Here is a 576,716-nt window from a genome sequence, read left to right on the forward strand (position 1 = left end):
AAAAGACTCTCGAAACTAAGAAATTTACGCTCTTGGGGCTGGAGAAACGGCTCCATGGTTAAGAACACTTATTGCTCTTACAGAGGACCTGGGTTTGGGTCTCAGCACCCACATCAGGTGACTCACAGTCTCCTGTGACTTCAGTTCCAGAGAATCTGGTGCTTTCTTTCTTCTGGCTACTATGGACACCTGGCTGCATCTAGAACACATACATACACTCAAGCACACGCACATACACAGGAAGTAAGAATTCAGAGGCTGGTGAAATGTCTCAAACAGTAAACTCACTTGCCATTAAGTCTGATGACCTGAATTTTAGTCCCTGAGCTCACAGGGTGGAAGAGGAGAACTGGCTCCTGCAGGATGCCCTTTGACCTCTCAATAATCACCATGGCATGTTTGCTCTTGCATGTACAAATCTGTACACATACACGCATGATGAATAAATGCAAAAAATAAAAATTAAATCTTAAAAAAGGAAGAAATTGGCATTCTTAACTATTGCCATATATTAGTCTATTTGTTTTTCTGCAGCTTTTCTTTGAGGCCCAGACACACCCAAAGGAAAATTATAAACTAAGAGATAAAATTCTTAGCATTCTGGAAATACCCAGAGAATCAGCACCTACTTCTCACCTCCATGAAAAACTAAACTTACCAAGGTAAAGGCAAGCTTGTCTCCACTTATTTAACCCGTATTTGAGGAGTTCCTGCTTACTTTTAGCTTTATGAAGTTACTTTAATTGGTCTCTCGTAAACAGCAGATGTCCCCTTGAAATGTTTTGTAAGGAATATATACTTTAAAAAAATGACAGCCAACCGTACACACCCATGACTAAAATGGTCTGTTAAGAAGTGAGATGGTGGAATTGCTGGGTCCTGGGGTAGGTTGATCCCGAATTTCCTGAGAAACCGCCACACTGCTTTCCAAAGTGGTTGCACAAGTGTGCATTCCCACCAGCAATGGATGAGTGTACCCCTTACCCCACAACCTCTCCAGCAAAGGTGTTTTTGATTTTAGCCAATCTGACAGGTGTAAGATGGTATCTCAAAGTTGTTTTGATTTGCATTTCCCTGATAGCTAAGGAGGTTGAACATGACCTTAAGTGTCTTTTGGCCATTTGGACTTCTTCTGTTGAAAATTCTCTGTTCAGTTCAGAGCCCCATTTTTTAAATGGGTTAATTAGCATTTTGAAGTCTAGTCTCCTGAGTTACTTATATATTTTAGAGATCAGACCTTTGTCAGTTGCAGGGTTGCTGAAGATCTGTTCCCAGTCAGTAGGCTGCCTTTGTGTCTTAGTGACAGTGTCCTTTGCTTTACAGAAGCTGCTAAGCTTCAGGAGGTCCCATTTATTCAATGTTGCCCTTAATGTCTGTGCTGCTGGGGTTATACGTAGGAAACAGTTTCCTGTGCCCATATGTTGTAGAGTACTTCCCATTTTCTCCTCTATCAGGCTCAGTGTGTTCCGATTAATATTGAGGTCTTTAATCCATTTGGACTTGAGTTTTGTGCATGGTGACAGATATGGATCTACTTTCATTCTTCTACAGGTTGACATCCAGTTATGCCAGCACCATTTGTTGAAGATTCTCTCTTTCTTCCATTGTGTACTTATGGCTCCTTTATCAAAAATCAGGTGTTCATAGGTTTGTGGGTTAAGCTCCGGGTCTTCTATTCAATTCCATTGGTCAACTTCTCTGTTTTTATGCCAATACCAAGCTGTTTTCAATACTGTAGCTCTGTAATAGAGTTTGAAGTCAGGGATGGTAATGCCTCCAGAAGTTCCTTTATTGTATAAGATTGTTTTGGTTATCCTGGGTTTCTTGTTTTTCCATATAAAGTTGATTATTGTCCTCTCAAGGTCTGTGAAGAATTTTGTTGGGACCTTGACGGGGATTGCATTGAATCTATAGATTGCTTTTGGTAGAATTGCCATTTTTACTATGTTGATCCTCCCAATCCACCAGCAAGGGAGATCCTTCCATTTTCTGGTATCCTCTTCAATTTCTTTCTTCAGAGAATTAAAGTTCTTGTCAAATAAATCCTTCACTTCCTTGGTTAGAGTTACCCCAAGATATTTTATGCTATTTGTGGCTATCGTGAAAGGTGATACTTCTCTGATTTCCCTCTCTGCTTCCTTATCCTTTGTGTATAGGTGGGCAACTGATTTTTTGGAGTTGATCTTGTATCCTGCCACATTACTGAAGGAGTTTATCAGCTGTAGGAATTCTTTGGTGGAGTTTTTCGGGTCGCTTATGTACACTATCATATCATCTGCAAATAACGAAAGTTTAACTTCTTCCTTTCCAATTTGAATCCCCTTGATCCTCTTATGTTGTCTTATTGCTATTTCTAGAACCTCAAGCACCATATTGAAGAGATAAGGAGAGAGTGGACAGCCTTGTCGTGTTCCTGAATTTAGTGGGATGGCCTTGAGTTTCTCTCCGTTTAATTTGATGTTAGCTGTCAGCTTGCTGTAAATAGCCTTTATTATATTTAGGAATGACCCCTGTATTCCACTCTTGGGAATTTACCCAAGAGATGCCCAATCATACTACAAAAGCATTTGTTCAACTATGTTCATAGCAGCATTATTTGTAATAGCCAGAACCTGGAAACAACCTAGATGCCCTTCAGTGGAAGAATGGATGAAGAAACTGTGGAAATATATACATGTTAGAGTACTACTCAGCGGTAAAAAAACAATGACATCTTGAATTTTGAATGCAAATGAATGGAAATAGAAAACACTATTCTGAGTGAGGTAACCCAGACCCAAAAAGATGAACATGGGATGTACTCGCTCATAATCGGTTTCTAGCCATAACTAAAGGACATTGAGCCTATAATTCGGGATCCTTGAGACGATAATAAGAAGGTGAACCCAAAGAAAAACATATAGTTATCCTCCTGGATATTGGAAGTAGACAAGTTTGTCGGGCAAAAATTGGGAACTTGGGGGTGGGGTGGGTTGGGGGCAAGGGGAGATGGGGAGAGAAAAGCGTGAAGGAAAGGATGGGGAGAGCTTGGGGGTTAAAAGTAAAAGTAAAAAAAGAAAAAGAAATGAGATGGTGAGATCTGGACAGGCATCTCAGGAAATATGGAAAGAAAATAAGTGGATAACAATATTTGAAAAGGAACATGGAATGCTTTTTAAAAGTTTCAAGCTCAGTTCTCAGCACCTGTGTTGGGTGGCTCATAACAGTTTGTAGCTCCTGCTCCAAGGGTATCTGAGACCTCCAGCTTCTGCGGGCTCTTTTACTCTCGCATACCCTCACAGATGTGCGTGCACGCGCGCGCGCACACACACACACACACACACACACACATTCTAAAAAGGAAGAATAACATGGAATCGTCTCATTCAGGCAACGCTAGGGTTAGTTTCTTGGCCACTCAGAGCATCTTTAACATTTTCACATAAAGTAGCCAGCACCCTGTTCCAGGGAGACCATCCATGTCTTCTCAGCCATCAACGCACTGATTCTCAAGAGAAACTTGCTCTTCAGTTTACACACTCTAGGGAGTCGATGGGAAGGATCCTTTTGTGTGTCACAGGACAAACTGTCCCCGTGAACGGGAGTTGAGATTAAGCACCACGCCACACAAGCAAAGGCTTGCTGCTGTTACATCCAGACATCTTGAGATGGGAGAATTTCCGAAGACTCCCAGAGGACCGAGTTCTCTACGAGCAGCAATCATCCCCCTGAACATTACAGAAAACCCCTAATCTTCCAGTAACCACCAATTTGAATTGTTGCCTGACATTTCATAGATAAACAAACAATGCAATGGCTGAGCAGAAAGGCTAACAGCATTCTCCACCTGCCACACAACCTGGACCATTCAAATTTAGACATGACTACCATCCCATCTACCATGGAACATTCCACAACAAACCCTGATCCTCCAGGTAGCTACTTAGCCTGTCAGTGAGAAAGAAAGAAAGAAAGAAAGAAAGAAAGAAAGAAAGAAAGAAAGAGAAAGAAAGAAAGAAAGAAAGAAAGAAAGAAAGAAAGAAAGAAAGAAAGAAAGAAAGAAAGAAAAGAAGTCTGGAGGTTGAAGGTTACAGACCTGGAAAGGCTTGAGGTTTGAGGTCACAGAGACATGCTACATCTGCCATGCTTTTGAACACCCCTGTTCTCCTCTTGACATATGTGGGCCTTCTCCTACAAGAAGAGGCTAACCTAACCACAGAACAAAGAAAGATGACTATCATTGAGAAGAAAAGATATGCTAAGGCTTCCAGTGCCTGTAAAATATTTTATCACTTTTCTTCCCTTACTCCCTCTTAGAGAAATAACCCCAAGAATGCAAACATTACAATTTTATCATATATATGAAATATAAACTTTCAGTGGTGGTCAGCGTAACAAAGAAAGATGGAATGAACAGGAGGCACAGCGGAAAGGTACCACATTTAAACTGAGAGTACCAGCCCCTGGAAGGACACTCTCCAGTTGAGTTCAGGGGCTGCCCACACATGGGCAGGAGTCCAGTTAGCACAGTGAGGTGCACTGAGAAAATGACAGCAGTGTCCTGGAATGCGAAGAAAGAAGAAAATGATCATCATGATCATCAAAGACAAGAACTGCAGCCATCCTCAAAGCCTTTGTGGGGCTGTGTTCTCGATGATGGAAAGAAAGCAGAGAACTAAAAGCCAGAGGATTATGTAATTAACCTGTGTAATTACAGCTCTCCATTGCCTCAATGAGGTACCTGAGGCAGCCAATTTATCAGGAGAAAGGTTTGCTTCGTTCAAGCCTGCAGAAGTTTTAGTCAGTGCTTCCTCCATCCCATTACCTAGGCCTATGGTAAGATCATGGGGGGCGCATGTCGGAGACAGAAGCTGTTCACTTCATAGCAACGAGGAAGCTGTCACAGTTAGCGTTAGCTGTCAACTTGATACAGCCTTGAATCACCTGAAGATTGACTCAGTGGGTCTGCAGGTCTGTCCATGGAGAGACTGTCATGATGGTTAATTGATACAGAAGCATATAGTCCATTATGGGTTGAACCATTCCTTGGGCAAAGTGGTCCTGAGCTGCTAGGTAAACAGAGAAAACTAGGAAAACTAGTTGAGTGTGAGTCTGGGAGCCATTCAGCAAGCAAGGCTCCTCAACAGTTTCTGCCTCAAGTTCCTGCTGAGTCCCTGTCCTGACTTCCCTCAGTGACGGACTGTGATGTATAATCTAAACAAACCGTTTATCCTCTAAGTGGCCTTTATGTCAGTGTTTTTTTGCTGTTTCACAGCAATAGAAAGGAGAGTAAAACAGAACCAGAGAGAGAGCAGGGCTGGGGGCACCCGCATCCTTCCAAGGGCAGTCCCGTAATGATAAAACGTCTTTCCACAAAATCCCAACTTCTAAAGGTCCCACTTCGCCCCAGTATACCGTGGGCTATGGGCTAAGGCAGGTCGTCCAAATGCAAGCTTACAGCAATTTACATTCTCATAATGGTAGAAGAGCAATCGCAGACGGTGGGGAGCAGTTATCACAGAAATATATTGTGAGTACCCGTTCCACGGTGATGGTAATGGAGATGAATAGGAAAGCAGATTCTGGAGCTGTGCTGAGTTAGGGGCACCTCTCTAAAGGCACAGACCCGTCCTCATGCACAGATGTTTCTGTAAACCACTTACTGTACATCCTTCTTTACCCCTCCTAGAGACAGTTGCCAGGGGCAGGAACGGTGTCTCTGATAAGTGTGTCTTTACTCTCAGTACCATGTCCTTCTATTGCTACAGGGTTGTCCTCCAGGAGGAAGGAATGCCAAGTCCAGGAGAGTGGAAAGGAGCGAAGGTGTATTAGGAAGTGCCCACCGGTAGCCATGGAGATCTCGTGGCAGAGCAAGCCTGCTTACAAGCATGGAATAAAACGGAAGAGGGAGGGAACAGAATGCCGCCATTCTCTTTGAGGTCACCCCTCCCTACAGTGTTCTGAGAACTTCCCACAAGGTTTAACCCCTCAATGTTTCTGCTACCCCTCAGTAATCATACTGGGACACCAATATTTGACGTAGGGGCAAGGGAGACTTTTAAGACCCAAAATACAGCACTCAGTAGTTTTTCTGAAGATGCTTATTTTGGCTCACAGTGAAGTGCTTGGCCCATGACTCAGGCCACAGTACTGTCTAGAAACGTCAGTGGCTGCAGCAGGATTTTTTGGCTCTGGAGGTGTAAGAGCTAAGGGGTATCTCTCTGGGGGTGGACTAGGGCAGCATCACCTAGAGAAAGTCAGGACCGTGAATTACTGTGAGTCTGGTCTCTCTGCTGATAAAGCCACCGGGATTCAGTCATGTGGCTCCACCCTCATGTCTTTACCCAGCCAAAGGCCTTGTCTCTGAGCACCACGGTCAGATTAAATCCCCCCCATACTTCACAAGTGAGATTAAACTTCAGCATTATTTATGCCCAGCAAGAGGCAACAGCCACCCTAGTGTTTTCCTAGTAATTTCCCATTCCATCTGCTTGTTGACCCTAACAAACCTGATTGGTAATAATAGAAAATCCCTATTTTTTAACTTTTCTTTTATTCTTGAGATTATAATATAATTATATAATTTTTCCTTCCCTTCCCATCCTCCAAATTCTCCCTTATATCTCTTCTTGGTCTTTTTCAAATTCATGGCCTCTTTTGGCCATTCATTTTGTTATATACATGTTTATATAATATATACATAAAAATATATATAATATATAATAAACATATATACATCACATATACACATATATACGTGCATATATAGTATAGATACACATATACAACACATACATACACACACATATATATGTATATATATACATACACACATATATACATAAAACCTTCTGGGTCTGTATAATCTTACCCATGTGGATATTTTCAGGGATGACCACCCTGAACACGTGCCTATCTCATCTGGCCTCAGAAGCTAAGCAGGGATGGGCTTAGGTCTACATCTGTGTGCACAGTGCTCTCTGGAAGGACTTTGGCAGCCAGCACTCTCTGCTCACACTTGGGATACACATAGCTAATAGCACTGTGGCAGACCGCACTGGGCAGGCCTCCCATACTGGCACGGGTACCAGGTTCCAGCTTGGTACTCTCCCCACCCCAGGCAGTGGATGCTCAGATCTTAATGCATTCGGAACTGGGAGCACACATCCTAGTGCCTCCTCGGGCAGAAGAATCTTATACAAAAAGGGAGGGTACATTGTCTTGGGAAAATGGTAATCTAAACACTTCCATCCTCCTTAACTTCTAGGAAAATCAAACTGGTAGATGGTAAGGGGCACTCGCGTAGAAGAGCTGTGTCAGCTGCCTTTGGGCTTGTCACACATTTGGACAGAGACCCTGATGTAAAGAACTCAGTGAGAATTCAGGGTGATTTGCTCCATATCAACCACTCGCACCCGTCAGTGCACTGTCGTGGACAAATATGTGATGGACCCAGGGTCTTCCTTACAGGGAGATGCCCTACCAGGTGAGATCCCTGGAAGCAGACCAAAGGAGCCCTCCTCCACAATCCAGGTGCCTCCTCACCCCCACCCATCAACGTTCTCCTCTGAGTTCGTCATTATGAACAACCTTTTAGCATGGTTGTCCTGGACTCCAGGCACCTCTATTCCAGTAGCTTTCAGGACTTAGGACTTCTTCTCCACCCTCCCCTCCCATCCTTGATCCCTGGTGCACATTCAGTTAAGGGCCTCTAGAGAATCTGTGTGGGAGTGGCCAACTGGCAGACAAAGGAGGACTGGGGCAGTGCTAGGAAAGGGCTCAGACACTGTCTGCTGAGGAAGGGCGGGACTGTGCTTGGGAGACATGCTGAGTGGGGCAGCCAGGAAGCATCTATGAACACCCAGAAAAGGGTCCACCCCTCTTGGCAGATACTTACAGGTGTCTGGCTCTGGGCTGTGATATACATGTAGCTCCAGTAGGATATTCCAGGGGATTCCTACCTGAACTCTGAGCTTATATAAATGATTATGAGCTCCCCTGTAGGGTACGCCTGGGTCTGAGCCCTGTGCAGCCTGCCGTAAAAGGTCTAGTTCATAGATTGCTTTGTTCTACCCCTTCACTTGCTTGCCCATCATTTATCCTAATTCTCCCCTGGGTGAGATGCTAGGAACGCAACAGGGAATGAAGACAGATTCAGCACTCCCTCATAGAGCCCACAATGTGATCAAGAGAAACAAGTAAACAGGCCAGCTCAATCTGAAGTCTAGGTACATATCCAGCTGGGCCTCAAAGAGCAGGATGTCGGGAGGTGAGAGGTGAAAGGCCAGGCTTAGCTTTGGGAACTCAGAAGTAAAGCCTGAAGGTCCTGGTTTCTGGATGAACTCCTGCAAACTCCCACCCCAAAGTCAAGCCTTTCCTGTGAGGCCTGCCTCAGAATTTTCTCAAATATCCCAGGTCCCATTGCAGGCAGAGTTTGTCCCCTTCGTTGCAATTTCTTTTTGTTGTTGTTGTTGTTGTTTTTTTGGTTTTTAACTTTGCTTTTATTTATTCATTATGTCTTTCACATCACGCTTCTCCATCCCATTCATTTCTCTGTCCCTTCATTTCCACCCTCTGCCCTTGCAACTTCCCCGCCAAAATAAAATTTAAGAGAAATAAAAAGAAAGAAAAAAGAAAAAGAAGGAAACATCAATCTCATCATGGAAGCTCTAGTGTGATACAGTGAGTCACACAGGAAACCTATTCGGCGAGGTATTTGTTTGCTTTTTCAAGCAGATGCCTATGCCGAAAGCCTCCCCTCTTTTTGAATGTGTAAGGTAGTAGGGCCTTGGGAGAGGAGTAAGATTTCCCTGGCGTAGGTGAGGTTATGTGAGCAGAGTCGCAAGAGGATGAACATCCCCTCAAGTCTGTGAGAGCTGGCTTTGCCTTTCTCTATTCATGTAAGGATACACAGAGATGTGTTCAACTTACCACTCAGGAGGAGGTCGCCACCAGAGCCCTGAAGTTCAGAAACCCTAACCTCATAATTCCAGCCCTCCAGCACTGGAAGAAAGAAAGACTCATTGCCAACCTGTGACAACTGGGTATAGCAGCCCAGGCTGGTTGAAATACCCACCTTGGAAAGCGATGAAAGAGGATGGGGAACCACCGTCACCGAATACTTGAAAGGTTAGGTGCACAGTCTCCAAGAGGTGCACTTGCCCCGGCACGCGTATGCAGCAACCTGGATGTCAGTTCAGTGTTCAACGTTCTCACGTCCAAGTTCATCTTGATCTAAAGCTGGCCAAGCTCTGTCATCTCACCTCCAAGTGTGTCGCTCACTGCCCGATGGGACACAGGCGCACGCGCATCCTTGCTGGCTCCCTTTCTCGTCACACCTCACACGGCGTTCTCACCCGCTCTGTGCACGTGCCTGCCTTCTATTGACTATTCCAGCTTCGTTTACCTGAGGCTCACAGAAGAAAGCACAGACTGGAGAAAATGCTCATGATCGATACCTAGGGGAGAAACGGGAGAAGTTCAACTCTCCTACTGAAAGCCACGGTTGCTGGTAAGAATAACTATGACCTCATTTCTGTAACAAACTTTAGAGATTGTGATTCCATTTAAAATACAAAATGTAGATGGAGCGCAGAATTGTCCCATGCTTGTTAATGTCTCTATATACTAAGAAAACGCTTACAGAACTCCATCCATACTTCTTTGCTTTTTTAACTGTCTGAAAGAACACCTAGAATGGTCTAAAAGCCCCCACATAAACAGCACTGCCCTGTCAGGTAGGCAGTTAGTTCCTCTTACCCTGAGCTAGCTGGCTTTTTGGCTTGTCTCTGCCTCACACCAGTCTTGCTATCTACACCAGCAACTAACAAGACAACAAAATCAAGTCTTTAGTAAAGCATGAGGGACCCAAGAAGACTTTTTTTTTTTCTGCTGAAATCCTGCAGGTTCAAGACAGGCCTCTGTTCACCTTCTGCTTAGCTCAGATCAAGATCCATGACGGGTCTATGAAATCCTTTCTCTGGGTTAGCTCCTGGTAATTTGTCCTTCAAAGTCTTACCTTGTTCTGGAAGGAAACCATGTAAAATTCTCACATCTTATATTGTTTCCCTCCTTACTCATTGGCTTCCACCCAACATAAACCTCAGTCCTGATTGCCTCATCCTTTGGCATGAGGTTACAAATCCCAGAGAACCTTGTACCAAATCTGACTTGCATCTGGATTTATTTTTCCTGCATTTATCTACCCAACCTTAAAGGTGGCAGAACACACAAGAATCTTGGATCCCCATCCAATTTTCTTACACAGAAATGTATTCTTTTTTTAAAGAAGATAATGTAGCCTTGAGAGTCACAATAACATTAATAGAAATATAAGTTTTAATCATTTTAAGGATATAGTACGTGATGACTGTCAGTGTGTCCTGACAAATAAAGAAAAACCAAAACAGAAATCTTCAACAAAGGTTGATTTAGATCTTCTTAGTGTTGCAAATTGTTAAATATCCTCTCTACACCCAGTAGAAAATATCATGGTCAAAAAATATTTTCTGTGCATTGCATTTATAAGAACAAGCATGGTATGGGGGGAAAACCCTACATGAATGCGGTGTTTGTCTGAGACAGAGCTGGCAGGCAGGTTTTGCAGAGTTAGCACTACCTGGAAACGCACTGCCCTGGCAATGAATGCTTATATTGTACACAGAGTACAAACCCACCGCAGGCACTACAGCCTATAAATATCACACAGGAAATTAACATAAAGGCATTTGTGAGGCAAATGTTTATATATCATTATCCTCCTGGGTAATGAGAATTGGCTTTATCCCCCCCCCCCCGAATGCTAGAGCCAAGGGGGCATGTAAACCCACGTATTGACTTCACTAGTCACAGGAGGGTGGGAATGAACACACTCCCAAATAAATGGAGAGAAAGGGGCTTTTTTCACTGCCCTAATATTTATTATCATTCCTAGTGCCCAGAAGTGCCACATGATGGAGATCAGATGTCTGTCCAGATTTGGACTCTGGACCACAGGAAAGTACAATTTGCCACTGCCTGAGATTCCCTCTATACCCAGCAGAAAAAGATCAAGATACCCCACACAAGGAGGCTTCCTATGCTCTCACAGGCTTCTTGAGACATGGCACTGATGGATGCTGTTCGTTGAGTTCAGCCTACCCTTTAGACATGTGCCAATTGGACAAATGAAACTACTTTAATCGTGCTGGTACCTTACATATTGGTGGCTGCCAGAACTGAAGAAGGTAAATGTTCATCCATGTGCAGGAAATGACTACCCCCTAAACTGAGATTTTAGAATTGGGGGTGGAATGGGGATTGCCACACAGGACAACCCGAGTGCATAAAATACCCAGGCTACATATATGAAAGCATATTTATTTTACTGTAAGTTGTACAACCCTCACAACTCATTTTGTGTTGTTGACAACTGGCGGACACCAGTCCGTTCCCCTGAGTGACATCTCGGGAGAAGTTGTCCTTATCAAGTCCCTTGTGTTTTACGGGTTGGGGTTCTTATCCACAAACCAGGCAGCAGATGGAAACATCGATTACTGAATTTGATGAGAGATCTTTGCAGGGTTCATCTGGGAGGAAAGCGGGAGTGTCTCCCGGCTGTCCATCAACTCTAAGAGACCATTGATTGTAGTGGACAGCTTTGTTTTGTGTGCTTCTGGGGAAAGTTACGCGGCACCAGCTGACAGTGGAGAAGCCATGGGGGGGGGGGGGTGCAAGGCTGCTCCACGGAGGTATTAAATGCAAACATAACTTGGAGTATGTAAAATGTTTTGTCTGTGCTACTCCTATTGTCCTTTGTTTATCAGACCTGTTGTCTAATCAGGCATGTGGCAAACTGTCTGTAAATCCTCCACTAGACCCATGGCAATGCAGTCATACTTACATTGTGGTGGATCAGAGCAGGCCGGTCAGCCCCTCTGCTCAGTGGGTTTAAGAACAAGCCCAAGGAACTAACAGATTACATGAGTCAGAACCAATCCTCCAGACAGCAAGCACCTGTGCAGGGCAGAATCTTGGAGAACTTGATCCAGTAAATCCCCAGGGATGCCTCTTTTGTTTGCAAACAGGTTCCCTGGGCTTATTCCCTGCAAATGAAGAACACTTGCCTAAACCATTTCTATTTTAAACAAACAAACAAAAAGCTAAACCACGCAAACGTGCCACAAATCACAGATAAGAGCACACTGTAGAGGAAGAAGCAAAGGATGCTGGGAGAACCCAGATGGGAGTGGTCACTGGGGTTCACATACTTTGAAGCAGAATGTTAATCTCCACTTCTTCCAAGAGCCTTAACCCTCCCCACTTAGGCATGGTTCCTGCAGGAAACTCTCTTTGGGGCTGGACTTCATTATCGTTTCTCCCTGAAACCCACTTCCTAAAGTAATTAGCACAGCAATTGAAAACAGACCCCAAACTGTCCAGACTGAAAGACAGACTGTGTGGGTTGGCCTCACTAACTCAAAGAGCCCAGGCTGCAGGCCCAATGCTAGCACCCCACCCTTGACTTCCATCTTCAATGTTTCTTCAGCCTGCAAAACTCAAACTGTCCACCCCACAAGGGACAAGGGCCAGTTCTTCATCCCACTTCCCTCTCTCCAGAATGCCTCACATGCAAACATTCTGGACTCCTTTACTCTGCTGGCATAATTTCAATTGTTAAAAGTTCCAGGAAAGCCCACAGCTAACCATGCCCTTCTGAAGCTGCTGCTGCAGATTCCTGCCCACCCAGCCATCTGGAAAGGTTGTCCTCAGAGCTGGAAGTGCTGAAATGGGCTGCAGACTCAGAACATCGCCTCCCCCGGACAGAGCCTAGTCTTGGTTCAGAGCTCCAGACGACATTGTCATCACCTAGGTTATTCTTCTAGCATTTTAAGGATGTATTTGGTGCTGTTGACAATGCTGAATAAGGCGATCCTTGCCGTTGTCCCTCCATGGCCCACTTAGTTCAGAAGTGAGCAGGAACATTGACTCTCTCTGCCTTGCTTTAGTCATTTCTTTCTAGTCATGCTTGGGACTAATAATCGTTCCCCTGTGTCAAACGCTATGATGTTCGCAGGGTACTTTTCCTTGTATTACCACAACTCAAATTCACAAACACATTTGTGAAGAGACCCATCAAACATGATCAGGTACAAAACTTTTTATTTTATTTTCATCTTTAGGTAAGAAGTAGGAAAATAAGCTTCTTTGTTATCTTTAATTTTTAGCATGAAAATATAATATATATACTTTGTAATTTTAATGTTAAAAATATAGTAGATAGATTGATGGATAGATAGATAGATAGATAGATAGATAGATAGATAGATAGATGGAAATATTTTATCCTCACTCAGCATAGCACCTCAATAGATTTTTATAGTATCATTTTTTTTTTTTTTTTTTGGTTTTTCAAGACAGGGTTTCTCTGCAGTTTTTTTTTAGAGCCTGTCCTGGACCTAGCTCTTGTAGACCAGGCTGGCCTCGAACTCACAGAGATCCGCCTGCCTCTGCCTCCCGAGTGCTGGGATTAAAGGCGTGCGCCACCACCGCCTGGTTTATAGTATCATTTTTAAAAGTATTTTCAGGAAGCCTACATGAGTCTTTCCCAAAGTACAGCATTTGGTTGCTAGAGGAAGAAAATGGCTCAGATTTAGGAAAAACAGGTAGGGAGTAGGTTACAGAATAGCTTGACTGTGGAGCTGAGATCTTGTGAAAAGCAAAGCACTCCTGTGAGGACCTGCACCTGGGCCACCCTGTCATATGGGTTCCTGGCTGCTTGTGAGCAAAACCACAGTTACTTGGGGCCACTGTGACCAGATGTGAAAGGATCGTTGAGCCCTGGAGTGCTGGCTCAAAAGACGTGCTGTCAGGAAGGCACAACGATTTGACCTCTGTTCATGGAGGATCACTCATGAATTCCTGATAATAAAAGACACCATGTGAGTGCTGGGAATGGAACCTAGGTCCTCAAAAGAGGATTAGGGCTAGGGCTAGGGCTTCATTCGTGCTGCTTTGGCACAGATGAGCCTGCTCGCCTTATGGAAAGCAGAACGAAAATACAGCAAGAATAAAGGGTCGGTGTCCTGCCATGGCCTTCTAAGACACACCCCTTAGTGACCTAACTTCTTCTCCTATGAGTTCCTACCCCTAACATTTCCAACAAACCCACGGCACAGACAAAAAGTCCCTGCACACAGCGTCTTCACAGACAAGAGGCAGATTCCACTGGCACCCACCACCCTTGAAGCTTGCACTCACCCTTGAACACACGCGCTTTGAGGGAGGAGTTACAGTTGGCTGGTGAGAAAGCTCAGCCCAGTGCCTACGCTAATAATTGAGTTCCCCGTAACTAAATATACATATTTGAAAACTCATGAGACTTTTAAAAGAACTCAGAGCACACTGGGGAAAAATGACCTATGTAAACAATGAGAACGAGAGGCCCTAAAGAAAACCCCAGAGAGTAAGTTGGAAGGAAACCGGTTAAATACGTTAGAATTGAGAGAGAACTTGTGCCATGTACATTCTATTTTAAAAGAAGAACTCACAGAGAAATGAAAGCATCAATGAACAAACCAAAACAAAAAACAAGTACAGAGATGCCAGGAAATCAAACACTGCTCGAGAACAGGACAGAGTGACGGAAAGAGAGGGGTCAGTCGAGTTCACTTTGTGCTGGTCATTTACTGCTTGTCATGGGGCCCTTAAGAGTGGTTTGTATATCCAGCCAATGAGACTCCATTGGAGAAAACTAGCTTCTCTTTTGAGAACTGACATGCATTGGCGGTAGCTTCTGGCTTACGCATGGGTGTTTGTGTCTGCTTCCCCTCTTGGCACTAGGACCCCATCTGGCTTAGACCTGCATGGGTTCTGTGAGTTCATCTATGTTCCAGTCCCGTTGTGTCTAGAAGGCCTTATTTCCTTGATGTCCTCCATCCCCTCTGGCTCTTACAATCTTTCTGCCTCCTCTTCCTCAGAGTTTCCTAAGCCCTGAGGGGAGGAATTTGTTAACGACATCTTATTAGTGTTCTAAGGTTTCTCACTCTCTGCACATCATTCAGCCCTATCTTTCTTTTTTTTAAAGATTTATTTATTTAGTATATATAGTGTTCTGCCTGCATGTACACCTGCCCACCAGAAGAGGGCACCAGACCTCATTATAGATGGTTGTGAGCCACCATGTGGTTGCTGGGAATTGAACTTAGGACCTCTGGAAGAGCAGCCAGAGTTCTTAACCTCTGAGCCATCTCCAAAGCCCCTTTCTTTTTTAATTGAAGAGTTTAATTCACTTCCATTTACTGTAAGTACTGTTAAGGTTGTAATTACATCTGCCACTTTACCGTTTGTTTTCTAGATGGCTTAGCTTTTCTCCCCCCCATTCCTTTAATACTATCTCCTTCTGTGCCCTGCATACACATGCTAAAACAAATTGAAACCCTGTTTACTAAGAAAATACATACGTCAGTTCCTACGCCACTTGCAATGTGTCTACTTCTGCTTTTTCTGTTGAACTATCAATCATCAGTGAAAAAAAGTAATAAAATTAGTGAATGCAGACTATGAGACAAAATCATTTTTTCAAACTGTTAGGAAAATCAGGAAGATTCAGTGAGATCGAGTGTTGTGGAATATTCGTTTAAGATGTGTTACATTCATGTGTGCTGTGGAACGTTTGTTTAATGATGTAAAGATGTGTTGCACTCTGTTGTTGAATTTGTTTAACTCTATAAAGCTGTGTTACTTTGCCTGCCTAAAACACCTAATTGGTCTAATAAAGAGTTGAATGGCTAATAGCTAGGCAGGAGATAGAAATAGGCAGGGCTGCCAGACAGAAAGAATAAATAGGAGGAGAAATCTAGGCTCAGAAGAAGAAAGAGGAAGAAGTGAGAAAAGGAGAGAGAAGGATGCGAGGGGTCAGCCACACAGCCACACAACCACACAGCCAGCCATGGAGTAAGAAGGAAAGAAAGATGTATAGAATAAAGAAAGCCAAAAAGCCCACAGGCAAAATGTAGTTAAAGAGACATGGGATGATTTAAGCTAGAAAAGCTGGCTAGAAACAAGCCAAGCTGAGACGGGACATTCATAAGTAAGAATAAGCCTCCATGAATTTATTTGGGAACCAAGTGGTGGGCTCCCAAAGAGTAAAAAGCCAACTATAATTGAGAGTATCTAAAAACTAAGTCTTAGGCTCAAAGAAGCAATGGACAGCTCTAAGTCTGATGGGCAAAAGATAGGAAAGAATTCTACCGAGAGGGCAGAAAGGCTTGTACTCATGACCAGTGCTTGTCTGGTTTTAGCTGATGCACTTCGATTTACCTGAGCCAGTCTAACAATCCATATCTGTTCTCCCAGCATCCCCAGAACACTATTCGTGCAACCCACCCTCCACACATTTCCCTGGGAAATGTCTCACCCACAGTTGCTCTGCGTCCTCCCAGTGTCGTTAGAAAGGAGTTAATAAACTAGCTGTAATTGTTTTCTGGCCATTACAGCACAATATCGGGGACAAGGGACTTTATGATGAAAGGACACATCCCCACTGTGACATTTCTGTTATTATCAGCAGGAAGAAGATCTGTTCCTGAGGATGCTCTCCATCCAGCTGTAGCAGCTGCTGCACCATCACCCCAGGTTTACCCTGTCATGGCCCCAAGGGTCCTTGTCTGCAGGATAATCTCCCTCTCTGCAAAGAATCCATGAACCATCTCTATTGCTGTCCTTTCCTGACATTTGAAGTTTGGCACTGCCTGAAAGAAGTCTATGCCTTCTAGGCCGTAACACTAAGATGTTTAAAGGCAAAGTCTAGCTGTCCCGAGAAGTCCACCATGGACACATCTCTCCTTATTTATAAAACTATATATGAAATTTCTGTATAGAGAGCCAAAGGTAACTAAGGCCCACTTTTCCTCTGTGGTATCCATTGCACCCATTAAATCTCATCTAAAATAAGTTATCTGTAATCCCAAACATGGTGGGAGGGTTTAGCGATTCAAAGTTAGAGGATAAATAAAAACATTCATCTTTGGCACAAAAGAATGCCTGAAGACAGGAAGTGGTTGCCCGAAGGACATTTCCCTCAAAGTTATCAGATTCTTGGTATTCACAGAAGACAATTCTAAAGAGGTCATTTCCTTCTGAGGGCCTACATCAAAGACTGTGAATCCAAACAGTTTCCAACAGGACTGAATGTTCAGGGCTGCCCACGCTTCCCAGTTATTTTTAACATAGTGAACCAAGTTGAGTTAACATACAAGATTCCAGGTTGAAAAGTAAGTTAATAATCTAACATTGTAGTGCTACTATGTTGAAACAAGTTTCAGAGCAGCAAATTAGGAAAAGGACAATTTCGGGATTAATCATGATGAGAAATACCTAGGCTTATAGTCTGAGCGGTTGATATAACTTATAGAGAGAGTATAAGTCAGTGACATCTAAAAGTTGAGGAGGTGGGAACGACACCTAGGAGTCGGTGTGAGGGGGAAGCGACTAGTCTATATAGAGGCATGATTGGCCTGAGAAGCCCATAGGAAACTCAGAAAGAAGGGCCAAGTATATGATAGGCTACCAATTTAGAACCCTAGAAATTTAAGCAAGGGACACAAATATAGGAAAACCCAGTATATAAATAGTGTCATCCAAGTCAGAGAGTGCATGCAGGTTTAGAGACTGCGCAAAGGCCTGGAGCTGGATGCAGTGAAAGCACACACGGCATCCCTTGGTGGCAGGAGCATCATTTCAGTCTCTCAGCAGGTTTTATACCCGATGGCATCTGTACTTTATAAAGTACGTTCAGAGGTGGTATTCCCCATGACGCAGTAAAATTATGTCTTCTTATCTTAAGGAACGTTGATCATTGCTGACTCTACAGGGATCTTCTTGAGTGACGCTTATTAGTGAGGCTCATAGCGAGGCCAACGTAACTGTTTGCAGTGGTGGAAATGGTTTTGTCCTCTACAATAACTTGGGATATAGGAAGGGTGGATATGGGAGCAGGGAAGCAAATATCTTAATTTAAGGAGCTACCTGAGGGTTGTCAAGAGACTTGACCCTAGAGGGGTTCCCAGGTTTCCAGGGAGATGCCCCCAGTTAGTTCCTTGGGCAGCTGAGGAGAGGGAGCCTGAAAAGGCCAGTTCCTATAGCCATACTGATGAATTTCTTGCATATCACCATAGAACCTCCACCTGACGATAGATGAAGAAAATGACAGAGCCCCACATTGGAGCACCGGACTGAGCTCCCAAGGTCCTGATGAGGAGCAGAAGGAGAGAGAACATGAGAAAGAAAGTCAGGACCGTGAGGGAACCTCCAGCTGGCAACAGATGGGGAAGGTGACTGAGCCCCACATTGGAGCACTGGACTGAGCTCCCAAGGTCCTGATGAGGAGCAGAAGGAGCGAGAACTTGAGGGAGAAAGTCAGGAACGAGAGGGGTGCGTTCACTCATGGAGACGGTGGGACAGAACTAATGGGAGATCACCAACTCCAGTTGGAATGGGACTGATGGATCATGCGACCAAACCCGTCTCTCTGAATGTGGCCAACAGCGGGGGCTGACTGAGAAGCAAAGGACAATGGCTCTGGGCTCTGATTCTTCTGCATGGACGGGCTCTGTGGGAGCCTTCTCAGCTTGATCGATCACCTTCCTGGTCCTGGGGGGAGTTGGGAGGACATTGGTCTTAGCATAGAGTGGGGAACCCTGATGGCTCCTTGGCCTTGAGAAGGAAGGAGGGGAGGTATGGGTGGAGGGGAGGGGAGGGAAGGGGGAGAAGGAGGAGAGGGAAGGGGGAGGAGGGGGGGAGGGAGGGGGAGGAGGAGGGAAGGAGATGGAAATTTTTAAATATAAAAAAAAAATAAACCATGAAAAAAAAATAACCACCAACTATTGGTGGTAATTTAACGCTTGAAATGTGATTAGTATAAAATAAGGTCCTGAACTTTTACTATTTCTCTTCTATTAGTGGATTTTTCAAAACCATATACGAAGATAGCTACTGATTTACACATGGAAAAGTGTATTTTTGCAGAAATGATCCTATGTGTGCTTTATTACATATTCTGCTTTACCCATGAGCCCATACACATTTAGACAGATGAGGCAAAAGCCTGGGATCCTGTTTCCTCCCACGTGGAAGCAGCACTCTTCCTCTGATGAACGGCAACTGAACTCCAGCCCAGATTTGGAATGAACAGACAGCAGGATGGGGGCTATGTGATCCCATTGCTGCACCAGCCGCCAATCAGAGCAAGGGCCTATCTTGAATTAAAGGTGACAGAACATTAGTAATCAACTTCATATAATGTAGTAAGGGTGATGACGGGGACTTCAGAATGCTAAGAAGCCAGTGGAAGGATGCTCAGCCTGGTCCAGGAAGGCAAGGGTCTTTGGCTGTTATCCAGGAAGATCACATCTCAGTTTTCCAGGACAGTCCTGATTGATGTTTACTGTAGAGGTTATTGTGTGTTCAATAGTGTGTCTTTGTGTTCTCAGACATGTCCCACACAGGACTACACGGCATCTTCATGAATCAGCCTGGGAGTTCCAGCTGGGTGTTGCTCCCTGGGAAGGAACATCCTCCCAGGGACCAGAGTCATCTCTGTGTTTCTTTACGTCGCTTAGGGAGGTCACGGTGACAAGAACTGAGACAATCAGTGATGGATGGTGTGCCTGTACGCACCAGGTAATGGCATCAATATCCTTTCCCCGCCTCCGCATATTGCATCACCTTATTTAAAATATAAAGGTCAGAGAGGAAACATTTGGACACTTGCTAAAGTTCAGCTGCATGGCACCTGGCAGAGACCTGGCCTGGAACATTCCACCCTGTTCCCAAGGCCTATTTCCACCAGGCCAGCACCTGGGTTTGGGCTCTTACCAAGGTTCCACTACACAGATTCGGATAGGTCAAGGGTTTACTGCCCTAAGGGATCAGAACCTTGTCTGCACACATCCCTAGAATATCTGCAGGCCCTGTTCCTCTGTACACAGCGTCCTCATCATGGTCAGAGACTGGAGACTTCCTCAGAAAAGATAGAGGTCAACCCTAAGTTCTTGGAGGAAAAAGTACAAAATACCTATGAAGGTCTCCAAGGCCTGCAGACTCCACAGAGGGTGTCTCCTTTCTGACTTCTTGCCCTACTTGAAGGCTCCCTAGCAACAGTGTTTCCTTGCTGACCTGTGTCTCACAGGTTCTTTTAACTCCCTGTGTCTGGTGTTCATAGGCCAGGACAGGTAGTATCACTTCTTAAAAAGATTGCTTTAACTTAAATCCACTACTGGTAGTCACACGTGGCTCATGGTGACTCTGTCAGACAGTAAGAATCTATTTTAGACTCTCCTTTATGTTAGGATGCCCATTCTGTTCATAAGGAAATAAAACTCACATTTTTTTTTCCATAAAAAGAAATTAAATCAATGCAATGGCTTCTTCTCCATTGGCTGCTGAGGGTACCTGTAGGTTTTGGCAATTAAAACGGATCCCAACTTTGTGACTGAAGAAAATGAAGTGTATCTGAAACATTGTTGTTCTCAGAGGATAGATTTGTTTTTTCGAGACAGGGTTTCCCTGTAGTTTCTAGAGCCTGTCCTGGAACTAGCTCTTGTAGACCAGGCTGGCCTCGAACTTCAGAGGATAGATTTTTAACCAGGCCTTGACTAGCCAATCCTGAGAACGTTTAAATCCTCAACTGAAAGGCCATTGAGCTTTTGGTCACCTCCTGGGTTCCCTTGAAAGTATACATTACAGAGCCTTCATTCTTTCCCAGGGAAGCAACCCTGGTAAGGAAGAGACGAATTTATAGACTGGTCTTTCAATCTCTGTACCCTAAGAGCCAACGATACAAGCACATACATTTCTGTTCTGTCGCATATCCTGCACTACCAACATTTCCTACCAATTCCTTGCTTTTTCCCAGGGTATGCATCCCATTCACCAGGTACATACTCCTACTGAGACAGGTGAACCTTATCAGCAACTCTAGGAAGCTCTAGGAAAGAGCTAACTGTTATTTAAAAAGCCGAGAGTGTTTCTCAGAGAACAGTTTTCTAACTTCAATTCAGGGCTTTCCCAGTCCATGTGTCAAGTAGTGATATATAAGGGCCAATAATCAAATGACCTTCAAAATCTCACAGAGGTCCAAAAAGTGTATGATTTTGATGTGGCCATTCAGACAGCGGCCAGGGAAAAGCACTATCCTAGACAGGCTAAAAACTCGTGTTTCTATTTTGTTAGTTCAAAAAGAAGTACCAAGTTCCTGCAGAAAGTCCTCTGGGCTATGAAAAATCACAAAATCCTGGAAACCTTAGGCATCTAGAGCAGAATACTGGCCTGCCAACTTCCTAGGGATGTGAGTTAAGTTTGTGAGAATTCAGGATGGGACATGGATCATCCCAATCAGGTTTTACATTAAAAGATGTATGAGAATGGGGGGATGTAGTCCTGAGAAAGAAAGAGCTGTAAGGTAAGAATCTTAGATGCCAGAAGATAGAATAAATGACACTTTAACCTCTGTCTGGCATATGTCCTCACCCATTTTTGCACAGAGGGTAGACAAAAGTCAAGGAATATCTGTAGAGTTTGCCTGAAGTGAGGGTCAGGAGAGTCCTAGCTCCTACCCTGGGTGTCATCCTTTGGGTCACTTTATAAGCACACAGAGAAAGCAGCATGTTCATTAAAAACCCAAGTTTATGATTGTCTTTTCTCCTTTCTTATGCCCATTCAGTCTCAGACACAGGCAGTTGGTTCACCAGGTTGTCTGGAAACCTGTCTGACAGCCATGGCTAAGAGAGTTACTGGATCTTTTTCTGGGAATGCTTATAGCTGACCTGACTTGATTGAAATTATGGCTATTTATTTATACAACAGGTTTGTAGTCATTTGTGCTATCCTGACTACTATGTACCTCCATTTGCAAAGCATCTAAAGTAATTGCATCGTGGATCCAAAAGTTATTATTGCCCACAGACGGCATTCTGGGTCCAGAAGTAAGCAGGCTGCACAGTTCTGGTGGACTTGGTAATCATGGGGAATTTTATTCCTTGCCATTTTCATTTGGCTTAAAAAAATGGTCACAGTTCTTGAACCCGATAATCTTTATAGCAATAGTCTTTTTTTGTTTTTGTTTTTGTTTTTTTTTTTCGAGACAGGGTTTCTCTGCAGCTTTAGAGCCTGTCCTGGAGCTAGCTCTTGTAGACCAGGCTGGTCTCGAACTCACAGAGATCCGCCTGCCTCTGCCTCCCGAGTGCTGGGATTAAAGGCATGCGCCACCACTGCCCGGCTTACAGCAATAATCTTATCTGTTAAGGTATTTCTGCTATTTGCCTTATGAGATCCTAACAGAATGGCCCCACCATTCTGGAAGCAAAGAAAGGGCCTGGATAGCCTCCATCCCATATCTGAAGGGGTCAGTTGACTTGTTTAGGTTAGCTTTACTTAGCCTAGACAGTCATTTTTGTCTATTTATTACAAGTTGAGAATGAAATGTTAGAGATTAATAAATCCTACCAGCTCTCCTCAGACAGTCTAAAAGAACCACTTAGGGTTCTTTGCCAAAACTCTCAAGTAGTAAATTGTCTTTTGCAGGAAATATTTGGTTGACACTGAACCAAACAAATGGCCTCCACTTATTTTTTAATTTTATGTTGAGTTAGGATGTAGATTATTTATGTGACTTTCATGGAATAAATGATAATTTGGCATTGACAGATTCAGATGCAAGCTCTGGAGTTAATTAAATAGGAGAGGACATTCGACATCTCTTCTGCTGTTGTGATAGAATATGCTAACTAAAGCAACTTCAGGAAGGGAGGGATTATTTTGGTCCACAGGTCCAGGATACACAATCTTTCATGGCAGGGAACTCATGTAGCCAGAGCTTGAGAGAGCTGATTACATTGCATCTACAGTAGGGAAGCAGAGGGAGATGAACATTAGCAGTCAGCTAGCTTTGTCCCTTTCCCTCCAGGATCCCTGCCCAGAGGGAAGATAGGTCTTCTTATGTCAGTTACCCTCATCAAGATAACCCTTCCTAGGTATGCTCAGGGAACTCATCTCTCAGGTGATTCCAAGATTGATTTATTTATATGTATGTGTGTGTGACTGTATGAATGTATGAGCATTTCATGTGTTCAGGGACTTTTAGAGGCCAGAGGGGTCAAATTCACTGGAATTGGTGTTATGGGCAAATACTGTCCATCATGTGTGTGCTGAGAACAGGACCTGCTCCCCTACAAGAGTGCCAAGCCATCTTGCCAGCTCCTTCCAGGTGGTTCCAGATCTCCTCAGGTTGACAGTCCTTAGGTTGACAGTCGTCAGGTTGACAGTCCTCAGACTGACAGCTCTCAGGCTGACAGTACTCAGGTTGCCAGTCATCAGGTTGACAGTTGTCAGGTTGACAGTCCTCAGGTTGACAGTCGTCAGGCTGACAGTCAGGTTGTCAACACTACCATCACAGAGCGCTTGCAAATGATGGTTTTGCAGTCACATGAACAGCAGAAGGGAATCTTAATTAGCTTTGAACTTAGAATGCAAGGCCAGGAGCTTGATGTTCCCCATTTCAGAAATTCAGTGATACAGAACAAAGAAAGCTGTACAATTAGAGACCCAACCAAGCTTCATACGGTTTTCACTGTCTTACCTCTGTACCAGCTAAGGATGCCTCTAATAACCATGCATGATCCCAAGGTACTGGGCTTTTGTAGCCTAGAGAAATGTTCTGTTGAGTATATACAGACCCAGTTTTATCTCCCTCTATTAATTCCAAGGAATTTGGAGAAGACTGACTTTCACATACAGAAGGATCTAAAGAAATCTTTAGTGAATGAAATGAGTCCTTTTAAAAAATGTTAAATAATTGTGTTGGTGTTTGGACCAGTACTCAGATGTTTTTATTTTCTTTCCCTTTTAAAGGTTAAAATAGAACTACATCATTTTCCCCCTTCCCTTTCCTTTTCCCAACCCCATGTATTTTCTGTTTGTGATCCCTCTTGAAATCATGGCCTCTTTCTCTTTAGTTGCTATCGTTACACACACACACACACACACACACACACACACACACTCGCATGTACCCACTCACTCACTCATACACTCAGCAAGCATGCACGAATGTACACACCTAAGTATAAAAAAATACAACCTGCTTAGTGCATTCAGTGTTACTTGTATGTATATTATTTTAGGGCTGATCACTTGGTATTAGATAACCAATTAATAGCCTTGGGAGGACTCTTTCTTCGGCTCTCCACATTCTGCATTGCCTGTAGTCTTTATCTGTGGGTGAGGCCCCGTGAGACTTCCCATTTTGATGTCAGTGTGTGTATTGGCATTGTGCTTCTTCAGGGCTTGTTTAGGCAGCCATGTTGTTGGGGAATCACAGGTGAGGCTTCCCTGCCATTTGAGCGATAATTTACTTTTTCCTTACAAGTTTTAAAAGATAGGCTGAGCTATAGTCACAGGGACAGCATGGCCTGAGAAGTCATGCATGTTTATGCATGTGTGGGCATACACATGTATGCATAAATTTTGAATTAGAGAAAGAGGGAGCTCTGGAAAATCTCTTTACTTTGCATTGACAATAGCAAAGGTCATTGTGCTGTTTAGTTATCACCATTGTCGAGTGATTCTTTAACAGTCTATTAATATGATTTGTCCTTTGGTACAGGTATTTTACTGCTGGTCAGAATTTATTACTTTAATTTTACCTGTAAGGTAATGTATTCTAGTAAAAAAAGAAAATGCATCCTCTGATATAACCAAGACACAAGCAACTACTTTATCAGCTCTTTTTAAAGATAGCCATTGCTCTGTGGCTAAGACCACTAGATGCTCTTGCAGAGAACTTGGGTTCAGTTTCCAGTACCTACATTGTAGTTTTTAACTATACACCAGTTCAAGGGATCCAATACCCTCTTCTGACCTCCCTGGGCAATAGGCACACATGTGGTACATATACAAACATGCAAGCAAAATATACATACACGTTAATTTTTTAAATCTTAAAGTAGTCCATGAAACTTCTAGTCTTGCTCTTTGTGAAAAAGAAGATGTTGGCCTTGGTGGCACACCACTTTAACTTTGGCACTCAGGAAGCAGAGGCATGTGGATCTCTGAGTTTGAGGCTAGCCTGGTTTACAGGACCATTTCTAGTATATCCAGGGCTACACTGAGCAATCTTGAAATCTTCTACAAAAATAAAAAACCGAGAGAGAAGTTGGCAGACTTCCTCTACATTCCTATATAAAGTATTTGCTTGCACGCTTACATAGAATTGTTTACATACAGGGGCTTGGCCATACACATTAATGTGACTCAAATACTTTTTATAAACTCAATATTCTCAAAATTTCATAGGCCAAAAAAATCATCTGTTCAGTTAGTTAACATTTTCTATATACTTAGTTCATTAGAAAAGTGTAGTTGTTGAGTCTATTGGAAGTTCCAGCAAATCAGCCAAATAAAGACAGGAGACTTTTTACATTGACTTTGCATTGTCACAGGCTGAGTCTGGTGTTAATGTTGGCATTGGAGGTGGTATGTATTTGAAGAAGCTCTGGTCATCGCTTGGAGACAATGACTTAGAGACATGGCAAACTTTAATATCACACTCCATGGGATAATGAATATTTGATTGCTGCAGTATAATATTCTATCCTATTATGTAATGAAGATTTGGATTGTTATAGGATAATATTCTATTCTTGTGATGTAGATCCTAAGGCAGAACACAAAATTAATAATAAAATTTCACCTTTGGAAAACTGTTTTATAGTAAACATCTCATTGTCTATCATTTTTACCCCAACTGGAATTATTTCTGCACACATTAATTCACGGTCTCAGTGAGTCTAAGTCCTGTAAAGGCAGAGAGGAACATTTTCTCCATTTATCCCTCACAACTTGTATTACCTTTCTGTCACTGTGTTCTGCCGCACGCCCCCCCACCGCCCTCCCCCTCCCCGTCTGCGCTCTGTGCTCTAGAACCCAGTTCGCGAGCTTCGGGCAAGGGGCTGGAGGTTGAGGAAACACACGCAGAGACAGACCGACACACAGACCTTGCAACACTGGTACCAAAAGCTCTCTTTAATACCACCATGGAGGCTTAAATACCTTGCAGTCAATGGCCAACAGGTGAAAATCCCATCCTCTGATCCTCTAGGCAAAGCACAGCTTTTAGCAACTTCTATTAGAAAGCTCTAGACAGGGAAGAGCAGCTGAAGGCCAGGACTCAATTAGTTCCAACAGTGTTCAAACACCATGACCAAAAGCAACTTGAAAGAAAGGATTTTGACTCAGAGTTCCACAGTCCTCATGGCAGGGAAGGCATGGCGACACATGGCAGGAGCAGGAAGATGGTTGATCACATGTTTATCTAGGCACAAGAGGCAAAGGGAGCCAGAAGACAGCAGGGCAAGGCTATACATTCTTAACTCTGTCCCTAGGGACACACTTCCACCAGCAAGGCTCTACCTCCTAAAGATTCCATAGCCTTCCCCAACAGTGCCACCCACTGCAGACCGAGTGTTCAAATACATGAGCTTACAGAGGACATTTCTCATTCAAACCACAGCACCACTGACTTCCCAGCACAAATGGCAATATTTCTACAGCACTGTACGCAGAGCTATAAAGGTGTTTCTGTATTTTCAAAGTGTGGAAATGAAAGAGAATGGTGTAGAAGACTTGTCATTTGAGTAACACAGTAACACAACAAGGCTGTCGCTTACAGCCTTGTTGAGCCTGGCTTGAAGGATCATCCAGGAGTGCTATTTCCTGGCTTTCTACTATCAATGCTTCCTCCTGCAGAAAGAGCTACTTTGATTCAAGGCGGCCATTTCCAGGGATGGAAGCTCTGTTTTAAGTTCATGGAAATTATGCTGGCTCCGCAGTGTTGCATGAGAGAGAGATAACAGAATAAACTTCCTCTTTGTATTTCCTAAGGAGTCTGAGGAGTGTTTTGAAAGTTATTAGAATGTTCTTGGCTTTTGAATAGTTGATACTGTCTCCACCCAGATATTCCCGATGCCTCCGTTGAAACACCATTGGTTGCCAACTGGTTTATGGTTTCACTTAGCAGGGTGCAGAACGAGACAAGAGCTTAAGACAAAACACCGCGACACACACACCCAGACCATTAAGGCTGGTCTTAATGGAGAATATCAGAATGTGTTCCGTTCCTTATTCTTTGGGATTGAGTGCTTAAATTGGGACATTTTCAAGAAAACAATCACAGAAGGAGTTCCTTATGGAAACAGATTTGTGAAGAAAAATGATCAAAAGCACATCTTACTTTCAATACTCAGCAAATCATCAGTACTAACTAGTTTTAGAACAGACAGAGGGCCTGGGGCCCTCGTTCTCAAATTCCACCACAGACCATGACTGCCTCGAGTTTGTAAAGCAATGAATGGCCTTCTGGCACAGATGAACATTATGCCTTAACATGTGATTTATTCTATACAAAATATAATGTGGGAGAAATATGATTTTTATCACGCCGCTCTTGTCTTGAATCTTGACTTTTGCATGCCCACTATTTATTTGCAAGCTTTTTAGGATGATTAAGTCAAACAAAAGATCATCAGGGATATATGTAGGAGCTCATCAAGATCTGTTATGCTAGCTGTATTACCCAGAACATTCTATTGAATTCCTGACCAATGGCTTTCTGCTGCATTCCTCACCCAGTTTCTCAACTCAGATGAGCTAATGTGTTTATTTTTGTAGTTATATGGCACAACAGTTGGCTTGTCTGTGTCTTTCTTTGTTCCCACCCAATCACGTTAACTCTGTGGCACCCAGTTCTCACTATTGCCTCGCCCTGGTGGTGTCCACGTGCAATGGACTATGGGGACTATGCTGGCAGCATTCCTGGCTAAAGTGGCCGCTGTCTTACCAAAGGTGAAGGGACAGTGCCTTCAGCCCAGCCTCTCTCCATCTGTTGTCTTCTTTTCTAGATTCTTGCAATGGGAAGGGTTTGCCGGGGGTGGGGCCGGGCATTTAGATGGATGGAAATAGAAAGGAAAGCATCCTTAAGGATAAGTTCAACACTTCTACATCGTGACACAAGGTTGCTGTCTTCAAAGTGAATGCCTGAAAACCACAGCATCGAGTTACAAAAAAGAAAGCGAGAGAAAGAGAGACAGAGACAGAGATGACAAAGACAGAGACAGAGAAAGGGAGGGGGAAAGGAAAGGAAACCATGAAAATAATCTCATAGTTTAGGTAAATTTAAATGTAAGCGAATTAAAATACCAGTCAGGAGATGTATAGTGGTTAAGCTGATCAAATAGCGATATCCAACTATGTACTGCCCGCAAGAGACTCACAAAGCTCTCAGGTAGCCCACAGGCAGGCTAGATGGAAAGGGGCAGAGAAATGCTCTCCATGTAAATGGTAAGCCAGAGAGCAAAGGTGATTATACTCACACCTAAAAACACAGACTGTAGGTCAAAAGCCATCACAGGAGCAAAGGAATCATGATGCAATGCTCATTTCATCAAGAGAATATAACGTATGCGCTCAACAGTGAAACATACCGAAACATACAAACAAGTATTAACAGAACTGAATGAGACGTAAACGCAGTGCCACAATAGTAGGGACTTTAGTACCCCACTTTCATGAATAAATCAGTCAGCTAGAAAAGCTATCAAAGAAATACTGGGCTTAAACTACATTATCTAATCTCACATTACCAAGTTCTGGTGGGATTGCTGGTAAGAACGTAAAATGGTAGAGACACTTGGAGGACAGGTTTGCAGTTTGGTGCACATGTCTGCAACATGATCCAGTCAACTTTCCTCTAGACAGTCACTCAAAGAAGGTAAACAGTTCTACTCAGACAGAGTTTTATAGTAGGTTTATTAATTTTTGTCAAATGAAATCAGAACATCCTTCAATGTATGGATAAATAAGCAAATTATGGAATTATGGTATATGCATGCAAATGAGTATTGTGCAATGATTAAAATAAGATTTTAAACCTAAAAAATATGTGGAGACATATAGGTACCTTGAATTTATACTTCAAAGTGGAATGTCCACTTTAAAAAGGCTGTATACCATGTGACTCCAACTTACAGCAACCTAGACAAGGCAAATTGGATTGGAAATCTAGACTTAGTGTTGCTGAGGACCTGAGGGGCATAAGAAAGGCATGAATGAGGAGGGCAAAGGGCAGATTCAGTGCAGCAAACCTATTTGTTATGATGTTGTAATTGTGGAAATCTAAAATATGCACTTTCAAAAACCATAGAATTATGCAACACAAGGTGGCATCTTAATGTAAATGATAGGCTTGTGTTAACAATGATGTAATGATTGAGGTCCACTGATTGTAACAGTCATATCTCATTAATTCTACAAGGGAACAATATATCAACTGCAGTGAAAGAGTGGGGTATATGTGAACTCTCTATATGATCCACTCAATATTTTATAAATCTACCTAAAATATTCTAAATATGAAATCTATTATTACACAAATGTGGACTGTTTTTGTGTTCTTACCACATTTAACAGGGACAACATCTACTGATACATTCATATCAAAATGAAGACGCTAGCAAAAGAGGGGCAGAGAAGGGTCAGGGTGGCAGCCAGAGGACTATTATAATGCCCACTCCATTCCTACACAGGGGGCTAATTGGGAAGAGATGAAGTGGCCAGAAGTACACCCAAAGTATGGATTTCTCTACACACACAAAGACAGAGACTATTCACAGCCCCAATAGCAACAAGGGTAAAGTGAATGATCTGCTTGGTCTTTGGAATGTTATAAATACTTCTAGAGGAATGCTCAAAAATGTGTTTGCAATCCAGGATTCCAGCCCTGTGAAATGAACATGTCTAGACAGAAGACTCTGAATTCCCAGGTTATCTCAGGGATACTCAATCTTGTCTTTCACTGTCCCGGGTTCCTTCCCAGGAATGCAATCCTTTGTCACTCTCAGGAAAATCAAAGAACTTCTGTTGTGTTTGGGACGGCTGTGAACCAGCTTCATCCTCAAGGGGATGTATGTTTGCAGCTATAATAATTGAGTCATAAGAAAAATAAAATATTTGGAGGTCAAAGAAAGGCATTCCCTAGTTCCATAACATTTCATTTTTATTCTATTTTCAGTGGTCCAGAGGCCAGAACTTTATAGATACAAGAAAAATCGAGAGAAGATTTATTTTGTCATGTATTTTAAGCCTAGAAACTCCCTTCTGTTGGCTGACTTATAGGTATTTCACAAAAACGGTCTTGGAATTTATATACTCTTGACAATATTTTTCAATTTATCTTAATGACTCCCTCCCCTCTCTCCTTCCTTCCCTCTCTTTGAAATATTTTAAATCATGCTTCTTAGTTTCCAGCCATTTGAGGAGATATATGGATTTCTCAGTCTGATTTTATTGCCTAGCTGAAGTCAGTATGTGACCAAATAATGTAATGAGAAGCTGATAGCAGCTTCTCGCTGGACTTTGTCAAAGTCTTGTGTATTCTGTGGTTTCAGTTCCACTTGAATTTTCTTTTGTATCGTGGTTCTAGACACCTCACTTGCATATGTGGCTCCTTGGTGTTTGAATAAACAGCAAAAGTGGAAAGGTTCCTGCTCAGCTCCTATCCAGAAGCTATCAGAAAACACGGGAAACACAGGAAGGTCACTCCACAGCTCGCCCTTCTGCCCAGAGGATGGCTTACCGTCCTCATTATGAGATGTCATTTCTTACTTAGAGGAAAGAAACATTCTTGTCTCTGATGATTCTAGGGCACAGAAAAGATCATGTACAAACAGGCAATGTTAATCTTCCTCCGTTGATGTCCATTGACTCAGACCTGCTTTCATCCAGGGACATTTCCCCTCAACTACCCTTTCTTAATCCTAACCAGAGAAACACTCAGCTTCAGTTTTGTTCGTTTGTCTGACTCTTCATCTCCTTTTGAAGGTTCCTTAGTCAGAGAAATTTTGTACTAATAAATGATACAGTTTGAATCAGTAATATCACACACAGGATTATCTGTGGAAGCCTTAGCCCCTATCTGGTGGTACCAGTTGGGGAAGTGGTAGAAACTTTAGGAGTGGAGGTCATATCTTGTGGGGGGAGGGTCACAACTTGTCCTTGGCCTTTTCCTCTGTGTCCTTCTACTTCCAGGCCACCACAAATGGAATGGCATCTGCCAAATGTTCTAAACACTGTGTTATTTTTGCTTTGTTTGAGGCCCAAAGCAGTGGAATCAGCCAAACTCACACTAAACCCTCCAAAATGTGAGCCAAAAATAAATCTTTCCTCTTTTAAGGTTTCTCCCAGGTATTAGTCATAACATATAATTATATACTACAAAATACATACTTCACTCTTATTGACCTGTGTTTTGTTAAAGAAGCCTCAGCCATGAACTCTGAAATATGTATATAAAAAAATCTTAGCCCATATACATGCAGAAATAAGTTACAAATGATAGACACAGAGAGACAAACATCATAAACTTTTCATTTAAACCATCTATAAGTGTACAATTCAATGACATCAATAAGGGTTTTATAATCTCTTACTTTAATTGACAGCTTCCAATGGATTTTTTAAAAAATTAATACTACAGGGTTACTCAAATCTTTGCCCTTTTTAAACTTTTTCTGCTGCTTTTTTTACTTACTATTTCAAAGAGTATAAATCTTATTATAATTCCAGGATTTTTTTCTAAAAATTTAGTATTCTGCACCATATATTTGCACAGTGAATTTCAGGAGTGATTATTATATCTTCCTAGAAGTTAATCATCTTGTCAGGACATAATTGTCAGTAGTACGTCTTGGCCTTAAGTTTCAGGCTGAAGAAAGTGGCCCGTGTAGCAGGGGCCACAGTATCGGGTTTCTTTCCCTTCTCATGGGTGGCCATGTGAAAGTAACTCTGAACCACATGGGAGAAGAAGGACTTCTGTGGAATGAAAAGCAAAGGCTGAGTTTTCTATGATTCAGCTGTCCTGTGGGAGGGCTGTGCTCTCTCTTCCCCTGTGGTCAATTTTCCTCCACACAGATAACATGGTCCCCTGCTCCTTCCCGTGACTCTGAGTCATCTTGCCAGTGGCAAGGCATATGGTACTTCACAAGACCTGGTCTTCTTTCTTCTGCCTTCCATGTTTGTGCTGTTTTTAGTCACCAGAAAATTTTTTCAACTTTTTTTTTCCCTCTCTTCTACTTCTCTCCCAAGATGGCTTTGCTCCTCTGGTGTGCTCGGGTCCTCATGATTGAGTGACGAGTGTTTTGTCCACAACAACATTTTCCCAACCCAGATTCATATTCTTAAGGAATGAAGCATCCAGCATGTCAGTAGCCAGCAGTCCCAGTTCCTTGGACTTGTAACGCCGAGACAGGAGGGTTTCTTTAGGAACTGGGCATATACCCAAAGGATGCACAATCAAACCACAAGGATATTTGTTCTACTATGTTCATAGCGACATTATTTGTCATAGCCAGAACCTGGAAACAACCTAGATGCCCATCAACTGAAGAATGGAAAAAGAAAATGAGGTACAATTACACAATGGAGTATTAGTCATCAATTAAATTTAAAAAGTATAAAAAAAAAGACACCATTTTCAGACAAATGGATGGGACTAGAAAAACCCATCCTGAGTGTGGCAAACAAGATCCAGAAAGATAAACACAGCATGTATTCACTCATAAGTGGATATTAGACTTAAAACAAAGGATAACCAAGCTAGAGTCCACAATCCCAGAGAAGCTAGGTTAAAAGGGGGACCCTAAGAAGGACATACATGGAGGGCCCCAGGAAGGAAAATGGTTAAGGTCTCCTGAGTAAGCTGGGAGGGGTAAGGGGATGAGAACATGAGGGATCAGGAAGACCAAGTACAGGAAGGGATTGATGGGAGAGCAATGAAAGAGGTATCTTGATAGTGGGAGTCATTATGGGGTTAGGGAGAAATTCTCAGGAATCTACAAGGACTATCCCAGCTAAGACTCCTAGCAATAGTGGAAAGGGTGTCTGAAAGGACCTTCCCCTTTAATCAGACTAGTGACTACCCTAATTGTCATCATAGAACCTACATCTAGTAACTGATGGAAGCAGATGCAGTGACCCACAGCCAAGCACTGGGCTGAGCTCCAAGAGTTCAGCTAAAGAGAGGGAGGAGGGATCATATAAGCAAGTGGGTCAAGAGCACGATGGGGAAAACTACAGAGACAGCTGACCTGAGCTATTGGGAGATCACAGACTATGGACTGACAGCTGGGAACCTTCATGGGACTAAACTAGACCCTCTGAATGTGGGTGACAGTTATGTGGCTTGATCTGTTAGGAGGTGGGACACTGGCAGGACCTATCCCAGGTGCATGAACTGACTTTTTGGAGCCTATTTCCTGTGGTGGGATACCTTGATCAGCCTTCATACAGGGTGGGGAGGGTCCTGCCTCAAGTTGGTGTGCCAGACTTTCTTAACTCACCAAGGAAGGTCTTACCGCCTCGAGGAGTAGATGGGGAATGGGGGTGCAGAAGAAAGGGAGGAAGGGGGAACTGGGGCTGGTATGTAAAATGAAAAGTAAAATTTTTAAATAAAAAAAGAAAGAAAAAGCGTGGAATGTGAGTGAAAAGGTGGGGAGCAAGGAAGGACCTTGCTTGGTCAGAGAGCTTTTGTCCCCAGCTGGCTTCCACAGAGAACAGTTCTTCCATTCTTCTCCTTGCCCTTCAAAGGGAGAGTTAGGGGTTCCCTGCCGTGGTTCACAAACATTTCCATTTCCTGCATCTACCGCACTGCCATGTCTTTTGAAAAACATCTCCATCTCCATAGCAGATACACACACGCACATGCACACACACTCATGCACACACATACATACACATATGCACGCACACACTCACACACTCATGCACACACATTCATGCACACACACCCACGCACACAACTCACACACACACACGTACATATATGCACACCCTTTATTGCTTGAAACATTTGTTGATGCTTCTAAAAATCTATCCAGTTCTACAAAATATGCCTTCCTGTCACACAAAAGCATGGATACCATTAAATTCTCTGAGTCTGACGGGAGGTGGTAGAAATCAATATTTGTCTCTCCATCTCTGTTGTGAGTCCTTCCTCACCCTATTGTAAGAATTCTCCCGCACTTACTTGATAACCTCAGAGATTTGCTCCACAAGCCCATGAATCTCGCTACTAAAGTTTGTGGCTGTGTGTAGGAAGCTTTTTTCGGGTCACTTTAGTCTCTGTTTTCAGTGTGACAATGCACATGTCATAGTAAATGTGCCAGCTTAACCTTTCACCCCTAGCTGGTGGAGGCAGCCAGAACCTGCCCTCCTGAACATGCCTCTGGGCCTGAAGATTATTCTGAGATGAATTGTGAGTCAGAAGACATTGTAGACTCTCTGAACATTAGAGAAATGAGTCTTTTATAGAGAAAACAGTTAGGCAGAACATCTTCATTCAGAAGTGTCTCTGCACCAGGGAGGGAGGGAGGGCCTCAGTCATTACAGGCTTCTCACTGGGGATGGTGCAGGGCCCTTCTCACTGTTTACTGTGATTTTCTGTCTCCTTTCCACTCAGTCATGCCCATAGTCATCATCTTCTTCTTCCTCTTCCTCCTTCTCCTATCTGAAGATGGTAATTAAGCCTGAACTGTTTTTCTTGGTTTTGTTTGATACCTAAACCTTGTGCATTTTTTCTGTTACTCATTTCCTAGGTCTCTCCCACACCATCAGTAGATAGATGTAATTGTACCTCTCTGTTTTTCTCTGGTCAGTCTATCCTTTGGGTAGGTGTCCCAGTTGGGAACTTAGAAAAGTGAAAAGAAGTTTCCCACCCACCAGAGTTCAGTGAGCTGGTGCTTGGCAGCCCTGCGGCGTCACGATCCATCGCTGCCAGCCTGGATGAAACCCCTTCCTCCTGGAAGCCTGAAAGCCCACACCCAAGCGTACTGACTCCCACCCTCCTCCTGCCTGGAAGAACACCATTCTGCTCTCTGTCCTCAGGAGTTACTCTACCTCAGGCACTTCACCTGGCAACAATCAGCTTAGTTTTCTTTCCATGCGTGGCTGACTTCGTGCACTTAGAGACCTGAAATATGGGACCCCAGCGTATTTACTTTTTACAATAACATCCTCTGGGTCCTTCCCCCTGGAAGCATATTGGAATTTCCTTCATTTAAAAGTCTGGCTAACACTCATTGTCTTGGAGTTTCTATTGCTGTGCTGAAACCAAATGTAAGTTGGGGAGGAGAGGGTTTATTTAGCTTTTACTTCCACATCATGGTCTGCCACTGAAGGCAGACAGAACAGGAAATCAGGCAGAAAGGAACTTGGAGAGAGAGCTGATGAAGAAGCAGTAGGAAGGTGCTTGCTCCTTACGGCTTGCTCAGCCTGCTTTCTTACAGAACCCACGACCACCTTCCCAGAGGTGACCCCACCTACAATGGGCTGAGCCCTCCCCCATCAGTCACTAATTAAGAAAATGCTCCCACAGGTTTGCCTATAGCCTGATCTTCTGGAGGCAGATGCTCAGGTGAGGCTCCTTCCTCTCCAATGGCTCTAGCAGGTGCTGACATAGAACTAGCCAGGACACCCAATGTGTGAGCATATCCTATCTTGCTTATTCATTCATCCTTCAAGAGACCTGGGTCATTTCCACCTTCTCACTACTAGAATAATTGTTTTCTGGGAGAAAGCAAACCAAACTGACTATAAAACTGTCCAGAGACCTGAGAGTAAGGAACTGACAGAATGACAATTCTCCATTCTCTCGGACGTAGCCCAGAGACAGTCATTTTTATCAATGTTAGGGATGACTTCCCAGCATTTTTCTCTGTTTATATACAGAGATAAAGAGATATGGATAAAGAGAAGAGACTGATGCTTTGTATAAACAATCTCTTGCCCTACAGACCACTTAGCAACTCAACAAACTAATGCCCATGTACCATTTACCTTTGCTCTGGACCTCCAGAGGGTGCTGTGTCTAATGTTTTACGCATCCCACATGGTTGCAATTCGAGTGCTTCGCAAATGCAACCATTGCTGTTCTGCTATGTGCTTTTTGTTCTTCTTTTTATTTTCTTAACTCTTAGGCTATCCTATGGGGGAGAGGGGCTGTAACTTTACTAATTATCACCACATACAGAGCAGAATTTCAGTATCCTACAGAATATATTAACTTCAGGAATGATACTTTTCTGTAAAAATTATCTCAACAGCTAAGTGTATTGCTCAATTAATACTATCTTCATTTATGTTCTTTGGTAAGACATTTTTATCATTTTCTTCTTCATTTTAATCATTTTTGGTAAGTACTGTCACAAAGTAAAGTATAGGCATTTCAGTTTAAAGACCTTAATTACCTTATGTTCTGTTCTAGGTCTCTCTCTCTCTCTCTCTCTCTCTCTCTCTCTCTCTCTCTCTCTCTCTCTCTCTCTCTCTCTCTCTCACCCCCCTTTGGGCTTTCTGTCTTTTTCTGCTAGCTCTCCCGTCTCATTCCCTGCCCTTCTGATGTCATCCATCAGAACCAAACCCCACAACCTTCACAGACTTTGAACTAACCTCTAGAAATTAAAGCTAAGGAAACCTTTTCTCTATATGAAGTACTTTGTATCAGGTTATTTGATGAAAGTTAGGAAAACAAAGGCATGATACATTTACATAAGCTTCATTGCCAGGAAGTCTAGCAGGTTAAATGGTCCCTTTCTCCTTCATAATTAATTACTTGCCTACAGGGTCGATGGATGTGGAAACTTCAGAATCCTTTGCTCATCTAAATCTTGCCTGCCACTTCCCGCATCCCATGATCAGGTTTGCCTGAGTCAGCTGTGACTAAGCAGGAGGTAGAAAGGTTCAGACTACCATGCCTTTTCATGTCATCAGCAGCTGAAGATTTCCTAAGAGTTAAAAAGCTTTGGCTTCTTTGTAGATACTCTTTCCCTCTGTCATTCCCTCCACCCCGCTTCCGTCTGCCCTGTGGACTATGAATTCTCTTCTCTCCTATGGCCAGCACTACCCTATGAGCTATTCTGTTGTGCTATCCCATTCTAATTGTTAACATTTTATATACTAATCATCAGTCTCTAAGAGTGAGAGTGAGATACAATTGTCTATGCTACCGTTACTGGCTTTAGTTCATTTTTAAATAGGTGCTGCAAATATCGTTAGGAAAAGCTTAAGACAACTAAAATAACAGACATTTTTATATGTTCTAAATTTGGAGGAATTTCTCCCCAAAGCTTTTGAGATTGGCTCAACCTTCTGATCCTTTCCTCCTCTCACCGATGTCTGGATTTCACTTCTATTCGGACACTGAACCTTGGATCAAGCTTTGAGAGTCGCTCAAAGAGTCCAGTTTACTCATTTGTCATGTATGTCCAGATGCAAACAAACACAGATTCTGTTTCTATGGCATGACAGAGAAGTCCAACACTCTATCTCTGTCTCGTGTGGATGGTTAGCAACCTGTCTCTAGAGAGCTGTGCTGTCTGCGGCTAAGCTGGCCTGCAGCCACAGTCCTCCAACAGCTGTGCCCACTTGCTCATAACTCTCCAACAAGATTTTCGTCTCTGATATGGAAGGCAATAAAGATGGGCATTTGTTCTGCGCTTGCAAATGTCACTGCGCAAATAGGATAAAGTAAAAACTTGTTCTGAGTCACAATGGTTTTTAAACTATTACACTAAGAAAATTAATATACATATAACATAGGCTATGGTTTATTCCTCTTATCTGTGAAGGTTTTAAAAATTATTTGCACCCCCCAAGTCAAATTATTCAGCCCTTCATCACATGAGAAGGCTGCATGCCAGCATCACTCCTGAGACCATCCTAACGAACCTCACTGGATGCCACAGGGGCAAGAGAGTGGTTTTCCTGCTTGTGACAGGACCTCTTGCCCTCAACAGGGTTTCTCAGTGAAGAGCACACCAGAAATTTGTCATCATCACCTCTACAAAAGGTGATATCGACAAGGTTAATATCCCCAAACACCTGACTGATGCTTACTTCAAGAAGCAGCAGCTGTGCAAGCCCTGGTACCAGGAGGGCAAGATCTTTGACACAGGGAAGGAGAAATTTAAAATTCAGAGAAATAAAAAAATACAGAGCGGCACAGGGCTGATCAGAAAATTGTGGCCTTGCAGATTTTGCCAAAGATCAAAGCTGTTCCTCAGCTCCAGGACTACCTACAATCTCAATTCTCTCTGACAAATGGGATGTATCCTTGCAAATTGCTTTTCTAAATTACTAACAACCTAATTAGACAGCTTCATATGTTAAAAAAGAAAGAAAGAGAAAAAGAGAGAGGGGGAAGGGAGGAAAGAAGAAAGAAAGAAAGAAAGAAAGAAAGAAAGAAAGAAAGAAAGAAAGAGAAAGAAAGAAAGAAAGAAAGAAAGAAAGAAAGAAAAAAGGAAGGAAAAAGGAAAGAAGGAAGAAAGAAAGAAAGAAAGAAAGAAAGAAAGAAAGGAAGGAAGGAAGGAAGAAGAAAGAAAGAATTGGCTTTAGATCTTCTCTGAAGTCTAATAGAATTCTGCTATAAACTTTTTAGTTGGAAGACCTTTTATTACTATTTCAACCTCCTCCTTTGTTATGGGCTTATATAGGTTGTTGATTTCTTGGTTTAATTTTGGTGTATTGACTGAATGTAAAAAAATTTGCTCATTTCTTTTGAGAATTCTATATTAATAGAATACAGGTTTTTAAAGACTTTTCCTTAAGACACTCTGAATTTCTGTGGTGTCTGTTGCAACGGTTTTGTTTGTTTGTTTGTTTGTTTGATTTGTATCCTCTCTTTTTTTCTTTTGGTTAGGTGGACCAAGAGTATGTCAACCTCTTTTATCTGCTTAAGGAAATCAGCTCTTAGGTTTCTTAGTTCTTTGTATTGTTTTCTTTGCTTCAATTTAATTAATTACTGCTGCTCTAATCTTAATTATTTCTTAGCATTGACTCAGTTTGGTTTTGATTGGGATTTTGGTTGTTCTTGTTTTTCTAAATTTTGTAGTAGCATCATTGAGTTATTTTTTGTGGGTTTTCTTTGTGTGTGTAGGCCCTTTGAGCTATAAATTTTCCTCACGGATCTTCTTTCAATGTGTCCCAAAGGTTTTGTTATGTTGTGTTCCAGGAACTTTTTATTTCTTTATTTCTTCTTTGACCCATTCATCATTCATCAATGAGTTGTTTAATCTCCATGAGTTTGTTTTCTTACTAGGGACTTGTTTCTGATCAATTTTCTTTTATTTCATTGTGGTCATATAGACTACACAGGATTATTTAAATCTTTTTGAACTTGTAAATATTTGTTTTGTGTCCCAGCATGTGGTTTATTTTAGGTACACTTTCAAGTGCTGTTGCATAAAATGTGTATTCATTTGTTTTGGGTGGAATAGGATATAGCTATCTGTTAAGTCCATCTGGTATACGATGTAAATTAATTCTGGTGTTTCTCTGTTTATTTTTTGGCCAGATGACCTATCAATTGGAGAAAGTGGGGTACTGAAACCACCTGCTATTAATGGATTGGTGCTAATCTATATCTTTAAATCCAGTGTGTGTGTGTGTGTGTGTGTGTGTGTGTGTGTGAGTGTGTGTAAAATTCAGTGCACCAGAGTTTGGCACATATATGTTTAGGGTAGTAATGTCTTCTTGGGTAACTTATTCTTTTTTTTTTTTTTTTTTTTTGGTTTTTCGAGACAGGGTTTCTCTGAAGCTTTTTTAGAGCCTGTCCTGGAACTAGCTCTTGTAGACCAGGCTGGCCTCGAACTCACAGAGATCCGCCTGCCTCTGCCTCCCGAGTGCTGGGATTAAAGGCGTGCGCCACCACCGCCTGGCTAACTTATTCTTTTGATTAGAATGAGGAGTCCCTCTTATCTCTCCGATTAGTTTAGTTTGCACTTTATTTTGTCAAATATTCGATAGTGATGCCATCTTACTTCCTGGTGCTGTTTTATTAGAGTACTTTTATCCATCCTTTTACTCTTAGGCTGTGGCTATGTGCTTCTTGTAGACAACAAATAGATGAATTTTGTTTTTTGATTCCTTCTGCCAGCCTGTGTCTTTTCACTACAGAATTGAGACCACTAATATTTAAGTTATTATTCAAATATGTGTGTTAATTGCACTCATTGTGTTGTTGATTTTGATGTTGTTTGTGTTCTCAGTGGTACTTTGTATTTTAGTAATTTGATGTTATACTTCTTTCTACATTCTCTTACCTATGCCTATTCCTCTCTATAATCCAAAATTTTACTTTCTGTATTTTCTGTAGACTTGGTTTCTTAAATATAAATTAGTTTCAGCTGTTTATACCATGGAAAGTTTTCTTTTTAATTCTTCAACAATTAAAGATAGTTTTGCTGGGTATATTAGCCTAGATTGGCCTTCATGTTCTTTTAGTATTTGGAATCATTCCAAATTCCTCTGGCTTTCAAAATTTCCATTGAGAAACCAGCTATTATTGTGATTCATTTTTCTTTATATGTGATCCATATTTGTTTGCAGTTTTTAATACACTTTCTTTGTTCTGTATACTTAGTATTTTACCTTTGATATCCTGTGAGGATTTTTTTCTGGTCTTGTCTACTTAGTGTGATGTGTGCTTCTTGCATCAGTATAAATGATTCTTTTCTTGGTTTGGGGAAGTTTTCATCTATGATCTTATTAAAGATATGATCTATGTCATTCATTTGGGATTATTCTCCCTCAGCTATGCCTATTAAAAAAAAATTGAAGATTTTTGTCTTCTCATGGTGTCCCACATTTCCTGTATGCTCTTATTCTGATTTTTTAATTTTTAATATTCTTTGTTGATTTGCTGTACATCCTCTACTTTATCTTCGATCCCATCTTCTGCTTGATTCCATCTACTTGTATGACTTTTCTTTGAATTTTCTAGCTAGGCTACTGGGCTTTCCCATTCCATCTTCATTGTGGCTTGAATCTTTTTTCATATATCTAGCTATTTATGGAATTCCACTTTAAAGTCCTGAATTAACTTTGTTATTTCTATCAGTTTTATGTTTGTGTTTTCTTTGGCATTCGTTCATCTGTTCATTCTCCATAAGTTCTTTCTCTTTAATTTTATTGAGTCATATCTTAATGTCTTCTTTACACTCTTTGAATTCTTTGATAAAATTTATAATTGTTTGTTGGAGGAAGCCGCTCATTGGGTCCCGGCCACTCGGCCCCAAAATAATCACACAGAAACTGTATTAATTAAATCACTGCTTGGCCCGTTAGCTTTAGCTTCTTATTGTCTAACTCTTACATATTAATTTAACCCATCTCCATTAATCTGTGCATCACCACGAGGTCGAGGCCTACCAGCAAAGTTTCAGCACATCTGTCTCTGGCAGCAGCTCCATGGCTTCTCTCTAACTCCTCCTCCTTTCTCCCAGCATTCCATTTAGTTTTCCCTGCCTATGTCTGTTCCCCTATATCTCTGCTATAGGCCCAAAGCAGTTCCTTTATTAACCAATTATATTCACAACATACAGAGGGTAATCCCACATCAATTGTTCTTTTAAATTCTGTGTTCTGCCATTCATCTAGTGTGAGGACTTGACTTTCCAGACTCCATTTTAAAGAAGAAGCTTCATCTTAAGCTTTATAGTGACCAGGGGCTAACCTCAATACAAGAAATGTGCTATAAGTGCAGAATTTAAATGGATACCCAAGAAATAGCCAATTAAGGAGCTAAGGAGCAAGGCCATAAAAGTTAACAAGGTCCAGAAGTCTCTGAAGACATCCTGCCCTTGCAGATACCTTATCAATGACTTATGGTTCTTTATAGGGATTTCAAACCCCAAAACTGACCAATGGTTTCAGAAATCTTCTTACTCTGTATTCCCCCTACCCAATCCTGAGTTGCCAAGACATAGATTCCCTTAATTGTAGCATTTTTCCTTTAAAAGCTCTCCTTTCTCCAGGCTCCAGGCAGCACCATCTCCTCACCCACTAAGTTGGTGTGTTGGAGGTCTGTGGTCTGAGCTTAAGCTTACTACACAAAGACTTCCATATAATTTGCATCAAAAACCAGCCCTGTGGGTTCATTCTGGGTTCAGTAATGTGGGCATAACACTAGATAATACTCACTGGTGAACGTTTCTATAGGACTGGTATGTTTTGGAGGGGAGATACTGGCTTGATCTTTCATATTGGTGCTTTTGCAATAAGATCTGAGCAAGTGGAATTTTATTAGTTCTGTGTCTGATACAGACAGAACAGGTTGTAGAAAAAGATAATATTTGCAGTTCTGGTTGGGCCTGCGATGGAAATGGTTTAGGTGGACAGAGGAGATTAAACTGATGTGTGGCTTTTATATCCTTGTCCAAGACTGTAGTGTTGGGGTAGAACCGTGTGGGTGGAAAGGTTAGATATTGCCTGGGATTTAGCTGCAGTCTTTAATTGCCCACTCTTGCTTCACATACACAGAGTTGTAAGGGAAACACTGACCCTGCACAGAATAGATTTCTAGGCCTGTGTCCGTTCATAGACTAAAGACAGATTGGGCCATGGTGGTTGTTTTCAAAATTTGGCACAGTATTAGAAAGGAAATCAGTACCCAGCTCAGGAAAAAGGGAAATCAGTCAAATATTTTTCATAAACAGTGAACTTTGAACTTTGAGTATTAAATTTTTTTCCTCCCAGAAACAGCAATTTTGTTCACTTTGATAAAAAAAAAAAAATGTTTGGAAGGGCCTCATATTTTAAGAGAAAAAAAGAAAAAGCCCTACTTTTCAAGAACTATAATTTTGAGTGTCCCTAGGGAACTTGGAGTTGAAAGCCAAAAACAGGAAATTTCCAAGCTCAGGGAAAAATCTGGCAGGGCCCCTCAGAATGTGGACCAATGGCTCTGTGCTAAGGGATAAACAGAAAGTTGAGAGTCTTTGGAGCCAGAATTCCAGAGAGGACTGGAGTTTCCGCCCCAGCTTTACCGGCACCAAAACAGAGTGGACTCCCTAGCTGCTGGGGAAGCTCATCTTACTGAAGGCCAACAAAAGCCAAACCCAAGCCCTGCTGGAGATTCACCTCAAGTATGGTTGTCTGAGGTACGGCTCAGTTTACTCTGAGCAAAGAGATGCATGAATTATGAAAAATAAGCCAATTTGGAGTTTCTTTTTCTAGTGTCTCCCTCTGGAAACCAGCCTGGCTTTGCCCTCAGAATCCTCCTGCCTCATCTACTGGAGTTCTATCATGGGTTTGCAGCCCCACATTTTGTTCCTCAATCTCTTTTCATCTTTAGCAAGCACCGAGGGATTAGAATAGGAATGATAAGAGTGATTTAGCTCTTAAACAAGATAAACTAAATATTTGAATTCTACAAACATCTCCATCAGGGCCTGGAGAGATGACTCAGTGGTTAGAAGCATGTACTGATCTCCTGCTTTGTTCTGAGCTCTCACCTGAAGCTGCAGCTGCTTTCAATTGCCCATTACTCTAGCAGATCCAACGACATCCCCTTTCAGTCTCCATGGGCAGATGTCTATATACATGATACATATAAACTCTCTGTGTGTGTGTCTCACACATGCATGCACGCGTGCACACGCAAACACGGAGAGAGATTTATTTTTATTATTTCATGTATATGAGTGTTTTGCCTGTATGTGTGTCTATGCACCACACACACGCCTGGTGTCTGAGGAGGTGGTGAGCCTCCACGTGGGTGCTGGGAATGAAACCTGGGCCCTTCGTAAGAATGATAAGTGCTCATTTATAATTTAGCCAAATCTCCACTCCTCAGAAAAGATAAATCTTAAAGATAAAATAAAACAAATGTTTTCAATAAGGAAAGCAAAGCGCTGCTCTCCTCAAGTGGGCAAGTTGATCTTCCCTTGACTCTCAGGGCAAAACACGAGCATTTTTATTGTTTGACATTGACTTCTTTTTTGTCATCATGGGATTTTAGGACATCAACTGTGAAGCTAAGAAAGATGAAATAGACAGTACTTTAGCACAGACAACATTAAAACTGTAAATCAGTATCAAGCACTTCTCATTGTGATAGAGTGGTTGAGAGCAGGAACATTCCTGACTGCAAAGGTCTTCCAATTGCTCTGTTGATGAATTCCCTACTGCAAGCCAACCATCCTCGACTATCCTACTTTGTTGGTCTTGTTTGTTATGATTTATTTGATTTGGGAGGGGCAGAGAGAGGGGAGAGACCATCCGATGCCTTTTAAGGACCAACTCAACACGACAGACGTGAAAAATTTCTATACCTGACCGCACATGACATACTTCCTATTATTGAGGTTTCTAACTCTCCCACCCTGGGGACTGTCGGCTACACTTGGGAGTTGTTACTATTATTCTGTAAAGCAACAGTAGCTGCCCTTTTACAGGAACATGGCAGTCAAGAGTTTAAAATAATAAAGCCAGGCAATGGTGGCTCATGCTTTTAATCCCTGCATTCAGGTGGCAAGAGACAGGTGATCTCTGAGTTCGAGGCCAGCCTGGTCTACAGAACAAGTTCCAGGACAGCCAGGGCTATACAGAGAAACCCTGTCTTGAAAAAACAAAAGAGAAAAGGGTTTAAAATAATGAAATTTTAAATCTACTTCCTTCAGGTAAAGTAAAGCTCGTGTGATATGAAAATGAATGTCATGTTTAGTCTTAGGTTCTCTCTCTAAACTGTCTCAATATGCAAGTGAAAATCTTCCAAAATCTGAAAACGCTTCTGGTCTCCAGCATTACAAATAAGAGATATTTACATGTGCTCAGTTCTGAAGGTGAAAAGACCGATGTATCTCCTCACTGTTCCTGTGCTGTTCCAAATAGGGAGCTCGGCTGAACCTTTTGAATCTTCCTAAGGGTTTACCTAAAAAGTGGGTAAAGTCTGTAAACTTCTACATCAAAAACAAAAGTTCTTGTCTAATTTTAGTTTAATGGGGAAAGCAGGAAAGTGTAATATTTACGTATTTCTATTGCTTGATTTGTTATTTGATCTAGAGCTTCAATATTTAAAATAAGATATTAAGATGAATTATCGCACATTAGGCAAAATTCAAAGCCCGGATTCTGTGATTTTTTAATGTTGTGTGACTTCAAGTTAAAGCAGAAAAAAAAAGGAAACCATGTTCCTTTCTATAAGGAAGTCTTGCAGTATTTCAAACAAACAAACTGTGAGCCAAACAATACTTGAACCTGTGATCAATTATAACACTGATTACAGAAAGTGACACAGGATAACACCAGCATACAGCTACATGTTCATGGAATCACTGCATGCAGACATAATAGGTACATGTCTATATACGACTATTAGTATTCATCATATCTGTGTAGCTGGAAAGGTCGAAATGACATGGACCAAACTAGTTGTTTATGGAAATCTTCATCCTCTGTCTTTGGGTGAGCAATGATTTTCTAAAATTTCTGCAAAGAACAAAAAGACTGGCAGAGATAACCTATTTGCCTTCCAAGATATTCTGTTAGTAATTGGAGTGTGTCTGTTGTGTAAATGTGTCCAGTTGGTAGATTTAGCCAATTGGATCCCAATTTGGTTTAGCTAATGGGGAATGGGGTTTGTTCCTGCGGTTCTCGGTGTAATCAAGACGACTCTGCCTCTTGACCTGAGGACTACGGCTCCTTGAGTACTTACCTATAAACTCTCTCTCTCTCTCTCTCACGCTCCCTCTCTCTCTCTCTCTCCCTCTCTCTCTCTCTCTCTCTCTCTCTCTGGAATCGCCCTCTAACCCCAGGCATAGTTACTAGTCCTGGGATTCTACCATATGTATTTAGATGCCACAGGGACAGCCTTTAATATCTGGCCACAGGCAACACAGTTGTGTATGTCTTCCATTGCTACCAGAAATGTAAGTGGGACATGCAGGCGATTCCTGTAGTTCATTTCCTGGAGCTTCTCTACCAGGTCTGTCTTGGGACTTCATTGGCTGTGACCATTCAGAGTAGACAGAGTCAAGGGAAACCCACATAACCCAAAGGAATTACCATAAAGTCAAGAGCTATGATTCTTCTGTTTTTCTTGGGACATTAAGTCATCCTGAAAGTCTTTTAAGTCCCTGGACTCTGAAATGCACTTACTTTCTATCTTATTTCCAATTTTAACTCATTTTTCCCAATGGGTCTTCCTAACCAGTGAAGTTCTTCCTGTCCCAAGTTTGTCACATAGGCTGGGAGCAGAGGAGAGTTTCTGGATACATGGCATTATAGCCGGCACAACAGTTCAGAGGATCCCGCGTTTTTAAAGAAGAAGCAAAACAAAATTTCATTTTGTACCGTGATGACGGAGCTGCCTGGGGCCTGGGCAAGATGAATTTCCAAATCAAAAGCTCTTCCCAATGCCACTCAAGCTGGAGAGAGTGGTTTGTTCCCCAAGCTGGGCTGAAACTTGGCAGGAGACGGGGCATTGGGATGAGTTCCCTGAAGGGCATTGCTTTAAATCAATCTTCCAACAAGCACTACACTGCTGTCACCTAAAAGTCAAAAAGCAAGATTTTCCAAAGGACCAGAAATGTGTTCTAGAAAGTAACTCATAAATATTGACAGGAATATCACCCCCCCACACATGCTAAGAATTAACAGCATAAAATCAAATATTGGAACATCTGGTCAAAAATAACCAGAAAGAAGCAAAACAACCCAGTAACAAAGACAATTATCAATCAGTAGATACAGACCCAGTTTAAAAAAAAATAGACGTAGTACAACTGGTCGGCCACAACACTTAGCGCCACTGTGACTACAGAATGCAGGCTCAGGGGAGCATAGTGCCTACCAGATAAAGAGACACAGGAGTGGAGTGGATACAGACAATACAGGTGAATCACCATACACTGAGGCCGAGTAAAAGAAGCCAGATCAAAGGGGGAAAGCACATACAATTTAACATGCATGTCACAAACCGTGAACTTCTGGAAAATGCAATATTGTGTATGAAGGCAAAAATCAGATCTTTAGATGCCTGAAAGAGGGGTGGCAGGATATTGTGGTGGGTAATGGTTATATTATTTAATTACAAACTTCCTGGGTGTATATAACTCAAATCTGTATGCCTTTGGGATGGCTAATCTTGGCTGTCAGTTTGACTGTTTGAAATCAACCGAAGTCTAAGCAGCTAGATACTACTGTGAGGGACTTTCTTCAACAAATTATCTGAAGCAAGATGACCCACATCAAATCTTGACCACAGGCTCTGAAGGCAACCCAAAATAAAGGACATGAAAGAAGGAAACTTTACGTTGTGCCTGCTCGCCCTCACCCTGGCTGTCAAGTGCATTTTTCCTGTTGCTTCTGCCCTCTTTTAATAGTGTTAGTTAGAACTAGCTTCTTTGGGGGGCCAGTGTAGAGTGAGGATCAGCAGCTGTCTAGGACTCCAGCACCAGATCGGCTCTTCTTAGACATCCAACCTCATGTCCTGAACAGCTACCAGATTCTGAGCCCTGTAAGCATGAGATTGGTGGACCATCCAGACAAGTACTACTTTAACATATGTATTTATCCTCATGATTCTATTATATTTGAGAGTTATGACTAATGCAACTATATTAAATGTTTAGTGTGTGTGTGTGTGGTATGTCAGAGAGAGAGAGAGAGAGAGAGAGAGAGAGAGAGAGAGAGCATGCTCACGCCACAGTGTGGATGGGATCAGAGATCAACTTGAGGCAGTCGATTCTCCCCTTCTACCATGTGGGTTCCCGAGATCACACTAAGGTCATCAGGCTTAGTGGAAACCACCCCCAACTGCCGAGCTATCTCAGCAGCCCGTCCAATTTGTACATTTTCAATGACCACAGCTGACTTGCGTATGTCAAGTATACGTCAATAAAACGACGTGTTCCTTTACAATTTTATTAACTGAGAAAAAGCTGCCTAATATCTTTCCATTCTCAAAACCCTATCATGTACTCTCCGCAGGGCCGTGATCCAGCAAGAGGAAGGCAGAGCTTGCCAAGGACGCTCATGGAGATGTCACTTCTTTCGCCCAGCCGTCTTTCCCATTTGAAGCATTGGCTAAACCAACCCCACAGACACAAGTTCTAAGTGCCTGACTGTAAGCATAGAAACTCAACTAGAAACTGGAAACTCAACCATACCAAATCATCACAGAAATAGTTTTATTTTCCTTTTAGAATATAGTTTCTGACATTTTTTTAACAAGTTGAATGTTATAGTGACCAGGTTTTTCCTAAATTCTGTCAAATTGCAATCCATAGTTATCTTAGATCGAGTTGGTAGCCTGCGACTATCGCTCAGTAGAAACTGAGTGTTACCCATGGCACCTGGACTATCCCCAGCCCACGTTTACCTCTGAATGTTTATAGTCAGTCTTTGGATCTGATCATCCAAAGATCCAAAATGCAAAATGATTTTTGATAAAAGCAGTGTGTTGGTTGGATTTCAGATAAGGATACCCTAACAATAAGGCCTGGGAGTATGGAGCCCAGGGCATGTGGCTTCATTTAGGAAGACAGAGGATACAAGAGTCATTGCCAAGAAAGGGACTCAGAAAAGGGGGCAGGAAGAGATTTTAGAGGTAGGGGGACAGCTAAGAACAGAGAGTGACCAATGGAACTTCTTCATGACACAGTGGGCTGCTCGCAGTCACAATGGTGTAAGTTCTCCTGAAGGCTGAGGGGCATCAGTGGGAAAAAGGAAAAGAAGCCAGCAGGGAAACTGAAGCAAAGATGGACTCCCCACTGCAGAGGTGGCACAGTGCCCCATACCAGCAAGCATGGGGACTAAAAGGACACATTTGGTTTCTCCCAAACACTGAGGGAAATGAGTGACATCATATAGGGAGCCAATATAAACAGAATCAAGCAAAACAAGGCCCCCATGGGGAAAGATACTTACATGTATTGAACCACAGCATTGCAGGTCCTAAATCATCTTAGGTTCTTCCCCCCTCCCCTGCCAACATACACCACTCCCTTCACTCATAAGTAAATACATTCATTCATAGGAATGTCTGTGCTAAGGGCCAGAATCAAAGGAGTTTATAAGAAAAAAACCTATAATTCAGGCAGGATTTTTACACATTTACATTGATCACGGAAACAGCAAGTGTGTGAGCTGATTTGGTTCACACCAATCATTTGTAAAGTAAGCAACTGTAGGAAGACCACGCCAGGAAAGGAGCTAGAAGCTTATGAACGGCCCCATCAGACACAGGCAACCCCCATTTAACTGGCTTCTGATCCACTGGACCCTGAACCAGTGAGGCTATAGGTGTTTATCTTTGGAGTGCGTCTGAGTCCTGGGGAGGAAACATTTTCGTTGGCAGGGACTGTCTTGGGGTTCAGTGCTAAGTATCCCCTATTAGATGAGAGGAGAGGAAACTTGATGCGAAAATGAAGACCAGAAACAGAGAAGGGAGGGTACAAATCACCTGTGGCTGCTGGTTCTCTCGGCATTAGCAGCTGCCATCAATAAAGCCAGCGTACTTTCAACTGAAGAGACAACTACATTAACGGAGCTCTGCGAGCCACTTTGATGAGCATGAATAATGTTTTCAGTTAACAACCTAAGGACTGCATCTCCATTATCGGGAGGGTTTTTAAAATTTATTCCCTTAAGCATTACCGAAAGCATCTCCAAGCCGGAGAGGTCTGGAGACTTCCGCAGGTACAATAAAGCCATGAATAATGAACACGACTCAGGTTGGCCCTTCCTTTCATATTTCATCTCCAAAAGGGCCACAAATCACCTCAGTAAAAAATGCATTATTTTTAAACTCTTATCTAAGTTACACCTCTGTGTTTCTGACTCCATGCCCCTGATATGGAGGGAGCAAAATCGGTGCCCTGCTCTACAATGTCATTGCCTTGTGGTCAGCACTCAGTCCTTCTAGCAAGAGGAGGCTCCCCCAAAGTAGGAGAGCAAACATTATCTTCTCCTTTCTCTGAAAAGCTCACTCTCTGTGTTCTGACCCAGGTCTATAGTCACAGGAACTGATTTTCTCTAACGATTCCTTTCTATAGAAGATGGCATGGGGGGGGGGGGCGGGGTGGGAACAGTTATAATCTATCAAGGGCCTGGTATGTAAGGAAGTCTCTCTTTTATTAAATACTCAAGTGTAACCATGCACGGTTTATCCTATTTTCTACACTCTACAGACTGGGTCCTGTTATCCATATGGTGCTGGGTTTGCAGGTGTACAAATGGAAGTGTAAGGGACCCCGGAGGTTATGCAGATTCTCATGGAGGTTTGCACAGAGGTTACAGGAAGCTGCTAAGAGCACTTAGCGAATGCCAGGGATGGAGTCTCTGCAAGGTGGCTATTGCATGATGCCTTAAATATGAAGCTCAAGATGATATGGAATCCTCAGAATGTTGGTGATCCACCATGGAACATCCACCAAGGAAAGGTGCAGGCACACAGTCAAGCCAGCCTGAGAGAGAGGCTATGCATGCCGCAGATGATCTGGCGGAGCTAGCCCAGGCTGGGGGAGCCCAGATGCTACCACCAAAGCCCAAGATGCCAGACAGAGCCACACCGTTTGTTCACCTCATAGTTTCATTTTCTTGAGACTTGCTTTGATCTACCCTTTCCTTGCTGGGATCCCACTCATTCTCTTTTGAGATGCTCATGTTTATTCTGTGCCACTGTATATTTGAATATATAATTTGTTTTATTATTTCCCAGAGGCTCACAGTTAAATAATTGCTCAAATCCCTCTGCAAATCAAAGCACTTCCATCTTAAGAGGAAACTTTGGGTTTGGGACCAGGAGTAAATGGCTGCTTGGAGAAACTGACGTGCAGAAGCAGAGGGAAGGGATTCTCTGACTGTGGAGCAGCCCTCAAGCTGTGCAGAGACCTCAGGGGCTGCAGCTCCCCTGAGTCATCACCTGGATGGGGTCGACTTTTCCATGCTGGGTGACATTTTCCATAACACAGACACTTTTGAGACATCCCCGCATGGGCAAGTAACCCCTCACCCATATTTCTGTTCAGGATTCTGATCATCATCCAGAGAATTGCCAGATTCATTCACTGGTTTAGAGAAAGAATTGGACACCAAGGAAAACCAGAGGCTGTGTTGAGGAGAAAGAGAAAGAAACAGCTTTATTCTCCCCAGGGTAGGAGAGGCCTAAGATCCGCAGTCCACTCAACAGGCACTGGCTTAAATATTCTGTAGGTCTCCTGGCTAAGAAAATCCACCCCTGTTCCATCTGGCATTGCTCTACAGTGTCTTCTGGGAACAGAGCCACCATCCCAGGCCAGTCTGAACCGGTCTAGACCCGTCTAACTGGTCTGAAACGGTCTGCTCCAGTCTGAACCGGTCTGAACCAACCTGGTCCAGTTTAAACCAGTCTAAACTGCTCTGAAGCCCCGCTCTGAACCGGCCTGAACACGCGTGTCGTTTCCACATGCATGCCGTTTCTGACACCAACACGCACGCCAAATTTGTCATGCGCGTGCTCTCGCTGACACGTGTGTCGAGTTTGTCATGCGTGCCATTTCTGACACGCATACCGCTCGACCGACACTATTGTCAAATCCGGCATGCGTGTGCTTTTTCTGTCATGCGTGCCAAATCCGTCGCGCGCGTCAGATCCGGCACGCATGTGCTCCCATCACACGTGTCGAATCAGGCACGCGTGTGCTTCCGACATGCGTGTCGAGTTTGTCGTGCGTGTTGCTTCCCTTTGTATGGTTCCAGGACAGGCACCAAATCTACAGAGAAACCCTGTCTCCAAAAAACAAAAAACAAACAAGCAAAACAAAAAAAGACATCCACCTGCCCCTGTCTCCTAACTACCAGAATTCAATTCTCACCACCACCCAACATTTAAGGAATATTTTAGGTCAGATGTGGTGGTACCGTGGTGCATGCCTTAATCCCAGGATTTAGGAGGTAAAGACAAACAGACCTCTCTGAGTTCAAAGCCAGACCAATCTACACAGCAAATATCCGACTTTGTCTTGAAACACAGAAGCAATGAATTTTTTTTTATCATTATGAGTCTGTGTACCTAAGTACATTTAATGTCCCACTTTATTGCCATCATCATAATTACGATACTCAAGTTGCTCCCATCTCTGGTCAATAGGTCTCCTCAGATTACATTTTCAATATTTTTGTCATATCTTGGTCATATTTTATTTTCCCTTTCCTTGTTTTCTTTTATGACAAAACATTCCAAACTTACTTTGTACATTTTCTTCCCTCAGATGTGAATTCAGGCTCTTCTCTAGGAGCCCTGGTTTCACCAGTGGGAACCCCAAGTTTTTAGCTGCCAGGGGTGTGCATGGCTCTGGGTATACCCATCATTTTAGGACTTTTCAGTAGACAGAGCTAAAACTTAAATTTTGATGGCAAGATATTATTTATTGTCAATTCATATGAAAAATTACAGTTCAATTTCAGTACTACAAAGTATTAACCTCATCTATCTTGAATAGACATCTGTTTCTCCTGCACTGAACAGTTAACTAGAAATACTCATTTGCTTTGTCTCACAGCGTATACACAACAGCTTCAAAATGATACTGGCAGCACTGATTACTCAAAGTGGGTCATGATTTCTTTTGCCTTCCTTCATTTGTGCTTTTGTTTTTCTCCATGTGTCCTGGCTGACCCTTTCTGTAGACCAGGCTAACCTCAAACTTAGAGATCCGCCTGCCTCTGCCTCCATGAGCGCTGGGATTAAAGGTGTGCGCCACCACCACCTGGCTCAACTGGGCTCCTAAATTAAGATCGTAAGCTGGAGCATAGGGTCTGGGTGTTGTACCAGGCCTTTTCTTTTGGGCTGCTACCCAGCTCCGGCAATCATGACACGGAGACTTACTAGTTCTGCATTCTTTGCCTAGCTTAGGCTCCTTTCTGGCTGCTCTTTTAACTGAACCAGTTTCTCTGCATCTGGCTGGTGACTGACTCTCTGCCTTTTCTCTTCCCAGAATTCTCCTAGTCTGACTGCCCCACCTATACTTCCTGCCTGGCTTTTGGAACAAATATGAGTGACAAATCTTGACAATGTACAGAGCATTATCCCCAGCATTTACCCTTTTTCCTTTTCAAAACAAAAACTCTGAATCTAATCGCCTTTGTTTAGCTTTTTTTTTGCCTGACCATTATCCATAACACTTGTAAACCAACATTCTAAACAAAAAACAAATATCCATAGTCCATTTCTGGGAATGTAGTTTCTAGGACACTTCCTGCTGATGGGGGCATTGAATAATCTTATAGGGACCCAAAGAAAATTTAGGATTATAGTCAAGTAACTCACTGGAATATTCTGTGAGGCTATAATCATCTACAGCCAAGAGTCTTTAGGCTGTAGAACTCAGAGGAAAATGCAACAGGGGTGCTCTGAAATGTTGGATCATCCTGGGCCAATCTGTTCCCATTAGAGATTTTTCAGGGGTCTTTCCTTGAGCAAACCTTGTTTTTTCTTATAACCCATAATAAATCCACAGCCTCTCATTTTCTGTGTAAACAAAACAAACCTCTTCTCCAAAGCAGCATATCTTTTGACTTAAATTTTGAAGTCAAAGCATTTTCAAAACATATAGATTAGGTTAATGCAGCAGCATTATAATCAAATGTCTTTTAGCAGTTGGTGCTCCTTCCTCAGAAAGTCAAACAATTCAAAGGCAACATAATAACATATAGTATCCAGATTATCTGTGTATTTTCCATCTTTACGTGGCCTTTGTTCACTCTATTTCTTATGGTTTTATTTTTTAATTTTTGTTTTTTGAGACAGAGCTTTTTTGTGTATCTTTGGCTATCCTGGAACTCACTCTGTAGACCAGACTGACCTCAAACTCAAAGAGATGAACCTGCTTTTTGCCTCCCAAGTGTTGAATTTAAAGGCTTGTGCCACCACATCTAACTAATCTACTCTTCTTTTTAAAAGGACATTCTCTATCCTTTTTCTTTCCTCTCCCAAGACTACATACGTTTTTTAACACGCTGTAAATCATTTAGAGTTTTTTTTCATCTGAATCTGTCTTTACTGCGCATCTCTATCTTCTTCTGAGCACATGAGTTTTTAATTCCGCTAACAATATGGCTAGGATTAAAGATGCAAGCTGTGGCGGCTGGCTCCACCGCATTCCTTAACTCTTTGAGAATCTAGCTTCATGGGGGAGGTACCAGCGGGAGCCATGTTTATTGCCACAACTCTGCTCCCTCATAAAGACCAATTAATTGTTTGGTAGCAGGACCTCTTAAAAGAGCTGCCATGCAGGTTTTGCTGCTTACGATGAGTCAGGAAGTCTTTCTTAAAGGAATGGTGTCTCTGCTTGCCACCAGCAAACAGCCTACCAGAGTAAAAATGATTACCAAGAAGCTGCATTTGATTCTGTTCTTGTCTGTCTAAAATCCTTTCTTTTTGAAGTTTTCTCAGGCTCTATGTGGAAAAATCTTGCCAAATATTTGGGCACCATCTTTAGATGGAAGTTTTTGTCCTATCCAGTCCCACAGCCATTCTGTCCCAAATAACCACAGAGAGGCTTACATTAATTATATTGTGTGTCCTATTGCTCAGGCTTATTACTAACTACCTCTTACAACTTAAATTTACCCATAATTCTTATCTATGTTTAGCCATGTGGCTTGGTAAGGCATCTTTTTCTCAGTAAAACATTCTCATCTTGTTTCCTCTCCATCTGGCTGGTGATTGACTCTCTGCCCTTCCTCCTCCCAAAATTCTCCTAATCCAGTTGTCCCATCTATACTTCCTGACTGGCTACTGGCCAGTCAGTTCATAATTAATATAGGCCTCTATGTGTTTCTTTGGGACAGAATGGCTACAGGACGAGGTGGGACAGAAACTTCTGTCTACACTAAACCTACCAATAGTTGATTATTTTTCAGCTATACTGAAAGAGGACAAATGTATGCAAAGCTACCTTGATACATAACATCTAGTTCATAGTCGTTCATGAGAACCAGAAATATTCTAACCCATTGCTACACCTGTCCCTCTGCGGTTTTGCATTGTGCATGTGCATCTGTGCCTAATCTTGAAACACCATGTGATCAATCTCCCGGGCAGTAAATTCCATAGAAAAGTGAGGAATGCTATAACCTAACATGAAGGACTATGTTCTATGGTTCTAAACAGTTACCCCTCTCCTCGGAAAGCAGCAGTACCTGCCACTACCGTGTTCCCTGAACCACAGCAACCAAACAAAATATGTGACTGTCATTCTTCATCCTCCTCCAGTGTCTGTGAAAAGGGAGGAGGTGACAAATGTCTGTATCAGACAGTGCCTACAACAGAGCCCCTAGCGATGCTACCCAAGTGAGAATCTCAGAGAAAGAGACAGAGAGATAAAGAAGATAGAGATACTCGGAGCACATCACAAGGCCGTCTGAGACCGGCTGGTCCTGCCACTGTATCTCAAAACTGCTTGAAACATGTGATTTGCCCTATCTATGGAGAATTGCCCAGAGTTTTAAACACCTTTTTTGTTTTTATGGAATTAGGAGCAATGTATAATTTTAAACTGAGTGAAAAGGGACAGACTAAAGAAATGGCTCAGTGGCTAAGAGCGCTTGCTGCTCTTGCAAAGGACCTGGGTTCGGTGCCCAACACTCACACGGTGGGTGACTGCCTTCGTAATTCCAGTTGCTCCAGTTACAAGGGATCTGACCCCCTCTTCTGATTTCCTCAGGCACTCGGCCTGCATGTGGTGACCATATGCATACACATGCAGACAAAACCTTCTTGTACATAAAATTAATACATAAATCTGAAAATCCAAAAAGGATTTAGAAGGCTCTTCTAAAAAAAATAAATAAAACATAAATAAGCAAACAAAAAATAAGCAATGACAGTACAAAATCTGGCTATGTTTTCTCTGAAAAAATTATAGTTGTACTGTAAAATCTTCCCCATTTTATTGAAATACATGCTCCATCTGCCCGCCCCCTCCACTTTAAGAACACGTCGTCTTTTCCCAGTTTGTAAGTTAAATAATTACTGCAGTCTGATGAAGGTGGAATTTTTGAACGCATGTATGTGTCTTTTCTCTCTAAAGATCATCGAGCATTATATGATTATGGGGGAAATAATTTGTGAATATCTCATTCACAGTGCTGCGCTTCTGAGGGACCCAGCTGGAGGGTGAAACCACTCAGAGAGAAATGGCAACCATGTTTTAAGAACTGCATGGGAATAGCTACACAGCTTTCCATGACTTGACCTTAAGCATTCTTTCAGGGACTTCACGGGGAGACACTCTTCGGCAGGAAGTGGGTAATAGCGTGCAGGTGGCTGGCATGGAGAAGTGCATTTGCGCTGAGGATAGCTGCCCACCACGAATGGACTGCACTCTTCCCCTACCCTCTTCTCTCTTGGGTGCCTGCTATTAAGCCCTGCCCACCCCGCCCACTTCCCCCACACCCAGGCACACATTGGGTAAGAGATGCCTCTAAATGGTGATGACTCAGAGTAGCATCTCCTTTAACTGGGGACACAGCAAGGAGGGAGCAGCCAGAAGAGTCAGCACGTGCTCTCCGGTGCTTCATTGGATGGATCAGTGAACTAGGGATGGCCAGTCCGAGCTGTCTCTTCCTGAACGTGGGATAGTTTTCATTTGCTGAAACCATGCGGTTTTCACATATCCAGATCTTTTAGGAGAGCAAGAGGCTAACCAAGAATGCTTCGTCTGGATAAAACAAGTGTCTTTCTATTGCTGAAAATACTGAAATAATTTTTGTTCCAGTGTATAATAGTCTAATGATAGTACTTAGAAACAAAAACACTGCTTGTGATCCCAAAATAATAACTATTAAAAAGATAATAGGACAAACTATAGCTGAAAGGCAATTTGGCTTTTCTAGACTATGGCAATGCAGAGTTCTTTGTGACTAGTGTTTGTGAACACCCATTTATCCAGGCAAGAAACTTTTTACAGGGAAACATTTCCCAACGAATTAGCTGCAAATTCACCCCAGGCCTCCCTAGTTAGCCTGCCTGTGCTGTGGTTTTATGATAATTATTGCCTGTATCATCAATTTGTATTTACTATATTCCACTCTTAAGTGAAAACTCAGTTTACTGCATAAACCACAAAAGCCCCTCGCTATTCTTCTCGATCCAACATTAATAATGCATCTTGATTCGATGTTCGTGGATGCAAGTGCATTTACAAACTGCACATTAACCGTCAAGGCCTCCCAGGCCTCCAGAGAGCCTACTACCCTGGCAGCCACAGAGGCAACAGAGATGGAACAGCCGGGCCGTAGCGCAGTAACTGCCCGCTGGCCACCACCCATTAAAACCCACAGTGGTGGCAAGCTCCCCCAGCCCCGTGGCAGACACTGAGACTCTAACTAGGTTGGCTCCTCAAAAGGAGGCATCCTTAAATAATTTTCTCCAGAATGTGATGGATCGTGTTGTGGCCATGGGAAGCTGAATACAGCAAGGGAGGCACCGCAGACATTTCACTTCAAAGTGAAAATATCCACCGCAAATGAAGCTGCCCCCTCCCCCATCACCACTGCACCTCGGCCTCTGTTTTCCCACCTCAAGACAGACCTAATACTTTCCCACTCCATTTTCCTGACTTGAAATAGCATTCTCTTGTTTCTGAGATTTCCTATGAGCTCTTGGGCATCGACATTATCCTTTACTTTGTACATCATGCTGCTTTTCTCTCTTTTCTTAATTCTACCTCTTTGCCTCCCTGTCTATCCCTCACCATCTCCCTCCCCCGTCCTTTTTTTCTCTTGTTGGAAATCCAGGATTTTAGAGGTAGCCATCTCCAGGGTGGGGGTGCCATTTACAAGCTATGCCCTGCAATGGTTTTATCCCAACATGTAGCAAACCCATGGGCAAAGCCAGGGTGATGTCTGTCTTTCAGAAGTCTTGTGGCAATCAAATGACATCACGTGTGGCAGCACCTGGCAAGCTTGGGCCATGAGTTTGTTTCTAAGTTCCAGCTTCCCCTGGCCTTTCTTCTTATGTCCCATTTCTCTGTGCAACTTGGCCTGGTCTGAGATAACACATTCTCTAGTTAATACGTAAGGACATAATAAATCCTTGCCTTCTTTTTATGTTGTCTTGGCATCCACTTCAGTCTGAACAAGTCCTTTGGAAGCCAATCATCCATACCCCATCACTTCCAGACTAATCAAAATCTCTCCCACCCACCCCCACAAGGCGATTTATGATATAGCCTAAATGTCCTTCACCCAATTACACAAAGCCCAGGATAGCCCACAGCTTCCATGATGGCAAAGCCTAATGTCAGTACTAGAATCAGATGACAGTGGTCTCCACTTCTCACCCATTTTCTGTAGGCTGGTCAACCCTCCATTCTATGGAAAAGTCCAGAACAATAATAGACAGTAAAGCACAGTTTGACGTCTCCCTTCTCTTCCACTCCTGCTTCTGCATCTGCTACCTCCGGACTTTCTGTCGGCCCTTCAGCTCCCTTCTTTTTCCCAACTGTAAGGAAAGCAAACCCTTCTATTGTTGTTTTGTTATGTCCTCTGCTCTGTCTCTCATCATGACACACACACCTGAGCCTGGCCTGCTCTTCATCCGGCTCTCACAGAAAGCAGCTACTGAGGCTGGATATTCTGCAGGCAGACCTTGAGGCCAAGCTAGGAGGAATCCCCACAGATGACAACTGGAGTTTTCTTGCTCATGTGAGAATTGCCCTGGCCACCACGAATCCAAATACCAATGTTGGAGAAATATGACAAATATGTGTCATAAAGATGGCCCACCATTCATACTCTTGCCATTTATCTCAAAGCTGCCTTACCCTGACTGATTCCCAGATTCAAAATATTTTAAAAATTCAGATGAACAAAATGATCGCAATCTCTTCAAGACATCCATAAAGCAGAGTAGCTTATCCTGTTAGCTGTTAAATGTCACCAAATTCCATGGGGGCTTAAGGAGTTAAACTCTACACTGGCGATGACATTAGATATTTAGCAGAATTGTCTAGATGGACCCATGATTTGGAGATGTTTTTATGGCCACTGAGATAGCAAATGGGATGGGAAAGAATGGGATGTGTTGGTTTTCGTGTGGGAAGAAGCATCTCTCTCAGTGCCCTTGCTCAGCTATTAATACTAACTAATTTAGAATACTTTCACCTGGGGAGGATGCCTTCTGACCATCTGCCTGCAGATGACTTCAGAGTGGAGACCCATCTTGGGCCACTCCCAGTAAGTTAGTGGGGAAATCTAAAGGAAGACAATATCCAGTTGTCCCGGGCAATTTTGTTTCTCTAAATAATGAATGTCTAAGTAATGAAAAAAATAAGCCCAAGATGATTTCCCTAAGCTATGAGTGGCTATGAAGGAGACAAAGAAGTCTCATTACGAGCAATTTAAGTTTTATGAGCCACATTATCTGAACATCATAAAAGAAACATTTGTGTGGCTGTTTTATTACATTGAGTGTGTTTTAAACAGTGTGAGAGAAATGAAGCTGATGCCCCCTTTCTTCTCTTTCAGGGAGAGTGTAATCTAGCAAAGGCTCCTTACAGAACACTGTCCAAAAATAATCTGCAAACTAAACACAAATTACATTTGAAAGGCACAGCTAAAATGTTTGAGACAGAGAAAACATCTTCCTCCAAAACATATGGATTTAAATAGTTGACAAAATTTGAAAGATGTTCAAAGGGAACTAGAATTTTGCTCGGCAATAGAGAGCTTGCCTAGTGAGTACAAGGCCATAGGTTTTGGACTCCCATCTCCAAACACTAAAATAAAATCTATTTGAATGATTTAGTTACTGCGTATTGCTGTGGAGAGACACCATGACCAAAGCAATTTGGGAAGGTCAGGGTTTCTTTGGCTCACCCTTCCATATCACAGTTCGTCATTAACGGAAGTCAGGGCAGGAACTCAAACAGCACAGAAACCTGGAAGCCGGAACTGATGCAGAAGCCATGGAAGAGCGCTGCTTCCTGCCTTCCTCCTCATGCTCAGATGCTTCCTTATAGAACCCAAAACAACAAGGCCAGAGATTTCCCCACCCAAAAATTATCTGGGTCCTCCCCTACCGATCACTAATTAAGAAAATGCCTTATAGGCTTGCACGCAGCCTGATCTTATAGAGGCATTTTCTCAAGAGAGGCTCCTTCCTCTCTGACGATTCTAGCTTGTGTCAAATTGATATAAAACTAGCCAGTATATTGAGTTTTATCTTTTTTCTGAATACTTACTTTGAATACACAGATCAGTAGAGTCTGTTGCAGACTTAATCAAAACAAGCATTGAATGAATTTTTGTTTGCCCAGTCAAAATGAGAAGAACATCAAAAGTCAGAAAAGACATCATGCTAAGTGTGAGTTTTCACCTGAAATACAACATGATCCTGGGATTCCAATTTTTAAAAAAAAGAAATGTAAAAAACCACAGAGGTGGGCTCACTTTCATGTGGTGCTACGTTAAATCTAACCAAATCCTTTAGGACTGATCCTGCTGTGTACGCCTCCTCTTAAGCTCAACTTTAGATCCCCAACCTTCTATCTGTGATACTCTTGAAGACTGAGAAAGAGCATTTGGAGTGAGGGGGCCCAGATGCATGGTTAAACTGAATCCAGGAAGGTCTCGTTGCAGTTTCTAATGACCACACAGTGAGCACAGCAGGCTGGACCATCCACAGCATCAAACACAAGTCTGTGACAGAACAGAAACCTCCCTAGAGTTCACTGTGTAAACGCTAGCTCCAGGCTGGTTACCTACTGGAAGTTATTTGACTTGTGCAGCCTCGGTTTGCATTCCATTGGGAGTGGCCTTTGGACAAGGATGGGTGCACACATCACTTATTGAGGTGGAAAAAAAACACTGCTAGGAGAATAGAGACACTAGGTATGCCAGTGAAGGTATCAGGCATGTGCTCATTACCCACTCAGTTGTCAGCCAGGGCTCTGGGGAATTGTGGGAGCTGATAATGGAATTAAAGCTATGACTTCTCAGCCAGGGTGCTTCTATACCAATTCTTATCAATGACCAAAGACCACATTCTTTAAGTTCACCGCAAGTAGGGTCTTTGCTGTTTGGTTACACAGGCCAGCAAAGGGATGGAAACAGTTGTTGTTAGACCTGGCCTGGCCTTAAATATGGCAAGAGCCAGGTAAGCCATGTGGGGCCAATAGCACGCACCACTCATGAAATGCAAGTCATGGTCAGGGCAAACATAGGGCAAACACTCAAATCAGTAGTGCCCCAAGTCTGAGAGGCAGTAGATGGGTCACCTTCAAAACTATCATGGGCTCTGCTGGCTTCATTGTGAGGCTCTGGAAGTGGCTGACTCATCTATTATCCTCTTCTTCATATCAGTCTCCTCATAAGAACATACAATGCATTCCCAAACCGGGTCAAAACCAAGAGCAATTCCATGTCCCTGGAAGCCACCAGAGAAGCAAGCTCCAACACTCAAAGATTCACCCCTTGCTATTTCCCAAGAAATGCAAGAGAGAGATAAACCTCAGTGCTGCTCTCTGCCAAAACACATACAGCCATCCTAAGTAGACTCAAGCAATTTCAGAGAAAGGACCAAAAAAGCTTAGGCCAACCCTACTGAGAACATCACTCAAAGTAGCTCTAAATTAAATTAATATATCTGAAGCCTGTAATGGCTTTCTGATGACTGTCTAGAGATTTAAAGAGAAAACTTCCCTGCTAATATCAATCAGCTGTGGACAGTGTCAGCACAGTCTGCCTCGTTCCATAGTCAGCTCATGACAAATGCACTGTCGGACCATCAGCCATGCTGCGGCCGTCAGCAGACACAGCCCCCCAGGTACCCTTGGAATGGCTGTGTCTATAGTCACCACAGCTCTTCAGCCCTATCATAGACAGGGAGACCTCATTCACCTCAGCTAAAGGAGTGAGGGTTTCCCTCCAGGCTTGGGATTACTGAGAAATATTCCATTTTGAGGACTATGTTGTTCTGAAATTCTGAAAGAAAACGCAGCCTCTGTGTCTGTCTTCAGCAAGACTGCCTCTGAGGTACTGCAGGCCACCCGCGCTCAGGGTCATTAATTGTTCCACAGACACACACATGGTGGGAATACCTTAATGAAGATGCTGTAAATTTTTGCGGGATATTTGATAGCACTGTGACACCTGGAGACTGTGCCCATAAAGTTAACCTTGAATCAGGGGGCCAGGCCAGCGACTAGCCTGACTGGAATTAACCAGAGAAGCCAGGATATGGACAGAAAGGAGTAGGGAGGAACTTGGAGATTTCCCATGCTCTTCCATCTGGGATGTGTGGAGAGAGAGGCCCTTGCTGGGTCTCTGGTGAAAGGGGGAAGATTAGCAGGGGCACCTCTTCTCTGCTCCTTTGATCTTTCGGGTTTCCATTGCCATATCTGACTTCTGAGTCTTTATTGGTAAAAGAACAACATAGATAAAAAAACAACAATTAACAGGCCAAACCAGCTTGTTTTTAACTTAGTTGTCCAAGCACACTTCTTTCTTCACATTCATTTTAGTAGTTTTTAGAATTACATACATTTTCTGTGTTTCCATCATTTCCACACCTCCCTCTTTCCCCAAACTACTTCTCAAATTCATGACTTTTTCTTTTTTATTGTTACATATCTATGTGTATCTATGTATATATATATCTATATATATATATATGGATAGATAGATAGATAGATGATAGATAGATAGATAGATAGATGATAGATAGATGATAGATAGATAGATAGATATGAATCCAACCTTCTGAATCCACTCAGTGTTGCTCATATATACATGTGTTTGTTATTGGATAACCTATCGGGGGGCTCATCCCTGGAGAAGCCTGATTTCCTGTTAGGACTCATCGATTACCTATAGGTCATCATCTAAGGGTGAAGTCTTGGGAGGTTTCCCCATCATTGATGGTGGGGTGGCAACTGGTGTTGGCACTGTGCAAGTCTTGTTGAGGCAACCATACTGTTAAGATTTCTTAGGTTAAGCACACTTCTTAATTTCTGTATTTTGATTGTTTCTTTCTTAATTTTTTAAATTTTTTCTTTGGGTTTATTCATCTTTACTTTATTTGTATGAATGTTTGGCCTGCACATGTATAAGTGCACTCTGTGTGTGTCTGGTGACTTCAAAGACCACAAGAGGACACCCTTTCCTCAGAAACTAGAGTTACTGGTAGTGGTAGTTTGCCACGCACTGCCCCACCCCCACCCCCATCTGTGCTCTGTGCGCTAGAATCCAGTTCGCGAGCAAGGGGCTGGAGGTTGAGGGAACACACGCAAAGACAGACCGACACACAGACCATCAAACACTGGTACCAAAAGCCCTCTTTAACAGCAACATGGAGACTTAAATACCCTGCAGTAAATGGCCAACAGGTGAAAATCCCATCCTCTGATCCTCTAGGCAAAGCAATTAGTCACTTCAATTAGAAGGCTCTAGACAGGGAAGAGCAGCTGAAAGCCAGGACTCAATTAGTCCCAACAGTAATTAAGTTGCCTTGTGAGGGATGGGAACTAACCTGGGTCCTTTGTAGAGCCGCCTATGCTCTTAACCACTGAGCCACCTCTGCGGCCCCTTCCTGAATTCTGTTAACAAATCCTTGTTGTCCGAACTGGAGGTGCTAACCATGTGCTAGACATTAGGCACCATACAAGAAAAAGTAAGGAGTCTAATCTTGTAGCTCTTACATAATGTTCATTGTGATCCTACTTGGCTGGGTAGCTGCTTGTACCCAAAGCCTTTCAGAATTCACTACTCACCCGAAGCAGGTTATATTCACAACCAGGGAAAAGGGAGAGGCACACAAAAAATAAGAGATTGACTGATTGCTTCCAGCCTGTGCACTCGAACCTAGTTTTCTTGCTGATGGGACAAGATGCCTGACTGAAGAAGTTAGGAGAAGGATTTCCTTCAGTTCACATTTTCATGGCAGAGAAGGTCCTGCTGACCGTGGTGAGGAGGACAGCTCCTCTTCATGGTGATAGGCTTGCAAAAGGGCTTGTCTGTGTTTCAGTGGCCAATGAGAAGACAAAGGGCCTGGGCCAGAACCTGGACGGGGCTTCAATCAATAAGATCCAGCCCACCACCGGACTGAGCTCCCAAGGTCCTGATGAGGAGCAGAAGGAGGGAGAACATGAGAAAGAAAGTCAGGACCGTGAGGGAACCTCCAGCTGGCGACAGATGGGGAAGGTGACTGAGCCCCACATTGGAGCACTGGACTGAGCTCCCAAGGTCCTGATGAGGAGCAGAAGGAGCGAGAACATGAGGGAGAAAGTCAGGAACGTGAGGGGTGCGTTCACTCATGGAGACGGTGGGACAGAACTAAAGGGAGATCACCAACTCCAGTTGGAATGGGACTGATGGATCATGCGACCAAAACCCGTCTCTCTGAATGTGGCCAACAGCGGGGGCTGACTGAGAAGCAAAGGACATTGGCGCTGGGCTCTGATTCTTCTGCATGGACGGGCTCTGTGGGAGCCTTCTCAGCTTAGTCGATCACCTTCCTGGACCTGGGGGGAGTTGGGAGGACCTTGGACTTAGCATAGAGTGGGGAACCCTGATGGCTCCTTGGCCTTGAGAGGGAGGGAGGGGAGGTATGGGTGGAGGGAAGGGGAGGGAAAGGGGGAGAAGGAGCGGCGGGAAGGGGGAGGAGGAGGCGGAGGGAGGGGGAGGAGGAGGGAAGGAGATGGAAAATTTTTAAATATAAAAAAAAAAAAAACCATGAGAATGAAAAAAAAAAAAAAAAAAAGATCCAGCCCACCAACCTGTATTCTCCAGTAAGGCCCCCTTTCTAAAGGTTTCCGAACAGTACCCCAAAGTGGAACACAACATGTTCACGCTCCAGTTATATGAATGACATTCTGGAATTTAATTATAGTAATGTTTTTGAAGTTATATTGGAAGAGAAGAGGGAGGCTAGAATGTATATTTTTCTACATTTATTTTTTCATTACACAACAACACTTAGACATGAAACCACGATGTTTTTTTTTTTTTAACTTACATTGATTTTAAAAAGGCAAAAACTTCTTCAGTTGCCATTATTATTTCGACAGAGACCATCGGGAATCTTCATCCCCACTTCTCTTACTTGTTTAGAAGTTTACAAAAAGAGAGTTTGTGGCCTCTCAAGACCAACTGGATTTGCCTGCGTAATGGACCACACCAAGAAGAGAGGTTAAGAACCTTCAACTTAAAGCCACTTCCAGGCAGGTTTTAAAGACCACTCACGAGCATTTAGTCCTAGGAAAAAAAAAAAAGTCATGATTATTTGACAGGAAAATGTGGTCACACTGATGGAAAAGTATTAGCTAGATATCTCAGCACGCTGAGAGGCGAGGCAATGTGGAGAATGAGACAGTCTAGAGAAGAGGCCATCTGTAAATCTATTGTCAATTTCCATGGGGTGTTTTACTGAGAGCAATTGGAGATTTGTGACAGATGCTCATTTCGGCTGCCTGCCCAGTTCATGTGGGCTGAAACCATTAATCAGTCAGTTACAAGTGGAACATAGTTTTATTTTATATTTCAAATTGAACTTTCCAAACGGCAGTGAATTTTGGAGCCTGAGAGCCCTCCTTGCTGTCCGTATGTTTTATTTTTCTGTTCTCTGAGGCCTCAGTGATTTCCCTGGATCAGGCTCACGGGATCTGAGCGGGTCTGAGTTTGCACAAGGAGCAGGCTGCATCCTGTCTCTTCAAGCCTCTTTGTGGTTTGCTGTGTTGACTGAGTGCTACAGGTGTTACATTTAATTAACTGACCAATTTGTTTCCCCAACTTTTTATGACACTCCCTTGAGACAGATCACATTGATGGAAAGGACACGCGTGGGTGCAGACATGCATTCAGCTTGTGCCCAATGAAGATGCAATGAATTGCATTTAAGATGCATCCTTGTCAATAGGGATGGTATTTAGAAACTTTAAGCAAGAAAGGATCTAAGTGGTTATCTAACCCAAAATCACCATGATAAGGGTTGCAGTGATTCTCTCTCTCTCTCTCTCTCTCTCTCTGTGTGTGTGTGTGTGTGTGTGTGTGTGAGCTTGCCCCTTAGAGGAACTCATAAGAAGAATGGAGCTGCTATGTGAACTGGTTAAGTATCACTGCTTCTGAAAACACAGGCATAAGAAGGAGCAAAGGATCTCAACTCCCGCCATCTCACTGAGCAAAGTGCTCATAGCTACCAATAGCTGATTGCTACCCTCCTCTGTGAGGGATAATCTCCCTGTGTTTCTTTGTGATAATGTGTCAAGTGGGCTGATGAGACCAGAATTCACATTCACTTTTTCAAAAGGGGTATAAGCATTTGAATACACGAAAAAAATGTGGAAAGGTCACTGCAGCTGCAGCTCACAAGTTTTAATTTTTAATATGTCCATTGTCAGAAACTTGATTCACTTCTTCTTTAGACAACTTCACTGAAGCCCAGCAACTTCAGAGTCTGACCAGTGGGCTTGGGCCAATGAGTTTTATACTGTAACTAGAGCCACATTCAAGATCCAGGCCGCTGCCTCCACCCAGAAATTCTCCTCTGAGCCTCTGCGAGTGTCCCACCATCTCATCAGCCAGCCCCACTGGTTCATATGGTTACTGAAAGAAAACCCCAGTGCCAAGAGTTGGCTACCTTCCATGAGACATAGGTCAGGGAGACCCTGAGGCTAACATGACAGGCAATTGTTCTTGCTGTTGGTTGCATACCAGAACTATGTGGTAAAACCCTGTAACTGATAATCCATACCTTTTGGTTACAGGACATGAAGATATAACGCCGAAACTGTATTGGAGGCATGCTTTCTGTTGCCTAGCATTCATAGTGACAGAAGGTTCTAATCAGATCTGGTGAGGAATTGTTATCAACGACCCTGATTATAAACACAACACACTAACCCTATTGGCATGCCAGGCAAGATGTGTCTGTTGGCACAATAGTGGCACTGATGTTATAGGCGCTATTAACTATTTTCCAGTTGTACTTAAGGCCTGTTCCACAGGAAAGGACCTTTGTAAGAAGGACATTGTAAGGAAAATTAGCTTTGGCTGGGGAGGTCATGGGCCTTAGTGGAGAAAGCTACTGCTGTTAATTTGCTAACTGGATATGGCACACCTGTGACATTTACTTCTAAATACTTGTATTTGTGCCCATAGATTATTCCTTTTGTCAGCCTCAGTTGTGGAGAAAAAACATCGTTTTGCATGGATTGTGGTCTCTTCCCAGACTCAGTGTAGCTACTGAGAATAGAGTGACCATTTCTGTGACATAATTAATTGAATGTTAAAAAATAGATTCTCATTATCCAGCATAATTTCTTTCTTTCAAACCTACAGAGTCATGCGTTCTAGGCAAGTACTACATCACTGACATATATCCCTGAACCCTTTCCTTGTTGCTTTAATTTTGATACAGGGTCTCCAAGGTTGTCCAGGCTAGCCTTTGTCACCCAGGAAACCCTCAAACTTATAATCCTACTGCCTCAGCTTCACAAGCAGCTGGGATCCCAGGCTTGCATGTCCAGGCCCTAGTGATCTTGCATAGTGTGATGATTTCACACAGTGGCAACCTAGTTTGGAGTCTGTCCATGGAAAAGCTCTCTATTATGGTTGTGGTTGCCTGCTGGCATGGTTATGGTGCCTGATAAATCTACTTCTAATATCATTAACATAGTTCCTATTTTATGCCAGATTGCCTATAAATAGGTCTACCTACCACAATGCAAAGTGAGTCACACATGACCATGTCATGTCTATTGGGCACATAAACCATCCCTAACACAAAGCAGAAGGACACAAGTCAGTTTTTCTCATACCTTCTTGCATACCATCCAGAAGTCTGACCAGTGAGTGGACAGACCCTTTCTCTGCCATCATCCAGCCAACTATAGACCACAGGGCAAATGCCCTTCAGATGGTCTTCTACCATGCTAGATTTACTGCCTACTGGTGATCTTCAATATTAACCATATGAGGATACCAACCCACCGTGGGGTTAGCCAACTCTTTAAGATTTGTCTAGGAATCGAAGCCATAGCAGCCACCCGCTTGTGTCTGTAATGGGCACCTCCAGGGCACTCCCCTAAAACATGTTCTAGGCAGTTAACTTGCAAGTACAGCATTTTTATGACATATTCGAACCACATTTATAGCGTTCCAGGTCACAAATGGTTTGTGTCATTTAGTAATAGATACACTTTTGGTGATCAATAACAGGATAATAGTAGTTTCTCAAAAAGAATTTATCTGGCAGCCATCGCAGACAATTTCCTAATATTAAATATTGAGAAGCCATCACTCATGGGCAATCAAGGGCTTTTGTCAAGCATCAAGTCAGCATAAATACATGCTGCTGACATTTTTTACATCATTTATTTGAGTTATTTTTAGGGATTGCTTTAGGGATTGCAATAGGCATCCTTAATTTATCATAATCTACTTGAAGTTAATTTTTAATTACTTTGGATAAAAGTTGAAACTTCAACCAAAGTGGATAAAAATTGGAGATAAATGCAAACACCTCTGTACACACATTTATGTTATACATTTGCCATATGTGCTGGTTTTGTTTCTCTGTTGTACCATTTTATTTCAGTCTGAAAGACTTCCTTTAACCTTGATTGTACAGTGTGTAATATTCTGGGTTGTGAAAGATTTCCTTCCACACATCTTGAAATAAATGTTGGTACTCAATGAAATCTGCTGTTCATATGGGAATGTCTTAATTTAATACTTCAACTTTGAAAGACAGTTTCTATGGACACAGAGTTTTTATAGTGGTTTGTTTTTGTTTTCTCTCTCTGCTCTCTCTCTCTCTCTCTCTCTCTCTCTCTCTCTCTGTCTCTCTCTCTCTCTCTCTGTCTCTCTCTGTCTCTCTGTCTCTCTCTGTCTCTCTGTCTCTCTGTCTCTCTGTCTGTCTCTCTCTCTGTCTCTGTCTCTGTCTCTGTCTCTCTCTCTCTCTCTCTCTCTGTCTCTGTCTCTCTCTCTCTCTCTCTCTCTCTCTCTCTCTCTCTCTCTCTCTCTCTCTCTCTCTCTCTCTCTGTGTGTGTGTGTGTGTGTGTGTGTGTGTGTGTGTGTGTGTGTATACAGGTGCCAGATGAGGCCAGAAGAGAACATTGGGTTCCTTGCAGCTGCAGTTCCAGGAGGTTGTGAGCTGCTGGTAACTGAACTCTGGTCCTCTGTAAAAAGAGCAAGCCCCTTTAACCAGTGAGTCTTTTCTTCAGCCCCTGTTTCAGTCCTTTGAATGTGACATTTTAGTATCTTCTGTCTGCCTTTATTTCTATTGCACTGGTGTTAACTAGTAAACTCATTGCTTGCCTGTTTGTAATATATCATTTTCTTGCTTTATTCCACATTTTTGCCTGGTTTCTTGAATTTTTGACTTTGAATAATTTTATTATGATATACCCAACCTGCCTTCCTGTATTTCTTTAGAATTTTCTGAGCTGCTGCTTCCGTGAGTTAAAGAGCTTCACCAAGTTTAAGTATTTCAGCAGCTGCTGTTTCTCTCTCTTGAACCTCCACTTTTGTATATGGCTGTTACGGCTTGGGGTATGGAATGTCACCCCAAAATTCATGTATTGAAGGTTTGTTCTCTAATGCAATGTTGATAGATGGGGCTTTCAGGTATTGATTGGATCGTGAGGACTGTGATCATACCAATGGACTAATTCATCAATTGAGCTACTAGTATTATTAGAAGTCACAGAAGCTAGGAGGTCCAGCTTCGTTGAAGGAAGTAGATCCCTGGGTGTCTACACATGTAGATGTACCTGTTCCTATACACCCACATAAAGTGGATGACTCTTCTCCTCTATGCCCAGTTATAAGATATGTGTTGCTCTATTATTGTAAGGTTGTATCTTTAGAATTAGAGTGAAATTCCTAGAAAGTGCATACAATTAGACTTTCCTTTTTCATTCCAGTACAATAATCTCTGCCTTTGACCCTAAGGCTAAACACGAGCATCCATACTGTTGGCACTAATATTGCTCATAAAGGGATTGCCTCATTTTTTTGAATACATTTTTATCTGTGTTCAGTTACTTCTACCATGAAGTCTTCAGAGTAATTGCGGCTATCCTCCTTGTCAGACACCCACTTTCATTCCACCATTTTATCATTTACCGCATCTGCTATAAATCTCAAATCAGAGCGCTATATCTCTTGGTATGTTGCCAACTTTCTATTGAAGAAATGAAGAAGAGAAGAAGCTGTGATGACTTTCATGTGTCCACATCAGTCTTTATTCCTTCCTGGTTTTAGGTTTCTGCCAAGGGTCATTTCCCCTGGCCTCAAGAAGTCTCTTTGCCACCTCAATCATTTGCTAGTAATGAATTCTCTCACTTTTCCTTTCCTGGAAATTCCTCATTTTATGTTATTATTAGAAATTATGGCTGGATATAGATTTCTTGTTTGCTGTCAACATGTATGGTAGATTTTAGGAAGTTGTTTTCCTCTTTTTATTTGGTGCATCCAGCAAGTGACACACATATCACCATCTGGGTCAGTGGCATAGAAGAGTTCACAGCTTAAGACTGCAGCTATGCATTAACTTAGGTTGTTAATGAAAGTTGGTTACATGGAAAATCCAAGGAAATAGGATTAATTATTAGATTGTTCTCTTAAAATCAAGTTAAACAGAGAGGCTGGGTACATAGTAGAATAGCAGTCTTAAGTTTTAAGTGATCCTAAGGTGTATTAACCCTGGCCATGAGGTCCAGCCAAAGTTCTAGTCTCTTAGAAAGTGAGAGATATTTTCATAATATTGCATTGTCAGAGGGTAGGGCAAATGCCTTTTTTTGTCTTTCAATGGTCAATCAATCATCTTTCCCCCAGTTTGAGCCCTCTGCTGTTCATTGCTCAGGAGCCTCTAACAGTTGTGGTTAGAAAAGTATTTTATCCAGAGTTTGACAAAAAGGGTTCCTCTATTTTTGGATCTGGAACTTCAAGAACCATGTTTAAATATTAATTGGCTTACAGGTTTATGGTTTACCAGATCAAATAGGCAATATATATGCCAACCACAAACCACACGAGAACAGGCCTGTGGTTACAAATTCTCAGGTATAATTCTTCGTGTGTATCCAGAACTCTGGCTAAACTCAACATATCCACCTGCCATTTTACAAGGGGGTCAAAACGCACTCTACACTCACTGTTTCTGTGTTACTTTGCATGGTGTTCCAGAGTCCGAATGTCATACAAGCATTTCAAGCCCAGAAATTCCCTTTACTTTATGCCCCTACCCAAGTGTGTGTCCCTACACAGCCATTGAACACCCCCTCTTTTGTTGTTTCTAACACAGTTTCTAACTGCTGTGAAGAACACCAGAAGAAATGTATCATATGTACGCCCCTTAATATATTACCCTAACACCTAATAAGTCCTTCAGTCACTATGTGCTGCTGAGCTCTTCCCTCTACCATCTCTTTCCCTGAGGCTTCTAAAGTCCAGTAAACATCCTAATTGTCCTCCACTTTCCTAAGTCCTTTCATTTCCCCCTAAATACATCTTTAAAGAGCTGCTATCTTCCTTCATCGCCACCATCCTATCCCCACCTTCTGCCATCTAATATGGATCACTCAATGCTCTCTAAGCAGGTCCCTTGTTCTTTCCTTTCTGCTATACCCTCCATTGCAACCAACTAAGTATGTACATCGAAGCATGTTAGATCATCCTCCTGCTTGAAGCTGTAACCAGCAAAGTGACATTGACTATAGAGTAATAGTCAAGCGCGGCCATGGGCCAAAGCCCACTATGACCAGCATCACGTACATCTCGTCATTTAATTGCTCAGAGCACACTCACCCCAAACACTTCCTCGGATCACCCGCTATTTGAATAAATTATAATCTCGCATGCTGGCCAAGTGGGAGGGTCTTATGTCAAATCCTTGGGCACACCAGACGTGAGAGAAACATCACTCAACACAGCAACTGAAAACATGCGGGGCTGAGATTAGAAAAACTGGCTCAGCCAGCTCCCCCTTTGAAAGCTGATGTAATATGGACACTTGCAGTACAGTGGCCACTGTCATAGTTTTAGATAACTCCATCTTGTGTTCCACTTCCCCTCTGTTGCTCCCCAGAACCCCCTGAGCACATCCTGCTGAGCAGAGCAATCTCATGCAGTCACACCTGCAACTTTGGGGGGGGGGGTCCTTTGTTTTATAACATAAAACAAATTGTTGCACAACATAAAACAAATTGTTTTATCAACAGAATGGAAATGACTGCTGCCAGGCCAACCCTGGTATGACGTAATTGTGGCTTTGGCTTTGTAAACCATACTGTTTCTCTCCTGTGTCAAGAGTCTTTTCTGGCATAAGCCTGCTCTTGACTGAAGGCAAATGAAGGAACCTTAACCTGTCTTTCATTGGGCGACATTTTTCATGTCACCTGCCTCTGCAACTGTTGAGAGTTTGAGGTATGTTAAAGAAAGACATTTCACGGGGAGAGAGTAGAGTAGGGTAATGATCAGACTCAGGTCAGAAATTGGTACTGACCTAATGATTCTTGTGATGATGTGCTCATGGGAAATGTTGTTGCATCCAAACTTCCATTTGATCCTTGGTGGAGAAGGGGGTAGTGGTGCTGCTGTAGTTTGGATCTTAAATGCTCTCCCAAAGCCCTTGTGTCAAAGTGCTGGTTCCCCAGTCTTGAACACTCCTGTGAGGTGGTAGAACCTGTTAGCAGACAGGGCCTAATAGGAGGATTATAGATCATTAAGGCCATGTCCTTGATGGGAATTTTGGTGTCCCAGTCCCCTCTCTCTCTCTCTCTCTCTCTCTCTCTCTCTCTCTCTCTCTCTCTCTCTCTCTCTCTCTCTCTCTCTCTCTCTCTTCCATAAGACAAACACTTTCCTCTGCTACAGAACCTCTTGAGGTGTTGCTTCGCTGCCTTACCACGGGCCCAAAGGCCAAAGGACCAAGCCATCATGAACTGAAACCATGAGCCCGACTAAGTCTTGTCTCTTAAGTTGAATGATATCTATCAAGTGATACAAAACGTGCTAAGCCAGTTTCCCACACAGGCTTTAATAACATCAGACACAGTGGGAAACTGACTAATGTCTTTCACTCAGACCTGCAAAATACCATCTTTTAGGTGACTTTCCTTCCTTGAAACCAACTTGTTCTTGAACACTAGACAGACATAGTGTCTGTATACATTGAGTTTATGGTGTAACCAAGAACACAAGAAATTGTGCAGATAATAACAGTATAACAGGAATTGAACTATTAAAGAAGAGCAAGCAACAAGTATCTCTTGAAAGGCCTGCTCTTTGAGTCAGAAAGGGTCTCCCCATTCCCAACTCCAACCTCCAAGGAGATGATACATAAGCTCCATTCTTGAGACTACAGAGTTTGGGATGATTTATCTAAGGCCCAGTGGCTGAAGCTCATACACACACACACACACACACACACACACACAGGCCTTAGAATTCTCAACATTCAGCAAGGTGTGGTGGTGCATGCCTTTAATCCCAGCACTCAAGAGGCAGAGGCAGGTGGATCTTTTTGAGCTTGAGGATAGTCTAGTCTACAAAGCAAGTTCCAGGACAGCCAGAATAGTTACACAGAGAAAGATTGTCTTGGAAAAAATCCAACAAAGACTTCTCAACATTTACTTCATGCTTATGGTGCCCTCAGGAGATCAAGACTCGGTTTCTATTTTCTAGGGGAAGAGAACTGGTTATCCTTCTAAGGCTAAGGCTAACCCATTACAGACTGCTGAGAGACTGCCCAACTCCAGAGAGACTCACTCTTTTTTCTAAGGTAGGGGAGATTTAAGATAAAGGGGAAGAGAGGTTTGCTCTCCTGTAATGAGGAGAGGGCTCACATTAGCTTAACAAGGGTCCCCTTCCTTCAGGCTTCTACAGAGTCAACAATTTAAGGCTATTGATCTCCTAAAGTGGAAAGTTGGCCTCCAATAAGCAATGGAAGGAGAGGGTAAACAAACTCCTCTCTGCCAGGGGATCTTGTCTTATCATCTGAGCACTCCATGCCTTTGTGGGTTTCCCACTGAGCCATCCATTGCTCCCCCAGAAGAAAGAGCAAGATACTAGGGAACAAGCATTAATGGGAGCCTCTCTGGCCTGGTACCCAGTAGTTTTCACCTTTGCTTTATGAACTTTAATACTGATAAAAATTCTAATTTTCCTGGCTACCCACATTATAAACAGATTCAGGCTGTATGTCTGTGAAACACAATGAATGTGTTGATAGCCACTGATCTCTTCAGGTCTCTGTGCTCTTTCCACTTCTGGATCTTAGAACGTGGAACTCAACGTTACAGAGCAACCCAAATACTGGCTTTCTGCAAAGAACTCACTTAGTACTTCCTTGTGAAGGAGATTACAGCTCAACTACAAGAGCAGAACTACAGAGATGTAGCATCAGGCTCAGCCAGGAGGATTATTTTAAAAAGATGAAACAAGGGGCTGGGAGGTGATTCGGTCACGTTAGGCTTAACCGAAGTCCACAACCATTAGGCTTTGGATAGAGGAGGCAGTAAAGGAGACACTGAGATGAATTACTGGGGACTAAGAAGTTTGCTAGAAGAATTACTAGAGCCAAGAACAGACAGAGAAGAGGGGCAGCAGCGTGGCAGGGACTCCAAGGAGAGTTCAGACCCCAGCACCAGACACAGAGAGGCTAGGCCTCTGAAGAGAATCAGATCCTCTATTTAGGTAAGGGAACCTCTTTAGAGATCATTACAGAAAAGGAGGATGTAGGAGACTTTCTTGGGCCTCTGGCCCCCAAATCATGACATGGAGACTTATTAGTAATGAATGTTCAACCTAAGTTAGGCTTGTCCCACCAGTTCTTATAACTTATATTAACCTGTTTCTCTTCATCTACATTTTGCCTCGGGGGATTTTCACCTTTCTTTCATTCTGTGTGTATGTCCTACTTTTCCTGCTTTTTCCATGACTGCCTGACTGACTGGTCTCTTTTTTCCTTGTTCTCTCTTCTTTCCAGACTAGATTCCTCCTCCCACTTATTCTCTCTGCCCGTCAGCCCCGCCTATCCCTCTAGCGCCTAGCTATTGGCCATTCGGCTTTTTATTAGACCAATCAGGTACCTTAGGCAGGCAAAACAACACATCTTTACATGGTTAAACAAATGCAGCATAAATAAATGTAACACATCTTTACCTAATTAAACAAATATTCTCCAATAAGATTGGGCTTCACTGAAAGAGTATGCAGCTAGATTCTCTGAATCCCAGGCAAGAGGCAGGGAAGGGAGTTGGGAGCAAGATATAGCTTCCAGGTTAAATGACCAAGTGTCCTAGCTGAAGACTCATAGATAGTGTCCCAGTAGGCTGTCTATCAGTGTCTGTGAGAAAAGGCCCCAAAAAGCCTGGATTCTAACAATACATTCATACATACAAGACCCCTAGAGCTCACATAAGTGCCAGCACTGAGGAGACAAAGACAAAGACCTCTGTTTGCTGGCCAGCTAGTAAGCCAAGTCAGCAGACTTCAGGTTAAATCAAAGACTAATAATAATAATAATAATAATAATATAGAAAGTGATTAAGGAAGACCCATGACATTGACCTCTGGCCTCCACATGCATGTGCACATATGTGCATGTATACACACACACATGCACACACAGAGAAAACAAAAAAATTTTTTAAAAGATGCTGGTGAGAATGTGGAGAAAAGTGAACTCTGATACATTGCTAGTGTGACTATAGGTTAATACAGCCAAATGGAGAACAGTAGAAGGGCCCCTCAAAAAACTAAAGATGGGCCCACGGTCTTAGTTAGTGTTTCTATTGCTGTAAGAGAAACCATGACCATGGCAGCTCTTATAAAGGAAACATATCATTGGGGTAGCTTGCTTACAGTTTCAGAAGTTCAGTCCATTATCATCATGGGGAGGAGCCTGGCGGTGTGCTGGCAGACACGGTGCTGGCGACGTAACTGAGAGTCATACATCTTGCAGGCAACAGGAAGTAGGCTGAGCATAGGACACCTCAAAGTCCACCCCCACAGTGACACACTTCCTCAGACAAGGCCACGCCCACTCCAACAAAGCTCCACCTCCTAATAGTACCACTCGCTATGAGCTTATGGGGGCCGGTTACATTCAAACTACCACATCTACCATGTAATACTGCAATCCTTCATTGGGCTAGCTCTCTGTGATAATGCTGCCAATTTGACAGGGTCTAGAATCAACAGGGAGGTAGGGCCCTAGACACATTAGTAAGGGGCTATCTAGGGGCTGGAGAGATTGCTTAGTGGTTACAGTACTTGCTGTTCTTCACAAGACCTGAGTTCCCGAGCATCTATATCAGGCAGTTCACAAACTCCTAAAACTCCAGCTCTTGGGACTCTGCAGCTGTCTTCTTCAGGGTCACCCTTGGTTTATCACACATTCTCCTCAGCTGTAACATAAGCCTTCAGCTCTCTTCAAGTCGGACTGCATGGTGCACCTGCAGGCTCATAAAGCCTGATGTCTGCCACCTGTCTACCTGCCTCACCAAGTCAATAACTTCTCTTGCAGGTACTGGCCGTCAACCAGATGGCCTCAGCACGCCAGTTCCCTCGGCTGTGTTTGACTTCCTATCAAGATGCAGCGCTGGCCAGGATGAAAGCAACAAAATTTCTAATAGACATAATACTTTCAAATGCTTGTATAACCTGTCCGAACACTGTAGATCAGTTTTGGCATAGACTTCGGGTCTGGGGCCTGCTCAGAAAAACCTGAAAGCATTCGATACTGTCTTCATATTTCAGTACATAATAGAACTTCGGAGGCAAAGAATGCTTCTTTTACCAATATAAATGCAAACATGACACATGAATCATGCAAAAATACATCATAAGCCATAACCTACCAGTAAGTATTATCAAGCATCAAAACACAGCAGGAGGTAAAAAGCATCAAGCCCGTGTCTAAAGAAGGAATGGTTTGAACTCAAAGACACAGTACTTTATTGGGTGAAAGGATAATTTTTTTTTGGTACCTAATAAGCAAAATACTTTGTTTGCTGCATGTCTATAGAGTTATCTTAGGAGCAGGGTCACCTCCTCTTGATCACACTTTATCTTTGCCCTTTCTGAGGTAAAGTTCAGTCTCTCAGGCCCTCAGCAACTGGCCCCAGCAGTGTGACAACCCTCCAACATCCATCTAGATGCAGAGGTCTAATACTAAGAAACACCTCGTAGTAAAGAAGGCCCAACTTTCCCAGCAGGTTGGTAAGGCTGCAAGCCATCCACTGACATCCTCGCCTTACTGTTTCCTTATAGGTTCTGAGATGCCCTGTGGCAATAAAGCGAGCACACAAATGTGCTGGCTGATTTCATACACGTGCCATAAACTAGAGTCAATTAAGGAACGTCAATTAAGAATTGCCTCCCTCAGATTGGCCTGTGGGCATACCCGTGGAGCATTTTCTGGATTAATGCTTGGTGTGGGAGGGCCCAGGCTCTGGGCGGTTCCAACTCTGGGCAGGTGATTGCTGATAGTGTAAGAAAACAGGCTGAACAAGGCAAGAGGAGCAAGCAAGTTAAGCAGAGTTCCTTTTGCTTCAGTTCCTGCCTCCAGGTTCATACCTGAAGCCCCTGTCCTGACTCCCTCAGTGATGGAGTGCACTGTGAGAGTGGAGGATGAAATAAACCCTGTGCTCCTCAAGCTGATTTTGGTCTTGGTGTTTATTACATAAATAGAAATCAAACTAGAAAAACAAATAACTATTAGACTAAACAAAAAATTACAACTCTCAGATCTTATGACATCTTCATATTCACAGACATATTAACAACGGTATACCAGACCTGAAAGATATTTCTACTTCAGTGAACAAAAACATCTTTCTAATCCTTGACCTAGTAAATACTAGTAAAAAATTAAGCACTTTTATCTTTCCGATGCAAGTAAATATGATTTATTGAAACTAGCATTCCCAATCTGTGTCCCAGATTCTGAAGTACTAGAAGTAAAGAATAAATAAAGATCTCTCGTGGTCTAGAAAGTTTGGAAATGATACCCTGGAAACAATATAGGAAGCGTCTCAAAGATTCTGAGCAGTAAAGAGCCTGAACACTATGTACTCTGTATTAATATGTGATTAATTGTATTTGGGTAAGTGTATATATATAGAAAAATAAATATGAAATAACTATTTTCAAAAACTTCACAGAGACATGATCTACACATAGCAAAATGTTCTTATTTTATAATATAAGTAACAGTTAGCAAATATTGCTATACCACAATAAAATATCGGATATTTACTTCACTCCAAAAGATCCCTTCAGTGTTCTTTCCAGAATTCTTTGTCCCCAGTATAATGTGAGGGGTTAAAAAAACAACAACAACAACAACAGCACGTGAACTCCAAAGTGGGCAGCATTACACAAAGCACCTTTTGATGTTCCTCAAAACTGTCAAGTCACAGAAAACAAGGGGTGAATGAGAAACTACCAGATTCTAAGAGATGCGGGTAGGCATCCCAAGTAATGTGTGATATCTATTGAAGCAGTGAAGGGCACTGATCAGTCAGTTCGATGACTAGCTGGGAAAGGAATACTACTTTCGAATCAGAAGTCCCATTGATCAAATGACTTCCAAGAGCTCTGTGGCTCACTTAGAGAAAGCAAAGCTGCATTGGGCACAGGGAAGAGAGGCCTGCTCAGTTCACTGAGCTCTGGTCTCTGGATCTCGTTGATGATCACAGGCCTTAGCTTGTGATGAAAGAAATTGACTCCCAACGTGAGTGGCACTATTAGGAGGTGTGGCCTTGTTGGAGGAAGTGTGTCACTGTGGACCTGGCTTTGAGGTCTTCTTTTGCTCAAGCTTCCTGAGTGTGACTGTCAGTGACTTTCTGCCGTCTGGGTCAAGATTTTTCCAGCACATGTCTGCCTGCATGCTGCCATGCTCCCCACATGATAACAGACTGGACCTCTGAAACTGTAAGCAGGGCATCTCGATAAATGTTTTCTTTAAAGAGTTGCTGTGGTCATGGTGTCTTCACAGCCATGTAAACCCTAAGACATGTTGTGTATGATGCAAAAGTCTGCAGACTTTTTAAGAGAATCAAGGGTCTCTGGCACCCTGTATTGCACTCACAGTGAAGGCAGTGCTCAGGCCTCCTGAGAAGTCTCCAAATACAAAGGAATCTTGAAAATATGCTACTCTTTCAAGAACTGATTGCATAATTTATTCATCTAAGGAGCTGTCCTTTCAGATGCATCTCTGAGAAAACAGCATTCTAGTATCCCCAGTACTACAAACTAGGTCATCTCTAATCATCCCTAAAGGAAAAGTAGTGACCAAGCCCTAGTCGCAAATTGTCTCTATGCTGCAACCATTTTCTTGGATGTGTGCAGCTGCATTTTCTTAAGTTCCAACCACCACTCGGATGAGCAGACAAACTAGGATTCAGAGTCAGTCAGAAGCAGCTGGCGTTATGACCGCTTCACTTCAGTGGCCAAGAAAGCATTTTTTTTTTGAAGGTGGAAGACTGTTTTATTTCTTTCTTAATGCCATGATAAAAGATATCAAGTTGCAGGGGCAAGCACAGGTTAGAGAAATGGAAGGAAATTGGTCTAAAACAGTAATGTGAAAGAGAAACAGAATAATAACCCTTTGCATATACAGTACTGTACAGAAGAGCTCCTGGTTACCATATATTCCATTGATCCACTTTTTGATTGTTTTTATTTTTGTTTTCTACATTTTTTATTGAGCTATACATTTTCTCTGCTCCCCTTCTGGTCCCTCCTCTCCCTTTCTAACCCTAAAGCATTCTTAAGGGTGTGCTAGTTTCTGCCCTCATAGTGATAAATGCTGATGTAAAGTGAACTGGGGACTTAGTGATTCTAAGCACAGACACAACTGTGCATTTCCTTTCATATTCTCCTTCCTTTTATTCCGTTGCAGCACGGTTGGGGGGGGGGGAGGCCAAGATGATGAGCCTCATACAGTTCAGAGCTGATGCTCTACCATTGTGCTACATTCCTGGTCTCTTGCCTTCTGTCTCTGTGCTCTCCCAAAGGAAATCCAGCACTCCTGAGAGCTTGAGGCCTCTTTGTTGCTGCCCCAATGTTAAAAAAAAATTATTATTGCTATTCTAAGACTCCCTTTGTCTTATATATCCATTGTACTATACATGCTATTTACATTAAATAATTAACCCTTTCAGCAGCCTCAGAACATAAAGTCTAAGCATGTAAATCATAGAATAATTTTATTTTGTAGTTCTTTTAGGATACCACTGAAACATAATTACCCTTTCTCACTGTGTTGATATTTGTACTTAGCACAAACCGGTGCAGTCGAATAAAATTGCAGGGGCACTCTTTGGATTCTTCACCATTAGACACACAAAGTTTTTAAAAATATTTATTTTAAGAAGGTTTTAGATAAACAAATAGAAGTTTGAATTTCAATAAACCTTAACCCTTGAATGGATATCTTTTTTCATATAACGCGAAGTCCCCACAAAGCACTTTGGCTGAAAAGGAAAACAGCAGCCACCGTGGAGAAGAGAGGCGGACATGTCTGACTGTACACGGTGTGTGCTGACCCCGCTGAACTTTATGGAGCACCATCGTCATAGTACTTGAGAGAATGACTGACAGGTCACCTACGATTGTTCAGATGACTCATTTCTTGCAACTGTGCAAAATTACCATGTGACTTCAAGAAAATAACTGAGGGCATGTGTTTCTATAAAAGTTTGAGCAAACTTAAATTATAGAATTAGCACTAGAACAGTGAGTTTGACCCCTTTCCAATACCAATAAGTTCTTTATGAGACCAGGGAAAATATTCACAAATGTTTTTTGTGAACATGAAGCTGCATATGAAGCTCTGCCTAGCTTCAATTTCTCTAACGATGCATTTAAACTAATTTTCCTTCTTTATCTTTATTGTCTTTGTGAGTCAATTTAAAGATTAAGTCCATTAAGGACACGTTATATTACAGTCTATCGGTTGACCAATTAGACAGAGCCTCCCCTTTGAGCCTCAGCCGTAGAGAGATCTAGGTGCTAATTACAATTGCAGTTCATAGAAACATTCAGGAAGAGGAAAACATTCAACACATGACTGCCCCCTCGTCAATCACGTTTATCACCAATGTCATAAAAATTATAGATTTCTGTTAAAGTTATACTTTATTTCATGTGTGTGGGTGTTTTGTCTGTGTGTATGTCTGTGTACCATGTGCATCCCTGGTATCCAATAGAGACCAGAAGATGGATCAGATCCCCTGGAGTTGGCATTATTGACAGTTGTGAGCCACTGTGTGAGTACTGGGAATCGAACTTGGATTCTCCAGAAGAGCAGCCAGTGTTCGTAACTGCTGAGCCATCACTCCAACCCCAATGCACAGGAGTTTTAAATAGATAGTTTGTATTAAATATAATTCAGAGGAGCCTAGAGAAATTTGAACTTAGTCTTTGTGATGTAAGGAGGGAGCTGGGGCGCAGGGAGAAGGCTCTGGGGTTTAAGAAAGTACTTAGCTGCTCTTGCAGAGGATTCAGTTCCAGTTGCTTCCATTCACACCAGGTAGCACACAATTGCATGTAACTCCAGTTCCAGGGGATCCAATACACTCAGGCCTCCCCAGGCACCTCCACACACATGTGATGGGCATAAACTCACATGGAAACATATACATACACGTAAATAAATAAATAAAAACTTTTACAAAAAAAAAGAAACTGACCACAGAGAAACCCTGTCTCGAAAAACCAAAAAAAAAAAAAAAAAAAAAAGAAACTGACTAATGTCATATTCCATTCTGGAAAAAAAATGCAAGAACTCTGATGTCAACGAATGTTCCATGCTTGCACTGAACCCTAGAATATGCTAGCACCTAGAAAATGATATTCGGTACTAATAGCCTACAGAAATGCAAACCTGGTTTAAGTACAGCATCAACAGAAATACCTAAAGATGCGCCAGGTGGTAGCGGTGCAGGCCTTTAATCCCTGCACTAGGGAGGCAGAGGCAGGCGGATCTCTTGTGAGTTCGAGGCCAGCCTAGTCTACAAAGAAAGCTCCAGGACAGTCAGGACTGTTAAACAGAGAAACTTGGTCTTGAAAAACAAAATGAAAAGAATGCCAAGATGCCTTGCAGGTACCAGTGGGAGGCTGGGACAGTGGACCAGGCTGAAGGAGGGTAGTGCAAGCTGACAGTCAGGCTTCTTTCTTCAGGCTTGCTGTGCGGCAAGTTCACAGAGACATTTGTTAGGGACTTCTCTCTTCTCGTCACAGCCCCATCCCTTTTCTCATGCTCACATCAGCAGCTGAACACACCAGCTTTTAGTGCTCGGCTTGTGATCCATTATTTAAGAGCTTATGCATAATCCATCACTCTGTAGCCTTCTCACTCACAACACTGCTGCACATGCGAGCAGAACTCTTCACTGCACGGAAGTGCATTAAGAGACGCTGAGAGGAAAACATTACTCATCCTAAGCAGAGAGAAAGAGCCACTTCATCTACTGATGGGCCGTCTGGAGTTATGAAAAAAAATGCATTGCTTACAAAGCAACGTTACATAGCTAAAGCTATGGTAGGCAGACAGACTTGCATTCACATGAACTTGGGGGCAAATTGTTTGGCCTCCACAAACCCCAATTTCTTTGTTGATCAAACAAAGTCTCATTCTTTCCTGAGTGGGACATAAAGATGCAAGGATGAATAGATAGATAGATAGATAGATAGATAGATAGATAGATAGATAGATGATAGATAGATGATGGATAGATAGATGATAGATAGATAGATAGATAGATAGATAGATAGATAGATAGATGATAGATAGATAGATAGATAGATAGATAGATAGATAGATAGATAGATAGATAGATAGATAGATAGATAGATTGACATGGCCCAGGATCTAATCCACTCCCAATAGAGACTCAATAAATGATGGCAGCAACAGCAGCCATGACCAGAGGAAGACATTGATATATTCTAACCACATGATCTAAGGTCCTGAGCCTTTCAAAATAGCGAAAACATTGGCTAAAACTCTTTGGTAGAGTGCATGCTTAGTACGTGTGAGTTCAGTTCCCAGTACCAAGAAACAAATAAAGGGAAACAGACAAATAGCTGGCCTCCCTGCAACAGAGTTTTGAGGGAGTGTTGTGTAGATGTGTGATTTATAGGGAAAATCTTGGAAAACATTACTCTCTAATAAATGAATAAATAAGAAATCAATATGACAATGTAAATGGGAATAACAGAATAAATGCTAAAATAAACAATGATTATTCTTCCCTGATAATTTTAGTACTAGTGTCAACACCTCTGCATACCACCTTCTAACATTTTGTTTGTCTAGTCTGGATATGAATTCCAGGAATTCAAAGATCTGTCCCTTGAAGGGGCTGTGGCTCCATGGCTCTGTGGCTCCGTGGCTCCATGGCTGTGTGGCTCTGAGGCTCTGTGGTTCTGTGGCTCTGTGGCAGAGGCTATTTCTTCCTAGCCACCCAGACCTGAATAATCACACAGAAATTATATTAATTACAACACTGCTTGGCCAATAGCTTAGGCCTCTTATTAACTAACTCTTACATCTCAAATTAACCCATTCCTATTATTTTACATTTTACAATCTCTCTCCAGCCTGGCTATATTCTACCCTTCTATAAACAGAAGCAGCCTCTTTATTAACCAGTACTAATAAAACATATTCATAGCACACAGAGGGAAATCCCACATCAGCTCTATTCATCCTTGTCCAGAGATACTACCAGTCAAGCTCTGGAGTTTGGCTCTGAGCACTGGCTCGGTGCTCAGACAGCACTTTGTCTCCCAGAACACCTCTCACGGAGGAGCATAACAGTTCTAGGTCTTGATAAAACTGTGTTATTTATACTGTAGTTAATTTCAATACCCAAATTTCTTAACCACATCACATGACCACACATCCTTGAATTTCTATTTGCAAGGTGTCTCCATTGGATGCAGAAAGAAAGCTAACAACAACAAGTGACAGAATAAGCTAGGTTCTTCTTCTTTTTTAAATATTTATTTATTTGTTATGTATACAATATTCTCTCTGCATGTATGTCTGAAGACGAGAAGAGGGCACCAGACCTCATTACAGATGGTTGTGAGCCACCATGTGGTTGCTGGGAATTGAACTCAGGACCTTTGGAAGAGCAGGCAATGCTCTTAACCACTGAGCCATCTCTCCAGTCCCACTAGGTTCTTCTTGATGGCAGAGCCTGTATCCACTCAGGAAAAAAAAAAACCAAAGCAAGACTGATTTCCACACATGAGTATACAGGTGGGTCCCTGGACCTCCATCGGCATAAACTACCAGATTCTGAGGTCCTCCTCCTACTGCAGGTCTTGCAAGGACAGTAAACCAAGAATATGAATAGAGAAAGGGTGATTGGCTGTGTAAAGGTGGGATTAAAGGACAAAAGCAACTTCCTACTCAAGGGTTTCTAACTCCAGGAACATCTCTAACTAAGCTTTTCATTGTTAATCTCCTTGATTATTCTGCTAAGCTTTGAAATGTTGAGCATGAAAACCCAAGTGTCCCGTGATGCTTAGCGTGTACAACTGCACAGGCATTTTCACATCAGGCAAACACTCATCGGGCTTCCACCATGGGCTAGGACTGCTGTAGTTGTTACAGACTGCGTGTTGTTGACGTGGTACCCTAATTTGCTTTTCTGTTGCTAACACCCTGACCCAAAAAGAATTTGGGGAGGAAAGTGTATATTTCATCTACAATTCCCAGGTCACACTCTATTATTGAGGTAAATCATGTCAGAGCAGGAACTCAAGCAGAAATCTGGAGGCAAAGCAGAAACCCGAAACAAAAACCATGTAGGAATGCTGCTTACTGTCTTGCTTCTTCTGACTTGTTCAGCTACCAGGCTTACCTGCCTAAGGATGGTACCATCGACAGTGGGATGGACCCTCCTATATCAATTAAACATCAAGGAAATACCAATTCCCAAGACATGCCAGTAGGTTAATCTCATGGAAATAATTCCTCTGTGAATGTTCCCTCTTCCCAGGTAACTCTACTTTGTGTCAAGTTGACAAAGACTAAGAAGCAGACACAACAATAAATAAAACAAAATTCCCTGCCCATGTAGAGTTTGTCTTCTACCATAATTGTCAACAATGAAATCTACGATGTCAGTTTACAGCTGACTTAAAACTGGGTTGGACTATAAGTACGAAAAATGATGAATATTGCCCACTCAAATAAGACCAAAGATTCTGAGCCCTTGGGAATGAGAAGATGTATATTCACACGTAAATCCACACATCATGCCAGGAATGTATATTAAATACATACACATGTACATCATGTACATATTGTATGTTTTATGTTATACAATGGCATGTATAACATGCATGTTATAATATGTGCGTGTGTATATTTCTAATATTCATTTATAGCATGGGTGTTATAAATTATCTATATATTATCTATAGATAATATGATAAAACATATTTATACATATAAGACCTGTGTATGCAACAACAATTTAAGAAAAAGAGGCCATGAATTTTAAGGCAGGGGGGTCACGAGAAGGCTTTAGAGGGAGAAAAGGAGAGCTCATGTAATTATATTATGATCTCAAAACATTAAAAATGACCTTTAAGAAAAAGTCATGCAATGAAAAATGAGGCATTTGCCAATTCTAGGTTTGTTCTGTGCTTGCCAAATGAAATGGTAAAATGACAAAAATAAATGGGTGCCCATAAAGTACTTAGCTAAGCAATGCTGCTGTCTTTGTTGTAAGTCTGAAGAGCTTCATTCATAATTCATTCACAGGAGCTTTGCTAATTGAAACGGTGCTTGGGGACTTCTAGGAGGATGCGTGCTTTCAACGGGGGAATGAAAACTGAGTCTGACATTAGTTTTAAAGCAAGGTAGGAGAAGTAAACCGGTGGAAGAAACCTGGCAAGCTCTCATCCAGGGTCACCTGGTCTGAGGGAAGGCCCTGAGTTTATGCGTAAGTCTGCTACCCTGGTCTCAAGTCAGCCAAGTCAGCTAAGGAGGACCTGGGCCCATCTTTGAAAAGTTAGGTAGGCATCAAGGACATTTTGGAACTATTTGCTTCAGTTTCCTGTGTTAGCCTCCTCTAACAAAAGGGTATCATTAATTCTCAACAAGAGCAAAGCCTTATGAAGAATCACTGTCCCCACTGTAAAGGAATAGTAGCAAAGACTCTGAACTAACATATTCTTCTTCTCTCAGCCTCCCGGTAGACTGAGTATGGAAAAAGAGAGGGCTGAAATAGATGTGAAGAAGGAAATTGCTCAAGAACTCCAGTTTTTACATGGTTTTCCAGTGTCATTGAGAAGCTGCAGATTGTTTTCTAAAAGTGGCCCAAACAGTGGACTTTTCTGAATGCTGGCTCTCTACTTCTCCATGGCAGGTTAAGATCCCTTGAGTCTGGTTAGGCTGGTGACTCTTGTAATCATGAGAGTACAGAGAGTAAAGGTGCAACCACCTTAAAGCTAGACCAGGAACGCTCACTTAGCTGGACCTTTGCTTTGAGAGTCCTGGCCTACAATGTCAGGATCTAGCTATTCTGAGGCCACCTTGTTTTATAAAAGTCCAAGCCACATGGAGAAACTCATACATGTCCTAACTATATCCTCTAACAAGGCTATACTGACAACAGCATCAACACACAATACCACTGGCAGGAGGCCTAGAGGCCTTTCTAGTCATAGGCTTTGACCCTTTTATCAGAAGGGAGGCCAAACATTAGAAAACAGTTAAACCAAGCCATACTTATCCAAATTCTTCACCCACAGGATCCATGAGAATACCAAAGGATGCTTGTTCTGCATGGTATCTGTGTACCATATAATGTAATGCCTAAACTGTACAGGAGAAGGCATAGGAGCCCTTGGACTTCAAGCTACAGATAATTGTAGCCATCATATGTATGCTCTGGACTGAACCTGGGTCCTCTTGCAGAAAAGCCAGTACTCTTAATCACTGATCCATCTCTCAAGCCCCAAAAGAGTTGTGTTTGATACATTCATGTTTGGTACATTTTAGTTTCACAGTAATCCTGAAAAAACAGAGACTCCACCTTATTGCCACATTACCATTCTAAGACAAACTTCAGTTCCCTGTGGTTATAAAGATTCTAGCACTTGATGTCAAACTACTGAAATTTATTTTTTTTTCCTCATGGTTTATTTTTTTTTATATTTAAAAAATTTCCATCTCCTTCCCTCCTCCTCCCCCTTCCCTCCCCTCCTTCTCCCCCTTCCCTCCCCTCCCCTCCACCCAAACCTCCCCTCCCTCCCTCTCAAGGCCAAGGAGCCATCAGGGTTCCCCACTCTATGCTAAGATCAGGGTCCTCCCAACTCCCCCCTGGACCAGGATGGTGATCGACCAAGCTGAGAAGGCTCCCACAGAGCCCGTCCATGCAGAAGACTCATGTGGCCAACAGCGGGGGCTGATTGAGAAGCAAAGGACAATGGCTCTGGGCTCTGAAATTTATTTTTTAAAAAAGCATATTGGTAGTGGTGCTGCAGAGAGATTGCATCAAGAAGTCTGCCACCCTGAGTATCAAGTAGCTTGTTTAAGAGCAGTGAATACTGTTTCCTGGGAGTCAGACCTCTTATTTCATTGTCCAGTGATTTTTGAGGAATACATATTTATAGATGCCCATATTGGATTATATTTGTGCCCCAGGCTGTCTATGAATGGACAAAGTAGGCTTGAGAACAAGCATGCATACACTCCTTTCTCCACTCTAGACCACGGATATGATGTAACAAGCTGCATCAAGTTCCTGCTACTGATGGTGGAAGATACAGCACTCTTGCAGGAATAGATCAGTGCTGCCAAGAACAATCATGTCTCATGTCAAAGAATCCTAAATTATTTAGCCATGTTCTAAAGATCTTTGGAGTGGTTGAAGGTTACCTATCTATGAAGAATACGATCTCTATATATCTAAAGAACCTATTTAGTTTGACTAGAAGTATAAAAAACAAGAATGACTATTGAACTATAATACTTAATACCTATATAACTTAAAGATTAAGACTTCATTGCAGAATATTAAACAATCTTTAAACAATTGTGCAGTAAATGAGGACAATGACCTCAAAACTGTAAACAATGTATAAATATCTTTATCAGAGGTAGAAATACATAATGTAATGTGATAAATATATCTTAAAATTGTATCAAAATGTCTTAAACAGAGGTAGAAACATGCATGTATACAATCTGACAAAATAACTTCATATAGGTGTACAAGTATTATAAACAGAAATAGGAGCCTGTAGTTTGTCTTCCATTAAAGGCCATTGTTTAACCCACATGGGTTTCTCAGTTAACTAGTTTAAAGGCAAGGCCATTAGTATCTCTAAAGGTTTGCTAGTTGTTTTATGTTCTTATAGAGCCTGAATGGCTGGTAACCTTTGTTTATAATATTTTATAATATCCTTCCCAGAAACATGAGTTTTGGGGACTGCAGGAATGTTAACCTGGGTATTCCATTGCTGCAATTGGGTCATGGTCCCATAAATTCACTGCAATATTAGCTACGTATGGCCTCAGTTTTTCTTTCTGTCCTTCTGTCCCTATGCATTCAACCCACCTCATGCTTTGTTTCACTTGAGCTAGGGTTCCAATTACTAGGAATTTAATATCTGCCTCTTAAAGAGGCCAATCTGGATGCCAAGATTCTGGAGTAATGATACTCACATCCACACCTGTATCTAGTAAACCCTCAATTACAATGTCATTTATACGCACTCTTAGCTTTGGTCTTTGATCATTTATGGAAGTCTGCCAAAATATATGTTTCCTATTTCCTACTGGACATACAGAACATTATGAACATATTGCACATACAGAACATACAGAACAGTATGGTTTTTTACAGTAGGCACTGGATTGTTTAATTTTCCTGGTGAGACATATTCTCCACAGTGACTGGGAATGACTAGACCATATTTGATATCGGGGCCTGAGAGAGGAGTTTCCCCAAGGAGTTTCCCAGTGGTATCAGGTTGCCTTGTCTGTGTCTTCTTGAATTACATTCATTAGTTCAATGTTGGCCTTTGCCACACCTTCTACATATACCAGAAGGTTGAGTTCTCCTATTCTTGCCATTCCTAGAAGAGACATTATTCTTAGGAATTCCTTGTCTATATTCTCTTCTTAGATGTCCTATCCTTCCACAATTAAAACATTTGGCACTTTGGTGTCTCTTCATACCACTGAAAATCACTTCTCCTACCCAAGCTTCAGTCAAATGTTTTAACAGTCATTGTACACAAGATCCATTCATCTATGGGTGTTGATCTAACCTTTAAAGGCCTGAGGATCTTCTTACATTCTAAGTTGGCATTTTCAAATCCAAGGATTCAATTAGTACACATCTAGCTTCAGGGTTTGTCACTCCTAATTGTACAGACTTAGTTAATCTTTGTAAATATTCACTCCTAAGTTGCTTTTTGGTCAGGCTGTTTTGTGAAAGCAACAGAACAGAAACTAGGACACAGAAATCTGAAAATGCAAATGTTTTGAATTCTATAATTTTTGAGTACCAGCATGAGGACAAGTAGAAAATCCAACATATGATCCCAGGTGATCGATGATGGTCAGAGTGTAGGTACAATAAAAATATTGTGTAAAATTGTGTTTACCCTATGGATAAGGTATGTTTGGAACACAAACGAAGCTGATGGTTAGACCGGTCACACCCAGTTATTACACTGCATTCATGTAAATGTTTTGAGACCTGAACTACATTTGCCCCATGCACTTGTTGGATAAAAGATAACTGCTTATATTATTCCAAGATGAAGGTGTTTGGGCAATCAACTTATGAATGGAGTGCTCTCACTGGAAACCTGTGGGACCTTGGGGGAGCCATTTATGGAGAGAAGCAAAGCGAAGGAAGGAAGGATGTGGTTCCATGAATCTGGCTTCAGTCTGGTCCATGGGGTTTTCTGAATCCCAGCGCCTGCTCAGTCTTCAAGCAAGAACACACAGTTCTGTTCCTTATTAATCACTGGCCCAGGGTTGTGGAGCAGGTAAGATTAACCTCAGTAGCTCCATCTGTGCAAAGCCAGACCAACTGCACAGAATACAGATTTGAGCCTGTAAGAGCAGCACCAGGTGCTCAGGTCCAGTAAGAGGTACCCTCCCTCATAGATATGTGTCTTTTGCTTTATGCAAGGAAAGGGCATGTAATTAATACAGTGGGGCAGTGGGTAACAGTGGCCTGTAATGTAATAATTCATGACTAAAAGAGAATGAAATTTCTCAGCACAGAGAAATAGATAATGCCTGAAGAAATGTAAATGCTCATTGCCCAGACATGATGTCTATACAGGATACACATGTACCTATTTGTACTAAGTCCCTTCCAGATGTTGATGCTCTGCTCTGTGAGTTAAATGCACATACTGGGTTTTTCTAAACCATCGCTTGAGATTTAGAAGATGGTCTCCCAAGTTGTACTACGTTTGTCTTTTCTGGCCAATTTTTCAAGCACGTACCAAACCCTGGGGGACAGAATGGAACTCAGTTCTGGAGGGCAACTCCTTCTGGAGCACATGTTCTGCCTGAGCCCTGCTGTGACATTCTCTGCAGCACGTTCATCCCACTCTGTGGGCAGCCAAGCTGCTGCCTTGCCTTCCTGCAGGAACACTGACTCTTCTCTGCAGCACCTGTCTTGGGTATAGGCCAGGGGATTATGGCTCCAGAGACAAATGGCACAGGGATAACAGGACAGTATCATGAGAATCGTCAAAAACAGGGCCTTTGAGAATATGAGAAACATCTGGCCAGGTTGAAATTACTCTTTAGGCTTCATTTTTCTTCCTCATTATTTTCTGCCATAGTGAATTCTTGACACCTTATTTTGGCAAAAGGAAGTACCAGTGTAGCGCTGAAGTTCCTGGCCATTATGTGTGGTAAGAATGTCTGTAATGTGGCTAGGCACAGGAAGAATCCTGGAAAAAGAGACATTAACATTGCTGGATGCCTCTGCTTATGGCTAAGTTCAAGTCAAAGGGCTTCCCATTGATTTCTCTCATCTACCTCTCGCTGAGATGCTTGAAGGCTAAGCACTATGATGACCAATTTGTACAGAGAAAACTGATGCTTAGTGACATGAAGTGATTTAACCACAGCCACACAACAGCTAGAATCTGTACGTAGAACTTCCCACTCCTGCTTCCTACCCTGTCACCCTGACCTCTACCAGGTTGCACAACTTTAGAGAGATAGTGAGGAGGTCAGTTGTAATGGAGCCATGAAGGCATTCTGAATGAGTCGCGGTTGTGGTAGGCATAACCGTGACCAAGAAACAAATCAGAGAACAAAGTCAACAATTCATCTCTGAGGACTCAGAGGAACAAAGTCTAAGGATGAAGAAAAATATTCTCCTGACCTGCCATTCTATCTAGAAACTCTCTTCTGAGTCCCTACAGATGTTCACCAATCTCTATAGGATGGCATCACATTTGTGTGTTAATCGGCTTTCTGCTGTTGCAACAAATGCCTAGGGAGAAGATATCGTGGAGTGTGAAAGTCACCGTGAGACTGAACTTGTCAGTATGTGACTCCACCCAGCCCTGAATCCACAGCTTGGTTTCTGTGGCCCCATACTCCAGGATGCCTGTGAGCATCAAGGTCTTCAGCCACATGCCTATAAGACTAAGGCAAGGAAGAACTGAAAGCTCATTAACTCAAACACTGTAGACTAGCAGAAGAACAGATTGTCAGGGGATATTCTGAACAGCCGATAAAAAGAGGACACAGTGATTGGTGATTGCTAATTAGGATCCCAGGGCCTCCTACAGTAGGCACCTGCCCTTGGCTCACAGGCCTTCTTCCAGTCTTCAAGAGAGGCAACAACTGACTGTCTCTTGTTTCTCGGAAAGAGTGAAGTCATCTCACTCATTTGTAAAGAACAGAGATATGCCAAGTTATATAAATCAATGGCAGTATACAAGCGGCAGTGCGTTTTCATATTGGATCTGAACAACAATCTTCCTGTATAAAAAGACTTTAGATTTAACAGGAAAACCAAGTCAATTTGCGAGATCATTAAAATGTGAGAATTGCTGACTTGCTTGTGGGAAGCTCTGGGCTGGATTTATACACCTCCCAGGCTCCCACAAACTGCTACCAAAAGATGGGGTGCCTTGATAGAAATTTTGAGATGCACAACCTCAGATATAGGATAGGTTTATGACAATGACACCCAAACCCATAGAGCTGACACCATAGTTACATGGCATGTGTCCTAGTTAGGGTTTCTATTGCTGTGAAGAGACACCATGACCACAGCAACTCTTATAAAAAAATTTAATAAGATTAGCTTACATGTTCAAAGGTTTAGTCTACTATTGTCATAGTGGGGAAGTATGGTGGCATGCTGGCAGACATGGTGCAGAAGAAGTAGCTGAGATCAAGGGGCATCCAGAAGCAAGAGGGCTCCTGGGCCTGGCTTAGCTTCTGAATCCTCAAAGCTCACCCCCCCACCCCCAGTGACACTGCTCCTCCAACAAAGTCACATCTATTACAACAAGGCCACAATTCCTGATAGTGTCACTCCCTATGAGCCTTTGGGGGCCATTTTCATCCAAACCATCAAAGTACGACTCGCTCTGGTCTCTGCTCTCTGCTCTTTTTCACTGATGCCTTCACTCTGTCTTCCCTAGCCCGTATGTGTCGCTGGAAGATGTATCACCCAGTAATTACATTCTCGCCATCACTACCCAGACAGCGCTAGACCCACCACCACCAGGACCACTTGAAACCATAACTGCATCTCTGCTCTGCTGCTATCAGATAACCCCTAGCTGGGCCCAGTTAGTTCAGGGCAATAAGCTTAGCTTTTGTGAGAATACACATGATGCTTGAGAGAAGACATTCAGCTTACAATAGATTCTGTGTGTGCATGTGCACATGTGTGTGTGTGTGTGTGTGTGTGTGAATGTATATGTGTGTATGGGGAGGACGCAGGTTAACTGTTGTTTTCCCACTTTGCTTTTTGAGACAAGGGCTCTTGCTGAACCCGGAGTTCACTAATTAGTTGTATTGGCTGGCCAGTGGGCTCCAGGAATTAGCCTATCTCCTCTGGCCCTACTTGTACGTGTGTGTCAGGAATCTGAACACTTTCTCAGCCAGCATTTCTTCCCAGTCTGTTGCATCCATGACAGAAGGTGCTCGTGACTTGCAGAAAGATGCTCAGAGTTTCTTGAAATGTTTCCTTGGTAAGGAAGATATACTTTATACACAATCCACCAGTGTATAAGGTTTTTCAAGTTATTTGGGTTTTCTGCTTTGCTTTGTTTTCTGCCACTGTGTTGCCCAGTCAAAATGAAGGGCTTAAAAGATCTCCCTACCTCAACTTACAGAGTAGCTGGAACTACAGGCTGCATTATTATAGCAGGGTCAGTGAACTAACTTGTTAAAAGTTCCCTAATCTACCTTCATCGCAATATAATTTTTAATTCAAATACCTCATTCAAACTAATTTATTGTCTCTTTCATCCAGTTCATCTTTAATGGCTGTGTTATTAATTATCCCACTAACAATGTACAAAGGGACAACAGTTTTTTTCTCATCCCTTACTCCTGTTGATGCATAAGTCTTCCAGTTCCTCTTATTCCAGAGTCAGTGTGTTTCTGTGATGAAGAGTATGTGCTCTTTTTTTTCAAAATGTACCCCCTCTAATTTTTTTTAAATTGAGTCCAAAATATGACAATGATAAGTGGCTTTGATAGACAAATTAAGTCATCCAGCAAATATTAAATGATTCTCCATTAAAGACAACTCCATCAGTGTGTTGTCTCCAGACATCTTTAAGAGAAACCTAGTGATCCCTCTGGTATAATCTCTTACAAGACACAGGAACAGAGGAGAACCAAGGCTTACTTCTATTAGTGAACTTTAGTCAATGTTCTTTTTTTTTTGTTCATTTTTTTTATTAAAGATTTCCATCTCCTTCCCTCCTCCTCCCCCTTCCCTCCCCTCCCTTCCACCTATACCCCCACTCCACCCCTCTCCAAGACAAAGAGCCATCAGGGTTCCCTTCACTATGTTAAGTCCAAGGTCCTCCCAGCTCCCCCTAAGTCCAGGAAGGTGAGCAACTAAACTGACAAGGCTCACAGTGAGCCCGTCCATGCTGTAGAGTTCACGCTCATTGCCGTTGTCCTTGGTTTCTCAGTCCTCCTCCACTGTCAGCCACATTCAGAGAGTCCGGTTTGGTCCCCTGTTCCATCAGTCCCATTCCAACTGGACTTGGTGGTCTCCCGTTAGATCTGTCCCACCGTCTCAATGGGTAAACGCACTCCTCACAGTCCTGACTTCCTTGCTCATGATCTCCCTCCTTTTGCTCCTCATCGGGACCTTGGGAGCTCAGTCCGGTGCTCCTATGTTGAGAAAACCAGGGAATGGCTCCTGACTGTTCTGGAAAATGGGTCCTTGGTTTTACAGAGATCATGACTGCACACAGAGCTCCAAGAGAGCAGGCATGACCTCATCACTGGAAGGCACAGCAACACTGATTTCCACATGCACAGAGGGTTAAAAGACAATTTCAAAAGCAAAATGTTAGCCGGGCGGTGGTGGCGCACGCCTTTAATCCCAGGACTCGGGAGGCAGAGGCAGGCGGATCTCTGTGAGTTCGAGGCCAGCCTGGTCTACAAGAGCTAGTTCCAGGACAGGCTCTAAAAAAGCTGCAGAGAAACCCTGTCTCGAAAAACCAAAAAAAGAAAAAAGAAAAAAGAAAAAAAAAAGCAAAATGTTACAGCCTTCAAAAAAGAAGCGCATCCAGAGATATTCTACTAAATGCCCAGTTCTTTTGTTTGAGAAGTCAAACTCACTGCATAATGGCCTTAGGGGGAATGTGGTAGTTTGAATGAGAATAGCATCTGTAGATTCACAATCTTATTACTTGGTCTCCACTTGATGGAACTGATTGGGCAAGATTAGGAGGCATGGCCTTGTTGGATCAGTGTGCTACCAGAGGTGGGCTCTGTCATTTCAAAAGACTGGAGTCATTGCCAGTGTTCTCTCTATCTCCTACGTACAGATCAAGATGTAAGCGTTCAGCCATTCCTGTCACCGTGCCTTTTCATGATCACCATGGACGCTAACCCTCTGAAACTATAAGCCTCAATAAATACTTTCTTTCATAAATTGCCTTGGTCATGGTGTTTTATTACCACAATAGAAAAGTAACTAATACAGATGTTGCTACTAGGGGGTGGGTACTGCTACAAGAGGCCTGATTATATGGGAGGGATGGGGGAAGGGTAGTGGAAGATTGGGGGAAGACGAAATAGTAGTTCAATGCTGTAAGCAGAGTTTAGTGGGTAATCCTAGTAGGAGCTTGATAGACAATATTACTGAGAGCAGTATGCACTACGGAAGCCAACTCTAGAGGTTTCAGAGCAGAACAACATTAACACCTGGTACAGAGACCATTTCTGTGATGCTTTTGGCAAAGCCTCTGGCTGCTTTCTGTTCTTATCCTAAGAGTTTGCCTCAGACTAAATTGGAAACTTTGAACTAATTTCTTTGGAAGAGGAGATTTCAAGACAGGCCAGTGTTGATTCTGTGGTGTGGTTATTAGTAACCGCTCTTCTGCATGTCTATAATGAAAAAGAGCAAGTGTGGTGGAAAGAAATAGAAAATGTACAATTTGAAGATAAAAAGAGTATGAAAAAATGTAATCTAGAGACAAGATTTGTGCTGAAAGAGATTAGGAGATTAAGGAGTGGTCTGATCCAAAATGGAATTAAGACAAGGATGCCCTTGGAGTAAGACCCCACCCAGTCAAGCTTCCAACTTGTGAAAAGAAAATACTCAAGGATTTTTCTGCTCCTAAAACATAGCAACAAATAAAAGCTTCTAAAAACGTGATTCATGGGGCCAGGCTCAATCCCAAGTGGGCAGCCAAATTTGGCAATGTTGTCCACATGGTTCTGGCTTTAGATTAATGAAGGATAAAAAAATAGAAAATTATAGACTCTTCCTCTGTAGTTAAGGAGGGTCTTTGAGGTTCAGTATGGACCAGGGGAGTCCCTACATCGAAGCTATAAAAGATTATTGTGTGAAGTTGTGAAATTGAAGTCTGGATTGCATTCAAAACCCAAAGATTTTAGAATTTCCAGGGCCATGAGATATATGCCAAATATCTCCAGAGATACATGCCAGAGATGCACAAAGAGAGTGTATGAACCCAAGAGGGAGAAGTATGTTACAGGCATCAAAGCTAGAATGAAAGAGGCAGCCAAACCCCTTTACATTGTATGTGGAGATAAAGAATTTGGATTTTGGCTCTGCATTTCCATCTTTCTTTGGTCCGGCATTTTCTCACTATGTTCCCAATCTTCCATTTTGGAATGGAAATGCATATTCTGTGCCATTGTATGTTGGAAGTATGTAATTTGCTTTTTTATTTTACAGGAGTTTACAACTAAGAGATTGCCTTGAGTCTCATAAAAAAACTTTGAACATAGGACTTTTAAATACTGTTAAGACTGAAAGCCTATGGAGACTTGTGAAGTTGAACTAAACATATGTTACATTATGATATGATATGATATGATATGATATGATATGAACTAATAGGGGCCAGGGAGTTGAATGTGATGGTTTGAATGAGAATGGCTCCCATGGGCTCATATAGTTGAATACCCAGGGGTCCCAAGTTGTTATAACTGTTTAAGAAGAATTAGAATGTGTGTCCTTGTTAGAGGAGGTAGGGACAGGCTTTGAGGTTTCAGAAGACTGGAGTCCCATGTTTTCTCTCTGCCTGCCACTTGCAGATCGAGCTGTGAGCTCTCAGGTGTTCTTGCTACCATGCCTTTGCTTCCACCATGGACTGTAACCCTCTGAAGGTAACCCACAAGCCCAGTAAGATGTCTTGGTCATGGTGTTTTATCACTGCAATAAAAAGGTAGCAAATACAGGAAGCAAGAATCTTGAACATCCTCATTTTCAATTAGACTAAAACAAACAAAAACAATTGAGCATATTGATTTGTCTCCAATGTAGTGCATGGAACTGAAACTAGAATAGCTGGATCCTGTTCTCCTATCCTTCTACGTTCTTAGGACAGTATCCACAGTACTGATACATTAAGGGCTCCAACCCTCAAGATGTGAGAGCTCAGACAGGCAATCACACCTGCTAAATATCTATTGCCCATGACTAAAGCCATATTCATGTCAGTCTTTTGATGACCATTTTTTCCACACTTGGATTTGCTCCCCCACCCCACTGTTTGCCCAGAAAGCTACAAATCTTCCAAAAATTTTTCTATGGCAGCCTGGAAAGAAAGTATATGTATCTGTGATTTAGAGTCTGTTTCCTAAAAATACTGCTATATTTTCCTGCACTTGGATTTTACTTCAGCTTCTGTAGTTAATCTTCTGGAGTGAGTGAGACTCTCCAAGCTGCTAAATCAGTGGAATTTGTTCATCCTGCTTTCCTCTGACCATCTGTGGCACCTGGCTCACTGACTGTTATGTTCACTTTAAAATACCACCTTCCTTCGGTTTCCAGGAAAGAACATTCTCTGGGTTTTCCTCTCATGTTTTTCTTACCATCTTATTTGCCGGATCATCATCCTCTTCCCAACCATGAAATGTAATTTCTCCAAGTTCATTTATGGTTCATAAATTTCACACTCTCTCAGGACCCATAGCCGTACATAGCATCCCAGATTCCTAGACCCAATTTCAGTTACTCTATGGAGACTTAACACTAAGTACACAGAGCCTACTGCTTCCTAGCTATGTCCACTAGGATAACAAAAAGGAATACTTTACCTGTACACATTTACAAAGATTAAGTGCAGCCTCCATCAAACATCTGAAGAACCTTGAAATCTAGGAAACAACCTTGTATCCCTGCCTCCCTATCACCTCTGACTCAGAAGGGACAGTGTTAGTACCTCTTAGTCCATGTTTTGGCCACCATCCTCATTCATCTAACATCCATGCCTGCTGTTCACTTTGCCTGCTTCCTCATCATACAGGAGACATTTTTCTAGAGAAGATATTGATACCCTTAGCAAAAGTCACATTGTAAGCCTAGTCAATTCCCATCACTCAGATGCCTTAGGGGTTAATGGAAGTGAATTGCAAACACAACTCACTAAGACTATATGGCACAGCTGCACTGAGGGCTACTTGCTTTGGGACTTGGTGTGAATCACTCCCGAAGGTGGAAAGACCAAAGTGGTTACAGGGATTCAAATTCTTAGCCAAACAGCTAATAAAAGGTCACATTGTCACATCCATCCTTAGCAACAGGCAATAAATTTGTCGAATTGGGTTTCTGCTCTTAAATTTAAAGGGATAGATTAGTCACTTCGACTTTTCAATTTAAAAAAACAAGTAACTCTCTCTCTCTTGATCCTCTGAAGAGCAAAGAAAGCCATGATGCTAGACTTATGTCCAGTTACTTTGCCAGGGTAACAAATAAAGGCCTGTGGGCATTCAGGTGCTTTCCAAGGGGATCAGGTCACCAGGTCCTCATGATAAACAAAGGAATGACACTTTTGTTTGCTGGATTATAGATTCTTGTGTTTAAATCGGGCAACACATAAGTGCTTTAGTCTTCCAAGAACAGAGTATTTCTTCAGGGTCATTTTTTAAAGTAGTTTTTTAAATTTTATTTATTTATTATGTATACAATATTCTGTCTGTGTATGTGCCTGCAGGCCAGAAGAGAGCACCAGACCTCATTACAGATGGTTGTGAGCCACCATGTGGTTGCTGGGAATTGAACTCAGGACCTTTGGAAGAGCAGGCAGTGCTCTTAACCGCTGAGCCATCTCTCCAGCCCCTCAGGGTCATTTTTTTAAAGAAGAAAATACTTTTTGATGATAATGTAAGAAGACACTTTCAAAGAATGGAAAGGATCCAACTTTTCCAGCCACAGTGAAATCGCTTGACACAGAAGCCGCCTCAGAAAGCATGCCATGAAAGAGCACAAAGCAACACTCATGGCCATCATCATCCCCACACTGAGAGCTGTCCATGAATGAAAATAGCCACCGTGGACCACTGCATCAGCTCCGATGTCCTTTGTAGCCTGTGGGGCTTCGCTGCATTCTCAGAGCTTGGCGTTATCATTATTGGTTTTACACCTTAGATACACATATACCCATTTCATGGCAGACAAGGTGATATCTAAGAAGTACATTGTTGTGTTTAGTGGTTCTCAGAGCATAAAGAAGATAGCATAAAGAATAAAGCACAAAGGCACTATGGTGCTAGGGGATGTGAATTCTCAGGCCAGGATGTCCATGTTTCCATGCCCAGTGATCATCTGCTGTGTGACCATAACGTGTTCCAAGGCTACGTGAAGCCTCTATTACTTTGGTTGCAACATGGGGTAAGTGCACAGCGACCAATCCCTCTACACTTTGAGGGGGATCACACATGGGGAGCATGTAAAACAGTATCTGGTACATGGTTTGCCCTGAAAAGAGCTAGTAAGGTCTGTCAGTCACCTAATTAATATTAAAACATAGAGATAACCAAGATGCCTCTTAAAATGCAAAGATGTTTGGCCAAGGACCATGTTTTATAAAATTTATTCCAGTGCCTTCTGAACAAGTCACATGTGCAGCTTCAATTTCACCATATTGGTTCTGGAAAATGAACATCAGAAAAAGGCAAACCCTCCAGTATTACAGCCCCACGTCATCTTCCATGGCACATGCAGTGAAATCAGCATTGATTGGTGTTTCTTGGCTCTCTAAGGATGATAGTCAAAGAGGAAATCTAGTGTCAAGAAAGCAAATTTTACTCTTCTGATATTTGTGCATGCATATTTTAATAGCAAGGTTATTTGATAAGAAACAGAAAATAATAGAATTATTCTTATTAGTGAGAAATTCAACTCCAAGCAAAGCTCTTTGTAACCTTTTGGTGACTCATTGACTAGTCTTTACCCAAAATCCCATGAATTCTGTCTGCAAAAAGAAATGCCATGGGGGCTAGTCCAACACAGTGCTTACTAATACACTATGGGTTTCAAGACTGGAAAATTGAGGGGTTCTAGGACTTTTGCTAATGTGTAGTGAATCCAGTTCCATTTACACACTGAAAGGCCTAATACTTTGTACTAGTACAACATGCTCCAAACTTTCAAAATCTTGTACTCAGAAAACTACAGAACTTGTTTCAAGGCTCTGTGTTAGGATAAGAGCATGCGGGGTTATGGGTTATTTTTCTATCACTTTGGTGTGTCCAGACACCTCACATGTACACAGGTGTGAAACCAAAGGTCAATTGAAGAGACCTTTCCCCAGAAGGTCCTTCACCTCTCCCTACTCATCAGGTACAACTATGAAGGGCAGTAAACCATGAAAAGGCACATTAAATAATATGAGGTAAGTCTGAGTAAGAAAGTGTATATAGCTGCTGATCAAAATTATGCTCAAGAAGTAGCCTGTTCCATCACTAATCACTGTCATTAAAAAAAACAATAATCTGTGCTCCTAAACCAATGGCTGAAGGATTGACTTAGTGGAGTTTTTTAGTGATTGTTTTTAATGATATGTATGTATGTGTGTGCAAATATTCAAGCTTGTTAATAATATATATAAAATCATCTTCAGTCTATGTGTAAGAATCCTTTCAATAGCAATTGAAATAACAGATTATTAAAGAATATGCAAAAAACCAATTACACATATATACAGTTTTTTGTAAAACAATTACGATGACCTCTGAGCTGGAGGAACACACAGAAGAGTACAAACATATTCATCTTGGGGACTGGGAACAGAAGCAAGGATAACATCAGGGTATTGCCAGTGGCTTCTGTACTTACTGAAATGTACCATTTTGTAATTTATAATGTGCTGATTTTATAATTTCAAAATTAAAGCAAAGACTATGAAAATATAGAAACTTATGGGAGTTTTAGTTGGGATGACATTTCTTGGAACAGTCAGGTTATTTTTAAATCATCCATTTCTGCCCATTTAGTAATGTGTGTTTTATATATAACATTTATTTGCTTTAGAAATAGTCTTGAGATGTGTATTTTTTTAAAGAAAATTTTCTTTTTCCAGGGCTGGGAATGGGTACCCAGGGACTTACACCTGTGAAGGACTCTTTCTACTGCTGAGCCACCCCCTACGAGCAACCTAGTGTTTGACCAAAGCATTTCTGTCTTCAGAGTCCTAATGAGTTCACAGTGGTTTTCAAGACAGTAAAAAGGAGTATAGGGCTTATCTACTCAGTAGATAATTATACAGATTTATCACTTTAGTTATTCTGGTTCAGATTTGCTGGGAGGAAGCACAGTGTGCTAATATAGCAGGCATCTACAGCCATACCATCTTTACCATTCCCTGGTGCCTTTGAACTCAGAGAAATCCCTGAGGCTTAGTTTGATGATAAGGGATACTTGCTGACTGTCTGTCCTGGCTAAAGCACACTATTAAGCCTAGATCTCATTTTGTTGTTGTTGTTGGTGGTGGTAGTGGTGGTGGTGGTGGAAGTGGTGTTGGTGATGGTGGTAGTTGTAGTGGTGGTGGTAGTGGTGGTAATGAATGGGGTTGCTGTTGGTGGTGTTGGTGGTGTTGGTGGTGGTGGTGGTAGAAGTGGCGGTGGTGGTGGTGGTGATGGTGGTGGTGGTGGTGGTGGTGGAAGTGGTGGTGGTGGAAGTGGTGGTGGTGATGTTGGTGGTGGTGGTGATGGCCGTGGTGGAGATATTGTTGTTGTTGGTGGTGGTGGTTATGGTAGTGGTTGTGGTGTTTTAAGAAAGGATCTTACTATGCAGCCTAAACTAACCTGAAGTTACAGGTATGCACCACTATGTTCTACTTAAGCCTTGATTCTCAATTAAAACAATAGTCAGATAAAATACACATTATTGTGCCCACTTATAAATGAGAGAATTGAAAGTCTGACTTCAAGAGTTGGCCTACCCACCATACCCAGGCCATTTTCCCTGGTCTCTGCCTTTGAGAAAATTCAGCTCTGCCGAAATCTCAGTGGGAGGTGGGAACCTCCAATTGCTGCGCACCGCGCCCCCGTGTCTGCGTTCGGTGCACTTTTACCCAGTTTGCGAGATTCGGGCAAGGGGCAGGAGGTTAAAAAACACAAAGACTCACACAGACAGAGAGACAACGACAGCGGTCATCCTTGAATTTCCCAAGAATGCCCCCTTTATTGTGTTCAGGGGGCAGATTATATAGAGATAGCCACGCCCCAGCCAAACCCACCAGAAACCACTCTCCTGCCATCAGGAACTCCTGAAGGTCTCGTGCTCAGAGCAGCTGTAGGCACTCAGATCAGGGGATTACAAGAAATTTAGGATCTGGGGTCTCACTGCTCCCAACACAACTCTCTGTGTTATTTGAAGACATTCTCTGCAGGGCCCGGGGAAGGGGTGGCATAAGTACAGAACACTGCTGGAGAACGATGTGGTGTTAGCAGGGAGCATGGAATAGGAGGAAGAGGGAATCTGCTGCTGGGAAGGAAACATCCCAGAGAAGTCCAGAGGTAGAATTTTAACTTAGTTTCTGGCAACAGTGACCAGTTCTGTGGTCCTTCCTTCTCCATCTTTACAGCCTTTAATGGGAACCAAATTGACAGCCTCTGGCCTAATGTAAGATGACAGCCATGTGGGGCAGTCAGGTCTAGCACCAGAGCAAGACAAGGAAGGAGAAGGCTGTTCACTCCTGGGCGAGCGTTGGCAGACTCGAGTGAACTGAGGACTCCGGTATAGGTGAAACAGAAGGCAGAGTGGAGCCGATGGCCCGTGTGTCGATGCCAGGAAGTGAGCTTTCTTTCCCATCAAGGAAGGGGAACTTGGAAAAACTTCTGAAAATCTTAAATCATTTTTATTGATCTCCTTCACTTGGCTAATCTAATTACAGCTTGCTACTAATGCCAGCAAACTGGGAGCCAAACTTCTGCATCTGGGAAGATGTTCTGGACCCAGAGTATCATGCTATCCAACCACATAAGAGCATCCACCAAGGACAAATCTGAACCAACCTCCACCGGGCATCACAGAAGGAAGGACCACAGAGACAAGGGGCTTGCACCCTAAAGGGCCAGGATCCTGGGTTATGCAGTCATACCCTGTAGATGTGCCTCCGCAAAGTTTCCTGGCATTATTTTATTTTTTTATTTCTGGTAACTGCTTTAAAAGAACAAAGCTCTTTGTTTAAAGGGGCCCAGGGACCTCATAATTGCCACAAGGCACATGAGTGCATCCTATACTTTCTAAACAGTTTCTCTTTTAACATTAAATATTAAATTCATAATATTTGGCCAAAATGTAGATGCTACCTTGAAAGGGGGGGTGATGTTATCAGGAAGACTGTAGAGACTGTGAAGAGAGACCTCCCTGTGTTATTTACCTCAGAACCATGAGGAATCCACCCCCAACACACACACAAGGAGGGATGAAGAGCACAAGCTGACCCACACCAGCACCTAACAACGGCTGGAAGCATAATGTAGTCTGGCTGCCAGAGTGTCTAGGGCTTCCGTCTCGGGCTGTTCCTCCTTGAACAAACTATGATTCATCTGCCTAGCTGAGTTGGAGCCTGTGGATTCCACAGGAGCATTTTGGGGACCTTTAGGAACCCCAGGACACTCCATGTAGGAGCTCACATCCTTTCCTCTCTTCTCTGATGACTGGGGTCTCTTTTTTTCACCTGGAATTTTCCAGCTGGAACCTGAGCAGGAAGGTTGAGCAGCTCTCATCCAATCCCTTCTCCTCCCTGAGCTAGTCCCCAGCTCTCAGAGGAGCCATCTGCTAAAGGCATGACTCACGAGGGCAGAGGAGGAGGGTGGGGGAAACCCAGCTGTACCATTTTTTAAACAATAACGTCCATTATTATTATTTATTATAATAGTCATTTTTTCAAAATGGCTATTGTATTGGTTGGTTTTGTGTGTCCACTTGACACAAGCTGGAGTCATCAGAGAGGAAGGAGCCTCAGCTCAGCTGAGGGAATGTCTCCATGAGCTCCAGCTGTAAGGCATTTTCTCAATTAATGATCAATGCGGAAGAACACAGCCCATGGTGGGTGGTATCCTCCCTGGGCAGGTGGTCCTGGGTTCTATAAGAAGGTGGGCTGAGCAAACCATAGGAAGTAAGTCAGGAAGCAGCACCCCTCCACAACCTCTGCATCAGCTCATGCCTCGAGGCTCCTGCCCTGCTTGAATTCCTGTCCTGACTTCCTTCAGGGATGCACAGCAGTGCTGAAGTGAAAACCCTTTCCTCCCCAACTTGCTTTTTGGTCCTGGTGTTTTGTTACAGCAAGAGAAACTCTAACTAAGACAGCTGTGCTTCAAAAATCATCTGCCTGGGACTTCTTAATGTTAGCCTCAAAACTACAAACACTAGAAATGTCTGTCTCTGGGTCAAAGGGATACCCAGTGCTCAGAAAACCACATCCAAAGTCCAGAAAACAAGATCTGAGCTATTTTGGAGGAGTATAAGGGCATAACAACAGAACAACACAGCAACAAAGACTACTTTCTCAGCCTAACTCAGACTTGCAGCTAACTCGCTCGAGCCTGGTTAAATAATTTGATCTTGTGTTTGCAGAATTCACTTCACACAGTATCTACTCTTCGTGTAGACCAGTAGAAGGGTGAGAAGGCTGAACCTACAACAGATGAATTCATTTTATAGTAATCATAGACCTGAGAAACAAGTGGCCATGTTGGAGGCACAGCTTTGGATTTAATGCTCACCCTGGGTGTTACAGGCTTGTAACCATGATCCCTGCTACAAACTGATGTCTGGGTTTGCCAGAGAAGCAATCTGAACTATGCTCCTAGGGTTGCTTTTATTCTGATATCATTGTAGGGACACCTCATTTACACCCCACTGTGCCCAGTGTGTTGTTCATAAAATAACTCAACATCAACTTGGTCCTGAAAGCACCAAAAAACAATTATAATTCTGTAAATTAAATTTGTATCATTTCCCCCCTACAAAGGCTCACATGTTGAAAGCTTGGTTCCCAGATTAAGATGGGATTAGATCACGAGGCTATCACTAATACAATGAGTTGATCCAGTAATATAGCCACAATTACTTTGTTTTTGACAGAGACTCTCAATATTAAGCCTAAACTGGCCTTGAACTCACACTCATCTGCCTGTACCTAAGTGTTGGGATTGCAGGTGAGTGCTGCCATGCCTGTCTTAATGGTTTAATAACCTGGTGTAATTAATAGGAGGCAATTGAGATTTTTGAATTGAGGGCCTAGTTGAAGCAAGTAAGAGTCTCGGGGTGTTTCCTAGTAGTGCTTCATATTTTCCAGGCCTTGCCCTACACCCTGTCTGCTTTTTGGCTGCTATGAGCAACTCTGCTCCACTACACATTTCTGCAAGGATCTTCAGCCTCCCTGGTCAGGAACTATAAAGCCAGGTGGCCATGGGCTGAAATCTCCTAAGCCAGGAGCCCCAACACAATTGTTCTGCTTTAAGTGGTTGTCTTGGGTATTTGGTCACAAGCATGGCGTTTAGTTTGCTTCCTGTTGTTAGGATAAAGCACCACAACCAAGAGCAACTTGAGGAGGAAAGAGTTCGCTTGACTGACACGTCTCAATCACAACCATTCACTGGGGTACGCCAATGCAGGAACTCAAGCAGGGCAGGAACCTGGGGACAGGAACTGAAGCAGAGGTCATAGACTATGGTATAGAACAGTGGTTCTGCAGTGACTAATACAGTTCCTCATGTTGTGGTAACTCCCAATCATAAAATTGTTTTCTTTAGGGCTGGAGAGATGGCTCAGAGGTTAAGAGCACTGACTGTGCTTCCAGAGGTCCTGAGTTCAATTCCCAGCAACCACATGGTGGCTCACAGCCATCTATAGTGAGATCTGGTGCCCTCTTCTGACATGCAAGCAAACATGGAAGGAATGTTGTATACATAATAAATAAATAAATCTTTAAAAAAAATTGTTTTCTTTACTACTTCATAACTTTAATTTTGTGTTACTGTTATGAATCATAATGTAAATACCCGTGTTTTCAGTTGGTCTTAAGTGACCCCTGAAAAAGGGTCAAGTAACTCACAAAGGGGTCACGAGCCACAGGTTAAGAACCCGCAGCATAGAGGGACCCTGCTTATTGTCATGCTCTCCACGGGTTTACTCAGTTTGCTCTCGTTCATACTCCAGGATGCCCATAGAGTGATGGGCCATCCAAGGCTTATATTCCAAGGCTTATCTGTAGGCCAATGTGAAGTCTTTTCAATTAAAGTCTCATCTTCCCAGATGATGCTAAATTGTGCCAAACTGACAAAAAAAACCAGCACAGATGAAAAGCTTCCAAGAATACCAGCAGTCCTGAAGCAGAGCAGAGAAAATGGCAAAAATGTTACTCCTAGATCTATGTTAAAATTTCCTCTCTTATTTCATTGGTGTCACTTAATTACGGGTCAAACTAAGATTTGAAGGACGCTGTTAAATGTCTAGGTAAGGACTCAGGTCCTGCGCTTCCTAAAAGCTGAAGAGCAGGTCTGTGCCATTCTCTGAAACAGGAAAACATTTTAATAGTATGTCACTTGGCCCTCTAGCAGACATGAAAAACCATGCCCCTTTAGACAAAAACTAATCAACCTTTTTTGTTTTGTTTGCTTTGTTTTGTTTAATAAATTCTACAGAGTACAGAACCATAGAGTTGAATCACATCCTCAAAGTGACCCTATACCCATGTCAACCACACCAAATGAAGATAAAGACCACTGACCACAAATTATGGCCAAATCAAAGCAAGCTTTACTGTGCATACCAGAGAGCTGACCGGCTGTCTCATCCAAGGCAGGGTTCAGGAGCACAACCTGAGCTAATTTCTCAAGCCCCTTTAAAGGGCAAAACCATAAGGGAGGGGATTTTGTGATCAAGCGTGGTTACAGAGAAGAGACCAGAAGTCAAGGAAATCTTCCTGGAACATTTGTTACAGAACATTCAGTGGTTACAGTGGTGGGGCAAAGCCCACTTCTGAGAAACAGAAACTTATGTTTTACAGTGGACAGAAACCTTACTGAACTAGAGCATCGAAATGGTTTCTGATTACAAAATGGAGCCAAGCTGGTTTCTCACACAAATCCGTACAGAGATCTGAAGAATAAACTCTAGCTTTCCCCTTTCAATTCCTATATTCCTACCATCAATTCCTAAATTTTTATCAATAGAAGTTATGATATGGCCAATAATGAAAACTCTGAGTTTTCAGGAGCGATATAGCATGGAAGAGCATCGGTCCTGCTTTGATATGTTTCTCTGTTCACCTCCCAGGAGGCCGTAAGCTACCATGAGTTAATGCTTAGTGAGCTGAATACTGTAGCAAAGTTGAACTTTAGAAACTGTGTTGTTGTTTTAGGTATTAGTTTTTAGTTTTTAATTAGTTTTCAAAGTAAATTATGAGAATTTCATATGTATTTGACTTGGGACTGGTCCCCCACCCCAAGTGTCTCTTTCCTTGCCTCCCTGTCCCCCCCCCCCAGTTCCCCACATCCTCTTTACTCTAGCCTTCTTTGTTCCAATGTCTTCCCCATGTCTTCTCTTAAAGCCCCTCTTTCCCGACTCATGGGCCCTTTCAAGTTTCTTAGGATTTGCCCATATTTCTTTCTACCTGGACACACAGAGCAGAATCTGTATGTGAGATAAAGTGTTCGCTATTTGTCTCTCTGACCCAGAGTTGCCTTGTTCAATGTGCTTTCCCATTTCACTCATTTTCCTAAAATGCTCATAATTTCATTTTTCTGCACCTGAATAAAATCCCATTATGCTTTGTTCATTCCTCTGTTGTTGGACATCCTGGGCTAGAAACTTTTCTTTTTTGATGTGTGAACAGGGCAGTAATAATCATGGCTATGGAAGTGTCCCTCCAGTAGATGGAGAACCCTTTGGACGTATGCCCAGGAGATGTATAGCTAGATAGTATGGTCATTCTCTTTTTTGTTTTGGGTAAGCCTCCACACTAATTTCCCACAGGGGCTATACTGGATTACATGCCCATGAACAGTGAATAAAGATCCTTCTTCCCACCAAATTCTCTCCAATATTTATTTTTTAATGGTGCCCATTAAACTTGTGATGTTTTATGATGATTGTCAACAGAATCTAGAATTTTACACCGGAGATACATTTCTAGGTGTATTGATTGTAAGGGATTATTTTACTGGTTTAATTAAGGTGGGAAGACCCACCCGAAATGTAGGCAGCTCTATTTCCTAGATTAGTGTTCTAGACTACATAGCAAAGAGAAAGCTAGCTGAACACCGCATTAATCCCTTTCTGCCTCCTGACTATTGGTACAATGTGACAAGCTACCTCAAACTCCCACTGCTAGGAATTCTCTACCATGACGGACATATCGTTGAACTGAGAGCCAAAATAAATGTTTTCCTTTTAAGTGTCTTTTGTCAGGGTACTTTACCACAGAAATAGGAAAAGAAACTAATACAGAAATTTGGTACCAGAAGTGGGGTCACTAATGGGATAAACCTGACCATACGGTTCTTCTGCTTTTAGAGCTGGCTTGTGGGAGAAATGTGGAAGATAGTTTAGCTGTAGCCTAAAGAATCCCATTTGTTGACAGTAGTTTTGTATTTTGAGTGTTTAATTCTTTGATAATTCTTTAGATATTCTTAATATTGGGCCCTTGCCTGAAGTATAACTAGAAAAGATTTTCTCCATTTATGAACACTATATTTTGTTGATATTTCAGTTTGTTATGCAAAATCTTTTAAATTTAATATTATCACATTTGTTAATTTGGGTTATTAACTATGCTAGTGGGTTCTATTTAGAAATTTGTTGCCAATACCCATGTCCTGGGGAGTTTTCCCTGTATTTTTTTTTTTTTTAGCAATTTCAGCACATACATTTTCAAATTAAGATCTTTGGTAAAGTTTGATTCAATTTTTGTATGTAATGATAGATATGAATCAAATTTTACTCTTCTGCAGTTAGACATTCATTTTTGTCAGGCTATGTGTTTTTCCACTGGATATTTTGACACCTTTGTCAAAACTTAGGTGTCCATTAAATGTGTGTATTTGTCTTTGAGTCTTTCAGTGCATCTCATAGCACTGTATGTCGACATCTTTGTGCCATTGCCTTGATGTCTTTATCATTATGACTCTGTTGTACATTTTGAGGTTAGGTAATGTTATGGCTCCATCTTTGTTCTGATTAATTTTGGATTGGATAATCATAGTCTTTTGTCATTGTTATGATTTTTTTTCTAATTCTGTAAAGAATGTCTTTGTTTGGTGGGAATTGCATTAAATCCGAAGATCACTTTTGATAGTAAAGCCATTTTCATGGTATTAATTGTGCCCACCAAGGAGCATAGACAGTTCTGTCGTCTAAAGTCTTCTTACATTTTTTTTTGTATCTTTAAAGTTTTTTTCTATACAGAACATCTACCTCCTTAGCTGGGTTTATTCCTTAGTATTTTAAGGTAATATATATCATCTAAAGTCTAACAATCCCAGAATAATGACCCCCCCATGAGAATGATTACATGAAATTCCAGACAAAAAATTCAAAAGAACAATGATGAATATGTTCAAAGAAATAAAGAGGATATTGATAAACTCCTAAGTAAATTCAAAGAAAACACAAACACACAAACAAATAAATGAAATAAAGAAGCAAATACAGAAGTGAAAAATGGAATTAAATAAAGATGAATACTGAAGAAAGTCAAACTAAAATGAGGCTTTAAATAAAAAATTAAATAGTTTAAATCTCACCACAAATCCTCATTAATGGAATGGATCATGGTGAGACAGAGTTTAAAGACAGGGTAGAAGACTTGGCATATTCAGTCAAGGACAATGAGAAAACCCTACAAATATAACATGCACTGTTTCTAGTACACCAGGGGAAAAAAAACCAAACTGTTAATTTTGACCCAAGAAAAACTCCATACCAAAGGCATTGAATTTTCAATAACAATCATAGAAAATTTCCCAAATCTAAATAGGGGTCCATCAAAGTATAAGAGGCATATAGAATTCCAAATAGGAACAGAAAAGACACTTCACACACCATATAGTTAAAACACAACAACGAAAGCACATTGAAAACTCAGAGAAAACACCAACTCACATATGAAGCTAGACCTATCAGAACAAGGGCCAATTTCTCAACAGAAACATGAAAAACCAAAAAGGCATAGAATGGTATCCATCAAGTTCTGGAAGACCACAGCTACAAACTCAAACTAAGAAACCCAGAAAAGCTGTATGTTATAGTTGATGGGAAAGAAAAACATTCCATGACAAAAGTAAACTGTAAGATTTTTATGACCATTAAACTTTCTCTTCAGAGGATACTGGAAAGAATTCTTCAGACTAAGAAGAATAATTAAAGAGACTGCAAAGGGAAAACAATGTTAAAATGTTAAGCAAGAACTAAGAATACATCAAACACTACAAAAAAAATCAATAAAATGAAAGGAATTCACTAACACATTTCACTAATAACTCTGAATTTATGGTCTCAGTTCCCCAAATCAGAAGGCACAGGGTAGAAAATTGGATTTTAAAACAGGATGTATCCGTTTGCCATCTCCAAGAAACACTGAATATAGACAATATTTTATGGAGAAATGGTGGGTACTTCAAAACTCCCTGGATAACAAAGAAGTCCTGAACAAAAGGAGATTATAACAACTGTGAATATATTACACCATATCATATTACATTATATTACAGTGGGAAAAAATAGAAATTTCTGTCCTGGCAATGCTGAAGCATGCATGGGCAGCCCATATGTGGCGGTTCTGTTGAACTTGTCCATATTGGGTTTCATGGTCTGAGTTGATGAGGACGACTGGCCAGGTCTCTTCCTCCAGAGGGCACCAGATCTCATTACAGATGGCTGTGAGCCACCATGTGGTTGCTGGAAATTGAACATACACTGAGTTATAGGGTTCTTCATTTTATAGAACACATATTAATGAACATAAAATAACAACTGTCTCCTGACACAATAATATTTGGTGACCCCAGTGCCATATTCACATTAATAGCTAGATCTCCAGGACTGAAAATCAATAAAGAAACTTCAGAGTAAATCACCATAGAATACATGAATCTAACAGACATTTACTAAGTCCAACAGCTTTGGGATGCACATTCTCCTTGGACACCCATGAAACTTTATCTAAAATAGATCACATCCTAAGTCATAAAGCTATTCTTAGCAAATAGAAAAGAACTTAGAAAATTTCTTTAGTCTCATCAGGCCATAGAAATCAACATCAAAAGAAGCCATAGAAACTACACAGTTATTTGGAGACTGACTAACAAAACTTTGGCCAACGAGTTATCAAAAAAATGATGAAATAAATTTAAAACTTCTTAAAAACAAGTAAAAATGATATCCCAACGTATCATAACCTTTGAAATACAGCAAAGGCAGTTCTGAAATAAAAATTCATAGCCATGGGTGTGTGCATTATAAAAGTCAGACAGACTGGGAAGTGGTGGTGCACGCCTTTAATTCCAGCAGTCAGGAGAGAGGGAGGAAGGAAGGAAGGAAGGAAGGAAGGAAGGAAGGAAGGAAGGAAGGAAGGAAGGAAGGAAGGAAGGAAGGACAGACAGATCTCAGACAAATAACTGGATACACCTCAAGGTCTTAGAAAATCAAGAATAATCCAAACCTAAAAACATTAAGACATAAGAAATAATAACAATCAGGGCAGAGAGACTGACAGACTGACAGGCTGACAGACTGACGGGATGTATAAGGCATATTCTCATTACTTTGCCTCACTATATATCACATTGAAGCTAATGACAGGGAAGGCAGTCAGTGGAGTAACCACAGCTTGAATCAATTCTCACTGGATGGTGGTGGTTAAGACACCGAGATCACACTGGGTAAGTCCACGACCAAAGCAGTATCCTTTACCAGTGTTGCCATCTCAGAAAAATGACCAAGATTGTAGAACTTTAACTATCACATAGCCTTCCGAGGACTGGCATCAAAACACATTCTCTTAAGGGCTTGTCATGCCAGAGCACCTTCCAAGTTTTATTACATTCTAGACGACGGCTGGGCTGGTTCCATTCCACAAAGGAAGAGAGGGTTTTAGAAATAACCAAGTCCAAGCAGTTTTCTCTGTTGCATTTGGTCAAATGTAGATACTTTTGGCTTAGCAAATCCTCTTTCTCTAACTGACCATTTTATCTAAAGGAAAAGAGGCAATCTACTGCACATCTTAGGACTCCATGCAGGCTCATTTTAAAGTTTTAACATGGGGAAGCTCTCTTTTGCCACAATTGGATCACTATAATGAAGCTACATGACTACCATGCAAGCATCTAAATTGTGTGTGTGTGTGTTTTCATGTGAGTGCACATGTGTTGTGTGCTCATGTGGATGTATGTGCACATGTGCATGATGAAACAAGAAGTCCACCTCAGGTGTCATTCCTCAAGTACCACCCAACTTGTATTTGAGACAGAGTCTATGCAGTATTTTGAATGAAAAATATCCCTGCAGGCTCTGATAGTTGAACATTTGGTTCTCAGTTGATGGGGAAGTTTTGGTAGTACTGTCTCGCTGAAGAAAGTATGTCATTGGAAGCAGGCTTTGAGATTATAGTCTTTCCCTATCCCTTACTCATTCTCTCTATTTTGCGCCTGTGGCTGAGAACATGATCTTTCTTTCAGCTTCTTACTCCAGGTGCCATGCCTGCTTGCTGCCCCACCTTCCCACATGGACTCTTTTCCCTCTGGAATGAAAATCTCAGATCAGCTTTTCCTTCTGTAAATTGTCTTGGTCATGGTATTTTGTTGCAACCTCAAAAGAAGTCACTAATATATTTTCTCACTGGCATAGAGCTCACCAAGTAGGCTAGCCAGAGAGCCTCAGGGAACTTCCTGTCTCCATTTCCCCAGTGCTGGGACTATAGGAGCATGATGCTACACCCATTTTGTCTTTTGTTTTCTTTTTTAACATTGATTTGGGGGGATTGAAGTCACACTTGACAATAAGAAGAGAATGGAAAAGATTCCTGCCTCTTACCTGGAGGCCATGAACTCTTATCAGTATGTATCCTGCATCTACCTAGACCAGATAGCATCATGTCTTCACACACACACACACACACACACACACATACACACACACACACACACACACACACACACACACACACACCACAATTCATCCTTGAAAAGGCATTTTTCTTAGTATTTGTAGTGAGCAAACTATGACAGTTAATATTATCGAGTTAACAGGATCTAGAATAACCTAGAAGATAAACCTCTGGGCATACCTGTGAGGGATTATCTTGATTAGGTTAACTGAGGTGGGGAGAGTTATCCTATAGTGGGTGGTACCATTCCTTAGGCTTATGTTCTGGGACACATTAAAAGGGAGAAAGCTAGTTGAGCACTATCTCTCTCTCTCTCTCCTCTCTCTCTCTCTCTCTCTCTCTCTCTCTCTCTCTCTCTCTCTCTCTCTCCTCTCTTTCTCTGCTTCTTGGCTATAGATGCAATGTGACCAACTTCCTCAAGCCCTGTCACCATGCTTTTCAAAGATGATGTATTGTACCCTGGAACTCTGTACCAAAACAAACCCTCCCTTCCTTTGCTGGCTCTTGTCGGGATATTTTGCAACAGCAAGTAACTAATATGAAAGCATGGGTATCTCTCTTTATTAACTTTATAAGCTGTCAACCATGAACCATGACTGCAAGTTGTGCTTAATCCTAAAACACTGCAGTAGAAAGCTGTCAGAGGCCCTGGTAGAGGGCCTCTCCCAAACTGTGAAACTTGAGCAGAGACTGTGGTAAAGGGGACAGGATTTTAGGAAATTTAAACGATTCATTTCAACCAAAGATTGGGACACTTACCCAGAGCCGTTGTGGTTTGAATGAAGAATACATCCCCAAAGGCTTGGATTTGAATGCTTGGTCATAAATTGGTGGTTCTGTTTGAGAAGGCTTAGGAGATGTGGCTTTGTTGGAGGAAGTGTGTAACTGGAGAAGGTCCTTGAGAGTTTCAAGCCATTTTGTGTTCTCTCTTTGCTCCACCTTACTGCTTCAGGTGCCATGCCTGCCTACCACCATACTTCTCCCCCAGGATGGTGATTGAATATTATTCCTCTGTAACTGTATGCCCAAATAAACCCTTCTCTCAGTAAATTGGCTTGGTCATGGTATTTTTTATTACAGCAATAGAAACTAAAATGATACAGTCATGTAGGGACCAGAGGCCCATTTTAGGTATAAGTATCACTTGTGGCCCTTGGGAGGTGGCTGTCTTCCTTTGACTATGACCCAAGCAAAGCTATGCTGGGCTACTAATTGTTAGTCAGACTTCTATGATGGTAACTGATGCCTGGGATAAACAAATTATAAACCGAAAAGGCTCACAGTTTTGGAGTGTCTACATTTCAGGTTCATATTTCATAAACTGCTTTGCTCTCAAATATGTACCAAGGAAGATCATGGTGGCAGCATGCAGTAAAACCATTCACCTGGTGGCAAGATGCTTAACATTAAAGAAGCAGAAGGGGCTGGTTCTCAATATTCTCTTTTGTAGGGAGGCAATGATCAGTTCTGCTCCACCAGCCGCTTTCCAAATAACCATTCAGAGACTTATTATTAATTATGAATGCTTGGCCAATAGCTCAGGTCTACTACTTAGCTCTTACAACTTAAATCAACCCATTTCTATTAATCTATGTACTGTGCCAAGGCTCATGGCTTTTACCTCTCCTGCATGCCCTGCTTCCTTCCCATCTGGCTGGTGACTCCTCTGACTCTGCCCTCCTTCTTCCCAGTGTCTTTAGTCTGATTCCCCTGCCTAACGTCATCCTGTTCAGCTGTTGCTCAGTCAACTCAGTCAATCACAGTGATACATATTCACACAGTGTAAAGGAATATTCCACACCCTTCTCAGAATATCTCCAGTGGTCTAAGACCACACACCATGTCCCATCTTTTACACCAGTGATTCTCAATCTTCCTAATGCTGTGAACTTTTAACTCATGTTGTGTTGATCACCAACCATAAAATTATTTTTGTTGCTACTTCGTAACTGTTATTTTAATATTGTTATGAATCATAATGTAAATATCTGGTATTCGGGATATATGTTATGTGATCCCTATAAAAGGGTCATTCAAATATTGAAGGGATTTTGACCCATAGGGTGAGAATTGTTATTCAATAGGATCTATTGGATAGTAGGGAACCTAGACTTCAACAAATGGACATTTGAGGACACGTCTAAACCATAAGAGTTAGGGGCCTGGTTAGTGCCTACAGATTGTTTTACTTTCAAGCAACCACAAGAATGTAACAGAAGGTGCTATCTACAGGTTTTGGTGGTGTCCAAAGAAGCTCTGAGGTGAACTGTTTCATGAGGCTATCTGCATGCAAGGTATGGTAGGGTTATAGAGTATCCTGACTTCAGTAAGAAAAAAAAACACACACACACACTTTTATCTCATCCTTCTAACAACAGTGGGCTCAAAGACCTCAGTGGCCAACAGTAGAGATACCTAAGAGAGGGATTGAGGCACAAGACAATAACTTTTAATGAGAAGTTTGGAGGGGAAGGATACTATTTTCTGAATGTTCAAGAGACTGCTGGACAGTAAGATACCCATAGGCCATGATATGACCTTGTAATTATCTTGGATTTGGCCTAGGACACTGGGATGTGCCAGCCTAAAGAACTTTCTCAAGGATTATTGACCTTCCTCTCTCTCTCTCTCTCTCTCTCTCTCTCTCTCTCTCTCTCTCTCTCTCTCTCTCTCTCTCTCTGTTTTTTTTAAGACAGGATTTCTCCATATAGTCCTGGATATCCTGATATCCTGGAACTCACTCTGTAGACCAGGCCCCCAACTCACAGTTACCTGCCTGCCGAAGCCTTCTAAGTGTTGGGATTAAAAACGTGTGACAACAACACTAGGCGAGGATTAATAATAAATTTGATCCCCTTGAAAAGCTGAGACCATGGCGCCTTGGCTTGCTGCTCCATTCTCTGCTCTCATGCTGACATCACTCTCAACTCTTAGTAGTGAGAGGAACCTCTGCATGGATTCTCACGGCATGGAGAGCACACAGAAGTCCATAAATTTAAGGTATTCTTTCTTTTTTTTCCTTGGAACAAGATACAAGTCCTGTAATTAATCATTGATCAAACCACCAATGCCTGAAAGAGAGGTGGTTTGACTCATACTCTCATAAAAAGAATTTGGTTTTTCCAAAAGCTCTTAATTGAATGCTCATATCAGTAATAGGTGCCTGGCAGCCTCTTTCCTCTGTGCTTAATAGCTAGGGATGAGCGCTTGACTCCCAACCAAAGCATAATTTTCATTGGAACAAAGAGTAACCTGGGATTTACAAAGCTGGAGGTGGTTTGTGGGGTTTTTTGTGTGTGTGGTTAATGAAGTACTGTGTTTAATCCAATTTATCCAGTGCTTTCGTTAAACTAGTGATCTGGAAATGGTCTACTGGACAGGAACTGGTAGCTTATACTGTTACTGCTTATTTGTTCTAAAAATTCTCTGTGAACTGGTCGGTGGTAGCTCACACCTTTAATCTCAGCACTCAGGACACAGAGGCAGGTGAATCTCTGTTAGTTTGAGGCCAGCCTGGTTTACAAGGCGAGTTCCAGAACAACCAGGGCTATACAAAAAACTCTGTCTCGAAAAAGAAAACAAAAGTCCTTTGCAATTAATCATCAGCCTTAAACCCAAAGCTTTCTATGTCCTGTATCATAAAAGTTATTGTTTTCTGTCTTACATCCCATTTCATTGGAAATAGAAGTTTGGGTGATAATTTTCAGGTCCCTAGCAAGAAAAAAATGTATAAAACTCTTTTTGGAAGAGTAATTTATCATCATGATCAGGTGTCACCACAGACTGTGAAGGGACCGGTATCAGCACAAGACACCCCAAGACCAAGCTCTAAGCACAAAGAAGGTTTATTTGTCCCAGAGAGGCAGAAGGCAGGGAATAGGAGCCAAAGACGGAAGATAGAGGACAGGGAGAAGGGGGAAAGGAACAAGGAAGAGTGGGGAGGCAGGAGGACATTTGTCCCAGGGAGGACTAAGAACTGCCTCTAAGAGAGGAGACAGACATATCACATAGGCAAATGTCAGTTTATAAAGGTAAAAGGGAAACCTCATGTTAGGATGCGGTGCTAGGAAGTTAACAAATGTCTATTCACCCCCGATAAGGCACCAACAGCAAACCAAAGAAATAATTCCACCCAAATCTAGCTTGAGATGCCAATGAGATTTGTATTAAATAACTGTGCTTTAGGGCTGGGGAGATGACTCAGAGATGACTGGCTGCTCTTCCAGAGGTCCTGAGTTCAATTCCTAGCAACCACTTGGTGGCTCACAACCATATGTAATTAGATCTTGGTGCCCTCTTTTGGCATGCGGGAATACATGCAGGCAGAACACTGTATACATAATAGATAGATAGATAGATAGATAGATAGATAGATAGATAGATAGATAGATATGCTATTATTTTCTTAGTCCAACAATGCACAACCACTATTCTACTAGCATCATTTATATTCCTTCATAGCTTGTGGGTATATTTATCCTTCTCTTCCATCTGAAGTATCCCTTTCAGTCTCTGTAAGACAGGTTGGTCATCATCAATTGCTTTAGTTTGTTTTTATTATGGGAAGTGTTTCTTTCTCCTTCAGGTATGGGGGATAATTTTGCTGGGTACAGTAGCCTTGGTCTGGCAACTGTGTCCTTTCAGAATCTGAGGCACACTGTTGAACCTCTACTGGCTTTTAAGGTTTCCATTAAAAAACTGTTACTCTTTATGCTACTTGATGCTTCTCTCCTGCAGCTTTCAACACCTTTCTTTGTCTTGCATATTTAGTGTTTTAAATATAATAAACATGAGGCATTTCCTTTGCTGGCCTGTCCATTTGATATTTTGTGTGCCTCTTGCACCTAAATGGACATCTCTTTCTGTAGATTTGGGAAATTTTATTCTATTATTTTATTGAAAATACGTTCCATGCCTTTGACTGAAAAATTTTCTCCTTCTGTACCTACAATTCATAGATTTCCCAGAGCTTGAACACATTCCATTTATGAAGATTTTAATGTATTATTTGCTTTGATTGACTGATCCAATTCCTATAAACTTGTCTTTAAGCCATGATATTTCTGTTTTCTACATGATGATTTTTGGGAAAAGCTTTCCAATGTGTTTGGCTGTCATTTTATGACACTTACTAAATTTTCTATTCTAGCTTTATTGCAACTTGGGCTTTCCTTAGTATTTCTATCTTTTTATTGAATTTAATTTTTTGTATCCTGAATTGTCCTTGTTGTTTCATCCAGCCAGTTATTTTTTGTTCTTGTCCTTCAAGTGGGAGTTTATTCGGGTCCTCTTCAAGTCCAGGCAGTTGTTTATTCATGCTCTTTTTAACTCTTTAAACTCTTTGGATGTGTTTATAATTGTTCATTTGAGTTCTGTGTCATGAGTTTTGTCTAAATTGTTCTTGTTGAGGGCAATTATTATAGAAACAGTAGTTTAGAGAAGGAACAAATTATCATAGTCTTTCATTTTGTTTGCTTACAATGGGACCTGGGCAATTGGAGTTAAGTTGTTGGTTGTGTCTTTGGTGTGAATGCTAGCCAACCACGTTACAGTCCCTAAGTGGGAAGGCAGCTGGATGGTTTGGGGAAAGTCCTAATCAGAGACAGCTGAGAGGAGTAGATCCCTTACCAGGGTGCATGGGTGCTAGAGGAATTCCCAAGGTGAAGTAGTAGGCTAGGTGGCCCGCAAGAATCCCAAAGTGACTGAGCTCAGGGGAGCAGGCATGGGCAGCTGAGGAGTATTCTGAGGTATAATGGTGAACTAAGTAGTTTAAAGGGAGTTGGAGAGTCGGGGACTGAAAGAAGAGGATCTCTGGATGGGGACAGAAACATTGGTTGGTAGTCTAAAAGGAGTCTGGGTAGGAGAGGACAGACCTATGTGTGAAGCTGGATCAGACCTCTGTCTCCTGGGATCAGTCACCACCTGGATATGTACCTTGTGGTACATTTGGTATGGCATCCTGGTGAAGATAATGGGGTCCTGGTGAAGGCAAGTAGAGTTGAGGCAGACAAAAGGGGAGAAAGGAGAGTCCCATATAGCAGTACTCTCTGTGCCAGATCCCAAGAAAGGAAGAAGGAAGGAAAGAGTCCTGCTCACTGGCAACATCAGCCCCAAGAAAGGCTTGGGAGAGGGTTGGCCACCTAGGGACAGGGAGGGACAGGATGGAGCCTTACCTGGCAACACGGACATGTTAAAAAATCATTTTAAAGCTCGGCAGTGGTGGCACACACCTTTGATTCCAGCACTCAGGAGGCAGAAGCAGGTGGATCTATGCGAGTTCGAAGCCAGCCTGGTCTACTGGGCAAATTCTAGGACAGGCTCCAAAGCTACACAGAGAAGCCCTCTTGCGAACACTCCCTCCCACACACACAAATCAATTTAAATATATGAAAAGAAATCTTTGGTGCGGTAACAAGGATCACTAAAAGTCCAAACTTAACCATCCCAATCTGTAGGAAGCACAGCTTAGAGTAAGCATTGGAAAAACCAGGACTGGCAATTATATGGGCCTATTTTCTTAAAAGGAAGAAAATGAATGAAGCCTGGTCACCTGGAATGTCAGAGTGAAAGGGATCAAATAATCTGGTGGTCTTCGGCTATTCTATCAGGAGTCAGCCTCCACCTGGATCCCTCCAGTATCCTGTTGTCCCTAACCCTACTCTCCGTGTATAGAACCCATCCCTTTGAAAGAGATCCCATGTACTTCGTATCTCCCACTAATAGAATCCATCCTTATGCTTCTCACTATTCCTTCCTCTGGGCCCTAGCCCCAATCTCCGATTATCAGCCAATAGAGCTCATCTTATTGCAGGAGTCACAGGTGCTTTGATGCCTTGCAGGGAGTGTCTATGTAGCTATGCCTAAAGCTCTGTTATGATAATTGCCATGTGGAGCTACTATGTCTCAATGTGTAAGAAGAATAAACCACGGGGTCAGACTCTGGAAGTCTTGACCCAGTGCCCGCAAAGATGGGTGCTACTCATTTCACTCTGCCCCTCACACAGAAGGTCTTCCCGGTGCCTGTGAGGTTTGCCGGGTCCCCAACACCAGCCAAGGGCTAGTTTATCTCGAGAGTTGTTTTCTAAGTGGATACTAAAGAAAACTGTGGACAGGGCCCAATACAAACGAAAAGAATCCCGTTTATAACAATTACTTCTTCACAAGATCAACAGTAGTTGCAGCAACGTAGACAGGAACAATCCTCAGTCACTCCCTATGAGCCATTCACCTTCTTCCACAGGACCCGCCATCCCTATCCCCACTTCCGTTGGGTTCTGTGGGGTCAGAGCTGCCTTTCCCCACTCAGAAAGAGCTAGGGCCAAGGGACAGCATGACATTATACCTCTGTAAGTGCAAGTCTTCCTGAATCTAACAGTTTCTGCGCTCAAGCTGAGCCTTGCTGGTGCCTTCATTGACCACACCTGGGTACTCAGAGAGGCCTGGGTTGGGTAAACATTTCTACCCACAATGCCCTGCAATGCTAAAGGGAAATGTACACAGTTTTGTTCTAGGGGATGAACTGCTCACTCCGTGACAAATGGGTTCTTTTTTTCACCTGAAGTACCTTATCCCTTGTGTTTTACTAAGCTTTGGTTCAGGCATCAGCCTCTCAGAGACTCACAAGTCGCGAACTTGTCTTCTTGTCGGTCCTTCTCCTTAGAAATTCCGATTCAACACAAATCTGACCACCACATTTACTTCCAAGTGACCCAGAGAGAGGGATCGTCGTCTGCCTTCTCCTTTTCTTATCCCCTTTATACATTAGCCATTTACAAGAAGGATTTATATTCAGTCTAAATGAAGGCACTACAAACACGCTGGTACTTTAGTATTGGTAATTGCCAGGACTGAAGAAGGTAAGCGTTCATCCATGTGCAAGAAATGAGAGGTGAGTCTAATTACCCGCTGAGATTAATGAACTGGGGGTGGAATAGGGATCGCCACCCAGGACAACCCAAGTGCATAAACTATCCAGGCTGCAAATTTGAAAACATCTTTATTTTACTGAAATTGTACAATCTTCCAACTCTTTTCGTGTTGTTGACAGCTGGTGGACACCAGTCTGTTCCCCTGTGTGACATCTCAGAGGAACTTGTCCCATTGTGTTTTATGGGTTTGGGGTTCTTATCCACAAACCAGGCAGCAGATGGAAACATCGATTACTGAATTTGATGAGAGATCTTTGCAGGGTTCATCTGGGAGGAAAGCGGGAGTGTCTCCCGGCTGTCCATCAACTCTAAGAGACCATTGATTGTAGTAGACAGCTTTGTTTTGTGTGCTTCTGGGGAAAGTTACACAGCACCAGCTGACACTGGAGAAGCCATTGGGAGATGTAATGTTGCTCCACTGAGGAATTAAATATACACATAACTTGGAGTTTCATCTGTGGTGCCCTTTCCAAATGGTAAGCACCTGGACTGTGCATGGCAGAACATCTTGGAGAATCTGATCCAATAAATCCCCATGGGTATATTTTTTTGTTTGCAAACTGGTCCCGAGCAAATTCTTTGCAAATAAATGACACTTGCCTAGTCAATTTCTATTTTTAAAAAAATAACAGGCATCCTCCAAATCATGGGAGCGCAGTGTAGAGGGAGAAGCAAAGGAGGATGCTGGGAGAAGCCAACTAGGGATGGTCATCAGGGGTCAGATACTCCGAAGCAGTATTGTCAAAATAAATTGTTGAACCTCCCTACTACAGGGATGGTTTCTGCAGAAAACTGTCTTTGGGCCTAGAGGTTCACCAACTGGTGAATGAATAAATAAAATAATATATATATATATATATATAGTGAATTTTTACTCACCTGTAAAGAATGAAATTATGATCTTTTTCAAGAAAATGGAAAGAGCTTTAGAGTGTGTTAAGCAAAAAACTCAAAAACAATCAAAAAGAAAAATAATACATGCTTTCTCTTATCTCTTTATCTCTTAGAAATCCTAGATTTTAATTGGTGTTGTATGTATATGTATGTGGGGGTGAGAAGAAACTAGAAAGGATATCATGAGAGAGGAAGACGACATTTCAAGGAGGAGTAATAGAAGACACGTGGCATGGAAGCAGAAGAGCGGTTACTGGGGGACAGCAGCAGGGGGTGGGAGAAGGGTACCAGTAAGATCCAGGTCCGTATGGTAATACCACAAGGAGGGCTGGGGAGATGGTTCAGCCGGTAAAGCATTTGCCACACAAACATGAGGACCTGAGTTCAGATCCCCAGAATGCATGTAAAAGTTGGGTGCACTAGTGTGTGTACATAAACCCAGTGTTTCTATGGTGAGATAGAGAACAGACATAGGAGAACCCCTTGAAGCTTGCACAACCAGTCCAGCATTTGCAACAGTGGAGGAAAGAGCAGGAGAGATAAGGGGTGGAGCGAGGTCCTGTCTCAAACAAGGCAGGTGAGGAACAACCCCAGAAACTGTCCTCTGATGACCACACCTGTACACACAATCTCACACACTCACACTTGTAGACACACGTACCATACACATGCACGCTAAATAAATAAATAAATAAATAAATAAAGGATAAATAATACCGTGATAAAACCCATTACTTTGTATGCCAATTTTAGGGGATTTTTGTTGTTGTTTATTCTGAGACAAAGTTTATCTGTATTGTACTAGCTTCCCAAGTGCTGGGATTAAAGGTGTACATCACTGATCAGCATGTATGCTATTTTTTTAAAATTAATATTTATGCAAAAGAATGAAAAGAATTCTCTGAAATTAATGAGTAGATAGATGATTAATTAATTAGTGAGTTAATTAATTAATGAAAACCTAGCCACTAGGGTAAAGGTTAACAACTGGACTGTCACTTATACCTGCTGGGAAAGGGAAACCCAGTTTTCTCCAATAGTGTGACACAGAGTAACTTGTCCTGGGGTACCAGGACAAGCCTGACATTCAGGAGTAAATGATCAACATATAACAGACTCCACAATCCTCTTGTGAGTGCTTTTATTTGATGATAGTTTGGTGGTTGATTTTGGTTTTGTTTTTAGGTGTGGCTTCATTTTATTTACTTGGTTTGGAGGTCTTATTATTGAATTGATTTTTGCTTGTTTATGAAAAAGAACTTGAAGTTGGGTAGAAAGAGAAGGAAAGAGGGTAATGAAGAAATTGGGGAGAGGGAATAATATTATCAAAATATATATTTAAAGTTAAAATTTCTTTTAAATAATAAAAAATTTTAAAAAGAAAATTTTAATCTTTATTTTTAAAGATTTGTGTTTATTTTTTTAACGGTGTGTGTATATATATAGAGCTGGATTTTCTGTAGAGAATAGATGCTGGGAATTGAACTTGAATCATCGCAAGAGGATCATGTCTCCTTTTTTTCTTCTCTTTCTTTCTTTCTTTTCTTTTCTTTTCTTATTTTTTTTTTTTTTTTTTTTTTGGTTTTGAAACAGGATTTCTCTGTGTAGCCTTGGTGCCTATCCTAGAACTAGCTCCTGTAGACCAGGCTGGCCTCTGGCCTCAAGCTCACAGAGATCCACCTGCCTCTGCCTCCTGAGTGCTGGTATTAAAGGCGTGTGCCACCATTGCCTGGCATGAGGATCGTGTCTTCTAAACCATTGAGTCATCTATCCCCCAGCCCAAGGCTCAATTTTAAAGTCTAGTGAACGTGAAATATAGGCAGAGACTTCTTTTCCTTTCCTGATCACTCAGACCCAAATAATTACACAGAAACTGCATTAATTACAACACTGCTTAGCCTATTATCTCAGGCTTCTTATTAGCTAACTCTGACATCTTAAATTAACCCATTTCTATTAATCTGCTTATCACCATGAGACTGTGGCTACGAGTAAAGATTCCAGGGCATCTGTCTCCTTTGGCAGTTACATGGCATCTCTCTGACTCCACCTAATCTCTCCCTATATCTCTGTTCAGATTTACCACTGGCTTTATTTTGCCCTGCCATAGGCCAAACCAGCTTTATTCATCAGCCAATAAAGCAAAACATACACAGGACATCACACATAGGTCATGGGCAACAGAAAAGACATGGATACAAGAGTTCTGAATTTTAATAAGAAATGTTCCATATGTGCACAAGGCATTAGGTCAGTTCCCCACATTCCTCTCAATAATGCTCTGTAATTTTCAGTAGACAAATAATGTATTTCTTTAGTTTACTCTTAATAATTATTGTGGGTGCTATAATGAATGAGATTTCCCTAACTTTAATTTCGGGAACTTTCCTCTTCATTATAAAAAAAATACAACTGGGCTGGAGGTTAAGGGCACTGACTGCTCTTCCAGAGGTCCTGAGTTCAAGTCCCAGCAACCACATGATGGCTCACAACCATCTATGAGATCTGATGCCCTCTTCTGGCCTGTAGGTGTACATGCAGGCAGAACACTGTATACTTAATAAATAAAATCTTTAAAAAAGTACAACTAATTTTGTATACTAATCTCATATACCATTTATAACATCACTCATTTTGCCTATTGTTTCCAGGTAAGTTTGAATGGCTGTTGATTCTTTAAGCTTTTTTTGTAAATAGATGTAGATATAGAGAGAAGTAGACAGACAGTATAATTTGTAAATAAAGATAGATTTTTAAACATTCTAATCAAACATTTTAGTTCAATTTCTTGTCTAATTTCCATAACTAGACATTCTTCTAAAATGAGAAGTTTTAAAGCTCTGAAGAAAGATTTATTACAAGAGAATGGAAGACAGTAAATTCCCACGCTCATGGATTGGCAGAATCAATATTGTTTTTGTTTGTTTGGGGTTTGTTTGGGTTTTGGTTTTTTGAGACAAGGTTTCTCTGTGTAATAGTCCTGTCTGTCCTGGAACTCACTCTGTAGACCAAGATGGCCTCAAACTCACAGAAATCTGACTGTCTCTGCCTCCTGAGTGCTGGGTTTAAAGGCATGTGCCACCATTACCCAGTTGAGAATCAATATTGTTAAGATGGGTTATATTACCCAAAGCAACCCATCTTCACATGCCTGCATGGACCAGCCCCAATTAAAGGTTTTCCTTTGTAAGAATTGCTGTGATTTTGGTGTCTCTTCATAGCAATAGTAAGCATCACTAAGACCAAGGGATGGGGTATTGCTGTGATATGTCTGTCCATGTCTTTGTTTGGAGCACTGTGGATTTGGGGGCTTTTGGATTATGAAAGCAGTGGAATGCTTTAATCGGGGCTTAATGGACCATTCTCACAGGAACATGGAAGACAGTGGTGCTAAGGATGAAATGTGGAGGCCTGCATCATGAACCTGGTGTGTCCTGATATTGCTGTGTGGTGGCATGGGCGTCCCTGTTCGTTCATGTGCCTGTTGTGGTCTAGTACCAGCATTGGCATCACCTGCAGGCCTGTTCTCTCACCTGCCACTTCCCAGCTCCACCTGGTGACATGGGCTATGCTGTTTCCTTACCTGTCATGCCCCAGTACCACCATGTGGCAGCTTGGCACACCTGACATGTCCCCAATCCACGAAGTGGCAGTGTGGACGAGCCTGTTAACACACGTTCTGTGTCCCAGCACTGTGTGGCATCATGAGTGGGCCTGTGGAGTCACACGACCACAACTATTTAAGACTGTTCCATCTTCCAGTGAGGCACTTGGCCATGCTGGATCGCCTGTTTAAAAGCCTAGTCTCAGTGCCGTCCCCTGGCATCACGTGCCCACCTGTTCTCATCCCTGCGGTGTCCCAGAAGCACAACACGTCAGTATGGGCACGTGTGTTCAAGGCTACCTACCATGCGCCAGCGTCACGACATGAGGGCGTGCGCACCCCTGTTTACAAGCATGCCATGTCCCAGTGCCACCTTCTGACGGCACGGCACTCCTGTTCACACACACCTGCTCTTTCTGAGCCCCCACTCCTGACTGCATGGACTCACCTGCTTTTAGGCATTCTGTGTCCCAGCAGCGCCACCTGGTGGCACAGGCAGAACTGTTCTCGTGCCTGCCATGTCCCAGGGCTGACGTGACAGCAGCTGGTCATTTGTTCCTACGCATTCTATGTGCCAATGCTGTCACCTGGTGGCATGGGGGGGGGGGCTATTTGCACCAGTGCCACCGCACACTAGTGCACGCACGCCTGCTGATGACCCTGCCATGTAACAGCTCTGACATACGGCAGCACCGGCAAGCCTGTTGCCACAACAGTGATGTCCAAGCGCCACCACATGGCGGCATGGCACTACGTTCTGTTAGCCTGTCGTTTCCCAAGGCTGCCATGTGGTAGTGTGGGCCACACCTATTTACATACCTGCCGTGTCTCAGCATCATAACATGGCGGCATAGGTATGCTATGCATGTCTGTGCCCGCCAGTGCTACCACTGGCCCTGGCTGCACAGGGACATTTATTCACACCCACACTGTGTCCAGGGGCTCACACACAGTGGCACACGCATGCAATTTAACACACCTGTGGTACTCCAGTACCTCCGCATCATGGCACATTCGTGAACGTGTGCATGTCTTCTGGTTCTAGGACAGTCAAGTGCTGGAATTGGCACACCCATTCACATGTTCGCCATGTGACAATTCAGGTACTCCTGTTCTCATACCTGCCAGGTCCTGGGGTCACTATATGGCAGCAAGGCTCTTCTGTTCGTGCATCTGCCATGTCCCAGTGGCCCCGTGTGGTGGTCTGAGCATACATGCTTGCATACCTCCCCCATCCTAGAGCCACCAAATGGCAGGCTGCACATATATGTTCATGGCTGCTATCACATCTCTTTGCACACCTGCTGTGTCGGGCCTGTTCATGCCTGCCAACTCTGACACCGTCACAGCCCTGCCTACTCACACCCACGCCCTCTCTCGGGGCTGCCATGTGGTAGGACTGGCTCAGCTGTTGGAAAACCTGTGATGTTCCAGCGCCGCCCTCTGGTGACACGGGCATACCTCAGTGCATCTGTGCCATGCCCGGGACTGCTGTGTGACAATGCAGATATGACTGTTACATGGCTGTTCTGATCGTGCACCTGCAGTGTCCCAGAACTACCATGCAGCTGCTCGCGCATGTCTGTTTGTATGCCCACTGTGTACCAGTGCTCCGGTGTAGAGTTGTAGGCAAGCTTGCCCCAGCCCGCGCTATGTCCTGGGGCTATCACATGACTGTGCAGGATTGAAGTTCCTGAGCCTGCCACGTCCTGGCAAAGCCGTCTGGCAGCATGAAAGCTGGTGTTTGTGCCTGCTGTGTCTCCACCTGTGGCACAGGATGCTTGTTCATGCACATGCTGAGTCCCAGTGATGACTTATGGTGTCTCCAGCAGGCCTGGTTACACTTCTGCCGATCTGGAGCGGCCATGTGCCAGCAAAACCACACATGCTCACATTGGTTCCATCTCTCAGTCAGTGCTGCCACGAGGGGAGGACTACTCACCTGTCACAAAGCCTTCGACACCCCAGTACTGCCTTCTGATGACACAAGAACACCTACCTGCACTTCCCTACACTGTGTCCCATACTGTGGCAACACAGGCATAACTCTTTGTGTCCCAGTGCCGCCATGCAATTGCATGGCCATGCCAGTTTCCATGCATGACAGATGTATCCAGTGCCTCCAGGCAGCCATGTGGATACCTGTTGCGGGAGGTAGCTTAAGCACACCTGCCCATGTATCTACAATGTCCAAGTAATATCACATGGTAGTATAGCAATTTTGTTTGTTTGTTTTATGGAGACAGGGTTTCGCTGTAGCTTTGGAACCTGTCCTGGAACTAGCTCTTGTAGACCAGGATGGCCTCGAACTCACAGAGATCCGCCTGCCTCTGCCTCCTGAGTGCTGGGATTAAAGGCGTGTGCCACCACCTCCAGGCTAGTATAGCAATTTTTTTGACAACTACCATGTTCAACACTGCCATAGACATGCCTGTTTGCATGCCTGTGACATGCATGCCATGTCTGTCATCATGAGGTAGCACAGGTTCTGCTTGCATGCGTGTCATGTCCCAGTGCAAGCAGGCAGCAGTAGGGTTAGGCCTGTCCCAGTGCTTGCCATGTCAGTGTCACCAAATGGTAGGATGGCCATGTCCATTGACACATCTGCTATCCACATATGTGAAGGTGCAGGCATGCATGTCTGAGTACTTGATATGTCCCAGAACCACCACACCATGGTACAGCATGGTACAGCACTACACAACACACCTTTGTGCACCGTGCTGTGTACCAATGCTGTCATTGGGCAATAGTTACCTTTTCTATTGTTGTAAAAGATACCATGACCAAAGCAACTTATAAAAGAAACCATTTAACTGGGGACTTGCTCAGTTTCAGGGGGTGAATCCATGAGTATCAAGGTGGGGAGCATGCAAAAGGCAGGCAGGCATGGTACTGGAGCAGCAGCTGAGAGCTTCTGTCGACAAGCCAGAGGCAGATGGCCTGGCAAGTGCACTTGAAAACCCACCCCCAGAGACATTCCTCCTCCAATAAGATCACACCTCCTAATCCTTCCCAAACAGTTCACCAGCTGGGGAGGAAGTATTTAAATGTATGAGTCTGCGGGTGCCATGCTCACTCAGGCATCCCACCCAGGAAGGGCATGAACAAAAACTCTGAAGATAAAAGGAATAAACGGTGTCACTTAGTGAGCACTGACATTTTCCTATTAGTCTATGCTTCTGAATCATTCATAAAATGAACTTTTCGCCTGAACGATGGGGGCACACGTCTTAAATCCCAGCACTTGGGAGGCAGAGGTAGGCGGATCTCTGTGAGTTCGAGGCCAACCTGGTCTCCAAGAGTGCCAGGACAGCCAGAGAAACCCTGTCTTGGGGAGAATTTTTTTTTTTTTCTTCTTTCTGTATCGTCTCTAAGCATGCTTTAATACTTTGTGTCCCCAAACATTTCTGGCACCCTTACTTTCTCTAAAGCCCCCACCACCACCACCACACACACAGCTGCTGTGCTGTCCTCCACATTCCACACAGCTTCTCTAATGCTCTACTCTCTAGTAGTTAATGAGTTCACTGTCCTGGGCTTGTTCTAAATTCTAATAAAATTGTCCTTGAGCATAAAATTGAGGCCATTCTTAAATTCTCTTGTTAATGAAACCACCAATATATTTCAAACTTGCCATGATTTATGACTTTGCTCTGTAAAACTTCATGAAACATAAAAAGCATCTGCTTAGAAACAGAATTTGAGGAAACTTAAATGTGTTCCTAGGCCATGGTCACTAAAGAAGTATCTCCAAAATCAACTACCTCTTACTTTCGTTAAAAAATGTATTTTATGCCAGGGTGTTTGTGCATGCCTTTAAACCCAGCACTCCGGAGGCAGAAGCAGGAGGATCTCTTTTGAGTTTGAGGCCAGCCTGTTCTACATAGTTAAGTTCCAGGACAGCCTTACTTAGTGAGACCCTGTCTCAAATAAAAAAACAAACAAATATAAATATTAAAAATGTATTTTATTAACAACACTAAAAACGTCAAGAGGAATTCCAATTCCCCGTTTCAGTATTTCTCAAACATGATAACCAAATGAGGTGAATAGACAAATAAGACATTGAAATTTTCATATGTAAGGACTTAAGAAACCACAGATAATAGTTAATTTTCTTTGGTGTAATAAAGAAACCAAAGGTATTGATTGATATTGATTCAAATAAGGTACATACCAGCAACCTTATAATTAAATTATTAGATATAACTAAAGTGATGTAATCCTTTGTTCTTCCTGGTGAAAATTCATACAATCTCAAAAGCCCACACCAGTTCCAGTTGGCTGTCTTTACCTCATCCTTCCGGATTGGATGTAACCAGGCGTCCCACTACTGCTCCAGCACAAGCTTGCTTGCTGCCATGCTCCCCAACATAAGGGTCACAGACTCATCCTCTGAAACTGTTAAGCCCCAATGAACTCTTCTATAACACCCTTGGTCAGGGATGTTCACAGCAATAGGTAACTAAGACGCATACACATATAGGTGTATGTATATATAAATACAACCTGCCAAGTCCATTTAGTGTTGCTCAGATTATGTGTTTAAGGGCTGACCACTTGGGATTGTGGTACTGGGATTGGCCAATCCTAAATGGTCAATTCTAAACACATATAACCACACAAAAAAAGGCTTTTCCCTGAATAAGACTGATTCTTAGTAGCTTTTCTTTTAGATATGGTGCCTTACAAAATTTCCTCACCCCCTTTTGGCATGCCAACTGGTACAGGTCTTGTTCATGTTACCATATTATTAAGATCTGACGGGTGTAACTCTGTCATATATAGACGATTGCATCTCATAGCCTACATTGTGGTCCCCAGACTCTCAATATAAACATAAGAACTAATGATAGCCATGAATGGAATGTTTGGGTTAAATGTACACCCACAGCAAAAACTATGAATACCACAAAAAAGCCTTATACGTCTTTAATCATTTAGACAAACATGGCTGGTAGACAGCTAAGTGACTACCTCCATCCAATACATTCATATACAAGAGGGGGCATTTGGTCCCTGACAGCCACAGTCAAAGCACTTTTATAAAGGACCAATACAAACACAACAGTGCAGTAACAAGTGCTAGTCTGATTCTTAGGTTTCCTCTGACAAAACCTTCCTACGGCACTGTTTCTGTTGACAGAGTATTTCACTATACGTCTTGATAAGAAAAACAAGATGCATACAAAGATTGTTTTTAGACAAATACAGTTTGACAAAATATAGCTTGACAAAACAAACTAATATTAGTTTTCTAGAAAACACTAATGTTAAAATAACCAAGGTTAGATATTCCTCATGTTCTTTTCTGGAAAATTGTTACATGTAAATATTTTATATGTGTGTATACATATATTTACAGGTAACTATATATGTACTGTTTTAGTTTAAAAGAAAATAGCATTTTTAGCTTGATGTTTTACATGTCAACTACGTGTCTTTATTTTTTTGCACTAAAAAAACTTGTGACACATATAGGCTTCCTACTAGCATTCCTCACAATTTACAACTCGAATGACAGAATATCTGTATGCTATAATAAAGTTATAGAAGTCATATGACAACAAAAATCTGATGTCTGAGCCTTTGCAAATGTGAAGCTACTTCTACTTGGTTTTTCATTTACACTTGTGATGAGGCACTTCAATGATTACCCAAAAAGGGCGAGTATAAACTAAAACTCTTGATGTTAATCTTGTTCTTCATTCAGGTGTGATTAACTTCAGATGGTTTGCATTATAAGCTTTTATTTTTTTGTCTTCCTTTTGTTCTAAGTCAACAAGACTGTGAAATACATAGAATACAAACATCACAGATCAGTTACTGTGCTCACAAACAAATGAACTGAACATTACCTGACAACACAAGCTCAGAAGAGGGAGGGCTACTTCAACACTAACACTTCCCCAGCTTTAGCACAACACATTAGTACTGAAAGGGCAAATCTCAGCACTATTTCTAGATAAGAATGTCCTCAAATGCATTAACTGAATTACAAGCTATAATCTTACATATGCTTTTAAAACACTGAATTAAAAGATAAACTCACAGGGCTGGAGCAGCAGCCCTGTGGAGGCCTACATTTAGTTCCCAAGCATCTGTTGCTCCTGTTCTTGAGGTTCTGATGCTCCTCCAGTCTCCACACACATGAATATACACATAGAGGAGGCTAAACACATTTTGCACACATAAAATAAAAAAAAACATTAAACTTTCCAATATTTTAGTCTAATGTTCTAAAAAAGCACATAAGAACAAATATTTTGTTTAGCCAGTTTTTTGTAAAAGATCTTCAAAACCAGTTAGGACGACTCACTTTCAACCTTAAATCGTATTCTGTATCTATGTATTTATAGTGAATGTTTGGTGAATTTAGATAATAAATATTAGATTAGATACTAAATTCCAATTTTCCATAAATTCATTGTATTATACTTTGCCAACTGTCTGAATTCAATATTAATACCTTTATTATTAAAGAAAATATCTGACTCTAACTTTTAGGTTTATACAAAAAGAGTTAAAATCTTGACATGAGACCAGGTTTGGTGGTACATGCTTACAATCCCAGCCTTTGGGAGGTAGGCACAAAAGGGTATCAATGATGAGGCTAGCCTATGCTATATAGCAAGACTCTCCCCTAAAAATAGAACATTTGTAGACCTGTTAACTACCAGTGATAAATAAGATTAGTGGCTGTTTATAATTTGAGGAAATTTATAAAGCCTAGATATACCCAAATATCTTTTGATAAAATACAAAGTCAATACTCACTCGAACATGGCTATTCCAAATCCATGCATCAAAACATTCCACATGTGTAGACACATTTCAAATCCATGTATCAAAACACTCTACATGTGCAGACAGTACTCTTAATTCCTCTAACATTCTATTCCTCTAGAGACAGACTAGCTTGTAGCCAATGTGATTTTCATAACAGCTCTTCTAAAACAAAAAGTTAGCCAATATTCAAATAAAAACAAGAGAGAGAATGCATTTATATAGAATGACAAAATTTAAGCTTGGCAAAAGTACTGACTTTTATTATTTACAATTGCATGTATCAAGATTACAATAGAAACACTAGTGATACCAACTGAACAAAAGCAATGATTTATTGGTAATGGCAACAAATAAAAGATTAACAGTTTCCGAAGAGAATCAAGCAATTATCCAGGAGCTGCAAATCTGACTGCAGTTAAGTCTTCCAGTGTCTTTTGTACCCTAATGACTTTCTCCTTTTTTGCCAACTACCTAGAAAAACAAAAATAAAAAAATGTACAATTTAATGATTCTAAATTATGTTTTAAAATAATATTAACATGGTAATGATTTCAAATGACTTTAGTCCTTTTGTCCTGATATTACTTTTTGATCCTTGAGCCTTTTCTGCATGCACTGTGCTCGTATTGTGGCAGCAAACTGTGACGCCCCTCCCACTAAACACAAGGAATTAAACACATGCAAGCTATTTCCGGTTTCCCATTCTGTTTTAAGTAATATAATTTTTCCAAACCAGGTTGACAGTTTAGAGAAGTTAATAATATAAAAAGATGCTATGAGCAAAACATTCTTAGTGTACTAGTTTTAAGCAATTAGAAACCAAATGTCAATTACAAAATCTGTATTTAAAAGAATACATTAAGTTTATGTCTTCATGTCAACTGATGGGTTTCTAGGCATTTCCTTCAATATGTAAACATGAAAACAGACTGAAAATTAAAAATTCTTTTCCAGCTTTTAAAAAAACCTGGTTGCTAGAAATAGACTGTAAGAAATGTAAAAAATAAACCGTGCATCTGAGTGATTTAAAAAAAATCTATCTAGTCCTTAAGTCTGTAAAAATACCTGATTCCTATAAATGTAGTACCCAAAAATAAATAAATGAATAACAACACAAAAAGAACCTGGTGTCTACTAGTAAGTCATGAAACAGGTTCTCTGTTGGGTCTGTGGTCTAGAGTAATTTACCTAAAGAACAGAGTTTATCATTAGTTAATATATTTTCACAGCATAAATATCTCAAAAAATCCCTCTATAATGTACTACATACATATATATCACTTTTATTAATGCATGTGCATGTATATACATGCACATGCATTAATAAAAGTGATTCTGTTCTTAATGGTAATGTCTACAGGTCACTAATATATGTCTGGTCTATAACAGAAAATAGCTAGGTCAATGCTATTCATGAAAAAAATACTTAAAAACTATTTCCATTGAGAATTAGAAAGTAATGTTTGTAATTTTTGTTGTAGTTTGTTTTTTCCCTCAACCAGGGAAAACTTTTCAAGAAATTCCTCTTTGGTCCATGCAAACTATGGCAGACTAGTTCAGAAGTCCAAGGGACAATAGTGTCAAACAGAGAAAAGTGGACAAGAGTAAGGAAAACGGCTTTAAAACACACCAGAATGCAAGGGAGAGAGTACCACCTGTACCATAAGTGAATTTTAGCTGACAGACAATGACAGCATTATTGACCACTATATTACTTAGGAAATGCAAAACATAGAGCTATTAGATTAAGCAAAAGAAAACAATTAATATCAAAACAAAATTTCAGATGTGATACAGCAGAAGATGCAAGTCTGCATACTGTTTCACAGGGTGACAACTCTCAACTTGCCAATATGTATTCTCTGTAAAAAAAGAAGAAATTCAGCATTCCATGCGGATTCTTACCCCAAACATAAAGCTTTTCATTCTGTCTTAAGTCTTTATGTTACATCTCAGATAAAACAAAGTCTAGGTACATCAAAATTAAATGTTAAAAACTTTCATTCAGTAAAGAATCCATTGGTCTTCCGTATTAGATTCAACCCAGCCTGTTTAGTCCATAAGTTCTTCAACTGGACTTGAGCTCACATGGGTAAGCATGAGAGAATACAACCACAAAAAGATTTTGTGGCAAATGTTCCAATAAGAAAATTCACAATTTGCAATTAAAACCCAAGGAGTATGTGACACTGCTCTAGTTAGAAAAAAAAAGTTATATTTACTTTCCAAAACAATTCTCCTGTTCCTAATATAAAACTTTAAAATGGATAAAAATATTACTCAACTAATTAAGCTTGAAAGCATTTTTAACATAAGTTTTACTCCAAAATTATTTCTTAAAATATTGAACAAAATTAAATAGGAAACAGCAGAATGTTAAAAAATAAATAAAACTGCCTTGTGAGCAACATAATATGGTAAGAAAATTAAGGCACCTATAATTGCAAGCAAAATAAAGGGCCAACTGAGAGTCATGAGTGGGATGAAATCTGAAGGAAGAGGTGGTTGAGGCAATCTAGGTAACAAGAAGGCTGATCCAGGTGCTGAAGCTGAAGAGATCTCGCAGCAACAATTGAGGACATGGGGAGGGTGAGAGTGGGAGGTGACAGATGAGTAATGAAGCAAGGAAGGGGACAAGGAGACAAAGTCTATCTTTATATTACTTCATTAAAAAAGAAAATCTTCCAGTTTTAGTTCATTGAGTTGTATTAAAAAAGCTGAAAAATAAACAAATAGAAATGTTATAAAATAGCGTATGTGGTAAACGGCCAGTTTAGAAGTCGACTTTATAAAAAGTGATAAAACGTGGTCTACTTTTCACATGCACCTGTTACCTAAGCAAAAGCCCCAATTTTGTCACTTGTGCACACCTGTATTTTAATATAACGCAATCTATGTAAAAAGCCTTTAGCAGAGAAAATATTTACTCTTAATTAAAACTGCAAGCTTTTCATGCTGTACCATGAAGAATGCATTTACAGCAAATAGCCAAGTATGCATGGTGCCTTTGAGGGCCAAAACAGACAAATAGAGGGTGTATTCTATTCTAGCAACTCTAAAGTGAACTTACGAAGCTGTAACAGCATGCAAAGTCATCTAACGTAGCTATCCACAACCAAGATGTACCCATATTACCTTCGCTTCTGTCAACTTAGTGACGTAAAGGGAGGTCAGTGACATGCTGAAAACTAAAATCATCTACAAAGAACTCACACACAGAAGATATACACTGAAAATACTTAAAACTTTCTATTTCACGATCCATTAAATCATTTTACATAGATCTCTCTCCTCACTGTAGAAAAGTTATCAAACCTATCTTCACTGAATATAGGATACACACCAAATATACTTTGAAAATTTAAAAATCATAACATAGATCCTTTTAATATCAGATTAAATTGTCAAAGGAAAGATGGTTGTGAAGGAAAAAACATCACTGGCTGGATCATGAGACTACTGTAACTGTCTGTTACGCTTATATTGCCTTGAAAGAACACAATCCAGTTACAAGCAGGGAGAATGACTGCTGTGACATGGTACTACAGGAGCAGGAAAGTCAAATGTATTACTGTTCCAAATTAGTATCCAAAACTCACAGAAAGTTTTTAATAACAAACTCTGTAAAAGGACCAAATGAGCCAATCTCACATAAATCCTCCTATGCTTTTCTGCATTCAAGTTATTGTTTCTTAAATATAAAAATAATCATAAAAGAAAATGAGTGACTGCAAGAAGAATAAATCTTACCCAGAAGCAATTAAAGAAACAATGTAATATTAAAATGCTTAATATAACCAAGAAAAGCATTTAACCAATTAAAATTTCAATTTTGAAATCAAAGGGCTCAGAGTCCTGTTCTTAAATTCTTATAGCAGTTCCAATAATGCTGCAGGGACCCTAAAGCTGTTCTTTGAGGACATCTGTGAAGTCAAAACCACCTACGGAATAATACTAAGCATTTATTTACTTGTTAAATTCTCTTTCTCTTTCAAATACATATTTTGTTTTCAATGGAAACATGGGCTGAGTACAAAACAGAAATTACCATAAGAACTCTATTAGGCTAGTAAAGAAATTCATAAAAACATAAAGCTGCATTTCTCTTAAGTGTTTTTTCATTTCAAAAGGGGTTTGAGTTTTTAAATTTTAAGTATATAAACGTTTTGCCTGTATGTATATAGGTGGATGGTGTGTGTGCCTGGTGCCAGCAGAGATCCGAAGAGGATGTATGAAGCCCTGGAACTGAGTTCCAGACAGGTGAGCCACCAAATCGAATCTGGGTCCTTTATGAGAGCAACAAGCGCTCTTAACTACTAAACTGCCTTTCCATGTCATGGAGAATGTGCGTTTCATTAGAAATATCACTCCTAATTTATAATGAATTTATTAATTATAGTTTTTTTTAATTCCCAGTCTGTTTCTGTTAAGGCCCCATACTGGTAGCAATCACCCACTCTCAACCAAACTTGCAGGAAAGCAGTTGGACCTAGAAAAGATTCTGAGTGAAGTAACCCAGATCCAGAAAGACACACACTGTGCTGCCTGTTCTCTCTCACCTGTGGTTCCTACACCAACTTCAGATGTGAGTGTACAACATGGAGTGTCACAGAAACAAGTATAAAGGGACCATGGGGTGGAGGTGGAGCCTGAGGGGGAAGAGCAGGACATAGGTGATATTTAGTGGGAAATGGGAAGGGACTCCAAACAGGGAGGAGGGAGATCAATCCAGGAGGAGGGGGGACAAATAACTCCAAGGTGGTTTGATAATCAAGGAATCATATTTTACATTTGCCTAAAATTATACAAAATGTATATTAGCATACACACACATCTTAAAAGAAGTTAAGCAACTTGCACTAACAATGCTCCCAACAAGAACCACAGACTAACAAAAATCTCAGTACCAGACTCAAGAAACCTTTGAAGGCTTGGTCAGTGTAGTCCAAATGACTACTGAAACCGAACAGATTACCAATGTGGCCCTTGGTCATTTCTCAGGGGTTGAAGGTCAGACCCTATTGCTGAGGACCGCACATTGAGGATACACGACTCAAATGACTTGAGCTGGATCTGACCTGAAAGCCTCTTCCTGTGGTCTAACATTCGCGATTCCAGAAAATACTATGAAAACTAACAGAGGAAGGAAGCAATTAATCAGCCCTACTTAGCCGCAACACCTATGAACCACAACAAGTACCACATGGCAAGAAATGCATACAAGTGCAAGAAGTGGCATTCACATGTTGGCTGCAACCAAGAACTGTCAGCTTCCCAGGCTAGTGAGGTCACGGGTCTTAGAAAAGAATCTATTACTGACATTTTGTTAGACCAGCATAATCCTTCCCACATTCTAAATCTTATCCTTACATCCTCATTTAAGTGTGGCCACCATATCTCACCAAAGCTTTTTCTTACATAAAAAGAAACGAACACAATGCACAGATCAACGGATCATGGGGAGCCTGCTCCAGAGGATATGTCTACATCAGAGCTCCTGCATCTCCGGTTGAGGGAACAATGTGGAAGGGGGGAAAGAAAGATTCGAAGAGACACTGTTGCAAGTCTGCTATAAAACAGTATCCTAGAAAAGGCTGTATAAACAAGATGGGAACAAGCAAAAATCAATGTGCCTTTTAATGTCGAAGGATCCAACTCGTAGACAAAGCACTACAGGGAACTATTGACTTCTTGCAGAAGAAAACTTGGCCTCTCTCAGAGATGAGTTAGCTGTTCCATGCATGTAAAACCATATACATGCAAAGAACAAAAACGGGTACAGCTAGTAATAATATAGGAGTATGTAATAAATATAATAAAAGAGGCTATCAAATTGAGATTGAGTGTGTGTAGGAGAAGCCTGAGGGAGGGTTTTTTGCCAATGGACTTAAAAATAGGAGGGGCCTGAAGGAGTCAAGGAGGAAAGTGATATAATTCTCTTTTACTTAAAAACATTAAAAATATTGTTGCTAATATATAATGGACTTGTTAATTGTAATTTAAAATTTTTCCAATTCCACTTTTTCTTTCTGAATCTCACTCTGAAACCTAGGAGGCGTCAAACTTGATAGCAACCATAGTACCTCAACTTTCCAAGAGCTGAAATTACAATTATGATCCACTCTACCAGGATTCTCAGGTCAATTTCGATTAAATAAATGTTAATAAAACTCTTCTTGATCCTCAATCACCTTTCATATTTTAAATGATACCTGATACTGAGAAGTTTAAGAACTGCTACTTTTAATGTATAATAAATTTAAAAACTAAATTAAAGAAGAACTGCTACTTTTTCATGATTTAAATAAGGTGGAAAAGATAAAGTTAATAAAAAATATAAAGCAAATACTCCTAAGCAAGTGCACCTCCTAAAAGCAGCTTTGGCAGTCAATGAGAACAGACCAAGTGACTTGATGGAAGTGAGACAAATACTTAAGCCAGTTAATAAGGCAAACCAGAAAGATTACAACTGAACAGCTGACTGGTAAAAATGCAGACGAGAATGTTACTTCTGTTAAAAAAAAGTTGGGTAAGCATAAGCTGAAAGTACAATAGGATATTGACACAAAACTTAACAGGAAGACATTAACATGGCTTATGGTAACAAATCTTACAAAAGAATTAAGCTGGTAACAAACTGCAACAAACAGTTAAAACCAATGCCAATGGAATTCTATTCAAGGCAGAAAAGCAGACAGCCAAACCATCTCTGTTTCCCACACATTCTCACTGGAAAATAAATTCTATAGGGTAAAAATAAAGCAGCTTGATACCTGCTTCTTCTGACCAAGCATTATGCACACACTAAACACCTGGATACATCATCATTCCTGCAGCTCCCAGAACTTAATTATGCTATGAGATAGTAAGAGTGACTGAAAACTAACCAGCAAAAATATGTATTATCCAAGCCTTCCTTTTTTTTTGCCAACATGTATCTCACAGAACCATCCACTGTTAAACAATTTAACTAATTTTCTATAATTAAATCAGGTCTGCAGATATCACCAAAAACAAATAGTTTTTCGGATGTTCTAATTCCATAGAGCAATTCCTTGTATAAAGTATGCTGGGAACGTCCTCCTCCATGAACTGGCAGCCCTAAGGAAACTCATCCCTGGTAATCAGCTCAAGTCCTAAACCACTGGCCAATGCAGTCAGCCATTCTCATGTGGCCAATGTTTCCTGTGGTCACACATTTCTACGTATACTGCTGTAGGTTGTATACTGCTGTAGGTTGTACACTGCTGTAGGTTGTATACTGCTGTAGGTTGTATTTTGCTGTAGGTTGTATACTGCTGTATACAACTGTATAAAATTGCTGGTTCTGTGTATTTAAGAGCCACCCACACAAACTGCTACTAGTAAGAAGCTGCCCCACAAAGCATGAGAACAGGCTGACCTTGCTCCCCAAAGTCCTAGGTACCCGGTAAGTTCCATGGAAACCTTCAGGTCTGCATCTTTGCATACTCATGTTACATATAATCACTTTAAATGTATTTGCTAAAACGTGTCCTTTTGGGGGGGGGGGTTCAAGACAGGGTTTCTCTGTGTAATCGTCTTAGCTGTCCTGGAATTCACTTTGTAGACCAGGTCGGCCTCTAACTCACTCAGATCTGCCTGCCTCTGCATCCCAAGTGCTGGAATAAAGGCAAGTGCCACCACTGCCTGTCTGTAATGTGTCATTTCAAGACACATACAATGCTTGGAAAATTATAACATATCCATGTGTTAAAATTATTCAAGTCATTGTAAATATATTTTCATTTTTGTCACTCGAATCCTTAAACATCTTACTATGTCTTTCAAGCAATAATTTAATTATAATTTCCCTATTATTCCTAAGCATTTTTGTAATCAGACTATTATTTTTACTCAGATATCATTCATTAACATTTATTCTATCAATTTAGTTATATTTACTGAAGATTTCTTTTAGTTAAATATCTCAACATGTTGCATTCACTTAACCTTCCATGAGATAGTTTTGAATCTTTATGTTTAAAAGCAATGACAACTAAAATATAAGAAATTATTCCTTTGAAACTGTATTTGTAATTTCCTTAATTGTCATTTGAACAAACTTACTCGTTTGAAGTCATTCATATTTGTTGCCTGCACTGGAGTACCAATGAAAGTAAAATATGAAATTCTCGTTGTCTCTTCTTCACCTTGATTAGACTGAACAAATAACTACAAAAAAAAAAAATCACATTTATAATTTTTAATTACAATCTATTTTTAATGAGCATGCTTTAGATTTAATTTGCTTTCTTAATAAAAATACCTTCCACCTTTGTAAGGATTAATCAAGACTTCATAATACTTACACTAGTGTTCCTAAAAAACTGCCCATTCCCTGTCTATACTGCAAATCTCACCTTCTCTAGAAATGCCTTGGCAAGACGCCCACATACGGAAGTTCACGGCAATTTAATGTGATGGTATAGAGAAGTCATAATTACATCCTTTACAGAGAACACTGAAAGAGTGTGAAATTCATGATTACAATGGGTAGACTGCTGTTGATACTTTTATTAAAATCAGAGTCTTTCAACTATGGAAAATCTCTGTAGTTGAATTTGGAAGAATATTCACGCACCCATTCTATTTCCTTGAATACGAAAAGAAATGATAGTGGAAATCTGTTCCTAAGGCTTTGCTCTGCCCTTTGATGTGTTTCAAAGCCCGACTCTAAACTCTTTTATTTTAAAATTTCCCTCAGTATATAAAGAATAGAAGCATTATTTATATTGGATTTTGAAAAAAATCCTCCATTAAAAAAATACGATAATGTAAAAATGTTCTCTGTTTAAAAATATTGTCTCTCACTGAACAGCAAGCACAGGGCCTGCGTGAATCTGCACTAGGTCTTCTGTATTATATATCATAGCTGAGGTTTAGTGTTTTTAATGGGTGAGTGAACAAGTGGGTCAATACTTATGCCTTTTCTTGGGTTCTTTTCCTTCTGTTGATTTGTCCTATTCAACTTGGTTTGCTTTTTTCTGTTTGGTTTTTTTTTTTTTTTTTGAGACAGAGTTTCTCTGTGTAGCCCTAACTGTCCTGAAACTCGCTTTGTAGACAAGGCTGGCCTTGAACTCACAGAGATCTGCAGTACCTCTGCCTCCCAAGTGCTGGGATTAAAGGCACTGCCTGGTGCCTGTCCAACTTAGACAACTTAGACGTGATGGTTTTTGTTTTACCTTGTTATAATCTATCTTGTTATGTTTTGTTGTTATCTCTTAGAAGCCTGTTCTTTTCTAATGAGAGACAGAAAGAGGGAGGGGGGATCCAGGTAGAAAGGGAGATGGGAAGGAACTGAGGAGTAGAGGGAGGGGAAACTGTAATCGGGATATACTGTATAAGGAAAAAAATATTTTCAATAACAGGAAAAAATGCTGTCTCTCTTCACTTGGATAACGTATGTTATTACTATCAGTCAATTTTATTGTTTTCATAGGCAACCCTAGTCTCCTTTCAAAAAGTTTATCTAATCAATTTAAATATAATAAGTACAATATTAAATCAGTCCCCAGTTTACTTATATTTGGCTTTTTAAATGCAAACACTCCTATTTTGTTTATACTTATTATTTTTAAAATTTATCTTTCTTTGATTACCTTGATCAAAACTATTACTTTAATTCAATGTTCATCATCACAAAAGTGAGAGGTATGTCTTATGTGTCTTATATCACTGACTAGATGTCGGGATATAATGCATGGTGTCTTGAGCAACAGTGTTCTACTATTATGTGACCTTTGTCTTAAACTTCATTTAGACAAAAATGTCTCAGGTAATTAAAGCTCAGCTTGTTCACACAGCTTTATATGATCACAGAAACTGCCTATGTCCATTGAAACCCTCCTGAAAAGAACTTAACAGTGTTCTCTGATTATCCCTCGATACAAAGGCATCATCAGTCTGGCATGGCTGGAGTCAGAGCTCTCTGGCTGAGCTCTCCTTCCATTCCACTTAAAACCATCTCTGGCAGTATCCAACATCCAGATACACCTTAGCTGTGTCTTAAAATGTAAGACCATCTTTGCAAAAAGTCATTTTTAGCTGGACATAGTGGCTCATGCCTACAATTTCAGAACTTGGAAGGTTGAGACAGAAGGACTGTTGTGAGTTCCAAGCCAGCGCAGGCTATATAGTACATTTCAGGCCAAAGTGGGCTAGAGTGAGATTCTGTCTCAAAAAACAAACAAAAAGCAAAACAAAACAAAATCCTTTTTTAAAAGCCAGCTTTAGTAATACTATAGTAACTATACTGAAAGACTACAATTTGAAAAAGTAAACAGAATTTTTACACAGGTACTAACACATCACCAATTGATAGAGTAATCATAAATATCTCCAGTTTAAACAAACGGACAAATCCCATGAATCATCCTCCATTCCTCAAATATACCGGACAAACTTACTTTAAACGATCATTTAGAATCACCTAGGACAGAGAAGACAGCCCTGCTGTTCACCAACTAGAGGAAGATATATTAACAAAATGCACTCACAGTTACACTGTTAACATTCTGAAATTTAACATAACGAAGAGGAACAATGCCATCTTCTTTAATGTCATCTTCTGTCAGTTCCAGAGCTTGAGTTGGCTCACTCCTTTCTGCCTCCTCAAAATCCATAGATCGGGGTAGGTTGATAAAAATTTTTACATATTTAGGACCTTGACCTATAAAATGGTTTAAAGAAAGAATTGAAGTGCTAAAACTACAAACACACTATATTTTCCTATATCATCAATGCATCTTATACAGAACCTGTGTAAGGCTACATATATATTGACACACAACAACATACACAATTTCAAAACCTTCTACTAAAAGTTCTAAAAACCTGAATATTGACAGTCAATCTTTCTCCTCTAATAATCATTTGCTGGTTATCTTCTTAGCCCAGTTTCACTTTACATTAGGAATATCTGCTAAATATTAGGAATAAACACACACACACACACACACACACACACACACACACACAAGTATACACATGTGTATATACATAAACAAGTTTTTGCCCTCAGTGCCAAAAGCCACACTATGAGCTGGATGTGGTGGGACATGCCTTTAATCCCTGCACTTGGGAGGCACAGGCAGGCAGATGTACATAGCAAGCTCCAGGTCAGCTAGGGCTACATGGTGAGATTCTGTCTTAAAACAGAAAGAAAAGTTATACTATAATAAATACAACATTATCAGTGAGGAGCTATATGTAAGGTAGCAATGGATTTTGATAGTATATGCAGGTGAACAACCTTTCATAAAATAAACAATATACTAAGTTTTATGGTTGCCAACAACTAGCACATTTTGTTACCTGCGAGGAAAACATCATTAGCATTAACATTTATCCAAAAAGAAATTAATCATAATTTAGCATATCTTACTTTTCTTAGATATCAGATAAGGAATATGCCCACTTTACACCACTTAACTCCTTCACTGCCAGTATATGATTTAAAACTCAGATATGTGGCTGATTTAATCATACTAATTTCCATAGAATTTATCTACCAAGTACTTCATAAAATTTTATTATTGAAAACTTATTAACATAAAAAAGTATATAAAAACAAACAAGTAGACATTATTAAACAAAGCCTTGGTCAGGCATGGAGGCATATGCCTTTAATCCCAGCACTCAGGAGGCCTGGCCAATCATTATTTTTGATTCTAAAAAAAATACTGTTAAATATCTAGAAATGAGAGGAAGAATCGGTACTCTGTAAATTAAGGGGAAAAACATTTTTACTTTAATTCTTAATAATCCCACATTACTTCAATGAACACATGGAAGAACGACCTCTATTTTAAAAAAGTTTTAAATGTAAGCTAACAGGCTTAACAAAATAAAAAGTTAGTTTTTAATTAACCATCCTTTACTCACCATTATCTGGTCCTTGAAATTTCATGGAATACAACTTAACAGGTTGGTTGAATGCCACAGTAATAAGCAGCTGTGAGGGAAACAGTTTCAGCACAAAATGACTTGTCAACACCATGAATACAAAAAAAAGGCTAAGGGGAGATAAAATAAAGGTGGCACAAATCTAGTTCATCTAACAAAACCACTGCAATAAAGAGATTCTGTATGCTGAAATTAACTTCATCAGTTTGACAGTTAAGAACAGCCACTATCAATTACTTATGTAAAGAATGGCAGAAAGAAAATAATTTAGGTGAATGAACTGAAGATCTAGATCTGGGGCTGGAGAGAGCACTACCTGCTTCCCTAGAGGATCGAAATTCAATTCTCACACCCACACAGTTGCTCACAGGCATCTGTAACTCCCAGTCCCGGGGATTCAACACCCTCTTCTTGCACCTCCAAGGACACCAGGCATAAAGTGATACAAAGACATAAATGCAGATAAGACACCCATTTGCATAAAATAAGTATTTTAAAAAAACTAAGATCTTGTGAACTACAAACTGGCAAGTAACGTACATTCCCACAAATGAAACAAAATTCTCAAATAAAATAAATGTAGTTCTTAAATTTTAATATGTAACACATTTTTTCTAGTGTGTCAAATACTTAGTCATATCACGTGACTACTGAAAGGTAATGCAGTCATGCAGAAAGATGGACCCTCACATGAACTGTGATCTAAAATTCACAAAGCAGGACTCCTGGGACCAGGAATATGGCTCAGTGTACACAATGCTCTGAAGTGGTGGAGGGAAGAAAGGCCTCCACAAACTTCATCCTAAATTTCTCTAGAAGGCCACATAGGAACTAAAACACCAATGCTGTCTAGATTCTCTCAGAAGCTCTAAGTTATCCATAAAGTTTCTTTTCATCCAAAATTGTTTACTGCTAAACTCCTACCCTGTAAGAAAGACTTCCTTTAACATAAGATTTCAGGAAAGCGGTAGACAATGCTACAGTCTACATTGTCATGTTTTTAAGCCACTATACACAGTAATACGGTATGAATCATACTTCTGAAGCTGTAACCCTGGATAGAAGAAAGGGTTTAGACTTATTTCAAAACTATACTAAGGTCTAAGAAAACAGCAAGACTACTTCCTCTGGTTATACATCTTACTTTTTATACTTGACTTATTAATACTGTGTCCCAACAGCAAGCAAGACATGTGCAAGGAGCTGAAGTGCTGGGAAAAAGCAGGTGAGAGGGAGAGCCAGACACAGCAGGTCAGCAAGACATCCGGAAGATGTCAGCAAAGAGTCATTAACTCTTACAAGAAGATGCAACAAACATGCAGACTTCAGACGTTATAAACTTTGGTGCCCGAGTAGAAGAGAAAAATTTCCCACACAGTGGAATAGGAGTAAATTAAGGAAAGCAACACCCATAAGATAAAGATGACGTGATAGGTGGTTACCCTTCTTTCTCTGTGGCAAAAGTAATACAGGGGAAAGAAGAAAACAGTTTTTATCTGGGACTAAGCAGTCTTCTAAGGGAAGGCTTATCTAGCCAATCGTTACTGCTCAGACACAAACTATCTGGATAGGAAAAACACAGAAAGCAGTTCTTAAAAAAACGACCAAGTGATGGTGGTAATCTAAGCAGTGGTGGGGCTAACCATGAGCAGAGCACATGGCACCTCATACAGAAAGGAGATGGATCTGGACAGTGATGGGATAGGAGTGAGAGGGATGTAGTCATAAGGAGAACTCTACAGAGAAACAAGAGCACGGAGAATGACAGTGCCGGCGCCCAATTACCTGCTCATCACAGTCAGATTCCAAGAAGGACATGTCTTTTCGTAAACAGTTGTCAAAGCCATGCTCATCACTTTCATTAAGACATTCACAACCAGCTTTGTTAATAAAAGGCATTAAATCCATCTGAAACAAAAGAAATCAAAAACTCAGGCAAAGCACTTAGCTTTAATGTAAAAATTATAAAGACTCAGATCTATGATTCTTTCTAGATTCAGCAATTTTGAAGAAAATGTTTGTTTTAAAACAGTTACTGAAATTTTTATAATGGTCTTTTCCTTTGAATTTCTGACTGAAATCTATCACTAATTATTAAAGCAAAATCTAGGCTTACCCTATATGGTAAAGTATTAGAAATCCAACTTTTAGGTCTCAGTATTCCCCAGGACACTTACTACAAGGAGCTTATGAATTGTAAGTATGTATTTTGTGTATCCCAGAAGCCTCTCAAGGGGACCCAGGACACTTTTAACACTTGGGAAGCAGCTCTAAGAAGCACAGGGCTGAGGCTCCACCTTGGGTACACAGTGAGTCTGAGGCCAACCTAACATGAGACCCCCATCTCAAACAAAACCAAACCAAACACAGCAAAAATAAATGTACACACACAAAAAAAAAAACAAAAAAACCCCACCAAACCAAAAGAAACTAACAACACCACAAATCCAATCATCAAAAGATGACCTCTGTCTCCAGGACTTCATGAGAGGGCAAATCCTGACTGACAAGGACAAGCTAGCAAGCATCAGCAGCCTAATCCCATTCGCCCTAAACAGTACTCCGTACAAGCCCCCATGGGCCCCTCCTCCTTTCATGATATCCAGGTAAGAGCAGGGTTCTTATAGTATTTTCCTACGCTTTCCTTAGTCTTAACTGTGTTTAAGATGTTTTATAGAGTATATGGCTTCCTGTGAGATACTTAAAGTCTGACCCAGGGATGATCCCATTTCCCAAGCGTTAGAGCTACTTTATCCCAAAAGCATCCTCAGGGGCCAAATTAGAAACCTGTCTTCTAGTCTCCATGCTTATAAATAAACTTTATCTTTCTCAAAACTTGCTTCAGCACACTAGAAGAATAGGTATCAATGACCCAGTTCAGTAATTATCAACCCCAACTCAAAAAATTGTTTACACTTTCTAATTGGGTGCTGTTTTAAATAAATACTAATGGTGTAGGCTAACAGGAAATAAAGATCCCCACATACAACATGCACACAGACAAGCTGTCATGTCTACCTGACTAGTTTTTCAGCTTGAATTTAAAGGGTTTACAGACAGAAATACACTGGTTTGCTTTACTGTACCAAATATAAACTTTTTAATGTAGTAACTTCAACTTGAGAAACAAGTGTAGACCATAAAATACTATTTCTAAACTCCGCTTCCTCCCCGAAGAATCTCAAACCATGCAAAACTGCATTAGAACTATTTATACTATGTAGATTAGAAATATTATCCTTTGAGTTCTTTAGCCTCCATATCAATTTAAAAAATAGTACGTTATTGTTAAAATACATTTAATACTAAAGTTACATTTGATTCTAAGCCAAACCAAAACAGACTATAGGAGGCTAAGTATAAGGGACATTTTACATAACTATAAAATGAGAAGTGTTTTCAATCCCATGTCTCCACTCACGGAAAGAAGGCAAGCACTAGAATAGGCTACTTAATAGTTTAGAAATCAATTTCGAGTGACAAAGAATTTAGCAAAAGAAATTTAGGGGAATGTGATTTACAATGTAGATTTACGGTTATAATAGACCAACAAAGCTCAATAGCCCACTTTAGTTTGAAAAATCCTCATTTGAAAGTATTTTGAATTAATAAGAAAACAGTAAATTTCAATTCAACCACATAACACCAAATTTAAAATACTGATTTTGCTCTTCTGATGACATACATAGCCCTTCGGAATGTCCGTGTCCTCGTTGCTTCCAGGATCATTTTCTAGATGCTGCTTGATTTTCTCTTCTAGTCCCACAGCATCTGCTCCTTGATACTGATCGATTCTCACTTTGTTTCGAAAAAACAAAAATGTAGGTGTTGCTGAGATGTTGTTCGTGGCAGCTGTTCCCTAGAATAGGAAAATGGTGATAAAATTAAAACAAATCATATCATTTTAATTTTTCATTCTACAACTTTAAGCAAATTAAAAAGCACAAGTCCTAACCAGAAACGTAAAACAATGTGCTCCTAATTATTATTTAAGAAAAAACAGACTGGGCTGCAGAGAAGGTGGTTCCAGAGGATGGGAGTTCAATTTCTAGCATCCATATCGTAGCTCACAACCACCTATATGACTCCAGTTCCAGGAGATTCAATTTCCTCTTCTGGACTCTGCAGGACCCAGGCACACATGTGGTACTCAGTCGGGCATGACAAATGAGAAAAAAATTTAAAGGCAGCCCTATAAGGGAGTTTGTACGGAGACACAGCTACATTACCCATACACCCACATATAAAACAGCTGCATTTGTCTCTTCAGACATTAGTTCTACTGTCATATACTTTACCCAACAGGACGGCTACCTTCTAATATTAGCAGAAACTGTGCTTTATGGTAAGCAGCTTTCTTATAATTTCACAGTATGAATTTTTCAAAAAGAAATAACCAAAGGCTGGGCATGGTAGTGCCTTTAACCCCAGCACTTGGGAGACAGAGGCAGGCAGATCTCTTGAGTTTGAGTCCTCTGGTCCTACACAGAGAATTCAGGTCAGCCAGGGCTAAATAAGACTGTTTCAAAAGAAAACAAACAAAAATAAGGAAGGTAATAATGAGTCAAAACAAACCACTGCTGCTAAGAAAAAGTATCCACCTAAACAAGGAGAGCCAGTCTATACCACCTGTCAAAGAAAGGGTCGGGGCAATGTTTTCTGACTTGGAAAAGGGACACGCTCATCCATTTTCTACTCTTACAGAACTGATTTTGGGTCATCTCTAGTTCTACCCTTTAATACTGAATGGAAATTAATAATAACCAGAGCACCCTATTTAAACTTTTCATGATAAGGACTTAAAAATCAGCAAATCTGTCCTCTCACATATGCAAATTGTATGAAGAGGTACAGAATATATATCATTCAAAGAAAAAAAGCATAAAGGTAACCAAGGGATATCTTCTCTAAATATCACAGGTGACCTACTAGAACAGTGCTACCTTAAAAAAAATAAGAGAGACAGAAATATGAGCCATACATGTGATCGTAAATTTCCTGGTATGTATAATAAAAAAGACTAAAGTAGCCGGGCGGTGGTGGCGCACGCCTTTAATCCCAGCACTCGGGAGGCAGAGGCAGGCGGATCTCTGTGAGTTCGAGGCCAGCCTGGTCTACAAGAGCTAGTTCCAGAACAGGCTCTAAAAAAGCTACAGAGAAACCCTGTCTCGAAAAACCAAAAAAAGAAAAAAGAAAAAAAAAAAAAAAGACTAAAGTAAAGTCGATATATTTTAGTGAAGTCGATATATATATTTTCAACATACTAAATATAAAGATAATGAAACAATTTCTTTCGTAAACTAATATACCTAAAATAAGGACAGTGATACTACCTATTAACATTTAATGTAGGAAAACAAAACTAAAGTGTGCAATGTCAGACTTACACATTCTTACACATCTTTCTGTTTTGTTCTCATTGAAAGAATATAGCTGGGTAGTGGTGCACAGCTTTAATCCCAGCACTCGGGAGGCAGAGAGAGGTGGATCTCTGTGATCCCTACCATTAGAAAAGTTTAAGACAATTCAGATTGCGCAAAAATGTTTGTAGAATATACTAAAACAGTACTTTTACCTCTAACACACAGCAAACACTTACCATAAAAAGTAAGACATCAAATAGAAAAACTCTTGGAATAGGTAACTTGACAAATGAGGTTCTTAAGATTAAAAAATAGTTAATAGGTAAATCAAGGAAATGCAAATTTAAGCTACTTTTACTGCAACAGGTAAACCAAAAACAGTATTTAGGATGAGGAGGAACTGAGCTTTCTATCACATACTGTTCTCAACAATGCAGAGTATAACCACTTTGAGGAGAGTGTAGGGACATGCTTTGAAGATAAGATTATAAGTGATGAAATTAAATCTAACTATTATCAAACATTCTCCACTATAACTTTATGATCAATAAGCCAATGCCTCAGCAGAAGATATAGAACTATAGAACTGCCAGGTAACCTGCTACTTTAACAACACTGCATTAATTTCACCTCATATTTAAAAAAAAAAAACTGGTTATAAAAGTGTATTATTTCAAATGTAGTCAAAATGGCATTCATAATAATCCTAACATTCCCATCTTCTCAGGAATAAGTACCACGTGAATAAAGACACAATAGGTAATATTAATGTTGGATTTCAATCTATTTCATGAAAAATAGAATGAAAAAAAGGTTCTTCTGCCTTACCTGGCACTGGTGTACATCTACTTCCAAGAAAACTGCCTGAGGATACTTATTACTCATAGAACTGAATGCTGGAGCAATCCTCAAACACGGTCCACACCTGTGAGAAAGACAGAGCTATATTCAGAAAAATAATATAAACACTGTACTAACTTATGCTATAAAAGCATTTATCAGGTTAAATAAAATAAGGCAAACATATTCTTGGCTTTAGGCACTCTAATATATCCATCTGGGCCATTTATAATACTGTATAAATGCCAATATCGCTTTAATGAGTTCAGAAACAATATTAGGTCTCAGGCTTAAGACTGTAAATCTTTCTGTTTTGTTCTTATTGAAAGAATATAGCTGGGTAGTGGTGCACAGCTTTAATCCCAGCACTCGGGAGGCAGAGACAGGTGGATCTCTGTGAGTTCCAGGCCAGCCTGGTCTACAGAGCAAGTTCCAGGACAGCTAGGGCTGTTACACACAGAAACCCTGTCTCGAAAAACCAAAACCAATAAACAACAACAACAAAAGAATACAAAGGAAAATAAAAAGACATGTATATAAAATGGAAAAAAATAGTCATTATTGTCAAGAAATCAATCTTCCTTGACTAGGATTAATATACAATCTCAAAATTTTTAAAATGAAACTAACAAATTTATACTCTAACATTTATGGGGAACATCAAGGACAACCTAAGCTGAGGTTAAAAACTTTTAAAAAATCAAGAAAGACCTATCATAAAGCTTTACTAATTAACAGCACACAATAAATTAGGTTGAACATGTTATTTAAAAACTTTTAGAATTCAAAATGACCCTAAACCCCAAAACTGGGTATTATATCAGCCCTCAGAAAGTGTGGATAACAGAGCATTCTAAAATTTCAAATGTTCAGATTTGAGACATTTTCCTGGTAAAGTCTATGTATGTTAACTATTCTAAACCGAATAAAACTCTGAATGGTGAAACACTCTGAACCCACACATGTCAGGTAACGAATACACAGCTCGTAACCTAACACAAACAATCACCATCTAAGAACTAAAAAACAAAGCTCAGTGTGCTAGTTCACACCATTAATCCCGGCACTTGGGAGGCAGAGGTAGGTGAATTCAAGACCAGATTGTCTACACAAAAATTCAGGCATCATTAACATATGAGGCAATTTTAAGCAGTCTAATATACATATGAAACTACTGAAAATAAAAATATTTGAAACACTATGTAAAATAATCTCAAATTTCATAAAAATTATAAAGTAAGTATAATCAAAGATTGAGCAAAAGAAAAAGAATAAAGGCAAGTGAGGCAATGAAGAATATAGCAAACAGACTCAACTCTAATTATACCAATAACATTATAAGTAAATAACTTTAAAAAACTGGCCGAACAGGTTTTTCTTAGGGAAAGTCCCCCTTCTCCTTTCTATTCTGGGGGTGGGGAGGGAATCAGTGATACTGAAGATGGCTAGTAGCTTTGTTATGAGTTTGAGTCTCATTTGGCTATAAAACAAATCTTGCTGGAAAATATATGGAAATAGAATGAGCAGCCTCTTCCCTGGTGTTGAAATATGTTCCAACTGGTCTCTGGTATGGTTTGTAGAGATTCAGTTAGTTGAATGCTACAAAGGAGAATGGCCTTTTGGATTGTGCCAGCATAGCTAGCATTGTTAAACAACTGTAGCAGGCTCTGCAAATAAAAGTGATCTTGAAAACTCCCCCCCCCCCCAAAAAAGAACCCGGGCTGGAGAGTTGGTACAGTGGTTAAGAGAGCACTGGCTGCTCTTCCAGAGGTCCTGAATTCAATTCCCAGCACCCACATGATGGCTTACAACCATATGTAATGCAGGCCAAGCAGTGGTGGCGCACATCTTTAATTCCAACACTCAGGAGGCAGAGGCAGGTGGATCTCTGTGAGTTCAAGGCCAGCCTGGTCTACTAGAACTAGTCCTAGGACAGGTTCCAAAGCTACAGAGAAACCTTGTCTCGAAAAACCACACACAAAAAAAAAACCCCCACCACCTTATGTAATGCAATCTGCTGCCCTCTTCTAGTGTGCATGAGGACAGAGCACTCATGCACATAAAATACACAAATAAGTTTTTTAAAAAAGAAAATAAAAAACAAATTATGACTAAGTGTGGTGGCACACACTTTCCATTCCAGCACTGGGGAGGCAGAGGGAGGCTGATCTCTGCAAACTGGAAGGCAGCGTGGTCTACAAAACAAGTTCTAGGGCATCCACAGCTACATAACAGAGAGACCCATCTCAAAAAACATACAAACAGAACTGAAGGTCAAAAGTTAAGTAAGCTGTTCAAAATCCAACATTCTAGTTAGCAAAAGGGCCGGCCACAGGTAGGGCAATTTATAAATCCAATCCAATTCAATCCAATCCCAGTTCTTTAAAAAGAGTTATTGAGTTTTTATTAATAAAAATTTCCTTGCAGCTCTAATATTAAATGATATTCATAAGCCTGTTAACTTCTTCCCTGTCTTCTACAATAGCCACTGCTCTTAACTTCAGTAATGCCTGTGTAAACATATATACAAACATGGATAAAGAAAATGAATGCACCCTGTAAAGTCTCATTTCAGAAGGCTTGTTTTTCCAGAGAGGATAACTTTCAAACAGGCCATTTCTGAATGTATTGTTTTTACTAAAACACAGCTATGTCCATAACCAGTTCTATAAATCACATAAAATATTTATTTTAATAAACGTTATTAATAAGATAATATACTTTGGCCACTTGTAACATTTCACAATTCACAAAAATGTTAAATCTGGTCACCTCATTTAACATTTTACAACTGCTAAGAACAGGGGTAGGGGAAAGCTCAGTAGCAGATCATTTGCCTGGCATGTGTAAGGCCCTGGGGTCAATCCCCAGCCAAAAAATAAAAATTCCAAAGAATAACGTCCTAGATTCTAACTCTTTAACCATTTTCAAAAGTCCACAACCGATCTCCAGCGTTTAGTTGCTGTTCTTTATAAAGCAATGGCCCTACTACATGCTCTTCAAGAAACCATTTACTCTTAAAAAGAGTAAGACTCCAAAATACAATTTGATTTTCATATAGTTTAAGTTAAGGCAAAACTAACAGTGTTAAAATCCAAAAGTGATGGGAAGGAGCCCTAGGATGCAAGAACCTGGGACTGTTGATGATGATGTACTTCTTATACTTAGTGTTGGTTATAAATAAAAATTGAAAAATTATCCAAGTACTTATTTTAGTAATTAGTGTACTTTTGAATATTAATCATCAAAGTCACCTCCCCAAAAACAAACCAACACCACTAGCATCAGTTAGGTAACAGATACCTAACCAGTTACAAAATAAGGCCCGCTTTAAGAAAACAAAATACAAGCCGGGCGGTGGTGGCGCACGCCTTTAATCCCAGCACTCGGGAGGCAGAGGCAGGCGGATCTCTGTGAGTTTGAGGCCAGCCTGGTCTCCAAGAGCTAGGTCCAGGACAGGCTCTAAAAAAGCTGCAGAGAAACCCTGTCTCGAAAAACCAAAAAAAAAAAAAAAAAGAAAACAAAATACAGGGTAAACTGTAACTGGAAGATCTGACTTACTGGGGGAAGTGATATACTCACAATTTCGAGATAAAAATCATTCCTATTATACAAACAGGGAAGAAACCATACATTCTTTTAGGTTAGAAACCAAAACAATAGACCAGCACTGTTGATAATTACTCTGGTTATATTTAAGAAGCAACTATTTAGAGACAGTATTTTGAAAATCTTATCAGAATAGGCATTTTTAAAACGCATTTTTAAAGATTTAGTTTGTGTGTTTTGCCTGCATGTATGTATATATGTATGTACATATGTATGTATGTATATATGTATGTATATATGTATATATATATATATATGGACTGATGGCTGATGGACTTGGAGGCCAGAAGAGGGCATCATATCCCCTGAAGCTGGAGTTACAGGTGGTTGTGAGCTACCAATGTGGGAGCTGGGAATTGAACCAGGGTTCTCTGAAGAACAGACCATGCTCTTAACTGCTGAGCCATTTTTCAGTCCCCAGAATAGATATTAACATATAGAATTAATTCTCTTAACAGTACAAATAGGTCAGTTTAGTCTCATCTTTCTGGAAAATATAAGAGAATAAACTGGATTGTTGTTGGGTTATAATGTTAAGATTATAATGCAGACAGAATTGTAGTTAATTTGTTCAGAGCAATCTGTATTAAAAAATGAATTAAAGCAGAGATTGAAAAAGATGTAATATGTCAATGTCCACAGTAATTTTCATTATTTTTAATAAGCAAGCACAAGCTAAGTGTCCATCCACAGACAAATGGATAAAATGGTACATACACACAATGGGATATATTTGCAATCCTGACGCATGCTATGCTACAGATGCACCTTGAACACATGTACGTGAAATGACCAAGAAGCATACATTGTTATGCTTGCACTCACATAAGATGGCTAAATCGGCCAATTCCCAGAGACAGAAAGTGCAGTGAAGGCTACCAGGGAAGTAGGTGGGTCTGGGGAAGGTGAGGTCTCACAGGTTTGCTCTTCTGGAGAAGTGAGGATGCGGAGTTACTACTTAACAGGTTTGGTTAAGTAGATGAAGTCATTTTAGGAAATCATGGTGATGACGCCATATTACTGTGAATGCACATAATCCCACCACATTACACTCTTTCTAACTGCAAAAGTGACTGCATATGGAGGTGAACACCCATAATTCCAGCATTCAGAAGGCTACGGCAAGAGGATCACAAGAGGCTAGTCTGAGCCTCAAAAAGAAAAAGAAAAAAAAGTAAAATCAATGTTATGCCCTATACATTTTACTCTAAAAAGAAAAATGGGGCTTGGGGTGTAACTCAGTGGTAGAGTGCCTGCCTCGTATGTTCAAAGGCCCTGCAAAAACACTGAAGAGTTCTTGAAGATTACTTGAACAAAGCAATCTATACACTGAAAATTAATTTAGACCAATGGTTGATAAGCCATGTGCAATTTAGCTTGAAGTACATCATTGAAGTGAAAAATCAGATATTAGAAAGAATTATGCCCTTAACCTAAAATGAGGTAACATTAGCTTTCCCTGAGCAGTTCTGACAGACTTTATTGGACATGGTTATTTGCAAGTCCAGTATAAATAAAGCCAGTTACGTTGCCAATGAGCTCAGGGGGGAATGAATGCTAGGACTGCCCATGTTTAAAAAACGTGAAGGATATTTGATATTTTAAAAGTAAGAAAGAATGTTAAGGGTAAATAGAACCTTACTAGATTCATAAATGTTAAATACTCTTTTAAACTAAAAATGCGATCTAAATGTAAGCACTTACTTGCCTTCCGTTTTCCAAAAACTGTTATTTTCTTTGCACTGAGTCGCTTTAACAGTAAGTATAATCTAGCTCTTTACCGCTCAATCCCCACACGTGTGTTAACCACGCTGCAGACCGCGGACAGGAGTTTCAGCAGCAGCCATGTCCCCCACCTTCCTCCTGTCAATCTAGCTGCTCATTACTCTGCCCCTGGTGCGGTGAGGGGGACAAATCGCTGAATGACAAAAGCGCAAAAGCTCCAACTGACCAAGATTAGAAGGACGAACTAAAAATGAGAGGCCTTGAAGCCATCGTCCTCTCCTCTGCTGTAGTCTAGCCAACAAATGTGCAGATGCTCTCCTAGTACAGACGCTCCAAACACGACCACAGCGCTAAAGCGCAGACACGTTTCTAGAGTTCCGACATTCCCTTGAGACTTGTCTTAATATATATGCCATGACCCAAGCTCTTTCATTTAGTAAATGTAAAAGTATCATGTCATGTGGGTACTCTATTTCCCTCAATTAATTTACTAACCCTTTCCAGTTCTGTGGAAGACCGGCCCAAAACAAACACCAACAGAACCCCTCTAAGCTGTTTTCATGTCTATTTGTACCCCAATCGCCTGAAGCTACCTACATTTGTATGTTTCCTCTGGGATTAAAAAACAACACAACTAACAACATGCGCAAGAAAACCTGTTACATAAACAGTAGTACTGGGACTAGATTACTCCAAGTTGGTATATGCGTAAAAACTGCCAGGTGCTCAAAGATCTCTAAACCTCCTAATGACGTACCGCTATATACAAGAGCTCTGTAAATACACACTGAATTTTGGCTCTTAAGGCCTACTTCCTATGTATATATAAGAACATTATTATACACCCTGTAAGCGATCCACCAGTTTTGTGTCCTTTACACTGTGACTTTATCCAAAGACAATTAACATCTTTTCAGATCTCTATCATTAAGTTAATAAGGTAATTTGGGTCGGGAGGTGATGGCACACGCCTTTAATTCCAGTACTTGGGAGGCCGAGGCAGGTGGATCTCTTTGAGTTCGAGGCCAGCCTGGCCTACAAGGGCTAGTTCCAGGACAGGCTCCAAAGCTGCAGAGAAACCCTGTCTCGAAAAACCAAAGGAAAAAAAAAAAATGGTAATTTGGTCACCACAGAGGTCTGTCCAACCGGGGACATGTACACACTGTATTTTGTGTCTGTAATCTGCATCTACAAAGGAGCCTAAGACAATACCAAGCATGGTACAAACATGTTATGTACATGAAAAAACATTATGTCCCATTAATTTAATTCAAAAGGCATCAACTACGCCTTAAGACTACGTTATTCGGACTAAATGGGCAGCCACGGCTGCATCTTCCAAAGGCTTTGCAGAAACGCGGGCGAAGAGAAAGCAAAGCGTTTGGAAAATTAAGCCTTGAGAGAGACGAAAATGCAAGCGATCGCCGGCTTTTCCGAAAGACAGGAACCGGCACAGGCAACAGAGGCTGGGACTCCTACAAGCTGGAAGAAGTCGCGGGCCGCCCCCAAGAGCACAGCACATCTGCGAATTTCAAGTCGGCGGGTTGGCATGTCCTGAGCAGGCGAGACCCAGCAGAGTGGTCCCTGCGCCCGCCCGGACGCCCCGGATGCACATATGAGACCCGCTCCCTAGAGCCGAGGCCTAATCCCGGCAGCGGCCTGGGCTGTGGTCACCGCCGGACATTCCAGAGCAGAAGCCGACAGGAGAACTGGGACCCGAAAAACGGGGGCGGGAGTGGGGGAAAGGGACCCGCAGAGGAATGCCAACAGGGCCCAGACTCGGCCTCACCCTCTCATGGTGAACTTGACCACAGCAAGTCTGGAGCCCGCCCCACTCAGCTCCGGCTGGAAATCTGGATCGCTGCCGACCGGCTTCACTCCCACCATCCTCACAGAGAGCCCGGCAGGGCGGCCGCGACGCTTCCGGCTTCAAAACGTAAGAAGAAAGGCCGAGAGAGGCCCGGGAGGGGCTGCGGGAGGCCGGGGCCTGGACCGGAGCGGTGACCACGGTGTGTCGTTCCCGGAGCTCAGAGTGCCGAGTCACGCCAGAGAGCAGACGAGCCGAGGGGGAGGAGACGGGCAGGGAGGGGAGTGAGAGAGAGACAAGGCGCGCAACACCCAGCAGCCACCGCGCGGAGGGAGCCTCGGCGCTGGAGCGTTCGACGTCATTTCCGCGCCTTCCGTTTGCTAGCTCACCTGAGCCTTGCGCTACCAGAATGGCGCAGGCGCGGGTGCAGACACAGACACAGACTGTGAGAGTGGGCGGTTCCGCTGGCGTTTTGAAATTGATTCCCTAGCTTCGCTGACCTGATGTTTTGTTTTGTATTTTTATTATTATTATTATTATTATTATTATTATTATTATTATTATTATTATTATTATTTTACTGAGGATGGACTTGGGGGAGACTGGGCGGCGAAGGGACTCCCCCTTTTCCCATACTGGGTCCATGGTTACTGCCTAAGGCCATAAGGCAACCTTTTTCTAGAATTTTGACAGTGATCCTGTCTTGTATTCTGGCCAAGTCCCCACGCACAAAATTGATGTTAGAAACGTTTCTTTACTGATTTCATTACATAGGGGTGCTCTCTGAGCAGTCATTCAGAAAGTATTATGTATCCAAATATGACAAACACACACACACAAACAAAATGGACGCAACAAGTTGCAAATAAATATTTGTGTGCTCACACACATGAGTATGTAATGAATATAATCAAAGAAAATGAGGCTAGCAATTTGAGACTGAGGGTGTAAGGGAGAAATTTGAGAGGGGTTAACTGAGAGGAGCAGAGGGAAGAAAGTACCAGGTAAAAGATGTAATTCTATTTCAATAAAAATATTTTAAAAATAGAAATGTTAAGCATTTTACATGATTAACAAACTGTGTAATTCACTATACCTTATGCCCAACCTCCTTGTGACATGTCTAGAAGTAAAGATCCCTTTGATAAATTCTTGTTCTCTAAATAGTGTTCCCTCCTTCAGGCTGCAGTGTGCCAAAACAAACGAAAAATTCACCTTTGGATTTAAAAAAGGGAATGTATGTCTGGAAACCCCTCTAGAGTCAAGCCTCTTGCCAACCCCACAATGCCTCCCTTAATTAAGCTTTCTTCTTCCCTGCTCCCATATCCGTCCTTCCTCCATCTCAACCATCCCACTCCCCCAAGCTCTCCCCAACCCTCCCCTTCTTCCTTCTTTCTTCCCCTCTCCCCTTTCCCCAACCCCACCCTCACTCCCATGCTCCCAACTTTTGCCTGGCCATCTTGTCTGCTTCCAATTTCCAGGAGGATTATATATGTTTGGGGGGGGGGGGAGGGTTCACCTTATTACTTAGGTTCTCTAGGATCACGAAATATAGGCTCAATGTTCTTTGTTTATGGCTAGAATCCACTAATGAGTGAGTATATACCATATTTATATTTTTGGGTCTGGGTTATCTCACTCATGATAGTGTTTTCTATTTCCGTCCATTTGCATGCAAAATTCAAACTGTCATTTTTTTTTTTTTTTTTTTTTTTTTTTACCGCTGAGTAGTACTCTAATGTGTAGATGTGCCAAACTTTCTTTATCCATTCTTCCTTTGAGGGACATCTAGGTTGTTTCCAGGTTCTGGCTATTACAAATAATGCTGCTATGAACATAGTTGAAAAATGCTTTTGTAGTATGATTGGGCAACTCTTGGGTATATTCCCAAGAGTGGTATTGCTGGATCCTGGGGTAGGCTGACTCCCAATTTTCTGAGAAACTGCCACACTGATTTCCAAAGTGGTTGCACAAGTTTGCATTCCCACCAGCAATGGATGAGTGTTCCTCTTACTCCACATCCTCTCCAGCATAGGTTATCATTGGTGGTTTTGATTTTAGCCATTCTGACAGGTGTAAGGTGATATCTCAAAGTTGTTTTGATTTACATTTCCCTGATCACTAAGAAGTTGAACATGTCCTTAAGTATCTTTTGGCCATTTGAAATTCTTCTGTTGAGAATTCTCTGTTCTGTTCAGCACCCCATTTTTTAATTGGGTTATTTAGAATTTTAATGTCTAGTTTCTTGAGTTCTTTATATATTTTGGAGATCAGTCCTTTGTCTGATGTGGGGTTGGTGAAGATCTTCTCTCATTCAGTAGGCTGCCTTTTTGTCTTAATGACTGTGTCCTTTGCTTACAGAAGCTTCTCAGTTTCAGGAGGTCCCATTTATTCATTGTTGCTCTTATTGTCCCAGATGTCCACAGGGATGTCCCCAGATAGGACCCTGGGCAGTGGAGGAGAGGATGCCTGAACTGGCCTTACCCCACAGTCAGACTGATGACTATCTTGAATATCACCATAGAACCTTTGTCCGGTGGCAGATGGAGATAGAGAGACCCACATTGGAGCACTGGACTGAGCTCCCAGGTCCAGTTGAAGAGAAGGAGGGAGAATATGGCCAAGGAAGTCAGGACCACAAGGGGTTGGTCCACCCACTGAGACAGTGTACCTGATCTAATGGGAGCTCACCAAATCCATCTGGATTGAGACTGAAGGAGCATGGAATCAAACTGGACCCTCTGAATGTGGCTCACAATTGAGGCAGACTGAGAAGTCAATGATAATGGCACTGGGATTTGTCTCTACTGCCTGTACCTATTCTATTTGGATGCATACCTTCCTAAGCCTGGAGGGAGGGGGGAAGGGGCTTGGACTTCCCACAGGGCAGGGTACCCTGCCCTCTCTTAGGACTGGAGCGGGGAGGGTGAGCGGGGAGCGAGAGTTAGGTGGGAGGAGGGAAGGAAGTGGAAATTTTGACTGGTATTATTTATAAAGCAATAAAATTTTTTAAGACTCAAACTCCATTTGAGGATAATTTAAGACTCTATTCTCAAATGGATGTGGATTTGTCTCACCACTCCTCAGGGAAACGTTTTCAGAGATTTCTAGTGTGTTGCACACCACGCCCAGTTCCCACTCCTTCCTCATTTCATGTGGGTGTTGAGAGTCACCTTCCTGTGGGATCTGCACTCAGCAGTACCCTCAACTGAAACTTCTCACTCCACACTTCAGTATTATTTGGTCCAGGTTACCTCACTCAATATGACTTCTTCTAGTTCCATTCATTTGCCTGAAAATTTCATTTTTTTTGGTTCTTTTTTTTTTGTTTGTTTGTTTGAGACAGGGTTTCTCTGTAGTTTTGGAGCCTGTCATGGAACTAGCTCTTGTAGACCAGGCTGACCTCAAATTCACAGAGATCTGCCTGCCTCTGCCTCCCGAGTGCTGGGATTAAAGGCGTGCGCCACCACTGCCCGGTGAAAATTTCATTTTTTTAAAATAGCTGAATAGTATCCCATCATGTATATATACACCATATTTTCATTATTCATTCATCAGTTTATGTTCATCGGTTGAATGGACCATTTTGGTCCCATTTCCCTGCAATTGTGGACAGAGAAGTAAAGGACATGAATGGAAAAAATAACACTGGAGTAGGTTTTCAAGTCTTTGGGCATATGTCAAAGCGTGGTATAGCTGGGTCATATGGTAGATTTACTTTTTGCTTTTTGAGAATTCTCAACACTGATTTCCAGAGTGACTGGAGTAATTTCTTACCCACAACACAGAACCAGACAGAGAAGTTACTGAACTCCATGAATAGAGGAAGTCTGCCCTTGTGCAATGCTCCTATGGAGAAGAGAGAACGGATAACTCCTCAGTGCAGGAAGGGAAGAACACTGTTCAAACTTCCTCCCTTTCCGTGCGTGCTGCTTCTATTCTCTCCTCTCAGTCATGAGTATAACCTCTTTGATGTCTTGGAAATTAAAACAAACTCAATCAATAACTTAGATTTTTCCATCTTGCTCCCAAATGTAGGTTATTACCAATGAATGAATGGAAGGAAGCCTTTGTTGCAACTGGCTGGTTTTGTTAAAAAGATAGGAAAAAAATATTTATGTTTTGTATTTTTTTCATCTTTATAAGCTCTGTAGATTTACAGGTAGGTAAGAATTTTGCAGTTCTGGAAAGCTACAGCATAAAGAATGCACTTGAGAATTTTCTTCTTAAGCTTCAGGATCAATAGGTCTGAGGGAAACTTTGAAAGTCTCCATTTCTAAAAAAAGGCTTTTGGGCTGGAGAGATGGCTCAGAGGTTATGAGCACTGACTGCTCTTCCAGAGGTCCTGAGTTCAATTCCCAGCAACCACATGATGGCTCACAACCATCTGTAATGGGATCTGGCGCCCTCTTCTGGTGTATGGGCATACATGGAGTGTTTTATTTATTATGTTTATAATAAATAAATAAATCTTTGAAAAAAAAAAGGCTTTTGGGGATATGCCCTCAAGGAACACACTGTGAGTAGCAACATTGTAATTGGTCTTAACCTAGAGCATGGGACCTTAAGGTTCTTGAGCAGAGGAGAATCAGCTCTTTCAGACAGTATAATTCCCTCACTAATTTGTCCAAAAGCGTGCTGAAGTTTGGTGTGGGTAAAAGGCTTCCTATCAAAAAAATTGTTATTTTTGATAATTACAAACTTTTTCTTTACTTTATTCCAAGTCTGGACATCTTCACTCCAGAAATATACGAGAAGCACCAGTATCCCGATGTTTCCTCATAAGCTATAGCAGCCAGCTTCTGTACTGTACTTAACGTAAAACACACACACACACACACACACACACACAGCGAAGAAACAGCTAAAAAAAAAAAAAAAGTTCATTGTCCTCAGCAATTAAGGAAATGCAAATCGAAACTTTGAGATTTCATCTTACCTCAGTCAAAATGTCAAAATGAACAACAATAACTGACAAAAAATGCAGGAGATATGAGAGCAAGAAATAAGAGGTAAGCTTGGTGGGCTGGCTAGAGACATCACAGCGTTTAGTTAAGAAGACCTGGATGTTTTCCCAGGGTAGAGTGTGTCTGTGTGTCTTGGTCCAGGGAAGACTTGATTTCCTAGACTGACCATTCCATCCTCGTATGCTATTCTGTCACCCTTTATTTTGAAAGAGAGAAGGGACCTTAGACTAGCCGCACAGTAACCAACATGGCGGAGGCGCACATACAGCGGGTTCCAGTCGCTATAGTAACCAGACTACGCCTACTTTGGCAGGGCGTGCTGAGAAACCGTGAACCCTTTCCACCCCGCCTCGTTTTTTGCGACAGTTGCAGCGGACGTCACGGCAGTCGAGGCTGGTGTCTGCTGATTTACGGCAAGTGAGGCCGGTGTCAGCTGATTTACTGCAGCAGTAGCAGCAGCGGCAGCGGCGGCGGTGGTGGCACCTTGCAACCCAGGCAGGGTGACGGTGGCTGCCTGGGCGTGGGGTTCCCTGGGTTCGCCCACCTGGACCCACGGCCGCCTGGTTTTCCTCGCGTACGCCTCCGCCTTTGCCTTCTTTGCGGAGGCGCCCACAGCATCTCCAACAGACATGGTTATCGCCTGAGGTGAAGCTTTGACAGGTAGGAGCTCTGGAGCCTCTATGTGAAAAACCAGCTCTAGAACTTAGCCTTGGAAGGCAGGGGTCAGAGTTCAAGGGTCACGAGCCCTGCCGGGCTGGGGACCATTCCTGCTGTCAGATTGTTATGGTTGATTGCTCAGTGTGGTGCTTCAGGTCACCTGCAGGAGCCTTTTCTCAGGAGCGTTGGAGCTCATCAGGGTGTCTTTAGGACCCCTAGCCTGGTGACATTTATTGCTTGTGAGAGTGGCCCTAGTCTTGAGGTGGGCTGCTTTGCTCCCAGGAATACTCTGAACTGGGTCGGGTGACTTGCGATGCTTGTGGGTGTTTATTGGCAGTGTTTTGGGGCAGTGCTCTTGCTTTGGGATGCCTACGTTCTTATCTACCTTTTCCTGTTGGTACTACTCTTCAGTTGGCATTACTGGCTAAGGGCAACAACGCCTGTTAGAGGTACATCTTGGAGCTGGCGCTTGATTGCTCCTTTTTAGGACTTGCTTTGACAGGATGTCTGCTATTTTTCTTATTGATCGATCCTGGCATTCTGAAGCTATGCTCTCAACCAGAGCTACCCTGCCTTTGATTTTAAAATGATATTGCTTTTGATCCACCTTTAATGGCTGCACCTTAAGTTCTATGCAGAATTCCCTAGTTCTTCTATTCTGCAACTCTTGCAGGTTCAGGTTTGTCGCATGTTTTCATGTGGCTGACTTTAGTTCTTAGTACCAGCTGTATATTCTTTACCCTTTTCTCCCAGGACAAAAAAGGTAAACTACTTTCTTAATTTATTTTCTTCCTTCCTTCCTGCCTTTTTTTCTTGTGACAGGGTTTTTCCAGAGTAGCCTTGGTTGCCTTGGGACTAGGGCTGTAGACCAGGCTGGACTTGAATTCACAGAGATCTACCTACCTCTGACTCCTGAGTGCTGGGATTAAAGGTGTGTGCCACCATCACCCAACTTTTCTTTTTTTTGTTTACTTATTTTTGATTGTTTTTGAGAGGAAGTCTCTCCTTGTATACCTTTGGCTGTCCTAGAACTCACTATAATACAGTCTGGTCTCAAAGTCTCAGAGTTCGGCCTGAGATCTGCTTCCTGAGTGCCGAGACTAAAGTCATACACCATGCGTGGCTATGATTCTTTTCAATGACTTTTTTTTTTTAGGACTTTCTTTATAAGATTACAACCATCAAATGTTATATGAAAAAAATTGAGTTGTTGCTATTTTGTTGCATAAAATTTCTAGTTTGGTTTCAGCCTTTCATTTTATAAACAACCTTATGACAGTATAGAGGTAGTTGGCAGATTCGAAATGAAAATCTTGCATTGAAATTGTCTTTATTATAAAGAATGAAAATCTACTTTGTTTTTTTACTCAAAACGGTAGCTAGATCTCTGGTGCTTCAAGTCAAGAGACAAACTAGCATCACTACCAAGAAATGCCTTATTGTCAAATGTTAATGATAAATTATGTAGAGTATTTAATTTGTCAAAATTTCTATTTAGAAATTCTCCAGAACTCTACTTTCCTAGAAGGACAAAAGATTTGGGGGACTGGACAAATCAGAGAATTAGCCCTACCCAGGGGAACTTAAAATTTGGGGTACAAAGCCTTATAATCTGGACATTTTCTTGTATCATGACTACAGTTTTTCCATGTGAGAGTTCAGCATTAAGTAGGGGAGCTAGGCAGGTGTGGTGACTCACACCTTTAGTCCTAGCATTCGAGAGGGAGGGGCAGAGGCTGATGGGTCTCTGAGTTGGAGGCTAGCCTGAATTCCAGGACAGCCCAGACTACAGAGAGACCCTGTCTTTAAAATAAAGGAGTGAGCTATTTCTGTATTTATCTTCAAAGCTCAAGGTACCTACCTCAAGAGAAGTAGGTTGGCCTTGGGCTTTAGTGGTGTGCTGTCTGTTAAGAGGTGAACCTTTGGGGCTGGAGAGATGGCTCAGAGGTTAAGAGCATTGCCTGCTCTTCCAAAGGTCCTGAGTTCAATTCACATGGTGGCTCACAACCATCTGAAATGAGATCTGATACCCTCTTCTGGCTTGCAGGCAGACACACAAACAGAATATTATATACATAATAAATAAATAAACAAGTAGATATTTTTTAAAAAAGAGGTGAACCTTTAAAGTTTATTTTGAACATCAGGTAGAGATGGCCGAGTTCAGTGCTCATCAGTGTAGTGGTTCTATATGCTCGTTCATATTCTATCCTATTATTCCAACTCTTACTCCCATTTTCCTGCTTATTCACTCAGTGGCACCCAGTATAATGCATGTGAGGTACCGCCTTTTGTCTGTCTTACTAAATGCATACTGTTTGGAGTGCCTAAATTTTTAATTCCCAGAGCTTACACTATGTATTGTTTCTTTTTTTTCCTAAATTGACTATTGCTTCTAATTTCTGAAAGATATTTTATTTCTTTATTTAACTTTAAAAAGATTATTTTTGCTGGGTGGTGGTGGTGCACACCTTTAATCCCAGCACCTGGGAATCAGATGCTGGCAGATCCTTGAGTTCAAGGCCAGCCTTGAAACTACAAAGCCAGGTCCATGACAGCCAGGGCTGCACAGGTGCTTAGAGGTACTCAGAACCCCATCTCTTTTTCCAGACAATTAAATATAAAATTAAGTGTCAATTTACAATGAATTTGAGCTTTAATTTTTTTCTTTGTGGTACTGGGATTGAACCCATGGTCTCAAACATGCTAGGCAAGTACTCCGCCACCATGCTGTATCCCCAACCCTGAAATTGATCATTTTCTGAAAAGCTTTTTATCTTCTTTTGGTTTTTCTTTCTGTAAAATTGCCTATTCATCATTTTTATTTTGTAGTTCCTGTCTTAGTCTGTTGTCAATAACACAATATCACAGATTTTTTTCCCCCTAATATGAAGTGGGTTATTTTTGCTCAGTGTCCTGGAGGTCCAACTTTGAGGGGCCTTTTGCTGGTACTGTACCTTTTTAGCTGGTACTGAGGCAGCACATGTATCAACTAGTCAGACAGGGAATGCACATGTATGTACATATGTGTGGAGACAGCACATGCATCATCCAGCCAGAGACAGGAAATGCATATGTGTGTGCCTGTGTGTGTGTGCGCGCGCAGTGTATCTTCTGGCCTCCCTGCTTTTATAAAACTACCCATGTTTAGTTAACGGGCTCCATTCTGAGGATATCAGCCAATGATAATCATTTCCCAGGGGCCTCACCTCTAAATAGCATGGATTAGTTTCCACTGCCTTACAGTGGGGATTAAGTTTCAGCACTAAACCGTGGTAGACCTACTCTGTCTGTATCCAGATCCTAGCACAGATGTGTGTGGTCGATCTGAACTTGTTCATGTGAACATGACTGGTGTTTCCTATGTGTGTGGTCGATCTGAACTTGTTCATGTGAACATGACTGGTGTTTCCTAGACACCAGTCCTGTAAGAATCGCAAATGTATCTCTTCCCAATATGCCACTTGTTAATAACCTTTCCTGTGATGCACTTCGCTGAACAGACACTTCCAATTTCAACAGAATAGATTCTCCCCTGCATTTAGTTTGTGGTTATAGGCTTCATTTCTGTTTTTCTTGAATCTTTCAGTTATTCCTCCATTGTTATGCTTTACTGATTTCATAGTTTTCTTTGAAATTTGTAGATCCTCAAGATACCCATTCTCTGCTCTTTTTTAAAAAAATATTTATTTATTTATTATGTATACAGTATTCTGTCTGTGTGTATGCCTGAAGGCCAGAAGAGGGCACCAGACCTCATTACAGATGGTTGTGAGCCACCATGTGGTTGCTGGGAATTGAACTCAGGACCTTTGGAAGAGCAGGCAGTGCTCTTAACCGCTGAGCCATCTCTCCAGCCCCTTCTCTGCTCTTTTGTATGTCACAGGTTGTGATCCAGTTTCTTTTCCATACAACGTGTCGGTTTTCCTGTTTTCATTCCCCCCCCCCCCCCATAATAGTGCCACACTTACTTCATGTTCCTGTAGTTTGTTTTTCTCCGCCTGCTCTGATGCCATGCTCTCTCTTTCTCTGCCCTTTAAGACATATTACTATGAAGACCTGAGGCTCTCTGTAGAGCAGGCTGGCTTCTGTCTCCGAGTGCTAGGATTCATGGCAGGTGTTACCACACCCAACTTACTTTTCTCACTTTTATTTCTGTAGTGTGTATGCTTGTGTGAGGGAATGCCCTGTGTATGAGAGTGGAGGCCAGAGGGGGCAGATGATCCCTGGGCTCTTGGAGTTGCAGGAGGTTCTTAGTCACCAGATGCAGGGGAACTGCTAGGAGGGGTTTCAGGGGAGAAGATTAGGGTTTCATTTTAGGGCATGTTAACTCTCAGAAACTTAGTTATGCCCAGGAGTTTGGAGTTCAGAAGCCAGCCCTAAGCGAGCGGGAGAATGGATGTTGTATAGAAGATATTTTATTTTGAAGAGGATGAATGTTTCATTTGTTTCTGCTGTGCTGCAGAGCCATTGCTTCCCTTTGTAAAAGTAGCAGCAGCAGCCAGTGCAGCGCATGGTAAAGTTAAAGCAGTCCTGCCCTTCATCTGACGCTGTGTAACACACACTTACTGTGCTCCCAGGGCTTTCCAATTCACCAAAGTCCAGGGATGCATATAAATGCGTTAATATATAGTCTCACAATGCTATGTGAGAATTACATTGTTATCCTGAAGTATGGAATTTTTATAACCACCCTTCCACCCCAGTAATATGCTGGCTGTTTTATATTCACTTGACACAAGCTAGCATCAGTTGGGAAGAGGGAACATCAACTGACAAAATTCCCCACCCCACAGTGGGGCCTGTGGGGCATTTTCATGACTGATAATTGATGTGGGAGAGCTCAGCTTATTTTGGGGCAGTGCCACCTCCGGACTGGTGGTCCTGGGTGCTATAAGAAAGCAGGCTGAGCAAACCATGAGGAGCAAGCCCATAAGCAGCTTTTCTTGATGGCCTCTGCATCAGTTCCTGCTTTCAGGTCCCTGCCCTGACTTCTTTGGTGATAGGACTGTGATATGGAAATATAATTGAAATAAACCCTGTCCTACAAAAGTTGTTTATAGTCATGGTGTTTTGTCACAGCATTTGAAACCCTAACCAAGAGAGGTAGGGGCTCACCATGTATCTTGGCTGGCCTGGTACTTGCTATGTAAACTAGGTTGGTCTCAAACTCACAGAGATCTGCCTGCTGAGTGTTAGAATTAAAGGTTGGTGCACCACTACACCCAGCTTCATAACCATTATTTAATATAGATAATCTCATGAATTCTAAACCCCAGATTTTATCCCCTAGTCTAAATATGTAGGCTGGGGTATTATAAAAAGATGCAGTGCACGTTGTGTTTATCTGCACACATTAGGAAGTTGGGGGGGGGTTCTTTAATAGCACCGTTGAGAATAGTTTTTTTTCCCATCGTTTTTGCTACAAACTATTTCAAGTCTTTTCTACAACACTAATTTAAGATGATCATGCTGAGGCCAGTCATGTCACTGTTTTATTTGTTCTCTCTCTCTCTCTCTCTCTCTCTCTCTCTCTCTCTCTGTGTGTGTGTGTGTGTGTGTGTGTGCACGAGCCATGTTCACTCCTTAATGGGTTTCACATATTTCTCATACATTTCGTCACTCATTAGTTCATTCAGTTCTGAAGGGTTGCTCAGTGTCATGATCGCCCAGCCATCTGCATAAGAGGATTTGTTGATGAGCTCTGGTTTTCTGCAGAGTGCCTCATTGACTTCAGTTGCCTCTCCTACAGGGTTGTAGAGTTCACTGCGGCCTTCACACTCTTTAAGGCATTGCAGTTCATCTTGCTTTAAATTTTGGCCTATCTTCAGGTAGACCTTAGCAATCAGAATCCCCCAAAGCTTCCTGTGCATAGTTGCTGATTCCCACAGGTCCACGTACCATTCTCTGTTGCTAGCAATTCATATTGTCAGTTTACGCACCACCAGCAGAATGGGTCCCATGAGCACCACATGCCACTTGCAGCACCATGATCCAGGATCACATTGCTGCACCTTTGCCACCAGGCAAGGGCTAGATTTTATGCATATGTGCATGCATGCATAATACATACATAACATACATGCACACATGTATTTAAGGAGGAGGAATGGGAACTAGGGTAGGAAAAATAGAATAAAAGTCATGAAAGTATGCAGACGTGGAGGCCAGGCAACGAGGTCTTTCATGGTGGCTGTGTGAACCATGTCAAATGCTGCTGGTAGATTAGTTAAGATAAAGAACAAAACCTGAGCTTTGTTTAGCTTAGGAGGCCATTGGTGGCCTAGTCAGAGCAGTTTGTAGCTAGGCAGAGCCCTTGCCTGTGGTCTCTAAGGAGGAAGGTAATGTAAATCTGAATGCTGTAACTTAGGTTACCTATATCCTCAGAGTTTAGAGCCAGCCAATGGGAGAGCTGCTGCTTCTCCAGCCAAGGTGACTCTCATACCTTCCCACTTACACAGCATATTTTACTGATCTTCTGATTACTGAGACATTTTAACCTCTACCATGGTTGTTTTTCTGGGCAATTTAGTTTATATGTGGTAAAGTTTTAGGGCTCAATTTAGAGTTTGAGGATACTAGAAGAGAAATAGTAGAAATGATTGGAGATGCAGAGAAGGTGAGAGGTAAGGGAAGAAACAAGCTCCTTCTACTAAGTGGAATCTATGTCTGCTGGAGAGTAGGAGCTGGCAGGCATGTTTTGCTTTTGGCAATCAGTAACTACTACAGTTGATGCCGATGGGTGATGGATGGAGTATCAGTGAGACGCTTGGACAACTAATGGCAGCCCAGACTTTTAAAACATGATTATTGTGCTTCAAAATCTGTGAATGCCTTTTAAAATTGTGGTTTATTTCTGAAAGGATAGCCATGCAGGCCTTCAAAATGCCTCACTCATGCATTTAGGGCTGTTTCAGTAATAAGAAATGAGTGTGTTGCCGTGTTACCATCTGTTCATTCCACACACTCTTTTGAGTACTGGAGCTTCTTTCACCATAGCAACCCCAAAGTGTCATGTTCATCGAGAGTATTGTTTCCTGCCATCCAAATAGAAAGGATGGTCTTGTCTGCTGCGTGCTGACAAGGTGGTGTCCCTCACAGCTCCCACATTCCGGAAGTGCTTTTTTAGGGAAGCAGCTGAGTACTGGGATGCTTCTCTGCGTTTCCTGACCTAGCTCTCTTTTCACTTGTAACATGAGGGGGCTTGCTTATTATTCTGTCCCGCTCAGTACCCCACAGCCGGCAAGCCCCAAAGAAAATCACACCCAGGTCTACATAAGTTATAAACTGATTGGCCCATTAGCTCAGGTTACTTATTAGCTCTTATCACTTATATTAACCCATTATTCTGATCTATGTTAGCCATGTGGCTCAGTACCTTTCACAGCGTGGCAGATCACATGTTGCTTCTTTGAAGTCTGGGCAGGAGTGGGAGGAATGGGCTTCCTCCTTCCTTGCATTCTCCTGTTCTCATCGCCCTGCCTCTACTTCCTGTCTGGTTGACCCGCCTATACTTCCTGCCTGGCCAATCAGCGTTAATTTAAAACATGATTGACAGAATACAGACAATTATCCCACACCATTCACTGCCTCAGGTTTTCCAAGTCTTTAATAAATTGGTAGGAAGGGCACAGGCATAATGAAAATCCATTTTCTTCTAATTTTATTTTTCGTTTTCTTAAGGTAGTCTCACTGTGTATCTTTGGCAATCTTGGAATTCACTGTGATGATCAGGCTGGCATATGCCACCACGTCTGGCTCAAAAATTCATAATTTTGGTGGTTACTTTGTTGATGACACAATACAGTAATCTTGACTTGAACACCCTTTTTTTTTTTTTTTTTTTTTTTTTTTGGTTTTTCGAGACAGGGTTTCTCTGCAGCTTTTTTAGAGCCTGTCCTGGACCTAGCTCTTGTAGACCAGGCTGGCCTCGAACTCACAGAGATCTGCCTGCCTCTGCCTCCCGAGTGCTGGGATTAAAGGCGTGCGCCACCACCACCCGGCTGAACACACTCTTTTGACAAATGATGTAGGAATGACCTCTGAGGATCCAAGTACACCTTTGCAGACTTCTTGTTTTCACTATTGCTCTGGCAAGTACGTTTAGCTCTTAGGACTTTAGTCCCTGCTTTCTGTACTCCCCACTGGTAGGGCAGTAGTTAGTGTCCACCCTAGTTCACACATGCACACTCTCATGAGTTTTTGTCTATGAGTAACAGGAGGCCCATCTGGTGTACAAAAAACACCCAGACCAAGAAGATATTGATGCCTTTGTGGAAATGCCCATTTTCCTAAGATAGAAATGCATCTTGTTTTGCATTTGAAAGTTACAGCAAAAAGGGTTGGAAGGATGAGCATTGGCTGCTCTTATACTGGTATATTATTTGTGTTTTAATAAATAAAGCTTGCCTGAAGGTCAGTGCAAAGCAGCCACACTAGTCAGCCATACAGGCCAGGCAGTGGTGGCACACACCTTTAATCCCTGCAGCCACACTAGTTAGCCAGAGAGGCCAGGCGGTGGTAGTGCATGCCTTTAATCCCAGCACTAGAGAGGAGTTTGAAACGGGAGGAGACAGGTCTCAGTTCAGTCTCAACCTGAGGATTCGTGGAGGCACGATTGTCCATTTTTGGTCTGAGGTAGAGGTAAGAGCCAGTGACTGGCTGTTTTGCTTTTCTGATTTTCAGTTTGAACCCCAATATCCATCTCTAGGTTTTCATTATTCTTGCTACATGCTCTTTCAGAGGTCCTGAGTAAAATTCCCAGCAACCATATGGTGACTCACAACCATCTATAATAAGATCTGGTGACCACCTGGCATGCAGGCATTCTTGCAGTCAGAACACTGTCTACACAATAAAAAAGGTTACAACAATAGTATAGAGAAATTAGCATTCTTTTTTTGTTTGTTTGTTTTTTGAGACAGGGTTTCTTGTGTAGCTTTGGAGCCTGTCCTGGAACTCACGCTGTAAAGCAAGCTGACCTTGAACTCACCAGAGAACTGCCTGCTTCTGCCTCTTGAGTGTTGGAATAAAAGGCATGTGCTACCACCACCTGGCTAAAATTAGCATTCTTATACCTGGTTTAAAAAGTATGTGTATGTGTCTTTTACTTGCGTGTATGTTTGTGCACCAATGAGGATAAGAAGAACAGGCTGGCCTTGAACTCACAGAGATCCGCCTGCCTCTTTTATCCTGAGTGCTGGGATTAAAGGCGTGCGCCACCTCTGCCTGGTGAGGCTTGTTTTTCTTGAGGGCTCTCCTCTTGGTTTGCAGCTTCACTTTGTTCTTAAAGTGAAGGAGAGAGAGCAGAAGCACTGCTGTCTCTTATCAGTAACCTAGTCACATAAGACATTCCCTATGACCTCACAAAACATATCCTTCTTATAGATCCTGTCTTTGCAGTCACTGGTTGACAGGGGCTTCCATGTAAGATTTTGGAAGGACATATACTTTGAGTTCACTACAAGCAAATACACTACATAAAACTTGAGTGTTTTATGTACTAATGAAAGACATTTTATAGACAAATTATTGACGTAATTTAAATATGGACTATATTGTTGGGGCTGTGTGATAATGGTGACTGATGACGGTATCGTGTTTACCTGAAGAAAACTCTTATGTTGAAGGAGGCCACTTTTTGGTTCCCTGCTGCTCAGCTCTGAAATAATCACACAGAAACTATATTAATTAAATCACTGCATGGCCCATTAGCTCTAGCTTCTTATTGGCAATCTCTTACATATTAATTTAACCCATTTGTATTAATCTGTGTATCACCAGATGGCTGTGGCTTGCTGGGAAAAGTTCCATCTGGTTCTGGTGGGCCTACGTGGCTTCTCTCTGACTCTGCCCTTCTTTCTCCCTCAGTTTTGGTTTCCCCACCTACCTCTATTCTACCCTATCAGGCCAAGCCAGTTTTCTTTATGCATTAATGGTAATCACAGCATACAGAGGGGGAAATCCCACACTCTTATTAAGTTCTGTATTTAAAAATATTTAGGGTGAATTTTCATGATACATATATGTTACTATCTAACATTTAAGCATTATTTCCATGAATGAAATTCCCATGGCTGAATTTTTGGCTCCATTTTCACACTTTTACATCACGGGATGAACAATGGTCACCTCTGTTGGAAAGGGCTTCCTGAGCTGTTCTAAAGAGCACAATGTTTTAGTCCCTCTTTATCACAGAATTAGGGACAACAGCCTTAGAGAATACTTTAAGACAAGCATACTTGGATCTGAAATGACAGGGTCAATCCTGCTTCCAGAGCCCAGAGCCATCTTCCCTTGAAACTCAAACAGCATGTGACAGTTTGACAAAGCAATGTACATTACATTTCCAGACCCTTACACTTGTACAAGTGCCTTCTCCACTGAACCATTGCCTCTGCTCTGTATTTTCTGTTTCCAGAAGCATCTAGAATTGAATTGTTTCTATTTATAAGATAATGCCATAGTTTGAAATATTTCCCCTGAAAGTACTAGTTAGAAAATGTTAGTATACACATGGGAGGCAGAGGCAGGCGGATCTCTGAGTTCGAGACCAGCCTGGTCTACAAGAGCTCGTTCCAGGACAGGCTCTAGAAACTACAGGGAAACCCTGTCTCGAAAAACCAAAAAGAAAAAAAAAAGAAAATGTTAGTATACATACAATGCTTTGGAGAGTTGGTAACATAGTTTCTTCAAGCATTTCTATTAAACTTAATATACTAACAGATTATTTTACTCATTAGTGTAATAGTTTTGCTTTTGGCCTTTTCATGAATATACAGTTCTTTTCTTTTGGTTTCCATGGATCCTGAGGCTTGGTTCATTGATTTGCTATAAAAATCTTTGGGTATATAATTCCTTTCAAGCAATAGATAATAATGTTAGCTATGTTGAGAATGGAGTATTAACAATTAAATTGACTAGTTGAATGTTGGTGATTGATTGAAGAACAACACACCCTACATTTATATGGCTTCTTTTTCCATTTAAGATAATTCCCAGGTATAGCATTTTGTGTCTTGGCTCATCAGTTCAGATTAGATTCTTGTGGTCTGATGAGTAAATCTATTCCTAATCTTGTGATCTGATGATTCAAGCCAGTTAAATCTGGAATAATTTGCTCATTTCACTTTTTTTTTTTTTTTTTCTGAGACAGGGTTTCTCTGCGAACCAGTCCTGGCTATTCTGAAACTCCTTCTGAAGACCAGGCTGGCCTCGACCTCATAGAGATTCACCTGCCTCTGCCTCCCAAGTGCTGGGTGGTGTGCCACCACCACTTGGCTCATTTCACATTTTAATCAGTTATATAGCGATAGGTATAGCCATAGAAGTATTTGATATGATTTAGTGCTGTAAGACACATTGTCCTTTAGTTCATGTTTTTCCATTAGTACTTCTGGTGGCTTTTCTAAAGTTTCACTTTATTTTATTAGACTTTTAAGGGCTTAGAAAAGTAATGTTATGAGGTACTTGCTGCCAGCTACTCCGTAGACCTGGGTCTGTTTTCATTGCCTCTGATGTAGGCTCGGTGTTGAGTGGGTCCTGGAGTATCATCTAGAGGAATGGTGTTCTTCAGAGATCCTCAGATGTGTTCAGTGCCTTGAGCTTGTTTGTTTGCTTGGGAGAAATCTTCTTTGGTGATAAGATTTAAAGTGAATGTTGCCACCATGGAAAAACGTACTCCTTCCAAATACTCTTTTCCAGAAAGTCCTTCTTGAGAATGCCATGCTTCCAGGAACACAGTGTTTTGAATTTATTACAACCAGTTTGGAGTTTAGTTTTCCTTGCTAGTATCTGATAAGAATATGGAAATAATTGTAATTGCATGATAGCTTGTGAAACTGATTATGATACAAGCAGAGTTTATTAATAAGTGTCTCTTGAGTTTTTTCTTTAAAGGTATATCTATTTTGTAACAAGAAAAAGTGTTTTGGAGAAACAAATTGGTAATTCTACTTTGCAGTAAAAAAAATATAGGTTGTTTATCGTAGGCATTTTAGTGTCCCTCACGCCTTTTACTTTCCCCATTTTCTTTTTAGATAATTTCTTTTGGTTGATAATCTGCTAGGCTATAGGTGACTCCCTAGATCTAGCAGAGTTCTCTTTAGTCTGGACTCTCTGAACTCATATTTATTTAGGTCTTTGACTACACAATTATAAGTACTTTACCAAATACTTTTTAATTTTGTTATATGAAACAATGATTTGTTATGTTCACTATTTCCTGCAAAAGGTATACACTGTTTACTTGTCATTTCTAATTTAAACCTCCGCATCAGAAACAGACTTTGATTGGGATGCAATAGATTAAGGGAAATTATTTTTCCTCTGGGTTTCATTGCAACGAAGAACCTATTTGACCTTCAGAGTGGTTAAGTGAGTTTCCCATTAAGCACATTCATTCAGTGTTTAGCACACAGTGAAAAAGACCTTTTTGTTTGTTTGCTTTGGGAGGGAATTATTATTTTGCACTACTTTGGAAATGTACTGAGGTCTGAGACCTTACTTACTCGCAGTGGAAGAGAGTAAGGAAGACCTAGATTCTGGAGTTGGCTGCTCTGGGGTCAGTTGTTGCTTCAGGACACTGCCTCGGTGTCTGTGCTGAGAGAGTACTTAATTTATGGAATGCCAGGAATGACTGAGATTAAATAAATGTGTTTACACCAACACAATGCTTAGACGGAGTCTCAGACCTTTGTAAGTTCTTTACAATCTTTGACCACATTCTTTTGTGTACTCCATTTTCTTTTATTTTTTTCTTTTTTTTTTTTTGTTTTTGGTTTTGAAGACAGGGTTTTTTTATAGTCCTGGCTGTCTTGGAGCTCGTTCTGTAGACCAGGCTGGCCTGGACTCTGGGATCATCCTGCCTCTGCCTCCAAAGTGCTGGGATTAAAGGCATGCACTGTCATCACGAGGTGGCATACACTGCATTTTCTGAGTACAATTTTGTAATGACTGTTTTACTCGTGGAAGATGACTTGGGACCAGACAGTCCAGACTTGGATTCGAGCATCATGGCTTGCTAGTTCTCTGCCTCGGTGGGCAATGCTTAAGCCTCATTTTCTTGTCTTCTAACCTGAGAAGACTGTTTGAGAACTTGAAAAAAATTGTGGGAGGGTGAGTGGAGGGAGTGGAAGGAGACTGGGAGGAGGAGAGGGAGTGGAATTTGGATTGGTATTTTTTATTTAAAAAGTATTAAATAAAAAGCTTAAATGTGCACTTAAAGTTGCTTTGCACACTCATGATAAATAAATGTGTATTCAAATTATTAGCCTTTCATTAGTAAAATTAAAAATTGTGAATGCCTCCAGTAAATACTTTTGCCTATTTCTTAAAGCTCTTAATTTGGGAGTGATTGTGATAAATTAGTTATTTTTAATTGAGAAGATTTTAAGTGGTTAAAATTTGATATTTGGAAAATATAATTTTCAAATTATGCAAGTTGACTTTATAATAAAGGGATATAATGTGTTTGAGAGAGAATATGATATCTGACATTATTCTAATTACATTTTCAGGTTTGAAAACGCAATGGCAGGGAACAGTCTAGTTTTGCCCATTGTCCTTTGGGGCCGCAAAGCCCCTACCCATTGCATTTCATCAGTGCTGCTAACAGATGACGGGGGCACAATTGTAACTGGATGCCACGATGGACAGATCTGTCTCTGGGACCTTTCAGTAGACCTGGAAGTGAGTATGCGAATGTTTGCCATACATCCTAAATATGTCAGAAATTACTACCACATTGCACAGTTCCTTATTCTCCTGCACTTTACAGTGTTCTGGGCATTATTTTTTCAATCTGTGTCTTTATACTGATATTGAGTACTTAACATGATTACTAATTGAAAGGTTAACTTTAAAAAATTATTTACTCATGTGTATATGTGTGACTTTCTGTGTGTATGTGAACGAGCTGTCGGATGACTTAGGTGTATATGTGTATGTGCACGTGCTGTTAATATTCATAGAGATCAGAAACTGAAGTTACAGACATTTGGTTGTGAGCCAATCTCTGGTCATCTGAAAGAATGGCATGTGCTTTTTATCACTGCCCCATCTCTCCAGCCTCGTGTTTAATCTTTAATTTGCTATTTATAGTAGCGTTTTTTTTTTTTTTTTTCCTTTCTAGGTTAATCCACGAGCACTGTTATTTGGTCACACAGCATCGATCACTTGTTTATCAAAAGCTTGTGCTTCTGGGGACAAACAGTACACTGTGAGCGCATCTGCAAATGGGTAAGTCGTATTCTGGGTTTGGTTTTGTGTTTTTCAGGTCAGGGTTCTCTGTGTAGCCCTGGCTGTCCTGGTGCTATCCCAGTAGATTAAGCTGGCCTTGAACTCACAGATCTGCCTGCCTCTATTCCCTAAGTGTTGGGATTAAAGGTGTGCACCACCACCATCCCACAATATTTTGTTTTTTATTTTCAGATGTTTGGTCAGGCTTTTTCTTTCCCCCCTAAATTTTCTACGTCTTAAAAAAAAATGTAGATTTTGGCTGGGTATGGTAGTGTACACTTTTAATCCTGTCATTTAGGTCACAGGGTCAGGTAGATCTCTATGAGTATACAACCAACCTGGTTTACAAAGAAAACTCCAGGCTTGCCAGGGCTACATAATGAGATCCCGTCTCAATAAAAGGATGTATTATGTATTTGACACTTACAAATTGTGTTTATAAGGGCAGAGTTAAATAGCACTTACTGCTCTTCTGGAGTACCTGGATTTAGTTCTCAGAATCCATGTCAGGCGACTCACAGTCTTTAAATTCTGCTCCAGGGGATCCTCTTGCCTCTACGGGCACCCACATGCATATGGCACACCACACATAAACATATAGGTAAAAAATAAATGTTAAAGTCGTGTTTATAGATTGCCATGTGACTTTTCTGTTTTTGTACTTTATAACTTGCATCAGTTTAGGGAGAGTTTTCTTTCGATTACAGTATCTTCTTGCACTGTCTAAAACTGAAGGAGGGTGTTTGAATTATAGGGTTTTGTTTTATTTGTGTTTTTGTTTTTTAGAGGCAGGATTTCTCCACATAGCCCTGGCTGTCTTGGAACTGATGTTTTAGGCTAGAGATCCACCTGCCTCTGCCTCCTGAGTGCTGGGATTAAAGGCACGTGCTGCCAAGCCTGGCTTGATTTATAGTTTTCAAGGATATATAATTTTTCCACAACTGGTTTTCTGTAATACTTTATTGCTTTTCTTTGCTTTTTGAGGAATTCAGAATATGATGAAGGTAAAAGCACACAGTAGTTTGCATGGCATTATTGAATCAGCAGGCGTCTTTGGGCTTTTAAAAAACTCAGGTGATGCCAGGCTGTCACAGGAGGGAGGCGGAGCTCTGCCAAGTCTTTGCCCTTCTTATGCTGCTGAAGCTCGTTTTGCCCTGTCTCAGAACGGCCCTTGTGGTGGAGAGGCAGGCCACTGAACAGTGTCTGTGGGGCCCAGAGTGGGAATAACTGTAAAAACATTTTTGGGTTTTTTGAAACAAGTTGGAGAACTGTAGAAATTTATATGAAACATATTTTTCTCCTCTATAATTTTTGGGTTGTTATTTATCTTTTGGAACAGGAAGAGATAACAGCAAGTAAAATGTAGTACTTTTGTTGTCAATTAAAAGCTAATTTTCATTGGAATTCTTGGTTTAATGAGAATGTTGATAGAAAATTGTTTCAGCAAGATTCTGTCTCAAAAACCTACCACCAAACAACACAAATATATATATATATATATAATTTTTTTTTTTTTTTTTTTTTTTTTTTGTTTTTCGAGACAGGGTTTCTCTGCAGCTTTTTAGAGCCTGTCCTGGAACTAGCTCTTGTAGACCAGGCTGGTCTCGAACTCACAGAGATCCGCCTGCCTCTGCCTCCCGAGTGCTGGGATTAAAGGCGTGCGCCACCACCGCCCGGCCAACACAAATATTTTTATATCATTTGAGATGTAGCAGTGATATCAAAATGAAAAACTCCAGTAAATATCATTACATTTTATTAGTATTTTCTGTTAAATATACCTTATTTCTTTAAAAGACAAGGCATATCAGTATGTCCAATTTTCAGTGTATTTTTAGGTTTTTTTGGTATTCGTGGAATAAAACTAACACGAATAAGGGCTGTAGAGGTGTGCTGACGTTTGGGTTTCTGTTGACGTTAGCCGATTGGTGTTCTGCAGTGCTGCAAGTGCATGGTGCACTGATAACACAGGACGGCAGTTTAGATACCGCTCTTCCTTATCCTTGCTTTGAGCTTCAGGACAAGGGAACAACTGCTAGCTGAAGCAGCCACTATCAGGAACCTCTGTGAAGGAGTTGGAACATTCTAGAGAGCCTCACAGGTCTGCCCAGAACTACTCACAAGACTCTAGCAACCAGTGAAGAGCTAGGAATATATTTCTACTATAAAAAGGATGGAGACACAGGTGGGGTGTTGACAGAGTGGAAATGGTATTAGATAGTGAGCGAGAGGAATGGAAAATTTGATCAATAGCAATAATGAATATTAGCTACTTTCCTTCTGGTAATATATTAGTTTCAATGGAAGCTTAACTCTAAGCCACTGTACTTTTGTATATTAGATTCCGAGTGAGCAATTATTTTGTTTTATAGAGAGATGTGCCTCTGGGATGTGAATGACGGCAGATGTATTGAATTTACAAAGTTAGCCTGCACCCACACTGGCATACAGGTTTGTATCTATTTCTTTGGCTGAGTCAACACTGTTTATCACAAGTACATCATTAAAACATGGTTTTAAGCATTCAGCCTGTATTTTTATATGAAAAATCTTGGAGAGAGGAAGTATGAGAAATTTATAATGGTAAGTACTCCTCAGAAGATAGGAGAGATGGGAAGAGGCGTGGCATTGAGGAGACCAATGGAGAAGGATGAGATCAGCCAGTTATCACTGCTGCCTCTGTGGTTTGGGCTCTCCTGCTTACTCAAGGGAGAGCTTGTGTAAGTCAGCTGTGCAGTGGAAGTTCCTCAGTCAAACTACCGTGATAGAGACAAGGTTTATTTTGGCTCATTGTTTTAAGAGTTTCCAGTCCACGATGCAGGTTGCTTTTAGGCCGGTGGCAGGATGCTGGCGGCAGTAGTGGGGAGTGAGTTGTAGAACAGAACTACTTAGCTCGTGGCCACAGGCAGAAGAGGGGGAAGAGCCTGGTATTCTGCAGTACTTTTTAGGGGTGTACCAATAGTGAAAAGATACCCCGCTAGGTGAAAAGTTTTTCCAGCAGTAACCTTTAGCACATCGACCCTCAGGGAAACCCTGATGGCAGATTTCTATGAGTTCAAGGCCAGCCTGATCTACAAAGTTGCAGGCTAACCAGAGCAACATAATGAGTGAGACCCTGTCTAAAAGAATCCCCAATGAGTGAGACCCCGTCTAAAAGAATCCCCCAAGTCTCCCTAAGGCAACAGCAACAAAGTAGTACTGTAACTTGTCAACAAAACTTTCCATACCAATACATCTCTGACAAGCAAAGGTAAGTGTTTATAGGGAGGAGACGATCAACTGATTTTCTGCCTACCTCTTACCCTGGTAGCAAGAACCTATACATTTTTTTACCAGTGTTTTTAGAGCATATGTTTTTTATTTGAAAATCATATATTGGGCTGGGGAGATAGTATAGTCAGTAAAATTTATGCAAGGACCTGGGTTTGAGCTCTTGAACCTCTAAAAAAGGTAGGTGTGGTGGTACATTCTTACAGGTCTAGTGCTGGGCTGTGCAGCCTGGTGGAGCCTGGGGACTCAGGGCCAGCCAGCCTAGCCTGCGCTGAGCTTCAGGCCAGTGAGAAACCTAGTCTTGAAAGGAAGGGAGGGAGGGAGGGAGTGAGAAAGAGGGTGGTGCTTGGGGACTGACACATGAGGTTATCCTCTGACCTCCACAGGCACATGCGCACATTCATGTGCACCCACGTACACATATGTAAACTCAAATTGCTTTCATTTTATTTTAGTTTAAAAGCTGTAAGTGTCAAAACACATCAAGCATAATTATTTTGACTTTTGTACACTTTTGCAGTTATAGCTTAAAAACCTCTGGCTTACATATTATTTCTGCTGAACATATTTTAAGTACTTTTTAAAAAATCTAATTCTGTACAAGACCTTCTCTGTTTAGATTAGCAGTCATATACAATAGCAGATGTCTTTTGACTGATTCATGAGCATTATGGTAGTTTATTCTGTGCTCCTTACTCAGATACAGAAAGGATCTTCTTCTTCTTCTTCTTCTTCTTCTTCTTCTTCTTCTTCTTCTTCTTCTTCTTCTTCTTCTTCTTCTTCTTCTCCTTCTTCTCCTTCTCCTTCTCCTTCTCCTTCTCCTTCTTCTTGTTATTATTGTTATTGTTATTGTTATTATTGAGACAGGGCCTCTTTACATAGCCCTGACTTTTTTGGGATTCACTATGTAGACCCGGTTGGCCTCAAACTTACAGGCAAACTGCCTTTGCTTCTTAAGTACTGGGATTAAAGGTGTGTGGCATTACATTGGCAAGGACTGTTTTAATATATACAGAGATGACCCTTGGTAACATTTGCACTTACTGAACTTACTGCAATTACAGGAAATATTGTTAAGTGATTATTATAACACTTAATTTTAATATATCTTGAGAATTTCATACATGAGTTTAATCCATTTTCATCATACTTCTCCACTCCCAAGTTCTCTTGTGTTCCCTTCCCCACCCACCTCTTAAATTCTTGTTCTATATTATTATTGTTTCTACAGAGTCCAGTTAGTGTTGCCTATATGTGCATGGGCATAGGGCTGACTACTTGGCATTGACAGCCTGTCAGAGGCCTAGTCACTGGAGAAAAATAGCTTACCCTTCCTCAGTAGCTCACCATCAGTTGGTGTGGGGCCTTGTGAATCCTTCATCCACTCGTGCTGGAATGTGGAATGGTATGGCCTTATGCAGGTTTTATACAGGCAACCACAGTTGTTGGGCGTTCATGAATACAGCGTCCGTATCATGTCTAGGGAATACTAGCAACACCTTTTTTTTTTAATGCTCAAAAAACTTGAGGATGTAATTTTAGACACACTCCTTCTCAGTATCAAAGTGTCTTAATTACTAAATTAGTATTCAGAAAATTGTTTGGGAATATAACATTGCATAAAGGGTGGAGGTATTTTGCCAGGCAATTCTAATAAAATATCCCTGGTCTCAGGAAAGTACTCTTCTCTGGTAACGTTCTCCAAACTCTCTTTCCACATGACATCCCCCAAATCTTGTATGCGCAGGTGTCAAGTGGTCCAGGAGCCTTCCTTTGTGTATTTCATTTGTTTTTGATGAATCTTCTAGGAGCTAGAGGCACTCCCTTGTGATGTGTGCATGTTACTAGCCTCTGACTTCACCTTTAGAGTTGTGGTTTAATCTTCACACTTAGTTAAGCTGTCCTTTGATATTGTTTATACATTGAAAAGTTGTACTTTTTCTTGTACAGGCAATTGAATAATTAAGTAAAAAGCCCCACTTTCCCCACCATGTTAATGTGTGAGGATGGCATCATATGCGGGTTGAGGACGGGCTGGATCCTGGTTTTCATGGTTGCTGCATTGCTTCCTGTGCCTTGCTTAGCTGATGATCTAGTGGTTTATTTAGTAGTCTGGGGAGGTCTTCAGCCTTTGCAAATCCTCCATGAAAACTGTTCCAGCAGAATCAGTCAGTGTTGGTGATGCTGAAGGAAGACAGGCCTTTCAATACCGTGTTGATCTTGCTTTGATGATTATTCTTCCTCTGCACTCAGTCAGAATGTAGCTTTGATTAGAATAAGCTTGAACATCAATCATCCTTCACTTCTGTTCACTACTCACTGCATTACTAAGTTTCCTTGTTTCTGTAAAAAAAAAAAAAAATACCTGCCAAGAAGAATTTAGGGAGGAAGAATTTGTTTCAGTTACAATTCAAGTGGATACCATCTGTCCTGTTCAGACAGACATGGCTGCAGAGGTGCATGGCTCCTCCATGCACAGGAGGCAGAGAGAGCTGAATGGCCATGCTGAGCTTCTTTCTCAGCCCATGTGGTGGTTCCATCTACATTTAGGTGCTTCCTAGTTCAGTTAACCCAGTCTAGAAACTCCTTCACGAACATGATGGTTTGTGAATGCCTAGGTGGTTTGTGCTGGCTAGCTAGCTTTGTGTCGGCTTGGTACAGGCTAGTTATCTGATAGGAGGAACCCTCAATTGAGAAAGTGCCCCATAAGATCCACTGGTAGGGCATTTTCTTAGTTAGCGGCTGATGGGAAAGGACTCAGCCCTTTTGGTTGGTACCATCCCTGGGCTGGTGGTCCTGGGTTCTATAAGAAACCAAACAGAACAAGCCATGGGAAGCAGCTCCCCTCCATGGCCTCTGCGTCAACTCTTGTCTCCAGGTTCCTGTTCTGCTTGAGTCCCTGCGCTCACTGCTTTTGATGATGAACGATTCTGTGGAACTGAGAGGGAAATAAACCCTTTCCTCCTGAATTGTTTGTGGTCACAGTGTTTCTTCACAGCAGTAGTGACCCTGCCTAAGGCACGGTTCAAGTTTCTGTCAAGTCGATGGTGTCACCCGTCACATCTGCCTGTTCCCGTGACTTAGAACTCACACTAGTCTTGTGACTCACACGAGCTTCCACTTTAAATTTAACTTGTTAAGCTCATTTTATTCGGGGGCTTCATTAATTCAAAAGTCCTGATTTAAGGCTTGTATGGTGATGCATGTCCTTACTTCTGGTACTCTGGTGGCAGAGACAGGTAGATCTCTGTGAATTTAACACCGTGTCAGATGGTGTATATCCAGAGCTCCAGGCCAGCCAGAACTAAACTGTGGGACCCCCGTATCAAAACCAAAACAAACAGCTAGGCAGTGGTGGCGCACGCCTTTAATCCCAGCACTCGGGAGGCAGAGGCAGGCAGATCTCTGTGAGTTCGAGGCCAGCCTGGTCTACAAGAGCTAGTTCCAGGACAGGCTCCAAAGCGACAGGGAAACCCTGTCTGGAAAACAAACAAACAAACAACCACCACAACCAACCAAATAAAAAATCCCAACCAGGCTGCGAGCGGGGAGCGCCGTGGCCCCCGCCGCCTCCCACCCTGCCGCCTCCCACCCTGCCGCCTCCGTCGCCGCCGCCTCCGTGGGGCCCTCCGTGTCTGCGCAGCGCGGCCCGCGGCTCCCGGAGGAGCATCCGAGCGCGGGGCCCGGCGCGGGCGCGGGGCGCGGCCATGGCGGACGGTGCGGGAGCGGGCGCGGCGGGCCAGGCCTCGGGACCGGCGGCGGGCTCTAGTGGGACAGGGGGCCCGGTCAACCCCGCTTCGCTACCTCCGGGAGACCCGCAGCTCATTTCTCTCATAGTGGAGCAGCTCAAGAGCCGCGGCCTGTTCGACAGCTTCCGCCGGGACTGCCTAGCTGACGTGGACACCAAGCCAGCTTACCAGAACCTGAGGCAGAAAGTAGATAATTTTGTGTCAACACACCTGGACAAACAGGAATGGAATCCTTCAATGAACAAGAACCAGTTGCGAAATGGGCTGAGGCAGAGCGTGGTTCAGTCAGGCATGTTGGAAGCAGGAGTGGACAGGATCATTTCTCAGGTGGTGGACCCCAAACTAAATCACATCTTCAGGCCACAGATAGAGCGAGCAATCCACGAGTTCCTGGCAGCCCAGAAAAAAGAAGCTGTGCCAGCTCCTCCCCCAGAACCTGAAAGCCAGGATCCTCCAGCGCCATCCCAAGATTCTTCCTAAGGATATACCTGATACCTTTGGAAAACTCCATTTAATGAAGAAATGAAATGGATTCCGGTTTCATACAAATGTAACTTTAGTCGACCATGTCACTCCTGATGTCAAGATTTTGACCTTGACTCTAGTGGTGTCCATATTGGATGGTCAGCAAGTTTGGTGGTGGGACGTTATTCATACTTCCGCATGAATTGTGCTGCCTTTGGCCAGCCTGTCCAGGGGTCTGAGCACAGTATAGACACTACAGAGGTTTAAGCACTACGTGACTTGGGCTGTCCTGATCAGACCTTTATACTTGAACCTGGACACTGCATGTGGATGTTAACGCTTGTGCTCTGCAGTGTGCAGAAGCCAGGCTGGGGCTAGCCGGTCAGGACAGCAAAGGGGAGCAACTGTTTGACAGTGGGTTTTGATATCATTGCTAGAATTATAGGCTGGGATGTGCAGCAGTTAGCGTCAGTAGCCATAAGGTTATTGTGACCTTCCTGTACTTGGGGATTTTAGTGGTTTCCTTTCTCTTATCAGAGGTAACTTGGAGCCCTGGAGTGAGTGAGGAAAGCCCCACCGCTTCTGTCCTGGCCTCTCCCTAGCCACAGGCGAGTCACTCTGGATGTGGTGCTCAGTTCTTGTGTTTGTGTTTTGAGAAGAACACCGTTAGTAATAAATAGCAGACGTTTTTACAATAAAGTCATTTGATGATCTTTAAAAAAAAAAAAAAAAAAAAAAATCCCAACCAAACAAAGCCAAAACATGAAACCAAAAATGAGCCACATACCTCCCCATGAAAATTATAAAAGTTGCTTTGAATGCTAGAGATGAAGATAAAAAAATGATTTTTTATTTTTGCCTCATGAGAGTTCAAAAGTGAGTATGTGACACGAGGAAAGGAATATTTTTCTTAAATATTGGAGATTAGTATAATCTGACATGGATGTACCCATATAAAATTCCTAAAATAATTTAGTGTTTAGGGGAATATCATGTTGAATGAATGCATGTTAATTGAGTAGCTGAACTGAAGCAGTACATCAACAAATATATTTTTTAAAATTTGAATCTAGTTCTACCAATTCACTGTTGGAAATCAGCAAGAAGGAAGGCTTTTATGCCATGGACATTACCCTGAAATCCTTGTTGTGGATGCTACCAGCCTTGAGGTTCTGTATTCTTTGGTATCAAAGATATCGCCAGACTGGATTAGCTCCATGAGCCTTATCCACCGTCAGCGGACACAAGGTCAGTGTTCTATGCCCTTTGGCAGCTCAACTACTGTCTACTGTCAAGTTCCACAGATTGTCAAAGTTAACCGTTTTGGTTATATTCTTATATTCAAAAGATATTTGTTCCAATAATTTGTGATCTAGCCCTGCAAAGTAGTTTCAGCTGGATTAGTATTTACGCTCACCTGCATTAGAGTATCTTCACTCTGTGATGGATCCCTAGACTCTGGGATGCTGTAGCTTATATGGATGGTTTTCTCAGGTGAGAGTGAGTTTGCATGGTCAGGAGTATGGTGGTGATAAGACCCGTAGCTGCATGTGTGTTTGCATTCTGGTTTTCTCTATTGCCAAGAGGTAAGAAGAGAATGAAGAGGGAGGAGATAAAATTTGATGACTTTCTATACTGTGTGGCTATACTCAGTAAATATTACTGAGGGAAAGCATAATTTTTTTTCCAGAAGACAACAATAATGTCAACACTGAGCACAGGGGATTACGTTTCCTACTTGTTGTTTAAGTTTGTGGGAGCACGCTGTTTAATGCTAGAAGGGAGCATGCTATGATTAACGTGGGCTTCTTGTCTCTTCCTGCTTTAGAGGACACTGTGGTAGCGCTCTCTGTGACAGGCATCCTGAAGGTGTGGATTGTCACCTCTGAGACTGGCGGCATGCAGGTGAGATGGGCATTGATTTCTTCCTTACTGTAGAATTTAAACCTTTAGTAATCAGGTATTCCTAAACTTAGTTTATTTTTAAAGGAAAAAGTGTTTCAATTGAAATAATAGAAATATATCATCCAGAATATGAAGTAGAGAAATGTAATAGGTGTTTTCCTCCTGCTTTTGTTTAAATTAAAAGTTAGAAGGTAGCTTTCTTCAATGGAATAAGTAAACTACCCATTTTAGTTACTCTTGCACCCCAACCCCTGACAAATTAGTGACAGAATACCCGACATAAGCACTCCGAGGGAAGAAGGACCTACTTTATTTACGGTTTCAGAGACTGCAGTGGAGTCCTGGCATGACTGGCCAGTAGAGAGTGGCATCACAGCAGGAGTGTTCAGGTGAGGCGCCTGTGCACCTCATGGCAGCCAGGAGAGAGGAAGGAAGGGACTTAGGCTCAGGTATGTTTCCAAAGGCATGCCTGCAGTGACCAACTTTGTAACCATGAACATCGCCTAAAGTGTCCAAAGCCTTCAAGAATGTCAGCACAGGGTGGGCAGTAGTGTTTAACATTGAGCCTGTGGAGACATTTCATGTTCAAACACTAACACTGTCAAAAAAACATATAAATCTATCTGTTAGTCTTATTTCATGGTACTGTGGCCTAGATCAATTTTCTGACAATACTGGTACCATTCTCTTCAGCTAGGGAAATATTAGCTATTGATTTTAGAGAAAACTGGGGGAGGAATTGATCACTTTTGTTTTTTCGTTTTAATTCAAGTATATACAACCATAGGATTGCTGCAGAATCCCATCCTCTGCCATTTCCGGTGAAGATGTTTTCTGACTTACCATCAGGGCTTAAATATTGGTAGCTTTGTAGCAAAGACATTTTTGCCTAGCTCTTTTTTTTTTTCCCCTTTTCTCCGAGACAGGATTCTGTATCCTGGAACTTACTGTGTAGACCAGGCTAGCCTCAAACTCAGAGTTCTGTCTGCCTCTGCCTCCTGAGTGCTGGGATTAAAAGTGTGTGTCACCATTGCCCAGTTTTGCCCAGCTGTTTTTTTTTTTTTTTGAGAGAGAGAGAGAGAGAGAGAGAGAAATAGAGAGAGAGAGAGAGAGAGAGAGAGAGAGAGAGAGAGAGAGACAGACAAGGTTTCTCTGTAGCTTGGGTGCTTGTCCCGAAACTAGCTCTTGTAGACCAGGCTGGCCTCGAACTCTCAGAGATCCGCCTGCCTCTGCCTCCCGAGTGCTGGGATTAAAGGCGTGTGTCACCACCACCCGGCTGCCCAGCTGTTTTTAAGAGTACATCTTTGTAGCTTTTACAGCCGGAGCTTTTTCCGAGGATATAAAATGATCACATGGTACTCTGATTCCCTGGTGATATCTTTATCATTTTGTGATGACTTTAATTATTTAATACATGTTATTCTTGAGATTTTATGAATCCTTTTTTCCAGGATACTGAGCCAATTTTTGAGGAGGAATCAAAACCAATTTATTGTCAGAATTGCCAAAGCATCTCCTTCTGTTCATTCACACAGAGGTCACTCTTGGTTGTGTGCTCCAAATACTGGAGGGTAAGTTGTGTGGATAAATATGAAGTTGTCCTTTATCCCTCGTGATAAAGTCTAGTTTACCAGATTTTCAAAGATTACCCCAAGGATGTACTTGGCACAAGACTGACAGTCATTTGGAACTCCTGGTGGGTTCTGATGTTTTTCGAGGAATTGGGACTTAATTCCTGTTAGCTGTCTTTTGTTGTTCTACTCCATGCAATGAATGGTTTAAGGACTATGTTTTGTTGGTCTTAATTTCTACCTTTTGTTACTATTTCAGTTATTAGTGGTAATTAGGTCTCTGTAGACTGGACATTTATCTTCGTAGTGTGTTACTGAACTTGAATAATACATATCTCCTGGCTTCTTCAAATTGGACGTTTACAGCTAATAACGAGAGGAAGAGGTTTCTTCTACATTGCTTGTCTTTAATAATAGAAAATGAGCCATTGTGCTTTGTTCTGGACTTATCAAATTTTCAAAGCTTTACATGTATTTTAAAAAATTGTTTATTTTTTGTGATTTTTAATAAAATCACATCATATCCCTGTCCCTTTCCTTTCTCCAAAGTCTCCCATATAGTCCTCTGTGCTTTCTTTCACATTTATGGCCTCCCTTTTCATTAATTTTTGTTACATATATGTATAAATGTATATATTCCTAAAGACATAAACACAGCCTGCTGAGTCTGCATAACCTTGCTTGTATGTATGTGTTCAGGGCTGACCATTTGGTATTGGATAGCGAATGGGTGTGCTTTCTCTGGGAAGACTGTTCCTCAGCTCTCAGCACTCTAGGTGTCTGTAGTTCTTTGAGTAGGGTTGAGGTCATGTGGGCTTTTTTCCATCCATGTTAACATGTCTGTTGTTTTTGTCTTTGGTCAGCTCATGTTTAGGCAGTTATGTTGGTGAGACTTTATGATGTTGCTTTTTGCATTTCTAGGAAAGACAATCTCAAAGCAAATTCCCTGTTCCTCTGGCCCTCACAGTGTTTCTACCCAGCCCCTTCTGCAATGATCCCTGAGCCTTAGGTGAGGGAGTTGTTTTGTAGAGGTTTTAATTAGGACTGGGTTCCATAACTGCATTCTGATTGGTTGTGGTTTTCTGTAGTGGTTTCCATCTGTTGTAAAGAGAAGTTTCTTTGATGAAGGGTGAGGACAAATATTTAGAGTTAGTTAGGGATTATGCTGGTTGAGTAACTAGTACTTCTACTATCAGAAAAGTATGCTAGTATTTAAACCTGTTTAACAAATCTCCCCCAAACTTGCATTAAAATAGTAGAAATGTATTCTTGCTCTTTTTTTTCTGGTGGGGATTCAGGGCCTACCTCAGCTGGGCACTTCCGGTTCAGCGTCTTTCACAGGCTGACATCACTGTGTCCTTTGGGACTTGGCTCTCATTTGCAAGTTCAGCTTTGGGAGGATGTCTCTCTTACCAGAGTAGCCCCCAGCATGCTAGCAGGCTTCTCACACAGTAAGTGAGCAAGAAAAGGGAATTTAAGACACTCTTAATTTTAGAGTTGAGAACTCATGCTTTTAGCTGTATTCTAGGAACACAAAATAACCCCTAGAAACTGTCTGAACGGAGGAGGGTGTTAGGTGGGCACATCCAAGAAGCCGCTTACCATGGTGGGAACAATTGCTTTTCCTAACTTAAAAAAGTATTTATTTTTGGTATATGAATGTTTTGGCTGCACGTATATCTGTGTACCTACCATGTGTGTGCCTGGTGCTTATGGAGGTCAGAAGGAGGTGTTTTATCACTTGGAACTGGAGTTAACAGATGGTTTTGAACTGTCATGTGGGTGCTGGGAATTGGACTCAGGTCCTCTGGAAGAGCATCCAGTGCATTTAAAAAAATTTTGTATATTTGTGTCTTTGACATCATGCTCCTGATTCCACCTGTCTCCCCCCCCCCCCCCAATAAAATCTAAGAGGAAAAAGAAAAGGAAGAAGGGGAAAATCTCATCATGGAAGTTTCTGTATGACACAGTGAGTCATGTAGTAAACCTTTTATCCATACATTTTTACTGCAGGAGTTTAACACAAAGAATCAGTGGTCTGGTTAGAGACCCCCGGTCTCTGCTATACCGTCGATGTTAGGCCCTCACTGGAATTTTTCCTGGTCATCCATTTGCTGCCCTGTGTCTGGAGATTCTGCAGCCATGGGCTCACAGGACTTACCCTTCCTACCCCCAAGCTCTAGCAGATCACATGTGGAGTGGATACTGGGGTGGGCAAACACATAAGCCTGGTTCTGGGCCTGGGTGGTTTTAGCCCACTGGCTCTACCCTGTCTTCACCACCATTATGAGCTCTCCAGCATTGCCCTGGCCAGTTCACCCCTTGCAGTGGTGAGCCGGGGCAGGGCCAGTTCTCCAGGTTTCGTGTTCTCAGAATCACTTTTCCCACACCTACACCTTCAGGGTCAGCTCTGTTGTATTGCCCAGGTGAGGTATAGGGGGTCACTCTCCTGAGTGCTGCCAGTGGTGGAGGGCAGGGACAGCTCTGGCCCTGGACCTCAGAGCCAGCTATTCCACCACAGCCAGAGGTCACCCATAGCTGGGACCTGTTGAAGATGACTGCCCTAGATCTCACTGAGAGAATGTCCTCATCTACTGAGTCATACTGTAAAAGCCTTGGTTTGTTAAATATATTTGCAGAAGTTTTCTTTCAGGTGAAATGCTATTTTTTCAGTTTTAAATTGTAACCAGCTGGAGTCAATTGAAAAGTGAATTTCTTTTGCTCCTAGGTGTTTGATGCTGGAGACTACTCCCTGCTTTGTTCAGGTCCTAGTGAAAATGGACAGACATGGACTGGAGGGGACTTTGTGTCCTCAGACAAAGTGATCATCTGGACTGAAAATGGGCAGAGTTATATTTATAAACTCCCTGCCAGGTATGAAATATATACATTTAGTCAAATGTAAAGAATTCACAATTTGAGCTATAACTCTAAAGAATGAATATTTATGTAGTGTAAATATTTAACTTCAGAATGTCTTAAGGTCTGATTATAATCCCAATTTAAATTCTAGGCACAAAAAAACCAAGTGGGTTATTTGCATTTATTTATTTACTGTATGCATGTGTGCACATGTGTGTATGCATATATACCACTGTGCATGTGTGCAGGTCACAGAACAGCTCATGGGCATCGGTTCACTCCTTCCATATGTGGGTTCCAAGGATCAAACTCAGGTTGTCAGGCTTTCCAGCAAGCTCTCTTACCTGTGCGATATCTCATGAACCCTGAAAGAATTTTTTAAAGTTATTAAATTAAATTAATTTAAGTTTAAACATCCCATTTTGTCTATTGTAATAAACCCTTATAATTTATTTTATGTGCATGTTTATATTTCATATAATTTATTTTATGTGTGTCTGTGAGAGAGAGACACAGAGAGAGAGAGAGAGAGAGAGAGTGTGTGTGTGTGTGTGTGTGTGTGTGTGTGTGTCTCACTATGTAGTTTTGACTGTTCTAGAACTCATTATGTAGATCAGGCTGTCCTTGAACACACATATCTGCCTGCCTCTGCCTCCAAGAGCTGGGTTAAAGGCATGTGCCACTGTGCCTGGCCCTCCTATCAGCATTTTAAGTGAATACTTACTTTTCCTCTTTCAGTTGTCTTCCAGCTAGTGATTCATTCCGCAGTGATGTGGGGAAAGCAGTTGAAAATTTAATTCCTCCTGTGCAGCATAGTCTCTTGGATCAAAAAGATAAAGAGGTAAAGTTCTCCAGGTATCATTTATAATTGATGGTTATATTGATAGTGTCTAGACATTGGAAAGATTCAATAAAATCTAGTGGGGTGTTAGATTTTGCAAAATCTTTTAGTATGGTCAATTGTAAACACATTTCAAAATTTGCAGATAATAAAAATATGTAATATAACTGTTAAATAGTACCTGCCTTTATCTAAGAATACAAGTGATCTTATCTTGATTATGTATTGGAATTGGCTTTTTATAAAATTCTTGTTGACAGTTAAAACACGGTGAAGACAGTTGTTGAAGGGCAAGGATAATTACGTGCTAGTATTTACTAATGCTTTTGTTACTTGAGTCACGCATTGGTCACTCTCTCTCCAAAATCAAGTAGTGATTCAAATAACTGGATATTAAAACTGAAAATTGAATATTTTTCTGTATTAAAATAGAAACTGTGTTTTTAAAAAGTGTTTGTACTGTCTGTTTATATTTGAAATTCAGGGGCTGGAGCAATGGATTAAGGTCATTTGTTGCTCTTCCAGAGACCCACAGGCTCGCAACTGAAACTAACTGTGGTTCTTGGGGAACCGGTACTCTTTCCTGCTCTCTGTGGGCAGAAGGTGTGCATGTGATACACAAATTCAGATGCAGGCCAAAGACTCATAAACATAAAAAAATGAAATGCAGTTACACTTATACTGAATTATACTGAATTTTCCACTCTGGGAGTAGTAAGAAAGAAGCTTTGTTTGCGGAGGAAGGTTTTTCTATAAGGTTTCTAAGGTTTTGTTCTGGTTCTGGGTTCAGGTTTTATCATTCTGAACCTTATGTCCCACCCATCAATGGAGATTGTAGGAACGATGAGCTCATCATCTTGAACCTTATGTCACACCTACCAAGGTTTTGTTCTGGTTCTGGGTTCAGGTTTTATCATTCTGAACCTTATGTCCCACCCATCAATGGAGATTGTAGGGACGATGAGCTCATCATCTTGAACCTTATGTCACACCTACCAAAGGAGAATGGAGAATAAGAGAAGGGAATGGATTTTTTGATGAATATTTTGAATATAGAATTTGTACATCTAGGTGTATTTTAACATCCTGTATAAATTATTTGCTTTCTATTTCTTGAACTCCTACTTGTTACTGTCCAGCTCAGTCAGTCACTTCCAGCTAAACTAAGTGATAGTGATATATATGAAAAGTCTGCATTAATAAAACAAAATAGTTGCTATGACAAAATACTTCACAAAAGCAATGTAAGGAAGAAGAGTTCACTTTGGCTTATAATTTGAGGATGCATCCATCATGATGGGACATCTTAGTGACAGTCATGTAAGGCAGCTGGTTACATTGCTTCTGTGACCAGAAATGCTGGTGCGTAGCTTGCCCTTTGCTTTATGCACTCCTGACCCCGCCCATGGGTGCTGACCACACTCAGGATGGGTCTTCTCACTTCAGCTAACCATCTAGAAGATCCTTCACCCGTGTGTTCAGAGGCTCCATCTTTCCTTAGTCTAGATCCTGTTGAGTTGATAACCATTAATCACCAAATAATTTTTCTTTAAATATCACCTCTCTACTGTATGGTAGTATATTTTAAGTTGAAATGTATGTATGATATGGTGAGAGACACTGATTCACAGAAATGTGGTATTTGTGATTATAGCTGCTATAGCAACTCCTTAATCATTTTAAATTATTATTAAATTATCAATAATATTTAATTAATTAAATAATTAATTAATTAAATGATTTAAATTATTATTAATTATTAATAATTTTAAATAGTTTTTAATTAAAGTTATTAATAGTCAAAGCTAAATAGTTGGCTGTGTTTAATATTACTAGTTCCTAGAGGCCAGTACTTTCTATGAGGCAACCAAATACTACAACTAGATTATTTGTTAGGTATAATTTTTGAAACTGAAATTTATTTATTATAATTTTTATGCTAAAATTCTGTTTGTTAAAGTTAGTTATGTAAATGTGGCCAATTAAATGCTACAAACTTTTTTATTTTTTAAAATGGGTGGTCTGGAGAAACAGCTTAGCTCTTTAGAACGAGGACCTGGACTTGCATTCCACCACCTGCATGGCGTCTTACACCCATCTGTAACTCCACAAGGATGTGGTGCCCTTTTCTGGTCTTCACGGGCACCAGGTACTCTTATGGTGCACAGAAATGCCATTATTCTTTGTGACGTAGCAGTGGGCAGGAAAGATGGGATTAGTGAATTGTTTTCTTTTAGTGATATATTTTATTTTAATATTTATTTATTATATTTACAACTTTATGCATGAGTACTATATTTGCATCGTTTCCACCTCATGCTTTCCCACCTCCAGCTTCTCCTAGGCCCCTTTGCTCCTTCTTATCTTCATGACTTCTTCTTCCTGGATTATCACTGTTGCATATGTATGCATGCTTAAATTCAATCTGCTGAGCTCATTTTGTGTTGCTTTTGTGTAGAACTCTTTTCTTTTGATCTTTTAAGTAGAGACTTCTTTTTGATTAAGAATGGCCAAATTTCTAAATTAATTATTTAAAAATAAATTACCCTGCGATTGGTAACCAGTTTTTATAAAATTGAATAAAGGACTGTCAAGAGTAGTTTAGAGAAAGGCTATAAGTACAGTTTTTCATTCCCTTACACTTTATGCTGTACTGCAGGTGGCATGAATAGTAATGCTATTAAATTACATGCAAATATATTGAATAATCATTCTGTAAACACTTTTAGAACTGGGATATGAATCAAAGAATTGAATACCTTTTTCTGAGCACGTTAATGTCTAAAATATTTGATTCTAAATACAACTAAAGAGACTTGATTTTTTTTTTTCCTCTGGCAGTTGGTAATTTGTCCTCCTGTTACTCGGTTCTTCTATGGATGCAAGGAATATTTGCATAAACTATTAATTCAGGGCGATTCTTCTGGAAGGTTAAATATTTGGAACATTTCAGACATAGCTGATAAACAGGAAGGTGCTGAAGGTAATAGTAAATCTTGTGCATTAAATACATAATTCTTTTATTATAACATTTTGAATCATAACAAAATAAAAAATATTTATAATTTTCTTCTAAGATTTATATTTGATAAAAGTAACTTTTACATTACTGAATCAGTTAATGTTATTTTTTAATATAAATGTATTTATTTTATATGACACCAAACCTCTACAGGACTAAAAACGACAACTTGTATTAGTTTGCAAGAGGCATTTGACAAACTGAAGCCTTGTCCTGCTGGGATCATAGATCAGCTAAGTGTGATTCCCAACAGCAATGAACCTCTTAAAGTGACTGCGAGCGTCTACATACCAGCACACGGACGGCTTGTTTGTGGCCGGGAAGACGGAAGCATAATTATTGTGCCTGCCACCCAAACGGCTATAGTGCAGCTGTTGCAAGGGGAACACATGCTCCGAAGAGGTATAATGGGGGTCTAGCTCTGTCCACTGTGTTTTGAGGACACTGTAACCGTGATGTTGAGAATAAGAAGTAAAACCCACTGGTATAGTTGTTAGTCTAGTTGGTAGTTTAATGTACATTTGATGAACTATTACATATGACATGGGAAATTAACTACTATAATATATGTTATATAGCCCAATATAGCAACATTGTTTTCATTTGTACTTTTAATAAATATGGTAATTTTATTGGACTATTTTATATTGTTTCTTTTGTAATAATTCTTTAGACTGTCATGACAATCTGACATGTTTAGCGCATTTGGACATAGACTAGCTCTGTTTTAGGGGCTGTTAGTCTTGGGTAAGTAGTAGCTGCTGAGCTTCACAGAGCAGTCCTAGAGGTGAGGCTATAGCTCTTCTGGTGTTTATGCTTGCTGGTTGACGCGTTCTGAGACTTGAATCTTCCAATTCTGAATCCCCAACCTCTTTCACAGGTTGGCCCCCTCACAGAACTCTCCGTGGCCATCGGAACAAAGTTACATGTTTGCTGTACCCTCATCAGGTCTCGGCTCGCTATGACCAAAGATACCTGATATCTGGAGGTGTGGATTTTTCCGTCATAATTTGGGACATATTTTCTGGAGAAATGAAACATATCTTCTGTGTTCATGGGGGTGAGATCACGCAACTTCTGGTCCCACCTGAAAACTGTAGTGTAAGTTGCTTTTTCTTAGATGATTTCTCTACAGTGGAGGGGGCTTTTTGCTATGAGGCATGTAAATGGAATCCATGGGATTTAAAGGAAATACAAGAGTCAATAAAACTCTTATAACATGTCTCTAGTGGCAGTTTGGAGCGTGCTGCGTGAATGAATTGAAAAATTTTGTTTCAGAGGAATTTAAAAATCCCAAAAGATTTTCTCTAATATCATTAATTTCCAGTCCGTCTATCAGAATGACAGTGAGCAGGCACTTGGTAGATGCAATGTGTTTGGGAATTTACTGATGTAATTTATTTTAACTGTGATTATCAGCAGGGAAGAGGAAACATTGCTAAGATAAAGAACTAAATAGTGTTCAGGCTTAAATAGGGATGAAGAACTCAGAGGTTCTACTTGCCAGACAGGCAGCCGCCATCATAACGGAACAAGGCCTAAAGACTCTCCCTCCCATTTCCTTACCTGTACTTGTCTCAGCAGACAGTTAAGATGCACTCACTTTCCTGTGATCTCTCCTTAAAAGCCATTCTTTCCTTACTTTATTTTGGGATATATATTTTTTTGATATCTTTTTTTTCAAAAATCTGAACTTGGGCCCTCAGGATTGTGCAGCAAGTGCTCTTGCCCACTACACCATCTTTCTAGACCTTTCGAATGCTGTGCTCTAACACTATAGAGCTGTGAGTCTCAGATTCATTTTCTTTAGACAACTGAGAAATCTAAGCAATGCAGAATGAATACCAATAGAATGTTTTCCAGATTTGAACACCTGCCCAAGGTTGACATGGGTGAACTATTGACATCTAAAATCTAGGTGAAGGGAACCACAAGGGTGCTCTAGATGTCTATGGAATTTGAGGGAGAGGAGTGGGGAGAGGAAAGGCAGCTCTTACTAATATCCCAGGTGTCGGCAATGGAAGATGGCTTCTAGCCCTCTCTCATCAGGACTGTGGGTCACTTGAGAATGCTCTGATACCTTTCCCCCATCAGCTTTCTTTGCCTCCTGTGCTGCTCAGTGACTTCTTTTTCTTGTAAATTCCAGCATCCATACTTACCAGGACCTGAAACTTTTTGTTCTCATATAGGTTACTGATAAAGGAACTAGATTTAGGAAAAAATATGAAAAGAACAAAAGAATTCTAAAATACCAGGAGTACTTTATAAAAACATTTCCCTTAGGAAAGTAGATGGACAGCATTAGCAGCAATATAAAGCTACAAGGCTAACAACACTAGTAACCCCGTAGAATATTTCCTCCTTGAGGAGTAGTAGATCTCTTTGCTTGCACTTTTCACGTCTCCTCGGTTTGTTTTCAGTTGAATTTAGAATGTTTCTGTACATGATCATGTGCTAACGCTTTACTCAATCCACACTGTGTATTTGGATAATCCAGATACATGCTTTAATAGTACATGAATAAAAATTGAAATGAAAGGATAAGTACCAAGTTTAGACTATGGTTTGCGTTTGGAGGTAAAGGGAAAAGTATGGATTGGAACAAAGAATGTGGCTATTTATTTATTTAAACAATCATTTTCTCATTTTACATACCAGTCCCAGTTCCCACTCCCTCCCCTCCTCCTGCTCCCCCTGCCTTCCCCCCACCCCACCTCCATCCACTCCTCAGAGAGGATAAGGCTTCCCATTGTAAGTCAACAAAGTATGGCATATCAATTTGAGACAGGACCAAGGCCCTCTCTGCTATATCTAGTATGAACAAGGTATCCCTCCGTAGAGAATGGGCTCCAAAAAGCCAGTTCATGCACTAGGGATAAATTCTGGTCCCACTGCCAGTGGCCACACAGATTGCCCAAGTTACACAACTGTCACCCACAGAGAATGTGCCTTTTTTTTTGTTTCTCAAGACAGGGATTCTTTGTGTAGTTTTGGTGCTTGTCCTGGAACTAGCTCTTGTAGATCAGGCTGGCCTTGAACTCAGAGATCTGCCTGTCTCTGGCTCCTGAGTGTTGGGATTAAAGGTGTGTGCCACCACTATCTGGCTGAGAATGTGACATTTTAAAGTGTAGATTTTATTTGTTTTGTTTTGGTAAATATGAACCTAATATTTATTTCTTATTAAATGGATGATTAAATTGTCATAGTTGCTTTTTTTGTTAGTATATTCATTTAGAGTAGACTCTCTGGAAAACTAATAAATAATTAGTACCATTGGTTTATTTCTACATGTATACATGACTTCTTTAATATGTGAGCTAAAAACCTTTTATAAAACTTATATGTTACGGAATTTCTGTTGTCACATAATCTCTAAAGTGATCCAGAAGGGGGCAGCATGGGTTTGTGAAGACAGCATTAGAGGTATCTTGTGTGATCATTACTGTTTGGACAGTTAATTTCTATTTCCGAGATACAATTCTGACACTATGAATAGCTTATATGACTAAGTGTGTATTAGCTTGACAAATGTTGATAGCCAGGAAGAGAAGTTAACTAATTAGATTTTCTTTTTATTTAATTTATTTCTATTTTCAGAATTTTAGATGTGAGTACTGTATTTACATCATATCTACCCCTCTTTTCCCCCCGCAACGCTTCCTATATCCTTTTACTCCTTTTCAAATTCATGACCTCCTCTTTTTAAATTATCACACACACACACACACACACACGCACGCACGCACGCACGCACACGCACACACACACCCTTTACCTTACACAATCCATTTAGTGTTGGTTGGATGTACACATGTTTAGGGCTGAACACTTGGGATTATATAACCTATCAGGAGGTTTGTTCCTGGAAAAATTGATTCCCTCTCTCTCAGTAGCCATTAATTGCTTCAGGGTTTCCATTTATGGGTAGGACCTTGTGAGATTCACCCTGTCGATACCGGCGTGTCAGCTTATGTTGTCATTATGCAGGTGTTATGTCGGCAGCTGTCTGTCAAGACCTCTTGTATGCAGTTTCCCCAGCACATCTAGAAGACACTGTTTACAGCAGGCATCCAGTTCCTTTGGCTTGATAATGTTCTGCCTCCTTCTGCAGCTGTCCCTGAGTCTTAGCTTCCCTCTTTAATAATGTTTCTTTTTCTAAAGACAGGACTCAACATTTTTTTTTCTGATTAGCACTGTTCTCACGCTTTTGAGTCTAAATTTTGATTTTTAATTGAATTTGAATGTTATGTTTCAAAGAAAAGCAAACCTAACATAGTATCTTAAGCAAGCAAAATAAGCATCTTAATGTAAATTAAGCAAAATCAGGAAGCAGAACTGTTACTGTTTATTAAAATGAAATTTTCAGGGCTGTAGAGATGGCTTGGCAATTAAGAGCATATGTTGCTCTTTCAGAGGATCCAGTTTCAGTTTCCAGGACCCACATGGTAGTTCACAGCTATCTCTAATATCAGTTTCTGGGTTTATGATGCCCACTTCTGGCTTCCTTGATCAAACTCTACATGCACCTGGGGTGTGTGTGTGTGTGTGTGTGTGTGTGTGTGTGTGTACACACACACACACACACAGGCAAAACACTCATACATAAATAACTTAAAATGTAATTATGTTTCCTTTTTCTCTTATATTCTCTTTATTTTGAGAATATTTTCATACCATCATAGGTGAAATAAAAAAATTAAAAATTAAATAAATAATTCTGGAGAGAGCATATGGAGGACAGGAAGAAAAGTAGCTCTCTGAATTCCAGCTCAGGGTGGTCAGTGGGAGTCACTTGTAGAAAGGACTTCTGGGGATCTGCAGTTAACGTTAACACAAGGACATTTTCTAGAAGGGAAGGCTGGGGAGCTTGGTGAGAAAGAGTTAATATAAATAATTTAAAGACTTGGCCTCTTCATTTTCACTTATGTATTCCCCCCCCCCCCCCTTTTTGAGAAAACTCTCACTTTTACTCTGGCTGGCTTTGAACTCACTTTGTAGACCAGGCTGGTATCGATTTAAACAGAGATCCTCCTGCCTCTGCCTTCTGAATGCTGAGATCAGTGGTATACATTACTATCCCTGGCTTCCTGTTCATCTGTCTATGTTGTTACAAGATTGCTTTTAGTGATTTAAAAGATAATTTAATTTTTACTGGTTTCTTCTTACCAAAACTGGACATAAGAATTAGTATGGTTGAGTATATTTTGTAGGTTGAGAGTTTCTTCAGATAGATTCTTAACTTGAAATTTGTATACAAAAATAAATAATTGAAATATATATATATCATATAATACATCTCGATCATTCTTTTTTCCTTCCCTAACTTCTCCCAGATCCTTCTAATTTTATATTTTCTATCTCTCTTGAAAAAGGAAAAACCTCCCTACCAACCCCCCAACTATATGTTCTCTGTCTCTCTGTTTCAAAAAAATTCACAGAAATACAGAAACTAAAATCAAAACACACACTGGGTATACCCCCCACACTCTAACAAGGCAGGCCCCATGCCCAGGAGGAGTTGGCCAGTACAAAACAAACTTCATCTTTTTGGTGGAATTTTTGTTTTGTTTTGAAATTATTTTGTCATATTAGTTTTTCCAAGGCATTTAAACTGATATTGCCATATTGCCCTTTATAAGTTTAGAAATAGGATTGTCTAGCTGCCATTGTAATTACAGAATTCTTCGCCATCCTTTTCAGTTTTATAACTTCAGTACTTTGGGGGAAGCATGCATGGAGAGTCTATGTAAGTAAAGCTCCCAACTTTAATCAGTAAGCCCAAAAGAATTAAGATGGAATAAATTAGACATTTTGGCTAGTTTGTGTAGTTTTATGCTTTCTGGTCTTTCCTTTGTGGTGTGGGATCATATCCACGTCTTCGAGCGTGTTGGACAAGTACTGTTCCATCCATCTCTATCCCTGTCCCTTGGGTTTTTAAGACCCATTTTCCTCAAGCAGCCCAGGTGGTTCTGGAACCTGTAATTCCCTGGCTTTGGCTTCTGAGTACTGGGATTGTGGCCAGGTTTTATGTAGTTTTTTAATCTGTGGTCATTTGCTACTGTATTTAAGATAAAATGTTATTTTTTCATGCTACATATTGTATGTTCAAGTTTTGTAATGTGCCCTAACTCTTATGTAGGATTTTGAAAAATTCAGTGCAATACAAAGAATTTTCTGTGAAGATCCCTTTTACACTAATAAGAAAGATTCATTTTTCTGACTGTGCAGATTTATACCAAGCATTTAAGAAATTTTGTTATTTTTGTGATTTTTTTTATATTTTGAGTCAAAAGAAGATTCCAATTGGCATGAATTTATTTATTTATTTACTCTGTGTGTGTGTGTGTGTGTGTGTGTGTGTGTATTGGGGTGCATATGTACGTCCTGTGGAGGCCAGGTTACTATTCAATTGGATGGATTTCTTTTAAAATCAAAGACAAGGATATAATTGTAGATAAGATATAATCCCCGTTTGATTAAGTGTAATCTAGTAGAGAGTCAGATTAGCAGGCAGCAGCAGTGATGCAGCATGAAAACTTGCATTTTTCCCCCCAAAGTACTTTGGAAATACAAGAGTGGAGGGACTCCCGGGAAAGCAGCTTTGGGTAGTTTCGGGAGACTTCCAAGAAAGATTGCATCTGCTCACCTGGGGCATCTTCATTTTGTATGTGTTTATAAAATCATAAATGATATGCAGAGCACTTAGCCATGTGACTGCTCCAGGGAGGAGTGCAGAATACTTGACTTTCCTTCAGCACCTGTACTAGATTGTCTATACTAGATAAGAAGTTTGGATTTAGGCATGAACTTGATATAACATGCACCACTTTAAAACTAACCAGCAGCGTTTAGAGTAAATGTTTTGTATGTTGTGCAACTTAGCTGTTTGAGAGCATTGTAAGACACTTTATTTTATTCTACCTTAGAGGGATGACTGGAAGAAAAACCTGAAGATAATAAAATATGAAACTAGAGGGAACTACTAGATCAGTTTAGAGAAAGACTAGACTCCCTGCTGCAGTGACGTTAAAGTGCCATGACAGCAAGTTAAAAAGGAGTGTGTGAGCCAGGCGTGGTGTCGCACGCCGTTAGTCCCAGCGCTCAGGAGGCACAGGCAGGCCGATCTCTGGGTTGTAGGGCTAGAGTGTCACCACACTCAGTTGGAATGGGCACTTTAAAAAGACACACCGTGAGCTTGAGAGCTGGCTTAGTGGTTAAGAGGGCCAGGTTCGCTTCCTAACTCCCACATCTGCAGCTAGTTATGGGGATCTGGTGTACTTCTCTGGGCTCTCAGGTAGAAATGCTGTGCAGTACATACATGCAGACAAAACACTTGTACATATGAAATAGGAAAAAACCTGAACAACAACAGCAAAACAAAAACCAAGCCTCCAAGCTGGGTGTGGTGGCACTCACCTTTAATCCCAAAAGTTAGAGGCAGGGGAATTCCAAGATAGCTTGGATTATACATAGAGGCCCTGTCTCAAAATTAAAACTAAAACAATGCACAGCCCCCCCTCCCCAACCAATAACAGCAAAAGGAGTCTTTGTAAAAATCAGACTTGGCCATTGAAAGGAAGTTGGAGAAAATAGTCAGCTGTAGGCACATGTGACTTGAAATGGGCAGTGTGCAGTTAGGCCAGAGAGAAACAGATGAGAAGTAGATAAAGCCTGAGTTTCTCGTGTTTGTAATTCTCAGCTACCCCTGGAGCTAGTTAAACCATTGCTAGTGTTAGTATTTCCTTGTGTAAATTTGGGGATAGGGGGAGCCTAATTCTGAGGAGATTTTTGCTCATTTGTGGTATGGGAGTGAGCTTTTTATAACTTGCTTTGTTTCCTTGTGTTCCCTATCCCACATATAGCGAGTGGTTTTGAACTTGTTCAAGCTAAGAATGAGTCTCTTTTCAAGAGAAAAATCCGACCTTGAAACTTTTAGAGAGGGCGGAAGGAAAAATGTATTTATAATTCTTTAATTGACATGGTAATTGTCCATTTTGGGTGGAATACCAAGCATTTCAATAATTCAGCATCTTTTTATTACATGAAATAGAAATTTCCAGATATGAAGAGACTGGATGAAAGGTTTTATTTCCTCCTAATTTCTTAGAAAATAGCCCTAAATTGTACTTATGCCTCCCTGCTCATTGCCTGGAATTGGGGTTTTCAACTGCCTGAAAAGCCCAATTGGGTCATTTCGTTGTGACGGCCCAGAGTGGATCACAGAGGGGAGCAGCTATTACCTTTGCAGGGCCTTTAGGATGACCTCCCCATCATGAGAGGGAAATTTTGCCCCTTCTATTGATTTCCTCTGGACATAGATTGAACTGGTCACTGCTCTCTTGCCTACTCGTGTGCTCTCAAGGTTAGATTTCTTTATGTGCTTGATACAGCTGAGACTGCATGCCAGTATCTCTTTTAAACAGAAATATAATTAGCACACCGCTTCCTTTAATATGTTGTTAGGAAAGTGGCATGAATATCCAGCTTAGAAAAGTGAGGATGGTATCTAAATCATGAGAAAGCAAATCTCTGTGTTTCTGTGAGAGGCATGCAGCTCATTGTGTTCTCTGGGAAATGTGCAGGAATAAATAAGGTAGGGCAAGCAGATTAAAATTTACGGTTTATACAGCATTCATCTTCTCAGTTGAGCCAAAAAACTGAAGCCATTCCAGTAGATAGCCAGCTGGGTTTCAGCGTGTGCTGATAGATAGCTCAGTTGTGGGGAGCTGGTTGGAGTGCAGAGCGGAGAAGGCAAACATATTTGTGCACATGTGCGCAAAACTTATTTATTTATTGATATAAGTTCTTGCTGTGTAGCCAGGACAAGGCTCAAACATGTGATTCTGTTGTTTAAGCCACCCAAGTGCAGGTACATGTTACCATGTCTAACGCTGGTTAACACTTTTGAGTTGCTTAAAACAAAACAAATCCACACCACCACCACTACCACCACCAAAAAAGCATTAGAATATTTTCAGAGTTTTAGTGTTTAGCTATCTTGGTTCATAATGCCCATGAATACATAATTGAAATGAAAGTTAACATCTAATGTTTTAGACATGAAGTAAAAAAAAATAATAAATTTAGTAGATAAAAAGATAAACTGTTCAAGGTATAGTGGAGGTGATCGTTGAGTTGTTCAGTTGAACATTTTTATTGAATATAAATTGTTTGAAGTATTATAAAATTTGTGACTATAACTTTAAGATTTTGGTGGTTATGAAATGAAACTATTGAGCACAGGTTTTCATAGAAGAAATGGTACTGAAGAGAAGAAACTAAGGTGCTTGAGGAACTAGAAATGTTTAAGTGGACACCTCCGCATTGGCAGCATCTAGTAATGCCCTCAGGATAGGTGTAGCTACACTTTTAAAAAAAAGACTAAGGCTGTGCCACATATTAATATGATAGTAATAATAGTATAGGCATTATATGACCCTTTTGTAGTTAGATAAGTATAGTCACTCTGATAGTTCATAAGCATCATTCCGTGTAATCTAAAGAGCAAATCTGGGCGATGCTGTCTTTGTTAGCCACATTACATAGATAGACATGGTGTGTAGTGAAGTCATTTCTCATTCACACTGCACAGATAGCGAGGCACAGAACTCACATTTGATTTGAAGTCATCTGATTGGATGACACGAACTTGGCTTACAAGCATAGTGCCTCCTGCTTTTTTTTGATTTTATCATTCTTCAAAATTTTATTCCTCTATTTTTTTTAGTACTTTGTGTTACTGATTTATAAGAATATATATGATTTTGATAGGTTTATTCAATAAATTAAAACTATTGATTATTTTTAACCTTGTAAAGCAAAACAACCATCTTTCCTAAATTTCTAATTTCTTTGTGAGGACTGTTGATTGCTCTCTTTTCCTGTAAACTATCTCTCAGTTTTTCTCCTTTTATAAGTCAGGTATAGAATCTTTCAGTTTTAATTTTTCTTTTTTTCTCCTTTTAGCATATGGCACCGTTTTAAACTACAGTCTGATTTAGACTGCTTTTTAAAATACTAGTCATAAGAAATTGAAAGATCATCTGTTTGTTATCCTTTTATATAAGAATACTGCATTTTACATATTTGGATATATTTTCCACCTGACTTTAAAAACCCATTTACTGGGGCTGGAGAGATGGCTCAGAGGTTAGAGAGCACTGACTGATCTTCCAGAGGTCCTCAGTTCAATTCCCAGCAACCCTGTAGTCGCTCACAACCATCTACAGTGAGATCTGATTCCTTGTTTCTGGCCTGCAAGCATACATGCAGGCAGAATACCGTATATATAAGAAATAAATATAAAAAAATAAAAGCCCATTTGTTACATACTTTTGTTCTACTGTAGATATAGTTATCTATACATTCTGTGTCTTCATTTAATGTTCTAATAATTTTTTCTCCAGTTATATTTACTCATACGAGTAATCACTAAGAACTGTGTACTGTTTTATTAGGTGATCATGTCATATTAACAGTTTTACTTTAGATACATAGTTGTTACCAGTTTCTAGTTTTGTAAATATACAATATTGATTATTGTGAGGAAAAGTTCTTTCATTTGTCTATATTTTCTTTTACAAAAAGATTCATTTATTTTATTTTATGTGTTTATTGGTATGTATGTATACCACCTGTATGCCTGGTGTCTCCAGAGGTGTCAGATCACATGGTACTGGAGTTATAGAAGGTTGTAAGCTGCTCTGTGGGTTCTGGTAAGTGAACCCATGTCCTATGCAAGAGCACCAAATGCTCTTAATCTCTGAGCCATCTTTCCCACATCATTTGGAAATATTTTCTCATACTTATTGCGTGATTTTACACACACACACACACACACACACACACACACACACACACACATGCTATTAGAAACTCAAAATTTTTAATATGATGGGCTGTTAATGTTCGTAAGGTTACTAAATTGTTTTCTACCCCTAATGGTTATTTCATTGCCTGCTACCACTTCCATGCTTACCTGTCCATATTCTTAATGGAAATAAGAATAACATCTACTTCAGAGGGTGGTTGTGAGTTTTTTTCTGAATTATTGTAAAACATTTAGAATATAGCCCAACAATGTAGAAAGCCATTAACTTTTACAGTATTAGTTTTTATTATCTTTGACTAAATTGGCAGGTGAAAATAATCTCTTACTGTTTGGTTCTTTGATTACTAATTTGATTACTAATTTTCTGTGAAAATTGTAGAATGTATGTGCATACTTGAGACTGGAGGCCAGAAGTCAATCTCGGGTCATTCTTCAGAAGCCATCCACCTTGTTTCTGAGACAGGAGTTCTCATTATCCTGGAGCTTCCCGAACCAGGAGAGCCTCAAGGATATGATCTCTGCAACTGTGATGCCGAGATTACAAGGCTATGCCATTAGGCTGGCTAATTTGTATGGGTTCTGTAGAGTTTTTTCTTCCCTCCCTCCCTCTGATCCTCCTTCCCTTCCTTCTCTTTTGGATTTGTTTTGCTTTTTTCCAGATAGGATTTGTGTATGTAATCCTGGGTGTCCTGGATTCTGTAGACCAGGCTGGCCTTGAACTCAGAGATCCACCTGCCTCTGCCTCAGAGTGCTGGGGTTAAAGATGTGGGCCATCCCTGCCCAGGTACCTTTCTTTTCTTTAATCTACAGATATTTTCAGTTTATGTAATTTAGTTTATGGGAAGTTTTTCTTTTTGGTATAGTTTCACATTTTTGAAAACTTGGAATCCCCTCCCTGCTAAAAGGTTCAATAAAGCTTGAGTAAGGCAGTGATTGAATTAAAAACAAATATGAAACTTTTTTATAGCTATGGGTTGAGAAAAGGATAAAAATTCTCATTCCTAATATAATCACTGTATTATTTTTAAATGAATTTTTCTCTGGCATTGTCTGAATCTTGTGTGGAGTATTCATATTTGCTTGCTGTTTTTGAATAACGATGTAGAGTCTACCTGTCTTATATCTTTACTGTAAATAAATATAATCGCACTATATATGTCTATTTACACTAAGTAGTGTAAGTATGTATTTACCATCTATATGTGTAGTGAATAAAAGAGGATGGTAAAGTTATCCTTGGAGGTAATGTTATTCATGTAGCTTTTTGTCAGTGTTTTGGTTGGCTCATGATCTTATAAAATAGATAATGAGGAAACAACTCCCCCTTTTTGCAATAAAAGTTGATACTGAAAAATTCTGTTTTGAGGCAGTTTTGTGCAAGTATGGAAATGAAATTAATATTTAATTTCATAGACTATACTTTTAGGTAGAATATTTAGAATGATAAATGACATGTTAAAGGCACATTTATGTTCCAAAGAAAGAGTTCTGGGAAGTACAGGAAGCAATGAGTAAGAGACAAGTGGGATTGATTCATGATCCAAAGCAGCTGGTCACTTACGGCTTCTAGTGATGCCTACATTTAAAAGGTAACAGTCGTGTTCATATATATCGAGGATATTTATATGAAGAGAAAATTATTTGGACAAATACAAGACTGCTCATAAACAATGCCAACAAAGGAGTAACTTAGGAAACTAGCAAATCTAGAAAATGAGAATTAATATTATTTGCATTGGAATCCATTGGAAAATGGAATCATCCCCCAGGGAGCTTAGTGGGTAGGATAAACTAGCTGCCTGTAATTTCTGTAAGTCATGCTTAAGAACACATTACATGAGAGCTTTCTGGGAATGCTTTAAAATGGGTAAGGGCAGACTGGATGACCTAGGTGGTATGTTCTGACTTGCAGACACCAAGATAACGTGTGCATTCTGCTCTTCAGCACTAATGTACTGAAGGGATTATTTACTGGCAAATTCAATGAACCTTTTTAAATATTAGGATTAGATTTCTTTGAAAACTAAATATCTGTCTTGATGTTTTGATTTAATATTTTTCCACTTGTCCTTATTCAAGCTATCTTATTTTTTCATGAAATTTTTTTCTTTGACTAAATATCTTGTTGTTTGTTGTTAGCCTTTACTTTTAACTTAGCATTTGAGGCCATTGCTATATATTGCTTTTAACACATAATTAATATTGTAAAGAATTATAACCTATGAAATACTGTCAGTGATGGGCTGCTCAGTCCAAGCAGCACAGATTCACTACAGCAATGAAAGAGTTCTTAATGGGATTGATAGTTTGAGATCAGTTGAGGACAGTGGTTGCAGAGGTTAAAACTGTGAGGCTCTCAATTGGGTTATGGGAAGAAATACGAGAACTTCTATTTATTTTTTCTTTTAAGTCTTAGTAAATGTAAGTTTCTGAACATTTACATGGATGGGCCGTGGTACCATCACTAACTTCAAAAATTGTGGTACATGTTTCCACAGAGAGGTAGGTGTCCAGAGGCTCTCTCACAAGTGTGCATCTAAAAATGTTTATGTAAGGGGTTTGTAGATTATGTTATATGGGATAATAATAATAACAACAAAACAAAACTTCAGCGCTGGGTATTAAACTTAAGGTCTCATGCATGTTAGACAAGTGCACTGTCACTGAGCTACATTCCAGGACTCTTTCTTTTTAGAAATAATAATCCACTCTGTAGCCGTGGCTGGCGGAGAACTCAGGATTCTCTGGCCTCGCCTTGTATGTATAGTTTCTAATAAAGCTGTTGCCACTGCGTTCTTTTCAGAAAGTCTTTTTCTATGCCAATGAGTTCAAGGCTATTCCCCAGTTTCTTGTCTCTCAGATTCAGTGTTTATGTTGAGGTCTTTGAACTATTTTGAATTGAGTTTTGTGCAGGGTTATAAGCATGGGCCCATTTGGATTCTTCAGCTTGTAGCTGTCTAGTTCATCAGCACATTTGTTGAAGATGCTGTTTTTTTCCCCAATGTGCATTTTTTGCTTCTTTATCAAAAATCGGGTGTCCATAGGTGTGTAGATTTTTGTTTGGTTCTTGAGTGTAATTTTATTGATCAGTGTGTCTGTTTTTATTCCAATTGTGTGCTGTTTTTATTACTATACTCCTGTAGTACATCTTGAAGTCAGGGATGTTGATAGCTCCAATTGTTCTTTTATTATTCAGGATTGGTTTAGCTATCTTGAGTTTTTTGTGGTTCCATGTGAAGCTAAAAACTGTCCTCTCAAGATCTGTGAAGAATTGTGTTGGAAATTTGTTGAGGATTGCATTGAACCTGTCAGTTGCTTTTGGTAGAAAAGCCAGTTTTTATTATTAATTCTTCTAATCCATGAGCATGGGATATTGTTTTAAAAAGATTTAATTATTTTTATTTTATGTCTGTAAGTGTTTGTTTGCATGTGTGTGAGTGGCGAGTTTGAAATGTGCTCAGAGGCCGGAAGAGGGTGTTGGATACCTTGGAGTTGAAATTACAGATGATTGTAAGGTGCCATGTGGGTGCTGGAAACCACACCTGGTTTCAAAAAGCTACACATGCTCATATCCTCTGAGCCATGGAAGTCATTTCCAATAAAAAATAAATCTTCTAATTAACCACACTGGATTTGAGCAATGATCATCGAAACACATTGGAAAGACAGACAAGAGTCATAGTTGTGTAAAGTATTAGTATCCACTATCATTGACAGTGAAACCTTATAGTGATAATTGTTGTGCCTTGTGGTGTTGGCTAACTGAATGTCATTATGAGCATTAGTAAGTAATTAAAAATACCATTTTACGTTTGTTAATTTATCCTTTAAAAAGTTGTATATGTTTCATAATGTACACATTTGCACAGAGGTACTCATAATTTATACACCCTTGCATCACAATTTTTAAATCTGCAAATGATCAAAAGAATTTTGAGCTGAATTATTTCCTGATAAGTTTTGGTGAAAATGTGTTACATTTGTAGTTGAGTGACCTGGGTTATGTATGTCTCTGTAACCATGTTGGCCTAGAAGTTTCTATGTAGCTTAGCTGTCTTGAGCTATTCATATTCCTGTTGGCTCAGCTTCTCAAATCCTGGGATTACAAGTATGAGTCGCCATGCTTTATTTGTATAATCATTTTAATTACACCATCAAAATGTTTTATACATTATCTTGTTATAATGCTGTTGTCTTAAATCATCTTCAGTTGGTGTTCCCATGCTGAAGTAGTGGAATGAGTGCTGTTAATAGCTTATAGAATTAGTCATTATACATGAAGTAGATGTTTAGTGCTATGATCTCTAGAACTTACTCATAATGGAAATTGGATGTAAGTCAAGAAATGTGAGTCGTTAAATATTTTTAGGAAGTGCTTTTTTAATAATTCTGAGGACAGATAAGAACATGTTAATTGTGTTTTAGCAAATCTTTTAAGTGCTTTCATCTAATAGCTAAGAATTATTTATCATAATTATGCTCATTGAAGAAAAATTAATACCAAAGTAGTTCTCAAATGGTCTTTTTCCTTCTACATTAAATAGGTTAGGCATTTGCTTTGTTCTTTCTGTTCATACAGGCTTCAAAGGTAGCCATCAATGTAGAATTAATTAGTGGAATCAAAATTAATAAGATTTTGCTATATTAAGTAATTCCAGCTCTATTCTAGTTTTCTTCATATGAATTTGACTAGCATTTTCTTGAAAGAAGGAAAATTAGGTTTATTTTAATCTATATTTAAAAATAGAAGACCATATTTTCTTATGAGTTAATTACCTCTACTAACTATTCTTTCTTGATCTTAGTAATATTGTTTTTTTATGTGTGTGTGTTTTCATTCTTGATTATTTTAGTTATTTCAAGAGTTTTTGTTGTAGTAAAGCTAAGGTTAATTTTCCAAATACTTTTATTATTTTCAGAAATGGTATGTAATTTTTATAAATGACCAAACATCATTTTGTGGGATACTTGCCAATTTCATTATTACTGCATTGTAAGAGAAGACAAATCATGGGGACTGGGTATGTAGCCCTGTTTTTAGAGTGCCTGCTTAGCTAACATGAGTGATGTCCTGAGTTTATTCTCTGACACCACAGAAAGCCAGGCCTGGTGGTGATATAGAACTGTAGTTCCAACTCTCGGTTGTTGGAGACAGGATGATAAGTTCAGCATCATCGTTATCTATATTAAGAGTTTAAGGCTAGTCCAAGAAACATGCAGAAGTTCAAGGTCATCTTTGGCTACATAGTGAATTTCTATTTAGGTGAATTTATGTGTTAAGAAGATGTGTTGGGTGGCCATTAAGAGATAGGATTGGGACATTATAGTTTTCTTTAAAACACGTGTGTTTGTGTATGAAGGTGCGTGTGCGTGCATGCTGGTATCCATACTTGCATGTGATCTGGGATTGGAGGTCAGAAGAGAATGTTGACTGTCCTTCTATCACTCTCAGCATGCTTCTTTGAGGCAGGATCTCTCCCTGAATGTGGGGCTTGCATCTTGCCTGGGTTGGGACCCCAAGGTCCTCCTGTTTCTGTACCATCTGGGCTGTGGGATGCTTGTCGGTGTTGCTTGGCTTGTTGCTTGGGTGCTGGGATTTTAATTTCCGTCCTTTTGATCCCAGAACAAACACTCTTAGCCAATGCTTCATTCCTCCAGCTCCACATTCTAACAACGTTTAAGACCTAAATGTCCTATAGTCTACTTGTAAAGCTTGTGCTATGCTCTTTGCTAATATTTGTCCTGTATTTCCCTTATTTTTCCTCTGTATAAGAGCAAAATGATACAACACTTTTCAGTATTCCTATGAAGATGGATTGCATTCTTTTCATCTTTAGAATGAGTTGCCTGTTTATCTTGGGCTTCCAGAGAGACAATAGCCCATCATTCCAGGGAGGTAGCAGACACAACCTCATGCATGGTGGCTGAGAGCTCATTTTGAATCACAAACAGACAGCAGAGAGCATCCTGGGAATGGTGTAAGGTTTAGACACTTTTAAGCCTACCCCGAGTGATACATTTTCTTCAGCAAGGCCACAACTAACCCTTCTCAAACAGTTCTACCAACTGGGGACCAAAGATACAAACATATGAGCCTATGGGGGGACATTCTCATTTAAACTATCACAAAGCCTATTGCCAGTGACATGCTTCCTCCAGCAAGGTCACGCCTCCTAAACTTACCCAAACAGCACCAACTTTCAGTGGCTGTCTGCAGCTGTGTATCTCTGATGTTGACATCTACAGTAGATCCTAATCTTAGATATAACCAATGTAGGACCCAATACTGACTATATTTCTCAATATTTTAAATGAAATTCATTTGCACTTGGCAAGTTGAAAATTCAACAGTTATACATGAGTACTTGAGGCACTAATTAAGGATCAGCTTTTTTTCTTTTACTGTGTACCTCAAACTGGCTACTAACTTCAATACCTCCTCCTGCATCGCCAGTGCACTGCTGTCTAATAAAAGAGGTAATCCCTAGTGCTGGAGTCCTTAATATATGCTTAATATGCTATTAAGACTTGCTAGGATTAACTCTACCTGGGTGTGTGGTTCATGTGTGTATCCATGTGTGAGGGTTAGTGGTGTGTATGGCTCGTGTGTATGCATGTGTGAGGGGTGTGGTTGTGTGTATGCCTGTGTGAGGGGTGTGGTTGTGTGTATGCATGTGTGAGGGGTGGTGGTGTGTGGTTGATGTGTGTATGCATGTGTGAGGGCTGGGGTTGTGTGTTGTTGATGTGTGTATGCATGTGTGAGGGGTGGTGGTGTGTGTGGTTGATGTGTGTATGCATGTGTGAGGGCTGGTGGTGCATGTGGTTGCCAGAAGTTGATGTTGGTCGCCTTCCTCAGTTGATTCATCTTGTTTTTTAAGGGTTGTTTTCTCCCTAGGATCTGGAGCTCAATGATTGGCTAGACTGGATACTGTCAGGTCCCAGGATTGACCTGTCTCATCTTCCCAAGACTGGTCTTGCAGGTGTACACCACTATTCTTGGTGTTTAATGTGGGTGCTGTGCATCCAAATTTAGGTCCTGACTGCAGCAGTTTACTGACTAGTGTTTTTATTGGAGATTTTGGGGATTTTAGAGTGGTGGAGAAGGTTTGAGTGCCATGGCTGAGCAGGCCTGATGGAAGCAGCGAGCAGAGTGAAGCTAATGCTGTCTAGGACATCAGAGAGAAAGAGAACCATTTCTTAGGGGAGAAATAAATAAAGCTATCTTTTAAAAAATTAAATACCAGATGCAAAATAGAAAACACTCATTGCCTACTGATATAGCACTCATCTAATTAGAATGTGAGTGAATAATTTGACAGGTCCAAGGTTAGTGCTGACGACAGCTCACGGACATACACGGCATTCATTCTCTTAAACTGTGTTTATCTGGAGTTAGCAATATATGTCTTGTGCAGCTGATTAATGGTGAAAGTAGAGGCCTTATCATGTGTGTATTTGTCCAGTTTTATTCTATTGTGGCTAAATTTAAATTGTTTTTTAGTTTGTCAGTTTGTTTTTATTTAATTGGTAACTGTAAAATTAATTTGTATGTGTCAGAAATCTGCTTATATTCAGTTGATAGTATGTCTTTTTAAGAAAAAAAGTAATTGGATATTTATAAACAAACTTAATAATTGCCTAAGACAGTTCTGTGTAATGCTTTAAGCAAATTTTGCAGTGTATCTCTGAACTTAGTTTTCTTAACTTTATGATTGCTTGCAATTATAAATATTCACCAGAGTCAAAATACAGCAAACTCACGGTGAAGAGAGAGTGGGCAGAGCAGGTGGGACCAGTGAGAGCCACATTCAGATGCATACCCAGGATGCTGCACCGAGATCAAGAGAAAGCTTAGTCTTGAGCTTTGAGCATTCTTAACAGGAAAGGACCCAAGCACAGCAGCTTCCCCGGTGTGCTTTAATAAGATCGTGGCCAAACAAGTTTAGAGATAAATGATACTATACATCCTTGTAGAACAGTTATATTCACATCAGCAATATAAAGGTTTTTGGAAATCCTATGGTTAAAATTTGAACTGAGGATGAGTAGTATTTGCCTGCAATCCCGGTATTTGGTTGGTTGAGGCAGACGTATCATAAATCCAAATCCAGCTTGGGCTAAACAAAGACACTAGGCTCAAAAACAAAACAAAGCAAACACAAAAACAGCGTCAATAAAACAAGATCTGTGCAGCTCCCGTTTCCTCCTGTGTCCTTGCTGCCCCTTGCTCCCTGCCCCTCGCTCCCTGCCCCCTTGCTCCCTGCCCCCTTGCTCCCTGCCCCCTTGTTCCCTGCCCCTTTCACCTAACACCTGTTGACATTTCTTCTTTGAGAATTAGGGAAATGTTGCTTTTAGCTCACAGAGCGGTGTTTGGGCAGGAGAAGCAGAGCATTGTATATTTGTGGGTTTCCCTTTCAGGCCCTATGCATAAAAGCAGATTCTGTGCAGTGTTATGGGCCTTATTTCTTAAGAGGTGGTCGTAATAAATTTAGATGATCACTGTCATATGGTTAAATTTTAAATTGCTTACAAACTGTCCTATAGAAATTCAAAGTCTTAAGATTTTAATTTCTATACTGTAGATTCAGCTTTCTTGCTAGTGAAAATCTTTCTCTGCTTATTTGTAAATGATACTGTTTTAAAAGGAAATTGATGGGCAGAGGTTAGCGATGAGCAGGGAATACACTGAAGACCGCCCAGTCAGCTCTCTGTTAGGTGAAGTGCTGCACCTTCTGCCATTATAAGCAGATATCACAACGGGAGCAGGATTATCAGTCTGCAGATAATGTGTGATAGCTGTGGTGCTCAAGGCATGATTGTGCTCAGCTCTGTGAGGTCATTCTGTTGGGACAAGAGGGCAGGGAGGAGCGTGGACCTAAATGACTCATGGACAGAAAGATAGAAACACCACAGAAAGCTTTTCTCTCAGGAAACAAAAGTTAGTTCAGGTTGTGGGACGAGAACACTTGACAGACAACTCGACCCCTACCTCCCTGCTGCCCTGTTCTGCCTTCCCAGATATGGCAATCACTTTTGTGAGGTCTTTTTCATATTTTAATAACAGCCTTCCAGTTTTAACCTTTACGTTATATGAAATTTTAAAAGCATATCTATTTGAACCCCAAACTTTTAATTTATAATATCAAGGAAGAAATTGTTCAAAATACCTAAATATTGTGGTTGTTTTTCAGTGGAACATACATAAAAGTAATTTTCATTTAAGTTATTGGGAGACAAGCTCTATCTATTTTTAATGTAAATATAATGAAGGTTTCTTTTCCTTTTTTTAGGCAAGAGTTCAACATTGCATCTGTTCTGTAGCCAGTGACCACTCAGTAGGACTTCTAAGTTTACGGGAGAAAAAATGCATCATGTTGGCTTCGCGCCACCTGTTTCCTATTCAGGTGATCAAGTGGAGGCCGTCTGATGACTACCTGGTGGTGGGATGCACAGACGGCTCTGTGTATGTCTGGCAGATGGACACTGGTAAGAATAAACGTGGAGAAGGGATAGGAAGTTAAAAGGATGCATTTGATTTCCTGAACATAGTTCTTTATATGAAAATAATGTATTTATACTTCTTATAACTATCCTTTCTCATCTTATTTTTATCCATAAAGGCCTATGTAGCATCTATCTATTTGGAATAATCTGTAGAGTGGTTTGACAGCTCTTAAAGGCATGCAGTTGAGGATAATGTGCAGAGGACGACAAATTTGCAGTGATGTTGATGCTATCCATGGGGTTAATTGCCAAGCAAGCTGAAAGAGCTAGTTTTGTCTCATGCTCAGAAACAGTAGAAAAAGATAAAACCAACTGTAGAGGATTTGCAAACCGAATTCATTAAAAGGTAGACATAGTGAAGAGAAACAAAGCTGAAACCAAGATGGAATTGAAAACTTTAATATCCCAACTAGAAAATTAAGGGGAAAGCTTTAAGGTAGAATGAACCAAGTATAAGACAGAATATAATGTCTCAAAGATAAAGTAGAGGAATTGGACCACTCAAGAAAGAATATGAAAAATGAAAAAACAAAGACAAAAGGAACCTGCAAGAACTTTGTGACATTATGAAAAGCCAAATATTTGAATTATAGACATAGATGAAGGAGAAGAATGTAAGTCATTGGCATAGATAAGATTTTTATTTTTATTTTTATTTTTTTTTTCAGTTTTACCAGCTTTTATTATAAACACCAGCACATTTCAAGTTCCCTCTTTTTGATCACAAATATAGGACTTTTTTCTTCTCCTCTTAAGTATACAGCATGAGACACAGTGTCTGGGCACTCCAGCTCTTACAGAAATTTTCTTAGGACAAACTTAGGGATATTATCCACAGCCCACATCCTCAGCCACATCCTTTGACATCCAGATGGACAACGGCACAGGATGCAGACTCCTTGCCAAGTGCCACCTTCTTAGGTGGGCGGAGAAAACTTCCTCAAATCAAGGAAAAGACACACCCATACAGATGCGAGTGGCACAGAACACCAGACAGACAGGGCTTGAGAAGATAGGACCTACAGCATATTATATTTAAAACACTAAATATACCGAACAAAGAAAACATTAAAAGGAGCAAGTGAAAGACCATAGGTTACAGATGAGGAAAACCCATCAAAATAACTGCTGATTTCTAAATGGAAACTTTGAAATTCAGAAGAGCCTGGAGCAATGCACTCCATCCTGAGAGACCACAGGTGCCAACCTAGACTTCTGTACCCAGAAAAACTGTCTTCCATAGTTAAGGAGTTAGAAAAGCTTTTCTGTATTCAGACAGGCTAAAAAGTTCTACTCAGCAGACCAGTCCTAAGTAGAATATGGGGAACAATACTTTAGACTGAAGACTACACAGTAAACAAATGAAGCTATCACTGCTGAAACAAAATGTATGACTAAACAATAAAGCCAAATCTAAAATAATTGCAGGTACTTCTCATGTTTCTTTTAATAATAACTTTAAATATTAGTGGCCTCGGTTCTTGTGTCAAAAGATATAGGTTAGCTGAATGAATTAAGTAGCAAAACCCACTTTTCTGTTGTCTACTAGCAACTCAGCTTAGCTTCAAAAATAGGCAGCACAATAAGGAGGAAGGATGGAAAAGAATACTGCCAGCCAATGAGACCACAGAGCAAGCAGTGTTCCTGTTTGTTGACAAAATAGACTGCAAGTTAAACTAATCAGAAGAGACGAAAATGACACTTCATCACAATCGGGACCGTTAACCAAGAGAACCTCAAAGTCATAAACATGTATGCAGAAACTCTGGTGAACCCACTTTCATAAAAAATTAAATACATAGATTAAGATCAATCCACTAACAATGAGTGGTTTCAGTAACGACTTTCTCCAGTAGACAGGTTATTTGGACAGAGAGAGAGCGGGGCAGGATCAGAATCAATTAACACCGAACATCAAATGACTTAACATATATCGACAGAGTATTCCACCCAAACTCCAAAAGAGTATACTTCTGCCCAGTGGACACATGGAAGCTTCTATACAATAAACTGCATGCATGGACAGAAAGCAAATCTGAATAAATTCAGAAAGTTTGAAATAGTTCTGTGTATCCTATTTGAACATAGCGCTACAAGGCTTAAAATTAACAGCAAACAAATCATGACTAGTATATAGTACAGAAGCTCATTGAGATGAAGCAAATAATCACTGAATGATGAATGGTCAATGAAATAAAAGGAATAGAAAAATTCCGGAACTAAATGACAATGTAAACACAATACAGTGATACCTCTGGGACACATTAGAAAACATTTCTGCAAGTGAAACTCTAGTTCTAAGTGCCTACATTAAAAAGCTAGAAGGAACCCAGATGACTAACTTGATGATACTAAAATCTAGACCATAACAAGAAATAATAAAAATCAGAGCAGAAATTATTGAAACAAACAAAACAATACAAAGAATCAATCTATGATAAACAGATTATCAGATTGTTCAGATACCAAACAAACTCAGACTGTCATAAAGGGATAATTTAAAAATCTGTGCTTCATTAAATTGGGAAATATAAATGAAATGAATTAATTTCTAGGTTCATCCAAACCACCAGATTTAAACCAAGAAGAAATCAACAATCTAGCAGAGCCACAATAAATGAAGAGAAAAGCCTTCTGATTAAAATCAGCCAGGCCCAGATGGATTTACAGCAGAATCTTACCAGGCTTTCTAAGATCTACAGCTAATCCTGCTTACATTAATAAAAAAAAATAGATGCAGAAGGAATACTTTTAAAATCTGTCTATGAAGCCAGTGTGTCTGACTGTAATACCCAAACCAAGTAATACAAAGAAAAAAAGAAAACCATAGACTAACCTATCCAATGAACACAATTAAAAAAAAAAAAACAAAACTCAATAACAAACCAGTTAATGGCATACCTCAAAAGGATTTTCATCATCACCAAATCGACTTTTTCCCAGAGATGCAAGGATGGTTCAGTAAATGTAATAAACCACATACATTGGCTTAAAGACAAAAATTACATGATCACTTCAAAAGATGAAGGAAAATCCCTTGTTAAAAGCCAGCATGTCTTCTTAATAAAAGACCTAGTGTGTAGGGCTTGAGAGAACATATTCTAACATAATTAAGGCTATAGATTATAAAACCAAAGCCAGTATCCCTCAATGATGAAAAACTTCAGGCAGTCCCTGTGCATTTGCAAAGGAAATACAGCAACTGAAGTATGACACATGAATGAGTAAGAAAGATATTTGAGGATATCTAACCTAAACAAACAGAAAAGCACTCAGTATGAGCAGGTTCACATTTGAGCCACCAGTTCCCCAGATACTATGTTGATGGCTCAAGTAGCTTTCAGAGTTTAAATACATTTCATACATCAAAAATCCTGCCTGAATCTGATTTATAGAGCTTCATTTTTTATTGATATGATAAATAAATAAGTTTAATAAATAAATAATGTCAATACTTTCAGGATGTATCTTCCTGACTCTACAGGGGCCTTTATATCACTAGCTACAGCTTGAACAGCAAGAAGAGGAAAAACAAAGTGTTGAAATACAAAATAAATCTGGCTTCCTTGTTTCTATCTATTGGCTTCTCCCCACCATGGATTGCAAGAACTCTATCTGAAGCTGTCAACTAAATATGCAATTAACAACTAGTAGTTAATGCTACACATAGGCATATTAGAATACGCATAACACCCCAAACCCTCTAGCTCTCGTGTAGTTTATAGTTCTGGGCTTGAAGAGGCAGGTAAAAGTTTAAGTAAGGAGAGCTGTCTTCACAGTTAAGAGCACTTACTGCTACTGCAGAAGACTCAATTTTAGTTCCCAGCATCTGCATGGCAGCTCGCAACTGTCTGCAACTCTACTTTCAGAGGCTCTGACTCCCTCTGCTAGGCTTTGCAGGCATCAAGCATTTGTGCAGTACACACACATGCATGCAGCCAAAACAGCCATGAGAATAATTTTATCTTAAAAAAACATTTAATATACAGTTGGTGAGCTGGTAATTAGAATTATGGAGACACTAAAACAGAAAAGAAATTAAAATAATTCAGGAGTCTGAAAGGTGGTAATGAAGCTCAGGTTATGCAGGAGGAAGCTTGTGTTCTAAGAAGTATGCAGATGGAGATAAACGGAAGGGAAGGCAAGAGGAGGTACTTGAAGTTGCTCTGAGTATAAATAGTACTTATCTCATACACACAGGAAACATTTAATTCGTGAAGCTAAGACTCTCAAAGGGGATGTAGCACAGTGGTAGGGCACTTCCTGCCTAGCACGTATGAGGCCTGGGCTTGATAACCAGCAACGAAGAAGAAATTTTTTCAAGACTAAATAGAGAAGACAGAATACTTCCTTTCCTTCCTGTTATCTGGATGCTCCTTAGAGAAACAAAGGCTTCAGAAATGATTGAAGGAGAAAATGGACCCATTTTAGTTTTGTTGTTGTTTAATGTCGATGAAAGGTGAGTTCATTGGTGTTTGTAAGTGATGTGGAAGTGACAGACTAGTCAAGAACACCGTCCAGGGAAACAAGGGGAAAAGCGTGGCTTTGAATTGCTTTTACTGGGAAGGTGGACGAAGCCTTAAGGGAGAGGAATAATTGTGGACTCTACATGGAGACTGAGTATACAAAGGAAGCACAAGGGAATGTTTGTGGGTGAGTACTGGTGAGACATTCCTACAGAAACTGCTACCCTTTCTGTACCAGACAAACAACAGTCCATAGGATTGTGTCCTAAGTGCGGCCCTGCTGCCTTCCAGGTGCGCTGGACCGCTGTGCGATGGGGATAACAGCCGTGGAGATACTGAACGCTTGCGATGAGGCCATTCCTGCTGCAGTAGACTCACTTAGTCACCCCGCAGTCAACCTGAAACAAGCCATGACAAGACGTAGTCTTGCTGCCCTTAAAAATATGGCCCACCATAAACTGCAAACCCTTGCAACTAACCTCTTGGCTTCTGAGGCCTCTGATAAGGTGAGCTTTGTATATGTTTTCTTCAGTCTGTGGGTTGCATGGGAGGTCATTTAGGTCATTTAGGTTTGGGTGTCTCTGAATTTTGAGAGGCAACACTGATGCAAAATAATCTTGTGATTTTTAGTTGGATGTATCCAGCATAATTTTGGAATGTTTGGCATACTAAACATTTTAACAAAGTAAATTATTTTTTGCCATTCAAATATCTTAAAATTATATTTAATGAACTAAGTCCGATTTTCTAACTGTCATTTACCATCAAGACACTAGCTTAAATCTCCATTCGGCAGAAGGTTGCACCAGCAGTCCCAAGCCATTAATCTGGTCCCCATTCTTTGTTTTACAAAGCTCAGCCTTTTGTTTGTTTTGTGGTCTTTGTTTATTCTTGATTTCCATTTTTTAATGGTTAAACTTGTGTATAAATACTGAAGGGGTTGAAAAGCTCACCTGTAAACTGATAATTAGCCATTAATCAGCAAATGCTGGCAGTATATGAAATGCTGCAGACTGTCCCATAAACCACATCCTCCAGTAATTGGCATTGATATCACCCTTTGATCAAGCTTTTTTTGTCCCCCAAGACATTAATGTTTTATCGGCTCTGTTGTATTTTATATTTCATTAGTTAGACTTGTGAAATCCTTCTGTGGCTTTTCTCCATGGTTTCAGGTTCATGCTCTGAAGTTTGAGGAGAAATCACAGCTTAGATGTGTTTGTTGTGCTTTTCATTCGTTTCAAAGAATCATATATTCTACCTAGAAAGTCATTGTCTCATATGATTTGACATGATTTTAATTTTGTGCATATTGTAAAACAAGGTACTAAAGAAAGCATGTGTCCGTGTTTTGTTTTTTCTTCCCTTGTTGATAAATTTAAGAAATTAAATACACATTCTTTTTCTTGATGGTAGCTTCTAGAAATACGAAAACAGGAAAATAATTATATAGCAGGAAAATTATAGAAAACTATGCAGTATATAGTCCTATTTACAAATGGCTTTCGTGAGTGGTCAGTGTTCATTATGCGCCTTTACAGTCTTGTTTGCCCCTCCTTTACTAGCATATTTTATAATGCAGTTGATGGTGGGAGCAGCAGACAGCTGCTGTAGAGCAACTCTTGCCTACACAGGAATCGGTTATAGGAGAGGGAAAAGGCCGAGGAGGCTGAGGCTGCAGGACAATCACTTCATGAAAAATGTATGCTGGCTGTACCATTAAGGATTTCTCTTAACTGTTTGTGCGTGCTGTCACAGTCTCTGTGAGTTCCTATGTGCACCAGCTGTGTTGTGTCTAGAAGATGCTGTTTCCTTGGAGTCATCTACTACCTCTGGCTCCTAGAAGCTTTCCATTTTTTTCTTCCAGATAGATCCCTAAACCTTGAGGGAAGGGGGTCTGATAAAGATTTTCCTTTTAGGACTGAGTCATTAGGAGTCATTTTATTGCTATTTTTTTTTAGCAGAATAATAGTATTAGGTTTTCTCCTAGGGCCCATGACCTCTCTGTTGTATGATACTTTACTCTGGCTTTTTGGGGGGCCCACCACCCAGCTACCAAGTAAATCATACATGGAGACTTATTCTTAGATATGAATGCCTGGCTGTAACTTGGCTTGTTTCTTGTCAGCTTTTCTTACATTAATCCAACTACCTTTTGCCTCTAGGCTTTTATCTTTCTCTTTTTCTGTATACCTTACTTTACTTCTTTCTCCGTGGCTTGCTGTGTGTCTTGGTGGCTGACCCCTGGTATCTTCCTCTCATTGTTCTCTTGCTCCTTGTTCTCTTTCCTCCCAGATTTCCTATTTATACTCTCTGTCTGCTAGCCCCACCTATGCTTGTTCCTGCCTTGCTATTGGCCGTTCATTTCTTCATTAGGACCATCAGGTGTTTTAGATGAGCACAGTAACACAGCTTTATAGAGATAAACAAATGCAGCGTAAAGAAAAGTCACACACCTGAAAATAATATTCTCCAGTGTTTCTCTAGTCTCAGTTTCTGGCCTTATTAACAGTATCAGGTGTGGGTTCCATCTCCTAGAATGGGCTATTAATCCAACCAAAACATGTTTGGTTACTCCTATAACATTTAAGCTGCTATTGCGCCAGTATTTCTTGCAGGTAGGTCACTGGTGTCAGTCTGGTGAGATTAGTTACTTCTGCCCTCCTCTAGTTGTGTGTATCATATGTTCTATCACTATGATGGAACTCAGTGGTAAAACTTCTAGTTGGGCAGCAACTTCATTTCTCCATGTTCAGTGATGTAAGTGGTGACTTCAGCAATAGGGACTTACCATCAGGTTGTGGAAGGTAACCAGTAATACTGACAATTACCTGTAATGTTTGTGGGTGTGGTCTGTGGGGCCTCTTTGACCAACAATTCAACAAGATGCAACTCATACTGGTACTGGGGATTTTACTTCATATCATATGTCTAGTTTATGCATTGCCTCCTCCATTAAATGGTAGCTCCATTTAAATTGCCTACTCCATTATATTAGTCTAGAAGAAATCCAGAAGTTCTCATCCTCTGTGGGAACAAAAGCAGAACCTCTTTTACAAAGCACAGATCCTTAGACCTGTATTTTAAAGTCAAGATACCTTTCTTAGCAGTTCCTAGAATCAAATGTCTCTCTCCAGTCAAAACACCAAAAGAAAACACAATATATATAATCCAAATTCTCTGTACACATTCCATCTTTCCATGGCTTATTATATTTTTACTTCTTTTAATCTGACTGTCTGTACTCTTTAAAAACTTACTCTTTTTCTTCCATTCTTTTTGAGGCCTTCAATTCATTCTCTCCATTTCTGAGGGCGATCTCTCAGCGTCTCCCTAGTTAGCGATCTCACTGGGGCCTCTACCTGTAGTGCTTGCACTACAGGATGGTACGTGAGCCAGCAACTAGGCTGGAGATTTAAAAACATACACATACATTCAGAGATACGGGGACATGGGTCATCTTTGAAACAAGAGTGTCCCCTTTATTGTGCTTAGGGGCAGCTTATGTAGTGCTCTGGCCACGCCCCAGCTCTCGGGATCTTTCAGCTGCAGCCACCAGAACCCCCTCCTCTGCCATCAGGGTCTTGTGCTCAGAACAGCTGAAGGCTGCTCAGAGCAGAGAAAAACAAGTTGTTTACAGGAAATTCAGGGTCTGGGTGGTCCGCAGTCCCCAACATACCATGGTCATTCATGTCAGCTATTTCTATCCTGCTCCCCCCAATATAATTTTCTTCTGCCTGCAGAACCACTTATGACTTTTTAATGCAAGTCTGCTCACAGTACATTTTCTTAATTGTGGATTGTCTGGCAGTGTCCTCTGTTTAAGAGTTTTGTAACTTGACTCATGAGGGTCACCCTGGGGCCTTATACATATTAGTTATTTTTAAATTTATCTATCTATCTCTATCTATCTATCTATCTATCTATCATCTATCTATCTATCTACCTAATTTTTAGCTTCTTTATTTATTTATTAATAATTTCCACTTCCTCCCATCCTCCCATTTCTCTACTACTCCCCTCCCCCTCACTCTCCAGTCTTTTCTCATTTTTTTAAAATTTATTTATTTATTATGTATACAATATTCTGTCTGTGTGTATGTCAGCAGGCCAGAAGAGGGCATCAGACCTTATTACAGATGGTTGTGAGCCACCATGTGGTTGCTGGGAATTGAACTCAGGACCTTTGGAAGAGCAGGCAATGTTCTTAACCTCTGAGCCATCTCTCCAGCCCCCCCCCCCTTTTTTTTTTCTTTTCTCATTTTATATACCAATCCCAGGTCCCACTCCCTCCTCTCCTTCCGCTCCCTCCCACCCTCCCATTCACTCCTCAGAGAGGGTAAGGCTTTCCATGGGGAGTCTACATAGTCTAGCACATTACTTTGAGGTGGTACAAGGGCCTCCCCACTATTTCTAGGCTGAGTTAGGTATCCCTCCAGAGAGAATGAGCTCCAAAAGCCAGTTCAAGCAGTAGGGATAAATCCTGGTCCCACTGCCAGTGGTCCCACAGACTGCCCCAACCATACAACTGTCATCCACATTCAGATGATCTAGTTTGGTCCTATGCTAGTTCCTTCCCTGTCTGGCTGGAGTTGGTGAACTCCCATTAGCTCAGGTAAACTGTTTTAGTGGGTTTTCCCATCATGCATATTCTTGACTTCTTTGCTCATGTTCTCACTCTTCCCACTCTTCAGCTGGACTTTGGGAGCTCAGCTCAGTGCTCTGCTGAAGATCTCTGCCTCTGTTTTCATCAATCTCTGGATAAAGGTTCTATGATGACATTTAAGGTAGTCATCTATCTGATTACAGGGGAAGACCAATTCGGGCACTTTCTCCTTTATTGCTTAGGGTCTTAGCTGAGGTTATCCCTGTGGATTCCTGGGAATTCCCCTGGTGCCAGGTTTTTTGCTAGCCCCCTAATGATCCCCTCAATCAAGATATCTCTTTCCTTGCTCTCCCTCTCTGTTCTTCTCCCATCTCGACCATCCCGTTCCCTCATGTTTTCCTCCCCCTCCCTTCTCCTCCCTTCTGCCCTCCTATCTCCCCTCACCCCCAAGCTCCTAATTTTCTTAGGAGTTCTTGTGTATTTCCCCTTGACAAGGGGATCCATGTATGTCTCTCTTAGGGTTCTCCATGTTCCCTAACTTCTCTGGGTCGTGGACTGTAAGCTGGTTATCCTTTGCTTTATGTCCAATATCTACTTATGAGTGGGTACATACCATGTTTGTCTTTCTGGGTCTGGGTTACTGCACTCAGAATATTTTTTTCTAGTTTTATCCATTTGCATGCAAATCCAAGATGTTACTGTTTTTAACCACTGTGTAGTACTCCATTGTGTAAATGTACCATGTTTACTTTATCCATTCTTCGGTTTTGGGGCATCTAGGTTGTCTCCAGGTTCTGGCTGTTGTGAATAATTAAGCCCTCTATTCAGATGATAATCAGATAAGTCATCTTTCTCTTTTCCTCTGGCCTTCCTTGCCCACCAGTCTAATTCTTGCTGCAGTTCTCCATTAAAGCGTGTTTACTTGTTATATATGTGAAAGAGTACTGTAGGTTGTACATGCATGAGCTCTTTCATGTGTACATGAGTGTATATATAGCTTACTAGTAATTTATATCTTAAAATTATTTTATAGTTTTGGATAAAATACTTAAAATTTTCAACTCAGGTTGTCAACTTTTTCTCTAGTTTGAAAGAAGTGAGTTTTAAATTTCTACAAGTACAAAATGAATGATTCTATTAACCAGTAAAAATAAACTAAAAGTTATAACTAAAGAACTAATAATAAGTATATATATTTTTTGCAACTACATTTTTTGGTGCTTTTCCTATTTTGAATAATTCTTAAATTAGACATGACTAGATTATTTATGATGGTTTATAACACCATCAAATAATAAATTTCCAAGGGTCTATCTGAAACAGCCATATGATTCTAATTTGTTGTTGGTCATGTACCTTTTACATAGTAAACATTCAGTGGACTTCTAAATGGACTCTATTGTGCATAGTCAATGTAATGCATCATATCCCAAGCCAAAGAAAAGTGATTTTTCTATTATGGCTTCAAATTCAGATTTTGTTTTCCCTTGGAAAAACATTAACAGAAGGCATTTTGTGTTAAGTGGAAATTTATATTGCTATGGTATGTATGAGATACAGCAGAGTTTTTTTAATCATCCAATATTAATTTAATTATAGATTGCCAAGGAACACTCAGTAGAGTCAATCTATGACCTCAGTAACCATAGCCTCTTAGTTTTCATATGTGATTCTTTATCTTTAACTCGACTTTGAGAAGTGGAAATATAAGGTTTTTTCTTTTAGCTAATTATTGATATTTTGGCAATTTGAAGAATTAAGTTCTTTTAGTATTTGTGAAAAATTCTATTCTTTATTAGAACATGTAATGTATTTTGAAACTTTTTGACTTTTATATTTTTGCTACAAAATAATTGACTCAGTCAAGTTCAGTAACCATTTATTGATTAGTTAGGCACTGGAGAGCCAAATGAATAAGACATGATTTCCTCTTAGGAAATGTGAACAGATAAATCGCAAAGCTCTGTAGCCAATGGCATGGTGAGAAATGCAGGAAATTTTGCAGAAGTCTGTCCTAGCCCGCGGTGATCAGGATTGGTTGTTTAGAGAAGGGATATGTGGAATATATTTAGAGGGAGAAGGGCAGCACTGTGCTCAGCACAGAGGGCCGTGGAGAGACCCTGCTCCATCAACGTCGTTGGAGATCCAACTGGAAACCAATAACAGTGGAAAATAAAGGTGGGTCATCTTGGACCAAGGGAGGATGCTCAGTCTTTTACCTTTTATTTTAGTGTCTTTCAAAATTAAAAAAAAACTTTAGATTTTGTTACTCACATGGATTTTTACATGTAAGCCAGTCAATAAATTTGATAAGAAGGAGTACAGTGGAGAATTTAAACTCAATAGTTGAATTGAGTTGTGTTCAGTGGGAGCTGATGATTGATTGGGTTGAGTAATAAGGAAGGTTTATTCAAAGGTCCCCTGATTGATTGAGTCGAAAGTGTCTCTATCAATGTGATATTGAATGTACGAGTAGGTTTTACAGGGACAGTAAAGTGCTGTTTGCTTGGTGTATGGTGAACCTGAGGTGCCTGTGTGTTGCATATGTTAGGATATTTGTTGGGAGTCATAGGGCAATGGGATCCACACATTGATGACTCCTTGATCTATATGTCTTGTTCTTAGTTCCTTGGAAGTAAGGGAGATCATTCATATACAGACTCTTAGAAAGAACAGCTCTAAAGGGAGCAGAATAGGGAAGGATTCGGGTAGGAGAAATAGAACATATATGAGGGAAGCCAGGAGAACGTGCTGGTCAACAAAGGAGGACTCAAGAGGTGCAAGGCAGAAGAGATGACTATGTTAAGTGCAATCAATGTTAAACCTTTGAAGGACCTAATGCGCTTGCTAGCCTCTTCCCAGGAGAAAGTAGACTGTAAAGATTAAAGAGATACTGGGAAAAGTAGAAATAGGTAGCAAGTATGAGAGGAGATGGAAGGAGCAAGAGAGCCATTAGATGGAGGTGTAGTTTTGTAGACGGCAGGGAATGCCCTTGGCTGAAGGTGAAGAGCGACCAGAGAGGGGGAGCTTTAAGATGGGGAAGGGAGAATTGTTCATTGATAAATGAGGAAATTCAATTTAGGGGCAGAGCATCGGCTTTGTGGAAGAAGGAAACCTTATTGAAAAGATTGAGGAGATGCTGATGTTTGAATGGGTGTGTTCTGGGGTTAGTGCATGGGAAAGAGGGCAAAACATTTCTAAAGCTGCATTTTAAGGGAAGTCCATGGGGGAAGCGAGGACACTGAAGTAGGGAACTGAGAGTGACTGAGGTTCAGGGCAGAGAGTGGAAGCTAAAAACAAAGAAGCCAGACTGAATGTGCAGTTGTCATGGGCTAGAGTGAAGGCACATGGGGAACAGAGCGTACTTTTCCTTAACTGTTGCCGAGTGCAGTTCTGTCACTCAGAGATTAAAGAAGAATGATTGGTGTGGTTCAGCATAGCGTAGCAGTTGGATGAGGGAGGTTGAGACTTGCGTCTTTGAAGGAGTGGTGGAACCCAGTGACATAACACTCCTATAATGGCGGTCACCAGACTGCTTCATGGTAAATCATCTGGGATCTCAAATCTCTAGAGGCCGCCCAGTTCCTGCCACAGACTTTCTGATTCAGCTTGTTGCAGGTGCAGCAGTGCACTGAGAGTTCTCGGAGCTCCCGGCCATCCTGATGTGCAGCGGTTGTGAAGCGCTGCTCTGAGTGTGAAGAGCAGATGTGGCGGAGTTTTCAGTTCTAGGAAATTAGGGCACGAATGTTCAGGATTTCTCAGGGAGGGGCGGCTGCCTGGTGAGCATGGCCTGTAGTCTTCAGCTGAACCAGCAGGGCAGGCAAGATGACTGGAGTTGAGACAGCAGGGACCTGTGAGACTCTCTGTGGCTCTCAATTTTAGGTGATGCGAAAGAGCTTTCCAAGAACTGCTATTTCTCTCTGGGTGAAGGGTTCACATTAAGAAACAATGCCATCTAAGAGGCTTTGTGCAGAAACATGACTGGAGAATATGGCTCAAGAATAGGACTTTCACATGCTTTTTCTAGTGTTCTGTGAAATAATAGCTTCAAATTCCTTTGAACAAACTAGATACTGCATTTGAAGAGCAAGACAAACATAAGTCCATCATTTTTGTTGTAGTAAAACACTAAACATCCTATCTACAGATTCAGTGTATGCTCATATGTAATAAAACCTTGTGCCATTGCTTGGCATGTCACATGAACAACTGGTAATTGAAATATCAAGTCTCTTGAACCTGTAGCTAAATGCTAACATGACTGTAAAGAAATACAAAGCTGGTACTGTTTGCAAAATAAGCAATTGTAACCTTAGTCATTTGCTTTGGTACTAAATGATTTTGTGATTATATCCTATGGTCCTTCCTATTTGAAATTGTTCTTTGGCCTTTAAGAGAGTTTCTGAACCACCAATAGCCACAGGCAATAAGTTGAAGATCACTTATCTATATGTATGGTGAATTTTCCTGGAATGACCAGGAAGGGTTTGTGACAATTACTTTTTGAAATTTTAATCTTTTTTCCAGTATGGAACTCATAGTGACATATATGGGTGATATTGCACACCCTGAAATGAACTTTGGATGGAAATATATTATTTGGTCATCACAGGGAGTCAGGATTTTGCAGATCTTTGCCTATTTCTCACATTCATTTCCGCACACATGCGTGCACACTCTTATCCAACAGCATTCAGGCTTGCTGCAGAGCATCTTGTCTCAGGCAAGTGGCTGGTCGGAGGAAAAGCTGGGAAGGGAAAGATAAAGGCAGGAGGAAGGGCTTTTGTCAGCATCAATCAGGGTTGAGTATTTACGGTCCAAAAATTCTTGGTTTCTGGTCTCTTTTTGTGTGTATTTCTGTAAATGTAGCCCTTGATGTTTCATGGGACTGAAACACCTTGTATTAACTCCTCAGCTGAGCCTGAGTCCAGGATTGTCAGCCAGCAGCGCCAAGTCAGGCCGTCAGGGTCCACTGGTCTTCCTTCCTCTCTGATCTCTGCTTCTTGGCTTGTGTTTCTGTTCTAGCCCTAATTCCTTTGTCTGACATGTGAACAAGTGGGCACGATTGTATCCATTTCTCTTTCTCTACATCAGGTTGTTAATCTCAGTACCAGTGAGTGAGTGACTGTGAAGACTGTCCTTGCTCTGCTCTGCTGCAGTAGTGTCCTAGACTCTGCCCACTGGGTGCTGCGAGTCCTTTGTTGTGCCTGTTTTCTGCATTTGTTGCGGTATCATGTCTAACTGGAGTACAGAATGTTTGTAGGGAACTGTGGCCACATACTCATTACGACTTTAAACAACAAAACAAAGCTGGCACCTCAAACACAATTGGAAAGCTGTGCCTTCCAGTATTTCCAAACTTCATTGCTAGAATTGACTGCACAGTAGCATGTGGAGAGAGGACTCTGTGTTCTGCCCAGCTCTCCCTTGACTCAGTGTGAGTAGCCTAGTATTTGAGGGTTCCTTTCCTGACGACACCTCTTCCATCTCTTGAGTCTCTGCAGAACTAGAATAATTCAGGACACATGGGAAATAACATGTGGGTGCAGAAAGAGCGATTTCCTCCTATATTTTCACCTTGGATTTATGGTTCTCCAAATTGACTGATGAACCTTTTAGCTCAGTTTTGTCTTTAGCTTCAAAATGGGAATAATTGAGTTATAATGAAGTTAAATGTTACAAGTTGCTCTAAATATTAACACAATGTGTACTTACTGCACACTGGTTTAATACTTGATTGTTGATTGATTTCTGCATTTGTTCAGCATATGTTGGGTACATGCTATGAGCTAGGTCCTGAGCTAGGACCAGCTGGAAAGTGCTTTAACCACACCCACATGGAGCAGGTGCTGCCACTGAGCAGCTCCTATTCTGGCCTGGGAACCAGTGTGCAGTTCATAATGTGACTCTCTGACTACGTAAGGTGTGTACCATTGGGAGAGAGTCCCAGGGAGATAGCATAGCAAATGGGATGTCAGTGTGACTAGGAACAGTGGGCGTGGGCCACCATGGTGGTGATGAGAGAAAATAACAACTAATAGGTTGAAATTTAAAAAATAAAATTTCTGCCCTGGCAATGCTGAAGCATGCATGAGCAGAACATATATGGCGGTTCTGTTGAACTTGTCTATATTGGGTTTCAAGGTCTAAATTGATGAGGACGGCTGACCAGGTTGCTTCCTCTGGAGAACACCAGATCTCATTACAGATGTGGTTGTTGGGAATGGAACTCAGGACCTTTGGAAGAGCAGGCAGTGCTCTTAACTGCTGAGTCATCTCTCCAGCCCAACTAATAGGTTAGAATCTGCTAAATTGTGTTTCTAAAATGAGGAATCATGTACCACACTGATCCAGGGTTTTGTGTTCTCCCTTTCACTTTAGTGTAGTTTAGTTCTTACCAAGTCATCCCCCAGAATCTCACCGTGGACCCTTCATTTAAAAACAAGCCAAGAATCTGACAGAAGGATGTGCTTCCAGCAGGGGGGTGTTCGGAGTTTGCAGGCCGCCTCGCTGCCATTCTCCTGCCACAGCCGCCCCTCCGCAATCCCCTGCAGTTAGTTTTACTCTTTCCGTGTGTCTCTTTGACACACTCACTTGATATAAAATGAGAGGAGTGTTATCTTCCTTCTCCCGGAGAGGGGAGTACTGCTTGTATTATCTCCTAGCCATTCTCAGCCCCTGAAGTGGGTAGTCATTTCATTATTTGGAAGACAGTTTGGATGCAGGGGAGCTGACCATGTAACAGTCTGTGTTGTTACGGAGAGCTTCAGATCCTGCTGTTTGGGGCTCTTGGCTCTTTGGCTTGACTTGGAAGTTGATTTCCCATGCTTCTGTTGTAAAGACTCTTTTTCAGTTTCTAATATTTAATACTCATGTAATAATAGCCTATGATCTCTAGAAGAAATACATTCAAAATATATTTTCTGTGTAAGGCATAATGGATGTTTGCATTTAATATTTATAATTACATATTATTTATGTCTTGTTAAATAAGTTGCAATAAAATATAAGTGCTTTACTCCTTCATATGTTTAATATTTTTTTTACTTTGTGCTTATTTATGTGCTTGTTAATGGAAGCACATGGAAAGAGAAAATGACAGGAACCGTATTACTATATTATCATCCACACCTGATCGAGGGTTCACATCCCATCCTAAAGCAGATTTTTTAAGATAAGTATCGTTTTGTCTATTTCCAGAAGAGACTGGCCTGTGGTATGGCCATGGCCCTATTGTTTAATTCCAATGTGACTGAATTCTCTGAGGAACTCTTGTTAACCTAAACTAACATGAAGAAACAGTAGTACAACAGCAGAGGGCGCCAAATAGCCATATTGGGCAGACAAATTTTCCTGCTAGTTTTGTGCCTCCTCCAATCCCTTCCCTCTTTCTCCTCCTTCCTCCCTTCTTTTTTCTTGATACCTAAAATGGTCAATATTGAAGCCACTGCGTGACTATTTTCTAATAGGTGAGGAGGATTTCCCTCAGCTACTTTATTTTAAAAGTACAATAAGACATCTATTTTTATTCATTGTGCCTTTTACATTTATTATTATGCATAAAAACTTTAGAAATCCCTTTTAATCACTTTCATCAATAAAATCTCTTGTACAAAACAGAAGGGGAAATGAATGTTTGTTTCTTTTTACTGCCAAAAAGATTTTGATATAAATCAGTTTTATACTATACGTAGGAAGCATAAGTTGTTTAAACCATTCATTATAAACAAGATACCTATGCAAGTATGCATTTTATAAAATAGTAAATTAATATTTGTTAAGTAAATTTTTTGTAATCTAGTTTAGAATTTAGTATTGATATTTAAAGAGGGGTCCATGCATATCAGCTAGACCCTCATTTTCTAACCCATCCTTAGAGTCTTTAGTCATTAATTTCAAAGCTAATTCTAATTTGAAAAATATATCACCGACATCTAGGGAAACAGCTCAGTTGATAAAGTGGCTGCTATAGAAGCATTTGGACCTGTCTGAGTCTGGGTCTCGCACCCATGCATTGCTGGGCTTAGCAGTGCACACAATCTCAGTGCTGGAGAGGTGGCACAGGGTGAGCTGAATTGGTGAGCGCTGAGTACAGGAAGCCAAACAGCTCACATCAGCCTCTGGTCTACACGTGCATGTGCATGCACCCATACAGACACACATACCCAACAATCTGTGCCATGCGTGCACACGCGCACACACATGCCAATCAACATTTCCACCTTGCATTTGATTATGAAGATCAGCTAACATAATACTTGATAGTACAAATCAACTCTGTTTTTAGGTAAAACCCATATCAAATGGTTTTATAGATTGGATTCAGAAAGAATAATTAATCACAAGACTATTTAAAGGTAGCATTGAAAACTGGGTTATTGAACAATGATTTCAAAATAAGTGAGCTTTCAAGTCAGGATCAATGAAGTGAGTGGTGAGAGAGTAAAAATTCTTATAGTCAGTGGGTAAAATGCAATGCACTTAAAATCCTAAACCCTTAAAGACCCTTAAAGCGTCTTGGTGTTCAGAGACAAGCTGGCAGGTGTTCCAGCAGACCTGCTTTCATCTAGAATATATTCATTTATATAAAATGCTGAAGCCTCTTATATGTACATGGCAACATTATTTCTCTGAGCATTCTGGATTGTTTTGCGTGTCTCTTTGTCTGTGGGGTCTACCACATCTGCCGTGTTTGTGTGCTGGGATTCCAGCATGCGTGAAGGAACCCTTATAGCAGTATGGTAGTTCTGCTGTTTTCCTGGGTTTTGCGGGAGATGCCATTTTATCTAATGTTCTTGCCACAGCTCCACTTCCAGTGGTGCCAGCAGCCCAGTGTTTTGTCACTCTGTGTTTGCTCTGGTATTGTGTTTTAAGTCACTTCTCCTTTTCATAAGATTTTAAATGGTGCTGGGCACGGCGGCAGATGTGCTTAAAATCCCAGTATTGTGGATGTAGAGACAGGTGCGTTTCAGTAAATCCAGGACAGCCAGGGCCACACAGAGAGAACCTGTCTCAAAACAAAAGAAATCCCATATGGCTAAATGTGTACTTTCTAAAATGAAAATTGCAATAATTCAGATACTTAGAATAAGCATAAAGCAAATATGTCTACTAGCCTGTTATTTGAGTGTATATATGTCTATAATTGCATTTCTTAGCAAAGTGGAGACCCAGTGATTTCCCTTTTTAGCCATTGTCGGGTAGATTTTCAACTATTTCTTTAAGGATGAATATCTTGTTTTCTCCAGGCATGTTAACACAGTAGGTCACTCCACAAATGTTTATTGAACTGAATTTAATCCTGTTCTGTGATAACTTTAAGGTGAACTAATTGTGCATCCACATTCCGGGGATTCTAATAAATGTAACAGAGTGCCCCATCTAGGACGTCCTCACAGTTAACTTGGAAATTGTTGTGACTGAATCAAGCCGTCTGTTTGGAGGCCTATATATTTCATCATTAAGCCAGGAAAGCGTTGGAATTTGCTAGATGTTTTTGTTCCTTTCCCACAACTCACCTTAGCATCACATTCTAGAAAACCAGACCTGAGAGTGATTAACTCTGTCATTTCTTTACCTTTAGCAAAAATATCCTCCTCACAACTTTGGTGGGCGTCCACCTTTTGTTGTGACAGATTGTCTAAGTAAGTAGAATTGGTTGTCAGACCTCGTGGTGTGAGAAACTGCTCATCCACTGGAATCATGATGAGTCATCTTCTTTCCTTTCCTCCTTCAACCTTACTGTGTTTTCCTCTGCTATATTTTGCATTGGTGATGTTGTTTTCTTTATCTTTTGCACTCTTTTTGTGTAGATTGCTATTAGGTACAGTATTTTTTTTTAAAATCACAGGACACATTTGGTAGCTGAGAGGTTGTAATAAAAAGAATCTTACATAGTCACACACAGTCATGGTATTAATTAGATAACCTTTCTGTTGCGAGCATGTGGCTGACTGCTGGAACACCTTCAGAAGGAGATAGAGACGCCCACAGAGCTGGGGGTGCTGATGGGCACATGTGTGGCTGACATTAGATGAGACGGTTTGAAGTCTGTCTACCTTCTGTTTTCTCTTTTGCCTTTTTTTTTTAAGCCTTTCTCATGGGTTCAGTAATTTCTTAGCAAAACTTGTTTGATTTTATGTTGTTTGGCTGATAATAGCTTTTTTTCCTAAAAGAAAGAAGCAGATACTTTTAAAAAAAGATTTTTTATTTATTATGTATACAGTGTTCTGCCTGCAGGGCAGAAGAGGGCACTAGATCTCACTACAAATGGTTGTGAGCTACCACGTGATTGCTGGGATTGAACTCAGGACTTCTGGAAGAACAGCCAGTGCTCTTAACCACTGAGCCATCTCTCCAGCCCCCTGTTGCAGATATTTTGTGGAGAGAACATCCTCAGGAGCAGGTGGAGACCTTTTCCTTTACCCGATGTTACCCATTTCTTCATACCTATCATCGGAGCTGCACACCCAGGATTGGTATTTTTGTCACATCGCCTGTGTTAATAACTAGAATAGATCCTGAGCTACAGCAACAGCTTAGAATATAGTGCTGCTGCAATTATTAATTATGATTTTCACATCAATATTATATTGGGCATAACACACATATAAGGTCATACATGATTCACTTGAGTTGGTGCTGGTAAGTCCAAAGCACTAGGCATAGTGTGTGATATTACATGTTCAGTGTTTCAAAGGAAAACGTGACACAGCTGGGAGAAATGAAAGGATCAAGCACCGTTCTTCCTTCTGTTCCATCTCTCACAGCCTTTGGGTTATTGCTCTTTTATCTCAATCATCTGTGTAGTTTCTGCCGCCTCCTACTTTATATTCATGACCCAGCTCTTGTTCCCTTGGCTAACAGGACTGTATCTGGTCATGTGACTCCCTTCATTGCTGTATAAAGTTGTCTGGGTCTTCAGTAGATAGATTCTTACACATTCCTTCTCACGCTGATTCAGGTCTCATGGTCAGGTCCAGGAATCTGTATTTTCCCAACTCACCTGATGATCCTGCCTTAGTGACGCTCTGCATTGCAAAAGCAAGTTCTGCAGCCTCAGTGTGGTCTTGTTAGCCCTTAGTGAACTGTGGCCTTGGTTCTTCATCTTGGTCACCTGTGGTTCCTCAGCACCTACCCTCTGCTTTTCACCGCCACCGTCCTTGTCTATACTTTTCTTTCTATCTGCTAGGAGTGGTTTTAGCTCAAGTTAGCTCCCTGGGCACCTGAGATGGAATTGGTGATTTCTTAACCATATCCCTTTCATTTTGTATTAACTCTTTTTTTCTATTATTATTATTATTATTATTATTATTATTATTATTACTACTACTACTACTACTACTACAGATTTTCACCTCCTCCCCTCCTCCCATTTCCCTCCCCCTCCCCCATTCCCCGTTCTCCTCCTTCTCCAGTCCAAAGAGCAGTCAGGGTTCCCTGCCCTGTGGGAAATCCAATGTCCTCCCTCCTCCATCCCGGTCTAGGAAGTTGAGGATCCAAACAGATTAGGTTCCCACACAACCAGTATATGGAGTAGAATCAAAACCCAGTGCCTTTGCCTTTGGCTTCTCAGTCGGCCCTCCATGTCAGCCACATTCAGAGAGTCTGGTTTGATCACATGCTCCATCAGTCCCAGTCCAGCTGGCCTTGATGAGCTCCCATTAGATCGGCCCCACCGTCACAGTGGATGGGCGCACCCCTTGCGGCCATGCCTTCCTTGCTCATGTTCTCCTGCCTTCTGCTCCTCATTTGGACCTTGGGAGCTCAGTCCAGTGCTCCAATGTGGGTCTCTGTCTCTATCTCCATCATCAACAAAATAGAAACAAAGAAAACAATCCAAAGAATCAATGTATTGACTCTTAAATACTATGACTATCATATTAGGAATATTCTTTATGTTGTTTACTGTAATATAGAAAAAGTTATATCATCCTTTAAACATTATTCAATTCAGAGAAGTTTATATGAAGGAGGCAGTGACAGCATCTGCTTGAGTAATTCTTTGATTAATTTTTGGATGGGAACAACTTGAGATGTTTTATGAATGATGATACAGGAAAAGATACAGGAAATGGAGAAGAAGTGGTCCCAGGGTGAACGAGTGCAAAGGACCAAATGTTTGAAATTGTTTCTGGAAAGGATACGTGATTTCATGTAAGTCACAGGGTGGTGATTAGAGGGGAAATGAAAGCACACACAAAAGTTTACTCTGGAGGGTGTTTGGTGCTTTGCAAAGAAGTCTGGATATTCTTCAGTTAGAAAATGCTATTGAGAATCTCTGAAGCCAGCAGCATAGTTAGGAAGGATGGAAATGGAGACAGAAGAGAGAACCAGGTGAGGGGATTTATTACAGAGAGAGTTGTTGAGCAATTATGAAGGTTTTAATAATGTTCTTTGTTCATTTGCTAGATTCTCTGGTTGCACAAAATGAATAAGGCATAGTCTGTCCATGTCTTGAAATTGCCCCTCAGAATTAGGAAGCTATAAGTCACTAAACGATAACGTATAAATGTTTCTAAGATATCAAAATATATGAGACATGGGGGATGTAAGATGTTAGGGAACTAACTGTACTGTTGGCTCACTTTTTCCTAGGAGAATCAGAGTCCTCTCCTCAACATGAATGAGATATAGTTGACAAGTAGAATATACATACTCAAGGCATTCACTGTACTGATTTGATGTGCATTTATGTTGTGACTGAAAATTAGGGCCGTGTAGACCAGGTAGACGGTGACTTAGAGGAGAATAAAGGAAGATTCGTGCAAAAGGAAAATGGAAAGGATTTGTTTGTTAGGAATCACAGATATGGTTCAAGAGCCTGTTTGTTAAAGCTGAAAGGGGGTTTTATAAATGAGCCTTGAATTTGGACTGATGGAGTCTATATTTTATTATTTAGATTTATTTTCTTGTTCTGACAAAATAGCATGTGCTAATTACATTCTGGCATAACATGCATGATTTTATACTTACACATGCATACATATTAGCATCACATAAGGGAACTTAGTATATACTCTTGTCTCCAGAAGACAATGTCAGATACAGAAAAGAGTGAAGGACCCGACCTGAAGAGTCACAGAGCCTCTACACTGTCAATAGTATTGACTAAAGTGGACAGTAAGTAAAAGAAAGAAATAGAAGGAACATGGTCAGGATCAACTTACTTTTATGATCTAAGACCCAGAAGACTTGACTGTGCCTTTAGAGGGATTTGCTGAGGGAGAAAGACTGAGAGTAAGTGCCAAAGGAAGGGTTCCGGTGTGCGGTGCTTCAGAAGGACGCACAGCTCCGTCGGGGCAGTCACAGTGCATTTTCAGAGTCTGCTAATGTCGCTGACTCCCATGTCAGTAATAAGCTTTTATTAATGTATACTTGGTTTTAAATTAATTTGTATTTTAATGATTGTGTCAGTGGAAAGTCATGGTATAAGCTCATATCTTTTACGTGTTGCTGGTTGACAAAGATATTTTAATTATCTAGAAGCCCTAAAAAGACAGCTTCATAAGCATTTTAATTCAGCTATTTGTTGTTCATTAATGAATGTTGAGATTAAATACTTTGAATTGTAACTATTTTTGAAAAATATTTGTTACAGGGGAATTTACCTAAATATTCTCATAACTCCCTGATGGTTCAAGCAATAAAGACAAACCTAACAGACCCGGACATCCATGTGCTGTTCTTTGATGTGGAAGCTTTGATTATTCAACTCCTGACTGAAGAAGCCTCTAGGCCGAATACTGCACTTATTTCCCCAGAGAATTTGCAAAAAGCATCTGGCAGTTCAGACAAAGGGGGCTCCTTTCTAACTGGAAAGCGAGCAGCAGTTCTCTTCCAGCAAGTGAAGGAAACTATCAAAGAGAACATAAAGGAGCATCTCCTTGACGAGGAAGACGAGGATGAGGAGATAATGAGGCAGAGGAGGGAGGACAGTGATCCCGAATACCGGGCCAGCAAGTCCAAGCCGCTGACCTTGCTAGAATACAATCTTACTATGGACACGGCAAAATTATTCATGTCCTGTCTTCACGCCTGGGGTTTGAATGAAGTGCTGGATGAAGTTTGTCTTGATCGCCTCGGAATGCTCAAACCACACTGCACGGTGTCCTTTGGTCTCTTATCGAGAGGAGGTCACATGTCGTTGATGCTGCCTGGTTATAGTCAGGCTGCCGGGAAACTACTGCATGGGAACGCAGAGACAGGAAGGAGGCTGCCGCCAGCCGAGGGAGTGGGAAAGGGAACCTACACAGTGTCCCGAGCCGTCACCACTCAGCATCTGTTGTCCATCATCTCTTTGGCAAATACTTTAATGAGTATGACCAATGCAACCTTTATTGGCGACCACATGAAGAAGGGCCCGACCAGGTGTGACTATGTAGTTTAATTTTATTCTTCATTTTCAAAAGGGATGAATGGCCATACGCTGTTGTTATTGTTCATTGCACTTTTGTGTCTCGGCTCTGCACACATTTCCACGTTACTGTCACCTTAGTGACTTCCCATTTAAACTGTGAGACAGAGACATTTCTAAAATGCCTAGTTTAAAACACCATAAAATTATCCAATATTATATGTATATATATATAGTCATACTTGGTAGCTATTTTAAATGGCTCTATAATTTAGGAGTTGGTCATAGACGATAGCTCTTGAATAAATCTTTAAAGGTTTTATTTAAGGTGGCTTGTTATTTTCTGAGATAACCCTAACTAGCCTGGAACTCAGCATAGACAAGACCAGCCTTGAACTCACAGAGACTGGCCTAACCTGCCTCCTGATTAAAGGTGTGGTCCACCACAAATGGCATTATTTTTTAAAATTATGTGCTTGTATGTGGTCTGCGCAGGTGTGAATGTAGACACTGTGGCTTATCGAAGAGGATATGACCTCACTGGAGCTGGAGTTACAGGTGGTTATGAGCTGCCCAGTGTGGGTGCTCTTAACCGCCTGCTGAGCCATCTCTTAGAGCTCCATAAATATCACCCTAAATTTACAGCTCATGAAGTCTGAACTGACATCCAGTTCAAATGTGTATCTGTTCACAGAGCTTTTCGCTGTAGTCTGTATGCAGTATTGGTGGGTCCGGTGATTGACTCTGGCATGTGGTAATGAGTACAGTCCAAATTTTGCAATAGGGAGGAGAAAACAACTTTTAAAACAGACTGCCTTAGCCGGGCGGTGGTGGCGCACGCCTTTAATCCCAGCACTCGGGAGGCAGAGGCAGGCGGATCTCTGAGTTCGAGGCCAGCCTGGTCTACAAGAGCTAGTTCCAGGACAGGCTCCAAAGCCACAGAGAAACCCTGTCTCGAAAAAAAAAAAAAAAAAAAAAAAAAACCAGACTGCCTTAAAACACAGATGTTATTTTGATGTTTTTACAATACTTAGCCTCTTAGCCTGAATGCTGTTTCTCAGAATTATGAAGACAGCTTGTTACTACGCGTTCTTAAAGTTGACCACATTAGTACTTTCAAACCTAAGAAATACTTAGATGGCATTTATTTTCTGCCATGTTCTGTTGTAATTACCCTGCCGAAATTCAGTGTCCTTAATCCTGTAAATACTTTTATATTGGTTGTATTTGAGCCAAAGATAAAAAAGAGACACTTTACCTTTAGACTCCAAGATTTCTTTATGCTTTATTGTCATATATATTGCTAAATACTTTTCAGATCATTATATTTATAGTCCATGAATTCTGATATGCTCACGGTAATGGGGTGGGCTGAAATCCCAGGATGGTAAGAGTAAAGAAGAGAAGACCAAGAATGGTTTTTACTTGTCAGTTGTAGTTCATTGGAGTGTTCAAAAATATGTGTTAAGACTAACAGAAAGTAAAAATCTTATTACAAAAACTATATTTTCTACTTCATAATGATGCAGTTTTTTTTGTCAGAACTTGAAATGGACAATGTAAGTAGGTACAAAACTTAGAAAATGAGCACCTTTTTGAAATACAAGTTGAAAATGTGGGCTGGAGAGATGGCTCAGCGGTTAAGAGCACTGACTGCTCTTCCCGAGGACCCGGGTTCAATTCCCAGCACCCACATGGCAGCTCACAACTGTCTGAAGACCCAGTTCTAGGGGATCTGACACCTTCACACCAATGCACATAAAATAAAGTTAAATAAACCATAAATTTAAAAAAAAAAAAAAAAAGGAAAATGTTCTGAGCCTGTTTCTTTCCAATCTAGAGAGTGATATTTTGAACAGCTCTGGAGATAGGAAAACGTTCAATGTCGTTTTCTTCTTTTAAAGGCCACCCCGACCAGGCACCCCAGACCTCTCAAAGTCAAGGGGCTCCCCTCCAACTTCCAGCAATATTGTGCAAGGACAGATTAAACAAGGTAAAATTAAATCTTACTAAGTAATTGACATGACATTTCAGCTGTAGAAACTGAGAAGGCATTGCTAATGTATAATCATAATATTTTGTTTGTCTCAGATTGTTATAAGAGAGAAAAGTTGTTATATTCCAGATGTAAATACAGATAATTAAGATGTCAGCTAAAAATAAATCAGATTTATTTGGAAATTGATAACTGTGCAAATTTCAGATAATTTTATTATATGGTCTTTGGCCTAATTTGTATGTATTAGGGCCACCTTAACTTGACAACAGTAGTTAACTGTGTGTATCTTAAGTTTAAAAGTTATACCTATTTTTAACTCTGCTTGGGAATGTTTGAAACCACAGATTTATGCTTCAGTTAGTCTTCTCCTGTTTGCTAGTGGCGTCCACATTTCTATTCACCAGTTGAAATGCCTATTAAACTCTTTATTTTTAAAAAATAATATGCCATAACTTTTATTTTAGCTTTGCTTTTCATTAGGATGTAGGAGCGTGAAAAGGCTGACTTTTTTCTCCTCTTGAAATTAATTCCAAACACTTTCATGAATTAATATGCTCAGTTGTTTCGGAATGTGTCTTTTCTAGCTGTTTACAGACCGGGGTGAAGATTAGGATGTCTATAGAGTAGATGAATCCTCTATTTAGGCTTGACACTTAGCAGCAAGTTAGCCATCGTGATGTGCAAATACTCCAGAGTTGGAGAAAGCAACAATCCTGACAGTAAAGAACTTCTGAAGCTTCAAATAAAGGGGACCCAGTTAGCACCATCACAACTTCTCTGGTGACCTCTCCCCTCCCCTTTTTTTATTTAATTTTTTTTGCTTTCACACATTTCTATTTAAATTAATAAGCTTTATGATATACTTTGTACTTTTTGAGAGTTACTTGATGATTTAGTTCACTGTATAGTGTGTGTGTATATATATATACATACATACATACATATATATATATATATATATATACTTTTTTCTGTTTGACCTCTATTGTCAAATTTTTTTAGTTTTACTGCTTTAGAACTGTAGTTTGTTATTTTTTTTGCTGTGTATCATTCTGTTGAATGAATAGACCACAATTTACACATACTTTCACTATTTAGATTTTTTTCCAAGATGCCCTATATTTTGTGTCAAGGAGATACTTTATATTCCTAATTTGTTGAGATTTTAACTTTGCTACTAATAGATGTTAAATTTAGTCAGATTTTCTTTCTGCATCTGTTGAAATAATTATGATTGTCCTCCTTTATTTTATTCTTCAGATAAAGAATATTGGCTTTTTGTTTGAAAAATACTTGGCATAAGGGTCACTCTTCATCCTGATGACTTATCCATCTTATAGATTATTAAATACAGCTAGTAAAATTTTGCTAAGGCATATGGTGTCCGTGGGCGTTTTAGAGTGCAGTGTCACTTCTGGCAGTGACTTTCTGTAGTTGATGGCGGGGTGGTGGCCTCACAGGGTGAGTGAAAGTGGTCCTTTCTCTGGACTTTCTAGGGTGGTTTGTGTAAATGAATATTATTTACTCTTTATTTGGGTTGTGAAAGAGTGAAAGCTTCATTAAGTGAAAGCTTGTAGGCCTGAAGTTTTCTCTATAAGGTTTTTAACTATATATTTTAATTTTTTGTGCATATCCCAGGCATTCTGGTTTTGTTTTTGTTTTACAATTTTCTTTAGTGAACTTTTTGACTGATTTATCGGGTAGAAGGTTTTAGAAATTCTTAAAATTCCCTTTCTCATTTCCATTATTCATCTTATATATGTTTTCAAAATCCAGATTGTTTAGTAGAAAACAATTTTTAGGATCTTCTCTAAGAATCAGTGGTGCTCAATTGAATTCTGTAATTTTTCTGCTTTCAATTCTTTGATTTATCATTACCACCATTTCATTATTTCTACTTTAAATTCACTCGTCTGCTTTTAGTTTGAGGGAATCTGAGGTTAATGACATATGACCGTGTCCTTGGCACCCTGATCGTTAGTACTGAAATCCCTCTCTGAATATTGCTTGGTGGCAACTCCTACATTTTCTATTGTATTTTTATTTGTTTTTGTTTATCGTTTGGCAATTTAGTGATGAAGTTTTTAATATTTTCAACATTTCCAAGATTTTCCAAAGGTCTGTCTGGGTTCTCATTGATAGTGAAATAACATTTCTTCCATAATTGGAATCCTTTGGAATTTTTTCATTTTACTGTATTTACTTATTTAAAAACTATATATATATATGTATGTATGTATATATATGTATATGTGTATATATATATATATATATATATTAGTGGCATGGATGTTTCAATATATTCATCTATTTTGGAATTACTAGGTCAAGCTAATTATTTCATATATTACATTTCCAGTGTGTACCCATACATATGTGGTGTGTGTGTGTGTCTGTGTGTGTGTGTCTGTGTGTGTGTCTGTGTGTGTGCATATGAGCACATGGTCTACCTTGGTGAACATACTGTGTCTATGTTAAGAAGTGTTTAATCTGGTGTTAGGTAGAGTATTTTATAATGTCAGGTCAAGTTTTTCTGTGATACTCAGGAATAATGTGCAGTTGATCATTTTCTGCCTACTTGTGTCTATTAAGTAGATAAGGTGATTGAAACCTGAAACCGTAATTATTCATTTGCTTATGCTTCCTTACATTTCTGGAAGATTGTTTTCATGTTTTTAAAATGCCTGTAATAGGCACATAATTTTTTATAACTTAATAATAACAATATTCTTATTATTTGGCTTATTTATTATTTTAAATGATCATCTTTGTACTTTCTAATATCTTATATGTCAAATATATTCTATTCATAATATTTAGCATCTTTAGTTACTATTGTAATCATATAACTTTCCCATCTTTTTGCCTTTTGTCTATTTGGAGCTTTGTATTTAAGGCATGTTTTTTATGTAGGTATCATGTAGTTACATCTTGCTCTTTTATCCAGTGTGACTTAATTTTGATTAAAATTAAAAACAAAGCAAAAGTTTGATTGCTTCGTTTTTGAGACAGTGTCTTTAGCTGTTTATATTTAATGTTATTGTTGAATAGTTAGATTTGAGTCTTTCTTTTGCCCCACTGTCTTGGTTTTTTTTTTTTTTTTTTTTTTTTGGCATCTTTTGGATTACCAAGTATCTTTGAGTCTATTTCTTCATAATTTTTTTGTGAATTTTGGAATTATTTTACATTGTGCTTCAAATATTTTTTCCTAGTGATCTCATATGTTTATTAGGTACTTAAAATTTCCTCATTTGTTAATGATGCCTTAAATTTTAAAATTTAATTTTTATAAATACTTATTAGCCTCTCTCTGTGTGTGTGTGTGTGTGTGTGTGTGTGTGTGTGGCCTTGCCACATGGTGTTGATAAGGTTTCCCTTCCCCAACTGCTCCACATCCTTCCCACTTCTCTACCCATCCAACTTCATGTTCATTCTCTCTGTATCTCTTTTTAAAAGTAAAAGCATAAAAACAAGAAGCAAAACAAACAGACAAAAGGCTAATAGAACAAAAAAATGGGAAAAGAAAGCAAAATGAAACAAAAACTGTACAAAAATACCAATGATTTTCTAATTTTTTTCTTTTCTTTTTTTTTCCCTTTTTTTTTTTTTTTTTTTTGACTAAGTACTCCTGGCCTTGGTTAGGCTGGAACCCTTTATCCACTCTCCCTCAGTACTGGGACCCTGTCTGACTTGACCTGTGCAAGTCTTGTATGTGCTGCCATGGTCTCTGTGAGTTCAGATGTGTCTGGAAGAGTCAACCGTCACTCTGGTTCTTCCAACTTCCCTCCTTCTCATTCACATACTTTCCTGAGCCTTCATGGGAGGGCTTGGCAAAGACATCTGTTTATGACTGGTTCTTTAAAGTCTCAGTATCCTCACATTGTCCAGTTGTGGGTCTTTGTGGATTCCCATCTGTTGCACTAAGAAGCTAGTTTGAAGAGTGTGGAAGGAGGCCCTGATCTGTGAGTATGACAGATCTTTCACAGAATAATAATACCAGGCTTTCCCCTAGACCCATAATCTATCTAGTCTCTGGTTTTGGCTTCTTTAGCTGTGTTAGCTGTGGGTTCCATCTCATGAAGTGGTCTTTAAATCCAATCAGTGATTGGTCACTCCCATAACATTTGTGCCACTATTTCAACAGTCTCTCTCTTAGATAGGTCACTGTTGTAGGTCACAGGGTTTGCGTCTGAGTGATATTGATAATTACTTTTCTTCTCCAGTAGTGTGCAGAGTGCCTTCTGATGTTTTGGGGATTCTATGGTACCCTTTTTTTCTCCAATGACTTGACAAGATGTAGCTCGTTCCTGGCACTGGAGGATGTTGCTTGGTTCGTAAGATGTCTAGCTGGAGTCCTAACATATATACATATACGAAATGAATCTAGATGGAGTCACCAAATAATAGGGAAGACAATGCCAACTTAACTGCCACTTTTAAAAAAAAATTGACTCATTACTCCAATTTGTTGTGGAAGCTAAAAAAATAGGGATTGTTATCTTGCTCACTGATTTTTTTCTTAAGTTGTTGGTACAGTAGCTGATTCATAGAAGGAGCTGGTAACTAATAAATCCTTATGTGCCCTTCTTTATGCTTTTAGGGAAATACTTCAATAAATAGGTTCTGTGAATATAAGGACAAAGTAAGTCCCTGCCTTCAAGGAGTGCTTATGCGTATTGGAGACATAGAGGAGAGGCTTCATAATAATGCTTTAATAGGTTTATTTGCTTTTCTACTAGAGTTTGAGCATCTGTGGCTCCTAAGCTTTGTCTGATTTTTGGGTTTTCATGTGTTTAGCTCAATTTAAGACCTGGTGCAGAATATCCTCATGGTAGGTGTGTGGTGGCTAATGTTACAGAAGTCCTGCTTTCTAAGGGTGTTTTTCTCTTCTCTTCTCTTCTCTTCTCTTCTCTTCTCTTCTCTTCTCTTCTCTTCTCTTCTCTTCTCTTCTCTTCTCTTCTCTTTTCTTTCTTTCCCTCTTTTTCTCCTTCTCCCCTCTCTCTTCTCTTCCCTTTCTCTTCCTTCTTCCCAGCATTATGATAATCATTAGCATTGTAGTTAAGGCTACTCAGCATTAAATAATCGTGCCTTTCCAGTGTGAAACTCTGAAAAACTTTATTTCTCAAGCACTGCATTTATTTTTCTATATTTTTGGATATCCTTTTTTTCCCTTATGAAAATGTAAGGGCTCTTTGTGCTGATAAACTAGAAGACTTTTGAGTTTTAGGCCAGTATGTAAAGAGCCCTTTGTCATTCAAAATGTTAATCTCTGTGTTACTCTTATCACAATAGGAGTGGGGGTGGATGGAGTTTAGGATAAGCTTCAAATGAAAACAGAAGAACCATCTATTCAGATAAAAAACATAGGTGTTATAATATTGAAAAACACATTTGTGCTATTAAAGAAAAGCTGGAGCCAATATTTACAGGCACGTCATATACAAGTTTGTTAGAATGATCAAGTTTTCCATGGGGCAGTAAGCAATTGATGAGGCTGGGAATTACAATTGTACTTTCTTAAAGGACCCTCCCTGGAAATATAATGGACCTTATGTCTCTTTCAATTATGTAAGAGAAAGAAAATCGTAAGTGTCCCTGCAACTTTCCTGCTTTAATAAGATGAGCAAATGATTTATGCTTTAATCTTCAATATCCATCCACAGAACTTTTCGGGTTTGACATTTATTATTAAACCTTGACCATTTTGAGTGCTCTTTTTTTTTTTCTAGTTTCTGAGTTTCCTGTATGGATAGCTGTAAAAAGCTGTGGCAAGAGTTAATTTCTTTTTTTCTTTTCTTGTTTTTTTTTTTTTTTTTTTTTTTGGTTTTTCGAGACAGGGTTTCTCTGTGGCTTTGGAGCCTGTCCTGGAACTAGCTCTTGTAGACCAGGCTGGTCTCAAACTCACAGAGATCCGCCTGCCTCTGCCTCCCGAGTGCTGGGATTAAAGGCGTGCGCCACCATCGCCCGGCAAGAGTTAATTTCTTAGTGAACTGTAAATGTGTTTCTAGAGTTTGACATTTCAGTTGTGAGATAGTGTGAGTAAAATTTTTTTATGTAGGTCCAGAGATTTTTAAATCTTAATAAATCTAAGTCCTTAATTTCTATTACTTGGTTTGTAGCATCCACAGGATTTATTAAAGTGTAAAACATTAATGACTCCAAAAGTGTAATACCAAGATTTTTTTCTTTTTTGTAAGTAGTTGAGTGTGTTGAACATCAAGTCCTAGTGCACGTCCTTAGCAGGCTCACCAGCTGTGCTGCTGCTTCTTTTGTCTGTTTTTTTTTTTTTTTTGTGAATACTAGTTCATTGAGAAAATATCAAGGCTTAATTCCACTTATTTAACGTTGCAGATAGTGATCAGTTACTACTCAACTGTTACTTGTTTATTCATTTATTTTAGACTTTCTCATCTTTTCATTCTAGTGCATCTGTAGAATTAAGGTGAAATCAAGCAGAATTAACACAGATTTTTCAGAGGCTGTGAGAGGGGACTTGTAGTGAGGGAGGGTTATCCAGGTGGGAGTGCAGCCAGAATGCATTATATACATAAACAAGTTCCTCTAAACACATTTAATACTACTGTTTCTACTGTTGGGGTTCTCCAGAGGAGGCTGCTTAGCATTTTTGGTGGCATGAGGTTCAGCCACAGGGGGAATCCCCCTTTGCATGCTTATGAGCTTTTTGTATGGTGAAGTAAATGTTATCTAGGTCATTTTAACTGAATTTGTAATTAAATGGTAAAGAGAATTTTAAAAACAAAAGTATTCAGTGGAGGATATTAACTATTTGGTGTTCTTTTTAAGATTATGGTAGAAATTTTATATAATATGACATAAAATTAATAAATATCACATAAGAGAGTCATAACTCTATTATAAACAAAACTCAGGTCTATCCTAATTAAAAAAAAAAAAGCAGTACAGTTTTCCACATAGATGTTCCTTGGCTGGGAGATATATGGAGCTTGTTCCCAGACTTCTCTTAGTTCGACCTCCCCAGTGCTTGAGTTACATTCTTGTGAAAATTATAAAAAAGTTGTTGTTTTCCTGCAGCTGTCGCATCATAACAAAAGAACCTCACAGCATGAAAAGCAAACATACCATCCAGCAGACCATGCCTGATCTGCTCAGGAGCACATACCCTTTGCTGCCAGTGCATGACATATGGTAATTTCTTCATAGGAAGGAAGTGCCAAATGATCACCTCTAAATCTTACCATTGACCTCTAGTTGTAGAAGGTGTATGCCATAGGTCCTTTGGCTTTTCATGTGCTAATTTAAGCTGCAACATTTTCCTAGGAGCACAACTTTTTGGGGTTGGAGAGGGGATTGGTTCATCCCTTGTGTAGGAATCACAATGTGCATGATTGTTTTAGTGCATCTAGTTTTAAAGTGAATGAAACTATTAAGAGTCTTCCAAGAAGAGTTCAATATGATGTACTGTGTGTGTTTTCTACAAGTTGATATACTTGAAATTGAGTTCTTATGTAAGTGTAGAGAGTCAAAATGCCATTTAGTATTCTGTTGAGAGTTTTAAAGTTTACACATAATATTAGAGAATAAACTTCTAAAAATATGATCAACAATATGAAGGCCTCAAAGTTTTCCCTGTCATATATTTTCAACACTGATTTCTGTTAATTCTTAATGTAGTTTTTCTTGTTTTGTGGCTACATTTTTACAAGATTTTTCTTTGTTGTGGGCTTATAGTAAAAAAGATCTTGGCTTTGAAAGTTGAACTACATTGAGATCACCGTTCAAAGAGGTGCTCTGTCTCTGTAGAGCTTTCTAATGAGCGTTCCTTTCCAATTAAAACATCATTTTTAGTTGTATGTTCACTATATTTTGCTAACTTTGTTTTCATTCTTCACTAATACTAAACTTTTTTTCAGAAACTGCTGAACCTCAATTCTTTCCTCTTTATTTCTCCTATTTTTCTCTGCAAGTTGCTACACCTGTCGTTTCTGCTCGGTCTGATGCTGATCACTCTGGCTCTGACTCTGCTTCTACCGCTTTACATACCTGTTTCTTAGTAAATGAAGGTATTCTCTCTCACTTTGTATCAACTTCCTTTCTGCCTCTGCTTTGGCCTGATAGACTTGTTCTTTTTTTTTTTAAATCTGATTTATACCTCCATATGCTTTATTTTATATGAGTCCTGGGGTTCCCATTTTGTAGCTTTATTTGCTGAACCCAGTGCCAGGTGCCAAATGTAGAGAATAAGATGTTCCTCCTTCCTAGAGTGAACCATGTCTGCCATCACCTAAATAGCTACAGGAGAGCAGGGATGCTAAGCTTGTTTATGAAGTTTTGGTTAAGAAATGGGTTGCTTGTCAGAATGTTTTTGCCATTTGATTTGTGGCATTAACGATAATAAACTTATTTTACACGTACAGTTAGTGTTTGAGAGACACAATGTGCTGTCTTTACACAACCATATACACTAGCAAAAGATGAGTAAGTCTGTTAATTGACATTCTCATCTGAAAAGTCTGCCAATAAGAGTTCACCTATTCATGTACTGTTTCTGCTCCAGGCAGAGGCACAGACTTTGAGTTCAGTTGGGCTAACATAGCCTTCTTGTTGTGTAGTTACACAAACGGAATATAATTTTGGAGCTTTGAAATTGAGAATGGAATATGCAAACATTTGCTGTTTCAAACTCTCTTAGCATCGTTAAACCTGAAAAGTAATGGGACTCGTGAGCTCTACGTTATATCCCCTTTCTCTAGTATGGTCTCGACCTTTACTAGTTTGTGTAAAATAAAAAGGAGGAACTTTACAAAATTAAAAGTAACACTGAAAATGATTCCGACTCTCCACCAAAGCTAATATTGCAAGGCCATTAAGACAAAGGGATGTCGATTGTGTGTGTAGCACAGAGCCCCTGTTACAAGTAGTGCTCCCCAGGGAAGAAAGAATGGAACTCTAAATGACAATATCATTATTCTTTTGGTTTCCCTGTCAGAGGACTATGCTAAAGTTTGAAGGTGAAGGCTGGACTGGAATAATTAGAATAATATTTGTTGAGCCATTTAAAAAAACATTCATTAATTTAAAATATTCTGTAGGGCTTTTGTAAGAATTATCATGTGCTAAAGTTGACTCATAAATAGTTCATTAAGACATATATGTGAAACATGAAAACATTAAGAAATTAAACATTAGTGATATATGCATTTTTACTTGCGTTATAAATTTCAATATTAAATGCATGTTTATCATCTGAATTAATGTAATTACATATTTGTTACCAGTTGATAAGAATTTCTTTACTGAATGGATGAATCTTTAAGTAGGTGACTCCTCTCTCTTTTTAACAATTTCAGAGATCACTTAATATTTTATCATAGAGTTTCATTATTAACTTAGAAGAATACAGTTTTAGTTCTTTCAAAGCACAAAACTGTTAAATTTCTGTGCTTACAGATAACATATGTATACGTGTATAGTGGTATGTAACATGTGTCTTTACCAAATAATTAGATTTCATATCAAGAATCAGAAATTTGAAAAAAATTATTTTCTTTGAGTTGGAATCAGTAATATTTAAGACTGTAAATTTTGAATTGTCAAGTTTTTGTGTGGAATGTTTTCATTCACTTTTCCATTAAAAATTAACTTTATGAAATTTTAGCTTTGTGACTAAGTTTCTGATTCATTAGCAAGAGAGGGGTTCAGTAACTATCTTAATTAAAGGCCCTAACAAGGGAGGGCTCCCCTTTTGGCTGTTATGTTGACAGCTCACAGATGCCAATGCCTCAAGTGACTGGACCTATGATGAATATCTGAGAATGCCCTTTGCATGGCAACAAGTTCATATGTCTAGATGTATCTACATGTGTTTATTTCTATGCTTTCCTATCTTCTAATATGTTTATTTTAGAAAATATTTCTAGAAATATGTTTTCTATGAAAATTTGGCAAAACTTTATGTGGAAAATTGTTCTTATTGGTTTTTTTTTTTTTTTTTTTTTTTGGTCACACATCTGCCTTTATTGTAAATAGCAGTTGGGACACTTGTATCAGTGGTTTTTAAACCTACACAGTTCTTATAGGTCACAAAATACATGATTTAGGGGTGAAATACATTTTATGATGTTTTGATACATAATAATATTAAACTAAAATGATTTATAACATTTTATAGACTTTCCCTATTTGTTTTTGATAAGTATTCATTAATAAAAGCTTTGTATTTACTGGAGAACACCAAGATGTCTAAAGTCTTGCTGTATGTCACATTTTGATAGGCTGGAGCCAGTTAGCTGCCATGCACTGCGTTATGCTGCCAGACCTGCTGGGGCTGGATAAATTCCGGCCTCCTCTTCTGGAGATGCTGGCTCGAAGGTGGCAAGATCGATGCCTGGAGGTAATGTTGAAGTTATAAGGAAAACAAAAATACTTCAGTAAACAAAAGCAATGCTCATCTCATTTGTCCTGTCACTTACTCGTTCCATTGTGGAAAATATGGGTTCTAGAGCTCCATGTTTTTCCTCCTTTGTTCCTATAGTAAACAGAAAACTTTCTAGCTTGCTTATTTATTTACTCTTAAAATTTATTGAGTGTTTCATTAAAAGTTCCATATACCTTTTAGAATTATGTCTTTAGTATTGATTTCCATAGAAAAATGCACCCACATGACAGAGACATGTAACTATATGCAGTATAATAATCCCTTCCATTAAATTCCAAGTGAGTAGTCAGAGACCAAAGGAAAGTCCTGTGTTCTGGTAAAGCAAGACAGTTTTGGAATTTAAAAAGAGCTGGGTTAAATGTTAGTGAAACAATTACTAACTTTTTGACCCTGGATACATTGCTTAGTCTATTTGGAGAGCATTTTAAAGTAAAGACAATAATGTAATTCTTATGAGAACATACATGTTGCTAAGCAGTTTTGCTACATGAACATCATAGATTGTACATATGTATACTCAATAAATTACTGTGATGTCACTGAGAAATGATTTAGTAGAACCACTGTATTTCTGGCCTTTTGTTGGCTGAAGCATCATAATACTTTAAGATAATTGCTTGGTCTGGTCTCTGTTGACTCAACTTCAAATAGAACTGAAGTATAGTAAAGTTTTCATTGAATAATTTTTTAGTTTCCTTTAAAAGACAGTATATTTATAAAGAATGTTTTACTTAAACTCTTCTTTAGATGAGGCTGAATTTTTCCTTAACCTATAAATAGTTAATAAGTTGAATAAATTGATTAGTACTTTGCTTAAAAATAGACTAGCTTTTTTGGGTTTATGTCTTTGGTATTTCTGATAAAAATCCTGAAATTAAAATGCAAAATAAAAAGGTTGCATAGCCAATTGAGAGAAAAATTGATATGATTTTGAAAAATGACTCCCTCTATATAACCTGAAAGAGGTTTACACAGGAATCTATTTACCCATTTTGTTTGTGTCTACGTATATGTGAATCATGTGGATTTATACCTATTAGATTATATAAAAGATCAATGTTTGAGGCAATGTTGATATGATAAAGTAGATAACAAATATTAAAAAGGCTTGGTGAAATGTAAATTTCAAATCAAGAAATAATATTTTGAAGACCTCTGTCATCTCTCTGGCCTGTTGACTCAAACATTGACAAACATTGTCCCATGAATAGCTTTAATGTATTTGGCTGCCTCCATCCCCTTCCCTTAGCTCCAACCAAAATTGTCATATTTAAAGAATTTACTAGATAAGGTGAAGTTTCTTTTGGGTATTGGGAAAAACAATTTACTGCTCCTAACATTGATTTTTCTTTAACAATAATAGTTACTTGGAAAGTTAATAATTAAAGATGCTGTTTTACAGTATAAGAACCCTTTAGAAAATCAAATTTCAAACATAAAGTTGATTAAATATCTTTCCATTAGTTTAAAAATATTTTTGGATGAAAGCATCTTGGATCATGTGTAAAATGCTATCATTTAATTTCATCGTTCCGAGCTACTCAGTTTCTTATTTGATTTGTAGGTTTTTTTCTCATGTAAATAAATATGCTTTCTGTGTTTTCTGATTTTATATCACTATAAATTTTCTGGTTTGTGACCTTCACTTCACCAACCGACAGGCTTTTTCTCATTTGTTTCTGTGATTCTCTTAGGTGAGAGAGGCTGCGCAGGCCCTGCTTCTAGCAGAGCTGAGAAGAATCGAGCAGGCAGGACGAAAGGAAGCGATTGATACCTGGGCTCCGTATTTACCCCAGTATATGGACCACGTCATATCACGTAAGAGTTTTCATGCTTTTCTGGAAAACTTGGGAGGAGTCTGAGTACCAGTCTCAGAGTGTTCATGCTTTCTGACGGGAACAGAAGTGAGAGGAAGGGTTGCTTGAACCCCGGTCTTTCTGATTTGAGTCTTGCTGATTTAGAGTATGACAGTTTAAAGGAGCAAGATACAGCAAATATCAAAACATCCACTAAAGACCTGACTGTTTGTGATGCCAGTCCCCAATGACAAAAGCAATCCCTACCCTATTTAACCCTCTTTCCTCTGCATGTTGTTTTGTTGACCTTGTGGTTTCCACTTGGTCCATATTGATCTTGTGTTATGAAGTGCAGAGACTTTTTAAGTTAACATTACTTGGATATTTGAAAACCAGAGATGGAGTAAAGTTACACCTGTGTACAGTGGGAAAAGAGAAAATTTGCAAGAATCGTGGCTGGTGAGTCTTTCAAATAACTTTGAACTGAACAAATTGGGAAAATTATTGCCTTTTTGGGAACTGTTGAAAATACAGCATTTTTACTCATGCTTTTAGGTTAAATTCATTGGGAAAAGGTTGTATTTGTTGGCATAATTTTTTCTCTCTGGTAAAAATGTTTGTCTTCATTTTACTAAAGTATTTGATTTTCTAAAAATGTTAATAATTAAAATTTTATTTTGATTTATGTTAGTTACAAGCTACCCTTCAGTATTTAACATAAAGTCTTAGTTAAACTTTAAAAAACGTTTTACTATGAAATTAGGCCTGGAGTTTATACACAGTCTTCCCCACTGTCAGTTGTTGGTGTACTTATGTGCTTACCCGCGTCATGCCCACCCCACGTGTTATTCTAGCGGCACATGCACTGTTGAAGAGGCTAGGTGAAAGGAATTCTTAAATGTTGTTAACTGTTAGAGCTGACTTCCTTACCAGATCAGCCCGTGTTGACCTGTGATGTTTAATTAGGCATGTGACCTGGAGGACTCCTCTAGTGTTTATTGGCCTCATTCTTTTCAGTTAAAAATCAAGATGATAGAGGCTTTATAGAGTTGTAATGGGTATGGAGTGAGCTGACCCTTGTTGAGATTGGTACCTAGCTCACAGTGAGCACTATTGATTTGTTGAGTAAATAAACACTTGGGGCAAGTGTGGTCACGTTCACATGACTAACGCATGGGGGGCATAACACTTCTAATTAAAACTCATCTGAGGACCTAGATATTTACTGAGTGAATGTAAAACATTTTACACAAAGTAGATTAAGTAAAAACAACGACATCAACAATAGCAACAATGAAAACAAACAACAACAGAAACAACCCCCCAAATCTAGGAACTCAGCCTAATTTCAGAATTTCTTTTCTGCCTCCTGTCTGCTGTGGTGTGAGTGGCTCAGCTCCACCATGCCTCCTTGCTATGTCTGATTGGCATTCCTGAAGCCATCAGCTAATAAACTTTCCTTCCTTAAGAAAAAATAATTTAGGACCTCTAACATACATTTACTTTTTAAAGATAGTAGGCTTAAAATTCTTTTGGCAATTTTTATATAAAAAAATTTAGGCCTGGGGACTGTAGTTTAATGGTAGAGTGCTTGCCTAACAAAAGGATGAAATAAAAAATTTAAAAGTAAGTTTCCAGAATATACAAGCAAGAAAGAAAGAAAGGAGAGAAGGAAGGAGGGAAGGAAGAAAAGAAAGGAAAAAAGAAAAGCAAAAAAAAAAAAAAAAAAACCACACCCTACCTTTGGACTGTGTGAGTAAATCATCTAAGTAATCTCAGACATGTTCCCTGTTACTGATGTGAGCCTGACTTTAGAAAGTAGATTCTGATGGTTCACTGTGACATAAAACCTTGCTGAATAAAACGTCCTCAAGGGTCTGGGAAGATGCCTTGTCGGTAAAGCGTTTTCCATACAAGCACGAGGACCAGGTGTACCATTGTAATCCTTTCCCTGGAAAAGCAGGGAATGGGGCATCCTTGTTGCACCAAATAAAACGGTGAGCTCCATATTTAGTGAGAAAGCTTGTCAGAAAGATAATGTTAAGATCTATTAAGGAAGATACTTCTTGTTGTTCTCTGCCCTCAACATAGGGGCACACACACATTTATATATGCAATTTAAATAATTTATAAATAAATAAACATATAAAGTAATTTTTAATTTTGTATATATATTCACACACATAATTAATTTTTAAAATAATCTTCACAATTGAGGACAAACTATGAGTGAGGTACTCAAGAGTAGGCTGAAGGTCATTCTACACAATAGCAAGTCACTGTAGATTCTTTTAAGAGGAAAATTGCATGCTAAAAAATATAAAAGCAATCAGAAATGTTTTCAAGACACCTTTATTTAGCTGCCACAAAAAGGGAAATGGAAACCAGATATAAATGTGGGCAAGTCGAAGGAAAGAAGTTTCCAAGGCCCGATAAGTGATTGCATTTAAAGAGCTAAGAAAAGAACCATAAGGGATCTGTGAAGCAAGAAAACTAACTCGAAGATGCAAAATATTGCCAACCCACGACCTTCTTTCTTATTGTATAGCTGACCCCGTGAAACGTTTGTAATACATGCTCATTCTACAGAATACAGGTCTTCTAGAACATATTTCTACAGGAAATTACAGGCTCTGGTCTTGAGGGGGAGACTCAGATGGAGAAAGGTGGACAGTGATATATAGGGAGTCATACACGACGGCGGCTGCCGTTTCTACCAGTCCATTGCCAGTCTACAGATCCCTCCTGACTCTTTAAGCCCTGTAGCCAGGCAATTGCTGGTGTTTTAAAATCAGACTGTTAATGAAGCTGAAGAAGATGTTACCTATTATCAACTCTTTCATCTGAAATTTAAATGCTTAATTTTGAGTTACAATTTTAGAATTTGTGTTTACCTCAAGAATTACAATAAATCATGAGGTGGTGGTGGTGCACGCCTTTAACCCCAGCACTCGAGAGGCAGAGGCAGGCGGATCTCTGTGAGTTCGAGACCAGCCTGGTCTACAAGAGCTAGTTCCAGGACAGGCTCCAAAGCTACAGAGAAACCCTGTCTCGAAAAACCAAAAATAACAACAACAACAAGAGTTACAATAAATCACTGCTTAAACAAACACTTTGATTCATATGGTTAAAGTAGTAGACTGATATTTAGTTCTACCAATAATCCACATAGGATAAATTAAAATAAACTGTGATGAAAAGTAAAAAAAGAACAAAAAAATGTTAAAATTAGTACTGAGTTGTACTATTGACAGTTTGGAAACAGAGATACCATTATTTATTATATCTATTTTATTTTGCTCCTAGAAAGAAGAGAATGGCTTAGCTACAAATTAAAGGCATAATATAGCCACTAATTATTCCCCAAAGCAGTGGTAGAAATGCATATGTGTGAGGTATCTGTTAGTGGGTCCAGAGAGGATAATGTAAACAAAGAGTAACAATTGTTAGGAAACTTTCTCTATATCAGATTTTTGCTAAGTACTTGCAAAGCAAAGTTGATTTTTTTTTTCTCTCTGTGAAATAGTCCTAGCTGTCAAGGAACTCACTCTGTATACCAGGCTGGCCTTGAACTCAAAGATCCACCTGCCTCTGCTTCCTGAGTGCTGGGATTAAAGACCACTGAGCCATCCCTCCAGCTCAGGTCTTGTGCCTTTAATTTAACCAGTTTAAGAACCTGGTAGATACTGTTGTTGTCACACCAACAGTACAAACATTTTGTTTTCTTTCACATGAGGTAATAGGCTAAGGGTCTGAAAATTTGTCTTTGTTCCTTCAAGCACTTACGTGACTGCTAGACTGCAAAACTCACCTTTCTTACCCTCTGTTTATTCTACCTGGCTTACTCCAGCATCCTGAGATCTTAGCTGAGGGTAGAGAAGTAAGAATAGACTAGTCAGTTGGCTTGCCTGCTACTACTGTAAAATGATGTCTGTCCCAGACATGTGGAACTGTAGCACAAAATGAAGCAGAAAAATAACTGTTAGAAAAGTACTCTCTGGTATTTTTTATTATTGTTTAATTGTTTAAATTTTATTATTGTTTAATAAATTGCTCCTAATTAAGTTTAAATTTTTTCCTGTTTTGTAATTAAATCCTTTTTACTTAAGTATACTATTTTTGAGTACCTCAAAAAATATGTGAATGCTGGATTACCTAAAATTTGAATTTTATCCTCTATTGTGATTGTGTGTGTGTGTGTGTGTGTGTGTGTGCAAGAATAAATAGACATACATTCTACTAAATGTAACTGAAACACCACACATTATCAACTTTTGATTCAATATGCTAATCAGTTCTGGAACTGTATTGCTGAGTGTCGAATTAGTTTTACTTTCTTTTATTGAGAGATTTCTGTTTTAATAAAAGGGAATCAAGCCAAAGGAATAGGGATTCTGGACGTATTAAAGGAGAAGAAAGCGTTTAACAAATGAGGAATGACCACATAGGGTTGGAGAACAGATTTTCTGTGCTAGGAGATCAAAGGTTACGGAGCCAGCTGGTGGACAGCCCACACCTGCTGTCCACCTGCTTGCAGTGAAGCCTCCTCCACCACTGCCGCCAGTGTTTGTGGAGGTGACCCCCACTGCGAGTTTAAAGGGTTTGGGACAAACAGAACCTATTCCTGGCATGAGCATCTTAGTCACTGAAATCGAGAACATGTCCAACAGTCTATCTGGAATGTACACCATGCACCAGTATTTGTCTTATAATTTAACCATTCTATGTATTTAAAGATATGTAATAATTACACAAGTGATATTGGAAATGCCTAAGTTATGCCTGGTTTTTGTAGAAGAGTGCCTTTATTATTTTTCTGAAGTCCAAAAAATGTTCTTCTTGGAGAGCTCTTGGACTGTAATAACGTTTTATCTTTGAGATCCAGGTAGGTAGCTGGCAGCTTCAGCTAAGTTCACTGTCAGGAAGGGATTGGACTGAGAATAAAAACCGTACCAACTGGCTGTGTTGATAATACTCTCTGTGTTTTATATAGGTATGGTGTATAATAGACCACTAAAAAGCTCCTTACGGGTTTGTGTGACTAGAAAGGAAATGATGGGCCAGGCTTGGTGCTCTTGCTGGGGTTCCTGAGGGCAGTGGTAGTGCTTCTGCCGAGCACCCGTTACAGTAGAGGACACAAGGAGTCGTCACAGACTCTTGTCTATCCCAGCTCTGTCTGTACTTTTCCTTTCCCTATCCTGCTTCCCCAGCACTCATTTAAATTTCTGTTTCTCGGGGGTCCTGGTAGTAGACTAGCAGTCACTGGGGAAGAAAAAGCATCAGCAGTCTGCCTTAACCAATAGCCACACATTTTCATAATACCGCAAAGTCCTCAGCTCTTGAATGGCATGAGACTTTTGTTGCAGGTGATATAGTTTTGTCTTTAACCAATCAGAATCATTGTTTCATCCTTTGTAAATATCAGAAAAATATGTAAAGTTTTGCTTCTGACTTTTTGGTAGGAAATTTAAGGATAGTTACACTGTTTCCCATCCTAATACTAAATACAACATACATCCTGCAACGCTGACATATGGGAATATTGTACACCTTTTTTGAGTCATCATTGGTTTGCTGCGTATCACTTTTATGTTCCAGTGCATCCTTATAGAATTCTAATAATTTTACTAGAAAGGGATTAATTTTATTTTTTGAATCTTTTAAATTGTGGTGTAGATAAAGATAAATGTTGTCTGAGATTTATTTTGAATTAAAGATGTTTATCAGAACCTACGTTTACATATTTCTTACTTGTGACATTCTACATGTAGCATTTTGATAATTGACTTTTTTATGAGGTCAAGCACCTGCTGTTTATGAAATATGCCCACATTTGCCCTCCATTCCAGTCGCTGACTTCTCTGAAGTAAATGCTGATGGGTCCTGATTTCTTCTGGCCTGTAATACAGTTTGACCTTAAGGGGCATTAGGTCACAGGCGTAATTATTTCTCATACATTGTATTCTGCTTCCTCACAGTGCTCATCTCTTCCAGCTTCAAAAACATTAGACACATAAAATTCACTATCATATAAATGAAAAATCTCTCCTAATGTGTAGCTGCTGTGATTTTATACACTTCTGGACAACTTACTATTAATTTGTAAGGTTGTCTTCTCTGGTATTGATAGAAAAATGTGTAACATATTGTGTTTAATAATATTGATATTATCAGAAAGCTCAATCCTTTGTTCTTTTCGAGCCCCTGCTTTTCTAACTTCCTTTTTGTTAGATTGCCTGGATCAGGCTCCTCTTTTACTCAGCCATGCAAACAATAGGATCTCTTTGTTCAACAAAAGACACTGTTAGAAAATGTTTTGGGTTTGACTTCCAAAAAACCATACTTTAATACCTCCTCTTAACCTGGAATTAAGTCTCATTTCTGGTAATTATAAAGTAGAGTCACTCTGGGCGCAAATGTGGATGATACAACAATAGGCTTGAAGCTAAGAGGGTGATGCATGTGCCACATGTATAGAAAGTGTAGCTGGTGAGCTATCCTTGATGTTAGTGTGTTCTCCATTGGGAAGATAATGCCAGGATTTGTGGTGGGAAGAAGGCGGGAGAGACTAGAAAGGGGTTTGACACACATGATTTAATTGAATCTGGCTCCAGCTCTCAAAGGCCTTCCTCTCCTTCCCTTTCTCCTTTCGATTTTCCCTCTTTCCTTTACATTTTTCTTCCTTGTTTGGAAATTTCAGAGATAATCAGGTTAGGGGAATGATTTTTCTGGATACTGAAAAATTCTCAAAATTACTGAATAGATGCTAGGATATTTTTATAAATCTATTTTGATTGAAATAGTTTAAAAAACATTTACTCTATGAAGAGGCTGTCATTTCAGACCATGTTGTGGAGTGACTACTGCCTACTTGTCACGGGCAACCTCTTGATGAAGACATCCTAGGTTATTGTGCCTCTTGCATTTCATGTTTTATTTCTTAAAACTTTCCCATCTCTGTCTTGTTGTTGTTTAGTAAATGTGTTGAATTTTTATTTCCATTGAGCTGTTTCATTTCATTCCTAATAGACTCTTTTCTTGTTTCTGATTGGCATCTGCACTACTGTGGAAATTAGGAAGCCCGGCCATCTAGCTTATTCTAGTTCAGTATCCGGTAAGGGTGAGCTGGCCAAGAATGAAAGCTGTCAGATGGCAAGCCACCTGACAGGGCTTTAGAGTAAGTGCCTTGTGGGGCTCTCACTCTGTGCCTGCTGGGGTCACCTTTTTTGTTGTTATTATTGTCATTTTTTGCTTGTTTTGTGGCATTCTGGGCACCTTTTTTTTAAAGCAATAATATACTAGTTAAAATTGGTGAAATAAAGGGAAAATTATTTGGTTAAATACCTCTTATAATTTCTGTTTTATAAATCATTTGGGATTAAAGGGCATGGTTCTTTTAGGATCATCTGAAGAAACTGTAGTCATCTTATACTGAATTCCATATGTATGAGCCCCTCTTATGTACTGGGAGGCAGAAATCTTTTATGTTCAGATAAACTATATCTATTCAAAGTATACTATATTGCATTTGCTAACAATGTTTCATTGAGAATTGGATATTTGTTCTTCATTTTTTTTCTAGAATGTCATAGGAGTTGAGCTTAATTTTAAACACCCTAGACTGATCTTGTATTTAGCAACAATAAATGATTTTGCTTATCTTTGTTTGGCCACCAACCCAATGGAATTTCTACTTAAAGAGCTATAGCTTTCTAAAAGAATATCCCATTGATTTGAAATGATTTTTTGAGGCATTATTTAATATTCTTGTGATTTTCCTTTTTATGTATTCAATAGTCTTGGGAGCTACAGTAGTAAAATGGCCAGTTAAAAATGAAAGCATTTTTTTTTGTGTAGGTTGGTTATCCAGACTTAGTTTTAGCAATAAAAGGGAAACTGAATTCAGTGATGTGGTCGGAGAACTCGGCAGCGTTAGTTGTGAGTGCACGCTTCTGAGGATCAACACTGTCCACTCTGCCGTCAAGAGTCTAGGCTGTGTTTTGATCCCTGTAGAGCAGGGAGGGGGTCTGGTACCTGCCCGTGTGGGCTTCCCAGCATCACCTGCTCCTTGTAGAGCAGCGAGGGGTGCAGCACCTGCTCAGTCATGCAGGTTTCCTAGCGTCACCTGTTCCCCGTAGAGCAGAGAGGGGTGCGGCACCAGCTAGTGTGGGCCTCCTTGCATTTCTCTATCTCATTCCATTTGGGCCTTTTCTGTAGAGCTATATAACTCGAAGGGCTTACAATAAATTTGGTAATTTTCTCCTTTTTCTTTTTCACAAGTCTGTCACATGTCTGCCACTGTCTCTGTTTCTTCAATGCAATGCAACCAAATTTCTTCCAGATCTGCAGTCTATATTCAGATACCTGGGAGGAGTACCTGACTTTCTGTGAGATACGTGTGCATTTCTCCTGCTGGCTGTAAGCATGGAAGCACTTACGCCTGCGGAGGCTATTTTTTTTTCTCTCTCTCTTTTTTTTTCCCAACCCTAGAATGGCTCCCTTAAGTAAAATATATAATTCCTTGTTCCCATATCCACCCTTCCTATATCCCGACCATCCTATTCCCCCAAGCTCTTCCCATCCTCCACTTCACCCTTTTCTCGCCCCATCCCCCCTCCCCCATCCCACCCCACCCCTATGTTCCCATTTTTTGTCCGGCAATCTTGTCTACTTCCAGTATCCAGGAGGATAACTATATGTTTTTCTTTGGGTTCACCTTCTTATATAGCTTCTCTAGGATTTTTACGAATTATAGGCTCGATGTCCTTTATTTATGGCTAGAACCAATTATGAGTGAGTACATCCCATGTTCATCTTTTTGGGCCTCGAGGGAAATAGAAAACACCATCCTGCGGAGGCTATTTTATAAAAGAGAACCACTCACTCAACCTTTGATACATTCTATTTTTTTAAGTGATATTTAAATGGAAATGCCTGGTAATATCTTCAGCTGAGATTCTAGTAGCCTTTATGATAATAAATGAGCTAATATCACTCACTACAAAGAAGATGGTATTGATTTGTCTTATCATTTTCTTGCTCATTTGCAGAAGACAAAATTTATAATGCTGATGGAAATAGTAAAGACTTTCCTGTGGACACTGGGACATGTTTTTCTAATAAAGAAAGTATAGATTTTGAAGGAGAATGGTCCCTTTAGGTTCATATATCTGAATATTTGGTCCCCAGTTGGTGGAACTGTTTTCGGAAGTATTAGGAGGTGTGACCTTATGGAAGGAGGTGTGTCCCAGGGAGTGGGCTGTGAGCTTTCGAAAGTCAACACCATTTTCAGTAAGTTCTTTCCGTCTGCCTCCTACTTGTGAAGATGGCTGTCAGCTACTTCTCAGCATCATGCCTGCTTCCATGTTTTCTGCCATGATTATTATAATAGCTAATGGCAGCTTTTGTTCTAGTATTAAAGTGGGATTAAAGTTCTCCAACTGCTCTAAATGTCTTTTCCTAATACCTTTCTATCCTTCTTCCCCTGCTTTTTTAATACAGTATTCTGTCCTTTATTATTCTCTAGAGATGTTGCTCTATTGACTTGGTGCATTTACTTTATTTATTAAACATGTTTTGATATGAATATGTATTAAAGTTTCATTGTACATGACATTTGCAGACACTGTTAATATTTTTAGCACTTCTAGCACACAAATGTAATGAAAAAAATTTCTCTTTGTTTGAACACCCGAATTGACCCCAGCGAGATTGAGATTGATCTGGTTTCTTTCAGCCTGTTAAATGCCAATCCAGTCATCTGTAACAGTACTTAGGATTTTTGTAATTTTCTTGTACATGTTTTCTGTTTCTTTTATAAAACTTACCCCTCAAAGATTTTGTTTGCTTGATTGAGAGATGAAAACAATCACAATCACAATCACCTCGTGTTATTGTTTGTTTTAACAACTTGTCTCACAGTCGATGTCAAGTCTGTCGTCACGGTTCTCTTCTATAATCCTGTGGAGGGACCTTATAGTTTGCTGGAAAAGATGGTTGAGACTTTGACTTAGTTGTTTGGGTGATGGTTAAGTCAGTTCATTTGGATCATTTTCTCTTTTTCTAAGATTTGTTAATAGAAAAGTTTTTTTTCTCTTCCCCCCACCCCCGTATGAAGTTGATTTGTATGCCTTTCTAAGAAGCACATTGCTTGGACTTTGGTTATTCTTTTGCCTGTTAAGTATTTAAAGTAAGCATAATAGACTTTGTTTTTGATTAAGTTTATTGTTGAAGAATTCTCTTTTCTATTTACTTTAAATTCAATTGTTTCTGTGTGTGTGTGTGTGTGTGTGTGTGTGGTTGTGTGTGTATGGTTATGTACATGAATTCAGGTGCCTGGAGAGTCCAGAAGAAGGTATTGCATTCCCTGGAGCTGGAGTTTCAGACAATTGCAGGCAACCGGATGTGGGTTCTAGGAATCAAACTTGACAGCCAAACAGTGTCAGCATTTATTGTCATTTGTTCTCTTGATCTTGACCATTTTCTCACTGGGGTAATAGGAAATATTAGATTTGTCTTATTTATATTTCCCTAATTGCTCAATATCATGAAAACTTCCTGAGATATTTCTTGGCCATTTTTATATCAAGTGGACCTCAAAATATCTATACACTATTCTTCCCAAACACCAGAGAATATACATTCTTCTCAGATGGCTCTGAAAGCTTCTCTGGGAAAGAAAAGAAAGCTTAACAAATTCAGAAAAACTGAAATAGATCCATGAAGCCCATCTAATTACAGTGCAGTAAACTTGAAATCAATAGCAAATCTGTTTCTAGTAATTACATAAACTCATGGAGATAAGACAACATCATAACGGAACAATGAAATGGTAAGAAAAATCAAAGAAATTCTTGGAATGAGATGAAAATGGAAACACAATGCAGCCAAGCCAGTGGAAGACATTATAGGAGGTCCTAAGGGAAATTTACAGCTCCAAGATCATGCTTTAAAAAGTCAGGAAGAAAACAAATAAATGACTTAATAAATAATTCAGGAATTTGGAAAAGAAAGAATAAACCAAACCTAAATCTAGTAGATGGCAAGAAGTAAAAATCAGGCTGCAGATGGTGAGATGGAAACAAAATACCTAAGAATCATCTATTCTAAGAGCCGGTTCTTTGAGAAGACAAACGAAATACCTAAGAATCATCTATTCTAAGAGCCGGTTCTTTGAGAAGATAAACAAGACCCTTGGTTTAACTAACCAAAAGCAAAAAAGATGGCTCAAACTGGCAGAATCAGAATGAACAGGTAAGCATTACAAACATCAAAGAAATTCAGAATATTATAAAGTATTATTACCAGACAGTGGTAACACATGCCTTTAATCCCAGCACTCTGGAGGCAGAGGCAGATGGATCTCTGAGTTTGAGGCCAGCCTTATCTACTCTACAGAGTGCATTCCTGCCAGGGCTGTTATACAGAGAAACCCTGTCTTGATAAACCAAACCAAAACAAAACAAAAAAGGACAAATTTTTAGATTCATCCAAACCATGGAATTTAAACCAAGGAAAGAATGACAGCCTTAACAGACCCATAGGAATTGTAGAGATCAAGCAATAATAAGCAGTTTTCCAGCTAAAATAAAACAAAACAATAATAGCAAGAAATGAAACAGTAATAAGCAGCCTTCCAACTAAAATAAAACATCAAGAGATCAAACAAGTAATAAGCAACTAAAAAAACAAAAAAACAAAAAAAAATCCAGAAGAGAGCCCAGGGAAAAATGGATTCACAGTAGAACTCTACCAGACTTTTAAAGAAGACCCACAGATCTATCTAAGATAGAAACTTAAATGTAATAGAAATATAAAATTTCTTTTTTCACAAAAAAGAAATTCTTTTCTACAAAGTCATTATTAGTCTAATACTAAAGCCAGGTAAAGACACTAACATCAAAAAAGAAAACTACAGGTCCATATCCCTGATGAACATAGATGCAGAAATTCTTAATATATTAGTTGCATACTTGTTACAGGCATATATCAAAAGGATCTTTTACCAGCATTAAGTAGACTTAACCTAAAGATAAAGTGATGGTTTATATAGTAAGTCAGTAAATGTAATAAATTGCATATATGAATTAAAGACAAAAACCACACAAGTATCTTTTTAAAATATTTTTATTATTATTAAAAATCTCCGCCTCCTCCCCACCTCCCATTTTCCTCCCCCTCCCTCCCCTCCACTCCCCCTCCCTTTCCAGTCCAAGGAGCAGTCAGGGTTCCCTGCCCTGTGGGAAGTCCAAAGTCCTCCCCCCTCCATCCAGGACCAGGAAGGTGCGCATCTAAACAGACTAGGCTCCCCCAAAGCCAGTTCATGCGGTAGGATCAAAACCTAGTGCCATTGTTCTTGGCTTCTCAGTCAGCCCTCATTGTCCTCCACTTTCAGAGAGTCTGGTTTGATCCCATGCTTTTTTAGTCCCATTTGAGCTGGCCTTGGTGAGCTCCCATTAGACCAGCCCGACCATCTCAGTGGGTGGGCACACTCCTCGCGGTCCTGACTTCCTTGCTCATGTTCTCTCTCCTTCAACTCCTCATTTGGGCCTTGGGAGCTCAGTCCTGCACTCCAATGTGGGTCTCTGTCTCTATCTCCATCCATCTCCAGATGAAGCTTCTGTGGTGATATGCAAGATATTCATCAGTATGGCTATAGGGAAGGGCCATTTCAGGCTCCCTCTCCTCAGCTGCTCAAGAAAGGGGAGATGGGGAGATGTGGAGAGAAAAGTGAGGAGGGGAGGATTGGGAGACCCTGGGGGAATGGGATGGTTGGGATGGAGGAAGGGTGGATAAGGGTGCAGGGAAGAAGATATCTTAATTAAGGGAACCATTTTAGGGTTAGCAAGAGACTTAACTCTAGAGGGCTTCCCAGGTATCCATGGAGATGTCCACACAAGTATCTTGATAGAAGCAGAAATAAAAAAAAGCCAACATGCCTTCGTGATAAAATTCCCAGAGAGAATAGGATTGGCGGTAACACACCTCAACATAGCCAAGGTTATAGATGATAAATCCATAACCAATATCTTGCCAAATGGAGATCTCCAAGCATTTCTATTAAAAACAGGGCTCATACTATCTCCACTCCTTTTCAGGATAGTGACTGAAACACTAACCAGTACCATAAGACAAGAGTAAGAAATTAAAGCAAAAAAAAGAGGAAAGATAAATCAAATTATTCCTGTTTGCAGAATACAGTATATTATATAGAACAGATTACAAATATTCTATCAGAAAACTTCTAGAAATGACCAACTGTTTCAGCAAACAGATTCAAGCTACCTAATCCACTTACACAAATCAGTAGCTTTTCTATACACTAACACAAACATTGTGAGCATGAGATTGTGAACATACTCCTATTCACAACAGCCTCAAAGAAAATGAAATGTATTCTTTGCAGTCACAAACTGAACCAGTGAAAACTTTCTCTGACAAAAAGAGATCGAGAAAGCCATTAGAAAATACATTTCCCATGTTCATGGATTGGTGAAATTAATATTCTGGAAATAACCATTTTATGTAAAGCTTTTTATAGATTCAGTGCAATCCCAGTCTAAATCCTCATCTTATTCCTTACAGATGTAGAAAATAACTATCCTAAAATTCATTTGGAACCACAAGTGAATCTGTTATCTCAGATAGTCATGCAATTCTGGGCAAAAAAGAACAACAGTGGAAGCATTGTTATTCCAGATTGACTCTTGAGCTATATAGTAATAAAAAACCATAGCGCCGGCACAAAAACTGCCATGTCGGCCAATAGAAAAAAATAGAAGTTCCAAACATAAGTGCAGGTAGCTATAGCTATCTATTATTTGACAAAGACATCAAACCATGCATCAGAGAAAAGACAGTGTCTTCAGCTAATGGTGAATGAAATTAGAACCCTATGTTTCATTGTATTGGAAAATTAAGTCCAAATGGATCAAAGACATTGATACCTGAAATGCAAAACTCCTAGAAGAAAACATAGGTGTAGAAAAGACCTTTCAAAAGAGGACTATTTCTGCCCAGGAACTGAGGACAAATTTGACAAGTGTGACATGAAAAGCTAAGAACCATCTGTACAGCAAAGGGAACAGCTGAACGAAGAGGAAGCCCACATAGTGGGAGGGAAGCTAGGCCAGCTATACATGTGACAAAGGATTAATATTCACAATCTGTCAAGATTCAACAAACAAGGGGGAAATCGACTCACTTAAAAAGATGGACTTGGATCTCAACAGAGAATCCTCAAGAAAAGAAATTAAAATGTCATTGCCTTTTTATGAATGACTTATTTCACTTTAGTGAAACATCATCCAAAATCCCCCTGTGTTGTAGAATGGTTCAGGATTTTGGATGAGTATGTATATAATTATGTGCACACAATCATTGCATTCATTCATTCATTAATATTTACTTTGATTTCATCAAGTAGAAGTGTAGTACTTGCTACCGTATGTATTTTTCCTATGAACTAAGTATTCACTATCTATTTACAATCCTGCTTTTAATAATTTTGTAAGTATATTGAAAAGAATTTCAGGACTAAAGGATAATTCTGTTTTTTATTTTTTTAAAGAAACCATTATATTTTCTGTAACAACCATACTATTTTACATTCCTACCAGTAGTGATCAGAAAGCTAATTTCTTCATTTTAGACCATCTCCCTTTAAATATCATGTGTCTTAAGAGGCATAAAGTGCTATTGAAACTTTGATTTCTATTTTCCTAATTACTTACAAAAAAGATGTTACATGTTGAACATCTTTTCATGTATTTGTTAGCCACTTATATATCTTCTTTGAAAGTACTTTTTGTGTTCATTACCCACTTTAAATTTTGTTGGTTTATTGTTGTTGCATTTTAATAATTTTTTTTTTACACATGCGGCTCTAGCTGGCTTGGAACTCACTATGTGTACTTGGATGGCTTTGAAGGTGCAGTAATACTTTTGCCTTTGCTGGGATCACATACCACACATAATCCTCATCTAAGAATTATAGCAGATTATTAAAAATAGTCTATCTCTTTTCATATATTCCTTTCTCAGTCATGACTCTCAGTGCATAGGTGGTTTGTAACAGGAGGCTTTTCTCCACTTGCCAGTTCCCAAATATCCACTCTGAGGCTTAATATTAACTACAAACTGTTTGGCCGATGGCTCAGGCTTATTACTAACTAGCTTTCACATCTTAAATTAATCTATTTCTATTAATCTATATATTGCCACATGGCCATGACGTTACCTCACATCTTGCTTCTCCAGTGGCTGCTGGTCTCTCTCTGACTCTGCCTTCTTTTTCCCTGTATCTTTGCTTTGATTTTCCATATGATTTTATTCTGCCGGGCTATTGGCCAAATAAGTTTCTTTATTAACCAATGGTAATAAAACATATTCACAGAATAAAGAAAGGCATCACACAAACAGGTTACCTATGTGGTTTATTGCATGTTCTTTTAGTATCATATCCAAGAAATCATTTTCATATTTTATGCTATGAAGCTTTTCTCTTGTTTTCTTCTAGAATCTTGATAGTATTAGGTTTTAGTATTTAGATATTTGAGTCATTTGATTAAATTTTTATATATGATATAAATTCAGAATTCAACTTAAACTCTTGCTTGTAGATACTATGTAGTTTTCCAAGCATATTTGTTGAAGTGACAATTCAGTCTTCTACACCTCTTTTAACTTAACATCATTATATATATTTGGTATTTGATACATATTTTTGTTATGTTTGGCCTTTTAAATTGACATTAATCCCAGCACTCGGGAGGCAGAGGCAGGCGGATCTCTGTGAGTTCGAGACCAGCCTGGTCTACAAGAGCTAGTTCCAGGACAGGCTCCAAAGCCACAGAGAAACCCTGTCTCGAAAAACCAAAAAAAAGAAAAAAAATTGACATTTTGGTTGAATGGCATTCTGGTTTTGATTATTCTTTGGTATTATGTATAGGATGGCAGTGAATAAACCCATTCATGTTTTCATTTTTTGATAGTATATATTAAGTGTATTCCCATAAGTGAAACTTTTGGCTTGAATGCTTTGTACTTTCAATAGTGGACTATATGAGGCTTTGTCTTCTGGCATTTTTACAGCTGAACACTTTCCTAAACTCTCAGAATCATATCTGTGATAAATGAGAAATGAAATAGTATTTTTTCATTTTTATTTTTTGTTAAGAATTAACTCAGTATGTTTTCATTTGAGCCTTATGAATTTGTTTTATGTACCAGTTTTTTCTATTATAGCTTTGAGTACTTCTGTACCTGTGTTTAAAACATTATTTAGCTTATGATATTTTTATTTTGCTTATGAGCTCATAAGCATATAGAGCTAAAGAGGATGAGTGATGGCCAGCCCAGAAAAGGACCCAAGTTTAAGCACAGAAACACATGTAATTAAGGACGAAATTAACCATTTTCACAGAGTTGTCTCTGATCTGCACAGTGTGTTGTGTGGCATGCATGCCCACAACTGACACTCATGCATGTGTGCACGCATATGCATGTGTGTGCACGCGTGTGCACGCGCACACACACAATTAAGACAAATTACAAAAAACATGTGGCTAATTTAAAGATATTATGTTTTTCTTTGCAGACTGGAAATCAAAAATTAATTTTACATCTTCTTTTTGTATTGAAGTATCCTGGTAATGAGAGTGCTTGTCTGATCAGTCATTATTCTTTTTATAACTTTGTTTTGCAAGTTAATTCTTAAAGAGCTCCTCCAGAGGCAGTAATGAGTGCTGCCTTAGTCAATTTAACTTTTCATTCTCCTCTAAATCATGAGTTAGATATGAATAGCTTTTAAAATGAATTGTGAGATTTAATTAGTGTAATGTCGGAGAATAATAGCATGCTCCTATAGCTGCCCCGTGCTCGCTACAGAGCAGGAGTTTGGTGTCTGCAGTCCTTGAGTCCACTCTGTTATCCTTCCAGACCGAGTTAACTCTATTTCACAAACCTGTTTAGTTCGGTTCCTCGGAGGCTTACCACTTTCCTAGTTTCTTTATATACATCTAAGATGTGTTTATGTTTTATGACATAATCTATGTCATTGTGATTTGAAGCTACTCAGTCTTTATACAAGTAAATACACATAAGTATTCCATTGATAATATCTTCTTGGGACTAAGACACAATTTTAATTTTTATATTGCTTGATTAGCTTATATTCATTGCTTACAAAAATTATATATTTTGGTGTTGTATTTTTTTATCCTCAAATGACCTAGCACCAAGGCCTTATTGTTGGCAAAATCTTGACCTTGTACCTGACCTTGTTGCTCTGTCATTTGCCCAAAGTATCTCAATTCATTTGGCACTGGTGTCCATTTGGCCTGGCCTCATTTATTAAAATAGCATTCCACTGTTTCGTGGCACATGCTCTGCATACATTTTATGTTTTTTCTACCTTCCTCCTAGGATTAGCATGTCTGTAAGGGACGCAGGAGAGTGTAGTTTGTAGTGATATTTTATCTGTATTTTAATAAATTAAGCTTTCCTGAAGTTCAGAGAGTAAAACAGCTGAACTGATCAGGTAGTGGTGACACACACCTTTAATCCCAGTAGCCACAGTAGTTTGCCATAGAAACCGGGCAGTAGTGGTGCAGGCCTTTAATTCCAGCACTAGAGAGAAATTAAGACAGGATGAGACACCTCTCACAGTCTCATTCTGAGATTCCTAGAGGCAAGATCACCATTTCAGACTGAGGTAGAGGTAAGAGCCAGAGTCTGGTTGCTTTGCTTTTCTGGTCTTTAGGTTGAACTCTAATATTTGTCTCTGAGTTTTTATTAATTGTGGTTGGTTGATTTTACTCTTAGCTCTTTGGGGCCCACTACCCAGCTCCCAAATAATTACACAGATACTTACTCTTATTTATGAGTGCATAATCTTAGCTTGGCTTGTTTCTACCCAGACTTTCTTAAATTATTCCATCTATGTTTTGCCTCTGGGCTTTTACCTTTGTTCTATATATCTTTCTTTCCTTCTTACTCCATGACTGGCTGTGTTACTGGGTGACTGGCCCCTACATTTTCCTTTTCTTCCTCTTCTTCTCTCCTATTTATTCTCTCTCCCTGGAAAGCCCTCCCTTTCTTTCTCCTGCCTAGCTATTGGCCATTCAGCTCTTTATTAGACCAATACAGTGTTTTAGACAGGGAAAGTAACAAACATAAATAAATGTAACACATCTTCAACTAATATTCCACAACAGTAGAGTTTTTAGTAGGGCTACTGGAGACAACAGTCTGGGTGTGATGTGCTTGCTGCTCCTGGGTTCACAGATTATATAGATTCCTCAGTGGGCAGAATTCAGAAACATTAATAGCTCATTCTCATTCTTTTTTTGTCATAACTTGAGTACTGTTCATTCTCATTCTTTATGTCTGCCTGCCTTCTGTCCTCTGCTCTCCTTTCCTCTTTCTTCTCTTTCCTTGTTATCCTACTTAAAATAAACCTGACTTCATGTGAATGTCTTCCTTTTTTATTCACAGAAGAATTCTTTCTGGCCTTCTCTCTTTACTTATTCATAGTTTCTTTTTTTCTGAATAGGGTTGATCTGTCTCTCATTATCTATGGTAGATTTGCTTGTTTTTCCCAACCTTAGTTGACTTTATGTAATTTAGAATTTCTAATATATACTTTGTGAAAACCAGCTAACACTAGGGTGCAGTATTTGCGTACAGTTCTTTTTTTGGTCTGTATTTTTGTATTATCTAGTCTTTTGGCCTATTTCTGGAGTCCTTAGTTCAGTGTCTTTTATGTTTCCATTTTTTCTGTGATCTTATGTAATAAGATTTGTAAGAGTGTGCACCTCATCCTAATTTTCCTAGCATTCTGGTTAATTCATCATTTTAAGCAATTTATTTAATAAAATTTACTCAGTCATCCTTAGATCTTTAGAATGCGACCCATTAGTAGATTTTAGTATCGGCTATCAGAGTTTGATAGGGAACCTTCCCCACCTTTTCACACTTTCTGCATATGAACCTTCTATTATCCCAACCCCAGCACTGCGATAAACCTTCATTCATATTTAGCTGTAGTATAACATTTTACTGTTCTTTATCTTGTTTCTAAGTGGTTAGACACAAAGACACAAAGCAGTCTTGCTGGGTTGCTAGAAACCATTGCTTTTATTGGTTGTTTCTCAGAGACTTTTAGGTAAAATTCTGTGGCTTCCTACTTTGTTTCCCAAAGTGGCTTCTGGCCATAAACCCAAACTGAATTCATGAACTATGCTGATAACCAGAAAGAGAATGGAGAGGAGCCTACTGTTTGACCTCAGGGATTAAGCTCTTAAGAGTCTACTGTCAGTGCACAATTACCAACTTTAGCACCTTTTAAATTATGTGTATTAATGCTTCTACTCTTTTACTCCACTGGAATCAGGTGGATGCCTTATAGTTATCAAGGGTGGTCATGATGGCACAGGCCTTTAATCTCAGCACTGGCAAGCAGAGAGGGATGGTTATCTATAAATTCAAGACTGCTTGGAATACATAGTGAGTTCCAGGCCAGCCAAGGCTACATAGTAAGATTTTGCGAACAACAGCGAAAGCAAGTTTATTCCTTTTTTTAACTGTGTTAGAATTCTCAAGAGGAACAGAACTAATACAATGAATCTGTATGTATATTAAAATGGGATTTATTACAGTGGTTTACAGGTTGTGGTCTGGCTAGTTCAACAATATCTGTGTCCCAGCAGAAAGGCTCAGTGTCTGAGAGTTGTTCAGCCCATGAGGCTAGATGTCTCGGTCAGTCTTCAGTACATGTTGGAAGTCTGAAGAAGTAGGTCCTAATATCAGTGAAGGAATTCCTCAGCAGCAGATAGATGTACTTGCCAAAGAAGGTGAGCACTAGAAAGGAAAAAGCAAAGTCTTCTTTCTATGCCCTTTTTGTGTGCTGACACTTGACGGTGTGGACCAGATTTAATGTGGGTCTTCTGACCACCAGTGATCCAGGTTTAGGTTTGCTTCTTTCTACTTCAGTTAATCCAATTGAAAAAAATCCCTCACATGTGTGCCCATCTGCTTACCTTACAGGCAATTCCAGAGGTAGTTGAGTTGACAACCAAGATTAGTCGTCACGTTGTCTCCCATCTTCTGTTAGTAACGTATTTCTCACTTTTGGGCTTCAACATCTGGTGTCTTGTTAGCTTCATTCTCCACCTGCTGTCATTATTACCTTCCTGCTGCCCTGTGGTCTTTTATTGTGCTACTCTGTCTTCTTCCCTCAGGGTCATTCCATGAAACGTTTTATATATCCTTCACAAATGCGAATTTTCTTCACTCAGTGTCCTTCTCTCAAACGTTTACATATCCCACACCCATGTGAATTTTATACACTCAGTGTTCAAGACATAAATCACACGTTTCTACACATTTATAAATCTGTATTAGTACTGTGGCTATCAGGTTCTCTTGTAAAGAGTTCCTGTATTTCTCCTTTTAGTTTTATTCCCTTTGCTTAGTAAACCAGTCTTCCCCCCCCCCCCCCAAAAATTAAACTAAATGAATGGGTTAATTTTCTTCCCTTTTATATTGCCTCTTTTTGGAAAATAATATAGAGAAGTGATTTTTCAAGCATTTTAAAATGGAATTTATGCTTCAAATGAAAACTTCTGTAAACTATGCATGTGCCTCTTCATGTACTTACCCAGCCACTTAATGAGGTAACAATGAGGATCTCTGGCTAGGAAAAAGTATAATTTCAAAATTATTGGTTCATCATCACACCCATTTACAAATGTTTCTTTGCATTAATCTAGGAGAGATCTTTTCTCAACATAGGTTGAAAGTATTCCACACATCCCTGTAAGTAGAGACTGCTCATTCATTTCCCGACTGCTCAGACCTGAACAATGACACAGAAACCATGTTAATTACAACACTGTTTGGCCTATTAGCTAGGCTTCTTATTAGCTTTTATATCTTAAATTAACCCATTTCTGTTAATCTATGTATCAGCATAAGGCTGTGGCTTACTGGTCAGGATACAGTGGTCTTTCAACTTCGGAGGCTACATGTCATCTCTCTGACTCCACCTACTCTCTCTCTCTCTCTCTCTTTCTCTCTCTCTCTCTCTCTCTCTCTCTCTCTCTCTCTCTCTCTCTCTCTCTCTCTCTCTCTCTCTCTCAGTCTGGCTATATTCTTCTCAGCTATAGGCTGGAACAGCTTTATTAACCAATGGTAATAAAACATATTCATAGCATACAGAGGGGAATCCCACATCACATCCCCATTTTTGTAGCTACTTGCTCAAGCCCCAGCACACATTAGACCTGAAGCTGAGAATCTCATTTCACCTCATAGCTTGCCTGGATAAGGCTTGTTCAACAGTAGTGAGAGTGCTCGCAGTATTTATGGAAATGTGAGCACCTTGCACAATTACCTGCCTTATTGTATGAACAATTCTATATCCTCTGGTTTATTTAGATGTATCCCATCCTTTAGATGTAGGCCAAGATTCAGTATCTTTATTGCTAAAGCCATTATCCTTCACTGCCACCATCAGTTTCACTTCCCTTGACTTAAAGCACGTTACTGTCAATATATGCTTTGTATGTGTATGCAGTGCAGTGTACTGTTTGTGCTGCTCGGTTACCTGCCTTCACAGCCATTGCCAGTATAGAGAGAGAGGAAGAGGCAGAAAGAAAGAGAGATGGATGGGGAAGCAGAGATACAGAAAGAATATGAATCTTTGAAGGGTTTCAGTAACAAATTTGTAAGCAGTTCAAGATGCATAATTCTGTTTGTAGTTGAGATTTCAAATCAGTCCAGTTTCAGTGTTAGTGTGTGCCAGGATAGGTTTGCCTTTGTTTTATATTCCTGGAAGGTCAAACCGTGTGAGTCTTTCTTTCATTTGTGTCTTCTGAAACAAAAAAAAAATGTGTTTAGTTCACTTGTAGCCTGCAAATCAATCAAATCTTTGAACAGGTGCCTACAGTGAATTTAAAGTTTTTGGTTTCATTTTTATACATTATCATAGAACACATTCAGTTCTATTTGGAAAAGAAGAATAAAGCTTTATGTTTGACATTAATTCTCCTTAGAGTGAGCACACTACTTTCTTGTGGTTTCTATGACTTATGTGTTTTCCAGCTTGTTTTGCTTCTTTTAGAATGGCCTATAATTACATTTTTATGAGAGTAGTTTCATAAATAGTTCAAAATATTAGGTATAAAATGCATCTCATTAATTAAACACCAATTCATTTTTACAAAATAATTATCTTATTCTGATTTAATTTTAAAGAAACTATTTTAACCATATTTTCATTTCTCTAATTGCATTATGCCCCTAATAAGTTTAACTTGTTTCTGAAAAATTGAAATGATCTTTATTCAGAATAAGGCATACCTACCTTCAAATTTTTTATGTGAAATCTTTTTATAAGACAACATCTATAGTGTTATAATTTCTAGTTTTGATGCTTAGAGAAGGAAAAGTAGATACTGTGTCTTTAATGGAAAGCAAAAGGTTATCTTCTATGGCCTTTGTGTGTATGTGCTGATGTGAATGTAGGCAGCCAGACAGGCGGTGTGTGCAGAGAGACTAGGGAACGGCTGCGGATCGATACATGTGGTGTGAAGTGAATTAATGTGAGGCAGGCCGTCTGTCTGTCATGAGATTGTGGGCAACGTGGGGCAGTGTTGGTCAGTCACTGCACAGATCTGCTTCCAATAAATTCCTGCCTTTGCCTGAAATGCAACTGGAGATATTCACACACGCCCTTATTGTGAATTTGCTTCATTCAAAGTAAATGCTCATATCAAATCATTGCCTCCAGTGTACTTTAATTAGATCACTGGAAAGCCACAGTTGTGAGAAACTGATGAAATAAACCTACCTGTTATTGTTTTGGATGCATTTTTCAATCTCACTGGAAATCTGTGTTTTATGAGAATGAGAAATATAATTTTACTAACATTTTGTATGTTTTGTTCTTCACTCTAACACTATTATCCCTTTCATCTAATTGTCAGTAAAACAGTAGTGATAGTGAACTGAACTGATTTTATGTCCCAATATTTCTCAATGTGCTGCATTAAAAACCTTACCAAATTATTGTTTTATCTTTGCTTGTCATCTTAGTCACATGACACTATAGAATTCTCCTGAGTTCATCTTGTTTGTCATTGCATAGATACTGTAAACTGGCTGTGAAAATGTTTATAAAGATAATATGGAAGACATGAATGAAGCCTGTACATTTTAGTTAATGTATATATTTTATTGTTGAAATTAAAAATGTATTTTATGTGTCTAGGTGTTTTGTTTGCTTGTAGGACTTTGCAGCACGTATGTGCCTGGTGCTGTCAGAGGTCAGAAGAGGGCATCAGATCCTCTGGAACTGGTCTTACAGAGGGTTAGGAAGCCTGTGTGCATGCTGGGCTCCAAACCTGGGTCCTCTGGAAGTACAGCTCATGCTCTAACTGCTGAACCATCTCCAGCTCCTATTGTGGAATTTTTAGAATAGTTTTAGTCTATTGATTTTGAAGACCATATTTCTATATATATTTTAAGACATTATCACGTAACTTTTATATGTATGTATGTATGCATATTATGTATGTATGTATGTATGACTGGAAAGATGAATTACTTCAGGTCTTTGACAATAATAAATGGCCTTTGTTTTACAGAAGTGCATAAGGTTTCATAAAGGTCTTCCTACTTCCTTCTCATAAAAGTCTGTTCCTCCCATCTACTCAGTACAACATTCCCCACCCCATGTTCTCATAGCCAAACTTCCACTCACCAGTTTTCTGCTTCATTCCCTGTTACCCATTTCCTTCCTGATTCTTAGGATAGATGCTATGTAGGAAATCCATGATGGTAAAGTGTTCATTTTGTAACACCTGGATTTGTATACTTCCTCTTTTCTACATTTATTGTACCGATTTTTATTAGATTTCTTGCTATTTTTATATATTTGTAATATTTTATTTTCCCTGAAACATCATCATTATTATTTCCTAGTAATTAATTTGTGCTGTTGGATTGAAGTTATTTTCATGGTGTTCTAGTCAATCCAGGTTTGCTGAACTTTTTGCCCAGTACTTCGAGTATATTTATCAAAATAGTACACTTTAGTTTATTTTAATATAATTTGACAAGTCAGCTCACTAACATGACTTATATAAGCGGAAACCATGTTATCACATACTCAACAGTTTAAACCCTTGCTTATGAACAAGAAGTTTATACGTACAGATCTTTAAAGAATCTTTTTTTATCATTTTCCACAATATTTCATCTTTCTTTGATAATGAATCACAAGGAAGTATTTTTTGCTTTGAAAGACTTACACATTTTATATCAGTAACTGTAATTTCCTCTTGTCTTTGTAAGTAATAGTACAGAGGTTAGGTAGATGGTTGAGCAGGTGAGGCGCTTGTTGCACAGCCTTAGGCACCGGAAGCTGGAGACAGAGTTTAGTAGTGAAGTACATAGGCTATTCTTATAGAGGACCGGGGTTCAGTTCCCAGCATCCACACCAGGAAGCTCAAAAGTGCATGGAACTCTAATTTCAGGTTTCTGGTAACCTCGTCTGATCTTCATGGGCTCCAGAAACGTGTGTGGTATGCACACATACATACAGTCACTTATGTCTCACAAGATTTAAATATATAAAAAGCATAAGAACCTAAGGACATAGTCGCCATGTAAAAGCAAGGCAGAGCAAAGCAAATGTGTAACCAGTATTGGTGGAGGCAGAACATGTGCATCTCAGGCCCGCTGGCCCATCCCAGCCAATCAGGGAGTTCCAAGCTATCAGAATAATCGTTTGTCAATAGATAAGATGCTGGGGGGATGTGGAAAGAGAGAAAGCAAGAAACTCCTTGTAAACCGAGGCCTTCATACATACATGCATTGACAAGCACACCTATATACCTTTGCACACATATACATATTACACACATACATACACATGCACACACATAAAAATATTTCTGTCACAATCTTCATTTCTGTTTTGACTGTGATTAGTATTATTTATTGTATATTTTTCAGATAGTTAAATATACATATAGTAAAATGTATCATTTTGAATCAAAGTTTTGGACAATGTGTTTGGCTTTGTACATACTACCACAAGCAGAATATCAAGTAGGTTTGTTTTTAAAGGTTGGTTTATCAAATCCTTTGTTATACTCTTAGTCCCTATCAGCTACTGATACTGTGATGTCTGTCTGCTTTAAGACAGTACATAGCATACACCTAAATACTGTGGAGATGAGAAGTAGCCACATTATGGCGTAGGGTTTATAACAGTGCTGTGATACCTTCTTTCACAGGTAGAGAATAAGTGCTTAGCATTATTTTAAAATGCTATTAGATCTTTATATGGCTTGAAATTTTAAAGTTATTTCCTGAAGACAGACTGCTAAAATTAGCTTTTTGAAGGACTTGAGAATGTTATGATTTGGTTTTCTATCTTTAGCACTTTTAGCCTTCACTTTCTTCCAGAACATTTAAAGAGTTTTAGGGGATTGGTTGCCCTCATTACACAGTATTATGGGAATTATGACATAGAGCTTTTTGGAAAAAATGATCTCTTCCTTTTTTACTTATTGGAAACTAAATAGCATGGAAGATCGAATTTTATCTTAAGGCAAAATCAGGAACATAGCTTAAATATTTTTTTAATACATGCATTCTTGGGTTGATGATGTCATTTAGTTGTTAGAGTGCTCTTCTAGGTCAGTAGTCCTAGTACGCAGGAGATAATGGCAAGAGGAACAAAAGTTCAAGGTCATCCTAAGCTGTGTAGCAAATTCCTGGCAACATAGATTGTGCAAGGCCTTTGTGTTTCCCTCAAAACAAGAGAAAGTTATGTCTTCCTTATAGAAGAAAATTCTCATGGGAATTTTATTTTCTCCTCTATAAATATTTTTCTGTTCTTTTTTTCTTCATCTACTTTGGGGATCGGGGAGAACCCACAGTGTACACACAGTAGCATGGGTGCCTTGGTTGGTACAGAATGTTAGAAAGCCAGGTTAGTGAGATATAATTTATTTACTAAAGTGTCCCCAAGCAGACACAATTCAGAGAGCTTTTAGCTCATTCATACAGTTGTGCAGCCATCAGCACAGTCATCTTTGGAAAAATGTTCGAAAGTGAGCCCAATACTCACCAGCATCTTTCCTGGTTCTCTACCCCCTCTCATCTGTAGGCCAATGTGCTGCTCTGCTTCTGTCTCGTTAGGTTTTACTGCCTTGACTGGTGTCGTAAGATGAGGTATTTTCTTTTATTTAAATTTCTAGTGTTTATGTTGCAGCATCTATCCTGATGTGTTTATATCAGGATAATATAATAAAATCAGCTCTAATAAGAGCTCCATCTTCTTGGATTGCTGCATAGTATTCCACTAAATTACTCAAGGGTGAGATGTGGAAGTTTCTCATACACTCTAGATACTGGTCTCTTGTTGGATATGTGATTTAAAAAAAAATTCCCTGGTCTGTGTCTTGCCTTTTTTCCCTCTTAATAGGGTTTTTGCAGAGTAAAAGTTATTTTAATCCTGATGAGGACCACCTAATCAACATTTCTTTGCATGGATTATGTTTTTAATGTCAAGTCTAACAATAGAATTCAATAATTTTTTAATTTAAAAATTCTAATTGTTTTACATTTTATATTTAAGCCCATAATTTATTTGGAGTTGATTTGGTATATGTATTCGAGTTGGGTTGTACTTTCCTTCTGATGATTCATACGTAAGAACTTTATCTTCAGTGTGGCAATATTGAGAGGTGGTGGAGCATCTCAAAAGTAGAGCTCAGTGAGATTTGGTCAGTTATTGGTGATATTCTTTGAAAGTGATTGGGGTAGTTCTTATGGGACTCCATGCTTGCTCTGTCTTCTTGTACAATCATGTGATCTTTCTTTCCACACTCTTGCTATGACGATTCTGTATACCATTTAGCATGAGGTCCTCACCCAGTACATGCCAACACAAGATCCTTGGTACTCCAGAAGACATATACACAGTGAAATTTTATTAAACTGGTAAGAAAATAAAATATGTAATTTTTAAAGAAATAAATAGATCTAGAAATTATATTAAAGTGATAATAAATTTGACTAGATTCATAATGGCAACTACTACATATTCTCTGTCACGTGGGGTGCCTAGCTTCTAATTTACAGCCCCCCTCCGTCTGTCTCTCTGTCTCTCTGTCTCTCTGTCTCTCTGTCTCTCTCTCTCTCTCTCTCTCTCTCTCTCTCTCTCTCTCTGTGTGTGTGTGTGTGTTGTTGAGAGCTTGTGATATAATTTCTTGGGGTTTCAGATAAGAAAACCTGCATTTCAGCTCTGGCTTTGGAACTTAGCAGTAGTGTTAGGTTTTGCAGTTTGTTTCTCTGCTTAAATAGAATGAATACAAATGGCTTTCATATAAGCCTCAACATTCACTTTCATCAAATCTCTTTATTTTATAGGAAAGGAAAATACTAATGATCATTACCGTCCACATTGTTCTCTAATATCTTTATTCCAGTTTCTCTGATCATTTTTAGAATTACTGTGTGTTAGCAAAGAATGAGAATGAAATTTCAAAGGTTATATTTTAATTCTACTATATGAAAAGTGAGCTTTAATTTTTAAAAATTATTTGAACAATATGTCCTTTAGGAATGTGTTTATCCTTTTCTTTCTATCCCCTTCTCTTTGTGATTATTTCCCAAGTAGATTGTTGATTAAATAATTAGTACTTTTCTAATAAATCCTTCCTTCATGTTAAAATTGATCTTTTGAACCCAACAATAAATATACTGCAGTAGAGTGGTAATATCATCATTTTCTGTTCATTGGGGAACATTTGGAGAATATTATTCCCTTTTTCTATCCCTTAATACTTTACCTCCTTTGTCCCTCTCTAGCCTCCCACCCTCTAAAATGATGCTACTATCATGGGGTGTTCTGTTTTCTGTATTCAATCTTTAGGTCATGTGGTCACCTACTGATAGGTCCAAATTGACATCACTGATGGTGAGGAATGGATTAAGGCTTTTTTCTCTCTTGGTGCCTTTGGTAAGCTTGGAGAATTGTGTAGGGCAGTATACCTCAGAAGAAAAGAAATCCTTTGGTATATATAGCATTTAGTTTATAAAACATTTGGATGGCTTCTGCTTAAACAAACATTAAAGTACTTCTTTAAAAGACGTGATTTGAAATTTCTACATCTATAGTAGCCATGATGGGCTGGTGATAATAATGTAAAAACACTATGAAGTCTGTTGTTACTCATTGCCAACTTACTGGTAGATGCAAATTGACACCAGCATATTTTATCAGAAATGTAAAGATAGCTATGCAGGAAAAAAGACATTTGTGTAAACTAGCAGAATAGAAACTATTTTTGGTTGATAATTATGTTCCTCACTACTAATTCTTTCATAGAGGGAAATGTTTTTCTTTGGAGGCAATACAATTCTCAGAGCACAGCTTCTTCTTTTGTGCTCACCTTCCTGCCAGCCCCACGTTATGAACACACTCACATAGTACTTTTCCCCACCTGATTGCTGTACAATTCTGTTCATAAGATAACATAAATATAACAAAATTCTTGATGATAAGATAACATAAGTGATATGGTGATAAAGTACCATTAGTATAGCAAAAGTCTTGGTGAAATGAATAAAAAAATATAATGTACAACATCACCATTTGGGGTCTGATTTCCTCAGTTGTTGGTTGAAACCTAATACAAGATATACCCATGCACATCCTTCCATATAAATAATAAAACAAAGATGAGTGCTTTAGTTATTTGTCTGTATGCTATATACTTTGTCAGACTATCTTTGGAGTAAATAGCAGCTTTACAAGTTTCGCTCTGTTTCTGTCATTCTGTAAAGTGAAATCTTGTCGCTCTTGCCTGTTTTAGCTGGAGTCACTGCAGAAGCCATGCAGACTATGGCAGCAGCTCCAGATGCCTCAGGACCGGAAGCCAAAGTCCAGGAAGAAGAGCATGACCTCGTGGATGATGACATCACTACTGGTAAGCATGGTTTACCATATGATTTGTTGGAGCTTTGGTTAGTATTTCAAAGTGTTTGCTAAGTCATGGACTGGAGCTGCATCTTTTGAGGGTTGACTAGACACTCGAAGTGAAACTGTCGATTTGGTCCAGGATGACACACGTCACTGTGACAGTGAGCCTGTGAGCTGTGACTTGATTTTGTGGAAAACCTTTTAATTGTGAAGCTAGAATCATTACTAAAGCCTTGGAACATGTAGAGGCACATACATGCCCATTAGGCTGTGAAAGCCTCTGCAATTACAAATTCAAGAATAATTAAGTTGTAGTGGATAAATATATATGCACACACACACACACACACATAGGCTGCATAAGAAAAAAAGTACACATGTTCTTTATACTACAGTTGAGGAAGTGAACTGAGTGCTGCTTTTTAAAGATACTATCTTGGAGTGGGCATCAAATCTCTTACTTGTATTACCTATCATGAAACCAGACATGCAGCAAGTTTTGTGAAGCTCATATGTGACATATTTAGCCTGCCATTGTATCATTTTGATTAATTTTAATGGCTGAATCTCCACATTCATTGTGCTCAATTTCTTTTAATGTACTGAGGATAAAATACTGGATAGTTTTATTGAGATTAAGGATTTTGTTATTGTGGTTTAGGTCCAGTTGGCTAAAAGTAGTTAAAAATGTGACCAAAATTTCTAATTACTATGAAATGTGAATATTCACCAACAACTTTAAAAGAAGTATCACCAGAAAATAAGAAATAAATTTTTATGTTAGCTCTTTATTAATTCTTTGTGCGTCTCACGTCATAAATCTTGATCATACTGCTCTCTCCATCCACTCACCCCCTTCTTCTGCCCTTGTGAATTCCCCCACCAAAATAAGCCAAAATTTAAAAGTATAGCCAAAAACAAAACAGAATAAAAAAGTCTTGGCATGGAAGCTATAGTGTGACCCAGTGAATCACACAGTATATACACCCCTTAGTCCATAAAGCTTTAAGAGTTAAATTTTGGAGAGAAGAGAAAAAGGAAGGTGACTAGGAAAAAAATTATAGATCAATTAAAAACAGTTTAAAAAAAAGAATTCATGATGAGAAAACTATGATGAGCAAGCCAGAAAGCAGCATTCACCCAGCATTTCTCCATGGCTTCTACGCCAGCTTCTGCCTCCAGGTCCCTGCCTTGAGTTCTTATCCCAACTTCCCTGGATGATGGACTGCAAGCTGTGAGCTGAAATAAACCCTTTTCTCTTCAAAGAAAATTTTAACTAAAAATTAAAAATAGTTTTCTTTCTTAGCAATGTAGCAAGTCTATTACTGTTACCATCTGAATGCCTTTCTTTGACTTCTTCCCACTGGGAAGAAGGTGAAAGAGCTCAATGATTTCTTTAGATAGTTGCAAAACTTATGTCTAAGAACTGTACTCTTAGGCAGTGACTTTGAATACATTTTTCCTAAGTAGGAGATGATGTGGTTTCGTTGTTACATTTTTTTTAATATAATAATTTTTACTTTTTGAAGTTATAATTGTAACATTTCCCCTTTTTGTCTCCCTTCCTTCGATTCTCCCACTTTCTGTCTTTCAAATTCATGGCCTCTTTTTCTCTGTTGTAACATATATACAAGCATGCATGTACACATATATATTCCTAAATATACAGCTAAAACCTTCTCAGTATGTATAATGTTACCTGTATGTATGTAATCTTGGGTATTTTATACACTTGGAATGGATGACCAGCCTTTTGTTTGTTTGTTTGTTTGTTTGTTTTTTAACATGTAAGTTTTCTGGTGAGGATAGCATCTAATTTAAATATGTCTGCTTAGGGACCTCCACATCTTCTGAAGTCTTTTGCCATTTAACAGTTAGTACAATTTGTTTCAATAACTACTAAAACATCTTTCCTTTGCAGATGTTTCTTAACTAAGAAGATACATTTTAGCTCCTGTTTTTATCGTTTTTTTAAGCAGTGCTATGGATGTGTTTTATCTTAATTCCCTAGACAGCTACAGACCTCTATAAAAAGTAGCTGTTTAATTTCTTGTAAAGGAGGGTCTGCCTTTGCAGTAGTAAAACAGATCAGTGAACATTCAGAATAAAGATCATTGCGAGCACTCAAGTAAACATTAAGAAATTAATTGAAAATTTAGAGTATGCAATTACAAACACATGAGATTGTGTTATAGCTCACAATTGTGTCCTTTCAAGTTTAATGCCGTTTTAATGTAAGTCTCATTTGGAGAATTAATTCATTCTGCCTACCATGTATTTTAATCTGTTTAATTTGGCTAAATGTGTGTGACGAATGGCTTCTGTCAGTTGATTTATTCGCTTCATGCCATGGGAACTAGAAGCAAGATTGTTCAATATCCAAAGTCTTTAAATAACCAAAAAAAGCCTTCGTTAACATGTTGTCAGAGCAGTGAGCGTGCTGCCGTCTGTTGATTGTTCAGGTTGCCTTTAGACTGTGCGGCTTGATTAAGCTGTGATATGGATTTTTGTGACAGTTTAGAAGAAAACCATATTTCTTTTTATTGACTAGAATCCTATATAAATTGCGTTATGGAAAATACGGTAGCTGCATCAAGAAAAACCCATTTTGAGCACGGTCTTATTTTGGGATGGGCAGTATTGTTGAGTCCCAACACTGCAGAGTGGAAGAAAGGCTGCCAGCTTCGCCAGTACCTGTGGGGGGGGAAATGCAATTCATTTGTTTTGGTTATTTTAAGTCAATTGTTAATAATATCTCTTCATAAAATAACTAGAAATTATATCATGACAAAATGAGTTGGATTAATGTTAATGTGGATAGCTGTTTAATTTTATTTTTGTTGTTATCTGATACTTTTCCTTAGAAGCAATTTGACCATTTACCAGTTGAAATACAAAATATAGTTTCCTGTTTTTGCTAAAGGAAAGATGATTGTTTCTGAAATGATAATTTTGTCTGAGAATGTCTGAGAGATGAGTGCTGTCTTAAGACATTTTAGCTGAATCCAGCTCCTTTTGTTGGTGGTTTCCTTGCAGACGTGAGGCAGCGAGGAGAAAGCCTCCTAAGTGTGGGCTTTGATCAATGGAACTAATTAAGTGTATTTGAAATGAAGAGTACTTAATTGGAAGAGAACAGCTGGAAAAACTGGAAGGAAAAAAATTGAGTCCCGATTGAGACGATTTAAACCTTTGCCATGTCGTTTAAACAATATGCTGCTGTTATTTCTACCTTTCTTTTAAAACCTGATACCCATTGATCAGCGCTGCAGAGTGGTGCTGTGTGCGTGTGAACACCCCAGATTTATTTACCATTCTTTAATTATGTGCTTCAAGTTATATATAGCATTTATTTCGGTAGGTCAACATTTTATGTAATAAATATTTAATCTTACTTTCTATGAGTTTCATGTCATATAGTATACATAGGAAATGTTCTTCCTCAAAGAAATTACCTCAGGGTTTCCAATATTCTGTTAATAATATTGTTAATAATGTGTCTGTTTTGTTTATTAATTTATTATTCATATGAGCTTTGATCATGTTCATTTAGAGGACTTTATTCTCCTGGTGTCCTCCATCCCTTCTGTCTCTTATGCTTTCTCTACCTCTTCTTCCATGGGGTTCCCCGAGCTCTGAGGGGAGGGATTTGATGGAGACAACCCATTCAGGGCTGAGTATTCCAAAGTTTCTTGTTCTTTTTATAATGCTGGCTGTGGGTCTCTGTATTTGGTTCCCATCTGCTGCAGGAGGAGGCTTCTCTGGTGATGGCTGAGCAAGGCAGTCTAGAGAATATCTCTAGGAGTCATTTTATCACTATAGCTTTTTTAAAGGCTGCATTATTATGATTTTATATGACATCATTGTACTAATAGGAGAGAGCTCATTAAAAACTGACCTCCATAGAAAGAAATTTAGATGAAGCAGGGTTGATTCTTGAGTAGGAGTTCTGTGTGGCATCCTTTTCCTTTATCCCGTATCTTCATGGTAAAGATGTCATCTAATTGAGAATGCAGTGATGATTTGTTTAAAATTTCAAACAAAAATATTTTAGAAGGACTTTATTAATAACATACATGTATCCCTTTAAGGAAATCACTGTATTTGTCTTTAATGTCTTCTCTCTTATTAATATAATAAGAACACAATTGAACATTTAATAGTGAAAAAGTGTCAAAAGTCACCACATTGTCAGGTAAGGTCGTTCACAGGTTCAGCTGCTCAAAATGGAAGCAAATGTGAGAAACACATCTCAATGGGCCTATTAACTTTGTGCATTTTATGGTTTTGTGTAAAATTATAATTAACTGCTTTTAGTTCCCACCTCAGAGACAAGTATCTCCCTCCCCATTCCTGATGTGCAAGTGCTGCTTACGTGGTTTTCTGCTGCTGTGAATCTAGGGCTGTGAGCACCTGCCTGTGCCCACCTCTCCGTCTCAGTTGCATTTGTGACTATGTATTTTAGGCCTAGTTATTTACTAATGTTTTTTTTTTTCCTTAGCTTGTTTGTCTTGGAGGAAATTCATTTTTTGATAAATTAATGTAGATTTCTATAAGTTTGCATTTATTTCTTTTTAATTATAGAATGAAAGTCCTTTTTCTTGGTATGACATCAGAGTTTTTTTTTTTTTACTTTTTTTGTAAAAAAAAAAACCCAGTCATTTCTTTATGACAACCTTAAATAATTAATACCTGGTGTCATCCAGCCTTATGTGTTGATTTGGGTAGAAGAGTCTCTTTGTGATTTCATAAAAAGACCTAGCAATGATTAAAGGTGGTATTTATATATATGCTTTATTTTGAATAATCTCTGGCAGTCTTATTAATTTAGTGTATATAATTTTGGCTCACACTAGTGTTGGTGTTCTTTAAAATATGCCATTGACAGTATATTTCCTCATGGAATGTACATTCTAGTAGTGGAAACAGACAGTAAAAATAATAGTTAAATGTACACTTTGTAGGATGAGATACGCTATTGAAAAGAAAAGGTAGAGAAGAATTGGATGCATCCACCGTGCTAAAAGTCTTTATGTATAAAGAATTGGACATGACTGTTGCAAACTCATAACGAAGTGCATACTAGCATTGTCCTAGGTCTGTAAACAAGGAAACAAGCTTGCACAGAGGGCATTTGCAGGACTTGTGCTTGACTGCTAATAGCTTTCGAGCATTACATGAGCCCCACATGATTTCAAATTACGAACCTATACTGTCTTACATTCTCAGGGAATGATTTTGGAGGATTTTCTTCTCTTTTTAAAAAGTAAGATGATATCACAACCTATCACTATGCTTACACAATCAGATGAGCAGCGTGGTAGTTTCCTGTCTCACTGTTTATAATCAAGGCAGGCAAACAAGGCCTGGTGTTGTAGCTCAATGGTAGAGGTTTTGCCCAGCATGTTGAAAGCTGCAGGTTTAGTTCCCAGCACCATAGGAAAATCAAAATGAGGCCAAAATACTCTCTGCTTCGGTAGGTGTGGGCATCACACATTTCTTCTTTAAAATTCCCAGCGTTACTTAGGACTACTGTTATAAGATTGCAAATAGAAACATTTTTGTTGTTGCCACAGCCATTTTTATTACATACACATTAAATTGAAAGCTCATTGTTCTGCCTGGTGTTCTGAAGTCGTCACTATAAACCCGACACCTTAACAAATATTCATGTATTAAAGTCTCAACATGTCTGTTAAGATAAAGCTGGAAAGAATGTCTTGTCTGAGACTAAATATTGATTTGCTCATTTGACTACTTTCTAAAGGCCCTATTCATGACATATTCTTACATTTTTTTTCTGATTAAAAGATGGGAAATTTGCCATGTTAAAGTCTAGATAGGCTTCATTAGAATAAAAAGGGAGCATTATTTATTCAGAGATCAAAATTGCTTTCCTAACATGAAAAGAGACTTAGTAATTAGGGAGAGTTGTACCTGTGGCCTTTGCCTTTCTCATTTTTAAAGTTATAATTGGCAGTGTAACGAGGAGTGCAAGGCACACACATGGACGTATGTGACTTCTTGTAAACAGCGTTTGTCCTTTCAGTTCTTAACCTTGCTTCGTGCTTTTTCCTTTTCCTTTAGAGATCACAGTATAATCCTTTCTCCCTTCCCTTTCCTCCTTCTGAACCTTCCCATATGTCTTTCTGTTCTCTCTTTCCAATTTATGGCCTCTTTTTTCATTAATTGTTATTAGAGGTATATATATCTCCTAAAATATAACCTGTTCAGTCTGTAAAAGATGACTTGTGTGTTTTCAGGGTGATCATTTGGTTTAGGATAACCATCTAGTGTGCTCTTCCCTGGAGAAGAGGATTTCTCCCACTCTGAGCATTCCTTAGTTGTCTGTAGTATTTGTGTAGTTTTGAGGCCTCATGCTCTGCCCCCTCCCCACCTCCTGCCCACTTTGGCACGCCTATTGGTATTATCCTTGTTCAGGTCATGTTTAGGCAGCCATGTTGGCAAGGGTTTATGGGTGGAGCTTCTGACAGTATTAGGAAAGACAGTCTCACAACAAATTCCCCATTCCTATCATTCTCACATTTTCCCACTCCCTCTTCCATAATGTTTCCTAAGCTTTAGGTCAAGTAGTGTTTTGTAAATATATCCATTGAGACTGGCTTTCCCAGTCTGCATTTTGATTGGTTGTGGTTTTCTGTAATGGTCTTCTTCTCTTGCAAAGACAAGTTTCCTTGATGAGGAGCAAGGATTAAATCATTGTAATCTGCTGTGACCCATTCTTTGACTTAGAATGCTACTATAGTACAAATATATCATGTTCAGGCTCTAACGCAGGTTACAAAGGCTGTTAGTTATTAACCATGAAGTGTTCTGAGAACAGATACCAACAAAAGTAGCGATTTTATAGTTTTCTGAGAAGAATATCTATTTCTTAATTATTTTTCTTTCTATGCTTTACCGTTTAACCTGAGGAACAAAATGTAAATTAAAGTATTTGGTTTTTTTTAAATGTTCAGTCTTGGTTGTATATTAGTGGGGAAACACGGTGTTTCTAAACCTGGTATCTGACAGATTCTGACAAAAGCACAGCAAGTACACTGTTCTGTGAAGCTGACATCACTTTTCTCATATATCCGTTCTTTGACATTTAATTTTAACGTTTCAACTTCCAGTTGTATGGTAATGATGCTCATATCTGCATTTGCAAGCTCCATGCCTAGTCTAATCCATGTCCGGTACCTAAAGCCTCGTCCAAAAGAAACTGCTTATTTCTTCCTAAAGCCTCTGCCCCCTTCTACTTATGTTCAATTGAATGCCATCACTAATGGCATCTCCAACAGTGCCCAACTGTAGTTGGTACTAATTTATGTAAAATGTTTCTCCTAAATATTTCATTCCTTAGAAGCATCCTAGGCCCAAACTCTTTGTTTTGTTTTTTTTTTCATTTAATTATTTATATTGTTCTGTTCTACAGCTACCTTCCTGACTCTGTCTCTTGCCCTTTTCCAATAGAAGTCATCCAGTATTCTGAGAATTTCTGTAGCCTGTCATCACTTTGAGCTCTTATTAATGGCTAATAACTAACTGTCCACTCGGTATAGCAGAGATTCCAAAGTCTTTTCTTAAAATATTTAGACCCTTCAAGGATTCCCCTCATTCCTACAGCCATCAGCTACTGCAAGACTTTATTTCCCCCAGAGTGGCCTCAGTTCACCCTCTGCCTGGCTGGGGTCCTCTCTCATAGAGTGGTGATGTTCCAGGATTCCTTTCAGTCCCTCTTAAGTCATGGCCATCTTCATGCAGTCCTTCTCCATCTCTGTTCCACAGTCTCTCCCGCTGTCTCCTGTACCCTTGCAGAGTAATATGCACTGTTTATGTTTAAGCATGTCACTTGCCCTTGAGACTCATTTATAGGCATGTAATTTTAACCTGTGTGTGTTACATGCCATGACCTTAATGCCTAGATATTTGACATCTCCTTAATCAATTGTTTGATAACTAAATAATTGAATTAATGAATCTGTAGGCTTCCTTTATTTCAGGTAGCACTTACCATTTGCTATGTATTTAATAAATTCCTAGACACTGTATTCTTCCTTTACTTACATGGCATATGTCTCTTTTTACTAACTCCCTTCTTCTTAATTGCTATTTGATGACTCAAAAAGTGTTTGAAAAAAATAGTGAGGGATTATGGGCTATTTCCTGACACTCTCTTGCTGTTGTAAAGAAATAGACTGGAGACACACATAAGAATATAGATAGCTCTATTGAACTAGTCACAGTTGATTTTTATTCATAGTATGTCTTCTTTTGGAAAACATGTTTTCAAAATTAGGAATAGCTTGTGATATACAGGATTTAATTGGGGGAAAAACAGGAAAATATTGGAGCCTATGTGCATTGTAACTTACTGTGGATAGAAGGAGGAGCAGCTACTGTGGGTTCTCAAGCAGAAACATTTTCAAGTGTCCTCTTGCCATGTGGTCTGCAGTGGCCTTTCAGTTTATAGGCAGTGGAGATGGCAGTTCTGCTTTCATGACAGCCTGTGAGTCCCTGCTTACTTGCTGTCTCTTCCCCTCTGCTCTGTATGTTCTCATCCTTTGCTATGGGTGCCACATGACCTTTGGATGTAGAAAGATGAACTCTCTTGTTGCTTTCTTGGAGCCAGAGGTTAGTAGAGTAGCCAGTGTCTAATCTGGGGATTGGAGGCCAACTGCAGAAGCAAGGTGGTTTGTGTAGCGGGAAGAGGTGTGTGGCTCCAGAAAGTAGACGGCTCCAGGGAGAACGTAGCTTCTACGGGAAGCCTGATGAATGTGTGACACTCAAGAAGAGATGCCATGGTACATCTGTGAGTGGGTACACCCGCTTAGGAACATTATGAAAATGTGATTTCTGTTGTCTGCTGAAGCCTGTAACTCATCACATGCAGATATTTGGGTTTATTTTTCTGAAAGAATGGCCTGAGAATGCTTGCTTGAGAAAAAGTGAGAGACAAAGACAAGGGCGAGCCAGGAGAAAGGATGGCTATTAAATGCCATTTAAATGTTCCGTTTCTCAGTGAACAAATCTTAGGCTATTATAAATGAACAATCTACTTAATATCGAAGTATTTTATCCAAGAATGTGTTCATACATTTAAGTGAATTAAATATCATAAAGCATCAGAGGATCTGTGTCATGAATTGCTTTAATCAACAGTTGCCTTGGCACCAGATCTTTCTTAATGATATTTTCTAAACAGAGCACTGTTATTTTTGAGTGTACATGTAAATGATATTTGGGTGTAACACTTCTAAAAGGTATTAGGCCGGTATATATAGTAATTAATGTAATCTTAGCGAACTCACATATGCTGATGCATTTAAAAATGGGGACTTAATAACACCATAACACTAGTGCTTATTTAATACCTAATCAGACTATGGTCTAGACTTCTTAAAATCCTCTTAATGGCTCATGTGATACATGTTCATTATTATTTCACTTTATAGTAGAAGAAAATGAACAGTTGCTTGCAGTAGAAAAGGTGAAATTAGGATTTGAATGTAGGATGCTTGTCTCTATGTTGTAGACTTTTGATTGGAAGGAATTTGCCTGAAACTAGTTCTCCTGTATTTTTAATTTTTAAAAACATACAATAGGAAAAAATGCAAATATTGTAGCATATATTTTCTTTTTGTGCGATACATAAATTTTAGTATTTCATTTTAATGTAATCGAGTTTACCATTTTATATAGTATGAGAAATATTTTAAATTAAGAAAAGACTTCCTGTTTAATAAACACACTCACTAGAGAAAATTATTTTGTATACATATGAAACTATACCAATAAACACACCAATGCATAAACAAAATTGACTTGTACATTTAATCATATATATTCTCCCTTTGTTGAGTTTGGTAATCCACAGACATTCTTAATTTAATAAGAATGTAGAAGCAACATTTAAAGGGAAAAATACTCTTTCCCTGTAAGTGAATAACCTTCAGGATGAACTTAAGCTTGCTTCTTTGTGAGCTGTGTGATAATGCCTCTAAGATAAGAATGAATTGCATTTTATCGAGGCACGCTATTATATATCTGTATGTTAGGTGAAGTACCCTTATAATTGATATCAAACCCATATGACCAAAAGTCATAATTCACAAAAGGAATGACAACAGTGTCTCATAACTCACAGGCTTCATGTCACAGCCATGAGTAATACTTCTACTGTGCAAGCATGTTAAAGTGGAGGAGCAGGATTTCAAATGTATGTTGTGTTTTGAAGAGTCTTCCCTGATACTTGGTAGTTATACTTGCTAGCACGACTGAAGCGTGATTTCTTGGATGAAAACCAGTTGTCAGGCATAAAGATTTGTACCCTTAATTTAAATTTTTAACCACAAATGAAAGTTAACAATTATTTGAAGTGAAGATCATCATAAACCCAAGCATGTTTTCTCCTTGTAGACCGTTGTAGAAAGGAAAATACTAACTGCGATAGTATGAAAATCAGTTGGGTTTTTTTTTAATAGTGATAGTCTTAAAATAATTAGTGAATTGCATGAAGTAAATCCAATTTATAAGGACTTAGGAGAATTTGATCCCGGTCCAGGGGTTCTCTGTGTCCCTACATCTTTGTTTTTCAGTGTGCTTATTATCACTTAAAAGAAATTTCAAGAATATCTGTTTAGTTCCACATAAATTCTCCCTTCTAGTAATGCATTCTTTAGCCCTTCTTGTAAAGCCCTCCTGTAGTTAAAACGTTGATAATTAAATTTAAACACAGGCCACTATTTTATATCTACCTTCCCATACAACAAACATGAGCATACAAGGTAGTTTAGACCACTAGATCCAGTTAAGGATGAAATAGATAAGAAGTTCCTTTTGTTTGTGGTAGATGTGGGAAGACCTGGGAAAGCTTTGACATAAAACAGTTTACAGACTTAGAAACATTGTCCAGCCCTATATATAGAAGAGTGACTTTGGCAAAGTTGCCAGATTGGCAATGAAGGATGAGGCTTTATTCTTAGGTCAGTATGGTAGCTTGGAAGTAGCTGATTTTTATTTCTTCCACTGTCTATTATTTTAAAACAGATATTGTTAAATTTGAGAGAATAAAAATTCTTGATGACAAACCTGATACTTTTTATTCAACAAATAATTTTCATTACCCAGAAGTCCTGAACCTCCAGAGGAAAAAAGTGAGGTTCCCCAAAGGTCTTCTTGCTGTCCTTCAATGGTAGTCCATATGGCCAGTTTCCAGACCCCTTCCTCTTACATTTGTCACCGCTACTGCGTATCAGTGATATTCTTCAGTACCAACCAGCCTACCACTCAATGATGCGTGAGGTACTCAGGACTGTTTCTTATTTTACCGGGCTATTATAATTCTAGTATTAAATCTCTTTCCTAAAGAAGCTAACCTATAGCAATTACCTAACTGCAACTTTTTTACATAAATTGTGGTTTTTTTCCCCGTGTTCCTGAATTAGGAAAAAGACTTGATATTCATCAAATTTGGTTTGTACCTTACTGGTTTTTCTTCATGATTTGGATTGGAAATCTTATGTTTCTGTTCAGTATATGAGTTATTCCTGCTATTGTTATAGTTCTGTGACTATGATCACCAAGCCAATGCTGTTAATGAAATCCTGACCCCCATAGGTAGGAAGCTACTCTATTCAGTCGTCAGCTCCAGAATCTCTGTTACAGTTGTCAAGTCCACATGAAGCCTCTTGTTTGTAATGGCAGTCAGTTCAAAGCTATATTTTCTTCATAACAGTATTCCCAGAAAATGCTCCAGACACCCTACTGAAATCTTACATTTATGAACGGTGTAGGTGGAAAATAGCGGATTTTACATTTATGCTCTTGTGCCTAAGCTATATGCATATGAAGAGGCTTACAATTTTTCTTGAAATATTTGAGTTGTAGTATAGATTTTATCTGAAATCAACAACCAAAAGCAATAGTCACCTTCAGGGTTTCAGAAGTAACTTGTTTTGTCTGTTGTCTGTGTTATCAGTTGATGTGCACTATCTGTCTATGGGTGTCGGGAATTATCCATATCTCAACTATATATGGAACTAACACTGATGACTGCATCTACTCTGATTATCAGGGTGAATACCCATTGTATACTTATGAGAAAATAGGCATGCTCGCTTAAATTTAAACCTCGAGTTTCTCTATTTTTGAAGGTTGCACAATGGTGAAATGAAGCAGGTCATGTTAGAGCCCTCGACAGTGTTAATTTTAAATTTTTGTTTAAGAAAATTTGGTTCATGATATAAAACTAAGAAGTCGATTTCCTGTGGTATTAATATTTCAATTCTATTAGGTTTTCAGATACTTGCTCTTGACTCTTTTCATACCATTTCTTTAAGCGAGTAGAGGAGCATACACATTTATAAATATGCCTTATACTTTCTGAGACTACTTTTTAGCGAGATGCTTTAAAAGATTAATGAGCTTAATGTTAAGGAAAATTAAGGGGTAGGAGATGTGAAAGTTAGTTGGAAAGCATTGATATTTATAAGTGAAGTGGCCCCAGTCTGCTTAGAACAATCAGTTTAGAGACTAAGCCAACGGAACAGATTCTTTTTCCCTCCACATTCTTTGTGAGCCAGCGTTGATTCTTTCTGATGTAGAAGTGGCAGGTGCAGACATAGTGCTTTCTTCTCACCTGTGCAGGGTTCACCTTAGTTTAAGTGAAGGGTGAAGATACACAACAAATGAGACCATCTGCCACTCCCAGCCAACTAGCCTTGCCCACTGTTGGGAAGAGCTGGGCCCCATGAGTCAGCCGCTGGACAGGGCTCCTGCTGGGTCTCATTTTAGAGGGTTAGGGCAAACCCTGTCACTACACATTTTGCAATGTGAGTCTCTCACCAGCCAGTCATATGGAGATCAAAGAACCTTTTAATTTGCGTTTAATTACCCCTTGAAAAACCATCCACCATATCCAGCAGGAGCTATTGTATAAAAACAATCACATATGTATGTGCTCTTTTGAAATCTGAAGCCCCTTCAAATGCTAAAATAAAAATATTCTTTCTGTAACTCTTGTCATGTTTTCTCCATAAAATCATGAGTGAAGAGGATAATATGAGCAGCAGTCTGAGCAGAAAGACTCATTGTAGTTTAAGCAATTGATGTTTTGTAACAATTTCCATCTTTTGAAAGGAGCCTTTCAACTAACACTTCTGGAGGATTGGTTTAGCACGTTTGTCTGTGTGAATTCTTTTATTGGCATATAATTTCCAATTAAAATGATAGCATTTTTATTGGGACTATTTTAACTGGGGTTTTAACAGTGTTATAATTCCTAATATTGTGTTCAGTATTTTTCACATTGTTACATTTTAACCACAGCAGTCACCACACTTTCTGAGAATTTTATATCTAAGAGTAAGTTTGTGGTTCACTGACCAATTGACATCTGTCATAACACAAACAGCTTGTCCTTGAGTTGATACTATTTGAGCGACATGGTTGAATACCAGATGTTAGTGCAGTTAAGAAGTAAATTAATTTGAAGGTGTTAACTAACTAGGAGATCACATTTAATCATTTTTTTTGAAATACAAATAGAACTATTACCATTAGTACAGTCGCCCCTGTCCCTGTCGGAGAAATGTAAATACAGAACTAGTCACTATTTGGATCAAGGTTCCTGTGGCTATAACCTGTGAAGAGATCTAAAAATCAGTCATTGTAACTGTGTTGTGAGTCATTTGATCAGTCAGAAAAGAAGTCCATTGATTAGCAATAACTGACATTTCAAAATAGCTGTGTAGAAAATGTTACTGGATTTATTAATGTTTCTCATCAGCTCTAATCACCAACAGATTTAAGTAAAAATGTCACAAGCTGAATCTGTTTAACACTTGCTACTATAAAATTTGAAACAAGTTGTATAGCCTCTAATTTTGATGAGTGTATTAAAATGCCATATTATCAAATTATTTTGAGTGGACTCGGGAGAAACACAGTGAAAAACTAACTAGAGGACTACATTACATATTGAGGATTTTGATTTTTTATTTGAAAATGAAAATGAAAATTTGAGATGAAATTCATCCAACAAAGGTAATAATATTCAAGTGAACAGTTTTGTTTGTAAAAATTAAACACATTAAAGATTGGCATGTGACTAGTCTTTACTGAGATAACAATAAAAAAAGTAGAGGAAAAAAGTTCTGGTTTTATTCAGACAAGATACTGAGATTCTTAAATATTTTCATGTTATAACACAGAATTATGTACAGAAACAAGGGCATTTTAAAAGCTGTGCTATGATGATTATATACAGAAGAAAACTCTGGGCTTGTCTGAATTCATTCTAAAGAAATTAAAACGCAGTCAACATAGGAACATGTCATTAAACCTCTGCCTTTTACCTCTTTATTTCTGAAAGAATTTCTTAGGTTTTCATTCAGACTGTTTGGCCTGTTTTAAGCAGAAAGGGGTTATATAATCCGGGGACTCATAAGTCCCTGTACTGTGTGAACTGGCTGGACTAGCTGAACTGAGATAGGTTAGTGTGAGGACCAAACAGGATGAAGAAGTGGGATAGTTTTTCTCAGCGTTTTTGAATGTCCACTGATAGAATATGAACATAATAATACCATTACTAACAAGATTTCTACCTACTTTAGTTAAGTGTATATTGAGCAACCCAGCTATACGAATATCAAAATTATCTCTATATACAAGAAACCTTTTATTTTGCTTTATATACTTAAAATTAGAAAGGGTTACTGGCAAGATAGCTGAGTGGGTAAAGACCAACCTGAGGTCAGTTCCTGGGATCCAAGTGGTCGACAGAGAGAACCGGATTCCCACAGGTTGATGTTCTCTGATCCCCACACTTGTGTAATGTGCACAGACACATGAAATTAATAAATGTAATAAACTGTTAGTTATCAGAGGGTTAGACACAGATGGTATTTTAAGATCAGATAAGCAAGTTTTCATGAATTGGAACTAGAAGGAAAATCATCTATATTCTGAATCTAAGTAATTCATATAATAGAATCATATAAGTGCTGTCCTGTTTCACTAAGTCTTAAGCCTTTCAGGTTCATCTATATTGTAATTCATGTCAAAATTCCTTCTCTGTTTAAGGCAGAATAATACTCTAATGTATGGCTCTGCTGTTATTGATATTTGGTTCATTTGGAGTATTTTGAATACTGTTGCTATGAATTTTGATGTATAAATATCTGACTAAATCCTTCCATTCTGGACTTTCAGATTTTTTCCCATTCTTTTAGGTTTATGCCTAGGTTGGCATTACTGGAGCATACAGTGATTGGTTGTATGTTTAATTTCTTAAGAACTGTCACGCCATTGTTTTCTACCCAGACTGTTCTGTTTTGCATGTTTGCTATCAGTGTATGATGGTCTTGGCCTCAAATCCCTGTATCTCATTGTCATTTTTTCTTTTATTTCCCTAATGATTATATGATTATTGATTCTGGGACAAAAAGAAGTTAATGATTTCTTCTCTCTCTCCTCTCTCTCTCTCTATATATATATATATACACACACAAACATACATACATTATATACTATATACATTATATATATATATATATACATTATATATATTATGACTGATCTTTGTGTTTGGTGTCAAAAGAATCCTTTTCCCCTTACTGTTTGTCTATTTTTCTCTTCATCTATGAGTGGCTATTTTTTAATTTTTTTAAAGTTAGCTTGCACAGTATTAAGTTTTATTATGGTATTTTCAAAGAAAAAAATTGGTTTTGTGGTTCTCCTTCTTCTTCCCCGTTTTCCACCTCCTCCTTGCGCTCTTCTCGGTTTCCCGTTTATCTCTGCATTCTTTCATTTCTCCTATTGCCTTCCTTAGTCTCCATTACCTCTTTCCCCTCTCGTGGTCTCCTTCATAGTTTACAGTTGTCTGTTTTAATGATCTATGATACTATATTACAGCCTAACAAGAATAGTCTCAAAAAATTTAAATAGAAATTGAAATGAAATTACTATTCTTTGTATATGTACTATAGAGATGTAATTTTAGGTCTTTACACTTACTTGTAGTTTTGACTTTATCTTATGAGGAAATGGAACTGTAGCTCTGTGTGTCACTGTAGGATCTCATGAGAGTTTAGGCAAGGCCAACCTCTGTTCCATGGGAATGAGTGGGTCATCAGGAAAGCATACACATGCAGATTTATGGACAGAATGAGAGTTGAAGAATATAGTAGACCTAAAATTATCCTGATAGCAATTTTGATTTTTCCTCTTTTTCCTTGTGCATTTTCTTTGTTTCTGGATATGATTCGGGTGGGCATTGGGTGAATTGATCGGATATGTACAATTATACTAGGGCCTTATGAAAAGAGATTGCTGCCAACTAACATATTTCCTTTTTCAGTACTGCTTTGGCCAGTTATCTATGAACAATTATGAAGTACTATAGAGTTTCTTGGCATAGGACTTTCCTTTTAGCACTCTGAACATTTATTCTGTTTATCAACAGTACAGTTTACAAGAAGACACGAGTTTTCATTGAATTTTGTTGCTATGCTGTGACTGTTGTGTCTAATAGATATACTGATATCATAATGCACATCCATAGTTGTAATTTTTGATTTACAATTCATTTTATCAAGAGCAACCAAACAGTTATTTGCTAGAGTTTCCACTAAAACTCGTATTTATTTGGAATCCTATTTATTTTCTGTTTAATATTAGTAAGCATGAATAATTAGTTTTTAGTAGTTTTATATCAACACTTGTTTGTGTTTGTCATTGTTTTTGATAAAATATGAAACACTTTTAAAACATTTTATTCTGTGCAATTTCCTTCATTAAGGAAAGAATTTAAGATTTGGGGGTTGCACAAAATCTTGGTGAACAGCCTGATTTGGTCTTTAGAGATTTCTCCTTTTCTGTGTTTGTGTAAGGGATATTTTCCTTAAAAGAGACCTTTGAATCGTTTAGTATTTAAGATAACTTGTTTAGAATTTAAGAGGTGGAATATGAAATGTTCCTTACAGGTTTACATGCTGGTGACCTTTTTACCAGCTGGTGAGTTTTTAGTAAATTTTTGGATCCTGAAGACTAATTATGGATTTATAATTTGATGCTATCTTTGGGAGATACTGAAAAATTGGGAATGAGACCTAGTTGGTGGTGGTTGCTCACTGTTTGCATGGTGTTTTCCTCCCTTTCCTCTTTCTGCCTCTCTGCCTTTGAACCACCCTTGTGAGCAGCGCTGGTACCTGGTTCTGCTCTTAGGGAATTTACTCTATCTTGTCTCTGATGCAGATCAGTGGAGCCAAGCAACCATATGCCAAATATAAATATTTCCTACCTTGAGTTGTTTATATCAGATATCTTGTAATGGTGTCAAAAACTGATTGAAACATTAATGAAGAAAACATTTCCTTGCTATTAAATGCAGATACGTATACTGAAGGAATACTTGTTGAATAATATCTAGCTACAGTACCCAATATAAGTGGCTTCTAGTGTTTACTTATAAAACTCTCTTTGTCATCTTCTGTAGACTTATCCAAACTGACTTTGTAATAACTCATGTTAATAATGGGCAATAATTGTTGGATTTTTACTGCTCTTTTCTACATACTTACTAAAATCTAGTTTGTTCCAGGTACTATGTGAAAAGCTGAAGAGAGTATGGTACATAAATAGATATGAAGCGATTGATATTGACCTGCAAAATAAATTGTGTACGCTACCATTCCTCAAATGTTATCTTAATGTTTCCTGTTGGTTGCTAGATAATTAAATATTCTCTTTTGCATCTTGCTTGTTTCTTAGCTTTGTCTCATATCTCTTTTCCAACTTTTGAAATTGCAATGTCTTCTCCAAGTACAATGTATCTTTTTTTAAAAAATTCTTTTCTTTCCCAACCAGGCATATTCTTCCTCATTAGTTATCCATTCCTTCAAACGCTCTGTGACCTGACCTTCCACCCAGCATTCCAGTACCCTTAACCTGATCACTGGGGCACTGAGTTTAGCATTATTTAGCTTAGTGGACAGATAGGAATTTCTTATTCTTGACCCTGTTAACTGCTTTCTAAGGAAAATTCCCTTTACTCTCAGGACATGGTTATTCTGATTTTCTTGCCATTCTCTATTCCTTTTAGAGCCTTCTCTTTTTGTACTATTTCTTATTTTTAATTGAACTTTAATTTTAAGTTATGTGTTTGTGTGTGGATATTGAGGGTAGGGATAGGGGTGGATAAGCACACTTGAGCACCTATGCCCCCAGAAGCTTTTGCCCTGAGCTGAAGTCACAAGTGGATGTAGATCCTCTAAAGAAGAGAATAAGCGTTTAACCACTGAGCATCTTTCAAACCCCAGGTCCTATTTCTTAAAAGTCATCATTCTGAGGGTTTTGGACCTGGTACCTTTTTAATGTCCTTATCTTCAACCACTTGTCAATGAATATTCAGCATAGCTCTTGGTCATCAGCCCCTATTGTCTTTTAAAGTAATTTCCAAGCCCTCTTTTCCATCTCTCTTTAAATCCATGGTTATCAGCTTACCTAACACCACTTTCATTTCTAATGATTTCAGTTTTCTCGTCCTGATTTCTGCTCATGTCTCCCAGTGAACCATCTTCTACACCCAGTGATCTTTTTAAAATGCCTGTCATATCATGCCACTCTTTTTTCAGTCCCAATGATAGTCCCATGGAGTCTTAGATTTGAATTCCTTACTCTTCTCACGAGGTCTGTTCAGTGTCTGCTCACTGCTCTCTTCTCTTGTTAACGCTCTTACTCCAACTACTTTAGCATTTATTTGTTTATGAACAATTCAGGGTTATTGGGAAAATTCAACTTCCTTGACGTATGTCCTTGACTTGTGGTACATATTTTGATTCACCATCTGTTCAAGTTAGAAACCTAAGAATTGTCTGTGGCCTATTGCTGCTTCCTCACTGCTCCCAAATCCAGTTAACAATCTAGTCAGTCTTCTCTCTTAAATCTTACTGTCCATTATTGTAGTCCATACACATCGACAACTTTGCTACTCACTGTTAACAATGGAGACATACCACTTTCCAATCCTCTCTGCTGTGAGAAGGATCTTCACAAATAAGACAGAAGTCATGTTCTTTACTCTGGTGCTTTGGTCTGTCAACGAGTCCTTTGTGCCTTTGACGTAAAGTTTGGCATAGATGTTTCTTTGAGTGGTTTCCGTGACCATCATTAAATAACTCTTTCATGCTCCGTAGCTTCCTTTCTCAACCTTTTCCCTTTCCTGTTAAGTACCTAAATATGTTAGTTTTTCATTCTTTTTGTTTGCATAATTGTTTACATAATTTTCTTCATGGAATCTTCCTTTTCAACCTCTCCTTTCTTCTATCATCCACCTGTCTTCTACTCATATAACACTATGTAAAGAATTTCCCATCTGGCCCAACAGCACCCTCCCAAGCAAGCCTCTCACCATTTGATTGTCTCCAGCTTAACAGCTTAATTATATCCCTAATTATCTACTTATTTGTTCATCTCTCTTTTAATTTATTTTATTAGTTTTAATTATATATTGTGCATGTCTGCCCTTGGGTGTGTGCACATGAGCATTTATGCCTGTTGTAGACCGAGGTATCGGATCCAAAGGTGTAGGATCCAGAGGTGTTGGATCCAGGGTTGTCATATCCAGATGTATCAGATCAGATGTGTCAGATCCAGGTGTGTATGATCCTGATGCATCAGATCCAGGTGTGTCAGATCCAGATGTGTTGGACCCAGAGATTTCAGATCCAGATGTGTCGGATCCAGAGGTGTCGGATCCAGAGGTGTCAGATCCAGATGTGTGAAATGCCCTGTGGGTGGAGTTGCAGACAGTGATCTGCCTGATGTGAGGGCTGGGAGTCAAACCCAGACTCCCAGGCTGGCAGTCTTAACCCTGGTTAAGAATGTTCTCGTAACCATTGAGCCGTTTCCCCTGGCCCAGACATCTCTGTATCTTAAACTGTGTCTTTGGCCCACCACTGTTCAGCAGACAGGTTTATATGGGGTGTAGCATTCTCTTTGTTGAAGAATTCTGAACTTGAGACTTGATGTTGTCCCCGAACCCTGTGACAGTATAGAAAATGTCAGGATGTATGACTATTCAGTTTCTCTGGAAAGATAACTCTTAATTAGGATTCTTTGGAGTGATTCTCCAGTAACTTTCATAGTCACCAGTTAAGGTCCCTTGATACACCTTTGAAGTTTAGCATATTTTAAGCCACAACAAAATACTACATAGGTATTTTTTTCTGCTTGTCTGTTACTCAGAAAAATAGCTTAAATTAGATAATGCCTTTTTCTCGTTTAAGGAACTTTCCCCCTTTCTCTCTTCTCTCTTCTCCCCCATTTGTAATACAGTGGATCTGGAAATATCACATGCACCCTTGAGCTCCTGTTTTCAAGCATTCCCCCTGCTTCAGCTTCCTGAGGAGATGACAGACACTCCCCTGGCTTATTTGAGAAAACTGAACAAATAGACTTATTCCCATAGATATTGAAGTGGTCTTGGCTATAGCTTTGGTTCCTGTTATTGACAGTCATTTTCACAGGAAAACATTTATTTTAATAAGATCACAGTTGCTTTTTCTCTCTCCAGTAGTCATCTGTAAGTATGTTTAAACAATATCCTCATTAGTCTTGTTTATTTTTGTAAGGTGATACAACATTTATAATCTATCAGAGCTCATTTTTATACTTAACTGTATAGTACAACGATTTATATAAGTTACAGTCTGTTCTTTATTTTAGCAATAGGCATTTCCGTTGTTAGAATTTTCCCCACATTAAAAATCTCAGTGCTATGAACATGTTACTCATATCATCTATATACTTAAATAGTTTTTCTTCTGACTATATACCTAAGACTGGAGTTGCTTAGCTTATGCACACAGTGTATGAGATTATGTGGTTTCACGTGCTATTTTAAAGTGTTTTCTGTTTATGTAGGCATAATGACATGCACCATAAATCCATTTGGGGGGAGGTGGAGGCAGGAAAATAATATGAGCTCAGGAACAACATAGCTATGTCCTGTCTTAAAACAAAACACTCTTTTCAGATAGAAAACTTGATGAATTCATGGGGGAGGGAGTGATACCTTGGTGTACTCTTAGCTCTATAAGAGTTTGAATGTGTGTCTGTCTTCTTTTGTGAAAGGCATGTTCAAAACATTCTTTTAGGGTTTTTGGTGTGTGTGTATGTAGGGTGTTTTTTCAATTTCTCTATTGTGGTGTTTGTCATTTTAAACTGCAAAAGATCTTTGTACATTTGGAAATTTATCAGTCATTAAATGCTTCTTTCACTCTGTGCCTTGCATTTTAATTTTCTTTAAGGTATTTTTTATGAAATGAAGCTTTAACTTTTATGTTGTGATCTTATCATGTCTCCTATCATGGTTTGTGCTTTTATGATCTCAAGAAAGTCTTTATACCATCATTAATACTTTCCTTCAAAAGTTAATGCTTGACCACAGTCAGAGAAGTTAGTAATTTGCTCATAGTTGATTTTGCATGTGATAGATTCATTTTACTTGCACAGCAAAAACAAACAAAAATACATTGTTTTCAATGAGTGTGTGCGTGAACTCTGGTTTTATTGCTGTTTGTTTTTCTCCTTATTTTATTGTATTTCTATATATATATATCTCTTTTGCAGTACTGACTATGCTGTTTTTATTACTATAGCTTACAATCAGTGTTCATACTCTGTAGAACATGTTTTTCTTTCTTTGTTGTTGTTTTCCTCTTCAGAGATGTCTTGCTTATTCTTAGAGCTTTGTTCTCCCAATAATATATTGTACAGTTACATTAATAATTCATCACAGGTTTTGCGGAAACCACTGCCTTCCCGTGCACCTGCTTCTGGAAATGCATGACTTTGGGAGCAGTGCTATTCTTTGCAAGTAAATGCGTCTTGAGCAGGGCGTGGGGGTGGGGTAAACTGCTCGTGACTAATTCCTGTCCTATCCTTCCTTAGCGGTCAGGAAAGTCACTGTTGTAACTCCAGGGAGTACTCTGGGCAGAGTGAGCCAGGAAGCAAGGGACTCTCAGGAAAAATCCCCTCTAAGGAAAGTAGAGGTGGGGGGGATAAGGCCACATTTATCTCCAACAGTTCTTAAGGTTCCCAGACTGACTCTGGGCCATCAGCATGTCCAGCTTTCTGAGCTCTGACTCCCAGGTGGTCTTGACTCTTTGGGCTACCTCAACTTTTTACTTTAGGGAGCCTGTAACTTCTCCCATCGTGAATTCAAATAAGAATGAAATACCTTTGACGTAAAAGACTTGTTATAGTGTGGCTATCTTGATTATTTTCCTATTTTTAGACTTCTGACCTGCTACAGAAAGGGAGCACTGAGTAGTTTTCACAGCTTCATAAAATTTCTTTAAGGGAAACCAGACTGGTGCATGAGCTTTATGCTGTTTTCTCTCCTGTCTCCCATCTCCATGAGTATATTTATAGGAAATCAGCCTCATCTGCGAGCACAGCTAACCTAATGTACGCTTCCTACATACAGTTGATTTCCCATTCGGGATGCAGGTCTGTTATAGCATGTGGGAGAGGTCTGGTTTTCTCTCTCTTAGTGGAAGGTAGCACTGGGGAGCTGGTGAGAATGCACCAAGTCTCTCAAGAGAAATGAGATGTAAATTCTATGGGTCGTGTGGCCCATAATGCTTAAGTTCTATATTGGCTCAATATAATTCCAAAGTAATTATTTTCCTGTAAGACTCCTTTTGTGGTGGTGGTGGTGAGTTTTGTTTTTGTTTATTGTGTTTTTTATACTATAGAGGGAGGGAAATACTAAATATTGGTTTCTGATTTAGTGTTTCTCACTTAGAACACAGAACATATTGGCAACATTAGCTCTACACACACTCACACGTACACACATATACACATGTACGTGCTGGTTGTGTGAAATCTTATATATACTCATAACTGTATGTGCATGTGTGCCTGCCCACGCTTACCTTGCAGTACTCTAGCTTATGCTCAAAGGATATGTGACGGGGGAAAGATGTGCAGTAGCAAATCACAAGAACTGGCTGTGCCTACTTCGGAAGGACACTAAGCAGTGTGGGAACAAGGGCAGTCTGCGAACAGACTTGACATTTCTCCGTGTTGTGTGTGTATGTGTATGGGGCGCACATTTATGTTCGTGTTGGTGGGCGTACGCTTGTGCAGGCGTGCCTGCAGATCAACCTCAGATGTTGTTCCTTGAGCAGCTGTTGTGTTTAGACACAGGGCTTCTTACTGGACCATGGGGCTTGGTCATTAGGCTAGGCTGACTGACCTCTTTCTCCCCAGCACCAGGATTACATGCATGCACTTCTAAGCCTGGCCTTTCACATGGCTTCTGGGGTTCAAACTCTGGTCTTCACGCTTGGCCAGCAAGCATTTTATCAGCTGAGCCATCTCCCCAGTGGTAAAGCTGTCAGGTTTGCCAGATGACAGAAGAAAGGTGCAGCCTTCCCTCCCTCCGTTTTGTCCTCGGTGAGGGGTATGCAATTAGGCCTTCCCAGTCCTCTTCCTCACAGTTCTCTTCCCTCTTTTCCAGTCCAGCGTATATTTATCCTGTCTTGTGGCGTGACTTCTCATCTGGCCAGGAATAAATTCCTACCTCCTCTCATTGCTCTGAGCCTGCCCTCACTCCCCTTCTCCCCCGCCTTTTTAGTTTCTGAGTCCCAAGGGTGTTTAAATTCAGTCATATTTATGCGATCTTCATTTTATCAATGACTCATTTTCCCAGCTATGAACCCTTAACGGTGTGGTTGATTCTTCTCCATTTTTGGTGTTTTTTGCTTTAAACACAGACATAGTGGCTGGGGAGATAGACTAATGAGTGAGAGCACTTGTAAAAACATGAGAAATTGAGTTCCATTCCTTAGCATTTATATCAAAAACAAACAAAAACTAACCCAAAAAGAACAAAACAAAACAAAAACAGGCATGACTACATGTAAGCCTTGGGGCTGGAGGAGATAAAAACAAGGAAATGCTGGGAGCTTGCTGGCCAGCAAACGTAGGTAAAACATGGAACTTCAGGTCAGTGAGAGACTCTTTTTAAAAACAAAAAAAAATGAGTTGGAAAAATGGAGGAATGTATCTCTTATCTTCCTCTGGCTTCCAAGTTTGAGTGCCTGGGAGTGTACACACGTACACACCAGTAAATAAGATAAAGTAATGAACACAAGACAGTGGTTTTGATGAACTCTCATCTCCATTTTTGCTGCTGTTCCCCTTGCTCCAAGCTATTGAATTTTATGCCTCAATTCTCTCCAATGAACAGTTGTTGAGTTTATCTTTCTAATAATCACTGTGTAGTTTTGAAGTCTTCACCTGTCTTTGTTGTGTTTATAGGCCAGTTTCCTTAATCTGCTATTCACAAAGCTCCTCTTTTACTTCTTCTTGATCTCTGCCTTTGGTTAGTTTAAGCTGGAGTTACTTTTTTCTGATAGTTATTCTTATCAAATTAGCCAGGCATGTAGGGGATTAGTAGAACACGTTTATGGGTAATCTTTGAATGTGTTTCCAGTTATTAGTGCTATAGGGGAGAGTAACTAAAGAATACCTGCTTACTTATGGGTGACACCATCCAAAAGGCTTAGTGCCTGGATGAAGCAAAAGTGGAAGGAGGAGGAGACCCTGAAGCACAGGCCAGTTCTTTCTCACTGCTCCCTGAATGATCCGATCCCATTGCCATGATGCTCTACCTTAGCACAGGTCCTAGCAATGGGGCTAGGTGGTCATGGATGAAAACTATGATCCCAAATCAATTCTTCCTTCCTTAAATTAATTTCTTAGTTGTCACAGTGATAGAAACAGAAGCAATAAAACCTTTAAGCTCCAAAAGTGTTGCAATAGTTTTCATATGTTCTTTAAGATAATAATTTAAAGTATTGAAAACTAAAAATATCAGGTGTATACCTTGGCTCCTTCACTTACCACCAGTGAGAGTCAGAAACACATTCAACAATTATGTCTCAGGATTTGTATCTTCTCCCTCTATCTAAAGTTGTTTTCTGCTGTGTTTTCTAGTCTGCTTTCCTATTGTCATTTATATTTGTATAGTTTTGTCTTTGATGCCATGTGTGCATTCTTTCCTTGAGTCAGTACAGGAAGGGAGAGGCTAATATCTGCCTTATTTCCTCTTTTGTTATATGTGCCTGTATGAGTGAAGTTGGCATCACCTTGTGCCCTCCGTGAAATGTATAGATGAACAAATGTAAGAGGAGATAGGCAATGAATGTTTATGGTCGTTGCAGTTAAAGATGTCTTTATTAACATTTCTTAGTGATGAAAAGAATACCTCTTCTCCATGTAGTTTCTACCTGACCCCGACTACTCTGGCTCTGACTTTGAGTTTCTTTCTCCCATCTGTGTTTCCTTTACAGGTCAGATAAGCACTGTCTGCTTTAATGCCTTCCTCTTTATTGTTTTAGTAGCATTGCTTTTTGATAAGCGACTAGTAAATGATTATATTTTGAGAAGAGAAATGCAAGCACAATGTTTTAATGGCTTGGGAAAGGGAGGATGAGACAGTGTGAGTCGTAGCCCCTAAGTCTTGCAGTTCCTGCAATGAGGATGGTGCTCCTTCCCAAGCAACACACCCTCTTGACCAGAACACAGGGTGGCTTCCTTCAGTAAGACGAACCTGTCTGTTCAAATTCTTAAAGTCGTTCGTACTTTGAGGACATTAATCTCCCTATGATTTCCCTATGTAACCATGAGTGCACAGTTTAGGAGTTCAGCTGTTGAGATATTAACATGTAAAAATCACTCGCAATATACAAAAGAAGTAGTTCGTCTCCACCAATACAAAATTATCATCCCTAAATTTGATCTATGTTTACATCAGTTTACAAAAGCTAACCATTCCCCTTCTCCTCCACTGACCTAATGCTTCACTGCTCTCCTCAAATAAAAAAAAATCAATATACACACCAAACACTCATGAGCATCCCTGTAATAATAATCCAGAGTACATGAAATTGAAATGACTAATTCCAGGAAAAAAGCTGATTACCTTTTTAACCAATCATAGTCTTAAAAAGAGATGATGTACTGTATTATAAATATAAAAATTCCTTTAATTCTCCTAAGAAATCCTTAATCTTCATTTAAAGGTATTAAAATGATGTCTTTGTTCTTTGCTTCCCCACAATCATGTATTTGATATAAAAAATTCAAAACTAAGATGTTTTAAAATCTTCAACCTAATTCAATTTTTTTATTTCTTTTTTTATCGTTTTAATTTCTCACACATTTGTAACTTGAACATTTATAAAGGAGCACATGTATTCTAAATCATTACATTTTGCATTAAAATATTGTATGGCACAAAATATCTTTTAAAATATGTATTAATTTTCCTAGAAATATTTTATTCTTTTATCTGTTACCAGCTTTTGTTTTTATGGTTTCCCATTTTTCAAAATTTTTACACTAAAAATTAAACATTCTTTAAAATATTCATTCTTTATACTATTGTAAATATAACAGATTCTTATGCAAGGTATATTATTTGCCGTTTTACTAATCTTTGATAGTTGTACTTTGATAAATAGATCATCTAAGATTCAATAGGCCAATTGCAGCATGTAATAGCTATTCAGAGGCAATTAAACTGCCTTTTTTCATGCCAGCGTGTGAGCCGCCCTTTTACAACCTTCAACTTGATTCGTGGTGATTCAAAATTAACTTAAAAGTCTTGTTTGCTGACAGCTTAAAGCTTAATTGACTGAAAGCCAAATAGAGTGTGTTCTGTATTCAGCACTAAGGCTATTGATAAAGCCATGTGTAAATTGTGCATGGTGAAAGACAGTGATTGGGCCTCCTGTTCGTGTATTAGTCCACAACTTAGCATTGCTGCACAGTCAGAATTGCTTTGTCGAGTCTTTTATCACACCAGGTTAACTCTCTCTGGAGCTGCTCAGCAGCCGAGCAGTCGAGTATCGAGCTTCCGTGAGATGTGGGGCTGCCGTAATTCTGTTTCTTATTTGTGCTTTCATTAAAAATATATATATGATTCTGGCTTCTCGCCTCTGGTGGCATTTTTCAGGAACCATCTGGAGTTTTGATTGGCCACTTTAGAAAATAGCAAAGTCTTTGGGTTGAGGATTTTTGAGAACATTTTAAGAAAAATGAGTATTATACTATTGCTACCTCTACTAACATTAAATTTGATCAATTTCAACATTTAACTAGGATAAAAATGCTTAGTAGCCCCAGGTGTAACATACTCTAATGATCATTAGATTCCAGTATACTTTCAATACCTTTACATAAAGCATATTTCATGATTATTGAATGTATTTTTATTGAATGTGTATTTCTATTTTTAAATTGATCAGATACTAATTTAATCATTTAAAAATTAAGTTCTTCATATAACAAATATCGAAGATGTTTTATAAGTCACATTCATATTTCAGGTTTTGAGATTTTTGATATGCTATGAATTCTGACATTTAAGCTTGTGGTAAGCGCTTCTATCTGTTTTTTTACGTTACTTCAGTTTTACAAAATCACCAAGGTAGATTCACTGTTGTTGTCTGTACCAATAAATATTTGAATTGTAGTTAATCTAACATATTTATAAAGGCATGAATTCTTTTGAAAACATTTTTGTTTATTTTTTATAGTGTAGTTGTTCAATATATAAAAATCAGTTACATTTTTAAAGAGAGCAAATGAAATTCTCGTCACTGATTTTAATAATATTTAAAGAATAGGCTAAAAATCATTATCACTTGGAATAACTTAAAATAAGTGTACTCATAAAATATTCCTTAAAATTTAGGACAGGTGGTGTAAGTTTTGAGTCTGTGATAAGTAAGGAATTTTCTGTGCAGGATTTGAAAGGAATACAAATTGTGTGACCAGGCCTTGCAGCGGTTGTGAGCACTGCTGCTAATCATAAAAATCCAACTTTACTGAGATGTTGGAAGACTCCAAGTGAGGTTTACCAGTACCAATTCTTTAATTTACTTTGATTTATAGAGACAAGGCCTTATATTGTCACCCAGCCTAGTTGGGAGCTCAGTGTATAGCCATCTCTGCTCATTGTTCTCTCCTGCGGTGTGGGTCTGTTTTAGTATTGCTGTTTCTTCAAATGTTCCAAAGAAGTTTCTCCTTTTCATAATGACTTGTTTAGTACTTTGTTGTTAGTTCAATCCTTGATCAGTTCAGTATATCTGCTAAAGAAAAGTGTGGCTATTTTATACTTCTGAGTGTGTTAATGGAATTCCAAAATCCTCAGTGCTGCCACTAATGCCATTCTAGGACGAGGGGCCACTAACGATGATCTGGGTTGACAATGGATTTTTTTTCTTTAATTTTTTTGAATCATAAATCTTTTGTTAATTACAATGTAGTATAATTACTAAGCTATCAAAGTAATTCTCTACTTACTTTTTGTTAATTACAATGTAGTATAATTACTAAGCTATCAAAGTAATTCTCCACTTACTTTTTAGCAACTTTATTTTGGTTCTTATTATGATTATATCAGAGAAAAATGAGAATAATAGATAAAAACTAATAATTAGAATACTAGAAAATTTTCAAATAGTAGTTTTATGTCTATAGTATAAACTTGGAGGTTTGAAGCATCTGAAAAGTAAATGAGCTCTTTTATTTGAATCTAGTGTCTAAAATATACCCGGGAAAATATTACATCTTATCCACTTATTACTCAGATAGTGCCATGACTCTCATTTATGATGAAGTCTATGAAGTCTATATTAAATAAATTGAAAATGATAAGTTGTGAAACTGTATCTGGTTATATGATTCTATATAAATGAAGGACAAATTATGTCTCAGTGAAATGATATTTTCATTAATGTCAACTTGAAAGTGATATTAGTGTCATACCATGAGAAAATTATTTTCACCATTAAATGATCTAATAACATTAGGTAATCACCATTAGACATTAAGACCATTCTGTGTTATATATTTAACCTTCTAGGTAATAGAAAATAGTGTACCTTGATTTTTCTCTCTCAATTTCATAATATTTAAAATAATAATGGGTCTGGTAAAGTACTTATTCTGGAACTGAGAGGAATATTTATTGAAATTGAGATGATAATTATACTGATAAAGAAAGCATTGTTGAAAAATACACTCAGTACCAAAGCCAAGATTACCTACCAATAGATTCCCTATTAAGATGGGTCTAATTCTACATGATTTCTTTTGGGGGCTAAATAGCATTTGATCCTGAATGATAGGAAAGACACTGGTTTTGTATGTATAGAACAATGTGGGACGACTTGATTATAGCTCTTTGCATTTGTGTCTGGTTTCTACCCCAAACTGGTCATTACATTAAGTCCTCTTTACCAATCACTTGTGAGCTTTGCATGCTAATCTACAATAAGTGTGTATTAATATTTGGCAGTGTTTTAATGAGAGGATACAGTGCGAGACTGACTGAAACATCTACATACTGATGAGCGCTTACTTGCTAGTCTATACTAATGCTTTAGAGGATGCTGAACAAGTTTAGATGTTAAGCTTTTTAGGAAGAGTGAATGATGGCTAATGATTATTTAATGACAGATCTCTGTACTGAGAGGCATTTAGCACTCAAAGTATACTGCAAAGCCTATTTCTCAAAGCTCCAGACAGGTTTATTTGGTCTCACCTTGAATAGAAGAGTGCCATATTGATTTCATTGGTGTGGATTTAAACACACTGTCGGCTTAGAATAGTGTTGCTATGCAGTAGAAAATGATTGTCCTAACCCTTATGTTGACTCGCAGCAATTCTTTCGCATTACGTTGTGGACTTCAGAAGTGATTATGAATCATTTCCAGTATTTGGAGTTTAGTGTATGACTTTGCGAAACATTTGATGTATTCTAACAGCAAACAAACATTAATTGACAGGAAGATTTATGTAGAAGTAACAAAGACTTAAATTTATATTTTTAAATTAGTGGCCTTTATTATATTTTTAAATAAGTGGCCTTGTTCAGTAGCAGTTGATGATGCTGTAGGTGGCATGTTGAGTATCTTTCTGTGAAAGTACTTACATTGGTTTGTAGATGGTAATGATGTTTATGCTAAGTACTTTGTTATATTTTTAGTGTGTTTTAATATTCCCTTTGAATTTCCATATAAGATTCATTATAGTTACTTCAGATGTTTGATAGAGCATCCTTCCCAATTTTTTAGATTAACATTATTATGCACAATTGATGAAAGTTTATCTTAAGTTTTTTCTCACTATTTTTGTTTACTTATTATTTAAGGAACATTAGAATTATACAGTGTTGATAGTACCCAGTAACATTGGAACCCATTCACATGGGCTCGGATATTAATTCTGTGCACGGATATGTAGGCCAGTGAGGAGTCTAGATATCAGTCTGGATCATGCCCACTCTTCATACCCTCGCCACATCACTCAAACACTGAACCTCCTTAAGTTTCCCTTTCCTTTCCTTTACAAATTGTAATAGCACTGATCTTTTTATTAAAGGGTTTGAGATATAATTGTGATGTGCTTTTAATTATATTATCACAACAAATACAACATTAGTGGGTGTTTGATATACCTTAAATACAGGTAGAATTTGTTTAGATCCATTGTAAAAAATTAGAGCTAGACTTAATTTCTTTGATAGTGGCTTTTTAAATGGGGAATTAATTTTATTCATCAGATTTCTTACATAAGAAAATAGTGTTTATTATTGATTTTGTAAAAATCAAAAACATTGGATAAAATGTTAGAGAAATCACCTTTTTTCTTGCTAACAGAAAAATAAGTTATATTTGGAGAAGTTGTAATTATACCTTTACTTCTTTCTTGGGATTCTTTTTCTCTGTGTTGAGTCCTTGTGTGGGAATTGATGAGCTAATACTCATGGTCTTTTGTGGTAGTCGTAAGAATTCTCAGTACTTTTTATCTTCTCTTGACTTGATACTCGTTTTTTTTTTTTTTTTTCCAAATAGTTTCTTAGTTCAGTAAAAATAGTTTAACTATTTTTGGTATGTGTTTCCTAACATTACTTCTTATGTATTTTACAGTTTTTTAATATATGGGAATATGTTTTAACAGTACACATAGCGTTAAGATAAGAGATCATCTGAGTGCTCTTTATTATTATTTTTTAACTCCTAGGTTACCTGATGACTTGAACTAGTCAAGAAGAATTTTTTATAAATTTTTATTTTAGCCAATAACAGAAATAGATTGCTTTTAAACTAGCATCTTGTCTATCAACCTGAGTACTTCTTTCACTATATACATATATAGGTTGAGACATTAAACTTTTCTGTTAGTATTTATTTCATATATGACAGATTTCCCCATCTGTAGTCACAGTACTTTAAGGACTCATGTGTCTCTCATCATCAAGTTAAGATGTACTTGGAATAGCTGGGAAAAGTTTCAAGGCCCAGAGGCTGCAGATTGTAGATGGAGTTAAAAAGGGAAATCAGGTAGAACAGCTGCGTGGAAGAAAATCAGTTTTAATGTGTATACATGCTTCCAGTTGATAATGTAGGTTGATAATAAAGGAAAAATTGTGGACAAAATGTCCTTGAAAACAATGCCAAATAACAACTGAAATTAACTTGATAATCTAATTAGCAATGCCTTAAAATGAGAGTGTGTAAAACAATTTAAAAAGTTAGTTTAAATTAAAGCCACATGCAATAATTTTATAAGCACATCATTTTCCCCTATATGCAGGTAGAGAATGATGAAACCTCACACATATGAAAAGATTAGAAATGAAAGCTTTATGTAACTGTGTATTAGAGTCAGACTTCCCAGTTCTTCATACTGCTGGAAACTCCTTAGACATGTGTGATAAAAATGAGAACTGACCTCTTGCCGATATGCGTGTTCCTTTAGCTCAAGAGAGAATAGCTTTCTAAGCTTGTGTGGTTATGAAGATCAGCTAGTCAGTACTCTGTCAGTGACGCTGTGGACTGTGAGCGTGGACACTGTTCGTTTTGGCTCGCCTTTTTCTGTAAACTTGAGTGTTTATATTTCTACTTATTTATTAACATGATTCTTCAAAACTTCCCAAGTTGGCTTTGACTTCTGCATTTTTTACAGCCCCCTTTTCTGTATTTAACCTCTCCTAAGTGGTTTTTTTTTTTTGTCTTTGAATTTCTTACTCAGTTCTCAGTAATTATACTGTATATTAAAGCTTATCACCTTTTTCTAACTCTCTCACTGTCTCTCTGGTTGTGCACTGGGTGAAGTCTTCACTAGAGGCTGAGGGCCTAGTTTACACAAGTTTACACTTCAAGGGCTGTGTTCTCCTTCACTCCTGTTTCCTCCCCCTGCCTAGCACTGGCAGCAGAGAGAGGGAGGTTTGTGATGACTTTCCCAAAGCAGAGGCAGCAGAAAGTCCCTTGGAAATGCCAGTTTCCTCCACACAAGCCTTTAACAAGCAGCACCTTCTAGTCACATATCGTTGTTTTATTATTGGAAATAAAAGTCTAGTAATTTTAAAAAAGAGTACTGCAAATACTTCGTATGTAAACAGATGTCCTTGCTAACTTCATTAGTGATGTAAAGCATTTGTCCCATTTGGTCTCAATTTTATGCCACTGATGTAATTTTTATGTGAATCCAATAAGTGCTTTGTCATTTTATGAATAAAAATGATCCAGGTGTAACCATTTATTTTACTGTGCTATAATGAACAGGTATAAAATCTCTGTAGACACCTGACCATCCAGGGAATTGTTTTCAAATCTCTTCAGTATTTGTTCAGTAACAAAGCTTTTCTATGCTACTCTGTTTTTAACTGAGTCTCATTATAGGAGTTGGGGTTTTAGAGCTACAAGTATGAGAAAAGATTATCTGTACAAATGGTTTGCTGCTTTCAAATATGTACAATTTTTATAAGCATGTTTCTGAAAGTTCTTTTTTCAACAAGAATTGTTACAATTTTTCTAATATAAGCTTTCAAAGAATCTTGCTTATATATTTAATTTTGCAAAGTAAGTGCAATCGAAAATAGAACATTTGCTGGGATTATTGTCTATAAGTTTTTAATTAATTATCTAGATATGATAGTCACTTAAGATGTTTTTAAATCCTCATGATTTGTTTTTGTTTTATTCTGTCTTTCACAGTGAGACTGTTTGCAGTAAAAGTAAAGACAAGCCAATTAGCCTTTTGATGTTTTCTTAGTAAAGGCGAAGTAGAACAATACAGATCAGAGAAACCGACGCACTAGTACTTGTGTGAAGAAGGTGAAACATTGACCTCAATTGCTGGAAAAGCAGGCAAATTGCTGTCAGTGGTTAAGCTTTCTAGGGTAGAGCCTCGTGGCATGCACCCACTGCAGTAGGCAACAGTGGTTTAAGATTTCTAATTATCAGAATAATTAGCACAGGACACCGATAACGCTAATTGTTTAAAAGTAATTTTTTAACATGGTCAGGTATTTTTCCTTGATCTGATGTTGGCAGGAAATGCCTTCATGCATTTTTAAATGCACTCACATAATACACATGTTTTTGCAGAGACATTACTTCAGAATGACTTAATCAGTGAGTGGCCTGAGATAGAGGCATTTGCAGGACCCAGTGTGTTCCAGCAGGGGGCCATCGTGCATGCATACAAATTAATAGCACGTTTGTTTACTCTGTTTTGAGTGGGGAGTGGTGCAGCAGCTGCAACAAAAGCAGAAGCCACGTTATGAGCAGGGGCACATTCCCTCCACCCCACTAGTAGGTGAGAAGCACACTGACAGCTAAGTCACAAAACAAAATGACTATACTGTTTCTAACACAATGGGAGGCTCTCCTAGGCTGCTCACACCGTACATGTACCTCCTTAAAAATACCGTGAAAGTTTGAAAATAGATGCAAGTGCTGTGTGACAGCTATTTTAAATTAGCTGATTTTTAGGTTTTTTTTCTTTTTCTGAATGGGGTGAAAAGATGTAGAACATTTTCAAAATGTGTAGGTTACTTCATTTGCACAGGATGAGTTGCGCATGACTTGGAATAATTCACATAAAATATATTTCCTACTGTAACTGATTTATGATGTGTTATATGATCTGGAGCACTCTAAGTTATTCTAGCAAATGAAGATAACATGTAATATTCTCACTGAATCTCATGGTTCAGAAAAGGGACTAAATTTTAGCATGTACAATCTAAGGTCCCTCAGATCCTCCACAAAAGCCTCCGAAGCCAGATTCAGCACTAGTAACCTGGACTCTTTAAGTCCTTTCTTACCATGGGTTGTCATAGACCAGTGCTTTTTTTATTTAATAAATTCAACTTTGAAATATTCAAGAAAGAAGTGGTAAACTAGATAGCTAAATTTTAATTAGCACAATATGATCGTAAGTTTCTTTAAAACTAGGTTGTTTTAAAGGTGAATTAATATTAAAATATTTGCTTCTTTTAAGGATTTTAAGAAGCCTATTTGGAAGATTTCCATTTTACATCTTGTGAAGTTTGACATTTTTTGTGACATTGTATTTTGTTCATCTTAAGGAACCCTAAGAACAGCAAACACATATAGAAAAATTTATTTAATCTTAGGTAGAAATAGCTTAGATGGTGAAGTCTTCTTAGATTCATTGTTTTGACATGTAATTCTACAATGCGATCTTACACAGTTTAAAATCTCAAAAATATATTTGTGGCTCACTCAGGCATAATATCTTGAAAACCTCACTAAGAATGATATACTTATGTGTGGGGATTTAATCACATATATGAGTATCTACATATAGAGTGTTAATTTGATTAGCAATATATAATGATGATGAAAGGGCATATATTAAAAATGAATTGTTAATATTCCATTAGGCACCAGATCCATCAGTTAAGATATGAGTCAGTCAAGAGGAAGATGGTTTTGATTAAAGTACATCCAGGAGACCATTTGACCACCCTTTTGAAATCTGATTTGAAAGCCTCTTGATAGCAGACTCACTGCCATGCGTCATTTTCAGGTCAAGTTCACCCAGTGTACCATTTTATATCCTTTTTATGGTCAGTATTTGCTAATATTGTCACACAGCGTTTTCAAATGTCTTCAGGCTTGAGAAACTAGAAGTAGATAAAATGAAATTTTTAGAATCTTTCATTAGTCAGAAAACAGGACTCTGTTGTGGCTCTGGGAATTCATAGCCATAGAGCCTTGGCCGGCATGCCAGGACCGTTCTAATATCACACAGACATTGTAAAAAGTTTACCATTTTTCTTTTAACTATTAAAGCCTATTATTAGCAAGATAAACTTTATTGCAAATAAAATAAGCCCGAAGGAACTAGAATAGAAAATAGTTCCTAGCTTAATCCAAATTAATTAAAATAATTTCATCAGCTGCCATGGATAGATCATATAACTCATGGTCTTTTTATAAACCAATCTTTTTGGGTAAGATATATAGTGATATAAGTCTTATTAAGTGCAGATTATTTTCACTTTGTTAGATATCGCATTTTCATGCATGTGATTCTAAGACATTATTAAAAGTAAAAAAATTAATATCTATCTACAATAAACAAATAGATATTTCTGAATTTCCAAAATGAGCTTTTGAGTACATTTTAATTCATACCAGATTTATAAAATGTTCATATTAGTATGAGCATCATTTGGACTCTTTTGTGTACCAGAGTTTTCTGAAAAAATTGCTGTTCTGTGCCCAGTATTAATGTACTGGCTTTAAAAGTCTAAGTGGGAAAAAAAAAGTCTAAGTGGTATGTTTGCAAAGTGCAGCTTGTTTTGCATATTGTTTATAATTTGAAGGGAAATCCCATTGAATTCAAACACATTGTTCATTAGTTTTAACTAGAATTTACTTAGATGAAAGTCAACTAAGAAAGCATTATGATGTTCAGTCCTAAACAAAGGATCAATGACTTAAAAACAGTTTTCTCTGCTCAAACCACAGAGTTCTTAGAGTATTTTTATCAGAGTAGTAAATTGGTGGTGTCTCCTTCTCTACGGTTTTAATACCTAATACAATAACAACCTTCTATCAATATATGGCTAATTGCAGATATAAAGTATCTGCTGGTAGTCCATCTCTCATAAAACCGCCTTTAGCTTTAATACAAATCCATTGATTCCTATTCCAGTTAAAGCTGAAGAACTTAATATGTCTTTTAATCCTTTTATTGTAAGCTAGGATAAAATTAATTTTACCCCAGAACTGCACAAAGCCAATTAACATGATCTTTAGAGTTATTTAGTAAAGTGCTTCAAATTGTTAAATTTATCTTGACCTCTCAGTTGCACTCTCTGACTGCTTTTTAAATGAAGCAATCAATATCTCACAGCCCTTTTAATAGCTTAAACTTCTCAAATATTTTACCTGTGCTCTAGTTAAGCTGTAAGCAAAGTGTTTATTCCTCTTCCTGTAAATCTGAACTCAATTATGCTAAGTCTAAAGACAATTATGTACTTTCAGAAACCCTATGAATTAAATGGTTGTTTTAATAAAATCAAAACCTCATGTTGTGTTCAGAGTAACCCAGTCCTAAGGAAGCATCATGTTCACGCAGAATGTGCTTTCTGTTCGCAACTTCAATATAAGACATTTATGTCCCTCACCATTCAGTTCCTTCTATTTTCTGTACAAGCTAGTTGAAGGTATTAATTTTCTTACTGTGATAGGGTGATCAACCGTCCTGTCAAGAAAATGGATCTCTATGTCACCCGTTAGCATGATGAAATGGAGCCATGTCTCTGTGGGAAAAAAAATACCAGATTTTCATGAAACTGTAGGAAGACTTACTTTTAGAGAATTATTTTTAGTATTTTCAAATCTCCCTATTGATTGACAGTTTTACTTATAGGGCAGTTTTGCAGCTAATTAGCACATTATTTCTTTTTACCAGAAAATCCAGGTCAGGCCAATAAAGGAAAGACATTCCCAAATCTGAGGAAGGAAATGAGGGCGCACTGTTATTTTTAGCTCAGTCCCAGGGTGCATCTGGCACCTTCTGCCGTCAGTCATCAGTTCCTGTCTCTTCTTTTATTTTCTTGTTTACAAAGATCTATCTTTTTACATCTGGGGGCTTATCATAATCAAATTTCAGCACCAGTAGTGTGACAATGTTACTATGAGCCCAGGTACATGCCAAACTCAAATTACACCAAGTGATGTAACTAAAATTTTGTATTTTGGCCACTTAGCAGAGGGCACCTGTTACAATACTTACTATTATTAGCTTAGGGATAAAATGCATAAGTGACTGATAAAAAGTACCAAATTGAACTAGTGTAAAGTCTTAATTCCTTCCCTAGGGGTGGGAGTTAAGATTGAGGCAATTAAACAGAAGGAACATAGGGAAGGTGGGGGCCAGGGTGAGAGTGGAACTCTCCGAGTGCCCCTTGTTTAATTTCCTCCTGGAAGCTGACCATGTGTACTGCTGTGCCCCTCCCCCTCCGGCCTGGTGCTGCCGAGGCTGAGCGGCTGGGGTCAATGCCTTGCCTATTGATCAGTATCCCTGCAGTCCCTTGCTCTAGCAGCTGCTTCATCGGCTTCTTTCAGGGCCTGCTTCAGTACATTAGAATAGAAATCCATAACCAGAGCTGTGCTCATCCAAGCAGGGGAAGAAACTAAATTAAATGGTATAAAACAATCTTGGATCAGGAGTTTGTGCCAATTCATCTTGATCTAAGATGTCACACCGGGCTCTCTGTCTGAGCACCTGGGCTAGAGGCAGCCATAGTGAAAATAGATGGAGCTGCGATCATTCATTTGTCAGCTAAGGAGCGAGGCAGCAGTTAGCAATTCCCTTCTGCAGAGGTCAGCTGACAGAACAATCAGTGCAACCGCGGAAGGGAGCTTTCCTTTGAACTATTGCTGTGGAGCATGCTCCTGCTGCGCCGTGGGGGAGGGGAGCAGGTCGTTTCCTATTCCAGACTGCTGTGTGAAGAGTCAAGCATCCAGTACTACAGAAGAGGATTCTAGATGCAGTTGCACTGTGCCCCTACTCCTCGTGTCCCTTAAGTACGTAAAGAAGGGTGATTTTTCAGTGAATGCACAGAGAGCTGGGTTATCACGCTGTTAAAGATGACGTCTAGAATGACGGCCCTTTCAAACCCAGACGAAGTGACTACTGATGTTTCTTCTCTTTAGTGCTATGAAGCTTATACAGTCTTTCTTCTGCTTTAGGACCTGTTAATATTTCTAATAAATATTCCTTCTGTCTTTAAAAACAGAAAATTGCCGTGAAGTGGGGAAATGTATGTAACAGTGTAGGTTCGGAAAATGTTTCTTAGTATTAAATATTTTTAAACATCAAAGACTGCAGTTTTTATAGGAGATGCAAGAAATGAGATGTGATTTTTCTTTCATGGCCTTAGAAGTTAAGTTACAAAGTCATTTTCTAACACTCGGGGCAGCTCATGATAAAAAGAGCCTACATATGATTCGAAATGAACATGTATAATTACACAGGGCAGGAAAAGGGGAAATAACAAAAACTTTCTAGGTATATTTTAAGGAATAAACCTCTAAAGAGTTAGGGCTATTAGCAAGGTGTTTCCATCTCTTAGTTTGGTGACATATGTTTTATTGCCCCACCTGGTGCCCCAGTGCCGTTTTCTGAAAATAACTATTCTTTCTGAAGTGCATAATCTTGAATGTTCTTCTGACCACACATACTTTTTGTTTCAATATTCTTTTAATTTGCACTCCTATATTTGGTTTTCAGGTTGCTTATCAAGTGTCCCACAAATGAAAAAAATTTCCACATCTTATGAAGAAAGAAGGAAGCAGGCCACTGCTATCGTCCTCCTGGGAGTGATCGGAGCGGAGTTCGGAGCTGAAATTGAGCCACCAAAACTGCTGACCAGACCTCGGAGCTCCAGTCAGATTCCTGAAGGGTTTGGTTTGACTAGCGGGGGCTCCAACTACTCACTGGCCAGACATACTTGTGAGTTTTCAGATTTCTGATGCCAATCAACTTGATTTATTAGACTCTTTGCCCACAGAACGTCAGAATATTGAATGCATCTTGCGTTTTTAGCTAATCTGTAACAGTAAGTGGAGCGAGGAGACGCCACCCCTTTGGGTCCGTTGCTCTTTAGTTATCGCTGCCTGATTTGAGTGTGAAGTTAAAACTTCACGTTGTCAGTGCTTCTCTAAAGAACGGGAGATTTGTGTTCTTGAAGTTTTGATCAAGAGTCTTCTCCAAAATTTATGAAAATGTGTGCGAGCACACATGCCCACGCTCATGCACACACATACACACACATGCACACGCATATACTACAGCACCCACTCAAAGGGAGTAGTTTTTCTGTAGCCAGATTTGAGTGATCCTGGCCTAGAGAACACGGACCTAGGTTACCACAGGTCCCGAGTTCTTCTATGGAAGTGGTTTCATGAAGTTTTTCAGTAACAGAATGAAAAAAAGTACTAAGTTAAGGCAATTGTTGGCAAAATCAGCAGTTAAGTTGTGAAGTCCTCAGAGGCTGTCTGATGAAGCCTTAGCTTGGGGTAAATGGAAGCTAGTGATCTGGTCAGTTAATACACTCCAAAAGGTTTTTAATCTCTTAGTTCAGTGGTTCTCAACATGTGGGTCTCCATCCCTCTGGCAAAAACCTCTGCCCAAAAAAATATTTACATTAACAGTAACAGCAGCAACAAAAATACAGTTAAGAAATGGCCACAGAAATAATTTTGTGGTTTGGGGTCACTGCAACTTGAAAAACTGTATTATAGGGTCACAACATTAGGAAGGTTGAGAACCGTCCTTAGTCACAGTGTGTTTGGTCTGACACTGAGGTGGGCTAGGAATGGCTGTTGAGGAAGCTGAAGCTAGCTCAAAATAAGATAACCAGCCTCTGGGTCTGCACCATCCTAGCCTCTAGATGCCAATGCACTTCTAAGCAGTAGATCAGCGTTATCAGACACAGCTCTTACCAAGCTTCCCGGTTCACAAAAGCTAGTCTCAATAATTTCTGAAAAACAATGGCACGTGCATAGGATAGAATTGAAAAGTTGGAGATGGGGTAGAATACAGACTGGAAAAAATATGAATGACCTCTATAATTAAAAAAAAAAATCCAGTAACAGTTTAAAACTAAGTCAATATTGGAGTTAGCTCTCATGGGTCTTGCATTGTACAGCTGCCTGCACCTGAGTGCTGGGGCAACAATGAATGCTCTAAGGTGTTTTGCACTTTGGTTTTTGATGTTGGAAGTCCTTCAGATAAGACCAGAGTATTCTTACCTTGTCAAAAAAGCAGTTTTAATGAGCTGGGACGTCTTTTTATTTATCGTACTTATTGAAATAAGGTCTTACTATGTAACCCTGGCTAACCTGGAACTTACAAAGATCTGCTGGGACTAAAGAGCTTGTCATCAAACCCTTATAAATTCAGGCAAACATATACTCCTACTGATCACATTATATGTTCTTAGGGTGGCAGTGCCTGTGGAGACAGGAGGCATCAGATACCCCTGGAGGTGGTAAAGGTGGTGGGTGAACTACCTGGTATAGGGACTGGGAACCAAACTCAGTTCCTCTGATGGAGTAGCAAACACTCTTAACCACTGAACCATCTCTCCAGCCCTGTTCATTTATTTTTAATTCATGTATATATGTGTATTTGTGCATGTATGTGTATATATGTGTGTGTGTGTGAGTGAGAGAGAGAGAGAGAGAGAGAGAGAGAGAGAGGGAGAGAGAGAGAGGGAGGGAGAGAGAGAGGGGGGAGAGGGAGAGAGAGAGAGAGCGCGAGAGAGAGAGAGCGAGCGAGAGAGAGAGAGAGAGAGAGAGAGAGAGAGAGAGAGAGAGAGAGAAGTTCCTGTTGAAGCAAGAAAGAGTATTGGGTCCCCTGGAGCAGCTGTGAGGCCCTGATGTGGATGCTGGGAACCGAACTCAGTTCCTCTGGTAGAGCAGCAGTGCTCTTAACCACTGAGCCATCTCCCCAGCCTCCACAAGATTAAACACTATGGGAGTTTGACCTTTATGCAGAGGAAGAAGATAGATGGTATTTTGATAATCACCACAGTGGAGAGCTTCACTGGACCTTTGCTTCCTACTTTTGCTATACCACTGAAATGCCACATTCTTGCTGTTTTGTGAACCTGGTCTATAGACTTAGCTACAGCTCTGCACCTTTCTTCAAGATTTCTAATTCAACAAACAAATACTGACTGCTGATAACTTCTCGACTCCTATTGACACTGAGATTAGAGAGAAACCATACCATCCCCAATAAAGCAACTCATTGGTACTTTTTAAGTTGTTTTTTTTTTTTTATATTCATTAACTTAGTCCTCATAATTAATCCTGTAACTTGACACCTCTGTCCCCTCTGTTTCTCAAAGGTAGGGACATGCAGGCAGGCTTTGTTAGCCCGGTGAACTCATACCTCAGCAAATAGTATTTCTTATTTCAGCACTGCTCATTGTTTCTGGAGCTCGTGTGTTGGCCATCGTGTGGTCCCAGAAGAAGAGGGCTGTATGATGAGCGTGCACCGTGTAACAGTCGTATCACTTAAGAAAAAGAAAAGCTTCTTTTTTCCTACGACCCTCCTCTGATCTTCTAAATAGAACTAAGACTTCTTCATGGTGGCTCAGCCAGAAAGTAGTGAGAAATCAAGAAGAAAGTAGCCTGAAATCAAGCTTCTTGTAATCTGGATCCTCATGCCTTTTCTATTCTCCACCTGGATCTACTGCGTTTCCTCTCTGCAAAGCATGGCATACTTCCACCCTGCTCCCCGGTTCTAGCCTGCTTGGCTTTCTTTCTATATTGAGTACGTTGTTCTTAGAGGGCCCTGCTTTTCATTCATAAACCGTTACACAGACCTGTTTTCTCCTGTTGGGGCCTCCCAGCTTTTGAATAGGAGATCATTGGTAAACTTAGTGTTTATAAATGATTATGATTTTTTTTAACTGTTTATGTCTTAAAAGTATTTGCTCTGGACTGGCAGAGGCAATAGGCTCTTAAGTTAAAGGCTTGACTGTACTATGGAATCATTCTTGTACACAGCCTGGTCTCTGTACAGAAAACCTATCTCAAAACACCAAACCAAAACAAGATATCCATCTTTTAAAATCTTCCCTTAGGATTTCTTAACATGCTGTCATGGTTACATGCCTAGAAGAGACTAATTATGTCCAACATGTTTTATAACTCCTCATTCCTAACCCTTTGTGTTGACCATTTCCCCACATCCTGAATGTGTACCTCAGTGCAGACACATCGTGAACTAGTGGATTGCCGATTGATTTCATCTAACCCGTTGGTTAGTTGCTTTATGGATTAATTTATAGCTCATTATTCAGAATTTCAAGATTTCTACTGCTATGCAGTGTTGCTTTTCCACCTGTGATTTGTCAGTACACAATTCTTGGATTCATGCATCTGCTTCCACACATCTTACTTTAAATGTAATAAACCAGTTGCAAGCTGTAGGACTCTAACTAGGAAAGAGGAACAGTATGGAGAAAGGGAGGTCTAGAAATGGACATTTTTTTTCCCAAAGAAGCTTTGATGATTTAAGAAGGAATTTTAAAAGATGTTTCTATTAGGCAGGGTTCTTTAGAGGAACAGAACTTAAAGAAAGACTTGATTTATTAATATATGTTAAAATATATATTAAAAAGAAATTTATTAGAATGGCTTGCATGCTCTGAACTGGCTATTCCAACCATGGCCTTTCACTTCTGCCTTTAATGTAGCTTTTCCAGAATGGAGTTTTAATTCTGCAGTTCTCTACTCCGAGTATTGCCTGCACAGAAGGCAGAATCACCAGTAACCCGGACCCTGGTCTTCTCCTAGTCACCTGAGCTCTGTGACTGCCAAGAGAAGATTCTTAGAAACCTTTAGACTGCATGTCCGGAGCCTGTCATTTGTGTCACTGAGTTCATTCCTTTCCTTTGTCCATATATCCTGTGGTGCTAGCCGTGGTTGATTTTATTGTGGAGCTCATTTTTTTTTTTCATTTTACATACTAACCATAGTTCCCTTTCCCTCCCCTCCTCCAGCTTCCCTTACCTTCTCCCCCCACCCTCCAGCCACCCCTCAGAAAGGGGAGTTAATGAAACCTGGCACATCAAGTTCTGGTAGGACCAAGCTCCTCCCTTCTCCCTCCCCCCCACCCCGCTCCCCTACATCAAGGCTGATCAAGCCATCCCACCATAGGGACTGGGCTCCGAAAAGCCAGCTCATGCATCAGAAATAGGTCCTCACAGCACTACCAGAGGCCCCACAAATAGGCCAAGCCACATAACTGTCACCCACATGTAGAGGGCCTAGTTGCCTAGTTCAGTCCCATTCAGGCTCCCCAGCTGTCAGTCTAGAATCCATTAGCTCTCATATGGACCACAGCTGTCTCTGTGGGTTTCCCCATCATGATCTTGACCCCCCCCTTGCTCATATAATCCCTCCTTCCTCTCTTTGACTGGACTCTAGGAGCTTGGCCCACTGCTTAGCTGTGAATCTCTGCATCTGCTTCCATCAATTACTGGATGAAGGTTCTATTGTGACAATTAGAGGTAGCCACCAATCTGACTACAGGAGAAGGCCAGTTCAGGCACCCTCTCCACTATTGCTAGGAGTCTTAGCTGGGGTCATCCGTGTGGATACCTGGGGAATTTCCCTAATGCCAGGTTTCTTCCTAACCCCATAATGGCTCTGTCGATCAAGATATCTCTTTCATTGCTCTCCTACTCCATCCTTTCCCCAACTTGACCATCCAGTTTCCTCATTTTTTTCATCTTCCATCCCCTCCCCTCTAGCGCCCCCAATTTACCCAGGAAATCTCATCTATTTTCCCTTTCCAGGGTGAGCTATGCATCTCTCTAAGGGTCCTCTTAGTACCTGGCTTCTCTGGGACTGTGGATTGTCGCATGGTTATCCTGTGCTTTATATCTAGTATCCACTTAGAGTACAGACTGTGTTTCTCTGTCTGGGTCTGGGATACCTCACTCAGTATGTTTTTTCCTAGTTCATCCATTTTCCTGCAAATTTCATGATGTCTTTGTTTTTTTTTTTTTTTTTTTACAGTGGAGTAATACTTTATTATGTAAATATATCATATTTTCTCTATCCAGTCTTCAGTTGAGGTGCATCTAGGTTGTTTCCAGGTTCTGGCTATTACGAATATTGCTGCTATGAAAATAATTGAGCAAGTGTCCTTGTGGTATGATTGAGCATCCTTTGGGTATACGGCCAAGAGTGGTAATGCTGGGTATTGAGGTAAATTGATTCCCAATTTTCTGAGACACTACCATACTGATTTCCAAAGTGACTGTACACGTTTGCACTCCTACCAGCAGTGGAAGAGTGTTTCCCTTATTTGCTGAGCTCATTCTTTTGAGAGATGCTAGAAGCAACCAGTTGGCATTATTATTTTCCATATTTTTCAACAAATTGTCAAAAAGTGTTATGTAGCCGGGTGGTGGTGGCGCACGCCTTTAATCCCAGCACTCGGGAGGCAGAGGCAGGCGGATCTCTGTGAGTTCGAGACCAGCCTGGTCTACAAGAGCTAGCTCCAGGACAGGCTCTAAAGCTACAGAGAAACCCTGTCTCGAAAAACCAAAAAAAAAAAAAAAAAAAAAAAAAAGTGTTATGTATAAAGTCACTAAATTTCTTGCTCTTCACAATAGGTAAATCAGGATAATCAGGTATATTTATCTTGATAAGTTCTTTAAACAGTTCACACCATGAAGTTTTAGTGCTCTACATGCTTCTAGGAGAGCTTCAGTAACTGTAGCTGATAGCATATTAGAAAGTTTGTTCCAGATACTAAAAAACAAAATCTTCATATTTCTGTTTGCTCTAGTACTGCCATCTGCGTTAGTCAGGGCTCTCTAGAGCAGAGATTCTAGACCCATATATATGTGGGTCTCAATGTATCTTTACAGCTTGAAGGAAACCATGGACTGGAGTATGCTGCTGTATGGACATTTCCAGGGTCCATCCTTCTCTGACCCTAGGATGCCAAATAAAAGTCACCTAGACGTTTTAACAGTCTAAGTGTTTTAGGACCAGGGTTACTCTGAGAACTTTGGATATGGGAAGAGACGAAGATTCTGTTTCTTTAGCCATTTGTAATTATAAATATTGCATTAACAGAAAATGATAGATTTTCAGAGTTTTCTAGCAAGAAGCATTATGTCAGATTAAATCATGTAGTACTGGCTAGAACTAACTCTTAAAATGCTTTTCCTAATTTTTTTTAAAAATTAGACTCACCTTATATTATTTTAAATTAGCAGTATTTGTGTGTGTGCTTTCATGTGGGTGTACATATATGTGGATCAATGTACATATGTATGTGCATACATATAAAATCTAGAAGACATTGTTGAGTATCATTTCTCAGGGAATATCTGCATTTAAATATTTTTTGAGATAAGGCTTTCACTGGCCTGGAACTCAACAGGTAGTCTGGGCTGGTGCCAGTGAGCCACAGATAGCTGTTCATCTGTACCTCACCAGAACTGGGATTATAAGCACATATCTTCATGTCTGGCTCTTTTGAATGCATATTCTGGAGCCTTAGCAGGTCCTCAGGCTTTCAAAGCAAGCAATTTACAAACTGAGCTATCTTCCCAACCCAGATATGTAATATTATAAAAGTAATCATAGACTTGCTTTTATCTTCTACAGCATAACCCTATATTTTGTCCAAAGATCTTGTGTTCATTGGGGGGATGGACTAGCCTACAATAACAAATGATTTTGAGACCTATATTTTTCAAATTGGAGATCTTAATTAAATTTGTCATTTTAAGTCTCGTTCTACTGTTTGGAAACAGATGTCTGTCTAAATGTCCTGTATCTTGTTTAGCTCCTTTCAGTCAGGCATGCATAATATTAATCTACTTAATGCTATCTTCCTATTATCTGTTGCTTTTTTGTTATATTGGCATTTAGAATGCATCGCTACCATTAAATATCTATTCTATTTGGTCTCTTATTGAATGAGTAATAAGTATTATTATTATAAGATAAAGCCATTAAGATGAAATGTTTGATGAACTTTAATTGCTAATTTTATTAATTATTTTCTTTTGCTGTAATAAAACACCATAACCAATGCAACTTAGAGAAGAAACATTGTATTTTGTCTTAGTTTTTGAGACAATTGGAGTATTTAATGGCAGTGACAACAGTATGCATGAGAACTCATATCTTGACCTTACACCTTATATATTTATTAAAATAACATTGAAAAACTCTAAAATTATTAAGAGGCCTAGATTAGGTTACACTGTTACCTTATACCCCTGAGCAATTTAGTTCCTTCTTGGTTGCAGTATACTCTATAGAATAAGTGAGGGGACCTGGTTTCACTATAATGTCGTCTTTGACCCAATGAGTCTGCTTCCAGGCATCCTTGAAAGCTCACCTCCATCCTCTCCTACTCTCCTCTCCTTGTGATGGTGAATTCCCTCTTGTTTTATATTAAATGAATTCAGTGGAGAACCTTCTTCTTCCTCCTCCTCCATCTTCTCCTCATTCTCTTTCTTCTTCTCTCCTCCTCTTCTTCCTCTTCTCTTCCTCCTCCTCTAATTCACAATTGAGGCTTTAGACTATTTTAGAATATTATTTATGGTATTACCTTGTAGAGTTTTTGCTCCATTTGTTTTTGGTCTCCTCTGTTCATTTTGTAATTGTAGAATTATGCTGGCACATCTGTAGTAAATCGTTTTGATCTCTCATTGGATTCTTTACTTTGGGCAGGTGTCATAAGTCATTTCCCTAGGCTGCAGACTCAAAAGTTGATTTGTGACCAGGACTATTCCCAAGATCAATAGCTTGAAGGGAGGGAAAGAAGGAGAATAGACTAGGGGAGACATCGAGCCAAGCTTCAGTTGCAAAGAAAGCCTTTGCTGATCTTAGAAAACCCTGGGACTGGGTGACCCTTTAGACTTCCTTCTACTATGGCACAGGGCTCAACTTTAGTAACTTATGCCACTTAGTCATTGAACCATAGGTGCTCCGAGAAGAGGATATGACATAGGCTGCTTTCCTCGGTGCAAACCCTGCAGAGGGACTAAGACATGGGAACTGCTAATATCCTCAGCACTTTGCAGGGGTGAGTCCTCAGTCCTGGGAGCAGGGGTGGGTGGCTTTCCCAGATTCTACTGCATTGTATTTTGGTCTTGCTGTACTCTAGTTTCCCTTTTTATAATAACAGCAATGATTAATTCCAACACCATAAATATTTCTTGGTATACTTTAAGGTAGGCATTTTTCATTCTCAACTGACATGGTATGAAGCACATTACCTACTGATGGATTCTGAGTGCTTCCCATTTGCCAGGTGTCTCGCTCCACACTGTGCGTGTGCTGCTTTAATCTGTTATCCTTTCAAGTACATAGATGTAGGACCATCTCCTGAAACAAGGGCAACCTCTCAAGGGCACCTCCCCCAACAGCCATCAGTTGCTAATAACTCCTCAGCTAGGGGTGGTGGAGCTTTGGGAACCCCTCCCCATCCTCGCTAAGGTTGGACTGGCTTGATTTTGTATGTGTCTTGTATGTGAAGTGTCTCTAAATTCATTTGTGCATTGGCCCTGTCATGTCCAGTAAACACTGTTCACAGCGTCCCTCTACTCCCTTGTACTCATCATCTCTCTGATGCTCCTTCCCCTATGGTCCCTAAATCTTCCAAGGAGGGATGTCATGTAGGTCTCCCATTTAATGCTGGGCACTGCAGTCTCTTAGTCTCTGCATGTTGATCAATTGTGTGTCTCTGTATTCATCATCTACTGTAGAAAAAAGCTTTTCTTATGAGGGTTGATTTCCACACTAATATATGGGTATAAGACAAGCTTTTATGGAACATTTTAATATTACATCTATTAAACAACAACAACAAAAAATAGGAATGGGTTCCTCCCTAGGGCTTCTGACCTACCCAATCACTGTTTCTTGGCCCACTTAATAGTACCAGATATGAATTCTGTCTTGTGGATTAGGACTAACATCTAACCAGAAAGCAGTTAGTTACGCCCATAACATCTGTGCTACAATTGCACCAATAGGCACATCTTGCCAGACCAGTTGTTATTATAGCTCGCAGAGCTCTCCGCTGGATAATGCTTTTGGCTTCTTTTCTTCCCAGTAGCATGCATAGAGTTTTCAGGGGAATGCCATCTTGATTCTCTGTTTTATGATTTGAGTTTGTGTTGTCAGTTATAGAGTCTTCCCATCAGATTATGGAAGATAACCTAGAAAAAAAATAGTAATAGCCTATTTGGGGGAGGGGTCTGTAGGATACCACTGACCCATACCTGGCACTGGGCTTTTTGTATGATAATGTATAATATCTGAGAGAGGAATTACTTCTTCCTCCCTCCCATAGGGGGTTAATTTTTCAACACTAAAATGTCGAACAGACTAGAACACCTGTGTTCAAACTCTAATTTGGTGTCTTTTTTCCATTTCACACAGCTTTTCTCAGTTACAAATAAGCAAAACTTAGATGTGCTGGTGCAAAAATTGAGGGCGTTCAGTGAATACCAGGCTGCCTAAAGATGTGAACATCTTAAATCTCACTTAGGGATATGCTGGCACTGATAAAATACAGAAACATATAAAACCTACACACATCTATGTACCTTAAAAATGGCTTTTATTTTTGCTGTGAAAACTTAGATTAGGAAAAGTCATTTTTTTCTCTACATTTGGTTACTAATTGTTGCTATATGCATATATATACATATATACGTACACACACAAATATATCCCTAAATATAACTTGTTTAGTCTATATAATGTTACTTGTATGCATGTTTTCAGGGCTGACCACTTGGTTTTAGATAATCAATTGGTGGGCTCTTCCTCTCAGCTTTCCTTAATTTCATTCCTTAGTTGCCTATAGTTCTTTGTGTATTGTTGAGTCTATCTGGGATTTCTTCAGTCCACATTAGCATGCCTGTTGTTTTTGACCTTGTTGAGTATGTATTTAGGTAGTCCTGTGGGAGAGACTTAATGGGTGTAGCTTCTAACATTCCTAGGAGACACAGTCTCACTTCAAAGTCCCTGTTCCTCTGGCTCTTACAGTCTTTCTGCCCCCTCTTCCACAATAATCCCCAGTGTAGATGTATCCTTTGGGAGTGGGCTCTATATTTCTGCATTTTGGCTGGTTATGAGTTTCTGTAATAGTCTCTGACAACTGCAGAGAGGGTTTTTGTTACTGTTTAAGGGGTAAGGACTACCCTTATCTGCTTATCTGTGAATGAGGACAAATATTTAGATTGTAGTTAGGCATTGTGCTTGTTTAGTATAGTGACAGTTGTATGTTCTCTTCCAAAATTCCTGACTTCACTAGCCCCAGTTAGTTGACTAGCTTTCTAGTACCTGCCATGATTTCCCTCATATTGAGCAGCTCTTATATCCAATTAGAGAGCTATTGGTTGCTACTAGGATATGTATGCCACTACTGCACCCTTGGGGTTATCATGCCATGCTAGTCTTCATTGTGTGTGATTCATAGTTATCACACCTGGGTAGGACTGTTGGTTGCTTCGCTTCTTTGGAATCTATAATGCAGTTTTCATTTTTATAATGAAAACTAGTCCTTAGGGAGAAGGTTTTCAGGTCAGTACCAGCTCAGGGCCTCCAGGCCCATTTTCTGAAGTGCATTGTCTTTGATAATAGGGACTTGCCTTTACCTCTAGAGGACAACCAAGTGCAATAGCAATAGCCTGTAACGTGTCGGGAGTGTTTTGGAAAAACTTGGCCAACAACTCAAAAGAGGGCATCTTTCCTTGGGTTGTGGAAATTTATAACTTTGTTGACAATCTAATCTATGCCATTAATTTGGGATTCTCCCTCTTCTATGCCTACCTATTTGGAGGTTTTGTCTTTTCATGATGCCCTACATTTTCTGTATGTTTCTTTCCTTTATTTTTTCCTTTTTTCATATTTTTCCTTATTTTATCTAGGTCCTATACTTTATCTTGTAGACCTGATATTCTGTCATCTGTCTGGTTCTTTCTACTCCTAAGGCTTTTCGTTGGGTTTTCTAGTTGAGTTATAGGAATTCTCATTCCATATTCATTTCATCTTGAGTCCTCTCTAATGTTTGTATCTCTTTATTGAATTTTCTTTTTAAGTTCTAGATTGTGTTTGCCATTTCCATCAACCTCATGTTTGTGTTTTCTTTGGCATCACTCATTTATTTATTTTCCTTAATTTCCTTTCTCTTTTATTGAATTGTTTTTTTGTGCCTTCTTTTAACATATTGGATTCTTTTAAGTTTATGGTTGTTCTTTTAAATGGTATGTTTTGGAGTTTATCTAGGTTATTTTCATTAACTAACATTTGTTTCTACATGACTGGTAGGTTTTGGAGGAAAGACACTTGACATTTCATATGGTTTGTATTTTTGTGATAAGAGTTGGACATATGGACTTTTTTGTTAATTCTGTGTCCGATATGCACAAAGCAGGTTGAGGCAGAAGAAAGGGTTGCTGGAGGATGGGTCTAGAGTGTGTAAATGACTTAGATGAATGAATTTGGATGGACACAAGGGCTTGGGCTGGCGTGCAGAATGTGCATCCTGATTTAAGTTTGAAGTGTAAGGGTATATTGGGCCAAGTAGAGAGGTTGGGTGTGGTGGGGAGGAGGATGGTTGTAGACGGGCAGGGTTGTATTGGTGGAAGCCTAGAGATTGGATGTGGAGCAGGCAGGGATGGGTGCAATAGGCTACAGCACTGGATGTGGGCCATGAGCTAGATCTGTTGAGTTAGGGGGGTTTTCAAAGGGGAGGGTCATGCATACTCACCTAGATAGGCCCTAGAGAAGGATGTGCAGGACCTATCTGGGTGGAGAGGTTAAAATAATTGTTTTTCAGTTACCATAACTTTTAAAAACCATATAGAACTATATCCCTCTTGATGAACTAGAGTACTACCAAGTGAAAACTTAGATGCTAGCTAGCAAAGGAATGGTTTTAGTTTATGAATCTGTATCCAGAATTTTATATTGCCCTGGTGCTGCATATGCTTGATTTGTTTTGTTATAGTCTCCTTTGTGAAAATAATCCTCCAGATACTCCCTGTTCTGTCTAATCCTGAAGAGTATATTAAATCAATGTATTAATATGGATTAAGATTGATTTTATAATGCATCTCTTTCCTAAATGTTATTACATATTTAAATTAGAAGAATTCTAAGCCAGATCTCAAATAATTCCCTGACCCGTGTTTGTGTGTGTGTGTGTGTGTGTGTGTGTGTGTGTGTGTGTGTGTGTATGCGTGCGTGTGCACGCGCACGTGTGCACATGCACGTGCACACACGTTTGTGGTGCTGGAGACTGCACAAGCATTCTCTCACTGCTACACATGCAATCATTCTTCTCAAATACTGTATCAGCAAGAGTAGGCCAAAGTCAATAGTGATTCTTGCAAGTTACAAAAAGATTAGCAATAGTCCCAAAAAGGCACAGACGTATCCCCAAAGATAGACAGTGGCATAAGATGGATATTCTCACTATTCAATCATTAGCTTGTGTTATTGGGCTACTGTTCTGGCCATAGAGATCACATATTTATCCCCCCCTCCCCGCCTTAACTCTGGGTTTTAAGGCATGCTGCAGTGTATCTCTGCAGTCCATGTCTCTTACCAGGTCTTCTCTTCCCTTATTTTGAACACCTCCCTCCCTTCTCTAATTTTGGATGTCGCTCTAATTGCCATTAGTCTGAATGTAAGCAATGGGTTTTCTTCCCTCTGGCACTGCGCTCAAGTCACAACTAGGGTCTTTTAACAATGGAGTTCTTGGGTCTTCTGGAGTTTCTCTTGCTCATAGAGTGAAGAGTGAGATTGGGTATCTGTGTTGTTTTCTTCTGGGTGTTTTAAATATGGGTCTTATCCTATTTCCCAAGCTAGTCTCATATTTACAGTCTGTCCTGTTAACTTCTGAGTTTGGGGATTATTGGAGAGTAACCCACTTCTGGCTGCCTGTGTTAGTTTTAAAGTCATCATAGATAATTTTGGTATATAGCCAGATTAGAAAAACTCAATAAAATACGGAATCTTTTATAGTTATTTTAAATTGAGTGTTTTATGGTACTTCTTCTGATCATTAAATTATCTTAATGTAAAGATTATACGTTTTTGTTAGATTTTCAAAGAGAAGAGATAATGGAAACTAATCAGGATGGATAAATGACACTTATACTACCACTTGAGCTAATTCGTTAGATAATTCAGCCATTTTTATTATACATTAATTATTCTGAAACCAAATTGCTTTGGTTTGAACCTTTTCCTAATCACTTAGTAGCTGTATGACCTTAAGTTTTTTCTGGGTTAGTTTCCTTAACTAGGAAATGTAGAAGGAACGGCGGGCTGCATCCCGCCACCCGCCACCCGGCCGCCAGCTAGCTTTACACCCGAAATAATTACATGGAAACTGTATTCTTTTAAACACTGCCTGGCCCATAGTTTCAGCCTCTTATTGGCTAATTCTCACATCTTCCTTAACCCATATTTAGTCTGTGTAGCACCACGAGGTGTGGCTTACCAGGAGAGATCTTAACCTGCGTCCATCTCGGAGAGGAGAAGCATGGAGACTCACTATGGCGAATGCCTGAAGCGTCTCCCCAACTCTGCTTCCTTGTTCCCACAATTCTGTTCTGTCTACTCCGCCTACCTAATTTTCTGTTCTCTTAAAGGGCCAAGGCAGTTTTCTTTATTAGTAATGAAAGTAACACATAGACACTCCTCCATCAAGGAAATATAATACACCTATTTTTCAGAGTTATTGCAAGGATGAAGTAACCAGTGTACATAAAACATTTTGATAGACAACCTGAGAGAAAGTTCTTTCAAAATTCTAGGTGTTATTGTTTCTAGATATATTTGTAAGATAAGGATAGGAAATAGCTCCTTAACAAATATGATCACATTGTCCGAGGTGTCTCAGATGGTAAAGTACTTGATTATCATGCATGAATCCCTCAGGTTCAATCCCCAGCACCTTATAAAGTAGGTATGTGTCACAAGCCTGTGATCCCAGTGTTCCAGAGGTGGAGGAAAGGGATAAGAAGTTCAAGATCAGACTTGGTTGATATGAAGCTCAAGGTCAGCCTGGGCTAGAAACTCTATCCCTAGTTAACAAAAATACATGCATACATATACATGTATATATAGAGAGAGTTATATTAACTATCTATAATAACTAGAGATGTGTATATACATGCATTTATATATATTTGTGTGTGTGTGTGTGTGTGTGTGTGTGTGTGTGTGTGTGTGAAATTAAAAACCTTTAGGGAGGAAAGGATTTATTTAGCTTTTAGGTCATTATTATTTTAGTCCATTTTTATAGAGGTCAGGGCAGAACTTCAAAGCAGTAACAAGAGGCAGGAACTGAGGCAGAGATCACAGAGGAACGTTGCTTTCTGGCTTGCTCCCTATGATTTGCTCAGCCTGCTTTATTATGCAGTCCAGGGCCCCTGCCCAGGAGTAGTGCTCTTCCTGGTGAGCTGCTCCTCTCACGTCAGTAATTAGTAAGGAGAATACCCTAGAGATTTCTCTACAGGCAATGTGATGCGTGCATTATTTTTTTCTGCTGAAGTTTCTTCTCCCAAAGAACTCTAACTTGTGTCAAATTGACCAAAAAATAACTAGGACAATTGATCCCTTATGAATTTGACACACCAATACATTACCATTAAACCATAACCTTTCCTTTCTTATCCCCAGGATCTTAATTTATCACTATCACAGCATAAAACATAGTATAAATTTAGTTTCTTTTAAATATCCAAAATATATCTCAACATTCAAAGCCACTTAACTTTGGACTTCTGTAAACTAAAAAATACATACAGCTTCTTGTTACAAGGTTTGGATTATAGCCGTGATTTGATCAGGATTCACAGTGTATCTGCAAAAGGAAATTTCTAAAAGCAGCACCCCTCATTTAACATATGAAAACTAGAAGTTATACATCCTTAAATATCAATTATAATAAACATTCCTGATTTTTTCTCCATGCAAACCCCTTCTACTTTATGAGTTTATCTGTCCCCATCAATGATGTTACATGATTTTTCTTAGGGGAATATAAAAGCACATCTATTCACTGAAGATTAGGCATTGAAAGAACAAAGAAATAATTCCAAGCAGTGGGTTTTAGGGGTTGCTAATAGCAGTGTGAGTGAGGGGTACTTCCAGGAGCATGAGTGACTTCTTTAACAAAAAGTTCTTCCTCAGCCGGGATGACACTGATTTGTGGAGTCCCCTGTGCAGTGTTCCTGCAGCATCCTTAGGCTTCCTTCTCCCCCAGGAGAGAAATTCTCAATCCAGAAGGAACAGCTGCATTTCCTTTTGTTTGTTTGTTTCTTCATTTTCTTCAATTCATAGTGAATTTTTCTTTATAACCAATTACATCAGGAAGTCTTCTAAACTGAACCTTAGAAATATATCCAGAATTCATCAGGTTTTGTTTTTTTTTTTTATACCACCTTTATTCTCATTGCGTGTAATTGACTGCCTTATTTTCTCATTCATATATTTGGCAAAGCCTTCCTACTTTTATCACTATTGTAGGCAGTTTTAGCTTAGTATCCTTGATAGTGATTCTTTTCTTCTCTACTCAAAGTTTGAGAGTGTCCAATTTAATTTGAAAATCCAGCATCCTCTGAGAATTGACATCTACTACTTCCAGCATTGTTTCCTGCACCTTCATTGCTCCTTCTCAAAAGTCACTGGGCTTTCCTTCTGCTGGAACTGTCCCCTGTCCCCATCCCTGCAGGCTTCACCCCTTCACTTCCTTTGTGCCTCGGCGTAGATTCCGCCCACCCCTAGACTGTCTATACCATGTTGTTTGATCCTTCAATCTATTACTGCCCATTTCATGTCCAGTCCCTGTTAGTTTGCGTTTTCCAAAGTCCCTGCCGTTGTCAGCTACAGTGTGTAAGTCTCTGCTAAGAAAGGGCCGTCGTCTGTTTTGTCAGCTGAGCAGTGACCTAAGTGCTGATGGAAGGGGCAATGGAGAGTGTCTTTATCTTAATTTCAACTTTCGCTTCTCTGTGACATTTGAGATGTCTGTGCTGTTCTTTTTTAAGGTTTATAATCTATTAATATTGATTGTTACGGTATGATATATCTGATTTTAAAAATATACATGTGACTAAAAGGGAAAAACCTACTGTTGATTTCAACATAAGTAAACCATGACATTATATAAGTCTGGAATCTTTTCTGCATAAGAATTCTTAATTGACAAAACTTCTTATTAAGGAGTTTAAGTTAGATCTAAAAGCCATATTATTCTTAATTGTGCCACATTAGATACTGGCTAACAAATGCCATGTGAGAACTATTTATTTGTTTGTTTGTTTATTTATTTGTTTGTTTTTTCCATTTGCTCATTTATCTTGAGACAGAGTCTTAGTATGTAGTTGGACACACATAGGACTCTCTATATTGAACAGGGTGTTTTAAATTCATAGAGCTCCACTTCTCTTTGCCTCCCATGGGCTAGGGTTAAAGACTTGTACCACTCTGCACAGCTGTTTTAAAATGTATTATACTTACTTGTTTGTGTGCGCACACATTTATGTGTTCACATGTACATGGCATGGCACATATGTGGAGATCAGTGGACACCTTTAGGGAGCTGGTCTTCTTCTATCATCTGGTCCCAGGGATTGAACCTGGGTTGTCAGGCTTGGAGACAAGTACCTTTTCCCACTGAGCCATCTCACTGATCCAAGTACGATTATTTAGATAATAATTTAGTTACAGCAAATTTAGCAAGATAAAAGATAAAATCACAAACATTCAAAGTTTATGCTGTGTATTTGGAAATTGAAGATTACCCAAGTGGCCAACACTAGTTAGCATAATAGAAAATCATACAGAAGTATCATTTTGGATTACATCCAACAAGACCCAGAATACCAGAAAGAAAATTACAACTTTTTTTTTCTTCAAAGACTGTTAAAGAACCACAGTTGTTAGATAGTTTCCACTTATTAAACCGTCAAAGAATTAAGCGTAGGAAAGATTACTAGATACATTTAAGTATTGTTTACAGCAGTTTTTTTAAAAATGGATTTTCATGTAAAAATGATAGTTGTTCAAATTTAAGAAACAAAATACCAAACAAGATACCAGGTTGGGATTAGCCAGTCATAGGGCAGTGTTCTTGCAGTCACAAGGCTTTGGGTCCCGTCCCCAGGAATAGAATGAAACCATAAAAGGTGTCAGGGATTACAGCAGATAAAAATACCAAAGAAATCGCAGTATTTTATTGATCCATTGTGATATTTGAGTTGAAAAGAAAGCATGTAGGTCCTTTGTGGATAAAACAATTCCACAGGGTAAATATCTGTTCTCAGTTAAAATATACATCTTGTGTAATGCCACCAAAATCTCAGTAGTGCAGTTTAAGTAGGCAAAAATTACAAAATGGACAAAGCACACAGATAAACAGAATACATGATTTATTTTGCTTTATCATTAAATACTTATAGTACTGACAACATATTAGTTAGGTTTTAGGCACGTTACAGATCTTAACTGATTAAATCCTCATTAAAACCATAGGAGCTAAATAATTTAAAAAGTTAGTCTGTATACTTCTATAAAATATAAAATACTTTGGCATGATCCTAACAGACTTCTGGAAGACTCATATTAAAAAATTGGAAATTATAGAAAAAGGGATAAGATCTGATTAAATAGGAAGGAGTATATAATAATGTGAGAACATAAGTTTTATTCCCTTTTTATTTTCTTTTTTTTTTTTTTTTTTTTTTTTTTGGTTTTTTGAGACAGGGTTTCCCTGTAGTTTCTAGAGCCTGTCCTGGAGCTAGCTCTTGTAGACCAGGCTGGCCTCGAACTCAGAGATCCGCCTGCCTCTGCCTCCCGAGTGCTGGGATTAAAGGCGTGCGCCACCACCGCCCGGCCTATTCCCTTTTTAAAAAGCAGATTTAGCCTTTCCAAAGCAAACCACCAATAGGATCTTTGTCACTGTAGTTTTGGTTACTTTCCTTGGCTCAGTGGTTTCTTAAATTTGTATGATAAAGCAATCAGAATCAGATAAGACAAGGTGCTGTGACATTCCTAAGGAAAGAACAGGAAAGCAGGGAACTCTGTGTCTATACATCAAAGCTATTATAAATCCACAGTAAATAGTTTAGGAGAGATCAACAGTCTCATAAAACAATGTAGTAATAATTTTATAAATACATAGAAATTGATTGTAGGCCAGTGAAGTGAATGATAAAATCCAGGGTGTCTTTGCACGTGTATGTGTTGGAAATCAAATGTAGGGCTCTGTGCATGCTACTAAAGTACCCCCAAAATAAGTTACTACGATAAGGAAGGTTCATTTTACTATAGTTTATTTTATACTCTTCTCATGGTGCTGACAAAATACCTGCTAGAAAAACACCTGATTTGAGAGCGTCTCAGTCCAGCATAGCAGGTGAAAGCATGGTGAAGGGATCCTGTGATGAGACTCTCTAGAGTCCCCTTCAGGTTTAATTTTTAAAGGCCAGTCTCTAGTGACTTAACCCTCTTCATCAGACCCATGTCCTTTAGACGCTAGAGCTGGGTGTGCAGCCTTCAGGACAAGAGCCCATGAGGGACACTTAAGAGTCAAACCATAGTAGTAGTCATTAAGTTTTCATAAAACATAGTAAAAATTAAAGTTCTTATGCCCATTGTCACCCAAGTCAATCCATTGGAGTTTAATAGTTTTTACGGAAAAGACAAAACATTTAAACCTTTTTACAGATGATCCGGGAGAACGTGACTTTGTGATAAGGGCAGTCTTGTAAATAGGCAGTACAAAGTCAGCCAAACCATAATGAAGATGGACAAGTTCAACCATATTAGAATTCCAAACTTCTAGCAAGAAAGTAAAAAGTAAAGCCACAAAGCCAGGAAAAATATTTATATGTAAGTAAGGAGAGGTAATGAATTACTTCTTTATAAAAAGCTTATAAAGTAAACAGACGTTATGTATCAGAAAAAATGGGTAAAAGAGCTTCTCAGAAGGAAACAAGAATGGCCAATAAAATCATGAAGTTGTTGAGCTTGTCAGTGACTCGCAAATTAGAAGCACAATGTGATGTCATTTCTTACCCAACACACTGAAAGCTTAAAGCTCAATGGGATTAAACTTTCATGAGGATTTTGAACAATTAGAGCTCATTTCTTCCTCCCTCCCTTCCCTCCCTCCCTCCGTGCCCCCTTCCTCCCTCTCTGTCTCTCTGTCTCTGTCTCTCTCTTTGCTTCTTTTTTTGTTTTGTTTTTTGTTTGTTTTCAAACAAAATACAAGGCTTCTCCATATTTTACATAATTTAAAAGCACATAAGATGAATTTGTGATTCAGAATCTATAAACATGTGGAAGAAGATGAAAGCTAGGAAGCACGTTTACAGTTCAGAGCAGTGATTCGCTGGAAGGTTCCAGTACAAGGAGTGCATTTAGGCTGGACTTCTGAAGGTGCTTTTTTGGTTATTACAAAGATGCTAATTGTAGGAATTCATTTAGCTGTGAGCAACTAATCATTCTCATGTAGCATGATTATCTTAAGAAATCTCTAAGTGGACTTAAATACACATAAAAAACGAAACATCACGACTTTGATATAGGAATGTTGGTAAATTTTTGCTGTCATCAGAAATTCCATCATGCCTTTCATAGACTGAATTGGGCTAAGTACTTTGAAGAATACTTTTTTAACATCTGAAATGTATTATTTCCTCTCCATTGTATGAAGGAAGGATAGCAACTCTTCTGGAAAAGTATAAAAGCTATCCTTACTGTGAGGTAGTCTGATGTTGGATCCTGGAAGTCCTTGAAGGGAGGTAGGGAGTTAAGGTGTACCCCAAGAAACAGAAGCTTCATCAGTTATCCATACAGGGAAATCAGTAGAATTTCATAGTAGAAAGTGGTTAAACACTACAAGATGTCAAAGAGGTGCTTTATAATGGTTTTATTAATTCAGTAAATATTTCATACAGTGTATTTTGATCAAATTTACTGTATTTCCCCAACTCTTTCCAGATCCACTTCCACCTCCTTATGAACATAGCTTCAAGTTATCTTCTTTTAAAAGATAAATAACAGTTGGTTCAATTTGCGTTCCCCCTGCTACTGGGTGTGGGGCCTAATGTAGAGAGTGGTCGACCTACTAGTATCACACCAGTTAAGAAAGAAAGAAAAAGGAGAGAGAGAGTGAGGGAGGGAGGGAGAGAGGGAGGGAGAGAGAGAGAGAGAGAGAGAGAGAGAGAGAGAGAGAGAGAGAGAGAGAGAGAGAGAGAGAGAGAGCAACTCTCCCTCTTTTGGCAGCTATCAAATAATAATAGCTCCTCAGCTATTAATGGAAGTCCATGCCCACTCTCCTTCCTCCAAACTGTGATTTTTATCTGGCTTGAGCAGTCACAGGTCTTGTACATGTTATCACAACCACTGTGAGTTCGTCCGTGCAGCTACCCCATTATATCCTAAGAGTACTGTTTCCTTGATGTTATCCACAACCTTTGGCTGTTACAATATTTTCACCCATATTTCCAGATACCATGAAGGTATCTGAGTCTTTAAAGAACGGATATGATATAGTGCTGAACACATCATATCTCTTATTTTTTTATGTGTTGCCCCATTAGGGGATCTCTTTGTTAACTGCTATCTACTGCAAGGAGAAACTTCTCTGCTGAGAGTTGAGAAATGCATTGGTATATGTCATTAGGAGTCATTTTAATAGTGTGTCCACTGAGCAGAATAATAATAATAGATTCTCCCTTAGGGCCTACAATCTATCTAGTCATAAGTTTGGTTTTTTGTTTGTTTTTGGCTTTATTGACAGTACCAGGTATGGGTTCTATTTCATGAAGTGGGCATCAATCAGATCCAATGTGAAAATGGTTGTCTGCTCTGGTAACATTTGTGCCACTATTATACCAATGGCTATGTCTTGTAAGGCCAGTCATTACTGTAGCTCTCAGGATTCACATGTAGGTGAGATTGATGTCTTTTCCTCTCCAGTACTGTGCATAGCACCTTCCAGTTCTGTAAAAGCCGGCCAGGAGAGATGAAGGTTCTAGGTCAGTTCCCACTTGATTTCTCCAAGTATGTGATACCCTTTATCAATAGGGTCTTACTGTCAAGTTCTGCAGAGTACCCAAGAGCAGTGGCTATAGCCTGTAATTTTGGGGGCTCTAAGGGACTCTGCTGGCCAACAATTGAAAGAGAAGGACCCATTCTTTATCCTGGGCTTCAAATAGACTCCCGTGGACCAGACGATGTGTGTGCAAAGTATCAGCTTCTCCTTTGTCTATCTAGGACCAAGGGAAAATAAATAATAAAGGAAGAAAGAATACGGGTAGACCCTCTATCATAGTGGGGTAGACTTTTCAAAGAGGCCATGGCTTCAAGGAGAGTGTCCAGATTGTGAATGATCAAGAAAGTGGCCAGAGAGCACAGACTGAAGTGCCATACTGTGGTCCTTGAGCGTGAGAAACTTGGAGCTGTTCAGACACTCATGGAGAAGCAGAAACAGGAGCAGTTTTGATGCAGCTCACTGTTGCTGAACAGCACAGGCTGGTCAAGCTGCTATAGGAACCACCTGCCAGCTCACAAAGCTTGGGCGAGCTGCACCTGGAAGGGAAGCATCTTTTCTCTTTGTAGGATCATTGCAAGATGAAATACAGTGTCAACTAGTCCAGGAGGAATAATTTACTGTTGCAATTCTAAATTTAGTCATAAAACTGAGGACCTGTTCATCCTTACAATTTCCTTCTCTGCTTGATCTCTTAGAATGCTAATGTTATTCTCCATAAAAGTGATTTGAATTAAGGGTTTATGTTATTGTCTGTATTTGAGAGACCAACCAAAAATGTTTTCTTGGGGCTTGGGAGATGGCTCAGTGTGTGAAGCACTTGCCATACAAGCAGAAGGACTTGGCTTGACTCCTCAAAACCTATGTAAAAACCGAGTAGGACTTTGTGTTTGTATCCCAGCACTGAGGGGACTGAGACCAGCAAATCCCCAGGTGGAGCTCACTGACCAAAGAGTCTATAGAGCCCAATTGATGAGTTCCAGCCATAATGAAAGACCCTGTCTCAAAAAATAAGGCAGAGAGCAATTACAGAAGACCCCTCACATTGATCCCTGCCCTCCACACACAGCCGCCACCTATGTCCACTTGCCACATTAGGAACACGAAGCAACACATGCAGAAAAGGGTTTTGAGTTAAAATGGTTGGAAGGGGAAGGGATGGTGAGATGAGATGGCTCTGTGGATAAAGGTACTTCCCTTTCAACCCTAGTTAGAGTCTATTGTTCATGCACAGCAGAAAGAAGACAACCAGCACCCTAGGGTTACTCTCTAACCTCCACATCCAGGCTGTGGCACACGTGCCTTCACACACACACACACACACACACACACACACACACACACACACACACATTATAATAAATAAATAAATGAAACTTTAATGTTTCTCCAGTTTCCTTCTTGTTTCTAAGAAGTTCCTTATCATATGTTTCTCTACAGTACACTCTTGTAGCTACTGGAAAAAGTAGATTTAACTGAAAAGAACCAGGCCAACGACAAAATAGACTCTGTAGAAAGCACAGCTAGTCCTGTTTACATTTACTGATGAATGAATGATGGTAGGTAACCGTTGATCCCCATTTTGCTTCTCTGTGCCTTAACAAAGCCCTGTCCCTCACCTATTGTTTCAGAAGAATGTTAGTGATAAGGAATGATTAGTGATTTGTTAACAAGATTAAATCTTTGATTATGATGTACAGTAGATATACAAATTCTATATTTAACTTTTATTTGCCTCTTAATTGCCATGGCCTGCTACAGGGTATTTTATCAGGCTGGAGAAATGGTCCTATAATCCCTTATCCTTGGCCCCAGTGGACATTACGATGTGTTTTCTCCACACAGAAAAGGCAGCGCGGTTCCATTATGTGTTGTGAAATGTTGCGGTGCCATCTATTTTAGCTGTGGTCGTCAGTTCACTGGGACAGCGTTCTGGGAATGAGGAGCAAATAAAAGTGGCAAGCAGAGGATTTACTCATGTTTTTGTGCTAAAGAGGGAATAATATTGGCAGGTAGAGAATTCTTTGGACTCTTAAGCACTGAAAGAGTTTCTGGCCAAGAGAAGGTAATGCATTAAACCCAAACCCATTTAAAATTCTGCTTTGTCTGGCTGACCATCATATTATGAGATCAGTCTGCTCCCAGTGTCTCCTGTGCCAGTTCTGTGACCTTCCCTTTGCCTCGTGCAGCAGTTGGCTTGATTGAGCAGGCCACTGTGCTTCTGGGAAGAGCAGAGTTCTGGGCAGTAGCACAAGTCTTCAAATATTGATGTGGTCGCTCCCCAAGTACGGCGGTATTGCATACTTTTATGCAAAAAGTCATTTCAACTCTTTTCCATGCCAGAAGTCATAATGCTGAACCTACAGATTGTCCATCAAGGTAATATGGGTTACTATAGAGCTTGCTTTTTTGATATTTATATAGTTCACACAGACATAGATGATGTTCAAAAGATGTAATAATTTTAATGCTAAACTAAGATAGAAAAGTAACTACTTTTCTGTTTTGTATCTCCCTTACACCTGTCATTTAAGTGTACACATGGAAGAGCCATGTAGCTATTCTGTTTCCCAAACATAGGCAAGGGCTAGGAAAAATGGAACGTATTAGCTTGTATTATATGTAATTGCCAGTTTGAAAGTCAAAGACCCAAATGGTGACAGTTTACATGACCCAACCTAACAATGTCATATCAGTTGTGCAATGGTCTGGGTGTGTACCAAATCAGTTACATATAAGCCTGTGCCCAGATTAACATCTGTGCAGCAAACGAACAGAACTGGCTCTCGGGTGGACAAGCTCATGAGTTACTAGGACTCCATCCATGCCGCAGTGGCATGAGTCTGATCACTGTATTAACAGAGTGTATTTTGCTTAGCAGATTATTCCCTGTGAGTCAAGTGTCTTATAGGTAGAATTATATAAATCCTTGTAGCTTAAATTCTTCAAATTTTCGTATGTAGTTACCCTCTTGGCATGGCAAATAGCAGTTTATTTTTCTGACATATAAATATTAAAATCATTGTCATTGATGGTCTTATGTATTTATTAATGCCTTAGATTGTAGTTGCTTGCTTTTAATGTAAATTTAAAAGGCAAATTTAAACCTTACTTAAAATAATAACAGAAAGTGTCTCACCTGCCATGAAGATTGTGTAGCTTTTATTGGTCTAGCTTATATCCTGTTAAATCTTGAAGATGTTTTTTCCTTTATGAGGATCTACCTGTGTTTGTTTCTGTGTGAGTGTATGACATCTGTGTAGAGCTAGACTTACAGGTGATTGTAAGATACCTGATGCGGTGCTGGGAACTGTAGTCCCAGAAGAGCAGCAAGCACACAGCCACTGAGCCATCTCCTCGGTTCCCATCCTTTTTTTTTTAAGATAATACTTCTTTATGGTGTTTGAGTTTTTTTAGTTAAATTGTAATTAGTTTGATTGTATACTAATTCTCAATCCCTAGTATAGTATGTATTTTAAAGTTTCAATCTTTTAAGAAGATTTGGATTTAAAGTGTTTTAGCGCTTCAACTTAATTACTTCTAAACTGAATAACAATATTAGTATGACTTTGGTGCAGTGAAGTCTTCCATAGCCTTTTCTTTAAAAAATAATTTATTGAGAATTTCATACATGCATACAATTCCTGCAATTTCTTCCCTATCCCACCACCACTCCTCTCCCCCTCTCTCTCTCTCTCTCTCTCTCTCTCTCTCTCTCTCTCTCTCTCTCTCTCTGTCTCTGTCTCTCTCTCTCTCCCTTCCTCCCTCCCTCCCTCCCTCTCCCTCTCCCTCTCCTCTCCCTTCTTCCCCCTTCCCCTCTCTCCCTTCTTCCCCCTTCCCCTCTCTCCCTTCCTTCCTCCCTCCCACTCCCTCCCTCCCTCTTTCCTCCCCCCAACCCTGGCCCCACACTGAATGTAGTGTCATATGCATGGGTGTAAGGCCATCTGCTGGGACTTGGGTGGTCTCTCAGGGACCACACCCCTGAAGAAAGCTAACTCCCCCTTTCCCAGAAGCTACCAATCGCTACTAGCTTCTCGGCAAAGGGTCAGGGTCTTTTCACCCTTCATTCAGAAGATGCTCGGTAATTCTACGTGAGACGTTATAAGTGTTTACCATTCATGTCCTGTGGAAAGCGGAAATCAAGTGCAGTCATTCTAGCTTTCTCCACCTGGAAACTGGGTTAAGGTGTGTGTTCTTTCCTGACCGAAGGGACATAGCTAGGAAACAGAGTTTTGCCCTCACTGAAGGGACTTGTTGGTTAGGTGATTGTACTTGAGTATCCTGTCAGGCTGAGAAAGCTCGCTTTCAGTTATTCTTTTCAAGCTTCTTTCCTCAAAAGTCTTTCTTTGTGGATGGACTGTGCAACAATAGAACACTGTAGAGCTTTGTTTTATACAGCAATAAGAGGCTTGAACAACGTAAGGAAGTTGAAATAAATATTAAATGAATACAAAATATCGACATGGAACTATTAAGATATAATAAGAAAGCACACAGATGGTATTATAAATCTGTCTATTGCTTGGGCAGGAGGTGGAAGACAGATTTGGTGAAGCAAAGAGTTAGCACCAAATGAAGCTTAGACTTTGAAGTATATCTTTCCAAACAGTGATGAAACTTGTGTATTATATGAGTTCCTTTTTGATAGTAGGAAAGCTTTAGAAAGTATTGTTCTACATTTCTTCTATTTTTTAATTAAATAATTTTTTTTTACTTTATTTGGTAAAGCTAGAAAATAAGTAATAGTGCTTCACTGGCAACTGAAAAGTTAAGAATACAATCTTTTTTCAATAGCAATGATACCTAGTTGAATTTTACTCATAGTTATTGTGAAGAAACATATCTCCATGTTATATAAAAATCATATAAGTGCTAAAAATGTAATTTGACGTGGAACTTATTCCATGCACAATGACTTTCAATTTAGAAGCAATTTATCAATTTCTATGAGCAGTATAAGCTATATGATACCATTTACTTTGAAAACATAAATAACACTTCAGTGAAGTCAAGCAGAAACATCAAATTCACTTTGATCCCAAGTTCAAAATGATACCAGGCTTGCTGGGGACATATACACTTCAATGTCGTTTTAGTAATGATTTAAAGAATTACCTTGTTACTTTGGAAATGAGCAAGTAAGTGGAAATAAACATTTATTCTGTGTTTTTATGGGATGTGTCTTGGTTTAATCAGTTGGCAGGGAGAGGAAATTCTGTCACGCCTTTAAAAATATTTAAGAATGTTATTAATTTGTGAGTATATGTAAAAAAGAGATAGACAGACAGACAAACAGCGAAGTGTATGTGTAGCAACCTGCGGAGTCCAGAAGAAGGTGTCAGATCCCCAGAAGCTGGAGTTACAGGTGAGCCGCCCAATGTGGGTGCTGGGAACTGAACTCTTGAACTCTGATCCTCTGCCAAAACAAAAAAGGAATTCTTTAGAAATAGTGTTCTGGCCAATAAATTAAGATGGAATGATAAAATTTGGTTCTTTTCTCGCATAATGAATTAACAGACCTGGGCTATAGTTCCCAGCCCCACCCTAAGACAGTCAGACAGCGGCCTAAACTTCTGCTGGAAGTGCATCATTCTTCAGGTGGAAGCTGCTCAGCTGCTTTGTGGGAATACAGAGATCAGAGCATTGGAAAACTGTTGGAAGCATGTGACCATCAGAGCCACACTTAAGGAAACTCCATGATAGATGGGAATTGACACAGGTAGAGGACAAACTATAAACTTATATGTAAAGAGGGGCTTATAGTATAATTAGTGTAGCTAAATAGTGAAGGAAAGAATGAAGACAAGGAGAAACAGAGGCAGGGTAGCAGGAAGGGGCACAGGAAAAAATGGATACAACTGTAGGTCTGACACTCAACGAAGTTAAAGAATTGATTGTTATTCCAGACGTGATAATAGTTTTGTGGGTTATTTTTTTAATGCCTTAATCTTTAAGACAGACACGATGAAATATTTATATACTTTGTTGCAAAGTAATTCGAGGTGCAAGAGAGGAGGCCAAGAGTAGATCATTTTTAAGTCACATGAATTTTTTGCTTATAGTTTTGGAAGCTAGAAAGTTCACCATCGAAGTGCCAGAAGGCTTGCTATATTATGAGGACTTGTACCTCATAGATGGCACTTTCTGCTCTACATCATCATATGATAGAGAGTTTGAACAAGTTATTTGAAGTCTATATAATACAAATACTAATGACATAATCTCCTCTCAAAGTCCCAGATTATTTATGCTTTTTTGGGTATTTGATTTCAGCATAGGAACTCTATGGGACAGAGACTTTCTGATTATAGCATCTTCTCAGGTGGAGAAGTGCTTTTTGTTCAGCATCTTCACAGATGGACAGTGTGTTGTCTGTACATCATCTATAAAGGTGAATGGTGTGCTCTGTGCAGCATCTACACAGGTGGACAATGTGCTACGTGCACATCTACATAGGTGGATAGTGTGCTATCTGTGTAGTAACTATGCAGGTGGACAGTGTGCTATGTACACATCTACACATGTGGACAGTGTGCTGTGTGCATATTTACACAGGTGGGCAGTGTGCTATGTGCATATTTACACAGGTGGACATTGTGCTATGTGCACATCTACATAGGTGGATAGTGTGCTATCTGTGTAGTATCTATGCAGATGGATAGTGTGCTGTATGCATGTCTACACATGTGGACAGTGTGCTGTGTGCATATTTACACAGGTGGACAGTGTGCTATGTGCACATCTACACAGGTGGACAATGTGCTGTCTGTAGTATCAATACAGGTGGACAGTGTGCTATCTATGTAGTATGTATGCAGGTGGACAGTGTGCTGTCTCTGTAGTGTCTACACAGTGGACAGTATGCTGTGTGCAGGGTCTTTGTTTCTCTTAGTAACCATGAAATCTCCTTGCTGCTTTGGGGAGCACACTTATTCTTTTTCCTGCCTCTGTAACAGTTTTATGAGTGCGCACTTAACTGGTACAGTTAGATTCTTTCCATAACTGAAACAGGGCTTGTGCTGAGCCCCTTTACTGTCTCAGAGCAGAATTGATCTTGTTTTCACGTTTGATTCACCCTCTACAGATTTTGAAAGGAAGAAAAATGGCACTGCTAGCTCACTTTAACTAGGCCAGAGTTAATAAGGGCAAGCTGGAAACTAGTTGTTGTGATACTGCTGCCTTTTCCTGCCTTGTTCGGATGTATGAATACAGTGGGGTTTCAGGTGAACAGCCTCCAGCATCCTGGAGGAGTTCTGATGAAGGCTTCCATTCTTCATGTGGGAAGGAGTATGTACCTGACTGTTAAAATCTAGTATATTGCTGTCAGGAGAGAACATCGAGGTGTATTTCATCTGAAGTTTCAAACATAAAATCTCTTGAAGATAGCATCCAAAATTTTAAGATATAACCTAGATTATATGTTTTTGTGTGAACAACATACCTAATTTGAACAGAACTTAGGATTCCAAGTCAGAAAATTTCATTCATTCTGGCAGTACCAATAGTGTGTTGTTTATGGTTTCTGGCAACGATTTTTTTAAAGCCCCCTCCCCCCCAAATGAAACTAGTATTATATTCCTCAAAAAACTATTTCCAGAATTAAATGAAATAGCACATGTCACTACACAGCCTGTGTCTGCTCTCAGGGAGCAAATACAGATTTCTTTTGTGCATCTTTCAGTCCTGGCTTCCAGTTTATTTCCTCATTGTTTGCTGATTTGGTCTATGGCACCTTAAAAAATGATTAGTGTCCAGCAAGTTCTGCACTTTTTAAAAAAAAAAAAACCCTTGAAATATATGAATAGTTGTAATGAATTTCTCTGTTTGAAAAAAATTAGAAAATGGTCTAAATGATTAAAATGAGGCAGTGGAAGGAGAGGGGTGTGACCTATGACCTATAAAGGCCTGGCCTCTGTGTGCAGGGCGTGTGTTATCGTACCGAGTGCTGCTATCAACTCCAGAAGCAGGTCTCATCCAGGTAATTGTCTCAATGGGTGAAAAGATCTATATACCAGGGCTCACCTCCAGTTACCTTAGAGCTCTCTGCTTTACCCATAGTTTTTTAACCAGTAGGGAGTTGAAGGAAGGATTTTCCTTCTAATTGGAAGCAGGCCGAGGAGGAAGGTGTGGAGTGAGAGAAAATACCTGAATTTTCTGAAGTACGTTGTGATTTTCCTGGAACTGTGTTCCCCCTCGTTCTGATGCCTTACCCTGACATTTTAAACTGTGACTTGGTGCTGTGTATGAGTCTCAGGTCTGAGAGGACAGCAAGAATGATGCAGCACTATTGCTCTGTTAGACATTCCAGTATATGAACACATGATTTGGTGGTGTGAAATTAAATCATGGTGTAAAGCATTAGCAATATTTTGTGGTCTTATTTTTTTTATTACTGATTCCAGGTGATTTAGAAGGATTTGTGTGTGTGTGTGTGTGTGTGTGTGTGTGTGTGTGTGTGTGTGTAACAAGCAAGTACTGTAGCCTGTTTAAGGTTTTACTTAGATGTCAATGATAGTGAAATAACAGAAAAATAAATTTCTTAGTTTTACTTACACTGCTACTTCCTTCATGTCTATTAAAAATGAAGACTGGATTATAGTGATATTTTGTTATGTTGAAGAATTAACTGATGCAAATTAATCTGTTGCTGTTTTGCAGATTTAGTGAAAAAAGCTATATTTGAAAAAATGTTTTTAACGTTAAAATTATACATTAGCCAATACAGTATGAAGCATCTAATTGCTTCCTGTCCCTTCCAAAATTACTCAGCCTGAAAAGATAGCACATATTGATTTACTGTATAGTAAATGTTCAATTGTCTTTTTCCTCTAAAACACACACACACACCACTCACATACTACACTTCAGGGAACTGCATATCAAACCCTTGCTTTCATCAACCAACACCAAATAAGGAGGCAATATCTTTATCCCCTGTAAAAGGAAATGGTATTAGACACACAAAGTGGACAGCAGCAGTAGTGTGAGCTTCACATATAAGGTCCCTGTTTGCTTTTATGATCAAAATTCAAACTGATTTCCCAAGACAAACCCCCATCTCACAACAGTGAATTATCAGTCTGTTTATATGCACACGTAACAGTGTCTGCTTCACAGTTGCTTGTATATTCTGTGAGAAGCAATGTCAACATGTTGCATCTGCTTGATAATATTTTTAGAAATTCACATAAGTATTGTGAGATTCCAGTTGTGCTTTCCCCAGGGTCTTGCTTTTTTTCAGGACAGGGCCACTAAACCAGAGAAGGAAATTTATTCACAGGATATGCTCTGGATTTACAACCATATAAATTTTTCTCAACCTTCCTTGTGATTTCCAGGCTGAACTACTAGTTTTAGTCATCCTGAAGCTCACTCCGTAAAGCGAGTGAACAGGCCAGCAGCAGCATCTTAGAGAACTGCTCTAAGACGGTCTGTGTAAGCGACACTCTCCAGAAGTAACAGCGTGGGGCGTTTCTTCTAAAACGGCTGTAAATCATCATCTAGGGTTTTTAGTCTGTGATGTTGGTTGCTTCAGGTATTTTTGAGATTGACATGACTTTTTCTTTGTTATAGCTTATGTTACTTGATACATTGCCGAGACTCCATCTATTAAAAAAAAAATACAGAGAAACCAGGATATTTTAAAAACATATTTGACCATCTCTATTTGAACACTAATAACCAAGCCTCGTTTAGATTTTCCCGGAGCTCTTGTAAGCACACTGACACCCCTTGGCATCCTGGAGCTGTGGGTAGACTGAGTAGGGCTGGTGTTTACTGGAGCGTTCCCATTAACATAGCCACCACTTCTGGGTTAGATAATGGACTCAAAGGTTAAGAGCAGAGGACTTCAACAGCTCCAATCAGCAGGGCCTTCCCAGGGCTAATTACCTCTTTACTGCGCTGACTCTAATGTGACATGTTTATTGCTTTAACTAACAACTCATTAGCTTAGTTGATGTTTTTGTCAATATTAATTCGTTCATTTAAGCCAAGTCAAAGCTTAAACAAAGATGTCCAGACTGAGAAACGGGCAGCCAAGTGACTTTTGTTTGCCCGTCTTCCCCAACCCTTATTCACATTCAGTAAAATAAATGTGTAGAAAGGGAGCCGTTTAAAGTGCATGTATTGAGAAAGTCGGTGTTTGTCCTTTTCCCGGTACCTAGACCGATTCTGAACGTACTTGTATGCTGGCTTCAGTCTGCGTTCCACAGCTTCCTTGGGCTTTAACAAATGCTGTGGGTACAGCCTTGGCGGTCTCTGCCACATTCCCGTGAGAGGTTAACCTGCAGCAGCTCTTTGTTCCAACTCAGGATTTACTGTTGTTAGAAAAGAGATCAATGCTGGGCGGTGGTGGTGCATGCCTTTAATCCCAGCACTCGGGAGGCAGAGGCAGGCGGATCTCTGTGAGTTCGAGACCAGCCTGGTCTACAAGAGCTAGTTCCAGGACAGGCTCCAAAGCCACAGAGAAACCCTGTCTCGAAAAACCAAAAAAAAAAAAAAAAAGGAAAAGAGATCAAGTAATTAAGTAATTTTTCATAAGACTTCATTCTTATGCTCTCATCATAAGATTGCTTGCAATGAGAGTATGACTTCCTTAATTATCTTGATTGAACTATTTAAAAGAAGATACTATTGTGAAGTTATAATGGAGTATTTCACTCCTTCCCACTCTTCTTTCTTTCTTTCTTTCTTTCTTTCTTTCTTTCTTTTTTGCGGATTTCTCCCTCCCTTTTGGTTAACATTAGTAGTTTTATGAGAGATGATCATTGTTTGGTTTCATATGATTTTTTATTTTATATCTTTTAAATTTTATTTTATATGTTTGACTATTTGTGCCCAAATATATGTATGGCCCCTTGTCCTTGTATGTGCCTAGTGTTTGTGGTGGTCTCAAGAGGGGTTTTGGAACCCTTGGATCCTTGCAACTGGAGTTATGAATGGCTGTGAGTCACCATGTAGAGCCTATGAATCAAACCTGGATTCTCTGAAAGAACAACAAGAATTCTTATCCACTGAGCCATCTCTCCAGCCCCTAGTTTCTTGTACTTTTAAATAATAGTTGGGTTTCTTAATATGTTAGATTTTCCCAGGTGGTATTGGTTTTGAAGGCTTGAAGGAGACATGGGAAGCAGCCTAGGCTTGGCACAGTAAGGGGCAAGGAGAAACCATTGGCGAAGGTGCAGCCTTGGTCGATCCCCAGAATTAAAGGAGTCATGGAGAGTTTAGTTTTGGTATCCCGTGGCAGGGCTAGAGTCAAGTTGCAGTGGAGACCCCAGCATTTTGGAGATGCCAGTGCATGGGCAACTACCAAGGACAGCATCACGGGTGGAGTGGGAGCTGACTTGAGCCTGTGACGCAAACTGTGTGTGCTTTGGATAGCAGAGCCAGAGAAGTGGAGCTGGTGAGACCTTGTGGAGCTCACAAGATCATGAGCAAATCTCAGATATGTCACCTTGAGCCCTTTACATCATTGGATTTTGGTTTTGTTTTGATCTGACTGCAACTCTGTTCTGGCTCTTCCTTTTTGAAAGAATAAATTTCTAACTTGTTTTTTATTTCATGTGAACCAAAACTGAGTGACTGTAATTTTAAAGTAATTTTGGAGAGGCTTACAGCATTACAAAAGACAGGGTATTTTTAAAAGACAACTTTTAGAGAGTTTGAATTTTTAAGAACTGTGTCTCTTAAAAGTTGAAATGCTTTTTATTGTGATATGATGCGTGATGTAGGTGTGTCTTCTATCTATCTGATGATTTCATTGGATAATTAATAAAGAAACTGCCTGGCCCATTTGATAGACCGCCCCTTAGGTGGGTGGAGTAGACAGAACAGGAAGAGGAAGTGAGGTAGAAGGATCAGTCAGATGCTACACCTCTCCTAAGTTAGACAGACCGCCATGCCTCTCCTCAGAGAGAGAAGCCAGACGCGATGAAGCTCCAGCCCAAGATGGACATACGCTAGAAACTTCTTGGTAAGGCACCACTTCGTGGTGCTACACAAATTATTAGATATGGGTTAATCAAGATGGGAATAAGAGGCTGAAAATAATGGGCCAGGCAGTATTTAAAAGAATACAATTTGTGTGATGTTATTTCGGGTTTTAAGCTAGCCGTGCAAGAGCCAGGGCTGCAGGAACGCAGCCCGTCTGCTCCTCACTACAGAATGGCACCCACGTGGATAACTGAATCCACAGAAAGCTTGAGAAAGCTTGGGAAAGAATAGAGTAAATCATGGCTTCTTGGTAGCAGCAATTTCTCGGGTCTGAACATGTGTTTTTCGGTTTTCAGCCATAGCCAAAAAAAAAGCTATGCTGTTTAAAAATGCCGGCTTTCTGGGCTGTCCTGCCAGTGCAAACTCTGACTCTTTGAGGCAGGAGGGCCGGCTACAGAGAGAGGACTTGAGTGTTGTCTGTGGACATACTTTTGCAGCTTGCTTGCTGGCAGGGACCATGAAACGCCATAGAGTTGTGGCCATAAACATGGCTACAGCCGGTACCTCTGCCATGAGGCTGGAAAGCTAAGGAATGGGCTGGATCTAGCTGTCAAAGCCACGGCTTCAGTCTTACCGATATTGTTTGGTAAATTAAAGACTCATGTGGTCACAAAAAGAGAGATATACAGTAAAAGAAAGATTCAAAGTCGAAGAAAACATCAAAATGGTTTACAATGTGTCGAAAATATATGCAGGCTAAAGGTGACAGTTCTTAAAATTAAAAAAAAGGAAGTAGTTTGTTGTGGTGGTACACACCTTTAATCCCAACACTTGGGAGACAGAGATTGACCTCTGTGACTTCAAGGTGTGGTAGCACACACCTTTAATCCGAATGCCTGGGAGGCAAAGACAGACAGATCTCTGTGAGTTCAAGGTGTTGTAACACACACCTTTAATCCCAGCACTTGGGAAGCAGAGACAGTGGATCTCTGAGAGTTCAAGGACAGCCTGGTCTAAAGAGTTATTCCAGGCCAAAGATATATAGAGAACCTGTCTCAAAAAAGTAAAAGTAAAAATAAATGAAATAGAGGTTAAAATATAGCCACACAAAGATGGAAAATACACAGAAAATCTTGATACTGTATGCTATTATGCTCTCATTGAATTGTTTAAATGCTGAGGAAGGAGCAACAGCTGCTAAAAGATATTTGTTTATAAATGCTGCTGAACTAATCCAACATAGACATTTTGAAAATACCTTGACTTCAGAATTTGGATCTAAGGATATGATGCTTTGGAAAGGAGTTTCTTTTGTTTTTACAGAAAATGAGACCCGTTGGATTGCTTCTATCCCAATATGGTATGATAGACCACGCCCTCCTGAAAGGTTGCTGTGAACACCTTCAGAAAATTACTTCACCCAATTGATGACTGAGATGAACCTGGCACACAGGTTACACTATGAAAGATCTGATTAACAGCGTCCCCATTCAGCAGGAAGCAGTTTGGAGAGAAATAACTGCGCCCATGTTCCCAAATATTGTTTATAGATGTTCTTTTACATTTAAAGGGGGATATGATATAGATATGAATAATTTGCATTGGTATGGATTTTAAGGTTAATTTTGTTATATGTATATGTATTTCTGATCTTGATTAAGCTATTGTAATTGTGTAGTTCGTTTTAAAAAATGTAATGTATAATTAGGAAATATAGGTTAATGGATAATCATTAATATAGTAAAGCTTATAGTCATGTTAGTTAGATTTTCTAGATATATAGAGATATATTTCAGTTAGATAGGCATACTTCATATCTTTCAAAGACTACAGAATATCGCATTTAAATGTTTTAATAACTTAAGGCTTTTCATGACAATGAGACACGTCAGCTCCTGGCAGCACCAATCTACTTCAAGAGGAAGATGGGCATCGAAGAGGCTACTTATGGAGTTTGATAGCCATTTGGGCAAGAAAATGTACTATTGCATAAACTGAACACAGAGAACCCTCAGAGAGAGGACTGCTGAACTTGCCTATAGGTGAGATGTTCCTTCTGGGTTCCTGATTCATGAAAGAGTCTGCGAGACATTCTGCAGGACACAGCAGATACTGACTGAACTGCCTTTGAAATTTCCTGCTTAATGGAAATGTCTCTGGATACTATGGGCCTGAAGGCTGAAGATGGATGCCCCAACAATAAAAAAGAACTTTGGGTGACTGTCCAGGCAGCAAGATGTCTCTGTCATTTCTAGAGTTTGGAAATTGCATATTTCTTATTTACTTAGGTAATATTGTGTCCTTCTGGAGTCTTTGATGGAGCTGAAGAAGAATAGATAGATAGTTATAGTTGTTTTCCTATGTTATGATAAAAGATAAAGTAGATATAAATATTGTAACTATAATTTTTGCATGATAACTGTTTTGTTATATGTAATTTTACTATGTTAAAGTGAAAGCTTTTCTTTTTTGTTTAAACAGAAAAAGGGGAAATGATGTAGGTGTGTCTTCTATCTATCTGATGATTTCATTGGATAATTAATAAAGAAACTGCCTGGCCCATTTGATAGACCGCCCCTTAGGTGGGTGGAGTAGACAGAACAGGAAGAGGAAGTGAGGTAGAAGGATCAGTCAGATGCTACACCTCTCCTAAGTTAGACAGACCGCCGTGCCTCTCCTCAGAGAGAGAAGCCAGACGCGATGAAGCTCCAGCCCAAGATGGACATACGCTAGAAACTTCTTGGTAAGGCACCACTTCGTGGTGCTACACAAATTATTAGATATGGGTTAATCAAGATGGGAATAAGAGGCTGAAAATAATGGGCCAGGCAGTGTTTAAAAGAATACAATCTGTGTGTTGTTATTTTGGGTAAAGCTAGCTGGGCAGCCAGGAGCCGGGCAGCGGGAAGCCAGCCCACAGCTAATCACTACAGATGCGAATATGAGATCTTGGGAATAAACGAGAAAGGAATGGTAAAAAAAATAATAGTTGGGTTCTTATATATATTACAGTCATGCAAATGGACAAAAGAAATGACTATGTTCCTCAGATTGAGTAGTAACTTCAGAACTCTGGGATTTAACAGACAAGTCCCCTCCACCAGATGTTTAATAACCTGGATGACAAAGGATCAAAGGGCAGTCCTGTGGCACCCAGACCTTGGTAAGGTGGGAAGGACAAGGGAAGTCCATCTTGGAAAGGCCATTCTCTGCATTAAAGGCTAGAGCCTCACTCTGACTGATCCTGAAAGCTGATCAGGTCCACAGATGGCTGATAAACGTGTGTATAGAACATAACTCAAGTGCTTGCACGTACCCACCCTTCTCTACCAGTAGTAAGCTGCATGTGAACAAATTATCAGTACTCATGGGAATCATCAGCACAGGAAGTAAAAATATTTTCATTTGGATGTATTATATATAATATATATATATACATATAAAGTATCACCTTTCACTCTACTGAAACCATATTAATATCATCAATGACTTACACAGTGGCAAATCCCATTATCACATTTTAACCTTTTTGTTAGTCTGTTGTCACACGTGACAGTTCCAGCTCTGTTGGAACCTGAAACTCCCTTCTCATGGTTTCTGAGGTAGCATCTTCTCTCACCTCTTTGGCCACTGACTCTGTTTTGGTATTTAAAAGTTCTCTTACATTTATGTTCATTCTTTACACAAATAAATTGTTGTTTCCCAGATTAAAATCTAGCCTTAGTTTTTATACCTAAACCCACATATCCAGGAATTCAGCTAACAACCTGCCCTGTGAGGAGCAGAGCCAGCGGCTGTAAGGCACTTGGCAATTAAGATGTCCACATGCGATTGCCTTTCAAATATTCTGTGGTATAGTAAGTCAGTCTCAAAGCCCTGCTGCCACTGGAAATCAATGCAGTGATTTGAGATGCCGTGTCTTAGGCATGGGGTAGGGCTGCCTCTAAAGTTCTAGTTCTTGTCTTGTCCATTGGGCACCTTCAGGACTCCCAGCTTAGGGCTGGTTCATTAATGTATTGGAGCCTGCCTTAAGTTTGTCATCGTAGAGTGGTGTGTGACTGGCTCCTTAACACACCTAATAACCATCACATTATTCCAAGGCACACATAATGGTTTCACTCATGTTCCTCACACACCCTCAGGTGTCCAAAATTGGGCTAGAGGGATGGCTAGCAGGCACAGCACTTGCCGTACAGCATGATGTGCTGGACTCCCCGGAATGGACCTAAAAGCAGGCCTGCTGACACACACCTATAATCCCAGCACTGGTGTATGGAGATGGAAGGCAAAGACAGAAGTAGTCCTTGGAACCCTTTATGCAGTTAAAAACAAGTTCCGGCCCTCAGTAAGACTGCTTATGAAAAGATAATTAGCTCTGAAGTGCATGAACCAGCACTTCATCAGTGGGGTCTCTACCCTACCTCCTTCCTGCCCTCTCATTGATAAGTCAGTGGGGTCCCTTCCCATACCTCCTTCCTGCCCTCTCATTGATGAGTCCTGCAGGAGCCCTTCACCTGCTGAGAGGAGAATAAAAAAAGGTTTGGATTGGCCAACATTCAGTGGATTATAGATTTTTAACAGGTCTCTGATCTTGTAAACATCCACTTCTGTTCTTCATTGCCGACCCACAACTTCTCAACCACTGGCCCTTTCTACTTGTCTTAGGTAGAAGGCCATGTGCACTGGGCAGTACCCCTGTGTTTGTAGGATGGCCAGACTATCTCATATTTTAGTCTGCTTTCCAAAATGAGTTCTACCAAAGCAAAATGAGACTGAATTCTCCTGTGTGGTACAGCTTTGTTAATTTGACATTCAGTAAGACAAGGAAAAAACTTGTGCTTTGTATCCAAAAGACCTTGAATTTATGCTCTTCATTGTAAGAAAGGAAACTAGTAATTATTTTAAACTGGACCATTTTGGTTAAACTAATACAAGACTAATAAGTTTGAAAATATACTTGTTAGTTTTCTAACTTAACAGTTCTTTTGTGTTATTTTAATCAAAAGAAATGATGACTTATTTTTTACACTGTACAGAAAGCAAAACGATTGCCTGGGAGTGTGTGTGTCTATTGTTTGGCTTATTTGTTATTGAGACAAAGTCTTGTTATGTATCCCTGGCCGGGAACTCACAGAACTCCTCCTGCCTCTGCTTCCTAAGTCTGGTATTAAAGGCCTGTGCTGCCAGCACCTAGTTATTAAAGTGTTTCCTAATTATTCCATACTTACAAATAACACATATTAGCATCATTTTTAATCCAATTAAGTACCTGTGTGATGCGATGTGTTGGAATCCCCAGAATGTGTGAAGCAAAGAAATAGTATTCTCTTGGCACGCTGCCATCCCTGTTCCTTGATGGGCAAAGCAAGTGGGAAAAGGCTTCATTCACTAGGTTACACTTTGAAATAAGTGGCCAATCATTATTTATTCATTTTGCACTCATTGTAATGGCATAAATCATAATAAATTCATTTGGTTTAAAGTGTATATAATATTCCTTCCCTCAGGAATTTCCCTGTAATTGAGCTATTAATTAAAGTATTTTTTAAATGACCCCTTTTCCTTCTCTGCAGTTAGTGGACAGTTAGTGGCTGTTTCTTCATCCATGAGTCCACGTCTGCTGAATGAGGTTGTAACTAGGACTGTTGCCCAGTATGGGAGTGAGCAGAGCAGAGATCATTATTATGTCCCCTTCCAGTAGCTATGATGGTAGCAGGGTTCGGTCTCTGAGTCCACATAGAAAAATGCTGTGAAGTGTTAATCGTGTTTTAAACCAATAACAAAATATCATTTAATTTTCCCTTGCTGAAGCCTGATTTGATGCTATGTTCAGTTTTAATTTTTATTTCTTAAATATTTTCTTATGGCTAATATTTCCCACCAGCATTGGTTGCCGTAAAACGGAAGCTTCTGCCATAAAACCCAAGGCAGCTCTGAATTTGATGCCTCCTCCCCTCTCTTACATTGTGCTCCCTTCTGCAGCCTATAGTTACCCAGTGCAGCTGGCTCCTGCTGGCAGGGTGCGGACTGCTGGAGTGCTTATGGCAGTGAGTTCTAGACACAGCGTAGGAGTCCTGTGAGCTCTTCAGGTTTCAAACAAGAAAGAATGATAAGTCTTGGGCAAAATTACTGTGAAAGGTTTGAAAAAAATCACAAACGAGAGGCTTGCAGGATGTCACTAGTTTCACACTCTTGCAAAGGTCTTTTCTTGTTTAGTGACATTCTACACAAACTGGATAGGCCAGTATTACAGAATAAGTTTGTGTCCTGGTGGGATTTGCTAAATTGGCTGTGGAAATAAATACATACACTCTGGTGATATGCTCTTGTGTATAGCGGGCAGGTGGGTATGTGGGGTGTGTGTATCCTATGTGAACTAAACAAACTTTCTTTTCTCCATGCCTCTTGTGTTTGTGATGTGCTGTGTGGAACCAAAGGTCTCACTGTGAGGTTCAGTCGGTGGGCAAAAGTGAAACAGTAGTATATAGATGTTATTAGACAAATCACGATGAAAATAATACACGATGCCCGTAGAGGTGTATGGCTTAGCTATGTCTTTTCAGTTAATGAAACGTTTTCATGTCCTATATATATATAAAACATTCTTTAATAAATCGAGTCTGTGTTTTGTGATAAATACGTGTTTCAGAATACAAATTCATTAAGCATTTCTGTAATATGATTACAGTACAAAGGCAGTCATGTGCCTGTGAGCTATGATTTGTATATTTATTTTTGAAAAGCCATTGTAACTAGGGAGACAACTACAAAATATAAGCACTGTTGATTTTATTTTATTTTATTTTATTTTTGGTTTTTGCTGTTGTTTGGGGATTTTATTTTTGATTGAATTGAATCCTGTTCAGTCTCTGCTTGAATAGTATTCCTTGTGACAAGACAGTGAGTGAGCCATGCTACAGGACTGTCCCTCTTCTCAGCAGATTAAAGTTGATATCCTTCAAACACTAAGAAATAAGGTAAAATTGCACTAAAATATTAGCTATTGATATTACTGTTGGCTGTATGTTGACAGAATTTTCTCAACAGCCAGAGGCTCTAAGTTAATTGTGATTTATCCAGTGCTGAGCTTTTGTATGTTCCGCTTTTATTTCGTTCTCCTGGGCTGAGTAGCTGTCTGAAGTTGGCATTGTGTTTGTACACTCAGCTGCACAGAGGTGATGTGACGAGCTGCATGCTGAATTCTCACTGTAAAGCTGTTGTCGTCCGTACCACTTACAGGTAGGGAAAGCTAAGAATTCCGTCATTTGACCTTGGCTGTGGCTCCAGGTTGCACAAAGCAATGTATAATTTTAGTCTGTGGTGAGTTGGGGTAGAGCCCCTCGGCGTGTGCAGTCCAGAGCCGGTGCCCAGTAGGGCTTAGTGTCTGTGAGTCATAGAGACAGCATTTCTGTTTAGCTCCTAATGGCATTAAATCTAAGTGGCTGTGGTTTGCAGTGTTTGAAGTACCATAAACCAGTAAAATTTATAGAATTATATCTAATTACATTTGAGGAAATTTAGAACTGTTTCAAGTTTTTTCTTTTGTCTGATACCAACATTAGAAAATACTTTTGTATATAGTGGTTTTGAAAATGTCTGTATTCCATTAAAATGTTAAGAAGATAATTTTACCAAGAAAGTAGTAATCCCATTATCACCTCAAATAAGCATTCTTTTTCATTTAATAACTTTTTTTAAAGATAGATACCTTATTGTTGATGTTTTTCTCATTTATCTTAGAACCCTGGGAACCGGGCCATGGGCTCAGACAGGTTTGTAGGCGACTCTTGGAAAGCAGGATGGCTGACTGCTGCACACATACAACTTAAATGCTGTGAATGACTGCAGCGCTGTCTACGCCTGGGCCAGGGAAGGGGAAGGCCTTTTGACAGTTTCACGTGACCAAGGGAGTGTTGGGTGTGGCTCAGGTTGGAAATAAATGACCAAGTAAAAATTACCATGAAAGAGAGATCAAATGCTGTCTGGAGACCTGGAGAGACTAGAGATGTGGCTCAGGCCTGAGTTCAAATCCCAGCTCTATCTACATGGGAAGGCTTACAATTGCCTTTAACTCCACTTTTAGGGGATTTGATGCTCTATTCCGACTTCGAGGCAACCACACCTGTGTGCATAATTAAGAATAAAAACAAATCTAAACAGAAGCTAGAATTAGTGACAGGGCAGAATGATGTTGGTTAAATATGTAGTTTATGACTCAGTGCCTACTACTTGTTTAGCATGAATAATGCCTACCTTCAATCCCTAACACCATGAGGTGGGTGGGGAGAGGGATGAAGAAAGGTAAGGGGGTGTTGGAGGGGATAAGAGGGGGAAGAGAGGGAAGGAGAGAGAGAGGAGAGAATTTCATTTTAATATAAGCAGGGAGGAAAGGCAGAAATTGCTTGCTACATACCCTATACCACTTTCCTCTTCAGAGCCATACAAAATTCTATGTAATTTCCAGATCTTTCTGTGTTTTGCTTTGCTTTGAATGTTTTCTTCCATTTACCTTTGTCTCTTATTAGCTAATTCCTACTTAAATTTCTCTAGGGCATTGATGTCATTATTGCTGATTTAGATTGCGGAGTGTTGTGAAATATACTTTAACGAGGCAAAGATGTGTTATATTTGTTTGTACTGCAAAATATTACTTTAACTGTGCAAAGGTGTGTTACAGTCATGTTGCATTTGTTTCACCTTGACTGCTTAAAGCACCTGGTTGGTCTCATAGCTACGGCCAATAGCTAGGCAGAGGAAAGATATGTGGGGCTGTCATGCAGAGAGAGCAAATAGGAGGAGAAATCTAGCTTGAAAAGAATGGGAGTGGAGAAGAAGGAGAAGAGCACAAGGAAGAAAGAGGGGGAGATGCCTGGGGCCGGAAGCCATGCAGTTTCCAGCCAGACAGATGTGAGAAACAGTGAAAGTAAGATATACTGAAGGAAAGAAAGGTTAAAAGCCCCTAGGCAAAATGTAGATGAAGAGAAACCGGTTAAGTTAAATAAAAAAGTCTAGGGGCTGGAGAGATGGCTCAGCGGTTAAGAGCACTGGCTGCTCTTCCAGAGGTCCTGAGTTCAATTCCCAGCAACCACATGGTGGCTCACAACCATCTGTACTGAAATCTGGTGCCCTCCTCTAGCGTGCGGGCATACATTGAGGCAGAATGTTGTATACATAATAAATAAAAAAGAAAAAAAAAGGCTAGCCAGGAATGAGCATAAACTAAGACCAAGCATTCATGACTGATAAAAAGTCTCTGTGTCATGTTTTGGTAGCTGGTTGATGGTCCAAAAGAAAAATTGGTACACAGGAGAGTTCTCATCATCTTTACTGACCAACATGTCTTGAAACCAGAAGGACTAATTCAGTATAACTTTGTAACATCTGTGATTTACATATGTTGTTTTGAATAAGTTCTTTGGTACAGATGTGGAATTTTGGTATTTGTATGTCTTTGTAATTCTAAAACAGCTCCTTAAAAATCCAAAAAACTATTTTCTTTTTAATAGACTTTAAGGCCATGTATGAAGATAGTCATTTCTTTCTCTTCTCTTTTGATGCCTTACACATGGGTTCTCAGATCTGTGAAACTTGTCCTGGCATAATGGTTGGAATCTTTGTTATCTGGAGACTACAGTTTAAACTGCAGAAGGTCATTGAGTGAACTGATGCATGGGCAATGATGTCCCAGAGATCTTGTGCTTCACATCAGGCACTATTTTACCATCGGTGGCTGTCACTACCACATTTGAGGGGAACAGGCACTCTGATGAGCCACTGCAGGCATAAGAGTCTTCTAAGAAACCCTTGCTGCTTTCTCCTTCCTCCATTTCATTCAGGGTCACCTCCTCCAAACTGCCCTTCTACCACACCAGAACAGTGATAGGAAATACCAGGAAGCCAGTATCTTACTGTTTTGTTGTTGTTCTTTGATTTTGTTGTTGGTTTTCTCAGAAAGAATATATCTGAGTTGTGAGAAAGCTGTTCTTAGCATTCTAGATAGAGGCCCTTGGAGAGCAGCCAGGTCGATCATTTAGTACTCATGTATAGGTGGAGTTTCTTTTCTACCAGTCAGTCTGTCCTGCCAAGCAACTCCCAAATAATCACACAGAGACTTGTTAATTATAAATGCTCAGCCAATTGCTTAGATTTGTTAATAACTAGTTCTTACATCTTAAATTAACTTTGGGCGACTGTCCAGGCAGCCAAATGTTCCTGTCATTAGATAATATTATACCCTTCTGGGGTCTTTTTTGGAGTTAAAGATTAAACACATTGAATTAAAGTTTTCCTTTGTTATGATAAAAGGTAAATTAGGCATAAAACTTCAGACTGACAAAGATAAGATAGATAATAGAGTATTGTCTCAAATTGTGCCTAATACAATTAGACTAGATATTGTAACTATAATTCTTACTTGATGACTGTTTTGTTATATATAGTTTTGCTATGTTAAAGTTAAAACCTTCATTTTTATTTAGACAAAAAGGGGGAAATGCTGTGGAATAATCCTTTTGTACACTGTGAATTTGTATTACCCTCATTGGCTTAATAAAGAGCCAACTGCCTAGCCAATAGCTAGGCAGGAAGAACATAGGAGGGAGAGCCAGACTGAGAGAATGTTGGGAGGAAAAAGGACAGAATCACCTGCCAAATGCAGGGGAAGCAAGAGATGAGCATGTCATGCTGGAAAGAGGTACCACCACGTGGTGGACCATAGATAAATATGGTTAATTTAAGATGTAAGATCTAGTTAATAATAAGCTTGAGTTATCAGCCAAGCATTTATAATTAATAAGAAGTGTCGGTGTGTTTATTTATGTGCCAACTGGTAGGATAGAGCTGACTGGCAGAGCAGAAAAAACTCTGCCTACAAATGGGGCCCATATTGGGTGCCATAAAATGTGATTTCTTTTATCGTCTATTATAAAATAAAATTCAGGGACAAGTATGAAAGCTAAAAACCTGAGGTAATCACAAAGGACTACAAAACACACACTGCCACAGTTTACTTCTGTTCTCCAAAAGGCCCGTGAATCCTTCTACTCTATCTCTTCTACCTGCAGGACTCTCTTTCTCAAGTATGCTAGGGAACTCTATGATCCATTCCTACCAGCTGAATGTGAACCCTGCCTCTCCAACCAACCTGTCAAACCAATGCCTGATAATATTGGACATCAGGCCACAACATAGACAAACTTCAGAAAACATGTGGCAGCCTGCAGTAAGAGGACTGACCACTGAAATGCTTGAAACATGTATCTAGGAAACTTCGCCTGAGGAAGCCCTCCTGAGACTGGAAGCCTTTCCTGCTGTTGCTTTGGGAAGTCTGCAGAGAACAGCAGAGTGGGTTTCTCTGCAACTTCTACAACTTCCTGAAAACAAACAGGAAGGTGACAGTTTTCTTGTCATTTTGTACCATCATTCTGACTTACCGTGATTAGGGACTGCTTTCAGAATGCACATGCAGTAGAGGCAGATTTGAATTCCATGATAGGCACCAGCGTGCGCTGTGCTGTGGAAGCTGGAAGATGCAGAGGGGGACAAGAAATACTATTCCTGCCCTCAGGAGACTGGCACAGTTAACAGAGGAAAGGGGAAATGGCACAGAAATGTTTGAAAGACATGGCCAGAGTATAAAGAATAGTGGACTACTTTTTTAAAAGGAATATGTTAATTCTTTGTTCTGAAATAAAGCATAAAGGTTTACTAGTTCATTGATGTGGTTGAACATGGATAAATTCATAATTCCCTTATGAAGTATTTACAGGGCGATTCTTTTTTTTCCCTCAGAGACCTTCTGAGTATACTTTACTTTTTTAGTTTTATGCATGAGTAGTGAACCCATAGTCATGACTGCTTTGTCATTCTGACACAGAATTGGTGGCTGTATCTATGTATGTAGTGTTTTAGGGGAAATGATTTGGTATCTACCAGGTGTCTGAATGTCTGTCTCTCTCTCTCTCTCTCTCTCTCTCTCTCTCTCTCTCTCTCTCTCTCTCTCTCTCTCTCTCTCTGGGTGTGTGTGTGTTTAACAAGTTTTTTTTCTTTAGCAAAGTATTGATTTTGTTATGATACTTTCATATGTTCTTTTGTTGTTGTTGATCCTCCTGCCCCCATTCCTTTCCTCTGTCCTGCTAATTCCCCTCTGCTGGTCTTCTTCCCTTCCCTATAGCACCCCTGCTGTTTGTTTGTTGTGTGGAGATGTGGGGTCTAGGTGGGAGCAGAGCCTTCCCAGGCCACAGCATACAGCGCATACAGTGTCAGAGGACAGCTTCCCTATGCCAACAGGCCAAACTCAGGTTGTCAAGCTTTATAGGCAGGAGCTAGCCTCCCTTCTGTTTTAAGTCACAGGTGATCTGTTACTCTCCCTGCCTCCCAGAGACAGCTTTTTCTATTTTGATGCTTCCTTTTCTAGTTTTATGAGCTCCACCTACACCCCTAGAAACATGTATAAAAATTAGAATCTAAGAGAAATTTGTGGTATTTTTTTCTGAATTTGAGTGATTTCACTTAACGTGCTTTCCATTTCCATCCATTTTCCTGCAAATGTCATGATCTTATTTTTCTTTATAACTGAATAAAATTCCATTGCATTTATGCACATTTTATTTAAAAGGTTCTGTGACTAAGAAGTTCAGAACCACCAGATACAGAATGCAGCCGTAGACTCAGTCTTAGAGAACTTTTCCTTATCACCTCCATTTCAAGCCATTCTACTTAGTAGTTGACTATTTAAGAATAAATAGTTAATTTTTGTGCCAGGTATACACCATGTTCTTTTAAGAAAATGGGTGCATCGGGTCAGTGAGATGACTCAGCAGGAAAGGCACTTGCTTCCAAGCCTGCTCACTTGAATTTGCATCCCAGCACTCCCGTAATAGAAGGAGAGAACCGTCTCCCAGAAGTTGTCTCTGATGTGATCTGCACACACACAATAAGTAATAAGGAAAGGAAGGAAGGAAAGTGGGCACTAACTGATCATGTTCTTCATGAACCCTGCATGCCGTGTTTTGAGCACTTACTAGGGTAGTTCTCTGGGAATCCATTCTGTAGTATAAGCACAGTCCACACGTGTACTTTTTATCAGAGAAAGCTGTCATTGCCACTTCTTCCAGACAAGGATACTGGGGCTCAGTGAGTAACTGAAGTGGCAGTCTCTAAAGGTTAGAAAAGCCTGCTTCTCCCTCTGAGTGCACCTGATGCCAGTGCTTCCCTATCTCAGCAGGTTGCCTGTGCTAGGATTCCAGAACTGCTCTGTAACTTCTCCTTCAGAGAACAAACAAAAGAAGCTCTTCAAAATTAATTTTCTTAGCCTCAGGTGATGACATATGCCTTTTATTCCATCACCTGGGAGGCAGAGAAGCAGATTTCTGTGCTTTTGAGGCCAGCCTGGTGTACGTGGTGAGTTCTTAGACAGTCAGGGCCTCACAGAGAGAATATGTCAAAAGACAAAAATAAACAAACAAAAAACCTTATATGAATGAATGAATTAGTTAATTAAATCCCCATGATTTCTAGTGGTTTCCTTCTTGAGTGTCAAGATGCTTTTTGAAGTGAATGGTCCTTTGCAGTTAATGGCCACTGCGCTTTACTGAACAGCCTGTCACTAGGCTCAGCGTCAGTATACAAGGAAACATGCAGATCCAAAGTTAGATGGCTTCATCAGACTTAGAAATTCTGTTATGCTACTATTATTTATATAATAGACTTGTGTGAAAAATGGTATTATAAGTGTACCAGAATGTAGAAAGAAATGTCTCAAACCTCAAATCTCACATGGTGTCTTCTGTAGCCCCTCCACTGATACTGCCTTTAAAGACAATTCTGTCTAAAGATGGGCATGTTTGCCCATTACCTGTGTTAGATACAATTGAAAGGTTACATTATTTGAACTGTCATTAATTTGTGATTCTGAGTTGAATGGAGCATCGGCTGCTAGGCCACTCATGTTTAAACGGGGAAGTATATATTTATATATAATTGTTATATAATTAATCACCTAATATACTGTAAAGTATTGTAGCCTAAGTTTTCCTCTTGAAAATATAGGGCTAAACAAAGTATGAGCTTAAAATCTCATATGGGTTTATTGTTCAAACCCTTTTGGGAAAAATTGAAGTATACTTATTTTCAAAGTTTACTTAATATTCTGATTTTATTTATTTATTTTTTTTTTAGGTAAGGCACTGACATTTCTTCTGCTACAGCCACCAAGTCCCAAGCTTCCTCCTCACAGCACCATCCGGAGAACTGCCATTGACCTGATTGGGCGAGGGTTCACTGTGTGGGAGCCTTACATGGATGTGTCCGCTGTGCTGATGGGCCTTCTGGAGCTGTGTGCAGATGCTGAGAAACAACTTGCCAAGTATGTGTGATCCCAGTGGGTTCAGGTGTTGTTGTTGGAGGTATTGGTTGTGCTTTCGAAACTGTGTGTGAAATCAGCAGTAAATCTACTGGGCATAATGGCCACGCTTGTAGCCACAACACTCAGGTGCCAAGTCAGGAGGATTGAGGCAAGTTCAAAGCCAGATAGGGCCATACAGTGTCTTGAAAACAAACACAAAACAAAACATAATAATCAAAACAGAAGATAGAAAATTGAGAGGTAGCTTTAAGATAATGATTTGTTACATAATTTTCAAATTGTGTTTATTATACCTTGAGGCATTACTGATTAATAATTGTGTAAACATTGTTTATAGGGAAAATGATATACGTAATTGGTTCTAGATCAAAACTGTTTTAGTAATAGAAGATGGAACTAGACAATTTGGAGTTGGGAAGGTAGGTTGGCTCAGTGGGCAAAGATGCTCGCCACCAAAACTGACAATCTTAGGTTCAATCTCTTGGCCCCACATGATGAAAGAAAAGAACAAACTCCTGCAAGTTGTCCTATGACCTTCACTGATAGAATTCATGTGCATGTGCTCGTGTGTGTATGCGTGCACACACACACACATTCACTAAGTAAATGAAATACATTAAATTTTTTAATAGACCATAATCATCACTTTAAGAACAACAGAAGACAAAAATGTACAGAAAGAGTTGTGAACCTGAACTAAGTGGGAATGTGTGCTGATGAGCCGGCTGGGGGTTGTGGTATGCAGATGGGCATTGGTGCTGTCTTAGGACCCAGTCTCCTGACCCAGGAAAACAGCTGTCTCTGGGGTGTATTGTGAAAGTGGCATAAGGTTGGTGATTGTCAACAAAAATAAGCTGACAGTGTCCAGCCATCACAGCTGCCTAGTTCCCAGTAGTGCTAGCCCCAGGTAGGTGCCTTTCTCCCCATTGCTCTGCCTAAATGCGTTAGGAAACAGTGATCTTCAACCTTTCTGAAATTTGCCTGTCCTAGGAAGTTCCCAGAAATGAAACCAGGCATCCTGTAGTCTTTTATGATTCCCTTCCTTCACTTATCCCCCTTACAGAGTCCATCCATATTGTAGTATTTCACTTTTATTTTGTATTTTAGCTGAATTCCATTCTACCAATGGTTAGACAGTGTCTTGTTTATCTGTTGATAGACATGTGCTATTTTCCACCTTTTGGTCTTGTGAGCAGAGCTACCATGAACATTCACGTATAAGTGGTTATGTGAGAACACATTTTCATTTTCAAAGTGGAATTACTAGAACTTATAATTTCATGTTTAAATTTTCCAGGAGTCACATAACAGTTTTTCATAGTGGCTGAATTTTCATCAGCAGCAGCACTGTGCAAACAAACTTTGCATTTTTCCATCTACTTTTTAAAGTATCTCATTCTAGTGAATAGAAAGTGGTAGCAATTCCTCCACGACTGTTCCATGATGCCTCTCTGTGAAAAATGACTGACATGCCAATGTTGTTATTGTTACAGCACGCTGGGGGCCTACTGTCTTTCTGTTAGATGTGCTAAGTGCACTAAGTGGAAACCAGGGAGGAAACTGAAGGCTAGAATACAATGCCGTGGCTTTGCTACAGATTAGATATCCATTGTCTGTATCCCCCATGTTAACTGGTAGGAGGGTATTCACTGCAAACCTAGATTGTTGTTGGATTTTTCTACTCCAGCCCCATGTTGGGTGCTAAAATGTTTTATTACTCTTTTAGTCTTTGTTTTTTTTGGGGGGGGGTCTCACTATCCAGCAAATCAATCACATACAGAGAGAGCTGTTATTACTTATAAATGCTCAGCCTCAGCTTGTTTCTGGCCAGCTTTTCTTAACATAAATTATCCCATCTACCCTCCCTTTTGGCCCTTTTCCCTTTTTATTTCTATATATCTTACTCTCACTCTTACTCTGTGACACTGGTGGTGTGGCAGGGTGGCTGGCCCCTGATGTCCTCCTCTCCTCGTTCATTCTTTCTCCTCTTTATTCAGAGCTCTCCTTCTATTTATCCTCTCTACCTGCTAGTCCTGCCTATCCTTTCTCCTGCCTCGCCATTGGCTGTTCAGCGCTTTATTAGACCATCAGGTGTTTTAGACAGGCACAATAACACAGCTTCACGGTTTTAAACAAATGCAGCCTAAGCAAAAGCAACACTTCTTTCCATCATAAAACAAATATTGTAGAACATAAACAAATGTAACACACCTTAAAATAATAATCTGCAACACTAGTCAGCTGCTTTCCTCTTTCTCTTCTTGTTACACCTCCATGTTTTCTAATGTCACTTCTAGGTCTCCCTAGCTACATGAATGGGATTAAAGTGTCTGTTTCAAAAGGTCAACGCTAACTAAAATGAGCTTATGTTTGTGAAGAACTTAAGAGGAGATGTTAGAACATTTTAAGTGTTTTAAATTTGTTTCTCGTTACTGCGATAAAACATTCTGTCAAAAACCAACTTAGGACAGCAAGGAGTTTTATTTCCCTTACACTTTCCGAGTCAAAGTCCATCCCTGAGAGAAGTCAAGGAAGGACTTTGAAGGCAAAATCATGGAGGAATGCTGATTGCTCATGCCCTGGCCTGGCTTTGGCTCACACTCAGCTAACTTTCACATATATGTATCCATAACAGCCCACCTAGGGTTAGTATTCCCCACAGTGAATTGAGTCCTTTCTACATCAGCTAGCAATCAAGATGATGGCCCACAGATATGCCACAGCCCAGTGAAGTAGAGGCAAACAGATGACTAAGGTTGTGTCAAGCTGAAAATAAAAACTAAGCAGAGCCTTAAGAGATTGAGTGACTGTGGCAATTGCTGTGTCAGTGGAGATGCTCTTGGGATGGTCTCTGTTTTCAACAGATTACAGGCTGGCAAACGAGCAGCTTTGTAGGTTAGTGGCTGGAATAGTTTCTGATAAAGGAAGGCAGCAGATGTTTCCCAGGTAACTTTTGGAGTTAGGAGGGGATGTTTGCCCCTACGTTTGTACCAATAGTACAAGGCAGCTTGTCTTTGTGAAAATCTTAAAAACGTATTATCTATCTTTAGTCTCCTCCTTACTCAACGTTGTGTACCTACAGGAGAACACAGCTTGGGCTGCAGGCACTTGAGAAACATATAATATGTTTAATTACTCAATAAAATGGTCTGTTTTCAAATCTGGCCAAACCCAAATTCACAAGTTTATATTCAGTTTTGATTCCTGGAATGAATGGTAGGTTTCATTTTAGTTTTAGTTTTTATAATTTTGTTTTTAAAATAAGTTTACATCAAGCATATATTAGCAAGATAAACATGTACAAAGTAAACATGTACATCTTCAGAGAGTGTCAAGAGACATAAATCCTGTAGTTTTCAGTAGGTAATTTAAATCTTGCTTTTACATCCTTTCTGTCACAAAGATTAGTATGACTTTCTCTACATAGCTCTGAATAAACAAATGTATCAGCATTTAGCCTTGAGGAGTCCAATGTACTTTCATCATGAAAAATTGCAAAATAAGCAACAAAATGTTTGCTTATTAATCTCTAACAATATTTAGATTGAAAATGGCCTCTTCCATCCATGACACAGTTGGTAGATGCTACGGAGTACTGAGATGAGGGAAGAGAACAGCAGTGTACTCAGGGGCTCAAAGGTGACTCTTAGCCACCCCACTCCTCCTGCCTTGCTGTGGCTGATTTGCTATGTACACAATAACAGGGCTCAACTGCCTTGATTCTGTCCGTGATGCTAAGCTTGCTGTGTGGAAAAGCTAATATAATGCCAAGTGCTTAAAAGTTCAGTTCACATTTATGGAAAGAGCAACCATAGCAAGTATTGCCCTCTTTATTCCCATTCTTGTGTCACCCAAGAGTTCTTCCTCCCTCTCTTTCAAGTACTGGCATTCCTTGTAAGAACTGGAACTTGGAGTTTTTGTCACAGACCTGTAAGGTGCCTCAAGGTCAATAGAACATTCCCCCAGAATTCATAACACCTTCCTGTAGAACTCTGGCTTACCACTTATGTCTAGTCACAACATCAGCACTTTTTTCTAGTTTTTTTCACAGTTATTGTGCTTGAAGGTGTGCTTACTAATATGCAGGCATTTAATTATTAACTAATATATGAAAGGACTAGCGTTAGATATTTCTAGTTTCAGGTGGAATCAAAGATACTGTCTCACAATGGCTAGGGCATTGAGGTGAGGTTGGTAAAGGGGCAGACAGGCCTTCTGGGATGATTAACAGGGTAAGCAGGTGTGCCTGGGTTTTCACATCAGAATAGGCTGTGGAGAAGAACGGGGACACACAACAGGACCAGGCCAGGCTCTGGCATGTCTTCAGACAAATTCCAACTGAAAGTAAACGTCCTCTGAACTAACAGCAGGATGCAAACTGAGATTCACCCATCAAGAAACACAACTGCTTCCTTTCCAGCAGTCTTTGGGAAATAGAATGGTTAGGCCGAAAGTTGCAGCTGGAGGTTCCTGGCTTGTAGCACCTACTGTGCGCACTGATGTGAGGTAGATCTGCGGGTTCCAAGTGCAATCTTAAATTGATGCAGGGGATATTGGGATCCACCTCTTGGAGCTCTTAGTGTAATTAATAAATAATTTAAAGAACAGACTCAAATGGAAGCTCAAGGACAATTTTATTAGAGTTTAAAAGGAAAAAACCCCATGGCAGGCGAGCTGTAAATCTCGCAGCTTCCTGGAGGAGAATAGGAGGAGTGTGTGTGTGTTGTGGGGGAGGGTCATGCTCTTTAAGCTGTCCTGTCATGAAGGTCAGACACATGACAGACAAGCATCCACACGACTGGGAGGAAGCTTTGGGGAAAAGCAAGAAAGCCTAAAATGTTGCAGAGTCCCAAAGTCTGCTTAGAGAAGACACAGAAGAAAGAAAGGGAACATATACTAATCTGAATATTTCAGAAAAGTGGGCAGATGTACAAAGCTGCATGGCTGCAAACCAGTAAACTACAGTGCTAGGGGTGGATATTCTGAGAAGAAAAAGTACAATATTCCTTTAAAAGATACATTCTGCCGACCTCCTTACCATGACTTATGGTAAACTGTCTTCCTAGGGGTGGTCCTTTAGGTAAGTGATTGACCTGGGCAAACTGGAGTGTTAGGTCACAGGCCAGGGATTCTATCCTAATACAAGAATGAAGTTTTCCCTTAATGAACCTAATTCTTACTCTGACATACCCACCTCTGAAGAGGTAACCCTAAAATCATTTAGGAACTAAATTAGACATCAGAGCCCTCCAAATTTCTGGTGTCTCTGACTACAATGAGGCAGGGTCCAGGGACTCAAGGGAATTTTGGGGTTTTGTCTAGATAAAACTGGGTACTTTTCTTGGAAGTCTTTTTACCCTATACTGCTTACCTAATTTCTATCTCCGTCTGAGCCTTTATTGCTTACTCTACCAATATACAATGCTACTCGGGATTTTATGTGCTGTGCTTATTGCAAACACATTCATTTAGGTATACAGAAGCCGAAGGCAGTAAACATGATTTTTCCCATTTTGCAAGTGCACACACACAGATATAGTGCATGAATCTGTGAGAGATGCTATCTCTTGTTTTCTAGATGGTAAAAATTACTGGGTTTATGTTGACAGGGGTTTTTGTCCCGCCTGGTCTTGCAGCCATTCAATCCCAAAGAAACACACAAAGGGTTATATTAATCATAAACTGGCTGGCCTGTTAGCTCAGGCTTCTTATTAACTCTTATATCTTACATTAAACCATAATTCTTGTCTGTGTTAGCCATGTGGCTTGGTACCTTTTATCAGCAAGGCATTCTCATCTTGCTACCTCTGTCTCTGGGTGACAACTGCAGACTGAACCTTTCCTCTTCCCAGAATTCTCCTATTCTGGTCGCCCCACCTATGCTTCCTGCCTGGCTACTGGCCAGTAAATGTTTTATTAAACCAATACAAATGACAAATCTTTACAGTGTAGAAGACTATTGACCCACAGCACTTCCCTTCCCCCCTTTTTTCAAAACAAGAACTCTGAATCTAGTCTCTTTTGTTTAGCTTCCCTTCTGACCATTATCCATAACAATTTATAACCAATATACTAAACAAAGAAAAACATCCATAATCCATTTTTCCAGGCTACTTCCTGCTGATTCGGGGCACTGATAATCTTATGGGGACCTAAAGAAAATTTAGGATTATGGTTAAGTCCTCACTGGATTATTCTGTGAGTCTTGATCATCTCAGCCAGCAGTCTTGAGGCTGTTCTGATTGTAGAACTCAGAGGAAACTCCAACTGAGGTCCTCTGAAATGTTGGATCATCTGGGCCATCTGCCTATCTGAGGTTTTTCAGGAGGTCTTCCTTGATCAAACCTAATTTTTCTTACAAAAAATCCACAGCCCCTCATTTCCTCTGGAAACAAAAGCAAAACCTCTTTTCCAAAGTAATGTATCTTTTGACTTAAATTTTGAGGTCAAGACATTTTCAAAATATACATGTTAGATTCATCCAGCAGCATTTATAATCAAATGTCTTTTAGCAACTGTTGCTCCTTGCTCAGCCATCAAACAATTCAAAGATAACACAATAACATGTAGTATCCAGATTCTCTGTGTATTTTCCATATTTAAGTGCCTTTATTTTAAACTCTATTTTTTTATTTTTAATTTTTGGTTTTTTGAGACAGTGTTTCTCTGTGTATCTTTGGATGTCCTGGAACTCACTCTATAGACCAGGCTGTCCTTGAACTCACAGAGATCCACCTGTCTTTCCAAGTGCTGGGATTAAAGGTGTGTGCCACCACACCCAACTACTCTCTCAAAACTTTATTGTTTATCTTTCCCCCTCCCCAAGCCTGCATATATTTTTAAGCACACTGTAAATCATTTAGAGGTTTGTTTCGTTTTTTTGTCTGAGTTTATCTTTACTGTATATCTCTTTTTCTGACCACATGAGTCTTTAGTTTGCTAAACAGTATGGCTAGGATTAAAGCTGTGGCTCTGACATCTGGATCCACCACATTCCTTAGCTTTCTGAGAATCTAGCTTCATGGCGGAGGTACTGGCAAGAGCCATGTTTATTGTCAAAACTCTATGGTGTTACAAGGTCCATGCCACCACCAAGAAGCTGTTAGCTGTTCATAAACACCATTTAAGTGCTTTGTGATGGGGCCTCTTAAAAGAGCTGCAAGGTTTTTGCAGCTAAAGCTGAGTCAGGAAGCCTCTCTTAAAGTAGTTGTGCCTCTGCTTGCCTCTTGCAAACAGAGCCCACCTGAGAAAATGCTGCTATCAAGAAGCCATGCTTAATTCTATTCTTTTGTGTCTAGAATTACTTTCCAAGCTCTCTCAGGTTTTATGTGGATGCAGTTGTCCACTTTGGCACCATTTGTTGGTGAAGGTTTCTGTCTCGCCCGATCTTGCAGCTGTTCCTTGCTGGTAAACCACGAGCCTCGTGGTAAATATAAAATAAGAGAAATGGGTTAATTTAAGATATATAAGAGCTAGCTATCAATACACTTAAGTGATTGGCAAAGCAGTGATTTAATTAACACAGTTTCTGTGTAATTATTTCAGGTCTAAGTAGCCAGGAACGAATGAACAGCCTTTGCCAACACATGGCCTGGCACCCCAGGGCTTGTCCTGTCCTGGAACGGTCAGCAGCAAGTGAGGGTGCCCCTTTCCCTGTCCTGGCTGGCCCTGGGGAGGCCAGCTGTGGAAAAGGGTATACAGCTTCCATGGGCTTGTAGTCATGCAAGAGGGTGCTCAGTCCAGTCACAGAAAAGGAGTTGCAGCTGTCCTGCCCTGGCTGCCCAGGCCCTGCCCCTGAAGTTCAGCTGTGAAATAGGGGGGCATGGTCTCCCTGACCTGGCTCTCCAGGGCCTCTGCAGCCTACGAAGCTAGTCACAGGGGAGGGGCACAGCATCCCAGCCTGGCTCTCCAGGGCCTCTGCAGCCTACAAAGCTAGTCACAGGGGAGGGACACAGCATCCCAGCCTGGCTCTCCAGGGCCTCTGCAGCCTACAAAGCTAGTCACAGGGGAGGGCACAGCATCCCCAGCCTGGCGCACCAGGACCTCTGCAGCCTACAAAGCTAGTCACAGGGGAGGGGCACAGCATCCCAGCCTGGCTCTCCAGGACCTCTGCAGCCTACAAAGCTAGTCACAGGAGAGGGGCACAGCATCCCAGCCTGGCTGTCCAGGGCCTGGCCTGTCCTTTGCAGGCTAGCCATGGAAGAGTTGGGCACAGCTTCAACAGCTTGGTTCCCCAGGGTCTGTTGAGCCATGCGAAAGCCACCTACATGAGCACGTGGAAATACACAGATAATAGAAATGGGTTAATTTAAGATATTAGAGCTAGTAGCAATATGCTTAAGCTATTGGCCAAACAGTATTATACATAGCACAGTTTCTGTGTGGTTATTGCTGGGATATGAATGATCAGTCTCTGACTACAGACTTAATCTCAGATCTAGCTGACTCCAAAAGCTAAGACTGTAAAACTATTCAAAATCTTTACACCTGTAAAATTCAAAGCAACTTAAATAAAGATTAAAAATGGTCAATGCAAAATTTTAAATGTACTTTTGGATTTAATTGAATTTTCATTAAGGATTTTGTATTTTATAGAAATTAAATTTTTTATTTAAATATCACTAAAATTTTTTTTAAAATGTAGAACAGTTCACAAATTTAATTGCCAACCTCGCACAGGGGCATGGTAATCCTCTCCGATGGTTCCAGTTTTAGTATATGTTGATTCTTACTTATTTGTAATGCTAGGCAGTGATTTTAATAAGTGTGTTTTAGAGATGACAGTCTCCATCAACTTAATCTGGCCCAGTGCACTTAGCATGCGAAGGATCGGGCCCACTCAGGACTCTCAACTCCCGTTTCTTAACCTTTGTACTTAAGGTGTATGCTATTTGTTTGGTGAGTGATCCACAGGTAGCATCTTTTATGAGGATCTAAGGGGCAAGATGGTATATTTATTCAATGTGGGTTGTATAATAACACAATGAAGCTGTGCATCCTGAAATAACTGGATCTCATAATTACCCAGTTAATTATGATAAAAATAGAAACACAGCTTTTGTTTGTTTTAAGAAGTCCTTTTTAAAGTAAGATCTCTGAGTCTGTACATACTGATAAAGTATTAGAAATGTTGGGCAAATTCTGCTCTATAGGAAAGCAGAAAACTCCTGTGCTCTTGAAAGACTGGCTTCTTCCTGGCTTTGTGTGGCCTGGGATTCAGATTCTATTTGCCTAAGTCACGGTGTAGCCTTTATTGTGGAAGAACAGTGGAGCGCAGCACAGCTGTTGAGGGGCCACACTTGTCATTTGCTACCACAGCTGAGGACATGGGGATTTCAGAAAGCCTATTGCTTTTCAGGTATTGTCACAGCTTACCAAACACCGACAGGGAAACAGAGCTGCTGGAAGCTGAGAAGCACCACACACTGGAAGAGTTCCTTTTGAACCATATAGGGTTAGAGAGAAGAACTGAGTATTTTAACTCAAACTCAACCATTTCTATTAAGTTTGAGGGATCGAGAGAAATACACTGCAAATACAAACATCCTTTAGAATTATACATCGGGCAATTTTTCCTATTCTGAAAAACTAATTTACAAGGGTTTATAATCTGACAAAGCCCTTTACATAAACTAGGTCAGCATAGTTTTTTATTTACCATAAATATATGCAACCTGCAGGAAATATTTCTAAAAGATACATGTTTAAGGAGTAGGGAAAATTTTTTATCTTTGAACTTTGGAAATAAATACTGCCTAGAGTTATACAGTGAAGCTCTCAGCACTGAGATGACTCACTCAGTGATGGCACTCACGGACCAACAGTATAAGCCTGATGACCTAAGTTTCCTTCCAGAACCCATGTGAAAGGAGGTGGAGAGGACCAGTTCCACAGAGTCATCCTCTGACCTCCACAAGCGTATGATAGCATGCGTGCATACATACACAATAATAATACTAAATAAAAATATTTTAAATGTTTTCAAAAGTAAAGCTCTCACTTGACACAGAGGTGTGTGTATTCTTTATTAATTTGGAAACTGATATTAACAAACCAGTGTTTCCAAGAAAGCATAGGCTGGAAATCCTGGGTGTCATGTAATTAAGAATGTATTTAAAACAGTGTTAGCTTTCTTTGTTTTTGATATGGACTGTTTTCAAAGCCTTGTTACTGATGTCTAAGATTTGCTGACTTGTTTGCAGAAAGCTTAATGTTTTCCTGGAATGTATACTTAGAGTATTTCTTAATTTGACAAAGGTTGATGTCTCACAATCTTAGATGGTAGTATTTTACTAAAATGTTCTTCTTGGAAATTTTAAAATGATTTTCCTAAAATGGAAGAAGCCAAAGAATTGGATTAATGAACAGTCATGAGAAGAAGGATCTCTGCCTAAGGGGACTATGTTTACATCCACGTTATTCATCTATAACAGCATTCATCCCTGGTGGTTATGATTGGATAGGGGTGTGTGCGTGTGTGTGTGTTTGTGTGCACGCATGTGCACACGTATGTGTTTAGGGAAGTACTTAGTAAAAATAGTGTGTGATATCCAATTTCTGTAGAATAAAAACTAAACCCAAAGGCCTATCCTATAGATCTATAAAACAAATGATCTCCACAACAGCCCATGAGCGGAATCAAGAGCACAGGGTAAGGCTGGGTTTACACACAGGTTCCAGAAACAAACAGCCCTTCCCCTCCACGCTTCTGATTCAGATAGAATCTCACATTAAAATGCATAGCACACAAATAATAGAGCACAGGAACATGGCTAAGCAGGCATCTGAGGAGTAAGATGATGAGTCCTGTGGACACAGGCCCAGGAACTGTATAGCTGCGTCATTTTGTAGATCTGTTTTTAGCTTTCTGAGAACCCATTACACTGACTTCCAGAGTGGCTGTTCCACTTTACAGTTGCACCAATGAGAATGAGGGTCCACTGGCCCCACATCTTTACCAGCATCTACTGTCATTTTATTTTTTTGATCTTAGACTTCTGACTGAGCTAAGATGAACTCTCAAAGTAGTTTTAATTTTCATTTCCCTAATTGTTGAGGATGTTGACCATTTATAAAGATATTTCTTAGCCATTTTCATTCCTTCTTATTAAGATTCAAAGCTCATTTTTAAATTGTTATTTTTCTTGATTATCTGTTTTTTTGGTTTGTTTTTTAGCTATTTGTATAGTCTGGAGGATAATTCTTGCTTTTGGAGGGATATTCAATCACAGTGAGAACTCCAAGTTTCACAGTGTGAAAAGGTGTTATTCGAGCTGCCCAGGGAGAAGAGCGAACCCTAAGCCTTTCTTAGCTGTGGCACTTAGGAACCACAGTAGTGGGCAGCCTAGCCAGATATTCTCAATAGTGCTGTTGTGGCTTTTATCTTGGCAATAACCACCAATTGTCTAGTTGGACTCAAGGCTGACTCAACACAGGAGAAAACACATCTGGTACTGTAAACCCAGTCCACTATCTGTCCTTGGAGTGATCATAGACCCTAGAGGAGAACCCACTTCTGCCACTTTCCTAAGCCAATGTAATTTCTAACTATATTGTAAAAATTTATGCTTATGTACAGAGACAAGAGTAGTTCTCATGCCTCTTCAAAGATGTTTCCTCTGCATTAGATAGAGACTGTTAGAAAGACCTACAACTGGTCCCAACACAGAAAACAAGTGACTGTGGGGTACCTGTCCCTAACTGTTACATCTGCATCACAATTCCTTCACTAAGGCTCAGAGAAAATTCTGGACTATGAACCCTCCCCCAAAGAGTCAGAACCAGAGGACTAGGATGCCTGCTGCCAATAGCGTCATCTCTAGATACAGCATAGAAGCTACACCCTGCTGCTGAGAGAGGGAGGATTAGTCTTCCCCAGAGGTGAGCCCCTGATAGGTTGGTTATTCAATCCTAAGTGGGCAGTCTCAAATATTATGATCAATCCAATTGGTACGTGTAAGCTATTCTTCATTTAAACCCCTGTTGCCGTTTAATAAAACATCTGAAACCTCAGTATCTCAACAAATCCCACAAAGTTCTCTCAGGGAAGTAGTGCAGCCTTCATCTAAAGCAACTGAATTTGGTCATGTCAGCAGTTCATTGATGGAGTTCATCCCAGTGTCACCTGCCCCGCAAAGGTCAGTTACCTATGGGGACACATCTGAACACTCCCAGTGAATTCACGAAGCCATGCTGATCCAAAACCTTTCATATGTAGTATTTTTCCGTTACATAGAGATCTGTAATACTGCTGAATTTATAATTTATGCACTGTAAGATATTAAAAAACAATAAAATTGAATAATCATAACGACATAGTGTAATAAAAGTTTATGAATATAGGTCCCTCCATCAAATATCAAACCATACTATGTTTTCTGGTTGTTTTTCTTTGGGTGGTACCTATATGAAGAGACAAGAAAGATGAACTGTATGTATAAGCATTGTGATATAGTATTAGCCATCTCCAGAGGGCCACCGCACACAAGCTTTGCTAATTCCTTCACAGTTCACTAGGAAACGTTGACCACACAGACAGCATATACCTCATGTGTACTTAGGACAGAGATACGATTCCTACACCAGACAATGCAGCCTAAGACTTTATCACATTACTCTAAATTTCATGCATTTTAGAACGTATTGATTAGTTCTGGAATTTTCCATTTAATCTTTTTAGGAAACCTGGATAACAAACGTGGAAGAACTGTGGTGCGCCACTACCTTAGCTCTTCACTTAGCTTTTCTTGACCTGGCTTTTAATTTGTGAAATGTCTTTATCGCCTTGTAGGGGTGTTTGGGGTAAATATAAGAAGACATGAGGCAGAGCACAAGCAAGCCTGCTCTAACCTCAGCCCCTGAGTTCTAGCTCTAGTTCTTTGTGTAACTTTCCTGATGTGGGGTGGACTCCCCAGGAAACTGGTGCTGCTTTTTCCCAGTGACTGGTTTTACAAAATTTGTGATTTTACAAAAGTCAATTTAGGTTTGTTCAGAATTATTCAGTTAACTTGCATTTTGGTTTGTGCCCACCCCCCCCCCCCCAATATCGTCGGCTCCTCTTCTTTTGATTTGTTGGGAATGAAAAGAAACAGTAACTATCTAAAATATTTAACCTAAAATGTGGACTTACAAAATAGTAAACAATCCACTCTCAAGTCTCATCCTCAGGTAGAAAACATTTCCTTGCTCAATTTGAAGTGATAGCATTTAGCACAGAGAGAGACTGGCTAACTGGCATACTGCCTCTTTCCTGCCCTGGCACCCAGGAGCAAAAGGTCATGCAACCCTCGCTTTCCGGGTTTATTTGGTTCAGGATGTGTGCTTGTTCTCAATGCTTAGTTTATTTTCTTATTTTTCTCTAAATATCAAAGAAAGCCCTCGAGTACTCTTCTCATCTGAGTCCCTACTTTGTAGCTACCCTCAATTTGGATAAGGACATGGGAGAGTTATATATATTACCATCCTTTTAAGCGGTGGTCCTCAGCCTTCCTAATGCTATGGCCCTTTAACACAGTTCCTCGTGTTGTAGTGATTCCCAACCATAAAATTATTTTTGTTACTAACTTCATAACTGTAACTTTGCTACTGTTATGAATTGTGATGTAAATATCTGAGGCTCAACCCCGAAGGGGTCACGGCCCACAGGCTCTCAAGCACATTAGTCACTAAATAATAAAGCAAAATTTTCTGCCATCAATTTACCTCGTTTGAAGTTAAGATTAGCCATGTAACTCATTTTGATTTTCAGCTAAAAATTAAGACAACTATTCTTAGCTTAATCATAGAGGGACTGATAAACTTTTTGAGAATGTTTATTAAACAATCCAGCTTATACTTACAGATCGCCTTGTTTGCAATACATTTTAATGGATCTTCCCATATTCATTTAAGTTAAAGTTATTTAGCTAGAAAAATTATAGCTGAATGCAATAAAATACTTCCTCTGTATAATTAATATATGGCTCCTTAGCTAGAGTTTAGTCAAAAGTCTTAGTATTTTTCACACTGATGTGTGTGTGTGTGTGTGTGTGTGTGTGTGTGTACACACACACATGCACCAAGTGAGTCTAGTAGTAGATAAGACTGCTTTCATTTGTTAGAGTGGGGAGTGTATTATTAGCACTGCCCTGTCAGGACTTGTGTTCTCACAGTCTAAGATTGTTTCCTTACCTGTGTCACTTTAAAAGGACTGTCTGCTGTCTCTTCTTTCTATTTGGAAATTTGATACCAGCTTGTTTACTTTCTGCTTAAAAGCTAAACGAGTGTCAGTGGTGCAGGTACTCAGCGGTGGCTGGCTCTGACAGTTCTGAGTGTGGAGTGGGCCAGCGGTGCTCAGAAATTTCAAACTAAAAGCAATAGCTAACTGAAAGTAGTTTTGTCCTTCTCAGTTCTTTTTATAGGCGCAAACAGGAATGGGTTTGGCTTCCGCTCACAAAAGTGCCTCAATGAATAGTTTTTTTAACCTGGCCTTATGAACAAATTATCTTTCGCATAACTTTAAAGCACAGTCTGCATCCCTACCTTAGCTTTGTGATGTGTATTCAGTAGTAGTTCTTGATAATTTGTTAACAAGGCATTTTTAACCTTTCGGACAGATGCACATACTGTTTTCAATCTTCATGGTTAATAATTCGATTTTGTATTTGATGCTGGAACACCCTGACTCTTAATCACCGCTCATTGTTCCAAGTCTATTATCTTCTAACTGTTTGAGTGCTCCCATTGACCTTGAACTGACATTATAAGCTGTGTCTAATCTTTTGAGTCCATATTTCTAATGCTTCTTTTCTTTTTCCTTTTTTTTCTGATCCCTGTTTAGCATCACAATGGGGCTGCCTCTGAGCCCCGCAGCTGACTCTGCCCGCTCTGCACGGCATGCCCTTTCTCTCATTGCCACTGCCAGACCACCCGCCTTCATCACCACCATAGCTAAGGAGGTGAGCAGCCGCCTTCATGAGCCGCATCTTCCCTTTCAGTGGAATGCCTCCGTACTGTAACTCCGGGCTCAGACCCACAGTTAAAAAACAAAGCAAGTTGGTAGCACCGTGCTGAAATGATTGTATCACGTCTGCACGGGCACTGAGTTCCACAGCTGTGCGTTTAGGACTTGGGCTTTCATGTTTTTTTCTGTTCTTAGAATGAGCACACTTGTAATATTTGACAGTACCTTTCAATATTAAAAGAATAGGTCTATCCAAATTAAAAGGTATAAAGGTATTTACATTTCTCAAGTGTAAGCAAATACTTGTAATCAAAACTACACTTATTTAGCGATGGCTCTCCAACTGTACACAAAAATGTAAGCCATCAAACTGCTGATTGCTTTTCCTGTTCTGTTTCACAGAAAGACCAGAAAGTTCATTGATTCCCGCATTCCTGGTGTTCTAACTAATTGCCCACATCCACTGACAAACTAGTAAAGAACAATGAGCCGATTCTATGTTCTTTCCTATACATCTTAGTAGTGAGAGAGAAGGCTCCAGAGCCTTCCTTATAGGCACACTGTGACAGTAGCCAGAAGAGAGGGAAGATGGTCTTGGCAGTAGTCTGTATGGTCGGTTATGAAGCAGTGGAGCTGTGAATTCATATCTGAAGTAAAGTTTTGGACTACAGGGGTAGTGATAATAAGCTTTCACCATGTTTAGTTACACACAGCCTTCCATGTTTTACACTTGTAGCAAATCTGTATGTTGAGGTTTGTTTTTCTTGGAAATTTGTAGCCAGTTTTTCCTATGCATATGTAATATTTATTATCTTGAGGAAGTTTTACATTAGCCTAACAGGTCTTTATATTACTTATATTTCTGAACTTTATTTTGTATTATTTACATAGTAACATTTTTTAACGAAATATTAGGATATTCATACTGAAACACTCCATTGGGGGGAAAAAACATTTGAATGGAGGCAAGAGAAACATTTCAAACATTTCTTTAACTACATAGAGTTTAAGCTCAGCCTGGACCACATGAGACCCTGTCTCAAAATTAATAATAATAATAATAATAATAATAATAATAATAATAATAATAATAATGTACCAGGAAGTTGTGGATTTTATTGGACCATACTTACTTAGTTTGCACTATACATAATGCTTATTTGTGATCAAAAAAAAAATTCCTGACCTACCCTGAGTGATTTGTTTTTATAGTTCTGATTGATTCTTTGTTTTTTCTATAATAAGTGGAAAATAAACCAGTGCCTAAAAATATAAATCTGTGTGGAGCAGCAATTTCATCTACAGTGTTGCAATTCTTTTGTAGGTACACAGACACACGGCCCTTGCAGCAAATACCCAGTCCCAGCAGAGTATACACACAACCACCTTGGCAAGAGCTAAAGGGGAAATCTTGAGAGTCATTGAAATTCTCATTGAAAAAATGCCTACAGATGTTGTGGATCTTCTTGTGGAGGTGAGAATAGCCAGCTTCCAGCACACCTGTGCCTGCATTAAATTCTTAAAAACAAGTATTTAATAAATTTAAATTTAATAAATAAGAGGTTGAAAATAAGGGAGGAAGAAGGGAAGACCAGAGGGAGGAGGGGAGAGGGAATGTGTCACATAACTGAGATTACTTACTTCTGTGCTAGTGCCGTAGGCCCTAAATCCATTTCCTCAAAACTAACATTGACTGCTGTAGCCACTGACCATTCACATGGAATTGATATGTATTAGAATATTTGAAAGACCTCATTGTCACCAACATCCATTGTGACTAAAGCCACTTTCACTATGTGCACATGAGCACAGTCAGTTTCTACAGACAAGACCAAGGTTAACAGTAGCATCCATAGGCTTAAAATAGCTTTTATTCTTTTTAAGGTAATTAATCAAACTATATGGATTTGCATTGACAAAATGAGGCGCAATGGAGTCATTTAAATTTTAAAAAATGAAGCATTTGAAGTTAACTTTTGCTCTGTCTTTCCTCTCAAAGGTCATGGACATCATCATGTACTGTCTTGAAGGATCTTTAGTTAAAAAGAAGGGTCTTCAGGAATGTTTTCCAGCTATCTGCAGGTAACGAAACCTTCAACAACATGCAAAGTCATTGACTTTCAATAACAAATAATTAAACATTTTAGTGAGGTAAAGGAGAAAACCAGGTATTAATCATCATTTGCTTACTTTCTAGAATAATTCTGCAGTTTGTGATAAGAACACAGAAATAATAGAACTAGTTATTTAATGAGTTCATAAAGACATTTTGCAGATGACTTAAAAGTACATTGCAGATGTCTGTCCTCACAATCTACTCAAATTGTTTTTTATGTTACAGAATACTTAAAGCACTGCTGACTTAGGAAAAAAATGTACTTCCCAGCAACAGAAATCAGTAGACCACCTTTTCACTAGTAATTTTTTTTATTTATCTATTTATTTTGCATCCTGCCCTCAGCCTTCACCCATCCTTCCCTCCCAGGCCCTACCCCCTATCCCCACCTCACTGCCCCACTCCAACCCCCCAATTCCCTCCTCTCCCTCTCCTTCCAGGAAGGGCAGGTCCCCTATGAATATCAGTTAAAGGTGGCATATCAAGTTGCAGTATATTTTGGGAATGATGGGAGTCTTTGCACTGCGTCCTCTTAATGCGAGTATATTTCCCCTGCGAAGAAGCACGAAAAGAGGGCAAGAAATCTAAAACCTTGCAAATGGTACTAAATGAATAAATTTAATTTAGAAATTTTGTGTTAAATATCGCATACATTTATATAACGTGGAATGAAGATTGCTTTTGCATCGAAATATAGTACACTGTGTCTATCTTTTAATTAAATTTTTGGGTAAAAGTTCTTGTCTTATGAGCCTGACCATCTGAGTTCGTTCCTTGGGACCCACATGGCTGAGTGAGAGCACTAACCCCTGTAAATTGTTCTCTAACTTACACACATAATTATTGTCATCATCATCATTGTAGTAATCATCATAATTCATAAAATAGTTTTGTTTTTTGTTTTCTTTTTTTTTTTTTCGAGATAGTGCTTCTCTGTGTAACAACACTGGCTGTCCTGGAACTCACTCTGTAGACCAGGCTGGCCTCAGACTCAGCGATCCACCTGCCTCTGCCTCCTGAGTGCTGAAATTAAAGGTGTGCACCACCACTGCCCAGCAATAATTTTTAATTGGTTCTAAAATGTTTATAGTTTGGGGCACTTTGGTTTTGTTTTATGTTGTCTGTAGAAATACTACTTGAATCTGTCATAGGTAATTTTTCTCAGAGCACTCAGCTACTCAGAATTAGATGCAATTCTTTTGCTTGTAAGGCAAGTTCAGTGACAGCCTCCTTCTCTTTGCTTATTCCTCTCAATACAATGTAGAATAAGCAATAGTCCGCAGAAAGATTGCTGAGAACAGTGGCGTGTCAGTGTGCCACTTCTCTGGTCACTTCCTAACATTTTTGCAACTAGTGTGCTGAATGGTTTATGCTTTGTTTTTCTCTGTATCTATATTTTTCTTATATGCAGTAGAACTTATATGTTCTCTCATTTTGCAGTTTGATTCTGCCACCTAGATGTTAAAATGTGAGCAAGAATAGTCATGCTGTAACACGCATGGACAGATCCCCACTGAAAGATGTTGTAGCACATGTGTGCAGATGCTGTAGCACACGTGTGCAGATGCTGTAGCACACGTGTGCAGATGCTGTAGCACACGTGTGCAGATGCTGTAGCACACGTGTGCAGATGCGTGTAGCACACGTGTGCAGATGCTGTAGCACATATGTAGAGGTGCATTTTTTCTTGTTGCATAAACTAGACAAATTAGGGTGCAGTCATTTTTTCGTGTTGGGTCTGTTGTGTCATTAACTGATTCTGACTACACCTAGTTGTTATTTCCCTGCCGGTGCTCTTCTAAAGAGATGCCCAGATGAAAATGGACACTGCTGGTCTGCTGCTAAGTGGAGATGATAAGAGAGTGGTTGTACTGGGACTTAACTCACTGAGTGCTAGTGGAGTTCATAAAGCACTAGCCACTGCTCTGTAAATTAGCTTCCTGGAGTTCAGTGCAGAAGCTGTTCACCAAGGGATCTGTTTCCCAGCTTGCTGAGAGCCCCCTCAAGCAGCTCCTTAGGTTACTTGTTTCTGCTGACAGCCATGTCTGTTGACTTAGTTATCCTGGAAAGAGAATTGTGCTGATATGCCTGGCAGATTTGTTCTTACTGAACACTATGTATACACGTTTTTCCCCTCTGATTTGCCAAAAAGCAATTGCACGTTGTGTAATGATTTAGTAGTATCTTATGGAACACAAACTTTGTGTCACATAGCTATTCTCTGGGGAACTAATAATAGACTAGGTAACTCTGTGCTCCAGGATGACAGTGACTAATGGGGAGGAGATTGCATTGGTTCTTTGGACTGTGTAGTATGCCTGGTAGACATCCTACCAGGGGCAGAGTTGGGCAGAGATACAGTGGTCATTTTAGTATATGGAATATAATGAATTTCAAAGGGAGAATGTAGAAGAATAATGGTGTCTATTAAAAATGCCATTATGAAAATGTCTGCCAGGTAAAGAAAGGGATCTGTGGTCTTGGAGAACTGGAGTGATGATTGGAGGAGCAGTAGTGGGTCGTAGGAACGTTTCAGTGAGCCGACCAGGTGGCCTTTGTGAAAGGAAAAGGCATATGGTGTCCGGAATGGCGGAGTGAGAACCAGACTGCTAAGTGTTTCCAACCATAGAAGGATACAGTGAGTTTGGCCATGCCATGTAGTAGGGTGGTTAGAATATAGGCTTTGCATAGAAGGATAAAGCCTGTTTATCTTTCTGTTGTAGAACCATAAACAGGCTCTATCCTTCTATGTGAAGCCTGTATTCTAACCATCCCACTATGAACCTTCATCCAGTAACTGATGGAAGCACATGCATATATCCACAGCTAAGCACTGGGCCAAACTCCTGGAGTCCAGTCAAAGACTGGGAAGAGAGATTATAAGACCAAAGGGGACAGGATCACGATGAGAAAACCCACAGAGACAGCTGACCCAAGCTAGTGGAAGCTCACTTACTCTGGACTGGTAGCGGGGGAACCTGCATAGGACTGAACTAGACCCTCTGAATGTGAGTGACAGTTCTGTGGCTTGGGCAATCTGTGGGGCCACTGGCAGTGAGACCAGGATTTATTCCCAGTGTATGAACTAGTTTTTTGGAGCCCATTCCCTATGAAGGGATACCTTGGTCAGCCTAGATGGGGGAGGGGAGCTTGATCCTGCCTCAACTTGATATGACAGACTTGTTGACTCCCATGGGAGGCCCTACTCCCATGGGGAGTCAGTGGGGAGTGGATGGGGAGGGAGTAGGAGGAGGAGGGGCAGGAGGGGGAACTGTGGTTGGTATGGAAAATGAAAAAACTTTTAAATAAAAAATTTTTTAAAAAAATGTATGGAACCAAGCCAGGGCTCTGAGTTCCCTACGGAAGACTTTGACCTTATTTAATAAGCAATGGAGAGTTAGAAAAGTTTAAACAAAATATTAAAGCTATAAAGCAGACTTTCATTGTAAAATAAGTACTTATACTTTTTTAGTAAAATCAAAAATTATTTTAGATAGAAGAGTTAAAAGTTTATATTTTCAGAAATGATTTGGCTTTTCTTAAACTATGTTATTATGTAGACAGACTGATTGATTTTCCTTTTCAAGTAAAAAGCTGAATCAGCTCATTTCACCTTAAATGGGCACTTAAACTCCAGTAAAAAACTGCACGCTGTCTACTTCAGCGCTGAATGAGCTCATGTTCAAGTGACTACTCTAAACTTGTGGCTTGTTCTTAGCCTGTTCAGTGATACAACATAGAACAGCTTCTACCATAACTTCCAGTAAAATCCTTAAATTAGTAGTTTTTTTTTTTTTTTTTTTTTTGGTTTTTCGAGACAGGGTTTCTCTGTAGCTTTGGAGCCTGTCCTGGAACTAGCTCTTGTAGACCAGACTGGTCTCGAACTCACAGAGATCCGCCTGCCTCTGCCTCCCGAGTGCTGGGATTAAAGGCGTGCGCCACCGCAGCCCGGCATTAGTAGTTATTTTATACTGTAATTTGATACCAGATGATTAAATATGCTGCTCATACCCCTACTAGCAGGAATCCCTCCCATTACTTTATTCCTGTTCCTCACACCTAAAAGTCTGCTTAGCAGGTTCTCTTGAGGTATTAAAAGTTTTTATGTTAAAATAAACCAAAATAGAACCTGGGTGCATACAGTTGTAGAACAACTTACATGTGTGACTCCTCGGGTTTAATATTATCATGTAGACACATAGCTATTATAACTCTGGGCCGTCTACCTATATTTTGTAGTACAAAAGGAGAAGTTGATTTTAAGTTTGTTTAAAATAATATAAGGTATGAAAATTTAAGCTGGGTATTATGGCCCATAGCTGTAATCCCAGCATTTGAAAGGTAAAGCCATGAGAATGAGGAATTCAAGCCAATCCTTGGCTAGTTAATGAATTCTAAGCTAGCCCAGGGTACATGAGATTGCCTCTCAAAAGTCAAAACAACAAAAAGGACCCACAATATGTTTATTTTAGTTAGCACATTTTGGAAAAACTAAAATAATTTGTAATTAATGTAAGTTTATACTTGCAAAGCGTTAAGTCTTTAAAAATGTATAAATTTGGACTAAGCATTCATTTTCATATTCAATAGAATAACTTTAGTCACCACTTATTGCCATACCTACTAACCTTGTCCGTCATCACTAGCACATTGAATAGTACAGATGATGATGACGATGACAACCAGTCATGCATTTGCCATAAATAGAGCTCACCAAGTGCCTAACCCTCTGCTAAGCACTTTATTAGTATCAACTCATTTCTATTTCATACAACTATAATATTATTTCTATTTTGCAGATGAAGACACTAATGAATAATAATTTAAATAATATTCTGTGGTTATACTATTAGTAAGTATAGAACCAGACAACGAGGGTCCCATTTGTCAGCCATTATATAATACTAAGACGTGCCTAGTAATTTTCTTTTCAAGTAGTATGCCGTATGCATTTCGTATCTTTTCTTTTCCACCCTAGCCATAGTAGGCTATACTGTAGTACTTCTTTCCTCCAAGGAGGAGCGTAACTTACTCATCAATCGCTCAGCAAGAAGTATTCATTAACTATTCAAATATGTAAGACCCTGACTGGGAAATAGTGACTCTCAAACATACTTCTCCAGCATAACCGTCACAGTCTAGGACATCTGTTTTGAGTTTTGAGCCAATGCTTTCCACTAGAATCAAGCACTTCTAGAAAACACCTACTCATGTGTATGTTCAAAAACCTACACCTCAGCCCCTGTGAAGGGTGCCCTTACTGCAGCCGTTTCTCATGTATAACTATTTCAAGCATTATGGGTGTGGAGTTCATGGGGCACATGCAGAGACGGTCTGTAAAATCGCAGCCAGAGCGTTGTCTTCATCGCAGCTGTAGCACCGCTGTGGCTGGTGGTCTGAAGACCTACTCCTGCCTCTTTCAGACTTGAGGAGTGCACAGCGCATGGCGCTCAGAAGAGCTCCATTACATCGGTCCAGCCAAGCATGGGCTGTTGCTTGTCACTTGGACTTCTTATGCAAGTGAGAGTGACCCATGCTTGCTCCATTGCAAAATAGCTGTCATTTTTTTTCCTGGAGATTCAGTACCTATGTTGGGAATTAAATCATTCCTTATGATTTATGGAGAACACATCATGAATGTCTCAATCCTAGTCACTATTCATGTCAAACAAAGGGTTGCAATGTTCTATGAGTTAAATTTTAAGAAGATTTTCTTTACATTATTAATAAAGCTTGCATATGCTTATCCTGCAGAGTATAAACATGGGGATCAATTTTAAAAATATTGCATAAAATTAGAATAAAAGTGCAGTGCCATTTATTTTCCCTCCTGTTGGCAAAATATCATAAGAATTTTGATGATTCCAAATGAGCGTGACATTTGGTGAGCATCTTAGGAACTTGGCATTGCCTATCTAAATTTTAAGTGTGCCTATTATTTGATCCTACTTTAATTGACCTGTCCAGCAAATATTTTCACCTAGTGTACAAAGACCCATGATATGATGTAGCCTGTATGTCTGCTAGAAAAAGGATGACTAAGTAGTGGACAGCATGCCCACTGAATGCAGTAGAGGTGAGGAAGATGCCTGTGACCCAGGTGCACTGATAGAGGAGTACATCCCTACAACACAGGAGCAGACACAGCCCTGCAGGATACCATGGATGATGCTATTGTACTAAAGGTAGAAAATGAAAAATATGTTTCATTATACATATCATTAACTAGACTACTTATGTTCATCTTTTAAAATTTCAACCTATGCAATTATTTCTAGTCTCAAAAGATGGTTAATTTATAATTGTCAGTGTTTGCTAAGATACCCTGCCTCCAGGGCCTTAACAGATATCATTGTAAATCTGCCATTGTTTATCCTCATGAAAAATGAAATTTTTATAGGACCACTAGGCAGAGAGAAAGCATAATTCTCAATTTCTGCTTGACTTTTGGAGGCCATTTTTATTTCTACTATATCTACTTAAATTGTTATTCTAACCCTCATGGAACATTAATTCATCTTAAAAATTAACATTGAATGTAGTTCACATGCCATCCATTAGAGGGTAAGCATTGTGTCTGGATCTTAGCTGTGTTAAACTTTTTACTATTGCATCTTGGATGCTTGGTAAAGTTTTAAGATAGGATGTTGGATTAAAGAGCAATAGGGAAGGGTTGCTGTATCAAACACGGTGGTTTATGGAGATATTTTTCTCAAGATAACCTCAGAATGGGGCCTTAGTGAAGTAGGTGCATGAGCAGCTGAGATAATGGGTCATTGAGATTTTCCAGGTACCAGGAGCATACAGTAAGACTTAGAAAGGGGAGCACTGTGAGCATATCCAAGTCTGTGCAAGGGGATGGCCATCCCTAGAGCAGAATAAGCAAAAGGAAGCCAAGGTGAGGTCCCAGTGGGGCAGGGCTCTGAAGGACCGCTGTGAACAAAAAGCAGTGTGATGTAATTCACGGTTGACAAGAATCATAAGCCTCATGAGGACTATATCCAAAGTCTGGAGCAGCATCTTTAAACAGTTTGGATAATACCACCTTTACCCCAGCAACAAATGCCTTTTCCATCAATACCCAGATCCGTTCCCTTGCCATTTCTGGCTCTAATTGAGCAGTTTCCTTTGAGCCCACCTGGCAGGGGATAAATACTAGGATAACTTGATGTGGTAGTTCTGTCAACTTGACACAGTCTAGAGTCACCATGGAAGAGAATCTCAGTGAGGAATCATCTAGAACATGTTTGCTGTGGCGTGTCTATGTGGGATTGTCTTGATCACAGTAACTGATGGAAGACCGCATTTAACTATGGGTGACATCATTCCCTAGACTTGCTTACCAGCCAGTATAAGAGTGGAGAAAGTAAGCTGAACAATAGCCGTGCATTTATTCATCTCTCTCTGCTCTTAACTGTGAATTTTTGTAGCTAGCTCTTTGAAGTTGCTGCCACCTGACTTCCAGACTGTGATGGACTGTAACTTGGAACTGTGGGCCACAGTGAACTCTTTCTCCTCTAAGTTGCATTTTGCCAGGGTAAATCACAAATGAAACTAGTACCTTAGAATACTTAACAAAATGGTTCTTGCCAGGTTACTAATTGCCACCTCAGTGCCTTGGTACCATCACAGTGACCTGAAAACTCAGGTGTTAGTTCTAGAAAAACTTGTGACTTTTCTGAGGATGGATGAAGGCAAGAACAATATTAAAAACTATAATGGGCTTCTGCCTCAACCCCTTGATACCATCAGAGGTGGGGACAGATAATGCATATCTCTCCATCCCTGGAACTGACAGTGCTCACATGCAGAATTGCTTCCCAAAGAAAGCAGTCTAGAGTTTGGGGGACCCCAAAGGCCTCAGCAGTTGGTGTCTTCCTGCAGCAGCAGACTGACATATATAAAATTTTTATTACTCTTATAAGAACCAGGAAGGAAATTTTAATACAAAACTCTGAGCCAAAAACCAGGCCTTGAGACTGTCACTGCCCAGAAATCTTTAAAGTGTTTTTTAGACTTGTCAGTCAAGTAGTAAATTACAGAGAGTGAAAAATGCTAGAGCTGTAATATAGGTCCTTTCAGGCAGACCAAAGACTTGATTCCAAGAATAGATTTAATCTTTTTTATCTCCTAAATAATGGTGTTTGTAGATGATATAAAAGGATGGGGTTGATATCCAAAGCATAAAGATTAGGTAATGTAGCAAAACCTTTAGTTTAAGATTCTGTCATTCCAATATGTTTGGTTTCGAAAAAAAATATTTCAAAGGTGATAATATTGTTTTGCAGTAGGATTTTGGCAGTGTAGCTATTAAATTTTTGCAAATAATTGATAAAATATCACTGTAAACTTTAATTTTGTATAGTCATTAACTCCGAAGAATAAATATTTGTTATAATGTGTGAGATAATAAGTTTCATGTGACTATAAGGAGATGTAAATTAGACATGGGCACATGTGTGCAGAGATGGATATTGATATTAATACAGATGTAGATACAGTGACACCCAGTACTCAGACAGATATAGTTACTAATAGCAAAACAGCAACTGTTTTAAAACTCTTCTAAAGCCTATTAATTTTCAATTAGAAGAACATTAGATTTTGAATACAGATTCCTGTTGTTTATTGAAGTAGAATAATAAGCTACTTTCCATGAACACTATGACCAACAAGTAGTGTCTGCCTTCCATCATACTGAAAATGAAGCCCTGCCTTTCCTCAAAGCTCCTGCTGATAGCATTCAAATTTGTCTCCCTCAGCCTCTCTTCCTAGAATTACAGAACTGTTCTGTATCTTACCTCAGAAATACATAGAAACTTTTCTTCCCAATTTATCTCCCTTGAAAAAGTAAAAATTGCCTTAAGGTTTCTGTTGCTGTGATAAAACCCTGACCAAAAGCAACATGGTAGGGAAGGGTTTATTTCATCTTCCAGCTCGTGCTCTATCATCCAGGGAAGTCAAGGCAGACACTTGAGGAAAGGAACTGAAGTAAAGACCACAGAGGGATGCTGCTTACTCAGTCTGCTTCCTTATACATCCTGGGATCACCTGCCTCGGGGTGGCACCGCCCACAGTGAGCTGGTCGTCCCTGAATCAGTCATTAATCGAGAACATAGCTTGATCAAAGGGCAATCCAATGGAGGCAGTTCCTCAGTTGAGACTCTTTTCCCAGGTGATGCCAGTTTTATACAGCTGGGACAACTAAGCAGCACCAGAAGGTTTATTGTATTTGACTTTACATTAGAAAGGGTCCCTGGCTTTCTCAGCCTGCTTTCTTCTTCAACTTGGGACCACAGGCCCCTTTCATATCAATCAGTAATCAGGAAAATGCTTGGTAGGCTTGCCTACAGGCCATTCTTATGGAAGCATCTTCTCACCTGAGAATGCTTCCAAAGTGACCCAAGTTGATATAAAACCAACACAGAAAGTTTATGGATGCAGAGAAGGACACAGTAAATAATATGATTGGGGAAAAATGTTTTTAAATAGAATATTTAGTGTAGCCCTCATCACCTGAACAACTCACTGAGACCGTGTGAAATGGAAAGTATACTTAGAAGTCTTTGTGACTATAATAATCATGCCTCAAACTCTCAAGTGTACTATGATTATAAATGTTTGCTATCAAAAATAATTTTTACCAAGTGTATTTATGATTATAAAATTATTTGTTGTCAAAAATAATTTTTAAATACATGGTCTTACTCTGTAGTCCTTGTTGGCTGGCCTGGAATTTACACTGTAGCCTACACCAACCCAAACTCACCTCAGCCCTCTTGCCTCAGCCTTCCAAGTGCTGGATTTATAGAGTGAGCCACTAGAGCTGGCTGACAATTCATCAGCAGGCTGCTGGTCTCTGTCGGTTCCATCTTACTTGATTTTTCAAAAGTACTTAGTACTAAAGAGAAACATATTTATAAAATCTCCATATGTTGATTACAGACATTTATTTAGAAATAATAACGATATAAAGAGATTAAGGCTTTTATATACATATACATGCATATGTATTAATCTTTGAGTGTATTGGTTTTTGTCTTCCATATGCAGGCAATCTCACCTGGCTTTTTGTCTTTGTTGTTGTTGTGAAAATGTTCAATTTAGGTTCTACATGGTCAGCTATTATGAACGGAGTCACAGAATTGCCGTTGGAGCACGCCATGGCTCAGTGGCCCTGTATGACATCCGGACTGGAAAATGTCAGGTAAATAAATCATTGTGACTTCCTCTTCCTGAAGTTATTGAAGGGAGCGAGAGACCAGCACTTCACCAGGTGATTGACTGAGCTGCTGGAGCATTATGGATAATGTGTAAGAGATCAATAGTTTAATGAAGGACTCAAAGAATATAGAGCCCCACTGTCTTGAGTCCCCAGGATTTGAGGCTGCCATGATGGGTTCACAGTGGAGCCTGGAATGAGAAGATACTTCTCATGATTGATTTTACAATATATCTCTTCTTTGTCCAGTGTTGTCTGGCTTTCCTACTTCTGACATGTTTCCTGAAAAAAACTTTGATGCTAACATGTAAGGATGTGATGACTGAGCAAAAATTAATTTTCTGTGTAAGAAAAATGAGATACTTAACAATTCTGAGACAGTAATCTAGTCAGGGTTCATACAACCACAATAACATTTAATACAACTCTGCAAAATGGATACTCAGTTTTCAATAATAATGTGTCATTTCCCTGACTTTCATACTACATTTTATGACTTTATAACATTTTATTGTTCATGAAAATTTTTTCTTGGCTTTGATCTTGTTTACCTGATTTTCCGGATATATCTAGTGGAGAGAAGGAGCAGGTACGTCCCCATTTGGGCATGAAGGAAATTGAAGCTCAGTGCCTTCAATCACCCTATTCCAGAGTCATACCATTGGCTGACAGCAAAGCTAGGGCTAAATTCTACCAAGGTCCTCGTTTACCAGGGTGCTTGATGCTCATTGAGAAAGCGCCATGTCGTACCTTTCCCTGTTTCAGTATAACATTTAGTATTGCTGGTTTCACGCTGTGCAGAGGGAATAGAAGAAAACTGTAGGAGTGTCTAACAGTGTCGGATTTCTCTTCCGTGTAATAAACTGCTAATCTAATGCCCCCCTCAAAGTCTCCTTGCTAACCTGCCATGAAGTAATCAGGAAGAGACAGGATAGCAAGTGCTAGAGGTAAAAGTGTCAGGTTTCAGACAAGTGTAAAGGATGCTGTTTGAATGCAAAATGCATTTCTCTGTGGATGCCTCTGAGAGTGGCCATTGTGCACAGAGCATTCACCAGTGCCTAATTGCTGAGCACTCTAGTAGGTGTTTCCTCTTCAGTCTCCGCTGATACCGTACTGCTTCCCTCTTGGCTCTCATTGAAGACAATGAAAACACTCTGAAGCATGTTTAAAGATTAAGTTTTGTGTTTTTATATGATTCTTTCAAAAAGGATTCTTCAAACAGCATTTCCAAAATGTCTTTTAAAACAAACAAACGAAAAAAACCCTTTATTTGCCTTGTGTGGGAGCAGAGGGCACAGCACATGTGTTGAGATCAGAGACAATCTGAGGGAGTCAATTCTCTCCTCACAGTGTGAGTTCTGAGGGTCAAACATAGGCTCTCAGGCTTGGCAGCAAGGGCCTTTGCCCCTTGAGCCATATGCCCGTCCCCAGGATATCTTCTAAGAACTTTCTTATTTTGTTTTGTTTGTGTGTTTATTTATTGGAAACAGATCTCACTAAGTATCTCTGGCTGGCCTGGAACTCACTGTTTAGGCCGGGCTAGCCTCAGGCTCACTGAGATCCACTTGCCTCTGCTTCTATTGCTGGCATTGAAGACACGTGACACCATGCCGGTTTTCAATCTAATTTAGTTTTGAACATACCTAAAAAATATAACTTTATATACCAGTGGGATACCATGTCATGTTTTGGTTCATATATACATTGTACAATATTTAAATCAGATCAAATATTTCTGGGTTTTCAAAAGTTGATCATTTCTTTATAATGAAAACATTCAAAAACTTGTAATATTTTAAAGTGTCTGTTGAATTGTTCTATAGTTAGCTCAGGTATGCAAAGTATAGTAGAGCTTCTCACTTTTTTGGTTTTTTGAGACAGGGTTTCTCTGTAGCTTTGGAGTCTTCCTGGAACTAGCTTTTGTAGCCCAGGTTGGCCTTGAACTCACAGAGATCCGCCTGCCTCTGCCTCCCGAGTGCTGGGATTAAAGACACCCAGCTGTTTCTCACTTCTTTTTAACGTAGTAAGCTCTGAACGTTTCCTGTCCCACTCCACCCATCCCGGCTTAGGTCACCACAGTTTGAAAATTGGAGTATGTTACTAGAATTGGAATCTGTTACTAAAATTGGAGTCTGTTCTAAAGAGCAAGTTTGAAGAAGCACAAACATGTACAGGGTTAAAGGTAGAGGGGAGGGAGGAAAGGAGAAGTAGCAGTATCCTGCAAGCTTCTTCAGAATTGAGAATTTGCACATTATTGCTGCTGGAGGATCCCCTGAGACAGATCAGGTCCACAGCCAGGCCCCAGCCTAAGGCTTGGTCTGGTAACTTCCTCAGGATACCTTTAGCTCTTGCTTCCTAACAACACCCCTTCCAGTTGACCTTTTCCTGTTTCTGGCATAATGTGATGATCCCAGCTACATGCAGTAACTTTTTCTCTGCAGACCTGGGGACCTGGTGTCTTCTCTTCTAGCAGCATAAACTACACCCTCAGGTTTGTTCTTTGAGCTTTTCAGCTTTCCTGTTTTGGTCATCACACATATCATCCCTCTCCTGAGCTTTGTCTCATTTAGTAGCTCCATCTTTTTCTACCATGTCCTGGTCCTCTCCCGAATTGCGTAGGAGTCTTTCAAAGTATCTGTTGGGTGAGTGGTCATAATCACAGTTGGATTTTAGGAAATGTGCCTTTGCTTTATTTTCTGAGATTGTTCAAAGCAGCTTAACTCAGGGAGGTCACCTCATGTGCCACTCACTCATCAGTAAAGCACTTCTGACTAGTAAGAACGCTGAGGACGGCCACACTGAGCTGATGGGGCTATCTCTCCCTTCAGAACTGTTCTATTAGAATTCATTGGTCCTTCTAACCCTGTACTCATCCGTAAGTCACGCAGTTGCCAGGCTCCTTGCCCATCTCTGCCCGCCTTACTTACTCACTGCAGTCCTTGTTAGTGTTTGTAGTATGCCAGACTTCATAGCGCTAATTCAGTTGTTGAGCATTTGTTTCCTTTTGTTTGCTAGAGAAGTCAGTGTAGTGCAGAGTAGACTGTGAAACTACACTGCCAGTAGTAGACTTTTTCAAACAGTTTTAGGTTTGCGGCAAAATGAAATGAAAGCTAGAGATGTTTGCTATGTATCCACTGCTCTCGCGCAGTGCACGGCTCCATCCTAGCCATCTCTTCCACCATAGTGGTCCTCTGTAGGGAAGACCAGACCTTCCTTACGGGTTTTGTGGTTGCAGCTTCTGAAACAAATTGGCAGTAGATGCAAGAGACAACACTTGCCCACTTATTACCATGAGCACACATATGAAAATCATATAAAACATAAAACTTGCAGACAGCCCAGATGACTGGGGCTGCTTTATCTTCATAATAGAGAAAGAAGTAGGAGGCTGAATGGGAGTAACTGATTGGGGATGGAAAATGATCTGTAGCACAGACAACAGTCAGGGCAATACTCCTCTGGACTGTGGGTGTAGTATTGGTGCTCACTGTTCCTTTGGTGACATAGGTTGGGTCTTCCTTGAAACTACAGACTTTGAAGGCCATGTGTTTGCTGATGGACCTGTTGTTTGGGTAGATGAAGGAACTATTAGGAAAACCTTCTCTGAAATTTTTGATCTACATCCAAAGTAGCATATGGGCGGGACATCTTTTCTAAGTCCCAACAATTATAATTGATAAACCTATGCTTGACTTTTTTATAATCACTAGTTTACATTGGAGTCATCTCCTGCTGCTCTGTATTGACAGATTTGAACAAATGCACCTAGGCTATTTCTACCACGATTGTGACATACAGAGGGGTTTCACAGCCCTAAAAATCTTCATCTTCGTAACTTTTATGCATATTTTATTATCTTTAGTAACTGTTCCTGGGTATACATTACTAATTTGTAAAATGTATGCATTTGGTTACCAGAACATTTGAAGCTGTTTTCCCACACATGTATATGAGCAGTGCTTTCTCCATGCCTTCCTCAGTAAAGGAAGTGAGCATGTTCCATCCCGTGTCTCTCAAACTGACTATCAGACTTTGGAAACTATGAACCCCAAAGAAATGAGAATTCCCCCCAGGAATCCCATACTTGGAGATGGAAAGGGGAACTTCTCTCCTGCAAAGAGACCTTCAGGCAGCTCTAACAACCTGTCAGACAGTCTTACAGGATGAGATGGAAACCCAGGAAATGACTCAGTGGTGGTTGGGACCACACCTTGACCAGGATTACTTAGATGTGCTTACACTTGGCCGTCTGAACTCTGATCTCACTTCAGAACCTCTGATAGGCTTGAGGGGTTCTTTGGGTCTCCTTTTACCTCTTCTCAATGTGGCTACTTTGAATAAATCTCCTTTCTCTGGTTTCCACTATTAACTTGGCTCTTTTTATTGGCATATTAAGAACTGGTGACTGGACCTGACCCCCAAATTCAACAAATTTTTTTTTGTGAATTACAGCATGACTTCTGAACACATAAATTCTCATTAAAAATGAAACTTCACACTTGACCTGATTTTCTCTTAATTTGTTTGATGCAATGAATGATGGAGACCGAGAGAGAACCACACAGAAGCCAGAAACCATTGTTTTCAGGAGTTGTCTCTTCTAGAAGGTTTTGAAACATCTCTTACTGTTTCTGCTACTATGCCACACATTAGCTGACTGTTGAGATTCTAGTCCTTTCTCCTCTCTCTACCTCCTATGTCACTATAGGAGTGTTGAGATTACTGAGGCCCACCACTGCATCTGGCTATGAGGGTTCTGGGGATCAAACTCAGAGTCATCCAACTTGTGCGGTAGCATTTTTGTTCATTGAACCATCCCTGGCTCCACAATTGGCCTGTTTTGCTTCCAGTGTTTGTCATCTTAGATAATAGACTATTTATTCATCAGTTTATAATTTATTATTTGCTTTATTTTTTAAAAAAATAGTTTACCACTGTGCTAGACAGCATATTACATGCAAGAAATCACAAAGTAAATGAGTCTGTCCATCAAGGAACAACTGGTGTCTAAAGCATTGTGATGAGCCTTTGAAGGAGGGGGCCCACAGAGCATGGAGGAACAGTCACCTAAATTTACGCAGGAATCTTAGGAGACCTGCACAGGAAAGACTTCCTTTGAGGGAGGATGTCTGAACAGAGAGCCCTGAACAGTGAGGACTCAGGCAAAGGAGGGGGAGTGGCAGAGACTGTATTCCCTGCAGGAGATGTGACATTTACAAGCCCAGAAGTTTAGGATACATAGAGAAGGCCTGCTTATCAAAAATCTCCCCTATGCTCTCCTGCACACACGGAAGTAGCCCATGTTATAGCAGTAGTGACTGGGGCATTACACTAGAAGTTGAACGTGTGACAAGTGTGATCCCAGTGCACAAGGGGAGATACATCTTACCTGTGACTTATTAAATGCTCATTCGGCATAGTTTTGTTAATGAGTTGTATAATGTTAGCTACGTTCTAAGAAGATAGCTGACTACTGATGTTTTTCATGAACTAAAATGGTATTTATAAGAATGGGGGATTTGGTGAGCTTGCTGTGTGTTTTCGGTGTGGGATTTAAAGTGTTTTATGAAAATAAGCCCTTATGAGTTTTCTAAAATACACTTAATTATTGCAAGCACTCTGAAGTAGTAGATATCAAAAGGAAGCTAATACTCAAGTCTGAACAGACAGGCTGGCTGGCACACCAACAAGGACAAACGTTCGGAAGACACTAAATTGTCCATGAGGATAACAACAGTTTGACTTCTGGTTAGGAGGAGCAATGGACCTTAAGGGGTGGTGAGATTGATGATTCTTTAATGCGTATAGTTGACATTTTAGATATTTCCTCCTTGCTCTCTCAGAGCTGCTTTTATGGCAGATGCTTCCTATGACATTCCAGAGCTACAGCCAGCAATATAGCATCAGGGCGATAATGAGATGAATGGCCGGAGAACACAATGGCTGCCTGACACCCTTGAAGAATTACCTAGTAGGCTTCCTGTTCGAACCTGAAATACTATTTAGAGAAGAACCTCTAAGAAAAGAAACAGATCCCCCAAACAGGGCTGGATTTTAGACTCTGTTCTGAAACTTTCAATATCCTAACATAATATTTCTAAGTGACTATATAGGGCGATTGTTTTTCTTACCCTACTTCTCATATCAGCATCAGGCTCGGAATGTTAGTGAACCAATAACTTTTCACCAATAGAGAAAATTAAATCCTTAGCAGTACCTTGCAAAAAAAAAAAAAAAAAAAAAAAAAAAAAAAAAAAAAAAAAAAACTTTTCAAATTCCTTGAAAAAGCATTGAGTGGACAAAAGCCTTTTTCTTAAGTTTTGGGGGTTTTTGTGTTTGACTTTTTGTTTTTTGTTTTTGTTTTTTGGTATTTGTCTAACTATATGACCCAGGCTGATCAGGAGCTCATTATGTAGATTAGAATGGCCTTGAACTAACAGAAGTCCTTCTGCCCCAGCCTTCCAAGTGCTATGATTACAGGCACCTGTGCTGCAGTGAACCTCATAGGTCGCGAGGGCAGACCCAGCGAAGGGACAAGAGCAGGAAGAAACTTCTGAAGGTCGTATGGTTTGAACTGATCCATGAGGAGGTGTTCATCATATGGCTTTCTGAGGGGAAGGACATTCATTGCAGACAGACAATGAAATATCAGCAGAAGCTTAGAAGCATCATTTAGCTTATGATGTACTGAAGAAGCTGTCAGGATTTTGGAATGCCTAGAAGAAAGATGTAGGAGTGTCTGAGCATGCTAGAGGAGGAGGGGAAGAAGGCTGATGGCAGGAGGGTGGGATCATGATGTGCACTTCAGGATCAACAATGTGCATGTATGCATATGTGCATGCATATATGTGTGCATGTGTGTGTGTTACTAAAATATAGCCCAGTCTTCTGTATAATGTTGCTTGTGTGTGTATGTTTTCACAGCTGACCAATTGGTGTGCTCTTCCCTAAGGAAGACTATTTCATTCTCAGTATTCCTTAGTTGCCCATAGTTCTTTGTGTTGGGTTGAGACCTTATGGACTTTCCCTGGTCCACTTTGGTGTGTCTATTGGTAGCTTCCTTGCTTGACTCTTGTTTAGGCAGTCATTAAACCAAAGAACATGTCCATAGGAAACATCTTAAGATTAATAGACATTAATAATAAACATAGCAGAAGTTTCCCCGCAGGCACACAGAAAGAATGCACTGAGGGCCCCTTTAGTTACCCATTCAGAGTCCTGGCCAATGACTGGTGAAAAGGCTCAGGCCTGCCCTGTGAGCCTTCAGTCGCCTCTCCCTCCACCCAGCTGCGCAGCCACACTTTGAAGCTTATTTCTGCTGTCCTGTGAGGCATCTGTCCTAATCTAGAATACTTACTATTCAGAGCAAGGTAGTCTAAGCATCATCTACTCCAAAGAATGAGAGAAGCAAAGACCCCTCAGTGGAATGGTCATGACAGCAAACCAGATGCTCCTTCCTCATGTTTATTGAACGTGGTCCTTTGGAGTGAGGGGACCAGCTTCCACAAGCCACTTGCAGTTCCGTGGGTGAACACCCAGCATATGGCACTGTTACTATGTTGCTGAAATTTATGTAAATGTCTTGTCAGAGATGAATTAAAACTTGCAGCACTAAATCTACCAGGACATGGCTATAACTCACACAGATATACTGCTTATAGAAACGTATATCAAGCTTCTGGAATTACTGCCTCTTCAGTAGTTGGAGGTTAAAAAAGGTAGCAGTTTATATGCCATTATGCATAGACAGCAGTTTGTCATTCTTTGGGAGTGTGATGAATGTGAAATACAAGCATGTCCTTTGCTATCTAATCCCGCATTTTAACACCAAGGAGGACTCAGGAAATTCACTCTTAAGCCCACTCATTAACTTGATACTTAATTTTCTGAGCCTGAAGTTACTAGATCTAAAATCCTGTTTGAAGAGTTGCAACACTAACTGAGGCTGCTTTTGTGCAGTAATCGGGTATGCAACACAGTCATTCAGCGTATCCTGAGTGCCAACTGTATGTCAAGAACAAAACAATCTTTCTAGAGAATGAAATCATTTCATCCAACATCCTTATTTTTACAAAAATAAATAAATAAAATGGGGCCAGAAAATTCAGGTGCATCGCACAAATGTGTGAAAGTACTTTTAAAAATTACAAAGACCATTCAAGAGAAAATAATCATGCTATAAAAGAAAGCCAATGTCTCCTTTATATAGGGATGTATATGTGATTAGCACAGTGTGTCTGGCCATCTAAAAGTTCATTTCCCATTAATTCTCTAAACATTGAGATTCAGCATTGTTCTTTCCAAACCCAATTCAGAACCCACAAGGCAGAGATGCAAGGCATCTACATCTTGTAGAACACCTCTAGGTAAATCTGTGGCAGACTTGAGGGTAGAAACTCTGTTTATACTGAATAAAAAGTAGGATATGGTGTTGGTGAACTAGCATGTGAGTTATTGAGCTCATATTTCGGTCCTCAGGGTCTATGAAATCAAGTAATTTCAGGAATTGCAAAAAATGACTTCTAGCTGGAATCATACAGACTAAAATGGAGTTTAGGAATGACTGGAATTTGAGGTATGTTTTATTATCATTGAAAAATTAATGTAGCAACAACATGGAAGGTTTACATGGAGCCCAGTGCTCCCTTAAGAAAAAAAAATTACTCACAAAGGTAAATAACATTTGAAATCATGGGCTACATACCCTGATTAAGTCTTTAAAATGTTACCTAAACATCTTGAAATTTTAGGTTATAATTAAGGTATTGGTTACTCCTTTCTGTCCAGATATTTCTCTCCCTGCCCAAGCTCATCTGGCTCTACCATCTCTAGGCTTTCCTTTTGCACTTAAGTATATTCCCATTCCATTGTACTTACTTGCTCACCAGAGCTTGAAGCCAGGAGTGCTGGGAAACTCCTAGCTTTCTTTTCTTACCAGTTTCCCTGCTGATGCTTTTTCAGTTCTTTCTGAACCTCACTAATAGAAAACATACTGAAGAGTCATATCCATCTGGTTAGCCTGTTGTAGTTCTGCCTCTAATTGGGACTTTTTGCAGAATACAGATAAAGTGTAGAATCGAGGCTCTGTTTGTCTCTCCTATTTGGCGGGATCTTTTTCCTTGCTGAAGTATCCATTCAAACTGTTTACCACTGTACTAGTGCTAGATGCATGGAAAGAAACAACTTGTGCTTTCTCCAGAGAGAGAACTAGGATAGAGTAGTTTTGGCTGCTGTGCTCATTGAAGTTCTGAAGCCAATGACACTGCCAGGATGTAAGCAGTTAGTTTCTTAGCATATCCTTAATCTTGTAAAAGATACTATGCACCAAGATTTTGCAAGAGAATCACCAACCTGAGGCCCTCCACAGCCAACAGCCAGGGCTCTGCCCTGCTAGCATTTACAGCTCTCTGTTGAGGCTTCTCTACCAAGCCGTCGTGACAGAGGACTAGAGGGGACTTGTCTCTACAGAGAGCACTTTTCAGGTTTGAGATCCTTATGAGAAGTGGAGAGGCTTCGGGCTTGTTTCCTGGTCATTCCATTACAGAACTGGAGACTGTTACAAGTTTCTGAGCCTCCCACCTCCTCACTCAGCCACTTCTGTATGAAAAGGCATCTTGTAATGGCCTCCCCTAGGCTGCTATTGTTCCCATATGTAAGACTCTGGCAGACACTCATTATCATTCCAGCAGTTGTGGTATTGCTACTAGAGAACTATGAACAAGGGGTCAGAGAGGATGACATCAGACCTTCCTGAAGAAATAGCCTTTAACTCAAAGCTCCATTAAGTTACATGAAGTTAGTAAGAGTTACAGAAGTATGAAGAGGAGCACATTCAAAAGCCTTGAGTTAGGAAGAGGTTAAATCATTGAAGAAGTTAATTGGAAAGGGGAGGGGTCTGAATTGCCTGTCTAGAAGATGGTCCAGAGCCATCTGGACAGGGCCTTGCAGGTGAAGATGAAGAATTTTTGTATCATTCTTAAAGCGATGAGGGACCATTGTTTTAACCATGTTTCAAACAAATGTGATCACCTAAATTACCTTTTGTAAAAGGTCCTTTTGGCTTCTGTTATGGGAATGTGAGGACAAAGTGGAAAGAAAGAGTCATACGCTATTTCCTAAGTCCAGAGAGAGTGGCAGCCTAGATTAGTAAGTGCAGACTAGAGAGAAATAGACCGGCCTAAATAATGTCTAAGGGTAAAATGGGCTGAACTTGAGACACAGTACTTAAGAGAAAGGCCTTGAGAACATTTCAGGTTTGGGCATGAGCAAGTGACTGGATGGGAGACACTGGAAGAGCAGATCTGTGACGTAAGGAGTGGCAATACCAATGGTTATATTTTGATAGTAGCCCTGATATGTCTTAAACAGGTGACTTATATATAGTTGCTTGCATGACTCTGGAGCACAGAAGACATTTCAGGGCCAGATGTCAAAATGAAGACCTCATAGCATGTTTGTGTACTTAGAGCATGACACATGAACATAGAACACTGTCGCCTTCTCTTCATGAAAAAGGGTGTATCTTTTGCATTTGCCCTGAGCTCCAACACATTGTTTATATACTGATGTGTGCTGACACTGTTGCTGTAAACCACTGTGATAATCATTCAGTGCCAACCAACCCAAAGAGCCACAGGCTTTAAGGTCTGCACTACTGAGAGTAATGATGGGGCCTTTGAGACAGGAAGACACAGAGCAGCCCAAGTCTGGGCCAGAAACCCCTACCTGATTTATGAGTCATTAAAGTCATGTGTTATTTGGTGATTCTCCAGAGCCCTCCACTTGTTAGTATTCCTTAACGAAATTTTAAGTAACTCTACCAGTATATGGTTAAGGCACGTACATTTTGTTGCCAAAGATGCAGTACTGTTTACTTGCTCACAAGCACATTCTGGTTTATTAGGCAGTTGCACTTGTGCTTGATTTTTAAATCCCACTCCATCCTCACCCCATGTGTAAGCAAGCTAGTATTCTGTTCACTTTGTGAATTTCTACGCAAGTAACCTCACAGACTAGAATGGTTTTCATGGTTCTGCATCTCAACTCAGGAAGAGCTATTCTCCGGCTTCCCACCATTTCCCTAAAGCAAATAGATAGCTGTTTACAGCAGCCCTTGTCTGGCTTTGGCACTGATTTTAAATCACCTGAATTGATCAAGTGGTTATGGAACTTTAAAATATCCCACCAAGCACAATTGGAACCCAGGACTTTTTATCTGCTAACATAATATGCATAGAAATGAATTGCCAGTTATTCTTAATTTGGGTTACACGAAGAATTGATGCTGCCATGATGCCACAGTGTCCAGGGCTCTCTTGGGTGCTCCGTGCAAAATGTTCCTGGCTTTGGAAGCAAACATCTGAAATCCATGTGTGTCTTGGAGTGTGTCATTGCAGAACACCTTCCTCAGCCAATGAGAGAGGAGCATGCAGATCCAACCGCTGTCTGATCATACATGCCTCTGTTGCAGGATTGAGGCAAGCTGATTACAAGGAGAGCTGATGCACAGTCGGCAACTAAATAGTTCAACACAAAGTCTCGACTAGCAGGCAGTGTGGGGGAACAGGGAGAGAACCTAGCACTAGACTAGGGTATCTCTTCATGCCGTTAGACCTATCTAAGTCTGAACTGTCGGAGGGGATAATGAAGTTGCTCCTGCATTTCCCTGATTACTTTTTACATTAGTTCTACATAAGTAAATATTTTAAAGCTTTAAACTACTTTTAGAGGTCAACTTACCTTTTTAAAAAAAAGCCATGATTTTTCTGTAGTTTGATATTATACTGCAATTTTGTTGTCATAGAAACTAGATAATGTAATATAACTTTTCAAAAATGGAAACCTGCTTTTAACTTTATTACACCAAGAACAGCTCAGAGTAGATGATTTATATGTACTCTCACCATGACCTAAAGTCTAAAATTTACTTTATACACATCAGATTCCAATAATTGAGCCTACAGAGAAAGCTCTATCATCCTCTGAGACACTAAAATATAATAAACATCAACAAGTAAGGTTTTTTTTTTTAATTCATGATCTTCATAGTTGCAAAACACAAGTTTGGAGTATTTTCATGGAAGCATTTCGACATCTCACTAAATGGCAGATAGTCATTACCTCACTACCTGAAAGTAACAGTCAGCAAACAGAAAGCAGAGACAGAGAGGCAGACAAGGAATTTTCTTGCTACAGGGCTGGGCAAATAAGATGCCATGCTTTTAAAATGCTGGAGGAGATTTCTGCTCTGCTTTCCACATTCATTCGCATGCCATTCTACACATGGCAGTTTTCTTTGTTTAAGATACTGTTGATTTTGGCACAATAGGCACATATTGTACAGAACCCTGGAACATTGTTTTGGAGAAACATTTGGAGTTACTCGGGGCTTGAATACTTCATGGAATCATGAGTTAAAAAAATTTTTAATTTGAATAACAAATAGAAGTCTTAAAATATTTCCCAGGTTCTGTTTTCCTTCAGCACATTTTTTTTCTTGTTTCGAGGAAGCTGGTCTGCATAGGAACTTAGAAATAACTCCTAGTGATTAACTCCTCATGATGGATGTGACAGATCACCCTTTTCTTGAGAAATCATAAATCAACATATTTCTACCCAGACATTTTTACTGAAATGCATGAAATATTAGCACCGTATATTTAACGAGGTGTCAGATACAAACACTGTTGTCAAAACGTTGCTCCCTGAACCAGTACTGGGACTACATTACAATGGAACTCTGCTTTATTTTTTTTTAGAACGTGATTCAAATGTAATTTACAGTTTCTAAAATTTGTCATGCTTCTGCTGTTGTGTCCTTCTGCAGTGAGCGTGGCACGGCCTGGATATTATCAATAGTAGACCCCAAAGCCAAGATAGAACAATCTCCAAATAGATTTCTTGTATTCCCAAATATTTTGCTTGATTTTAGTCTTAGGATGACCCACTGCACTGTTCCATGAGACTGCATTTGCCCTGCTTATGTTTTCCTAATTCTGTCCTGCTCCCATTAGGAAAGCATCTTTTTTGTTTTCCTGTGTTTTGGTGTCATTTTTTTAGGCATACTGTATATTGAAATCTGTTTGGATTTTTGGGAAGCTGAGATGAACAATGTATGACTGAATTAAGAGGCTAGTGGGTTGTTAGTTACCGTACAGCATTGGCTTTATTTTCATTTGGGAGTGTTTTCCTCAAGTCGCCACGGTGTATTATGGGAAGTAGAGCAGGGCAGTGGCCTTCCCCTGGCTCTATCGATTTGCCCTTCAGCTGTGTGCAGTGCAGAGAACCTCAGGCCTTGTTGTTGATTATCTACACAGTGTCTCTGGGAGCTGTATTGACCCATTGCCGCTGACTGCCTGTGGCTCTTGATTTTTCACACCGTCTCCATGACACTCATAATAAAACATACTATCTTATTGCTTCTCAGCTCTGGGAGTCAATGGATTCAGCCTTCGAACACCACAACGTTTCTGGAGAACATTTATTATATGTGGGATAAAGGGTAGCAATTTTAGGGCTCTGTGATGTGTACTTTTAGTAGCCCCCTCTGTTGCAAGAGCATACACACAGTGTACATTCTGATGTACATTAAGAAGTCAGTGCTGGTTTTGTATCTGTTGTTAAAATGAAATTTGAAATGACATACACAAAATTAATTCTGAAACAATAGGCTCATTAACCAGGGATATCTTGCATTAATTAAGTTTGACACATTGAGTTTTCTAATACATGCAATGAATGTTCTATGATTTACTACCAAATTTGCTTATTACAGTAGACAATATGATTTCTAGAAGTGTACAATTTAGGATTGTACATATTTTAAGGTTATCCTTGTCTGGATATCCTAGGTATGTTAGCATTTTGAGTAAAGTCTTTCTTAGCTATTTTGAAAGATTTACTTTCACTAGAAGATATATTTAAATGCTTTTCTTTAAGCATAGATCTTTCTGTCAATATTAGGGTTTTCTATCTTGTATTAATATCAGAATATTTTAGATGTTGCTACTACCTACATGTTTCCCAATCCAGAATCACCATTAACAATTCCTCTGTGTCACATGTGTTTTATCCTGTTTTTTTTTTAAATCTTAGAGACCTGGAATTTATTTATTCTCCTAGAAAAGAGAATAACAGGTGTTTCCTAGACTGACTTCTAATATTTTTGTATACAAGATAATATAGCAACAAAGAGAGAGAATATTCTAGTTTTCAACCAGATATTTTTGTGGAAAATTCAGAGAAAGAGAATTACAGGTGAGGTTATTAATATCATGATTACTTTTTGCTGAAGTTAATTTGAGTGTTTCCGTTAGTCAGAGATAATGAAAAATACTCGAACAAGCCTCCAAGAACTATAATGAAGCTCATTTCTGTCCATTACATAATTTACTTTGTAAAGTATCTGTGAGCTTCACCATTAAAAGGATAGACAGGAAAAGGATCTTGGCCTTTAAGCTTCATATTATCAAATCACAAATAATTTTTCACATTTTAAAATAACAATTTCTTTTTATTGGTTTATAGATTTACTGTTCACATCTTCCTGTTTTGCCAGATTTGAAAGGATTGGTTTTAGGTTTGAGAGATAACATACTTTTGTAAATAACTGCTTTTAAAAATATCAATCCATTTTAAACTAAGGACTCACCACTGGAAGCTTTTAGCAAGTGTTGTGGTAGGGGCTGGCGTGATATAGTGCAGTCTCCACGTGCTGCCTCTTCAGGTTTGTTCAGGAACCCGGGCATGGTCACTTGAAGCAGGTGGGCCATGGGTTTGAGGCCAGCATAGGCTACAGAGAGTTCAAGGCCAGTCTGCGTTATATGAGGAAGACCCTGTTTCAAAAAACCAAAACACAAAAACCAAAGGCATCAGAGAAAAAGCTTTGCAACTCCTTCTCTCAAACTAGCATATTTCTTCCACCCTTTTAAATTCAGTCTCTCCAATGTTTTTATTATAATCATTAAAATCCTTTTTAAAACATTTTATTCATGTATTTATTGAATGTGGTACTGACACACAGCACAGTTTCACCAATAATGAGGCTCTTGCCTCAAGAAGAGGTCTTTTCAATTCTAGGTGCCATGACTTCTGATAAAAGCGATTTCACTCATTGTCCTGAAAACTCGTCTGGCTGTTGCTGACTTTCACCTGCATGGACCCAGCACTCACAGCCAGTCAGGGTCTGGGCACTGTATATGAACAGAGCATCTGGTTTACAGTAACCTCATTTAGAGATACTTGGAGTTCTTCATGCTGATGGTTTTGGTAGTGTAAGGTTTATGTTCCACTTAAATCTAAGGATGCCCCTTTGTCTTGGGCATTCAGAACTACATTTTAGTGTACAGGAGACTTTCTCTAACAGTCTTAGGTATCAGGTATTGCAAAGGTTAAGCCTTATCATCTGCACCAAAATAAAAAAAAAGTGAGGTTTCATCAAAAACTTCCATCCTCACAACCTTTCAACCACAATTTGATGATTATTATTGATTATTTCACAGCCTTTCACTCATGCTCTGCCACTGTGGCCAGCCCTGATATACAGAGAGGGCTGTGGTCCAGCTGAAATAAGACTCCATCTTGATAATGGACTGAGATGAGATGCTGTTATTTGATAAAGATAATTGATGTTTCACAGTGAATTGAAAAGCAGCTCCAAGCACACTGTATCTGGAGCCGTGTTCTTCCTGCAAATATGGCAGTTGTTTATAAAAATAGAACAAAAGAATAAAAGTTAAATATTTGTGAATGGACTATTAGAGACTTTTAGTACTACAATTTTTCCTTCCTTTCCTATTTGATTATTTTTGATCACATTATTTTAAAATTTGGTTCCAGATTAATTTGTTCAAATTTTACACGGCATGGCTGTTACTGATCAGATCCCTTGCAGACTTAATACCTAAATCTCATGTTTGGTCATGTATAGCCTGGATGTCACGAGTCACAGTTAAATTCCGTTACCACTAATTTTGGGGATGTTTTTACATATTGTGTGAAAACAAAATTCAAATTATTGATCATGAAACCATGTCTCCTGGAAAATGCAGTTCAAATAATCCGTGAATGCAGATAGGGTTTCTCCTCATTCATTATTAACCGATATTTCTGCAAACACCATGGAACACACTGCATATGTTCGGCGTGCTTCCTTCAGCCCTAGCTTTAGGTTGATTAAGGTATCATTCATCTCTGGTACTGTTCATCCAGTTTCTTTTAGTCTTATCACCTTCATAACCCCTAATTAAGCAATAAGGCCTGACAGGGAGTATGGTTATCGTGAGATAATGATGCCCCAAGTGTGTTGTGAGTCACAAGGTTCAGCTGAGTGCTTCTAAGCCTCTCCGGGTGTGATTATCTCGTGATAAACATGCCACATTGCTGCTCATTGATACCACTGATGCATGCACACCGTCGGAGTGGAGGTGAAATTGACATTTTCTTGCTTACTTGCTCACCCAATAGCTGGCTTTATAAAGTTATTGGCTCAACTCTTAACAGTTTAAATCCGCAAGCTCTTCTTTCATTTTTTAGATGGTAACAGTAGAACTTACAAGTACACATCTAAAGAAAAATTAATAACTTCTCTATATTTTAAAGGTTAAGCTTCCTTAGAAGGTGTGTCTCAGAAAAGGCAACTGTATTTTCCAGTATGGGGTTTTCCAGAAGCCCATTTAATGAGTGGCAAAAGTTAGGCATTCTTATGAACTCAGAATTATGCATGCTTTCAGGCTAATGATGTTTGCATGTTCTTGAAAGTTCTCTAGGAAATAGTAACTGGATTTTTATACTGGGAAGCTTTTTATAACCTACCACTTGTAACAATTACTGTTAAAATAGTATAAAGGGGGGGATTACTAACTATTTGCTAAATTCTGTTTTATTAAGATTTTAGAGGAAAAATTTGTATTATTCCCTATGTTGACTCTAGCTTGTTATTTAAAAACCTGAATTATTGCTTGTATATTTGTTCTGACTGTCAGGGAAGAGACCACATTTTAAAAGATATATTTCACAGGCGTGTGTGTGTGTATGTGTGCACACATGCATGTGATTTAAAAAGAAGTAATGAAAATACCGGGGCTAGCTTTTGAATGTTTCAGCATGAATTCAAGCTAATGCAGTCTTCTGAAACACAACTACTTTGAGAATTTTTGATGATAAAATGTTCTGTACTTTTACTTTCTGACATAGAAGAATCCAGCTGCATAAATGTAGTTTTTTAGACTGATGAAGTAAGTTTTTAGATATTTCATTTTTAATGTAATGAGTTTACTCTCAAGTAACTAGATGGCTAGTAACTAGTAGATAGCTTGTTTCTAAAGAAAAATATATCCTTGTAAGTTAATTTTTCTCAAAAGTGTGTGACTTTAAACAAATAATTCGATAGTGTTATGGCTTTATCTTTTGATATTCATGTTAGATCTAAAAGTATTCATTTTAGATGTCTTAATTCCCTGTTGAAGTTTTAGTATTGTCCAGCATGAGTATTAGGTTTTTAGAAGTCCCTATCATGTAACAGGTATTTGAAACATGTGGAAACTATGAGTTTAGGTACAAGTTAAAATAATAATTTTCCTGGCAAAGTACTATCATTTTAAGGAAAAATTACTATCAAACCAATACTGGGGACTCTGGTACCTACTTACTATTAAATGACTTATAATATTTGGTCATTCCATATTATTTCTCTCATAGAAAATACTGTTTTCTTGATAAACCTAGTCACGCTTCCCTTAATTTCTGTAGTTACTGTTTTCTTCCTGGTAAAGGTCAAGAATATTTAAATCTTGAACTCTCTGCTGGCTCACACAGACTCCATTGCTTATATGGCCAAGTGTGTTCATACTTAAACAGCATTTGATTTTAATCTAAAATCTTCTCACACTCAAGTATGTAATAAATGTCCTCTAAATGAGTTGACAGGACCCAGTAAGACTGAAGTCCTTCTGCATATGGGAAGTAAACAGTGTCGTTATTAAGCTGTGGCTGCTTGGTGCTTACATTAATTTTGTTTCTTAATAACATTGGGCCATCTAAGCAGGATGCTAAACAGAATTTCTGACATAAAATAGCATAGAATTTTGTATGAACTCTTTGACCCCAAGAGGCAGGCAATGTGACGATCGTGCCTCTCCTCACCCAAGAGCAACACGATTGTGCTGGCAGATCGCGATACAGTAAAGTTCTGATAGAGAATATGGCTGAGGAATAGCAGGGGCTGCCACAGGGCCACCTAGACAGAAGTGACACTTTGAACCAGAGTCCAGTGGAAATCCTGTGCTTCTCTGAGTCTCCAGAAGCTCTGTAGTGTGGTGCCTTTTCACTAACTGTGGGCCCTTCTCTCTCAACCACCTGAAGTCAGTTCACAGCAGATTTCCTACTTCAGGTCAGGAGGTGGTGCGCACACCTTTAATCCCAGCACTCAGGGGCAGATGCAGGCGGATCTCTGTGTGTTTGAGGCCGGACTGGTCTACAGAGCTAGTTCCAGGACAGCTAGGACAACACAGAGAAAACCTGTCTCAAAAAATAAAAACAAAAACAAACAAACAAACAAAAAACCACACACAAAGGAAAAGATTTACTTCAAATCAGTTCAGGAAGAGAAAGAAGGTAGATCAAGATAAAGCAATTATGATTAATCGTAATTAATAAAGTAATCATGATTGATACTTCAGTTCTGTGCTATTTACCTTGATATAATTTGAAACTTCCCATAATGGTTTTTAAATGCAAATCTATAAGTACTGGATTAATAGAAATATTGATACCATAATGGTTGCTACACTTTGTAATCTAAATAATATTTCATAATACTTATGAAGTAAAATTTGCTAATGCCAGGGTTTTCTACTTCAACCTGCTGGCTGATCTGGCCTCCTCTCAAGCCAGACTGATTGACTTAGTTTTTGCTTACAGCAATCAGCCCTTCTCCCTGATCTTAAGGTCTTTGCTCGTACTACTTCCTTATTTGGTTTCATTCTACCTCTCATTGTCTACCCACTTTCTTAGCTAAATTAATTGCTGTCCTCATCTGCTCATAAACCCAACAGTAGCCTAGCACTGTGCTGGTGCCCCAGCTGTACTACTGTTGAGCACTGTATGGACTCGTATCCTGCTTTGGATTGTAGTTCAGGTCTGCTTGCGTCCTTCCCGTTCTCCTCACTAAAACCAAGGCACATGACTTCCGGGTTTTGCACAGAGAATGAAGAATGCCCTGCCTCTTACTCGCTGCTGCAACTTTATACGTAGTGAGGGGAAACTGAGCAAATGAGCTTAGAATAATCTCGAAGAAGGTGAGCAACCATGTGAAACTGGACTGGGGAGTGCCAGTGCATACGTGCGCGCTTGCACACACACTCACACACACACACACCACAGGGCACAGGTGGGGACGGCACTGAAAACTGTAGCGTGCACTAAACAAAGTGAGCTTTTGGATCTCAAGGCCCTGTGAATGAGGACAGGGTCGCAACTGCTTATAAAGAAAAGCAAACTCTTTGCTAAGTTCATAGTAACCTGCTCTCTTTTGAAATGGCTCACTGGTGACACAGGATGTTAGTTAAAATGAAAATGCCAAAGCTCTGCTTTAAAATGTATGCAGGGGTCTCTTGAGAGGCAGCAGCCATCAGGGGAGTAGGATCCAACCTTGCGGCTAAGTTTCTCACTATGGCTTCGTGTTAGGAGTACTCAGGCCTTTTAGATATATCATTTTTTTGTCATAAACGTGTTGCCCGATTTTTAACATTTTTCTTTTCTTCTGATTTCTCCCGTTATTCAGTTGAAATTGCAAAGGCAGTACACACTCAGCCTACTGTAACCTCTAACCCGTGCCGTTTGTGTGTCTAAAGCACTAGCAGTGGGAAGGGTGAAAACAGTTGGTTTTCTGTAACATTCCCCAGCCCAAGAATCCACTCCAGGTTAAACAAGTCACATTGGGCAGTGCTTTAGAGCTGAGAAGCAGGGCAGGGTGCCTAGCTATGTGTGGACTCTTAACTGTACACAGCACTTCAGCTTCCTGCACGTTAACACCTGTCATGTAAAGAAACTTTAGAATATCTCTGTAGAGAACTGTTTGCATAGTGCTTCTTAGCAAGCTAAGCGTCCCGGAAGTGATAGACTCAGGATCAAGATGGAATTCAGTGGGGTCTTATTGCAAGTTAGTCCCAAGGGAATGGATTTTTATGCTAATTTTTCTATTAGAAAAAGGCTTGAATTTTTTTCAAAAAATAGGAAATACTGCATTTCTAATACTCATAATAAACTCTTTTTAAAAGTCTTAAATACTAATTTGGAGTAAGAACTAGACATTTAAGGTTAGGGTCATATGGAACGGGGATGGTGATGGAGGACCTCCCTGAGTACTAGCTAGAGCCACCTGGAAGAACAGCGTATTTTATTAGATAATGCTGAAGTAGGCCAGACTTCTTGTACCCTGTCCCCCTTCTTCTCCTGCCCTGTGGCTGATATTTGCTTTACAAGTACTCCATGAACTGAAGTTCAGAGGCAGGGTGGTCCAGGCCCAGGTTTTTGGTAAAGGACACCCCGTGGCTATATTAGCTGTATGCCCTGCATTTGGCTATGAAGGAAAGAAGTCTAAACTTTGGCCAGAACCATCAGTGATGGAGACTCATGAACTGTCCGCTAACTCCCATGCAGGTTAGCTCACTATGACAATGACCGGCAATTCCTGAAAATATTCTGTGCCTCCCAGAGTCAAAGCTATCGTGTGCTGATATTAGAAGTGGGTGACACTGTAGTCTGTCTCTTGCACATGTGAAATAGGCTGAATAAAATGACACAACGGGGTGTGTGTGAACAGCAACTCTGTGACTAATCACTTGACCCTCCTAAGAGGGAAAGTGGAGATGTCATTATTCTTATTATGAGGTTATTTAGAATATCCAGACTAATTGTGTAAATTCCAAAGGATATCAGGAAGCATATCTGACATCAAGAACTTGGCATCCAAAAAACAAAATAGTTTTCTGAAGTTTCTATCTAATATTTAGATTTTCTCAAAAAAAAAAGTGGTTTGGGCCTTAATGTGATTGCCCAGGTTTTGAATCCCAGTAGAGGCAGGCCTGGTCTATCTAAAGAATTCTGGATTTGCCAGAGTAACATAGTGAAGTTCTGTCTCAAAACAAGCTCTCTCTCTCTCTCTCTCTCTCTCTCTCTCTCTCTCTCTCTCACACACACACACACACTCACACACTCACACACACACACACACTCACACACCAGTGTTGGCATAGTCATCAATTTAGGTTTTTCCACTACCTCTCTTCCTTGGGAATGAAGCGCTTGCTCTGAGACCAGGCTGCCTGGAAAAGCAGGAAGTGCTGAACAGGCTCGGAGGCTGCATCCCCCCCCCCCCCTCCCCCGCACTGCAGTTGGAAACTGACTTTGCGTCTGGGTGAAGGCTCTTAAAATTGAATTTGTATCAGAAAGAAGTGCAGAAATGTATCTGATTTGCCCAGGTCTCCCTAGATGGGCTGTTTGAGCTCTCAGCTCTGTGATGGTTCTTGTGTTAGCAGAGCACTTTAGCCCAGGCCGTCAAAGGGAGCTCCTGTCTCCTTTTCCTGTGCACGTGAATTTCTAGGAAACCCTTTCATAAAATGCTGTTTTCCTGTAAAGTGATCATTCATCTCCCCGGATGCTCTTTACATTACTGGATACGTATTCTACAAGAGTCAGGCAGATAAGTTTTTGTCAGTGTATGGTAAGTACTGGGGGACCCAGACTCTCCTTTGCTAATACAGCGTGAATTTCGTATTGTTGGTTAAAACAGAACAGTTCTGACTCTTCACCCATGATTGTTTTGAGGGACATTTGCACTGCTCTCTGTATGCATGTCTGTGGAACTGAAAACTCACGGACACTCCAGTCCTCCTCTGACTGCAGCAGTCCTAAGCACCTTCATTTCTATGTTAGCTTTTAGATCATTTTGCATGACTTATTGTCTTCTTAAGAATAAGAATTAGTAGGGCTGGAGAGATGGCTCAGCAGTTAAGAGCACTGACTGCTCTTCTGAGGATCCAGGTTCAATTCCCAGCACCCACTTGGCCGTACAAAGCCATCTGTTGACTCCATCCAGTTCCAAGTGATCCAGTACCTTCTCCTGGCCTCCATGAGCACCAGGCACGCACGTAGTACTCCTTGTGCTCTGCGGAGAGTAGAGCAAGCAGGAGTGCAGTCAAGTCAAGTGCACATTTGGGCGGCATGAATTTTCTCTCAGGGCAGTAAAAGCCAACTGCTACCATCTCTCTACATGCAAACTGACAGTGTAGTTGAGGGCATTATTTAGGTTGTTTTTTAATGGGTTTCATTTAGTAAAATTGAATCAGAAGACCCCTCCTGAATCACGAAAGTGGGAATGTTCCTGATGGTCTCCAGGAAAGAGCTTGATTGCCTTGTCACTGGGCGTCTGTGTCCCTACTATGCTGTTGTCTTTTATAGCACCGCATACATGGCATCCTTTTGAGGAATGATTTCTTGGAGAAATGAGATCTGTTTTAGTCCATTAGACATCCAAGGATGCATACAGTAACTGTGAAAATCTTTATAAAGAATAAAACATAAAATTTTCAAAACTATTTGCCTAGACATCTTACTTAAGGCATAGTATTTTGTGGATTTGAATGTCATTTAAATAAATGGTCATTTATAACAGCAAAATAAATGAGAATATCCTGTTTCTAAATTAAGACAGTGCCTTAAAATATTTAGACGTATTAAATATTTGAGAAACTACAGGGCTTATTTATTTATTGTTCCAAGTTCTTGGTAGTATATTACAGCACTTGGTAACTGAAGAAAGTACGCCTTTGGCAGTGATTTCCCAACTAGCAGTGTGAAGGGTGTATCGCACAGAAGGCATACCGCAGCCTATGCTTTCCAGTGTCTGAAGCTGCCCTCCATGTAGGTTGTCTCTAAGAATATTCATAAGGCTTTATTTTAGGAAACATATAAAGGTATTTACAGAAAATTTCAGTAAGACAAAATTCTTTGCTTGATTTGAAACTTCATAGAAAATAATAGCAAATTCCATATCTTCTAAGTGCTGTAGAATCTGCCTGTTCTTTTGCTTTCTTGTAGAGGAGAATAAACCCAGTGAAGACTTTAGGATTGCAAAGAAGATGTTTTTAGCACAAAATACAGAAAAGTAATTCTTGGGTAGATATATTAGAAATAAGCATTTTACTTAACAAATAATCATTAAGAAACAGTATATCTTAAATAATAATAATAATAGATTATGTATTAAACAAAGGTTTGGGCAAAAGTGAAACTATAGAACACTTAATACCCGTCTTCTGAAGTGGCAGCAGTAATAGGAAAGGAGAGCCTCTTTCCACTGCTTCTCTATGGGGGCAGCTCCTGTATTCATCTAGCCATCTAAGACCTTGAAAGATTCTAGAAAAAAAAATGGCTCAGAAGGAAGAAAAATTGGTCAGAAACAAAAATAGCGTAGAACCAATTAGGAAGGACTAATAGGGAAAGCCAAGAAGAGATAGTCCTATTATGGTAGAAAAAAAGCTATCAGGGAATAATAAAGTAAGACCAATGGCAAGCTAATGCTTTCTACCAACATCTTATGCAACAAGTTAAATTATGCCAGAGGCATAGAAAGAAGGATAGTAAGTAAAAATAGAAGAGTAAAGATACAGGGACTAGAGAGATGTCTCAGTAGCTTGTGCAAGTGTGAGGTCTGAGTTCAAATCATGAAAAGCTGGGAATGGCCATGCACACCTGTAATCCCATGCTGGGAGATGCAGGATTATCTGCCTCCCCTTGGATAAGAGGATCTCCACCAGCCTTATTCTACATTGAATAAAAGACCTTGTCTTGAATAAGGTGGGAGGTATAGAAAAGGACACAGTGTCCTCTGACCTACATATATGCTCGTACACATATGTACACACACAAGAAAGAGAGATGGGGAGAAAGGAGAGAGGGAGAGAAGGGATGGAGGAAGGAAGGAAGGAAGGAAGGAAGGAAGGAAGGAAGGAAGGAAGGAAGGAAGGAAGGAAGGAAGGAAAGATGGGAGGGGAAGGGAGGGGAGGGAAAGAGTGAACTAGCAGATACCACTTACTTACTTCAGAAACTGGGCTCTCTCCAAGAGAGGAGGCCCTGGTTTGTTAAGTAAGGCAGTCCTGGGAACTGAAAGGAGTTCTGTTTTCTTGTGACCCCTGTTAGCTGCTGTCTCTCCACCATTGGCAGAATTATCTATATTTCAGGTGTCTCTCAGGCGAAATTGACTGTGACCAATTCCTGTGCTCTCATCTCACAGTAGACATAGGGAAACTAGGCTGGTAACCACATTGGGACATACACATGCAGAAAGGCTTAAGGCGTGTGTCCTTGAACTAAAACCCTGCCTATCTAATTCTTTCCTCTCTGAAATAGTTTTAGAGATCCATTAGTATTTGTATTTAGTAAACCAGAATTACATTTATAGTTTTTTAAAGACTATCATAAAACAGAATTATTCTGTGACCGTGGGGAAGAAAAGACTTACTAAATAATAATGCTGTGTTTTTCATATCTGATTTCGCTGATCTTATAGAATCTCTTTTGATAATTTTCTTAATAAGGAAGGTATTGATTAAGAATGACGGCAAAACCCTGCTTTATTCCTTTATTGGATATTCATTTTTATTTTCAAATCCAAATATTGAATGTTGAATTAATTAAAAGTAATGCCATATTCATCTGTAAGCAGATTGGTTTTTCCTCCCAGGTCCTGCTCGTTTTGTTTTTTGGTGATTTTGTAAACTTCTTGTTTTAAAGAGGATTGGCTTGTTGAGAACCAGAAAGCTCACATAGCCGTACCTCACCGAGCCACTGTTCACAAACATGAAAAGACAAAAAAGACTCTTCTAGAACTAACAGCGTACTCTAGGCTCAAGCGGGGCAGCTTTAGTGTTTTCTTGAGTTCTGTTTGTGTTAGAAAGTATCCAGAGGTTTCCTTCAGAGAAAAAGTTTATGGTCCATTCTGTCACTGTGCTGTTTATTTAATAGAGATCACAATAAATTTCTGGTCTACCATGTATAGAAGTTTAAACTTACAGATTCTGGAATTTGTTTAAATACTTTCTGTGTCTTTTACCTTTTTACTTGACTAGAAATGGGAGCAGACAATAAGACAGAATTTTAGATTTAGAACTGGAAAAAGAAAAGGCTAAGCAATCCTGAATCAATAGGCAATATTATAAATTGAGCAAAAATGTATGGCTTATTGGGAAGGAAGAGCTGTCACTTGTGACATGCTCAGATCTACTACAGTGATAGATACATTTCTAGGAAAAGAGCATTTGTAGCCGATTTACAGGAAAGCCTTCCTGGCAGAGATGGTGAGTTGTGGTTAAGGGTCCCCAAGGGAGGTGGTGGGAGCACTGTCCATTGAGGCCTGATGAAAACTAGAAAATGCATTCCACGAAGCAGCCTTTTAGCCTAGTGCTCTAAATAGCTAGCCTTTTGTGAGTCCATTTCTCAGTAGTTCCAGGCAGTAGCAACAGAAGCATCACACAATTTATTCTTTCTAATGTCTTTTCCTGTACATACATGTGTGTAACTGCTTTTGAGGGATATTATCATATACTGTACTCAATTTACTGGTTATGAATGTATAGTGGGTGAATAATATCTGTGCTTTCAGTTCTGTCACCATCACATGCGGTATTGTATGTGTGTGTGTGTGTGTGTGTGTGTGTGGCTATGTGTAGGTGTGTGTGTATAGCTGTGGAACGGGACTGGATTCTTTAGCTCAGCATGTTTACATCCACGTATGGACCTATATTTCAGTCTGTTTCCTTACTGATCAGTGATACTAAACTTGTACCTACAGAGTCACACATTTGACTGACGGGAAAGATGGGCTCATTTACATTGGAGCAGAACTTTTTACAGCACTGTATAGAGACAGCAATCATGGGAGCAGTTGTCATTTCTGGATTGATTTCCCTACCTTTTTGGTTTTCTTTGGGCTTTCACTGCTTTGCCTTCTATGTCTTATGATGCATTTCAGTATCTGTACTTTTTGAAGTGGGAAGGATTTTTAGCATTTTTGTGATACTTCCCCAACTTTTGTAATAATGTACTGAGCACTGAGTTATCTCAAGCCAGCACTACAAATTACTGGGCCAGAAATTAAACAGCCAAGCTTGTGGCTGCACGGATTTTCTCGTAGAAAAGAGCCTACCTGAGCAAAGCACCTAGTGCAGTCTCTGTCCTTCCCAGACTCTTACTTTAGCTGGATATTCTTTTTGAAGCATCCAAGATGTTCTACAGTGTGTATCTAAAGCAAAAGTTTATCGGTATCCTTTATCATAGTTGTTTAATTGAATAAATGGGATATCCTAAGACATAAGCAAAAAAAATTCTGCCTCTGAAACATTTCCTAGTAGAACTAGACTGAAAGAAGCGAGCCAACTTGTTGGCGGTCACATTAGTGAAGCGGTGTTTCTGGTATCTAACAAACACATGTAAAGTGCTCTGTAACACTTGGGTGACTGCAGCTGTCAGCTAATTTTTTTCTGGATTAAGTTTGGTCAGGAAAGAAACTGCCTCATTTTCTAGTTGTCATTTGCTCAGGAAGTGAAAGCAAATTGTAATGAGGGAACCACAGCAGGAGAGCGCCTAACAGATGAGAGACGCATATTGACTGGCAGCCGGCACGCCGTCTCGGTGATAAATGTATTTCATACACTGCAGTCGGGGTCCCTCGCTGTGGTCCTTGAATTACTGCCATCACATCCTAAACAGTTCTAATACTCAGTGCAAGGAGCCTTACTTTTTAAAATGTCAGCCAGTCTGTATCTTATTTGTGTAGGTAAAGTGTACGTTTTTACTGCAACTTTATCTTGCCACTGTCTAAATTTGCTTAGACATCGAGGACATGATGACCACTGATGAGATACTGGCAGGCGAGCATATCCAGACGCACTAAGGTCGTCATAGAAGCAAAACCGGAGCATAGTCAGACTTCGGGAATTTGCCCTTTGGTACTTATTTGTTTGTTTGTTCTTTCTGTGTTGTTTAAAATTTGTGAAAATTTTTATAAGCAGAATTCCAAAGCATAAGGATTATTGTGTTAAGACTGGTATGTGTTTGTTTATTTTCTTTTTGTATTTGTTGAGAATCAAACCAATCATTTCATGCTTTCTAAAAATATGCTATATGCCTGTGCCAAGACTTCTGTGTGTTTGAAATAAGGCGTACACTAAAACTATAGAAAGGAAGATTTTTGTACTTTTTCCCTGTATCCTTAAAAAGCATTTGTCTTAGTTAGGGTTTCTATTGCTGTGAAGAATCACTATGACCACGGCATCTCTTACAAAAGAAAGTATTTAATTAGAGTGGCTCACAGTTTCAGAGGTTCAGTCCATTAACATCATGGTGGGACATGGCAGCATTCAGGCAGACATGGCGCTGGCTACATCTTGATATGCAGGCAGCAGGAAGTGGTCTGTCTGTCCCACCCATCCACACAGTGACAGGTCTTCAACAAGGTCACAACTACTCCAAAAAAGCCACACCTAATAGTGCAGCTCTCTATAAGCTTGTGGGGGCCGACCACACTCAAACCACCACAGCGTTCTTACTTCTTGGTGTGTTTGCTAGCACTCTAAGCTCCACAAGTTCTCCATGAGAAGATCAAATTATCCACCATGTTTTGTTTTTATATGAGCTGTACTTGCACAAATATGAACATCTAGAACTTGGTTGTGGGGCCTAGGGAGGTGGATTACTTGGTAAAAGTGTGTACCATGCAAGTATGAGTATCTGAGTTCAGATACCCAGCCCACACATAAAAAGCTAGGTCTCACGGTGGTCTCTTATAACCCCAGTGCCAGGGGGCAGAGATTGGTGCATCGCTAGAGCTTGTTGGTTCACCAGTGTCTCCAGCCAGTGCATGCTAGATGCGGAGAGAAAACATGTCTTAAAAAGTAAGGTAGAGGAAACTGAAGAAGATACCCAATTACCCAATGTCAACTTCACACACACAGACACACGCACACAGAGAGACACACACACACACACAAATAAACCATGTCATTGCATGATTTTATAAATCGCCAAACATTGCAAAATGTTTAAGAATTAACTGAGTTTATTTTGATGTCTAAATCATATGGAGAATGTGATGGCTTAGAAAATAATGTCTTCTGTAAGTAGTTTTAAAGACATCATCCTTGTTGAGTTTAAGAGAAGTTCTCTCAATTTGGGTTCACAACACACACTCAGCAATAATCCCAAGCCTTTCCTGCTGTCTTCAGCCTGATTTGCCATCCTCCCTAAAGTCGTCACTGCAGCCCATAAACTCCAGGTCCTAGCATTCTGGAGGTTGTGTAGCTACCCCCCCCCCCCCAAGGATAGACTGGCTTCTCTGCACGGAGTGCTCTTTCAGTCTTGCAGTCCCTCTGTGTTCTCCAGCATGTGTTTTCTCTCTCTTGTCTCCCCTCCTCTAACACACACACACACACAAAAATCATTTATAATAAGAAAATTATAAAGGCTTTCTGTCTACCCTTACAGTAATTCCAGAATTTAATATCTACCCAAAGGTGTATATGGGAAAAGGTAAAATTTCTCCCTGATTTTAGCTTAGAATTGGGGGTAAAACTAAGGTCTAGAAAGACAGGATAGTTAATCTTATTCTTTATTGTTCATGCCAGACAGACTGCCACCAGCCTGATAACACCTGAAATGTCCATTCTATATCTAGAAATGTTAAAAGTTTCTGGCTCCTGCAGCAGATTTTAGTTTCCTACTGTCTGACTTGAACTTGGAATGCTTTCCCCCGGGGAAACTGTTAGAAGTAGTGCTTCTATAGAACTATAATTTCTCAAACATTAAGAATTCTGTGAACTTCTAGAAGCTGGCCTAGAAATCATATTTCTGTCTATGACCCTGTTTCAATGGATAACTGTGCAGAGTTCCAAACAAACTTAGGGATGCTTACTTGATGGAAAGACTGTAACATATTGCATAGGAAAACTTCTCTAGTGTATGATAATAAATAAATGCTCAAGTTGTGTGTACCAGGATATTGAGTGACAATGTATTTACAGAAATCCAAACAAAATAAATACAAAAAGAACTTCTTATTTAATATAAACAAGCGATCACACTCCTGTATTTAACAAGAGGCTGTATTCCCATTTGTACGACTTGTCCCCTTTAAAATACCACGTACACATTATTGTTTCACAGAGATGACTGGTGTCAGAGTTTCTGTCGACTCGACATAAACCTAGACATACCTGGGTAGAGGTAATCTGATTTGGACTGGCCTGCGGACAGGTCTGTGGAGCATTTTCTTTGTTGATTGATATGGGAGGGCTCACCTCAATGTGGGCAGTGCCATCCCTGGGAAGGTGGGCCTGGACCACATAAGGAAAGTAGCTGGGCGAGTCATAAGGAGAAAGCAGGCAGCAGCATTCCTCCATGGTCTGCTGCAGTGTCTGCCTCCAAGTGCCTTCCTTGAGTTCCTGTCTTGTTTCCCCTCAGTGCTAGACTGACTGTAGCCTGTAAGCCTTTAAACCCTTTCTTCTCCACACTGCTTTTTATCACAGCTATGGAAAGCAAACCCAGCTATAAAAGCCACTTAATATCCTATACCAAACAGTGTCTCTTTGTTGCTCCTGTAGTAGGTTTAACATTACACAAAATGAGCCGGGCGGTGGTGGCGCACGCCTTTAATCCCAGCACTCGGGAGGCAGAGGCAGGCGGATCTCTATGAGTTCGAGACCAGCCTGGTCTACAAGAGCTAGTTCCAGGACAGGCTCCAAAGCCACAGAGAAACCCTGTCTCGAAAAACCAAAAAAAAAAAAAAAAAAAAAAAAAAAACATTACACAAAATGTGCTTATTCCCCAAACTGTGCATGTTTTGTGTAATATTAAACCTACTACTTTAATATTTTAAGTAGTCTTACAATTGAAGCTTGAACAAACACACTACTAATAACTTAGCACAGAAAACTTAAGAGTTAATCATTCTGGAAAATGACAAGTTTTACAATTTCTTAGACAGCTTTTAGCTAAGTTTGAGGCAGCCTGGTCTACATAGTAATTTCTAGGACAGGCAGGGCTACGTAGGGAGAACCTGTCTTTTTTTATTGGTTTTTATTGAGCTCTACATTTTTCTCTGTTCCCCTCCCTGCCTCTCCCCTCCCTTTCAACCCTCTCCCAAGGTCCCCATGCTCCCAATTTACCTAGGAGCTCTTGTCTTTTTCTACTTCCCATGTATTAGATATATGTATATGTCTCTCTTAGTGTCCTCATTGTTGTCTCGGTTCTCTGGGATTGTGATTTGTAGGCTGGTTTTCTTTGATTTATGTTTAAAAACCACTTATGAGTGAGTACATATGATAATTGTCTTTCTGTGTCTGGGTTACCTCACTCAAAATGATGTTTTCTAGCTCCATCCATTTGCCTGCAAATTTCAAGATGTCATTATTTTTTTCTGCTGTGTAGTAAGTACTTCATTGTGTAAATATACCATATTTTCCTTATCCTTATCCATTCTTTTTTTTTTTTTTTTTTTTTTTAAGAGCCTGGCCTGGAACAGGCTGGCCTCGAACTCACAGAGATCCGCCTGCCTCTGCCTCCCGAGTGCTGGGATTAAAGGCGTGCGCCACTACCGCCCGGCTTTGTTTTTTTGGTTTTTTTGTTTTGTTTTGTTTTTTTGTTTTTTTTGTTCCTTATCCATTCTTCGGTCAAGGGGCATTTAGGTTGTTTCCAGATTCTGGCTATGATAAACAATGCTGCTATGAACATAATTGAGCACATGTCCTTGTGGCACGATTGAGCATCCTTTGGATATATACCCAAAAGTGGTACTGCTGGGTCTTGAGGAAGGTTGTTTCCCAATTTTCTGAGAAATTGCCACACTGATATCCAAAGGGCTGTACCAGCTTGCACTCCCACCAGCAATTCAGGAGTGTTCCCTTTATCCCACAATCTCTCCAGCATAAGTTGTCATCAGTATTTTTGATCTTGGCCATTCTTATAGGTCTAAGAAGGAATCTCAGAGTTGTTTTGATTTGCATTTCTCTGATGAATAAGGATGTTGAGCATTTCATTGTGTCTTTCAGGCATTTGATATTCATCTGTTGAGAGTTCTCTGGGATTTGTACCCCATTTTATTTGTTCTTTTGATGACTGATTTCTTGAGTATATTTTGGAGATCAGACCTCTGTCTGATGTGGGGTTAGTGAAGATCTTTTCCCAGTCTGTAGGCTGTCATTTTTTCTTGTTGACCGTGTTCTTTGCTTTACAGAAGCTTTATAGTTTCAGGAGGTCCCGTTTATTAATTGTTTTTCCTCAGTGTCTGTGCTGCTAGGGTTATATTTAGGAAGTGGTCTCCTATACCAATGTGTTCAAGTGTACTTCCCACTTTCTCTTCTATGAGGTGCCTATCTTAAAACAAACAAGCAAGGACACAAAAAAAAGTTAGAGAGAACCAATTTCACAAAGTTGTCCTCTCACCTTCACACATGCTTCATGGCAGCACCCCCCCTCCACACACACACACACACATATCATATACAGACATAAGCCATGGTAACAAATATAAACTCTTAAATGTAAACCTAGAAGGACGTATCTAGGGATTCCTGATAGTTCCTAAAGGGATGGGATCTGATCAGGAGTGCTTCCTTTTTTACAAACACTTCTAAAAAGTAAATAGACTAGAAGTGATTTTCAGTGTGCGTGTGTGTGTGTGTGTGTGTGTGTGTGTGTGTTTCCACTCATATTTTTTCAAAGAAAATAAAAGAGCCAAGTATGGCGGAAAATGCCTGTAATGCAAGCATTCAGGAGGTTGAGGCAAATAGATACAGATTTAACACCAACCCACAGGAACCCCAGTCTAGAGGGAGCTCAGGTTTGTAGCTATGTTATGTCATGTGAGGACACACAGGGTTTACTGATCAGAGAGCAGCAATAAATGAAGCAGATCCCCTGTCCTGGATTCACCTGCAGCTTAAACCTCTGAACACAGAGCAGCCGTGGTTTCTTCATTTGGCAGGATGGAGGAAGGTATAGGGCTGGCTCCCAGAAACTCTGCCTAAGGAGTACACTCTGCCGTCTTCATCTGCAAACTGCCCTCTACAGTCTTTATGGCTGATGGTTTTCATGGATTCACTTAGTTGTATGCCCTCTGTAGGCAGAGAAAGTCAGCAATTTTTTTTTTTAAAAAAGAATGGTTATAAAATTAAGAGCTTGCCTCTTTCTTGCTGGAGACACAGAATATGCAAAATAAGAATGTGGTCTTTGTAAGCCTGCGCCTCTCTAGTCTTGAAAGGAACACAGCTTTTCTCAGTGGCTCTGTTCCTTCCCACTGTCTCAGCACACAAGCCTGTTGGTGGATTTACAATGATTTGAAAGAGATTTAAGGGTTGGAAATTGGGTTTTGTTTGTTTGTTTGTTTTAACTCTTGCTGCTTTTCTGAAGGAAGGCTGAGATGTTGCTCTTTGAATGAGAGTCACCTGCTATGGCATCTCTAACAGGAGTCACTGGCCGTAGCCAACAAATTCAATTATTTTCTACCGCTGTCTAATTGAACCGAATATACATCTGAGGAGAAGACAAGTATCATTGTAACATCTTAATGGGAATAGACTTAAGGATAAATATAACAAAGTGAGCTACCATAAGTTTTATTATAAAATAGAAGCCAGGTAAATGGACTCTATTCCTTTGAAAAATAACTATAGCACTTTTGGCCCTGTGCAGTTACTAACAGTGATTTATATGTCATTTGGGGATAAACTAACTGACACTGATGGATTAAATAGTGTTTAAATATCTACATACTGATAATCCTTATGAACTAAGCAATATAGCCTTTTGATTTTTTCTGAGGGGGATACATTTCACCAGCTTAGGAACAACCAGTGTTGGGGCCGTCCCCTTGGTAGTAAGGCATCGCTGATAACTTCAGGCTTCAGTTTCGCTCATTATTAGGCAGTATGATTGCATTAAAGATGCAAAGGTTTAAGCATGCCTACTTTACGAACATTAAATACACCCTTCCTCGATAGCTAACCTCATTAATAGAGCATTTAATTCAGTTTTCATTGAAGTGAAATTTTTAGAGAAATCTATAGGGAATGTTGATTAAGTATATAGTATATGGCTAGAAGTATTAGCAAAGTGTCCAGTGTGTCTTATATTGATTGTAGCCACGAGTTGGTGAAACTTACAGCAGAATAAAATTGATGAGAGTGATGTTAGTAGAAGAATCTTTACATTAAAGTGAAGAGCCAACTACATGAGTATGCATATATGGAAACAGTCAAGTTCATTTCAGTTTCGTAATCTCTTCTCCAACTTCTAACGGTATGGGGGTTTGTTTTCTTTTTGGAATTGTACTAGGAAAGTCTTGCATTTATTATGCATTTACTGTTGTAAAACATCATAATTGTGGATGACTGATAAAGACTAGGGTAAAATTAAAGATATATGTTGTCAGTAAAAGAAGGTCTCATTGCTTAAAATTAAAAAGATAACCTTTTAACCGGGCGGTGGTGATGTACGCCTTTAATCCCAGCACTGGGGAAGCAGAGGCAGGCATATCTCTGTGAGTTCGGGGCCTGCTTCCAGGTCAGACTTCAAAGCTACAGAGAAACCTGTCCCGAAAAACAAAACAAACAAACAAATAAAAAAGGTATTAAAAAAAAGATAACCTTTTGGCACATCATGAGGTCCTAAGAGTTCTTCACAGAAACACTTGAGCAGGCTCCATGCAATGATAATTTAAGTTCACTTGAGCCTTGTGACTGACCGTAGTTAAATGATCCACTTTTTGACGATGTTATGGCCTGAGCCCTATGAGCAGCCGTAGTGAGATGATCCACTGTTGAATGGTTTAAGGTTAATTCTACCTTAGTGACTTACTGAGCTTATCTTTTGTTTCCTTGAACCGATGACTCTTAAATATCTGCTGAAATTTTCCTAAAGTAGTTGTTTGGAAGAAAAGAACAGGGAACATTAACTTCTGAACTCATCTGAAATAGCTCTGCTTGAATGAGCCTTTTCTTTGCCCAGCAAGCAAAGCTGTCAGTCAGAATTATGTCTTTGTTTCCTATCCTATGAAAAGTTGCTTCCTTGTCAACCTGCCATGAAATCTGTGACTTCCTGTGCTAGGGCCCTGGAAAGGCATGCAGATCATATACTGGACTCCCTTTTTATTTGTCTGCTATGAATATGAATATGAATATGTAAAAGAAACCATACAGAGTGACAGAACTTGATCCACCCTGGCATTGGTGGCCATCATTTAATGGTATCAGTACCAAGATAATGTCCATGGTGCTGGGTCTCGCCTTTTCAGGGCACTGTGCTTACTCCCTAGGCATTTCCTGAGTATTATAGCTATCTCCCATCTATCTCCTGCCTCCATACACCAGTGAACATTTTTGTTCAGGTATTTCCTTACTTCAGGCATCTATCACGTTTGTGCTTATGACACATGAGATGCATGTTTGCCCTGTTGGCTTGCTGTGGTACATATGCCTCTATGGAAAGGAGGCATAGCTGGGTCTTCTGTGTACATGTGTAGCCACTGGGAACAGAGCTCCCATACCCTCAAATTACTTCTGCCTCATTGCTCCAGATTCAGCCATGCTGCTCTCAAGGTAGCTGCTTCCCTCTCAGTCCCCAAGACCTTCGTGCTGTGAAGTGCAGGCCATTTTCTTTTTATTTCTTGGGGTTTTTATTTGTTTGTTTGTGAATACATGGTAAATTCTTTGTAAATCTTTTATATACGATATTTATGATAGCAAAACTTTACCTAAGTTCATAATTTCCTAATTTTGTTAAAAGTAACAAACATTTTGTTTGGGTCTCAACCACATGGATGAGAACAGAACCATAGTGAGAGAAATGGGTAGGAAATATTTATTACTCGATACAATATAAATAAACACTGATCATTGTTAATCCTGTCCCTTGGGTCTTTTTCTTTCACTGGGCAAAGGGTTGGGGTTTTTAACAACCTAGTTTTCTGTCTCTTGCCTGGGATAATTGTAGAATTTCTCTTATTTCTCCTAGAACTTTCAAATTATATTATTTTCTTCTTCTCGGTCTTTTCAATATAGCAATATCTTTGCCTAAAAAAAGATACATAACAAGACATTGACACCCATATGCAAGCAAAAAGGGAATCAGACTACTTTTTGACACCTGTTGTTTTGAAAATGACCTTTAATATCTGAGACTGAGTTTGCACCTCGCAAGTCACTTAAGTTCAGTGAGATTCTCCACAGCTGGTGTCTGATTCTGTGCAGGAGCTGAGTTTAAAGTCAGTTCAGGTGATATCTCTAAACAGTATTGAAGTCCAGAGATCTGAGCAAATGACAATGGCAACATTTCATTATACTGGGGGCCAGAGCATCTCCAGGGCTGAGGCAGTGATGCACTTGGCAGCTGAACCACACTGGATTGCAGAGGAACTGCCCTGCCCTGGTCCTCTCTCCTCATCCACAAGACCCATGTGTCAGCTGCAGCCATGCTCCTGGAGCCTCTAGGGGTTGCTTTAGAAGGATTTCTGTGAGGTGCCCCAAAACATTTTATCACATGTGTATACCTGTGTATGTGTGTGCACATGTGTTCATGGGTATTTGCAGGTACCTGCTTGCATGTCTGTTGACCGGCTCTGAAGGTGAACCCCAGTTTGTCCAAAACATACTTCCAAAAAATTTAGAATCAAACTTGGAGTATATCTGGACTTCAAACCACTCAGATGAAAACAGCGTGAAGATGAGCAGGATGTGTAGGCAGTATTTATAGACACAGGCCAGGCATAAATTTAGTTCTGAGCTTCCTGGCAATAAAGGAAATACCATTGGATTAGGTAATGACTCTTACACCATAAAAAGAAATGTGTCTAGTAAACAAACTATTTTCCTTATTTAAAATAAAATCTCCAGGACAAACTTATTTACAGCATCTGTTAGAGATAGCAGCTAACAAGAAGCCATGTCTTCTGATATGGAAATGAAGGCACCAACCTTTTTAAAACAGTTTTCAGGGCAACAAAATACACCCATAGTCCAGAGCTGGGATTGTGATAGGATGCCTGCATCATTTTCAAGGCCCTGGGTTCAATCCACAGTAATAATAATAATAATAATAATAATAATAATAATAATAATAATAATTGGTTTTTGATGACCATCTGTTATAAACCAAGGTCTTCCCAATAAATTGTTTTAACCAAAAAAAAAAAAAGGATTCAGATTGGCCAAAAAGAAGTCAGGTGTTTGTTTTTGTTATGATTTTCCAGAACTGGATATTAATTTTTAAAAATGAATGTGTTTTTCCATTGAGTTCTTTAAGCTGGTCTATTAAGTGTCAGCAGACCTTTTATTTCTTAAAGATTCTTCTCCTGGCTAGAGTAATTTTCATCCTAGCATGGTTGACGTTTGATTACACTGGTTTCCTTCACTAGATATTCAGCACAAGTCAGTATTCACCGCTTTATTTAGCGCACTTGTTGCCAGCACCATGGATAGCTCCCACGTGTCTCTTAATGAGTGAAGTCTGAAGTCTGTTTCTAAGCAATCTAGATGCCAAGTGAAACTGATTTGAGCATAAACGATTTGGAATTTGTGGGTGAGGGGTTATTTAAAAAACAGTAAACAGTTGAATTATGTGATTGTTAGATTTGTGTGGTCATTCCTAGGTAAGGAAGCGGAACAAAAAATGCCAATAGTATTTGCTGAGTTTTTATTATGTGTGGGTTACAACATGTATATTAGCTCATTTAATTTTCACAAAGCTCTTTGACACACATATAATCACTGTGAACATCATCATCCCTATGTTATAGATATTGATACTCTGAGGTTAAATAATATGACCCTGGTTTCACAGTGAATAAGTAGTGAGCCTAATGCAAACCCAGACAGTCTGACTCAGCTCCCATGCCCTCTGCTGCCTAGAGTCCAGGTCTCTATTACCAGAATAACACTCTTTCTCTGAGTACCTTGGCCATCAAATCACATGGCAGGAAAGAAGGGAGCAAAGGACATTAAGAACGTGCTTGGCTCATGTCTCTGTCCTCCCTAGTCTTTCTCATTTGAGTTTTCAGATATGCATTATGTAAAAATTTTTATAAAAATTTACAGCATGTATGACCCGAATGGTATTACAAGTATGTTGTTCACTGAGACTGTTTTCCCAATCCACTGAAGACAAAGGGAAGACTCTGGATATTAACTAACATAGAGAAGGTATGATGTTTAATGGTTGAATATGGGTTCAGTTACAGTATTATGCCAATTTCTTTAATGTGGAGTATTTTCAGTAATTACAAATATGAGTGGATGAATATATTATTCTATTAGTGAAGACCTTTTTATCAGAGACCTATTTTAAAATAGAGCTTCCTTTCATTACTCATTGTTAAATCAATGATTAGATATTGGCAAAGGTTCAAGACTGTCCCTGTTAACATGTTTTTAAATAGTGTTTGATTTAGGGGGCTGGAGAGATGGCTCAGTGGTTAAGAGCACTGGCTGCTCTTCTGGAGGTCTTGAGTTCAATTCCCAGCAACCACATGGTGGCTCACAACCATCTGTAATGAGATCTGGCGCCCTCCTCTGGTGTGTGTGCATACATGGAGGCAGAATGTTGTATACATAATAAATAAATCTTTAAAAAAATAGTGTTTGATTTAGATGTGTCCATACTTCCAGGGCAAACATGTGTATATGCTTACTAATTGCAGCTATGTGCAGTTAAGCACAGTGTTATTGGTGTAAAATCAAGGATAAATCATGAAAAATGTGTAATTATTAAGAAATTGAAACTAATCTTTAACTTCTTTCAGAGCAAGGAAACTATAATATAGGTTTGACTGGTTTTCACTTCAGATAAGCAAGATTCTGGGTAATTTGGGTAAATTTTGATTTATTTTTTGCCTTTTATATTAGTTGGGATTCACTAGAGGGACAGAACTGATAGAATAAATCTCTATCTGTACCTAAAGAGGATTTATTAGAGTGGCTTACAGGCTGTGATACAGCAAATAGCTCAACAAATGCTGTCTACCAACGAAAGGCCCAAGATTCTATAGCTGTTCAGTTCACCAACTGAGTGTCTCCACTGGTCTTTGGAATACACCCATATCCTGAAGTAGTCTCTAATACCAGTCATGGAATGGACTGTGACAGCAAGTAGCTAAAGAGACCATGCTTCCTCCTTCCATGTCCTTTATATAAGCAGCTAGCAAATGGTATAGCCCAGATTAAAACTGAATCTTCTTACCTCAAAAGATCTGGACTAAAGGTGTATCTTCCCACTTCAAAAGATTTACTTAAGAAGAAATTCCCTCACAGGTGTGCCCAGCCGTTTGGGTTTTAGTTAATCCACAAGTTGACAAACAAGAACAGTCACCACATCTTTCTAGTGAATTGCAGAATTCTTCCCTGTAATGTAAAGAATTAAAGATCTGATTTGCCCACTAATATGTACTTTCTCTTTGGGCTCATAACGCCTTTCAAACTGGAAGACAGACCCACCCCTCAGAATAAGCTTGATGCTCTTACACACACGAAGAATTTTTTACTTTCCTTCATTTTTATAACCTGGTTTTATAACTAAAGAATGTTACAGCTTGCAGTATCCAATATCTGTGGTATCACCTGTTCAACATTGAGCATGTTCACAGAAGTACTTGTAAGATGTCTATGGAATGCCTGTCACTAATGACCTATTAATTTCATTTCAGACAATCCATGGGCACAAGGGACCAATCACTGCAGTGTCCTTTGCTCCTGATGGGCGTTATCTTGCCACCTACTCAAACACTGACAGCCACATTTCTTTCTGGCAGGTAAACCGGGCTTAAATGTGTACTGCATGGTGGGCTTTAATGGGAAGGACTTCCTGTTGGGCCTATCTACCGTTCTTCCTTTGTGCCCTTCTACCCTCCCTTACACAAAGGTCAAGTGTTCAGATTACTGATTATGTGCTCAGTGCCAGCCTGCAGGGTACTGGTAATAGAGTTAACAATCTGGCAGAGAAGAAACGCGCGCTCTCCAAAGTCTTCACTCTAAAGAAAGCACAGATGCAAGCAGTTAAAATCCAGAGACTCTGAGAATGAGATGGTGGGAAGCCTTCAGAGCAAGGGACATCTGGGTGTAGCCATGCGAGGTAGAGGAAGAACTCAGGTGAGACTTTGGCTGGAGCTGGATCGGAGTTCATGGGAAGCTGCAGTCAAGCATTAGCATTGTAACAGGTTTATGTTAGCATTCTAACAAGGTCTTGGTATCCTCTTTAATGGAGCATAGGATACTGGGTGTTTTCCTGGTATTTTATGCCTGTCCCTTGTCTCCTTTTTCATTCTGTCATGTTTTTGTTTTGGTGAAAGGTTGTTTTTTCTTTCACTTTTTTTGTTTTGCTTCTTTCCTCTCTCTCTCTCTCTCTCTCTCTCTCTCTCTCTCTCTCTCTCTCTCTCTCTCTCTCTCTCTCTCTCTCTCTCCCTCTCTTTCTCTCTCTCTCTCTGAAATCGTTTACCTAATAAACCAGGCTTACCTCAAACTCAATATCCTTCTACCTCTCGAGTGCTGGGATTATAGGCTTGTACTGCCAGATCTGGTACTCACATAATGTTCTGAATTTCTAAAATATGCAAAGCATTTTAGGAAAAACTAAGAGTATCTTGAGCTGGGCAGTGGTGGTGCACGCCTTTAATCCCAGCATTTGGGAGGCAGAGGCAGGCCGATCTCTGTGAGTTCAAGGCCAGCCTGGTCTATAAGAGCTAGTTCCAGGACGGGCACCAAAGCTACAGAGAAGCCTTGTCTCAAAAAAAAGACTAAGAATATCTTTATCTGACATTTCATGAAAAAATACACACATTTAATTATGTTTATATAAAATTAATTAAATATTAAATATAAAAATTAAATATAATTCAAAATAAATATATAATTAAATATCTTATTATATGTCATATAATATAGCATGTTTTATGTAAATTATAACATATACTATAATTATACTAATATATAATTAAATATTATATATGCATATTTAATTTTGATTAAACAAAACACTAATTTTGAGCAACTAATTTTTATAGGAGACTACTAACTGCCACCATTTCCTCCTCTTTTTAACTCCCTTTAGTCCTGACAATTAGAAAAAATATAACTTCATTTTCAGAAGATACAAATGCATTACATAAGGCCAGCATATTGCTTTGAAAGCTGAAAAATGAATTAAAATTTTGAGAAGTCTTCAACACAACTTGATGGTTTTAAAAAAATCAATAGCTAATAGGATGTAAAATGAATCTAATAAATTGTTTAGTTAACAACATCCTACTGAAATGTGACACCTTCTAGTCTGTCAGAACCTTTTACAACTTTTTAATCTAATGTTCTTTCGTATTTTGGAGGTTTAGACCATATACTAGATGGTATGTTTCTGACTCCTTTTCTGGTCCCTCTCTGCTGGCTCCCTGACATTTCTGGGTTTTTCAAGAACATCTGAGCCTGTGAGCACAGCTCCACAAGTCAGCTGCTTCACAGGCTGCCTGTGCATCTGCATGTGCAAGGGCACTAGACAGCCCAGCCACTCCCAAACAGCATCAGACTTGAAGGTGCAGCCAGCTCCTGTATTGCTTGAGTTGTGCCCCACCAGTGTCCAAATTTAAATGGCAGGCATGAAAAACGATCATTCTGTCCAAGAAAATCCAGGGACAGATCTTCCTGGATTGTCGTGGCTTCTGTTGGAATTAAAGATAGTCTAAGTGCAGTGGGCGAATCTGCTGCTCCGCTGACAGATCCATGCTGCTCAGTTCTAATGGTGTCTGAGAAGACTTCTGATCGTTCCAGGAAGTGTACTATAATATATTTTGAAAACTTAATGAAGTCTTATTAATACAGAGCCTTACTAAAACTATCAACTGTAAAATCTTTGCTGAGAAATGAGTGTTAATGAGAAATATTGGTTGGGTAATTACTCAAGTGAGACTCAGTAAAAGGTTTGTATGCAGTATTGCTTACTTTGGGGAAGGCATTAAAACATTTCCGTGTTGATGAATTATATCTGTCTGTGTGTGTTTTTCTGTTCAGAAAATAATCTTCACATAACTACTGTTGTGATGCATCTTTCTGGAGGAAAGGGAGAAGCCGCTGTTGGAGTTTAGTCACTCTATAGAATTAACTGTTAATATGGCAGCAATAAACCATTTTCCTACAGTTTGAATATTTCACTGTAGTTTATCTATTTGGTACTCCAGGGAGAAAAATTTGGTAATGAAAACATCCTTAATTCTCTCGTGCAGATATTACCAATACCACCTAAGAAGTAAATCTTGTTTTTCAAAAATGTTAATAAATTTCATAGGGACGGGTTTCTTTATATTTACTCCGTCATGCAGTAGAGTGCTACTCAGCCATTCAAAGCCAGTGATGGGAATCTGTTGTCATTCTCATGGTGATTTCCTCAACATGTTGTTGAATTGAAAAAGCAGATTATAAAAGCATTTTTTAATGTGAGCCTGTTTCTTAGCTCTATGTGTGTGTGTGTATTATGTGTGTATACAGTGTGCATATGCTATGTGTGTGTAGTATATGCATGCAGTATGCACATGAGTACAGGGTGCTTCCTTGATTGAGAGTACATATGATATGTATGTGCACAGTGTGCACATACATTCATTGTATGTGTGTGTATCATTGTGTGTACAATTTGCATATTAGTGCCAGGTGTGTGTGTGATTGTGTGTGCATAAATGGTTTGTGTGGGTGCATGCATTGTGCATGTGTATGCAGGGTATATGAGTGAGCTGGGATGTTCAAAGGTTGTTTATCAAAATTCTGGCAGTGATTATCACAAGAAAGTAAGGTTTGGAGGATATTTTCTTTTTTATAATTTTATTTAAATTTTCATGTCATATTTATAATACCCTAATTAGAGAAAATGCTTAATATTGCTAAAACTAATTCCATGTAGCTTCCATTCAAAGTTTAAGTTTCCTTGAGTTTAGCATAGTTTATAGGTAGACATCAATGAATTAAAAAAAATAACATTGCCTAGCAGAATGGGTCATTGCTTCAGTGGGAATTAACCTTCACCCTGGAAACTCAGGAATCCTCATTTGAAGGGGTGTAGGAAGCATGCTCAGTAGAGAAATGAAGCCAGTGGGCATGTGAGTCTTCATCAGCACAGCTCTAACAGTGTTTGCCTTCGAGAACTCGGCATACCTGTTCCCGGTTGGAAGGCCGTTCAGTGGAAGCATTGAACAGAGCGGGGATGACTCAGCCTATCGCAACCAGATATAGCAGTGACTTTTTCATAAAATTTGCCCATCTATGGCCTTTCTACAGGATGCTCCCATCCTTCAGCTCTCAGTCCATTTCTTTACTGGCTACATTGAGGCACACATATCCGAACCTATTATATGCCCTTTGCATCTTCAGCCACCAGCCGATAGCAAGCTTCATACATATTTTCAAAGAAATCCATAAGGAATGAAAAATACTTTGTAGCTCTTTGTCAACTGAGAAATCATATTTTTAAAGCACAGTGCACCTGTTAATGCCAGTTAATTGTAACCAACAATTTCCCAGTTCATTTAACTCTGTTTTATCAGAGGACTAATTATATACTGGTAGTGTTGTAGATGTGACACTAGCTAATAGGGCTCACAATTGTGACTGACGTGTTCAACAGTGGGAAGCCTCCATGAGGCAGTGAGGCTTAGATTTTTATTTAGTGTAAAGGTTTTTTCAGGAAAAAGAGGAAAGGAAAGAAGAAAAGAGACCTTGGAGGGATGACAGGTGAGGCACTGCTTGTCTTGAACTGAACTTTAGCAGAAAGAGTTAACGATGACCAGACATTTGGTTTAAAATGTGACCTCGTACACTAGTGATTTTTTTTCACCTCTTGTGTTGTGTTCGGCACTATTATTAATGCAGGAAAATCAGTAACATTAGTCATCTTAAAAGGGTTATTACTCAAGATGATTTAAATTGTGAAAATGTCAGTGGAGCCTGCACGCGGCCTGCTAGAGATGCCATGATTTACGCCCTCTGACACCATACTGCTTCTGAGAAGGGCTGGAAAAGGAATGGCCTGTGTTTTGTGCTGATCCAAATTCAGAGCATGGTATCACAATAACACATCTTAAAGGTCCCAAGATCTGCTAGGATTTCAGCTGTTCATGCAGCTGGGTCATGATAGGCATGTTTTGCCCACAGAACTAGCATGTGGTCCATGTAGATGAAGCTTTATTCACCAGAGGAATAGGAAGTGAATATTGGTTCAGAGGAAGAAGATTATTTCCTAGGCTTCCTTCCAGTTTTCAGAATGCTCTCTCTGTGATTTATGGTAGCACAAATAATGCATATTGAAGTCGTCGAAGTAATATTTAGAACTTCAAGAAACCCTCAAATTCAGTGGCTCCAAAACCAGCCCACTTGGACAACAACCATTTGATATTCATCACCTTCATCTAATTACATAGTTGCTCATGATCTACAATTTTTATGTTATCTTCATTTTTGTGAATGGATTAAGAAAAATCACATTTTTTTATCAAACTCAGGAAATCCTCAAAAAGACAAAAATGTCCAAGCAGTAAAAAGGTGTTGTCAGTACACGTGGGACACATACTCTCCTCGGCAGGGCAACAGAGGGGAGGGTGAAAGTGCTTCCGGGGTTTCTCCTAGGTGGGTAAAGCCCTGATGACGGTGGAAGTCACAAAATAGCCCACACCAGTTCAGAATCATGAATAATAAAGGGCTATTTATTTAGGGGAGACTTACAGGTCACTGTCCTAAATCACAGTCCTCTGCACGAATGGGGAACAGGTACAGAGTCTAGCAGCTGGAAGCAAGAGAGCCAGCGCATGATTACAGCTGCATTTATAGTATAAGAGACCACACCCAAGTGGGCTGGTATCTTAAAGGCTATTGGCTGAAGGAGCAGAAGGAGCTCCCACAGCACACTGTAGAGCTGAGTTTGGATCCCCAGCACCTACATATATGCTGTGCAGGTGTGGTAGCTCCTCTGAAAATCCAGCAATTAGTAGGCAGAGAAAGGGTTGAGGGAAAGGAATCCTCTGGGAAAGTGGGTTAACTAGACAAGCTAAATTTGTGAGGCCCAGGTTGAGGTGAGACCTCAACCACATGCGTGCACACACGAAATAGTATACTTACATACATGGAATGTTTTTCCAAAGCATTTGAAAAGGCAAATGGGAGCAATAGTGGTTGATGATGGGAATGGGGCTAGGGTGTGGCCCAGTCAGCTCTCACTCTAGCTGCAGCGTGGTTGTACTTCACTTTCCTCAGCTAATTATAAACCACGTATTGTCTAACTTGAACTGCTTTGTTAGCAGCCGTAATTTAGCTTTTTTTCCTCAAGATCAATGGACTCTGTTCTGTCAGGTTCTGCTCACGGAGTAAAATTTCTCAAGGTTTATGTGTTCACATGAATGGCATCATACCAATTTGAAATCTACTGAGAGGGGCCATTTAGCGCTAGAATTACTCAAAGCTACATGTGAATTACCATTCAGGAGGAAACAGTGGGCAGAAGAAATAAGTCACTGTCTTTGGAGGAAGAGGGAAGCAGTCTAAACTGACATGTGTGTCCCTGTCCCTACAGATGAACACATCGCTCCTGGGAAGCATTGGCATGCTGAACTCGGCACCTCAGCTGCGCTGCATTAAGACCTACCAGGTACCTCCAGTACAACCAGCCTCGCCTGGCTCCCACAACGCCCTCAGGCTGGCCCGCCTCATCTGGACTTCCAACCGGAACGTTATCCTTATGGCCCATGACGGGAAGGAGCACCGCTTCATGGTCTAATACCGCTGTCTGCTGCCCTGGCTGCCTGTTCGTTCTATACTGTCTAAGCCGACGCTGCTCTGTCTGCACGCATACTGGACTGTGGTTTGCTACCTGCCCTCCTCCGTGCCGTCCAGGGGCCATGGCCAGGCCTGTGTCACTTGCGCGTGCTTCTCAGGGGCACACTCCACGCGGGAGATCTATCGATGTAAAGGCACACATACCACTCAACAGGATGTGGCCATTCTGTCACTAGGTAGTTTTTCCCTGCCAGAGAAAGGAGGGGAGAGCTCGTGGTTCCCGGAGATGCTCTTGTTGCTTGATGTAAGGAAAGCCTGAAAATCAATAACCACTGTGATTGCGCCCCAGTCCTGATCCTCATTGTCAGCCCTGGCAGCTCAGCTCTGACCTGGATTCTAGGGCCATGCGAGTCCTCATTATTGAAATGACTTCCCTTTGGATTTCCCAAACTTACTGTTGTTTACCAAACCTGTTTTATGTTTACATTGGTTTTTCTCTGCTAGCAGTTGATAGGCAGTTACTCAGTTCCACTTCCTCAAATTTAGCCCCTACCTTCTCAGTTAACACCAATCCCGATTTGAGATTAATGAGGAAAAAAAAAATTTCCTCTTAGAAAATAGTTTTTCAGATAGCTCGCTTTCTAAAATGCTCATTTCCTGCTCAAATGTTAGTGTGTCTCCTAGTTTAAATACAGACCATCCCTACTCCCCACATGCTGACTATAGCTAACCTTCTAAGGGGTTAACCTTTCAACAAAGAACCGAGTTTGGAAGCATAGCACATTTGTACAGTGGAGGTCTCCCCGTGTCACGATAGATTCTTCTGTGCAGAAAAGGCCTCCTCCTCGGGAACTTCACAATCTGCAGCTCCCGCATGTGTGGCGGTGTTACAGTGGTCCTTTCCACCCCGCTTTCCAATTCCGACTAGTAGAAGAACACTAGGAAGGCATTTCCTGTAAGTACACACCCGAGAATCTGATAACTACGTAGACACATTGTTGTGGCGTACAGAAAAGCGTGAAGACTGCCAGTCTGTCCGAGTGGACCCTACAGTGAAAGTGTCCACTCTGCTACCGCACAAGCTTTAACTCCATTTTCTTCTTGTGTCGAATTATGTTGCTCATATTGTAATGGAAGAAAAAACCCATAACACAGTATTTTGTATGAGTTGTTCCTAAAAATTTGATATATATTAGCAGCAGGGGGTTGATTTGTTTGTTGGTTGATTAAGGACACTTACCCAAGATTGTTTATTAAATACAAAAATAACAAGGAGTTATTGAATTCAGAGAAAATATGTAATATTAACAGGGGAGCTAAAATAAAAATGAAAGCATTTAGTTTTAAACTCCTAGATTGTCAAAGCTTGTGTACTGTGTAGGAAAGTAGGTTCAAGGTCTGTGAATAAATTCATAGTTTACAGTACTTTCAGGAGTATGTGAAGAAGCTAACATCCTCAGAATATCTTTTTCCTACCGATGTATGTTCTTTTCATTGGTGGCAACTCCATCCTGTCCCTTGGTTTGTCTCGGTGTTGGGGCTCTTTCAAAAGTTATTTTATTTCACACGCATGTATATCATATTTATAATGATTATATATGTAGCTTTCAAGAAGGAAATCAAGAACTGTACAGTGTAGATTGTGGTGAGCAAGCGGATCTATTTAATGTCGATGGGGAAATGTCCAGCGGGCTCCAGAGACTGCTGTCTGCCCAGCACAGGTTTACTCTCTGAACTTCAGAGGGAAGAGTTCAACCGTCTGGAATGATAGGTCAGACACAACCTTAGACATTCTGTTAAGCAAAGTGTTCCATGCTTCAGGAAGGCGCTGAACTAGAGAGCAACAGCAGATGGTGCCTGTCGTAGGGATGGGTCACAGAGACTGTCCTCTCGTGCCCTGTGTATAGTCGGAAGAGCACAAGAACTGGAAAGCTCCATGCTAAAGGAATGGCTAACTGAAGAAGTGTATTTACATTCTCATTTACATAATACTCTCCTTGGCTGTTTTGACAACCACAGCTTGCAGCTTCATCTCAGTGTATTTTCCTCAACACCGGGGTACACTTGGTGTTGTCATTCCAGTGTGCGCTTGTAGTGTTCTATTGATTTTGTTGACACAGCATTTGGACCTGTCCTTATAAGCATAAAGCCTGTGTGACCTCACTGGTAATTTACAAGCAAAGTGACCTGTTGTGACACTGGTGTGAAAATCGTCATGTTTGAACTGCATATAGTGAATAAGTTCAAATGTCTGTCTCCTAAGACATTTCTAGATGACTCCACTTGATAGCCTATGTGTTTAAAATTGATGTGTACATACTTGTGTTAAATAAAACTGAATTGTACTGAAGATTGCTTTTATCCCATTTTTACTGTTTACTGTGGTTCCTCTTAAACATGCTCTGTTGAAACCATATGTTCCTCTTGCCCTCATGTTTCTAGCTCTTCATTTCACTGGAGAGCAAGTTTCAGGAAAGGCATCTTTGTCCTCAGAGGACGGTAGAGCAGTGGCAAAGGCTCTTACCCGGTAGAAGCTTGAGACCAGATGGAGAAACTCAACAGCGCCCTCTGTGGCTTGGGCAGGGCAATTGCATGCATGTATGTTGCTTTACCTCCAGCCTCCCTTGTACCTAAACAGATAGACATTGTACCAGATTGAACCTTGTCAGACCTCGTGGCCGGGGTTAGCTGCCTGGGAGCCAGACTGAGATCATTAAACTCATTTACTATTCGGCTTGAAGTTGAATTTGAATCATTGAGGTAAGAATAACAAAAATTCTTGTCACCCACAGAGCATTGCAAGTGAATACTGGCCGTACTTCTCTTGTGCTTTTCATGGGGCAGCTGGACTCGTCGGTCATGTATAGCAGCATAACCATCCCCAGGAATTAGACAACGATAACTTAAATGTGTCCTTGTAGGAAAATAAGAGCAGTAACAGTTCTGTGTGGTTGGCAATCACATAAACTGATCAAATGCGGAAAGGGCATGACATTAATAGGAAGGTAAAGACAAGCAATGCTGGCTGAACTTTCACCTTTCACCCCTCCGCCTGACTGACAGAACTGAGTGGTGGAGAAAATCAATACTTCAGAGCCAGGAGGGAAATATTTCCACCCTCTAACTAGAGAATATATTTTGACAAGGCCAAGATAATACAAGCTGCACAGGAGAAAGAAAAGACTCATTTTTAAAGCTTGACACTTCAAGGTGTTTTTGTACAAGGGTTTAGAGATCGTCAATACATACAAATACCAAAGGTCAAACAGAGAAGCCAGAAGAATTTCAAAAATTAGATGTTCCAGTTCTTTTCGCTGTTTACAAGCTAAAGAGAGACTACCTATTGAGGGGCTTGTGTTTGCAATTGTTATTTAAATGATCTGAGCCTGCCGTTGGGTATTTGAGGGTATCATATTTTTTAAATTTTGTAAAGTCAAAAATATAAATATAGCAGGATAACAGGTATTCGCTCTCCTTATTTCTAGAACATTTTGCAGTTTGTGTCGATTCTGACATGATTTGGACTTGTTTTCTCATTTGGTTCAACCATTTGCATAGGAAAGGGGTTCATGTACCTTTAGAGCTGAAATGGTTTCTAGTTTCCCAAATCCTGGTAAGCATAACATTTGGGAACCCTAACCAGATCCTTCTAAATGAGAGGCTTTGCACCTTTGTGAAAAAAGGAAAAGCAACTCAGGCCGTTCTTGCCAGCAAGATCTGGGTCCATTCTGTGTATTCATGTATGCATGAACAAACGTGGATTATTTTCCTACAGGTAAGAAGGCAAGGAAGTCTGTGTTTCCAGACAAGCTCAGAAGGACAAAGGAATCCTAAGTAAAGGGCAGTGCTCATAGCTGATTCTCGTCAGGCTTGCCAAAAAGATTACTGAAGTACAGCCTCAATTTGCCTACTTTCCCTCACTATTCAGAGGAGGTAAGTCCAGCTGGAGATGTTCAGTTTGGTTATTGCAAAGTAAGAATGCAGATAGCCAAGACTACTGGATAATCTGAGAATCCCCAGCGAAAGCCTGCCATGCCATGCCTGGTTTGCAATCTACGGCATCAAGTAAATGGATGCTGCACTGTTAAATCTGCGAGATTACACCATTAAAAAGCAATATCCGCTAAGTGTTCCATAAATGTAAGTGAACATTTTTAGCAGACACTTAGAATTTTTTGAGCACGAACAAAAATGATTGGCCATGCCTTTTGGAAAGTGCAGGATGATCTGTTGTCAGGTTTTGTTTCTGTCCTCACTCTGAACATCCCTTCCAGTGCCTTTAGGGTAGCTCTGAGCACGATAGAGCTCCAAGATTCTAGTGTTCGCCAGCCTCTTTGCCAGGTGCTATGGGTGACCTTGTTTCTCACCAAAACCTTTAGATGTGAAGAAATGTAAGAACATATGTCTTCACAGCTCCAGAACCGTGCTGGAGGTTAGCTGGAGCCTTCTCTCACAGTATCACAGTCAAAGTCTCCCTTTGCTTGACTTACGTTTCCTCTGCAGCCTTGAGCCTGAAACTACTACACCATAAACGTTCTATATCCGGTGTCTCTCCGAGCTCTTTACCTCCTCCCCTCTCTCCTTCCTGCTCCTCTCAGTCTACATCCCAAAGAGGCCAGCCTATGACAGTTGGTACCAGGAGTATCCAAAGGAGCATTCTAGCACGGGATTTGGAACCACGGACCCACGAGAAATAAAAGGCAAACAGCCTCCAACACAATGGAGATGTACAGTTATTAAAATGCACTGAGGATGGCTCTGAACAGAGGCTCTGATAGAGGGTGGCATTAGAAGAACCACCACAGCAGGCATTTGAGATATAGATATAGATATAGATATAGATGAAATTAGATAATGTGGAAGAGATGACTCAGAGGCTAAGTGCCCTAGCTCCTCTTACAAAGGACCAGGGTTTGATTCTCACCACCCACATGGTGGCTCACAACTAGCAGTACCTTCAATTCCAGGGGACCCAAATCCCTTTTCTGGCCTCTGCAAGGACCACTCACACACATGGTACAAAGTTTAATGTGTTTTGAGCATTTGTTTCAAACAGCAGTCAGTTTAGATGGCTATTCTAGTGCAGTGAGGGGAGACAATGCGGGGCTAAGGGTGATTAGCCACCAATCCAAAACTAAACCTGAGAGCCAGAGAACTCTGTGGCAGCATCAAAGAGGGCCTTTTCTACAGCCACAGGCAAGATGTGCAGCAGGCCCTGTACTCAACAGTGAGATATGGAGTTCCAGGACAGGTGGAACTAGTGACCTCACAGTCTACTGCCCCAAAACAAAGTCCTGGTTGAAATAGAAAGGGCTTTTCTGGTCATGGTGTTTTGAATAGGTATAGCTCCCTAGAGTTTGTGTGTTTGAATGCTTTGCCCATAGGGAGTAGACCTTGTGGAATAGGTGTGGCCTTGTTGGAGGACGTGTGTCACTGTGGAAGTGTGCTTTGAGGTCTTATAGGCTCAATTCTGGCCAGTGGGACACAGACTCCTGCTGCCTGAGGATCAAGATGTAGGACTCTCAGCTCCTTCTCCAGCACCATGTCTGTATGCCACCATGTGTCACCATGATGACAGTGAACTAGTCCTCTGAACTGTAAGCCAGTCCCAATTAAATGTTTTCCTTTATAAGAGTTGCCGTGGTCATGGTGTCTCTTCACAGCACTAGAACACTGGCAAAGACACGGATTGATGCTCTTTAACAATCTTTAATCACCAGCTTCCAGTGGCCCCTCCTCCTTAGTGTCCTTTTCCATCTCCCGAGGCTAATAGTGCATGTCCCTACCTCCTCTCCCACCTATCAGACCAGCTGACTAGGTAAGTCACTCTATCACCCAGACACTGAAAGGCTGGGTCTACTGACTGGGAAAGCGCTAGATCTCAAAGGAGCTATGAGACCTCACCAACAGGTACCTGGAAGAACTGGTGAAAATAAGAGTGTATATGGGGGATCCCGAGAAGACACAACATCAAGTAAGGAAAGGACGTGTTTATTAGTGCTATTTAACAATGCTCACCTGCTGGTGACAAGCTGCTCAGGTGAGGAACAACAACAGCCAAATCCTCTAGAGAGATGGAGGAAATGTTGTTAAATAGAAATAACTGTTGCTAAAATCCCTTCCTATGGGGAGATAGAAGCAGCATCTACCCCTCCTCCTGAGGCCCCGATGACAAACCAAAGCATGTTTCTGTCAAAGGTTACTCTGGCGAACTGAGGAGTTTATTGGGCTTTTTTATATAGTGTAGGCAACAGGTTATTTCCAATGCTTCCCCTAACAGGCCACACCTGGAAGCTCTTTAAAGCTGCATAGATGGAGCCTCCTCACTCCCTAATCTTCAGGGGCCTAGATACTTTAGCTGCCCCCCCCACAAGCAATTAAGGCAGAGATATGCATAACAGATAAGGCATTGCTGGATGTTTGGGGGAGAGTCCTAAGGTTCTCGCCTCCCTCTATAAGGGCACATCAACAATCAATAAGTTGAGGTGGGATAATTCTTTTGCAAAGACGTGCGACTGAACTCCCAAAGATTGGAGTTACTTGGTGTAGAGGACAGTCACAACAAAAGACTTGGAGTCTTTGAAGGCATTGTTCTTTCTCTTTGTAATTATAAACATTGGGTCAAATTTTTAAATGACTCGAGCTACATTGATTTTTACTTACATATAATAGGACTACATTTACCATGAAATAGTGGAGTTAAAAAGGTGAGTGTTGAAATAAACTAACTCATGGGCTGGAGAGAGAGCTCCATAAACCCTGGTTAAGATCCCCAGAACCTATGTTTTAAGAAAGCCAAACGTGGTAGTGTGCAACTGTAAATCCCACTGCTCCCGTGGTGAGGTTTGGAGGTGGAGATATGAAAATCCCCAGAAGCCTGAGGGTCAGGTAGTGTAGCCTATGCAGTGGCAAACAGCAAAAGACTGTGTCATAGAGGATGGCAAAGGGTGACCTCTGATGTCCATTCTTGTGCCATGTGCACACTAACCCTAACCCCACAGCCACCCCAAAGCACACACAGAGGCATAAAGACAAGGTGGGTTTTTTAAGTACTATAGTCCATAGATTGATTTTACTTAGTATAATTGAAGAGCTAGAATTTTTTCTTTTAAGAAATGGATATCTTTAGGGGCAGAATCAGAGTCACAGCCCTTAGCCCTGAATTTTACTGATGACTAATAGCATGTGGGACTGCTGGCCTGTCCCGTGGAGTAGAACTCCCTTCCCCCTCTGGTAGCCATGTCTGTCCCTCTGCTTCTCCTGGTTGCTTTTTTACTGATACTGCCTCTTCTGATGGATACTTTTCTCCATAGGGGAGGGTTTTTTTTTAAAATAAGTTTAAATTTATTGGTAAATATAAAAGATACTCTAGAAACTTGACATTTTTGAAATGAAATTAGAAACCAGTTTTGGAGGTCTCCCCCTTTTGGAGTCCCCCCACCATAACTTGAGCTCCCACGTGCACGAAGGTGTCACAAGACTGACTTAACCCCCCTTAGCCAGTCTTTAAGTTACCGCCCTGCTGCTGTGATGACCAAATTCCTAAAGGTCCATTTTGGCTTACAATTTAAGGGTGTAGACTATTGTGTCAATGAAAGCATGGTGCTGAGAGTGACTCTAGAGGTGCCATCGGGGGTCTGATGCAGCCAGTCACATTGTGTCCCCAGTCAGGAAGCAAGGAGAGAACAATAGTACCCATACTTTACCTCTTAATTCACTGTGTGTGTGCCCACAGCCCCCAGCAAGGTGCCAACCAACCACATTCAGAGTGAGTCTCGCCATCTCCAGAAACTTCCTAACAGACACACTCAGAATTTTTTTTTTTTTTTTTTTTTTTTTTTTTTTTTTTTTTTTTTTTTTTTTTTTTTTTTTTTTTGGTTTTTCGAGACAGGGTTTCTCTGTGGCTTTGGAGCCTGTCCTGGAACTAGCTCTTGTAGACCAGGCTGGTCTCGAACTCACAGAGATCCGCCTGCCTCTGCCTCCCGAGTGCTGGGATTAAAGGCGTGCGCCACCACCGCCCGGCTCACACTCAGAATTTTGTCAACAAGGTGATTTTAAATCCACCAAGTTGATAAATGCAGATTAACCACCTCAGGTCTACTCCTTGTCTCCCTGATAGCCAAACATAGCCTCTTTAACACAACAGCCTGTGTTCATCAAAGAGTATCCTGCAGGGATAGAGGCCACTTCAGCATCTACTGTCACATGGTAGGTTTATATCACTTTCGTGCCTCTGCCCATGGTCATCTCATCTTAGGAAATATTGGAATATACCAGAAGTTCCTAAAAACAGACAAAATCACACGGCCCTATATGCATATCTCTTAGCCCCAACTTTGAGACTGCAGCATGTCTCATGCCCATATGACAAACAATTCTCATGTCGCCTTCCTAACAAGTCAAGGAGGCCCCTGAGGGTCCAGGAGTGCTTTGAGACTAAGTTAGGCATTTGGTAGATTTGATATATATCATTTCAGGCCTCTGAAGAATCCTAAGAGTTAAACTATATTCTGTAGTTTGGAGAACTACTACACTGGCAGGTCAAGTAACTGCCCCGAGGTCACACGGATGGTTAAGTGGTAGAGCTAAGATTAAATTCAAAGTACTCTTTCCTCTCACTGATGGATGGGGTCTTCAAGGGCAGTTTTATAGTACCTGAAGAGACGTGGTTTATTTTTATATTGACCTCAATAAAAACAACAACGAGGACTTCAAAATCCATTCTTCATTTATTTATTACACAATGACTTATTGAATGCCTATTATTTTCCAGGCATTTCTAGATGGGCTAAATTAATACAGCCCAAGTACTCACATCATTTATGCATCTCAAAATCTATCTAGCTAATGTGGTGCATTTCATAAAGCCCATTATACATATTGCACATGCATGTGTGCACGCGCGCGCACGCGCGCACACACACACACACCCTGTTTCTGATAGTTGAACAGCATTTCTCATGACTGAACTCAGTCAATATTCTCAAAGCAGTGTGCATGGACCCCAGGCGGTCTCCCCAGTGACCCAGGACTCAATTTCCGTACATGCTTCAGGCTTTTCCTAGACTTCAGCTAAGAATTCTGAACATCTATGATTCTATTTCTTCTTCTTTTTCTCTCTCTTTCTAGAATTTGTCTTTTGAGTCTTTCTTTATTCAAAGGAAAAGAGGCCGAGCGGTGGTGGTACATGCCTTTAATCCCAGCACTCAGGAAGCAGAGGGAGGTAGATCTCTGTGAGTTCGAAGCCAGCCTGGTCTACAAGGACAGACAGGACTGTTGCACAGAGAAACCTTTCCAATCCCTGATGGGAACTTAGTCTTCCTTTGTCACTTGGGAATTTGACACTTTGAAAGAGTGCAGGTTAAGCTATATAGAGCCCAGTCATTTTGTCAACAGCGGTGATGTTTCCCATCATGTATGAGTTTGTCTGACGTTTCCTATGACTAGGTACAGGGTATACACTTTTGCAAGGAGATTGGAGCAGTAGGGGGCTAGAGAAATAGCTCCATGGGTAAAGTGTTTACTGTGTAAGCATAAGGATTGGAATTTGGATCTCCAGAAGTCACATTAAGCTGAACACAGTCAGCTTAATTCCAGTGCTTCATTGAGCTGAGAGGTGGAGAGAAGACAGTCCCCCTGAAGCCCACTGGTGAGCTAGCCTGACTATACCGTGATAAATGAGAGACCGTGCCTCAGATACGGTGGAAGGAAGGAACTGGTAGCCAAGATCATGTCCTCTCCCACTCAAACATGAACACACACATGTTCTCCTAGCTGTCCTGTGTCAAGAAGCCTATGATGGAGATGGGTCTTTCCCTGTGGCTCTCACTTGGATCCCTTGGATGAGGTGTTGCCTGTAAACCAGGCAAACAAACCGTGATTTCATGGTCATTATTTAGTAAGCATTTTGTGAGAGGTGCCCTGAGACAATCCAAAGATACTGTGTCCATCAGACTTCCGTCAGCTGAATTTCAGCACCTGGGTGAAACTCTGTTAAGTTCCTTATAGCGATGGTCACCTCCCAAGTGGAGATTTTCCTCTTGGTGAAGTTGTTGGAATTATTGCCCTCTTTATCAAACAATAGGGAAGAAAAGGAAAGTTCCAATGGTTGGTTATCATTTTGTGGGACACTGTGTGATTAGGATTAGGGTCAGGAGGCCAAGCTTTCTCAGCAGATGAGAGTCAAAGGTGTAAAGAGGTGGGTGAGCATCGATATCATATCGGCAGCTCTAGGAAAGTACATTCTCATATGGACAGTAGCTCCTGCATGCTGAGCCTCTGCGGTCTTGCTAGCAGGGGTTCTGCCTAGCCACCTCTTCCCTCTTCCCTCTTATTGGAACACTTTGTTTCTGTGAATGTCTGAGGCTCCAAAGCACTGTGACTTACATAGATAGTGGCCACCCAGTTAGGGCATTTGCATGACAAAGGTCACTTGTGCCAGGTATCAGTTTAACAGGACTTTCCTGTTCCACAGCTTCTTGCGCCAGTACACAGTACTTCTTCCCAGATCAACACAGGAGCCAGTTACTTGGTGAGAACCATAATGACTTGGAGGACATGCTGTTAGCCCTTGTAGGGTGAGAGTGTCCCTGCTGGGATGAGAGGCAAGTAGAAGAGCACTATTGCTTCCCCTGAACTTGATCTGTCTTTCAGGATCTGGATTATTTCCTCAGGATCTCCCACTATGTCCATTTCCTTTTGTTGCAGCCCCAAATCACCTCAATGCAACAGCCTAGGACAACACAAAGTGATGATCTCATTGTTCTGCATAAACCCAAATCACCCTCCCTGAGCTAGAGTCATAGTGTCAGGTGGCCTTTTCCCTTACGAGGCCGTAGGGCAGGACCTCTCCCTTACCCTTTCCAGGTCCAGAGACTCCCTATATTATTTGGTTCACAACCCCTTTCTTAATCTTCAAAATGAGTGGCATAGCATCTCTTCTCTACCCCTGCTTCTGTTTCCATGTGGCTTTCTTGCCACAGAGCTGGATTTGCTGTTATCAGAACTGATGGGTTTACAGTGTACCCACCGAGACAACTCAAACAAAAACCACCCAAACACTGCTGTAACAGAGGATAAAAATTCACAGTGACTTAAATATGGATTTAACTCTCTGCCACATGCAGTTCAGGGCCATAATATCCTCCCCCATCCTGAGAACCGGTCTCAAGGGTAATTTGTAATTTTTTCATTCTCTCTCTCTCTCTCTCTCTCTCTCTCTCTCTCTCTCTCTCTCTCTCTCTCTCTCGTGTGTCCATGTACATGCGTGCTATGTCATTTGTATAGTTTGAGTGGAGGTTAGAGAATAACTTTGAGAAGTTGGTTGTCTCCATATTAGACCTGGGAACTGAACTCAGGTTATGAGGTTTACCAGCAAGTATTTCACCCATGAGCCACCTCCCTGGCTCTGTTCTTTCAATCTTTTATTTTCTTCCCTGATTTGTGTGGGGAAGGGGGTTAGGTTGGGGTGAAGACAGAGCCTCTGGGTTTGCTGTGTAGTCAAGGATGACCTTGATCTCCTGTTCCTCTTGTCTCTACCTTTCAAGTGTTGGAATCACACTTTGGCACACCACATCAAGCTTTTTAAACTCTCTCTTTTTTTTTATCTTGTGTCAATATCTCACTGCAAAACTTTCTTATGGTCTGATGTAGCTACTTCCACACTACCACCACATCTGAATTCCAGACAGCAGGAAGAAGCCAAGGAAGAAGATTGCAAAACCTCTATTTGACTTGCATCAAGTCAACTCACAACCTGCTCAAGGATGCTGGGAAGTGTAGTCTTTGGCTGGAACCACTTGTCTAGCTAAAATGTCATTAATGAAGAAGCAGAAAGAATCAGAAGTGGCCCCATCAAAACAGGCAAGAGGGCATAGTAACTTCTGTCAGACTTAACTGATGCAAAGGAACAAATCCACGTCTTGCTATGGATCCAGGTCAACTCTGAGAGAGACAGGTGGACAGCCTGCTTCAGCCAACTGACATCAGCTCCACATGTACAGTGGCCGAATGGAAGGGTTATGTGCGCAGAGCCAAGTAGAACTGACTTGGGTCCTGGCTCCTCCACTTGAGAGTTGTGATGACCTTTGTGGCTTTCTTATTAAAGTGAACATGACCTGGACCTGGGGGTGATCCTGTGAGCTGGCAGTGAGATAGCATTTGCAGACAACCCTGGCCGAGGCCTAAGATATAGTTGGCACTCAAACTATGTGGTTGTAATGTCCACCTTCTCATCTATTGATGCTCGCAACAATTTCTCAAATCTTACCAGCAGATATGTGTGATTCATATTATATTACTGAACCTTTCAGAGCAAAGTCTTTGAAAAATGGAGGGACGATTTGGCTCTGCCGTTATCTTGCTATAATTTCTGTGTTTGGAAATTCGTTAAGAATTCATTTTGATGAATCACAAATGCATGCACCATGAAAAACAATTAGCATTAATAGTGTAAAAGAAGATCAATAAATAGATTCATTTTTAAACTGTAATAATTTATTTCCTTCCTGACTTTTGGGAAATACTGCATCTTTGTGTGACATGTCGATCATTAAAGAGCCAAACTGCAATGATTTGTGGGAGGAAGTTGATTTCCAGGAGCCAGACCCTGCTGGTGGATTCAGCAATCCTGCACCAGTAGATGATTCAGCAGTGAGCAATTTGATGCAGCTGTGTGTATAGCTCAGGCCCATCCTGCACAGCGAAAGGAGCTTTCTCGGGTGTCTTATCTTTTAGCGCGGCCTGCCGAGAACATTCACGGAACCACATGCCTGTAACAAGGAGGATGAACAGGGCGCTCATCAGACAAGGAGCAGGGAAATGAAAAGCTGCTGAAGGCTGGCATGCTGAGGTCCTCCTTGAGTTGCCAAGAGCAGAGAAAGCACAAGCTAAATGAGTCTGAAGGCAAGGACCAAATGGCTGGGGAGAGCCCACAGCCATTAGGGACAGAGAGGAGAAGAGTGAAGGCATTCATGTGTCATGCGGTGCATGATGGGAGAACAAAGGTATGGCTGCCATTGTAGCTTCTGATGGAGCCTGATGACGCTACAATACCTGTAGCAGCCTCTGCAAGCCGATGAAGGGAAGGCTTGTTAGTGAATAGGGGCAGAGGGGTCACGAGGGGAGCAGCCTCTAGATCTTTTGCAGTCTCTGTGGGATGTCATGTTGAGACCCCATGGGTAGAGAAATCCATGATGGGCGGTGGCACCGAGCCAGGGGTGAGGAATATGGACAGACAGACCATGAGACTCCTAAGATCTAACGGCTTTCAGCTGAGAGCTGTCTGGTTTGGAAACCAGGCTGCAGAGGGCCCGCAATGCCTGTCCCACCCACCAGACCTCCGGCCAAGGGCCAATGCAGATTACATTTTTAAGGTGGTAGCTGTCTTTGACCTTTGGGACCTCCAGGGCCACTGGTCATCCATCTTAGAGCCGCTGACCAGCAACCTCTGGGCTATTTTTATGACCAGCAAACATTGCCCATTGATCGAATTGATTGGAATTGCAGCTGGTTTGTGGGAGAAAGGACACTTGCTTCCCAGGGCCTGGTTTGCAGCTTTGCATTCTGTTAACTGTTGTTGACTCTTTCCTCTCCTCTTCCCACGTCAACATAAAGTGCATGTGGAAACAGAACATAGGTGAAGACACACACATCTTGAACACACAGGCACACGGACACACACGGATACACACGGACACACACAAGCACACTCTAACTAGTGGGTTTCCTACTATGGCGCTCGTTTTTCTGTCAGAATTTAAAGGGATTCTCAAAGGTCAGAGAAAATAGCAGAGATATGTTCAATTCAGGGGGAGTAATCATACATACATACATACATACATATATACATATGCAAACACACACAGGTGGGAGGTGTGCAAGGACTTGAGATAGAGAAACAAATGTCTAGATATAGAAATAGAGATACAGAAACAAACAAACTTTAAAAATGTACAAAATTCCCTTTTGGGTGTGGTTGGGTGAGACCTGGGCAAGGCAGACAAGGCAGCAGAGAAACTAGCCGCACTTAGCAGGGAACCACAGGCTCTCTGCTGTCACCCCTGCCCTGCCTAGAAGCTGCAGCGGCCTCTCAGGGGTGGTAGATCCCAGGGGGACCTCCCCACTGCTCTCCTTGAAGAAGAAACAAGACTGACCAAGAAGACACCCTAGCAGCATGAGGTCAGATCTAGATTATAAATTCTTTATTCTCCATCCCTCCCAGTGGTCCAGCTCTTACATCTTGAATTAACCTATTTCTATTAATCTATGTAGCGCCACTAGGCTGTGGCTTACGGGTGCAGGCATGTTACTCCTTCATCAACTACATGGCGTTTCTCTGACTCCGCCTACTCTCACCATCTCTGCTCAGATTTTCTGCCTGGCTTTATTCTATTAAGCCATTGGCAGAAGGCAGCTTCTTTATTAAGCAATGGCAATAAAACAATGGCAATAAAACACAGCATCCAGAGAGTAATCCCACATCCTGCCCTATACCATCCTTCCGAGGAGAAGGAGGGTCTTCCTTAGTCCCCAATTCCTGGGAAGGGGTGCATTGAGGGAAGCTGATGCGCTCTGGGAAGCTCTTTAGCAGGGAAGTTGGGAAAGGAGGTCGGGAGGTTTCCTTCATCATGAACCCAGTGGAGGCAGGGACTGACGTGACGCCTGCAGGTGAACTACTGTGGGTAGCTCACTGAGTACCAAAGACCAACCCTGGCTCGAAGAAAAGCATTTCAGTTGATGCTTTTGATCAAATGAGATTGGTTCTTGTAAAATCAAACATACCAAAAGGAAAAAAAATGACTTTCAAGGTTATTTTGCTGGTTTTTTCTTTTCTTTCCATTAAAAAAAAGTTATATGTGTTTTTGTGTTTGAATGTTGAGAACATGGACATTTACTGTTTACTTTATTACTTCCTTGCTTTATTTATTTTTCTCAGTGTATTTAGAAATTTTCAGGTTGCCAAAACAATCCTGTACAATAAAGGAACTTCTGAAGACATCACAATCCCTGACTTCAAACTATACTACACAGCTTCAGTACTGAAAACAGCCTGGTACTGGCATAAAAACAGATAGGAAAACCAATGGAACTGAATCAAAGACCCGAATATCAATCCACACACCTATGAACACCTGATTTTTGAAAGAAGCAAAAAAAAAAAAAAAAAAAAAAAAAAGGAAAAAATGCATATTCAACAAGTGGTGCTGGCATAACTGGATATCAACATGTAGAAAAATGAAAACAGAGCCCTATCTATCGCCATGCACAAAACTTAAGTCCAAATGGATCAAAGACCTCAACATAAAGCCAGCCACACTGAACTTTATAGAAGAGAAAGTGGGAAGTACACTTGAACGCATTGGCACAGGAGACCACTTCCTAAATATAACCCCAGCAGCACAGACACTGAGAGAAACAATTAACAAATGGAACCTCCTGAAACTGAGAAGCTTCTGTAAAGCAAAGGACATAGTCAACAAGACAAAATGGCAGCCTACAGAATGAGAAAAGATCTTCACCAACCCCACATCGGACAGAAGGCTGATCTCCGAAATATACAAAGAACTCAAGAAATTGGTCATCAAAAGAACAAATAAAATGGGGTACAAATCCCAGAGAACTCTCAACAGATGAATATCAAATGACTGAAAGACACTTAAGGAAATGCTCAACATCCTTAGCCCATCAGAGAAATGCAAATCAAAACAACTCTGAGATTCCATCTTAGACCTGTAAGAATGGCCAACATCAAAAACACTGATGACAGCTTATGCTGGAGAGATTATGGGGAAAAGGGAACACTTCTCTATTGCTGATGGGAATGCAAGCTGGTGCAGCCCCTTTGGATATCAATGTGGCGATTTCTCAGAAAATTAGGAAACAACCTCCTTAAGATCTAGCAATACCACTTTTGGGTATATATCCAAAGGATGCTCAATCATACCACAAGGATATGTGCTCAATTATGTTCATAGCAGCATTATTTGTCATAGCCAGAACCTGTAAACAACCTAAATGTCCCTTGACTGAAGAATGGATAAGGAAAATGTGGTAAATTTACACCACAGAGTACTACACAGCAGAAAAAAAAATGATGCCATCTTGAAATTTGCAGGCAAATGGATGGATCTAGAATACATCATATTGAGTGATGTAACCCAGACCCAGAAAGATATATATCATATGTACTCACTCATAAGTGGATTTTAGACCTAAAGCAAAGAAAAAGCAGCCTACAATTCACAAACACAGAGAACCTAGATAGCAAAGAGGACCCTAAGAGAGACATATATGGATCTAATCTACATGGGAATTAGAAAAAAAGACAAGATCTATTAAGTAAATTAGGAGGAAAGGGGAGGGGAGAAGCAGGGAGGGGAGCAGAGAAAAATGTAAGGGAGTGGAGAAAAATATATAGCTCAATAAAAAGTAAAAGAAAGAAAAAGAAAATAAGACCAAATTTTCAGGTTAATGTATCAGATGCTGTCTCTGGCAGCCCCTTGAGTATGTATCACTATTCTGTTTCTGTCCACAGCGAAGATATTGTTGACATGTTGGCTAGACAATTCTCTGTCGAGCATTTTATAGAATGCTAAGTTATATGTCCCGCTTCTACCTACTAGGTACCACTAACACCCTCAGTTGTAACAACCAAAAATGTCTCTAGGCATTGCTAGAGTATTCTGGGGAAGTGGGGCAGGTACCGGAATTGAGAAACACTGTTTTGAGATACGGTAAGACTGTTCAGGCTGACAGGACAGAAATCACTCCCTCCCAAGGTCTGTTCCCTCCTTTCATCTATAAAATGTGTATAAAACCATAGCTTGCCAGACTGTGATATGATCATGTTTATTAAGTCAAGTGTTGTTAGAATGTAAGACACCATCATGAAACAACAACCCCTTTGAGAAGGGTCTTATGTACTACTCCCTTCCCTGTATGCCAGGTGATGGAAGAGACCGGACAAGAAGGAAGGGGAACGCATTCGCTGACCCTTTTGCTGACATGAGGCTTCAGAACGCCTTAAGAACCTTCAGTGTTCCACACTGGGCCATGTGGGCTGTCCTGGGGCCCCTGGACTCCTTCGGAACATTCGATGTGCTGTACTGGGCCTTGTGAGCTGGCCTGGGGCTTCTGGACTCCCTCAGCTCCAGAAGTCAATAAAATTGATTCCCTGGCCTTTAACCTCTACAGCGGGGCTGTCACGGGAGAAAGCTCTCCAACTGGAGTATGCGCAAATCCGCAGACGCCTGTAGGAAGCACCATCCCAGGGGGTCCCATTCAGAGGGACAGCGAGGCTCGGAAATCTGTATTTGAAACAGTGGTTTCCCCTTTTAATTCTGTGAGGCTGGTCTGTCACCTACACATTGGGGCATCTGAAATGGCCTAGGAAATACTTCGGGGTGGAGGGTACTCTTCATTTAACAATCTCAGCCCTTCTTTGGAGACTGCAAAGTCCCCAAAATCTGAGGTCACCAAATACAAAATGGTGGCTCCAAGGTACACCATGCCATAGTCTACACTTTGCAAATGAGGCTTTATAAGGGCCATACCTTGGCCTAGCAGGTCTGCAGATTCTGTGTGTAGATATTGGTTGTTATTGTTTGTTTTGTTGTTGTTGGTTGGGCTTGTTTTTTGAGCACAGCTCTGGAGATGCACTAACAAACCTAAGCCTCCCCAAAGCCCCGCTGTGCATAGAATTTCCACTCTTTAACCCTGTTGAGAGCCAGCTCTGCTTTGTAAAGGCCTGTGGAACTCTGCAGGGGCCTGGGTCCTCTGAATCGCCTAAGTTCCCTGGCCTCTGCAATGAAGAAGTCTAGTGACATCTTTTGTCCATCTTTTTTTTTTTTTAATGTAATCGCTTTTTCTTGTGTCCATTCAAGACACTGGTGAAAATTTAGGAGAGCAAGGCCTGAGGGCGGAGTCCTGTGGCACACCTCCCGAAACTGTTCCCTACGTTGCCATGCACTGTTTATCAATGAAGATTCTGTGTTGGGACTCACGGTCCCACTAGAGCATTGGATCTCAACTAAGAGAACCTAAGGCTGCAGCCCTTTAATACAGTTTCTCAGGACCCCCAACCATAAAGCTATTTTTGTTGCTACTTCATAACTGTAATTTGCAACTGTTACGAATCATAATGTAAGTATCTGATAAGCAGGATATCTGACATGCAAGCCCTGTGAAAGGGTCATTCAGCCCCAACCGTCAAAATCCACCAGTGGAGACCCTCTATGCTAAAGTATTCCCTCATTGACACCAAAGAGGTCTTCAACTTTCCCAGCTCCTCAGAGATCTGCTGTCTCATGATCCCACCTGACTATGTTTGGTTTTCCCTTATCAGGTAATAGCAGGAGAAACAGTGGCTTTCTCTAAGTCCTCCACCCCAAGGCAAGAGCACATTGAGGATCTGGGGAGCTCAGTAAGGTTTAGGGAGCCTTCCTCTTTGTGAGGGAGGACTCCTTGCCTCTCCTACGAAAATGGGGTTCCCAGTAATGGTTCTCCCCTCTCTGGATGTTTGTGAGAGGGGGTGATGTTTAGAAACTGAAGAGTGGGGAGTTACACCTAATACAGAAGGGACTCAAACACCTGTAACTATTGACTTTAGCTGTTCTTTCTTCTATTCTGCTCAAAGTGGGACTTGCTATCCTGAGGGGTTTGTCAAATTTTGAACTTTCTTCCCTGGGATATTTTTCCTGCCACTGCTAACGTCCAAACCAGAGAATGCCTCACATGGAGACCAGCTTCACCTGGTCTTTCTCTCCTGAGCCTGGGGGGGGGGGGGGGGGGGGGGGGGGAGGGGTAAGGAGTGCTGGTGTAGCAGCCTTAGACTTTCTCATTTGTTTTTGTGTCGAGATCTCCTGTATCTCAGGCTGTCCTCAAACTCACTATGTAGCCGAGGATCTTGATCCTCCTGTTTCCATTTCTCAAGTGCCACCTTCACAGGCATGTGCCATTAAGGCAGGATTCTGGGAACTCAAGTCTTGTATACGCGCGTCTAACCACCTCCAGACTTTGTCCCAGCTGAGTCTCTGTCGTAACAGGCAGGCGATGTTTTCTAGGTCTTTAAGGAATTCTACCATCTTTGTACCAAATGCGCAGGTCACCTCTGCCTAGACTTTCCTTCCTGTTACATGGAATTTAAAGTGAGATGAGCAGCGCTTCTGCAGCCTGTTGCCTTTATGCTGCCGGTCCTTTCTACAACGTTGCACCAAACTGGGCCATAAGAAGGGATGGGTTGCAAGAAGATGTTGACGGGGTCAGTATGGGAGGGAATTCTGATAGGCAGTGAGGAACCACCTAGGGGAGTAAGCAGAGTGGTCCTCCTCGGGGAGCCAAGACTAAGTACCAGCCAGAGGTGTACAAGCAAGCAAGGCAGACAGGTGAGAGAGGAGCTGACAGACTTGTGTGGCTAAAGGCGGCTTGGGAGAGAATGAGGACAGGAAGTCCTGACCATGCCACTTCCCAAATCCAAGACACAGAAGGTGCCATTAACAGAAGACTTAGGGGTGGCCAGAAGCAGGTGCAGAGAGGCATGGGAAACGTGGAGCTGCTATTGTTTGCATTTGCTTTTTTTTTAAATTCTTTTTTCTTTCGGCAGTGCAGAGAATCGAACCCAGAACCTTCCACTTGGTTAGCCAAATACTACTGAACTGTGTCCCCAGCTGTGGCTTGTTTTAATTAGATAAGATGCAACCCAAAAGTCCCACCATTTTAGAGGGTGTAAGTCAATGAGTTTCGATAGATGCACAAAGTTTTGATAGATGTCACTATTTCGCTGCGTAATGCTTCTATCCACCCCCCAAACCTGCACCTATTAATAATTGACTCTCTTGTTTTTCTCTCCCTGTACCCCAGCCCGTGATAACTACCAATCTCTTTGGACCTGCCCTCTCTAAATACTTCGACAGACCTAGAACTTCCAGGTAGTAGCATGCATCTGAACTTCATTCCTTTCTCTATGAATACAACCTAGAAGCTGTAATTTGGTAACTGAAGGTGCATAAAACACATGCCTCGGTTGAGGGAGGCTCAAGGGCAATGACCTAGTGCAGTTCCCTGCTCCCAGAAAGCTCATTCCTGGAGCAGGTTCAGGGACAGTTTTCTGGAGGGACAGAGACGGGTATGGGGCAATGGTCACAGACAGTTGCAGTCCTGGATACGTGACACAGCAAATTAGACAAAGCAAAGGACACCTGGGACCCAGCGTGGGGCTGACTTCATAGCATCAGCCTCGTGGGCAGGTAGGTGGTGATGATAGCCACCAGTATTTGTGGTGTGCCCTGACTTGAGAGTAGAATCTAACTCAAGGGAGCATCCTCTTGCTACCTGCCCATCTTCAGTGGATTTCCATAACAGAGGAAGCACCTTGGTGGAAAGTCAGACAATCTAAAGCAGGTCACATTCCTGTAAATTAAACCTCAGGCTAGCAGAGTCTCCAGGGTCATCTCATTGAGCCCCTTTATTCCACGGAGAGAAAAATAAAAACAGAGACCAGTGTAATATTTACCGCGCTCCAACTCACTCATGGCCCAGGGCCCTTTGGAGCTTCGCTTCCTCAGGGAGTTTTCAGCATTGTCAACCCTAGTCTCCTCGCATGACAAATATTTGATAATGGTGTCCTTATTATCTTAATAGTGCATCCAGAAATAATATAACCTGCCTGTCTACACAATGGCAATCAATATCATTCCCTATTAGGGAACTCTAACAGGGAATTCATTCATAATGAAGTAGTTCAGTTAGGGCAAGAAGGAACAAGTCTGTTCAAAGATGTATTTTATATTTTTTTAATTATATGTATATGTCTGTGTGGGGTGTGTGCGGGGTACAGGGGTCTGCAGAGGCCAGAAGGTAGCACCAGATGCTCAAAACTGACAGGATGAGTACCAGGACCAAATCAAGTCCTCTGCCAGAGCGGTATGTACTCTTCATCCCTGAACCACCAACTCTCTTCAAATGGATGTCATCACACAGATGCAGACAGATAAAGAACTGTTGTTGTCTTGGTGACTTAACATTCAAGTGTGTGATTTTTTTTTTTTAATCTGAAATGGTAACTGCTCGTGGTAAGGGGGAAGTATGCTGTCCAGTCTGTGTGTGTGGGGGGGGGAGGGGAGGTCCAAGCGAGAGCCTAGGATATAGTAAGAGATGGGGGTGAAGCAGAGATGCTCCCTCAGGAGGGCAGACTCAGGGCAGCTGAAGGGAGGGAAGTTAGAAAGCCAGTCAGGTGCTGCTCTCAGAGAGACGTTGGTCAAGATGCCTTCCTCTATAAGCGAGAATGTAGCCATGGAGGAGAAGAAGGCTCTGGCCAGCCCAAGAAGAAACCAAAGGGCCCAACACAGGCCTCTTGGTCCCTGAGCTCACCCTGAGCCTTCCCCTGTTCTCCCATATTTGGGCCTGCACTCCCTTCCCTTTTGGGGATTGTGAGGCCACACCATGCACCCTGGTTGTGTTCCTGGTCTGTCTTGAATTGGCCCAACACCGGACATGTGAGGGGATCAGGCGGGCCTGATGACACGCCACCAACAAGAACATTAAACAAGTTGCTTGCTAACTCCTGATAGCATTTTTTAGAGCAAGGAAACAAACAAATAAACAAACAAAACACCAACCAACCAACCAACCAAACAAACAAAAAAACCCACGAGCGTAAGAGAATGAGGCAAAGGAGGCAGGTTTCTGTTCAGATGTGTTCCTGTTATTGGTACCTGACATTCTCAAGACCTCGGAATTCCAGGCCTCTCTGGCAGACTGAGCCAGCTTTCCTGCTCGCTCCCTGTGACCACAGGATGAGGTCACACAGGTTGTGAGGACCTCTATTGAGCCCTGGCCTGGGCATGCTCTGTGTCTGCACAGCTGATTGCATTAACAGCAATTCTCCGGGCTCTGTCCAGCCCTCCCCGTCACACACACACCCCACCCCGCCCCCTCCCGCCCCAGCACTCCCAGTGTCACTGCCCAAGAGCACGGCCCTTTGTCTCCTGCCGCCTGTGTGCATTCTCCAGTGGGCACAGCAGGCGACTTGCTGCAGGGCCTCTGTCCCAGCCAGGATTACTGGTCTGCGTGCGGCAGCAGATGGTAACGCTCAGAGCCAAACTGCACTCGCTTGCTTTGAACATCTTGAAAAGATTTCTTTAGAAGTTAAACTTGGCCTGGGAAGGACAATATGGTTCTGTCTGTGGTTTTGAAAAGGCCTCTGGGTGGGGCGAAGGGAGTGGCAGTGTCGGAGCCCCGCCCCCTCCCGCCTGGGTTAGGCTCTTGTTCTCAGAGTGCCTTTCTTGTGTCTTGTGGACCCCGCAGCTCCCGAACTTTGGTTCCATTGTTTGAAAGTCACACTGGCTTCCTGTGCCTGTGCTTCTGCAAGGCCATTTTGTGTTCAGAGCTGTTCCAGCGTGGCACGTTTTGATGCCTCTGGGCAGCTACAGAGTCCCATGAGGCAAGAGCGTGTTGGCTGCCCGGGATGGTTTTGCCTCTGCTTCAACTGTGAGCCTCAGACATTTGAGATTTGAGACCCAAATCCTCTGGCACGAGCCTGGACCCAGTGACAGCTTCTTAAATCTTGGCGCTCATGCCTAATTGCCCTGGAATAATGCCCTTCAAATCTCCATTCCGGCCTTGTACTATTTAATGAATCCTTTGAGGGACAAAAGGTTTGATCATTTCAGAACGCTGAGAGCATTTCCCTTGCCCACCCCTACCATTTTCCTGCCTCAATTTGGCCATGCTAAACTCTGTTCAGGAAGACCCAACTTTCCCCAAAAGGAGCCCTCAGGACTATCCCAAGGGTGAGAGCGGTTTTTAAATTAGCAGAAAAAGAATGCAGGGCTTAGCTCTTGGCCAGATTGGCCCTGTCTCTCACAGGAGCCTCACAGGCACCGTTGCCCATTTATGAGATGTCAGGTGGTCTACAGATGGGAACACGGCATTATTGATTTTTACTAGCCTGCTAAAACCAAAAGGGAAAAAAAAAGAAAAAAAAAAACTAAAAAAAAAAAAAAAAAAAAAATCTTCAGAGCTCCCGGTGTAGCTTTGTTTCCTGAACGATGATTCCAGGTCTCCTAGTTTGTCAGAGGCAGATGTAAAATATTGGGACTGAAGGCGATGTAGCAAAATGAAATCTTCTAAGCGCCATTAACTTTAGAGGGGAGCAGTGGCTCATTGCTCCACCTTGGGGTTGTGGGGTGGGAGAGACCCAAGGAGGGAGGGCGTGGCGGAGCTCCAACCCTAGGCAGCTTCTATAAGATCTCCTGTGGGTGAAGAAATGAATCCCGGTGGCCCTAAAGCAAACACAGACTCTATGTAGGCAGCAATAGGGGCTGTGAGGAGGAGCACAGGTCCGCTGCTCTCCTCTGTTGCAGGTTACGCCGTCATAGGAAGCTAGAAACGTTTAGGGTCAGGCTCTGAGCTCTCTGGGGACTGGGGGGAGCTAGAGTTCTAAGAGTCTGATTATTCCACCCCTGTTACTTAGGTGGATGCTTTCTGCTGCCCACCTTCCCAACATCCAAGCTCTTTCATGGTACACTCAGGTATAGTAGCTTCTGCTGAAGTATCTAGGCATATGGTTGAAAAGCATGGGCGGATGCAGTTCCTGGGGTCACCTCAACGGTCATGTGTTCTAGTTGGGTGGGTTTTTTTGGTAAATATTTGACCTTAAGTGAAATGTCTCCAGAAAAATCCCCCAGTGAAAGAACGTGTCTCGTGAGGTGTCTTCTAGAAATGGGGGTCCTGTCTTATGGCTGAGTCACCACATCCTTTAAAGTGTGTGAACAGGCATATGGGTGAGCGTACATGTTCGATAGGGGTGTATCGCATGGATATGCATGTGTGCACACGTGTGTGTGTGTGTGTGTGTGTGCGTGTGTGCCTTGTATTCATGTGTGAGTGCATGAGCGAAATTCTATATACTTATTGGACTGAGATAGGGATGCTATTTTGTTTATGAAAAAACTTCCTAAACTGTGCAGCAGCGTTGTGGTGCTACAGAAAATATATCAGTTGATTGATTGACCTTTTTGAAATTAAAAGAGCAAGGTGCTGTGGGTCACGAGACCTGGGATCTGACCAATGGATCAATCGGCAGATATCTGTTGAGCTTGGAAAAACTGGTTTGCATGCTATAGCAGATTCATTGAAACAAATATATCCCTGCCTCAGATGACAGAAATGTTCAGGGACGTCACCACTACATTGGGTCCACAGACTGGGTCCTGAAATAAGCCGGACTTCAGTTTAGAGAGGAGCTTGGAAACCCCCTAAATAAGGGAGCTGATGTTAGCACCCACTAAAATGTCCTAAATTCTAACTCAGGGCTAGCTATTGGCAGAACAGTTCCGCCTTTCCTAACAGGTAGCGTGGCCTGCATGCTTAGGTTACCAATGGACCCAGTGGGATTCAAATCTATCTTCCAGTTCTTTTTTCTATCAGACGGGCTGGGCAGCGGCTCATAATGCTGAAATTAAGCAGAGAGGGCCTTGGAAATTTCTTCAGCCCCTACATCTCAGGGGCCACTTGTACTTCAGTTGCACAATCGGCTGTAATCCAGCAAACAGAAAAGACCTGCAAAGTGATCTTCCAGAGGCTCTGCTGTCGTCATCTATTTAGCTCTGACCGTCTTCAGCAAGTAAGGACTCTTATTGCCCGCAATTGGCTGGTTGAGGTCATTCCTACTCAGGGAGGTGATGTAATTTAAGGATATACCTACCCACAACATCGGGATTCTGAGTGGTCAAAGTGTAAAACTGTTTAGCAAACCAAGTTACGCTTGCTCTATGTTTGTAAGGTCTGCCTAGTGTCTATTCAGGGTTAAGAGCACTGGCTATTGCAATGTGAATCCTGATGGTGTTTATACCCGAGCTCCTTAGAAAGCTGAGACTGGGGGCAGGGTTGCTCTGCTTCTATGAATGAATACTGTTTCCTCAGTGGTTGGCAGTGTCTAGTCAAACCTCACAGACATTTGAGAGTAGGCGCTGTAACTGAGCCTGTGGTATAACACACTAATACAGCATACTAAATCGCCAGTCAACGAAAGACAAACGATGCTCAAAATAATTATTTTCACTACTTTAGAGGTTAAAAGAAATGAATTAAGATTTCAATTAGCTGTCATAAATCTTGTGCACAACATCATGGTGAAGACAGAATTCCTTTTTCCTCTGGTGCTGTAATCTACATGGTTGGGGTTGGTCAACTTTCAGGAATTGTGCTGATCACCCAGAAAGACACGGGTAGCATGGTGCATTGTTGGCTTATCTGTTCAGTACTTCTCCTCTGTATAATTTTGTAATTTACATAACATGGAGATTTGATTTGGTGTGCTGTTTATGCCAATGTCAACATCTATAGGAATAATTTAGCATTCTGCTGCAGACCAAGAAATCACTATAGGAGCCAAAGGGGGCCTCCAAGAAGTAAGTTTTTGCTGAATCTCCATTTTCATGGAAGAATTATGGAGGCGCTAGGAATTTCAAGGGCAACCTCTCCTCAAGCCTTCTTTGCTCTACCCTTGCCCCTGCCTCTTTAATGGCTACTCTCTCGCTGTAACCAAGGTAACCAGGGCCTCAGCAGAAAGGACCCTTCTCTGTCAGAGGATGGATGCTCAGCACGGTTAACCCCAGAGGGGACCTGAATGACCAGCGGTACAGAATCCCTCTCCTCACATCTGCCAGGGCTGAGTGACAGCTGAAAGACTGGATGTGTCACCATGAGACAGAGGAGGACGCAGCAGGCAGGAGATGCTTATCACTTTCACGAACACCTCAAATTACAGGCATTAGTTCCAGGGCTTTGTTTAGCAATTGGTACCACAGCAATTGGTTTTTGTTCATTGATTTACATGAATGCATATTGTAGCCGGTGTCTCAGGATACATAATTTGTGTCAAAGGGTTGCTTTTGTTGCCGGGAATTCTTGAGGGAAATGTGGAAGAATGAAAATCCTCCTCAGAGTGAACCCCAGCCCCGGAGCCTCCTCATTTGAGGTTGGGCAGCAGCTACATTCACACAGGCCAGGAGATAGGCAGTCAGTAGGCAGGCTCCAGTGTTGGCAGTAAGGGCTCGATGTGTCTTTGTCATGAGGAGTGGTGGGGAGTTGTGCTGTGCCCCACCCACTCAGGCCTTTACCTAGCAGATGCCAATAGCAACCTTTACCCAAGTTTCAACCACCAAAAATGCCCACACCTACTTCATGTACTAGAGTAGATATTCCAGGGGAGCAAAGTGTGCAGGGTTTGCAAAAAGGCTGAGCAGACGAGGAAAAACTCTAGCCAGACAAGAAATAATCAAGTTAGGAAGCCCTGATGAAGCTCTCCCAGCAGCCCAACACTTCCCTCCCATGAACTAATTTAATCTTCACAGTAGACCCTCCCCCAATGAGGGGTCCTTCCCTGCTTCTTCTTTTCTTCTAGATTTATTTGTTTCGTATGTGTGTGAGTGTTTTGCCTGTGTGTATGTGCACCACGTTGGTGCCCGGTTCGCACAGAGGTCAGAAGGCGTGGGATCCCATGGGACTAGCGTTAAGAATGTACACCAGTCACCGTGGGGGCTCCAGCAAGTGAACCTGGGTCCTCTGTAACAGCAACAGCTTTTAACTGCGAGCTAACTCTCCAGTGAATGCTTTTTTTCTTTTGTAGACGAGGAAACTGAGGCAGAGAGGTTAAGGAATTTGCCAGAGGCCAAAAGCCTAATTAGAAGCAAGACTAAGATTTTAAACATACCTTTCCTTTTACCGCTCTCCTTCCTCCTTGGAACTCAGAGACATCAGCGGCTCTATTAGCCCAAGACCTGGGTTCTCACGTTGGCCCTACTTCCTCTGAGGATGCTTTTATTGCATCTGCTGCAGTTGTACCCTCCTATGCAACTGGCCGGCTCTCTACGTAAACTGCTTACTTAGCACAGGAACAGAGATAGCAGCACCTGACTTAGGGCAACATTCCTTTCCCATCATCCGCCACGAACCTTTGTGTGGGGAATTGGGTTAGAATCCGATGAGGCCTGACGTCCCATGCCCAGCCCCTCTCAGCCTGACACATTGCCCCCGGGAAAGTGTGGCTCCACCCGAAGGTGCCACTGTAGAGTCTAGTCTTTAACCTCTCCAATTTGAGCCGTGTTTACTAAATAAAACCGCTGTGCAGATTCCAGGCCTCCAGGGAATAAGGCAAGGTGGAAGAGCAAAGGTCAAGAAGCAGGGTCAAAGGGCTAAGACCCTGGGGGGAAACAGGAGATTAAACATTCCCTTTTCAAATCAGGAGCTTTGGATAATTAATTGTTCCCCAAACACGAAAGCTCTCGCTGCCTGTTCTGGGCAGCTGCCATTCCTTTCTTCCTCCTCATTCTCCCTGCAAGACGCCTTTCTCTAACACCAAGGCACTGCCTAGTCCCGAGGGGGAGGGGGGGGATTGTCAATGGCTGTCCCCACTCAATTGTCCTCTCGCCCTTTCAGCGGAAGTTTATCACCTACACAAAGGGTGGCCCTCCGGAGGTACTGAAGCTGCAAGTGTAAAGGCAGTGGGGGTGGGGGTATTTCATCCTAGGGTCACCCCAGATCCTAGGCTACTCGCAACACTGCCTGGTATGTGGTTCAGGCTACCCGGGCTACCCTGAGGTTGGCTTATTTGCACTTTTGTACTGGGAATATCTAGGGTGACCGATGAGAGTGGTGGCTGATCTCCCAAGGTAGATCTGTGGGAAGACTGGGGATTTGGTCCTTGGAGTCTTTAAAATGACTCTGTAGCGCCGCCTCACCTTTGACAGGCATGTGAACCGTGGACAGGAAGAACCCCTCCACCAGACTCTTCCCTGGCTGCACACAGACATCTTGCCCATCAGCTGTATCCTGTTTAACACTTGGGAAGACTGGCTTTTCAGGACCAGTGCTGCTGGGTTTCTGTTCCAGGGACCCTGCCGAGGGAGGGAGACCCCAAACAGGGAACTTCTCCACCCCGGGCTGTAGATTGCTAGATTCTGGGAGCAGCCAGCCAGGGAAGACATCTCTTAGAAGTTGCTCGGGCTGAAGCCAGTTCTGGGAAAGTCTTGAGAGGCCTCTTCTGGTCACTGGTCAAGAGTGGAGGGTGAGGGGTCAGCATTAGTTGTTATAAGAAGCTGTGTGTGTGTGTGTGTGTGTGTGTGTGTGTGTGTGTGAGAGAGAGAGAGAGAGAGAGAGAGAGAGAGAGAGAGCATAGCTAAACAAGTCTTCCAAGTGCTCCAGAAAGGAAGCATAAAGGGCTCTTAGCCTCCCTTTCTTCTTCCTGAAAGGGCCAACGGTGAATCGCTGTCTTTGTGTGTGTGATAGGCCTGCTGTGAAGTACTCTGAAGGAATCGTGGTTTCTAAATCCTATAAATCATTATTCTAGCCTGCTCCCCACGCCTCCAAAATCATTTACGTGTTGAAATATTTGGTGCTATGCATGTTAGTCTGTGAGTACATGCTGTTGGAAATTGTGCAGGACTTCGGGTGGCGGGCAGGTGGGGGTGTCCCTCCTGCCTCCTTGTCTCTTCTGCCCTTTTGTGTCTGTGCAGGTATTTCAACCCGAACTGTGGTCATAGCAGCCTTACGCTCTATGATCCTGCTCTATGATCCTGATCCGCAAGTAGCTGAAAGAAGCGCTGAGCCAAAACGGCTCAGTCTCTCTTTACAGCCTTCAGAAACAGCCAGTGTCAAAGCAAGCGTGCATGCACGGACAGGACAGGAGATGGGTCAGAACAGCTGTGAACGGGGATGGAGGTTGTCCATGAACAGACAGATCAGTTGGAGATGATGTGGGATGAAACAGCAGACGTCTCCAGATCCGGCCTGCTGTACTGTGCTGTGTGGCCCTTCTCAGCCGAGTCTGGTAGGGTAGCCAAGGGCTGAGTACAGTTACATCCTATGAATTTGGGGCTGGGCAAGGAAGACTGAAAGTACTCACGTTTCTGCGGACTTGCTGCTTTTGGGCAATGAGTGCTTGGGCCTGCTTCCTCAGGCCCTGGTTCGGACTGGAAAGCTCTGGTTCTTTCTAGAAATTCCCACCCCCTCATTTCCCCTACACACGGCATATGCCCTAATGCGTGAAAGGTCTAACCGAGCAGCCGCAGTCAATGGCACTGAAAGGCGAGGCCTGATTGATTTGCGCTAGCCGATCCGTTTAATGTTCCTTCTCCCCAGGTACCCATCTTGACTGTGGAGAAGCTACATTTTCCTGTGAGGGCCCAGCTGCTTACTGTTGATGCCCTACACCTGGAGGGGGCTTGCCAACGTCACAGGTACAACAAGCAAAATGAATATCCGTAGTTTTTAAACCTTTATGAACTGAGAATGTAAACCAGGAAACTGGCTCTGAAGCTACTAATGGACATTCAGTCTGTCCGGGCCTTCCCTCCTCCAACTGAGGCCATTCTCATTGCGCATGCGTCCGAAGGCAGAGTCCTCCTCTCTGCGTCTCTCCCTCAATTACAGCCAGGAAGACAGATGCAGGCAAAAGAAGACCCTAGAGGCCTATAGATCAGCTGGGAGGTCCACAGCTCTGCACATCCAGGTGAGACCCTGGGAAGGTGCTGGCTGGGACCAAATAGTGGCTTTACCTCCAAATGGCCACTCTTTTAGCTCTGTTCAAATGAGAAGCTCCATCCTTACCAGATTCAGCGTGGAAATATAAAAACCCCTAACACAAAAGAAAACCATTTCCCAGTCAGGCATGTACACTGGACACAATAGCCATGGCTGCTGAGCGCTATGAAGCCCAGGATGCCCCTCTGGAGCTCACCATGTGAATAAACCCAGCCCACTGCTTGCTTGCTTTGCTTTGCTTTTCTTTTCTTTTCTTTTCTTTTCTTTTCTTTTTTTCTTTCTTTTCTTTTCTTTTCTAAGTGTATTTTTTTAATTTATTTTTTAAAAAACTATCTTTTCTCTTTTTACATAACAAATCTAGTTCCCACTCTCTCCCCTCCTCCCACTCCCTCTGCATTTTACCCCCCCCCCCACACACACCTCCCATCCACTCCACAGAGAGGTTAAAGTTTCCCACGAGGAGTCAACAAAGCCTAGTATATCACTTTGAAGCAGGACCAAGGCCCTGCCCCTTCTATCTAGGCTGATCAAGACATCCCTTCAGAGAGAATGGATTCCAAAAAGCCAGAACAAGCAGTAGGGATAAATCGTGGTCTCACTGCCAGTGGCCCCACAGTTTGCCCTAGCTATACAACTATCACCCACATTCAGAGGGCTTAGTTTGGTCCTATGCTGGTTCCTTCACTGTCAGGTCGGAGTTGCTAGGTTCCTATTCACTCAGGTAAGTTGTTTCACTGCGTGTCCCCATCATGGTTTTGACCTCTTTGTTCATATTCTCACTCCTCCCCCTCTTCAACTGGACTTTGGAAGTTCATTCCAGTGCTCCGCTGTGGAACTCTGCATCTGCTTCCATTGGTTGCTGGATGTAGGTTCTATAGTGACATTTAAGATAGTCATCAATCTGACTACAGGACAAGGTCAATTCAGGTACCCTCTCCTCTGTTGCTTAGGGTCTTAGCTGGGGTCATCCTTGTGGATTCCTAGGAATTTCTCTAGTGCCAGGTTTCTTGCTAGTCCCATAGTGGCTCCCTCAATCAAGATATCTTTTTCCTTGCTCTCCGTCTCTGTCTTTTCCCCATCTCAACCATCCCGTTCCCTCAGGTTCTCCTCCCCACTTTCCTTCTCCCCTCCTCCTCCCCTTCTGCCTTTTTTTCTCTCCCCAACCCCCATGCTCCCAATTTTCTCAGAAGATCTTGTCTATTTCTCCTTCCCAGGGGTATCTATGTATGTTTCTCTTAGGGTTCTTCTTGTTACTTAGCTTCTCTGGGGTCATGGACTACAGGCTCCTTATCCTTTGCTTTACAGCGAGTATCCACCTATGAGTGAGCACACACCATGCTCATCTTTCTGGGTCTGGGTTACCTCTCTCAGGATGTTTCTTTCTAGTTTCATCCACTTGCATGCAGATTTCAAGATGTCATTGTGGTTTTTTTTTACCGCTGAGTAGTACTCTAATGTGTAAATGTACCACATTTTCTTTACCCATTCTTCGGTTGAGAAGCATCTAGGTTGTTTCCAGGTTCTGGTTATTACAAATGATGCTGCTATAAGCATAGCTGAATAATTCTCCTTGTAGTATGATTGAACATACTTTGGCTATATGCCCAAGAGTGGTATTGCTGGGTTCTGAGGTAGGTTGATTCCCAATTTTCTGAGAAACCACCATACTGATTTCCAGAATGATTGTACAAGTTTGCATTACCCCCAGCAATGCAGGAGTGTTCCCCTTACTCCACATCCTCTCCAGCATAAGCTGTCATTGGTGTTTTTGATCTTAGCCATTCTGACAGGTGAAAGATGGTATCTCAGTGGATTTGCATTTCCCTGATGGCCAAGGATGTTGAGCATTTCCTTAAGTGTCTTTTGACCATTTGAGATTCTTCTGTTGAGAATTCTCTGCTAGATCTCTGTCCCAGTTTTTAATTGAATTATTTGATATTTTGATGTCTAATTTCTTGAGTTATTTATATATTTTGGAGATCAGTCCTCTGTCTGATATGGGGTTGGTAAAGAGATTTTCCCATTCAGTAGGCTGACTTTTTGTCTTATTGACTGTGTCCTTTGCTTTACAGAAGCTTCTCAGTTTCAGGAGGTTCCATTTATTTATTGTTGCTCTCAGTGTCTGTGTTACTGGTGTTATATTTAGGAAGTGGTCTCCTGTGCCCATGCATTGACGTCTACTTTCCACTTTCTCTTCTATCAGGATGAGTGTAGTCGGATTTATATTGAGGTCTTTAATCCATTTGGGCTTGAGTTTTGTGCATGGGAATAGATATGGATCTATTTTCTTTCTTCTATATGCTGACATCCAGTTTTGCCAGTACCATTTATTGAAGATGCTTTCTTTCCATTATATTATTTTAGCTTCTTTGTCAAAAATCAGGTGTTCATAGGTGTGTGTATTAATATCTGGGTATTTGATTCGAAATAGAAACAAGGAAAACAATACAAAGAATCAATGAAACAAACAGCTGTTTTTTTTTTGAGAAAATCAACAAGTTAGACAAACCCTTATCCAAACTAATCAAAAGGCAGAGAGAGAACATCCAAATTAACAAAATCAGAAATGAAAAGGGGGACATAACAATAGACATTGAGGAAATTCAGAGAATCATTGGGTCATATTATGAAAACCTGCACTCCACAACATTGGAAAATGTAAAAGAAATGGACAATTTTCTGGATAGGTACCACATACCAAAATTAGATCAAGACCAGGCAAACGATTTAAATAGACCTAAAACCTGCATGGAAATAGAAGTTGTCATCAAAAGCCTCCCAATCAAAAAAGCCCATGACCCAAAGGTTTCAGTGCAGAATTCTACCAGAACTTCAAAGAAGAGCTAATACCTATAATCCTCAAAGTGTTCCACTTAATAGAAACAAAAGTAACATTACCAAACTCTTTTTATGAGGCTACAGTTACCCTGATACAGAAACCACACAAAGGTTCAACCAAGAAAGAGAATTACAGACCAATTTCCTTTATGCAAAAATACTCAATAAAATACTGGCAAATCGAATCCAAGAACACATCAAAAAAAATTATCCACCATGATCAAGTCAGCTTCATCCCAGAGAATCAGGGATGGTTCAACATATGAAAATCTATCAATGTAATCCACTCTATAAATAAACTGAAATAAAAAATCCATATGATCATCTCATTAGATGATAAAAAAGCATTCAACAAAATCCAACACCACTTCATGATAAACGTCTTGGACAGATCAGGGATATAAAGAACATATAATAAAAATACACAGTAAGTCAACAGCCAACATCAAATTAAATGGAGAGAAACTCAAAACTAAAATCAGGAACAAGACAAGGCTGTCCAGTCTCTCCATATCTATTCAGCATAATTTTTGAAGTTCTAGCTAGAGCAATAAGACAACAAAAGGCTATCAATGGAATACAAATTGGAAAGAAAGAAGTCAAACTTTCACTATTTGCAGATATTATCATATACATAAGTGACCCCAAGAATTCTAGAGAACTAGAGAACTTCTACAGCTGATAAACACCTTCAGTAATGCGGCGGGATACAAGATTAACTCAAAAAATTAGTAGCCCTCCTAGATACAAATGATAAAGAAGCTCAGAAAGAAATCATAGAAACATCACCTTTCTCAATAGCCACAAATAACATAAAATATCGGAGGTAACACTAACTAAAGAAACGAAAGACCTGTTTGACAAGATCTTTAAGTCTTTGAAGAAAGAAATTGAAGAGGATATCAGAAAATGGAAAGATCTCCCATGTTCTTGGATAGGTAGGATCAACATAATAAAAATAGCAATCCTATCAAAAGCAATTTACAGATTCAATGATATCCCCATCAAAATCCAAACACAATTCTTCACAAACCTCAACAGAACAATGCTCAACTTCATATGGAAAAACAAAAAACCCAAGATAGCCAAAACTATCCTGTATAATAAAGGAACTTCCGGAGGCATCACCCTACCTGACATCAAATTCTATTGCAGAGCTACAGTACTGAAAACAGCTTGGTACTGGCATAAAAACAGACAGGTTGACCAATGGAATCGAATCCACTGCTTTCTTAAAGCATATGTTTCCCCTTCTGCTGTGCCCCTGAGCCCCTCGCTCCAGAGAGGACTTTCCAGGCAGCTCTATCTGATGGTCCAGTTCTTGAATTCCACTCTTTATCTGCTTTATTTTCTCTGTAACGGAAGTATCCTGGTTTCATTTGTGTTGCTGTGATAAAAAACACCCCGACGAAAGCAACTTAGCAGAGAAAGGGTTCACTGTAGTCCACAGGTCCAGGATACAGCCCATCATAGCCTGGAAGTCAGGCAGCAGGAATCACATCTGCAGACCAGAGCAGAGAGAAATGAATGCATGCGTGCTAAGCCCCAGGACGCTTTCTCCACTCATCCACAACCCAGGACACTCATGCCATAAATGATTCCCATGCCAACCATGACAATCAAAACAGGACATACCTGCAGGCTCACCCGACTGAGACAGTTTGTCCTTGAAAATTTCTTCCTGGATGATTCTGGATTGTGTCGAGTTTGTGGTTCAAGTCAAAGGCATCTTGCTTCTTGGTTGGTTTGACCTAACCTTCTCCTGCAGGATGTGAACCTAACACAGCAGGGATTATTTCCAGGATTTTGCTTTTGGTTTTGCTATTTTTCATTTAAGAATCTAGAACAATCACGCGTGGCACCAGAAGGTTAATAATAATGTCGTGCTGAGTGAATACACGAATGGCCATCCTGAGGACAGGTGGCTTTTTCTTATTTGGACTCTGCGACTGTGACCCGGCTCATGAGAGAAGCCAGATGACTTTCTTGTCCCTCCTTACTGATGATCTTGCCAGGATCTTCCTGATGGCTGTTTTCTCTCTTCTCCTGCCGGGTTTTGTCTCGCCCACATGTTCCAGGTGTGACAAGGGCTCCCTGTTGTGTTCACATCTATTTTCCCTCTTCCACCATAAGAACACTCATTAAGGAAAAGGTCATTCCCTGTAGCCCCATTGCTAAGATTCCTTCCCAGGGAAAGACAGAAGCAACAGCTACCCCTTCTCCGCCTCAGATCCTAAAGACAAACCGAGGTACGATTCCATGCAACTCACTCCGAGGAACCGGTAAGTGGGTTGGGCTCACTTACAGAGCACAGGTGAGTGATTACGCATGGAGAGTGGTGCTCCTCCTAAAAGGCCACACCAGAAACTGTTTACCCAGCAAGGATGTCAGCTTTCCTCTACCTGCATAGCTGAAGTCCTCCCACCCCTAGTCTTCCACGTCATTTGTACTCTTAACTCCTCTCTGAAGCTACAAGCAATTAGGGCAGAGTTGCTTACAGCAGGCAGTGTGGAGCAGCTAGATACTCAGGTGAGGGTTCCATGAGCCTGCCCACTTCTTTGTGAGAGCTGAAAGCCATCAACAAGTCCTTGTGGGGTGACCTTGTGAAAATCAGGCAGAGTTGAATTCCCAAAGACAACGGTTGTTTGGCTTTGAGGACATCCTGAAAAGCTCCCGCCCTTCAACAATTGCTCCTAAGAACACTTCTGAGACCACTTGCTCACAACGGATGCTGAGCTGGAAGTTCCCTGATGTCAGCAGGAAACTTTTCCTGTGGGCAACAGCAAATGCCAGCCTCACACCATTGAAATGGAAGGAGAGTGGACCAACCTTCTGTGAAGTGACATAGATACAGGACTGATAAGGACAGGGAGAGACATCCCTGAGAAGTGAGAAGAGCACAAAAGACCTACTCAACAAGTGACCGTTTTCTCCTGCTGAAGCTTGCATCCTCTGTCCAAAATTCACATTTTAGAATTGAATTTCCAAATAAAAGGTATGACAAAGTGGCACCTTGGGAGAAAAGATTAAGGTCATTGTGATCTTATAAAGTAGTCCCAGGAAGCTCATTCATCACTCTGTCCTGTGAGAAAACATCTTTAAGGTGTCCTCCATGATGTAGAGGGTCCTCTCCAAACACTCATTCTGTGGGCACATTGATCTTGTTCCTCTCAGTCTACAGAACCTGAGCAATAGGTTGTTCATAAATTATTTAGTGTGAAGCATTGTATTCTAGCATCCCAAAGGGATGAAGACTTCTTCGTTTTCCTCTGCACTTTTTGCTGCACAAGTGTGGATCATTGTTAAACAGATGGTGTATTAGTTAGGTTGAGCTAGGTCATGCTACAGTAACAAAGGTTACTTCTAAATTATACAGTATTAGGGAAGGTTTATGTATCCTTCATGCAACATGTGCTCCAAGATTGAGGATCTTTATTTTTTTTACCCAGTCTATGATGCATATCTTCAGTGGAGTAGGAAGTGTAATCTTCAATGGTCGTGAGGGAGAAATAGAAATATCTACTTGGTAGAACTGACTTCTTCACGGGAGAAGTCCACACTCTTTCTACCAGAAGAACTTGTGAGTCTGTTACTGTTTTCAGGCTGGCCCTAATGAAGAAGCCTGAAAGTTCTCTGAGATTCAGCTGGGTCCTCTTCACACCACTCTACTCCAAAGAGCTGCAGGTAGGTATCTGCCCTTCATAGATACCCTGATGGCCTTGGAGATCAGAAGCCCTGTGATGTGGAAGTTCAGGATTGTTTCTGTTGTTTGAAGGCTCATCAGCAAAACAGCCCATACTTCCTATTACTCCCCTTCAGTCACAAATCCAGCTAGCAGGTGCTGGACCTGCAAAATAAAGGAGAGGGCAGGAGGTCATGGCTGCAGCCCTCCTACCCACTTCTACAGAGCTGGACTAGGAAGAATGAATGTGTCTTTGTGGAACTTGCTTCAGAGAGTTGGGGCTCAGGGAAGGCATTAGATGTTCTTTTTTTCAAAGTCTCACCTCTTGGGCATTGCCTCTTTTTTTAATAAAGAAAAGACTTATATGATGTATCATTCCCTCACACCCTTTCCAACAGATGAAGTTTTCTGGTTCTTACATCTTTTCAGTACATGGCAACATCTGATGAATCCAGTTATCACCTAGCATTCAAGTAACTAAGGACTGTTGGGGAGTCTCTCGGCGAGGAAGGCTGTAACCACCAAAATTTACAGACTCCAATCCCAGATGGTTCCAAGGCTTCCAGCATCCCTCTGTTTTTGGCCAATGCTTACTCTTTGACTCTGAAGTTCATCATCCCTTTCAGTTTTGAACTCCTCCATTCTTGCTCTCCTTCATAGTCGTGACATTACTCCTCAATTTTTTACATTTAGCGTGAAACTGTTTTTAGGTTTTAGATGAGAATGCATTAGATCTATCTATAGCTCTTGGAGCATTAGCATGATCACTATAGAGATATTATAGCCCAACAAAGTTGCCATCGCTCTTTTGAGTAGAAAAGGAGAAATGGCAAGGAGCCACAGAATGCCTAGGGATTCTTATTTCCTTTTCTTTTTTCTAAATTGTACTTTGTTTATTGTGTGTGTGTGTACCTTAATGTATATATTGGTATGATGTATGTTTGTATGTATGTGTGGTGTGTGCATTGTGTGTATAGCATGCAGGCATATATATGATATGCATGTGTGTGTCATGTGTGTATGTGTGGGTTGTATGTGCATGTATATTGCATGTTTCTGTGTGTATCATGTGTGTCTGTTATGCGTGTGCATGTATGTGTGTGTGGTATGTGTGGTATATGTGGCGTGTGTGTGGTATGTGTGATGTATATGTGGTATGTGTGTATGTGAGTATATGGGGTATATGTGTATGTGTGTGCATGTATGATATGTGTGTAGAGGTGTATGCACACAGAGACTAGAAGAACACATTGAATGCCTGCCTCTGTTGCTCTCCATCCTTTTTGGAATTTTTTTTTTTTTTTGAGACAGGTTCTCACTACGTATCCCTGGCTGGCCTGGAACTCAGAGTCACTTATTCAGTCTCCTGAGTTCTGGGACTGAAGATGTTGGCCACGACACCCGCCCTCCTCCTATATTCTGAGACAGGGTTTTCTGCTGGGCTGGCTGGTCATTGAACTCCAACAAACATTTATGTTAAGCCCACAACTGATGTGATGTGGATACAGGCATGGCCAGCTTTTACATACAGATGTGAACTCGGGATCTCTTGTTCTGTATCAAGGGGTCTTACCCATAAATCACCACTACCAGGCCACCCACACAATATTGTTTTAAGGTGCATCCATGTATCAGTATTGCATTTCTTTTGATAAATAATATTTCACTAAGCATATTAGACACTTTTAAACTAGTTTTAAAGTCCATGTATGTGACCAAGAAAGGAAAAGATGCCAGATGCTAAGAAAAGAAGCCAACAGGCCTTTAAACTATAACTAGAAGTCATCCAGCTATAGGCTGGCTTGAATGAACCATTGCCTCCAGAATGGAGGAGAAGAAAAATTTGGTTTGATCCTGTTGATAGCATGGGGCTATATGTAATGGAAGAAATAAAGGGTGTTAGTTTAATACTGTTTAAAGCTAATTTTTTTATTTTTATGTGTATGAGTGCTTATATGCACGTATGTGTATGTACCACAAGTGTGCCTGGTACCCCTGGCAGCCAGAAAAAGGCATTGGGTGCCCTGAAATCCATGTTGCCATGCAGGTATTGGTTACCTGCAAGAGCAGCAAGTTCTCTTAATTGTTGAGCCACCTCTCCAGCCCCTACTACCATGTTTTACAAATATTTTTTTAAGATTGCTTATTCACAGAAGGCAGCAAAACGTATTTGTTTCAATATTTGTCAATTCATTTTCTCAGGACAAATTGTCTGACCATGATTTTATCTCTCCCAGAGGAAACATGGTTCAGTGTAGTGGATGGGAAAAGTCCAGACAGAGAGAGTCTTTGAGGCACTGACACACAAACCTGAGTTATAGAAGAGGCAAAGCCATGGGACTGTGTTAGAATGCCTTCCAATAGGGCCATGCCCTATAGACTTAATCCCTAAGGCAACAGTGTTGGGTGGAGGTCATTAAGTGAAGCCTCTGTCTCATGAATGGATTTCTGGTATCATTATTACAAGAATGGGTTTGTTATGAATGGGAGTTTGCCCCCCTTTTTTGATCTAAGGACTTCTCATAGCCTGTCTTCATCTACAATGGATAAGAAGCAGACACTCTTGCCAGATACCAACTAGACGTCCCAGACTTTAGAACCGAGAGGAAATCTGTTCTGTTCTATAAAACCTCTCCTATCTCCACCTTTCTGTTCTAGGAACACAAAACAGACCAACACATATCATCCTGATGTGTATGCTGCTGCTCCCACAGTCCACACAATGCTGACACTGCTGATTGAAACCGAAACCCCTAACCACTCAGTTTGTCTGTACCCACATGGCTGTGGATAACAACCATGTTCTCAGGCCTAATCCAGAGTCAGGATGGGAGAAACTGACTCATCATTGTAGTAAGTGCTGATCCAGCAGTTGCTCTTGGACTTCTGCCAGACACGGTTGACTGCAGCAGTGACCCCAGTTCCTCCACCTTTCCCCATAGCCATCCATCTGCCCTTTGCATCTGAGCTCCTCCTGTCGCGCTATAGGCACAGTGAGTGGATAGTGTAAGCCAAGGGCAGCAGACAACCAGGAGACCCTGACCAGTAGATCACTAGTCATTCTGAAGAACTTACACTTGGTTCTTCACCAATTCTAGACATTTGTGTGTGAGCAAGTGTCTAATACTGATTGTGACTGAAGATTGTGTGGCTGGCCGTTACTGGCATACAGGAAAGACAGCTGACATGCATCAACGTGAAACCCGTTCTTCCACTCACCAAATAACTGATTTCTGCTGGAATGCCTAATGCCCACATTCTTGCCTCTAGCATACTTGGGCTTCTAATTTCCTCCAGTGTCATCTAAATTTTTATCTTGGGGCGTGTTCCCGCCACATGCTTATCTCTCCTGATTCATTTGTATGTGGTCCCATTATATTAATTTTTCCCTCAGCGTTTTATTACTTCACTATACAGCATGAACCAGAGAGCAAGAAAATGAAAAGCGAAAACCACCAGAATGTCAGAGAATTGACTGTTCAACTGGAAGATTGAGATATGGGATGAACGGATGCACTGGAAAATGGAAAACATTGATTGCCTTGCATTCCTCTCCGTTCCACGTTCATCAGCAAATGCTCGCGTATGGCGGCAGGACAATCATTAACCTGTCTTAACCACCCTAGAAGAACCTCTCAGTGACGGCTTTTATTCAGGAATATTAATATGAACCCCACCTGCGAGTGTAGAACTCCGAAGAACAAAGAGGGGCAGGAGAATCATAGCCAGCTGGGAGCCTACTCTGAATTTCATAATGAAACTGTGGATGCTCAATATTTCTACTTAGATGCAGAATATTGTCAAGAGGTGATGTTGGGCATGACATCACCTGCCTCTAAGTATATTTCTGTTTTGTGTCCTGAGAAGGAAGAGAAAAGAACAACAACAACAACAACAAAAAAAAAAAAAACAGAAAGACAATCAACAGAAAAGACAAGGTAGGGAAGGAAGCGGGTATGCTAGAAATGTTCAGAAGAGGGGAATGAGTGCTTGTCTGAGCTTTTGATTTGAAGAGGTGCCGTGGACCTTTTGAGATCTGACAGCCTGTCTCCCACCTCTATGAGATTCCGTGCTCAAGCTCGGCTGTGGGAAGTAGAAACCAGGACACTTGAGAACTTGTTCCACATAGTCGGGATTGGATTTCTGGTGCCTCTGTTAGCCTCTGGGCCATGCACGCATGTAAAACTGTGTCCTTGACTGTCTCCTTAATCCACATAAGAAAGCAGAGAACATGGGGAAAGAGAAAAGAAAGAATGTATGAGGTATGAGATGAAACCATGAATGGGGAGTGGTAACTACCCTTGTCAGATTTCAGCCCTCAGGATAAATAACAAAAAACGGGGCTATTTCAGCCACTGCTGTGTCCTGAGACATTGTAACCACATAGTACCTGTCCCTAACATGCTCCTACTTTGAGTTGTTTCCTGAACTTACGAAAATAACTTTAATAGGACCAGTAAAGAAGGGAACCGCTGTCTGTTGTCTGTTTTTATTGCCTTCCTACGTCCGCTTCCACCTATCTGCAATTCCAGTTCCAGAGCGCAGGACACAGAAACGCCACTCCCCCTGGGCCTCCGGGATGTTGAGTGGGCTGCTACCCCTCCCCCCCCCCCCCCCCCCCGCTCAGAAATGGAATCTGCTCCGCCTGTGGATGACAGCTGTGTCACTTGGTCTGTTTGTGGGGCCCCTAGCAGTGGGATCAGGACCTGTGCCTGGTCCTTGAACTGGCTTTTGGGAACATATTCCCTGGGCTGTGCTGCCTGCTCAACCTTGATGGGGGGGGGGGGGCTTGGTTCTGCCTCCACTTAATGTGCCATGCTTTGTTGACTCCCATGGAAGGCCTACCCCTTTCTGAATCTATTCAGAGGAGCAGTGGATAGACTAGAAGGGAGGTGGGGGGGGGAGCTGGAGGAGAGGAGGGAGTAGAAACTGTGGTCAGAATGCAAAGAAAGAAAGAAAGAAAGAAAGAAAGAAAGAAAGAAAGAAAGAAAGAAAAGAAAAGAAAGAAGTGGAATCTGCTGGTATTGGAAGAAGGAGAAGGTCATGAGTCTTAGGAAAACACATGAGTCAGTGCAAATGATACAGGAAAGATGGGAAAGGCTGACAGAGGCATGACCTAGATTCCTCTCATGGAAACCAAAGACAAACTGAGGACACCCATTGAATTTGACCAAGTAGAGTTAAGCCAAATGAAACACTGCCCATGTTCCAGGCAACAAGGATCTAACTCTATATTAAAGACGCCAGGAGGAAAGTTTCATCAAATGAAGTAAAGCACAAAGAGTTTAAATCAAGGCATGAGAGTGTGTGGTTCTACCACTCTACCTTGGAGAAGATTGCAGGGCTGGGGTATCATTTTGTGGCAGTAAAGTCATAAAAGGGAAAATTGAGTGATGTATAAAAGAGTTAGAGCCATTGTGCAGTGAGCCAGTAAAAAATTACACAGATATAGGGGCACCCAGATTTGCTTAAAGAAGTTAGGGCATCTAAATTAGTTCAAAATATTTTTTATTTGCCACAGACCTCTAGTAGCACCAGGTGCTTCTACTTCATGAGAAACTCTGAAGCGGGTACTGTAAGAAATCCAAGACCAAATCCAGTCACCAGAGGAACTTATTTCTGAGAGAAGCATCAGAAAACCTATACCAAGGGCTCAGTAACCACAGGACCAAGCCAGTTCTCCAAGATTTCTCTGAGCTTAGAGAAGCCATCTTCCCTAAATGGCATTTCTGAGCTTCCTGGGGCTCACCCTCCTCCCTTGCTGGAACTGGCCCCTTGATTCAGATGTGGAGGGAGAGCGGCAAATGCAATACCCCTGTCAGTCCCCTCTGATCCTGCACTGTGATTCACTCCTGGGGCTGCCTCTTGACCAAGCATATAACTTTGGGCACAAAAGGCTAGGGTGAACTTATTATGTTTCTCACATTAATACTTCTGAAGCTCTATTAATTTCTGAATAATCAGCACTCAGTACATTTGTAAGCCTGTATTGCCTTAGAGCTTGGGAAGAGAGGACTCTCAGGACACTGATGGAGACTCTACATTCTTAAAAAGCCTGCAGCCTTCAGGAAGGCCTGAGAAGTGGGCTTGATTGTCCTCACTTACAGATGAGAAAATGGTGCCTCTGTCACTCAAGCTGACAGACAGGTCAGATGCCAGGTCTGAGACATTCTCAAGGCCGAACTTAACCTCCTCTGACTTGTGGTATTCTCCCCAGATTGAAGAGTGATTTCAGCTTTCAGCTTTCATGGGTGCTTGGGCTGTAAACATTTGCCCCTGACTATGACAACAGGGCAAAAAACAAAACAAAACAAGCAACAAAACAACAACAACAACAACAACAAAAACCAGCGGTTCCCTCTGAGGGAAACAGGGCACTGATTTGGAAATATCTGTGACTTTGTCATATGCCAGGCTGGGCCCAGGAATTGTGTCAACGTGTGTATAAATTCCTTTTACTAGCTCCTTTCCACCCTTGATACTAAGGGAATCCTAGTCTTCTCTGTCCTGTGTCATCTGGCAGTTCCCAGACATCCCTGCCCTGCCCCTGCCATGACCTTATTTCTGACTTTAGAGTGCTTTCCACACCCAAGGCCCTTTTCTTTCAGTACCTTGTTAGGGACAGACACTAACAACTGAGTGAAGGAGGCCACTGAAAGGTTGTCAAGAGCCGAGTGACTGTGTGGGTCAGTAGAGGCAGCACATGAGCCAATGAGTGCACCCTCTGAACACAGAGCCATCCTCATGCTCCCCATCCCACCATGTCGGAGTGCAGGGGCGGAGCAGAGAGTGAAAATTTCCCCAGTGAGATACTCTTGTTAAGACCAGAGTTGAGAAAGGGGGAGAAGGGGGAAAAGAAACTAAGTCTGCCCTAAGGCAAGTCTGGCAATACAATCCACATTAGCTTAGGGGCACACACACACACACACACACACACACACACACGAACAGATAAGATATCAGGCACAGTGTAAAGAAACCTTGTGCAGAAAATTTCACAAAGATTGTCCCCTGTGAAAGAGAAGATTCCTTTGCCCATTTGTATGTGTTTGAGGGAACACAATCACTTCAACGTGCAAGAGATGAATGTAAATGCTGATTCTGTCAGATGTCAAATGTCAGATGGAACAAATGTCGGATGAATGGCTTTCCCCAAATGAATGCTGTGGAAGAGGGAGGCGGTAGATAGGGAAAGAGGAAAAGGAGAGAGGAGAGAAATTGAGAAAAAGCGGACAGAGAGAGTGGACAGAGAGGAGGAAGAGGACAAGAAAGAAGGGGAGAAAGAAGAGGCGGGATGAATGCAGCTATTTCACCAGGAGGTGTAGACGTGAGCCGTGATCTCAAATGTCCTGAACCAGCCACCTGCTCGCAGAGCTCTGGGGCTGCACAGCTTCCCTCACGACTTTATCCTTGTCTTCTCGGCCCTCATTCTGTGCTCTGTCAGTTACATTGGCCTTTGCAAAGCCCCAGGCTCATCTCAGACTCCCTCTCCTCTAGGGAACTCTCTGATCACCTCCTTTTTCTCCAGCAGGAACATGGCCTCTCAGCAGCAGCTCTAGTCTTGCGTGGAGAGCCTGGGGTAGGTCTCACTGTGCGCCCTTTCCTCTTTCAAGGATGCATCCCTCGCCATAGAGATGCTTCTGTTTCTTCTAGATCTAGCTGCCTATCCCATCCCTCTCCCTAATGTGTATAATCTTCCCTTGCCAGAATCCTTCCTTGTCTTCCCCAGATCTGGGGTCAAAGTTGTAATCTCTAGATAGCACCTAGTTTTTCCTGTCATCCAATATAATCCCTGGCATGGACTTCCCACCTGTTTGAACAGACTGTACCCAGATTCTTAGAGTTCTGGTTAACCTAGCGCCCTGGGATACAGATGTAATTGGCTTCTATCGTCTCACGGGGATTGATACTATTTGGAGGTGTAGCTTTATTGAAGCAGGTCTAGTTTTGTTGAAGGAAGTGCATTACTGTGGGGGTGGGCTTTGAGGTTTCCTATGCTCAGGATATTGCCTAGTGTGTCTGTCGACTTCCTGTTGCCTGCAAGGTGTAGGATTTTCAGCTATTCCTCCAGCACCACATCTGCCTGCATGCTGTCACGCTCCCCACCATGAGAATAATGGACTGAACCTCTGAAACTGTAAGCGAGCCATGCCAACGAAATGTTTTCTTTATAAGAGTCCTTGTGGTCATGGTGTCTCTTCATAGCAATAAAAACCCAAACTAAGACAACCACTGTGACGTTTAGCTTTTTTTACTGGGATAAGGGATGGTTGTCTTAAGTTAGTTGATGTGGGAGGAAGAAGTCCACTGTGGGCAGTAACATTCTATAGGTAGAAAGTCCTGAACAGTTTGAGTAGAGAAATCAAGTTGAATACAGGTAAGCAAGGAAGCACACATGCATATATTTCTCTCTGCTTTCACCCGGACTCGATGTCATTAGCTGTTTTAAGTTCCTGCCTCGACTTCCCCACAACCTGGAGTTGGGAGCGGAAATGAACCTTCCCCCACGAGTTGCTTGTGGCAGGGTGTTTTGACCACAGTGATGGGAAAGAAACTAGAGCAATTTCCAAGTCTGGAAAGTTTATAGTAGGGGCTAGAGTCTCCCTGATTCTCAAAATGAATCAAGGGAATGCAAGGGAAGCAGAAAGGGGTACCTCAGAGTCAGAGGTGAAGCTTGCTACCCACTTGCTCGGAAACCATAGACACATTTTTCTGTGAGCGGAGCTGAGCCGAATTTTAGGTCCTTTTAATGTCAGCTTCTATGACGTGGAGTAGTAGCAGAACATAGGCACCTAGTGTGCTGGTTAGTTCTGTTTTTTTTTTTTTTTTTTTTTTTTTTTTTTTTTTTTTTGTCAACATCCTAAAACCACGGGCCTGAAGAAGGACTTTCAGCTGAGAAAATGCCTCCATAGATTGGCCTGTAAGACATTTTCCTGATTAGTGATTGATGTGGAAGGGGCCAACATTGAGAGCAATCCCACACCTGGAAAGAGGATTGAGCAAGCCATGGACAGCAAGCCAGTAAAACAATGTCTTTCCACCACCACTGCTTCCATCCCTGACCACGTGACTCTGCCATGACTTTCCTCAGTAAGGGATTGTGACAAGAAAATGCAAGCTGTGATAAACCCTCCCCACCCCCCGCCAAGTTGCTTCGGTTATGGTGTTCATTACAGCAATAGAAAGCACACTAAGACACGTAGCTTAGCAAAACCAAAATTTGGCTTTTACTGTCTCATTTCTAATGATCTCATTTCATATTCCTTCTCCTAGCCTAAATTTTAGGGCTGTGAAAGGCAAAGAATAATTTTCTTCAAAAGTGAGGTGGCTTGTACCAAAGTGGCAAAGAGATGCGCTGACCCCAGTCAGTTAGATAAAGGCAGAGCTCTGGGTGCGGGGGGTGGGGGGGATCCCCACATCACACACAGGCAACCCTCCTAGTTGGTGAAATACAGCTTGGAATAAAGAGCGGACTGTATTCACCTCTCACACACAGTTCTGCCTTTCTGGGGAGGTTCTGAGATGTTTGCCATCCCGGGATGCTGGAAGGCAGCTAACAGGAGCGTTCACTGGTGGAACTCCGTTCTAAAAGGTTCTTAGATGCTCTCGTGAGCAATGAAAAGATGTCAGGCTTCAGTCGGAAGTGAAACTGAGGCTGTGGTTTCCTGTGGAGAGCAAAGTGGAAAGGCAGAGGCTACAAAGGCTCAGAAGCCAAACAGAGGGGAGTGAGAGGATGAGTCACAGGGTGGGGGTGGGGGAGGGTGGAAGGAAGCCTAGTGGCTGCAGCCAAAGAAGGAATAAAACCAGACGTGCAGGCTGTGGAAGTGACTTCAGGAAGTGGGCACATTATTTGACCTTCTGGTCACATCACACTAGAGGATCTGGGACCTGAGCTGTATGGCAGGGAGGCCCTGGTTTGTGGTGGGGGAAGCTCACAATATAGACATATTGTTTGAGAATATAATAAAAATATTCAAAGTGCATTTTTTGAGGAACCAGATCTTTTTATTTTTTATTTTATTTTTTGCGTTTTCGTTTTTTTTTTTTTTTTTTTTTTTTTGAGACAGTTTCTCTGTAGCTTTTGGAGCCTGTCCTGGAACTAGCTCTTGTAGACCAGGCTGGCCTTGAACTCACAGAGATCTGCCTGCCTCTGCCTCCCGAATGCTGGGATTAAAGGTGTGCACCACCACCACCCGGCAAAGAACCAGTTCTTGCTTGTGGTTTTATTAAGAATAATTTTTTCCCCTGACATCCACAGTGGTCAGAAGAATTCCATGTGGGAGCTGATCAGGTCTTTATGGACGAGAAGCTAACGTGGAAAAGCCTGCACTGTTGGTCTTTGCTTTCTACCTTGCTTTTCTGCTTCTTTTAGATTTATTTACTTATTTATTTATTTTCTCCCATAAGCATTTGTGACTTCGTTTGGTAATGGCATTAGGCCTGGTAAAGTTGCTCTTCCTGTGAGGTCCTTGGAAATCAGTGTATCATTCCTGCAAGGAATGAAGTCATCAGGAGCAGTGCTTTTGACACCAGCTGGAAAATATTTGGTCAGCTGAGTCCTTCTCTTAACTTCTTAGGTCTTGTGGTAGGGCTACTCTCTATACTCACCAATGCAGGAAGCCAAATGAGTTCAAAGTCAATGAGAGCAGTTATTTTCTACTGTTCCTGATGGCATAGAAATGCCCTCTTCGGGAAAAGGCACAGTGCAGTGGTTTGAATTCCAGTCAAGTGTGGCATCACTTCCTAATCTTTCCAGACTCAGTTCCTATCTGAAAAGCAGAGACAAGGGTGATACATTGTAGTTGGTCTTTCTTGTTGGACTTTCTTTGGACTGCTAGACTTCAAATACACGGACACTTATTATTAATTATAAAAGCTTGGTCTTAGCTTAGGCTTGTTCTCAATTAGATCCTAAAACTTAACCCATTTCTGTTAATCCACGTTCTGCCATGTGGCTCTTTATCTCTCCTCCATTCTGTACATCTGACTCCCTCTATGTCTGGCTGGTGAATTCTGTCTCTCTTCATCTCACAGTTGTTCTCTCTCCCCAGAGGTCCAGCCTATCCTCTCCTGCCTAGCTATTGGCTGTTCAGCTCTTTGTTAAATGAATCAGGTGTCTTAGGCAGGTGAGGCAAAACACAGGCACGTCTTCACACAGTGTAAACAATCTGCAGCAGTATGTTCTGCAGGCGCTGTTGTAGACTTGAGATAATGCATGAGAGAGGTACCTGCCAGACATTCTGCCAAATGTGTTGTTTGCCTAGTAGGTTCCATGGGCTCCTATTATGCTGAAAATAGCTGACTGTACCGAAGAGAAAAATATTACTTCATGTGGAAGAATAGATCTCTATTTAAAAATATTTTAATTTTTAATTAAAATATAATGCAATCGTACATATTTATAAGTTACATAAGTCATTTCTATACAGGTACAGCATGCTGTAATCCAATCACGTTGACTGGATCACATACATCATTTATTCTTTTTAACTAAATAGCATTATTTTTTACATTTATTTGCTCATATGTTTATTTACCTCCTCCTGTGTGTAGGTGCATGCATGCCAAGATGTGCATATAGAAGCCAGAAGATAACTTGTGGGAGTCAGTTCTCTCCTTCCATTATGTGGGTGCTGGAAATCACACTGAGGTCATCAGGACTGACCACAAGGCTTTTATGTGCCAAGCCACTTCTCTGACCCACATTTATTATTTCTTTGTGCTTGGAGTGTCCAATCATCTTTAGTGGCTACTTTGAAATGTTAGGTTAATTGTTTCCAGTTATGACTATCCTCACATGCTACAGAAATATGAGAAGTGTGATTCCTCCATATAATGGCATTTCTATATCTATATTCTGATATGTGTTCATTCCACCTTCTAGATTATTCCCGTGTTTTGGGGACACTATTCTGTCCCCTACTTCTTTGAGATAAACTTTTTACCTTCCAAATATAGGTGAGAATGTGGTATTCGACTTCCTGAGTTATTTCACCTAACATAATATCATTCAGTTTTATCTGTATTTGTGAAACTGACAGAATTTTACCTTTTTATGACTGAACAGTATCCCTTTCTATACTGATTGTAGTGGTTTTACTGAGAATGAACCCCATAGGCTCATATATTTGAAAGCTTTGTTATTAAGCTTTGTTAATACCTGACTACATGACAGGTATTAGGAGGTGTGGGATTGTTGGAAGGAATGTGTCAGTGGGAATGGACTTTGGGGTTTCAAATGCTGAAGGCAAACTTTCTTCCTGCTGCCTGTGGATCTGGGTATATAACTCTCAAGCTACTTTTCCAGCACCATGTCTGCCTGCCTGCTACCATGCTTCTCACCGTGACGATCCTAGACTAAACCTCTGAATGTAAGCAAGCATAAATTAAATGCTTTCTTTTCTAAGTGTTGCCATGGTCATAACATCTCTTCACAGCAACAGAACACTGACTAAGACATGTATATATACACATTTTCTTTATCTATTCATCTACAGATAAACATCTAGGTCAATTGCATTTGTTGACTATAGGATGATGTCTTAGAAAGGGTTTCTATTGTTGTGAAGAGACACCATGACCATAGCAACTCTTATAAAGGAAAACATTTAATCATGGTGGCTTGCTTACAGTTCAGAGGTTTAGTCCATTATCATCATGGTGGGACATAGAAGCATGCAGGCAGATGTGGTGCTGGAGAAGAAGCTGAAATTTCTACATCTTACAGGCAATAGGAAGTGGTCTGTATCATTGGGCATGGCGTGAACATAAATGAGACCTTAAAGTTTACCTTCACAGTGACACACTTCCTCCAGCAAAACCATACCTACTCCAACATACAAAACCACACTTCATTAGGTGTGCTATGAAGGATGTGTAACTATTTTCCTTAATGCATTGTTTTGCTCAGGTAACAAACAAAACTATTCTGGAGACCTGGAAATGCAAGAAAAAAAGGTGCCTGGAAGATCCGTTTCTGGGAAGGCTCTTTCTGGTCTTCATGGAGTTGGTTTCTCATAGTCACAGCTGTGACTGTTGTCAGCACCATGGACAGCACCAGAAAACTTCCCCCCCCCCCCCCCCCAGGAAGATTGCAATTAGGACATCAACAGAAAGTTTAGCGATCGGCATTTACCAATGGGTTGGAAAACAAGAAGACAGCAATTAATCCATGATGATGGGATATTATGCTAATGTTTAGGATCCTTGCAAGATGAGGCACCCAGGGGTTGAGTTCCAACAGTCAAAGCTGATGTTTTATATGACCAAAATAGATTGTCAGGAGATAGAAGTCATAGGAAGTGAGGGGGAGGATGTGACAGTAGCAGCGGGGCACTTTAGGTCCTGGGCAGGTGTGAGCAGGGTACCAGATGGGTCACACTCTGCCACCAACTTGCCAAGTGATGTTAGTCAGATTACCTATTCTTCCTAAGGCATAGTGTTCTTATCTGTGAAATAATGGAATTGGAATATAACCCTGAGATTCGCTCTAGCTGTGTGACTACAGAGTAAATTGTACAAGGCATGAAAATCCACATAGACCTTTAGAGACGTTGAGTTGGCAGCTGGTGAGGAGAATGCTTTGATTGGAATAGGAATTAAAACGAGATCGATAAAATTTGGCCCTCACATTTTTGTGATAGTAAACACAGATAGGTTCTTAGAGAGAAAAATAAAAGTGCGTGACCTAGGGCTATACCCAGCTGATTATTAGTCCTGAGGATTGGTGCTCATACTGAGAGCTTAGCTTTCTCCTTAGTGTCCTGCCCTTGTTCAGAAATTAGCTCTCTACTTCTTCGTTATTTGGGGACTGAGCAACACATCAGTGCCAACTTTTAAAGTCGGAGGTTTATGCAGGTATACAGGGGAAGAAGGGCATAATTGTAACATTCAGCCTAAGTACTTATTCTAGTGAGGAGCTCAGGAAATGTCTAAATAGAGATTTCATAAGAACTGGAAGATTAGTGAATCATGAGTCATAAAAACTGGTCAATTATTTCCCAGAATTAGTAAAAAGGCCAAGCTGGATTTCAGAAAATGCTATTGGAGTTCACACATCACATTCCCATCAAAGCATTTAGGGATGAGGGGAGCTGTGAAGTGTGAGCTCCTTCTCTCAAGAGTCATCGCCATGCCCATGAACCAACTTTAAGTTGGACTCAAGTGCCCCATCAGTCAAGGTTTGAGTTCAGGACTGCTGATGTCTAACTGCTGTTCTGAGCAGTCAGCAGGCACTGAAGAGCCTCCTGGAGAGCCCTAAAGATGCCTTTCACAGCATCCAAGTCTGTGTAGAGGGTAAAGTCCAGCTGTGCCAAAGGATAGAGACAAACATCTGGAGGATAGAGCCCTACATGTCATTGACTGGATTATGGATATAACTATTATACAAAATGTACAAAGTTTCCTTTAACTATTTATCCCATTTACAGTTGACTGACGTGAGCAGACAGAAATCTGGGGTGAGCATGTGGTTTGTCATTTTGTATAATTGGAGCCATATTTATCCAACCTTTCTTCTGTAGACGGAGACTGTTATTTTGTTTTCCTACTTCTCAGACCTGAATAATCACATGGAAACTATATTAATTACAATACTATTTGGCCAATAGCTTAGTCGCATTCCTTGCTAGCTCTTACATCTTAAATTAACTTATTTCTATTAGCCTATGTATTGCCATGAGGCTGTGGCTTACTGGTAAGGTTCTGTCAGGTGTCTGTCTCCTTTGGCAGCTACATGGTGTCCCTATGACTCCATCTACTCTCTCTCTATTTCCTGCCCAGTTTTACTCTGCTAAGCCGTTGACTGAAACAGCTTTATTTATTCATCAACCAATAAAAGCAACACATATGCAGACGGACATCCCACATCATCCTTCTTTGAGTAACTACATCTATTTTATTGCCAAAATACCAATAATACATGTTTTTGTTTAAAAAAACAAAACCTTTGTTCTCACCTTTAATCCCAGCACTTGGGAGGCAGAGGCAGGTAGATTTATGTGAGTTCAAGGCCAGCCTGGTCTATAGAGTGAGTTCCAGGACAACTAGGAGTATTACACAGAGAAATCCTGTCTCAAAAAACAAAATTTGTTCTTCATGGACTTTTTTTTTTTTTTTTTTTTTTGGTTTTTCGAGACAGGGTTTCTCTGTAGCTTTGGAGCCTGTCCTGGAACTAGCTCTTGTAGACCAGGCTGGTCTCGAACTCACAGAGATCCGCCTGCCTCTGCCTCCCGAGTGCTGGGATTAAAGGCGTGCATGATAGAGCTTTAAATTCTTAGGGCTTGAAGGAGTCAAGGAACCATATCGATCCTAGCTGCTGGTAAGATAGTGACATGAACATAAGTATCTTTAGAACATTTTTACCTGCTATAGTTGCGGGAGACTTGCACACAGCAATAAATGATACACCACTGACCCCAGTGATGATGTGGTTAAATATGATCACTCACTCATGTGAGCCTCTACAGAAAGCTTGTGGCTTGCCTTTGCCCTCACTGCAGTGAGCACCACACACATGGTGGACACATAGTCTTGCATGATGTCCACCTCTTGGCAGTTCACAGTCTAATGCATGACAGGGACCTTGGCTGTCTCTTCAGAGGTTAAACCTCCAGGTATACTCACTCTTCTGTGTATGTCCTAGACATGCTTAGACCTTGGGGAATCTTTGGAAGTAAGGCTAGCCATTGAAAACAACTATAGAAGGTTGTATTCTTTAAAGAGCATTTTGGTAAGACTTGGTAGAAGGAGAGTGGAGCTAAGGTCTGAAATATGTGTGTACGGAAAGTCACCATGATACCTATTGATCTGTACAGTTAATATAGTCACTATGCTAGAGAGAGAGAGAGAGAGAGAGAGAGAGAGAGAGAGAGAGAGAGAGAGAGAGAGAGAGAGAGAGAGAGAGAAATAGACTGTTTTGGAATTCCCAGATATTTGACTCAAATCAACTTTGCTGACTCCTTTATCATTTTTAGTATTTCATAATTTTTGGTCCATGTTCTATTCACAATGACACAGATCTCAGAGTTCCTAGTGTCATACTTCCAAGGACTTTATTCAGGTCCTCTTCCAGAACACCTGAGTCAATTCAGCCACAGACATTACAATAACCTTACCAAAAACTAGCATGTCTTTACCATTTATGGTAAGTCAAAGGGTGCCATTTTGGTTTTATCTTCTCTGCGAATTCCTAGCACTCATTATTCCCTTTTACCCCATTCTTTTTATTCCAAGTGGTTTATGGAAACCCAGTCTTTGCAGAATTTTCCCATGTTGCTTAACGTGGCTGTGCATCCAGAAGTTGTAGGATTATTGCAGACACGGTATTCCCTCTCCACTTAGGCAGTGCAGCTGAACACGCATGGTTATTGTCAAATCTGAGATGGGGACCATCTCGTTCCTTCTTCTTTATTCAGTGCCCCAGTTTCCCAGATCAAAACAGAATCCCTTTCCCCTTGAATTCTCCCACTTAGCCTTTTGGATTTGTATGACTCACCAAGCAAGAGTTAAAGCTCAGGATATTTGTAAGCCCTTTGAAGAACCCAGTTAAAAGCTTTAGAAGCCGATTACTCTCTTGCCATGCATCCAAAAGGGAGACGAGAGTGAAGAGCACGTGACAAGGAGCAATGGATTCTCCATGATCATAAAATATGTCTTTCACTGAGGGCTCTACTGAGTTAATGCTGAGTGAGGTGTGGGTGGCAAAGAAAGAAATTAGCAAGATGTTGCTGGTGTCAAAGAATAACCTGGTTTGTAGAGTGGCAGTCGTGTAATGGTGTCATTTGGGCAGGGTTTTGGATGACTCATATGATGGGGAAATGGCCGTAATTTAAAAGCTGTCATCGGGGACTACTTGGCGCTCTATCAATGGCACGCTGCTCATCTCCTGTAATGGGATGCAAGCAACTTCGTCAGGTATTGGAGGAGCTGGGCTGTGAGTCAAGCTGCCATACTCTCAGACAATTGAGCTGATTTGTGCTTGCATCTCATTTTGTCTCTGACAGGAGTGGAATGTAAAGGAGATGCTTGTGTACTTCCTCCACCTGGAAGAGACAGCTCTTTCCCCCAGTGTCATGGACACTTTGGTGTGGGGGTTGTGTGAAGTGCGGCTGGGAGCTTTGCCTCAGAGCTCAGAGAGGACCTGTCTAATCTGACAGCACTAGTTGGCGATTTTACTATCCAACTTCAATGATATCACCAGTCCATATGTGCTCAGAAATATTTTGTGCATAAGTATGCATCCTTCTCCTTGTGTTTTGACCTCCCTCACTCTCTCCATATTGTTCTGTTTCCTGCTTCATGACCACTATGTCCTTCTATTTATCCCACAAGCTGTCCCTCCCTATGGTCCCTATTACAATCTTGGGTTCTGTGTTTACCCCACATTATATACTTACGCCTAAAGGTTTGGAGCTAGGAACCAGAGATGAAAGAGAACATGGATGTTTGCCTTTCTAGTCTGGGTTGCCTCATTCAGTATGATCTTTCCACGTTCTACCCATTTTATCTGCAAGTCTCACGGTTTCATTTTTCTTTGCAGCTGAATAGTATTCCATTGTGTGCATGCTCCACATTTCCATTATCCATTCATCCGATGAAGGGCATTTAACTCGTTTCCATTTCCTGGCTGTCGTGAATAGGGCAGCAGTGAGTATCACTGGGCAAGTATCTGTGAAGTAGGATGTCACATCCTCTGGGCACATGCCAAGGAGTAGTAAAGCTGAGTTAGATGGAAGATTGATTTTTTTTTTTTAAATTTTTTGAGGAGTTTCCAAACTGATTTCCAGGGCAACTGCACCAATTTGCATTCTCGCCAACAGCGAACAAGGGTTCCACTTTCTCCACAACATCACCAGCATCTCTTGGCAGTTGTTTGGTTTATCTTTGCCATTCTAGGTGAGGTGAGACAAAATCTCAAAATTCTCATAGTTTTCATTTCACTGATTGCCTTTTGAGGTATTTCTTGGCCATTTTTTATCCATTCTATTGAGAACTCCCTGTTTAGATCCCTAGACCATTTTTTAATTCGGCCATTTGTTTCCATGACTCTCTGTATTTTGAATTTGTGTACAGTCTAGGTTTTATTCCTGTCATATGTTTAGCTGACATAGAATCTCTCTCACTCTGTGTGATTTTTTTCCTCACTCGACTGATGTTTCCTTAGCTGTGCAGAAGTTTTTGTTTTGTTCACCTTTGATATTTTTTCATCCCAACCACTGTTTCTCCTCTCGTCTCTCTTCCCAGTCTCACCCCCACCTCCCTCCTGCCCCCATCACTCACTCCTTTTCTGTTTCTCTCCTGAAAAGAACGGGCCTCCCATGGATATTAACCACAAATGGCATATCAAATTGCACTAAGACTAAGCCCCTCCCCTCATATTAAGATGGGACAAGGCAACCTAGTGTGAGGAAAAGGGCTCCAAAAGCAGGCAAAAGGGGCAGAGACAGTCCCTGCTCCCACTGCAGGGACTCCACAAGAACACCAAGCTACACACACTAACACATATCAGGGTACCTAGGTCAGTCCCATGCAGGTTCTCTGGTTGTTGGTTCAGTCTCTGTGAGCCCCTATGAGCCCAGATTAGTTGACTCTATGGGTTTTCTTGTGGTATCCTTGACCCCTCTGCCTCCTACAACCCTGTCAGAGTGGCTAAGATCAAAAATACAAGTGACAGCTCATGCTGGTGAGGCTGTGGCACAAAGGGAACGCTCCTCCATTACTGGTGGGAGTGCGAACTTATACAGCCACTTTGGAAATCAATATGCAGTATCTCAGAAAAATTGGGAATAGATCTACTTAAAGATCCAGCTATACCACTCCTGGACATATGCCCAAAGGACACTCCATCTACTACAAAGACACTTGCTCAAATATGTTCAGAGCAGCTTTATTTGTAATAACTGGACATTGGAAACAACCTAGATGCCCCTTAACCAAAGAATGGATAAAGAAAATGTGGTATTTAATTTTCTTCTCTTGCCTCATTACTCCAACTAATACTTTCAGCACTATATCAGAAAGGAGTGGGGACAGTTGGGAACCCTGTCTCTGATGGGGAATCTTTGACAACCAATTATCTCTAAGAGGTGGGACCAAGTTAGGGTGTGGCTTTCTGGGCTTTTCAGCACTGCAGCCAGGTATCCCCTCTCTGTGTGGTTCCCTCGCATCAGCTGAGCTTGGACTTTTCATTCCTGTTTCATGAGTTTCCCCCTTACAATAAATAAAAATATAATTGTTTTATCTTTTAGCTAGCCTGGTTATTTCCTGAATTGAGCTAACTTCTACATGTCTGATTCTTGATTTTGATGGGATTTCTTTGAGTTTTCTTTTTTTTTTTTTAAATTCTTCTTTTCATTCAGGATAAATGTTGCTGTGGGTTTGGAATATAGCCTTTACTATGTTGAGGCTCGTTCCTTCTTGCCCATACTCTCTCTAGGACTGTTTTTCATAAAAAAAAAACCTGTTGGATTTTGTCGGCAGCATTTTCTTCATCTATTGAGATGATCATGTAATTTTTATCTTTAAGTTCATTTTATTATTTATAATACATATTGACTTACCCAGGTTGAGCCAGCCCTGTGTTTCCAGGTTAATACTAACTTGGAATATTGCTTCCAGTATTCTGTTTAACATTTTTTTTGTTAGATAGGATTTTTTTAGGCTGTATGGATTATGGATAGTTTTCTTTCCCTTTCAACCATGACAGCTCTGTTGAGCTCAGTAGTCTAGGCTGGCATCACAGCCTTTTAGAACTTGGATGTGTCATTTCAGGCTCTTCAGACTTTGAGAATTCTCATTGAGAAATCAGGTGTTTTTCTGGGGGGTTTTCCTTTCTATGGAAATGTGCTATTTATCTTACAGCTTTCAATATTTTTCCTTGTTCTGTATATTTAGTGTTTTCACTATAATATGCCATGGGGCTGTTTCTTCTTTGGTCTTGTCCAGTTGGGCTTTGGTGTGCTTCTTGTAGCTATAGGCATATGCCTTTCCTCAGCTTGGGAAAGTTTGCTTGTATGGTCTCGATAAGGATCTATTTTATGTCATGAGATTCTTCTCCCTCTTCTGTGCTTACAATTGGAATATTTTGTCTCTTGGTGGTGTCCCTCATTTCTTGCATATTTCTGTCCTGTGCTTTTAAAACCTTTTCATCTTCTTTGCTTATTTTGTCTAGCTCCTTATTTTATCTTCAAGTTTTGATATTTTATCTTCTGCTTGATTAATTTTACTTGTAAGGCTCTCCCATGAGTTTTTAAATTGGGACACTGAGTTTTTAAATTCCATCTTTGTTTCAGCTTGTGCTCCCTGGGCAAGGGTGGCTCACGCCTTTAATCCTAGCACTCAGGAGGCAGAGGCCAAGAGATCTCTGTGAGTTCTAGACCAACCTGGTCTACAAAGCGAGTTCCAGAACAGCCTGAGCTACATCACAGAAAAACCCTGTCTTGAAAAACAAAACAAAATTTAGCTTGAGCTCTCTTCAGCATTTCTATCTCTGTATTGAATTCTGCTTTTAAATACCGATTTGTCTTCATCATTTCATACAGATGTGCATTTGTATTTTCTTTGACATCAGTCAAGGGTTTATTTCTATTCTCTTGGTGTTCAAAGAAATGTTTGTATCTTCCTCAAATTCTTTTCATTTTTTGATAAGGTTTATGATTGTTCATTTAAATTCTGTGTTTTGGGATTCATCTAGGTAGTTTTTTTTAAAAAAATTATTTTTTCTCCCCTCCCTTCTTCTTTCCTCCCCTTCTACTCTCTCCCAAGGTCCCCATGCTCCCAATTTACTCCAGGAGATCTTGTCTTTTTCTACTTCCTATGTACATTTGATCCATGCATGTCTGTCTTAGAGTTCTCATTGTTGTCTAGGTTCTCTGGGGTTGTGAATTGTAGTCTGGTCTTTTTGTTGTTGTTGTTTTATGTCTAAAAGTCACTTATGAGTGAGTACATATGATATTTGTCTTTCTGGGTGGGTTACCTCACTCAGCATGATGTTTTCTAGATCCATCCATTTGCCTGAAATTTTCAAGATGCCATTATTTTTTTTCTGCTGTGTAGTACTCCATTGTATAAATAAACCACATTTTCCTTATCCATTCTTTGGTTGAGGGGCATTTAGGTTGTTTCCAGGTTCTGGCTATGACAAATAATGCTGCTATGAACATAGTTGAAAACATGTCCTTGTGGTATGATTGAGCATCCTTTTGGTATACATCCCAAAGTGGTACTGCTGGGTCTTGAGGTAGGTTGTTTCCTAATTATTCATTTGATGACTAATTTCTTGAGTTCTTTGTAATTTTGAAGATCGGCCTTCTGTATGATATGGGGTTAGTGAAAATCTTTTCCCACACTATAGGCTGCCATTTTGTCTTGTTGACCATGTCCTTTGCTTTACAGAAGTTTTTCAGTATCAGGAGGTCTCATTTATTAATTGTTTCTCTCAGTGTCTGTGCTACTGGGGTTATATTTAGGAAGTGGTCTCCTGTGCCAATGCATTCAAGTGTGCTTCCCACTTTCTCTTTTATGAGGTTCAGTGTGACTGGCTTTAGGTTGAGGTCTTTGATCCATTTGGACTTGGGTTTTGTGCATGGGAATAGATATAGATCTATTTTCATTCTTCTACATGTTGATATCCAGTTATGCCAGCACCATCTAAGTAGTTCTTATTAGAGAACACTTCTGTAGGGCTAGTGCATTTAATAGGAGACATGATATTTTCACCATTCATGATGGTTTTGTTTTTGTAATTTGACATGGGCATGTGAGGTTCTTCTTTGGTTTTGGATCTGATGTGATAATATGGCCTTCCTTAGATTGGGCTGGTAGAGGAGATGCCTGACCTGAGCTAGGCTGGGTAAAGCTGATTGGTGAACTATTTAATTGGACCGTGGAAACACGGCTTCCCGTCCATGGGTCTAGAGCTAGGCCAGGCAAGGAGGGTTTATGGCCACATGTCTGAAACGAGGCTTGTGGGTTTGTAGATGGCCGAAGGCTGGAGAGAGGGAGGGCAAAGGAAAGAAGCAACCTTCTCAGGCAAGGCGGTTCTCACACAAAGAGGGTTCGTGTGCTATGGGTCTGGACCCAGGCTTGTGGGTATGTAGATGGCAGTGGGTGAGGTAAAGGCATGGAAGGGGAGGTAGTGACTTACCCAGAAAGGCAGCTCAGGCACCAACAGGGTTTTCAAGCCAACGATTTTGCCCATACCTTATTTTTGAGACAGGGTCTCTCACTGAAGCTGGAATGTGCCAGCTGGCCAGACTGGATGGTGAGGCGAGCTTCTGCGATCCTCCTCTCCTCTCTCCTTCTTAGCACTGGGGTCACAGGTGTGCATCGCCAGAGCACCGAGCTGACTTTTTCCGTGGATGCTGACATCTGAACTCAGCTCTTTATGCTTGCTCAGCCAGTGCAGGCCATATCCGCATCTCCGGGAAATATTTTATAATCCATTCCCTGGGTAAGAAAAAAAATCTGTATCATTTCCTGATTCCCATGGTGAAAACATTCCATCAACACTAATTTCAAGCTGCCCTATAATGTCATTAATTGTGGAGGTGGGCTGTGCCAGATGTTCCAGATGTGCTGATCCTGGGCGCTCCAACAGAGCAAGAGCAGCAGTCCCTGCACACATTCACAGAGAGATGTCCTTTATGGATTGAGCACAGAAATGCCATCCGGATACCCTGGTTTCTGTGAGTTCAGAATGGGGAGTCTGCGTATGAGTCTTTTAGAGTCTTTGGGGACAATTGTTACAGTCCTAGGCAGCCTGCTGGGGTTGCAGTAGTTCCTTTATTAAGGGGACTGCATTCTTCAGTGTCTTAGCAGCAACACTTTTGAGATAAAAGGGGATATTATTAGCAATTACACTAGGACAACCAAGGAAGCGCTTGGAGAAACTGGAACAATGTGGGCACATTTCTTCAAGACAGTATGTGAATTTAATAGGGAGGAAACCTTGGATCTATCGAGATGTGAGGTATCTGCCAGAGAAGACCACTTGGACAGGGGTTCAAGGCAAGAGAAAGTCTCTATTGGCCAGCCGGTGACGGCAATGTATGTTCAAGCACAGTTCCAAGCTTTTCTCAGGGTGAGCTCTTAGCACAAAACCCACATCCTATGTTGACACACCTCAGCTATCAAGAACAGTTAGCCAGAAGTGGAACTACAGAAGCTAAGACGCAAGGTTATTACACGAAGGGACATTCCCAGAACTCTGGACTTTGATGGATTAGGGTTTTGTTCTCGATTTGGCAGGTAGTGTTGCCTGTATGTGCTGGGTTCCAAGGTCTGAATGGTACTTCCATCACGGCATCTATTGTGCTAAGGTCTGGGGGCCTCCTGTGACAGAAGTCTCTTTGGAATTTTGCATCCTCGAGCTTGTTTCTGTGTCCTTCTGGGAGAAGTCCCTGCTCAGTCTAGGACTGCAGCCAGCATGGGAGGGGCCATGTCTGCGGAACTCATCAGGACAAGTGTGTTTTCAGGCTTGCAGCTTCCCCTGGCACAGATTTTCAAGCACTTCAAATACCCCTTCCTGTCTAGCAATTGTGTCAGCGGCTAAATGCTTCTCCTGTTGGTATCAGTCCAAACTTCCTGTTCTCATAAAAAAAAAGAAAGAGATAAGATTCTGTGACAGAAAAAAAAAAGTCCAGCAAACATCTGTCTGTTTTTACCATCCTAAATTTGCTTGTAATTCTGTATACTCATGCTGATGAGTGTACAGATAGAATTATTGGTGGAGTGGCAATGAGCACCTGCGAGACACTGGATTTTCTGCCTGCTGCCGTTTAGAATTGTTTCCTCTACTCCTTTCCCTGTACTGACAGCGTCTGTAGTGGTTTGAATAGGCATGGCCCTGGTGGACTCAGGTGTTTGACTGCCTTGCCCATAGGGAGCGGCGCTATAAGGAGACGCAGACTTGTTGGAGGAAGTGTATCACTGTGGAGGCGGGCTTTCAGGTTTCTTATGGTTAAGCTATGCCCAGTGTGGCGCACACAGTCCCTTGCTGCTGCCTGCGGATGAAGATGCAGAACTCTCAGCTCCTTCTCCAGCACCATGTCTGCCTGCATGCCGCCATGTCCGAAATCTCTGAAACTGTAAGCCAGCTCCAATGAAATGTTTTCCTTTATAAGAGTTGCCATGATCATGGCGTCTCTTCACAGCAATAGAAATCCTTAGTAAGACACCATCCATATACACTTAGCATTTTTATGACAATGTAGTACTCCGTCTGTTAACATAATCCCATTTCAGGTCCTGTTTTCCGTAGGTAAGTCCTAGTTCCATACAGATTGGTAGTCATGACAGCCAGATGGCAAGGGGCATCTCGGTAGACTTACCCTATGAGAAGCATAAAACACAGTGTATGTAGGGAATTAAGCGTTCTTCGGATCTGGTTTAAGACGTGAACACGTGGGCAGGGGCAGCCACGGGAACAAAGGTGAAAGTTCAACATTAACACACGCCAGCCTCCAGCTTTTGTCAACCTCATGTCCTCAAAGGTCCCCAGCATCGAATCTAGACACACGTCAATAAGCACATTCAACTGAGGGCAGCTAGCATTATGCAGGCCTTTGGGGGCGACCTCTATGCTATGCTTAAGAAACAGAGACATTTTAATTATGCAGCAGTTCAGTGGAGCCTGCCAACTTCGCCGTGGTTTCTGAGGGACATCTTGCTCACCAGGTGGTTACTCACTGGCCATAAAGGATGAAGGCAGACAGTTTTGACTCCGAGATCAAGCCCTGGGAGTGAGAGCTTGGCTTTACCAGTGTGGGCTTACAGTTCACACCTTCCTCACTGAGCGCCCAGCTCCATAGGCTATTGATCTGAGTGAGTGTGGCTTTGGTTCCTGAGGAAGATCAATAAACAGTATAAAGGAAGAGGGTTATGCTTAAGCAAAACCTTTGGCCTTAAACCTAAGGCTGAGTTCGTTAAATTTGATTATCTTCTTGTTGGGGGTAGGGCCTGGTCATTGTGTAATGAGATTCTGTGACAGGGACTTGTGTCGGGAGTGTGGGCTCTGTCCTAAGTACTTTAGACATGATAGCTTAGTAATCCTCATTACAGTTGTGCAAAAAAAAATACTAGTATTATCTCCATTTGTAACTGAGGCACAGGGAGGTGACTGGTTGAAGTCACAAAGTCAGTACGTGATGAATCTAAATTTGGGATTTGAACCCTGGTGGTTTTTATCCAGAGTCTACAGCACACTCTTTTAACAAAATTCCAGGTTTTTTATAAATTGGGGAGAGTCTGATCTGTCTTTGTCCTTGGCCCCTTCCCTTTTTGTCCCAAGCCAGACTAGGCCATCTTCGGTCATGAGGAAGAATCACAGACAGCATAGGCCAACAGTGTCCATCTGTGCCTTGGGAGCTGAACAATAGAAACACAGCTAAAATGATTAACCCCAATTTTGCCTCTAATTTCCTTCCTAAGTAGATTTTTCTCCTCCTGATGAAATCTGCTTCAGTGTAGTGGGTGGGCACACAGACTGATTTGGTCTCATGTGTGTACAGGGAAAATGCGGGGGGGGGGGTGGAGGTTGATGACATTCTCCAAACATGGCGAGGAAACCACAGCCCTTAGCCAGCTGACATTCCGCTTACCTATCTGCCCATCCATGCATCCATGCGTTTATCTGCATGTCTGGCTATCACTTTGTAGGCGGTTGACAATAGCAGTGTTAAGGCCCCTGTTCAGGATGCTGCCTGGCATGTCAGCCACCCCAACCCTGTTTATGGTCATCATAAAATGTCTGTGGAGAGTCCAGCCGCTGATTTTCCCGAGTCTTTTTCTACTGTCTGAAGGATCAGGGGGCACAAAAATCTATTGGCTGGAGAAATGAAGCCATTTTTCTTCCGTGGAGTGAAATGGAGACGTAGACATTCCACATTAAGATGCTGCAGTGGATTCCGGATGAGTGAAAAATTGGTCTACGCATAAGAAGAGTAGGGAGAATTGGAAGGGCTATAATTAGCTCCTGGCAGAGGCTCCAGGGCGGGGCTACATAAAGTGGAAGAGTAAGCAGGAACCACATAAAACCCTGCGTGTATGTGGGGGTGGGGAGAGTGGGGGCCCTAAACCCAGTGGAGAGGTAAGTCGGAGCCATATAAAACCCTGTGTGGGGACGGGGACCACATAAAATCTGGTGGAGGGAAAAGTGATAGTGGGGGGGTCACATAAAACCCTGTGGGGGGAGGAGGGGGCCACATAAAATCTGGTTCAGCGGTAAGTGGGGGCTACATAAAACCCAGTGGCCTCTGGATCTAGGCACCTAACCTTCCTGATTTGCCATGGAGTTCCTGGCTCAGGTGGGCCATTTCTTGTCCATGGTCGGTCTTGGGAACAGGTTTCACGCTGCCCGATCAGGCTGTCTTCCTCCCACTGCCTGCTTTCTCTTTGCAGTGGAGGTAGGGGCAGACCCAGCAGGCTAGGGCACACTGAATGTACGCCTGCCCTCTAAGTGATGTGGCTAGTCACTTCACTGCTGTAAAGACCTGTCTGGATTTTGACAAGGTTAGGACGACAGAGCTTAGTCTTCAGTAACTGTGTTGACCTAGTAGGTACTCAGTGGATTATTTTATTGTTTGTTTGGTAGCATAAATTAAGGGACTCTGGATTCTTGCTATTCCCAAACATTGCTCCATGCACACTATTCACAAATCCGTCATGAATTTTCATTTATGTGTGTCAATATCACAGCAGAGAGAATAATTGTTCTTCCTCTCCCAGATCCTCTTAAAGGGCCAGTACCAGAAAGAGGCCTCAAGCTACCAGACCTGCTGGGGCACATTTTCCCATAAAGCACCTGGTGGTGGGAAGGCACGAGCAAGTGTCCTGGTGGGATGTGAGGACAGGGCCGGGTGACAGAGCAAGTGAGACATTTCTCAAGTCTCTGTAGTCCATGCCTCCAGCTCTGGAGGGACCAGAAAGCACTGTGTACTGAGCCTCTGGCTGCGGTGGGACTACAGAAGGCCTTTCTGCCAGGTCTTCAGCCCCAGTGGTCTCAGAGAAGACAATGAGAGGTTAATTTCTTTTATGAACATAAATGCAACAAAGTACTTGGAAACTAAAATTCAGAAACATGTCAAAATGATCATACATATTACCAAATAGGCTTCATTCCAGAAAGGCAAAGTTGATGGGCTGTAAATTAATCAATAAATGTAATATTCTGTAGAAACAGACTTAAGGACAGAAACCACCTAATCATCTTGACTGATATTCAAAAAGTTTGACAAAGCTCAGCATGTCTTCATGATAAAAGTCCTGAAAACATTAGGGATAGATGGAACATACCTCAGAGTAATAAAGGCTATACACAAAACTATAGCCAAAATAAGAGAGCCAAACTGGGAGCATTTCCTCTAAAATCAGGAATGAGACAAGAGTGTCCACTCTTCCACTCTCATTTGATAAAATGCTTGACATCTTAGCTATAGCAGCTAGACAAAATTAAAACACAAAAGAGATTGAAAATAGTAAAGGAAGAAGTCAAACTATCTCTACATGTAGGTGGCATGATTTTTTTTTTAAATTTTACTTAAAAGATTCTATGAATCTACTAGAAAATTCTTAGGCCTAATAAACAAGTAAAGTTGCCAGATACAAAATCAATGTTAAAAAGCAACAATAACAGTATCATCTATACCACCAAAGTACTCTTGAGAAAAAAATAGGAAAATATCTTATTCAAAATGACTCCAAAAATTGAGTATCCAGGAACACACTTAATTAAAGAAGAGGAAGACATACATGAAAATTTGCTGACATTGTAAGAAAAAAAAAACCAAAGAAGGTGCTAGATGATGGAAAGACATTACATGTTCCAGGATTGGCAGAATTAACATTGTGAAAATAGCTATACAACCAAAATTAATTTATATACTTAATGCAGCATCTATTAATACTCCATCTCATATTTCACAGATTCAGAAAAAAATCCCCCCAAATTCACATAGAAGCACAAAAGACCACAAACAGGCTATGGTGTAGGAACACAAATGGAAGCATTGCAATTCCCTACCTCAAACTGCACTACAGCGCTCTAGTGATGAAGAAGCCTGGCACTGCCGTGAAAGCAGACAGGTAGACCAATGGGATAGACCAGGGTCTCAGAATCGCTGTGACAAAGCTATGCCCACCTGATTTTGGACAAAGGAGACAAAAGACACACATTGGAAAATAACCTGTTCCTCAAACAGTGTTGGCAAAACCAGATATCCCCCTGCAGGAAAATGGGAGAGCTTTGTGTTTCTTGCCTTATATTAAAACCCAACCCAAAGTGAATAAAATACTTTACCTTAAAACCCAAAATGCTGAAAATGCCAGAAGAAAACACAAAGAATACTCTTCATGACATTGAGGCAGGCAAGAACTTTCCAAACAGAACATCAGTGGGGCAGGAACTGTCGCCAAGTGCCAGCAGATGGGACTCCACAAAACTAAAAAGTTCGTGTAAGAGGAGACTATCAGCAGAGAACAGACACTCACGGAATGGGAGACAGCCTTTACCAGCCGTGCTTCAGAAAGGGGCTCGCGTCCAGAACTGTAGGAAGCAAATACCAAGAAGGTGAAACTGCTAACTAGCAAATGGGCTCAAAAGCTGAACAAGCAGAGGAAGTAAAGGAAAGAGGAGGAGGAGGAAGAGGAAGAAGGAAGAGAGGAAGAGGAAGAAGAAACACACATGGCCAATAACTATCTTTCAAAGTGTTCTAGCAGCTGCCAGGAAAACATAAATTAAAACTACTTTGAGATACCACCTCACCCTAGTGCGAAAAAAAAACAAACAAACAAACAAACCAGACAACAAATATTGGAGAAACTATGGAGAAAGAGGAGCCCTTATTCACTGTAGGTGTGGGTGCAAATCAATGTAGTCTTTATGGAAATCAGTGTGGAGGTTTCTCAAAAAATTGAAGACTGAATTACCATATGATCTAGCAGCTTCACTCTTGGCCATATATACAGATAAACCTATATTCTCCAATGTATATGTGTTTATATGTACACATGTACATATGTATATATATATATATACACATACATATAGCCCATGTTTATTGCTGCCCTATTCACTATAGCAAGAAAATGAAACCAATCTAGATGCTCATTAACACATGAATGGATGGTGAAAATCTAGCACAAATATAAAACAAAATAATATTCAGTCTAAAGAAAATTAAAATAAAAATCGCAGAAAATGCATGGAGTTGGACTGTGTAACACTAAGTGAGCACACCCATTCTCAGGAAGACAAAAGTCCTTCTTCTCCGGCATAAGCTGGTCCTAGCATGTAGTGTAAACAAATGTACCTGTGACTTCAGAGCAACACACAGAAAGGAGAACAAGAACAGGAAAATATGAGAATACGTGAGTTGTAGAAAATACTACAAAGCTAATATTTTTCTACTCTTAAGTATCATGGATTTTATGGTGAATAAATGAATAAAAATTGATAGTGAAAGAGAGGCCCTGTGTCATCGGAATGCTTCTTCTAACGGCACTGGAGTTCACTGAGATGTACAGCGTTTTGGTCTGGGCGAGAGCTGATTTGAGTCACTATATTAACCTATCTGCGTGATGTTTGTATTTGCAAATTCTTTATAATAAAGTGATTTTTATTTTTAAAGTTGATGCAAATTCCGTCTACTCTATAGCATGAACACTTGGAAGTGTTTTACTTAGAACGAAACAGAAGTCTAGTACTGCTAGAAGAGGGGAGTGTCACAGTAAAGGCTCCAACATTGTCCCCTCGAGCAACTTCTTCATCAGAACCATCACAGCTGCTCAGCCCCCAAGGCATGCTGGCCCATGTATCTGAGCTTTCCTCAGACAGTGTGGACCTTGGAAAATGCCTGACCTGAAGCAGGCTTGGCATCCATTGTGTAGCCAGTCTTTTTGGTTTATGACCTACAGTCTGTTGAGATCTGCATAGTTTTTCTTCAAACCAAAGGGAGGGGATTGATGGGAGTAGAAGCCATGTGTAGGTCTCAAAGGGGACAGGAGGAAAGCCAGAGCTTGTTCTACAAAGAGGAAGGGCGGAAGTCAGGAGCATAAACAGAGGCCTTATGTCTTCTTCCACAACTGTGAGTTTTATCTTAAGATGAGTACATTCACCATAGTACTTTAGGGTTGCTGTAAGTAAACACATGAATCTAAGCAATGTATTAATAACAGAGATTATTGCTTACAGTTCTGAACACTGGTAAGTCCAAGGTGACAGTGCCAACAGACTCAGTGTCTGGCAAGGTTTTACTCTTTACAAATGGCGCCTTATTGCTATGTGCTCATGTGGTGACAAGGGTTAAGCAGCTGCCTTCAAATTCTTACTAGACCTAATCCCTCATGACTTAATCACCTCACAAAAGCCGCCACCCCTTAATTCTGTCACTCTGAGGATAAAGTGAAAACATTCATTTGGGGCAGGATAGGCATCAGTGTTCACAACGCATCATTAAAATTAAATTAAATACAAGCTTGTGGCTCTTATTAACATACTCGGGACGTGAATGTTGCTTAAGGAATCCAAAGTCACTGAGGCTGGCCTGTGACTCTGCCAATATCCCCTGTTGTGGTGGCTACTTGTCAAAAACTAGAATCATTTGTGGAAAGGGAGCCTCTGCTGAGAAAATGCTGCCCACCAGTGGGCCTGTGCACAAGTCTGTTGTGCATTTTCTTCCCTGATAATTTCTTCATCGATAATTGATGTAAACAGTGCCGCCTCTGGCCTAGTGGTCCTGAATCCTATACAAAGGCAAGCTGAGCAAGCCAGGGAAAGAAAGCCGGTAAGTAGCACCTCATCCCATGGCTTCTGTATCTCCAGGTTCTCCAGGAACCTGCCTTGAGTTCCTGTCCCACCTTCCCCGGATGATGGACAGGCTATAAAGATGAAATAGAAGTTGGTTTGGGTCATGGTGTTTCAGTACAGCAATAGAAACCCTGACTAACATACCTGCCCACTGCGATCTGATTTTAACTTGACTTTTGTTGGTTACAAAATCTACTGCTGGTGACAACACCACAGGAACCTTGTGACATCGTTCCTGAATGTTTGGAGGAAAGGGGCACCTATGTCGGGGGCTCTCTAAAAAAACAGAGATTTGAAGGTTCTTCCAAATGCTGCATGCATCCCGACCCTCCCGTAATCTTGGTCATGTTTTGTGCCTGCCTGGCTGGAGCTTGGCCCTGCATGGCCTGGCCATGAGTGTCACCTCCCACCTCCCTGTGTGTCACTGGCTTGTTCCTTCACTATCACACTAGAGAGTGAAAGCAGTAAGCAGCAGACAGACTGGCTGCGAGCGTCCCATGTCAGGTTTTCCAGTTTGCCAGTCAGCCGGGCCCCATGCCTGTATTTCTGCTGAGGCAGGTGAACCCCTGGGACCTGACCTCTGCCCCTTTGTCCCTCAGCAGGGCCAGTTGTCAAGGAGATGACAAGATTGGATTCTGAGTTAAGGGAACCAATCTTTCTTTCTAAATTTACCTTCACTCTCTGCCTTCTTCCTGTTTTCTGTTCCTCCCTCACGACATTTTCCTTTTTTCTTTTTTTTTTTATTGCATGCAGCCATTTAAAGGATGGTGGTCAGTTTGAAATTGTGGTGAAATAATTTTTTTTTTTTTTTAGTGCAAGGCTTTTTGCTGCTTTTTTAGGAAATCTCTGCTTGCTGCAGTGTTGATTTTGCATGCTGCATTCTCAAAGATACCCTTATTATTGATATCTTGATAAATTCACTTGCAGTCAATGCAGGATCCTAAGAAGACTTGTCTCCAATTGCCTGATGGAAAAAAGCAGACTTGAGAGGGTAAGGTTGAGAAGGTTGAGGCAAGAACTGAGAAGGTCATGTAATGCTAAGATGAGGTTAGATCCTAGTCACAGCTGACTGGGGCTAGGACCATTGGCTGCCCCGAGGCATGTAAGCTAAGAGGCTAGGGTAAAGGCATTTAGTGAAGGGAAAACAGTTGGGCCTGAGCTCCTTGTCACACCTTGTTCAGGTGATGCTGATGCTGAGAACACTTGTGACATCATCTGCATCATTTGTAAACAGCTATCAGCTTCTCAGACCAAACCTGGCAACAGGGCTTCCTGCTTTTCCTTCCAATAGCCAGTTTTTCCTGTTGACTTCAGATAATAAAAAAAAAATTGGCATAGTTATAAAACCCTAAGGCCAACACTAGGATCTTAGAATCAGACAAAAAGTGATCTGGTCACAGTTTTAAAAATGATCACCCTTCTTTTAATGTCTACACGCAATGAGAAGAAAAGAAAAAAGTGTTGACTAGTAATATAAGACACACACTGGAATTTGAAGATTTAATATGAAATGAATGAAAATATTTCAGTAAGACTAAAATATTGATTGCATATTGAGATATTGTTTAGAATATATCTAAGAGAAAACAATATGTTATTATTATTAATTCATTCCACAATCAAAATGTTCTTTAGTAGGTGGGTAGTTTAAAAAAAAACAGGCTTGGAATATACTTATACCCCAGAATACTATTGCCGTTGTTACTGTTTTTGAAACATGGTCTTACTACATTGCCCGGACTGGAACTCAAACTCAGGTCTAGTTTCCTGTCTTAGCATGAAGAACATGCGTCCGGCCTCTTTTCCAGCTGCGGGATTCGGTTTCTGTTCTCCGTTCCAGCAGAGGATTCTAGATTCTAGGGGTAGATTTGTGAGTCTACCCCTAAATAATTAACCATCCATTTCTCAATTCTGAGCTAATGTGGGATTTTCTTTTAAGTGTCCTTCTTCAGTTATCAATGGAGCCAGATGTGGAAGGGAGAAAACAGGGACTCTTCACTTCCATTAAATGGCAAGGAAAAGATGCCATGACTTGTGTGCTGTTTATGTTTAACCCATTCTCATCCTTGTAGATGCAGACACAGGAAAATGGCTTTTGATTTGGAAATCCTACTCCATCTTTAGGGACACCTTCTCCTGGGCCAAGGATCCCTCCCAGGTTCTTGTGGTGAAAATGTTGGTGCCGGGTCATCTTCTCCAACTGCACAGAACTTTCCCTGCCATTTGCCTGACTTCTCAGAGCAAGAGACATCGTCAGGCATCTGCATTCCAGTCAGGAGGAGTGTGCCATCAGGACATTGCGAAGCTGGCGCCACTGCGGTCCCTCCTGACTATGGAAATGCTTGATGTCTTCTGGCATTTCAGGACTTTCAGGACCCGCCAAATCAACCTGGGAAATCCTTGGTGGGCAGCGCCATCAGGCCACAGCCCTTCATAGGGTGACCTTTCCCACTACCTTCCTGCTGACACAGAGCGGGCATCCCTGGGGATGGCTGTCAACTACGGCAGCCACTACATGCAACCAGGTTGGTTGTGTTGAAAAGATTCCCTTCTGTGCTGCAGCCAGAGGGAGGTTTGCAGAGACCAGACAAATGGTCTTCTCTTCCTACTCCTTCCTTTCTTTTGGCCTTTTCCTGGCTTTGTTCTTTGTCATAAAGGTCCGCAGTGGCGAATCAGTGGCTTCTGCTGTGTGAGGCATATAATTTCGAACCCCTCTGCTCTGAAAATAAATCAATACCCCCTTTGAGTCTCTGTGGAAAGTACACTATAGACTATCCTCTGAGCAGTCTACCCTGTAAAAGCTGAGGCTCTCTGATGAATCTCCTTATAGTATCCATATTTTTAGGATACTTTCCAAACCTTGTGTTCCTTTGTAACTAAGACTTTCCTAAACATAGCTGCTGCGCAACAAAAGCACAGTACATTGCATCCATCCAGTCTGGAGAGAAAAGCTGCTCATTGATACACCCGGAGGGACTGGAGTGTGGCAAAGGTCATTGGCCTGGAGGCTTCAGGGAGGGGCGTGAAGAGTGGATGATAGTGGAACAGATAGTGGTCTGTTCAACTATGGCTGCGGAGCTGGAGGGGAATCCTCGGTCCTGCTCTTCCACAGCATCTCCTGCGGGAAGTCCCTACTTCTGGTCCTTTCTGTAGTAGCAGCCACACACCAGGAGGAGAAATAAGCAATCACAACTTCACTGCAAAGGTCCAAAGGTAGCAAGATGTCAGAGTCACAAAATCCTGAGGTTGAAGGGCGGTGACCATTTTTCTCCACGATTGGCTGTCTTTTTTGACTTAACCTTTTCTAAAAATCATATCATTGTTTGTCGTCTCTTCTTTGGCTTGTTGGTTTCAAGCAGAATTTGCGGTAAATCTTTAAATACCTGGAGCCAGGTTTCATGGTGCACACCTGTAACCTCAACTACATGGAACATGGACAGAGGAGAGTCACAAGTTAAGTTTTTTGGGGTGCTAAAGTGAATTCAGAGCCTGCTGGGGTAACTTAGTGAGACTGGAGACTGGCTTAATTTTTTTTTCAAGTGTTGGGGATTGAACCCAGAGCCTAACATACGTAAAGCAAATATTCTACAAGTGAGCCCTAACCTAAGAGTCCATCTTAAAATAAAATGAATAAATGAGCTGAACAGGACGAGAGCTACAACTCAGTGGTATCACACTTGTTTAGCACAGGGAAGGCCCTGGGTTCAACCCCCAGCGTCAAACACATTTGTTTTCCTTTTAAATATCAGGAGGTTTCGAATAGAAATAAGAATTAAAATATTTTCTTAAAAAACACCTTTAAGTTCTGGTAGCTGAGGGATCCATTCTTTGGTGGGAACAACCAAGATGGCGAGCCCCTTACACTCTCTGGAGGCTAGGCTTCCCACCCAGTGGACTTACTGTGGTACAACCAGACATAGAAGGCACAAAATTTACAGCTTTTCATGAAAATTCAGCCCTCCTTCAGTCTTGTCTGAAGAAAGAGGAACCTTAAAAGCATAGTGACTCTCTGCACGCCCCCTGCCCCACCACCACACACACACACGGGGACCAAGGTACAGAGCTCTGCAGGGTCTCTCACAGTGCTCAAAGTTAGGTCTCCCCATGGGCCTTCGGATGGGATTGCTCTATTTCCATGGCAGTACGTTCCTAGCTTGCTGACTGATTCCAGAGGAGAGATTCATACAACCTGAACAGTGGGGATGGCTGTAGAAAATAAGTAATTAAAGGAAATTCTTTCTATGCAGACGAGAAGGACAGCAATCAGCCTTGTTGGTTGCTTACCAGGGCTGTGCTCAGAACTAGCAAGAACCCAGGTGGCGCCCACATCAATTATTCTCTCGTTATCTGATTCTTGATTTCTCTTCATTATTGGTTTGAAAAGAAAGGACAGGTGGTGGGCTCTTGGTTTTGCCTCGAGGTCAATGACACAGGCACCTCCTCCAGTCAGACCGTTTTCAAGGGTGCTACACCCACTTACTTGAAATGGTCATGCAAGCAAATCACTCTGAGTGTTCTGCGTGGCCATGATTACTTCAGAATTTATCAGTTGCTTTTTATTCCTGTGATAAAACGCCATAACCAAAAGCAACTTACGGAAGTTAGTTTTGATTTATGGTTTCAGAGGGGGAATCCATGATGGTTGGGCAGGCATGGAAGCAAGTGGTTGCAGCCGAGGTTGAGAGATCCCATCAGCCCCATGAAGAAAGCAGGGAGGGAACGAGAAGGGGGTCAAGGCTGTAAGCTCTCGAAGCCTGCCCCCGGGGACACAATTCCTACAGCCATGCTTTCCACCCTGAACGTTTCATAGCCTCCCCAAACAGCGCCACCAGCTAAAGGTAAAGTGTTCAAATACATGAGCCTATGGGAGCTACGTCTCACACAAACCGCTATAAACAAGTGGGCCCGGGAATAGTGCTTGACGATCTAGCTGAGGCAATGAGGCAAGAAAGAAGGGTGAGCATATACTCAGGGAGCCACTTGGGTTAGTGGAGAGGTCACTTCCAGGGCTGGGTTGCCAGAAGGTGACTGATGACCCACCTTGGTTGTCAGCCTGACTGGATCTGGAACCCACTGAGGCACAGGCTTTCGGCACTTCCGTGAGGAGTATTCCTGACAGGGGGACACATCAGTGTCTCTGCACATCAGTTTGACTTCCTTGAGGAAGATGTTAGTGTGAAGCCTCCCAGCATCCCCCTGAGCAGATCTTAGGCAAACATCCTAGCTGCTCTGTCTGACTTCACACCCCTCCACTTCTTTCTTGGGTTCTTGGGCAGGACAGTTGCTAGGAGCCCTACAGAAAGATTAGGAAGAGGTGAAAAGGTAATGCGGGCGGTAATGTTTGCTTTCTCATGGTCCCTGTGTGACCCAGAATGAACAAGGAGACAGCAGATAAGGTTAATCAGTAGGGCAGGCTGGCTGCTTCACAGGGACAGTGGTTATAATCTTAATGAAAACCTAAGTGTAGTATTTGATAAAGGGGGAAATCATGTGATTTCCACCAGTGAATTCCTTCAGAAAATCAGCCCTTTCCAGAAGATGGCTTGATACTGTCTGTAAATACAATTAGTCTGGGGTCTCTGCCACATGGTAATAAAGATGTCTTTTTAAAAAGCAGAAGGGAGATTAAATGATGGCATTAGTAAAGCAAATATGTGTATGATAAAGTTTTATGAGTGTTCCTTCCAAGAAAGGGGCTCCACAAAACAGTATTTTATTATACTTGCTCTAATGCTCTAATGCTCAGGAAAATGTCCCCTCCCAATGGGAAAGTAGGTGGGCATAGTCATCTATTATGACATCTCTGTCTTAATTATTATTTGTTAGAAGATTTAAGCTAGGCAAATACTGGTATTTGAAACTTTTCACAATGGATTTAAAATATACTTATTTTGTTTTTAGTTTATGTGTTTGAGCGTTTGCCACATGTGTGTATATATCCCCTACATATACCTGTTGCCTTGCGAGGCCAGAAGAGGGCACCAGATCCCCTGGAACTAGAGTTTCAGACCATTGGGTGCTGCTATACAGGTGCTGGGCCTGAACCTGGATCCTCTGCAAGAGCAGCAAGTACTCTTGACCACCAAAGCATCTCTCATGTTGAATCTTTAACTAGCTTGTTTACTCAGGACACATCCTATTTTAGGCAACAGCCCAAATGTAGCAAAGTATCAAAACAGGAGTAAACAGTAGCACGGGACCTCTTGCTGAGCTTTTGCAATTTCCTTGGTGATAGGATGTTAAGAGCAGGTTCACCAGCTCTTATGGAACAGGATCAGAGCTGGTGGGTGGGCTCAGTAGTTCTCTGGGTATCACAGCTGGCTGTTCCTTAAACACAACTCTTAAGTAAAATGAGAACTTCTGTTCCAGGTGCCAGTTAGACTCATTCTTGCAGCTGTGGGCTCACAGTCTAAGGTAGGCAAGATGTTCTTTTAGGTGACACCCTATGCTCTTGCTACATAGCTCAATTAATGCTATATAATACGCTATTTTGTATTAGATGAAATAAAACATTTAATATCCAGTGCATATGGATGAAAGTTTGGATCCGATGTTAGGGCTTAATCTAATCGCTTTTGATCTTCCTTTCACTTAAGAGAAAAATATTCCAAATGAAATGCTTTGGCTGTTTATTTTATTTTGCTGATTGACAAAGTAGAGTCCCCTAGGTTGGAAGAAGTGGTTCCTGTCTTCTAGATTTCTACTCTAATAATTGGATGAGAAAATACATCGGAATGAAATTGCTAACATTTCCCTACTAGGATTTTCCCATAGATCTTCCCGCCAGCTAGAGTCCTTCACTGTAAATACAAGAAAGAAGCCCAAATATTTGTTATAGCCATTATTTTTGTAATATTCTTTTGGTCCCACAGCCCAGCCTTGTGTAGGAAAGACTTCTACAAATGTGGGAAGGCTAAGAGCTGAAACAACGCTGGAGGCCATTTTGGAAGTTGGCAACCACATTCACTGAGAATCTTCATTTTGATTTCTGTGACAATATTTCAAGTGTCATTCCATGGTTTTCCTCAAAATATTAGTAGGTTCTTGACAAAAGCCACTCTTAGCTCCTGATTACCGTCAGCATTCATAGTATAAGGCATCACCATCCTAACCTTCTGAGCTCCAAAGAAACATGCGGCTGTACTTCCCACGGTGTCAGAAAAGCTTTAGAGTTCACTCCAGTAAGATGTAACCAGATTTCTTAAACCCCCTTGAGCTTGAACTGTCTTTCAAGGAACATGTGTCAGTGTTTCCGAAAATGCTGGACTGGGAAGGATATGGTTTGGTAAATGTATTTTTGGACATGTTCCAAGTTAAAGCTGATCTATCTTGAAGTTTTCCCATCTCCATTGAGATATTTGTGGAGCTACCAGTAGGGTAGAGGGGTGAGTTTGCCTGAGGGTCACCTGTCTCCTGATTAGTACATTTGCCATTTTCAGGCCAATGGAAACCATAAGACTCTGGACAAAGTCTTTAAAAGAAATAGATGCAGTCCTTGTACCATCTGTTTCTGTAGTAGTGAAGCGTTTCCATGTTGTGGCTACAGTAAGCTCTGATCTTAGGAAAAGAGAAGGTGGTGTCTCCAATCTTATTGAACTGCCTTGGAGTTGAGGAAAGTATGCCATTGTCAAGCAAACCTGCTCTGGAGTCCCAAAACCTCTCACATCTCTGCAGGCCACACATGACCTCGGGGCTCAGGGATTCCCTTAACTACTTGATGTTTCACTTTCTTTATTTGCAAAATAAGCACAACAATAAAATTCACTACCCAGGGAAAATCAAATGGTACAGAGTTTTAAAAGGGCTTCAGTCTACCTCTGGCCCCTAAGACGGTTCAATAGAAGTCTTAAGGAAAGGGAGGGGGGGCAGTTACTTGAAAAGCTGGTGACTTTCTTTTCCTTAAACCTTCATGTTTATGAGCTGCCAACATAAAAAGCAAGCAGGAATATCCACTGGAAAAGAATCCAGGAAAATGACCAGATGGGAACATTCAGGAGGTAAGGAAAGGAAAGTCAGAGCGTGTCGGGGTCCGACGGTGTCACCAGTGCCCGTCTGTCAGTCACTCCACGACTTTATCAGCACCCAGAAATCATGAACTCTGATGATCAACTTGCAAAGTTAAAAGAAATGTCACAAATTTAGCCAGTCTGGAGCCTCATTTGATAGTTAAAGGAGCAGAGAACTATGTAAGATTAACCTGCCACAAGATCCCATGGGTTGTCAGACACAAACCTACAATCCTAGTGCTGGACTCTGGGCCATTTAATGTGAATTTAAAAAAAAAGTCTTATGTGAATTAAAAAAAAGAAACTGTTGTTAAGACAAAATTTTTCTGATAATACAGGAGCTAAACCATTCCCCTGCACTGTGCTCTCTCTGACAGGCTCATGTTCTAACAAGTACCACGGGGCAAGCGTGTCACCATAATTGCTTGTTAGGAGAGATGTCTATGAGGACGGGGTTAGAACGTCACTGTTGTCAGAACACGAGGGAAGCCTGGTTCTATTTTGTGGTATGATGACATTGGGCTTTTGTTTCCCTTCGATCAATTTTATTGAAGTCTGGTTTACCTGGCATAGGATGCGGATTTTAATTCTATAGTTGTGTAGGTTTAGAAAACTGTGCATATCTCGGTAACCTCAGACAAGAATCAGAATAGTTCCAACACAGGAGACTTCCATCGTGTGCTGGCCCAGCCACCCTTCTGCTCCATGTATGCATATGTGCTTAGCAAACATTGGTCTGATTTCACATTAGAATTTCTGGCAGTGAGGTCAGTGGTTCTGGCTTGGTTGTTGTACTGTCCAGTGACTTGAGAGATAAAAGAGAGAAAAGTTGGCTCGTAGTTCTGTGGTCAGCTCTAGAGACAAACAGGAAAAGACTGAGTTGCAATACCTTTGCTTGTCACCCTGAACCCAAAAGGTAAGGGATGGGCTGGCAAGTCTGGAGATCGCTACATGCCAACAGGGTCGGGAAGAAGCCCCAGGGAGCATCTGTGAAAGGTGATAACAGTGGTTTTGTGGGAGAACAGAGGACAGGAAGCCCAGTGGGGTTGGCTGGCCAGGGGCTGACCTCTAACAATGACTGTCTTTTCCTGGACTTGAACACTTGCTGGTTGGAGGGGGCTGCGTGAGTCCTGCTGAGTAGCTGTAATAGACAAGTGAGGTCTGGGATAGGAGGATCGGGCTGTTTCCATAATTATTGCATAATATAGCACATGCTGCATTAACATACATTATTTACTAAATAAATGCAGGTTTAAAAAAATGTCGGACTGTGATCCTGTTGCCCTTTTGCTTTTGAAAATGGCCTTGGTGCCTCTCAGGCCTTGGCCAGCTCTCTTGGGCTTTGAGAAGCCCCAGAGCGGGAGCATTTGCCAAGCCTCTAATGACAAGGGCCCATTAGAGCACATGGCTGGATTCCTGGAACCGCCGAGTAGATTCAAAAATGGAGCCAGAAAATTAGCTTGATGCTCACTCTGCCAAGCAGGGACACGCGTCCCCAGTGGTGGCAGCTCCCTGAAGGTGAGGCAGATGGGTCATTATGACAAGGCTGCCAACAGCAACCTGGCTCCAAGCATCTCCCCAGCCCACCCCATCCCCAGATGCTGAGGTGGTTCAGGAATCCTTGTGACCCCACGGCTCTTGATGTCAGTAGCAAAAGGCATTATGAGACACAACATAAAGTAATTTTACAAAGGAAGAGAGGAGAAGGTATGTGAAATCATTAGTAGAGAGAACTATCTATGTCAGATGCTGGGGGCAAAGAAAGAAGTCAGGTATCCAGTGATGTGGATGAGAGGAGGAGGAGGGGGGCAGTTAACTGCTTATGAAGACATGGAGTGATGAGTTCCCCGTTGTGTCTGTATGGTTCTCCCCAAATTCATTTGTGAAATTCTACCCATCTGTATCAGAATGGGGCCTTGTTTGGAGACAAGTCTTAACAGAGTTGTTAAGAATAAAATGAGGGCCTTAGAGTGACCCCAATACAATGTGACTGTTGTCTTTACAAAACCAAATTAGTATTCAGAGTATACAACTCCACACAAGCTGAGGAGAGATGCTTAAACGAAATGTTCCATTTCGGTTTTCAGTCCAAGGTCTCTTTGAGACTAAGATCCTGATTTCGGATTTCTATTCTCCAGAATTATAAGAAGTAAATCCATATTTTTAAAGATACTACTCTGTGGCCCTTTGTAACAATAGCTGGAAGAGGCTCTTTCTGCTGTGGGCTCCTTTAAAAATCAAAATTAAATACCTTGTTCAAGAGGGAAGGACCAGAGCACCATCACAATCTGAACCAAGGGAAACCAAAGTCCAACAATATAAATAACTCACTGTCCAATGTTTTGGGATCTACTCATGAGCTTCTGGACTCCTGCGAAGGAGTCACTTCTCTGGCTCTGCCCTCTGCTGCACACACGGCATGTCTTCTAGGCCCCAACTGGGTCTACTGAGCTGCTGCTACTGTTCTTGGTGGTTATCCCTGGCATCTCCAAAATGCTGGGATCTTCTGCTGCAACTGGGCTGCACTGTCACGAACAGGCTCTCTTCATGGTGCCAAGTCTCAACTCTAGCTTCTGTCAAATTATCACCAAGCTAGTCAGTAGAGAGGCTTAAAGTTCTGCTGGAGAATAAAGGAGGACCTCCCAACGCAGACTGTGACCAAGAGGGCTCAGGTCCTGGACCAAGGAGGCTGTGGTCTGGATGTGAAGGAGTAACTGTTTAGCAAGGGAAGGAAAAAGGTGGTGTGGGCTGAGGAAGACGGGAGAGATATGTGGCCAGAGATAATGGCCGCCTGGGGGTCCTGTATGCCAGGGTGAACCTTCAAGAATTATATTTATAAAACTAGAAACCCCAAGAAGCCTGAAAGCAGGCACCAGATGCCGTCTGAGAAACAAGCCTGAAGACCTAAGCAGACAATGGCAGGCAGACTGCCCAGCATAGGTCTCTGGAAACATCCCTAATCCCCTGCCCCGCTTGGCAACTTCCTCCCCAAAATCTCAACACAGAAAATCTCACAGCTACAAACAAGGTCACTGACCACGTCTATACAGTTGCTACTGGAGATCAGGAGCCTTTTTTTTTCTTGTAGTGATTGATTTATGTGGGTCTCTAAGATCAGGTTAATGGTTACCCACAGGGTGAGCTACTACTTTAAGTCTGGGAGTGGGGTAATTGCTCCTCCCACCCCCTCAGCCCATGCATTGCCCTTTGGTTCTTTACACTGAGAGCTGGAGATGGTTGAAGGTGATGCAACCCTGCAGTGATTTGGAGCTGGCCTAGGTGGGGTTCACTTGCCCTCAGACAAGGTGTGATACGTGATTGCCCGATTTCAGTAATCAGCTTGACGCAGGGCCAGTAAATTCCAAAGTCAGATGGGGGAGCATTGCCATATTTGCTCAAGGAACCTGGATTTTCCTTTGAGTTTGTTGCTTTCCAAACAATAAACAGGCAGGTTTTCTGAATGGAAACAAGTCAACCTGTCTGGATTTTAAAGCCTTTCCTAGAACCATGTTGGGAGTGGTATGGTGGAGAAAGATTGATCTCCATCGAGATTTCCCCGTCAAAACAGCTTCCAGATCTGAGAGACACTGTTTTCTTGGTGAATGGGCAGACTGTTGAGAGTTCAAGTTTGGGCCTTCCTTTTTGTGGGGCACGGGGGGAAGATAGCATGAGACTGAACAGGGCACTTTCCCAGGACCAATTTCTGGACAATAGATTTTGTTTTATTGTCTAGAGAAAGACTGGGGACTATTCTCCAACATTTTGTAGGCTGCCAAGAGGAAGGATAAATTTGGGGCTGCTTTTAAATACTGGGTTTCAATTGATTCCTCTTTCTGTGGGCAGATATACGGTCTTCCGGTATGATTTAATGTCTGAGCCCCAGGGACTGGTGAACTCCTGCAGGCTGGAGAGGGGACTTTCCAATTCATTTTGAATTCTCTTCTGAAGACAAGCCTCAGCCCCAGTAGGGGACACTCAAGATAGATGATTCTCTTGGAAGAACAGTGAGAGGCCAGAGTCACCACTGGCCTGGCTTCCTGCTGCTTCCGAGTGTGAGAAAGGCCCTCATCATAATAATAACAACAATAATGACGGCAGTTATTGCTGTGTCTGTAAAGGTGCTCGCCGATTCTCTTAGATGTAACCATTTAGAGAAAATTGCCCTAAAAGAGTTAGCGAATTTATCTGGAAGAATTGGACAAGTTCTAACTGGCTTTCGGGTCTGAATTCACATCCTAAAGACCACAGCCTCCCTTATGATGGGTGCACCAAAGATGGTGGTAAGCTACAGAGGAAGCCAGGGATAAGCAAGAAGTCGCAAGAAGCATCCGTGTTGCATTCTGGGACTCTGATCCCAGTGCATGTGGCCAGTGGCATTGCTTTATTCTATTAAATGTCACCAAATGGGAGAATTGTTCCTGCTGTGGATGGAACAGCCTCCGACATAAGTATGAAAAGGATGGGAGATGTTTATTCCAGTATTGTTCTATGATGGGCAATGGGTGAGGGAGACACATCAGGAGGAGGGCCTGTGTTTGTCACTTAGGTAGGCACAATGTTGTCAATACCTCTTACAGACCTGGCACTCAGATCAGGAGGGCACATGTGGTGGTATACTGTCAACCTAAGGATGCTTTGCTTCCTGACAAAGGTCCAGAAACAATGGTTTGGCCAGTTTTTCTAAATAGTCACTGGTCTCCCGGATTCAAGCTCTGAGTTAGAAGAATCCTTCTTTATACCCGCTGTGGGCAGCACGGACTGTGACTGGCCACAGGCTGGGTCACCTTAAGTGTTAGGGATCAGGAACATGGGCAAGAGAAGAATTTGCTGTGGTTTTGTATTCTAGGCAACCGGCCATTAACTTCGGTTCCAGCCTGGAGACTGATGATGTTCTTTCTACCAGCAGATGTGATCTTGGGTCTTGTATTATAATTGCTCTTTCTCAGAAGGAGCTGCCTTTCTGTCAGAAGTTATTAGCTGATTTCACGGGGGTGCAGTTGGGAAGGCGCAATGGCAAGATCCAGTCTAGGACAAAAGCCAATCCAGAGGAACTAGATATAAAACTCGGAGGTCTTTGTTCAATCACCCCATTCCCATAGGACCGAAGGCAGGCATTCTTCTGGCTTTTTGTTGTTGTTTTTGTTTGTTTAGAGACAGGGTTTTGCCATGCAGCTCTGGCTGGCCTGGGACTCATGATGTAGACCAGATTGGCCCTGAATGCATAGAAATATATAAATCAAACATTTACTGATTGTATCTTATAAGGAAAGCTACTTTAAAATGATTCATTGGTGTATAAATACAACTTTATCATTTATTAAAGAAGAGCAAATTGTGCAGTGATGGCATGGGGTGCTTGTTTGTTTTGCAGAGAGAGCTAAATCTTGGTAGAGTATTTGGTATTGCAGGAGGACATTAAACATCATCACCATTTTAGAGAGAGAGAGAGAGAGACAGAGACAGAGACAGAGACAGAGAGAGAGAGAGACAGAGAGAGAATAAAAGAAAATCCCCTTGCCTCTGCTTTCCGCGTGTTGGGATGGAAGGTGTGTACCCACATCCTCAGCTATCTGACTTTCCAAGTTAAGCCTGCCTATCTCTCCTCCATATTTTGAGCTGGACTTCTGCTGCGTATAATTAAAAAAACTCTTGGCTAAAGCCCTTAAGGATCTTTACAACAAAATCAACAGTTTCTAGACAATTGACCATGGAAATAAAGCAGGAAACACTTTTGATGAGATAAGATTCTCAGCACCTCTGTGGCCAGAAACTAGCCCACTACTATCTTTGGGCAGAGCATCCAAAGTTCAAGGTTAAAGTAGCTGATTATATGGAGGAGCGGCAGCTGAAGAGGTCAGCACAGACTTACTGAGTCTGAGAAGATTAAAGACTCTGACCGCAGTCCCATACAGGAACGGGTAGGAAATGTGTGAGCTATGTGGTCAGGTGACCACAGAAAACATAGAATGAGGAGTCTTGGGATTGTTAGGGAAGAAAGGCTGAAAATGTAGGAAACAGTGACGGTAGAAAAGGCGGCATCTGTAGAGATGGCACAGGAAGCAAAGCGAAGGCAGAGTCTTCCTGAGCTGCTCCTCTGCAGCTGGCCTCCCCGCCCTTAGACGATGCTGGTCCAAGCCCAAGCGCTTCATCACAGACCAGGAAAAACAGTACCAACAGACTACTGGTGCGAAATAAGTAGGCCGGACACTCAGGTATGTGACCAATAGGGAGCGTAGCAGGAGACCTGTACATCTGAGGCTGTGTGTGTAAGTTGGGGGTAGGAGGCGTGGCTTAGAATCGGTAGCAGGCTTAGTTTATCCACCAGGCAGCTGTCAGCCAAGGGGCACTTCCCGTTGTGATTGAGAAATGGCAGTGCGCTATCTTTCCCAGAGTGAGTTGATAGTAATTAATTGTCCATTGATCCCTCAGGTCAGCTAGAGGTCAGTGAAGCTACTCTAGTGGCTTGCTAGTTTGCCAAGCAACCAGGAGGAGTAGTTGGAGGCCGGTGGGAACTGTCCTGTGCCCTCAACCCTGACAGAAGTGATGAGATAATTATGGTAACCCTAATGTCTATTATTACAAATACTATGTAGTGGGTAAGTAGGAAAGAAGATGTCAGCACACCACTTGAGACTTGAGGATGAAGATAAGCAGAAGGAAGAGGAGGAGTGGGGTAGTTTGGATGAGAATGTCACTCCATAAGCACTGGTATTTGAATGCTTGGTTCCTAGTTGGCAGTGATGCTAAGGGGAGGTGGGAAAGCCTTGCTAGAGGAAGAAACTCACTGGAAGCAGACTTTGAGTGGTCAAAAGCTGTGCGCTATTACCAGTTCTTTCTCTGTTTTGTGTTTGCAGTTGAAGATGTGATCTCTCCTCTTCCTGCCCTGGGTGCCTGCTTCCATTCCCCCAGAACCATTATGGGCTCCTCTGCAACCATAAGTCACACAAACACTTCCTCATAGAAGATGCCTAGGTCATGGTTTTTGTTTTGTTTTGTTTTGTTTTGATCACAGCCAAAGAAAATCTACTAATACACGGAGGAAAAGAAGACAAAAGGAAAACCACTATCTTAGGTTAATGTCCCCTGGGGTACACAGCTCCTGGAAAATCCCATAGATCTTGCCTTCTACTTGCCTATTTATCCACATTGACTACTGCAGTACTAAGACAGGGAAGGCTTCCACAATCTGAAGGGCACACACACAGAATGAACCAGAACAATCTGTGTTCAGACCCAAATCATTTGCAAACGTTTTTCTCTGCTTGCCCCACCTTCCCACCCTGTGAGTGGTTCCTGTAATGGCGGTCGGAGGAATTTGGAAATAACTAAAAATAGTCCTTTTAGAATAAATCAGTTTTAATAAAAGGAGAAAGAGGGACACACTTACAAAGCCAAGGCTCCAGCGAAGCAGAGAGTCAAGTGGGGGGGGGGAGGGGGAACAGGGCATCTAATCTATCCCCAACCTGGTTTTTTTTAAAGGTACCTTTCTCCCCTGGGGCAGCCACGCCCCTGAACGCAGGGATTGGGCCAGCTGCCCCAACAGGTTCCAACACATGACAAGTCACCCACCCATCATCTGTATTTGTGTTGCCTTCATCCACTGCTAGGACTTCATCTAGTACTCCTTTGAACCTGGCAGCCACTGTGCTCCGGGCTCATGCTACATCCATGTTCCACGGAGGCTGGATCTAGGCCCTAATTGCTCTTCCTTGTTCGTGTCTTCCATCTCCAAATAGACTGGGAACCTCTTGAAGATCAGCGATGTTGGGTATCCTTAACAGCAATCAAATCCAGCCTTTATTGGGTGTTTTATGGGGTACACTCCATTCTTGGTAGGTTCACTGCTTTATGTTAGATGAGACTCAGCCCTTCCAGGAAATCTGCCTGTGTGTCGGTGGCTAAGAGGGTAAGATTGCTGGTGGAGTATTATGTGAACATTCTTGTCCACATCTGTTATTCTAGGACTCAGAGCAATCAGAGGCATGGCCATGTTAACTTGGGGGAAGACAGTGGAGTTATGACTGCTTCTTTGGAAATGAACATTCCTTTCTGTATGAATCTGTACTTCTCTGTTCAAGAGAACGGGATGCGGGTACCCGCTGTGGCTCCCTCTGAAACTTTTAAAAGTCACTGTCATCCTCTCCGCCTGCTGGACCACCGACATGGTTCTCTTTTCATCCCCCCCCACTCTACTGATCATCGGAGTTAAGGCGCCAGTTGTCCCATGGCTTTCCTCTTGCCCTCTCCATGTGCATACACCATGCCATACTTGGAAAGCTTTACGTAAAAACTCTTCAAGGTAACCCCACCCTCTTTAAATCCCATCCGAGTTTTCCATAACTCAAGAAGGTCAGGAAATTTGCATGGTTTCCATTACCATGAAGGCCATAATTATTGGTTCCCTTTGTCCCTTCTCCTTGCTGCTGTCCTAGATATCTTGTGCTCTTTAGATTCCCTCCAAGCCCTCTGTACTTTGAATTTTAACCCCACTCCCTGGTTAGACACCCATCACACCCTTCCTGACTTCTACTACTTTATTCCCATATGTCCCCAAAGATATGCCAACACTTATAGTCCCTAAGTCTTCTGAAGCATCTGTCACATGATGGGCAATGTATCAAGCTTTATTTTCCATAGTTAATCTTCACAACCTAACGAAGGTACCCTCCTCTGTTCTCATATGGAGACTGTGGAAATCAAACACATGAGCCTGTGTCCCAGCATAGAACCCACATTTAACAGCCCTTTTTTACTAAGTTTTAACCATATCATCTTGTCATGGTAAGCTGTCGCTGCCCAGAGATCTGTTGATGCTGGTCAAATGTAACCTTCCACCCGAGTAGGAATTTGCTTTATTAGTTTTTTTTTCTCTCCTAACCCCAATGCATGCATCACAAGGGCTCAGCATTTTGTAGAAAGAAGCTAGTTCTATGTCTATCTTTTCCAGAATTTACTTAATGTCTCAAATTGTTGCTTTGATAATTTAAAAGGTGAAAAATAATGTCATATCTTGTATCAACAAGTCCAAGCAAAACAAGGACTTTCTTAACCCTGTGTGTGTTTACTTGTAAGTGGTTTAACATGATTTCACAAAATTCAGAGTCTGGAGGCAGAAATCCCTCTTATAAGACACCTCTCCCTTTTCTAGGTACTGGGCTCTTTTTGAAAATTAGCTTTTGAATATGAACAAGTCAGCTCTTTAAAGTTTAATGCCTCAGCCGTTTTAATTGTTTCTTCCAAAGTACAAAAGAGCAGCTGGGCCACATGAGCACCAATCACTTGCCAACTTCCCTTCTACAGAGGCAGCTGAGCTCTATCTGGTATTTTAAAGTCACCCCATCTGAGACCCCAGCTTGGCATCCACCTTTGCACTCACATAGAAGAATTTCTGCTTTTAAGAAATGCATTGCTCAAGACATTTTTGATTCGGGTTCTTTTAAGAATAATGCAATAAAGCATAATAACTTAAAGTTTTTCTTTTTTTCTCTAAGTGCCCCTTCCTCCTTCTCCGCTTAAATTGTCCTGAGATTGTGTTGCCAGGTAAAATATAGGACACTTATTATCCTCCTCTGACTTTTATTTCTGTAGCAAAATATTGGAGACTTGAAGGCTGTGGACAGAGCTCAGTCAATACAGCGCTTGCTTTGTAAGCAGAAAATTCCAAGTTTGAATTTTAGAACAAAAGGAAAAACAAAACAGAAACAGAACAAAACAAAGAAAAAAGCCCAGACTTTGTGATTTGTGCTTATACTTGTGCTAGGGAGCAGTAGAAGATGGGTGGGTCCTCAGGCCATCCCAGTGAGTCCCAAGGTAACCCTGGGAGAATTCCTGCCTCATACAGCAAGAGGAGGGATGGAGACATGGCCCCATAGCTTAAGGGTAATGATTGCTTTTCCAGAGGGCCCTGAGTTCAAGTCCAAGCACACACATTAGTTAACTCACAACTTCCTGTAACTCCAGCTCCACAGAATCCAAGGGATCCAACATCCACATCGGGCCCCTGTGGGGGTACACACTCATGTGCTACACACATACATAAATAAAAATAAATCTAATAAACAAAAATTCTAAACAGACAAAGTGAATGGCTCCTGCAGAATAATGCCTGAGGTTGTCCTCTGGCTTCCATATATAGATATATACAAGTGCACATGTGTGTGTATACTTATACACATACACACATAAAGAAAAAATTAAAACTCTAAGACTTGGTGCTTTATAAAGAAAAGGGTTGATTTATCTCAGTTTTGCTAAAGGTCCAAGAATTGGGGCTGACCTGGAGTGGGGTCAGCCTATGCTGAGGTCTCCTTGGCTCCATCCCATTGAACAGTCAATAGGATCATGGTGGGACTATGTCCATGAGGATGAAGCCACGTGGCAATACAAGACGCCAGAGGATAGAGAGGAAGGATTGGGCTTGTTCTTTTATAACAAATCTTTCTAGAGAACTAATTGGTTTCCCATGAGTGCCTTGTTAATCCCTTTGAGAGTAACACCCACAGCTGATGCATTTGGCTGCCTCCTAACGTCCCTACCACTTCACACTTTGTTACACGGGGACAAGCTTCCAGGACATGATACTTTGGGTTGCCACTCAAACCACGAGACTCTGTTAATTTGAATTTCAGATAAACAGCAAATGCTAACCCCATGCAAATTTTAGAACATATTTATATTTTAAAAATTTTTTGCTGTTTTAAAGCTCAAATTTGCTGTCCATTTGTACTTTAATTTGCCAGGTCTGACAGCCTTCGCCTAAGGGCTTTGGTTTCTTCCATGTGAATCTGGAAATCTGGAAAAATGCAAACCTGTATGGGAGAGCCCTCTTCTCGAAATCAGTAAGTCACTGAATAAAAGGAATGAATCCTGTCACTTGAGACATCTAGACACGTGACACATGCTCACATGATGACATGTTTACTACTTTCTCAGGAACGGTTCCTTTCATGTAGTCCAGGATGAGCGGATAGAATTTCTGGAATTTAAATGTTTATGAAAATGTGTGTTTGGGGGGAACTTGCACACAGGTGACAATGCTGTTTCTGGTCTCTGTCACTGGGGTCATAGCTGAACTTTCATGAAGCAAAAAGGAAAATGATTTCCTGAGCTGTGATCCCTTCCCACAATGGTGAGGGAAAAGAATTTCAGAGAACTAGAGCAGTGGGGCCAGGGAGATAGAGACAGCAGACAGACAGACTCGGTGTGTGTGTGTGTGTGTGTGTGTGTGAGCGTGCGCACATATGCATGCGTGTTTTCTTTTAGACTGCAAGGGGTCCCTTCTTTGGTTTCCTCTTTCCTCCCCAACTCCAGCTTTCAGAGCTGGCTGAGTACTGAGGCCCCCAGAGGCACCATTCGGCTGAGGGTTTGAAATCGATTCTTTTTGGGTTACAGGGCAGCAACAGCAAGCCGGAGCTTAGCTGTCATCTGTGAGACTTCTATAGACCCTGACAGCAGTGCCAGCTCCCTGCCTTCTGTCTTTTGTATCGGCTTCTAATCCACATGGGGAATGACATGAGGGGCCCACGGGGAGGGCCTGCACGCGGGCTGGAGTTGGCCTGTAGCACAGTTCTAAGACAACACTGTGATGACCGCTTCCCTCCCTGGTCCTGCTCTAGCTTACTCTTCTGGTTTAAAGACCTGATTTGGGGTCTTCCTTGAAGGAAAATCTTTCTGGCCTGAGACCCAGGAGTGGCACAGTCTCCATCATAAGAGCCTGTCTGGTATACCCAAGCTTGGATTGGGAGACATAGTACCTTTCAGGGCAAGCCCATTTCCCTCAAAGCACTTCTAACCTGTTTTGGGAAGTAGCATTAACTAGATAGGTAGTGAAGAGTGAACATTGAAGATGGGAATGTTCCAAAATGAGTTTTGAAACCCTAGAGCTGGGGCGGTTCAGGGTCTCTGGAAGAAAATAAACTTGAGGAGTTTGGGAAAAAAATATGGGAAACGGAAATAAATGCAGGGATGATGCCTCTGAAAGGCAGCCCTATAGGGTCAGCCTATGCTGAGAATCCCCTCGGCTTCATTCCATTGGATAGCCAATGCACCATGGCGGGACTATGTCCATGAGGATGAGGTCATGTGGCAATATAAGAAGCCAGAGGATGGAGAGGAAGGATTGGGGTTTGTTCTTTTATGACAAACCTTTCTGGAGAGCTAATTGGTTTCCCATGAGTGCCTGGTTAATCCATTTGAGAGTAACACCCGCGGCAGATTTGGCTGCCTCTTAATGTCCCTACCCCTTCACACTTTGGTACACGGGGACAAGTGTCCAGGACATGAAACTTCGGATAGCACTCAAACCATGAGACTCTGTAAATTTGAATTTCAGATAAACAACAGATGCTGGAGGCAGGAAGTGGATGATAGAGCCCTTCTAAACCTTGGCTCAGGAAATGGGCACACCTGTAGGGAGCTGTGCCTGGGACCACTCATGACCTTCGAGCGCTGTGAGACCGGAGAACACATTTGTACTGGGTTCCTGGTGATGCTATGCTATGATTTCTAGATCATGTAGCTAGGACTGACAGGAGGACCAGACACATTTGCTTTTCACTTACTAGAACTGGTTGCTTTCCAGTCTCTTATGAAAACTAACAGATGGCATCAGCTATCAGCTCATTGCTGTTTTGTTTTATTAGGTAGGATGGGCTGGAGAGGGAAGATAATTCTAGTTTCTCTTTTCTCTCTAGCCAGTCTTGGGTATTCAGATTGCATCATGTCCGTATTTTTCTCACTCCCACCTCCAATTCAGCCTCCACTAAACCCACCACAAATTACAAATATCCAGTAGGAATGGTAGTCATAGTAGCCTTCCCCCCTAGTCTTTGTCCCTTCAATGAAAATCCCGCAGAATAGGGGCAGATCTGGGCAGCGTTCTTAGAAGAGTGGACTCAACCTGTTTTGCTAGTTCTCTATGTCTTGGCCTCAGACTCAATGAACTCCAGACAGAAAGAGCAGGATGGAACTTTGTTAGAATCAGAGCTTTAGACCTGTTATCCATTGTAAGTAGCGCTGGATATTCCCAGAAGGCCCTTACGTTTGAAAGACAGAAGTTATCCAGTGGAAGTGTCCCAGACAGACAAGCAGTGGAGTGAGGTTCAGCGCTAGCCCTTTTGTGGGAGTAGCTTTGTTGTTGACTGGTGACCACTCATGGGGGAGATGTTTCCTTGTTTCTTGCTGCTGCATCTAATTTTTAAAAATTAGTCACAGTCGTGAAATAACCAGCAGGTCAACATACTCCTTCAAACTGAACAGATGCTACTGCAATGTGCTATGCCTTCAGCATGTCTGAAGTTTAGACCCCAGTGTGGGTGTGCTGATGATGGGCTCTTTAATAGGTAGTAATTAAATAATTGGGGCACCACCATCAGAAGGGATTGACATAGGTTTACTTTTGTTGGATTTTTTGTGGGTTTTTGTTTCTTTGTTTGTTTGAGACAGGATTTCTCTGGGTAGCTCTGTCTGTCCTGGAACTCACTCTGTGTAGACCAGGTTGGCCTTGAACTCACAGATCTTCATGCCTCTGTCTCCTGAACGCTGGCATTAAAGGTGTGTGCCACTGGCCAGCTTGGCATAGTTGTTTCAGGACCCTGGTTAGTTCTTGTTAGGGTGATTTATTCCTAAAAGGGCAAACCTGGTCCAGAATTTCTCTGGCTTCTGAGATCATTCAGTGACTACTTCCTCTTACAAATGTTCTGCCGTGAAGCATTTACTTTTGCCATGATACAGACAGAAAGCCCTCCCAGAGCCCAGCAGGCACTACTGCTATGCTTTTGAATCTCTAGTGAGTTAACTAAAATTCTTTTCATTGTGAAGCCCCTGTCGTTGAGTATTTGTCAAAGGGCAGAAGACCTGGGCGGGAGAGAGACTGCTGAAAACCACATCCTTTCCTCTTGGACAATATGGAGGAGCCATTTTCCTGTCTTTAGTATTGAAAACTTTTAGTCTAAAATGCCATGGCATGTTCCGAAACCACCTGTTGGGATTATAAATGGACAGAGCTATTCTGGCCCCTGACGGAGAGTACAGGAAACAACCTTATGGGAGGTGTTACTAGAAGGCAGGTGAACCTCTTTGGCTGGTGCCAGGAATAGTATGGATTATGACTGGAAGGGGTTGAGCCATGGGATCTGGGCATAGAAGACAAGGGACCTGATCTTCTCTGCTCTCAGGCTGTAGCCACAGTCTTCCCCAAGGTGAGATAGGAGGTGGGAGGCTGCTTAGCACTGAAGGGTTGCCAGTAATATCCTTCCACATCTCCAACTAGGAAGATAGACAGTCCTCTGGGGAAGAGTTCCAGGTATTTCAACCACACTGTGTACAGCACTGGGCAGCACTGGGCAGCTTAGCTCTCTTTGGTCTCAGCTCCTTCCAAGATAGTTTCCACCCGCTTTCCTCAGTATTCTTTGTGTCTAAAACAGGCCTTCTGGTGGGGCTCCCTGCAGGGTTGCAGTGGGTTAGTCAGAATTGTTTGCTTTAGGAATGAAATGGATTGTTGCTGCATATCTAGGTCTTGGCTAGTGCACAGACCCTCTTTTTATATCTCTTGCAAGGGATGCAGATACAATGCAGACCGAATGGAAATTTGGGAGATTTAGTTCCCATTAGTCAGCATACGAAACTGGCAACCGGAGTGTCTAGACAGCCCTATCGAGTGGATAAGTCCATGAAAAAAGTTAAGTTCACCTGTATCATATTGTTTATTATGGATTAATATGCAATTTCTTTTTCTGTTTACAAACACTGGAAATAGTTGTGGATTTCATTCTTTGGGCACTTCCCAAGGCCTAAGAAGCTCAGGTGGGGGAATTTGCAAATTAACATCAGGCAATTGGGGGCTGGGAAGATGGCTCAGCAGATATAACACTTGCTGTGTGAGCATGAAGATGGAAGGCCAGACGCCTACCACCCACAGGAGAGCTGGGCCAGTGCCCACCCATAATCCCATCACTTGGGATGTGGTTCATCAGATGGGTTCCCAGTGCAGCAAGAGATCCTGCCTCAGTAAAAGAATGAGAAAGTAAGAAAGACACATGTATGCACATACATGCACGTACACTCCACAGTGTGCACCCCCATATAAACACGGATGCCCCCCATATATATATATATATATATATATATATATATATATATATATATATATATACCTGCCAGAGAAGAAGAAAAAAGGACATAAATGGTCAGTGTAGGGGGCAGTGAGCTCTGCAGGGCCACAACACAGGGACCCTCTGGGCAACCTGCTCCTGGGTCAGGCTCTCTCAGGTGTTTCCGGCTCTTCCCGTGTCTTGGCTTGCAGTGCAGTTTATCTTCTCAGAGCACTGACGTGGCTAATTGCTTGTAACAAAACTTGGCATTGGAAATGTCAGGCATAATGGTAAGACGGAGAAGGAGGAAGGGGGGAATGAAAACCAACAGGAGGAATCGGCAGAAGCCGCCTTGGCAGGCAGGCTCTGGGCTCTGGGGCCAGCCAAGTTTATTAACTGATGCGGATTTAGAAGGTCACCACCTTGCACAGCGGACACTCCCGCCTAGTGGCCCCCAGGTAGCAGCTGTCATGAGAACACCACGGAAAGGGCAGAGAAGTGTCAGCAGGCCCCACAGCACTTCCTGGCAGCTCTGAGGCCAGGCCAGGGCCTGCCCTCCACCAAATGCCAGAGTAAAACATTTATTAAGCCAGTTCTTTCAAGTCCACTGGGCCCATCGCTGACAGGGGGCAGCTTGCTTCTGAGGCTCAGCCTTGACTCAGGGAGGCCACAGCCATCCTCTCCACCCCTGCCCAGGTTGTCCTGGATGAGGTGGCACTGTCCGTTAGGAAGAGTAGGCTTGACTTTAGGCGTGGACCCAGAAACCCCATTTTCACTTTCCTTCTAGCTTTGCTCGGGAACATTTCTCCCCCACAATCCTCCTGAAATTGGACACAACTGGTCTGCATTAAAGCATTAATAATAATGCGTTTGGCTCTGGAATATTTATAATGGTCAGTAGAAAAGACTGGCTAGGGGCATTGCTCCAGGCAGAGTAATTAGGGCTTGCTTCCTCAGTCCAGCCTCTGCCCTGCTCCTCAGCCCTTTGGTTGAGCAAGTGTGTATGTTATGGAAGGGACATAGGGGACACCCTAGGCCTATTCATTCCTATGTAAAAGTCAATCCTTCTTTTCTTATACTCATTTTTATTTTACGTGCATGAATGATTTGCCTGCTTGTACGTATGCACATGCATGCATGCCAAGTGTCCATGGAGGCCAAGAGAGAGGGCTACAGAGTCCCTGGAGCTGGAGTTATGGACAGCTGTGATACATCATGTGGATGCTGGGAACTGAACCTGAGTTCTCTGCGAGAGCAGCAGGTACACTTAATTGCTGGACCACCTCTCCAGGCTCCAAAGTCAATTCTTGATGATGTCAGTTCTCCCCGTCTTTGCTAACGCTCTTAGTGCCCCCAAAGTGATATCTGTGACCCACAGCTAAACCCACGGGTCATTTGCTTCAGGGCTGGGGCGGATAGCAGGGACTTTAATCACTGGGCTACCTAGGTCATTCCCACACACACTCCAAGAGCCTACGCCCCGAGACTTATAGATGACAAGTTACTTCACTTCTCCCTACCTCAGTCTCCTTGCCTGTAAAAGGCTCAGCAGTCACCCACTCACTGGGCTACTGTGAGGATTCAGAAACATTGAGAGGGGTCTGAGGAGCTGGTTCCGTCAGTAAAGCTAATGCCTCCAGAGTATGAGGATCTGAGTTTGATGTCCAGAACCTGTGTTAAAGAAGCCTGGGGAGGAGACAGGTCAGCAGTTCAGGCTGCCCACTGCTCCGTCAGGACCAGAGTTCAGATACCACCACTCATATCAGATGGCTCACAACTGCCTGTAACTCCAGCTCCAAGGAATCTTGGATGCCTCCTCTGGCCTTCATGGCCAGCCCCCATTAAACACACACAGGCATACAGAGAGAGAAAGAGAGGAAGAGAGAGACAGACAAGAGTGTAAAACATGCCTCCTCTGCCTTGGGGATGCTGAGGAAACACTTCTGGAATAAGCATGCCTGTGTTCTAGTGTGGTGGTGAAAGGGTTAAGTTTGTCACCCTGTCTTTCCCACAAAGTCTAATAATAAGATAACTATTACTCAGTGGTCGCATCTCTGCGCTGGGTCACTCTATCAACATCTACGCATTTCATTCTTCCAGAAATCCCAAGCCATGACCTATTAAACACCGAGTGAATGTCATCTACTCAAGGTCACCAAGCTTGTCTCGGGTTTCAGATGTGAGTCCAGAGTTAAGGCAGATTTCTCCTGTGTCTTAGGGATTGGACTTTAGTTCTAGCAGGTCCTGTTCTGGTCTCCTTCACAGGCTGAGGTTCCAAAAGCTCTCATTACTTCTCATCTTCTTAGGCAGCTATTGGGAGGCTGTCAATGCCCAGCTTCACACAATGACCCAAAAGCTAAGGGCCACCTTGCTGGTATCTTCAGGAGTGACCATTCTTCTAGTCTTCAAATGTACATAAACTCGCCACCTCGACACCCTCTCCTGCATGTTATTCGAGTCATTCTGTCTTAATTAAAGGGTCACTCTCTCCATAAAGACTTCCTTGACTCTTTGATGGAGGATTCTCATTGGCTAATAAACAAACTGCCTTGGCTTTTTGATAGGGCAAGATTTAGATAGGTGGAGTAGACAGAACAGGAAAAAGGAAGTGAGGTAGATGGCTCAGACAATTGTCCCGCCTCTCCTCTCTGGGGCAGACTGCCGTGCTTCTCCTCAGGGAGAGAGATGCGATGAAGCCAGCCACCAGGTCAGACATGCTGAATCTTTCCCGGTAAGACACCACTCGTGGTGTTACACAGATTATTAATATGGGTTAGTCAAGATGTGAGTAAGAGGCTGAAAATAATGGGCCAGGCAGTATTTAAATGAATACAATTTGTGTGTTATTTCGGGTTTTAAGCTAGCCGGTGGCTGAGAGCAGGACGACGGGAAGCCGCCCACAGCTCCCCACTACAACTCTTCTCAGATAGTCACAAGGACTTGACTGCCACTTCCCAGATCGATCTACCCACCCAACTTTCTATTGTTCCATGTATGCCCATCATATCCTAGTTATATTGTATCACCTTATTTGTTTATGCCCATATCCCGCCTTACCATTCCGGAAGCACTTTGAAGGCAGCAATGATTTAATGATTGTCTCTAAATCCTGGAACTTGTAACATTGTCTAACACAGTAGTGACTATAAACTAGTCATTGAATGGATATATATATGGATGGATTGATGGATGGATGGATGGATGGATAAATGAATGAATGATGTACCAATCATGCTTTACAGTTTGGTTATTGTGTTTACTGTTGCTATACCTAACCAAGTGTCCAAAATTTTGCCATGACCCATGTGAAGACACAAGGTCAGGATTCCCTCTCATTTCCAAACTTCAAATCAGTTTTCAGGAAAAATATATAGAACTAGGTCACAAGGTCCAATATCTCTTTGTTTCAGTTCCTCAAATCAATTCAAACTCCATTAATACTTAATTTAATTCACTGGCTCTTTTTTCTAGAACATTAACAGATGTGTTATTAAACTGAGGGGTCATCCATAATTGGTCATCTCTCTGTGAATTAAATTTTAAAAAGGAAAAGTAAGACGAAGGAATAATCAGATTTCCTATTTATGCAAGGCAACCAAGTTAAATTATATTTGCTTTCTAAAAATAGATTATTTTCTTAAGAATTAAACATTTGTTTTGATCTTAACCAATACCAATATATTGTATGTAGAATTAACAGATAAATTCTAGGTAATAGTATTATATATTTAATAGATTTAGAATGTATTGAATGATGTTTGAGTGTTAGACACTGAGCTGTATCTTAGAAGGAAACAGAGATGGATAGAACATTGTCTATTTTCTTAAAAGGTACTCCAGAAACAATACAAAATGGTGAACCTTGAGGGGAGGGCCAAGCAAACCTGCTTATGGAATTTTTGCTTCAAGGTACCAAGTTGAAGCTTTAAGTACTTTGAAGTCTTGGTTTAATATCATGACTGATGTTGGAAAGACTACAGTTTATTAATTTTCTACAGAGATAAGCACTTAGAATGGACCTCAATTTTCAACTGACACAGACTGTGACGGGTGTCCTTGTATCTGTGGCCTTCTGAGACTTCATCTACCCAAGACTGCTTCATCCTAGAATGGCTCTGTTTTTCTTGATCGTATTTTATATAGACTGCAGGTTCCTAATAAGAGATAACCTTCTTATACACACCTAGGGGAAATATGCCAACGTCTGGAGACATTTTGATTGTCACTATTGGAGGACATACTATTGGTATCTAATGATCAACAATGTTGCCAAATGTCCTATAGTGTGCAGGACAACTTCTATGATAAAGTCTTATCTGGCCTATGATGTATGTATGTAGTCTGAGTTTGTGAAACCCCAGCCTAGGTCTCCAACTGTGGTTGTACTCTTTGTTGGGATCTGTTGGTGGGCTTCAGTGATACTGGGAATCCCTAGAAAGAATGTGGCAATTTTCAGGTATGCGTGAAACAGATGATAGGTTGAATAGTGTCTCTCCCAGATTTGTGTCCAATCAGAATCTTGAATTATTTGGAAGCAGGGTAGGAAGCTCTGTGAAGATGAAGAAGGGCAGAGGATGAATTGCTGCTGCCCCAAGCCAAGGAATGTAGGGACCCTCCAGAAGCTGAAGGAGACGAGGAAGTGTCCTCTCCTAGAGCCTTCGAAGCCGAGGCCCTGCCAGCATCTTGATTTTGCCAGAATTTTGAGAGGATCATTTGTGATAATATTTCCCCCTCATTATAAAACTAATTCTTTAAGAATTTTTGTAGTGTGGGCTGTGATAATATTTGTTTATCACCCCAACTTTCCCCAGATCCTCCGCTCGTTCTTTACCCACACCTTTATGTCCTGCCCATCAAGTTGGATCTGTGCTTTCCATATATTCTTCAATATGCAGGCTTGCTATGTGGAGGGCAGTTGACCTAACAAGGCTACACTCTTATTTTATTTTTTTAGCTTTATTTATTATACAATGCATATACACGTGTTTTGTCTGTATGTCCACATGTGCTTCATGAGCATGCCTGGTGCCTGAGGTCAAAAGAAGGTTCAGATCTCCTGGAACTGGAGCTACTCTGGTGGTTGTGAGTCACCATGTGGGTGCTGGGGATGAGATCTGATAAGATCAACCAGTGCTCCTAGCTGAACCAACTGTCCAGTTCCCTTGGGGAGAGACTGTTAAAGGCGTCAGACTGTCCCTCCCTCCGCATACATTAAGGGCTGATAGCTCCTATGTTATGCCTGCTTCCCTCTTCATGCTAAGATTTTGTCTGGCTTAAGCTTGTATGGGTCTTGTGTGGATTCATATGTGTAATTGTCCTGCTGTGTCTGGAAAACAGTTTTCAGGTCGTCCACCACTTCTGACTTCTGTGATTTTTCCGCCTTCTCTTCTGCAATGATCTCTGAGTCTTGAGAGGAGGGAATGAGATGTGGAAGTCCTGTTTAGGGCTTAGCATTCCACAATCTTTTTTTTCCTTCTTGTTTTTTTTTTAAATTTATTCTTCTCTTATATATTACATACCAACCAGTTTCACTTCCTTTCTCCCCTCCCAGTTTCTCCCCCCAACCTCTTCTCTCCCCAAGAACCACGCTTCCTCAGAAAAGAGTAGGCCTCCCGGGGATATCAACTGAACATGGCATAACAAGTTATAATAAGACTAGGCACAAACCCTCAAATCAATGCTGAGCAAGGAGAAAAGGGGTCCCAAAAGCAGGCAAAAGAGTCAAGAGGCAGGGCCCACTCCCACTGTTAGGTGTCTCACAAGAACACCAAGCTATATACCTTAATGTATTGGTGGAAGACCTAGTTCAGACCTATACAGTCTCCCTGATTGTCAATTCCTGTGAGCCCCATTTGGTTGATTCTGTGGGCTGTGTTCTTAGGGTGTTCTTGACCCCCTCTGTCTCTTACGATCCTTCCTCCCTCTCTTCCAGAGGATTCTCTGAGCTGTACCTAATTTTTGGCTGTGGGTCTCTGACTCTGCTCCTTTCAGTTGCTAGATGAAGTCTCTCTGATGACAATTATGTTTGGCTCCAAACTATGCGTAGAATATAGCAGAATATCATTAGGAATCAGCTGTTGAGTTCTTCTGTGATGGCCTCTGCTTGTGACTGTCTTTGCCATTATATAGATTCTGCCAGAGCAGAATAGAAATTCAAAGACAGAAGATATAGTCCAAACCTCAGTGGAAGGGGCTGCATACAGCTTGGGAGTCATACATTAAAATCACAACAGGGGGAATGCTGTCATGGGCCTCTTCTAAGATGAGACTTGTTAATGAGAGAGAGATGATGTCTTGATACTATTTGAAGCTCTTGATCAGTTTGTTATTGAAGATTCATCTTTCATGTAACCACGAAATCTATCCCACCCTTTTCTTTGTTTAAGCCAGAATGAATTGAGTTTCTGTCACTCAACAACAACCGAAAGAGATACTGGAGAAATGCCCTCAACCATCCCTTGGAAAAATGAAAAATAACTCTGTTAGTGGCCATATCTTAATTACGTCGGAATCCACCATACAGATCTGGGGTGTCACATTTTTCATACTGATCCATTTGATTCTCTCTCTCTCTCTCTCTCTCTCTCTCTCTCTCTCTCTCTCTCTCTCCCCTCCCCCCCCCGTGTGTGTGTGTGTATGTACTTGTTGTGTGGGGTGTATGTGGAGGTCAGAGAGACTGACTTTTGCATGTCTTCCTTAATCATCTCTCCTCATTTTTTGGGGGGAGGAGCCTGGATTACATGCTTGTGGTCAAACTGGCTGTCTAGTGAACTCCCTGGTTCTGTCTGTCTCCATGCCACCAATTACTGGAGTTACATACTGCTATGCCCAGGTGTTATGTGAGTGCTGTTGATCCAAACTCAAGTCTTCATGCATACCCAGTGATCACATTCCACACTGATCCATCTCCTCAGCTCCATCACCTTGGTTTGATGGGTATCCCCTTCTCAGCTTTCATACCACATGCAGTCCTGGGATGAGTTTCTCACCTTGTGTCCCATGCATTTGCATAATCAAGCAATCTGGATCTTCTGCCTGGTCCCTCTGGCATGGTGAGGCAGAAATAGCAACATCCTGTAAGAAAGAACTAAACTGGCTGTATGTAACATACTGGCTATTCCTCTATTCCTTCTTCACATGAGGCTGTGTGGTGTTCTCACAGGCAGATCCAGGAGGAAAACCACATAGCCTTAGCCACTGCCTGATGCCCCTCAACCTCATGCAAAACACACACTGTTTGGAAGAATGACCTTTAGACTCCGAGTAAGCCAAAGGGAGGGGTCAGCAGTATAATGAAGCTTGTGACCTAATAAGATAATCTCCACAGTCTTCTTTGGAAGCAGGAAGAATTCCACACTCGACTAAAACTGCCACTGAGCTGAACAAACCCCCGCAAGGATGTGGATTTCAGTCACATCTGAAAGAGTCCTGGTTTAGAGTTAACCTTAAGGAAAGGAGATAACTCTTCCAGAGGACTCTCTTCACACCTACCTCTCACCTATGTGTGAACGAGGGTCAGAGTCCTTAAGTCAAGATCACAGTCCAACTTCCTCATTTTGTTTTCAGAAAACCTAAAGGTATCAAGGCAGAGAGGCCTATTTCAGAGGACACAGACAGCTCCCTGCAGAGCCGCCCAAGGCGAAAATCTCTACTGTGGTGGTTTTAGAAAAGTGGCCCTCAAGTTCTCTGATGCTCTTTCAGCTGAGGAAAAAGCCTGTCTCCTCTTCTTGAGTCTGTGTTCTCTGACTGACTGACCTAATAAAAAATGACAACATAGACACCATAGCAGCTTCTCACCCCTCAGCTTGGACAGCTCGGCACCCCACTTTCTTCCCTTGCAGCTCAAGTTCTTGCCCAGCCGAACCTCCAACCCATCAGCACCAATGTACCATCCATGTGATTCCGCCATGTTGGAAGTGAATTCTTGGGTTCACCAGCACCCTAGCCTTAGATGGGGGTGCTGGAACATCTCGGTAAGATTGGCTTATGTTGCAGCTTAATAAACTGAATAAATGTTTGTTTTTGGATATATGGTGCTTTCAAATCACTGGTTTGGCATGATTTGTTAACAGCAAAAAAATGACTGGACCAATCCCTGTCCAGCCCACTCCCAATTACAAAATCAATCAACATATCCTTGGGGGTGGAGATGGGGCTACCAGGAAATCCCAACATTGGTGAGTCTCATACTTGACCCGAGAGGCCTTGAAAATACAAACTACCTGATTGTTTCAGTGATTCCATTGTAGTTCTAGAGCCTGCTCTTTTGAGGCATTGATTAGTAATACTTACTTGTAGTGGTCTGAATGAGAATGACCCCCATAGGTCCATAAGTTGGACAGACAGTGGTGCTATTTGAAAAGATTAGGAGGGGGTAGCCTTTTAGGAGGAAGTGTGTCATTGGGGGTGGGCTTTGAGGTTTTCAAAAGCCCACACTAGGCCCAGTTGATGTGGGATTCCCCTCTGTATGCTGTGAATATGTTTTATTGTTAATAAAAACTGCTTTGGCCTATGGCAGGGCAGAATATAGCCAGGCTGAAAGAGATATATAGAGATAGTAGGTGGAGTCAGGAGGCACCATGTAAAGCTGCTGAAAAAGGAAGACACTGAGCCTTACCAGGAGGCCACAGCCTTGTGGCGATACATAGATTAATAGAAAATGGTTAATTTAAGATATGAGAGCTAGGTAGAAATACGCCTGAGTCATCGGCCAAGCAGTGTTGTAATTGATATAGTTTCCGTTTGATTTTCCGGGTCTGAGGGGCCAGGAAATGAACGAGCAGTCTCCATTTACACCGAGTGGCTCTCTCTTCCTGTTGTCTGTGGATCTGGATGCAGAACTGTCAGTTTCTTCTCCAGCACCATGTCTGCTGCATGCCACCATGTCCAATCCCCTGGTAACAATGGACTAAACCTCTGAAACCATAGCGAGCCCCAATTAAATGCTTTCTCATAGAAGAGCTGCTGTGGTCATAGAGTTTCTTCACAGCAATAGAACTCCAGCTAAGACATTAGTTTAATAAGAAAGCAAGCTTTGGGAAAATCACAGCTAGTCTTCAGATCCACTTCTCTACCACGTTTTTACTATTCTGTAGCCTAAAAGAGACTGCTATCCAGCATTCTACAAGGAGGAGCAAAACAATACTCTAACCTTAGTCATATGACCCAAAGTTCTGCGTGTCTGGAAGTGAGAGGCAGAAGAACTTCTGTAAGGAATGCTCTCAGCTGACAGCCAGGGACACTGCCCTGTGTCCTGCCATCTGACCCATTCTCTATGTGAGCATAAAACAATAGTAGTAGAGTCTTCCTAGGGAGGGGACGGGTTTGTGTTCAAATCTGGTGTAGGAACTTTAGCAAACAGCTCCATCTTTTCAAGACTCCACTTTCTCATCAGTGAGGTGATGGTCACCATGCTATATGAGGTTTAAGTGACTAATACACTTTTCAAGAACCTTCTACAACTCTGGGCATATGGCATGGGCTCAATAAATATGTGACTTAAGACTTGTCCAATAAAGATAACAAACAGATAACTTTGTCAGAAGAAAGCCTCTAAAGTGGGGTGAAGCCCAGCCACTTGGGCTGCTCTGATCTCTCCCTAAGTTTCTTATTTGCTTTTTCTGTACCTGACCCAGCTTGTGCCTGCAGAATGAAAGCTGTCACTCACAGAGATTTTAACTAATCATCCTCCTTCTCCCCACCCCCCTTTTGGGCCAGACTCCCTAGTGTCTGTTGTCAGCTCTCTGGGGAGTCTTCTGTTCCGAGGAGGTGAAAAATTGTACCCACAAAAAGAGTTTTCCCCATCCGATCAATTCTCTCTCACAACTTTATTGATTAACTGATGGAACATTTTTTCATTTATTAATTATGAAGATGTTTCTGTGATTTCTTAATGTTAACTATTGTGTTTTTCTTTTAAATACTGAGTTAACACTGACTAACTTTCTCAAGCTGCTTAACAGGTTTTTCAGCCCTAACTCAGGGATGTGGCATCCTGATAGAGGACACCCTGAAGTTTTTATAAGTCTAGATCTTCATTTGGGTTGATTAATTGATGGCTTGGAAAAGAGAACGTGGCTTGTCCTCTTTGATATGTGCTAGCATCAAAATAGCATCCCAGGGTGATGTTTAGGTGAGTGGTAGCTAATTAATTAATTGCTACCAGTTGAAAACCATGTTTGACCCAGGTAAATCTTTCAGTTATTAAAATCGATTTTGGCAATGGGCTATGCAAAGGGATTTGGAATACAGACAGGAATCTTGGCTGGCTCTTCCTCTCGGCTCCTTGCTCTGCTTCCCCCTCCTCTTGCTGACTCTGGCAGGAACAGGTGTGTGTTAGAACTCCCTGGGCTGTAGGTACTTTTATCATGGCCAGGCTGGTGTCCTTTACTCTTAAGCTACTCAGCAGAGAACATTCGGACTGTGGATATTCCTGCTGGATGAATTTCCATAGCCTCCCGAGGAGGAAGGCTAAGCTGTTCAGGAGTGAGGCAGCCTGTACTAAGAGACCAGATTCTTGCTCTCCAAATCCCCAGAAGCATCTCCAGCCCTGCCTCTCACTACACACATTCTAGAGAACATTTATGACAAAGGACTCCAATTCTGGATGCAGGAAAGGATAAATCTAGTCACTTTGTCCCTCAAATATCCCGAGATTGCTTTGAGTCGACCAATCGGTATGGGCATGACCATGAACAAAGGCCTATCCTGATCCTCAGGGTGATTTCACTGGATTGAAATCACCAATCCAGTGAAAAGCTTTAACAATTTCTGCTTCCTGTGTTAAGGAAGAAGAGATATGAATAAGAAAACGTCTTAGCAAAAATCACAAATAAAGACATATAGTGCTCCCTCAACTGCCAGCCAACCAACTCCTGCCACCAACATGCATGAGTCCCTGGTAAATTTAAAGAACAGGTTACTAAAAGGAGGACTGGAAGTTTTTGGAGATGGATCCAGTAGGTCAGGCATGGTGGTGCATGCCTTTAATTCCAGAACTTGGGGGAAGAGTTGGAGGCCAGCCTGGTCTACACAGCCAGTTCCAGGACATCAAGGGTTACACAGAGAAACCCTGTCTTGGAAACAAAAATAAAATAAAACAAAACAAAACAAAGAAATAGAGAGATAGAGGAGCAAGAGAGAGACTAAAAAAATCTAGCTGTTCTTAGTGGGCAGCACAGTATTGTTAATAATAAAGCGACTTAGCATATTATCTTCCTGATAGGGCTACAGACTCTAAGCATGTCTTAATGACAGACCATCTACATCCCAACAAAGCAACTGCAGCCTGCTATTCTAATGAGTCGAGTAATGAGCATCAATGAGCATTCTTTCCTACTGCGAGAATCTAGGCTTCTAAGACAAGAGGAAGTTGGGTTGACAACTCTGTCTCCAACCAGTGTTGTTCAATGTTTTTCTGAAAAAGTGAACGAAAAAAAAAAAAAACCAGAAGACATGGTTATCAGATTTCTCAGTATGACTCATGTCTGTGAGAGACAGATAACACAGCAAAAGAACAAATCAATATTCAAAGTTATTCTGTTAGGTTGGTATATGGAAATGAGCCAAGAGTATAACAGGAATAAACATCATGTCTGAGTTTAAGTTAAATAAAGTCAATCACAATGACACGGCTTGTGGAACTGTGGTTTAGGTTGTAGTTAATATTGAAAAAAAGCTGTTGGGAGCTTTTGTATGCTTATCAGCCTAAGAAAAGACACATCAGAATGAGGAAGTTGAGTGCTGTATCAGATCTATCTTGCTTCACCCTCCAGTAGCAGATAAAAGTTCCAGCATAAGTAATTAATCTGTATTATGACTCTGCGTGTGAAGGAGGAGTGGCAGACACTATCATGTCAATAACCATGGGGTAACACAGTCCAGGGTAGAGAGGGGACATGGTGGCTTTTGTACTCAAAATCCCATCAGTTATTGGCTGAGGGCTTCCCTGTGGAGTGAAAAATCCACTGGTCTCTGTGAACAAGACGGGCTTTGGATAGCACACACAGGTACCCATAAACTGGAGTCTGGCAGACATCAGTGTGATGAGGCTCAAAGGGATATGAGTACCAGTAACATCTGACACCGTCTAAGAGTTACAGAATGAATGTACATCCATCCTGCTATCCAGCCATTATCTGTAGGACTCTGACTCTGGATGCTACAAGCAAGAAGAACCTTGGAAATCCTGAGTGTTTCTCATCATAGGGGAATAGTCAATAAGGATGTTGATGACCACATTATTTGAAAATGTGATTTAAAGGCTTCTGTTTGAAAATGGAAGACGTATCTGTCATCTTGGGTGTCTAACAGATTCCTCCAATTGAATAGGTCTGAATGGTAACTCATTCCTTCTCCCCCCTAAAAACTAGAAGACTACAGCTGAAAAAACTGTAGATAAATACACAAAATCCCATATGACCCTGACGCATGTTCCCAGTCTAAGATTCTTTTCCAGACTCTAAAATCTAGAGGGATGGTAGGAAAGAGAATCACAACAGGTATAACAACCAAAATCTAAATGACAAAAATTTTAACATATATATATGCTAAATACTTATACACACCTACACATACATACACACATACACAGAAATGAGTTTGAACAATAAGGACCCTAAGAGAGACATACATGGATCTAATCTACATGGGAAGTAGAAAGAGACAAGATCTTCTGAGTAAACTGGGAGCATGGGGACCATGGGAGAGGGTTGAAGGGGAGGGGAGAGAAAGGAAGGGGAGCAGAGAAAAATGAATATCTCAATAAAAATCAATTATAAAAAGAAATGAGTTTGAAGTTGTTGGGGGAGTTGTCTTGTTTGGTTTTTGAGACAGACTCTTGAATATCTCAGGCAGTCCTCAGACTTGCTAAGTAGCTGAAAATGGCCATGACTCCCTGACCCTCCTCTGCCTACCACCAGGAAATGGACTATTACATCCAGCTAAAGATTTTGACATCCTATTAATATTGAAACAACTGACTGGGAAAACATGGAGGATTCCGAATCTGAATGTGATGGCTAGTTTTATGGTGACTTGACGTCAGTTAGAGTCATTTTGGAAGAAGGAACTTCAATTGAAAAAATGCCCCCATTTTGGCCTGTGCACAAGCCTGCGGCACATTTTCTTGAGTGATGTTCGAGGGCCTAGATCACTGTGAGCAGTTCCACCTCTGGATTGGTGGTCCTGGGTACAATAATAAAGCAGGCTGAACAAGCCGTGAGGTGCAAGCCAGCAAAGCGGTATTCCGCCTCAATTCCTGTCCTTAGGTTCTTGCCCTGACTTCCTTTGATGGTAGACTGTGATGTGGAACTGTAAGTTGGAATAAACCCTCTCCTCCCCAAATTGATTTGAATTGTGGCCTTTAATCACAGCGATAGGAATCGTCACTAAGACACTGAGACTGTGGGGAGAAAAGATTCACTTAAAGTAAACAAAGAAACAAGACACTAGGTTACAACTAAAAACAATACCCTAGATGAACAACAAATAAAAGGTCAATAACTTTCATGAGCATATATTGCACAGACAGACATTCTTAAATACATACATATATATATTTAACAGTTATTTGTTCATGTATGTATATGCATACAGCAAATTATCACTAGGGATAACATTACTATAGTTTTGTGTTATGAGAAATTTCTCCCAGCTGGTAAAAAATAAATTGCATCCTTTACACACTACTGACACTTCAGCTGAGGAACTCTCGATAAAGAATAATCAACCAAACCACATTTTCTCACCATAAGCAGAGCTCCCCTTTGCCATGCATGCTGGTCCATTGTCTTCCTTGGTGTCAATGTTCAAAGCATTGTGAGACCTTGAAAAACAATAACCCCTTCACGTCTCAGGATTCTAGTTTCCTCTCAGTGCCTTCCTTACAGGCTTGCTAAAGCAACCAAACTGCAACAGAGGGGAAATTTTAGAATGTAGAATTTGACTTTTATTTGAGCTTGTCTGGGGAGAAGAAAAGCCAAAGATATTTCCAAAGAAGCTGAAGAAAGAAGTACTATTTTTCTTTTCACTCTTGTTTCTTTTTTTTAAATATTTATTTATTTATTCTGTATACAATATTCTGTCTGTGTGTATGCCTGCAGGCCAGAAGAGGGCACCAGACCTCAATCCAGATGGTTGTGAGCCGCCGTGTGGTTGCTGGGAATTGAACTCAGGACCTTTGGAAGAGCAGGCAGTGCTCTTAACCGCTGAGCCATCTCTCCAGCCCCTTCTTTTCACTCTTATTCTGATTTAGGACAACAAAAATGTTTTCTAGGAACCCTTTGTCCTTGGAAGAGATTGTTCAGCATCACTGGGGCAGCCGTAAAGGATACATCCACGTCGGAATGGAGGCAGGAAGACAACGCAGAGGAGCAAAGCAAGCATCTGCATCCAAGACATCAGGTTACTTGGTTCAGGAAAGACACTCTGGGGTCCTGCACCACCCTCAAGGAGGGATGTTGCTGATATTCTTTTGGACATTTCTGTTTTTTCTAAGACTCTTAGAAGTCCACAGAAACCTGGATCTGAAGAGATCCATAGTTTGGATAGCAGAGATAGGAAACATTTACCCTGGAATGGGGAGAACTGACGGGATGCAGGATGGACTCTTGGATGTCTAATACTGGCAAAGACAAAAAGCCAGTAGAACTGCTACCATGCAGATCTGAGGCATTGGAGTTAGAGTTTGAAGCGAGGTGAAAAATGTTGATTACACAAATATTTCAGTAAAAGTTTTATTTCTAGAAAGTGGGGCAAAGAGGATAGGCCAGTTCTCCACTTTTCTTTCTAAGTGATTGCCATTAAAGAGTTCGGCATTTTTAACAGGGCAGTCTGGGTTCTGTGAGACATTCACGGGTGGGTGGGTGACAGTACCTGAGCAAGTCTTTCCTAGATGCAAAGCACGTTCTCAGTGAATGAATTGTCCTGAACATCATTATGAACAATGCGTTATGGGTGAACTTGGATTCTGAGAAGTAGGGAGCTTCAGTTTCAAGGTAAGAAGTAGAGATTGCAACTCCTATTTTTTTCATGTTCCTTTTGGTCATTTCCCTTCTGCCATGAACTGTTCCCTATTTCCTGGCATCTCCCACCTTTGTCTACTCCTGATGTCAGAGCTTTCATCCCCAAGTGTCACTGTTGGACCAACAATAGCTCCGAAAGTTCCTTGGGAGGACGAATCTGCCTCTGGGAGGAGCGTGAAACCCTGATAGCTTTGCCACTGACCAACTCAGCAGACTTTTGAGGAATGGAAGAGTTTTCACTGTCAATTTGGCTGGATGTCAAACATACACATCTGTATGTTTGTGAAGGCATTTCCATAGATGTTTAACTTAGGAAGCAAGGTCACCTTAAATGTGGACAGCAACATCCATGGACTGACCTCTGGGGCGACTAAAGAGGGACAAAAGAGGAATGAGCCTAGCACGCTTATTCTCTCTTCTCTTCCCTTGTCTACGGAAATGTGAAGCGCCCCAGCTGCCCTCTCCAGTCCCCAGGAACTCTGCTCTGCCTTCCCTGCCATGATAAACTGTACCCTGAAACCTTGAGCCTTAAATGCCCTTTTCCCTCTTAAGTGCTAGGTCCGTGGTTACAACAGCAAGAAAACTAATAGTACAGAAAACAAGACACACACACGCTTAAAAAAATCTGGAATGAAGAGCATTGTTAAATACAGGAGAACCCAGACAAAAGCCTCAGGGAAACTCCGAGGAGTTAGCATTTTCAGGGCAAGGAGTGAACTGGAGGAAATGTATAGAACGGCTCTAGGGAAAATGTCATGTGATGGCAATGTTCCTTCTGTTTCTATTGTGTGGAACAATTTGAGAAGTATGCCCATGTACTATGAACTATAGGTCTTAAGCTTCAATATGGCAGGCCACAGAAAGATGAAGTGTTAAGTTTATGTGAAGTAGGAAAAAAAAAGAGGTTGGACATAGATAACCTCGGAGGTCACTTAGCCTTTGGAATGATGCTCAAGGAGTTTAAATTTAGGCAAAGAGTGTCATCCAAAGCAGTCCATCCAGAAGGAAAAGGCTTGGCAGGTCTCTGTCATATGGCATCTCAGAGACTGAGATAGGAGGCTGCAGGGAACTCACTGAGGGGAGCGAGGGTTGACAGTTAGACCCACTGAGAAGTCCCCAGACCCACTGAGAAGTCCCAAGACCCACTGAGAAGTTACCTCCCTGGAGCCTCGAGCCTTAGGGGCATCCTGGACCCAAGATGTTGGTTGGATCACAGAACAGATGCCTGGGGCTCTGTTTTCCAGGGCACCTGGAGTAAGAAACAAGGCTCGGAGAGAATGGTAAGTTACAGCTGAGAAACATGGTATACTCTTTGACCTACATTTCCATTTCTGTGAATTTATTCAGCAGATATTCCCAAGAATACTCACTGCTTCATTGTTAGTAACAGCGAAAGGCTGGAAATAGCCTAAAATAAAGTTTATCAAGAGAGACAAGGTAAATCATGGCATACTTACAGAGTGGAGAACTAAAGCACGCAACTTTCTCCACACTGACCTGAAACACTTCAATGTGTGTTTTCCTCAAAGTAGGTAAAGAAGAAAATGTAATGGGTGCTTTCTGTAAATACATCCAGAGTCCCTAGCAAAGGACAGTTGGGTGGCTGTGTGTTAGGGTGGGAAGACAATATTTACCAACGTATCCCTTTGGAATGTGGCAGGTGTGTAACATATATTACACATATATATATTAACATATATATTAACACAGGTTCAGAGAGAGGACAAGTGATGATAGGACATTCTGCCAAAAAAAAAAAAAAATCTTAACCCAGGAAGAATATTTTAAGGCATTCAGTCCAGTTGTTGCAAAGGATCAGTGTGAGTTGGGCTGTGTCAGAATCAACCAGAACCCTTGTTTGAAGATTCCGATTTGTGGGACTGGACAGGGGACTCAGGGAGACAAGCACTTGCTATGTAACCGTGGTGTCTTGAGTTTGATCCCCATGTCAATGGTGTCTGCATGGAATCCCAGTCCTGGATAGGCAGAGGCAGAAAGCATGCTGGGGCTTGTTGCCATCTGGTCCAGCTGATAGGTGAGCCCCAGATTCAGTGAGTGTCTTAGGGTTTTCTGTTGCTGGGAAGAGACACCATGACCATAGCAACTCTTCTAAAGAAAGCATTTAATTAGGGTGGCTCTTACAGTTTCAGAGGTTCAGTCCTTTATCATCATGACAGGGGGCATGGCGGCATGCAGGCGGATGTGGTGCTGGAGCTGAGAGGGCTACATCTTGCAGGCAACAGGAAGTCGACTCACTGGGCAGTGTCCCCAACATAGGAACCCTCAAAGCCTGCCCTCAGAGTGAACGTTCCCTCCAGCTACCTTCCGCCATACCTACTACAACAAAGTCTCACCTCTTCATAGTACCAATCCCTCTGAGATTATGGGGGCCAATTACATTCAAACTACCACAGTGAGAGTCCCTGATTAAAAATATGAGGAGTGGGACTGAGGGCCTCTGGCTTCCACACACTTGTGCACTCACATAAACATAAACACACACACACACACACATACATACATATACACACAAATTTAGACCTGTGGTCTCGTCTCATCCTCATGAATCTGAGAATCTTCTGGCATTGGGATGTGGGTAGGGTGGCAATCGCACTGGCTCATCAGCCTGCCTGGGAGCCACGATCATTGATTGAGGGGATTTCCAGAAGAGGTGGCACAAGTGGGGTGTGTCTTAGGGTTTAGGAAAGCCCCTCTAACAATGCTGTCCATCGCACATGGCAAGGGGCACCCGTGTTTGAATTTGGGTTTACTTGTTCTTACCTGTGTCCTTGTAGATGACCTGATACCATTATCTTTCACATGCCTCATCGTTTACATAGATTTTTTTTTTTTTGTAAATTTGGTTTTTAGAGACAGGGTTTCTCTGTGTTGCTTTGGTTGTCCTGTAACTTGTTATATAGTCCAGGCTGGCCTCAAATGCGCAGAGATCTGTCTGCTTCTGCCTCCCTAAATGCATGCGCCACCACTGCCTGGTCTTTTACACAGATTCAAAATGCCTTCCCACAGCTTTAAATATAAACAAGATATTACACTGTCGTAGTTTGAATATGAACTGTCCCCTGAAGACTAGTGTGTTGAAGGCTTAGACCCTGTCTTGATTACCTTTTCATTGCTGTTACAGTTCCAGATAAATATAGCCCATCATGATAGGGAAGACATGACAGCAGCCAGTGACGATGAGACTGGGACAGGAGACGGACCCATCCCGTTGCATCCATGCTCGGGAAGCAGAAATTATAGAAAGTGAGTCCACACTATAAAGCCTCAAGCCAGCCCCAGTGACCCATCTCCTAAAGGCTCAATTGTTTCCAAACAACACCAATGACTGGGGACCAACTGTTCAAATACATGAGCCTGTGGGGGACATTTCACATTCAGACCATAACCGTCCCCAGTGCAAGGTTCAGAGATAAGATATGGGCAAGTGACCGGACCATCATCAATGGGTTACTCCATCAGTGATTTCATAATATAAAAATATTATTGGAAGAGGTAGAAACTACAATTGGGAGGTAACTGGTGGCATTTGGGGCATGACTTGGAAGCATGTCTCTTTTTCCAGTTTATTCTCTCCCCTCCTCTGTTCTTCCCCCCCCCCCCATCTGAATGTCAGTCAGTAAGTCTCCCCCCTCCTGCCTCCATCTGGCTCACTGGCTATCACGGAGTGAGTAACCATGGTGTCACACCTCAGCACTAGTCTATAGTTATGAAGCCAAGAGATGGTGGGCTGAAGCTTAAGGAGCCACGCTGAAGCTTATGGAGCCACGCTGAAGTAGAGCTTTCTTTCCTTAAGTCGTCTTTCATCACTTTGATAAAAAGCAAAGCCATGCACAGAGTGCCCACCTATTGTTATTACTGTCCTCTTCATGGTCATGCAATCGTGGCCTCTCAGGGACATAGAATCTCTCTGAGAACAAAAAGATTTTATAGGAGGAGCCTGAAACTGAGTAGATGTCTTGCTATGCGTTTATTGAAGTCTAGCTTCAAACTGCCCAAGGAGCTTGACTGAAATGTGAGTCTAGTCTGGAATCTGTTTCCTGCAAGGATGATGATCCTGTGCCTGCTCAGCTCACTCAGGTCTGTGCAAACATTTAGGGCTCAGTCTCCCTCAAAGTACAGCCTTTCAGACTTTCAGTGGACTTCCTTGGCCTTTGCACCGAGCCACACTAGTGGGAGAAGCAGACTGGTTCTCATCTGGGGTACAGGGGAGTTCTGAGGCTTTTGTCCTCCCTGTGGGGCTCCTGACAAGGTTGCTCTTCTAGGGGTGCAGAATGGAAGCTGGCGGTGCTTGTTTGATCTCTTCCCTGTGCCTGTCTAACTCCGCTAATGATTACAGAAGCACACTCCCAGCACATTCAGCGGGGTTGGACTCCTGAAGAATCATTCCAATTTCTCATTATGCCTGGGAGGCTGGCGAGAGTCTCTGAAGGTGGAAAGCTGCATCTGAGGAAGCCTAGAGGCTCACCTTAGCCTTTGTCTTAAGCAGGGCTGCATTTTCTCAGAGCCCAAGCTAATGAATTCCTTCAGATCAAGAATTTGTAGGAAAGACATCGTGCAGGGCGTGGCTCATGCTTGGAGTTCTGTTTTAAACCAATATTTATTTCTTTGGACCTGGTGGTAAATGCCTATCATTTCAGAATTTGAAAGGCTGAGCCAGAGGTTTGTGAGTTTAAGGCCAAGCTGAGCTACATTGCAGAGTTTGAGTCCAGTCTGTCTCTAGGAACTCCCTCTCCCTCTTTCCCACTCTCCCTCTCTCCTTCCCTCCCTCCCTTGTGTGTGTGTGTGTGTATGTGTGTCTATCTGTCTGTCTGTGTCTGTTTGTGTGTTGTGAAATTCTTATTTCTGTTGTAGCCCTGGCTGAAAGACGTAGACCAATGGACAAGTAGCTCTATAACATTACTACGTCCAAATGTGAATTTCAGATCGTATTTTTCCCCATGGCTCCCCAGGTTATTTTTTCTCATATTTTCTTCCTTCAGAATGTGAACATCACAGCCTTCATTTCCATGCATGTAGGTATTTTGCCTACATATGTCTCTGTAGCACTATGTGCATGTAGTAACCATAGAAGCCAGAAGAGGTCATGGGATGACCTGGAATTACAGTTACAGACATTTAAGTGTAACAAAGTGTCTGCTGGGAATCAAGGCCCCGTGCTCTAGAAGAGCTGCCAGTGATCTTAACTGCTGAGCCATCTCTCCTGCTCCGTATGGCATGTTCTTGCAACCTGTTTCTGAAATGAGGACCAGAGAAAAAAGAAAAGAATAAATGCAGGCAGATCGATGAAGCACTCAGCCACGAGAAGCACAGACCAGGGTCTTTCCAAAGACGGGGGGATTGCTGTAAGTAGGGACTGAGCGAGCCCTTGGTGGGTTTGTTCTAACTCCTTTTCAGAAATGAAAAGAAACTGAAGTCTAGAGAGACAGCGCGGGTGGTATATGGCTCATCAATGCTCAGAATCCAGCTGTTTTGATCTGGCCAGTTTGGGCAACATCAGGAAGAAATAACTTGGCACAGGGGAAAGGAAAGCAGAGCATAAGAAGTTAATGCTGAGTGTGGTGCACTGTCAAATGTGTCCCTAGGAGTTTTAAAAATGTAATTCCAAAAAATAAAACACACACACACTACATATGTGAGTTGGTTTCTAGTGAGGAATAGCAAGCTAAACAAAAGCTAAGCAGTTTGACACAGCAAACAAGTCTCTCCTGGATCCCATGGGTCAGGTGAACATTGTTAGGCTTGAGATGCCTCACAAGACTAAGGCCAAGAACGCCACTGGGGTGGTGGTCCCACCTGAAGTTCATCTAGGGCAAGGCCAAGATATAGTTCTTTGCAGGCTATTGGACCGGGACATCTCAGTTCCTTGATGGTTGATGGCCAGAGGTCCTCTAGTTCCTTGCCGTGGGGATTTCAACGTAGAGAAAATAACAACGTGGTGGCAAGTTTTCCTCACAGCACATGAAAAAAGCAAAAGATAGCCATTTTACATCCTCAGTTGGGAGGCATCGTCTGATCAACTCCGCTGTACTGTTCTCTAGAATCAAGTGACTAAATCCAGCCCACACTCAAGGGACAGGGAAGGCACCAGGACATGAGTACTAAGACGTATATAACATTGGAGGCCATTCTTGAGACCTCCTATGAGCAACTCATATTTTCAGTAGAAAATACAAATAGACTGGGTGCGACAATTTTGCACCAAAGGTCTTAATGACTTCCGTATCATTCATAGATAGATGTACTTAAAAAGATTTTTTTAAACTATGTATCTTCTTGGGTTATATGTCCTGGTCTCCCAGAAGTACATCACAAATTGGTATCAATAAATGGTATTCTATACCATGGGTAGAACTGACTATTATCTGAGACAAATAGGTCAAATGCACAGCAGAAGGTCAACTTGGTGCTAGAGAGAGAAGTGCTCACTGGAGCAAAAAAGGACTTTACCTCAAGTGCATATAGAATACCTTGGTGTGGCCAAGGAATTCCAGCAAGGCAGGAAACGGTTCACCACTCAACAGTATATGTAATAACGGCAGCTTAGAGACACCTTTATAGGTCACATGAAAAATAGCAGTGCCAGCTGTGCTGGACTCACGGCCTACTCATCACTAATCATACAAATATTTTAATCACATCAAATGTGTAACTCAAAATCTCAGGGTTCAAAAGTGTGACTTGTGGTTCAGTAAGTGGGGGGACTCCTTGCTTAGCATGGGGAAGGTCCCGGGATCAATTCCTGACGCTAAACGAAAAAGGGGAATACTATGACGCAAATACACAAGCATTGACTACCATAGAAATGAAGTCTCAAAGCCATTTGGGGTGAAGATAAGAAAAGTCGTAGCAGGCACTGAAGCTTCACCTAAGTTTAGGTGCTAAAAAGAAACCCATAAGCACAGTGGTTCTCAGCCTTGGCAGCATCTTTGAGTCACTCAGGCAGTTTTATTGTCTGTGTTCTGCTCCCAGAGGGTCTGGTTTAACGCTGGTTTGAGGTAGTGTTTGGGAAGCTCCTCAGGTGATTCTGGTATGCAGCCACGGCTGGGAGCCATTGAGCTAACTGCCAAGCATTGGCTTGGTCAGGTGGGCAGGGGCTTGAGCGGAGGGAACTAACCTTCACTTTGCTTTCCTGTGTAGGTTCCTAAGTCTGAGGAGTCAAGTGAAAATGCTGCAGGGGAATCTCAGGAGTGGTGTGGGAAGCCTTTCTGTCTAAGTGTTGCTCTTATTGGTTAATGAATAAAGAAACTGCCTTGGCCTGATAGGGCTGAGTAGAGCTAGGCAGAGGAAACTAAACTGAATGCTGGGAGAGAGAAGGTGGAGTCAGGAGAAGCCATGTAGCCCTGCCAGAAACAGACGCTGAAACTTTACCTGGTAAGCCACAGTCTCTTGGTGATACACAGATTAATGGAGATGGGTTAATTTAAGATATGAGTTATCCAGAAATATGCTAGAGTCATTGGCCGAGCAGTGTTTTAAATAATATAGTTTCTGTGTGATTATTTCAGCTCTGAGCTGCTGGACAGCTGGGAAAAAAACCAAGCAGCTTCTTACCACACAGGAGAACAGAAGGACAGACTTCCTCACACCCATGCCTCCAGGAACACTTTCTAACATCCTAGTCTCACTCCCTTAATAATTAAACATCAAAGTTAAAGCCATTCCAGGAAGGTAAATGTTCTACCCTATGTTCACATGTGAGTTAGTCTGTTTGCACTGCTATAGAAGAATGCCACGTATTGGGCAATTTTTAAAAACAAAAATTCGTTTTTCAACATTTCCAAAAGCAGTGAAGTCCATGACCAAGGCTCTATTGGAAAAGGGAATGGCTGTCTAGTGAGGGCTGTTCTCTACCTCCAAGATGGTTCCTCAATGCTGTGTCCTCTAGAAAGGAGAGGCATTGTGTCTTCACAAGAATTAATGAATTCTAATGGTACATTAGAATCATTCTATCCAATATTAGCTTATCATGGTTCATGACTTGGGAAGAAGTAGAGATTTAAAGGTTAACACAGAACTGTTTCCTAAGTAGAAGTTGGAGAAGGAGAAAGAGACTCAGAGAGAACACTCTAAAAATCAGGGAATCCCTGAGAAGGTTGTTCCACCCAATAGAATGTAAAAATCAGAAACAGGTATAGAAATATGGGAGCAAAGCAGGTGCCCTTTGACCAAGGAGATTGGGAAACTCAAGAAAACACTGGAAGGTCAAAAAGGCAGGAAGAGCAACAAGATAGGGGTGTATTCAGCGAGCTACATGGAAAAGGGTGAAATCTGGTGGGAGGGTAGAAGAGAAGAAGAGGGAAGAGGTAAAGATTATGCCACAGAGGAACAAAACAGTGGCCAGATGATGCAGGCCCAGGGCAGAATGTCCAAATAGTATTTTCATTTGCATCACACAAAAGAAGAGTCAGGACAGCACTGCTCCCAGTGGACAAACAGGGTGAATGGATAACAAAAGGATTTAAAACAGCAGAGGTTTTCATGTCCACTTTTACTTCTGTCTTTACCAGAAGATATTATGTTTTGATGGAAGGTCTGTGGGTTTCACTCTGAAAGCAACCACAGGCAGACATGTTGTCTCCCAGGGAGCCAGTGCCCAGTAATTCTCATGATTCTCATCCCCTCTCAGTCCCACCCAAGGCTGCTGCTAGGTATAGTTGGATATTTCTTTGTCTTTTTTTGTGTTTAACTCCCAGGCTTATTTACTAGCCCTGGAGTCCCCGTTGGACACCACACGATGTGGTTGAGGCTACTATGCCGAAAAGAGACCAGACCATCCTCTGCAAAAAGCTGCCTGAAATTAAACCCACAGGGACTCTTGACGTTCAGTTGAATGGAGGCAGAGAATTGCCAGCAGTCCCTGAGAAGGAAGCAGCAATTATTGTGAGAATTTGCAGAGAGGGGGTGTTACCTCTGAAGCATCACAGTTTGCAGTCATGAGGCTGCCCATCTCTTAGGAAGCGGAAAAGATGACCACATTCCTCATAACCTCACGAGCTTAACCTGGCTTCTGGAGCAGGCGCGAGAGCAAATCATCAGGCAATCAATGTGTAGTCAGCCAGAGTGGGCAAGGCCTATGTAGCTGCAAGAAGTAAATCAAGTTGGGGCCAATTTAATTTCCTTCTATGATAGAGTGACAGGCTATGTAGATAACATACAAGCAATAGAAGCAATCGACCCGCGACCTCAGCGAGGCATTTGCTCCTGCCCAACGTGATAGCTCAGTGACAAACCCACTTGCTATAGTTCAGGACAGGGGTCATCAGCCCAGGAGTTCTTACACAAGATGGTGGGGGGATCTGGTTCCTGTCACACAGTCCTCCTGTCTGCTCTTTACTGCAAGAAGATGATGCTCAGAGTCACACAGTTCTATTTGGCAAACATTTGGTTTGTGCCTTTTGGTTATATGCACCACCGGCCCTTAAAACATACATACTGAATAAATGCTATTATTACCAGTGTTAGGGGAACTGACACAGGGGAGTCTAACCTTAGCCCAACAAAGTCTCAATATGCTACCGTGTGCAGTGTATGTGGTGTGGTGTGTGTAGATCAGTGGTCAAGTGGACCTCGAGTGTCTTGTTCAACTGTTATCCACCTTGGTTTTTGAGGCAGGGTCTTTCACTGTCCCAGAGATTATGGGTTTGGCTGAACCTCCAGCCCCAGAGAGTTACCTGTCTCTGCCTCCTCAGTGCTAGGATGACAAGCACACTTCAGCACACTAGCATCTTTAGATGTGTTCAGAGGATGGAACTCAGGTCTTCGTGACAACGGAGCTATCTCCCTAGCCCCCAAAACTTTTTTTTTTTTGTATTCTTAGCAAACTGAGGAGAAGCAGGTGCAACATAAGAAGCAGAATTTGCTTCTCAGTGCTTATGTAGCCATGGAGGCTAGCACCTAGAATTTCAGGGTTTTAATAACGCAAACTTGAATAAGTCACAGGAAACAGACCGGAGTCACAACCACATGAAACAAGGTTCGAGATGGACACTGACCTATTCAGGTGTAGTTGGTCTATGTTGAGATGTCGGCCACACTAGACCCCCAGGTGGCAGAAGACACCAGGAATCGATGGCCAGCATAAAGTAACTGCCATCCTTCCCGGAGGCACAGACTTTATAGACTATGCACTTGTGGGGGGGATGCTGAGACGAAGAAAATGATGGGGTGACTCAGTGGGTGGGCAAACATAGGCAGCCCCACTAAAGAGACGGTGTCAGTTATAACTGCTGTCATCGAGAGCGTAGGTGATGTGCCTTTGATAAACAGGGCACACGCCATCACGCTCCATTGTTCCTCTGAGTAGGGAAAAAATCAGGTGCAAGATTTTATTATTAAAGTTTGTCTTACCCGCCCAAACACATACATACATTTTAATATCAAAAACGCTTAAAGAAATGTCAAAACACCATAAAAAGGCCAGAGAGATGGATGGGTCAGTAAAATACTTGCATGAAGACCTGAATTTATCCTCAACACTAGGCAGGCAGGGCTTGGTGACTTGTGACCGCAAAGTGCTCCCAGCCCTAGGGAGGCAGAGACATCTCTGGGCCTTGCTGGCCAGTCAGCCTAGCTGAATCAGTGAGAAGGAGGGACAGAGAGCAATCAAAGAAGACACTCATCAACTATTGACTTCTGTGTGAGTGTGTGTGTGTGTGTGTGTGTGTGTGTGCACACGTGTGCGTGTGTGTGTGCGCGCATGCACACACAGAGCAGGGAAAGGAGAGAAGAGAGAGGAGGGAGGAGAGAGGGAGCAAAGAATAACAGGGAGAGGAGAAGAGAGAGAAGGAGAGAGAGGAAAAGGGAAGACAGAGACAGAGAGACAGAGAGAGAGTGTGTGTATCATCAAAAAGAAAAGCAGACCTTTGAATTCATGAACACATGGCATAGTATGTGCCTACCCTTCCTCTGTCACAACAGGGATGTTTCTGGGATAATCTTCTGAATGGGTTCTGTGTAAGCACTGAGTCTCAAGTCTATACCTCCTGATGTTTGCACTAGAGGCCGCTGACTGAAGATGCTGAGGCTGCCTGGTGAGAAAAGTTTAGGAACTGAAGAAATGAATCCCACACACTCCTTTCTCTCTTCCCATCCAAGTTTCTCCTAAATTGCAATAGTTACTTTTCTCGTTGCTTTAAAAGCACGTGTGACAAAAGCCATTTAAGGAAGGAAGGGTGTATTTGGCCCACAGTTTGAGGGGGCAGTCCGTTGTGGTGACGCCATAGAAGCGAAGTCTTGAGGCAACTGGTCACATTGCATCTGGGGTGAGGAAGACAGAAAGATGCGTGATACTGCTCACTTCCCTCTGTCCTTATATTCAGTCCTGGATTCCAGCTCATGGAACAGTGCCACCCACAGTTAGCAGGGTTCCCACCTCAGATAATCCAAGCTAAATGCTCCCCCATAGACATGCTCTTAGGAAATTCCTGATGACATCAGTATTAACCATCACAAGTATTTATCAAGTCGTCACCTCACTGTATATTTATTGTTTAGATTTGTTCATCTATTCTCTGAGGAAAACGTAAGGCAGGAAAATCCCTGTTAGAAATAAGATAAGCCTCTCTGCCGCAAATAATTCCAATCAGACCAAATTAGACCGAATAAAAGATGCCCACGTTTAATGCAGCACTCCCAGGTGGCTGGGGAAGCATAGCAAGGAAGAGATAGCAGGGGAGACCATGCAAAACCCAGGGACCATGTATTCCCTTTCTGGGCAGCAGCCTACATAGCCTGTGGGAGTGGTCTTCACGCCCCCTGGGGAGTGGTCAGTGCTTGGTGGGCTTTCCCAGAGGTGGAGTATGGACCAAGGCAACTCCCAGGGGGGAGGGGCTTCCAAAGATGGATGCCCAGTATTACATTTGATGACTTAAGGTACTGGGAGCTCATTACTTTATTTGTTAAGTTTCCTTCTAAAATACAGAGAGGTGTGCTCCACCAGGGAGTGCAGCATTAAACGTGGGCATCTTATATCCGGTCTAATTTGGTCCGATTGGAATTATTTGCATCGGCGGAGAGGCTCGTCTTATTACTAACAATCCCTTCTTGTTCTCCTTTTTCATTTCCAGTACATCTTACAGAATCTGACTGGGAGTAGATTCTCTGAACTCTAGTAGACACTGTGTGGACTCCTATAGTGAGACCCAGCAGCACCAGTCCAAGTCAGAAAATGTAGTGCACACAGACCACACAGAAACACAGGAGAGCAGGCAGGAAAGAGATTCACTTTTATTACAGGGAGTTCACAAGTCAGAAACTGAATGAGGTGAAGATTTCAGAGCACAGACCCTCTGTGGGGTTCACATGGCCACACCTAGGCCTAGGCCACTCTTCCCTCTCTTTTCATGGAACAAGTAGCATTGCCAGGCTGATTGGCAGCAAATAACGTCCCTCTCTCCCCAGCTTTGTAATCATGAAGACCTATTTTTATTCTTTTTCTCTCTCCATCTCTCCAGACTGTTACCTCCTCTAGAGTCAGTGAGTAGCAGTAGTAAATGAATCTATAAGCCCTAAGGAAAGCCTTCTAGTTCCTGCTCCCAAGTTTCTAGGGAGAGGGGGTTTGAAAGCTATGGCCTGTGTGACCTACAAAGTATAGAAGCTGTGGTGATGATTTCTCATTTGCTTTTGGACCCTTTGAAGCTTCTCCGCTCCACAGGAGCTAGGCAAAACCATCTTTTCCCTCTGGAACTAGCACACCGCTGGCTTCCCTGATTTGAGCCAGTGATATGTGACTCCAACCCAAAACAACAAGCCTTCATTGAAACCCCTCCCCTTACCAAGGTCTAGATTGAGCCTTACATCCGTATTGTAGCCTTTGTACACAGTCTCCCTCTCTGGTACGGCCAAAGCCACATTACGAGGAATTTGTTTTTTCTTGTATGTTTATTCCTATCTCCATTTAGGTCTTTTGTTTTGTTTTGTTTTGTTTTGCTTTGCTTTGCTTTTAAAGACAGGGTTTCTCTGTGTAGCCCTGGAACCCACTCTGTAGACCACGCTGGCCTTGAACTCACAGAGATCCACCTGCCTCTGCCTCCCAAGTGCTGGGATTAAAGGCATGCGCTACTACCACCTGGGTTCCATGTAAGTCTTGACATTTTCCCAGTTTCTTCCCACATATCATGTGTCGTGTTGGGACTCCTGGGAACAGGGCCCTCAGGCGAAAGTCCCTCCCTCCTGATTCCTTAATAGGAAGATAAGGAATAAAAGCCCAGTACAACTAAGGCATCATTTAATCAAAGCTGCCAGACTTCCGCATTACTTTTCATCATTATCAAAGTAACGTTTGTTTCAGAAGTTTTGGAACACACAGAAGATAATGTTTGAAAGTCATGCACATTCTAGGGTATTTCCTGCCAGTACAAATAGGCACATATTTTCAAAGAAATTGGAATCATATCATCTAATTCTCTGTGCTTCTTTCCTTTTGATATTTTAAGGGGACATTTCATGTCATTAAATATCTTTCCAAAGTATAATTTTTCATAGCTGCAAAACATGGCACCATATGGACCCGCTTTGGTGTTTTGCCCTGTGTTGGGCATTCCAGACATTCCCATTCTCAATTTTAAAGTTATTTACTTATTATAATTGTGTGTATGGGGCATGCATTCTTTCATGTGGAGGTCAGAGGACAGTTTGAGGGAGTCGGTTCACCCTTCCCACTTTCCCATGGGTTCCAGGCTTCCAGTGGCAAACACCTTTACCCTCTGAGGCATCTCCCCTCGGGAATTCTCAGAGTCTCGTTTGACTTTCTCTGCCCTACTTCCTGCAGTCACCTTCAAGCTTTTGATCCACTATTTAGTCCCATGATGTGTCTACTTGAAAAGCTCTCAAGCCCTGCCCCATCTTGTCCAGCCCCTCCACCAAGCATCTCTCTGTGTGTTGCTCTTAGCCCGAAGTTAAGAAGCCAATGCTTAGGACCCCTATGAAATTCCTTGGCCCTAGACCCTTTACTCAGTCACCCACAGCTGTGCCCAGGCCAGTGCCCCAAGGACTAACAATCAAGGGCTGAGCTAGTGCTTGGTTTCTTTGTTCTTTGCCTCTTTACAAAGTTAGGTCTTTGATTAGTTCCTTGCTTCTGAGTCTCCTCCCCTGTGGTCGTCATTCTTCTTTCTAGTCTAACCCCTGAGCCTTGTCTTCTACGCTGCTCTCTACCAGAACAGCTGTGTCACATTGTGTGTGTGTGTGTGTGTGTGTGTGTGTGTGCGCGTGTCTGTGTGTGTGATAACGAGGGCGATTAGTAATACGACCCTACATACATACTATGGATGGCCCAAACTCAGCCTGTAGGCTCCGGTCTGAAGGAAGTAGGCATAAAGCCTTAGGAACTCCTCTTCTACTTCAGATGGACCTACCCTGGGCCTCAAGCGGCTTTGTTTTTTACTAATAAAAGACAAGCTCTCCGCATTCAAGGGCATTCAGGTGACTGGAAAAAAAAAACCCAGCTAATTTTATCTAGAAAAAAGGCCAACGTCTCATTTTTAAGAGAAGACTGGGGCTTGTGAAACTACTTGAATTCACTTTCTGGCTATAAGATCTCGGCGTTCAGGTGGGTTGTTTCCCGTTTTGTATCTCAGTTGGCTATCTTAGAAACCAGACATGAAGATTAATGGGTAACGAATCTACTGTGCGTAGAAAGTACCTGGCCCGTGGCAAAAAACGGTCAGTGGGGAGTGACGATGTTTCCACACATCCAGATCTTTCTCTCAGAGAGACAAGGACGTCTGAAAGAACCCATGCCTCCTTTTCCTTTTCTTCTACCTGCAGAATAGAGGAAGACCCTGCCATCGTGGAGGGAAGTTACGCTTCAAATAGAGCAAGGAAGGCAGAGTTTAGAAGGTTCCGTTCCAAGCCTGAACTGTTTGTAAATAAAAGGGTGTGATTGTGTGTCTTGTGAGAGACCCATAGACAGAAACTATGCTGGGCTCATCTCCCTGTGTTCGCTGCACATAACAGCTACTCAATTCAATGCCACAAATGCAATAAACTAAGGTTGGAATTAGAAGACAAAAGTGATCCCTGAGAAGTTGAGGATGAACTCATCAACACTGAAAATTCCTCACCATTCTGGGAAATTTGCTTCCCAGTACTGAGGGAACTGCAGTTGTCTGAGCTGAGGACAAAGACAAAGGTGTTTGCTTTTCTTTATCTACTCTTGATTAGAAAGGATGGAGGGGTGGGGGGAGAAGAGTGGACATGATCTGAAAATGTTGAAAAATGGTCACTGCTGGCTTTTATTAAATAAGTTCAGGATCCAAGGGATACCCTAGGACTTATCTGGCAGGCACAGGTACACCGGCTATGCCGGAAGCGTTAGAACATTTTTGTAATAGGGAAAAGATGGTTCTCCTTGTAATGGATGTAGAGCTGGCGCTCAGGCAGATGCTGATGGCAGTGAGGTCTTCCTGGGACTCTTTGCTTTAGTGTATCTTCCTCCTTGGAGTGATTTTATCATCATAGTCTACTGCTGGCTTTGTGCTGAGTTTGTGTCATGAAGCTTCAGCTAGACACCTAGCTGTGCCCCAGGCTGTTTTCTGACCCTGGTAGCTATTTTATGGTGGTTCAGAGAGACTGAGCCGCCAATGTCTTGCTGCTGGTAAGTGGTAGGGAGCTCAAACTGAGGTCTGCTGGGGCCAGGAGTGGTATTTGTTCCATTGCATTAGGTGTGATCACACTTACAGGGGCAAGAGAATCATTCCCAGAGCTTATTTCAGCCCTGCACCCACAGCGTGAATCTGATAAGGGACTTTGGGGTGCTACACAAAGGGTTTCATTTTTAGTAAGTCTCTCAGATGACCATGATGTAGATGATTTGGGGCATTAAGGAGTGTGGTCTTAGGGTGTTGATGTAACTGGAGTGAAGAATAACAGCACATCTGGCTCTCTACACCCCCACCCCCCAAATATATCTAGTTTCAGATGCTAAGAGCTCAAAAGGCTATTCTACTAATCTTGGTTCTGGCTGGAGGAAGTGGGATGAGAAAAGCAACTTTAGCTGAATTTCCCCTCCATAGGAATAAATTATTAATGTTGCCTAATGTGCAAGGGATAGGGTAGGAATAACCTGGAAGGAACTCCTGGAGAATGTGGGCTCCATGATCTCCTGAGCTAGCATTCATCCTAGACACCCCTAAGGGGAGCAGCCCTCCTCTGGAGTTGGAGTTGTGAATATCATCTGCTTCCCTCTTCCAGACAAAGGGGGGGAAGTTCCTTTCTAATTCTAATCCTGTTTACTGGCACCCGCTGAAGCCTTTAATGAACATGTTGGAATCTCAATATTCTCTTGGAAATGCTAATAGAGCAGCTGGTGATGAGAAAGATAACTAGAATTTTCTTTAAAACTTGGGGGAGGCACAGCAACACAGATACTGAGAGAAACAATTAATAAATGGGACCTCCTGAAACTGAGAAGCTTCTGTAAAGCAAAGGACATGGTCAACAAGACCAAAATATACAAAGAGCTCAGGAAATTGGTCGTCAAAAGAACAAATAATCTAATTAAAAAATGGAGTATAGACCTAAACAGAGAATTCTTAACAGAGGAATATAAAATGGCTAAAAGACACTTAAGGAAATGCCTAACATCCTTAGCCATTAGAGAAATGCAAATCAAAACAACTCTGAGATACCATCTTATACCTGTAAGAATGGCTAAGATCAAAAACACTGATGACAACTTACGTTGGAGAGGTTGTGGGGTAAAGAGAACACTTCTGCATTGCTGGTGTGAATGCAAGCTGGTCCAGCCCCTTTGGATATCAGTATGGAGATTTCTCAGAAAATTAGGAAACAACCTTCCTCAAGACCCAGTAATACCATTTTAGGTATATATCCAGAGGATGCTCAATTGTGCCACAAGGACATGTGCTCAACTATGTTCATAGCAGCATTGTTTGTCAGAGCCAGAACGTGGAAACAACCTAAATGTCCCTCAACTGAGGCATGGATAAGGAAAAAGTGGTACATTTACACAGTGGAGTACTACACAGCAGAAAAAAATAACGACATCTTGAATTTTACAGGAAAATGGATGGAACTAGAAAACATCATTTTGAGTGAGGTAACCCAGACCCAGAAAAACAATTAATCACATTTACTCACTCATAAATGGTTTTTAGACATAAAGCAAAGAAAACCAGTCTACAAATCACAATCCCAGAGAACCTAGACAACAATGAAGACCCTAATATACACATACATAGATCTAATATACATGGGAAGTAGAAAAAGACAAGATTTCCTGAGTAAATTGGGAGCATGGGGACCTTGGGAGAGGGAAAGGGAGGGGAGCAGAGAAAAATATAGAGCACATAAAAAATCAATAAAGAAAAAAAACTTGGGGGAGGCAAAGACGAACTCTGGTTCTAAAGCCCACTTCCTTGTCAGAGGAGGTGCTGGCCTGGTCTCACTTTTCATAGTGAGTAGCTTGGTGTATGTGTGTGTGGGTGACTGTACTCTTCTGTTTCAGTGTTTCTGCCCCTGGGCTGTATGTTCAAGGATACATGCAGACATACCTAAGGAAATGTAAAATCTGCAAATGCATTGTTTTCCATTCCAATAAATTATTTTAGACCAGCTGCAAGTCAACTCAAGCGTGTATTTTTTTTTAATGTTCTCCCGTGTGAATTCTTTGTACAGCTAAGATGGAGAAACACACCTATGCATTAATAAGTCTTGGCTCTGCCCTTTTGAGGCACCGTTTCTGGATAGTTGTTACATTTGCTCCATTGACAAGGTATCCCTCGTTTTCCATAGCTTTCTCAGTATCTACAATGCTGTCCTGAAAAAAAAAATATTCCCTTATAAAATACTCATTGGATCGATGGTGTGCCTTGACGTGGGAATATCGTGGTTACTCATCATGCCTAATGCTGGGTGTTCAGACACCTGTGCTTTTACATGTAAATATACAAGTTAAAATAGTAATATAAGAATTCAGCAGCAACTTGAAAGACTTAGCTGCAAGAATTTGTCAAATCTATACTTACTTGTGAGGAGGAAGAAGAGTTCCTGGTGTAATTCCAGGATGTTTGGCCTGAAAGCTGCGTCTTGAGCATCTATCTGCAGAATATTTGGCAGTGGGAGGAATGAAGAAAGGGGAGAGAGAGGGTCTGAAGATGACTCCCCAAACAGGCAGAGGCCCACACTCCATGACTCCGCTTCTCTTCCGAGTACACCAGTGCTTAAGGGTACTCCTCTCACTGGGCCGAGACTCTTGTTACAAATAGGGCAGCACTGCAAGTTAGGAAACGAGTTGAAACTGCTGAACATTCATTATTATTTATTCTTCTTCTTCAGGGCTGTAAGCACTGCTATGTGAGAGGGCAAATTAGGGAATTGAAGGAGAAGCCGGACTGTGGTGGTGCATGTCTTTAATCCCAGCACTTGGGAGGCAGAGACAGGCAGATCTCTGTGAGTTCAAGGCCAGCCTGGTCTACAGAACTAGGACTAGTTCCAGGACATCTAGGGCTGTTACACAGAGAAACTCTGTCTCAAAAAAAATTAATTAATTAAAAGAACAGAGATCGAGATGGAGAGCCCTCAGCATGTTTGCCAGATGGACTCATTGTAGACAGAAGGAAGGTAAACCATGGACACTCATGTGCTTCAGGATCAGTTACTGATGTGGGATTCCACTTTGCATGCTATGAATATGTTTTATTACTATTTGTTAATAAAGAAGCTGCTTTGGCCTATGGCAGGGCAGAATCTGAACAGAACTATAGAGAAAAAAGGCAGAGTCAGGAAGATGCCACGTAGCAGATGAAGGAGAAAGATGCCAGACCCTTACCAGTAAGCCACAGTCTCATGGCAATACACAGGTTAATAGAAACGGGTTAATTTCAGATGTAAGAGCTAGCTAAAAATATGCCTGAGCCATCAGCCAAGCAGAGTTGTAAATAATATGGTTTCGGTGTGACTATTCAGGAGGTCTGGATGGCTGGAAAATGAAACACAGTCTCTGTCTACAAGTTACTTTAGAATTTTGCAAACTCAGAACACAGAGATGCACTAACATTTAATCCCCCAGGCAAGACATCATGTGCTGTAGTACTGAAATGGTACTGTTGGCTCTGAAATAAAACATTTTGCTGACACCACTTATTAATTTTAGTAATTGAATCTACTTCTTGATTGGCCAGAGAGGTAATTGATTATATCGGTTAAATATTTGTCTATACTTATAGTCCATCTAGAATTCCAATCTTTACTTACAACATTTTAGATAATAGAGAGCTGAGAGAGAAGGGTCTGCCCTGTGTACAGTATTCATTTCGTTTCAAGAGTAGGAGCTTATTCATCTGATATTGATATTTAATTATCAACTTTTAATAGAAAAAAATTGCATTGGGCCTTGATTTCAAAATTCTCAAAAAAAAAGCCACCAATATGTTTACAAATTTATTTACTTTTAATGAATTTTTTTAGGTAAAAAACCCGTAAAGAATTTACTTCATCAGGATTTGACTGAATTTTACTCAAATGCATTTTCCATGAGAGTGTTTGAATAATTGTCTAGGAGATACTGTTTTAAGTATTTTCATGAAACAATGGACTAATTTTAGCAATAATGAGCACTTTATAAAACCTCACTGTAGCAACCATTAATTAGCTTCATTAGTGCCTAAAGTTAATTTTTTTTTGTCCTCAGGATTTTATTTAACTAATAAATTTTAATCCCTCTGGCTCTTTATCTCTGTTAACTGTGGTAACTTACAGAACTTTAAGGCCTACTTTATATTTAATATCTTTTACTTTGGTGTCAAGACCATAAGACTCGGGATTTACCTTTAAAATGAGCTCTATTTTTAAAATTTATTTTATTTTTCTTTTTAAAAAAGAAAACACGTTATCTTTTTTTTCATTTTACATACCAATCCCAGTTCCCTCTCCCTCCCCTCCTCCCATCCCCTTCTCCCATTTACCCTCCCCATCTCCCAACCATTCCTCAGAGAGGGTGAGGCTCATTGCTTTATATGTAGATTATTTTTGTTATTTTTTAAAAGAATTTTGTGCGTGCATACAAAATATTTTGATCATATTCTCCACCCCCTTCCTCCTGGATCCACTCTATACTTCCCACCCTCTCCCAACTTTGTGTTCTTGTTTTTCTTTCATAACCCGCTGATTGCAATTTGTGCTGCATATGCATTTACAGACACTGAGTCAGCCACTGGAGTGTCATTACCTTACTGGGAGCCATCTTTTTAAATAAACTGATTCTCCTTCCCTCAGAAGTCATCAGCTGTCACTAGATACTCAGCCAGCAGTGGAAACTTGTATAATAAATTTATTAAATATGTTCAGCATATAATAAAATGTGCCAATGAATATGTTTTGGTATAGTTTCAACAAATTTGTATACTCAGACCATTACAGTCAAAGTAGAGAACGTGCCTACCAAGTTCCTCTCTGCCTTTTCCAGTCACGTATTACTTCTAGATAGTAGGTAACCACGGATCCACTTCCTGTCCCTGTCAATTAGATCTCTCTTTCATAGAGTTTACTAAGTGTAGTCATGTACTCTTTAGTGTTGGACTTTTTACATTCAACGCAATATTTCAAATTGAAATTCATCCATTAGCGTGCATTCGTAGCTTATCCCCTTTTAATGTTCTAAATGCACCATTGCACCAGGGCTCTCGTGTTTCTGTATAGTCATCTGCTGGTGGACATTTGGAATGGCTCTATTCTGAGGTTATTATTAATAGCATTGTTGTGAACTTTCATGTGCAAGCATATATGATTTATGGACATGTGTTTTCATTTACCTTGAGTAAATACCTAAGAATAGAATTATGTATGTGGCTTCATGGTGAGTATATACTTACCTTAATAACAATTGTTAAACTGTTTTCTGAAGTGACCACTCCATTTTGCTTATCCACTATTAAGACGGATGTGCTCCATGTGCTGTTCATCATTGCCAACGTTTGGTACTGTCAACATTTTACATGTCAGTCACCTGGGTTATGTTTTGATTTTTTTATCATGGTTTATGTCTGTGAAGAAAGAGCCAGAAGGGCCTGTGGAACATTCAGCACAACTCCTTGGTTCTGCTGCTTGACTCCAAGATGGGCCTTATGGATTACAGGGTCACAGTGCTCTTTGAGGTCCAAGCACACTGTTGGATTTCACTAGAAACCCAAGAACTGCTAGACGCCAAGGCCAGGTGAGCCTGATGAATTTGTTCTTTACCTCTTTTCAGTGGCAAATCTTTAGGTCCCTTTGTCATCTAATTCCACACCAGCTGGTGCCTCCTGGGCTCTCCTGGGCCTGCCAACACATTTGATGATGAAAAGTTATCAGGATGCTTCTCTTCCCACTCATGCCGACCCTTTCATTTGGTGATATGCTTTAATGAGGAAGGTGAGGAAAGAAAATGAGGGCCAGATGTACCAGATGTACCCATTGGTCTGAACAATTTTCTCAGTCAGTGTTCTAATGCTGCCAAGAGATACTATGACCCTGCCTATTCTGATAAAGGAAAACATTCAGCTGGGGCTTGCTTACCATTTCAGAGATTCGGTTCCTTATCTGCATGGTGGGAAGCATGGCAGCATGCAGGATGTCATGGTGCTAGAGGAGATGGGAATTCTACTCCTGAATCCACAGGCAATAGGAAAAGAGTAACGCTGGACCTGGCTTCTGCTTCTGAAGCCTCAAAGCCTACCTCCAGTGACACACTTCCTCCAAGAAGGCCATACCTATTCCATCAAGACCACACAGCCTAGTCATTCTAAGTATTGCCATTCCCTATTCAAATCTATGAACCTATGGGGGTTCAAACCACTCCAACAATAATTACATTTCACAGTGAAATTAGAAAAATCCTATGCCCATCATGCTTTGACAAAAGCTGGCAGAAGCAAGCTGCTTCCCTTAAAGCTCAAAGCTCTAGCAGAAAAGGAAGCTAACAATACTAGAAGAGAAGCAAAGTGAGCCATATCCCCTCTAATTGAGAACCAAACAAGATGAATTGAAGTTCAGTCAGGGCTTTGAGCATGTAGATCTGCCTTGTAGTGGATTCTTCCCCATGCTAAATTCTATAACTCTATGACAACAAAGTCTGTACTAGCTACTTCCTCTTTGTGATGAGTAAATGCCTAATAATCAGCATCTTAAGAGATGAGAGGTCTATTTTGGGTAGTAGTTTGAGCACAATGCATCATGGTTGAGAAAGAATGGTGGCTGCAGCAGCTTGTAGCTGTGGCAATGTATGAAGCTACTTGCTCATATTTTGGTAGATCAGGAAAGAGAGAGCTTAGAACAGGACTGGCCTAGAACCCATAAGGCCTGTCCCCACAATCACCTTCTCTCTAGTAAGATTCTACTTCCTAAAGATCCCATAACTTCCTCTCAAACAGTTTTATGAGCCATTGACTAAGTAAGTGTTAAAGTGTATGAGCCTATGGGAGACACTGAACAATCAAACCATCACACAATCCACCGCATCCCCTTAGCCTTGGGGTGTGGGGAGCAGATGACATTCTGAGTGAACGTGTATGGCTGATATGAACATGGCTATGTCAAGAACCCCAGTGTCTCGGACCCATGAGAACAGCAAAGCCTTCTTTCAGGTTAGGATCAATGAAACAGCAAAGCCTTCTCTAGTCTCTGTGCAGATGTTAGCAAAGTGTGCAAAAAAAAAAAATGTCGACAGCAGCTGGGAGGTGGTGGTGCACACCTTTAATCCCATTTTCAGGATTTAAAATGTATGACGTCTGCATTAGGATTCTCCAAAGAGACGAACTCAGCTACATATGTAGTATAGTGGCCTGGATCAGGTGATTTGGAAGCTGAAAAGTCACAAAATAAACAGTGTGAACACGTGAGAATGAATAAGACCCGTGGCTGAAAGATCTATCAGTCAGAAGCCAAGAGAAGACCCATGTGCTTGCGTGAACACTAAAGCTCAGAATGCGTTCTCTCTGTCTTTACCTTTCCATCTATTGAGGCCTTCAAAGACCAAGTGATGTCCACCCTGTTCCAATCTTATCTACTGAGTCAAATGTTTTTATTCTTTGAAGGTACCCATAGACACACCTAGAATAATATATAACTAAATATCTGGGCATCAGTCATGTTGTTGTGTAAAATTAACCTTTACAGCCTTGACCCAAAGTGACTTCATCTCTCCCTGCCCGTTTCCTCATTTGTAGAGTGAGAATGACATCATCAATTTAGAAATACTTAACATAAGTGCTCCAGCATCCTGCAAGGGGTGGGGGTAGGACAGGACGAAGCAGCTCTAGAAAAGGTCCAAGCTGACTCATCCCTATGTAGCTTTTGCTCCATTATGGACTCCATTGCTATCCTTTTCCTACTCTTTTTCTCTTTATAGTGGCTCCTGATCCCGACATTTGAAATTCAAGCCTGCATCTGATTCTTCCAAGAGACATTGCCTTCTATTCTATTATTTGGCAGCGTCTCCTCATTAGAAATCTGATTGCTTCCCTCAGAGTCTTTGATGAAGACTAAGACAGAGAACAGATGAGGTGGATCAAGAGGACAATCTTGTCTGCAGCTATGGCTTTTGGTACTGTAGGGGCTGAATGACTTCCTCCCAAGCCGTCTAATTACCATTGATACAAGCAAGAACCCAACAGCATTTCCCTGTGGTTTCTCAGCTGCCATATTTATTCTAATGACCATGGGTCTCCATGGAGATAGTTCTGGGGGTAATATTGGAAACTGAGGATTACATCTATGATGTAGGCCAGAGATACATGAGGGTGATGGAAATATTTGATGTAAAAGAATTCTGCCCTTTACACACATATCTAAAAACTATTAATTTTAGGCAGCAGCAAGGAAGAAATACATGAAAGGAAATTGATTTCTATTTAAATGGTATGTTTTCATCACCTTTCTTTGGAGTCCAAGCATTCATCTTTGAATACCTGTGCTAATTGATTTCAAATGCAATTCAACACCGTAGCTGTAGAACAATAAATCTCGGGCCTAAAGGCTAAAGGAAGGAGCTTGAACAGGCAGAGGATATAACACTTGGCACTTAAAAGGTGCACCTATGTCATGCTGGGGTGACTCCAGAAATGGTATCCTGATGGGAGGTGACACTAGTCCAGTCAGTAGGAGACTCTTAGTTGTAGTGGAAAATCCTTTGGGTTTAATCCTCCAAGTGATGTAGGGATTGTAGAATTTTGAGCCACAGCTTTGTTTTAGATGGACGATGTCAAGGCACGCTTTGGGCATCTCAAAAGGAGGAAAGTGTAGCACCTGTTGCCTTCTTGCCCAGTAACACTCACTACACACACACACACACACACACACACACCTCACAGACCTAAGTCTCATCTTGGTAAGCCTCTTTCCTACTGTCTTCTTTGTTTAAACTTGATGCCCATTACTTTTCAGGTATTTTAACTTGAAAGACACATGGCTGATCTGGTTCCTGTAAGACATGGATGGGCCATATGGTAGACTCAAATTTAGCACTCTGAAGTTATAATTACAATATGAATATCTAGTTTGTGATCAACACAGAGGGGAAATGGACCTTTTGGATTTTGTGCTGATGGTTCCATATGGGTCAATGTCTCAGGATCTTGCTATTTCTCATCTCTAGAGAAGTGAGGGCTGGAGGATGTAGCATGAGAGCCAGATTAAAAGACTAGGCAGAAACAAAAGGTCACAATGAATATTCTTACTCAGGGGTCCCATAAAGGCTGTAATGTTCCTTTCCAGAGAAAGAACAGAGCCTGTAAAAGAGAGAGTCACAAATCCATCAGCGTGCTCCATGCTAAGAAGCAGACCAATCATGAAAAAGTAATGTGCCTATGTTGAAAATAATTTATCAGAGTGGGGTCCAGTGTCTGAGAGCCGCTCCAGCAGGTGGCTTAGTTTGGAAGAAGAGGACAGATGATGTAGCCAGTGTGCAGAGCTCAGACGATCGTGCATTGCAATCGCTCACTCTCTTGGAGGCTGACTCATGCTGGTGGGCTGGTAGAACTGGCAGTCACGTTTGGTGCCAGATGTGACATTCTCCACAACAGTATGGAATCTAAGTAGTGCCTTGACGTTTCCCGAGCTACACTTCAGCAGGCCAGAGCCACCTACAAGGGTTCTCCTTTAAATTATCGACAGCCGGAGTTTCTTTCTGATCATGAAAAGTTCTTGTGCAAGATCTATAGAAGTAACATCTATTGAAGATCAAAACACAAAGTGACTTCAGTCAGTTTGAAGGCAGAAACCATTAATCTAAATTTACAATGTCTTTACGAATCAGACTAAGATAGACTGAACTACTAATGGTCTTGCTGGTTTATAGTTGTGTATAGACATTGCTGTGTTCATTCTGGCAAGCACTGCACTGTCAGGTGAATACATATAAATATAAAATAATAATTTCTGTTTTGTTCAACATGGAATGAACTGACCTAGAACCTACAACTCTCCCTGCTATTATCTCATTTATTCAATTCATTCATTCATTCATCCGTCCATTCATCCCTGGTCTTTTTCTCTCAAGGAGTCTACCATCTTCTTGGGGAGAGCAAGCAGTGAACAGACAAGTGTGTCTCCCTGTGTCATGGTGATAGAATAAGGAAGATTTAAAGCATGAAATCCTGGCTATTGGTGAGTCCGAAGCAAGCTTCCACAGACCTCTCACCTGCCAGCCATCCCTGTAGCCTGTAGAGTTTTGCCATGCTGTGGTGTAAAATGGCACATTGTAGCATATCATTCAGTGAAAGGCTGGCAGAGAGGAAAGAAGACCCTTCTAGTTCATGCCGAGAGTTACTCTTCTCACACCCACTTCCCACTACAGCTAACTCCTGAATTCTACTTAGAGCTGGGAGGCTGTGGCAGCAGAGACAGCACACGGAGGGAGGAGGGTGAATAAGATTTCCCCTAGACCCATTGGTCTCTCCTCCCAAAGCACTGTAGAGCCAGGAAACTGTGGGAGCTGAAGAAGCCACAGTGAGGAACTGTGGAATGCATGGTTGCTCTTTAACTAAACTTCTGGGGAGTGGGGACATCATCATGCATATATCTGCCGCTGCAGGAGCTGTACCTCCCTGAAAACTGCCCCTTAGTGAAAAATTCCTCACTTCGTAGCCTTGATATAGAGAAAAGGGCTATGGGAAATAACCTGAAGAGGAAAAGTACAGGTATTAACAAGTGGGGCTTGTTGGGTGATGAGGTCTGTGTCTGCTGAAGCTCTCCCTGCTAAGGGACCAAGGAGGTCAAGGGTCAAGCTCTCCCTGCAGCCTGGGCCAAAGGGAACATGACTCATCTTCCTGACCAGGCCAGTCAGGAATGCTTGCCAGCCCTTTCTCGGCACTGGCCTTTTCTCTCTCATGTTTCCTGCCCAGCAAGCACTTGAGTCTTTCCCTTCAGGGTCTGTACTGGGAAGGATTGTTGAATATTTTTCATCACAATGCATAGCCTATCACTATTTGTTCCCATGGGGAGCCCTCTACCTTGCTAGGTGGACTTCTACAACACATTATACATGACAGGGAGTTGTGGGGAGAGGAGTTGGTTCCTTAGATTTCTGACAAAAAAAAAAACAACCCAAAATCCATATCACCGCTGACCCTCACAGACAGCAGGGAATGCCCACTGCTCCCTTTAGTACCCTGGTCAATCTGGGTGTTTCCTTACCACCTTACTTCCTGCTCTTACGAATGCCCCTACCCTCCTCTCATGATGCCCGCTACAGCTGGATACTGACCTTGGGCATCTTATTGACCTCCGGTGCAACTATGGGGAAATGGCAGTTTTCCACCAGCGTGTAAGCCTTGTTGGTGCAAGGGGAAGCTGAACCCAGGAAGGAGGGTGGGCTTCTGGACATGAAAGGACATTTGAGAATGTCTGATGGTGTTAGACATTGCTGCAGTTGCAGCATACTGCCCCCCATACATACATCTTGTCACCAGGCCATCTTCTCTATTTTTGTGTCCCCTAGCACTTAACATGTACTACGTGGTAAAAAGAATTTATCATATGCATGCATAAATGAATACATGCGTGCATTAATAAGTGAACATAAGACAGAGCCTGCAACTTCAAAGTGCTTACAATCTTTTGCAAGGCAAGATTATCCTACATCAAACAATTAAAGAACAGCACAAGATGGAACCTAATTAATTTCTAAATGATCGAGTGCAGGCTATAAGTGCCAGAGTTTCAGAGACGGAAAAGATCAATGTGGACTGGAGGAGTTAATGACGGCTTAAATATAATTCCCTGACATTATAGTACCGTGGAAACAGCAGTGCTGGTCTTAAAACCGAGGAGATGAAAGCCAATACATGGAGCCTATTTACCCAGTGTTGCACGACAGACCACCATGATGTGGGGGATTGAATTAATAACATTGGCCTTAGGGGTTAGTGCTGTTCAAGTGGCCTTATTCTTACACAACCAGTGATGGGCTCTTATCTAATTAATTCTCATTGTATTTTTTTCCTAAGGATTTTCCATTGATGTAAAATTCACCTAATATCAAACTAGCCATTTTAAAGTAAGCGATTCAGTGCCGTGCAATGAGATGCCGACGGCTGTACATCTATCGCATCTTTCTCCAAATCATTATCATCTTGGAAGAAAACCCATCGTTTTTTAACCTAGTCGTGTAGAGGTACAGGCTGAAAAGAGCTCTGGAGAGTGGGGCTTGGAGTTTGCATCTGAGGTGTATGAGTAAACCGAGAAGACGTAAGCCAGGCAACGTCCATTCCATCATTGGTAAACTGGCAGGGTTTCACTAAGAGGCTACCAAGGTCTTCCATCTTTGCAATGTCCCAATTCTGACTACAGTTGTCTCTTACATTTAAAGGCAATTAATATCAAACACATTTCTAGATTGGTTATAATACGTAAAGCCCTCCTGTGTGTGTGTGTGTGTGTGCGTGCACATGTGTGTGTATACACACACACACATGTATTTTAAAGGGTGGCCTTGAGAGGAAGGGATGAGTAGCTGGGGCTAAGATTTGGCCAGATAATATATCAATAAAAGGTAGAACTGGAGAAGGTCCAGCTGTTCCATTTTTGACAGCTTCTTTTCATGTCTACCTTCTTATTGGACAGTGACTAAACACAGAATGGCTTATTTCAGAGATACATTAGCTACTACCAATGGGCTATGTCTGTGTTCTGATAAATTTCATATACAATCCCAAAGCTGAAAATTCTTTCATTTCTTCCATTCCAGTTATATATTTTTTTATTTTAAAGGATTTTTAGAATTTTATACATGAACACTAAGTTTATATCATTTCACTTCCTTCATCTCAAGCTCCTCCCATATTCCCACTCCCTCTAAAATCTTTGACGGCTTCTTCTGTAATTATACACAGATATATACATATGTATATGTACAGAAGCACCTAGAAATGCGCCCTGCTGAGTCCACTTAGTGTCGCTCCTATGTGTGTGTTTAGGTCTGAGTGTTCAGGATTGGATAAACTCAAAGGCCTATCCCCGGAGAGACTGATTTTTCCGGTCTCAGTCTCCGTTAATTGTCTGTAGCTCTTCATCTAGGCATGGGGCCTTGGGAGATTTTCTCTGTCCAGATTGGCATATTGTCAGTGTTTGGGTCTTGTTTAGGCGACCTTATTTCTGTGATTTCATGGGTGCAGCTCCCTGTCCTGTAGAGAAGACACCATCTTGAGGCAGGCATCCTGGTTCTCTGGCTCTTGTAATCTTTCTGTCCCCCTTCCTTGATATTCCCCGAGCTTTACATGTAGAGGTTCTGTGTAAAAGTACCCACCAGTGGTGGGCAGGCATAGCCGAGTCTTTACTTACTGCTTCTCCTTATCAACTTTGCACATCTCACAGAAAGAACAGATTCCCATTTCTCTGAATTGTTTCAGGTGCGAGGCTTGATAGCCCAAGCCAACGCCCAGAATCTCTAAACTAATGGAGCGAAACCGGGGTTCGTGAAGATTCTGCTAAAATCCATGTGCTGCTGTCTGTGCAGTGGTGGCTAATTCTATGTTCCAGCTTGACTGGGTTAGAGGATGCCTACCGAGCTGGGGAAACCATCTCTGACCGGGTCTGGGAGGAGGGTGTTTCCAATGCAGTCGGCTTGTGAATCGGCAAACTCAGTGAAGCTTTCCCGTCTTTGCTGAGGGTAGGTGCAATGTCTTGAGTACCCGGTAAAACAAAAAGGCAGAAAAGGGGAAATGTTCTTACTTCTTTAGCTAGACTTTCCCCTTCTTCTGCTCTTTGACCTGAGGCTTCCGGTTCTCAATAATGAGACCGGTATCATCAGGATCCCAGATCCTCAGGCCTTTTAAACTTGAATTAAATTACACAGCTGTCTTTTTTCCTTTCTCTCTTGTTAAGGGCTGGAAATTGAACTTTGCATTATGTTCTCTCTCCCCCACCACCCCGCCATCTTTATTATTCCCCAATTTGCCAATGGTAGTTTGTGGACTTTCTCATCGCTCATATATTCATATATATATATGAAATTATGGGCCTATGAGCTATAGGGTTGTTGCTTGGATACCCAAATTTACGAGAGTAAGCAAAGAAGTGCAAAACAGAATAAACAAAGGTAGGTCTCAGGACACTTTCTGGTATCAGACTGGCTGGTTTGCCCATTTAATAAATAGGTTATTTAGGCTAACTTGGCCTTTTGGGTGTGTGACCGTCAGCTTAGGGAAGATAGAGCGGCAGTAACAAATAGCTGAGCTAATTTTCAAGATTGTAAAAGTACTGACCTAAAACTCAGTGGCGCTCTCAGATGAACAAAACTTTCATTTCTCATTCCAGCTTCTCATTCTGGCACCTAGGTTAAGGAATGGGTCCTTATCTGAGCAGCGCTGCCCCTGAACAGAGTTAGAAGATAAGCACAAAATCTTCAATGACGCAGAATTTCCGACAGGAAGTGGATTGCATCACTCTATTCTATTTATTGTACTAAACAAGTTATACAGCCAAGATAATCAGGCATCAGTAGGGTGGAGAAGAACACTGAATATATGAATATATATACATATATAATCTACCACAAATGTACCCCAATTACTCATCTGTAAAATAGAAATAACAAAAGTACTTGTTTCTTCCATTTAGAGTAAGATACAATCAGATCCTACGTAATCAAGTGCTCGACACGTAAGAAAGATAATAGCTGCTGTCATGATCTTATATATACATTTGTACATATTATACACATGTATATTATGTATGCATATTGGTTTATTTTCATTGTGAAAGTAGCAATAATAGAGGGTATTAAGGGTATTAAGATTGTGTTAACCCCCTCCAACTCTACCCTGCCCCTTCAAATATCCCCTCCCCTATGCACCCAATTTTGTGTCCTCATTTTATTAAAAATCCAGTGACTCCAATTTGTGTGTCCCTACACTGGAACATGGTTGTCATGCCAAGGGGGCTATTTGTTAGCCTGTGGCATTGTTGCCCCCATATAGGTAAATTCTTTGTGTGTGCGAGTGTGAATGTGTGTGTGTGTTTTAAGAAGGGTCTATGGTAGTAGGTTTCCCTATTACCTTTTCCAAGTGTCTGTAGTAATAGAGTGTCCTTCCCTCACCCTCCTCTACCCCTCTCCAATCCCCATTCTACTTAATTATTCCTCTTTAACCCTTTATACTGCTGTATTATATTTTTCCTCCCTTGAAAGTCTCTTTCCCATGACCCTTTACTAATTCTCTGACCTCTCTGACCAGAAAACATGCAAGTCTAAACGTGAAGATAGATCCATAAAGGACAACAGCCATGTGCCGTTTGTCTTGTTGGGTCTGGGTCGCCTCACTCAGAATGATAGTTTCCAGTTCCAGCCGTTTATCCGTGAATTTCATTTTCCTTAGCAGTTGAATTTCCATTGTGCAAATGAACCACAATGTCATTGCCGTTCGTCAGCTGAATCCCATTTTCTAACTACTGTACATAGAGCAGCAATGGCCAAGGATGTGCGAGTTTCTCCCTATGATGATACAGCATCCTTTGAGCATATCACCAAGGCTGGTAGAACTGGATTATTGGGTGGATACATCGATACGTTTTTCTAATTGAAAACAGATTCTTCTCATACAGTCTATCTTGACAGCAGTTTCCCCGCTCCCGCATTCCTCCCCTTCCCCACACCCATGATTTCACTAATTTCCATAGTGGCTGCACCAACTCTCACTCCCACCAGGCTTGAACAAGCTTCCCCCTCCCCCCCCCATCCTCACACCAGCCTTTGACATCATTTCTTTATCTTACACACTAAAATGTTTTAAAAACTAGATGCAAAAGGAAAATGCTTTCAAGTCAGAGCTGTCCTCTCTCACAGAAAACACCTGCTCGGCGCCATAGCAGAGCAGGGTGTGGCCCACAGATGCCCTGCCACTGGTGATAATTCAACCAGCCCAGAAAAAGAGG

At 40.8% G+C, this 576,716-nt stretch overlaps 3 protein-coding genes and 1 pseudogene across 3 annotated transcripts; 2 read left to right on the plus strand and 2 right to left on the minus strand.

The window, feature by feature from the left end:
• Nucleotides 1-132,376: 132,376 nt before the first annotated feature.
• Txnl1 (thioredoxin like 1) lies at nucleotides 132,377-157,691 on the minus strand. The gene is made up of 8 exons (XM_038329859.1): nucleotides 157,396-157,691; nucleotides 150,261-150,357; nucleotides 147,755-147,928; nucleotides 145,855-145,977; nucleotides 144,049-144,118; nucleotides 142,662-142,834; nucleotides 140,233-140,337; nucleotides 132,377-132,615 (listed from the first exon to the last, which is right to left on the minus strand). The coding sequence occupies exons 1-8, from the start codon at nucleotides 157,491-157,493 to the stop codon at nucleotides 132,586-132,588; spliced, it is 870 nt and encodes a 289-aa protein (XP_038185787.1). The 5' UTR covers nucleotides 157,494-157,691; the 3' UTR covers nucleotides 132,377-132,585.
• A 5,117-nt stretch (nucleotides 157,692-162,808) lies between these two features.
• Nucleotides 162,809-442,705, plus strand: Wdr7 (WD repeat domain 7). The gene is made up of 27 exons (XM_038330658.2): nucleotides 162,809-163,040; nucleotides 176,555-176,726; nucleotides 177,169-177,275; nucleotides 179,648-179,726; nucleotides 185,833-186,007; nucleotides 186,588-186,664; nucleotides 188,116-188,235; nucleotides 190,964-191,109; nucleotides 191,836-191,938; nucleotides 194,780-194,921; nucleotides 195,114-195,362; nucleotides 195,841-196,061; nucleotides 215,082-215,277; nucleotides 220,053-220,267; nucleotides 237,968-238,737; nucleotides 240,628-240,716; nucleotides 250,976-251,094; nucleotides 252,834-252,957; nucleotides 281,831-281,944; nucleotides 320,590-320,811; nucleotides 368,053-368,239; nucleotides 383,058-383,175; nucleotides 384,505-384,654; nucleotides 385,180-385,262; nucleotides 395,404-395,503; nucleotides 434,262-434,366; nucleotides 440,153-442,705. The coding sequence occupies exons 2-27, from the start codon at nucleotides 176,568-176,570 to the stop codon at nucleotides 440,354-440,356; spliced, it is 4,374 nt and encodes a 1,457-aa protein (XP_038186586.1). The 5' UTR covers nucleotides 162,809-163,040; nucleotides 176,555-176,567; the 3' UTR covers nucleotides 440,357-442,705.
• On the plus strand, nucleotides 184,238-185,152 carry Bod1l2 (biorientation of chromosomes in cell division 1 like 2). Its single transcript, XM_038330660.1, has one exon. It carries the CDS (start codon nucleotides 184,253-184,255, stop codon nucleotides 184,772-184,774), a length of 522 nt encoding a protein of 173 aa, XP_038186588.1. The 5' UTR covers nucleotides 184,238-184,252; the 3' UTR covers nucleotides 184,775-185,152.
• Nucleotides 376,874-376,971, minus strand: LOC119815929 (annotated as a pseudogene).
• Nucleotides 442,706-576,716: the final 134,011 nt, after the last annotated feature.

Source organism: Arvicola amphibius, chromosome 5, assembly GCF_903992535.2.
Source record: "Arvicola amphibius chromosome 5, mArvAmp1.2, whole genome shotgun sequence".
Classification (NCBI taxonomy): Eukaryota; Metazoa; Chordata; class Mammalia; order Rodentia; family Cricetidae; genus Arvicola; species Arvicola amphibius.

Coding starts and splice junctions, on each gene's coding strand:
- Txnl1 (XM_038329859.1), bottom strand. CDS start 157,493: ATGGTGGGAGTGAAGCCGGTCGGCAGCGATCCAGATTTCCAGCCGGAG. Junction 140,338..142,661: donor AGAATGTTAACAGTGTAACT/GTGAGTGCATTT, acceptor TTTTTTTTGTAG/TTATTTGTTCAGTCTAATCA. Junction 132,616..140,232: donor ATATGAATGACTTCAAACGA/GTAAGTTTGTTC, acceptor TTGTTTTTCTAG/GTAGTTGGCAAAAAAGGAGA.
- Wdr7 (XM_038330658.2), top strand. CDS start 176,568: ATGGCAGGGAACAGTCTAGTTTTGCCCATTGTCCTTTGGGGCCGCAAA. Junction 384,655..385,179: donor TTGTGGATCTTCTTGTGGAG/GTGAGAATAGCC, acceptor TTCCTCTCAAAG/GTCATGGACATCATCATGTA. Junction 395,504..434,261: donor TCCGGACTGGAAAATGTCAG/GTAAATAAATCA, acceptor ATTTCATTTCAG/ACAATCCATGGGCACAAGGG.
- Bod1l2 (XM_038330660.1), top strand. CDS start 184,253: ATGGCGGACGGTGCGGGAGCGGGCGCGGCGGGCCAGGCCTCGGGACCG.